This window comes from Schistocerca americana, chromosome 2 (assembly GCF_021461395.2).
Source record: "Schistocerca americana isolate TAMUIC-IGC-003095 chromosome 2, iqSchAmer2.1, whole genome shotgun sequence".
NCBI lineage: Eukaryota > Metazoa > Arthropoda > Insecta > Orthoptera > Acrididae > Schistocerca > Schistocerca americana.
Genome location: NC_060120.1, coordinates 852,556,340 through 853,133,055, shown reverse-complemented (window position 1 = coordinate 853,133,055; position 576,716 = coordinate 852,556,340). Strand labels below are relative to the sequence as shown.

The window sequence follows — 576,716 nt, the reverse complement described above, 5'->3', positions numbered from 1 at the left end:
CTTACACTTTTTAAATGGAACAATGCCTGTTGACACTAACAAACTAAAATTAGGGTAAATTGTAATGTCAGTGGTGTTGTTGCAGGACTGTGTGCGTGTCATTTCCGAGGTATCGTATTTTGAAAAGTTTCCACACCCACACTTGTTTGTGATATTCAACCTGAGCAGTTGCTAGGTACGATGTTGTTATATTTGCTTATTGTGTGATTGTGTGTTCCTTGAGTGAACTCCGACTTGCTGGTCAGTTGGTGTGCGACAGTCCAAGCAGTAGGTCGTGAGTGGATGATGGGACTTATTAACAATGCACAGAAAGATGAGATGCCCATGGTGCATGGAGACTTTAGCAACAATGCAGTTCGTTCTTGTTCTTATACAGTGTATGGTACAAGATATCCCAAAAGGCGTCGACCACCTCGGCAATTATTTATAAACCTCTTCAACAAGTTACGTGAAAGTGGCAGAGTAACACCTACACAGTGTAATAGAAGGAATCAAGTGACGACAAAAGAGAGGAATACCGCGCAGCTGCACAAGGAAATGGCATGACTCAGGTAAGAGTATTGCACATTCTCCATGGACATAGGTTCCATCTCTACCACATCTCTCTCCATCAAGAGCTGTAGGGAAGCGATTATGAGAACCGTGTTAACTTCTGTACATGGGCATTGAGACAAGATACTCCAGATGTATCATGTATATTGTTTAGTCATGAAGCCGCATTTACCAATGGTGGCAAAGTAAACCGCCGAAACATGCACTATTGTTTTGTTGACAATTCCCGTTGGCTTCACGAGGTAGAACCTCAGCGTCCATGGAACACTGAACACGCACAGGTATCGCAGCCGCCGAACAGACCATCTTCCACGGTTCCTTGAAGACGTTCCATTGCAGACTATGAGGTACCTATGGCCCGAACGTTATGACTGTCCAGCCCATACTGCACGAATACAGCATGCCTTCACGATTTTTTTTTCCGAATCGTTGAGCTGGACGTAGAGGACGGCCCATTCTCCGAATTTGACGCCTGTAGACTTTTTTCTGTGAAAAAAGGTGAAAGACGCTGTCTACAAGAACATACCAACTACACTCAATGATATACAACGACGTATCACTGCAGCCTGCACCGACATCTCCACTGAAATGCTAGCACATGTGCAGCATTACTTCCATACTGCACTGGAAGAGTGAATCGCCACTTCCGACGGTCGTTTTGAGCACGACCTATGATGGTCAATTGTCTCGTTACTGGTCAGAATTAACACGACTTGTGTATGAACTTCTGTTGCTCTTTAGTGTATGCTACCACAGCTATTGACAACTTTTCAAAATATGATATATCCTAAACGACTCACACCACATTTCTGCAACAAACATCTCTGACATTCTAATTTACGATATTTTTTTAGTTTGTTAATGTCACTAGACAATGTTCTATCTAAACCAGTTTATGTTCCCACAAAAAATATAAAATTGTTTACCTTTATCATCATTCATGGTGCATAGAAAATGTTTTTTACTAATTATTCATAGTAATTTGTTGTCCAGCAATGTACTGAGAAACAAGTGTCATACATTGGAATTGTTTTTTTCCTCTACAATGTTGAATTGTTCTACATATCGTATAATTTTGTTCATGAAATACACTTGGAGAGGAATTAGTTATCTATTTAGTCTGACACTGCATCAACCAAATTCAGATGTCCCTTTATTGCAGCAAGATTGCAGCAACATTGGTTGTTGGGTATTGGCATTTGACCGACGGTGCCCAAAACCAAATTAGAATATTATTAGGCCAAACATATTTCTTTTACATAATTCATCTAAACCTTTAAAAGGCTTCATTTTTTAATACATTATGTCGCCATAGTGGGGCACGATTTTGCTTATTTTGGATAACTGGATGCCTTGTGCTTTATCTGCTTAGTACACTAAAGTGCCAAAGGAACTGGTATAGTCATGCGTATTCAAATACAGAGATATCTAAAGATTCAGAATACGGCGCTGCTGTCGGCAACGCCTATATAAGACAACAAGTGTCTGGTGCAGTTGTTAGATCGGTTACTGCTGCTACAGTCGCAGGTTATCAAGATTTAAGTGAGTTTGAACGTGGTGTTATAGTCGGTGGTCGGGCGACGGGACACAGCATCTCCGAGGTAGCGATGAAGTGGGGTTTTCCCGTACGACCATTTCACATCTGTACCGTGAATATCGGGAATCCGGTAAAACATCAAATCCCCGACATCGCTACGTCCAGAAAAAGATCCGTGACGGAAGTGCTACCCTTCCGCAAATTGCTGCAGATTTCAATCTGGGCCATCAATAAGTGTGAGCATGCGAACCATTCAATGAAACATTATCGATATGGGCTTTCGGAGCCGAAGACCCACTCGTGTACCCTTAGTGTCTGCACGACACAAAGTTTTACACCTCGCTAGGGCCCGTCAGCACCGACACTGGACTGTTGACAACTGGTCTCGTTTCAGATTGTATCGAGCGGATGGATGTGTACGGGTATGGTGACACCTTCATGAATCCATGGACCCTGCATGTCAGCAGGAAACAGTTCAAGCTGGTGGAGGCTCTGTAATGGTATGGGGCTTGTGCAGTTGGAGTGATATGGAACCCCTGATACGTCTAGATACGACTCTGAAAGGTGACACGTATAAAAGCATCCTGTCTGAGCACCTGCATCCATTCAGGTCCGTAGTGCATTTCAACGGACTTGGGAAATTCCAGCAGAACAATGAGACACCCCAGACGTCCAGAATTGCTACGGAGTGGCTCCAGGAACACTCTTCTGAGTTAAAACATTTCCGCTGGCCAACAGACTCCCCAGATATGAACATTATTGAGCATGTTTGGGATGCCTTGCAAGGTGCTGCTCAGAAGAGATCTGCACCCCTCGCACTCTTACGGATTTATGGACAGCAGTGCAGGATTCATGGTGCCAATTCCCTCCAGCACTACCTCCGACATTAGTCGAGACCATGCCACGTCGTGTTGCGGCATTTCTGATTGCTCGCGGAGGCTCTTCACGATATTAGGCTGGCGTACCAGTTTCTTTGGCTCTTCAGTGTATATTTTGCCACGTATATTTTCATATGTTGTTATATTAAATTCTGCTTTGTGTTAGAGAAGTCTCCGTGAGCGTCTAGCAAATATGATAGCCTATACGGTGGATTCCACGCAGATGGCAACATCTCAGAACGAATTTAGGATAACTGCAAAACATGGGCATCTTTTAATCAAATACGCCCTGAACTTTAATTTTGAATTCCAATAGCCCAGGAAATTGTAGAAAGCACTGCGTATCGTTCACCCCTTTCATGTCTAATGCTGTATCACATAATTTATTTTATTTCATGGCGTAACGATTTGGTTGTTCAGCGGTTTAAACGATAAATAAGTCACCAGCCGGATCTGGCACTGGTTTCTGACCTACTGATGTGTTTGGCCGTCGCTGACCTTTATTTTATTTCAAGTCACTTCTGTATAATCGCCGTATAACGAAGAACAATATTCAGAAAAGTGACGCAAAATTAAATAGTAGTTACGTTATATGTAGAACATGAGCACACAGTAATTTTTAGAATTAACATACGTATACCTTGTTATCACGAAAATAAAGACACTGCACATTGTACCATTTGAAGTCATAGACATCTAATGCCACATACAGTAATGGAAATAAGTATTCATACACTAGAGCGTGGAAAAGTAAACTGCCTTTATTGACAATACGAAACCAAAAACACTAATTGGATATGCACTATATACATTGGCCAGTCGCCAGTGCAGCTATGCTGGTATATAGAACGAGAATGAACAAGGCTATACAAAAACAAAATACGAAAACGTCTGCCAAGTTCTCTAGTGCGCTGGGAATTAAGTATTCATACACCAACAGATAATGACACTTCAAACAAAGCCAGAACATGTTCAATACTTCGTATGCATACCCTTCCCATGTATTACTTCTCGCAACATCCGTGGCATGGAATGGACCAATTTTCTTGTAGTTTCCGAAGTGATACCTTCCCATTCTCTGTTCCGAAGGGGCCTTACTACGGATGTCGTGTTTTCTCACTCGTGTTTCCAGCGCACTACACAAGTGTTCGATGGGATTCAGGTCCGGACACTGAGCTGGTGTTTTAAGAGTATGTGGAGTGTTGTAGAGCAACCACAGCCGGACCATTTGCGCCGTTTGTTTGGGATCATTGTCCTGTTGGAAGCAATAACTTCTAGGAAGACCCAAGGCGTCAATACTCTATTGTAAGTTCTGTTTGAGAATGTTCATATACACAAATCTGTCCATGGTACCTTCCACAAACAGTAATTTTCCGACACCGGAGGCTGACATACAGCCCCATACCATCACTCCACCACTTCCGTGCTTCACCGTGGTTTGAATGTTGTTTCGGTCGAGGGCTGTATTCGGTCTCCTCCAGACCAAAATCCTACCATCATAGTGCACGATATTAAATTTGCTTTCATCACTAAACAATACAGTATCCCAGAAGTCTGCTGTCTTGGATACATGCTGTTTCGCGAAACCCATCCGCCAATTCCTGTTCTTTTTGAGAATGGTAAGAACTGCCCTTGGAGTGATGTCCTTTTGGAAGTGGTCATGTACATATGCGGATAGTGCTGACGCTGTCGTTTCCGGGTTTTTCTTGATGATTGTTAGTAGCATTCTGGTCTCTCGTGTTGTAAGCTTCTGTAGATAGAGTGTCTTTCACTGTTTACTACTACACGTCCGTCCTTATATCGCTTAATGATAGATGCACAGTCGCTCGGCTTCGTTCTATGATATTCGCAATTTCGGCATACGACTTGTGTTGAAGATATTGGGCGACAACGATGTTTCATTCCTTAATGGTCGTTTCCTTCCCCTTGCGGACCATTCTGCTGTTCCACGATACCCACGTCCGACGTGCTGTTGCTTCACGGCCACATGACTACACAAGTGTGGCACGCACTCCGGGGCTGCGTCAGCCGTTTGTTTGGTTGAAAGTAGTCCGCTATTTGAACAAAATGTCTCTGAGCACTATGGGACTCAACTGCTGAGGTCATTAGTCCCCTAGAACTTAGAACTAGTTAAACCTAACTAACCTAAGGACATCACACACATCCATGCCCGAGGCAGGATTCGAACCTGCGACCGTAGCGGTCTCGCGGTTCCAGACTGCTATGAACAAATTTTGCGCTGTCGTAGACCGTGCGGAGAGTAACATATTTTATTTTCCCATAATAGATTCACGGTTTACGGGAAGCCTCATTACCAATAACATGGTTCTCTGACGCTACATCACCGTACTTATTCGTATTGGCGCTGTGGGTGAGTTACTACACCAACACACCATCGTAGTTTGTCACCACCTACTGTATGAATACTTATTTCCATGACTGTATCTCTACACACCTAACAACTAACTGTCAGATCCCTGACACGCAGATTCAGTGATGTATTTCGTTCCAAAGACAGACAAAAAAGCTATTAATCAGATGGTCATAATATTTTGGCTCATCAATGCAATGTCACATGTGATAGACCAAACAAGACTGAAAGTGTGTTGGTCCCTTTAAACGTCAGATATCAGCTAATTTAAATATGAGGCAGGGCTGGGACTCTTACGTCACTCGCTTCCGAGCGCCGGTGGGCGCGTGCAGGTGGTGAATCCGCACGAGCTGCGAGGCCGCTGTGTGCCACAGGGACACCTGTTAGCCCTAATTAACTGCCCCCGGGCAGCGAGAGTGCGCGGCCTGCCTTGCGCCTGGACAGCGCAGTCACAAAGGCGATACCCGCCCACACAAAGCGCCGCTCTGTTTATGGGTGCCGCGCTCGGCGGGTAAAGCGTTTGCTGCTCAGCTGAGCTCGCGGGACGTCGTCCTAATGAACCACACTCTGGGGAGTGGATGGGGATGAAGAGCAGGCCGCTCGCACGCTAGTAGTCACGGTACAGCCAGATAGTCATCTACATCTACTTCTGCACCTACATCTCTGCAAATTATCACACCTAACAAGGGAAACTCCCCAACGCATCCCCTTCAGGTTTAGTGGTGAGATGGCCCAATGGATATCCCGTGAAAAACTGAATACAGATCAAGCATGAAAACAGGAAGAACATGTACTGAACTTTGAAAAAAGCGAAATATAAATAGTGAACGGTCCAAGAACAAGAACTGCAACAAATAGCAACCTGAAACAGTACAGGCGTCGTGAGTAAATGGTCATGATGTTGGACTGCCAAGGCGACATGCCGTGTTCAGAATTCTCTCGTGTCATTTATTTATTTATTTATTTTCACAACATTATCAACTGTCTTTTCCTGTAATCTTGGCGATTGTCATACTACACATTAGTTATAGAATATGCGTCACGTGGTAGAACACGTTACCGTCGCAAGTAAATGTGATGAACAGTGGGAGCAGACGAGATACCACACAGACGTCTCACAGAAATGAAAACAACAGATAAACTGGCGTGAACTATATTACAACAGGGGAATTCAAGAGTCAAGATTTCCAAAACGGAACACAATTTCAAAAACGTTAAAAACACAAGTTTCGACAGAGCACAGAGAAACTGTGTGATTCATTTGTTGTAGCTTATGTGACAAACTATTATGTTTTCATCATTTCCTTGGGAGTGATCACATTCATATGAATACCTATATCGGGAAAGGAGGCATACCTCACTCACTTACCAATCGTACAAACTAGGTGCGTCGATAGATGATTCCTATCACAAACTGTCACTAATACCGTGTACGACACACCAGACGTGTTTTCCGGTGGAGGATTCAGTTGACTTGTCACCTTCTCGACTTAAAAGTTTGCGTTCCCATTCGAAAGCTACTTCGTTTCGGCTGCTACTAGAGTTGTTGTGCAGAATCAACTGTTATTATAGGTCCCTACTTTACTCCTCGTTATTGCTAACGGACGTTACAACACGACACAAACACAAATTTGGACAAAGGGAACAAGGAAAAAAAAAAAAATAGTTTGACGCGAGGGAAGTTTGAACACGGCTCCTTCGCTTGGTAGTTCAACATCGTAACCCCTTACCCACGTCGCTATTACCCTGCCTGCTCACTCTACATGGCATTTCTTGTTCTTGGACCGTTCACTGTTTCTATTTAGCTTCTTTTTTTCACAGTTCAGAACATCTTATTTCTGTTCCCATGCTTGATCTGTGTTCAATTTTTGACGTGCTGTCCAATGGGCTCTCTTACCAATAAATCTGAGGGGCGGAGGGTGCGATATGGAGTTTTGGGGAGTTTCCTTTGTGAGTAAGTGGCAGAGGGTTCATCGAACCACCTTCACAATAATTCTCTGTTGTTCTGTTCTGGAATAGTGGGAGGAAAACATGAACACCTATGTATTTCCGTGCGAGCTCTGATTTCCCTTGTTGTACACTCCTGGAAATGGAAAAAAGAACACATTGACACCGGTGTGTCAGACCCACCATACTTGCTCCGGACACTGCGAGAGGGCTGTACAAGCAATGATCACACGCACGGCACAGCGGACACACCAGGAACCGCGGTGTTGGCCGTCGAATGGCGCTAGCTGCGCAGCATTTGTGCACCGCCGCCGTCAGTGTCAGCCAGTTTGCCGTGGCATACGGAGCTCCATCGCAGTCTTTAACACTGGTAGCACGTCGCGACAGCGTGGACGTGAACCGTATGTGCAGTTGACGGACTTTGAGCGAGGGCGTATAGTGGGCATGCGGGAGGCCGGGTGGACGTACCGCCGAATTGCTCAACATGTGGGGCGTGAGGTCTCCACAGTACATCGATGTTGTCGCCAGTGGTCGGCGGAAGGTGCACGTGCCCGTCGACCTGGGACCGGACCGCAGCGACGCACGGATGCACGCCAAGACCGTAGGATCCTACGCAGTGCCGTAGGGGACCGCACCGCCACTTCCCAGCAAATTAGGGACACTGTTGCTCCAGGGGTATCGGCGAGGACCATTCGCAAACGTCTCCATGAAGCTGGGCTACGGTCCCGCACACCGTTAGGCCGTCTCCCGCTCACGCCCCAGCATCGTGCAGCCCGCCTCCAGTGGTGTCGCGACAGGCGTGAATGGAGGGACGAATGGAGACGTGTCGTCTTCAGCGATGAGAGTCGCTTCTGCCTTGGTGCCAATGATGGTCGTATGCGTGTTTGGCGCCGTGCAGGTGAGCGCCACAATCAGGACTGCATACGACCGAGGCACACAGGGCCAACACCCGGCATCATGGTGTGGGGAGCGATCTCCTACACTGGCCGTACACCACTGGTGATCGTCGAGGGGACACTGAATAGTGCACGGTACATCCAAACCGTCATCGAACCCATCGTTCTACCATTCCTAGACCGGCAAGGGAACTTGCTGTTCCAACAGGACAATGCACGTCCGCATGTATCCCGTGCCACCCAACATGCTCTAGAAGGTGTAAGTCAACTACCCTGGCCAGCAAGATCTCCGGATCTGTCCCCCATTGAGCATGTTTGGGACTGGATGAAGCGTCGTCTCACGCGGTCTGCACGTCCAGTACGAACGCTGGTCCAACTGAGGCGCCAGGTGGAAATGGCATGGCAAGCCGTTCCACAGGACTACATCGAGCATCTCTACGATCGTCTCCATGGGAGAATAGCAGCCTGCATTGCTGCGAAAGGTGGATATACACTGTACTAGTGCCGACATTGTGCATGCTCTGTTGCCTGTGTCTATGTGCCTGTGGTTCTGTCAGTGTGATCATGTGATGTATCTGACCCCAGGAATGTGTCAATAAAGTTTCCCCTTCCTGCGACAATGAATTCACGGTGTTCTTATTTCAATTTCCAGGAGTGTATTATGATGCTCGTTTTCGGCGGGCAAAATTGCTAATTGAAATTTCGTGAGAAAATCCCACCGCAACGAGAAACACCTTTGTTTTAAACGTATCCACCCCAAATCCTATTCCGGCTGCGGTGGTCTAGCGGTTCTAGGCGCGCAGTCCGGAACCGCGCGACTGCTGCGGTCCCAGGTTCGAATCCTGCCTCGGGCATGGATGTATGTGATGTCCTTAGGTTAGTTAGGTTTAAGTAGTTCTAAGTTCTAGGGGACTGATGACCACAGATGTTAAGTCCCATAGCGCTCAGAGCCATTTGAACCATTTGAACCAAATCCTGTGTCATGCCCGTGTCTCGATGGAACAAAACTTGCTGCCCTTCTTTGACCTTTCTCGGCGTGCTCCATTAATCGTCTCTGGTAAGGATCCCACACCGCACAGCACAACTCCAAAAGAGGACGGACCAACGTACTTGAGGCAGTGTCTTTAGTAGATCTGTTGCATCTTCTAAGTAGTTGGTTCGCCTTCCCCACAATATTTTCTGTGTCTTCTGTCAAATTAATTTGTTCACAATTGTAATTTCTGGGTTTTTAGTCGAATTTACGGAATTGATTGATTTATCGTTAACCGAAGTTTAAAAGATTCCTTTTGCACTCATGTGGATGACCTCACACTTTTTGTTATTTAGGATCAATTGTCAATTTTCGCAACATACATACATCTTTTCTAAACCGTTTTTCAGTTTGTTTTGATCTTCTGATGAGTTTCCTAGCTGGTAAACGAAAGCGTCATCTGCAAAAAAAGCTTAAGACGGCTGCTGGGATTGTCTCCTAAATCGTTTATATGGGTAAGGAGCAGCAGAGGGCCTATAACACTACCTTAAGGAACGCCAGAAATCACTTACGTTTTACTTTATGACTTTCCGTCAGTTACTACGAACTGTTACCTCTCTGACAATAAATCACGAATCCAGTCGCATAACTTGGACGTTATTCTGTAGTACTTGAATAAATTGTTTGGGTGGTAGTTCTGAACTCAAGACTTCTTCGTAATCCTAGTTGTATTGTGTCACGTAAATTGACAGGTAGCAGTTGGGTGGTCTGTATGTTATGTGATAGTGTTTGAATGGTTTCAGAGATCTCAAGGTTGAGTGTAAGGTTGATTATCTCGACTTGTACAGTCGCGAAGTCCCGTTGCATGTTCTCAAAAGCTTCATATTGGTGGAGTATCATAGATGCAATGCTGTGTATTTGCCTAGTGGATGATAACAGGTTGTCCTCAATATGCGTTAATCGCACTTGTTGGCGTATTAACATCTCGTGATTTCGATGAGTAAACGTGGACTGATGGGGATGTAGACAATGACAGAGAGAGGCTGGAGGAGGAGCTGGACAGAGACAGAGGAAGGAGGATGACAGAGAGCAGGTAGGAGGAGATGAAAAAATGAGATGGTGGAGATAAATCGAGGGAGGGAGAAGGGGTAAATGGACAGAGAGATGGGGGAAGAATATATGCACCAAGAGATGGATTAGGAGGACAACGATATAGACAAGGGATGAGGAGAAGGACATAAAGGCTGGCAAAAGACGACAGACACAGAAAGGGAGAGGATGAGAGAGGTTGGAGATAGACATGGAAATGGACAGGGCGAGCTGGAGGCGGGTGGACAGAGAGATGGGAGAGAAGGAATTTCACAGCGAGAGAAGGAGGAGGAGGAGTAGAAGGAGGAGGTGATGGACGGAGGATGAGATAGACAAAGACATGGGCAAGAAGATGGTCAGAGATGGGAGGAGGAGATGAACTGAGAGAGGGGGGATTGAGACAGAGAGAGGGTGAGGATGAGATGGACAGAGAGAGGTGGGTGGAGACTAGACAGATAGGAGGAGGAAATGGAAAGAAATGGGGGAGAAGGAGATAAACAGAAATAGGGGGAAAGATGAGATGGACAGAGGGGTGAAATAGAAGACAGAGAGAGGAGGAGGACGAGATGGTCAGAGAGAGGGGGGTGGAGGTGATGAAGAAAGTGAGAAGAAGTTGCAAAGAAATAGGGGTAAAAGGATATGACCAGAGGTAAAGTAGGGAGGAGATGGACAGAGATGGAGTAGAAGGTGGACAGAGAGAGGTGTACTTAAGTAAACAGAGAAGAGGCAGGAGGAGATCACCAGGGAGAGGGGAGACGAGTAGGTGACCAAAGACAGAACGAGGAGGTTTTCTAAAGAGAAAGGGCGACAGAAATGTGTAGAGAGAATGTGGACAAGATGGAGAGAGGAGTGAGGAGAAGATGGACTAAGAGAGGTAGGAGGAAGTGTTGGATAGAGACAGGGGTCGGGGCAGCTGGAGACAGCTGAAATTTTTTCAAAAGATCTAACAGTGTTCGGAAAGGATAGATTAAATACAGTTGGTGGTGGAGTATTTATTGCTGTCAGAGGTAGTTTGCCTTGTAGCGAAACTGAAGTAGATAGTTCGTGTTAAATAGTATGTCTAGGGATTATACCTGACAATCGGACTAAACTATTAATTGAGTCGTTTTACTGACCCCCGACTCAGAAGATACAGTTGCTGAACAGTTCAAAGAAAACTTGAGTCTCATTTCAAATACGTACCCCGCTCACACAACTATAGTCGGTGGTGACTTAAATCTACCCTCGATATGCTGGAAAAATTATACGTTTAAAGCCGGCGGCAGGCATAAAACGTCATCCGAAATTGTATTGAATGCTTTCTAAGACAATTATTTTGAACAATTAGTTCATGAGCCCACTCGAAGCGTAAATGGTTGTGAAAGCATACTTGGCCTTTTAGCAACAAATAATCCTGGACAAATAGTGAGTATTGTGACGAATACAAGCATTAACGACCAAAAGGCAGTTCTGCTAGGCTGAATACCGTAACACCTATAACCATCAAAAAGAAACGCAAAGTATATCTATTTAAAAAAGGTGATAAAAGTGGTCTTAACGCCTTTTTAAAAGACAGTCTTCACTCCTTTAGATCTTATCATGTAAGTGTAGAAAAGTTGTGGAATGTTTTCAAAGAGATAGTATCGACAGCAATTGAGAGGTATATACCACATAAATTAATAAGTGATGGTACTGATCCCTCATGGTACACAAAACGGGTGAGATCGTTGTTGCAGAAGCAACGAAAAAAGCATGCCAAATTTAGAAGAACGCTAAATCCCCAAGATTGGCAAAGTTTTACAGAAGTTCGAAATATGGTGCGTACTTCAATGCAAAATGCTTTTAATAATTTCCACAACGAAATTCTGTCTCGAAATCTGGCAGAAAACCCAAAGAGATTCTGGTCATACACAAAGCACGCCAGTGGCAAGACGCAATCAATACCTTCACTGCGCGATAACAACGGTGAAGTCACTGATGACAGTGCAACTAAAGCAGAGTTATTAAACACGGTTTTCCGAAACTACCTCACCAAAGAAGACGAAGTAAATATTCCTGAATTCCAATCAAGAACAACTTCCAAGATAATAAATATAGAAGTAGATATCCTCGGTGTAACGAAGCAGCTCAAATCACTTAGTAAAGGCAAGGTCTCCGGTCCAGATTGTATACCAGTCAGGTTCCTCTCAAAGTATGCTGATAAAATAGCTCCATATTTAGCAATTATATACAACCATTCGTTCACAGAAAGATCAGTACCTAAAGACTGGAAAAATGCTCAAGTCACACCAATACCCAAAAGGGGAAGTAGGAGTAATCCGATGAATTACGGGCCTATATCACTAACGTCGATTTGCAGTGGCGTTTTGGAACATTTACTGTATTCGAACATTATGAAGTACCTCGAAGAAAACGATTTATTGACACATAGTCAGCATGGTTTCAGAAAATATCGTACTTGTGAAACACAACTATCTCTTTATACTCACAAAGTAAGAAGTGCTATCGACAGGAGATGTCAAATTGATTCCATATTTTTTAGATTTGCAGAAGGCTTTCGACACTGTTCCTCACCAGCGTCTTTTAACCAAACTGCGTGCCTACGGAGTATCGGCGCGTTGTGTGACTGGATTCGTGATTTCCTGTCAGAAAGGTCACAGATGGAAAGTCATCGAGTAAAACAGAAGTAATATCCGGCGTCCCACAAGAAAGTGCTATAGACCCTCTATTGTTCCTGATCTATATTAACGACATAGGAGACAATCTTAGTAGTCGTCTTCGTTGTTTGCAGATGATGCTGTCATTTACCACCTTGTAAAGTCATCAGATGATCAAAACGACTTCCAAAATGATTTAGATAAGATATCTCTATGGTGCGAAAAGTGGCAATTGACCCTGAATAAGGAAAAGTGTGAAGTTATTCACATGAGTACTAAAAGAAATCAGCTAAATTTCGATTAAGTCACACAAATCTGAAGGCTGTAAATTCAACTAAATACTTTGGGATTACAATTACAAATCACCTAAATTGGAATGATCACATAGATAATATTGTGGGTAGAGCAAACCAAAGACTGCGATTCATTGGCAGAACAATTAGAAGGTGCTACAGGTCTAGTAAAGAGACCACTTACACCACCATTTTCCGCCCTATTCTGGAGTATTGCCGTGCGGTGTGGGATCCGCATCAGGTTGGACTGACGGATGACATTGAAACAGTACAAAAAAGGGCAGCTCGTTTTGTATTATCGCGAAATACGGGAGATAGTGTCACAGACATGATACGTGAATTGGAGTGGCAATCATTAAAACAAAGGCATTTTTCGTTGCGACGGGATCTTCTCATGAAATTTCAATCACCAGTTTTCGCCTCCGATTGCGAAAGCGTTCTGTTGGCACCCACCTACATAGGGAGAAATGATCATCACGATAAAAAATAAGAGAAACCAGGACTCGCACAGAAAAATTTAAGTGCTCGTTTTTCCCGCGTGTAGTTCGAGAGTGGAACGGTAGAGAGGCAGCATGAAGGTGGTTCATTGAACCCTTTGCCAGGCACTTTATTGTAAATAGCAGAGTAAACACGTAGATGTAGAACAGAGACTTGGGTGAAGAGAATGGCAAAGAGTGGGGAGGAGGAGGTGAACAGGAAGGGGGAGGAGAAGATAAGCAGCAAAAGGGGGAGATGGATAGTTAGAGGGCAGATGAGGAGATGGACCAGGTGAGGGAAGGGAGTGACGTATATGCAACCAATATATGTGTAACGTAGCTACAGCCAGTATTGCCTATGTTCGTCTGTCAAAATGGACTCGATAAGCAAGCTGAGCTATCAGTGAACGGAATCAAACCTTCATAACACTGTGTGCATGTTATATGAGTGTCAGTTTCACTGTCATTTCAGCCCTCAACAGATCGTTACATGGAAAACTTAAAACCAACATTTTGATAAGCTATCTCACTGCGTCTTTGAACAAAAATTTGCAAGTGATACAGAATCTGACTTGTGCAATGGAATATACTTAACTAGAGTACACGACATGTTGTGTTGTGTCAGTGTCCGTTTTGGCACAAGTTTTGTACTCACCTCTTTAGATGACCGCCTTTTTATACGGCTCAAAGTGGTTGAAATGGCTCTAAGCACTATGGGGCTTAACATCTGAGCTCATCAGACCGCTAGACTTAGAACTACTTAAACCTAGCTAACCTAAGGACATCACACACACCCATGACCGAGGCAGGATTCGAAACTGCGACCGCAGCAGCAGCCTTTTTTACATGTGGATTACAGCAATTCGCAGCAGCATGCAGCAGCGGCGGCTAAAGCTTATTGTTACTAAGAATGAATTTGATAAAAAGGAGTTTGATTGGGTCCTGTTAACTACTAAACAACGTTTGAGAAGGGATTTCATTAATTAATTCTATTTAAGACTTCATAATCATCATGAACAAGTAATAATAACGACTATGACAAATGACATAGTGTCAACAGTGGCTGAGTGCCAGTTTAACAAATTAATTCAATTTCAAAATTGCATAAACATTTAATAACCACAGCATATTATTTAGATGTGGAGAATAATTATTATTATTTGGAGGATAAGGAGGCTTCTTTCACTGACAAGCAAAACATGGGATTATTGCAAACTCGGACTAACGATCACGATCCTAACCCTGCAATTGCTTTTGCGGTATGCTTGCAAATTTTACCTTTAATTCCTTCTTCAAGCGTAGTTGAGCCATCTAGATCTCTCCTAGCCATATAAATGAAATCAGGCCTTGAGTGTGGTAAGATCTGCCATCATCGACGTGAGGGCAGCGTGACACGTCTTCTGTCTCCGAGCTCTCGACAGCCACTACTCTTCCATTTTCGCAGACAGACCTCGTCTCACAACAAAACTCCCATGTTTCGCCCTCAGATTGTTACTATCGATATCTGAGTGCTTACACAATGCAAAGAATAGGTTAAGTTGGATATATTGTTTTGGGTAATGGAGAGTTTTGACACGCTCCTTACAATGGACAGAGAGAGGGGGATGTGGGTAGAGTGCCTGGGAGGACACTGACAGAGAGGCAAGGAGGAGGAGATGGACGGAGAGAGGTTGGAGATTGAGATGGTCAGTTATGAGAGTGTGGAGGAGTTGGGCAGAGAGAGGGGGTAGAAGAATTCGCGTGGAGAGAGAGCAGAGGAGGAGATGAATAGAAAAGTACTGAGTATCACTGTGAGGATCACTTGACCTCTTAGCAACAAACAATCCAGAGCTAATAGAGAGCATCATGACTGATACAGGGATTAGTGATCACAAGGTCGTTGTAGCTAGGCTCAATACCGTTTCTTCCAAGTCCACCAGAAACAAACGCAAAATAATTTTATTTAAAAAAGCGGATAAAGTGTCACTAGAAGCCTTCCTAAGAGACAATCTCCATTCCTTACGAACTGACTATGCAAATGTAGACGAGATGTGGCTCAAATTCAAAGATATAGTAGCAACAGCAATTGAGAGATTCATACCTCATAAATTGGTGAGAGATGGAACTGATCCCCCATGGTACACAAAACAGGTCCGAACGCTGTTGCAGAGGCAACGGAAAAAGCATGCGAAGTTCAGAAGAACGCGAAATCCCGAAGATTAGCTAAAATTTACAGACGCGCGAAATTTGGAACGGACATCAATGCGAGATGCCTTTAATAGGTTCCACAACGAAACATTGTCTCGAAATTTGGTAGAAAATCCGAAGAAATTCTGGTCGTATGTAAAGTACACAAGCGGCAAGACAAAGTCAATACCTTCGCTGAGCAGTGCCGATGGCACTGTTACCGACGACTGTGCCGCTAAAGCGGAGTTATTGAACGCAGTTTTCCGAAATTCCTTCACCAGAGAAGACGAATGGAATATTCCAGAATTTGAAACACGAACAGCTGCTAGCATGAGTTTCTTAAAAGTAGATACCTTAGGGGTTGCGAAGCAACTCAAATTGGTTGATACGGGCAAGTCTTCAGGTCCAGATTGTATACCGATTAGGTTCCTGTAAGATTACGCTGATACAAAAGCTCCCTACTTAGCAATCATATACAAACGCTCGCTCACCGATACATCTGTACCTGCAGATTGGAAAATTGCAAAGGTCGCACCAGTGTTTAAGAAGGGTAGTAGGAGTAATCCATCGAACTACAGACCTATATCATTGACGTCGGTTTGCAGTAGGGTTTTGGAGCATATACTGTATTCAAACATTATGAATCACCTCGAAGGGAACGATCTATTGATACGTAATCAGCATGATTTCAGAAAACATCGTTCTTGTGCAACGCAGCTAGCTCTTTATTCGCACTAAGTAATGGCCGCTATCGACAGGGGATCTCAAGTTGATTCCGTATTTCTAGATTTCCGGAAAGCTTTTGACACCGTTCCTCACAAGCGACTTCTAATCAAGCTGCGGGCCTATGGGGTAGCGTCTCAGTTGTGCGACTGGATTCGCGATTTCCTGTCGGGAAGGTCGCTGTTCGTAGTAATACACGGCAAATCATCGAGTAAAACTGAAGTGGTATCAGGTGTTCCCCAGGGAAGCGTCCTGGGACCTCCGCTGTTCCTGATCTATATAAATGACCTGGGTGACAATCTGAGCAGTTCTCTTAGGTTGTTCGCAGATGATGCCGTAATTTACCGTCTAGTAAGGTCATCCGAAGACCAGTATCAGTTGCAAAGCGATTTAGAAAAGATTGCTGTATGGTGTGGCAGGTGGCAGTTGGCGCTTAATATCGAAAAGTGTGAGGTGATCCACATGAGCTCTAAAAGAAATCCGCTGGAATTCGATTAATCGATAAATAGTACAATTCTCAAGGCTGTCAATTCAACTAAGTACCTGGGTGTAAAAATTACGAACAACTTCAGTTGGAAAGACCACATAGATAATATTGTGGGGAAAGCGAGCCAGAGGTTGCGTTTCATTGGCAGGACACTTAGAAGATGCAACAAGTCCACTAAAGAGACAGCTTACACTACACTCGTTCGTCCTCTGTTAGAGTATTGCTGCGCGGTGTGGGATCCTTACCAGGTGGGATTGACGGAGGACATCGAAATGGTGCAAAAAAGGGCAGCTCGTTTTGTATTATCACGTAATAGGGGAGAGATTGTGTCAGGTATGATACGCGAGTTGGGATGGAAGTCATTAAAGCAAAGACGTTTTTTATCGCGGCGAGATCTATTTACGAAATTTCAGTCACCAACATTCTCTTCCGAATGCGAAAATATTTTGTTGAGCCCAACCTACATAGGTAGGAATGATCATCAAAATAAAATAAGAGAAATCAGAGCTCGAACAGAAAGGTTTAGGTGTTCGTTTTTCCCGCGCGCTGTTCGGGAGTGGAATGGTGGGGAGATAGTATGATTGTGGTTCGATGAACCCTCTGCCAAGCACTTAAATGTGAATTGCAGAGTAATCATGTAGATGTTGATGTAGAGTATGAACCCCTACTTACCAAAGGGGTGGGATGACGGTAAATACTGATAGACATTTAAACTTAACTTAGGAATGTCCAGAGTAATTTCACCCTAATTGTATACATCCATTTGTCTTTACTTGTATAAAAATAAAATGAGTTTAACAATGTTTACTTACCATAACTAGGGAGAAGGAAATGTACAGGGAGAGGAGGGAGCAAGAGTTTGACAGAGAGGGGATTGAGAAGATGGACTGAGATAGGGTAAGGAGGAGGCGGAGAGAAAGATGAGAAGCCATAACACGTAAATGTATTCGATAATGACCCATTTAGAATCGAATCCGTAGTTTTTGTGGTCGTTAGGCTCATTGGTGACGAACTGTTTGATAAGGTGACCGACCAAGCAGTCAGGAATTTAAAGGTTGTTCATTTTTGTCATCATCCGTGCAGTTTATTCTTTATTTTCTACCGATTTCAGTCATAGTTGCTATTCTCACAGAAATAACGAAAGCTATACATTAGATGGATACGTAATTCAGATTCAATACGGTCAATTGGAAACCATTTTATGAAGTTGAACTGCTTATTCATCTAATATACAGCTTCTGTTCTGTGTGAAGATCGTCGCTACTATTGAAACCAGTAGAACATAAGCAATAAATTGTTCAATAAATTGTTCACCTGATGACAAACATGCAGTTCTTCTCACTGGTGACAGTCCGGTGACACTTCGTCCTTAGGTGTGTGTGTGTGTGTGTGTGTGTGTGTGTGTGTGTGTTCGGTTTCTAGAGACATAATATAAAGACAGTAACGTATCAGCTCATCTCTGTAACTGCTGAAAATTTATGCCAGACTGACCAGACGTAACACATTTAATCTGCATAAAAATAAGACTGCCAGAGCCCCTACAGCTGAAGGTAGGGCTATGGTGGTGCACGCACGCCTGGGGCAGTTTCAACCAAATTTGGTGTATATATGACTCATTTTTGTTCAAAAATACTGTGAGATTAATATATTTCTATCACCCTACAGATGGATATTGGAGTGTCAAAATAATGATAAGTAAAAATTTAATAAAACGAGCTGTTCGTAATTCTTTCCTGAATTTTGTTGACTTGAAATACCTTGAAGTATGAAGCGCAATTTGTCTATTGTTTGTGCTGTTCAGTGTTTCAACCAAGTCGCGATAATGTGTAAAGCAGTGAAATAATACGTTTGTCAACGTGTCTAGGGACCAAATATCATTCCACACGGTTGAATTAAACCAAGTCGCGATAATGTGCAAAGCAGTGAACTAATACGTTTGTCAACGTGTCTAGGGACCAAATATCATTCCACACGGTTGAATAACACAGATCAATTTGACATCCGCTCTAACAGTCATATGGTCTAAAACAGCAATCAGATACGTGTGTTTGCAATATATCTGACAAACGCGTACGCGGGTGAAGCCGCTGGTAAAAAGTTAGTTTCCAACCAAACTTATTTTCCACTAACGTACATCAGTTGTTGAAAGACTATATTAACTAGAAGAAAATTGTCTGCAGCATCGTAAAAAAACGAGTTGGTCTACCTTTGGAAAAATGGAAGGCTACATGCTACCAGGTGCAGATGTCTCATTCAGTTGCCCATGGCTGTAAATAGGCCACTGTTCTTACAAAACGTAGAAAACTCGTGCTATCTGCTAAATACAAGTCAAGCAAATACCATATTAATCAAACAGCAGCCATATGTAACTACACTATCGGCCATTAAAATTGATACACCACGAAGACGACGTGCTACAGACGCGAAACTTACCCGACAGGAAGAAGATGCTGTGATATGCAAATGATTAGCTTTTCAGAGCATTTACACAAGGTTGGCGTTGGTGGCGACACCTACAACGTGCTGACGTGAGGAAAGTTTCCAACCGATTTCTCATACACAAATAGCAGTTGACCGGCGTTAACTGATGAAACGTTGTTGTGATGCCTCCTGTAAGGAGGAGAAATGCATACCATCACGTTTTCGACTTTGATAGAGGTCAGATTGTAGCCTATCGCGATTGCGGTTTATCGTATCGCGACATTGCTGCTCGCGTTGGTCGAGATCCAATGCCTGTTAGCAGAATATGGAATCTGTGGGTTCAGGAGGGTAATACGGAACGCCGTGCTGGATCCCAACGGCCTCGTATCACTAGCAATCGAGATGACAGGCATCTTATTCACATGGCTGTAACGGATCGTGCAGCCACGTCTCGATCCCTGAGTCAACAAATGGGAACGTTTGCAAGACAACAACCATCTGCGCGAACAGTTCGACGACGTTTGCAGCAGGATGGACTATTAGCTCGGAGACCATGGCTGTGGTTACCCTTGACACTGCATCACAGACAGGAGCGCCTGCGATGGTGCACTCAACGACGAACCTAGGTGCACGAATCGTAATTTTTTCGGATGAATCCAGGTTCTGTTTACAGCATAATTATGGTCGCATCCGTGTTTGGCGACATTGCGCTGAACGCACTTTGTAAGCGTGCACTCGTCATCGCCATACTGGCGTATCACACGGCGTGATGGTATGGGGTGCCATTGGTTACACGTCTCGGTCACTTCTTGCTCGCATTGACGGCACTTAAAACAGTGGACGTTACATTACAGATGTCTTACGACCCGTGGCTCTAACCTTCAGTCCATCCCTGCGAAACCCTACATTTCAGCAGGATAATGCACGACCGCATGTTGCAGGTCCTGTACGGGCCTTCTCGTCACAATACGCCAGTCACTACTCTTGTTCAACTGTGGTATCGTGTTAAAGCTGCATGGGCAGCTGTACCTGTACACGCCATCCAAGCTCTGTTTGACTCAATGCCCAGGCGTATCAAGGCCTTTATTACGGCCAGAGATGGTTGTTCTGGGTACTGATTCCTCAGGATCTATGCAGCCAAATTACGTGAAATTGTAATCACATGTCAGTTCCAGTATAACATATTTGTCCAATGAATACCCTTTGATCATCCGCATATCTTCTTGGTGTAGCAGTTTTAATGGCCAGTAGTGTACATACATACACACACGCACACATACATACATACATTTTTATAATAAGTATGGATTTCGTCTTATGAAGGATCGCCTTCTCTTTAGGACCGCCACTGCCTAGCACATTTTTCTGGAAAACGTTGAATGTTTGGTAATTTTTGTGTGTGTTCGATAGTGACATGTTCATGCCACCCTCTGTATCTCTTCAAGACACAACTCACTATCAGACATTCCTGTTCACAGCAGCTACCACCGTTTGATACAGTCAATAGATTTGTTAACACGACAATTCATTTTCTTTAAGCGCATTTACTCTGACGGCGCTCCGCATATTCGAGGAATAACCTGAGATACTCGAAAGGCGATCTGAAATCCAGTGGAGAGCAGTCATACGTAAGAAACAACATGAGCAGTTTTTTTAACGAGAACCCAAAAACACAGCTGACATTTTGCGCAAATACAAGCGCTCCTACACAATAAAAATATATCACATGAAATATACTTTCGTCTGTTTTTTACAAAATTGCTAATGTAACAGAAACAACCTACAAATAAAAGGTCGTTGCTGCTAAGAACACGTAAACGAATTCGTATTTACGCTATAAGTGAACTGTACAAGAGGAATCAGTTGGCGTTGCTAAAAGAAGTTACTGGTAGGGCTACATCCACAAGTTCCAAGTTACACCGCGCTCAACGCAAATGAATGAAATAAACGCAAATAGTTTCTATTTAAATGTTCCACGAGAAAGTACTCCAAACGTATTCTTCATTTAGAGCTCTTTGCCATTCGCTGTTTAATAAACGCAGTTACAGTGATGACGATTCACGTGAAACGTCATCCGCCTTTGAGTGCTGACTGCCGCCGACCGATTTAGTACGCACGGCACGCTATCGTGTTAATTATGAGGCGCGAACACGAAGCGCGGCATAATGGAGTTGAGCCATTAAGCCGGCGTTTGTTGAATATTTCATAACCTCGGATCATTTACTTGGCGCGAGCGCATGGAACGCGCGGCGATTCGCAACTGTCACCGAGCGACTCGTCTTCTGCTGCCGTTATCGTGCTCAACGGAAACCGAAGTTGTGCATAGCTCGTGTTTGACCGAGAGGACTTAACGCGCTGACAATGATCACATTATTCAACCTCAACTCCAAAGATTTTGTGTGCAGGCTATCTCTTCAAGACACAACTCACCATCAGACATTCCTCTTCACAGCAGCTACCACCGTTCGATACACGGCGATTCGCAACTGTCGGACCATTTACTAGGCGCGAGCGCATGTGGCGCGCGGAGATTCGCAACTGTCACCGAGTGACTCGTCTTCTGCTGCCGTTATCGTGCTTAACGGAAACCGAAGTTGTGCATAGCTCGTGTTTGACCGAAATGACTCACCGCTCAGACAATGATTGCATTATTCAACCTCAGCTCAAAAGATGGAAGTGTTGTACTCTTTTATTTTTAATAACCACCACCTTGCGCGTGCAAATGTAAACCATAAATTGTGTGAATCGGTATGATTAACCCGAGTAAAATGGTTTAGCCCGACTGCAACGTTAAGGCCCATTCACATTAGCCATCATGTCACGTCATGTCCTGTCAAAACATTCTGCAGTTCATTTAAAATGGTTGCATCCACATTGGTCATCATTTCCCGTCATGTCACGACACAGCACCATCCTGGTATCTTGGAAAAAAGTTTTGAGGGTTTACTTTAACTGTCTGTTGTAGATCACGTAACCCCGCAAGCTCATTTCCTCCCGATGCATGGCCGTGTGCAGATCTCTGTATTTCGTTTCATCGTGGTTTTAGCGGTTGATATTAGTTGTCTGTTGTTCGTAATTTGTTATAAACTGTTTCGTTTCGTTATTCCTTTTATTAAAATTTATAATAAATCACGAAAGAGTAATTGAAGCAGTGATGTAGCAGACAGAATTGTATGACAAGAGTGTACAAAATCACTTACCCTTCTATACATACCAGGACCGTATTTAATATTTTTCAATGAAATGGATTGCAATATGGATGCAACCTGTAGTGAAAAAAGTACTGTGGGTATAATCACATTTATTAGTAAGTGGAATTTATTTAATGTTGTCAGCCATTTGTTGTGTTTCATAATGAAATGGACCGAAACCTTCAGACACTGCAAGTTGTCTGTTTCAGAATATTTTTGTGGCAGGCTTATTTATTGTTAAGTATCTCTCTGGATTGTGTGTGAAACAGTATACAAGCATCAGTGGTAAATATTTACTAGGTTTCACTAGCTAACCCCAGTACCTGTAAGGTACTTGAACTATTGAAAGCCAAATACAGGATGTAAAGAAAACTCATGAATCTTGAAGGGAAACATATGATGGAGATATGACTGTTGCACAAAAATATGCACTGAACTAACAACTAAACTTAATCCCAATTTTTCACAAGATATGATGGCAGTAAGTAACACTGTGTTCCTTTCAGTTACTCTGGGTGCAATTTCACCCAAGAAATGAAAAAAAGAAAAACCGATATTTCAACTTCCTAAAATATGAAAAGCAGATTCCTCTTCCTTGAGCTCCTTGTGTGTGTCTAATTTCCCTTTTGTACCAGGTAATGACATTTTTATGTCCCACATTCTCTTTCTGTGTCGTTCTGCGCTTCTGTCTTCCTTCTCTAATACCTAAGCTACACCTGCCAGTTGCAAACCATTTGAGTCCAATAAATGTCATTTTTGTACAAATGCACACTCCAGTATCCACATATATAAGCTGCTGGATTATGAATGTGCGTTTTGCACATAAAAACAGTTGAAAATCATGCTGATAACATAGCAATTCCCTTGAAAAACAATATGAGCTGAGGACAGTCACGCAAGTTGAAAACATGTAGCTTGAATTGACCTGAAGTGCCGTGACGAGATGGATGGTGTCAATACCCCTTGACTTGAAGGTGCTGTGATGTAATGGTGCCATAATGACCGTGTGAAATGGCCTTCATATTACCATGTAAGAAGAAGTAGATTAATAACTTTATAACATTAAGATAAAGTGCCTGAGATCTGTTTGTTGTCATAACTGGGTCCCCCATTTTAATTTTAATTGACAGTGCTCCGATGCTGCAAGTGGCGTAGGAATCTCATCACAGCCCCTCAGTTCACCGTTGGCAGCAACGCAGCTGCTTTGTTCTGTTCATTTATGCTTTAACATTTTACATATAGGCTTTGTGATAGCTTCATACAGTGTGTAATCAACATTATCATTTACAGTGGAATTTACATTAGTACATGAGAACAGTGACGAAATAATGCATATTATAATCTGATGCTGTTTATATTATGCCACCTAGTACAATGTTTTATGAATCTGATGATGGGATCTTCTGTAGAAAAATTTCAACAGAAGCTCATGGCAGTATATCATGACCTTCTTCAAATACCAATATTTACTAGAAGTAGTATATTTATGACAGTTCTGGAAAAAAGAACATTTCAATAAACAGTTGCAGGTTATAAACCAAGTTACTGATTTCGAAATATTCCCCAACCAAAATTTTGTCTATAGGCCCTACCCACAAAACGAAGGTTTCATTTCAAAATGAAGAACAAATTTGACTTATTTAAAAAACTCAGAACATTACTGTAAATGAAAGGTTTAATTCAATTACAAAACAAAACAAATTTATAAAATTATTCAAACCCAATGACATGAATTGGATGATCCTTATTTTGTCTTTTACCTTGATAAATAAAATACAATCTAACAATTTTATGTAATTTATCACCATCATTTGTGAAGATTTTATTACAACATTCCGGAAGACTAATTTTATATTTATCATCTAAAATTAATAACACTCTATTACCAATTTAGTTGATAAAATTTCAGCTTTGGAAATTTATGTTTTTTATGTTCTGATAATTTAGTGAACACATCTGTACAACCATTACTATAATTGTTAAGTTAAAAGTTTTTCATTGGTACCCTTCATGTCATCTCATAGAATCAGGTATACTGCCAGTGGTCTGCATGTTTCCAATACAATATTTCGACGTGGTAGAGAGATAAACAGCTCCCATTTCTCAATGTCCTGGTAAATAGGAAGGCAGGCAGCACCTTAGGCCACAGTGTGTACAGGAAAGCAACACACACTGACTTATATCTACAGGCTGACATCTGCCATTACCCAGCAGAGAAGCATGGAGTGCTGAGAACACTCATACACTGAGCCAAGACACTCTCTGACCCACACAGCCTGACAGCGGAATTAGAACATCTACAAAGACTGTTCACAGATAACAGATACTCCACTGGGGACATCCGCAAAGTGCTCCATACCTCCAGAAGACCTGAGGCTACAGGAGAGGAGTAGGAAGAAGAGGCCAGGAAAGTATCTTTTCTACCCTATGCTGGACCTATATCTGCCAATATCAGCAGAATCTTGAAGAAACACAATATCAAGAGTGTGTTCTGCCCACCTAACAAGATAAGGACACTCCTTGGAAATGTCAAGGATGAGCACCACACACCACCCTGGCATAAATATGGGACGAGGTCAGCTTGTAAATCAGTCTCAGGTAACACCTGATGAAGGCACCGAGTTACGATGTCAAAATATCATGTTGGGAAGATGCAGACCACCGGCAGTACACCCAATTCTACGAGATGACAACAAATCGCTGGGAAAGTCTTAGAAACTAAGGTACCATTCATGTTCATTTTGTTTTATTTATATAGAAAAAAATGTTTTAAGTTTTAAAAATCTAAAGCTTTCATTTTTATCTTCTCTGGTCTTACGCAAATTCAAAAGATATGAAAACAAGAAGTTAAAACTTCTTAATTTTTTGTAATGTTTTATTCATTTATGATTAAAAATTTTCAGAAAGCATTCGATATTTTGAATCATAAGTTAAATTCCTTTTACCACACATAATAACATATACAATTGTATCATTTGGGATATCTTCATTGAAGACTGCACGTCATTTCAATGTCGTTTTTTGAGTAGTTACAGCATTATTTCTTCTAGATATATAAATTACGTAGATAAGATGATTTTGAATAAAATTGAATGAACTCACATTTATATTCTTATTTAATTTGGTTATTCCTTTAAAATCTCTAAATGAACGGTATGAGTTTAAAAAGTTATTTTTTAGATCAAGATTCCATAATTCTCGAGGAAAAAAAAACACCATTTCTTCCATTTTAAACCTAGATATTTTGTAATTTTACATGATTAAATAAAGAAGAATCATTCAACTGACTATTTTTTCGATTAGTTTGGATAGCAACGAAAATAAAGTAAGGAATACGAAATTCGGAATAATTAAAGTAATTAGTAATATCTAGTTCAAAATTTCTTTGTCTCTGTAATCCAACAAATTCAGTTGTTGGAGTTCAAAGAAAGAAACAAGAATTTTGCGATTTTAAAGTCTTTCTTGTTCTAGTTCAAGTGAATATTCTGTTTCATATTTAAGAAAGGGAACTCAAGTCTCCTTTCTTTTAACAACAATTTTATCTTCTTTTGGAAGTGCAGAAAAATCATTTACAGTAATCCAATGAAGAATGGAATCTTCTTAACCTTTTCCAGAACTGCCAGTGAAAATAACAGTAAAATCACCATCCCACATAACTTCTTTATAATCTTTAAAAAATTCCTTCAAACCCTGATGGATAAAGAACTTCATTATGTTTGGATTTAATTTTACCATTGTTAAGAAAATGTCCTTCCATATGTCACTGGATAGGGATCAAGTTAATCAAATAAGAGTTACACAAGTTATAAAAAGATGTTCGATTCTATATAAAATATTGTTTCCTTTTTTAATTGTAATAATAATTTCAATAAATTTTTAAACATAATCATCAATTATTTTAATATTCGATTTCCCATCCTATGCAGAACACTCCATCTCATCTGTGTGAATATGAGAAGGGTTATAAAGTTATGAGCAATTGAGATGAATCCAACCATCACCAAGATCAATATTAATGTCTGGTTCCTTGTTGGGAATATATAGATTATTTTGTGTTTCTCATTGACTTGAATACAGTGACATTGGTTCAGGTTTATTAAGGGAAACATTTATTTATTCGTTTCTAAAGCAACTGTTACATCGGCATGATTAAAGTCTATTAAATTATTATTTTCATCAGTTTAAGTTATTACTAAATTCTGAATAGTATCAAAAATTGGATACTTTAGGATGGTTTGTTTCATAAATTATTGGAGCACCAAATTCAGAATTACGTTTAAATGAAGCAATAATATTAGTTTCCCAATAAAAATGATCATTATCTTCAACAAACATTCCACCAGCCAAATTAAAATGTACATTAATTAATTGAAATGGAATTCTTTTAGGGAACATCTTAACAACAGTTTTTAGTACCTGACGTAATTTTATTATTAAATCCTAAAACTAGACCAACACGGTATTCTTTATCCATAAACAATTTAACGTCACTTTCCGTAACAATTCTATTGAAAATTTTATCGGCTCCAATGTGTGTATTAGGTTATTTGGATACTTTTAAATTTTTCAGACTATATTGTACAACAGTAATTTCTGCTGTCTGTCCATCACAGTGAAGTTTATATTTTTCAGTGCAATATTTAGAGTTAAAAAAGCTGAATGAAATCCAACTAGTAATACATTTTTATACATTTCTCATATTGCAATAGCTAATCTTTCTTTACAACAGATAAATTATCAATCAACTGAAATAAGGTACTCATTTATATTAGTAAAACTTATCTAACTAAATAGAAACCAAAAATAAGAATTCAGGAGAACAAATTAAAAAATAAACATAATAATCGTTTAGCACAATATATTCAATTTGTATTAATAGGACTCTGTGGTTTTGGAAAAACGACATTTATGATTGATAATTATGTTCTAGCACCAGGGTGGTTACATTGGAAAAATTAATCACTTGTATGTTCATTCAATATCATGATTTTATAAACTGATGTGGAAAATTAAGAAAAAAGTTAGTGAAAAATAGTTTGTTTAATTGAAAATAATGGTAAAATTAATCTATTAGACAAATGTGAAGATAATTCAGTTCTAGTTTTTGATGGCTTTATTCTTAAAAATCAAGATATAGATAGAGAGCATTTTACTAGACAAGGACCCAAAGAAATAGATTGTTATTTAAGTCAAAAAATTCAAAAATTCAAAAAAAGTTATTTAGGGAATTTTAATTTTTAAATATACTTAGAGAAGATGATACAAATTTAAATCATATTTATAATGAATGTGTTGGTGCTGAATTACCATTTGCTGAACTATAGAACTATGCAGTAAATGTTAGAATAAAAATGAATTTCGTTTTAGAACAATAGATATGACAAGAAACATTAATAATGGTAAATACAAAGAAAAGCATAAGAATTTTAATCATTGAAAAAAAACTATTGAATAAAAATATTGGACATAAATCTAAAAGAAAAACGTTGAATGTAAACATTAAACATACAATGTTGAACATCAAGATAAACATAAACATTGAATGTAAAATAAAAAAACGGTTATCGTATTTTTTATCCTCAATAAATGTTTGCAAAACATGATCCAGAAATTGTTAGAAAAGGCAAACGAAGTAGAAAAGTAGAGTTCAAAAAATTGAAAAAACAACCAAAAACAGAGTATGAAAATTTTCAAAAACATCAGTCAGTGATATAATTGAAAAGGTAACCAAGGAATTGAAGGTTTAGGAGTAAAAGTTTTAAAAGCAAATGATGAAAATAGAGAAGTTGAAAAACAAATGGCTCATTATAATCAACATTATTTAGCAGGATTTAACTGATATTCCATCAGTTAAACACTATGACAGATTATACATTGAATCAGTGAATCAGAAATAAAAAAAATGGTTTAAGAATTATGACAAATAACTAAAGATCTTAAAAAATAAATATAAGTGAAAGAAAGTTAGAATTTCTCAACCATGGTGAAGAAAATGTTTTTGGATTAAGATATCTGTTGGTACTTTTAATTATATATAGGTATATTACCAGTAGAATTCAATTGTGATGAATTAATAATTGGTGAAAAAGAATAATAAGGAACAAATAGATTAATGAAACATTTAACTAGAAAACAAATAACTATGAGTGATTTCGGTGCAGAGATTGATTTAGTTGATTTACAAAATCATGCTAGAATTTTATTCAACACAAATGCCGTACATCATAAAAGCAATCCAAATAAAATAAAATCATTAAAGGTAATGAATGTAATAATTTGATTAAAGCAAATGTTGAAGAATATTGTCCTTGATTTTCCGAAAGAAATATTAGTGATTCATTCGGTGAAGGTTTAGTAAAATATTCAGGAACACCAATAGAATATATTGGGCTGGATGATATTCATCAGTTAATTGGTAGGTTAACAGTAATTCATGGAGAAGAATTAGATGGAAATAAAAATCATCTTTGTGAGAAAATATGAGTAACTCAAATGTTCACTAACAAATTTACTGATTACATTATTAACAATCCAAGAGGAATACTTCATTTCATTATCTTTTTGAATAATTTACCACACACATTTTGGAAAAATCAAAATTATGGAAAAGATTTAATGAATACATTAATTAACAAATTTAATATGGAATGCTTGTACCTGGTTATAATTGTCGTAGCCCAGGAGCCAAATTAGAAGAATGATTAGCCAAAGTGATAAAAGATTTAATCCACTAATAACTTTTTTCATTCTATATAAATAAAGAATGACAGTCACATTTACTCTCTGATGTGCAAAAAGCTTACAGAAACATGTACTCTTCATAGATTAACAACAAAAAATGGAAGACAAAGAATCGAAATGGTTTGTTCAATTTTTAAAAGTAAAAGGAATAACTTCGTTAAAAAAATTATATGTGAAGTTCTAAATATTCGTGAACTAATTGGTAATGAATTACATAAACCGATGGGAGACATATACCACCAGAAACAGATTATAATGATTATAAAAGAAAGAAACTAAAAGTATCACTTCATAACTGGTGTATAAAAATTGTTTAATGTGAAAACTGTGGAAGGAAATAAAAATTCCTATTAATATGTTCACAACTGTGATAATTCAAAAGATGAGAAAACGGCTTTTATTTATCAAAAAAATAAAGAAGGAGATTATAAAAATATTGACTGTTTTTGTGGAAAATTTGATTGTTAATAATATTTGCTAATATTTGAAACAATACCATTTAGTGAACTACAATTAAATACTCACTAATTTTTAATTTTATTTAATCTTCTGTGAACTGTTTCATTCTCATACAAAATCCTTCTCATCATCTTTTAATTTCACATAACCATATCATAATGTATTAATTCCATCTTGTAACAGAACACTTTTATCATCATCAGAACATGAAACTATTTTATTACATTCGTGTTTGAATTATATAATGAATACCACTTTTCTACATTGTTTTATTTTTTCAATTAAATATACCTTACAATCATTGAAAGTAACTTCATTTTTTGTGAAAGGTTTCTTAACTCTTTCACATTTCTTCTCTTCTTTATCACCAAATTTTAAAGTATATTTTTTCGATCTTCAGCTAATGTGTTCTAACAATATTTTTCCACAATTTTCAGTCTTCATTTTTCTTAAAACATTCATATTTATTTGTGGAAGTCTTTAGATACTATCTGTTTTTATTTTTTGTTTGTCTATTTGTAATATTTTCTGTTGTTTTCCAAAGACTTGTAGAAATCTTTATCAAAATTGTTACCTGCCTTTTCCTTATTTCTGCTTTACAGTTAATGTATCTAATTGTTCAAATGATAGGATTCCAAGAATTTTCTTTAACTTTAATCAAAGGTGGTTTAACATATCTAAAATCTAAAACATATTTTTCTTTATTATTTAAAGTTGTTATTAATTTATTTCCTTCTCCTTGTGCTCATTGTAAATATTAATAAATCATGTAATTTCTTTGGATATTCTAAATCAACTTTCAAAATATAACCATTTTTATAATCAACTACCCAACTAAAATTTTCAAAACGTAAGAGCTGAGAGGTTGCCCAATCATTGCAGCTAAACAGGCAAAATAATTTGATTGTTCTTTTGACTCAAAATTTTTCAAATATTTATTATTTAATTTACACTATTCTTTTAATACTTGAGAAACTTCCACCTCCAATTCCTTTCTCAAGAAATAAAATCATATCATAATCACATAGTAAATCTAATCCAACTTTTGCCATTCTGAATATTGAATCCCAAGACAATCCTGGTGCAGGAAAATACCAAGATTGGTCAAATTTATAAGATTTAAGACACATATCTGCTAAAATTAAAACATCAGATTTATGACATAATGTTGTACATCGATCTAAATTTTTAATATTGATTTTTTTCCAAATTGTTTCTGCACTATTATAAGCTTCATCAGATATGTTACCTCGATTAAATCTTGATTAAAAACAAGCCTTTTTAGATAATTTTAATTTCTCCTAATTTTTCACTAGAATCCATACATTCATAAGGATAAACTCCTTTTTAATTATAGAATATAATTTATCACCTTCAAAATATTTTCCTGTTTCTCTAAATTGTTCTTTTGTAAGATCAGAGGATAATTTGTCGATACTTGAAGCCATAAATTTAGATGTATTTAAAAATCTTAATTTTTCCCTCTTCAATTTATTTACTAAAAAAATATTTTTGGTCATTATTTAGAATAGCATCACTATCTTTGTGTTCTATTGCTAATTCCCTGAAAAAACAAATGAACATTGTAGTTTTTAAATTATGGATATAAACTTGAATAAAAAGGGAGTTTGGATATTAAGATTACAATCTTCATGTGCAGCTCCTCAATATTTCCGTGTTATATTAGAATGTTCTCTTATTTTTCACCAAAAATAAATTCTTTTTCACAAATAAATTGGTTCTGAATTTTTAAAATTGATTATACAGTCATTATCATTGGATTATTTCGTCCATATATTTAGCTATTACTCTAGATTCTTCTTTTAACATTTCAACGAGTTTTTGCTGTTTCTGTACTAGTATATGTAACTGAATTTTTAAAAACTGTATTAGAATATTTAACAGAGTAACTGAATGAAATTTTTTAATGTTTTTAAATTTGTTAATTTAAGATTTTTCAGGATTTGGCTGACAAGTGTTAATATCTTTTAATAAACATTCGAAATCTGTATAAATTACAAAAGGTACCTTTAATGAATTATTATAATTTTTGAATTCAATTTTTTTTCTTTTTACAGGCACATCTATTATTTACTCCTTTATGTTGTCTACAATCGTTTTCATGAATGTCTGATTTTTCTTGTGAAAAAAATACGTTTAACTTTGATCTCAAAGTTAATTTTGATGACCATTTTTAATTGCTTGGAAGTAATTAATATAGATAGATATTTTATCAAACAATAATGTGGAGAACTTTCTTTTCAAAACAAAAGAAGAATTAGATGTTTTTCTTCTTCATTTTGTGTATGGTAATGTTTATATATATAATATTTCTTCTTTATTGTTTTCATATGCATAAACATTAATTGTCATAATTGATCTCTTTCTAATTTGGAATATCTGTTAACTGAACTGGGAAATGAATTTTCGGTTTTTCAAAACTTTCATCTAATAATAATCTAATATTTTTATGATAACTAACTCTTTCTGTTTTTTTATCTACAGTAAATAATGCATATTTTGTAGCCCACAGAAAACATTTTATTCTTTGTTTTTATATTCTCTACAGCTTTTTTATCTTTAATTACTTTTTACAAATCGATATAAGAACAACAAAAAACTGGATTATGTTTATTATCATTTAATTCTAATCTAGTTGTATACATTAAAAGACCAACCAGATTTTTTTCCACTAGCACCTGCCTCCTTACAACCTCTTCCTCTTACACTCCTACCCTCTCTCTATCTCCTTCCATATGCCATATGCATGTCGACTTTTTCTGCATTGGTAAATCCCACCGTCCACTCACGAACTACTGCTTGGACTGTCCACACTGTCTGGCTACCAAGATGCACTAAAGGAACACACAAGCACACTGTAATCAACTACAACGACATCACACCTAGCAGCTACTCAGGTTGGCTGCCACAAACAAGTATCGGTGTGGAACCTTTTCAAAATACGATGTCTCGTAAACGACTCGCAGTTAGTCACGGATAAAACAGCATTACATTCTTATTTACGCAACTTCCAGTTTGTTAATGTCAATTGATGATGGACACATGGTTTCAGGTTAGCGTTTTGGAGTACTAATCAAAACATCTTCGGTCCCAGGTTCGAACCCCACTACCTCTTACATTTTGAATAAAAGTCATCAGCAATGGCGACCGAAGACTTCCGTTGTAAGATAGATTATAGGAATTCGCAGTTGTAAATTTGAACAACCATCAGCTGTAGAATATAGATTATAAGAATTCGCAGTAGTAAATTTGAACAACCATCAGCTGTAGAATGGAGTGACGACATGAAAATTTGTGGCGGACCAGGACACGAATCTAGAATTCCTGCTTATGAAGAGCGGTCACCGTACCATTTTACTGTCTGTGCTCGACTCACGGCCAGACCCACACTTCCATATGTCATCAACCATGCACGTGTAATTCAGAATAAGACAGGTGCTGCAATATGGTATCTGTTATAAGAAATCAAGGAGGGTGGAGGAGTGAACAGAGGTTCAGGATACTTTCTTACCCTCGGGGTGGGAAACTGTAGAAGAAGCCGCAACAATCAGCAATGATCAACAACATGAGGATACTGAAGGCAGTGGAAACCACTGCATTAAAGACATATACCCGGTACTGTGTGTCCACAGAACATGCGACCTATAATTGAAAAAAGTGACATGATGGTCTCTCCATAGGCAAAAGATTGCGGGCTAGTCCCCCATTCAGATCTCCGAGAGGGGACTGCCAAGAGGGATGTGGCCATGGGAAAAAAATTGAATAACCAACGAGTCGGGGCATGGACTTCAGAAGGTTGAATGTGGTAGGGAAACTTTAAACACTGAAAAGCAAAACGCTAACGCTCAGTCTAGGAATAGTGGGTGGTCAGTGAAATGAAATGGAAAGAAGACAAGGATTTATAAACGAGTACAGGGCTATAACAACAGCAGCAGAAAAGGGTATAATGAGAATAGGATTCGTTACGAACAGGAAGGTACAGCAGAGAGTGAGTTACTGTAAACAGTTCAGTGATAGGGTTTTTCTCAACAGAATCGACAACAAACCAACACTAGAAAAAGTATAAGAGTGTACTGAATGGGTAATTCAGTACATAAAGGGAGATAAAAATCTAATTGTAATCGAAATTGGGATGCGGCTTCAGGAGAAGGAACAGAAGACAAGTTATGTGATAATATGGGATTGGTACTAAAAATGCGAGAAGAGAAAGACTAATTGATCCCTGCAGTAAATTTCAGTTAGTAATACTGAATACTCTATTCAAGTATAAGAGGAGGAGGTATACTTTGAAAAGGCCAGGAGATACAGGAAGATTTCTGTTAGACCACATTACTGTCAGGAAGAGATGCTGGATTGTATGGCGTACCCAGGTGGAAATATAGACTCAGATCACAATTTAGTAGTGATGAAGAGCAGTCTGAAGCTTAAGAGATTATTCAGGAAAATCAATGTGCAAGGAACTGGAATACGGAAGTACTAAGAAATCATGAGATACATTTGAAGTTCTCTGAGACTGTAGATACTACGATAAGGAATACCTCAGTAGGCAGTTCATTTGAAGAAGGAATGGACCTCGCTAAAAAGGGCAATCACGTCAGTTGGAAAAAAACATAGATTAAAAAAAAGTAATTGCGAAGAAACTATAGGTAACAAAAGAAATACTTCAGTTTATCAATGAAAAAATGTTCAGCGAGATTCAGGAATATGGAAATAAAAGACAATTAGGAATGAAATAAATAATAAGTGCAGGGAAGCTAAGTCGAAATAGCTGCAGGAAAAATGTGAAGAAATCGTAAAAGAAATTATTGTAGGAAGAACTGACTCAGCATACAGAAAAATCAAAACAACCTTCGCTGAAATAAATAGGAAGGGTGGTAACATTAAGAGAGTAATGGTAATTCCACTGTTAGACGCAGATGAGAGATCAGATAGGTGGAAGCAGTACACTGAATGCCTCTGTGAGGGGGAAGACTTGTCTGATGACTTGATAGGAGAAGAAACAGGAGTCGATATGGAAGAGATGGGGAGTCCAGTATAAGTATTAGAATCTGGAAGAGCTTTGGAAAACTTACAGTCGAATTAGGCATTAGGAATAGACAACTTTCTTTCAGAATTTCTAAAATTATTGGAGGAAGTGGCAACAAAACGACTATTCGCAATGGTGTGTGAATGTATGAGTCTGGTGATACAGCATCTGCCTTTCAGAAGACCATCATCCACACAATTCTGAAGACTACAAGAGCTGACAAGTGATACAATTATCATACAATTAGCTTAATAGCTCATGCATCCAAATTGCTGACCAGAATAATACAGAGAAAAATGGAAAAGGTAACTGAATATGTGTTAAATGACTATCAGTTTGGTTTTAGGAAAGGTAAAGGCACTAGAGAGGCAAGTCTGAGGTTGCTGTTGATAATGGAAACAACACTGAAGAAACATCAAGACACGTTCATAGGGTTTGTCGACCTGGAAAAGCGTACGACAACGCAACATGGCGCAAGATTTTCAAAATTCTGAAAAATAGGGATAAGCTATAGGGAAAGGTGGGTAATATACAATATGTACAAGAACCAAGAGTGGACAACCAAGAACGAATGTAGTCTTTCGCCCTGACTGTTCAATCTAAACATAGGAGAAAGAATGACGGAAAAAAGAAAGGTTCAAGAGTGGAATTAAAATTCAAGGTGAAAGGATATCAGTGATCAGATGCGCTGATGACATTGCAGTCCTCTGTGGAAGTGGGGAAGGATTACAGGATGTGCTGAATGGAACGAACAGTCTAATGAGTACAGGATATAGATTGAGAATAAATCGAGGAAAGACGAAAGTAATGAAAAGTAATAGAAAAGAGAACAACGTGAAACTTAACATCAGGATTGGGGATCTCGAAGTAAATGAAGTTAATTAATTCTGCTACATAGTCAGCAAAATAAACCATGACAGTTGGAGAAAGAAGGACATCAAAAGCAGACTGTCACTAGCAGAAAGAGCATTCCTGGCCAAGAGAAGCCTACTCGTATCAAACACTGGCCTTAGTTTAACGAAGAAATTTCTGAGAATGTACAGTCTTAGACATAAAAACTGACCGCCAGCCGGTGGCCACAGAAACTAATGGTCGAGTGCACCAACCTCGATTAACAGTTAACCGCGGTTAAGTCGATATACAATCCTGTTCAACGCAAAATTCTGGTGCACCAACATCGATCTAAGTTAAACGAGGGAATCGACTGCAGTTATATTTAACCGCAGCTCTTTTCCAGTTTTCTCGGTATAACCACGGTTTTGGAAGCATACGCTATTATGAAGGCAGCACGTTTTGGTGTTATGGATGGCACTGAGGAAGAATTGTTATACCTTGACCATTTAAATCGTAGTCGAAACCGTGTTGGAGTGATTGTGGAAACGGGAAACCCTTTTGAAGATTATGGTGACAGGAAGTCTGAAGAGAGATTTCGGCTGTCAAAAGAAACAGTGTGGTGGTTATTAAACCAAATTGATGATAGGTTAGAATCTCCTACTGATCGGAATAACCCTGTTTCGGCGATGAACAGACTTTTGATTACCTTAAGGGCATATGCAACAGGTGCACTCAACATTCTTATTGGGGACAACAGTAATTTACATCGTACAACAGCACAACGAAGCATCAGTGATGTATCAGACATCATAGCATCAATGTCTCTTCGCATTATAAAATTTCCTACAAGAGAAGAAGTGCCCTCTGTGGTGTATGGTTTTAGTCAATTGGACCGATTTCCTGGCGTTCTTGGTACCTTGGATTGTACCCATATAAGAATTCAGTCTCCTGGAGGACATAATGCGGAACTTTTCCGCACTAGGAGATCATATTTTTCCTTTAACTGTCAAACCATTAGTGATCACAATTTGTTAATAAGAGATATTGTCGCTCGATGGCCGGGCTCTGTGGGCGACAGTAGCATATTTCTCAACTGCGCTTGCAGAGCTCAATTCGGAAACAGAGAAATACCACAAGGTCATTTATTGGGAGATAGTGGTTGAGCATGTAGATCTTACTAGTTAACTCCACTTTTAGATCCGCAAAATGAAGCAGAGCATCGATATAACAGGTCTCATATTAAAACTAGAAACACTGTTGAGAGAAAATATGGCTTGTGGAAGAGAAGATTTCGCATATTATCTGTAGGAATAAGATGTAATCCACAGAAATCAATGTCAATAGTTGTGGGTACGGCTGTCTTGCATAATATTGCGAGGAGTACAAGCAGTGAAGAACCACCAGAAGATCCAAAAATTTCTCGAGTTTGAAATCAGTTACATGACAAGAGAGGCCCCGACATTGAAGAAAACGAACCTGTGCTACCTGGACAGCAGATGTATCGTGATGACATGTTACCAGGAATAGCAGTTCACCATGCTACAATGAACGTTTCCTATAAGGTAACATAAATTCAGACATTGTTCAGAATGAAAAATTACGATTATAGTTAAGGGATTTCGCCGAATTTTTAATTTTTCTGATTATTGCAGCATGTAATCTGTTTTTTTTTCTGTTGTCTAGGGAACGTAAAAGTACTCACTGAACCGGGTGTTTGATGAGAAATTTGAGGTTGTGGCATGCCAGAGACAGGATGTGCTGCCTAGAGACAATTACCCAGCTGCTGCTTTTCTGAGAGATTTTTTTAGTGTGGAACTGTTGATAATTAATTATTAAAGATATATTTCTCATATCACATTGGTTGTGAAAGCAATGCAATACTCTGTTATTTATACACATGTTTAGTTTCTGTGTATGTACTTAAATTTTAGAGCAAATGACTCCATTACATTAAGAGAGTGTGAGAGTAAAAGCGAGTGCGATAAAATATAATGGGATAGTCCTGTAGTATGTTCACTATAGATCCTAAACATCTCTTAAATTTCGTACTGTAACAACAAATATGTGACTGTCCAACAGTTTTGCAATATTAAAAGAACACATTGTTTATTATGAGAACCTTTCAGATTAGAGATTAGTTTACTGCACTTCTGCTCACTATTAATGCAGTCTTAACACCTAGATTAGCTTAAACTTGTGAATATGCAGTAAACACATAGGCACAAAATAAATTATCATTTGTGTAATAACATAAAATGTCAGTTTGGGATGGTTTATTTGTTAAATTGTTTCCATATTAATCACTACTCCTTGTTAACAATATGATTTGATTCAAACATAAGTGTTTGCGGCTATGAGGTTGTAGCCCATATTACTTATGTGACCCAGGGTTGTCGATTTCTAGAAAAATATTGATGTAATGACAAACTATGCAAAGAATTGAATTGTATTGTTAATTCAATCCAGTCATGCCTGTAGCAGCACATTACACAATATTATTTACAACTGTATTGTATCAAAAAAATAGACGAAATTGAAGACAAATTCGTGTTTAGAAATTGCCACCAAAAACAAGTTCTCATTGCTACAAAAGGCAATGGAATTTTGTCAGCAATGTCTAATATTTTGGGGATCAGCGCAAGAGCAATAATTAGTTAAGGAGTGTGCTACTTCAGAAGATATGAAAGTGGAACCGTAATGATGTGGGTTGTCTGTAAGAAGGGTCATACTTTAAGTTATTTCTGAGAAAAAATCCCTCGCTCACTCTGCCACTGATATTGATGGAGTTTTTTCACGTATTTAATGTTCGCCTTTGCAGAAGGGAATTCCTTGTCATAGCACAGTTATGGGTTGTCATCATAAAAAATTAGCAGGTGCAGAGTACTGCTAAGAAAGCCACACATGCTATGCTTACTATAGCAGATAACAGTGCCCCATCATAGGAATGCTTTACTGAAAATATCTTGCTACAAATTCTGTTGTGATAAAAGCTATGGGCTGACGTTACAAACATTAACAGGTGCAGTGTATTGCTAGAAAAGCCACACAATGCTATTCTCACTATTGCAGAAAACAGTGCCCCATCATGACAAGGTGTTACTGAAAAATACCAAACTACAAATTCTGTTGTGATAAAAGTTATGGGCAGACACTATAAACATAAATAGGTGCAGAGTATTGCTAGAAAAGCCACACAATGCTATTCTCACTATTGCAAAAAACAGTGCCCCATCATGACAAGGTGTTACTGAAAAATACGAAACTACAAATTCTGTTGTGATAAAAGTTATGGGCAGACACTATAAACATTAATATGTGCAGAGTATTGCTAGAAAAGCCACATAATGCTATTCTCACTATTGCAAAAAACAGTGGCCCATCATGACAAGGTGTTACTGAAAAATACCAGAGTACAAATTCTGTTGTGATAAAAGTTATGGTCAGACGTTATAAACATTAACTGGTGCAGAGTATTGCTAGAAAAGACACACAATGCTATTCTCAAAATTGCAGAAAAGAGTGCCCCATCATAGGAACACATTACTGAAAATATCTTGCTACAAAATCTGTTGTGATAAAAGCTGTAAGTTGCCATTGTAAACATTAACAGGTGCATTTCATTGCTAGAGAAGCCACTCAATGCTAAACTCACTACTGCAGGAAAAAGTGCCCATATTAGTAATAATGCCTCTCTACAAATATTGTTGTGATAAACGTTATGGGTTTCCACCATACACATTACCAAGTGCAGAGTATTGCTAGGAAAGCCACATATGCTATGCTTACTTTTGCAGAAAAGAGTGCCCATCACAGCAATGTATTTCTCAAAATGCCTCACTGCAAATGGTATTGTCATAAAAGTTATAGGTTTCCATTTGCAAATTGTATTGTCATAAAAGTTATAGGTTTCCATTATACACATTACCAGGTGAAGAGTATTGCTAGGAAAATGGCACACACAAAGTTATGGTTTGGAGCACTTTCCCTCATAACTTAATATGCGAGGATATTTCTAGTATAAATAATGCAAAACATGAATACATTGGGCCTCATGTATATAACTGTTACAGCACATATGTTCATTTCAAAGTTAGAGTAACAAGGATGCTTTATTACTATTATTTTGTTTCATTAACAGTCTATCTCATTGTTAAGTCATTTAAGTAGAAATTGGCACCCAACATTATGGCTACAAGCCTGGAACTGACATGTAAACAGCAGTATTGCTAACCTGTTTTTATTTATGAGTTAATTCTAATTTTAAGTGATTTGTTGAAACTTAGTCCAGACCAAATAAGATACAAGCAGATATTAGACAGAAACAATTAAAATAGTAGCAGCCATCACTAATGGTACAAACACAGAGAAACAGTTTGAACTATGAGACAACTTTAATACATTAGATAGAATACAACACAGCAGAAAAAAATTTAAAAAATTCACTGTCACAGGAAAAAGTATTACATATTACTGGCATTTTTCTTCTTCCAGTATTTTGGTTTTTCTTTTAGGGCCAGAATCTTTAAATCTTTAATCCTCAGCTCATTCTTATGTTCTGCATTCATCATGTGTAATCGGGCCTCCAGTACGTCCACTCTCTTCTTGCACACATTTTCAATTACTGTTCCCGAATCTGATGGCCATGGTTTTGCAGGCATCCTGCGACGATGCCATGCATTTTTCAGTGTGCAAATGTTTTCTCTGGGTGGATCAGGAGACTGCGAAACAGACTGCAGCTGGGTGACATACACCAAAACATTCTTTGATCTCTCTTTACTTTGTATTACCCCCGTGAACCATGGACCTTGCCGTTGGTGGGGAGGCTTGCGTGCCTCAGCGATACAGATAGCCATATCGTAGGCGCAACCACAACAGAGGGGTATCTGTTGAGAGGCCAGACAAACGTGTGGTTCCTGAAGAGGGGCAGCAGCCTTTTCAGTAGTTGCAGGGGCAACAGTCTGGATGATTGACTGATCTGGCCTTGTAACACTAACCAAAACGGCCTTGCTGTGCTGGTACTGTGAATGGCTGAAAGCAAGGGGAAACTACAGCCGTAATTTTTCCCGAGGACCTGCAGCTTTACTGTATGGTTAAATGATGATGGCGTTCTATTGGGTAAAATATTCCGGAGGTAAAATAGTCCCCCATTCAGATCTCCAGGCGAGGACTATTCAAGAGGACGTCGTTATCAGGAGAAAGAAAACTGGCATTCTGCAGATCGGAGTGTGGTATGTCAGATCCCTTAATCGTGCAGGTAGGTTAGAAAATTTAAAAAGGGAAATGGATAGGTTAAAGTTAGATATAGTGGGATTTAGTGAAGTTCAGTGGCAGGAGAAACAAGATTTTTGCTCACGTGAATACAGGGTTATAAATACAAAATCAAATAGGGGTAATGCAGGAGTAGGTTTAATAAGGAATAAAAAAATACACTCCTGGAAATTGAAATAAGAACACCGTGAATTCATTGTCCCAGGAAGGGGAAACTTTATTGACACATTCCTGGGGTCAGATACATCACATGATCACACTGACAGAACCACAGGCACATAGACACAGGCAACAGAGCATGCACAATGTCGGCACTAGTACGGTGTATATCCACCTTTCGCAGCAATGCAGGCTGCTATTCTCCCATGGAGACGATCGTAGAGATGCTGGATGTAGTCCTGTGGAACGGCTTGCCATGCCATTTCCACCTGGCGCCTCAGTTGGACCAGCGTTCGTGCTGGACGTGCAGACCGCGTGAGACGCCGCTTCATCCAGTCCCAAACATGCTCAATGGGGGACAGATCCGGAGATCTTGCTGGCCAGGGTAGTTGACTTACACCTTCTAGAGCACGTTGGGTGGCACGGGATACATGCGGACGTGCATTGTCCTGTTGGAACAGCAAGTTCCCTTGCCGGTCTAGGAATGGTAGAACGATGGGTTCGATGACGGTTTGGATATACCGTGCACTATTCAGTGTCCCCTCGACGATCACCAGTGGTGTACGGCCAGTGTAGGAGATCGCTCCCCACACCATGATGCCGGGTGTTGGCCCTGTGTGCCTCGGTCGTATGCAGTCCTGATTGTGGCGCTCACCTGCACGGCGCCAAACACGCATACGACCATCATTGGCACCAAGGCAGAAGCGACTCTCATCGCTGAAGACGACACGTCTCCATTCGTCCCTCCATTCACGCCTGTCGCGACACCACTGGTGGCGGGCTGCACGATGTTGGGGCGTGAGCGGAAGACGGCCAACGGTGTGCGGGACCGTAGCCCAGCTTCATGGAGACGGTTGCGAATGGTCCTCGCCGATACCCCAGGAGCAACAGTGTCCCTAATTTGCTGGGAAGTGGCGGTGCGGTCCCCTACGGCACTGCGTAGGATCCTACGGTCTTGGCGTGCATCCGTGCGTCGCTGCGGTCCGGTCCCAGGTCGACGGGCACGTGCACCTTCCGCTGACCACTGGCGACAACATCGATGTACTGTGGAGACCTCACGCCCCACATGTTGAGCAATTCGGCGGTACGTCCACCCGGCCTCCCGCATGCCCACTATACGCCCTCGCTCAAAGTCCGTCAACTGCACATATGGTTCACGTCCACGCTGTCGCGGCATGCTACCAGTGTTAAAGACTGTGATGGAGCTCCGTATGCCACGGCAAACTGGCTGACACTGACGGCGGCGGTGCACAAATGCTGCGCAGCTAGCGCCATTCGACGGCCAACACCGAGGTTCCTGGTGTGTCCGCTGTGCCGTGCGTGTGATCATTGCTTGTACAGCCCTCTCGCAGTGTCCGGAGCAAGTATGGTGGGTCTGACACACCGGTGTCAATGTGTTCTTTTTTCCATTTCCAGGAGTGTAGGAGTGTGGGAAAGCTACTACAAACAGCATAGTGAACACATTATTGTGGCCAAGTTAGACACGAAGCCCACACCTTTTACAATAGTACAAGTTTATATGCCAACTATCTCTGCAGATAACGAAGAAATTGATGAAATGTATGATGAGATAAAAGAAATTATTCAGGTAGTGAAGGGAGACGAAAATTTAATAGTCATGGGTGACTGGAATTCGAGAGTAGGAAAAGGGAGAGAAGGAAACATTGTGGGTGAATATGGATTGGGGGAGAGAAATGAAAGAGGAAGCCACCTGCTAGAATTTTGCACAGAGCATAACTTAATCATAGCTAACACTTGGTTCAAGAATCATAAAAGAAGGTTGTATACATGGAAGAATCCTGCAGATGATAGAAGGTATCAGATAGAGTATATAATGGTAAGACAGAGATTTAGGAACCAGGTTTTAAATTGTAAGACATTTCCAGGGGCAGATGTGGACTCTGACCACAATCTATTGGTTATGAACTGTAGATTAAAACTGAAGAAACTGCTAAAAGAAGGGAATTTAAGGAGATGGGACCTGGATAAACTGAAAGAACCAGAGGTTGTATAGAGTTTCAGGGAGAGCATAAGGGAACAATTGATAGGAATGGGGGAAAGAAATACAGTAGAAGAAGAATGGGTAGCTCTGAGGGATGAAGTAGTGAAGGCAGCAGAGGATCAAGTAGGTACAAAGACGAGGGCCAGTAGAAATCCTTGGGTAACAGAAGAACTATAGAATTTAATTGATGAAAGGAGAAAATATAAAAACGCAGTAAATGAAGCAGGCAAAAAGGAATACAAACGTCTCAAAAATGAGATCGACAGGAAGTGCAAAATGGCTAAGCAGGTATGGCTAGAGGACAAATGTAAGGATGTAGAGGCTTATCTCACTAGGACTAAGATAGATACTGCCCACACGAAAACTAAAGAGACCTTTGGAGAAAAGAGAGCCACTTGCACGAATATCAAGAGCTCAGATGGAAACCCAGTTCTAAGCAAAGAAGGGAAAGCAGAAAGGTGGAAGGAGTATATAGAGGGTCTATACAAGGGCTATGTAATTGAGGACAATATTATGGAAATGGAAGAGGATGTAGATGAACATGAAATGGGAGATACGATACTGCGTGAAGATTTTGACAGAGCACTGAAAGACCTGAGTCGAAACAAGGCCCCTGGAGTAGACAACATTCCATTGGAACTACTGACGGCCTTGGGAGAGCCAGTCCTGACAAAACTCTACCATCTGGTGAGCAAGATGTATGAGACAGGCGAAATACCCTTAGCCTTCAAGAAGAATACAATAATTCCAATCCCAAAGAAAGCAGGTGTTGACAGATGTGAAAATCACCGAACTATCAGTTTAATAAGTCACAGCTGCAAAATACTATTGCGAATTCTTTACAGGCGAATGGAAAAACTGGTAGAAGCCAACCTCGGCGAAGATCAGTTTGGATTCCGCAGAAATGTTGGAACACGTGAGGCAATACTGACATTACGACTTATCTTAGAAGCTAGATTAAGGAAAGACAAACCTACATTTCTAGCATTTGTAGACTTAGAGAAAGCTTTTGACAATGTTGACTGGAATACTCTCTTTCGAATTCTGAAGGTGGCAGGGGTAAAATACAGGGAGCGAAAGGCTATTTATAACTTGTACATAAAGCAGATGGCAGTTATAAGAGTCGAGGGGCATGAAAAAGAAGCCGCGGTTGGGAAGGGAGTGAGACAGGGTTGTAGCCTGTCCCTGATGTTATTCAATCTGTATATTGAGCAAGCAGTAAAGGAAACAAAAGAAAGATTCGGAGTAGGTATTAAAGTCCATAGAGAAGAAATAAAAACGTTGAGGTTCGTCGATGACATTGTAATTCTGTCAGAGACAGCAAAGGATTTGTAAGAGCAGTTGAACGGAATGGACAGTGTCTTGAAAGGAGGATATAAGATGAACATCTACAAAAGCAAAACGAGGATAATGGAATGTAGTCGAATTAAGTCTGGTGATCCTGAGGGAATTAGATTGGGAAATGAGACACTTATATTAGTAAAGGAGTTTTGCTATTTGGGGAGCAAAATAACTGATAATGGTCGAAGTATAGGGGATATAAAAGGTAGACTGGCAATGGCAAGGAAAGCGTTTCTGAAGAAGAGAAATTTGTTAACATCGAGTATAGATTTAAGTGTCAGGAAGTCGTTTCTGAAAGTATTTGTATGTAGTGTAGTCATGTATGGAAGTGAAACATGGACGATAAATAGTTTGGACAAGAAGAGAATGGAAGATTTCAAAATGTGGTGCCACAGAAGAATGCTGACGATTAGATGGGTAGATCACATAACTAATGAGGAGGTATTGAATAGAATTGGGGAGAAGAAGAGTTTGTGGCACAACTTGACAAGAAGAAGGGACCGGTTGGTAGGACATGTTCTGAGGCATCAAGGGATCACAAATTTAGCATTGGAGGGCAGCGTGGAGGGTAAAAATCGTAGAGGGAAACCAAGAGATGAATACACTAGGCAGATTCAGGAGGATGTAGGTTGCAGTAAGTACTGGGAGATGAAGAAGCTTGCACAGTATAGAGTAGTATGGAGAGCTGCATCAAACCAGTCTCAGGACTGAAGACAAGAACAACAACAACAACGTCAGGTGTGTGGGAAGTGCTAAGTTGTGTGCACTCTGCTAACTCGACATCTGAAGCAGGTGGCGTGTCCTCATTGCACTGCACTGCACTCCATGTTAACAACATCCACAACCATACTAAACTGTGCATCGGAATCGTACGCATTTGTTAACGGTTTCATTGAGGAACCAACAATTTCTAACAGTTTTGCCCGATCATGTATCTTGGTTTTTTGGATAGGTGTCCCCCCACCTATTGTATACACTTCTACCTTTTCTTCTGCATGATCTTTTCGAAGTCTTCTTTTTATGTTTTCATAACAGGTGATAGATTACCGTTTAACCATCATGCGACATTTACAATCAATAGACAAGGTCCAGAAGTCTGGTGTAGGTGTACTGCATGCACTAATTCGAAACAACAATAATCAACACAGTGACTATTATTGCAGTTTTGCTTGAACGTCATCAGGTCGTTCATTGAGCATTACTACGCAATACTGTTACTGGTGACGAGTTATGATGCCTTCTTCGTTAACCTCCTAAGAAGAAATGGTTGTCTGAACCCTACCAAAAGACGTAAACTCGAGCAGAGTAGTGTGAACACAATATTTTCCATCTGATAGCTACGAATGTGTGTTTTGCACTACAAATTCTTCCCGATGTGTTTGTCCATCACAGCTGGAATTTGTTGCCAACAACTGAGACACATTTCGGTCGCAGTGTAAGAAAATTGACCGACAAAACTACATCACGTGTGCTACTGCACGATAACGCACTCTGTTGATTCGGGAAACAAAACAGTCCAGGAGCTTGATAGGGAGGTCATCTTTTAGGTATTTGTATTCATAGGAAAGTCGTCTATCAGGCACTTGTCCCTCTGATCATTACTCGTAACCTTTTACCTTTCCCGCTCTTGATCGATCAACCGTCAAGGCAGTTCATTTCTAGACGAAAATGCTCTTCAAACTACCCTGGTTTAATGACATCGTTAGATCCAGTAGGTTTCTACAGGCATAGAATTGGTAAACTACTTTAGCATTGTCAGATTGTTTTAAATACTGTGGAAGAATATACTGTTGCTGATTAATTTCTCTTTGATGGTTACTGTTGTGTTCAATAAACTAATGGAAAACGCAATTACAATATTCACTATACTAGTAGAAATTAAATTCAACTTACTACAGAAACATCAGGACGCATTAGGTTCCTGTAACACGATTGTGCCCATTTTAACACGAATTGGTAGGATATTACCAACTTTTGACTTCGAAAAGGTGTGTATTTACTTCTTGTCCTGTATCATACTCAAGTATTACGAAAATGTGGCACTTCACAGTTAAAATTACGTATGCACAACAACAAAAAATATGTCACCCGAAAACAAAAGTGGCATTATGAATATTTGCAGTACCATAAGGATTTTGCTGTGACACTAAGGGGTACTGAAAATAGGTAGACGACTTTTGCTCGAGCGTTGTATTGCCATTGCCTTATTGAGTTTCTACCTGCCTCCTTGTAGCTCTGCTACAAAACGAATTAAAAACCTAGCTTTCAGCGAAAGGCGAACGAAAGCAGCTTGCAATTGGTAGGCAACAAGCACGGTACTTTTTTTTTCATTTTGTTCGTTGTTGATCGTTGTGTTTGGTCGTTGCGGACGTCACATGACATCCATTCAATTTCGTAGTTGATCCTTTCACTTAGTTTTTTTTTTTATTACAGAGGCCAATCACCTCTGACCGAACACGCTTTTTTTATCTAATTTTGATCGCTTTAGTTGGATGCATCTGCTCGGGGCGGACGTCGCAAGAAACCCGTTTCAGTTCGTCGTTGATCCGTTAACTCAGATTTTTTTATTACAGAGGGCAGCTAACCCTCTGACCGAACACGTAGAGCTACCATGCCGGCAATTACCTCGGAGCTAGAGGAGAGATGTGGCACAGGTGCCTAACTTATTGGTCCACTAGCCTCTATGACAGATTAATCGCAACTCAAGAGACGAGAGTAGTTGTATTTCCCGTGTGGAACGACGTTCGTGGACTCAAAAGTATTAACTTATGTCCTTTTATCACGTCTTAATAGAAAATCACTGACATATTCAATTAAATGACACAATAATATCAAGTGAATTTAGCAGGATAGTTCTGTACCATCAAGGAAGTAACTCGTCGGTCACATAGTTGCCATACATATTCTGTGTAGTTGCAGTGTTTCCATTATACTACCAGGAAGGATACCAGCTGATGTGTTCTGTGAGTGACCTCAGAAGTGACTATAGCTTCGTCTCAAAGCTGTGTGTGGCAAGGGCCGGAATATCCTCATTATATGTCAATGAGTCTTATTCGCATTTCTCTAACTAGGTTTAGGGTCTAGAGTGTAATTACTTGTAACACAAGGATGCACTAAGTGGAAACGAAATTAATATTAATAGCTACGAAATTATTTGTGTTTTACTGTCTTAATCTGACTGAAACCTTGAAAGTGTGTTCATCAGACGCGATTCACAATTTTGGAGCTTCTCCAGTGATTGAGTTGGCAAAGTATCTTTCATATACAATACTATCATTGAGATCACTGTCATTGGCACACCCGCCAAAAGATAGGCTTGACCTAGCTTCTTGTTGTCAGCTTTTCTGACGGATATTCTGTCTTTGCTCGAAACTTGAAGACTTAAGTTGAATTCGAATATTCCATATGGCGAAAATCTGATGTTTCTATTCTACAGCTCTAACGTTCAAAAGATAGTTACAATAAGCGGCCGGAAAGCGCTTGTGAACCAACAATTAATAAAGCAGTCATAATTAGTGGAATCTGACAAACTCCATCTGTCATCTGATAATTGTGAAAAACTACTTTTTTCATCTGCACAACACCGCAGTTTGAACTTAAGGGTTTCGTACGATTCCTATACTTAATTTCGTTGTGATCGTTTTCAATGACAGTGGAGGAGGAGCAAAACCATCTGAATTGAAATATACTTTTCCAGTGGGATTTCAATCTTTGGCTACAGTCGCAGTAGTACATTCAGTGAGGTATCAACAATGTGAGCATTCACACATTGCTGTAGTATAGGCTGAGGCAGAAAGAAGCAGGTTTCCCACAAAGTAAACAATGAGAGACATCCTAACTATCGCATAAAGTAACCAACTTGCAAACGTAAGTTTTCCAAATCACTGTCACGTTCACGTACTAAACATGAATTGTTCGGAAAATTACAACTATATCTACTGAAATGAGTAGGGCAGATGTCAAACACTTTCCGACTGTGTGTGTGTGTGTGTGTGTGTGTGTGTGTGTATGTGTGTGGGGGGGGGCATCTGTTGTTTCAGACCCTACAATTCAGGAAGAAGAGCAGAAATTTTAGCAGGTGGTAGTTTAGACGAATTGCATAAAAAGTTCCATATAAATGTGTCCACTTGTTATTAAGTACAGAGATGCAGCTGTTGGGCTTTACATCAGAAAAGCACCAGTCATAGGGCATGCTCAGTGGAATTAAGAGAGAGGAGTTCGTGTTATTGCAGTGATACAGTGTGACCACAGAAATCATCGTGCGGATATTACATTAATTCTGCAGTGAATTGCTTGACAAGTATTACCGTCGGCTATGCAGCTGAAATAACTGGCTACATAGGTACTCCACGTTGTACTTGGTAAAGCGATTAGCTCGCTGCAATCCTGCCTCTACTGTTCGTAAATACTTGTATACTGACCATTCGTTACTCGACTAAATGTGTGCTAGAATCTGACTCGCATGCATATAACATGGGTTAGCGCCATGGGCTAGAGCTATCACAAAGCAATGACTAAGGAATGGATGCCATTGCAGTCCCGTTACATTGATGGCAAGATAAATCTTCGCAAATCACCCGTATTGCCACAGAAAACAATTGCATCTTAAATATTCAAAGACAGACGTCCACACTGTCAAAGGGCGTTGAAATACAGTAACGCCGGCAGAAGAAAATTTGTGCCCTACCGGGGTTCAAACTTGGACATCCTGCTTACTAGGGGACGCGTTGACCATTGCACTATCGGAACACACCGGGCAACCTGCCTGCAGGACCTGTCTACACACGCTGCTAGTCAAACACAAATTCCCATCTTTACCGCATACCACATATGCTGTACCCCGCCGTCCATTATTCCACTCGCTCGCAGCCACACTGTATTCCCGCGAGGGTTAGGACAATGACGTGCGTCTAGCACTAAAAACCTTCTGTGGTCCACCGAGACCTGAATAATTATACAAGATGTTTCAGGAGGAATACTAAGTACTGTAGGAGGTGGTAGTATAGACAAATCGCAGAAAAAGTGATATATAACATGTGTCCAATGATTTTTTTTTTTTTTTTTTTTTTTGAGTACATACAGCTGGGTTCAATGCATTTTCGTTTCGTTTTCTGGTCATTACAGGACTCTATTGTCTACACTTCCTTGAAAATGAGCTTCCAGCATTATTGGAAGAGGTTTCTTTGGCTACAAGAAAGCGTATGTTCCTCTAGCCTGACGGGGCTGCTGCACATTCTAGTCGTCAGGTGACACATCATCCAAACCTAACATTTCCCGGAAGATGGCTCAGTACATATGGGTACTTTTTTTGGCCACCAAGGCCTCCGGACCTCATCCCTTTGCATTTTTGCTAGTGTAGATGATGAAAGGCGAAGTCTACAAAGAAAAAGTAAACCCAAGAGTCGATTTGATCGTTCGGGTTATGAATTGTGCAGCCCTCATGAAATAACGCAAAGACGACCTGAGAAGAGCTACACATGGTGTTATCAAGGGAAGTCAAAAGTGCATTGCAATTGGTGGGGGAATTTTTGAAAACAAACTTTGAACGTCCTCATTTACCTTTGTTTTGAGTTTTTTACGGTTGCATACTAACAGCAGTATCTCTGTACTCAATACAAAAAATGGTTCAAATAGCTCTATGCACTATGGGACTTAACACCTGAGGTCATCAGTCACCTAGACTTTGAACTACTAAAACCTAACTAACCTAAGGACATCACACACATCCATGCCCGAGGCATGATTCGAACCTGCAACCGTAGTAGCAGCGCGGTTCCGGACTGAAGCGCCTAGAACCGCTCGGCCACAGCTGCCGGCTGTACCCAATAAAAAGTGGACTCATTTACATGGAATGTTTTATGCAATTCGTCTATACCACCACCTGCTACAATATCTACTATTCTTCCTGAAACACCCTGTATATGGATATATGTGTGGTGTCTGTTCTTTCAGACTTGTTGGAAAGAAAAGACACCACGAATCCGGGTTCGAACCTGGTCAGGCATAAATTTTCATCTGCCGCCGTAGCTGTCATTTTAACGCCCTGTGGCAGCCTGTACATCCTTCCTTGGACATTTAATTGATTAACAAGGCAATCTGTTTCGAATCGTAGGGTCTGAAAGAACAGACGCCACACATACACATACATGTAAATATACTTCTACTGCAACTGTAGCCAAAGATTGAAATCCCGCTGGAAAAGTATATTTCAAGTCAGATGGTTTTGCTCCTCCTCCACTGTCATTGAAAACGATCACAACGAAATTAAGTATAGGAATCGTACGAAACCCTTACGTTCAAACTGCGGTGTTGTGCAGATGAAAAAAGTAGTTTTTCACAATTTTCAGATGACAGATGGAGTTTGTCAGATTCCACTAATTATGACTGCTTTATTAATTGTTGCTTCACAAGCGCTTTCCGGCCGCTTATTGTAACTATCTTTTGAATGTTAGAGCTGGAAGAATAGAAACATCAGATTTTCGCCATATGGAATATTCGAATTTAACTTAAGTTTTCAAGTTTCGAGCAAAGACAGAATATCCGTCAGAAAAGCTGACAACAAGAAGCCAGGTCAAGCCTGTCTTTTGGCGGGTGTGCCAATGACAGTGATCTCAATGATAATATTGTATAGGAAAGATACTTTGCCAACTCAATCACTGGAGAAGCTCCAGAATTGTGAATCGCGTCTGATGAATACACTTTCAAGGTTTCAGTCCGATTAAGACAGTAAAACACAAATAATTTCGTAGTTACTAATATTAATTTCGTTTCCACTTAGTGCATACTTGTGTTACAAGTAATTACACTCTAGACCCTAAACCTAGTTAGAGAAATGCGAATAAGACTCATTGACATATAATGAGGATATTCCGGCCCTTGCCACCCACAGCTTTGAAAGAAAGCTATAGTCACTTCCGAGGTCACTCACAGAACACATCAGCTGGTATCATTCCTGGTAGTATAACTGAAACATTGCATCAACAGTGATTTAGGATGTGGAACATACATGCATACATAAACACACACATACACCCATTTTTATATATACCAGACTTTTACACACACCTTCGCCCACCTCCACATGTATCACATACATTGGACAAATCAACACCTCCCTCCCCTCTCGATCCATCTCCTCGTACCCCTCTCTCTGTACATCATCTTCCCCCTTTCTCTGACTGTCTCCTTCTCCCTCTATATCTCTCCATCTCCTTCTCCCCATCTCTCTCTCCTTCTTCTTTTCCTCCCTCTCTCTGACTGTCTCCTCCTGCCCTCTCCCTATGTCTATGTCCACCTCCTCCTTCTCTGTCCCTGCTCCTTCTCCATTTCCCAATCCTCTTCTGTCTGTCCATCTCCTCCCCCCTCCCAATGTCCATCTACTCCTCTTCATCTCTCCTTCCATCTTCTTCTTCCCCTCTCTTTGTCTGTCTGTTCCTCTCCCTCCCTCTGTACATCACCTCCTCCTCTCTCTAACCACCCCTCCTTCTCACTCTGATCATCTCCAGCTGCCCCAATCTCTTCTTATTTCCTCCTCCACCCTCTTTTGGCCTGTCTCCTCCTCCCCACTCCTTCTGTTCATCTCTTCCTTCTCCTCTCTTTCTGTCCATCTCCTCCTCCTCTTCTTCATCCTCGTCCTCCTCCACCTCCTCTCATTTTATCCACCTCATGCTCCATCCTCTATCTGCCTGTCTCTTTCTCCCTCTTTGTCTCTACATCTCATCCTTCTCCCTGTGACTGTCCATATCCTCCTCTCACCTTAATCTGCTCAGCAACCCAGGAGCTCTTGGTGGAACTAGTGGCCAGACTTGAAGAAAGCAAGATCAATGGACTATAAAAACAACAACCTTGGCAATTACAGATGCCGCAACCACTCTTTCCGGCATTTAATCAACAATTTCAGTCCTAAAACAACTGCATTCAGTGCAACAGTGCTACATCATGCATCAGATACCGAGTGATATGGAACGAAAACAATTTTTATTAGCATATGGAAGCCCCATTGTATTTCAACTTCTTCAGAAATTGTCACCTACGGGTGAATTTATTACTCTATCTTATTCTGACATTAAGGAAATGCTTGCGAAATATTTTCGTTTGCAAGTTAATGTTGCTGATGCCAGGTATAGATTTTTTCAACGTTTGGAGGGGTCAAATAAAAACAATAAAGAGTTGGTTACTCAATTACGGGGCCTCACGTGGGAATGTAGATTTCATTGTGAAAGTTACCAATGCAAAGAATCTTATGCAGACTAAATAATTCGTAACACGCTTACCATATACTCCCCTTACAATAAATGAAAGAGGATCTCTTTTCCTAACAAAGACTCCTAGCCATGGGCATACATGCAAACGCATCTATCTGAGGAAGCAATACAGCGCAAAGACACTGACATCTTCATTACATGACGACAACCAGTAAGGCCAAGCAAACAGCTAGGCCAGATGACCAAGTCAAAGGCTGCTCACACTACTAGACTGAAGTATTCAGAAAATAAGTCTAGAAATTCTAAACAGCAGTCTTGCTCACGCTGTGTAACAAAACTTGAAGGAGACTATCGTTTCTATGGCGACACACGTTGTAATTACTATAGAAAGACAGAACACAGGGCCGATGTGTGTTAAACGAAGCAATATCGTCAAAAATTGCAGACACTCAACCGTATGGCATTGGTTAACAGTGAAAAGTCAAGTAATGTTCATAACGAACATGTGCAGATTAAAAAATTTTCACAGTTCTCTGTTTAGTTACGACAATCATGAGACTGCTGTGAAGGGCAATTTTCTACACATTTATCTTTTAAGCAATTCACAAAACTGGCTACATTTGTAGTTGTAAATTCAAATAAGGCAACGAATTTACTGGGACCGGATGTCCTAGCCGCTTTCGACTTCACCATTCGTGAGACACTGAATCAAATTCAAACTGACAATCTCAATAGAAAGCTAAATCTGCTGTCGCACAAAAATGATGATAGTGGTACGGAGCTGGGGGACGATATGCAAATTAATGAAATTGATCAATTATTTACCCCCAACCACACACACACCCACTCCCAGACGACGCCATGTGTTTCCCTCAGCCTGCACGTTGGCACCATTCGCCCACCACACCCATCCCCCTATCTCCCCCCCCCCCCCTTTCACCTACCCTATTGGCGGGAATTTCGAGTTTTTGGGGGAATTACGAAATTTGGCGGGAATTTCATTGTTCCAGGCCTGGGATGAAGTCTTACCTCCCCTCCCCTACCCCCCCCCCCTCGGGAATTGGCGGAAAATTAAAAATGGCAGTGCCCTTTCTGGGAGTTCAACACCGGTGCTGCTACAAAGAAAGCCCAAGGGCACCCCCCCCTAACACAATTATACCACCAGAGGTGCTTGAAATTGGCAGTAGCCAATAGGAACGGAGCATCTGCTGAAATCGGGGATATAAGGTCGGCCCAGCAGTCCCGCAGCTTCAGTTGCAGTCAGTCAATCAGCATGAAGCACCAACCGAGATCATCCAGCGCCGCACAGCCACAGCAGAAACAGAATAGGAAGAAGGTGCGGAAGAGTAAGTACCCTCTGATGTCTGAGTACTGTCATGTGAGGAATATCAGTCTGTGCTACTATCATCGCTTGTAACGGTTTTTCTTCTCTGTTCGTTAGTGGATGCGACGTCCTGTAGCCTGTCAGGGTCTGCAACGCCGATGTGCCCCAGCCCGTCGGGACCTGGAGCAGCGGCAACATCCTGGGATCCTGTTGCAAACCTGGTTAGCTTGATGGAGTAAGACAATCAGCTGTTATGGTCTGTTGAAGACACCCAGCCAGCCCCTGACTCGCTGAAGTGCACCGGGGGTCCTAACCAGCATGACGCAGGTCGGTTACTGGGCTCTACGATGGTACTAAGCACTACACACTTAAAATTTCGCTAAAAATTATGAAAATATTTGTATAACTGGTGTTGGTGCTGTTCGCCGATTTCTAATAAAAAAATTTAGTTTAGATTGAATAGTTAGCTCGAGCCCCACGTGCTATGGCACGTAAATATATATGTTTGTTACCCTCAACACTCAGCTTAGTTGAGCGACTCCAGAGATGTGGCTGGCCTCAATGTTTGGCTACGTTTTTCGACAGAGGGTGCGAGCTCACAGGTGCCGTAAACTTAATTTTTAAGATGAAATAAAATATTAAAAAAAACAGTGCAGGCAGTTGCAGTAAATTTAAAATATTGAGTCACTCAAGTTGATTTGTAATTTGAAAAAGTAGTTTATTTCTAATTTTCCGCGAATCATCTTCAATGTATTGACTAAATACTTAAAATGTAGTCTGAGGGGCTTTTACCTAAGCACAGCCATTAATAACTGATTCTACAACACTTCACTGTAAAATTCATTTGTGGCGGTCACTGCACACGACTGTATGTACACAGTTCACAAAATACGCTGTTGTCTGCTGTCCTAAACCACTATATTGCGCTCAACTTGATCGTTTTCGAACATCGCTACATACATACTTATCTCCGATCGTGGCTACCAACCCCATACTACCCCAAGATGGGCGGCACGTCCAGTTATTAGCGTCGCTCATACTCAACTCCCCTAAGATGGCCACCCTATACACCCTCGAAACGACTGCCTAACTCGGAACAATGTTTGACAAAATTACGAAAATTCTAAAACTAAACACAAAAACACATATGATACATTGGAAAATATGGAAATTTTCTGGGCAATAATTTAAGGTCCAATTTTTGTATCTGCCACAGTTTTTTCACAAATAATGTTCTTGTGGCGTGATTTTGCTTATCAAAGATTTTTGATACTAAAAATAAATAAACAAATAAAAATACATGCTTAATTACTCACCTACCTCTTTAAAATTTAGAATGCTGCCACTAGTTTCGTCTCTTTAAATTTATTTGATACCAAAAACACAGATTCACTCAATACAATCCCATATTCTGACCTCTCATCCAAAAATGATACATATTCTGGTAAATCGGCTACGATTGCTCGATGCAGCTCTACCAGCCGCATCCACAACACTTTGTTCATATTAATCGGCCAAAGCATTGCCACGATGTTAACTTTTGAACTTTCATAAATTTTCAATTTTTATGACAACAATAACTTTTAAAGTATTTCATATTTTGTGGTGCGTCTAGATAATTTAGCTTTACATATTTTTCTGTCCATGAATGCCAACTCGCTCCTCCACGTCACTCTTAGTTCTGTTTTTATCAGTATTTCTCTGGCATATAAATTCCTCCAATCGCGCAAACACAGCCACGCGCTCCCCTGCCAAGCTCCCGCTCGGGTTTATCCAAGGCCCCGTAATAGGCCCGTAGCAACCGCCAGCCAGTTGCTCTGTGGCGGAAAACTGCCGCTCTAATGCCCCCCCCCCCCCCCCCCGCCCCGCACAACGTGTGCACTCACATATCCATCATACGTGCCATCGCGGAATATTCCAGTGATACTGCCATGGACGAAGCGAGGATGTACTGTATGAGGAGATACCAGTTAAGCCCTGTGCACCACTACTCTTCTCTTCAGTGTATAATTTAACCGCTAGTGGTTCAAAAGGTTTACATTTTGCTATAAAAAGAACCACTGGCACAGAGTGGGGTATTGTCATAGAGATCGAGAATGCAGCTAAAAGTATTCAAGTGCGGTGTACGGAGGTGGAATGAGATGAACTGTGTTGTGCAAAATCCTACATCGAGCAGCATTTGACCATCGAGTATCATCCGAGCCGTCCTGCTCCAGGTATTTACTGTGCTGCTCTAACTCTATCCATTACACTCTGTGTGAAATCGGGTGACACGTCCATTTATCTACAGTGCTCCACCATTAAAAACTTGAGCGATCTACAAATGGTGCTATCCAATGTGTTGGAAAGATTGAACAGATGTTGCCTTGTGTTAAAGCTGTGCAGAGAGACATTGCAGAGTATCTTAACTATTAACAGTGTGCATGTAGAGAACTTCGAACACTGGCACAATCTGTTGCTAGCGAAAACTAATGCACTGTCAGTAAGTTTGAAAGAAATACATGCTTAATTCTGTGCTTAGAATAAGACTTTACTTTCTAGATACTGTATAGGTGTTACGATAAAGAAAGAGCCCATTGATGTAGCGCATCCTGTGTATATAAACATGTATGTGCTTCTTATTTCTTACCTCTCATTATACTGCAAGTACTAAAGCTATTGTCACCAGTATCTTCACAGCAAACATGCAACAGCAGAGAATTATGTCATTTAACTAAATTCTTTGTAAAATCCCATTTCATGACAGTAGCTGAGATAGTAGGTATCATGGCAGGCTGGTGAAGCATCAAGGCTTTGTTGTAAGCGACTGGAGCTGTGACAGAGTGCAATAAGACTGGAAGAAGAAGAATGGCGTACTCATTACCGATAACATACCCGCAATAATTGCAGGTCCATCCAACTGCGGCAAGACAAATGTTCTCATGTCACTGCTAACACATGCGGATGGGGGTGCTGCGTTCATTGCCAAGACAGTCAAGAATGCACAAAACTCTCAGGAGAAACCGCAGGAGACACGAAGACATAACCGCATGATGGAGGCAGCAGCCATCGGAAAAGGGCTATGCTTGAAACCGTACAAGAAAGGACTAGGTCTCTTCATCAATTAAAAATAGCCGCCTAGCAGTCCTACCAAACTGGGAGGTTACAAATACAGATCTGAAGAAATTCAACATTCCGAGGTGTATTAACAAGGAATACATTACCGAAGACATTGTGGAAATCAGGAGAAAACGGAATTGAGAATGTGGATGTAGCAGGAGGACCTGGACTCATTGGGTAGCATATGTTAAAAAAAAAAAAAGAAATACAAATAACGTCTACTATTTCGACTCATTCGGTGACCTGCTTAACAGACAGAAGACATGTTTCCTACAATTTTCGACGCTAACAAGACTTTAATACATTCCTGTGTAGTCATCTATGCATCATGTTCCTCCTGACGTTTACGAATGATATATAAGAACGGGTATTAAGTATCCATTCACCGGCTGATGTTTAGATGCAATGTCGTACATTCTGACTCTGAAAGAACGATGGTCTGTATTACGTGCAAATTATTTCCCATCAACTTATGTAAGCATTAGAGATTGGAGTATCGCGCTAATTGGGCTGGAGACATACAACATCGTCACAAACGCTAACAATAAACCGCATTTGGAAATTAATGGTGAAAACGAAGTTGTGAAAATTGAACATGGTGCATACGATACTGACGATTTAAACGAAGTTTTAAAACGGTCAGGGAAAGGCATTGAGCTCCGTGCAAACATCAGTACACTTAAATCTGAAATAAGGACGGTGAATGCATCCATTGACTTTAAGCAGAAAGGTTTAATAGGCCCACTACTGGATTTCACAAAGGGGCAGGTTTAGAAGAGGATCTAAAAAATTTTTCAAATCTGATCAGACAGTGGGTATTCTTACTGTCAGTACAATCCGTAATGAGTGTAACACTGCAACGAACTCATACCTCAACGATAGATTGGTTCGTTCAATTTACGGATTCTTCCCTTCAGTTGGAATAGGATATAAGATTGTTGAGACTCCTACCAACGCTTTATACCTTCCAGTGACAGTTCAGACACTGGACTATCTGGAGCTGCGTATTGTGGATCAGAATAACTAACTTGTTGAATTTCGTAGTGAGGAAATCATTGTACGACTACATCTAAGACAAGATGGGGCTAAGGTATAAAACCAACGTATACTTCGCATTAGAACCGCAAGGTGATAACAAGTGAGAACTACGAGTTTGTTAAATCAGTAGGCTTGAAACCTCGCAATGACGTCGTCGCTCAATATATCTCACCCAGTGGACTATTACGAGCGAATCATATCCCAAGAATACTTCTCGCATAAACTTTATGTTTCAAAGACATTTAACAAGAACGATGAAATTAGAATTGTCATACAACACCAAGACGATTTAACTCTTCCATTCAAGTGTTTCACAAATTTGCATGGATAATTAAAAAAAAAAAAGGGTGGTAGTCATACAATAGGATCAAAACTTATTACATAATACTTCGGAATTCCTGTTGCAGGAAGTACGATATGAACTTAATGGGATATTAATCGTACACGTAATGATGGCATAGCATCAATACTTAAATCATATGTCTCATCATCACCCTCGGATCTGAATGGTATAGAAAATGCAGGATGATTCATAGACGAGCCTGTGGGCAGAACAGCAGAAGAGTACCGCCCATTTACTGCATGCATACCTTTAAAAGTGTTATATGGTACTTTGAGGACATTCAGGGAACTATTATGAACGCTAAACAAGAATTTATTCTGGTATGGAGTACAACGGATAGCAACTCAGACACTGAAGGAGCTCAAGAGGACAATCAGGTCACCATCAATAAAATTATATGAAAAATGCCACACATCACTGTGGCAGACGAGAGCACTTGAAGCTTTTAAAAATTCTGAATACCGGTACATATCTGCGATTAACTCTCCTCTCATGGAAGGTCTTTGGGAATCCAGTGTAACTGACATCGATCAGACAAACACAAGCTGTTAAAACCTCTGTGCAGCTGGAAACACCGAGATTCATCATACTTGCATTTCAGACCAATAGAAGGGGGAATTTAGCAAATTATTCCGTCTTATTTGACAGCTCTATTTCAGAATTATATCCATATGACAATTTACTGTTACAGTGGATCAGTATGTATACAATCTAGCATTTGACACGTACGCAAGGTTCCGTGCTTCTTACTACGAAGGTGCTGAAGTGGAAGGATGCCTACTCAGTCCTCGCAAATTCAAGGAGCTGCCACCAATCATCGTCATAGACTGTTCTAATCAGAAAAAGATAATTAAATCAGGACCAATGAATGCACGAATCGAATTTGAATCCTCATCAAATTTCCCAGAACACACTGCAACGTATGCTCATGTTCTATATGCTCGCGTGATTAACTATAGCTCACTTCATAGTGTTGTGCAGCGTGCTGTGTAAATGACCAAGTGCTGTGTCATACCCAGAGCATTTCACAATGACAACTTGCAGTGTGAACGTCGTTACCGACATTCAATCTTTCTATGATGATGAGTGTAGACAACTCATATTTAAAGATGTTGCACTCATCGTATACACAGAAGATGCTGGTGTAATAGAGACATTCTCGGCAAAAATTGCATCACCATGGCCGTTTTAGGATGTGAATTGTGCTAAAGCATGGAGGAATGCAAAGTGGCTAACATGTTTCTTTAATGGACTGGCTGGGACAATTCTGGTATACCTTATAAAGAAATGATGACGTCGTTTCGAATATTTGATCGTCATGAGACCACATCTACGTCAAAGGCGAGAAGAAGATCACAGGGATGCAGCGGATCTTCAAGGTTGCATCTATTCATGACATGGAATTCTACAGGTGCCCTGCTATCCACCAGCTCAAGAAGAAGGAGATGTGTGAAAGTAGTGTTGTGTCTGCTTACGAAAATGTAAAATTACTTTTAAGTTGGAGTAATGAAAATAAATGAATTTTTTACCTCACATTCTGTGTTTTTCTTTCTTTCTACGTAGCTCCTACTTAGATAGTATGTAGCTTTGCCCTGATCCTATACCTGTGGCTTTGTTCAAGCACATGGGATATAATTTCAGCCATGTTTGCTATGTGTCTTTGGAAGTGGACACGATCGCGCGCCACCTGTTCCCAAAAACGTATAAGCGCCGCACGATAGGCGAAATCCCACGCAATCATTACATATACGAGGTATGGCCTCAGAATAAGTTCCGTTTCGTCATATAAAACAAGCGTGTACAGATACAGAAAAAATATTTATTGTACAAAAATGTACAACTGTTAAACTACTTTTCTACATAGCTTGCGAAATTTTGCAGGCACTTGTCATAGCGTGGCACAAGTTTTTGTATGCCTTCTTCACAGAAGATTGCCATCAGTGTATTCAACCATGTGGTAACATGTTCATCATCGTTGAAGTGTTGACCACCAAGGACAGATTTTAGACGTAAGAAGAGATGAAAGTCGCTAGGAGCGAGGTCCGAGCTGCACGGAGGATGATCAATGGCGTCCCAGTGAAACTCCCATAAGAGTTGTTTGGTTACATTTGCCGTGTGAAGTCGGGCATTATCATGGAAAAAAACAACACTTTTGACACTAATCCTCGGCGCTTGTTCTGTATTGGGCGGTGCAATTTCTTAACGGTCTCGTAGCAACCATGTACATTGATTGTTTGGCCTCATGGTAAGAAATCAATCAGCAAAATGCTTTTTCTGTCCCAGGAAACGCTGCACATGATTTTTCGAGGTGTCAAGATTTGCTTAGGCATCCCCCGTGGCTATCCGAGAAAGAAAACCATCGCCTTCTTCTTTGTAGCGTGTCAAGAACTGCGGTGCACTGCCCATCTGTTGTTTTTTGTGTTGTTCAGTAAGAATTTTGGGTACCCAACGTGAGAAAAGTTTTCGAAATTTCAGTTTTTCAGTAACAATTTCATGTGTCGAATTCTTTACCATGACATCTAATTATTCATATGGGTTGCAATTCTTCACCCAATAGATGAAACTATCTGTATGCATATAAAGTAACTTCAGTTCCATGAAATGAGTTTTAGCAAACTCATAGTGGAAGTGATAGATATGGAATTTGGAGATGTCCAGTATATACATACCCGTATAAATTGGTTTTGTAAGCTCTACTGAAACCTTTGACATCTCCACAGCAACAAAGTTCTCATTGAAAATAGTGATCCACTTAAAATTTGGTCTGACGATGTACTTTCTTACGACCCACGGCCCATCCCATGGGGCCTAATCAATATATCACTTTCATTTCTTACATTCTGCACGGCTTTACCGAAAATAGAATTATTCGTCAATTTATAAAAATCTTTTTCGAAATCACTAATCATATCCCGCCCTCTTTCCGGTATTTAAGTCAATATACTCCTTCAACCAGGGGGACTGATTGAAGGAGAGAGCCTGGGTGATTCTGCCTAGCTCCATCCCTAAGCTGAGGCACTGCTGGAGGTTATGATAATTAATTACATACCTCTGCTTGTGTCTAACAGTGGTCATCAGATTAGAGATAGTGCTTCCTTATGGAACTTGTTGCTCTGGATGGCAAGTCATTTGTCATTTCATGCGTACTAACAGGTTATATGAGGTCTACCTCCATCACATATACTGCATCGGAATCATCCGCCAGACCCCATATTTTTTCACCTAATCCCTCTGATTCGTTTTTGGGCATGCACTGAGACCTACCAAACGGCAGTGGCAGCATTATGGCGTGCCTGTATAAGTTATACACATCCAAATATAGAATATAACTTGAATCGAGAGATGTGTTGAACCTCGCTCCCATATTTGGATTAATTGCTTTGGTGTGGCTATGGACACACTAGCAAAGTCTCACAAGGATCCTGCACTCAAGAAAAGAAGCATGGCAGCATATGTCAAAAGTTTGATACTACACTTCGTTTGTTTGAGTATTGCATCCCAGGACAACCCAGGTGCCGAGTAATAAAAGGTGGAGTCTGGAGAGTATGTGGCCATGCATACTCAGCAGTACTTTTCAAAAACATTCGCAAGCGAGTGCACGTTGGTGTCCATGTACAGTCTTGCATATTTACCCAAATTTGGAATGTTGAATTCCCTACAGACATTCACGGCATGCTCATAATCTGCAATAGTTATGGCATCACCTGTGAGAGTACTTGGTAAATGCAGATATGAGGAGCAGCCTGGTTTCGTCGAGTTTCGCCTTACTATTCAGATACTCATAAGGGAAAACTCCTTTTGTAGTCACAAGCTATAACTTTACCTCATTGGGGATTGCAGATTGGGTGATATGCATATCCTCCAGAGGTACAGTTTCAACAAGTTTTCTGGAGTAGAGCCTGTATAAAACGTAGCATGTCAAAGAAGTGGAGCGCAATTTTTGGCGTCATTCGCTTGGAGAGTGAAATATACTTCTCAATACTCTCAGCCTCCTGTGCAAGGGGTGGCGGGCAGTGCCTGCGTACGTTGTTTGTGCGCAGTTACATTATTTTGCGCTCATGTCTGAAGGCTGTGCTATGCTTTATTTGGACAGTTTACGAGTACTGAGCGTGTCTACACATTAGTGTGCTGCATTATTTAGGAGCAGTTTGCAGGTCTGTGTACTGAGTACTGAAATTATTTCGGTGTAGTAGTTTGCATGTGTGTAGGCCGTGGAATGCAATATTTCAACAGCTTACAATTAGCAAGCGTGTCTGTTGCATTATTTAGGAGTAGTTTACAGATCTGTGGGCCATGTCGCATGACCCCTAGCATGTCAGAGCGTGTATTTTGTAGCAGGTTGATAAATGTACTCCTTCCCTAAATAAATTGTTCCAAAGTAAATAAAGTACACTCCTTCCTTACTCTCTCCAGCAGCCCAACATAGGCTGAGACATTTTCATGCCATTGTCCCCCTCCATACCAACATCTTGGACTACACCACAGGAGGGATGATAGCACTCTCTGGTGGCAGTACTGTGTACTAGGTCAGCAGGACTCTAGATCTCGTGGTGGAGACATTGTCTGTAAAATAAAGACTTATGTCCATCACAGGCAGAATCCTTTCCCCACCATTTCCCCCATCCCAGGACCATCATCTTGGATTACATCACAGAATGGACGAAAATGCTCTCTGATGGCGATACTGTGTACTAGACCCTGACCTCATAGCGAACACACTGTTTCCTGCCATCTTGGATAACGGTACTCATGCCATGGCGGCCATCTTGGATTACGTCACGGATGAGAGCGCCCTCTCGCTGTGGTACTGTGGTCAGTTGGAGTCCAGACCCCATGGCGACCACACTGTTTCCCACCATTTCCCCCCACCATCTTGGATTATGTCACAGGAGAGATGAGAGTGCCCTCTGGCAGTGGTACTGTGTACTAGGTCAGTTGGAGTCTGGACCCCCTGGTGACCACACTGGATGGTGGTAGTGCCTCTAATTTTTGAAATAAAATAGTACTTGCAAAATAATAGACTTATTTCCCGCACTGGTCGAGTCCTTTTCCGTCAAATCCCTAGGAGGAGGTGGCAGTCAGGTGAGTTAGGTTAGTGGAGTTGGGCTTTCTTTCCAGCCATTTTCTTAGGTTGGTAGAGATACCCCAATTGACCTATTTCACAGTCAAAATTCAAACTTGGTGCCAGTTCCTAGGAAGAGGTGGTGTCAGATGACTTAGGTTATTGGAGGTAGCCAAAGTGATGTATCTTCCTGTGATATTCTTAGGTTAGTAGAGATAACTGTGGTGTGATGCATTATCCTGTTGGAATTTGAACATCCCATCATTTTTCTGGTGGAGGGGAGGGGAGAGGGGTTAGGTTAGTGGAGGTAGTCCAATTGACCTTCTTCCCACCAAAATTCAAACTTCCCACCAAAATCCGCCATCTTGGATGACGTCACAGCCACCATCTTGGATACATCTGCCAACAATGGCGAGTGGGGTGACACCCTTCTTGCTCCAAACTCATGGAGATTATATAACTGGACCCTCCATTTAATAGATCATAGACATGAATATGGATGTCAAGCTGCAGTATTTGGATGAGTGCTTTAGCTGGCCATCTTACTTTCATCTCTGAAAATTGGGTCAGTATAACACCCAAAGTCGATTCACGATACCACTTGGCGATTAATGTATTCTGAGACATGACGCTATTATCACCCCAGATGTAGTGCAGGCTTTTCTCCTCAGCAGCACCCTGCTGTTTGGGAGGGTGAGTAACTAGCTGCAGTGTACTACATTACATTTAATGGTGTTGTATATCAGATCATCTAGGACTTTGATGAGCTCTGCCTTCAGCACCAGGAGGCAGGCTTCTTGAAACCTTGCTGCGTCGCAATACCACCTAAGAGGTCTAGTAAAAGAGATACACCCCTCAAAGGCCCTAGGAACCACCGAGTATTCTAGAGGGGTCATGACAATGCTGATCTGATGTCCTTCACTATCAGAATGGGATAGAGCATTACCACTAGCCACAGATTCATTATCATTAATACTACAAATAGGAGATGACTGTGGCCATTTGGTGGATAAGGGCATAAGGGCGCTGGGAAGGAGCCACCTTCAGGGGGGACCTTTCGTTGCTGGCGAGGGCAAATAGCCGGAGCCAGAATAGGAGGATGTGGCTGCAGTGAGCTCCAGTGGGACCACCCACGCTGTGGAGAAGGCATTTGTTGATGTTGAGGCATACTGGAGCCTTCACTATCGCCAACCTTTTGGGAGGACGGGGTGGGGAGAGATCGTTGCTCTGACTAAATCACCCACGAACGCCAGAGGGTATGTGGTAGTGTGGAGGCCAGCACTGTCGCAACTGTGGCCACCTGTAACAAGACAACAAGTGGTGCTTTGTATGGTGGTGCACGTCGCTTGGATGAGTATTTGATACCTGCCCGCACAACCACTGCCCTGGGTGCACAAGCCACAGCAAGTTGTTATACAGTGTTGGTGACACCTCTGTAACGTACGAATAATGGAAAAAAATTAAGTGCAGTGCTCAACTTTTTTTTAATATATGCTGTAAACAAGCAATGACAATTAAGTGCATCAGCATTCCTGAATAATAATTATATGCTGTAACAATGATGGTCACATTATAATCAACTTTTTCACTCTGGGCCTAGAATTGAGCAGTTCAGTCGATCTTTCTGGTAGCTCTCCCGCCCAGTCAAATATCTCCATCTCCTGTCCCAGAAGGGAGAGATCAGACTTCCGTTCAGCAACCACCATCTCACGCTGCCACTCTGGTATTTCACCCTCGCCAGCATTGTTGTTGTTGTGGAGCCAATGATCCATCTCACAGAAGTCGTCTACAACAGGATATTGATTATAAGAAACAACAGCAACAACAATAAATTTGTACTGAATTTGCCTACAGCGAGATATTGATTATAATAACTACGAATAAATAAATAAATAAATAAAAAGTTCATACCAAATGGAAATGATGAATCCTGGTCATCATTTCCAATCCATACCCCTACTAGAATCCCATCCTTCTCTTGATCTATAGCAACATGTATAACAATGGATAATATATGCCTCACAAAAGAAAAACACATACGTCAATATATTACAACTGTACTTTTTGCTGCATTTCGGCCTCAAGCAGCAGCAGCTCAATGACCATCAGCTGCTGCTCTAATGCTGCAACAGCGAGATAAAAAATTTTATAAACATTTGTTACGATCTGAATACATCAAGAGCTGTTCTCTGAACAAGTAGCCTATCAAACAGAATTTGGAAATTTACTTACATGATGGTAGCACAACCTCTTGAGCTTGCTGGCGACTTTCCGCTTCCAGCTGGCGTTCTAGTTCTGCCAACATTTCGGGAATGAATGCTGCGATAGGAAGAAAAAAACTTTTATAACCACTTGTTACGAAAAGGTATCACAATCTCGAAAAATTTGAATACTTCCGCTACTGCATTTTATAGCTGTCGCAACTTGAACTCATAATTTTTTTTTGTAAACACTTACATTGCAGTTGACCTAAGTTTGGCTGCTTCCACCACTACTGCTGACATCACTGCTTGCTGACCATTTCATATGGCAGATATTACTCGGACACAACTAGACACTGTCAAAGACTGATGACGGTTGTGGAGGGGGTCGGACTTTATATACCTTCAGACTCGACCCTCTATTCTTTGGAGGTTTTATCCCTCCCTTGGGCATGGGTGTGTGTGTTATCCTTAGTTTAAGGTACATTAAGAAGTGTGTAAGCTTAGGGACCAATGACCTCAGCAGTGTGGTCCCATAAGACCTTACCCTAAATTTCCAATTTCGAGCCTCTATTTTGCAGACGACCAATAGGAACTCAGAATGTCTTATCAGCAAGTTATAACTTCCCTTCTTCTTTATCTCCAAGAAGGGTTGGTGCAGGTGTTTGAGGAACAGATCATGGCTGTAAACGAGAAAAAAATCTGAGACAAACATCCTCTGTTTTCTGACAAGTGACTGGAAAACTGGACGCAGCCACTGGCTTTAGAAAAACACTTTTTGTTCATTCTGAGACAAACCAATAGCTTGATACTTCCGATGTCAGCTGTATCCTTCGAAATACATATTGTTGTTAGTCAGATTATAGCTGCGTGGTGAGGACGCTAACCTCACCTCCTTTTTCTTCTTCAAGCAGGCTTGGTTCAGTTGGCTGCCGTGGTGGACAGAAAAATTCTGTGAAACAGATAGAGGCCCCATCTGAAAATATCCTTTGTTCACTGGCAAGCGCATGGACAACTGCTCACATCTGCTATCTTTATAAAACACCCTTAGTTCACTCTGAAACAGATTGATAGTCTGGCATGCCCAATGCCAGCTTCATCCCTCGAAATATATGTTGCTGTTTTAGTTAGGACAGAGTCGTGGGGGGAGACGCTAACCTTGGAAAACAACTCTATTGTTCATGGTAGGTGCCCAACGGAGCACGCCTTGAGAAAGGCATTGTACATTACAATACAATCATCTTCCGATTTCCAAATGTGCTGGTTCCTGCCCCCCCCCCCCCCCCCCCCCCGCCTGTAACGTGGAAGTCGAGGGCTGGGGGACTGTTAGGGAGGCAGGAGGTAAGTGGTCACCGGCAGACTGCTGGACACTGAGGCAAGTGGCACATGTGGCATGGGTTGTGTCATCGAAGGCCTCCTGAGAGTTACAAACGCACTTGGTGAGGCGCCCGCCCTAAGCAGAGCAGGAGCGGGGGGGGGGGGGGGAGGCGGTGAGAGGTAGGGCCTGTAGTATCCCGCAGGGTGAGGCTACAATCATGAAATGTGGACCGAGGCTCGCCCCTCTCCAAGGTCACACGAGGCGGCAGGAAGGGAATGAATCCTGGCCCACCAATACTGCACTCACACCCAGCATCGCACCTCAGAGGGTCTTAATGACTTTGTGACCACAGTACATGAAGTGATCGGAATTTGAACAAGAGTATCGCTGTCCCTTGAAAGTACATGAAGTGATCGGAATTTGAACAAGAGTATCGCTGTCCTATGAAATGCATATTATGTCCTAAGAGCATGACTCACCTATTTTTTCGATTTCTACCACCTATTGCCATTTTATAAACAATTCTCGTTAATATTACGTTCTCTGAATTGACAATTGAATTCACAGAGAAAATTCGGAATTCTCGCCAGAATTCGAAATTCCTGCCAATAGAGTAGGTGGGGGAGGGGGAGGGGCAGGGGGAGGGTTGGGGAGGGAGAAGGATGTGGTGACCCACATGGGGGCTGAGGAAAATACATGACATCATGGAGGTATATAAAACCCAACCCCCACCACAATCATCATCAGTCTTTGACAGTGCTAGTTGAGTTCGTGTGATATCTGCCATATGGGAATTAATTTGCGTATCAATTTGATATGAAAATTGCGCTCGAGCCACCATCTCTTTACTACTGTAGATATTATTTCTAAAGCAAGAATCAGTGTTAGAGGTTAGATGTCGCACCTTACACTGATGCTGAATGTGATCCCGCAATATATCAACGCACACTACATTCTTTCTGTATCACGAGATAAAATAAAGCAGGAACTTAATCATCTAGAACAGAATAAGGTTATGTAAGTCATAACCAGTAGCCAATTGGTAATGCCGATTGTAGTTGTACAGAAACTGAGCAGCTCACTGCACTGCTGCAGAGGTTTCAAAGTAACGGTTAATTTTTGCGAGGTGCCGAGGCTAAGAAATGTTTTGCGGACACTTTAATTCCAAAGAGTCTGTTTGTGGTTCGATCACACACTCAATCCCTACCTTTCTAACTATCACGATAATTAAAGTGCAAGGATAAATTAGTGAAGTGATCCTGTAAATGATAGTTACAAAGAGTTTCACACACCAGATAATTTAAATAAATTATCAAGTAATTAGATTCCTTAGTAGTCATTAATCATTATTGGAAGGAATGACAACTGTTAATTGACTATTGAATGACGAACAGTATAAGTATAATATTGTGGTTTGTTGATCTAAAGTCATGAAAAAATATACTATACATTACAATAAACCCTCACAGTAAGAGTAAAAGATTGGAATATTGAATAAGAAGTTGGCCACGTACTTGAAGGGGCTCCTAATCTCAAATAATGAAAAGATGGATCTCATCAACCACTTGAGTCTGTACATTAAATGCTACACCCTGACTATCTAACAGTATGGTGATCGGTAGTGAGAACTCTGATTAGAAAGAAAAGAAAAAAGAAATTTGGGTGATATTGGTGACATTGAGAACATGCGCTGCTGAGAGCTTCAGTGCAAAAACTTTTAAAAAGTCCCTACAATGCTGGAGCAGCCAAGATACTTTACCACAAAAGTGTTCAGCAGTACGAAGTCAGCAAACAGCAAACAGGTGGTGCAGCCGATGAAATCTGCGCCACCGACTCTTCTAACATGCTTTATCTGTGAAGAATAACTTGTCATTAATTACTTCTGTCTGGGTGATTGAGACAGTGCACTTCCCAGCTCGCAATAAAGTGTCTATAGGAAGAGATGCAGAGAAGAATGCCAAATACGAAATCTTGTACTCTGACGGTACCAGGGCTAGATGCAGAGTGACCTACCCATTGTGCACCACACTCACTCTTTCCAAATTGAGCCACCCGCGATCCCCACCACTGTCGAAAGTTCCCAGTCGACAGCGGCCGTGGGAACATCCACCAATCGCATGATTCAAGGTGTAGTGGAAAATTCCACATATACCCATCCAATGTGGTCTTGTCCTGACAGTTTCAGGACAAGGCTCACTGCCATCACAGAGCTTCATCATGAGCTGCTCAATCGATTTCCTATGTCTACACTGGTGCGGGAAAAGTCCTCTCCACGGCTACACATATAAGATGAAAAGTCCATCGAACTGCCAGCACCAGAGAGTGGTATCCAGCAGGTTGCTTAGCGTCCTCTTCTGGAAAAATAGGAATACCCAACACGTTGGGTCACCAGACCACCACCTCTTCCTAGGGGTTGGTGGGAAAAGGACTCAGCCCACACTAGGCAGATGGAGGGAGGAAGGAATGTACTTCATTTATTTTGGAGCAGTTTTTTTAGGCATGGAGTATATTTATCACAGAACACACGCTCTGACATGTCCCACAGCATACAGAACTGCAAACTACTCCTACATAAGTTGTATATAAGACTCTACACACACATGCTTGCTAATTGTAAACAGTAAAAAATAACCCATTGCACAGCCTACAGACATGCGAACCACTCGTAAATAATGCAATACATTTTCGACCATAGAGCCAAACAAATCTTAAATAATAATAATAATCCATCTAAAAGATTCTGCTAGCTAATCGTCAACTGACGAAATCATACAACAGTATTATTTAAAGAATTAGAGGCAGTACCACCATCCAGTGTTTTCAGCACTGAGTCCAGAGCCCAACTGACTTCATATCTATGCCACTAGAGGACGCTGTAGTGGCGTCAGGTGATGATGCAAGTACAGTTATCCCTGATGGCGGCAAACAGTGTGCTCTCCACGAGGTCTAGTACTCAGTACCACCAGCAGAGGACGCTGCCCTCCTTTTCGTGACGTAAACCAAGACGGTGAGGGAAAATGGTGGGAAAAAGACTCAGCCTGCTCTGGACTGCTGGGGAGAGTAAGGAGGGAGTGCACTCTATTTATTTTCAAACAACTTATTTAATGATACAGTATATCTATCACACTGATACCAAACATCCAACCTGATGTGCCTGGGGTCATGTTGCACAGCCCACAGACACACAACCAACCCGTAATTTCAGTACACGATAGCAAACTGCTCCTACATAATTCTTCACACTGATGTGTAGACACACTCAGTACTCGTAAACTGTCCAAATAGCGCATAGTAGGGCCTACAGAGTCCCTCAAGAACTAATGCAATCACAGTACGATTTAATGGTTGACGGATTCATTCTAAAGAATGATAAGTTGATCGACGTCATTTTTTTTTTCAAGTGTTCTTTCTGGATGCATCAGTCACCTAACATAGCCCGGATTCTACATGTATACAGCTACGTGTTTTAAAGCACTGTCTACTTGAGATCATTGAAGGTAAACCTGTCTGTCATCAGAGGACTTCCACCTCATGTGTGAAAAACTTAACGCACTCCACTAAACGAGCTTTGATTCATGCGATCGCCCCTGTCGCATCTTGTGTGTGTAAAATCGAGTCTTCAGCGTCATAACTAAGTTGTCGGTATGAGCTTATGACGCGCTACAATCCCGCTGTACACATTTGCCTTACATACGTTGTGTCTACAGAGTTAATGGCCGAATGACTTGTAATTTTCACATGTCGGACGCTGCTGCTGTGCTTTTGATGCAGGCATGGTATAATTCCTGAACTGTGATCGGATGTGAAGAGCGGACACTACACGTCTTCGCAAAGCTATATTGTGCTCGTATGATGCAAAGTAAATGTTTTACGGAAGTAGTTTTTTCATTTTACGATTCGATAAGATAGTTCAGTGTAGAGAAACTGTGAAGAAGGATGTCTGTCTGATAGGCGGGAAAGGTAATAGATCTAACATTATTGCGCGTTTTTAAGTGCAGAACGTTGTAGTCTTAGGAGTGCATGTGTTTATGTTCTCTCTCTCTCTTACCAATACCTTCCAGGTACATATACTAGACTCTAGAACAATAATTTAGAATTGAAAATCCTCTGTCACTCCCATACGCAGAGAGAGGGGTCGTAAATTAAGTGCTCGAGGTCTTAGAAATATGTAGAGCGCTGTCTTGTATACTTTGATGATTTAAGTGTTCGAGAATTAACTGTGATTGGGCGTGCTGAGTAGTCATCTATCCATGTTCACAATGATACTCGCCAAGTAGAGAATGGATGGTTTAGCTATGATACTGAAATTGAGGAAATATGCTGTCACATGATTGTGTAAAATTGTTCACACTATCAGGTTTCATCTTTATTATTAGAGTACACGGATGGTGCCTTTTCCACCTCATCCCTGCATTGGTTAGCAGATAGTGATTGACTGATATGGCATGTTTGAGTTGGGGAAAAAGTTTTCGTAGATAGACGACAATTTCCGGGGGTTGCTAGCAGCGAAACACGGATTGTGTACATGAATGCAATATGAGGAATGAGTGGAAATGGAACGCAGAGCCAACATCTGTTCTGTCACTGTGACATGAGTTTATATGTCGAGGTCGTCAATCACTTTCGGACGGTAGTTTGGAAACTCCCCACAACGCTGCCAAACTCTTCTAATTTCCTTATGTTGTAAGTGTGTTTTATTTAAAAATGATCCATTGTTATGCTATCTGCCGTAAGAATATTGTTTACACCCTGTGATGTCTAGTTTTCTGTGAGAGGTCGAGAATCGGAGCGTCTTAATGTCAGTTTAGAATCTGACACACACCTCTAAGTCATGGTAGAAAACGAAATGTTTGGCAGTGTACAACAGCGTGTTAGAAAACAAGTGTTTGAATCAGGACAGAAGAAGCGTCTCATGCGATAATTCGCTTAGAGTATAGGTGACGAAACTTTAAAGAGGTCTCTGCGGTGTCTGTATATTTAATAGAATCGTGTTATAGACACAGCAGGTGTAACAGTAGCAGTTTGAGGTGAGAGACCGAGAGGAAGGGGCTATACCGCTAGGAATGCTTCGATGGCAGCACGCTACGCTATTCTGGGGAAGTATTGTGAAATCTCTTTCTTCGCACTGGAGGCCGACCGCAGCTATGCGTCATTGCGCCCACATCAGTGCCTTGGTGACTTCTAATGCGTGTGAGCTTTTATAGTTCGTAATTCTTCCATTTTGGGATGATTGATTTGAATGGACGTGGATGTGCAGTACTTGTATCTAGTTTGGGGACGTACCACATTGCTCGCATTTCCACCAAATGGTCAAAACACGGTCCTGTTGCAGTAACTCAGCTCGAACTGTTTCTATACGGGTTGCAGAAGGTGTTGGATATGTCTTTCTCCGACTTCTGCTCAGTTCGGACTTAAATTGGAACGAGCACTTGTGGAAAGCTGTAGAAATGGGTGCGACTGCAAGATGTGTAGGGTGTGATTAAAACGAGGTTGTAATTTTACTAAGCAGACGCGTTCGAGGAAGGTGAATCGTTTAGAGATATGAGAGTGCGTGAAATATGATTGACTTGTGGGTGTGAGCGTATGCAAGTATGTGTTTGAATGGACGTAATTGCTAATAAGTAGCGTAAGGCTCGACATCTTAGAAGTTAGCGTACATATTTCTTCTTACGACCTCAGTCAGCACATCATCTATTACTACTGTCTGTCACCGCCTATAAACCCGTGAATATCGCGGACAGAATGCGTTAAAAATACTGAAGAATTATCTAGCTGGGTGCCGTGTGATGGAGTCGCAAATACCACGTGCATACCGCGTTGCTTAGCGGAATCACATTCAAAGTTCAGTGATTTTATCGCTAGGCTGCATGGTTGGCTGTTAATAGACACATTTCTAAGATCACCGTCACGGTATTCGTCCGGAAAACACCACCTCATTCAGGGGTAATGTCGTACCTCGATTCTTAATGTGTGTGCACGTATAGAACCATGACTGATTGTTAGAGTAACGTGGAGTAGTTGCTGGGATCGGAATTTTCTCTTTAACATCTGCTCGAATACGTCTACGACACAGTGGTAGGACTCGAAAGAAGAACTTAAGAGACATGCACACCCATCGTTGATTTTCGATCAGTATTATTTGGTATCGTATGCATACAGTTATTGAGAAGGTAATATTATACTTAGTATTAGTGCTGGGTGTGTGATATGTTTGCATTTGAGCAGCAGTTTTATAAAGTATATGTGTCTGTGGAAAGGAAATGTCTATGTGCTGTTGTAGGGAGGGTATGGATTTTACTTGGAGTACTGTAATAGCAAAGGGAAGAGTGTGTCTAGTTGTATGGAAAGTACAGCTATTTCCAGAGCCACTGCCGACAAGAGGGTGTATTTCCGATACTTCGCTCATTCTGGAATGCTGTTAAATTGAGAGCGCGATCGTAACATTTAATTATAAGTATAATGATAAACATATATGGAACCGTTTCCCCAGAATGAATCTGGGTATGAAAAGTCCGTGGTGGTAATGATTCACGTCTCCTGTTAATAGCAGCATCCGTGTAAATGCTGAGGTCTGTTGGAATGTAGGAATGTATATGAGTTAAGTTTGCCGTGTCTAGACGGCCAGATAGTGAACTAATACTTAGTATGTGTTGGACAGCTTTCGTGATTAAGTGGAACTTTGAGAAGATGGTATGCTTGCGGTGGAGTGTTATTCCCGCCTATGTAAATTGTTCGGTTGACTGATTATGCACATTTAGTGCCTTTATTTAGTTGAGGGAGGATCGATTGTGGTGTGCTGGACTCACGTTTGCCTGTTCTCTAGACCTGGGAAAGATCTTAGTTGGCTTATAAATTATAGCGATGATTTGGGATATGTTACATCACCGACAATGGTATTCGAGAGTGCAAATATCATTTTTCGTCTGTTTGTTTCTAGTTATTGAGTTGTCTAGAGCAGGCTCCACCTAGCTAAAGTTTCTGGTTTGTAGAGAAATACTTCCCAGTCTATGTTGCTTGAGTGATCGGTAGCATGTTTCCTGGTGCTTGATTTCGAGGGGTACAGCTAAAATGGTCTAATATTATAGTGAAAATATGGGTGTTCTTGTAATCGACGAGTCTGGAGGTGTCTGTAGAAATGCGAGCAAGAAATCGGAAACAATAACGCGTTTGTGCCGAGGGGAGGCGAGCCTCTCCTTGCACAAAAGTTCTGAGAATGACTTCAGTTCACTGATGTAAAGGGTATGATTTGGTATGCTGGGGGATACGAATTGCATGTTTACTAGATCGAGACGGTACTCGGTGACATATTCCCTGGCTGGAGATCGGTTTGACGCCCCAATATTCCTGTGAGTCTAGTATGTATTTGATGACCAGTGCCGGCCGGGGTGGCCGAGCGGTTAAAGGCGCTACAGTCTGGAACCGTGCGACGCTACGGTCGCAGGTTCGAATCCTGCCTTGGGCATGGATGTGTGTGATGTCCTTAGGTTAGTTAGGTTTAAGTAGTTCTAAGTTCTAGGGGACTGATGACCTTAGAAGTTAAGTCCCATAGTGCTCAGAGCTCAGAGCTTGATGACCTGTAGACAACATTGCGATGTTTAGTTGTCGGTGCAAAATGGTGTACACTGTAAAATAGTTTATTACCGTTGATTGTAGAGTCTGTAGAAAGAAAGAACAGGATGACAGTGCTTCGCTAGGACTGGGGGAGTATCGTGACATATAGGCAGTGTGTGTGTGGGCATACCATAATTTTTTCGGGTGCTGAAGAAATATAAAAGATAACAGCGCTGTTTGTGTAAAATGTGCATATATTGTATTTTAAAGTTAGTGTGGCTAACACTTTGTAAACTGTGCATTGTAAAATTACTATTGTTTATGTTATGGGATGACTAGAGAGGATGACTGCGTGTCCTATCGTGAGGGACATATAGATTGAGTACATGGATAATGGTGAGCAATTTTTTACATGGAAAATTATATGCGCTTTAGATACTGAGGCACAGTATTCAAGAGGAGACATTAACTGTACATTGTCCAGTGTCAGAATGTAGCAGCAATGGTAATATTTAATTTTAGTTACACTGGTAAATATCTTCCTCACTTCAAACATTCTTGTGAATGTCGTATGTATTTGATAATGTGTAGGCAACTTGGCGTATTTAACTGTCAGTGCAATTTAGCGATCTGCGCAAAATAACCACAGAAAGCCTCGAAAAGAAAAAATGGATTGTGCTTCGATCCGGCTGCATCACTAATTTGGCAGGTAAATTCGATAAGCGCCAATGAGAATGCTCCATTGATTGTGGTGGGATATAGGAGCGGTGAGAACATTTGTGTATGTTGAGAGCAGGAAAGCTATCACGTTATGCCTGGGAGGTAGATTGGATTGGGAGATATTTGGGTAAACAGGTTCTGTTAGGGTAGGAATTTTGGCGCAAACGAGCTGAGACAACAAGAAAGCAAGTGTTAACTATTTCTGGTGCATTATAAAATTACGGAGAGCTGGACTTGGCTGATGTTTCTTTTTTTCACAAGGCCATGTGATGTAAGAATAACACTGAGAATGCTTTAGATGGCGATGTGTCAGTCACGCCGGGGCAGGTTCCTGAGGTTGAACGCATGTGCCAACATGCTCTGTACTTTTCTGCCCTCAGTGGTATAGACATTTGGCGCCTGGAGACGCCTCGAATGACGCGAATGTGCTTTGGAATGCTATGACAGTATAATGGTGACTGTATAGAGGCATGCAACTTTCACCGGTATTCGACGACGCCGGTTCGGGGATTGTGACGGAGAGCGCAGGACCCAAGTTGCGGCTGCCTCACTTCGAGGTGGTATGTAGCTGCGCACGGTGAAGCGTCAGCCAAACGTCACTTATGGTCCATTAGAATCGCTAAGGGGAAAGCAAGTTCTGCTATTGTGGAATGGAATTCTGCAGCGTCTTCACCGGACTGCAGTTAGAGTGAGGGTAGCGAGGAACCCCCCCACACACGCGGCTCTGCTTGGAGTACACGCTATGTAAATAAGCCCCCGGTCATAATGGCACCTACATACAACTTTTGCCTGCATTCGGCTGCAGCTCGCGGTTGCGCTCCCGCCCGATCCCGTCAGCACATGTGTGTAGGTGAACACGTATTTCGATAGGAAATTCTCAGGTATTACATATGAATGGGGTTGCTGCCGCTTGCGGGATGCGGGCAAGGGGCCTGCACATGGTAGACAGTTGACGACCGTGTCCAACATACATGCGATCGCGTCATCATCAGTGTCTAGCGGATAGGAATTTCTCATGTGTTACATATGAATGGGGGTGCCACCACCTCATGTTTGCGGAAGCTGAGCAGGGGCTGTGCGCGGTTTGACCTCTGATGGATGCGTCACTTATCACTACCTCCTGTGTACTTTACTGGACAGGAGGCGGTGGACTGTGCTTGCGCATGTTGATTGCATTAGTTCACGAGTGGCTTTGTAGGCCCTGCTATGCGCTATTTGGACAGTTTGCGAGTACTGAGTGTGTATACACATCAGTCTGAAGAATTATTTAGGAGCAGTTTGCTATTGTGTACAGAAATAACGGGTTGGTTGCGTGTCTGTGGGCTGTGCAATATGACCCCAGGCACATCAGCGTGGATGTTTTGTATCAGTGTGATAGATATACTCTATCATTAAATAAGTTGTTTGAAAATAGAATGCACTCCATCCTTACTCTCCCCAGCAGCCCAGAGCAGGCTGAATCTTTTTCCCACCATTTTTCCTCACCGTCTTGATTTACATCACGAGAAGGAGGCCAGTGTCCTTCGCTGGTGGTACTGGGTACTAGACCTCGTGGAGAGCACACTGTTTGCCGCCATCAGGGATAACTGTACTTGCATCATCACCTGACGCCACTACAGCGTCCTCTAGTGGCATAGATATGAAGTCAGTTGGGCTCTGGACTCAGTGGTGATACAATGGGTGGTGGTGCTGCCTCTAATTCTGTAAATAAAACTGTTGTATTATTTCGTCAGTTGACGGTTAGCTAACAGAGTCTTTTAGATGGATCATTATTATTATTTAAGAGTTGTTTGGCTCTATGGTCATAAATGTATTGCATTATATACGAGTGGTTTGCATGTCTGTAGGCTGTGCAATGGGTTATTTTTTACTGTTTACAATTACCAAGCATATGCGTGTAGAGTCTTATACACAGGTTGTGTAGGAGTAGTTTGCAGGTCTGTATGCTGTGGGACATGTCAGAGCGTGTGCTGTATGATAAATATACTCCATGCCTAAATAAACTGCTCCAAAATAAATAAAGTACATTCCTTCCTCTCTCGATCAGCCTAGTGTGGTCTGAGTCCTTTTCCCACCAACCCCTAGGAAGAGGTAGTAGCGGTCTGGCGAATTAGGTTATTGGAGGTGAGCTTCGTTTGCAACAATTTTCTTAGGTTGGTAGCGAAAACCCAAGTGAGCTTTGTTTACTGCCTAAATTCAAACTTGGCGCCAGTTCGTAGGAGGAAGTGGCGGTCGGCTGACTTAGGTTAGTGGAGGTAGCCCAATTGACCTCCTTGCCATGATTTTCTTAGATTATCAGCGAAACCTCAAGTGACTTATCTTCCAGCGATTTTCTTAGGAGTGACGCATTATCCTATTGGAATTGGAACTTCCCACCATTTTTTTTGGAGGGTTAGGTTAGTGGAGATAGCCCAATTGACCTATTTTCCCGCCAAAATCCGCCACCTTGAATGACATCATGTACTGTTACCAAGTCTACATGCTGCCATCTTGGATGACGTCATCGCCGCCACGTTGGATACACCTGGCAACAATGTAGTATGGGGCGGTGTCCTCCTTGTCCCCCTACTGTAACCCCTATTGTTTGCAGACCCTAAAGAATTTGCCGGAAGGCTGCCTGAGAGTCAGCCCGCCTCTACCTTCACTGGCCCCCACAGGTATTCTGGCTCTGCTAGGACCACCCAAATGAAGACTAACAGTACTGCAAAATACAACATGCAAGTCCCTCACCAAGGATGACTAGAGTTCTGGATACTCATTGCATTATCCAGAATGAACTTACTTGGCCTTCTCCCATAGTGACATGATAAAAAAGATGATAAAGATGGCAAAAATGAGTGTGGAAGGGGAAAAAACAGAAAAGGCACACAAAAAACATGTCAAATCCACAAGCCCCCTCCTCCCCCCCCCCCCCCCGCCCTCCCCCCCGTCTGTCATTTTAGATCGTTTCTGGTCACTGGCTGGCTCACTTAGTAGGAGTAGTGTATCAGTCTCTAAAGTGTGATCTGATAAATTGTCACCAGCAAGTCACTACAAATGGTAATACAGCAGAACTGTAGAGTGATTACGATGCTGGCAACTTCTCGCTCCATAAACCCCACTCATCACAGATACACACACAGGGAGTCCCCTCACAAACAGTTATGCACTCATACAACCACATATGCCAGAAGGACAGGCTACAAGCTGTGGTAACAAATTTTGGCCAGTAATCACAGGAAGCTTCACATTTAGTTATTTTATACGTATAAAATCGAGACTAATGCCCAACTCATACACATTCATGTTTTCACGATAGGTGTCGGAAACTTGACAACATTACCGCACTCTGAATTTAAATAGCTACAGGGATTCATACTGACTCCCCAAAGAAGATGTATAACTTTTTACAGGGTAGTATGTGGACTGATTGTGCATTCACTGTAATGTCGGCCATTAGGTACAATTTTTTTTTCAGATGGATCACTGATTCATACACATAGTTAAACTCAGTGTAACTGTAACGTAAGATTTCATGCAACAATAGATCAATTATACGAAAGAAAGAAAAACATTGTGACGTATCGGACATAGCTTCATGGACAAACAATGAGCAATGCAGAAAAGTACACGTAAAGACCAGTAGTGCTGCTATGTCATAAAAAATTGCGTAACAAAGTGTTCATATCGAAAAACTATCTAGTCACATAATGGAATTAGTTATGCACAATATTTTACGTGAAAAAAACGATGTGACATATACACTGATCAACCAGAACGTTATGACCAGCAAGCAATATGAGCATCACCTGGCGAGGAATGACTGCTAGTCAGACGCACACACGATGCAGGTAGTATCAGTGAGCTTGCTGTCCATGAGTAGAATGGGGAAGGTACGCGACCTACCTGAGTTTGACCGAGGACAGATTGTGATGGTCCAGAGACTCGCCACGAGCATTTCGGAAGCTACAAGACCTGTCGGGACATTCGCTATAGATTTCAACTTGTAGCAGAGCGTGGTTACGTTTGTGCCACTCCCATTTCAGTTACTGTTATTTCGAATTTTATTTCTGTTAGTGTTGCATCATATTGCTTTGGTTGTTAATTGTTTCAGGTGAAGTATTAAATGGCGGTCAGGCAGTGTCTGGGGGTCGGCCTGTTGAGCAAGGAGCACCTTGTTTATGAGTTGGCCATAATGCTCCACCTGATTGTGGGCAGTGTTTCAGACTTAGTGGTGCGCTTGCGTACTACCGTTCTCCACCGGGTTGGCGTTACGCCAGCGGTGGTGGGTGAGATTGAAGCAGCCTTGGAATATTTGTTTAAGGCAGTTAGGAGCCTTGAGCATACCACTGGTGTTTTGGAAGGTACTCAATCGAGTGACAGTCAGTTGGTTAGGGTGGGGCATAGTTAATGCGTTAGTTCTAGTAGCTCCTTTCGTTATCAACTGCAAGTAGTTCTTGTAGTTCGTCATCTTATGAAACTTAGCTCGGTACCTTCTTCAGTGCAGGGATGTCGGGTTGCCTATCGGCATTGTTTCCTCTGCCTGGTTGGTTTCGAGCGGGTGTCTCGCTTGCTTTCGCTGTTGAGCTAGCAATGGTACTTGAGTTGCTCATCTTGTGGGACTTAGGTTGGTGCAGGGATGTCGGTTAGCCAGTGGACGTGTTCCCTCTGCGTGGATGGGTCCAGGCGAGTTTCTCGCTTGCGGCTTTCTCATGGCCATTGTCTTTTGCTTTCGTTTAGAAGCTGCCGGTCACTTTCATTTTGGTATTCCACCCCCGGGTTGGTGTTTGAGGAGGGGTGGGGGGAGGTTGGGTCGTGCGCGGCTCGTGTTCATTTCGTATTGTTTGCTATCTACTGCCGCCTCGTTTTCTTATTCCATTTACTGGCGTCACTAACTTCCTGCCTTACCTGCCCGTGAGTGGCAGCAGCAGCGCTTATCGATAAGTGCTCTGTAGTACTATCAATGGAGCGACCGAGAGTATTTTGCAGGTCGTCGTGTGCCTGGAAGTTAGCCAGGCAAGGAGCAAAAATTGGGCACGGAGCTGCAGTCGGGGACGAAGGAACGTCGGGCACGGAGCCCCAGTGAGAGGCGGACAGCCAGTACTTGCTGACCGCTGGTGACACCCGTGGACCGTCGGATTGAAGAAAACTGGAGCAGGAATGACCGTTGGTTGGTCGTTCGTTTGCTCGTCTCATCGGCGGACGTGTATTTGATCTTTTGACCGTTTCCAGGTGTGGGGGAGTTGGCCGGTTGCGGCAGAGTAGCGAGGAACTTTCTGAAGCATGTGGTCAGGTCTGGGCCGCTGGCGGCATGCACGCACGGTCGGAATTGTGTGGCACTAGCTGCGAGAACTGGTAAGTTCGTCGCCCACCGCACCTGCGTACTGGAGTTGAGTATCAGTGAACCTGTGATGAAAGCCCAGTCGTTGTGACATCTCTTCACTGATTGCTGGTTGTTGCATCCTGGGCTTTACCCGCAAGCAGCAACGTGATGGTGTGCTGGAGTCAGCAAAATTTTGTAGCCGTCTCCCTGTATAGTGTTTAACTTTTGAAATGATTATAATTTATTAGTGAAGTGCACCAGCGGTATCTTCTGCCGTGTGGCCTTAACGTTCCGGTTACCTGACCTGGTCGTTAGAGTAGTTTTGTGGCAGTGTGTTTTCCTCGCTGTGTTGATGCTGTCCGGCACGGCGTATAGTTCGACAGCTTGGTGTTGTTCTCCTTTTCTCTTTGAGTGTTTGTTGTGCCTTGACTGTGTTTATACGCCAATTATTAAGACATAATCCTGCTGCGATCCTCGCCTTCGCTGGTACTTTTGGTTGTCATGCTGTTGGTCGGGTGGAACGGAATTGGTTAGGCGGTTGGTTGGTTCGTCAGCCGTCCATAGATCGTGCTGCAACCCGATTGTTAAGTGTTACACTTGGATGGCTGTCTCACCTAAACTGCGGTTAGAGTTTCCTCCCCAGGCCGACCCTTGGAACACTTCTGAGGATCACCGTTTGTTGTTTGTGATTGTCGATTTATTTGGTCGCCAGTACCGTGCTAGGCCTTCAACTGTGTATTAATATTGTCTGTTTTATGTTTAGTATATGGCCTTCAGCCGAACTGCATAACAACTTTAAGATTAGGCCTTCAGACGTGTTTCAATTACAATGCTTGTTGCTCTGTATTTAGCCCTTCAGCCGAGTTTGTTTCAGAATCTGTGGCTTTAATATGTAAATTATTGTCTGTAAGCTCTTTAACTATTTTAATTCTTGAAACAGCCTTCAGCCGTGTTCTGTAAATCTTTATCTTAATGTTGTCTTTAATTATTCTTGAGTAATTGTTTGGGCCTTTAGCCGACAAGATACTTCAAGTTTTCTTAAGATGTTTTTCTTTTGTACTGTGTAAAGGCTTATTCTTAATGTCTCTTTTTTTTATTATGGAAAGAAACTTTTTAATGGGCTTTCAACCGAAGAATTAACTTGAATTTTGCTTAATATGGCCTTTATCCGGAAGATATTGTAATTTCACTCAAGTAATGCCTTCAACCGTTACTCTAAATTCTGGTGTTTTAAAAGCAGTCATTTTAAACTTATTCTAGAGAAGTTACTTGGGCCCTCGGCTGTGAACTCATCTTTGTTGTTTTAAAGAGAAAACTGTGCATTGGTTCGAGCAAATAAGTTGTGTGTTCTTCTATAACTAACAGTAATCGACCTTGGCCCCTTTCCACAACCTGGTCCGCTCTGTCCTGCGAAATGTCTTCAACACATGGCGAAACCAAGGTGAAACCACATCCAGACGTTGTGGGTTTGGGCGGCCACCCTTCATTACAGCATAGGCTGGGCAGCCTGGTAAGGCAGCATAGGCGGCGAACTGTGACTGAATAATACGCTACTGGGCATTAAAATTACTACACCAAGAAGAAATGCAGACGCTAAACTGGTATTCATTGGACAAATATATTATACTAGAACTGACATGTGATTACGTTTTCACGCAATTTGGGTGCATAGATCCTGAGAAATCAGTACCGAGAACAACCACCTCTGGCCGTAATAACGGCCTTGACACGCCTAGGCATTGAGTCAAACAGAGCTTGCATGGCGTGTACAGGTACAGCTTGTCCATGCAGCTTCAACACGATACCACAGTTCATCAAGAGTAGTGACTGGCGTATTGCGACGAGCCAGTTGCTCGGCCACCATTGACCAGACGTTTTCAATTGGTGAGAGATCTGGAGAACGTGCTGGCCAGGGCAGCAGTCGAACATTTTCTGTATCCAGAAAGGCCCGTACAGGACCTGCAACTTGCGGTCGTGCATTATCACGCTGAAATGTAGGGTTTTGCAGGGATGGAATGAAGAGTAGAGCCACGGGTCGTAACACATCTGAAATGTAACGTACACTGTTCAAAGTGCCGTCAATGCGAACAAGAGGTGACCGTGACGTGTAACCTATGGCACCCCATACCATCACGCCGGGTGATACGCCAGTACGGCGATGACGAATACACGCTTCCAATGTGCGTTCACCACGATGTCGCCAAACACGGATGCGACCATCATGATGCTGTAAACAGAACCTGGATTCATCCGAAAAAATGACGTTTTGCCATTCATGCATCCAGGTTCGTTGTTGAGTACACCATCGCAGGCGCTCCTCTCTGTGATGCAGCATCAAGGGTAACCGCAGCCATAGTCTCCGAGCTGGTAGTCCAATCTGCTGCAAACGTCGTCGAACTGTTCGTGCAGATGGTTGTTGTCTTGCAAACGTCCCCATCTGTCGACTCAAGGATCGAGACGTGACTCCACGTTCCGTTACAGCCATGCCGATAAGATGCCTGTCTTCTGGACTGCTAGTGATACGAGGTCGTTGGGATGCAGCACGGCGTTCCGTATTACCCTCCTGAACCCACCGATTCCATATTCTGCTAACAGTCATTGGATCTCGACCAACATGAGCAGCAGCGTCGCGATACGATAAACCGCAATCGCGATAGGCTACAATCCTACCTTTATCAGAGTCGGAAACGTGATGGCACGCATTTCTCCTCCTTACACGAGGCATCACAACTACTTTTCATCAGGCAACGTCGGTCAACTGCTGTTTGTGTATGAGAAATCGGTTGGAAACTTTCCTCATGTCAACACGTTGTAGGTGTCGCCACCGGCGCCAACCTAGTGTGAATGCTCTGAAAAGCTAATCATTTGCATATCACAGCATCTTCTTCCTGGCGGTTAAGTTTCGCGTCTGTAGCATGTCATCTTCGTGGTGCAGCAATTTTAATGGCTAGTAGTGTATTAGACTTCAGTGCTGTCAGAGCAACAAGTGCGTCTGAAGACACAGATGACCGAACACTCCTAACGATGGGCCTCTGGAGCCGACGACCCGTGCATGTGCCAATGTTAACACCACGACATCGGCAAACACGACAGCAGTGAGCTCGTGATCATCGACACAGGGCGTTGGCGTAGTGGCAGAACGTTGCTTGGTCTGATGAATCCCGGTACCTTCTTCATCATGCCAATGGAAGCGTACGAATCCGTCGTCTTCCATGGGACAGCTCCTTGATGCCTGTACTGCTGGACGGAGACAAGCTGCCGGCGGCTCCATTATGCTCCGTGGAACATTCACATGGGCATATATAGATCCAGTGAAGCATGTACAAGGCACCACGATGGCCAAGGAGTATCGTACACTGGTTGCAGACGTACACAAGGTCTGTTGAGAAAATATCGATATATTCGCAAAAAGATATGGACGTATATATGCGATATTTCTTCTCCCGATATATCGATGTATCGACACTGAATTGGCAACATCCAATACCGATATTTTTATTTTACATTATATTTTTTCGCAATTTTTGGCAAATATTTGAAAGTGGTTTTTTTTAAATTATAGTAAAACATAATTTTACTTTCGCTGTGTGAAAGAGTCTTACCATTTTTTGAAGTTTCATCGCAGCCAATCTTTCTCTATGACTGTATGAGGCAAGTAAAGGCGGCACACGGAAGAAGTGCGGTGTCATTGGGGCGGTGTGAATGAAAGAACAGGATTTCCGATGTGGAGAAGTAGTCCACCAATTGCGTTAAAATTTGTTTTAACGCAACTAGTGTGCTATGTCTTCAGATCGGCATTCTTCAAAAACAGTTGCTGAAAAGGATGAACAAAAATCTAAATGACAATATTGGTCTTTGCGGTGGACAGAGAAGTGTAAGGGGAAATGTTGATGCAATCGGCGGTCCGTGCTACTAACAGAAACAGCAACATTTAATCAAAATATTCACGGGTGTACTGCCGGTCTACAGTGTCCAACAGGCACAATATTTCGGCGATCATACATGTCGCCATCATCAGGTGAACTGACGGACTGAGCTCCTGTGAACGTGCCGGCACGGAGATCCGTACGCTATGGCTGCTCAGGGGGAACTGGGTTCGGTCCCAGCGCGGGCCGATTTAAATACCCTCCGCCCGTGGCGCGCTCACTCCGCCGTCCGCACCCCGCGCCACGGTCGCGCGGTGGAACAGATTGCGACGGCGTCTGAGATGACGTCGGTGTGATGGCTCTGTCCGCCGCGGTCGTCACAACTATACGTTTGCTCGGTTTACTCTTGATTAACCCAATCGCTGGTTCCCAAGCCTTGCTAAGATTATAGCCACAGTCACGGTTTATGAGGTCGTCATTGGTGCGAATTTCGATGGCCTCTCTAACAACGCTGTCCCAGTATCTCAACGTCTGTACCAGAATCCTCGTGCGTTCATGTTCCATAGCGTGATTTTCCGACAAACAACGTTCAGCGACCGCCGACTTGCTCGAATACATCAGTCGAGTGTGCCTCTGGTGTTCACGGCATCGATCTTCGACGGTACGCATCGTCTGATAAATATACGACTTGCCACACTGACACGGAATCTTATACACGCCGGTCTTCCTCAAACCGAGGTCATCTTTGGCGCTCCCCACCAGTGCACGAGTTTTATTCGGAGGACAAAACGTAGTTCCGACCCGGTGTTTCTTCAAAATGCGGGCGATTTTCCCCGAGAGTGCCCCTGTATATGGAATAAACACAGTGCCTACCTCCTCCCTCGTGATTTCATCCATCTCCACAGGTTGTGCTGTAGTGGTTGGTCGGAGATCACGTTGAATCTGCCACGCTGACTACCCATTTTTTCGAAATACAGTTCTCAGATGTTCCTGGGGTAGACACTCTGCGTCAGAGATAGTGCGCGTCCTATGTACTAGAGTTTTAAGTACCCCATTCCTCTGTGAAGGGTGGTGGCTGCTGTCTGCGTGCAAATACAGATCAGTGTGCGTTGTCTTCCGATACACCCCATCACCTAGGGTGCCGTCAGCCCTTCTCTTGACCAAGACGTCAAGGAAAGGTAATTTACCCTCCGTTTCAGTCTCCATAGTGAATTTGATGTTGGGGTTTAGATGTGTAAGGAAGTCAAGGAGTTTATCCATACCATGTGGCCAGATGACGAACGTGTCGTCCACGTAACGGAAAAAGCAAGTAGGTTTCCATTCGGATGACGACAGGGCTTCCTCCTCGAAGTTCTCCACGTACAAATTCGCTACCACCGGTGAGAGTGGGCTACCCATGGCGATTCCCTCCGTTTGTTTGTAGTATTCTCCATTAAAAATACGTGGAAGTCAAGACATGCCTAAAAAGTTCAGTGGTCTTCTCGTCAAACTTCTGACTAATCAATTCTAGAGACTCTCGCAGGGGTACCCTCGTGAACAAGGAAACGACATCAAAACTCACCATGATATCTGACTCATCCAACCTGAAGCTATCAAGGCGTTTAACAAAATCCACGGAATTACGGATGTGATGAGGGCATTTACCCACATAAGGACTTAATATTCCCGTGAGGTATTTGGCCAACAAATATGTAGGTGCCCTGATGTTCCTGACAATGTGGCGTAATGGTACCCCCTCTTTGTGAACCTTCCGGAGTCCATATAGTCTAGGCGGTACCGGACCATCTGCAGCTCCATAATCAGTCCATAATCAGATAAATATTTAGCTACCTTGCTCATTTCTCTTGCTACTACTATTTTAACAAAACATAATAGCAGAAATATCTTCATTTATGTACAATTAAAATATAATAAAATTTTAAAATGGGAGGTGTCTCTGTCTGTCCCTTCCACAAAAATTCAACTTGCTAGTCAGTCCATTCAGTGTGCTCACAGAGATTACAGGAATTCAACTTTGATGATTCAATTTACTTTCAATATTTAATTTATGAAATCTTCTACATATTGGATATTTTCCTTCAACCAATCATCAATACATTCTTTATGAAAAATATGATTACACTCTGTTTTTATAAAGTGATGATTTTCATTACTTAAGTATATAGGACATTCATTACCTTCAGAGTGTTTAATTAGTTCAAAAGGTTTAAATGTGTTTTGTATGAATGAATCAGATATTTCTTGCCTTTTTAAAATTTATTTCCAATTAATATTATCTTTAAATTTCATTATAAAATCTTCTGACACTTTTTGGCAACTTGGTATCCTTCCCCAATCTAATTTATCCTGAAATTCTCTCATAAAATTTCTGACATTTGTTGTGTGTATGATATAGCTTCCCAATCTAATTTATCTTGAAATTCTCTCATGAAATTTTCAGACAGCTTTTGGTAATTTGATATGCCTTTCCAATCAAATTCATCCTGAAATTCTCTCACGAAATCTTCTGACAGTGTCTGTTGATATCATATTTCTTCCCAGTTTAATTTGACTCGAAATTATCTCATACAATCTTCAGATAATTTTTGATTTAATGATACACAATTCCATTTTACTTTATCTTGAAGTTCTCTTATAAAATCTGCAGACAATTTTTGGGATGCTAATATATGAATCCAAATCAATTTATCTTGAAATTTTCTCTTAAAATTTTTAGATAATTTTTGCTCAATTGATAAATTTTTCCAATCTGATTGATCTTGAAATTCTCTTATAAAATCTTCAGATATCTTATGGCTTCATAGTATATCATCCAAGACCAATTTATCATGTAAATATATCATAAATTTTTCGGGTTATTTATGTAACCTGGAATTATGTATTTCCAGAAATGTGCACTAAATGGATTTTCCTTTTTAATATATTCAACATCTTTATTTCCACACATTCCATTTCTTAAATACAAGGCATACAATTGTCCACAATTAAAATTTTTACATGTGAGATAAATCATCTCAATTAGTTGTTGTTTTTCATTCAGCTCATTGTCAATGAGCTCAATAAGTTGTTTTGTCAGGTTATTTTTAGTTTTTTAAATTAGTGAAAAACTGATCTTTTATGTGGGATTCCGTGAGAGTCATCAGTTGAATAAATCGATCACTGTTTACACCAAATTTTAATTTTATTTAACTTATTAATGAAAGTTAGCATGGCAACATTTGCCACTCTGAAATAAGGGATTAAAAAAAGGTCAGTGGTCGGAAAATTCGGAATTTCTAAGGACATTCTAACTTTTTTGTATGGAATTACTGGATCCAAAAATTTGGACACTGCAATTTTAAAAAGAAATAAGGATCATTTCACTCAGTTTCTCAAAGATAATGACATTATATACGTATCAATATAGCACAATTATCATGTTTCAATGACATTTCGATTCCTTGTGTCAGCAAATGCTGGCTTCCAAGCCTGTGACTTTGGCCAATCGAAAAGATGTTTTGAAAGCAAAAGACACTTTATGCTTTATTTATTATGGAATTTCAGTTCTCTGCTTCCCAGAGACTGGAAAATTAAACAGAGAAAATAAATTTACTTATTCTTTATGAAACTGATGACATTAGTTCTCTCAAATGAAGTCGATTATAGATCTACTTAACAAAAAGCTTACATATAACATTAAGAAGTTTTGTTATAATTGATAATGAGAGTAAGGCATGGTTTCAAGGAATAGATGTAGCTAGAATTTTAGAATATAAAAGACCCAGAGATGCAATACATGAAAATATAGAGAAGAAAGATACAAAAACATATACTGAATTAACAGTTGGTCAATCAAAGATGCTTTATAATACGAAACCAAAAACTACTCATATTAACAAATCAACTCTGTACGAAGTTATATTGAGATTTAAAATGCCTGCAGGTGAAAAATTTACAGACTATTTAACTAAAGAATTTTTACCTTCAATCAGAAAACATGGTTAATATAAACTACAATCAACAACTCAAAAATTACAAGCATTAATTGAAGATTTACAGACTGATACGGAAATGGCTATGTGTGTTCTGAGGAAAAGAAGAGAAGACATTCGAAACTTAAGACAACAAATTAATCAGAAAGACAAAATAATTTACAAAATACAACCACATGTAGCTACACCAAATGAAGATATTAATTTAAGACCTACATCTGTAATTTTAATTATTCGATGATGAATAAGAATATGACTATTATGTCATTAGAATACAAAGAAGAAATTTACAAAGACAGTTATATGGAATTGTAGACAAACATTCAAATAAAGAAGAAATGTTGGGACTTGAATATGACCCTAACTCAATAAATTTACATCAAAGAGTGAAAGAAACTTGAGGATTGTCTGTAGGCATGGCTATTTCTATATTTTGAATAACTTTACTCAAGAACAATTGATTAATGATATGAATATGCTGCATCAGCGACTGCTAAGGTAGTCTTTGATTGCATCAGACTGAAATAATACAATATTTTAGACCTGAATGGGTCATAATATTTTTCTTCATTATGGAATTTCAGGTCCTACATTCAGCTGGAATGAAATAAATAGTAAAATTAAATAGACTTTCAAAAGCTATAAGTGTACTGTCTGAAAATGTTTATAATAATAAAAGGAATTTAGTAAAAATGCTTAAAACATTATAATCTTGAATACACTGAAAAACTCAGACAAAATAAATTTATTTATTTTTTAAAAACTAATAAAAATTATTACTCTTAAATGGAGTCGATTATAGATCTACACAACAACAAGCTTGCATACAACAATAAAGAACTTTTTATTGGGACTGACCAAGAAAATTGTCCATGCTTCATGGCAATAGACATTGCTGAAATTCTTGAGTATACAAATACTGATCAAACTATCATAGTAAATATAAAATTGGACAGTAAAGCAAAATATGAAAATATTTCTAATCCCCTATCCGACAGGGTCTAACTTATATTGAAAAACGAACAATTTTCATCAGTGAATGCAGTCTTTATTCTCTCATTTTACCTACTAAGAAAGAAGAAGCGAAAAGGTTTAAAAAATGGGTTACTCATGAAGCTTTAACATCAATTAGAAAGTATAGTGAATACAAATTACAAAATAAAATTAATTACATAGAAAATAAAGTTGAAAGTATGAAAAATAGTAATAGAATTCTATTTGACATAGCTAGAGGTATAATTCAAGAGAGAAATGAAATTATTGATTATCATATCTCCACTCAAATCATTAATCAAGATAAATATAGCGAATTTACTTTAATCAAGAAAAACATATGTGGAATTTTCTATATTACATTACAAAAACTCAAAATATTTCTGCAAATTTTAGATTAAATGAATCACAAGCAGATTATCCAGAAATGGAAATAATTTTGAAAATCATAAATCCAAACTCTATAAATCTATATAACAAAACAAAAGAAATATCATAAATAATTTCTCAAGGAAATCATTTTGACACATATTAAAGTGAAGATGTGCTTATAAGAGAAATAATGGATTTTAAAATTGAGCATTAAATAATTGCATTGTCATTATTTACCCAATCACTTCACACAAAATTTACCTCCTTTCTTTCTCAAGACTTTTTCAACAATATTTATGTTGAGTTTTCTATAATTCAAACTCATAACAATTTCCTTTTATTTCTTCACCTTCCTAAAGTTTTAATTTATATGTGATTGGATTAGAATGAATAACATCTTGAATTTCAAAAATGTTTATTGACCAATTGGCTGCAAATCAGTTTTCGAATTTTCCTTTTAATTTACTAATTGTAACTTAACTGCCTTTTTTTAATTTAGTGTCGGCTAAGGCAGACTTAAGTCTGCAACTTTTTCTATCATTTGTTACAATGGTGACAATCTTAAAATTAGTTTCATTTACTTCTATTGGTTTCATTTTTTTTAGATGAATGTCTTTCATTGTTATATTCATCAACTAATTTTGATACCAATTCAGTCCATTCATAATTTACCTGTAAGTCAAGTTTTTTCCACATTTTTTCTTTTAATGTTCTGTTAAATCTCGCGACAACAGATGCTTTTAATTCTGTAAAAGTTGAATAATGATTACTGTGTATTTTTCATTAATTCTTGAAAAACCGTATTATAAAATTCTTTACAATTATTAGATTGCAAAATTTTTGGACTTCTCAACTGAAATACTTTTTCAAAAGCAACTATATTCTTGCCTGGCTTATCTTTAACTGGAATAGCCTAAGCTAATTTTGAAAAACATCAATAACAGTTAATAGATATTTATATTCTTTATTTACTTTTGAATTTCATTTCAGATTACCCAAATCCATTCCAACTAAGTCAGCTTGCCATAAATCGTCCATAGCAAAGGAAACAACATTTCTTCTTTCAAAATTTTTTCTCATTGGTTTATGTACTTCATTAATAATTTACTCACGAATAGGATGCAGTCTGAATGCTTTAGCTGTCACTCGTCCAGATGGACATAGTTCATTTTCGATGTGCGTATTTAGAGTATCGCCTACAAATTTTTTTAAAAGAATTTACTCTTTTTACTTTTACTAATCGAACAAAGAACTTGGATTCTTTGTCTGCTAATTTTCGTTGTTACTCTGTGAGGATTATTTGTTTCAGTAAGTGTTTTACACTTTAAACAATACATGTGATTGTGATTGTCCATTTATATAGATTAAAAATTTAATAATGTAACTTCTTATGTTTCCATTCTTTCATCATCATTATATTCACCTGAAACAGGTACAATTTTAACAAATTGATTTAGAGATATTAAAATTTTATCTTTCCATTTCATTTCAATTGATTGATTATTGAATTGTGTTGGATATAAAATTTGCAGTTCCTCACCACTGAATCTTTTTATCTCTATTTTAAAATCATAGGTGACAGGTCACAGTTTACATTGGCTCCAAATAAAATAATTCTCTTGATTTTTCCATTATACCTAACTTTGTATTTCAATATATCTGTACCAGCATTAACATCAAGTGTGAGTTTATATTTGTCACACATTCTTTTCTGGAGATCACTTATTTGACTTACGTATGATGTTAAATCTACCTTTGACAATAATCTGTATAACTTTTTTCTACTTCCTTATTTGTAAAGAAATTTGTTGTAGTGTTATATTTGTGTGGATGAATCCATTTAATTTATCATTGAGCTGTGCAGTAGTGACATAGTTACAGGAATGTATTAAAATACTTGTGTATTCAGGTTTTGTAATGTATTCTTTTCTATGTGTTGTTTAGTAACCATTTACCAGAGCTTTTATATCTACAACTGTTCTACCTTAAAAACCAACATAAGTTTCAGTTGCTTTAAAAATGGTGCAAAGTTCTTTATGAAACAGCTTGATTGAGCTTTCTAGTTTTGGATCAGTTTCACTTCCAAGTTTTTTCTAGATCTCCATTCTTTAAGTTCCCATAATTTAATCCACCTTTAGGCAGTAGTTTATTTCAAATATCTCCATTTATTAGATTCGAAATGCAATTACAATTATAATTATCACCCAATAGATTTAAAACAGACACAAATGACCACATATTACTTCATCAAAATTTAGACTTTGTTGCCCTTTGTAATATGGCTCATTTGAACCCATGATATTTAACCAATTCTTCAGAAATATATCCCCCAGATGAATAAAAAACAAATTTTTATTGTGATTCTTATAATAACAAATCTAGTGAGTACCAATATAATCAGATGCATCTAAATTACCTATTCCACATTCATTACTGTTTGGTTCATTAGGTAATTCATCAATCATAAAAACACCATGAAGGTGACTGATTTGTAACTGTTTAGCTAAATTTTCTATGTCAAAATTAGATAAAGGGTTATTATACTTTCTGATTATTTTTCGAATTTATTTATTTCTTTTTTTATTATTTTTTGAGTCCAGCACCAGCTTCCTTTTCCATTTCCAACTGTTTCTTTTTATTTATAACTCCATTTGCAATTGTTGCAGATCTGCCAGCAAGTGATCCAATTGTTCCAAGACAAAGTAAAGCTGCTAAAATTAAAGGACGAAAACCAGTTTTGTGTTGTGTTAGTCCTTTTCCTTCTTTCTTTTTTTGTTAGATATTCAGTAATCTTTTTCACAACAGGAATACCTAACATAATAAGTAAATTTCCACCATTTTTTTTTTGAACATCAGCTTAAAATGGTGCAATACTATTTAATTGATCGTTTTTCAGTTTAAGTCTAACTGATTTTGGTTTAGTTTTGCCACTTGGTAGCCACGTACAATTAATGCTAAAGTTATTCATTTATATAGATTAAAAATGTATTAATAGTTTTTACAATCCCCACCCATTTTCATCAAGCCTGTGGCTTAAGCCTTCAGCTGACGCAACATCCAAACCTATTCCCAATTTTCTCTTTTCATACATTGTGACCTGTAACAGCAGTAGTTGCATTTTCGCTTTCAAAGTACCATCTGATATGTACATTCTTTTACCTGCTAATTGAAGTTCTTTACCAGCTTGATGTCTAGATTCTAAATCTTTATGTTCATGATAGGCAATATCATGTTTCTTTACAAGAGTCATCTAATTTATTTATTCCTGGATCACCACTTGCTAATCTTTCTTCTAGTTTAGTAAAAGGTCCCTACTATCAATATCTTGCTAAATGCATTTCTAACATTGGGAAATTATTATAAACCCAATTGACTAATCCTTTTCCATATTTTTAACTTTTCCAAAATGTATGTGGTAAATTAATAAAAAATCTAATCAAATATAGAATATCTTTCAGATTTTTTATAATAAAATCACTAAACTTTTTTGTCAACATCTGTATTATTCCAACTTTTTCATTGTGATAATTTTTATTTCCTGCTAATTCTTCATAAATTACTGCTAATCTAGCGATTAAATCTTTAACATCATTCATTCAAACTGGTTTTTCTGCATATTTTTTAATCAACTCTTTACCCATTTTCTCAGGTGAACTTATTTCTGAAGAATTTGAATCTGGTGGTACTTGACATACTTTTGGGACATTAACAATTTCTTTTGTCAGTTTATTTTATTTTTTGCCTCTACTTGATTTGATATTATTTACACTATTTTCAGAATAAAGTGCTCCTAAATGGAACAATATATCTGCATAATTTCATAAATCACAGATCAAATTTTTCTTTCAAATCATCAACAGAAATTTGTTTTTTTAGTTAAAAGACATTAATCCATCTGTTCCTTCATATTATTTTCCACCTATTTTTAATTTGTCTCAATCGAATTCAACTACAAAAGGCCAACAAATTTAAATCTATCAACAGGTCTTAATCGAAAAGATGGATCTTCACTATGATTAAGATACTTTAACATTTTTTCACATACATTTGTTTTTTAACAATTTCATCACTTCTTTTTTTACTAGTCCAAATCTATTTCAATTTTTCAACATATTCAGGCTTTTTTCTCTTCTTCATGTTTATTCAATGCATCTTGAATTTCTGATCCACTTAATGTAAAGTCATATTTACCAATATCATCTTCAGACCACTCATGTAGTTGTGTAATTGGTGATAAATCTCCAAAATCTTCATGGTGACATTATGGATTCATTTTTTTCTTAACATCTCTATTTTCTTCAATAGCTTTCAAAACATTGTCACCTAATCCTTCAATTCCTTGTTTAACTTGTCCAATAGCATCGCTAACTGGTTGATCTTGATTTGACAGGCAACCAATCACCATCAACCACATGCTGCTGAAAAACGAAGTTTCGAAACCAACATGTAACCTGCCTGAGGGTGCTCTGTGGTTCGCTAAGGGGAAAACCTCAAGTTCTATACTCAGGCCCTGCAACCTCACACCAGGTGTTCGATACTGTGATCGACTGTTGGCCAGTACACAACAGACCCTAGTACAATGCAGGCAGCAACTGGAGTATCTGACGATACAACACTGGAGGGGGTAGGGGTGGTGAACACTAGACAGTATAGAGCCTCTTGGTAAGTATTAGGCCTCCTGCACAACGTTCATTTGATCATGTAAAAAAGACATGTACGCTATGCCAGTCTGTACCTGAGAAAACACACTGGCCAACCCACATGGACAGCTAAGACGATTTTCCAGAAAAGCAGTTTGGCGGCCATGGTAGTCGCGACTTCTCACAGTGTCAATAAAAAATCCGATAAAGTTTGCTGCTAGGTGTTACCCAAGAAGAACACAGAACCTCCTGCCACTCGAACTCAGGATCGGGTCCTGCTGGCAGCTACAATAGCACATCAGTATTTGCATCATGGGCACTGCAGCAGTAATGAATTTCACAACATTAATTACTGATAAAGGGGTCCTACTTCTGCAGTCTGGGAGCTTTGAATGAGGGTCAAATAAGGAAACCAGCAGCCTGTGATCGGTAATGAGGAGGAACCTTGCCCTATAAAAGAAAATACATAACTTCTTAATACCAAAAACAACAGCCAATGCCTCCTGCCCCACCTATGAATACCTACGCTGTGCTTGGAAAGCATCTTTAACGCTTAAGCAGTGCCATCCTGGTTCCGATGGGAAAGAACTGCACCAGTGCCGTATTGAGATACCAGGGCTAAAGATTTACCTGGCATAAAGTAAGCCAAACAGGGAGCAGAGCGCAAACTCTTCTTGAAGGAATGAAAAACGCTTTGGCAATCTGCATATCAGACCGCATTAACACCCTTCTGACAAAGTCAGTTAAGAGAATGGCAGATGCACACATTCTGGAAATGAACTTAACATAATACGAAATATTGCTCAAAAAAGGCTGTAGCTCCTTCAGGTTCCTGGACACCAGCAGGTTGACGATGGTGGTGATGTGTTTGTCCACAGGGACACACTATCTCTTCTAAGCACTTTTCCCAAAACATGCTCCTTTAAGGAGCAAAAATTGCGCTTTTCCAACTTGCAACGAAGACCTTTCTCTAGACGACATTTTGAAACTCTCTGCAGGTTTCATAAATGTTCCTCTCCTGAGCAGCCCACAACTCAGATATCATCAAGACAGTTAATGCAACAGGGAATGTCCTGAATGACCTGCGCCAAATATTGTTGATAAATTCCCAATGCAGATGAGTTTCCAAAAGACAGGCAATTAAATTGGTAAATCTGAAAGGCAGTGTTGAGTACCAAGTCCAAGAAGTTCCATCCACTGGCAACTGCATTGCTCAAGTCAACACATGAAAAATACTGGTCCTCCAACAACTTCATCAAACTCAGCTCCGCCGCGCGGGGTAGCCGGGCTGTCTAAGGGCGCCTTGTCACGATCCGTGCGGCCCCCCGTCGGAAGTTCAAGTCCTCTCTCGGGCATGGGTGTGTGTGTTGTCCATAGCGTAAGTTAGTTTAAGCTAGATTAAGTAGAGTGTAGGCTTAGGGACCGATGACCTTAGCAGTTTGGCCCCATAAGACTCTACCACAAATTTCGAATTTACAAAACTCAGCTCCAGCTGTGGAAGTGGATAAAAATCAGTGACACATTGCATGTTGAACGTCTGTTTAAAATCACCACAAAGGTACACAGCGACATCAGGTTTCTGAATCACCTCTAATTGGGTTGTCCATTGACTCGACGAAATAGGAAAACCGAGGCATTGATCTTGCCACACGTGGTGAAATAAAGGGGGCTGCAGCGAGAATATGTATGCACAACTAACAGCTTAAACGTGTGACTCGAAATATCTTCCTTGGCCCACAATATTCTCAAACACCTGGTGGTATGACCTAAGGAAGAAGTTCAAATCGAGAGAAGGTACCGACTGAGACACTAGATTAACTTTGTCAGCTGGAAGAGACAAACAGAAAAAAGTCTAGTCCAAGAATATTTTGCGCCAGTAGGGAATTGACCACCTACAATGTAAGCTGCCGTTCAACAGACTTTTAGTGTGCAGAGACGACGAATTGTCCCTCAAAGGAATATACTGTCTACTGTAAGACAGAACTTGATGGAGCGCCAGTTGCAACTCTGGGCAGCCCAAGAACCTGTATGTATCTAACTTAATGAGGCAGACCAGCGCTGCCGATTCTACTTGAATTTAAGCTGGTCGCCCATCCACTACCAACGCCAGCAGAATACGTGACTGGGGAGACACGTTCAGAGTGTTGGAGATAGTCCCAGAGGCCAGTGAAAAGCATAGTGGTCCAATCAGTGACCCATGGCTCGTTGAGTGTCACAAACACTTGCTAAATAGACCACCCGATGGCATACTCCACACATGGCCTCCATGTGCAGGCAGTTTCGTCGAAGATAATCAGGCCAGGATCTGGCTCCCTCATTAGCGGAAGAACAGCAATGCCGAGGACCCAAAAATCGCCACAGGCGACAATTACGATGCTGTGCGAACCCGACGAGCTCGATCAGAGCGATGCATCGAAATTGTCAACGGGTCAACGCTCGGCGACCCGGTTAGTGGTATGGTCGTTTATGGAACCCCGTGACGCACCGAGAGCTGTTTACTATGCACGCTTAATTGCATCACCTGCCAGTTGTCGGTAAAGACGTCGCTTGCTGCCACTGTAACCTCGTGCGATGCCGCAGTCTAGGTAACGTCAGCTAAAGAAGGATTGTGCAAGGTCAATACTACAGTTCGGATCTGAGGATCAGGCGCCAACCGGACGATCACATCCAGAAATAGCACGTCTGCATATTAGGTAGTATATTTGGGACACTCAAAACATTTGCGCGAGACACACTACAAATCGGCGATCCAAGTCGCATATAACTGCGTGAGGCGCGTCTGGTGCGGGTAAACTGAAATCATGCCCTGCACCACATTCGGTTGTTGCACACGTGGTCTAGAGGTAGCTTTGATTAGTAATTAGGGGTTCGAAACCGACACCGCTTAAATTCTGATTAGTAATCAGCATTGGAGGCCAAAGTCTTCCGCCATAAGACGTCACCCTCATTCTGCCAACGCCCTTGTCAAACAGGGCGGAGGAATGGATAGGGGTTGAGGGCACCCTCTTGTCCTTGGGGTGGGAAACAGCACCTAAAAACGGAGTAATCAGAAATGATCAACGTTAGGAGGATGCAGAAGCAATGGAAACCACTGCATTAAAGACACATAAAGTGTGTCCGCAGGACATGTGGCCTGTAATTGAAAAATTGTTATGATGATCTCTCCTTCGGCAGAAGACTCAGGAATAGTCCCCCATTCGGATCTCCAGAAGGCGCTGCCAGAGGGGAGGTGACCATGAGAAGTAGATCGAATAACCAACAAAAGTATAAGCTTCTACGAGTCGGGGTGTGGAATGTCAGAAGCTTGAACATGGTAGGAAAGCTAGAAAATCTGAAAAAGGAAATACAAAGGCTCAATCAATCTAGATATAGTAGGGGTCAGTGAGGTGAAGTGGAAAGAAGACAAGGATTTCTGGTCAGATGAGTATCGAGTAATATCAACAGCAGCAGAAAATCGTATAACAGGAGTAGGATTCATTATGAATAGGAAGGTAAAGCAGAGTGTGCTACTGTGGACAGTTCAGTGATAGGGTTATTCTTATCAGAATCGACAGTAAACCAACACCGACAGCGACAGATCAGTTATAGATGCTGACGTCGCAAGCTGAAGATGAAGAGATACAGAAAGTATATGAGGATGTTGAAAGGGTAATACAGTATGTAAAGGGGGAAGAAAATGTAATACTCATGGGAGACTGGAATGCAGTAGTTGGGGAAGGAGTAGAAGGAAAGGTTATAGGAGAATATGGGTATGGGACAAGGAATGAGAGAAGAGGAAGAGTTCTGTAATAAATATCAGCAAGTAATATCGAATACTCTGTTCAAGAATCACAAGTGGAGGAGGTATACTTGGAAAAGACCGGGTAATACAGGAAGATTTCACTTAGATTACATTATGGTGAGACAGAGATTCCGAAAGCAGATACTGGATTGTAAGGAGTATCCAGGAGCAGTTACAGATTCAGATCACAAGTGGTGAAGAGTAGGCCGAAGTTTAAGAGATTAGTCAGGAGGACCCAATACGCAAAGAAGTGGGATATGGAAGTATTAAGAAATGACAAGATATGGTTGGAGTTCTCTAAGGCTATGGATACAGCAATAAGGAATAGCTCAGCAGGAAGTACAGTTGAAGAGGAATCTCTAAAAAGTACAGTCACAGAAGAGGAAAGAAATAAATAGGTACAAAGAAGGTAACTGCGAAGAAACCATGGGTAACAGAAGAAATACTTCAGTTGGTAGATGAAAGAAGGAAGTACAACAGCGTCCAGGGGAATTCAGAAATACAGAAATACCAGTCGCTGAGGAATGAAATAAACAGGAAGTGCAGGGAAGCAAAGACGCAGTGGCTGCATGAAAAATGTGAAGAAATCGAAACAGAAATGATGATTGGAAGGACTGACTCAGCATATAGGGAAGTCAAAAGAACCTTCGGTGAAATTAAAAGGAAAGGTGGTACATTAAGAGTGCAACGGGAATTCCACTGTTAAATGCAGAGGAGAGAGTGGACAAGTGGAAAGAGTACATTGTGGGCCTCTATGAGGGGGAAGATTTGATGTGATAGAAGGAGAAACAGAAGTCGATTTAGAAGCAATAGGGGGTCCAGTATTAGAATCAGAATTTAAGAAAGCTTAAGATGAAATAAGGCAAAGGAATACATAACATTGCATCAGAATTTCTAAAATAATTGGGGGAAGTGGCAGCAAAACGACTATTCACGTTGGTGCGTAGAATGTATGAGTCTGGGGACATGCCATCTGATGCAAGGTGTTCGAAATTGTTAGAAAAATAGGGGTAAGCTATAGGGAGTGACGGGTAATACACAATATGTAAGAAGAGGGAATAACAAGAGTGGACGACCATGAACAATGTGTTCCGATTAAAAAGGGTCTAAGACAGGGATGTAGTCTTTCACCCTTGCTGTTCAATCTGCACATCGAGGAAGCTATGATGGAAATAAAAGAAAGGTTAAGGAGTGGAATTAAAATTCAAGGTGAAAGGATATCAATGATATGATGCGCTGATGACATTGCTACCTTGAGTAAAAGTGAAGAAGCATTACATCATCTTCTGAATGGACTGAACAGTATAATGAATACAGAATATGGATTGTAAGTAAATCGACGAAAGACGAAAGTAACAGAAATGAGAACAGCGAGAAACTTAACATCAGGACTGATGGTCACGAATGGAATTCTGCTACCTAGGCAGCAAAATAACCAATGACGGACGGAGCGAGGAGAAAATCAAAAGCAGATTAGCACTAGTAAAAAAGGGATTCATGGCCAAGAGAAGTCTACTAGTATCAAACATAGGCCTTAATCCGAGGAAGAAATTTCTGAGAATGTACTTTTCGAGCACAGCGTTTTATGATGGTGAAACATGGACTTTGGGAAAACCAGAACAGTAGAGAATCGGAGCATTTTAGATGTGGTGCTACAAAAGAATGTTGAAACTTAGGTGGACTGATAAGGTAAGGAATGAGGAGGTTCTGTGCAGACTCGGAGATGATAGATATGTGTGGAAAACACTGACAAGAAGAAGGGACAGGATGGTAGGACATCGTTAAGACATCAGGGAATGACTTCCTTGGTACCAGCGGGAGCGTGGGAGGCAAAAACTGTGGAGGAAAACAGAGATTGGAATATGTCTAACATAACTGAAGAGGTAGGTTGCAAGTGCTACACTGAAATGAAGAGGTTGGCACAGGAGAAGAATTCGTCGTGGGCAGCATCAAAACAGTCAGAAAAATGATAACTCAAAAAGAATCGCCAAAGAGGACTTTCTTGGGCTCAGTGGGGGCCTCAGATTTTGCATAACTTCGTGCAGCCCTGTACTGCTCGAAAATAACAAGACGGCTTTGTTTACTATGTCGAGGATACACCTTACGTGTCAGTGCAGCAAGAACTGGCACAGGTAATATTCCACCTTACCATACAATCGTTGAAACCAGCAAACGGCCTCCAAGGTGCTGGGGATAGGGGAGAAAACTGCGCAGCAGGCGCCTTCGTCGCCACTTTACTATCTGCACAGACGTGATAACGCCACTAAACAGTTCTGTTGGCACAGCATGCAGTTTGGGCTGACAGAAACTAGACAACAGTAGAAAATGAAAACTCAGCATGTGAGTGAATCTAAGGGGAAGTAGAAAGTCCGAAGCCACGTGGAGATGTGCATGAGGATGAACACGACATACGGCAAGCACAGACGGCTCATGACTGAGCACACGGAAACGGCACATGGCACAAAGCGAGATCTGCAGTGGTTGAACTCAGTGTTACAACTGCCTGGCCTGGCTTGTATGTATGTATGTATTGAACTGGGCACCTAGAAACGACAGAGAGGCTTGGTCCCCACTGTAGCCCTCAGTGGTACACAACCCCACAACAGGCGACAGCAATCCACTCACCCCACTGCCACCCCAAACCAAACCTATGGTGGTTGCGTGGTTTGGCCGTCAGTGGACCCTGCCGGGAACATCTCGTTCCAGACCCCAATGTTTGCATGGTAGAGTAATTACGGTGTACGGGTTCGTGGAGACAGTGTTTGAGCAGCAATCGCCGACATATTGTAAATGAGGCAGAATAATGGGAACCCGCCTGCATTCGCCGAGGCAGATGGAAAAGCTCCTTAAAAACCGTATACAGGCTGTCCACCACATCGGACCTTGACATTAATCCGCCAGGCGGATTCGTGCCAGGGACCAGCACGCCTTCCCACTTGGGAAGCAGTGTGTTAGACCGCATGGCTAGCTGGGCGGGCTTGGCCTGGCTTACTGTCACCCGCAGGTATTCACATCTATCAAGGGGTCTAACCACTCTATGCATTGCACGTGTCCCTTATAGCAGTTCAGTGCGCTATTCCACCCTCATAACCACGTTAGCTTATCCATCCCCATCGTGATGTCCATTGGTGGGCAGGCTAAAGGCTCCTGTATACCTATCCCCACTACTGAAAAATTATGATCAAAACTGTAAAAATCATATTGGAACACCCTGTATACCCACCCCCGTCAAAAAGCAAGTTACTCACTATTACAGAAGGCCAAGTAACGTTTATTGACTGGTTACGCTACACAGATACAAGACACTACAGTTTTCAACACAGTCACCACCACCCGGTAAACAATGGTCAGGACATTCTGCCAATGTTCAATTCCTCAACGTTAGAAATCCACTCCTTGGCCACAGAGCCATTTGAGAAGTGCCTTGTGGGCATATTCAGAAAATCTTTGGTTGCTTCAAATCAGTTCCCCAATTGCTTGACATTGTCATTTGTGATCAAAGTCCACTGTATTGCTTCCCACTCATCATCACCCACGTCAAAATTGATGTCATTTCACCACAGCTGGACGCGACATTGCATTTGGTTCATACATCGTCAGTATTTCAGGGCGAATCTGTGTGCAATTTAGACGTTTTTCCCACAAGAATGTTTTGTCAAACATGCTTCAGCTTTGGAGTGTGTTTCCAGTTGCTATGCCATTTTACGCCCACACTGTGATGCGCCTGTTATCCGAAACACTGCAGAACGGTGTTTGCAGGAAACCCTGGGCAGTATTGTCTTCTGACAATGCATGTCAGTTGAGTTTGTTTCATGATCAGAATTAGATTACTTGGACATCATCTATTTAGCTGCCATTGTGGATATCTGATTGCAATAACTACTAACTGTAGTGATTATGTATAACCTGCTTGTTTTACACTCCTGGAAATGGAAAAAAGAACACATTGACACCGGTGTGTCAGACCCACCATACTTGCTCCGGACACTGCGAGAGGGCTGTACAAGCAATGATCACACGCACGGCACAGCGGACACACCAGGAACCGCGGAGTTGGCCGTCGAATGGCGCTAGCTGCGCAGCATTTGTGCACCGCCGCCGTCAGTGTCAGCCAGTTTGCCGTGGCATACGGAGCTCCATCGCAGTCTTTAACACTGGTAGCATGCCGCAACAGCGTGGACGTGAACCGTATGTGCAGTTGACGGACTTTGAGCGAGGGCGTATAGTGGGCATGCGGGAGGCCGGGTGGACGTACCGCCGAATTGCTCAACACGTGGGGCGTGAGGTCTCCACAGTACATCGATGTTGTCGCCAGTGGTCGGCGGAAGGTGCACGTGCCCGTCGACCTGGGACTGGACCGCAGCGACGCACGGATGCACGCCAAGACCGTAGGATCCTACGCAGTGCCGTAGGGGACCGCACCGCCACTTCCCAGCAAATTAGGGACACTGTTGCTCCTGGGGTATCGGCGAGGACCATTCGCAACCGTCTCCATGAAGCTGGGCTACGGTCCCGCACACCGTTAGGCCGTCTTCCGCTCACGCCCCAACATCGTGCAGCCCGCCTCTAGTGTGTCGCGACAGGCGTGAATGGAAGGACGAATGGAGACGTGTCGTCTTCAGCGATGAGAGTCGCTTCTGCCTTGGTGCCAATGATGGTCGTATGCGTGTTTGGCGCCGTGCAGGTGAGCGCCACAATCAGGACTGCATACGACCGAGGCACACAGGGCCAACACCCGGCATCATGGTGTGGGGAGCGATCTCCTACACTGGCCGTACACCACTGGTGATCGTCGAGGGGACACTGAATAGTGCACGGTACATCCAAACCGTCATCGAACCCATCGTTCTACCATTCCTAGACCGGCAAGGGAACTTGCTGTTCCAACAGGACAATGCACGTCCGCATGTATCCCGTGCCACCCAACGTGCTCTAGAAGGTGTAAGTCAACTACCCTGGCCAGCAAGATCTCCGGATCTGTCCCCCATTGAGCGTGTTTGGGACTGGATGAAGCGTCGTCTCACGCGGTCTGCACGTCCAGCACGAACGCTGGTCCAGCTGAGGCGCCAGGTGGAAATGGCATGGCAAGCCGTTCCACAGGACTACATCCAGCATCTCTACGATCGTCTCCATGGGAGAATAGCAGCCTGCATTGCTGCGAAAGGTGGATATACACTGTACTAGTGCCGACATTGTGCATGCTCTGTTGCCTGTGTCTGTGTGACTGTGGTTCTGTCAGTGTGATCATGTGATGTATCTGACCCCAGGAATGTGTCAATAAAATTTCCCCTTCCTGGGACAATGAATTCACGGTGTTCTTATTTCAATTTCCAGGAGTGTATATTTATGAAGTTCGATTTGCCAGTGCAACCAAGATTGGCACACTTGAGATATTTAAAATTCATGGCCCCAGAATTATTAAACAAGCCATCTACTTCTAAAGCACAATACAGTATTTTGAGATTTCCTTTTAACACTTGATCTAGTCCATCAATTTAACATTTTGTTACACTACCAACCGAAGCAGGACTATAAATATAAAATGTTTTGTATACAGCAAATATTATTCAAGACTATATATATTTCATGACTTCATTTTTGTCATGTATTCATTCAACTTGCATGAGAATTGAACACAAAAAGAAAGAAATCTTACGGTAACAGTCAAGAAAGAACTGAACAATGCAATAAAATACAATAGAAGGACTAAAATAGGAAAAATACATAAGAAAAGAAATTGTTGAAAATATTGTATTATCATCTACGACAAAACAGGATAATGCATTCTTTCACTTCATGCCATAATACTTGGTAGTGTCGCCTTCATACTGGTAAAAATCCATTTATATGTGTTGTTTTTAGTAGAGCATTTGTTATTTACGAATTGTAATTATTATATAGTTATTATATACTTCCCAAGATATTCATGAGTAAGCAAGCGCAGTTTTCAGTAGTAATTTGCAATTGTTTTCAAAGAAATGTTTTTCGTCAATAACATGGTGCTGCACGTAAATACTATCTGTGACTTGTTTACATGGTCACTGAAGTACGATCAGGGATAGCTAACATGATTAGGATCAGGCGTCAGCTTACTACAATGCGTTCGTTAAATGCAGAAATATATCAGTTTAAGTACCCAAGAGCGAACTCGAAGGTGAAAATGTACATGGCCTTTCCACTTCAGCATGTGAGATGAATATCACCTATTGTGAAAGGAACTACTGCTGAATCTGTTATTGTAACACCCGGTCCTGTTATGGATATGTTACAGAGATTAGGAACTGCAGTAGGGACTACGTAACAATATCAGTAAGTTGACTAACGAGGTGTCTCCTATGAATCAAAGACAAGTGTATATGGGCAACTATTTTATTACTTAGAAGCGACAACAAAACCATTTGACTACTCAGGTCACACAGATTAGTGATAAGATCGAAAATAAAACTGAGCAGTTGAAACCAGAATTTCCCAGTCACATAACCTAAGTGTTATGAAACATCCTAGAGAGCATAACAAACGAAATTTCAGGATTACAAAAGACAGTTAAAGTTATTCTGAATCGGTAAAACGATTGACTGGGAACGTTAATACTCCGCAATTAGAACAAAACAGTTTAAAATCAACACTTCAGCTCATAGTAAGACAAGTAGAGAGGTTCTTTCTACCAAACACGAAAAGAGGTAGATGAATTTCTAAGAAGATGGTCAGACCACAGAAGGGTTAGAGTCAGAGCTAAAAGTGGCGAGACAGCAAACTAGTACTGAGATACATACAGAACAAAGTACTTCAGTATAGGCAACAAAGAGTGATTTAGGACAAATACAAAGGACTCTGACAGAAGAGTTGCCTCTGTGGAAGGACAGTTTAATACTCTCAGTTTATTACTCAAACGGATAATGCAGAAAAAGAATTGAATGTTGTTAAGGAGCAAGTAAGAAATGGTACAGCCCATGTAGTTGGGACTAGTAATGTCTGTCACAGTTTCATATCTCTTGAATACACGTATACTGACGTATTCGTGACCCCAGGCTAATTAATCAAGCCAGCTACTTCCAAAGCAAAACATTTCGTATTTTTCTTTTAACAATTGATGTGGACCATCAGTGTAACATTTCGTTCCAATGAGTGGATTCCCCAATTTAATACTAATAAATAAATAATACAGTCATACCACTGGCTTACATTATAAATAGGATATTTATAAATAAAATGTTTACAGAAGGGACTTTTTAAAAACTGGAAGAAACTGACAATAGTATTGCCCACAAATAAAAATGGAAAAATGACAGAAATTCATTCCATAATTACATACCTGTAGCAATAGTACCAACAATACTGAAACTTTACTGAATTAAGTGTTTTGTGACTGTAACAACCTACTTAACAAGGCCCTATATAGGTTCTAAAGTGAGCTATTAACAACCATGGCAGCTCAAGAAGTTCTATTGTCAGTACAACAAAGTTTTAAAAATCAGCAGTAAGCTTCTGCCACTGTAGTAGATCTGACCAGGCCCTTTGACACTATCTCACATACCTTTTAAACCAAAAAGCTTGAAAAAGATGGAATACCTAAAATTGAACTAGCAGAACTGAAACTGTATTTGACAAACAGAAACCAAATGTTTGTTGTTAATTCAGATAAAAAAAATTGACCTTCTCACAGTAAATCACAGAGCCCCACAAGGACCTGTCTTGGCACCTTTCTTTTCATTGTCTGTGTGAATGACCTGTCCAGCCTATTATGACAAAAATTTATGACATATGATGATGACATATAACTTTCATCATATCACATAATGATGTGTATATTGACAACAAATGAAAAGTACCATGATGGCAAAGGCAGCTCACTGGTTCCAGGAAAATCGGTTGACACTGGGTGATAGAAAACTGAACGTGCCTGCTTTTCCATTAGAAATATTAATAATGGACAAAATAAACTCAAGTACTCTGCAAAATTGTTAGGCATTTACCTCAATAGTAAATTGTGCTGGAATACCCATAAAAAAGGTTATGCAATAAGTTGGTAAGGGATTATGTCTGATAAGATAACTGAAGGATTGTGTGAGTAAAGTGCTCATACTTATGGTTGGAACACCACATTGCTTTACTACTCAGGATCCTATTACAGGTGCTTTGCCTTTGCCATTCTCCAACTTTCAAGATGATATATCCAGCCACTTCATAGTAAGACCCACTGTTAAACATGGATTCCAAGCCACGGTGCAACTCGACATCTTTTCATGTTTTCAATCATTGCCTCAGCTGGAGGAAGTGAAAAGCACCAGATGAAAATCCTAGGATTGACCTGGGATCGGACACAAGACTTTGGATCAGTAGGCTGGCACTTTATCATTGAGCCACCGAGCCATACTGGCAGGGAGCACACAGAATAGCATGGTAGGGTTGTGAACAATGGTAGTGGTGGAGGTTCCAATGTGAGTAGCCACCGCATGTTGGAGAGGTGCAGTTCAACAGCTGAAAGTTACTCTCACACGCAGAACTTGTAAGCTACAGCTAGCAAGTTTGGAGACGATCATATTAACAGATAATGCCAGTACAACCAATAATTCTGCAGATCACCCAATTATTATTAAAAATGCAGTGAGTTACAGGATTACACCAAAATCGCTACAGAAGGAACGGTTTATTTCTGCCTGAATTGTAAACCTTTCTCTTTTTTGCTGTAGTTGCCATATTAAAATTAACTACTTGTGCAAAGCACAGTGGAGATTACGCAGTTTCAAATCTTTAAAATGCTGAAGCAGCTTTAATTGGACAGAATCCTGAAACAGTTTATTCTTGAACAAATAACTGACAACAAGTCAGGTCACTAGCTTATCAAAAGCTCATGTTTCGTGTAAAAATAAGCATGTAGTCTCTTCTCTTAAGTTGTTGCAAACTCATACCAACTCTCATTTCTCCAGCTTTTGATGGTCTGTAAAACAATTAAATTATTTCTTTGTGGTTACTCATTACAGTAGATAAGAAAGTTTCACATGTTCAGTATATGGCAGAATACTCTCAGCATTCTGTGGTACCATTTGCCAGTAACTCGTTATGATATCTCAACCATATTTCATTTGTACTCTGTTGTTGTCAAACATGAGCAGAAGTGAGAGCATCAATGCAATTCCATTTTTTCAACAGTAGAGACAATAGTTACAAACCTGATATCAAGTGAAAGAAAAATTCAATATGGTAACCCTCAAGGAAGCACGACTATGTATAAAGCACGCCAGACTTTTGTTTTGTACCATTCCATTTGTAACGCCTCTTAGCAAAAGACATATTATACGGGGTAAAAAAGAAAAGGAGAAAAGAATAATTGAACTGGATAATTGTAATTGCGTGGACAACGATTGTGTGAACATTATGCAATAAAGAGAAAGCGTTATGTGTCATGTTTTGTTCTTGTATAGAATTATGTACTGATTTTTTAAAGATAATATCTGTGTCGGCGAGTACTGAAACCGCCACAGACGATACTTACTAAATATCAAACAAAGATGAGAATATGTGACTAGTATAAATAGTAATGACCGAACATTAATTTCTCTGTCGTCTTCTTGGAGTTACGTGAGTAGGAAGAGCCTGTGACGTTATATTGTATGCTTGCGTAACATTCTTTTGTCAAGATTGAGAGATGTACGCCATTACGTACTCATTGTAAAGAGCTGCGCTACGAACGAACGAGCTGCTGCCACGGCGCATTCAAACTGCATTAAATGAAACCAATTATACCGCAAAGAAGCGGACAGGTTGATGCGGGCTGCTGATGATATATTAATAACAGGACAAAAAGATAATTTACCTTCACAGCATAAAAGAAATCTTGCTGTGCGTAGTTCTGGTCTGGCAAACCTTATAGTAAAAACATCTTTTTCTATGATAGCAGTGTCATATTCTCGTGTTAGTCGTGGTACTTGGTGTTTTACTGTTAACAAAAATCCACTGCAAAATTTTAATGTTGAACAATCATTGCATACTGTAACATCAGTATTGATAACGAAATAATTTTCATTAACCTTTTCAATAACTGTAAAGTAAGGAAGATATGTTGAACTTTATGACGAGTTACAGTAACGAAAAAATGTTCCTTTAATAGAAAGCCAGATCCAGAATAATAAGAACATAATATATTTTGTTTTGTTGAAAATTAATGATCCAAAGAAAGTCACAGCACAGCATCACTAAAAGGTAATTCGGGGCTCTTTTCGTAGCAACATATATTATCTCATATATTAGTTTTTACGCGAGTAATAATAAAACAAAGCAGAGCCGGCGAAACTGTCGCCCAAAAGCGTGGGGCAGAATTTGCAGTGGCCACGAAAATAATAACTGTTTTATGTGTTTTCTTTCATTGTCTATTGTTGTACACATATATGTATTTAGTGATAAATGTCTGTATGTGTCTCATGATTAATGCCATGTATTAACGAATGTACAAAAATTCTTTCATGAAAAAACGCACCAATGCAATCGAGTCAGGGGAAAAGATCCTGATAGTACTGAGAAACTGTAACAGCTACATAATCCAGGGGCAGCCGAACCCCGAAATCAGATAAACTAAAGGTAAGACTACAGTGTAGTTGTTCTGTTCGTAGAAGCTTAACTCCAGTGAAGTGATCTCATATCGCTAGTGGTGTGCGTAGTTTGGCGTTATTATTTATGACAGGGCAAAGTTGAGTGTAGATAGTAATGTTTAGTGTGCAGTGTATTGTAGATAAATTACCATATTTTCTGTGCAAGTGGCAAAACTGTTAGATCCTGTGTTCGAGCAGATAATTTATGAATATGGTTAAATTGCGTAGTCAACGTCCGAGCAATATGGATACTGAGGGACAACCATTAGTTAGTGCAGGAACTGTAGAAACGGGTGCATTAAGCAATACAAGTACTCTCTTTGAGGATATACCATGTGAAAATGTGGGGGCAGGGGCACAGGAAGCGGTGCCACCGTCCACCAGTGCTCAAGGAGATGTAGATAAAGAAATTGTACCGCCCCCAGAAAAGCAGGAACCAGAGAGTGGTAATATGCCTGGTGGGTATTCACTTCAGGCAATATTAGAGCGCGTGCTGGATTACCTGTCAAAATTTGCGCAACAACAAGCTGAAAAGGACTAAAAAATTGAGAGCTTTCTCGCACAGCAAGCTGAGCGAGATCGCCAGCTAGAGGAAAAGTTTCTTGCCCAGCAGGCCGAGCGGGATCGCCAGCAAACTGAGCGGGATCGCCAGCTTGCTGAGCGTGACCAGCAACTTGTGCAATCGTTAGAAATTATGAAAAGAGAGATTGCCTGTATGAAACAGAATTATGAGTCGATACCTAAGGCCGTGCAGGAGTTGACTGTACAGGTCAACAACCTGCAAGTGGCAAACATTAACATTATAGACGAGATGCGTGTCTTGGTCAACCGATTAGAAAAGCTAGAAATAGACTCCACACAGCTTGTAGAGCAGAAGTGGAACGAACAAGCAACTAAAATTGAAACCGAATTCAACTCATGGTTAGAAGCGAAGGAGAGCGAGATCGACAAAAATATTGATTCTAAGGTACAAGCAGCCATGGCAGATAGAGAATAGAGATTCCGAATCGTTCAGTGCCGCAGTAAACAGTCAAGTACAGAACGACGTACAAACCATCAAACAAATACTCAATGAGGATATTCCACAGTGGCAAGTGAATATTACCAAACGGATATCCGACTTGGAAAAGGGTTTAGAACAGAGCAGCAAACATCTTGAACATGAAACTATGTCCCCAACAACAAACTTACGCGCGACGCAACAATGGTGAATCTTTAGGCGATAATACGAAGAGCTGTAGTTTCGGTTTGGAGCACACAGCCTATGTCCCAGGAGCAAACCAGTATAGTCCAAAAATATTGGTTGAAGAAAGTTTGATCAAAAAAAGGCAGTTTCAAACGTTTACTACTGAACGGAAGTCAGTACACCCAGTAGTATTCATAAAAAGCTTTAAAAATATCTTGCCTAGTGTGTGGAACGAAGCACAGAAAATTCAATACTTAATGTCATACATTCAGGGTAGAGATGGGCAAACTGAAACACGTAACTGTTTCGAAACAAATGAAACAGTACAGTGTAATGTTTCGATACACTGCTCCGAAACAGTGAAACAGTTTGTGTTTTGTAATCGAATAGACCTACACATTTTATCATCTTGAATGTCTACTGTATAAGTATGTCCATATAAACACAAATGAGGTGCGAGAGCGCTAATCATATCGCAGAAAGTATGAAACTTTCACTTAGGTGTCTTGCCAGTTTCGTATTTCCTGCAGCAAATGCACTGCTTTCGTGTCGTGTGACTTCCATACTTTTCAATGGCCTGAGGACAGAGTTTGTATATTTGACATAGTAGATTTTGCCAAACTCGTTTCCCTGTATTCTAGCTGTTAATGTTGATAGGTTTCATGAGTGAAAATCCGTGTGTGCTCTTGAAAAGGCATATCATGAGATGTAATTTATTGAGATAGCATTCTGGGAAGCGAGGCACTGAACTAACATTCATGAGTGTGCCACCCACACTTTTCTTAGTCAAATTTTCCGTTTTTTGTCACACAGAGCAGGTCTGCAAAGTGACTGATGCACGTAGATAAAAAAATTATCATAACAGACTAGAGCATATAACGCAATGGTCAAGTATGGCAGTTTTTCATCAAACATTCACAAGTCAGCTGAATACAGCTCTTAATATGTACACTTGATAGAACCAGAAAACATGTTAAAATATTTCAACGTAACTGAAATGCAGAGATCGGTATGTTTCCTTGAAGCATAAAAGCCAGACTAACATTTAAAACAATTCATACAGTGCGATGCCCTTGTGATACTTACATCATGGCAAATCTGGCTCTACACCGCTTACAATTCTTGCTAAAGAAGTTTGTCTGATGTACAGTCATATGGGGATCACTCAAATACTCACAGCAAGCAGATATATTTTCATTTTATTGTAAACTTCACCAGGAAATCAGAGATGAAGTTAAATTGCTGTTGGAATGCAATTTTTATCACAGTATCCGAAAGACAAAAACAAAAGTATCAAAGTACCATTGTTGAACTGCCTGAGAATTATTTATGATACACAAGTATTAAGACGCCTATATTGTGTACTAACCAAACATAATACATTTACAAAAATAAACACACAAACATATACAGACATAAATCAGATGATTATTCTCAAACACACAAGAAACGTACTGGTGAACAAAAACGTGTCTCCTGTGTGCAACAAATTTGAGAAATATGTTCTTGTAAGGTAGCTACATGTAGGATTTAGTGGACTAGACAAAATATAGTCGGATACAAAGTCAGTGCACACTGTCAAGAGAAGAACAAAATCAATTGAAATTTTACTTTTTTATTTTTGAGTAGATCTATTGTACCTATTCCAAGTTCTAGTTTAGAAATATCATTTTTGATACTTTTCCGGTTGAAGGACGGGATCGTCTGCCTCTTATTGTTTGCTCTTGCTTTGAAAATATGTGCTCACATAGAACATATGTAGCCATAATACAAAGACGTCGTTTCATTATTTCGAACAGTGGAGGAAACAACACATGGTTTTCTTTCCACCACAGCAATGGATACTGTGATCTGGCATCTTCATATATTTATCAAGCTCTACTATACTTGTAGCACGAGGATTGTCTACGCTTTGGATCAACTCTCCTACAGCTTGGTCAAAATCTTGCCAAATGTTGCCAGTACTAGAGTTGAATGTCCTCACCTCAAATGGTTTTGCTGGTGGTGGATTGTCTGTAGAACACCATGTGGGTTTCTGTTGTATTAAACAGCAATTGTTAATTATGGCATCTTTTGTTACTTTTAATTGATGCCAAGTTTTTATAAACCCATGCTCCGTGAAGCGAGGATCCAATTGCTTTATCTGCAAACTTTTGAACGGGGCAGGTACAGATTCCATCTTCAAGTTTAACAGTTATTGTATCAATGGCTTCATTGCTGTAATCTGAGTTTTTCAGTCTCAGACATTGACTTTGTAAATCTATGCTTAATAAGATTTCTTTTGACAAGGTCGCATTTATTTTGCTGCTAATTTCTGTTGTGACTTGCTCAAAGGGAGACCGTATTTCACAAGATTTTTCAATAACTGATCAGTCTTCATTGGACAGTTTTGTCTGTGATCCAAACAGAGGATGGCGAGGGTGCAAAGGCTACATGATTTTCAAAAGATTGTCAACCATTTCATACATGGAATTCCATCTCGTAGGGCAATCTTGTTTCGCCGTTAAAATACGGGAGCCCATTTGTTTCTGAATATTGTGTAATTTCTCAAATACTTGAGGACTTCTTTTGAAAAATTCCACTATTGACTTCACTTTTGTCCTTGTCTGTGTAATTGCTTCAAGGCTTACTCTTTCACAATGTAATTCAGTACATGTGCAAAACGAGGTATATGCCACCATTTGCATCATCACTGCCTTCACCATACTAGGTGTATTATCTGTAGTGCAAGCTATAATTTTGTTGGTAATACCCCAAGCAGAAGTCACATTTTGTAATTCAATGGAAATGTTTTCAACTGTAAGCTTGTTATGGAATTTAAAACTAGATAACAGATTGCAGTTTTCATCAATGAAGTGAGCAGCCACTGCAATATAATTGTCATTTTTCACAGATGTCTATCAAGCAGTCGTAATGCAGATGGAGGATGCAGCTTGCACTGCAGATCTTTCTCATATTAGTGTGTTGTCGAACACTTGAGAGATTAAGCTTTTGGAGACGGTTTTTCTACAGGGATGTACACAGTTTTCATTTAATAAATAAGTCGTTTTTCTAAACTCTACACTCTCAGTTACACGAAACGGAAGATATTCTTTAACAACAAGTCTTAAAATCTGTTCGTGTATGATGGCTCACTTGGATGAAGGCGCTGATCTTGGTGCAAATCCAGTAATCTTTGTTTGTCTACCACACCCACCCAGAACTGAACCGGAAGATTCCTGAACAGTTGCTGTGAAAGTTGAATTGACTTTTTCACTGCCCAGATTCATAGAAACTGGTTTCGAACGAGTTTCACTTAAATTAACTGTTGGATGCTTATGTCGCAAAGATCTGTTTAAGCAAGACGTTGAACTACTTTTAAACGACAACACTGCCGAGCACAAGTTACACTTAATTTCCTCAGGATTCATCTTCATAAAATAATCCCACACCGTGCTTCGTAACGCCATAGCTGAAGACAGAAGAACCACGACGAATGGAGGTGGGAGCAAACTGCAGAAACAACGGATACGCCACTGGGATTCCCACATTCCATTAGTATGGGTAAGATAACCATCCTGCTAATTTCCATACACACAAAAGGAATCACTGTGGATAACAGGCACAGTGACTATAGACTCACAAAGAACGCCGAGTAACTCGAATTAATAACAAAATATAACAGAAAAAATTTTGTCTCACAACGTGTTTCGAACCATTACTAGAAGTTCACCATGCTTCCCTGACCTTCCCGTTCACCATTACACTTTCAGTGATGCGTCAAACAGATTGCTTGCAATCATACCTACATCAAATTTATGTATATGTCTAATAACTGTCACTCTACGCCTTTTTTTGTTCAAAATGAGGTAGGCTTACTTGCGTTTCTTAATATGATTACTGTATATGAACAGAGAAGCGTATGTTATAAAAAATTGTAATTTAACTGAATGATTTTCACACATTTATTATTTTGAATGCGAATAGTGTGCGTTATTTTATTGTTTGGTTAATGTTTATAAAGCAGATGTTACGCCATTTCGGAATAGGACAGTCAGCTAGAAACGAAACTGTATTTTCGAAAATCTTAAGCTTCATGCTATTGCTTGTCAAAAAGATTTCGACAGTCTTGAAAGTGTTTCATGAAGTGGTATGTTAAATATGTTTCAGTACCTGTGCCGAGCCCGAATCTCCTCCGACACAGAGCGGAATGAAACATCACTGTTTCGATACAGTTAGCCCGTTCCAAGCACAGGTGGACTGAAACAGTCTTATTTTGAAACAACGATACAGTTTCTGTGTCTGGCTCGAGATTGAATCTGGTTCGGTTATCCGAGACAGGGGCGGAATGAAACACCGCTTTTTCGAAACAGTGAACCATAGCCGTTCCGAAACACTGAAACAGTTCCTCGTATCTATACACCGTATCGAAACATAGAAACAGTGGCCAAGTCTATTTCAGGGTGATGTAGCGTTGTGGGCTACGGAAGTAGCAGACAGCTGCATGACGTATAAACATTTCGAAAGGGCGTTTTTGTCGAAATACTGGTCGCCTTGTATACAAGAGCGGCTAAGAAAAGAAGTATACAATCCCGAACCGTACTCACCCCGTCTTGGGAATCTGAGACGGTATTTCGCGAAGTATATAAACAAGACGCGCTACTGGGATGAGCCTATCTCACCAAGACATAATAAGACTCCTAAAATCACATTTACCCATTCATATGAAAGAGAAACTAATACAAGTACCAGAGAACGACATGGAACATTTCCTGTCTGTTCTAGATTCAATAGACTTAATCCAGGAAGACGCAAAAGCAGCGTGTCATCACTCATGGAACAATGGATCAGGGTGCAAACATGACAGAAATAATAGTGCACAAAACCACAACCATGGAAATGGTGGGGGCGGTAACAAGCGGCAAGAGCATTCGCAAAATGGTAATAATGGTAGAAGTCAGAACGGCTATGGGCAGCCGTCCCATAATAAAAAGCGTCGATTTGACGACCGCTACGATTCCGGACCGCCCTGGACCAACCGCTGGAAAAATGCGCGAGGTCAGTGGTATAGCAATTGCAGCGACGGTAATCGCAATTGGAATCAGAATCAGCGACCAAGCCGAGAACGGCAAGGTAATGACCGGTACGATAACAACAGACCACCACTGCAAAACGCACCTATTGCGCAGTCGTGGCGGCCTACAAATCAAAACGTACACATAGTAGAGGTCACGGACAATAGCCGTCCAAGTACCTCGCAAGCAAGCCATCCAACAAACTAGAGTCGGCCACGATATGCTCTCCGTCGCTGGCCGAGGGGTAGAGTGAGAGCAACACGAATGATAACAATATGCCTGGAATACATATGCTGCGATACAACGACGGTATCAGTATGGATAAAGATCTACTGACCGAACCCCATGAATGTAATAAAGATAGCAACGAAAATGTGCAAGCCATAATAGAAGCGAAAATCAGTGATGTTGCAGTGAATATAATCATCGACACAGGTGCCTCAGTGAGTGTAATGAATATAGAATTGTTTAATGCGCTGGGGAATGGACGTAGCATACCGACTTTCCCGGTTAATAATTGCAAGGTGTGTGGAGCTATAAGTGAACAGAGCCAATTAGTTAGGCACCAAGTGCAGTAGAGATTTGTAAGGAGGGCGAAGCCATAGTGAGCTCGTTCCTCATTGTTAAAGGGTTAACGGTGTCCTGCATTCTGGGAGTAGATTTTCTCCGTGAGAGGGACGCAGTGATCGACCTCTCCTCGGGAAAACTAAGCATAGTTAATAAAGGTAGGAGGATTGAGTTGTCTATGATGAAATCGAAGGAGGTACTTGTGCCATGTTGCAACCGAATTAATATCAAATGTAGGAACCCCTGGGTACTACACCTAGATGATTGTTCACATGTGACAGATCTTTATTATCCTAGTATGGAAGATAGAAATTTTGAAACAAATGTTGATGCATTTCAAACCAAAGTACAGGAATCTGAAAGTTTAAGCAACAGTTAACGCAGCTGCTATCGGAATATACCATGGTATTTACCGACCGACCAGGAATAATCAAGGGGTACCACTATCACATAGAGGTGATGTCCCACAAAACGTACTGTCGCGCATCTTACTCCCATCAGTTGGTCGAGGAGGGAAGTAGTGGCTAAAGAGATTTGGAAGATGTTAGAGTGGAATAGTAAAATTATTTATTCAATGACCTGTCAGATGTAAATAGTAGCAGTAAATAGTAGCAGTAAGAAGATTTCAGTTGTGTTTTAGAGTATAAGTATGTTAGCTTTAAGAAATAATTTGTGTGTATTTAAAATTTTGAGAAAGCAATACATAAATAAGTAAGCATTGCATGAAAGTAGAATCAATAAACTGAGCAATGGCATGCAAATTGAAGATTTTGTTTACAGACAATTAGTGTCATTAAATACTATATGCTCATCAAGCAATGAACAATCTTTTTGTTGACAAAGTAATGAATAATTTCGTGAATCATTTTTCATTTGCAGTAAAAATGGAAATGTCGTGTGACGAGGGCCTCCCGTCGGGTAGACCGTACGCCTGGTGCAAGTCTTTCGATTTGACGCCACTTCGGCGACTTGCGTGTCGATGGGGATGAAATGATGATGATTGGGACAACACAACACCCAGTCCCTGAGCGGAGAAAATCTCCGACCCAGCCGGGAATCGAACCTGGGCCCTTTGGATTAGCATTCCGTCACGCTGACCACTCAGCTACCGGGGGCGGAGTCATTTGTAGTAAGTAAGTAAGTACAATTAATGATGAGATATCATATAGTAATGTAACAGGTGTAATTGTGTTAGAATTAAGGAACCCTGAGAGAGAGTCTCTACTGGACAAAAAATGACTTTGTAGTATGAACAATTATGTGATGTAGTGTTACTGCCAATAGTGATCTGAGAACGACACTGGAGCAGAATTCAAAGACAAACCCGTTCCGTGTAACCTACACTTTGAATGTATCGATGCTTCAATTGAAGCCCGTGTACTTGGTACACGTCCTTGAATATTAATTACGCGGTACACGAATCAAGTCAATCTACGCGGAAACTACACTGTATTCCTGTACGACAGATCATTTAAAAAAAATACTAATACTATATGAAGTATTTATTGAGCAATATGCCCAAGCCAGCTGTCATGCGCATGGTAAAATCTTTTTGCTAGATGGGTGATAACCTGGCAAGCTACACCGAAAAAGGAAAAGAAAACTATGTACCTAAAATCACACACCTTTAAATAATTACAAAAAAAAGCCAAATATGCCTAGTAACAATACTAAAAGTGTGTAATGACATGGTAAACACAATGGACTCAATATAGATGAGAGTGATTATGCATTAAAAATAAACTGTGTGCATGAACAATCTAGGACAGGACGGAATATTGTGTGTAGGAGGGACAGAAAATGACTGTTGTATCTGCACCAATATATACGTCGGAATAAGTCAAGTGTTGAGTGACCAACTGTCATAGTGCAGTGTTCAACGAACAATAAATTTACTCTGTATAAAAACGGTAGTTAGTGATGCGTTCGGAGTCGATTCAAACAAACATCGCTCAACGGAAACATTTAATTTGTGTGAACCGAAACATTTTCGAGTGCTGAGAGACGCTCTGGCAGCGTATCGACCGTGAGAACAAGTGAAAGTGTGTAGTACAACGTGCGTGTGACGAACCCTAAATAGCAGTGTCACAATGCGATTCAGTTGTGAAGCCACAAGAAACCCGTTAACACGCCAAAACATCCTGTGCAGACCAGCGAAACGACGGCTTACTGAACAATAAACGGTTTTAACCAAGTTGCATTTTCTTCCACAGCTAATAATCTGTATCTTTAAAGACAGTACACCGTTGTGGAATATTTCTTTCATGCGTTGTGACGGGGAGTCATGCGGAGAAGCAGAGACGGGTGCCGTGCCGCCCGCCAGCCGGTCGCGGGAAACACCTGAACACGCCGACATTGGTGAATGGTTCGGCGCAGTTCGCGACTGAGCGGGCGCCACCCTAACACGCCGTCGGTGTTACGGCGAGCAGGACGTCGACCCCAGCGGTCGTTGACACGCCGCGTTCCAGACGACGCTACGCAAAATTGCTTCGCGCCGCCCGCTCCGTACGACATCGTCGACATTCAACCGAACATTACCAACAACGCTGTTAAAGTACTAACATGAAAATGATTTATTGGACACGAAATTACGTGACAAACATTTTTTTCTTTAGTTTACTGTGTATAAACTCAAAATATTATTTTGTTAGACGTTATATGTTTTCGTCATATTAGTGAAGCAAACTGACACGAATGCCATACCATGGTAGAACATTAGTCGTGACTAATTGTAGAGACAACCCATTACACTACTGTAAAACTATTTAATGATTGACTTTCAGTGTGACACGGAACACAAACATTACCACGGATGTGAAAGAGTTTAGAAGGTACATTTTCAACAAGGGGACTAAAAGTTTAACATTTTGTCATAAATAACCTTTGTTATCTGCGAACATTTGATAAATACCAACGTGTTTTGATGAACAATCAGACTGCGTTTTACGACAAACCAGGCGAGATGACCATGGCTGCGGCGCAGTTTTCCCAGGTTTTCTGACCGCACATAGCCCGAATGGGGGAACCAGAAAACTGTAATGACCCTGGGACTAGGTTTACGGTCACCTCGAAAAGTGTGAGAAAACTATAAAGAGTGTACATAAAATTATAGTGTAAAAGAGCAAACGAGTGAATAGCGAATATTCCAAATAAGGTGAGAAACAATGACGAAACGGACGTTAGTGGCAGCATATTGCCGAACATTCTTAAAATTAGTCAATTGCTGCCAGGGGACATTTAACGTCTCTTAGCAAAAGACATTTTATATGGGGTACGATTGTGTGAATTTTATGTAATAAAGAGAAAGGATTATGTGTCATGTTTTGCTCTTGTATAGAATTATGAACTGATTTTTTTAAAGATAATATCTGTGTCGGCGAGTACTGAAACCGCCACAGACGATACTAAATATCAAACGAAGATGAGAATATGTGATTAGTATAAATAGTAATGACCGAACATTAATTTCTCTGTCGTCTTCTTGGAGTTACGTGAGTAGGAAGAGCCTGTGACGTTATATTGTACGCTTGCGTAGCATTCTTTTATCAAGATTGAGAGATGTACGTCATTACGTACTCACTGTAAAGAGCTGCGCTACGAACGAACGAGCCGCTGCCGCGGCGCATTCAAACTGCATTAAATGAAACCAATCATACCGCAAAGAAACGGACAGGTTGACGTGTGCTGCTAATGCTATATTAATAACAGTGTAAAAAGATAATTTACCTTCAGAACATAAAAGAAATCTTGCTGTGCGTAGTTCTGGTCTGGCAAACCTTATAGTAAAAACATCTTTTTCTATGATAATAGTCTCAAGTTCTCGTGTTAGTCGTGGTACTTATTGGTGTTTTACTGTTAACAAAAATCCACTGCAAAATTTTGATGTTGAACAATCATTCCGTACTGTAACATCAGTATTGATAACGAAATAATTTTCTTTAACCTTTTCAATAACCGTAAAGTACGGAAGATATGGTGAACTTTATGGCGAGTTACAGTGACCAAAAAATGTTCCTTTAATAGAAAGCCAGATCCAGAATAATAAGAACATAATATATTTTGTTTTGTTGAAAATTAATGATCCAAAGAAAGTCACAGCACAGCATCACTAAAAGGTATTTCGGGGCTCTTTTCGTAGCAACATATTTTATCTCGTATATTAGTAGGTACGCGAGTAATAATAAAACAAAGCAAAGAGAGCCGGCGAAACATTGTTGCTTTACAATTGCAAGCCTGTACCTATCCCTTCATTATTGCTTCAGCTAACACAGTGCTCAGTTGTCCTGTCGTAGGTCCAAGAGAACAGCAGTAATATAAAATAAACAGCGAGCTAGGCGAGAAAATATTTTACGATCCATGCAAGAAAATTACCCAAATTCCGAACTAGTGGCACAATCCTACAATGAGGCAGCTGTCTACGATATAATCAGCAATGAAATAAGTGGTTGGCTGTGATCTGATACAACTGCGCTGTCTGATGCTTCGAGTGCGTCGTTACTTTGGGGTAACGCTAGTACACGGCATCAGAGTGATATATTGAAATTTTTCTTCATTATCGTTTAATTAAACAGTGATATAGTTCATATTGTGTCACTTTATTTTATAGTTGTATAATTAAACTAAGATTAAACTGTGATTTTGCTCAAACATGTTTACCTTTGTAACATAAGGACTCCTATTCGTTACATGTGTACGAAGTACGCCGCATGCCTGCTTGTCTTATAAAACAGCGCACTCGCTCGAAGCTTAACTACATTTTGTACACAGCAATATATGATCTAACATGCATCAAACACAACCTCATAGCTACTATTATTTTATTCGAGTTTCCTTCAATTGCTTACATAATGTCAAAAATAGCAAATTACATGGAAGAGAATCAATATCTTTTACTGAATAGCTTCTTTAAAATCGCTTGTGAAAGATTGTAGAGCAGTGGGTGTGTGCACACCTCGATTCCCACTATACTGAGTCGGCCGCCGCCCACACTGATGTGGCCAGAGAATGTTTTGTTCGTAATAGACGAAGCACACAACTCAGTAAGGAAGAGTAAACCGAGACGGCTGCCCATGGGGAAAAGGGTGGTAGACTCACTGAGAATGAGAATGTGATTTTCCACAGGAGTTATATTATGTGAGCTCTAAACACAGAAGTGTTTAGGCAGCAAAATTTTCAATAACAACACAACACTCCGTCCAATTCATCATCTTGGCAGACAGTGTCATTGATAGTTCAGGCAGAATTGCAGGAAATTAGTTTCTTGGAAAAATAAATTGTACTTCCACTGATAATTTATGAGCTGTCGATCACGAATGTCATACAAAAAAATAGGTATTGTTCATAAATACTTTTGCTCACAAGTGAGGTCCGAAACATACTACGCATTTTTCCATACACATTTACGCAAAGGGAAACTTCTTTGTGGCAACTGTTGAGCCGAGAGGTCTTGCTTTCGAAAAAGAAAACCATTAGACATACATTTGGTTTAAATAATTTAACTTGGAAACAATACCTCATTGTGGTGTACAAAATACTTACAGAGCCCAGTGAATACATGTAAAGAGTACTTATGTATGTCAAACAGAGTCCACATGTGTAAATTAGACCAGATGTGCACTCATGTGCAGACAGAAACAGGTACTTACTGGACATTCGATGGACTCAGTTAAGTAAAACCAAAACTAATTTTTTACTTGTTGGTGAAATTACTCTCAACAGTGTACCACATGACACAAAGGATCTGCATAAAAATAAATTTTAAGGAAGGGGTATAGCCATGGTAGAAAGAAAGTGAGTTCTGTGATGCAGATGACTTAATAGATAACGAAAACTGGTTAATCTTTTATTATAAATATGAAGGTGAACAAACCAAGAGTGTCTTATAGCGAACAACTAATTTCTGTTATATGTAACTCGTGTAACAAAATTATGTGATGAGTACAAGATAACTAATATCTGTATAATAACATTTGTATATTCCATCTCATAGTTGTTTTCAGTCCAAGGAATCTATTTGAATTTTAAAGCATGATCTACGTATCAACACAGTGTAGCAATGCAAGGGGTACCAAATTTGACGTCAAAGTCAGTAAATCATTCAACGGACAGTATTTTTCAGCACAGGTATTTCGTACATTCCAAGCAAGTGTCTTTTCGTGACTTCATCGTCCAGACATGAGTTGACTGCATTCTGAATCCGTTTTAGCAAACTAATAGTTCCTCTCAGGCGATAAATTTTATTGATTACGAAATACAAGTTCTTGAAGTTTATTCACAGTCGGTAATGTTTAATTAACAATTGCATGCCATAATTTATCTGTTTAACATAAAGGTGTTTTGATTTTTGCGTGCATAAAAAAGTGTGAATTTATGTGCAGCTTTTACTCTGAGACGAGTTTTCACTGAGAGTGCGAAAGTGCGCGTGTACAGTTCGTTGACCTGTGCAGTGAATCAGGTTTTTTTTAAATTTTGACTCGGATGGACACAAATCCAGTTCCAGTTACACTTTCCATGAGATCACATTATTACAAAACAGTTGTTTAGCCCATTAGAGAAAACTGAAACTTGTGCACTCGATTTAAAATATGTTACACGCCAGTGCGTAATCGAGCTGTCCTGTAATCGTATACAATATTTGCCAATGCGCTTGGACTTAATGCACTAAGTTGGAAGTAAATTTTGAGACAAGTACTGATTTTAACAAAAAAGAACCGAAAGTTTATTTAAAATATCGAGGTTCAGTTCTAATTGAGACACATATCACCCTGATGGTAACATTGCCTAGCAACACTTTAATGCAGCTTAATTAATTGATCAGAACTATTTGAGACGCAGTAAGTCCCATTACACATACAAAATGTTACATGTGACTGCATGAGAGTATGAGAGTGCTTCTCTTTCCATAAATGCCAATAAACTGGCAGTTTCAAAAGTTAAATCACCAACTGTTGAGTAACTTCATTGTATCACTATGAAACTTATTATATCTTATCTCTTCATCAAGACATCTCAAGAAGCTGGGAGACACAAGAAGATGACTAAAAGAAGAGGCATCGGTAAAACAGTAGGCACAAACTTTGTAAAGTAGGCGTCTATCATACCAGTACTGAAATTAGATCTGAATGTAGACTCACCTATTAACTGTCTCCTGTTGAAAGTCCCAGAAGAACATGCCTGCTCTCCATCTCTCTTTCTTCAGTCTTCCATATCACTCAATACGTACATTTAGTAAGCAGTAACGGAAACTGTGGAGTAACTTGCAAAAGGAACTCAAGTCCAGGAGAATAAATAAAAAACATTAGGTTTCTTAAAGACATTGTAATTCAGTCAAAGGAGGCAAAGGACTTAGATCAGTTCAATGGAATAGGTAGTGTCTAGAAAACAGATTATAACATGAACATCAGATAAAATCTGTAACTGTGAAAGTAGTTACTTGAAGACCAATGTGCAAACTGAGGATCTGTCTAAAAATATGTCAGAATTCGAAATAAACACTTGCAAGGGCATAGATAAATATTTAAAGGACCCAACTAAAAAATAAGATAATGGTCTTTCTGAGTGGATAGAAGTTAAAAATAAGGAAATCGGAGAGAAAGTTAATACCACTCTCTAGTTGAAAAAAGCTGAGGTAGTTAAGAAAAAACAAATTGAAAATGAGGAACATTTACTAGTGAGTTTCAGGCTATTAAAGATTAAGTAACTGAGGAATTACCTAAGTGGCATAGTGAAACAAATTGTAAATTGTCAGAATTAGAACAAAAATCTTCATGAAATGTATTAACTAAAGGCAACTATTCCAAAGACATGTTTAGGAATAATAAATCCTGTAGTGAAGTAAAATGACACTTTTGTCCAAAGAGGGTACTTGTCGTCTTTAAAGGTTGAGACAAGCATACTCAAAAGCAGACTGGTTCCTAGCTTTTCGACTGAAAAAGATGACATCCATCCAAAAGTTTACATCAACAACTTTAAGCGTATTTTTCCTTGCAGTTGGTCTGAACATGATAGACTTCAATTTATTCTGTCCAAGATCACAGGTGAAGTAGCACTGTGGGCTGCAGAAGCGAGTGAGAGTTGTAATACATACGCGGAGTTTGAACAACTTTTCCTAGCAAAATACTGGCCGAGTATCAAACAAGAGAGGCTGTGAAAGGAGGTGTATAACCGGAATTTTATAATAGTAAACGAGGTTCATTAAGACAGTATTTCGAAAATTACATTAATAAAACGAGGTACTGGAATGATCCTATTTCCCATAGGGAAGTGATACATATTTTGAAAGAAAGATGACCTAGTCATATACATGAGAAACTTTTAAATGTCCCTGACTATGATGTGGAACAGTTTCTGTCTGTAGTCGATTTGATCGATACGATACCCGAAGGTGCCCGAGTATGGAATAATAATCAAATTTCTACCTCGCAACTTAATAATAATAATAACATTAACAATAATGACAACTGAGATGGAAATCCTAAACCCATACTACAGGAAGGACAAGCGACATCGTACAGCTATAGTAAAGCCAATAATAATAATCAGTATAAATGTAACACCTATTATACTAAAGAAACCTATGGAAATAATAATCATCAGGTGAAACAGATTAGTACAGGAAAACCAAATCGTAAGAGCAAACAGAATGATTTGAATAATCAGTATGATAATTCATGCAGACGCGATATATACTCTGAAGAAAATCCTGATAGTATACAACCTTGTACAGACCCTTTGACACCTGTTCGATGGGTAGATACAAATGTAACTCAACAAGCACATCAACTGCAAGGACTGATACCACTTGGTAATGGAGCAATAAAGTCGCTAAGGGAACAACCACCAAATTCCAACCATACTGTATGTATTGCTGAAGTACATGAACCACCGAATATGACATCAACTAAAAAATTAAACTAGAACTGGTCACCTAAAGCCTTCCTAGGATGACTGGAGAGGATGAGGAGGGCAGGCATCATTTTAAAGTGAATGTACTGAGGTATAATGACGATTTGGACCTAAGGGAGGAACTGATTGAAGAAACACCTTACATTTTGAATAAGTGTGGACCAGTTTTGCAGGCAGTAGTTCAAGCAGTAATTGATGTTGAAATTTTAATTGATACTGGAGCAACCATTAGCGCAATGATGCATGGTTGTTCCTAATACATTAGTTGAGGAGCAAAACTGCTTAATTTCCTGTTACTGGATGCACTGTATCTGGAGTATTTAGTGCGAAAGTGCAGAAAGTCTCAAAGCAGGTATGAGTCAACATTATGATGCAGGGGGCTTCAGTGGAAAATACCTTCTTAATTATTTCAAGAATGACCGTACCATGTGTTTGGGGGTCTAAATTTTTTGTGTGATGCTGGAGCAGTCATCAGTTTAAAAGAAGGAACATATAGCTTGGACTTTGATGGCGACATTTTGGCAGTCTCTGTGATAAAGGGCAAAGTAGTCCCAGATCACTATTGCATGAAGTTAATGGTTAACTAGATTGATATTGACTGTAATTTAGTTGATGATATTTTCTGTACTGCATATACCGGAAAAGAAATAAGTCAAGTTACACTTCAGGAGAAGATCTCCGAAGCCAAATACCTATCTGCAAGTCAACGAGAAGATTTCTGTTGCTTGTTAAGTAATTATCTGCCAATACTTACCAAACATCCCAGAATACTCAAAGGTTTTGAATACAACATTAAGACGTATCCACATTAACGTTTTTGTTGCACTTCCTATTCTGTTCCTTGGTCAAAGAGAGAGGCAGTCAAGAAAGAAATTAAGAAAATGGTAGAGTGCTGAATTATACAGCCCTCTCATTCCGAATATCATAGCCCTCTTTTAGCAGTCCTCAAAACAGATGGTGACATCAGATTAGTTCACAATGCCAGAGAGATAACAAGATAATCATACCGGTACAGGCAAGACCTGAGAATTTGGATGAGTTAATTCGGAAATTCTGTGGTGCCTGCTTCCTGACATCCCTTGATATCAGAAGTTTGTACTGGCCACAACTTGAAGGAGACAATCTCACTAAGGCGGACATCTGAAGGAAAGTTTACTGAAATCTACAACATCAAGCTCAACTATGAAAAGCCAAATTCGATAAAATGTAAAGATTTAATAACCTATGATCTTGAAGAAATATTGTTGAAAAACCATCCAAAGCCTCAACAAAGAAAAAGTTAAATAAGAAATGGCAGTATTTATATACTGGACTATGAAGAATCATACAAATTCCCCATGAAGGAAGTTATATACTTGCTGACTGATTCTGATGTGATCAAAGGTTTATTCCATCACACAGAGATAAAGCAATATTATCAATGAGAAAATATGGACCATTTATGAAGAGAAAATGAAGGAAAAGAGAATGAGAAGAGTATTTACTAACAGGACACCAATATTAGACTTGAGCCACAGAATGAGCTACAAAATGTGTTATTTTGTTCATTATATTATATATGGTTAAGATAATTATTTTATTCAGTTATTATTAAATATAATGTATGTGTTATGACAAACACACCACAATAACATAATTTAAGAAGATTAAAATGAGAAACTTCACAGAAAAGATAATTTCTGGAAAGAAAAAAAGCAGTTAATAGATTGAAGAACAAGATAAAGCAAGATTAACTGACTTCATGATGATTAGTTAAGTTTAAAAGAATGCTTCTCTAGAGGCATAAATATTTTGTATTCAAGAATTATTGAAGGAAATTTTTGTGTATTAACAGTAGAAAGTATATTTAATGTGTGTGTAATGGGCATAATCAAAACTAGAGGAAATATGAGAAAGGAATGAAAAAGTAGCTGATGTAACTGTCTAATCGACGATATAAGCGGGGAAACACAATTAAAAAAATGTATTGAAGACAATGAAACTATGATACAAAACATATGGAAATAATTATTTGAATTTAATGATCAACTGATAACCATTACAGTAAGGAAAATCAATATAAATCTCATGAAGGTAAGGTGGTAGGAAGGTGGCAGGACTATTGTCTAATATAAACTGAGGACAGTTATGTCACAGAACAAATTTCAATATTACATGACAATGTATACGACAAAAAATGCATTAAACAAATACTGGTGAACAATACTCACAGTATTTATGATGCAGACGCAGATCTGCACAATAAGGGAAATGTGCACAACCAAATCTGTAGCACACTTTTTATGACAATAAACCAGCACTTGACAGTTGATGAGTAAAACCTTTTAAACACAGCAGTACATCACAAGGCAAACATCGATGAGAATATTGCCAACCTGCAGTGAGCAGCTTCAAGCCTCTGAACAGACAACAAATGCTGTAATCCAAATTCAAGAGAACTAATCTTTATTAAACAAATTATGAAACACATTCGCCAAAGAACTGGAAGAATTGTGCATTCAATTTGTTTTTCTGTTGACAAAACAATATTAGGCACAGACATATGAATCCTGGAATGCCTGAACTAAGGTATAACAGCACAGTACACCACCCTAGCACGCTTCAGTGAATCCTGTAACGACTTCGATCTTATCGCGACACTAAAGTGTAGCAATGCAATGCGGTACCAAATTTGTCGTAAAAGTCAGTAAATCACTCAACGAACAGTATTTTTCAGTACAGGTATTTCGTACATTCCAAGCAAGTGTCAATTTGTGACTTCATCGTCCAGACACAAGTTGACTGTAATCTGAATCCGTTTTAGCAAACTAATAGTTTCTTTCAGGCGGTAAATTTTATTGATTATGAAATACAAGGTCTTGAAGTTAATTCAGAGTCGGATATGTTTAACTAGTAATACATGCCGTAATTTATCTGTTTAATTAAAGGTGTTTTGATTTTTGTATGCATAAAAAAGTGTGCATTTATGTGCGGCTTTTACTCTGAGACGTGTTATCACTTAGAGTGCGAAAGTGCGTATGTACAGTTTGTCGGGTTCAGCTAAACTGGTGGCTGTCCGACCTTTGCTTAACGTGATTCAGAAGAATAAGGACCTTCAGTTCAGCAACAATAACTTTATTGCGAGTGCGTATCTGACGACGCCCGGACTGCATGGACTGGTCAGAGCTACAAAATTTGCTTCCGGCCTCTACAGAAGGATCCTTAATCCTGGGAAAACTTCCGTAGTTATTGGAGAGAAAACAGTACTCGTCCACGCAAGCCAGGAGGCATGGAACTACCAATTAACTCAAAAAACAAGGAATAATAATAATAAACAGAACGTATATAAAAGCTAGAAAACACAGCGCCTCTAGAGGTTGGGCGCGTAACTACACAGATGTCGTGTACAGCAATTACGACCACACAGCACTGCACTGACACATGCGCACACACCACAGCCACACACACACACCGGCGAGCTTGAATTAGCGGGCGGTAGCGCCGCTACAAGTTCGTTGACCTGTGTAGTGAATTTTATTTTTTATGATTTTGACCTGGATGGACACAAATCCAGTTCCAGTTACACTTTACGTGAGATCATGTTATTACAAAAGAGTCGTTTAGCCCATTAGGGAAAACTGAAACTTAAGCATTCGATTTAAAATATGTTTCACACCAGTGCGTAATCGAGCTGTCCTGTAATCGTATACAATATTTGCCAATGCGCTTGGACTTAATGCACTAAGTTGGAAGTAAATTTTGAGACAAGTACTGATTTTGACAAAAATGAACCGAAAGTTTATTTAAAATATCGAGGTTCAGTTCTAATTAAGACACATATCACCCTGATGGTAACATTGCCTAGCAACACTTTAATGCAGCTTAATTAATTGATCAGAACTATTTGAGATGCAGTAAGTCCCATTACACATACAAAATGTTACGTGTGACTGCATGAGAGTATGAGAGTGCTTTTCTTTCTATAAATGCCAATAAACTGGCAGTTTCAAAAATTAAATCACCAACTGTTGAGTAACTTCATTGTATCACTACGAAACTTATTATATCTTATCTCTTCATCGAGAGATCTCAAGAAGCTGGGAGACACAAGAAGACGACTAAAAGAAGAGGCATCGGTAAAACAGTAGGCACAAACTTTGTAAAGTAGGCGTGTATCATACCAGTACTGAAATTAGATCTGAATGTAGGCTCACCTATTAACTATCTCCTGTTGGAAGTCCCTGAAGAACAAGCCTGCTCTCCATCTCTCTTTCTTCAATCTTCCATATCACTCAATATGTACATTGAGTAAGCAGTAAGGGGAACTGTGGAGTAACTAGCAAAAGGAACTCAAGTCCAGGATAATAAATAAAAAACATTAGGTTTCTCAAAGACATTGTAATTCAGTCAAAGGAAGCAAAGGACTTAGATCAGTTCAATGGAATAGGTAGTGTCTAGAAAACAGATTATAACATGAACATCAACCAAAGTGCAAAAAATGGTTCAAATGGCTCTGAGCACTATGGCACTCAACATCTGAGGTCATCAGTCCCCTAGAACTTAGAACTACTTAAACCTAACTAACTTAAGGACATCACACACATCCATACCCGAGGCAGGATTCGAACCTGCGACCGGAGCAGTCACGCGGTTCCAGACTGAAGCGCCTACAACCGCTCGGTAACAGCGGACGGTCAACAAAAGTGCAACAACAGTAATGGAGCGTATTCGAACAAAATCTGGATAAGCTGTGGGAATTGTATTACCAAATGAGACACAAAGAGTAATAGGTGATTTCGTTGTCTGAATCGCAAAATAGATGCTGATAGAAGAAGTAAAAAGGACATATAGAAAATGCAGACAAGCGATAGCAGTATATATATATATATATATATATATATATATATATATATATATATATATATATATATATATATATATATTAGATGTCAAAATAGTCCTCTTCTTCTCATAAAAGCTTTTCTTGCTATTGCTCGTCAGCATTTTACATATATTTTATTTATATTTGGGGTAAATGTACAGTCTTGGTTGTGGAGTTTTTATTTTCAAATTTCAATGACACGTTTTGCTTGTGGTATGCATCTTTAGATTATGTACAGTGCAGAAATTACAAAAATAGATGTAAGGAAACGTGCCGATCCCAATAACATACTCTACGCGAAAAGTTTTTATACAAACTTATTTAAATTAGTCACGGAGCACGCGGTCCACAAAAATAACTACATGATGCGAATACATCAGCAAAATGCGATTAGACTATCAAAAATTGAGAATCCGCAGTGCCTGTTAAGGGATTCCTGAAAAGAACCAGAACAGTGAAAGTTAGCAGGGAAGAACTTTTAAGGTTTGATAAACTGGAATTAATTACATTTGAAAAGGGCGGCTAAGCAGACCATGCAAATAAATACCGAAAAATCCTTAGCACCCCTTACTCTTTGCTGTAGGTAAAGGAAGCTACACAAGGTAGGAACAGATGCACAGCAGAGCTTCGTGGAGCAGGAGCAAACATATATGAGCAGCCCCACCAACAAATGTCCGACCCTGGCAGCTGAGTGGTCAGTGCGACAGAATGTCAATCCTAAGGGTCAGGGGTCGATTCCCGGCTGGGTCGGAGATTTTCTTCGCTCAGGGACTGGGTGTTGTATTGACCTATTCATCATCATTTCATCCCCATCGACACGCAAGTAGTGACAAATAGAAATATTTGCACCCAGCGAACGGTCTACCAGACGGGAAGCCCTAGTCACACGACTTTTTTATTTACTGACAAATGTAGAATGCAGAAAAATCTGATAATTGGCCCTTGAGGACAAGTAGTGTAGTAGAATCATACAGACAGGCATACTTCATAGCAATGAGGCTAAACGTATTTAAAAAGGGACATCATGACATCGAAAAACGATTGATTTTTTGCTGATCATCTGATCACTGAGGAGGCCATCAACACAAAAAAAAAAAAAAACATTCGTTTAGCGATCTCAAATTCTTCAAGTAAACTGAGTTCCCATCCATTATGAGCAAAATGCAAAATTTGCGTATTATTGTTAGTAGGTACACAATGGTCAGATGCCTTTTGATGTTCTGCAAATGGTGAGTGAAATTCTATCTGCTCATTTTTTGTGAGCTTGCGTTTCTGAAACCTGTTTTAAATATTCTTCCCGTTTGTCCAATATATTCAGAGCCATATGGGCACATTCTAGTCTGTAAACCACTTACTTGTCATAGAGCTGTGCCTTTTCATTATGAAGAAACTTATGTCATATATTGGTACCACCAGCGAAAGCTATACTTTCATTTGTACACCGAAAAAGGTTGTCTATTCCATAAGATGTAAATGTCGTGTGACTAGGGCCTCCCATCAGGTAGACCATTCGTTGGGTGCAAGTCTTTCGATTTGACGCCACTTCGACGACTTTCGCGTCGATGGTGATAAAATGATGATGATTAGGACAACACAACATCCAGTCCCTGAGCGGAGAAAATCTCCGACCATTTGTCCTATATATTCAGAGCCATATGGGCACATTCTAATCTGTAAACCACTTACTTGTCATAAAACTGGGCCCTTTCATTATGAAGAAATTGATGTCATATGCTAGTACCACCAGTGAAACCTATATTTTCATTTGTACATCGAAAAAGGTTGTCTATTCCATAAGATTTAAATGTAAATGTCGTATGACTAGGGTTTCCCATCGAGTAGACCGTTCGCTGGGTGCAAGTCTTTCGATTTGACGCCACTTCGGTGACTTGCGCGTCGATGGGGATGAAATGATGATGATTAGGACAACACAACACCCAGTCCCTGAGCAGAGAAAATCTCCGACCCAGTCGGAAATCGAACCCAGGCCCTTAGGACCGACATTCTGTCACACTGACCACTCAGCTACCAGGGGCGGACATTCCATAAGATATATTGCTCAGGAAATGGGGTGGGGCTATATGTTACCTGTTTTATCGTGTTCAGTTGTAGACGAAGCATACAATTTATTTCAGTTTCTTTTCTTTATACAGCTTCTGAACTAAAGAAATAATGTAGACGTTTCTATTTGCTATAAATTTTAAATTAATCAGTTCTTTACTAATGTCATCTTCACCGAGAGGTAGATCAAGGATACAATCAATCACGGAGCAGAAAAAACTCAGTTTATAACTCCATGGATGGTAAGATGAGGTGTGCATGACTGAATCGCTAGTGGTTGGCTTTCTGTAAACAAAAAAAAATCATGTGATTACTAACCAGCTGTAAACGGAGAACTAAGAAATTTACTTCATCCAGGGCATCCATGACTTCACACGTAAAGGACATTTTTGGCTGCAATTCAGTAAATTTATTGGCAAGTTGTTGTATTTCAGAAAAGTGGCCATTGGAAAGAATGAATATGTCATCCATATAACGTTTGTAAACAAACATTTTCTTGCACAGTGTTTAACTACTCCTGAAATAATTTTGTTGAATGTAACTGACAAAAGCAGAAGCCAAATGACCCATGAGGCAACAGCCCATTGATGATCTATCACCTTGTTTATAAAGAGGATTATTAAATGAGAAATAATTATGAGAACTGAGAACTCTAAGTAATGTAATAATTTCAATGATTTCATTTATATCAATTCAGCCATGCTTTAAAAAGTTGAATTGTATAATTGAAATAGTTTCCGCTAAAGGCACATTTGGGTATACATTCTGTATGTCCAGAGACAATAGAGAGGGACCTTCCAGAAAAGAACGTCTATCTAATAGGTCCACCAGTTGCTTTCTATTACGAATAGAGTAATTATGTTCGAAAAAAAATTCTTTTTGCAAAATACATAAAACAAATTTTGATGTAGGATCCCTTGGGTTATTACTGCTATCCATTACTAGTCGAATAGAGCAATTTTTATGGGTCTTTACTTGGCCTTTTAGATATGGGGCCCTATGAGTCATTACTTTCAGTTTAGGCAACTCTTCAGGTGCACTGATGTATGTGAAAGCACCTTGGCAGTTTCTGAGATCCTTCAGGGTAAGAAGTGGTAGTGCCTACATCTATTTGTTTATGTTATTTTTCTTAAAAAAGTTACTATCTTTTCTACGCAATCAACTTTGTAGATCATGACTGCAGTATTCCCTTTATCAAAATGCTTAAAACTGGGTTTTTACTCATGCCGTTTTTTGTAAATCGATTTAAAAACGCTATATTCAGCGGAAGAAGAGTTTTTAGTGATTGTCTTAGCGATAATTCTTTCAGTTTTACAAGCAGTTTTAACATTTTCCTCTTTTGGGCAATCAGTGCAGTCATTTGCTATTTTGAGATCTGCTAATAGAGCTGTGGTCATTCTGTCATTAAGTTGAGGCAAGATGTTATATTTAAGACCTTTCTCTAACAGAGTGGTTTGCAGAACATTTAACTGAAATCAGTTAAACTTACTATATGTTTGGCAAATGGGAAGATGGAAAAACGTTTTGACTGAGGATATACATTCCCAACATTTTATATATTATGGTTGAATTATCAGCTGACTGCATTTCCAAACTGTAAAATTTAAAATCCTCATTATACTGTCAAAACTGGAAGTGCTAAACAGATAGTGGCATCAAAATAAGCGTTAAAAGCCAAAATATTATTTTTCTTATGCCAATGCCTAACTTCATCAGCCATAATTCTTTTTGCACATTGATACTTGTGAACATAAATGGGAATAAGCTTCTTGGAAATACATCTCTTATTGAATGAAATGTTCATAGATCTTTCATGATGCCCTTTTGTCAACCCGACAAGACAGATTCTTATAAAATTTCTTCCATTCCACTGTTGTGGTTGATACAGCAACCAGTGTAAGATTTGAGATAAAAATACAGTCTTGGTTTCAGAACTATTCAATTTCAAAATTCAGTGACGTATTTCGCCTGTGGTAGGCATCTCCATATTATCTACAATGCAGAAAAATATAAAAACAGAATATAAGGAAAGGTCTTGACCCCATCTTCTGCAAGAATATATTCTATGGAAAACGTTTTTATGCGAACTTCCATACAGCACAATGCTATCCATAAAAATGATTACACGATGTGAATACTTAGGTAAAATGAGATTAGGACATCAAAACGCTGAAAATTCCCAATGCTTGTCAAGTGGGTTCCTGGAAAGGACCAGTACAATAAGAGATTGCAACGAAAATTTTAATGCTCGATAACATGTAATTAATTATGTTTTAAAAAGAGCAGCTAAGCATACCATGAAAATAAAAACGAAAGATCCTTTAATTGTCTTTCTCATTGCCAAGCATAAAGTACGCAACACAAGTTAGCAGCAGATGCACAGTAGAGCTTCATGGAGCTGTATCAGTGGCGCCACTGAAGAACACAGTATTCAAAAAAGTATGGTATTCAGGCCTCAGGTGTAAGTAGTGCAGTAGAATCATACACATGGCGTTGGCTAGTCGATACATTATCCATTGCACAGTACCATATGCATACACACAACATGAAGAAGCCTTATAGATCAAAATGTACATAATTTCTAAAATTTCATACCTAAAGATAAGGGTAAAGTTAACTCACATCTATCCCATGTGAAAAGGTCATCAGAAATTTAAAACTAGCAAAAATTAAATTATGCATCAAAAACAAGGGAGTCAAACAAATAACAAAAGAGATACCAAAGAATTTTAAATTCTAAAATTTGACAATGTAGTCAGCCGATCAATCAATCACATGATCATAATCTTAGATGTGTATGTACTTCCTCCATTTGTTCATCCACAAAATCCTTTGATAATGTCTTCCTATTTGCCAAACATATAGTAAATTTAACTGATGTACAGTTTAATGCTTAGTAAATCACTTTCTTAGAGAAAGTCCTTAAATATAACATCCAACTCCAGCTTAATGATTGAATGAACTGGCTCTATTAGCAGAGCTCAAAATAGCTACTGATTGCATTGATTGCACAAAAGCGGAAAATGTTAAAACTGCTTGTAAAGCTAATAGCATTACTGTTAAGGCATCTAGTAAAAATTATTCTCTATCTGAATACAGGATTTTAAAACTGATTAATAAAAAAACTGCATGATGAAAATCTCATTATCATGTGTACTGTAAAGGGAGTACTGCAGTCATGATCTATAAAGATAATTACACAGAAAAGACCTTAAATTGTTGAAGAACCCTCCTCTTCTTACTCAAAGGAGCTCAGAAACTGCCTAGATGCTTGCTCCTACGTCATTCCACCTTAGAGTTGCTTAGATTGAAAGTAATGAATCCTAGGACCCGATATCTAGCAGCATAAGTAAATACCATTTAAGAAAATTTCTCTATTCGTCCAGTAAATAATGGCAGTGATAACCCAGGAGAAACTGCATCACGATTTGTTTTATGTATTTTGAAAAGAGAATTTGCTTTCATAATTTCTCTATTCATAATAGGAAGCAGCTGGTGGACCTATTACATGAACATTCTGTTCTGGATGATTCTTCTCTGTTGTCTCTAGACATGAAGAATCTCTACACAAGTGTGCACTTAAACAAATCTGTTTCAACTATCCAAAAAATTTTTTCAAGCAGGGTCACCTTGATATGAACGAAATTATTACATTATGTAGAATTTCCACTTCTCATAATTATTTCTCTTTAATAATTCTCTTTGCTAACAAGATGATGGATTAGCAATGGGTACTTGCCTCGTGGGTCTTTTGGCCGATGTTTTCGTCAAGTACCATCAACAAAATTATTTACGGAGAAATTCAACACTGTGCAAGAAGATTTTGGTTCACAAACATTATGTGGACGAAATATTCATTCTTTTAAGTGACCACTCTTCTGAAATACAGCAACTTACCATTGAATTAAATGAACTGCATCCAAAAACGTCATTTGCATGTAAAGTCCTGGATGACTCGGGTGAACTGAACTGCTTAGAACTCCAGTTACAGTTGATTAGTAATGATATTTTTTTCGTCTACACATAAGATTGAATCAAACAAGCTTCATCTTTTCATCCAAGGTGTTATAAATTGAGTTTTTTCTGCTCCATGACTGATTTGCACCTTGGTCTACCTCTTGGTCAAGATGCCATCAGTAAAGAGCTGATTCAATCACACATGCTTCATCTTGCCATGCACGAAATTGCAAACTGAGTTTTTACTGCTTTATGATTGATTGCAACCTTGGTCTATCTCTTAGTCAAGAAGTTATCAGTAAACAAATGAATAATATAGAATTTATAGCAAGTAGAAATGGCTACAAGATTTCAGCCCAGAAGCTGTATAAAGAAAAGAAATCGAATGCTTCGTCTACCAAGGAATATCCTAAAACAGAGCTAAAGTGGATCACTCTCCGTTTCCTAGGCAACAAGTCTTATGAGACAGACAAGCTGTTACGCCGTACAAATGCACGTATAGCTTTCACTAGGGGTATCTACATGATATCATCTTATTTACAACGAACAAGCACAGAAAATTATGTATTATAAGGTTTATAGCTTAGAACGTATCCAGTGCAGCTCTTAATATATTGGACAAATGGAAAGTATGTTTAAAACCAGATTTCAGGAACACCTGCTCACAAAAAGGTGGCAGATAGAACAACACGTGCTATTAGCAGAACATCTAATGGCACCTGGCATTTGCCCACCAACTAACAACACGCAAATTTTGCATTTTGCCCATAAGGGATGGAAACGCAGTTTACATGAGGAGTTTGAGATCTCTAAACGCACTTTTTTGTTGATGGCCACCTCAATGTTCAGATTATCAGCAAAAATCGTTTTTCGAATTAATGATGTCCCTTTTTAAATAAGTTTAGCCTTGTTGCTGTGAAGTATACTGGCATCTCTTTTGTTATTTCTTTGACTCCCTTATCTTCACGGCATAATTTAATTATTGTTCGTTTACATTTATGGCCCTTTCATACAATATAATTATTGTATCAGATACGTGCCAGTTAACTTTACTCTTAATTTTAGGGCTCTCATTTTAGTAATTATGTACATTTTGATTTATAGGCCTACCTTACATTCTGTATTGAATTCAGTCCTGCACAACAGATATCGTATAGACTGGTCAATGCTATCTACATGACACTACTGCACAACTTGCATTTCATTACCATACTTTTCTGCATTCTGTTTGTCAGTGAGGCTGCTCATACATGTCTGATCACACTCCATGAAGCTCTGCTTTGCATCTGTTCCAACTTGTGTGGTGTCACAACGAGTAAGGTCATCAAAGGATTTTTCGGTATTTATTTTCATGGTCTGCTTAGCCACCCTTTTCAAATTTTATTAACTATAATTTTTCCAACTTTAAAATTGTTTCGCTGTAATCTTTCTTCATTCTTTTCTTTTCAGGAATACTCTTGACAAACATTTGGAATTTTCAACTTTTTGATGTCTTAATCGCATTTTGCCTATGTATTCGGATCGTGTGATCGTTTTTGTGGACGTCTTGCACCGTGAGCAGCTTCTATAAAAACTTTTCCCACAGAGTATGTTCTTGCGCTAGTTGGGATCGGAACATTTCCTTGCATCTATCATTGTATTTTTTTACATTTTAAATAATCTGTGGATGCCTACCATAGGCGAAATGTGCCATTGAAATTTGCAAATGAAAACCTCTGCAGCCAATACTGTATTTATCTCAAATCTTACACTGATTGGTGCATCAGCTGCAATGATGGAATGGAAGAACTTTTATAAATTTAAATGTTAGAAAGTCTATTGTAAAGAATTTCTTTGGAAAGGAGCATTGAATGCAAGTGAAATGTGTTGTAGATGATAAACAGTAGTGTAGCGGTAAAGAGAACTGGAGAATAGTGTTGTAGTTTATGCAGGTTAACGCAGATCAATGACAGGTAACACGATTTAAGGGACAAAATAAACTAACGCTTTATTCGCACAACACATATTAATACATTTGACTACCAAATTACATTGCATTGCCCCATTAACAAACACAGAACATATATATATTAGAGTCTAATGCACTCTGCACATCATATATTGTGCACCACTATGCATTCTGGAAAATGTTTGTTCACATATCCCCAACACTCCCCCTTGAGCAAATATTTTTCAGCTACTCAATACTATACGTCCCAGGTTAAACCATAATGTTTCACAAGCTTCTGAAATTTGTGCTTACTGAGAGGCTTGGTTAGGAGATCAGATAACATTTCTTCCATGCATAGATAACTGAGGATTATATTCCCCTGTTCCACATGATGTCTTTTAAAGTGATGCCTTATGTCAATATGTTTGGATCTTACACTGGTGACATTATTTTTTGCAAGTTTAATAGCTCCCATATTGTCACAAAATATCACAGTTGGCTTTAATGTCAGAGGAGATTCTATTTCAGTCATCAGTGTACAGATCCAAAGAGCTTCTTGGATAGTTGAGGACAAGGTCATATATTCAGCTTCTGCAGTACTCAGAGCAACAGTTCTTTGTATCTTACAAGACCATGATATCAATCCTCCCATTAGTCTAAAACAACTTCCAGTGATGGAGTGTCTGCTTTCCAACTCATTTCCCCAGTCTGCATCACTGTATCCTTCTAAATTTACATTTCCAGTTTTAGAATATTTTAACTTATAATTAGCAGTTCCATTTAAATATCTGAATATTCTCTTGACTGCCATCCAGTGCTTTTCTCTTGGATCACTGCAAAACTTGCTTACTGATTTGTGGCAAATGCAATGTCTGGTCTGGAAGACTGTGCTAAGTGCAGTAGACTTCCTATAGCTTCCAAATAGGGTACACATTCCTTACATTTCTTGTCATCATCAGTTATTAGCAGTTTTGCATTGTTTTCCATAGGAGTAGAAAAAGGTTTACAATTTTCCATTTTGAACTTTTCTAAGATGTTTCTTGTGTACAGAGATTGATCAATCCATAATTCTTCTCTGTTGACACTTCTTAGAATCTTCATGCCTAAGCAGTGATTAATTTCCCTAAATCATGCATATTAAATTCTGAACGTAACTGTTCTTTCAAAAAGTCCATTTGGCTTTCGCTATTGGTTAAAATTCAAAAACCACCTACCCATATGGCCATGATTGCAATTTCTTCATAGCTCCTTTTATGATATATACTTGGATCTGCCTTTGACTGTAACATGGCTAGTTTTATCAAACTTTTATGCAAACATTTATTCCAGCAATGGCCACTTTGCTTTAATCCATATATGCCTTTCTTCAAACGCCAAATTCTCATTTTCCCCTTATAAGGTCGCTTAACTTCATCAGGTGGAATCACATATATTTCCTCTTCCAGTCTTCCATTCAGGTAGGCTGTTTTCACATCCATTTGATGAATTAATAAGTCTTCCTTTACTGCCAGAACTAAAAGGTATCTTAATGTTGAATACTTCACCACTGGTGAGAAAGTTTCATTGAAATCTATTCCTTCTTTCTGGGAATATCCTTTAACTACCAATCTGGCTTTGAATTTTGGTATTGCACTCTCAGGATTTTTAATACTAAGCACCCATCTTGTTCTTAGTGGATTTTTCTTCAGGCATGTCAACCCATTCATATGTATCATTATCCACAAAAGATTGCAGCTCCTTTTCAATGACCTTTTTTCCAATCTTGAGCATTTGAACTTGCTAAAGCTTCATCAACTGTGATTGGTTCATTGTTGATTGTTTGGGCAGCATGCATTTCATAATCTGGATATTCTTTTGGTTTTGCTATACGTGAAGACCGCCTGAAACTGACTTCCTCTGTTGAATCTTCTTCCTCAATTTGATTCTTGGGTAGCACATCAGTTTCCTTTTTATTCTCGTCTTCCTCTGTTTCAGTTTCCATCTCTGTTTCACCACTATCGCACATTATGCTTGGTTGCATTACTGTGTCATTTCGACTACTTTCCTTTACTTTAGGTCTATAATCCTCCAAAAATACTACATCTCTACTACTTGTTATATTCTTATTCACAGGATTATAAAATCTGTAGCCTTTTGAATCCTCACAGAAGCCAACAAAAATATATTTTTGAGATTTTGCATTTTGGAACCTGAACCATGGCTTCACATCCAAAGACCATTAAGTGCTTTAGAGATGGTTTCTTCCCAGTCCATACTTCATAAGGTGTCTTGTGTCTCATAGGTTTGGTAGGTGAACTGTTAATTAACTACACTGCTGTTGACACAACCTCTACCCAAGAACACTTAGGTAGTTCAACATCGCTTAACATACTTCTTGCCTTTTCTACAATGGTTCTGTTGGCTTGTTCTGCAACTCCATTCTGAGAAGGATTGTAGCGAATGGTAGTCTGTTGCCTAATACCCATTCCATTCAACTGTTCCTGTCTGTTTACATATTCTGATCGATTGTCTGATCTAATGATTTTAATATTCTTCCCAGTCTGTCTCTCGACCATTTTGCAATAAACATCAAATACATCATTCACTTGATCCTTGCTACTTATAAAATAAACATGCATGTATCTAGAAAAATCATCTATTAATGTCAGGAAATAGCAGCTACCTCCTAAGGATTCATTCTCCATAGGTCCACAGAGATCTGAGTGTATGAGTTGCAAGACTTCAGTAGATCTGCTCTGACTCGATTTAAATGGCAATCTAGCCTGCTTCCCTTGCAAACACACCTCACATTGAACATTATTCATTCCATAATTTTCCATCCCAGTTGCCATATTCTTCAGTAAAGTCATACTTTTCCTATTCAGATGTCCAAGTCTCCTACAGCACAAGAAACCTTTTGCAGCATAAACAGAGTGATCTACTGTTTCATCAGTATTTTGAACTGTATTCACTTTGTAAATACCTCTTACATTACTTACAGTACGGGCCCAGGTACTTGATTAAAGCGAAATAATAAGTTATAAGGTGACATGTATTTGCACAAAATGTGTGTGGAAGTTCCTATAAACTTACAGTAGCTACAAAATTACCACAAGAGTCTATCACTTTGGCTCCCTCTATATCGAAGATAACTTTATTACCCTTCTTTACTATTTCGCTTACTGACAACAAATTAGTTGCAATATTCTTTACATAATGTACATCATGAGCAGTAACGTTTTCCTTTTCCCCATTCACAAGCAAATTAAGATGCACTTTTCCTATGAGTTCACACCTTAACTTAGATCCGTCAGCTGTAGAAATTCCAATGTCAGTCCATGACTGAACATCATACAAACCAGACGGAGCTTTGGTAATGTGCACAGATGCTCCTGAATCTAGGAACCATTCTGCATGATCGTCACTCCCTTCATTAAAAGAGTAAAAAACAAAGAAAATGCCTTTACTTTATCGGTAGTCTTTCTCCCAGGACTACCAGCATTAACATGCTTCTTTTCTTTTATACTTAACTTTTCGTTACACTTTGAAGCAATATGTCCAATTTTCTGGCATCTGAAGCATCTTATTGGCTTCTTCTTCTTGTACTTAGAGTATAAAGTCGACGATGTTTCATATTTTGAAGCATTAGAATCTGGTTCATTCTTCATGTCCTGTAGAATCTTTACCTTAACACTATCCGCTGTAATGGATATTCCCGAACTTTCCAAACCCATAATCATTGGCGAATATTTCTCAGATAGTCCAGCTAACAATAAAGTTCCAATCAATTCATCCGCAATTTCAAAATCAATATTTCTCAGACGATTGGAGATTGAAATTATTTTATTCACGTATTCATCGACGCTTTTACACTTATTCAATCTTGTGGTTATCATCTCACGAAGTAATCCTACTTTTCTGTTAAAACCACCATCTTCAAATGCGTTTTACAGTTCGTCCCATGTACCTCCTTTGCTGACGTATCTGTTTCTATGTGAACATAATTCACTGGATCAATCAAAAGGATTAGTTTTGATTTCGCCTTCCGATCCTTAGTAGCAAAACTTGATTCCGTAGGTGCCAATTTACCATTTACGACGTCCCATAAGTCATCCAAGTTTAAATACGCCTCAACGGCAAATTTCCAGATCGCGTAATTTTCGCGCCTTACAAGCCGCTCCATTTGCAGTATCTGTGTTGTACTCATTTTACAGTTATTTTCTTCTTCGAATAGCGTACACAATCCAAGTTTATAGGAACTTCCACACACATTTTGTGCAAATACATGTCACCTTATAACTTATTATTTCGCTTTAATCAAGTACCTGGGCCCGTAACCTGTTGTAGTTTATGCAGGTTAACGCAGCTAAATGACAGGTAACACGATTTAAGGGACAAAATAAACTTATGCTTTATTCGCACAAGACATATTAATACATTTGACTACCAAATTATATTACGTTGCCCCATCAACAAACACGGAACATATATATTCCATAGAGTCTAATACACTCTGCACATCATATTTTGTGTGCCACTATGCACACTGGAAAATGTTTGTTCACATATCCCCAACAAATAGAAGCTTTAGAATTGTGATGTTACATAAAAAAGCTGAAGATTAAATGACTTTTTTGGATACCCATTGAAGATGTAGTGAATAGAATTGGAACAAAATATACTGTTTTCCCCAACTTAACTAAAAGCAGGTACTGGTATCAGTTGATAGAAAATACCTTGAGGCATCTAGGACTAGTAATTTTGTAATGGAGAGAAGCTTTCAGTGTGTATCTTAACACTGTCTCAACTAAAATAAAACATGTATTGAAGCTGTCTTAGTTTTTCGAATAATTTCTCAAGATGCATTAGAGAGGTCAAAACTCAAATGGCATCATAGTGTGGCAGATATCCCAAGTAATTAATACAGATTAACTAATTTAGTACCTGAAAATTGGTGGTTGTTTCCCTAGTTTTCATTTTTTGTTTATTTTATAGTGTGGTCAAATGCTCAGTTATTACTGCCAATGTGCGAATTCGTTTTATGTTTCTGGTACAAAGTCAAATTACATGTGCATCTATTAAAAATTTCCAATTTATAGTCCCTTTTATCTTGAACTGTTCTCAAAACTGGCGATTTACACTAGAGATGTTTACAAAAACATTTCTTCTATACAATTAGTTCTCTTTTGGTTAACTGAAGATAAAGTTGCTGTAGGATCAATGTTGCCCAGTGACCTTTCTTTGAGTTCCCTCTCACTTCTTTTCAATATCACTCAGCAGACAAATGAATAATCCACCTGGAGTATGGCTTTTTTAACAATCATTTGGCTTCTTTACAGTTCTTCTCATGACAATAGGAAAGCATTAAAATCAATGTTGATTAAAGGAAAATTATTTACACTCATCTAGGATTTCAAAACGTGCTTCAATATTCAATGAAAATATATTATTAGACTGAATTAAAAATCAAAACAAAGCAAACTAAAGCTGTGTTGATGTATGTTATGGGCTTGTCATCATTCACATACATAAGACCAAAAACATAACCACGAAAAATAAACATGGAACTATCTTTTCCTCAACTTTATCTTCATTAAGATGCTGAAGTAATGAATTAAAATTTGTGAAACAGTCGTGAATATTTAGTGATTTTCTGTTACATACCTGTAAAATGATAGAAGTCAGGTCTGCAGCTTCCTAGGCAGATGTGCTAACCACTACAGCACCATAACAGTGTAGCTACCACAGCTGCACCGACTAACCTAATACAATGCATTGGATGAGGTAGTCCATGTAGCTCTCCTAGCACCAGTGCTATGGTCGTGTGGTGGTTAGTAGATCTACTTAACAAGCAGGAGATCTGAGTTCAAGCCCCAGCTGTGGTACAAATTTTAATTCATTGCTTCGACTTCTATCGTTATCGAATAAAGTTGAGCACTTGAGAGCCTTATGGGAAACACTGTTGCAGCACAGGTGACATCAGCAAGTATCGCAACTTTACAATCATAAAGAAAGCTGTTCTATGCAAAGCAGACATTGATTTACGTGGGATGAATCAAGAGTCATACACTTCACAGTTGTAATAAACAAAGTACCAACAACTGAACTGAGGAGAGGAACAGCGAACATGTGTTCAGTGCAGCAGTTTGCTAAATGTACAAAGTAATGTATGAGAAAAAGGAAGTTATACAGAAGAAACTAAGATGAAGATGTTTATTTAAATTCATTTTTGCGACAAGATATCGGAGTTTTAAAGAAAGGCTCATATTTTATGTGTGTATCACAGAAATAAAATCTTAAATTGTTGTATCTGCATTATGCATCCAGAAATCGTTTCTCTAAATAAGTGCACGAGGCACACCTCTAAATTTTTATTCTTTAGCGCTTTTCTCTCTGGCTATTAAAGCTATTAAAATGAAACGTCGTACACACATTTGAGATATGATGCAAAATCCGGTGGAACAGTTATTTCCTGAAGTTATTGTTAATTAATACCTCATGTGAGTAAATCTAAGTAAATTAGTTTTCAAGATCTTTAATATGAAGTGGAAAAAAATCCATGAAAATATCAGTAATATCAACGTTGACTACATTCTGGCTTGTCTGTGTACAAGATTTGATCAAATTGTTCTTCATACACTTGGAGCTATCCAACTATATCTACTTTACTGAATTTTCGTATACGTCCCTCCCTCACTTAAATTCTTTACACTATAACAGTACAATTATTACAAAAATAAAATGTAGTATCGCAGCCTATTGATACTACCAGAGCCGACGCCTGGAACTTTCCTGCTGGCGCCGCGAGCGGCACTTGCACATCGCCACCAACGAAGAACCGCCAGGTTGCCTGCTAATGAAGACAGGCAGGATGGTGTTATAAGCGACTGACATCTGTGCACCGGTCTTCTAATTCAAGATTACTTCTAGTCACTAGTTCGTACCGAACTTTAGACCAAGTTGTTAATATCTCTACGCCTCTACGTTCAGTGTATGTACTTTGACACACGCCTGTGTCGGGCCTTAGCTCGCATCGTAACATAAAATTGAACAACAATTCACTTTTTTTGTTTCAGCTATTTTCTGGCAGTTTTTGTAGACACTTTTTGCTGATTTCGTTTTTGAAGAGTTAGTGACACTGTTTAGGATAGTATAATAATCTGTGGAGGAAAAATATATTTTCATTGTACTCTGAATAAGTCACTTTTTTCGAAGAATCGCGATTGCTAACTATTTTTCTTCATCGGAAGCATTCTGGAAGGAATTAGTACTTTCAGAGCACTAACAAAGATTTAAGAACATAAGTATCTACCCCTGATCGGTGGTAGGGGAATCCCAGTCCATTGTACAAGTAATGTAAATGAAGTATTCTTGTTTCACGAAGGACCTTTTGTGAGTTGTAGTGCTGAATTTGTGGAAACGGATGCCAGGAAAGGGGAAATGAGGCAATGAAAATACTTAGCATTCACATAAGATTTTGGTTTTCTGTGTCCGATGTGTAAAGCATCAGTAGGCCACTAAAAAGAGTGAGTACCATGAAAATCAAGTTTGTTTTTCGTAAATGAACCCAGAATGTCGTTACCGGTGCGATATATTGTCTTCCATGTGTAAAAAAATTCCGTTCGTGTTAATGGTACATACAGTTTACTCGACACTGCTGTGTAGCGTTTATATTTTTCGTAGATAATATTAAAAGGCGGGCAGCTTTCTGACATCGCTGCTGCGCTTGTCAGGCTTCCCTATAGTGGCCCTAAAATTATTTAATGCTCTACCGAAGGGTATACAGCCATTAGCCATCGAAATATTTAGGTCCAACATTTTGTGTATACTAAAAAAGTACAACTTCTCTACAGTATATAAAAATGCTTCTCTGGTGATGGAACGGCGTCTACCTGAGCTGCAACTCCGTGCCAATGAAAATAGCAGCAACTGTGATACTTTATAATTGTCATACTGTTGTAATCTAGTTCTTAAGTTCACCCACTTTAGTATCATAGTTTAAATTGCGATATTTTATTAATTTTAAAGTGGTAATATTATTGTAAACGTGACGCTGTCTGCCCCAGGCCAAGGCTGGTTGGCTGGCTGAATGACAAAGAATTAATTAACAAACGATATGATTCACGATCTCGAAGAAGTAACATCAACGACGGATGTTATGTTTTATATAATTTCCGGATGGACTGGAATGTAGTAATGGAATGATTATCCTTAGCTATTTGTTAATAAACATGTGCGAATTGTTAGTTTCTTGCATTTTAACTAATTATGGCGTCAGTATCGTGCGATTGTATTACTTATAATACATCGTATTTTCAGGTACTAAGTCAGGAGACGTTTTTATTTTTGTGCACGTTATTTCAGTTATCTGTCGAGTATTCCCCATATGAACCATAATAGAATATGTCATCACACATGGAGCAAGTCTACAAAGTTTAATCTGGGATAGATTTAAGATGCTTTTTGAACTTCTTCTTTTCTTACAATAGTAACGTTGCCTTCAAAATTCCCATTGTCTTAAAATGAAGCAAAAGAACTCACCCATCACTAATTGAATTATGATGGTGCCTTAAAGGTTTTGTGTTAGTGCACTAGATGACAGATTTAGTAGTAGATTCACTGTAGTAGCCCTGCCTACCATACTGTGTGTTAAGTGCCTGACTAGTTATGATTCGGAGAGATCTTATGATCCATGGAAAACATTGTGATATAACTATCTTACAGGTATCAGTACTGATAAGCCTTTGCAGCAGTAATAGTAATAACACAGTATATTAATATTAAAACAATGTATAGTCATGCCAACAGCTTCAGAAGGGAAAAAAGATACTTAATCTCACATTCTGTTACTCTTCTATAAAGATGAATGCCTACAAATCAAAGTTACGGATACACTTGCAAAGCTCAAGAGGATCGATATTTTAAAAAAAGAAAAAAAGTAGTATTCAGCATTTGATCACTGATGCTTAGATTATAGTTTCATCCTCTAATGAACTGGCGTGTTCTGTCAGCGTGTTCTGTCAGCTTGCAGCTAGACATAGGTTTAACAAAATGCTGCATCTTTTATTTCTTATAGTGGCTTAAATATTGTGACTCCTCTATTTCTCTTGTAACTTCCCGTGACTGCTGTATTTTATTCATGCTATACTAATGTGAGGTTCCCATGTGTCTGGAAACATTGGAATACTGATTTGACAGTTCACATTTCTTCCGTATTTTGCAGAATTGTGCTCCATATTTGCCAATGAACTGCTAGTGTCTGTTGCCCCTGATAGGCTTCAACCACTGTTAACAGCTGACTTTCCTTACATACAGTGGTATACGTAGTAGATGATACATGTTAGCTCATTGGAAGTGTCAACCGGGTTCGGCTGAGTGCAAGATTGAAAGATGATTACCAAAGAGGCTGCTTGAAATGCTGCTTGTACAAGTGTAAGACTCTGTTTACAATACTTTCGTATTTTGTTCAGTTTTACTGAGATACTTATGAAAACTTGTCAGCTTAGCATCAACTGCCCAGTGATAGGCTTTGACCGTTTTGTTATTGAAGATATGCATTACTTGATTGTATCAATATCTGTTTAGAGTATGCTAGCCAGAGTACATAATTAATGGAAGTTTGAAGTAGGTAGGGTAGCTATATCCAACTTTAAAATACTGAAACTCTCATTTCTGTTAAGCTTATATCTGTATAATCATTTTAATCTGCCTACCTTTGATACTACTTTACAGGTGGAAGTAGCAAGCTTTCAGTCAGAAGCATTACTGTAGTCTATTTAAATACACAACTCTTTCAGCAACCTAGAAAACTTTTGCGTGTCTACACAGACAAATGAATGTAAAAGAAATTGATGTATTCTTTGAAGTGTTATGCCATTTGATGTTTTCAGGAATGATTTTGCTTATATGTTTGAATTATGGATGTTGGTCATGTTTTGTTCATGATAGGCCTATGTCATTTATTTATTTTCAAATGAAATGAGATCCATCCTTCATGAAATCCTCCCCACTCCGCCAAGAGTGTCTTTCCGCCGTCCACCTAACCTTCGTAACCTGTTAGTTCATCCCTATGAAATCCCCAAACCACCTTCCCTACCCTCTGGCTCCTATCCTTGTAACCGCCCCCGATGCAAAACCTGTCCCATGCACCCTCCCACCACCACCTACTCCAGTCCTGTAACCCGGAAGGTGTACACGATCAGAGGCAGAGCCACGTGTGAAAGCACCCACGTGATTTACCAACTGACCTGCCTACACTGTGATGCATTCTATGTGGGAATGACCAGCAACAAACTGTCCATTCGCATGAATGGACACAGGCAGACAGTGTTTGTTGGTAATGAGGATCACCCTGTGGCTAAACATGCCTTGGTGCACAGCCAGCACATCTTGGCACAGTGTTACACCGTCCGGGTTATCTGGATACTTCCCACCAACACCAACCTATCCGAACTCCGGAGATGGGAACTTGCCCTTCAGTATATCCTCTCTTCTCGTCATCCGCCAGGCCTCAATCTCCGCTAATTTCAAGTTGCCGCCACTCATACCTCACCTGTCTTTCAACAACTTCTTTGCCTCTACACTTCTGCCTCGACTGACATCTCTGCCCAAACTCTTTGTCTTTAAATATGTCTGCTTGTGTCTGTATGTGTGGATGGATATGTGCGTGTGTGCGAGTGTATACCTGTCCTTTTTTCCCCCTAAGGTAAGTCTTTCCGCTCCCGGGATTGGAATGACTCCTTACCCTCTCCCTTAAAACCCACTTCCTTTCGTCTTCCCCTCTCCTTCCCTCTTTCCTGATGAGGCAACAGTTTGTTGCGAAAGCTTGAATTTTGTGTGTGTGTTTGTGTTTGTTTGTGTGTCTATCGACCTGCCAGCGCTTTTGTTCAGTAAGTCACCTCATCTTTGTTTTATATATATATATATATATATATATATATATATATATATATATATATATATATATGGTTATAATAGAGGGAAACATTCCACGTAGGAAAAATATATCTAAAAACAAAGATGTAGTGACTTACCAAATGAAAGTGCTGGCAGGTCGAGAGACACACAAACAAACACAAACATACACACGAAATTCAAGCTTTCGCAACAAACTGTTGCCTCATCAGGAAAGAGGGAAGGAGAGGGAAAGACGAAAGGATGTGGGTTTTAAGGGAGAGGGTAAGGAGTCATTCCAATCCCGGGAGCGGAAAGACTTACCTTCGGGGGAAAAAAGGACAGGTATACACTCGCACACACACACATATCCATCCACACATACACAGACACAAGCAGACATTTTCTGTATGTGCGGATGGATATGTGTGTGTGTGTGTGTGAGTGTATACCTGTCCTTTTTTCCCCCTAAGGTAAGTCTTTCCGCTCCCGGAATTGGAATGACTCCTTACCCTGTCCCTTAAAACCCACATCCTTTCGTCTTTCCCTCTCCTTCCCTCTTTCCTGATGAGGCAACAGTTTGTTGCGAAAGCCTGAATTTCATGTGTATGTTTGTGTTTGTTTGTGTGTCTATCGACTTGCCAGCACTTTCGTTCGGTAACTCACATCATCTGTGTCTGTATATGGGCATAAACTGTACGTATCTCCATAATCGTGTATGTGCTTAATCTATATGTACATCTGAAATTGGTGTAAGTAAATAGTAATTTATAATTTTTTGCAATGTCCAGAAGACATGCAGATTGATGAAACTTCCTGGCAGATTAAAACTGTGTGCCGGACCGAGACTCGAACTCGGGACCTTTGCCTTTTGCGGGCAAGTGCTCTGCCAACTAAGCTACCCAAGCATGGCTGACGCCCCGTCCCCACAGCTTCACCTCTGCCCGTACCTCATCTCCTAGCTTCCAAACTTTACAGAAGCTCTCCTGCAAACCATTCTGGAAACATCCCCCAGGCTGTGGTTAAGCCATGTCTCCACAATATCCTTCCTTTCAGGAGTGCTAGATCTGCAGGTTTGCAGGAGAGCTTCTGTAAAGTTTGGAAGGTAGGAGACGAGGTACTGGCAGAGGTGAAGCTGTGGGGACGGGGCGTGAGTCGTGCTTGGGTAGTTCAGTTGGTAGAACACTTGCCCGCGAAAGGCAAAGGTCCCGAGTTCGAGTCTCGCTCCGGCACACAGTTTTAATCTGCCAGGAAGTTTCATATCAGCGCACACTCTGCTGCAGAGTGAAAATCTCAGTATACAGATTCATGTTCACGGCGGACTGAGTTATTGAGGTTTCCGGTCCAGAATGGGTGGTGTAGGGGTGTGAGGTTCTTAGGGCGAGCAGGTGATCAACATTCGAACACAGTTTAGTTGCTTTATCTAATATTATTCATACAACAGTACATACATACGTACACTGTAGCGGTAACGCTCCTGCAATTAGCCAGCTGTAATATGACATGGAAGCCCATGATTGATGACAGCCACCTGGCAGCCAGAAAGGGTTCCACATTTGTTCCAAGTGGCCAGCTGTACTCAGGGCCAATGACCTGCCCATGCGAATGCAGCGGAGAAAGGGTTGTGTGATGTAATAAGTAAATTGAAAACGAAGAATACCATTTTCAAATGTATCAAGTCGTCTTGTGGCCAAACATTGTGTCGTACTAATTCTCTTTTACCCTAAATCTTGTTGTGTATTATAACAAAATTTTTGTAATTCATTCACACTTTTCGTGTGTCTATAGTGTTAAAGAGGTCACTATAGGCCTACTTCAATTTCTTTGAAAAATCACAATGGCCGAAGTGACAAAATGCGTTTTGTCCAAGTTTTAAAAATTTGTGGTCCAAACTTTTTTGTGAATACGTTATGCGATAACCAACAACTCCATGTATGGGTTCGAAAATGTAGTGATTTTTTCAACAATCTAAAATTCAAAAGTGATGAAAAAATTTTTTTTTAGAAAAGCATGCATGTATGCATTCAGCATGTCAAGAGATTTTCAGTCCCCTGCAATTTTTTTTTATTTAAAATTTCATCAGTACACCCCCCCCCTCCCCTTAAATAAGTACCTTAAAAAACTGTTGAAATGGATATGATTCATAACAGAAGTAAGTAATCTGATGAAGGATCCAAATTCCCTCGTCACAGCCATATGTGTGTCTAATTAAGCAGGTGAAAGTGTGTCAGCAACTGAAAATTTCAAAATTTACATCTCATGTATTTTAAGAAGGTTGACGTAAAAGCCTGTCATTGGTCAGCATTGCATCAGAACACTGATAAATCATCTTTGACAAAGACACAGCAAGGTGTTAAGAAGGGCAATATGTTGAGCGTGAGGTGCGGGAATTCTGCACTACTTTATTTATAATGTTCTGGTGGAGGTTCTTTACTTGTTCCATCTCCAGACCTTTATTGAATTTTCAGGTATTTACTGTATCTCTGTCATTTAGGTGACTGATTAATGCAGAAATATTTCATTTTTGTTGTTATAGATAACATGATATAACAGGAATGGTGATTGCAAAACCTGGCCTATTCATGTGAAATAGCAACAAAGAAGCTGCCAAACAACATGTCTGCATTTAATGGGTTGCTCAATCATCATAAAGCATTGCATGCCTTCACACCATGAGGTGCTGTGATGTGGTTTGGTGTTTAGCATGGAGTTTGACAAATAGTCTCATCATGTGTAATACTGTTGAATAATTTTCCAAATTAGACAATTTTCTAGATTACACAAAACATACTAGGGTACATAAAATATGTCAAGTAGCATTCACAAAAGTATTAATTTGTAATTATGTACTTATTTACACACATCCACCTCCCCTTTGTAGCTGGGCCGGTAATGCCCGCTAGTACGCTGGCTCTCAACTCTGAGATAGCCAGTGTGAATCCTGATGTGGATGAAATTTGGTCAGCAATTTGTTAAGGAGGAACTTGAAGAGGCTCATGTTTTTCATTTATTCTGAAAATATATTTATTCCTTTTTTTAATTTTATGTGCATAATTTCTTTTGGGAGGCTTTCATACAAATAATACTTGGTCTATTATATTAGAAAAAAATAGAATATACAAATACCATAACCTACAGTTTGAGGATCTTAGGGGAAAAAACTTGTTTTAAGTATAGTTGCATGAGTAGGAATAAAATAATGATGTGTTCATCATATACATAATGTGTAAACTGACTCGTTTTACATCATTTCAGTAAAAGAATCATTCAAATGATCCATGGAACATGTAACTAACAATTAACTACACTGTACAACATGTGTTGCCTTTCGTTTGATGTTAATTTATAAATCGTTAGTGTTGTGATGGTTGGAGTCACTGTTCCAAGGATATTAGAAATAAGACATTTCACAGTAGAACAATGTTCTTGTCATAAAACTTGAAGACATGATGCATCAGTATGTCTGTGGAAGATACGTTTGGCTTGCCTTCGATGCAGCTCTTTTCATTGAAGTATTTTTGAGGGATTGGAATCTTTCAGGAAAGAAAGGAACTCAGAAGGAATTGGCTATGAGCTGTAGTATAGGACCAACCCCAGCATTTACTTAAACTGAAAATGGGAAACCACACAAAAAACATTTTCAAGATTGCTGGCAGATGATTTTAAACCACCAAATCCAGGGATTTGGAAAAAACGGATTGTTGTATATTGTTTTGAAATAAAATACATTGCATCACAACAAAAGATGGAATTCTGAGGTTGCACATTTTTCCTTTAATTGTGCGTGTTTGGTCATCTTATAGTCCATGAATGCATGCGTATTATAAGATGTAATTGTGCATGGAATTTGTGGCTTCAATTAGTATGGGGTTACAAGAGCCTAAGTAGATTTTGGCTGAAAAAGAGGGTGGGGATGCAGGGTGCAGACAGCTCAGACGAATTCAAGCAACCAATTAAAAATATCTTTTAGAAATTAACAAACTTTAGAATGTGCTGTCATCACATACCCATTCCGCTCTCCACAGATCTCTCCCTAATGTTCCATATCTTTAATGGTTTTCATAATTGAATACTGCATGGGATTCCCAGTTGGATGGTATTTTGCCATTTGGGTTATTAATGATGTAATTTTGAGCAATATTTTTTTGTTTATCAGCACAATTTTTGGGCAACAGAGACAAGTAATGATGTTTGGCAGTATACTACCTTATGACGTACTGAAATATTGCACCCCGAAAGTTCTACCAGTCTCCAAATAATGACTCCTGTGCTAATATTAAACTGCCATAGATAGGTAATTAGCATGTACATATTTTTAACTTACCACAACACTTCATTTACAAATCAAAATCGGTTCTCCTCTCTTTTGTTGTTGCAAACCTACACTCCTGGAAATGGAAATAAGAACACCGTGAATTCATTGTCCCAGGAAGGGGAAACTTTATTGACACATTCCTGGGGTCAGATACATCACATGATCACACTGACAGAACCACAGGCACATAGACACAGGCAACAGAGCATGCACAATGTCGGCACTAGTACAGTGTATATCCACCTTTCGCAGCAATGCAGGCTGCTATTCTCCCATGGAGACAATCGTAGAGATGCTGGATGTAGTCCTGTGGAACGGCTTGCCATGCCATTTCCACCTGGCGCCTCTGTTGGACCAGCGTTCGTGCTGGACGTGCAGACCGCGTGAGACGACGCTTCATCCAGTCCCAAACATGCTCAATGGGGGACAGATCCGGAGATCTTGCTGGCCAGGGTAGTTGACTTACACCTTCTAGAGCACGTTGGGTGGCACGGGATACATGCGGACGTGCATTGTCCTGTTGGAACAGCAAGTTCCCTTGCCGGTCTAGGAATGGTAGAACGATGGGTTCGATGACGGTTTGGATGTACCGTGCACTATTCAGTGTCCCCTCGACGATCACCAGTGGTGTACGGCCAGTGTAGGAGATCGCTCCTCACACCATGATGCCGGGTGTTGGCCCTGTGTGCCTTGGTCGTATGCAGTCCTGATTGTGTTGCTCACCTGCACGACGCCAAACACGCATACGACCATCATTGGCACCAAGGCAGAAGCGACTCTCATCGCTGAAGACGACACGTCTCCATTCGTCCCTCCATTCACGCCTGTCGCGACACCACTGGAGGCGGGCTGCACGATGTTGGGGCGTGAGCGGAAGACAGCCTAACGGTGTGCGGGACCGTAGCCCAGCTTCATGGAGACGGTTGCGAATGGTCCTCGCCGATACCCCAGGAGCAACAGTGTCCCTAATTTGCTGGGAAGTGGCGGTGCGGTCCCCTACGGCACTGCGTAGGATCCTACGGTCTTGGCGTGCATCCGTGCGTCGCTGCGGTCTGGTCCCAGGTCGACGGGCACGTGCACCTTCCGCCGACCACTGGCGACAACATCGATGTACTGTGGAGACCTCACGCCCCACGTGTTGAGCAATTCGGCGGTACGTCCACCCGGCCTCCCGCATGCCCACTATACGCCCTCGCTCAAAGTCCGTCAACTGCACGTACGGTTCACGTCCACGCTGTCGCGGCATGCTACCAGTGTTAAAGACTGCGATGGAGTTCCGTATGCCACGGCAAACTGGCTGACACTGACGGCGGCGGGGCACAAATGCTGCGCAGCTAGCGCCATTCGACGGCCAACACCGCGGTTCCTGGTGTGTCCGCTGTGCCGTGCGTGTGATCATTGCTTGTACAGCCCTCTCGCAGTGTCCGGAGCAAGTATGGTGGGTCTGACACACCGGTGTCAATGTGTTCTTTTTTCCATTTCCAGGAGTGTATAAAGAGTTAGAAACTAACACAACAGTACACAGTACAATAAACAGCAGCACTGACTTTAAATTCAACTGAAGCAGGAACTCAAGTGCTTAACAAAACATCAACTGAGCTCAATGGAAGCCAACAATGCACAATAGTTGGTCTTGGCTAAAGTAGGAATGGACAGTACCAGATAGTGCTATTGTGATAGTTTAAACCTATTGGCGGTGATGTTTAGTATTGGTAGTGTGCATCCCTTTTTTGTCATGGTTGAAAATCAAAATGTTTTTCAGTTTCACTGCATGGCATGTAAGTCATGTGTAATTTTATTTAGGTAATTGGGGGGGGGGGGGGGGGTGTTGGAGGCCCCCCTCTCCTTTGCCTGGTCTTTGCAGGGTTCCTGAATCTGTTCCCCTATGCTCATAGCATGAGTGTGGGACTTTGCATTGCACATACCTTTACTCCTGCTCAGTGGATGTTCACTTTCTGTACATTGTACAACAGAACACCAGGCTGTTACACTAATTCATACATAATACGACATGTGTGCATTTTTACTGTGACTTTAAATTTGTGTATTGTTCTACAAACGTATTAATCCTGTGTTTATTTGCTTTACATTTCACTTTTTCACCACATATCAACGAGGGAGACCTGTTTCAATTTCCTGGTCAAATCTGTTTTTTTCTGTGCAATTTTTTGCACTGTACAGTAGTATGCTGCAAATTACATAACATCATTTATGCATGCTATAGCTTCTTCAGGCTACATAATTGTGCTCCTGTTCTTCTTCCTTTGTTTCTTCCTTATCATCTTCTGTGTTGTAGATTTGAATTAGATCTGTTGCCAAAGTAAAAGTGGAGAGAGCTGACAGAAAGTCATCACTTTGAATATAGTCGTGTGGACTGTGTGAAATGTTTTGCATTTGAGTTAATTCAGCAGTTACTGCAACATTTTCTTGAGTTTGGATAAGTGCAGGAGCATCTTGGTCATCACCTTCAGACCCTGCTTTGTTGAAGCACTTGATGACAGTTTCAGGCTTTATTTCCCTTACTTCCAAGCCAAACAAATTAACTGGTTCCAGGACAGAAACTGACGATGCAAGAGCAAATGATCATTTGGCTTCTTCAGTACTAAGAGTAAGGCTATAATGGAACTTGAATGTGTAAATAGCCCCCTGGTCCATAGATGGTGTGAGGCTGGTTGAACCTGGTGGGAAACAAGCCAGTTTTGTGTGTGATAACTTGACTTGCAGGTGGCAGGTTGCATTGTCTAGGAAAAGGTGGTTTTTTTTTTTTTTAGGCGGGGGGGGGGGGGGGTATTGGAAGAGCCCAGCAATTCTTCCTTAAGACCACTCACCATACAAGAATTTTTATTGCTTCACCGTGTGATTGTAAGTTTAATGACATCTTTATTTTTGAAACAAAGGGCTTTACCGCCTTTCTAAGCACTAAAGACAGATTGTTGTCACATTCTAGTAGAGAAGCAGTGTTTCATTTGTTCTATGACAGATTGAGTAATTGTATTCATAGCCTCATTGGGATCCCTCTACCCCAGTACCAGCTTTTGCAAGGGTCAAAAGAATAAAGTTCCACACATGCCAATGAAAAGTGCGATAAAAAAATCTTTTGTTTCTGTGGTTAGAATGTTGTCACACTTTCGTGAATCCTGTTTTAAAGATTGTCGCATTCTCCGCCTCTAGCAGCAAAAAGCAGTTGTGACTTAAACCGTGGCTAAAAGTAGTGCCTTCTATAGACGTGAATACAGTAGTACTGTATAAGCTTCTCTTTTGTGTCATACAATGAATTATTAATTATGTCTTAAAATTTTCATTCCATGTTCACGTTAGGCACATTCCACTTTATACATAAAATCAGCATATAAAATTGTATTGGGACTGAAATATTTTTACAGTTTGGCCACATCTCCAAACTATACACATTCTGCTCTGACCAAGTATTACTGTAGTATGCCTTCACCTCTCCTCCCATGCCACCTAGACATATTACAAGGATCTGCATTTTTGGTTGTGCTTTTTTGCTGATACTACTGGAAATTAGTTATTATACAGTGGGCGTAAACCAAATGAGGTAGTGCATTTGTTAAGACACTGGTCTCAGTATTTGGAAAGATTGATTGTTGTCCTCTAACAGGCCACCCTGATTTAGGTGTTCTGTGGGGGTTCCTAAATTATTTCAGACAAATGCTGAGATTATTTCTTCAACAAGGCCACGTCTGACCACCTTTCCAAAACTTTTTAAACATGTTTTTATATTTTTATTTGCCTGTAACTATGGCTTGATTGTGTTTTCCCCTTTTTATTAAGCTGGCAAATCTTTATCATTGTAAAAATGACACCTGGAAAAAAATAAATTACTTTGCTGTACTACCTTTTCAGCAGTCAGTATTCAGATGTGTAGGTACAACCAAATCCAGTTGAGATGGAAGGATCTTTACTTCTCATGGAGAGGTCAGTGCTATACTGCCAGAATACATGAGTATTGTTTCCATCAAAGTAAACTTGTTTTTGAAATCATTTTTCCAAATGGCTGTCACTTTATTCAATATGTATTGCTGCTGGCCATTTTGGCATGGACGTCTTTGTAAAACAGGAATTCTCTTAGTATTTTTACATCATTTATCAAGGTTGTGGGTCCGCGATGCAAGAATATTAATTCCATTTTTCAATCTGATGATGCATACGTGCCATTACTGTTAGCAAGCTTTGTTGCTCAGGAGGAAGGCACCTGAAGTAGAGCAGTCAAGAATAATATTGAGAATGGTGTTTATGAAGTTTGATGAAAAAATCCTTACTTTTGTCCAAGTGTAAGTAATAAATTTACTGGCAGTATCCATTACAACTGCATGAGTACAAATTAGACATGATTCTGAAACCTGGATTCTCCAAAGCTTGTCAAGGGAAATCCTTTTTTTTACATCACATATTAATATTTGCAAGGACTAGTCAGCTTTAGGTTGGCCACATCTTAAAAATATATAATATCCTGTACATTTTAAAAATATACATTGTACTGATAAATCTATAAAGCTTGATTGCTGTAGTTGTAAGAAGCTTGATTGCTGTAGTTGTAAGACCGTAAGACAACTACTCTAACTACTCTAAACTATGTATGTATGTATGTTTGTAAATCTCTGGAGAGGCTGCCATTTTCCTGAATTTGAGACGTAATATTACTATTCTTGCATGTCCATGGCTGTTTTTCCATGCCTTTGTAGATCATATTATATGTTGGTAAAGATTCTGAATTGTTTTACACTGCAGTTGCACTCCAGAGTGACAACTATTGTATATTTTCACTGCATAGCTTATTGCCGCATATTTTCTGTTAAGTGTGTGATATACATTTCTACAAATGGGATGAATCTTAATTTTAGCAGCTAACTGGAGTACTGGTAATGTGGCTGACCTTCAAGGAGCTATTTAAAACAATTAAATATTGCTCATAAAAGCAGCAGGTAGAGCAGAAACAAGTCTTTCTTATTGAAGCACAGCCACCTGACCACCTGTTTTTTTTGTACAAAGTGGAAATAAATATGTTCTGGTGCATTGAATGATATTCCAAGAGTAGCGTATTTTTTAAATAAGAAGAGAGAGAGTGAAAATTTCCCCTTCCTAGCAGTGAAATCTTCGAAGAAGCGTCCGGTGCTAGCAGAAGACATCGGCGCTGCAAGAAAGCAGAACCAGCATTCTTCAACAAGTAAATCCACGAAAACGCTTAAGCTGTATAGAGGCAGCTTAACATTACACCGGGCCACCACAGTGCTCTCTAAACAGTCCTCAGTGCTGCAATTTACATACCAGTGTGTAAGAGCCCACCTAATGCCTCCCACTGCTGACGCCAAATGGCTAGTTTCAGTGGTAACACCCAAAAACGAGGAGTGGCATTACAGCAGGAATGCTCTTGATACTGTTCCTTATAAGCAGCTTCCAATCAAATTGTTTACCTATGGAGTATCAGTGCATTTGTAAGTCTTAATTTATTATTTCCTGTCAGAAAGGTCATACTTAGTTGTAACTGACAGAGAAAGCCATTGAGTAAAACAGTTGGCCAGTTTGCAGACTTTTCCAGACTGTGGAACCACTACTACTTGCTCAAGTAGCTCCTCAATTGGCATCACATGGCTGAGTGCACCCCTTACCAGCCCTACCACCAAGGAAAAATCCTTGTCAGTACCAGGAATCGAACCCAGGTCCTCCACATGGCAGTCAGCTACACTGACCACATTTTTAAAAATCTCATTTTGTTATTGTTCGTTGCATTTGTTTGGGGTGGATGTCTGATTACACCTTTTCAGGTTCATTGTTGATTCCTTCACTCAGTTTTTTGTTACAGAGGGCAGCCAACCCTCTGACCAAACATACTAAGCTACCGTGCCAGCTTACTAACTTCGCTAAGGACAACATGCACACCCATGCCCGAGGGATGACTTGGACCTCCGACGAGGGAACCGCCGCGAACCATGGCAAGGCGCCTTAGACTGCGTGGCTACCCCGCGTGGCATGACAAGGCTACAGAGGTGGACTTGTAGACCATCTGCTGTTTTGTAATCTATTTAAACAATTTAGGAGACAGTCTGAGCAACCCTCTTAGCTCGTTTGCAGATGACGGTGTCATTTCCCATCTAGTTAAGTCGTCAGAAAGTCAAAACCAATTGCAAATTGTAGAAACATACATGAGTCGTGCAAAAAGTGGCAATTAATTTGAAATAATAAAAAAGGTAAATTCATCCACAGTACTAAAAGAAATCTGTTAAGTTTTGGGTTTACCAAATGCAACGCATCTACTAAGAATACTGCCTGCACTACACTTGCGTGTCGTCTTCTGGATTACTGCTGCATGATATGTGTCCTTACAAGGTAGTACTGTCAGGGGACATTGAAAAGTTCAAAGAAGGGCAACTGGTTCTGTATTATCGTGTGATAGGGGTAAAGTGTCATGGATATGATTAACAGATTGGGACGGCAATCTTTAGAACAAAGGCATTTTTCATTGCAGTGACATCTCTTCACAAAATTTCAATCACCAGATTTCTCCAATGAATGCAGAAATATTTTGTTGATGCCCACCTACATGGATAGAAGTGATCATCATAACTAAACAAGAGGAGCAACAGCTTGCACAGAAAGATGTAAGTGTTTGTTTTTTCCACACTCAGTCTGAGAGTGGAAAGGTAGAAAAATAGTCGGATAGTGGTTCAACAAACCCTGAGCCAATTCCCCTGCGGGTTCGGGGGTTAGAATAGGCCCGCGGTATTGCTGCCTGTTGTAAGAGGCGACTAAAAGGAGTCTCAACTGTTTCGGCCTTTAATGTGATGGTCCCCATTGGGGTTTGACCTCCATTTTTCCAAATTCAACGGAAGTACAAGCCTTTTGGGGAAGGACACCTTAACGAGGTGCACCACCAGTCCTCTGTGCCGTAAGACCTTGGCACTCTTTATCGTCTTGGCGTTGTAACTGCACCCTCCATCCCTCATTTTGGGCATACACACCTGATGGTTTGTGTAAGTTACGCCCTTAGTGCGTCACCATCTGCACCCACGATCACTATGGACTACCCATGGCACCCAAAATCCAGCACAGTAGCCCGCCCTTTGTGGTGGGGTTGTCATGTACCCTCTAGGTTGTAGCCCCCTGACAACACAGGGATCGTACTGCCAATGCCTGAGCAGACACCTCCCCACGTAAGCCAAGGAGTAGATGCTCGTCTCTGTGGCGTCTCTTTCCAAAATGAGGAGCGGGGTCATTCTGATACAAGCAGCTTCATCTGCACAGTCACAAGCATTACTCGCATGTGAGAAGCTCGGTGACATCCTCGTTACCGTCACTCCCCATAAGTCCTTAAATTTGGTCCAGGGGATTATCTTTCATAAAGATCTTCTGCTACAGTCTGATGACGAGCTACGGGAGAACCTGGCACAATGAGGTGTACAATTTGTCCGTCTTGTCTTTAGGGGGCCCAAGGATAATAAGGTCGCTACCGGTGCCTTCATCCTGGCCTTTGAGGGCGACTGCTTGCCTGAGAAAGTCAAGGTCATGATCTACCGGTGTGATGTCAAGCCCTATGTCCTGCCCCCTATGCGATGCTTCCAGTGCTGGAAATTCAGACACATGTCCTCCAGGTGCACTGCCAGCCCCACGTGTCGTGATTGTGGACAACCTTCGCATCCTAATGTTCCATGTGCTCTGCCTCCCACCTGCGTTAACTGTGGGGAGCATCATTCTCCCTGCTTACCAGACTGTGCAGTCTACCAACGAGAGCGGAAGATACAAGAAATTAAGACCTTGGACCGTTTAACTTACCAAGAGTCAAAGAAGAAGCTAGAACGACTCATCCCCACACCTATGTTGAGGAGTTATGCTACTATCACACTGCCACCGCCAGTTCCTGCAAAGACTCCCTTCTCCGTTGGCCCACAGAGCAATCACATTACGCCTGCCCCACCGCTGGTATGGGCCACTCTGTCTTCCACTACTCCTGAAACACCCAGTTTGGGAGCAGTGCGGCCCGAACAACTGGGGACGTCAGTCCCCACCTCTCAGCTGGAGAAGCGACAGCCTTCTCCAGCTACTCAGCCAGAGAAGCGACAGCCCTCTCCGGCTACTCATCCGGAGATGCAACAGCCCTCTCCGGCTACTCATCCGGAGATGCAACAGCCCTCTCCGGCTACTCAGCCGGAGATGCAACAGCCTCCTCCGGCCTCATTAGTTCTGAAGGGGTCCCTTGGGGGAGTCCCTTCCAAGGACTCTACCAATGTCTCACAAGACACCAGCCAGTGGCTGAAGAAGCCACCAGCTGCTGGTCGAAGGGCTTCATGCTCTTCCTCTGTTCCTGACAATACGTCAGGAAAGCCCTCCCAGCATGTGCACCCTCCTCCCGAGAAAGAGAGAGAAGAGGAAGCTCTCTAAAAGAATAAGGACCCTGTGGTTCCCGTACCACCACTTGCTGTCAGTTCAGCCTCTGAGGATGAGGTTGAGCTCTTTGCGTCCCCTGATGACTTGGATCTCGCAGTCTCCTTAGAAATGATGGAAGTTGCGACGTCAGTCACTCAGTCGGTGGCAGCATGTGACTCTGTGAAGTAATTTGCTTTTTCAGTGTCTTCATGCCCCTACAGGACATGCTTTGTACAATCCTCCAGTGGAATTGTGGCAGTTATTTTAGCCATCTCTGTGAGCTACGACAGCTTCTAAGCATGACACCTGCTTTCTGCATTGCCCTCCAGGAAACCTGGTTCCCGGCAATGCGGATCCCTATCCTTCGTGGTTACGGGGGCTATTACTGTAACCGTAGCGTTTACAATAGTGTGTCAGGTGGAGCCTACGTGTATGTCCTTACCTCTGTACATAGTGCTCCCGTGCCCCTTCACACATCATTGGAAGCTGTGTCTGTCCAAGTAAGGACTACCCAGGACATAACCGTCTGCAGTGTCTATCTCCCTCCAGGTGGTACAGTCCCCCTGGCCGAATTGGCTGCACTTGTCGCTCAACTCCCCACACCTTTACTTCTCCTGGGGGATTTTAACGCCCACAATCCCCTGTGGGGTGGAACAAAGATTACTGGCCGAGGCAGAGCTGTCGAGAATCTCATCTCCCAACTCGACCTCTGCCTCTTAAACACTGGCGCTGCCACACATTTCAGTGTGGCGTATGGCACATTCTCGGCCATAGATCTGTCGGTGTGCAGCCCAGGGCTTGTACCATCAGTCCACTGGAGAGTCCATGACGACTTGTGTGGTAGTGACCATTTTCCCATCTTCCTTTCACTACCCCAGCGTCGCTCCTATGAACGCTTGCCCGGATGGGCATTTAGCAAGGCAAACTGGGAAGTGTTCTCCTCTGCAACCACTGTTGAATCTCTCCCCCACGGTACCATCGATGTGGCGGTTGAGACACTGGCTGCAGCGATTGTTTCCGCTGCGGAACGTACCATTCCACGTTCATTAGGGTGCCCCCGGCGAAAGTCAGTGCCTTGGTGGTCTCCGGTGGTTGCTGAAGCCATTAAAGAGCGTCGGCGGGCTCTTCAGCGACATAAGCGGCACCCGTCTTTGGAGAACCTCATTTTATTCAAACGTCTAAGCACCGATGCCGATGCAATCGCCGAGCATTTCGCTCAGCACTGTGTTCGGGCCACTGTGTCAGGGAATTGCCCACCTGCGTTTCGTGCGCTAAAATGCCGGGAGGAAGGCAAACAACTTTCGTGCGCTAAAATGCCGGGAGGAAGGCAAACAAGTTTCGTGCGCTAAAATGCCGGGAGGAAGGCAAACAACTTTCTTTTGCTTCTCGCCACCCTGAGATGTATAACGCCCCGTTTAGTTTGTGGGAACTCCAAAGCGCCCTGGCACAGTGCCCCGATACAGCCTCTGGGCCAGATGGCGTCCACAATCAGATGCTCAAACACCTGTCCCCAGGCTGTCAGCGATGTGTTCTTGCCATCTTCAACCGCATATGAGGCGATGGTGTCTTTCCGTTGCAGTGGCGAGAGAGTACCATCATTCCGGTGCTGAAGCCTGGTAAGAACCCGCTTAATGTGGATAGCTATTGGCCCATCAGCTTGACAAACACTCTGTGCAAGCTACTGGTACGTATGGTGAGTCGACGGCTGTGTTGGCTGCTCGAGTCTTGGGGTCTTCTGGCTCCGTGCCAGAGTGGCTTCCGTCAGGGCCGTTCCGCTGCCGATACTTTGGTCTTCCTTGAGTATGCAATTCACACTGCTTTTTCCAGGCGCCAACACCTCGTCTCCGTCTTTTTCGACCTCTCCAGAGCATATGACACGACGTGGCGGCACCATATTCTCGCCACGTTGCATGGGTGGGGTCTCCAGGGCTCTCTCCCCATTTTTATTCAGAATTTTTTATCCGTTCGGACATTCCGTGTTTTACGTGGCACATCCCATAGTTCACTTCATGTCCAGGAGAACGGCGTTCCACAGGGCTCTTTATTGAGTGTGCCACTTTTCCTTGTGGCCATTAATGGCCTTGCAGCAGCAGTGGGGTCGTCTGTCTCACCCACGTTATATGCTGACGATTTCTGCATCTTTTTCAGCTCCTCCACCATTAGTGTTGCAGAACATAGGTTGCAGGGAGCAATACGCAAGGCGCAGGCATGGGCCCTCGCCCATGGGTTTCACTTTTCTCCTGCAAAGACTTGTGTTATGCACTTTTGTCGGCGTCGAACTGTCCATCCCCACCCTGAGCTCTATCTTCAGGATGCCATGCTCAGGGTTGTTGACACTTATCATTTTCTGGGATTGATGTTCGATGCCCGGCTTACTTGGCTTCCACATATTCGTCAGCTCAAGCGTCAGTGCTGCCTCAGCAACACAGCTTGGGGTGCAAATCGTAATACGCTGCTGCAGCTCTACAAAGCCTTCGTGCTGTCCCGACTGGATTGTGGGAGTGTGGTTTATGGCTCAGCGTCGCCCTCAGTGTTGCAACTGCTGGACCCCATTCACCACTGTGGGGTTCGACAGGCGACAGGAGCATTCCGCACCAGCCCTGTTAACAGCCTACTTGCTGAGATTGGGGTTCCTCCACTTCGCGTTCGGTGTCAACAACTCTTAGCCAACTATGCGGCCCACGTTCGTTGTTCGCCCCATCACCCTAACTACCATCTCCTTTTCGCTAATGCGGCAGTCCATATCCCACACCGGCGGCCGTGATCAGGCCATACAATTGGGATCTGTGTTTGGTCACTCCTTAATGAACTCGGGTCTTTACCTCTTCCATCTGCTTTTCAGGTCCGCCCACATACACCACCTTGGTGTATTCATCGGCCGCAGCTTCGGCTGGACCTCTCACGATGGCAAAAAGATTCGGTTCCTCCTGCAGTCTTGCGCCGCCAATTTCTTGTTCTCCTCGACGCATCCCATGACTTGGAGGTTGTCTATACAGATGGCTCGGTGGTTGATGGCCGTGTGGGGTACGCTTATGCTCATGCGGATTATGTAGACCAGCGCTCCTTGCCAGAAGGCTGCAGTGTTTACACCGCAGAGCTAACAGCCATTTTTCGTGCCCAATTCGTACCAGCACTGGAGAGCCCTTTGTCATTTGCAGTGACCCTCTCAGTAGTCTGCAGGTTCTTGACCAGTGCTACCCACGCCATCCCATTGTTGTTGCCATCCAGAAGTCCGTTCATGCTCTTGAACAGCGTGGACGTTCAGTGGTGTCCATATGGACCCCAGGACACGTTGGAATAGTGGGAAACGAACTCGCCGACAAGTTAGCCAAAGAAGCTACCTGCAAACTGACGTTGGAGACGGCCTCCCGGCAACTGATCTCCGATCGGTGTTGCGCCGTTGGGTCTTTAGGATGTGGGGAGACGAATGGCGCACTCTGTCTGCATCCAACAAGCTGCGGCGAGTAAAGGAGACCACGACTGTGTGGGGTTCCGCCATGTGGGCCTCTCGCAGGGATTCTGTTGTTCTGTGTAGGCTCCGCATTGGTCATTCTTGGCTGACGCACGGTCATCTGCTGCGTCGAGAGGACCCCCCTCATTGTCACTGTGGTGCAAACATGACGGTGGCCCATATGTTGTTGGAATGTCCTCTTTTAACCGCTCTCAGGCGAACTTTTAATCTCCAGGGTGATTTATCATCTCTTTTAGGTGACAATGTCTCTATGGCAGATCGGGTTTTACGTTTTATTCGCGCAAGCGGCTTTTATAGGTCCATTTAATTTTATTACATCACCCTCTTTTGAGCTGTATCTTTTAATTAGTTTTGTGTTGTAATTCGACTCCACCCTAATCTTTTAGGCTGGAGGTTTTAACGTGTTGCAGAGTGGCTGGCTCATCCTTTTATTTTCGTGATCAGCCAGCCAAGATCCTCTGCTGTACACTTTCAGTTCATTCTGCCTTTCTTCTCTAATTAGTTTTTGTTGCTGTGCTCCGTTTTCCATGTTGCTTTATTATTGACCTTGGGGCTATTCTTCCCCTGGAGTTTTTCTTTTAGTGCTTAGAATCATTAATGGATGGTTTCACTGTGCTCGGTGTGTTTCTGAAACAAGGGACCGATGACCATTGCAGTTCGGTCCCTTTAATCTTTAAACCAACCAACCCTGAGCCAAGCACCCAAGTGTGAATTGCAGAGAAGGCTAGTAGATGAAGATGTAGGAAAATGCTTAAAATTATCTGATGCCTTTCTGTTAACGTCAACAGAAAAGAAGAAAAGGTGAGCTAAGAGGGGAGGCTGCTGATGGAGGAGTAACGATCTTTTTTAGTTGGTTTGTACCAGTCCTCTCCCTGACTAGCCTGCAAGCAGTTGCTGTTACAGTGTATGTGAGGTGAAAGGGCTCTGTATATTCCCTAGCGTTGTGTTCAAATATGGCTGAAATAAATACCTATAACATCATCAGCTATAATTTTTGCACTTGAAGTTATTTACAGAGCTCACAACAAACACAGCTGCATGCTTATGGTGCCCAAGAAACTATGTAACAAGCAACAGTGAAATTACCAAAGCCAAGGTTAGAATGACCCTGAAGCATCCAATGGCAGCTCAAACTTCAGGAGGGTAACATAGTTCACTACTTGAAACTTGAAGCAAGTTGATGTCTTCAGAGTGAGCAGCAGAATAAGCAGCAGTGCTGCAGTTTACATACATGTGTGAAATGTACCAGGATTGTTTTGTCATTGCTAGGCACTACCAATGATGTATGAGCAGCAACATAAGTGTACCCTTAGAATCTAGACAGCTCCGAAGTCACTTATAGTGTGGGTTCAGGAGTTACGGAGTTGGTATAAAAAAGTTCTTGAAATTTAAATTGTGTGCTTCTTCAATCTTTGTGGCAAGTAGCTGTGAACTGAGGGATCTGACTCGATGCTGGTGAGCATATTTCAGTTATTATGTTTTCATTAATTTGCAGTGGCTGACCTGAAAGAGCAGCATATTTGTACAAAGTTTTGCTTCAAACTTGGGGAAACCACTACAGAAAGGCTTCAAATTTTGGAGACAGCACTTTACGTCTGACAAAAACTTTTGACTGAAGGAACAAGCATTTCAAAAATAGGTGAACATCAATTGGGGAAACCACTACAGAAAAGCTTCAAATATTGGAGACAGCCCTTCACGTCTGACAAAAACTTTTGAGTGAAGGAACAACCATTTAAAAAATAGTTGAATGACTATCGCAACAATTCCGATTGGCTGTAAAATAGTATTACACCAGAAAATAATCATTAAGTGAGGGATCTGATTCTGGAACATCAAAGGCAGATCATCAGAGATGCCTGCAACACATTGGGAATTCTTTACGGTACATGTGAACATATCCTGTAATAAGGATTAAACACGAGAAGGACTGTGGTGAAGTTAGTGCCATAACTGTTTCAAGATTATCAGAACCATCATTGTATGGAAATCTACAGGGAATGATAAATACTTCAGGAAGATCCAAATTTGTTTCAAAGGTTATTGTTCTTGATGAAAGTTGGGTTTATGGCTGTGACGCTGAAACTAAAAGCAATTATTGCAATGGAAAAGACCTTCTCCATCTTAGTCACATTAAGCTTGACAAGAATAACATAAGTCCAAGTAGACCACTTTTTTATAGTGGCAGGTTTATTCATAAAAGAGTTTGTTCCTTCTGGTCAGACAGTCAATAAAGAGTTCTACTGCAATTTCTAAGAAGTTTGAGGAAAGACACCAGGAGACAACATCAACAGATTTGGCATATAAATGACCGTATATGGCACCATGACAGTACACTACTACATATCATCTACATTTTCCGGGAAACTTTGGCGATGAACTCGATGAGAGTTATTCCCCACCTGTCATATTAGCTCTGTGTAACTTCTTATTTTCCAAGATGAAAGTCGAAGAGGTGTGGACTTCATACAGTGGAGGAATTTCAATTAGAATCATGGAGGGTATTGAACGTCCTGACAAAGAAAGACATACAGGATGCATTTCAGAAGTGACAAAAAACGTTAGAATTGGTGTATTCACAGCTCCCAAGAGGCTATTTTGGAGGTGATGGTGCAGTTTTTAATTTTTTGAATTTAATGTTTTAGGCCTCCTATCAACTTCCAGCATAATAAGTCACCCCATCCTGCCAACGGCCTTGTCAAAGAGGGCCGGGGAGCGGGTAGAAATTCAGAGCACTCTCGTCTTTGGGCTGGGAAACTGCCTCTAAAATGTGGAAGAATCAGCAATGGCATTAGGAAGCAGAAGACAGTGGAAATAATTGCATTAAAGACACGTAATGCATATCCACAGGACATGTGACCTGTAATACTTGAAAAGTGTCATGATGATCTCTCCGTTAGCAAAAGATTTTGAACTAGTCCCGATACAGATTTTCTGGAGGGGACTGCCAAGGGGGAGCTGCCCATTAAAACAAGATTGAATAACCAGCAAAAGGATATCATCGTATGAGTTGAGATGTGGAATATCAGAAGTTTGAACGTGGTAGGGAAACTAGAATATCTGAGAAGGGAACTGCTAAGACTTAGTTTAGATATAATGGTGGTCAGTGAAGTGAAATGGAAAGACAAGAATTTCTGGTCTGATAAGTACAAGCTATCAAGTTTAGCTTGAACAACCATAATGAACACGCTGCTGCTGTTGCATGTTCAGTTAGTTGGGTTGGCAGAGGTCTGACAAGGCTTGCCTCTGCTGTTGTGCACGCGAGGAGTAAACTTTCGTGTGCTGTTTTAACAGTCGTGTCTCTTGTGCCACAGTATCAGTAAGAGCAGTTGCTCAGCACATGTGAAAACCGATGCTGCCAAGGATGGATCGGTGATTCGGCTTGCCAAATGCACTGATATGGAGTAGCAAAAGAGGAGAGAAGAAGAAGAAGAAGAAGAAGAAGAAGAAGAAGAAGAAGATGATGATGATGATGACTAAGCCTGCACCGCCTCTGTACATTCATTGCAGACACAGCATGAACAGCACTATGTGACATCATCACTGGCTGCTGCAAGCAATAAGTGGGTGTTAAATCCATGGATGTAAGGATATAGAGGCTTATCTCACTAGGGGTAAGATAGATACTGCCTACAGGAAAATTAAAGAGACCTTTGGAGAAAAGAGAACCACTTGTATGAATATCAAGAGCTCAGATGGAAACCCAGTTCTAAGGAAGGAAGGGAAAACAGAAAGGTGGAAGGAGTATATAGAGGGTCTATACAAGGGCGATGTACTTGAGGACAATATTATGGAAATGGAAGAGGATGTAGATGAAGATGAAATGGGAGATACAATACTGCGTGAAGAGTTTCGCAGAGCACTGAAAGACCTGAGTCGAAACAAGGCCCCGGGAGTAGACAACAATGCAGTAGAACTACTGATGGCCTTGGAAGAGCCAGTCCTGACATAACTCTACCATCTGGTGAGCAAGATGTACGAGACAGGTGAAATTCCCTCAGACTTCAAGAAGAATATAATACTTCCAATCCCAAAGAAAGCAGGTGTTGACAGGTGTGAAAATTACCGAACTATCAGTTTAATAAGTCACAGCTGCAAAATACTAACGCGAATTCTTTACAGACAAATGGAAAAACTGGTAGAAGCCGACCTCGAGGAAGATCAGTTTGGATTCCATAGAAATGTTGGAACACGTGAGGCAATACTGACCTTACGATTTATCTTAGAAGAAAGATTAAGGAAAGGCAAACCTATGTTTCTAGCATTTGTAGACTTAGAGGAAGCTTTTGACATTGTTGACTGGAATACTCTCTTTCAAATTCTAAATGTGGCAGGGGTAAAATACAGGGAGCGAAAGGCTATTTACAATTTGTACAGAAACCAGATGGCAGTTATAAGAGTCGAGGGACATGAAAGGGAAGCAGTGGTTGGGAAGGGAGTGAAACAGGGTTGTAGCCTCTCCCCAGTGTTATTCAATCTGTATATTGAGCAAGCAGTAAAGGACAGAAAAGAAAATTTGGGGGTAGGTATTAAAATCCAGGGAGAAGAAATAAAAACTTTGAGGTTCGCCGATGACATTGTAATTCTGTCAGAGACAGCAAAGGACTTGGAAGAGCAGTTGAACGGAATGGACAGTGTCTTGAAATGGGGATATAAGATGAACATCAACAAAAGCAAAACGAGGATAATGGAATGTAGTCGAATTAAGTCGGGTGATGATGAGGGAATTCGATTAGAAAACCAGACACTTAAAGTAGTGAAGGAATTTTGTTATTTAGTGAGCAAAATAACTGATGATGGTTGAAGTAGAGAGGATATAAAATGTAGACTGGCAATGGCAAGGAAAGCGTTTCTGAAGAAGAGAAATTTGTTAACATCGAGTGTGGAGTGTAGCCATGTATGGAAATGGAACATGGACGATAAATAGTTTGGACAAGAAGAGAATAGAAGCTTTCGAAATGTGGTGCTACAGAAGAATGTTGAAGATTAGGTGGGTAGATCATGTAACTAATGAGGAGGTATTGAATAGGATTGGGGAGAAGAGAAGTTTGTGGCACAACTTGACTAGAAGAAGGGATCGGTTGGTAGGACATGTTCTGAGGCATCAAGGGATCACAAATTTAGCATTGGAGGGCAGCGTGGAGGGTAAAAATCGCAGAGGGAGACCAAGAGATGAATACACTAAGCAGATTCAGAAGGATGTAGGTTGCAGTAGGTACTGGGAGATGAAGGAGCTTGCGCAGGATAGAGTAGCATGGAGAGCTGCATCAAACCAGTCTCAGGACTGAAGACCACAACAACAACAAGTCCATGGACGACAATACCAGTATAGAGCTGTAGGCGGTGAACGTGGCCAACCGCAGTGTACTCAAGAGCTCTGTGGCCACCCCCATTGTCGAGGAAACACCTCCAGTGAAGAAGACAAGCCATGTGAGAAGCAGACCAGAGCGCTCTTCAGGGGACTACTGCGGGTTCTAGATGAGGCCACAGTTAGAGGAGGATTGTTCACTGTCGCTATCCACGCAGCCGACAGTGCAGATAGCATTTTCCACCTGCAGAAGCTACTAAGCTTCCCTGTCTAGTCTGAAGTCCTCCTGCCTGACCTGAACATGAAGGCACAGTGCTTCAGGTGGCAGAAAGTTGGGCATGTCGCCAAGTACTGCCACAACTGCGCCAAGTGTGTCAAGTGCTCCAGAGAGCACGGCAGTCGTACTTGTGGTAGGAGCAAGCAAGATACTCTGATGTGTGCTTAATGTGGTGGACTCTTACGTCACCAAGTGGCAAAGCTACCTGGCTTTCTGAAGCAGCAGCCAGACCAATGGCGGAATGTTGGCCCTAACTACAAGGCCAAGCAAGAAAAGAAGAAGAAGGTGTCGATGCCAGGTAACAAAGAATCCGTAGAAGCAGCAAGGTGAACTGCCCACCGATGGTGGGGAGGACTGGCCGTAAACAGAAGGAAGGGGTCAAGAAACCAGACCAGAAAGATGATGCAGCAACAGATGACCAAAGACGTGCGTGTAGCTGTGCACAGTGTCTTCGGCAAAGTAGTCATGGCCCATAAAACTGCCATGGTGGCAGATAGGATCAAATGCATGGCAACTCTGGCTGTTGAGAAGAAGGAAGCCCTGCAGTAGCTTTGGGTAGAGCATCACAGTATCCAAGTAGCCCCTACGACAGCATCAGCAGCAGTGTAGGACATGGGTGCCGCCAAAAAGGCGGCCATCATCCGAGTGCCGAGTGCTGCCCTCGCAGCTGCACCAACAGCACTGCATCAGACAGGCACCAGCAAGGTGATGCCCTTCACCCTTCTGGTTATGGCGACAGCACCTGACACCGCGAGGGTGACCACTGACAAGGAGAGGACAGCAGCAGCCATTGCCAAAGCACAAGAAGCTGACTGTCTTCTTACAGAAGAATCTTCTGAAATCTACATGAGGAGGCAGAACTGCTCAAAAAGACCACATGCAGAAGAACTGTGCCAAGACACGGTATTGATGCATGATCCCCACTACTAAAATAACCGGCCCTTGCTTGATATTTTGCAGACAGCTAGAAATCCGCTACTGCTCTTACTGCCCATCCAGCCTATCACAGAGGTTTTTTTTCCCTTGTCACTTTCCTTGATTTTTTTATTTCTGCCACTGTTTGACATGACGTATGTACAGATAACATCATGGCCCCACATCCCATGAAGTCCTCGATTAGTAACTAACGAACATGGAGGTGACAGTAGGTCTTTTGAGATGGTCACCACCACGTTAGTATGGGCAAGGAGGAGCTTCATCCTGTAAGGAAAAAAAAGTATAGTGATTTTCTGTTAACAGTTCTGTGATAGGGTTGTTCTCATCAGAATCAACAGAAAACCAACAGGAACAACAAACCAACACTGACAACAGTAGTTCATGTATACATCCCGATGCTGCAAGCAGATAAAAAGGTAGAAAAAGTATATGAGGATGAGGATGTTGAACAGGTAATGTAGTACATAAAGGGAGATGAAAATTTGAGTCTTGGGGATTAGAATGTGGTTGTAGGGGAAGGAGTAGAAGAAGGGGTTACAGAAGAGTATGTGCTTCATAGTAGGAATGAGAGAGGAGAAAAGCTAATTGAGTTCTGATATAAATGTCAGCTAGTAATGGTGAATACACTCATCAAGAATTGCAAAAGGAGAAGGTATACTTGAAAATGTTTGGGACATATGGGAAGGTTTCAGTTTGGTCACACCATGGTCAGGCAGAGACCCCGAGATAAAATATTGGATTGTAAGGCATACCCAGGAACAAACATAGACTCAAATCACCATTTAGGAATGATGAAGAGTAGGCTGAAGTTTAAGAGACTAGTCCGTAAAAATAAGTGCACAAAGATGTGTGATACAGAAATGCTAAGCAGTGTCGAGATTATGCTTCAGATTCTCTGAGGCCATAGATATTGTGATAACGAATAGCCCATTAGGCAGTTCAGTGTAAGATGAGTGGACATCTCTAAAAAGAGTGATCACAGAACTTGGAAAGAAAAACATAGGTACAACAAAGATAACTACGAGGAAACCATGGGTAGTGGAAGAAATACATCAGTTAATCGATGAAAGGATGAAGCAAAAATATGTTCAAGGGAATTCAGGAATGCAGAAATACAAGTAACTAAGGAATGAAATAAATAGGAAATGCAGGAAAGCTAAGGCAAAAAGGCTGCATGAAAATTGTGAAGAAATCAAAAAAGGAATGATTGTTGATAGGACTGACTCAGCATGTAGAAATGTCAAACTGAACTTACATGAAATTAAAAGCATGGGGTAGTACTTTTAAGAGTGCAAGGGAATCCCACTGTTAAGTGCAAAGGAGAGGGGGGGAGTAGGCACAAAGGGTACATTGAAGGCCTCTGTGATGGGAAGGACTTGTCTGATGATGTGACAGTGGAAGAAGCAGGAGTCGAGGGAAGAGATTTGGGATCCAGTATTAGAATCAGAATTTAAAAGAGCCCTGGAAGACTTGAGATCAAATAAGCCTGAAGGGATAGACAACATTCAACCAGAATTTCTAAAGTCATTGGAGGAAGTGACAAGAAAATGACAATTCACATTGGTGTGTAGCATGTATGTGACTGGCGATGTACCATCAGAGATTTGGAGAAACACCAGTTCCAAAGATTACTGAGTATTATCACACCATCAGCTTCACATCTCTTGAATCCAAGTTGCTGACAAGAATTGACAAGAATAATATACAAAAGAATGGAAAAGAAAATTGAGGGTCTGTTAGATGATTATCAGTTTGGCTTTAGGAAATGTAAAGACATGAGAGAAGCAGTTCTGACATTGCAGTTGATAGTGGAAGCAAGACTGAAGAAAAATCAAGACAGCTCAATAGGACTTGTTGAAATGGAAGAAGCATTCAGCAGTGTAAAATGGAGCAAGATGTTCAAAATTCTCAGAAAAATATGGTTAAGCTATAGAATGAAGTACTCAGATTAAAAAGGCTGAAGTCAGGGATGTAGTCTTTTGCTCCTACTGTTAAAACTTCACATCATAGAAGATGGAAATGAAAGAAAAGGATTAAAATATGAGGTGAAAGAATATCAGTGATAAGATTTGCTGACGACATTGCTATCAGTGAAAGTGAAGAAGAATTACAGGATCTGTTGAATGGGATGAACAGTCTAATGAGTGCAGAGTATGGACTGAGAGTAAATCAAAGAAAGACGAATGTAATACAAAGTAGCAGAAATGAGAATACCAAGAAACTTAACATTGTAATTGACAGTCACAAAGTAGAAGGTGTTAAGGAATTCTGCTACTTAAGCAGCAAAATAACGCATGATGGATACAGCAAGGAGGACATAAAAAGCAGACTAGCACAGGCGAAAAGAGCATTCTTAACCACTTGGGAAGTCTACTAGGCATTAATTTGAGGAAGAAATTTCGGATAATGTATTTTTGGAGCACAGCATTGTGGTAGTGAAACAAGGGCAATGGGAAACTGGGAACAGAAGAGAATTGAAGCTTTTGAGATGTGGTGCTACAGAAGAATGTTGAAAATTAGGTGGACTGATTTTTTTTTGGCTGACATGTTCCAGAATTCTCTTGCATGTACTGTTTTCATTCATCCAAACCAGATGGCTATGAAACATCAGTCTGTGTTTTCTCATTTTACATTTAGTTGTTCAGTTTTCTTATACAAATCTTCATTACTACGGTTCCTGTTTTCACAGATGTGTTTTATTAGTCCCTATATTTTTCTTGTGATTTCCCTCTTTCTTTTTCATGTTTTCCTTTTCACCTGTCTTAGTCAGGTCCAGGCATTCAGCTGTGTATAAAGATTCTTGTTTTATTACTGTAACATAGATCTGTAACTTTTCTTGAAAGTAGACACATCTGTTATTGTACTCACTCTCTACTCAACTGAAAGGCCATTTCCATCTTCATTAAATGTAAACGTTGTGTGACTAGGGCCTCCTGTCAGGTAGACTGTTTGGTGGGTGCAAGTCTTTCGATTTGATGCCACTTCAGCGACTTGCGTGTCGATGGGGATGAAATGATCATGATGACAACACAACATCAAGTTCCTGAGCGGAGAAAATCTTCAACCCAGCCGGGAATCGAACCGGGCCCTTGCAATTGACATTCTGTCATGCTGACCACTCAGCTACTGGGGGCAGACATCCATCTTCCTTGCCTTGAGTTTATTACCTCATCACATTACTTAAATGTACAGACATTTAATTTTTCCTCAGTTTATGTTCATGAAATTTGAAGTATCATTTATATTTGCCATACATTCTGTTTTTTGTAAGATACTTAAAAACTAAACAATGGAAAGTCCAGGCAGGAATATCAACAATATTATGAAAAGTATGGATTGCTACTCACCATAAAGATGACACATTGATTTGCAGACATGAACAATGAAAAAACTGTTGCACACTTTGCTGTCAGCCAGAGCCTTCTTCAAAAAAGAAAAAAAAACACATTCACACAAGCAAGCACACCTCACACACATATGACCACTATCTCTGGCATTCTGGCCAGAGTGGCCAGAGATAGCTGAAGAATGCTAAATGTGTAACACTCTACTCATTGTGCATGTCTGCAACTTTGTCATATTTAAAGACCAATGTCTTCTGCAATTATTTTCCAAAGATTGATTTTTCTTGTTCATTACTCTTTGTGAGGGCAATATTGCAAGATCATCAGCGAAGGCTAAACCCTGAATTCTAAGATTCTTGTTTTTATTGCCCAATTGCACTTGCTTATTTACTCCACATTTTTCAAGTCCTACTCATTTCCTGGTGGTCTTTGAAAGGACACAGTTGAACGGATTTCAGAATAGACAATCTCCTTGTCCGTTCACATCTGAAACTTTGAAATTTTTTGTCTATTAGTGCTTGCTAAATTGTTTTTCTTGTTTCATCATGTTCACCACGTGTTCCATCACTAGAGACATATGCTTTTATGCAGCAACATAGGGCATGGATCCTGCTACTCTCTCTTGGATTATGAGCGTAAGACTCAGAATTGCTCCTCATACGGCCTTCCACTCCAAAAGTACCCAGTCTTGTTGCGTATCTGTTTCTCTAGCCTACTATTCATAAGTAGCACTTCGGAAAGGATCTTGTATGTAACAGGTTACACTCATCCCCCTCTAGTTGTTGGCATCAATTTTATCTCCTTTTTTATGTAAAGGAAAATTAATGTGCACTCCTTGAATGTTTTCTCTTAGCCATACATTCTGCATTATGTGTTTTAATATCTGCAACATATTTCCATCAGCCAGTTTCCACAATTCTGTGGCAATTCCATCTTCACCTTCTTCTTTGTGGTTTATCATGACTTGAATGATTTCTCTCAATTTACTTCTTGTGTGGTGGAATATAAAGGAATCATTCAATATATGCATTTTAAAAGTATATTTGTACACTATGTGATCAAAAGTATCCGGACACCCCCAGAAACATACATTTTTCATATTAGATGCATTGCACTGACACCTACTGCCAGGTATTCCATATCAGCGACCTCAGTAGTCATTAGACATCGAGAGAGAGCAGAATGAGACACTCCGCGGAACTCACGGACTTCAACTTGCTCAAGTGATTGGGTGTCGCTTGTGTCATACATCTGTATGCAAGATTTCCACACTCCTAAACATCCCTAGGTCCACTGTTTCCAATGTGATAATGAAGTGGAAACATGAAGGGGCACGTACAGTGCAAAAGCATATAGGGCGACCTCATTTGTTGACTGACAGAGACCGCTGACAGTTGAAGAGGGTTGTAATGTGTAATAGGTAGACATCTATCCAGACCATCACACCGGAATTCCAAACTGCATCAGGATCCACTGCAAGCACTATGACAGTTAGGCAGGAGGTAAGAAACTTGGATTTCATGTTTGAGCGGCTGCTCATAAATCACACATCATGCCAGTAAATGCCAGACGACACCTCGCTTGGTGTAAGGAGCGTAAACATTGGACATTAAAGAGTGGTCAAATGTTGCTTGCAGTAACAAATCACGGTACACAATGTGGCGATCCGATGGCAGGGTGGGGGTATGGCGAATGCCTGGTGAACGTCATCTGCCATCGTATGTCGTGCCAACAGTAAAATTTGGAGGTGGTGATGCTATGGTGTGGTTGTGTTTTTTGTGGAGGGGGTTTGCACCCCTTGTTGTTTTGCATGGGACTATCACAGCACAGACCTACATTGAAGTTTTAAGGACTTCCTTGTCCACCTGTGGTAGCTGAGTGGTCAGCGCGACAGAATGTCAATTCTAAGGTCCCAGGTTTGATTCCTGGCTGGATCGGAGATTTTCTCCACTCAGGGACTGAATGTCGTGCTGCGCAAGTCGCCGAAGTGGCGTCCAATTGAAAGACTTGCACGTGGTGAACAGTCTACCCAATGGGAGGCACTAGTGACACAACATTTACAAGGACTTTCTTGCTTCCCACTGTTGAACAGCATTTCGGGCATGGTGATTGCGATTGCATCTTTCAACACGATCGAGCATCTGTTCATAATGCATAGCCTGTAGCGTAGTGGTTACATGACAATAACATCCTTGTAATGGACTAGCCTGCACAGAGTTCTGACCTGAATCCTGTAGAACACCTTTGTGATGTTTTGGAATGCCGACTTCATGCCAGGCCACACTGACCGACATTGATACTTCTCCTCAGTGCAGCACTCCTTGAAGAATGGGCTGCCATTCCCCAAGAAACCTTCCCTGATTGAACATATGCCTGTGGGAGTGGAAGCTGTCATCAAGGCTAAGGGTGGGCCAACAACATATTGAATTCCAGCATTACCAATGGAGAGCGCCACAAACCTGTAAGTCATTTTCAGCCATGTGTCCGGATACTTTTGATCACATATCAACTGTCAGACTATGTCTGCCGTGATTTTCCACTATGGATGTGATGTTGGAAAATGTATTACATGATTCCGTTATTGTGCTTTGCGTCTGCTCCATTGTTGGAGTTCGCTAAGCACATTGCAGAACCTAGTAGGGAGATCTGACGACTCAAAGCTATTGCCTTCAACATTTATAGTACGATAATAGCTGGTATACGATAATGGCTGGTAGACAACATGTAAGTGATGACGATATTGCCAAGTGGCTTCTCGAAGACATTGAGGACAAAGAAGAATTTAGTGATGAAAGTGATTGGGAAGAAACTTCAGCCATGTGCAGTGATAAGTTCTAGTGAATCAGAATGAACTGATAGAATGGCCAGTGATGAAGAGACACAACCTGTAGTGAATACATGGAAAGCTTATTGTGATGGTGATGTGAACTCATGAAGCTTTCTTTCTCTGTCGCACAACAAGGTTTCACCATTCCTCTTGTTGTTCGGCCAAAATTCAAGCTTGAATATTTTCAACTCTTCTTCACTGAAAATTTTATTGGTGAAATTGTGAATGCTACAAATATGTATGCTAAGGAAAAGATGCAGAAAGTCACTCCACTTACAGAACACTTATGTGGCACTCACAGAGGGATGTGTTACTAGAAGAATTGAAGGCTTTTCATGGTGTCATATGGAACATGACCTTGATTTTGAAGGCAGAATTAGATGACTATTTTACAGAAGACTTGCTAGAATGACCCCTGATTTTCAAGGATGTTTTTTCTCGTCTCCACTTTTTTTTCCCACCTGTCACAGCTCAAGGGTGTCAGTAAATGAGAGGGATCAAAGTGAAGAATGTTAGGAGTATATTGACAGTAAATGTGAAGAACTTCATGTACTTAAAATAAATGCAACTATAGATGGGAGCACATTAGGATTCAAACGAAGAATTCAATTGAAGTGCTACAATCCAAAGAAGCCTACAAACTGGGGTTTACAAGTTTTCTGTCTGTGTGATTCTTTTTGATTCCATATTTTGGAAAGGCAACTACAGTAAGTCTAATTCGTCCCCATTTCCCTACTGCAACCTGAATAATGGTTCATTTGGCACAGCAATTGCTAACTTCAGCAGGTGGTTCAGGCTACTTCATTTTTACTGAGAGGCTGCACAAAAGCCCTCAACTTTCTTGGGAATTGCACGAAATGAAATTTCATCCAAGAGGTACAGTTATGGCCTCTGGGAAGTAATTTCCCTGTGATTTGAATAAGATAAAACATGCTGAATATGGGTTATGTGCCTATGAAAGTGAGATGAAAATTATGTCTGTTTCATTCCATGAAAAGAGGTTAGTGACTTCATTGAGTACAGCGTAGTCCATATCAATTCAGGCAGGCTAGGAAAAAAATCTTCCCCTCATAGTCTTGTATGTTATTGAATTTAGCATATTTTTCAATTAAGGAATAAGTAAGGAGCACTTTTTTATGCCAATCCATAAAATTTTGATTTTTTTCTATTGATTAGTACTATATAGTTCTACATTCCCTGAAAAGGAGAGCTTCCACTTTCAGGTTGAACAGGTTTTATAAACAGTTGAAATGTTTGCCACACCTAAAACTTGTTTTATTACCACATTATTACATAACAGGCCCATAAAAATCAAAACCTACCCTTATTTAACGTAATTTTAGTTTTGAAAGATGAGTAAGAGACTCATTTTTCAAGCATTTTAAATGGTTCCAAAATGTATGTGAAAGGTCCAAAGACTTACAGGTTCAATTTTGGTTCCAAAATGTATGTGAAAGGTCCAAAGACTTACAGGTTCAATTTATACAACTCCTGTGTACTGTGTTTTGTACTGAAATTAGTCAGTCAATGAACTAAAAATATGTTCCACTGCTTCAGTATCTTCCTTTGATGTAGAGTGATGCCTTCCTGTTGAACCAATAAGAATTGGAGCACTTGCAGTTTTCAAAACATTGTGAACAGGAAGTGAGCACTGATGGCATTGTTGCTGTCCTTTAGCTGGAAACCTATATCCAGCAACTGGTCCATGTGGTAGCATAAAGGTCACTACAATTTCGTTTAACTCATAACTGGTGTCTTACAATCTGTGCAATCCACCAGTTACAGTCATACACACACGCTACAAACATCTCCCTTCTCAGGTTCTGAATCTGAATATTACCCTGATGTTTCTGAGGCGTTGGCCAAACTAACAAAATTTCTTCTTCTTTCTGCTCACAGAATTCTTCGATTTCCTCTTTGGACAAAAGAATGAGGGAAAGAAGTGAATGTGTAAGATTTGACGACTCTCGTAAAATCCTCAACATTCTGAATTGCAGCTGTATTTGGTCTGGAAAAATTATGTTTTGTAGCATGGTGCTTCAGCAGGCCTCCTACACCATCACAAGTCGCTTTTGCCAACTGACTGGGTATACAGTGCTACTGGACACGGGAGTCCAGTAGCACTGTATACCCAGTCAGTTGGCAAAAGCGACACTCAATTCAAACAGCTGGTAACAATTTTTAAAATGAGTAGGAGCACCATCAGAAATGATGATGATCTCCTCTACCCCTATTTGAATTTGAAGAATTTTGCGCTTTGCTAGCAAAGCATGTGCTGAGTCATGTCCTGTGTCATCATTTATAACTGCAACACTTGTGGTCCTTTTTTTTTTTGTGTCACTCCTGTAAAAATTGAAACCTGGTCATTAGTCCAATGATACCGTTGTACTTCTTGTGGGATAATTACAGCTTTCACTGACCATTTACCAAGTTAATCAATGAAACTATTAAGGGCAACACTTTTCTTAATTGGCGTATTTTCCTCCCATGTCACATACACAATTTCTGCAGAGTTATCTGCTGTGTCTTCCAGGCTAAGTGTCTGTAAAGAAAGTCCTCCCTTTCCAGGGCAGTCACCACATTCTTGAAACAAACAAATCTCTCGCTTTATGTCACAGACTACTAATGACTTCACATGCCCAACCAAGGTGTCTTCAATGTTATCACAGAAGTTCAAAATTCGCACAGTACACACACAAACAGACATCTCTAGGTGGGTGTGGAATTACCCACTTAGGTTGTAGTGCATAAAATTTTTACCTTCCAATATGTGAAGTTATATAGTTGCTCTTATAAATTGCAAAAGTTTCTTTAATACTGCGAGTCATGTACCTCTTCACTTTCACAAGTTTTGACCTTCAACTGTTACAGTTATAGCGTCTTTTCTGTTGGCACACTGGCGAAAACCAAGTTTTATCTTCCAGATAAAATGACTGCACTATTTGAACTTGAGCTGCTTCTACAGGATGACCATAATAGGGATCTGGTCTTCCAAAGACTGTTTTTACAGACCTCACATTTCTTGATTTGTCCACCATGTACTATGATACTGATGGGACATGGTTCAAAATTGTTTTCTTTGAAAAATTCACTGGAATGATAATTACAACTTGCACATTTTCACTGTAGGATGCACAGTATTGAACAACTGAATTGATATTTGTGAAAAATTCCTGGCAAGAGTGCTTTAGTTCATTTTGTCTGAAGATGGAATTTCTACTTTGAAGAGTGTGGTCAGTTTTGCTGTAGTGTATTCATCCATAGCTTTAGTAATTTCTCTGCACTTTCATGATGCATAGAGCTTATGACTCGACTTCACTGACCACGACTTCTTAACAGGACTAACACCTACCTCTGCAGTTGACTTGCTGATTCAGGTTATTTAATTCTTCCTATATTGATTCAAAATCTGCATCATCTGCACCATGGGAGGCTTCACCTCGTTCAGATACTATCATTGTAGTTATTCTGTCAAAACATTTAGAACACAAAAAGTCGTCACTGGAAACATCTTCAGTTTGAAACAGTCTTCAAATGCGAACACTTATTCCAAACCTGAGCAAAGTCTGTTTTTTTGTTAGTGTTGTATATCATTCTTTTATGGATATGCAAACAGTCAGCACACTTCACTCTCCCTCTTGCCCAGTCAGAAGACATTTCAAACAGTCCTTTTCACAAAACACACTGCAACTGTGTCAACTGGCAAATTCCTCATGAAAACACAGAACTCACTGGATGGTCTCAGATTTCTTAGAAGACTGAACAACTACAATACAGGAACCTGCAATGAACAGCCACGACAAAAAGAAACTGACAAAAAACTACAACAAAGTGTAAGAAATATCTGCAACAAAGAAAGTGATAAGAAATAACTGCAACAATGACAATAGAAGTAAACATTGTAACAAAGAAATTAGTAAGAAACGACGTCAGTGAAGACATACATTACCCTTAGAAGATAATTATTTTTTTTTTTAAAATAAAACCTGTCCATCTTAAAAGTGGAAGATCTGCTTTACAGATAAAATAGTACTACATGGTACTAATCAACAGAGAAAAATCTTCACTTTATTGGATTGGCATTTTTTGAAAAAAAAAATTTTTCAGTAAATTACAAAAAAATTCAAAGGGTGACAGTAAAAGAACTTTCACAGATATGTCTGAAGTGGATGTTCGGGTTAGTTACACTAAACAACATCAATTTAACAGTAGTTCGTTTATTCACCTAAACAAATTGAAGGCTCACAAAGAACTGACATGGCGGAACAGCTCAAAGACAATGCTCAGTATCCAAAGACGATGCTCGGAGTCTAGAGACAAACGTATATCGATGCTGGTGTCAACCTCATCGGCGCCACATAGCCGCCCCCCCCCCCCCCCCAGCAGTACAGAGTACTCTTGATAGGCGGGGGGGGGGGGGGGGGGGAGGCAGTGACTAAGGCTTCAGCAGGGTTGGTGGTCCACGGGAGCCGGACCACGGTCAGCTCGACAGCATCATCGGGGAGCTGCGTGGGTAGATGTCGTGAAGGAAGGTTCGGCCACCGAACCTGGAAGTCGTTGAAGCGTGCCGGGTGTCATATTGGGCGTGTTGGTCGTGCGGCAACAGTTAGGCCGACAGTTTGCTGGTGGAACGCAGCGATGACGATGATGTCTCCGGTGGGCGAGGTGAACACACGAAGCGTGTCCAGGTCGACGCCGGGCGAGAGGGGAACACATTTCACCAGGTGGCAGGGAATGGCGGAGGTTGTGTCATGATCACTGGATGAAGGGAAACACATGACGAACAGTGTATAATCGCATAGTATTATTGAGATATTGTGGATTATGTCCAGGGGTACAGGCACAAACACCTCAAGGGGGGGCACATTCAAGATGGGGGGAGGGGGGGGGTGAGAAATCTCAACAGGGCGAGGCAGGCGACGGTGGAGAGGTCGAAGGGACCGGCGAAGGACCTGGCGGCGAGGACGTGATTGTAGGTAAGCTCGACATGGGGAGCATGTGCTCACTCAACGGAGTGTGTGAGACCGGAGTAGGGGGCGAGGTCGGAGGAGAGCTTGACGGTTAGAACTGGAAGCCACTCGATCGAGTGTGTAAGTCCGACGTGGAGGGAGTGGTTGAAGCGTCATGAGCCACGACAGTGAGTGGTGTGGTCGTGGCCTGAAGGGGGGTGGAAGAAGGCTCAACATGAGCAGGCTTAAGTCTATTGAGAGAGACTGTAACAGCTGAATCTTTCACGTGGATGTCATAGGTGATGGCTGACCGCCGGATAACTCGGTTGGAGTGGAACACAGACAGTGTCATCTCAGAGCATGACATACTCGCAGTTGTCCAGAGATTTTGGGACATGAACCTTAGGGTGGGAGTGGCTGACAGGCGGAGGGATATGGAGGTTGATGAAGTGGCGTCTGATGTGGTCCACGAAGGAAGGTAAGTCAGACTGAGGGAGAACAATGTTCTGCCCATATACAAACTCGGCTTATAGATCGCACGAATGCCGAGTAGCACAAGGGGAAGGGTCTGCGTCCGTAGAGAGTCGTGGCATCGAAGAGCTGCCTTGAAAGTGCGGTGCCAGCACTCAATTAGCCCATTACTTTGCGGGTAATATGCTGTGGTATGGATACGCCGGATGCCCCAAATGTTACATATCTCGTTGAACAGGACCGACTCAAATTTTCTGCCCTGGTCAGTCATGATGATCGCTGGACATCCAAAACGCGATACCCATGACTCGATGAAAGCTCGAGCAACATTTTCTGCTGTAAGATTGGGGAGAGGGACAGCCTCGACCCAGCGAGTTGTTCGGTCGATAAACGAGAGAACATAACGAAAGCCGTTAGAGGGAGGGAGAGGGCTGACAATGTCAATATGAATATGCTGGAAACACCCAGGAGGGATCGAAAAGGCGCCAAGGGGGGGGGGGGGGGGGGTGAATTGTGCTTGTGTACTTTGCAGCATTGGCACGCGACGCAGGAGCGTGCCCATTGCTGGCAGTCCTTGTTGACATTTCTCCACACAAAGCACTACGAGGCGGGCGGCCGCATGAACACCAGGGTGGGCTAAATTATGCAATGCGTTGAAGCCATTGGTTGGGATGAGGGGGCGTAACGTGCCCATACTGTCGTCGCACCAGATCCCACTAGAGATGCCAGGGAAGGTGGTGCGTACAAAGTGTAGTGTAAAGTAGAGTTTGAAATCAGGTTTTGTGTTTCCTCGTCAGCGGGGTGGAGGTTAGGCAGTTCAGAGAGGTCTAACAGCAAATGGACGGCGTTGACTCGTGAAAGGAAATCAGCAACTACACTCCTGGAAATTGAAATAAGAACACCGTGAATTCATTGTCCGAGGAAGGGGAAACTTTATTGACACATTCCTGGGGTCAGATACATCACATGATCACACTGACAGAACCACAGGCACATAGACACAGGCAACAGAGCATGCACAATGTCGGCACTAGTACAGTGTATATCCACCTTCCGCAGCAATGCAGGCTGCTGTTCTCCCGTGGAGACGATCGTAGAGATGCTGGATGTAGTCCTTTGGAACGGCTTGCCATGCCATTTCCACCTGGCGCCTCAGTTGGACCAGCGTTCGTGCTGGACGTGTAGACCGCGTGAGACGACGCTTCATCCAGTCCCAAACATGCTCAATGGGGGACAGATCCGGAGATCTTGCTGGCCAGGGTAGTTGACTTACACCTTCTAGAGCACGTTGGGTGGCACGGGATACATGCGGACGTGCATTTTCCTGTTGGAACAGCAAGTTCCCTTGCCGGTCTAGGAATGGTAGAACGATGGGTTCGATGACGGTTTGGATGTACCGAGCACTATTCAGTGTCCCCTCGACGATCACCAGTGGTGTACGGCCAGTGTAGGAGATCGCTCCCCACACCATGATGCCGGGTGTTGGCCCTGTGTGCCTTGGTCGTATGCAGTCCTGATTGTGGCGCTCACCTGCACGGCGCCAAACACGCATACGACCATCATTGGCACCAAGGCAGAAGCGACTCTCATCGCTGAAGACGACACGTCTCCATTCGTCCCTCCATTCACGCCTGTCGCGACACCACTGGAGGCGGGCTGCACGATGTTGGGGCGTGAGCGGAAGACGGCCTAACGGTGTGCGGGACCGTAGCCCAGCTTCATGGAGACAGTTGCGAATGGTCCTCGCCGATACCCCAGGAGCAACAGTGTCCCTAATATGCTGGGAAGTGGCGGTGCGGTCCCCTACGGCACTGCGTAGGATCCTACGGTCTTGGCGTGCATCCGTGCGTCGCTGCGGTCCGGTCCCAGGTCGACGGGCACGTGCACCTTCTGCCGACCACTGGCGACAACATCGATGTACTGTGGAGACCTCACGCCCCACGTGTTGAGCAATTCGGCGGTACGTCCACCCGGCCTCCCGCATGCCCACTATACGCCCTCGCTCAAAGTCCGTCAACTGCGCATACGGTTCACGTCCACGCTGTCGCGGCATGCTACCAGTGTTAAAGACTGCGATGGAGCTCCGTATGCCACGGCAAACTGGCTGACACTGACGGCGGCGGTGCACAAATGCTGCGCAGCTAGCGCCATTCGACGGCCAACACCGCGTTTCCTGGTGTGTCCGCTGTGCCGTGCGTGTGATCATTGCTTGTACAGCCCTCTCGCAGTGTCCGGAGCAAGTATGGTGGGTCTGACACACCGGTGTCAATGTGTTCTTTTTTCCATTTCCAGGAGTGTATATTGGTTCAAATGGCTCTGAGCACTATGGGACTTAACATCTCAGGTCATCAGTCCCCTAGAACTTAGAACTAGTTTAACCTAACTAACCTAAGAACATCACACACATCCATGCCCGAAGCAGGATTCGAACCTGCGACCGTAGCGGTCGCGCGGTCCCAGACTGAAGCGCCTAGAACCTCTCGGCCAGCAACTATATTGTCAGCACCCTTTATGTGTCTGACATCGGTGGTGATCTGAGATATGAAGTCCATGTATCTGAAGCAGCGAGGGGTCGGGTCAGCTGGCGGGTTTGTAATGGCCGCCGCCAGGGGTTTGTGGTCCGTTAAAACATAGAAAGGGTGTCCCTCAATATCTGTCTAAAAATGCTTAATCACTTCGTAGACCGCAAGCAACTCCCTGTCAAACGCGGAATATTTCCGTTGTGCTTGCGCGAGAAGAACTGCAGAGGCGAAGTTTGGCTGTCAATTGTCTGGCTAAGGACCGCGCCAATGGCAGTATCGTTCGCGTCTGTGGTGATGAAAAGCTGCGCATTGGGATGAGGATGCGCGATGGTGCATCCCTCGGCAAGAAGTTCAAAGTTTGAGAACGCGTGTTAGTCTGTGGGAAGCTTCATGTATGATCAGAGCCGGGGACACCTGTGTTGCTGAGAGGCTGCGGAGGTGCGGGCTGTCCAGAAGCACAGTGTGGGAAATGATGTCGAACGTGGGACGGAATGTGTGAATGTTCACTGTTCATAGTCACTCCACCCAAAACGGTGTGTGGATAAGGTGAATGTCGTGGCACAAAACACTGAGGCGTAACAGTGGGACGGAGATGGAGGGTCAGGCACAGAAATCAAGTTATTGTTCCTGTTGCAGGCCAAGGTATTGAAGCCGGAAGGCACGTGCTGATGCTGATCCAAGGCAGACGCGTGCGTGGTCGGATGCTGAGGAGGTTGACCTTTGAACGAAGCAGTTCCGGCCACGTGGCAGGTATCCATGTGGTACTGCATGGATTGTGGCGTGGCAAATCATTGTCCTGGCGGTGGTAGGTTGTCCAACGAAGCATTTGCAGAAATCGGCATTGGTCCCGCACTGCACGGAGATCTGTAAGAGGTAACTGCACTGTCAATGAGGGAGGGCACATGCACAGTCCTAACCTCACCTATTGTTGCAGGCTCGAAAATATCCGGCGAAATCAGCATAATCATCGAGTGAGAGGCATCATGTTGCAGTCCTGGCGGGTGTACATCGCCCGCAACATGATGCATGTCGATCACAAAATTCGGCATTAGGCGCTGGGCTGAAGTCATTGTTCGAATGCTGTGTCGATGTAATACACGCGAAAATAACCGACGCGGAGGTCACGGACACAGTAAAATGACGAAAACGGAAAACATTACAACTCGGGGTCACCAGTGAAGTGGATGTTCGGGTTGGTTACACCAAACAACACCAATTTAACAGTAGTTCCCTTATTCACCTAAGCACATCAAAGGCTCACAATGAACTGACATGGCGGATCAGCTCAATGACAATGCTCAGCATCCAAAGACGATGCTCGGAGTCTAGAGACAAACGTATATCGATGCTGGTGTCGACCTCATCGGCACCACATGTCCAAACAGAGGATACCATTGTAATCATAAAGCAATTATCAATCAAATAAAAAATCTAACAAGCTATCTAGAAGTGTTACAGAGATACAGCATTTTAAAAATTTGCCCGAAATTTGCATCTTCAGAATGGTGTTCACAGTGTTAATTTTGGAGGCCTGTATCCCAGGGCAGGATTTTTTTTTTGGAGAAAACAAAAATACATGTTTCTTACTTACTCCTGAATTTTAACATATGCTAAATTCAATAGCATCAGAGACTGTGAAGGTAACCCCCTGCCTGAAGTGATATGGATTATGCTGTACATTCTTTGGTTCTCCAGCCCAATTGATCACTGGTCATAGGAAGAAAGAGCCTGTGAAGTTCCTGAAAACCATTGTCATTTTGGAATACACGGTGTTTATGGGAGAGTGGAAATGGCTGATCAGTACTTTGGTCACTGTGGTTTTACGAGGTGGTCATACAAGGGGTGAAAAAATTATTCTTCTGGTTAATTGAAGTTGCTGTTATATTCTTTACTCAGTAGACACAAACAAACATGGAGAACAACTGCAGACTCACCTTTCTAACAGAAGAAATGTAATGAGACAGCCAGTTGGCCAGGTGACTATCATCATCTGTCACAGTGGAGAGGCTAAATGGAAAGATGCATTTTATAATGCAGAATGAAATCTACAAAGGATTCGCATGGTGTTCAGCAAATGCAAGGAGAAAGATGGAAAAAGAAAAACTGTTTTCTACAGTGAAACATTCAAGGGCCTCTTTCAATATTTTTAAAAATGCCTCACAGAACAACCATAAACAGACACCTATGCAATTCCAAAAACTAGTGCAAAAGATAGCAAACTTGTCAAGTGACTTCATATTGTACTTTATTTTTTTAAAACAGTAGCATAATAACCTGTAACGCCTTACAATCTTACACGCATAAAATAAATAAGAGTTGGGGAGGATGCAGTGAGAAGAAAAATTCAATTTTTATGGGTTAATATTTTTTGGGGGACTTCTGGATACCACTTCGTATCACTCAATCACTTGTAACGTAGTCCTGCTGGAGGCAGCTATACTACAGGTTTTCTTGAGCAAACTTCAGTTTTTTTTCTTTCGAGCGGGCACCACCTAACACGTATCTTTTTTTTTTTTTTTTTTGAGCAGGCACTAACTAGCAGGTATCTTCTTCGATCTTGAGAAGACCTACAATATTTTTTCATATGGTGATGCAGGTGGTAACATGCCACAAGAAGGGAGGTGCACCCAGAAGACGAAGGACAATAGAACTGTTATTGTGACAGAGAATACACCCAAACATTAGGTTCTGAAGAGCGACTGAACAGCTTCTGAATGAATAAAACTGAGAGTTCTTCCTAATGTGATGTGAAACTGGACTACTCAATGGCAGTTCTTGAAGGTATAGTCGAATACACAGTCAGTTACAGTAAGGAAGCCCTGCCATAGAAGTCCATATCTGCTACACTATCAAGGTCTTGGTTCTGACTGCCTGTGCTGTGCTCTGATGAATGACACTTGGTGAGCATCACTGCCAAACTCTTGAACTGGAACTGGAGCTCACAGACTGAGTGGCCATGCAGTGGGCGACGCCTTGGTTGCCCAGCAGAGGAATAATGGGAAGTTGTGCTTATATAATGTGGCCTGCAGAGATGAGCAATAGGTAGGAGCAGTGCTGTGGCTAATACTGCACTGGCAGGTGAGTTGTGGGCATATTGAGAAAGCTGCAACCTGCGGCTGTCTGCTGTGTGATTGGTGGCTGTATGGCAAAGATACTACAAATACTACCTGAAGGCAAAATAATCCAAATCATTTTTCTGGTATAACTTCCAGCTTTGCTACATGGTATCTTTTTTTACAGCAGTTAATGGCAATGCATCCATGTTAACAGAGTGATCATTTGTGGGCAACTTTTTAACTTTCTACAAGGTCAATTAATATTGGCTTTACATTTTCCAACGAAAAATCTTTATGTGCTATTTTTAAGTCCCATTCATGGTGTGTTTTCAATCACTCAGATGGCTAACCAAAGACTAAGTTTTATTGGCAGGACACTTAGAAAATGTAACAGATCTACTAAGGAGACGACCTACACTGTGCTTGTCAGTCCTCTTTTAGAATACTGCTGTGCCGTGTGGGATCCTTACCAGATAGGACCGACGGAGTACATCGAAGAAGTTCAAAGAAGGGCAGCATGTTTTGTATTATGGCGAAATATGGGAGAAAGTGTCACAGAAATGGTACAGAATTTGGGCTGGACATCATTAGAAGAATAGAAGAAAGGCGTTTTTCGTTGCAACGGAATCTTCTCACGAAATTCCAATCACCAACTTTCTCCTCCGAATGCGAAAATATTTTGTTGACACTCACCTACATAGGGAGAAATGATCACCATGATAAAATAAGGGAAAGCGGAGCTTGTACGGAAAGCTGCCACGCACTTAAAAGTGATTTGCAGAGTATCCATGTAGATGTAAAATGATGGACAGAATTTTAAATTTTAAAGATTCGGTGAGGTTCCTGGGTTTCATTTTGGGCAGACTGGTTTGATGCAGCTTTCCATAGTAGCGTATACTCCTTAATGCCTCAGGAAGTGTCCTGTCAACTTGACCCGTCTTTTAGTCAAGTTTTGCTGTAAAGTTCTTCATTCACTTATTTGATTCAGCACCTCTTCATGAGTTCTCTTTCACCATTCTTCTGTAGTATCATATTTCAGAAGGGCCTATTCCCTTATTATCTTCACTGTTTATTGCACATGTTTTGGTTACACTTGTAGTGATCCATATTAGAATTTCTGCTACTGTTAATTGAAATAAGGACAAAGCTTAAAGTTCGTTCATGATCTTTGCTAATGGGTAAGGGTGATCAGCTTGGAAAGGTAGACTTTACAGAGCTAGTGCTGAGCTGCATGTGAATGTAGGGTAATTCTGAGTCACTGTCTAGTGTTAATATGTTAAAACATAGACAAACGTATTCTTGTTAAACACAAATATGAGACAATCGACACGTCATCTCACAAATCTAATCACACTTAATTTTATCACAGTACACTAGCATTGCTGCCTCTAGATCACGGGGTCCCGGGTTCGATGCCCAGCTGAGTTGGTGATTTTTCTCTGCCCAGGGACTGGCTGCTGTGTTATCCTCATCATTTCATCATCATCATCATTCCTGACAGTGGCTACATTGGACTGTGTACAAAAAAATTGGGACTCCGTATGGGCACTGATGACCACGCAGTTGAGTTTTCCCACAAATCAAACATTATCATCATCATCATCATTCTGGCCGAATAAGTGTTCCTCTTGTTTGCTAAAAATAACAGTGCATAAGATAGTTATGTCACATACTGCACTGAGAGATTTTGATTAAACATGAATGTAACACCAAACCACACACACAAATAATAACACAATTGTCAAAACTGTATAAGCTTCCATACTATATGAAAACATGACATATATTCTCAGCAAATTGAGTGGTCATTGTGTACTGTTTCTAACATTGAGGGAAATCACGCTTGAGAAATTTAATAGAAACATATTCATCTACATTTCTACTAGAACATAGTATGTAAAAATGTGTTTTGAGAATAGATTATTTTAATTGTATTTTATTTTATATATTCCAGGACAGTTTCATTGGTGCAGATATGGCAGAAGGTTTCTCAGACAAACTGTTTTCTGTGTGTGATATTGCCAGTAAAGAAATCAGAAGAAAAATAAGAGATCACAAATGTCCTCACTCTGCCCCGCGAAAGACATTTGAACCCAAAGACAGGAGGCAAGAAGAAGAAGATACACACAGTTTTTTTTTGGGCAGTCTTTCTTCTACTGCTGCAACTGAAAAGCGAGAAAATAATAAGAAAACATGCAGTAATGTTGACAAAAGTGGTCGTGGCAGGTTGCCTTCAAAATATAAGAACTTAGGTGTTACTCAGTGGTTTGGTACCAGTGTAAAACAGTCGGGAAGTAATAGTCATTTATTATCACATGACAGCAAAAAAAAGAAAAATACTGTTCAGTGGAGTTCCCGTGATCAGCTCAATAGTTCAACAAAAGCTAGTTTTGAAACCGGTGCCCAACATTCCGATGAGAAATCTGTCACTGCAGGAGGCGTATACAAAACGGGCATTCACAGACATTGTATTGATGAAACTAGTTCTAGATTTGTTAGGAACAGATCATGGTTTGAAGACAAGCAGAAATCTTTTACCTCAATTAAAGGGACTGGATATAAGTTTCTGGAAAATCTTATTGATAAAGATCCAATAGATGTTGTTGTAAAATTAGCAAGCTCTAAAACTGGGTTTGATGAAATGTTAAAAAAGAAAATGAGCCCTGATTTAATACACCTTACGATAAGAATCCTCGCAGAAAAAGTCTGTGCAGCTGGGTTTCAACACAACAAAACAACTGTTTTGATTATAGCATGCCAGCCATATTTTTTAAACCAGCTCGAAGGACAAATCAACAAAATTCCAACTGAACAGCAGTCGAGGAAATCGAAAATATTGCCTTTCTTAGAAAATCTTCTAATATTTTATGAAACAGTTCTTAATGTACTCCCACAAACTGCATGTGAAAAATTTAATAATCTGTTTATTATGACAGAACTGTCCATAGAAGGAGCTAAGAGATACCAAAACATAAACTGTGATGACATTAAGAAGAAGCTTGAAGATGTTATTGCCCAGCTAAAAAGCAAGAGAGAAGAATATGAACACAGTCCAATAAAAACAAGTAGCAAAATGGAGCAGCTCCAATATTTGCAGCCCCCTGATAATTTTAGACACTACAGTATATTCCCAACTGTTGAAGATTTTGCCAACAAACCATTTTTGCGACCTAGCATCGTCAAAGGGGCATATATTGATGTTGAACATTACCTAGACGTCCAGTTCCGCTTGTTGAGAGAAGACTTTGTGGGTCCTTTACGTGAGGGTATAGCACAATATATGGAACATTGTCTTCAAGGCCAGAAAAGATTTAAGAGGATTGACAATGTGCGAATATATCGTGATGCTCAGTTTGTAAACACTGTAACTGTTAAAGAAAAAGTAGGTGTGTTATTAAATTTTGATACCAAAAGGAAGCTGAAAAATATTCATTGGGAACATTCCAAACGTTTTATGTTTGGTTCTTTGTTGTGTTTTACACGAGATAATTTTGGTACCTTCTTTTTTGGTACAGTACTGGACAGGGATAAGAAACAGCTAGAGAAGGGTTGCGTTATGGTTGAACTTTGTGCCGAAATAGACTCAAACATGTTCTATGAATTTTTTACGGTAGCAGAAAGCGAAGTTTACTTTGAACCATACAGGCAGGTATTAAATGCATTGCAGAATATGCCATTTACAGAATTTCCAATGAAGCCTTATATTGTTGATGGGATTACAGAAGTGAGTCTACCCCAGTATATATATGCAAATCCAGATTCAGTAGTGTACAACATTGATGACTTCAGAGTGCCTGTTACTGAATTGGATGCTTGGCCTACAGAAGATGAACTGAATTTGGATGTTTCACAGTATAAGTCATTCAAATCTGCTTTGACAAAGGAGTTTGTTATAATACAGGGACCACCAGGAACAGGCAAAACTTTCCTGGGATTGAAGATAATACATACTTTTCTCAACAACCAAAACATATGGAACATTAACCATAGACCTATTCTTGTAGTTTGCTACACTAACCATGCTCTGGATCAAGTCCTGGAAGGCACTTTACAACATACAACAAGAATAATTCGAATTGGTGGTCAATCACAGTCGAAAGCTCTAGAGCCATATAATCTGAAAGAAATTAGACGAACTCGTGCACTGAAACTATCTACATCACATACCAGGGAGATATTCAGACAAATGCAAGATGTCATCAGTCACATTCATTCTCTGCAACGAGATATAGAGAAAATGGCTAACAACTGGGGGGTAGTCAGTGTTTCTTCATTGAAGGAAATGGGACTTACTGATAAACAACTTGTATCATTTATAGATAAACAGTCAGTCAGTGATGAACTTTTCATAGAATGGTTGAAGGGAGATGGAAATGACAATCCAGATAATGAATTTCAGCAGGGTCAGGCAAATTCCTGTAATAGTACAAGTCTTGATGATTTATGTAGTGAAGCTGGTGATAACATGGGTGCTGAAGATGATGATGATGATAACAACATTAATGTATTCCATGATGAATACGATCTGGTTATACAAATTGTAAGCACAATACAGTTAAAATATGCCCTTCAGCTATCACATCTTCGTGCACACAGTCAATATTGTCAAGAGCAGATGGAGCGTTCACAAGATAACCAGGAGGATTTCCTGAAGTATCAGCAGCTGTGGCTGTATAACACAGGCCTCTACAGGTAACATCTTGAAGTTCATGTGTGTCCTATTTTTCAACAAAATATGTTACTACTAAGTATTTTTTGCTCCACATATATTTGTCAAAAGATAATTTGGCTAGTTGTTTCATTGCACTGTACTACAGGCTTCACAGGCTTCCTCAAAAATAATATCCTGTATGTAAAACTGCTATCATACACACTATTATAAAACCAATAATCAAATGTTGTAAGTGAATTTGTAAGCTAATGTCAGCCATTCATTCTCATTGCAAATATTTGCTTACAATATTATGAAAAGGATAGTTGCTACTCACCATATAGCGAAGATGTTGAGTCGCAGACAGGCACAACAAAAAGACTGTCACAAAGTAGGCTTTTGGCCAACAAGGCCCTTGTCAAAAATAGATGACACACACACACACACACACACACACACACACACACACACACACACACACACAAAAGGTAAGGGTAAGGAGGAGGCTGGGGCAGGGAGGAGAGGGATAGTAGGCTAGGGGTGGGGGATGGTGAAGTGCTACTGGGGAGTGTGCAGAGACGAGATGGAGAGAGGGTAGGGTAGTTAGATGCAGTCGGGAAGTTAGGTGGAGGATGGGGGTTGTGAAAAAGGAGCGATGTAAAAAGGGAGACTGGCGGTGTTGGTGGAATAGAGGGCTGTGTAGTGCTGGAATGGGAACAGGGAAGGAGTTAAATGGGAGGGTAAGGAGGAGGCTGGGGCAGGGAGGAGAGGGATAGTAGGCTAGGGGTGGGGGATGGTGAAGTGCTACTGGGGAGTGTGCAGAGACGAGATGGAGAGAGGGTAGGGTAGTTAGATGCAGTCGGGAAGTTAGGTGGAGGATGGGGGTTGTGAAAAAGGAGCGATGTAAAAAGGGAGACTGGCGGTGTTGGTGGAATAGAGGGCTCTGTAGTGCTGGAATGGGAACAGGGAAGGAGTTAAATGGGCGAGGACAATGACTAACAAAGGTTGAGGCAAGGAGGGTTATGGGAACGTAGCATATATGGCAAAGAGAGTTCCCGTCTGCGCAATTCAGAAAAGCTGGCGTTGGTGGGAAGGATCTATATGGCACGGGCTGTGAAGCAGTCATTGAAATGAAAAATGTCATGTTGGGCAGCTTGCTCAGCAACAGGGTAGACCAGTTGTTTGTTGGTCACGGTTTGTCAGTGGCCATTCATGCAGAAAGACAGCTTTTTGGTTGTCATGTCCTCATGGAATTCAGACAGTGGTTGCAACTTAACTTGTAGATCACATGACGTTTCAAGGTAGCCCTGCCTTTGTTGGGATAGGTGATGTTTGTGACTGGACTGGAGTACGTGGTGATGGGAGGATGTGTGGGACAGGTCTTGCATCTCTGTATATTAAAGGGATATGAGCGATGAGATAAGGGGTTGGGAGCAGGGGTTGCGTAGGACTGGACAAGTATATTGTGTAGAATGTAATTCAGTTGCTCCAGTCCCAGATTGGTACTGAGTTAAAAGGGGAAGGCTCCTCTGTGGCTGGACGCTGAGACTTTGGGAAGTGGTGGGTGACTCGAAAGATAAGGCATAAGAGGTTTGTTTTTGTGCAAGGTTGGGAAGATAATTACGGTCTGTAAAGGCCCCAGTGAGACCCTCGGTATATTTCAAGAGGGACTGCTCATCACTGCAGATGCAGTGGCCATATGTGGCTAGGCTGTACGAAAGGGGCTTCTTGGTATGAAATGAATGGCATCTGCCGAAGTGGAGGTATTGCTGTTGGTTAGTAGGTTTGATATGGACAGAGGTACTGATGTAGCCATCTTTGAGGTGAAGGTCAACATCCAGGAAGGTGGCTTGTTGGGTGAAGTAGGACCAGGTGAAGCAAATGGAGGAGAAGGTGTTGAGACTCTGGAAGAATGTGGATTGAGTGTCCTCACCCTTCATCCAGATTGCGAAGATATCATCAGTGAATCTGTGGGGTTTAGGATTCTGGGTGTGTAGGAAGGATTCCCTCTAGATGGCCCATGAATAGGTTGGCGTAGGACTGTGTCATGTGGGTTCCCTGCATCAAACCGTGATCCACCCCCACTGCCCCCAAATCATCCCCTGTTAACTTTCCAGAATTTATTAAACTCAAACCTTGCCTCACCATCATTGCCCAAATCCCTCTGTGGACATAGTTCCACCATTGTTGTTTTGAAATGCAAGGATTACCTGGCAGAAGGACTCCATCCACCTACAAACCTTGCCACAGTGACCTCATTCCAGCAATCCAGCAGGATCTCCAGCCTCTCCTCAAATCCTTAGGCCCATCCCAGAACCACTCATCAGAGTCCATCTCTCTCCTCACCCCTACCACTTCCCACACTCTTACCTTCTACGTGTTTCGTGAGGTCCACAAACCCAATCACCCAGGATGCCCCATTGTGCCTGGTTACTGTGCCACCACTGAGAGGATCTCTGCTCCCATAGACCAACAACTTCAGCCTGCTATCAGGAACCTACCCTCCTATATAAAAGATACCAACTATTTCCTCCAACAACTCTCCACAGTTCCTGTTCCTTTACCACATGGTGCCCTGCTCATCACTATTGATGCCACCTCCCTTTACACTAACATCCAACAACTTCCCTCCGAGTTGCCATGACCAACTATATCCTCACCCACAATTAATTCTCCTTTGAATGCATTATCTACAAACAAATCCGGAGTACAGCTATAGGCACCCGCATGGCACCATCCTATGAAGTCTCCCCCAGCCACAGAGGAGCATTTGCATCGTAACTCAGTACCTCCTGGGACTGGATCAACTGAATTACATACTCTGCCAGGGTTTTGACTACCTATCATCATGCCCTGAAATGAGATGTCCTGCCCACTAGCCTTCACACCCCTCCCAATGTGTATTCTACACTATATACTCGTCCATCCCTACATAACCCCTACTCCCAACCGCTTACCTCATGGGCCATATCCATGTAATAGACTGAGATTCTAGATCTGTCCCGTAAATCCTTCCACCACAGTGTACTCCAGTCTGCTCACAAACATCACCTATCCCATCAAAGGCAGATGTGAAATCAGTCATGTGATCTACAAGCTAAGCTACAATCATTGTGCTGCATTCTATATGGGCATGACAACCAACATGCAGTCTGTCTGCATAAATGGCCACCAGCAAACTGTGGCCAAGAAGCAACTGGACCACTCTGTTTCTGAGCATCCCGACCAACATGACATCCTTCATTTCAATGACTGCTTCACTGCTGCCATATGAATCCTTCCCACCAACACCAGCTTTCCTGAACTGCGCAGGTAGGAACTCTCCCTGGAGTACCTGGCCTTAACCTTTGTTAGTCATTGTCTTCACCCACCTAGCCTCTTCCCTATTCCCATTCCAGCACTACACAGCTCCCTATTCCACCAACATACCCTGTCATTTTACTTCTCTGCTTTTTGGCTACTCCGCCGTCCATCTAACCTCTGGACTACACCTAGCTGCCATGCTCTCTCTCCACCTTGTCCTTGCACGCTCCCCAGCAGCACTTCTCCATCCCCCACCCCTACCTCGCCCTCCCCGCCCCAGCCTCCTTCTTACCCCTATCCAGTTGCCTCGCCTCTCATGCTCTGCTGCTGCTGCTACCCATAGTCTGGATTCAGCTGCCAGAGGCTGTGGTGTGTGTGTGTGTGTGTGTGTGTGTGTGTGTGTTTGTGTTTGTGTGCGTGGTCTATTTTTGACAAAAGCCTTGTTGGCCGAAAGCTTAATTTGTGACAGTCTTTTTGATGTGCCTATCTGCAACTCGGCATTTCTGCTATATGGTGAGTAGCGACTATCCTTTTCATAATATTGTTACATTCCATTCTGGGCTTTACATTGTTTCGCAGTTTTAGAGAGTGAGGCAGGCAGCCTGAAGGTTGATTTGAACACTAGCGCTGTGTTCTGTGTGGTTTCACAAACAAATTAACACCTAGCGCTGAGTGTTAACTGCGGTGCAGATTTGCATGCTTCGCACACACAAAGTACTCCCAGAGTGAAACTCAAAAGGCGCCCGAAATAATCATCAGACAAAATATGAATTTAATTTTGAATTCCAGGATGAGATTATCACTCTGCAGCAGAGTGTGCACTGAGATAAAACTTCCTGGCAAATTAAAACTGTTTTAATTTTGAATTGCCGGATATATTTTCTGGCTCTCGCCCATTAATCAACCACACCATATGGCACTTCTGTATTGCGCAGTAACCTAGACACTTCAAATATTATGAGCCCTGTTGTAAGTCTCATGTTGTATCCCACATACAGTGAGAGTAGATGAGATAACAGTCCTGTTTTTTCCAGATGACTCACTGCTGCCTGTTTCATTGCCTGCCTGTTTGTCAAATCGAATACTGCAATTACTTGAAAACTGGAGTGTATTATTTACTTACATTGTGATCATATGGTCATATTCTGACTTTCTGAAGCTGAGAAATGAAATACTATTAATATCAACCTACATATTGTCAGTAAAATTAAATTATATGATAATGGTGAACATTTTGTAAGAAAAGTTTTAAATTAAGGATTTGTAGTGCTATAGCAGATCATGTATGCTTTTAATATACTGTACTTATGGTCTAAAACTGTTGGTGGGTGTGACAAGTTAAATATTGTACTCAAAAAGTAAGTTTATACATGTTGTTGTTGTTGTTGTGGTCTTCAGTCCTGAGACTGGTTTGATGCAGCTCTCCATGCTACTCTATCCTGTGCAAGCTTCTTCATCTCCCAGTACCTACTGCAACCTACATCCTTCTGAATCTGCTTAGTGTATTCATCTCTTGGTCTCCCCCTATGATTTTTACCCTCCACGCTGCCCTCCAATACTAAATTGATGATCCCTTGATGCCTCAGAACATGTCCTATCAACCGATCCCTTCTTCCGGTCAAGTTGTGCCACAAACTTCTCTTCTCCCCAATCCTATTTAATACTTCCTCATTAGTTATGTGATCTACCCATCTAATCTTCAGCATTCTTCTGTAGCACCACATTTCAAAAGCTTCTATTCTCTTCTTGTCCAAACTATTTACCGTCCATGTTTCACTTCCATACATGGCTACACTCCATACAAATACTTTCAGAAATAACTTCCTAACACTTAAATCTATACTCGATGTTAACAAATTTCTCTTCTTCAGAAACGCTTTCCTTGCCATTGCCAGTCTACATTTTATATCCTCTCTACTTCGTCCATCGTCAGTTATTTTGCTCCCCAAATAGCAAAACTCCTTTACTACTTTAAGTGTCTCATTTCCTAATCTAATACCCTCAGCATCACCCGACTTAACTCGACTACATTCCATTATCCTCTTTTTGCTTTTGTTGATGTTCATCTTATATCCTCCCTTCAAGACACCATCCATTCCATTCAACTGCTCTTCCAAGTCCTTTGCTGTCTCTGACAGAATTACAATGTCATCGGCGAACCTCAAAGTTTTTATTTCTTCTCCATGGATTTTAATACCTACTCCAAATTTTTCTTTTGTTTCCTTTACTGCTTGCTCAATATAGAGATTGAATAACATCGGGGAGAGGCTACAACCCTGTCTTACTCCCTTCCCAACCACTGCTTCCCTTTCATGTCCCTCAACTCTTATAACCGCCATCTGGTTTCTGTACAAGTTGTAAATAGCCTTTCGCTCCCTGTATTTTACCCCAGCCACCTTTAAAATTTGAAAGAGAGTATTCCAGTCAACATTGTCAAAAGCTTTCTCTAAGTCTACAAATGCTAGAAACGTAGGTTTGCCTTTCCTTAATCTTTCTTCTAAGATAAGTCGTAAGGTCAGTATTGCCTCACGTGTTCCAGTATTTCTACGGAATCCAAACTGATCTTCCCCGAGGTCGGCTTCTACTAGTTTTTCCATTCGTCTGTAAAGAATTCGTGTTAGTACTTTGCAGCTGTGTCTTATTAAACTGATTGTTCGGTAATTTTCACATCTGTCAACACCTGCTTTCTTTGGGATTGGAATTATTATATTCTTCTTGAAGTCTGAGGGTATTTCGCCTGTTTCATACATCTTGCTCACCAGATGGTAGAGTTTTGTCAGGACTGGCTCTCCCAAGGCCGTCAGTAGTTCCAATGGAATGTTGTCTACTCCGGGGGCTTTGTTTCGACACAGGTCCTTCAGTGCTCTGTCAAACTCTTCACGCAGTATCGTATCTCCCATTTCATCTTCATCTACATCCTCTTCCATTTCCATAATATTGTCCTCAAGTGCATCGCCCTTGTATAGACCCTCTATATACTCCTTCCACCTTTCTGCTTTCCCTTTTTTGCTTAGAACTGGGTTTCCATCTGAGCTCTTGATGTTCATGCAAGTGGTTCTGTTATCTCCAAAGGTCTCTTTAATTTTCCTGTAGGCGGTATCTATCTTACCCCTAGTGAGATAAGCCTCTACATCGTTACATTTGTCATCTAGCCATCCCTGCTTAGCCATTTTGCACTTCCTGTCGATCTCATTTTTGAGACGTTTGTATTCCTTTTTGCCTGCTTCATTTACTGCATTTTTATATTTTCTCCTTTCATCAATTAAATTCAATATTTCCTCTGTTACCCAAGGATTTCTACTAACCCTCTTCTTTTTACCTACTTGATCGTCTGCTGCCTTCACTACTTCATCCCTCAGAGCTACCCATTCTTCTTCTGTTGTATTTCTTTCTCCCATTCCTTTCAATTGTTCCCTTATGCTCTCCCTGAAACTCTGTACAACCTCTGGTTCTTTCAGTTTATCCAGGTCCCATCTCCTTAAATTCCCACCTTTTTGCAGTTTCTTCAGTTTTAATCTACAGGTCATAACCAATAGATTGTGGTCAGAGTCCACATCTGCCCCTGGAAATGTCTTACAATTTAAAACCTGGTTCCTAAATCTCTGTGTTACCATTATATAATCTATCTGATACCTTTTAGTATCTCCAGGGTTCTTCCATGTATACAACCTTCTATCATGATTCTTAAACCAAGTGTTAGCTATGATTAAGTTGTGCTCTGTGCAAAATTCTATCAGGCAGCTTCCTCTTTCATTTCTTAGCCCCAATCCATATTCACCTACTACGTTTCCTTCTCTCCCTTTTCCTACACTCGAATTCCAGTCACCCATGACTATTAAATTTTCGTCTCCCTTCACTATCTGAATAATTTCTTTTATTTTATCATACATTTCTTCAATTTCTTCGTCATCTGCAGAGCTAGTTGGCATATAAACTTGTACTACTGTAGTAGGTGTGGGCTTTGTTTCTATCTTGGCCACAATAATGCGTTCACTATGCTGTTTGTAGTAGCTTACCCGCATTCCTATTTTCCTATTCATTATTAAACCTACTCCTGCATTACCCCTATTTGACTTTGTGTTTATAACCCTGTAGTCACCTGACCAGAAGTCTTGTTCCTCCTGCCACCGAACTTCACTAATTCCCACTATATCTAACTTTAACCTATCCATTTCCCTTTTTAAATTTTCTAACCTACCTGCCCGATTAAGGGATCTGACATTCCACGCTCCGATCCGTAGAACGCCAGTTTTCTTTCTCCTGATAACGACATCCTCTTGAGTAGTCCCTGCCCGGAGATCCGAATGGGGGACTATTTTACCTCCAGAATATTTTACCCAAGAGGACGCCATCATCATTTAATCATACAGTAAAGCTGCATGCCCTCGGGAAAAATTACGGCCGTAGTTTCCCCTTGCTTTCAGCCGTTCGCAGTACCAGCACAGCAAGGCCGTTTTGGTTATTGTTACAAGGCCAGATCAGTCAATCATCCAGACTGTTGCCCTTGCAACTACTGAAAAGGCTGCTGCCCCTCTTCAGGAACCACACGTTTGTCTGGCCTCTCAACAGATACCCCTCCGTTGTGGTTGTACCTATGGTACGGCTATCTGTATCGCTGAGGCACGCAAGCCTCCCCACCAACGGCAAGGTCCATGGTTCAGTTTATACATATGGCATGGATAACAGAAACACTTCCTTAGAGGACGCACTCATACAGCGTCATATGTTTGCCTTTTTTCTCTCTTTGTCCATATTCAAAACACTTGAGAATTAAGAGAGGATGTTGGTGGAGGACATTTTTGTCATATAACTTATACTATTTGTCCTCATTTAGTGACTGAAAACACCAGCTCGAAAAAATTGTGCAATGTTGCTTATACTAATATAAGTGAGGGACACAAAACCAGTGCATGTTTATGTTTACATCATTGAACCAGGGATAAATTTTTTGTTTTATACTATTAAAGCAGTAAAAAGGAAACAAAAGAAAAATTTGAAGTGGGAATTAAGGTCCAGGGAGAAGAAATAAAAACAGCGAGATTTGCCAGTGACTTTATATTTCTGTCAGAGACGGCAAAGCACTTGGAAGAGCAGTTGGACAGAATGGACAGTGTCTTGAAAGGAGGACAAGATGAACATCTACAAAAGCAAAATGGGGATAACAGAATGTAGTCCAACTAAATCAGGTGTTGCTGAGGGAATTAGATTAGGAAATGTGACACTTAAAGCAATAACTGAGTTTTGCTATTTGGGAAGCAAAACAACAGATGATGGTTGAAGTACGGAGGATATAAAGTGTAGACTGGTAATGGCAAGAACTGTGTTTCTGAAGAAGAGAAATTTGTAAAATTGAGTATAGATTTAAGTGTCTGGGAGTCCTTTCTGAAAAGTATTTGAATGGAGTGTAGCCATGTATGGAAGTGAAACATGGGTGATAAACTGTTTAGACAAGAAGATAATGGAAGCTTTTCAAATGTGGTGCTACAGAAAAATGCCGAAGATTAAATGGGTCAATCATGTAACTAATGTGGAGGTACTGAATAGAATTGGGAAGAAGAAAAATTTGTGGTACAACCTGACTAAAAGATGGGCTCGGTTGGTAGAACACATTCTGAGGCATCAAGGGATCACCAATTCAGTACTGGAGGGAAGCATGGTGGTGGGGGTAAAAATCATAGAGAGAGGGAGAGAGAGAGAGAGAGACCAAGGAATGAATACAGTAAGCAGGTTCAGTGGTATGTAGGTTGCAGATGTAGGCTCAAGGATGAAGAGACATGCACAGGATAGAGTAGCATGGAGAGCTGCATCAAACTAGTCTTTGGACTGAAGACCACAACAACAATAACAACTGTTGTTATTGTTCACATTTCTGTATCTGTAAAACTTTTAATCATGAAGGGGGTTGGTGTCTGAAGTTTATAGCTCTAGGAAGCCTGATTCATGATATATATCTTGCTTTATAGATAGAAAAACATTGAAAAATTAATGTTTGCTGAAACTTATTCCCCTGCTTTCTGATTTTTCCAGTACTTCTTGTGCTTAACTCCATGGGCAATGATTATAATTACTGTATGGAAAGTAAGATTTCAGTAGTCACAGTCATTCTACACTTATCATGCCTTTTACTATGCTACATGTGCACAGAAAATTGGAAAGAAAAGGTTGTTCATGATGAAACATAGTTCACTGTGAGCTAGCCAGAACTAATAAAATTGATATTATCAACCAAAAGCCACCCTTCTGATGAATTATGTCTATCAAAAAATATGTAATGGACTTCCGTATTGTTCATTTAACTTCACACAAAATGAAAATTAATTCATTTTTCCTGTCAGATTTGTAAATTTTAAAGAATGAAGATGCAACCATAAATATCCATAAAAACCAATGATGACATTGCTCATTACACTAAGCAGTTTTAAAGCCTAAAGGGGCAGTACTGTAAACAAAATTTTGAGTTATCTGTAGGAGCCTCCAGAGTGCGTATACTAAGTTCAAGCATCGAAAATTTCAGAGTTTGTAACTGTGGTCATAAATGTACATCCCAGTAACTTTGGAATGTGTAAAATCAACTAAGTTTTGCAAATGATGTGAACAGAGGAAGAGAGAGCCAGATGGTTGGGTCCAGAAGTTTGTATGAACACCCTTTTTGAGTTCAGGTCAGGACTACACACTCAGCCAATTGACTTATTTGACAGCAACATCGTATTGTGTTCATGCACTGTGATGAATGTGAATGTCCCCTGAAGTGACACATTTCTCCTCCACTCTCTGAGTAACACATTCAGATACTAGAAACAATAACACATTCAGATACAAGAAACAAAGGAAACACCTTCGGTGAATATACAGGTCATCTTAAATCACTTTGCATATTGAGTTGAAATGACAGAAGAAAAGAATTATTCTTTCATATGAAATTCATGCTGAACTATCACTAAATGTTACAGAGGACATATGTTACTGGGAGACACATGAGAATGTGTCGGTGTTGAAAAAGTTTTCTCCCTTGCACCATTTCCCACATTCTTTCTCAAATATTCTCCCTCTGTTTCTGAAACTCAACTACTTGAAATGTACTATTCATTCATATTAACTTGTTTATTTATATTTGTTCATTGGTACCTCAGAACACAAAAGTTTCTGCCCTCCAGTAAGAGAAAAAATGACAATCTTTAATATAAATCAAAAATCTTAGGACCATTATCCATTCTGTCATCACACACCTAAGTATGCATAAGATGTTGACAGGTAGTTGAATGTGAATCTCAGTTTCTTGAATTATGTAACCGTGAACTAGCAATGCATTGAATTTGCACTAGGCATGATTCAAATCACATTATCTTTTATAGGTTCTTCAAGAACCGCCTTACACAGGATGTCAGTATGGATGGACATCTTACTGAGAGATTGACACGTGTTCACAACCTCTGGGATCTTAACATAGAAGAACGTTGGTATTTGTACAAATATTGGTGTCAATGTTTACACTCAACTCTCATGAAGAGGGTGTGGCAGTTACAAGCACAATACAAACAGTTGTGTATGCGATATGATGAAATACGTGATATTGCGGATCTCTGTATAATGCAAGATGCCCTTGTTGTTGGCCTGACAACATCTGGTGCTGCAAGGAAGCAGTCTTTGTTGCAGGAACTGAAACCACGAATAGGTAAGTAAAAACTCAGATTTAATCCCTCTTCAGTGTAATAGTTTTGTAGCTGTTTCCTGGGTTTATCTTTATTCATCGTTAGTTGCTTGTAGTTGAGAAATAAGTTAAGAAAAATTGGCTGTCTCTAGCTTTCAGAATCACTAATTTTTTCTCAAGAGATCAAACATTGAATTTATGGCATTATGAATATAACAGTACCAAACGGGAGAGATGTGATTATTTTTCGCAAAATGAAAATTTGAAGAGGACCAGTAACCATTACAAAAGTGGCCACTTTATAGGTAGAATTTTATGAACAAAGTGGGGGAAAAAGCAGGTGGAAATCCATAAGTTAATAAGGTTTGAGAAAGGAGAAGGCAGTTTAACATTAGCAAGTGAATGGAATGCAATAGGGAGGCACGGAAAGCAGGTGAATGTGTTGACAAGTCCTAGGTTTTACACGGGAAATAAAACTACAGGAAAACCATTTGGAATTTGATAAATGTTAAAGTAGTAAGCATTCAGTTTAGAAGTCGGAGATCTGAGGCTACACTCTCACTTGTTGAATTCTGTCCTAATCTCTGGCACTTGCACACAAATACCATCCTGAAGTGGAAGTTAACTGTTTTGGGAGCACGTACAATTGTTCATTCATTCATTATTTATGTTACTAGGATTCCATCATGAAATATGCATTCAGAGATGTGAGATGAGTTAAATAATAGAGCAACGAAGTGAAACAGATTTTACAGACTCCATTGATAATTATACTTACATTTCCATAGACCACTTGTTTTTCAGCATGCTAAGTTTAACATAGCGAAACTAACAAGAAAACTGTTATTTGATGTGTAGCAAAAAGTAAATTTCAATCTTTGGTTCTATGTAATTTGAAATTATGAGAACTGCTCCCTCCTCCATTTTCATCTTCCTCTCCTTGCATATTCACAACAGGTGTGCTCCATCTCATCCTTGGGACTGAGTGACATGCACTTCCTTTCTAAACTTTCCCAACCCACCCCTTTTTCCTCTCCAGGAAGGAACTAATAGTTGCAAGAACTAGGGTAATTCCATGTACTGTTATATGTGAGTAAAGCCAAACTTTCGCCTCCTGAGAATAAGTACTGGCTAGCAAATCTGTCACAGAATTTTATAGTTTTCTCAAGTGAATTTACCGTTCATCATCATTAAATTATTTTGTAACATTTGCTAATAAGTAGGGATAGGGAAAATGTTGTATTTTATGCTTGATTAGGGTGTTTCTGTGGTATTTTTTCCTCCCCTCTTCCTCCTTCTCTTCCTCTCCCTCCTCCTTTTCCTTCAAAATTACCCTTTATCTTGTATCACTTGCTTTCAGTTCACTTTCATGAAATAATTGCCCATTTTTCCTCGTACTGTTTGTCATTCACTTTCTACTTACGACATTTGTCATATTCTGGAGAGTCAAAATATTGACATAATCAAACAAATTTTATACTCCATATTCTAATAGTTGGTGTTTCGGATCAATATGCACTTAAAACCCACGAAATATGTGCCAAAACTCCTCGAAATATGCAGTTAAAATATGCTCTTACCTGCAAGTATATGCCTTTAAATATGCAGCTAAAATTCTGTAATTATATATTTCTCTTAAATTCTTTAAAATATGCATCTTACTTGGGAAAATTAATGAATAAGCATCAAATATTTTCAATAATGGCTACAATTCAATGAATAAAATGAAGTATAACATAGGTACTTATACGATAAGTTTGGTAAATTCTGAAAATTAGAGTTTGTTTGAACTTCCAACATTTTTTCCATATTGTCTACATAAAAATTTTTCCTGTGGTCAGATAATAAAATTTTCAATTTTGAAAATGATCGTTCAACGTCACATGACACTACAGGAAAAAAATTTAAGAGTGGTGACATCAGACGACATGAAATCATCGAGATTCTCAGAGCGTTTCTATGAAGAACTGCAACCATTTTTCTCCTAAGTCTCTCACTGATCGGACCTGGCCATCTCTTGCTCTGTGTCTTGAGTCCTTCTCTGATTGCCACTGTCTTCATAACTTCGATGTTACGAGGCTCAAGTTTCTCAGTTAGGTCTGAAAGGCCACCCAAGTGCGCTTGAATGAGTGTAACACACTGGAATTCTTCAGGACATCCTTGGCTTTTGGTATAGCAAAATTTTCGCTATCTTCAAAGCCCTTTAGGACCTGGAACTAGAAAGTAGTAATCTAGTGAATGTCGGTTTCAAGCTGAAAACTGCTGTGCAGATAAATAAGCTTAATACTGGAATTTTATGTTGTATTCGTTTTCTTAGCTTATTCAGTTTATCCAGAACTACATACGCATCCATACCTCTTCAACGTTTCTGTGGTTGTCTGCATAATAGCAGCTGAAATCCACGTTCCCCACCTTGTCAAGACGGGTTCAGGTGGCAGGAGGACAGTCAGGGTAAGCAGTCTTGAAAGCTCTCACTTGACCTGGTTCCTTGATGAAAACCTTCTTTGCCGAAAATATAAGGCTGTTGACCTCTAGCAGTCTGGCTCTGGCCTCTTCAGTGACTCGATGGATGCAATGAGCCAGACATGTGAGGTGAATAATTTTAGGGTAAAACAACCAGAAACACTCTGCGCCCCGCCCCCACCTCCCCCCTGGGGTCCCACAGTCCTTTTGTGGGTATGTGTGTGGCGCGCACGGGCCCCGAGCTATTGCAGTCTCCTTTCCTTTCCTTTCCAGGCTACATTACCATCCCTGTACCACTCCCTCCCTATCCTTGCTCCTTTGTCCCTGCCCCCTCTTTTCCCTCTTAGTGGACTTCTTTATGTCAACCTGGCTTTGTTTTGGTCTGGGCTATTGTTTAGTTTGCTGTTTCCATCTCCTTTTCAGCATTTTTGGTCCCCTTGGGGTTTGATCTCCATTTCCAAAATTTTCCGTTCAGTGTGAGCCATTTGGAGATGAACTCCCTACCTAGCTTCCATGGTGCAGATTTCTCTCCACCTCCCCTCCCCTTTCCTTTTGCACCCTGGCCCCCCTCTTGCTAGGTCACCAGCACGGTAGCCAGTCTGTGTGGTTGGGCTGTCAAGTACCCACTTAGCCGAGCCCCCTGAAACCACAGGGATCACACTACTAGTACCTGAGCTGTTAACACCTCGTGTATGCCCAGGAGTCAATGCTCATCGTTTTGGGGCGCCAGAACTCCCAGCAATGGGCGCTGTGCCAGACGGCTTTTGCTGTGGCTGGGTGGTGCCCACGGGGCGAGCCCCTGATCGGAGTGGGTGGTACTAGGGCGGACGTCTTGCGCATGAAGCGACAAAAGCTTCACCATCCTGGCCATTCTATGGCCATCTCTAAGAGTGGTAGCAGACATGACACTCCTCCTTCTGATCCTTCGGCCTTCCCCTCCCTGGCCACCCCCTGGGAGGAGGGTCAAGCTCACCGGCTTGGACTGAAACCTTTCCCTTGGTACCTGGTTTGTACCAGGGCAGATGGCAGTAGTTTTGCCACGACCAAGCTTTTGTTTTTCGTGGAGATTATTGAAGATAAGTATGACGAAGTTGAATTGATAGGGTATTATTTTCCACTGAGATTTCCTTCTGCAAACTGATGAGGAGCTCCGTACGAGGAGTTCGTTTTATCTGCCATGTGCAGCGAGGCCCTCCAAACAATCTCATCGCTATGGGCACCTTTATCCAGGCCTTTGAGGGGGATGTCCTCCCAGAGAAGGTCAAGGTAATGGTGTATCGGTGTGATGTAAAACCTTATATTCGGCTTCCGATGAGGTGCTTTAAATGCTTACGGTTTGGGCACACGTCTTCCTGCTGCACCACTGATCCCCTCTGTGGTGACTCCATGCTCCCCCGCCAATGTGTGTAAATTGTAATGGACAGCATTCTCCACGCTCGCCTACATGCCCAGTTTTTGTGAAAGAAAGAAGGATTCAAGAGTACACCTACACTGAGGCTCATCAGAAATATGACCAGCTCCATCCCGTGTCTATGACTTCTACTTTTGCTTCAATTACGCCCATTCCCCCTCCTACCCCCTCCTCTTCACAGCCCACCCCCTTTGCCCCATGCCTTCAGCCTCCTCCTCCTCCCCCCTTTCCCACTTCCCCTCCCCCTCAGTACCCACACCCACCCCTTTGGGTGCTGCTCCACCTCCCCCACTGGAGAAGTGCTCCCCTCCTTCGGCAGCCGCTGGTAGTGGAGCTCCCTCCCGGAACTCCTCTTCCTGCCACCCCCCTGAAAGGCAGTCTACTGCTCCACATCAGCAGCGTGATCCGCAGCCAGTGGGCGCCGAGATTGCCCAGTGTAATTCCATGTGTGCCCTTGCTGAAGTCTGCCCTTCTCGTCCTTCCCAAGAGAATAAGCAGGAACAAGGGCAAGGCCCCTCTGGTACCCCCCTGAGGTGCAGCCTTCCCCTCCTACAGTCAGTGAACCAACAGAGTCTGACCCCATCTACGTGTATATTACCCCATCCTTATCGGTGACGGATAGCGACTCGGTGGCGTGACCGACTCCGGACCATTCACTTCCACTTTGGACTCCGGATTGAGAATCCTCCAGTGGAATTGTAGTGGATATTTGCTTCCCCTTCTTTCCTTCTACTCTGCTGCTTGTATTGCACTCCAGGAGACCCATTTTGTCAGTTCTTACTCACCCGCCCTTCGTGGGTTCCACACTTTCTGTCGGAACCAAATTGGCCCCTTGCGGGCTTCTGGTGGTGTTTGCGCCTTAGTCCGCAAGGACATTTCAGGTGGGTTCCCCTCCATACCACTCTGGAAGCCATTGCTCTCAGGGTCCATCTGGCCACTCCAATCACAATCTGTAAAACCCACATCCCATGCCCTCACCACCCTTCCTCAACAACTCCCTTCTCCCTTCCTGTTATTAGGGGACTTAAATGCCCACAACCCTCTTTGGGGTAGTCATACGACTACTGCCCTGGGCAGGACAGTTGAAGCTGTTCTGGCAGGGCTTGACCTCTGTTTACTAAACACAGGCACTCCCACACACTTTAGTGTGGCACATGGCACTTTCTCAACCATTGACCTCTCCATCTGCAATCCCGGCCTTCTTCCCTCCATTCAATGGGGCGTCCACATTGACTTATGTGACAGCGACCATTTACCCGATTGTTTTGACCTACCTTCAGTGTCTCTCACTCCGTCACTCTCCCAGGTGGGCCATATGTAAGGCTGATTGGGGTGCCTTCTCCTCTGCTCCCGCCCCCCTTGTAATGCCACATGCCAGCGTTGATGAGTGTACTCAGACTTGGACTGCCGCCAACCTTTCAGCAGCTGTTTTCAGGAATCACTTCTTCCTCAGGTTCCCCCCTGCCCCCGCCAGAAGACAGTCCCTTGGTGGACTCCGGAAATTGCTGCAGCCATAAAAGACTGCCGCTGTGCTCTTCAACACTTCAAGCGGCACCATTCTACTGCTCTTCTGGTCTTTAAATGACTCCACACTCGGGCCCGCCACCTAATAAAATTTCAGAAACAGATTTGCTGGGAATGATATGTAGCTGCCGTTGGACCACACACCCCCTCTTCACAAGTCTGGGCAAAACTCAGGCGTATTTTTGGCCACCGTCCTCCCACTGGGATTGCAGGAATTTTCTGTGCATGGTGTTGTCCTTACCAATCCGGACTTTGTAGCAGAAAATTTCGCACAACACTTTGCTCAAGCTTCAGCATCGGCTCAGTATCCAGTTCCTTCTCCTGAAAGAGCGTTCAGAACGACTGCCTTTGTTTTTTGTTTCTCACTGCTCGGAGCCATATAATGCCCCATTCAGCGAGTGGGAATTTGCCAGCGCCCTCGCCCTTTGTCCTGACACAGCTTCTGGACCAGAGCGGATACATAACCAAATGCTCCAACACATATCGGTGGTTGGCCACCATCATATACTGACTCTCTTCAACCGTCTGTGGAGTGAGGGAGTCTTTCCTACCCAGTGGCAGGAAAGCATTGTTGTCCCGGTGTTGAAGCCAGGGAAGCTGCCTCTTCAGTTGGATAGCTACCATCCAATTAGCCTTACTAACACCTTCTGCAAGCTCCTAGAATGCATGGTGAGTCGGTGGCCGTTTCGGATCCTTGAATCCCGCAACCTTTTGTCATTGACTCAAAGTGGTTTTCGCTGTGGCCACTCTACGGTGGATAACTTGGTCCACCTGGAGTCTGCTATCCGATCGGCTTTTGCCCATCCGTGGCGCTTTGCCCGGTTTTATCCGTAACTTCCTTTCTTGTCGCTCTTTTCGGGTCCAAGTTGGCTCCTCCTACAGCTCTCCCCACCGGCAAGAAAATGGGGTTCCACAGGGTTCCGTGCCGAGCATCCCTCTCTTTCTCATAGCCATTAATGGTCTGGTGACAGCTGTTGGGCCGACAATGTTCTCCTCTTTGTATGCTGATGATTTTTGTATCTACCTTGCCTCCCCTGTAACGGGTACTGAGAACGCCGTCTACAGGGGGCAATCTGTCGGGCACACTCATGGGTTCTCTCCCATGGCTTTCAGTTTTCGGTGGCCAAGACTTGTGTCATGCATTTCTGCCGTCGCTGTACAGTCCGTCCCCGTCCGGAACTTTTGCTTGATGGCTAGCCCCTCGAGCTGGTGGACGCCCATCACTTCTTGGGTCTGGTCTTCGATGCCCGATTGACATGGCTCCCTCATCTTCGCCAGCTGCAGAGGACATGCTGGTCCGATCTCAGTGTTCTTAGGTGTCTGTGCAGTACCTCCTGGGGTGCAGATTGCTGTGTTCTCCTGCGATTGTGTCAAGTGTTGATACAATCTCATTTCGATTATGGAAGTCCTGTGTCTATGGTTCTGGGTCACCTTCGACACTGCAGATACTAGACCCCATCCACTACTGTGGGTTCCAACTTGCGACTGGTGCCTTCCGGACTAGCCCCGTACTTAGCCTTCTCGCAGAGGCGGGGATCCAACACTGTGAGTTTTATGCCAGCAGCAGCTGATATCTTATGTGATCCGCATTCGCTGTACCCCAAAGCACCCTAATTATGGTCTCCTTTATTCAGACATGGAGTTCACCCTGCTGCAGCGGCGGCCAGGATGTGGGCCTACCATGGCTGTCCGCATTCAGTAGCTCTTTTCTGAGCTCCAGCAATTGCCTTTACTGCCTTTCTTCTCCGCTCACCCACTTACCCTTTGTGGTGTGTCTCTCGGCCGCAGCTCGTCTTGATCTCTCATTTGATTCAAAGGATTCTGTCCCTCCTATGGCTCTTCACCACCAGTTTTCCTGTCTCCTCAGTTCTTTTCAGGGTTCAGAAGTGATCTATACTGATGAATCCATGGTTGCTGGCTGCACTGGTTTTGCTTACGCTTATGCGCAACGCACAGAACTTCGTTCCTTGCCAGATGGCTGTAGTGTTTTTACTACAGAATTGGTAGCCATCTTGTGTGCACTGGACCATATCCGCCCCTGCTCGGGGCTATCCTGCAGTGACTCATTGAGCGGTCTGTGCGCTATCGGCCAGTGCTTCCGTTGCCACCCATTGGTCATTGCTATCCAGGACTCCCTTTCTCTCCTTGCTCAAGGTGGATGCTCAGTGGTTTTCATTTGGACCCCAGGCCATGTTGGGATTCCTGGCAATGAATTTGCCGATCAACTGGCTAAATTAGCTACTACCAGGCCATCTCTTGCTGTTGGCATTCCAGAAATAGACCTTTGCTTGGCATTAGGTTTTGGGCCTTTGGGATGCAAAATGGATCAATCTTTCTTCGCCGAACAAGCTCAGGGCAATTAAGGATTCTACAACTCCATGGCGGTCCTCCTTATGGGCTTCTCGTAAGGCCTCTGTCGTCCTATGACGGTCCACATTGGCCAGACTTTTTTGACTCACAGTTATCTCCTCCGTCATGAGGACCCTCCTCTCTGTCGTGGATCGATATTGACTGTGGCTCACATCTTATTGGACTGCCCCAACTTAGCCACCCTACGACGGACTTTTAGCTTTCCAGACTCGCTACCCCTGGTGTTGGCTGACAATGCCTCACCGGAGGATCTCGTTTTAAGTTTTATTCGTGATGGGGGGTTTTTATTGCTTTATTTAAGGGAGGGACCTTCCACCTTATTGGTGAGTGGAGGGGTGGCAGGCCCTCTTCCTCCCCCCTTCGCCCTGACTGGATTGGCTTCAACTGAGCTTGGTGGTTCTCCCCGGCCCTCTGCCTTCCCACTCCTTTCTTTACGAGGTCTGTTATGCCTTGAGCATCTCTCTTGTCTCCTGTGCTTTTTCCTTCCCACCCCTGTGATTAGTCACTTTCTTTCCCTCACCTCTTCTTCCACCCTTTTCCTTCCTTCCATGTCGTTGGTTTATCATTTTATGGACATTGTAGTTCCCTCTCCTAATGTAGGATTTTATCGGTTTTAGTTAATCTAAGGTCAGAGGGACTGACGACCGCATAGTTTGGTCCCTTCTCCACCCAACCAACCAACCAACCACTCTGTGCCCTTCAGCATGTATGCGGCACTATCCATCACAATGGGCAAAACCTTGTTCTCCTCACATTTCTGATCTTCACTTCTCCATAGCACGCCTAAAGAAAATCAAAGGATTTTACAAATTCTTTTATTATTGGCTTGGGGCATGATGTGAAAAACTAATTATTGGCTCAGGATATGATATGAAAAACTGCACTCTTATATTACCTATAATTTATTGTAAACTATTCAGTGTTGCCAAAACTTAAACAATGCTTCGTGCACTGTGCATGCAGTCGTGGTGTGTGGCGTTCGTTCCACTTCCTTGCACAGTATGAGGTGTCCTCGCCCAGCCTTATCAGCAGAGAGTTTTCCTACTATGACGTGCACCATATACCAGCCGCAAGAATCAGTGGTCTCGTCAGCAGATAGCCAGACTGTCTTCCAGGTGGTGTATTCGAATAAATTCACTGAAGTGCACTTTAACAATTATGGATTTGTCCTAGCAAAACTCCAGTCACACTTCCTCTTTCTGAATTATTGTTTGGCACATGCTATCCCACCTAATCAGATTACCATTATAACTGGCATCTGCAAGAATGTACATTCTACAATTCCATCAGTTCCTCACTCTCACCAGTCTGGTCCTTCATAATCATAGAACGCAAACTCAAACTATACTTGATGGCCTTTACTCTTTTGCAAAATCTTTTTACTCTGTGACCACAATTTTCTGAATGCCATCATTGCAATAGGAACTCTTGCCCTTTGAAAACTGGAACAGCATTCCCATTATCATCTGAGGAAGCTGTTCTGCTACTCTTGTCTTTAGCCCTCTTAGAATTACCTATATTCAAGTAAGAGCCTACCTTTTTTGATCCCAGCCCCCCCCCCCCCCCCCCCTCCTTTACTGTCAACCCTTCACAGCTCCTGGATCATGTGTTTCTGACTTACTGTCCTCCACATAACCAAAAAATTCCTCCACCCTCCATGAAAAACACTGCTCCTGAGTACCAGTCCCAAAATACTGTTTCCAATCTTTCTGCCAAAACTGTGACCCTGGCAGAAGTCTCAGTACTTGCTAAAATCCTCACCTTAGCTCAAAACCTAAGTTCAGCCATTTTGGACTTGTAAAGAATCTTTACATGTTTTCTGCAGTGAAAGCATTTCTTTGCCATGCACCCCATTGACAACAGCCAACTGCCTCCAAGAGAGATCTGCGTCCTCTTCCACACAGTCATCCCTTGGTACAACCTTTCAGAAATTCTTCATTTCCGACCTGGCCTCGCTTTCGTTTCCTAAATGCCTCCCCATTGAGTTTATCATTACTCCTACAAAACGCACAGCTATCCGTAACCTGAAAACCAATCCAGACCTATCAGCCTTCCCACAGACAATGGCTTCACCCAGTGATCATGAATCATAGAGAATAAATGGCTGAAGATCTCCACCACCTTTTCGACATCTTATGATCCCTTCCCATAAGTCTAACAGGACCCTGGCAGCTCCTCAATCCTGTAAGTCCACCACAAATCCTGACACTTGACTGCATCTCCTTCCTCACACCAGCAATGCTCCACATTCCTATCTTTTACCCAGGCCCAGTAAACCTAGTCATACAGGTCTGATCATCCTGTTGTAACTGGATACAATGCTCACACAGAACAAACTACTGTCTTTGGAATACTACCCTTCCCAACATCCTGATGCCGAACCCAGTACCTCCTTCCTAATCCTCTTAGTCTACCACACCCTGACACAAAATTTTTCACCTTTGAAGGCCAAATCTATAAATAAACCTGTGCATGGCACCAACCAGTGCCAACTTATTTATGGGCCATTTGGAAGAATCCTTCCTATCCAGTCAGAACTAAAACCCCTTGTCTGATTCAGTTCCTGGGTTACATTTTCTTGATACTGACTCATGACAAGAACAACCTTTGCTTTTTCCACAATAACCTCAACACTGACTACCAAATCCACTTCACCTGGTTCTTCTTAACTCCATGAGCCATCTCCTTAGAGGGCATCTCCACTTCTCAGATGGCTCTATAATTATATCTGTTCATATGAAGTGCACCAACCACCTATACAGAACCTCCACTTTGACAACTGGTAAGCAAAGTCTCTACCATACAGTGTCATCACCTGTGGGTGCTGCATCTGCAGTGGAAAGCAGAAGCTTTCGAAATATACAGATCCTTTATTGACAGACAATATCCTACCCACCTGTGCCACCAGCCGGCCATTATGGCCGAGCAGTTCTAGGCACTTCAGTCTGGAACCACGTGACCGCTACAATCGCAGTTTCAAATCCTGCCTTGGTTATGAATGTGTGTGATGTCCTTGGGTTAGTTAGGTCTAAGTAGTTCTAAGTTCTAGGGGACTGATGACCTTAGATGTTAAGTCCCATAGTGCTCAGAGCCATTTGAACCTGTGCCACCTCTTCCTCTGACAATAATACACCTGATAACCAGCCAACAACCAAGACTTCTCTGATCACCCAGTATCACCCTGGCCTTAAAAAGCTCAGCCATATCTTTCACCAGAGCTTCGTCTACCTCTCCTCATGCCCTGAGATGAGGGAAACCCAAAATCCTAGCCACATCACCCAAAGTAGTCTCCTGTCCCCCACCCAATTTACAGAATATCCTTTTCCATTGCTATTCCAGTGCTGCTCCCAATCCTGCACCCCACAGATCATTCACTTGTAATCAGTTGAGATGCAAGTTCTCTCCCATACACCCACTCACCACGTCCTGCCGTAGTCCAGTCACAGGCATTTCCTACCCAATAAAAGGAAGGGCCATGTGTGAAAGCAGCCCCGTAATATATCAGTTCTGTTGCAACTGGTGTAGAACAATCTTTGTGGGCATGACAAGTAACCAACGGACTACTCAGATGAATGGCCATTCCCAAACTGTGTGCCCCCCCCCCCTCCTGTGGGGTCCAGGGGTTAGAATAAGCCCAAGGTATTCCTGCCTGTCGTAAGAGGTGACTAAAAAGAGTTTCACATGTTTCGGCCTTTATGTCATGGTCCCCTGTAGGGTTTGGCCTCCATTCTTCAAAATTTTGCCAAAGAGTGAGCCAATTGGGGAAGGGCGCCTTACAAGGTGCATCGTGTCCATCGTGCACTGAGATCTTTAGCCCACTTTCTCATTGTCACATTGCAGTCCTGCCCATTCTCCATCTCTTGGCCAAGGATAGCATCCTGGGCACATTTTCCACCATGCACTATGCAGTGTCGATTTCTGCGTCGACAGTGACTATGGACTTCTTTGCACCAGATATCCAGCACGGTAGCCAGTCCGTTGTGATGGGGCCGCCATATACCCTGTTGGTTGTAGTCCCCTGATCACACAGGGATCGCTCTGCTGATGTCTGCGCCATTGGCTCCCCATGTATGCCAAGGGGTAGATGCCCATCCAGCTGGGGCATCAGGACTCCTGGCAATGGCCATCCTGCCAGGTGGCTTTTGCTGCGGCTGGGTGGCGCCCATGGGGAGGGCCCCTGGTTGGAGTGGGTGGAATCAGGACGGATGACACGTGATGAAGCATAGTCTATCATCTCTTGCTGGTGGTGAAACACCAGTAGTCTCTAAAGTGATCATGAGCTCAATTCAATGCACAGAAGTACGGCCCCAAATCATTACCCTCCCTGGCCACACCATGGGAGGAATGTCAGGCTAAGGATGGCAGTGTATCTTATTTGCCCCAGTACCTTGTATGTTCGAGAGCTGATGGGGAATCTTTCATGACAATGAAGCCTCAGTTTTTTGTTGAGCATTTAGAGGACAAGTTCGGGGAGGTGGAGGGCTTGTCCAGAATGAGATCTGGGTCAGTCTTGATCAAAACAGCATTCTCCGCCCAGTCACGGGAGTTACTCGCTTGTGACAAGCTGAGGGATGTTTCTGTAACCATCATGCCCCATAAGAGCTTAAATATGGTCCAGGGCATCATATTTCACAGAGACCTTCTTCTGCAGTCCGACGATGAGCTGCATGCCAATTTTGAGTGGCAAGGTGTACATTTCATCCAGCGTGTCCACCAGGGGCCGAAGGATAATCAGGTTGCCACCGGTGCCTTCACCTTGGACTTTGAGGGTGATACATTGCCCGAGATGGTCAAGGTGATGGTCTACCTGATGTGTTGGCAAATGTGCCAACACCTGGTAGATAGAGGAGGCCGAAATCTAACGCAGACGGGCGTGAATTCTGGAACAGGATAAGTAGTTAATTCTAATAAGAAAAGTATGCAGCTCCTCAAATACTTAACTTTATTCCATGTTGTGGTACATCGCTCTTGATAATACAAATAAGACTATCTTCAGATACGGTTAATGGCGCCTTGCTAGGTCGTAGCCATGGACTTAGCTGAAGGCTATTCTAACTGTCTCTCGGCAAATGAGAGAAAGGCTTCGTCAGTGTAGTCGCTAGCAAAGTCGTCGTACAACTGGGGCGAGTGCTCGTCCGTATCTTGAGACCTGCCTTGTGGTGGCGCTCGGTCTGCGATCACACAGTGGCGACATGCGGGTCCGACATGTACTAAATGGACCGCGGCCGATTTAAGCTACCACCTAGCAAGTGTGGTGTCTGGCGGTGACACCACACTACCAGTGTGATGTAAAGCCCTATATCCCTCCCTCAATGTGGTGCTTAAGTGCTGGAAGTTTGGCCATATGTCTTCCCACTGTACTTATAGTGCCACATGCCAAGATTGCGGACGCCCATCACATCCCAATACTCCATGTGCCCCCCTCCCATCTGTGTCAACTGCCTTGCTCACCTGATTGCAGGATTCTCCAGAAAGAAAGGAAAATCATGGAGTACAAGACCCTAGACCTACTGACCTACACTGAGGCTAAGAGAAAATTTAGCCTGCATCCTGTGCATATGACATTGTCTTACGCTGCCGCTACAACAGTTCTGGCACAATCATCTCCACCAACCCAAGTCACCTCTTAGATCCGGAAGACTGCACCTGCCACCTTGATGGTGGTTGGGCATTTCCCTCCCTGTTGCTCCTGCACCACCTACTTTGGGAGCAACACCCCCCCAACCATCGGAGATGTCCATCCCCACATCTAAGCGTAATTCATCTTCAGCTTCTCTCACTAGGAAGGGGTCCCTTGATTCACTCCCTTCCCAGGTTTCTTCTAGTGGGAAAGAAGACACCCGCCAGTGGCTGAAGAACCCAAAAGCAGCTGGTCGTAGGGCTTAACGCTCATCCTCAGTCCCGGAGACAGAGCCAGTGAAGTCCTCCTAGCGAGGGAAACCCAAGGAGCAGCGAGGGAAATCCAAAAAGAAAACCCCTAAGACCAAGGAAATTGCGGTAGCATCCACACCACCGCTACCTACAAGGTCTGTGGCTGAGGATAGGGTGGAGATTTTGGCGTCTGCTGAGGACCTAGATCTCACCAGACCCTCAGACACAATGGACAGAGACTGCTCAGGCAATAAATCGGTGGCAGCAGGTGACTCTGAGGCGTAAACTGCCTCATTGACTGTTCTGTGCCTTCCCAGTCTCACGATGTCATCCTCCAGTGGAATTGCAGCTGTTTTTTTCACCACCTGGCTGAGCTACAGCAACTGTTAAGCTTTACACCTGCTATCTGCATTGCCCTCCAGGAAACCTGGTTCCCAGCAATGCGGACCCCTGCCCTCTGTGGCTATAAGGGATGTTACAGGAACCATAGCGACTATAATCGAGTGTCAGGTGGAGTTTGCGTTTATGTCCTAAACTCGATCTGTAGTGAACATGTGCCTCTTCAAACCCCTCTTGAAGCTGAGGCTGTCAGAAATAGGATGATGCAGGAAATAACTGTCTGCAATGTATATCTTCCTCCAGATGGTGCACTACCCCTGAATGTATTAGCTGCACTGATTGATCAACTCCCTAAACCTTTCCTACTCCTGGGAGATTTTAAAGCCCATAACCCGTTGTGGGGTGGTACCATGCTTACTGGCCAAGGCAGAGATGTTGAAACTTTACTGTCGCAATTTGACCTCTGCCTCTTAAATACTGGGGCTGCCACACATTTCAGTGGGGCTCATGGTAGATACTTGGCCATTGATTTATCAATTTGCAGCCCAGGACTTAACAAGGCGGACTGGGGAACTTTCACCTCTGCTGTCACCTCTGAATCTTCCCCACACGGTGAATCTTCCCCACACGGTAACGTCGATGTGATGGTTGAGCAGATGACTAGCAAAATTGTTTCTGCGGCAAAAAATGTGATCCCTCACTCTTTAGGGTGCCTGAGGTGTAAGGCAGTCCCTTGGTGGTCGCCGGAAGTCGCTGAAGCAATTCAAGAGCGTCGGTGAGCCCTACAAGTGGCATAAGCAGCACCCTTCCGTGGAGCACCTCATAGCCTTTAAACGGTTCTGTGCCTGTGTTTGCTACCTTGTCAAACAATGGAAGGAGGAGTGTTTGGAGACATACGTCTCCACCATTGGGTGCCACGCGTCACCTTTCCAAGTCTGGGTAAAGATCAAACATCTTCTCGGGTACCAGGCCTCAACAGCAGTCCCTGGTGTTACCATAAATGGCGAGTTATGTACTAACACAAATTCGATTAACAAGCACTTTGCTCGAGCCTCTACATCAGAGAATTACCCCCCAGCCTTCGCACACTCAAACAGTGGCTGGAAGAGAAAGTCCTCTCGTTCACTACACGCTGCAGTGAATCCTATAACGCCCCATTTACAGAGTGGGAGCTCCTCAGTGCCCTTGCACATTGCCCCGACACAGCTTCTGGGCCTGATCGCATCCACAGCCTCTCTCATCTGACTACAAGCGACACCTTCTCATCGTCTTCAACCAGATCTGGTGCGATGGCGTCTTTCCATCGCAATGGCGGGAGAGCACCACCATTCAGGTGCTCAAACCTGGTAAAAACCCACTTGATGTGGATAGCTATTGCCCCATCATCCTCATCAACGTTCTTTGTAAGCTGCTGGAACGTATGGTATGTTGGCAGTTGGGTTGGGTCCTGGAGCCACGGGGCTTGATGGCCCCATGTCAGTGCGGCTTCCACCAGGGTCGCTCTACCACTGACGATCTGGTGTCCATCAAGTCTGCCATCCAAACAGCCTTTTCCAGGCGGCAACACCTGATTACCGTCTTTTTTTGCTTACGTAAAGCATGCGACTCTACATGGCAACATCATATCCTTGCATCATTGTACGAATGGGGTCTCTGGGGACCACTCCCGATTTTTATCCAAAACTTCCTGTCGCTCTGTACTTTCCATATCCAAGTTGGTGACTCCCATAGTTCCATCCATATCCAGGAGAATGGAGTCCTGCAGGGCTCTGTATTGAGTGTCTCTCTATTTTTAGTGGCCATTAACGGTCAAGCAGCAGCTGTCAGGCCCTCCGTCTCACCCTCTTTGTATGCAGACGTCTTCTGCATTTCGTACTGCTGCTCCAGTACTGTTGTTGCTGAGCGGCGCCTCCAGGGAGCCATCCACAAAGCGCAGTCATGGGCTCTAGCCCACGGCTTCCAGGTTTCAGTCGCAAAGTCATGTGTCATGCACTTCTGTCGGCGTTGTACCGTTCATCCAGAACCCGCACTTTACCTTAATGACAATCCAGTGATTGTAGTGGAGACATATCAATTCCTAGGACTGGTTTTCGACGCTTGATTCACTTGGCTCCCACATCTTCGTCAGCTTAAGCAAAAGTGCTGGAAGAACGGAAGAACCTCAATGCCCTCCATTGCCTGAGCAACACCAATTGGGGTGCAGATCACTGTATGCTGCTGCAGCTCTACAGAGCCCTTGTCCACTCCCGAATTGACTATGGGAGTGTGGTTTATGGTTTGGCAACGCCTTCAGCATTGTATTTACTCGACCCTGTGCAGCACTTTGGGGTTCGATTAGTGACAGGAGCTTTTAGGACAAGTCCGGTGACCAATGTACTGGTGGAGGCTGGTGTCCCTCCACTGCAGATCAGACGTGCAAAACTGCTCGCCAGTTATGCAGCACGAATTCATAGTTCCTCTGACCATCCGAATTACCGTCTCCTTTTCCCGTCCACGGCAGTCCATCTCCCACATCGGCGGCCCAGATCGGGGCTAACGATTACGGTTCGCATGCAGTCCCTTCTCTCTGAACTGGATTCCTTCCCTTTACCACCTCTACTTGTGGTCTGTTCACGTATGCCTCCATGGTGTACGCCTTGGCTGCAGCTTTGTCTGGAACTTTTACATGGCCCTAAAGACCCCGTTAACCCTGCCACTCTCTGCTGTCACTTCCTCTCGATTCTTGATGTGTTCCGGGGCTCGGAAGTGGTTTACACCGACGGCTCAATGGCTGATGGTCACGTAGGCTTCGCATTTGTTCATGGAGGACATATTGAGCAGCACTCCTTGCCACTTGGCTGCAGTGTTTTCACTGCAGAGCTGGCGGCCATATCTCGTGTTCTTGAGTACATCCGCTCATGCCCCGGTGAGTCATTTCTCCTGTGTACTGACTCATTGAGCATCCTACAAGCTATCAGCCAATGCTACCCTCACCACCATCTGGTAGCGTCCATTCAGGAGTCCATCTACACCCTGGAACAGTCCCGCCATTCAGAGGTGTTTGTGTGGACCCCAGGATATGTCGGAATCACCAGCAACGAAATTGCCGACAGGCTGGCCAAACAGGTGACGCAGAACCGCTTCTGGAGATAGGCATCTCCGAAGCTGGCTTGCATTCTGTCTTACACCGCAGGGTTTGCCGGCTTTGGGAGATGGAATGGCATAACAGCACGCACAACAAACTGTGTGTCATTAAGGAGACTATGAATGTGTGGAAGTCTTCCATGCAGGCCTCTCACAGGGAATCAGTTGTCCTCTGCTGGCTCCGTATTGGCCAAACGTCGCTAATGCAGGGTTACCTACTCGGACTCACCTCAGTGTCGTGGCTCCCAAATGACTGTCATCCACCTCTTGCTGGACTGCCCACTTTTAGCCGCTCTGCGGCAGACTTTTAACTTTCCCAGCATCCTGCCTTTGGTGTTGGGCGACAATGCCTCCACAGCAGCTTTAGTTTTATGTTTTATCCATGTATGTAGTTTTTAGTGCATGTCCTTTGTCCCTCTGTGTCCTCCACCCTAGTGCTTTTAGACTCTTTGTATTTAGTGTTATTTGTTTTGTCCATTTTATTCTCACACTTGTGGCATTGTTTTATTAGGAACAAGGTACCAATGACCTCGTAGTTTGGTCCCTTCTCCCACCTTTAAACCAACCAACCAACCAACCAAACTGTGGCCAACTGCAAACTTGATCATCCATTTGCTGAACATGCTGTATATCACAACACAAATGACTTCAGCAGCTGTTTCACTGAATGAGCCATTTGGTTACTCCCATTCAGCACTAGTTTCTCTGAACCATACAGTGGAAATCGTCTCTGTAGTATATCCTGCACCTTCTCAATCCCCCTGGCCTAAACCTCTGCTAATCTGTTTCCTACTGCATCACCTTACATTTTCTAGGCTGGACTGCATACAGCAAACAAACCTGATGGGAGAAGCTATATGTGGGTGGTGGGGGTAAGGAGGAGACTGGGGCAGGGAAGGGAAGGGATAGCAGGATAGAGTTGGGGAAGGTGTAATGATGCTTGTGGGATTGTCCAGGGATGTGGTGAGTACAGGATAGGGTTGTTAGTTGCAGTAGTGCAATAGGGAGGTTTGTCGGTGAGCGGAAGTGGGTAGGGACAGATCGGAAAAGGACAGAAGTAGAGGAGGGAAGACAAGTATGTACATTGATCAAATAGAAGGCTGTTTAGTGCTGGAGTGGGAGGAGAGAAGGGACTAGTGAGGTGAAGGTCAGGGGATAGTGAAGGTTGAGGCCAGGAGGTTACGGGAATGTATAATATATTGCAGGGAGATTTCCCACCTGTGTAATACAGTAAAGCTGTTGTTAGTAGGAAGGTTCCAGATGGTGTAGACTGTGAAACAGTCATTTAAGTGACATACATTGTGTTGGGCAACATGTTCAGCAATTGGGTGGTCCAGTTGTCAGTGGCCATTCGTGCTTGTTGATTTTTATGTCCATGTAGAGAACATCACAGTGGTTGCAGCTTAGCAGGTACATCACATGACTGCTTTCACAGGTAGCCCTGCTTTTGATGGGATAGGTGTTGTCTGTGACCAGAGTGGAGCAGGTGGTGGTGGGAGGATGTATGGGACAGGTATTTCACTTAGATCTATTGCAGGGACATGAGTAATCAGGCATCGGGTTGGAAGGAGGGGCGGACAAAAATATTGCATAGGTTCGATGGGTGGCGGAATACTGCTGGTGGTGATGGTGGGGGATAGTGGGTAGATATTCCTCATTTCAGGGCAGAGCAAGAGTAGTCGAAACCCTGGCTTAAAGTGTGTCATCTCCTCCAGTTCTGGCTGGTACTTAGTCAGAAGGAAAGTGGTCCTTTGGTCCTTCTTGGCTTGACGGTGGATATGGTGACAGGTGGTAGGTGATTGAAGGGTGAAGGGACAAGGCATGGGAGATCTATCGCTGTACAAGGTTGGAAAGGTAACTGCAGTCTGTGAAGGCCTCAGTGAGAACCTTGGTATGTTAGGAGAGGGACTGCTCGTCACTACAAATGCTACAGCCATGGATGGTGGCTAGGCTGTATGTGTATCACTTCTTGGTGTAGAAGGGGTAGCAGCTATCAAATCAGAAGTATTGCTGGTGGTTGGGAGGTTTGATACAGATGGAGGTACTGATATGATGATCCTTGAGATGCGGGTCAATATCGAGGAAGGTGGCTTGTTGGGTTGAGGAGGATCTGGTGAAGCGAATGGGGGATAAGGTGGTGAGGTTCTGGAGGAATGTGGATAGGGTGTCCTTACCGTCGGTCCACATCATGAAGATGTTATTAGTGAACCTGAACCAGTTAAAGGGTTTGGAATTCTAGGTGGTTAGGAAGGATTCCTTTAAATGGCCCATGATTAGTTTGGCATAGCATGGTGCCAAGTGGGTGCCTATTGCAGTACCAAGGATTTGTTTATAGGTGATGCCTTCAAAGGAGAAGTAATTGTGGATAAGGACCAGGAAGAAGGTTGTAGGTTTGGAGTGTTGGGCATTTGTAAAGGTAGTGTTCCTTAGTGACAAGGCCGTGGGCATTAGGGATGTTAGTGTAGAGAAAGGTGGCTTCAACAGTGACGAGCAGGGTGCCATGTCATAAAGGAACAGAAACTGTGCCAAGTCAGTGGAGGATATGGTGGTTTCTTTTATATAAGATGGTAGGTTGTGGGTGTTGCTCAAAGTGGACTGAGATCCTGTCATTAGGACCACAGTAACTGGCCACAGTGTTTGAGTTTATGGACTTCAGGAAGCATGTACAAGGTAAGAGTGAAAGGAGAGGTAAGGGTGAGGAGAGAGGTAGATTCAAGGGAGTGGTTCTGGGATGGGCCTAAGGATAAACAATATCAGTTTGGCTGCAGGCACGGGAGTGTGTGTTTGGGTGTCTATGTGGTTGTGTGTGTGGGCATATGTACTTTACTGCAAAAACAGCAAGAGCTGAAAAGCTAGTGTGAATATAACATCCTCTTATGTGTTTCTATGCCCCACACGTCAGTCACTTACTTTACATAGTGTTGCATCCAGGAAGTTCCGTTATTGCTATAATTTAGAAACCCTTTGTTGTTATATTTTATTCAACAAATAACTTCAATAGGCAACAGGCGAAAGACGTGCTTTGTATGTACTGCACATTTTAGTGAATTTAACTGAGATAAACTAAAGCTGCAGTGTTCTTCTTTGGGATACTAGTGTAGAAGTGTGCACAGAATCGGCTAAGCAAAAAATTCATGCAATATGCACGTTTATTTATATACATTGATTGAATCAATACCCATTTGTATTGTGATATGTTGTGAAATTTTGAACATTTATGATTGCTGCGATAAACTCTTACTATTATTGTTAATTACAGGCTTAAACTTAATTGTACTCTTTTAAACTTTTTGAAAACAGTAAGCCTATCCTTGTTCAAAACAGTCATTCTCTGATTTCGTTGTACAGTTACGTGAGAGATGGATTATTTTTGAGAATTTCTGGATGCTTCTTATAATTTTTTTTTTTTTTTTTTGTAAGTTACCAGTAGGAGTGTTTTGGATACATAATTTATTTCATAGCAAATCAGTGTTTGTGGTTCCACAAAAGAATATGTCACCCTGAATTTCATTGTATATCAACACAATGAAATGTGTGTTTTTGAGAATTTGTAGAAGCTACCATTTTCCTTTGCATAATCTACAACCAGGCTGTGGGGTCTCACTGCAACCAGTTGGAGTTTTCTGCCGGTGCAGGAGCATTGACCTTGGTGACTGAAGTAACTTCAGCGAGCTGTTGAGTGTGTGTTGTTTTACACCAATTTGTGTCATTGGCTGCGCGTGACCCACCTTCGTGTGAAACTATAGTTTGCTCTGTTATATTGTCCAAAGGTTGGCTGTGGCACAGCACATGACATTTGATTTTTGCTGATCGCTTGCCACTGCATAAGCTGGCTGGTATCACATATAGGCGGCGGCTAGCCTTGATGTTGGCAGACTGTAGTTTGCTTGTCCGTTGTAATTGTTCATGTCGTTCTGATAACCTCGCTTAAATCTTTTGTTTATCCCATTTCCATTACCTTTTTGTACGTACTGCGTCATATATGGTTGCCATGCTTGTTGTGTAGTAACATTATTATTTACAGTTTGCTTTCTAAAGACAGGTTGAGGTGTTTATCTGCTGCTTTATGTTGCCATGGTGCCTCTTCATAAAACAGGTTAGTGGAATCCAAAAATGACAAAAAGTACTAGGAGTTGTGGTTACTAATTTTTCCCTTATGTGTAGCAGAAGTCGGCTCTTTAATACATCCACCTGTGATATCTGATTGGTCCAATATCTGGTCTTATTTAAATACTTTTCCAAATAACCCCACAAGCTTCCATGCTTGCTGTTAAATGGAGACAGGTTAAAGGCTTCACATCTTAATCTTTCTTAAATTGCTGCCTACCAGTACTTGTCTAAGAAAGCATGTTCAAATTGCTCTCAGCCGCGACAACATTCTGCCATTTCAGTGGCCCACAAAAGAATGTCACCTTGGCTATTGCCAACAACAAATCTTTTTGAGCTTCTGTCCAGTTAACACAGAAATACATTGTGGTACGCACTGATAAAAACTACTTGATTTATCCGCTTTCTATCTGTCGAATACATGGAAACCTGCCTATGTCTAAGCAACCCTTCACCACCGAAGATAAATGTTGAACATGCAGCATTATCTGACAATGGTGTGTTGTTACAAGTGTGCAAAGCACTGTGTAGCAATTGTGCATATGTTGCAGGGACTGCTGCAGGTAAATTACAAAATTTTACAGTCTTTACTTATGCTCGCTATTGGGCTTGTAACAAGATGTGGAGAACTATTACATGCATCAATCTTTGGCACAGGTAGTTGAATATTAGCAACCTGACCTACTTCATTTGATGATTCGGTTTCCCTTTTCTTCATGGCCTCTTCTACCATGTCTATATACTTTACATTCCGATACTACCTTCTGCGCTAATGTACTACTTTGATCTAAGGTACCTGCTTCTGCTGTTTTCGTTATATTGTCTAAATTTTTCCTTATCTGAGTTCTTTCTCTTTTGGCACATTCAGACTCTAATTCCAAGCTTTCTGCTCTTAATGTTAACTCCTCTACTGCCAGTGGTAAACCTTCATAGTCCTTGTGTAGCTTGTTGACAGTGGTCACTTCATTATAGTATTACACATTTGGTTTTGATTTGCTCTTATACTATTATTTATGTCCGTTATTTTCTTTAATTCACTTTCTGTGTGTTTTGCTTGTCACTAATTGAACTTACCTTTTTGTTCAAAATCTCAGTACTTTCCTTAACATCAGAAATTAACTCCTGTTTTAATTGTTTCTTCATTTCCTTTAAATTTTCAGATGTCTCTGTGTGCAGACTTTCTGTCAGATCATTGAGTTTTTGTGTGACACTGTTTTGGATATCTTCCAACACCTGTTTTTGTTCTGTTTTGGAATCTGAAAACCCTTGTGACAATTCGCAACATTTTATGTTCAAGTTACTAAGCTGTTGTGTAACTGTATTGAATTTTGTAATCATAGTTGTCAGTAATTGCTGTAACTGCAAACGGGGATACTATTATCGTTGCTGTCTGCTGTACTTTGCATGGTAATATTCGGATTACCAATAATCGGTGTCCGTCCTATGTTGTCAAAATACATTGCTGTTTGAAGTTCCTCTGTTTTGTTCACAATCATCATGGTGTTGTCATAGTTTGTCCGTGTATCTGTCGTGTCATTTGTTACATATGTGATATCTATATCTGGTTTATGTCAGCTTCATGCAAATCACCACCATTTTGGCCGATTGCACATTCTGAATTACAATCAACAATGGGTAATTTTTGGTCAGCCATTTTGATTACCAAAAAATTTAATAAAAATCAGCAGAAAAATTTTTATGCAAATAAATCTTGCTCTTGAAACCTGCAAGTTGCTGTGAAATCGCTTTTCGATAAATTCCTGTCAATTTGTTGAAAAGTATTACAACACAAATGATTGGAATTTTCATAACGTTGGTATGATTTTTGAATCCTTTTGATCAATAAGTTTTCTACTAGGGAAATGGCGAAGGGAAAAGGAAAGAAAGCTAAATATGACAAGAGAGACGCTACTAAGTGTAAGCATGTAAGCTATTGCACAAATTTTGTAGCTTCTCTGCATAGTCAACCAGCTCACTTACGTCTCCCATTGGTGGATAAATTGGTCTTTTTAATTGTCTGCTCCTCGTTTTCATATAATAATAGCTTTTGATGCACTCATACTAATGCTATATGAAAATAGACAAAAATTAGTTTTTCTTTTACACAGTAATGACAAAATTTTTGTGTATGTGCATTTAACATACACTAGAAAAAGTCTATTCATGTTTAGCTATGACTTTGTGCTGGAAAATCAGTCACCAACCATGTTAGGTCTGTTGGTTGATTTTGTAATAACCATACAGGGAGACACCCCAACAGCTAACATAAAAGAGTGTGAACTGGCATGAAATTTACACAATGAGAGATACATAAGTTTGTGGCGCCCTCCATCGGTAATGCCAGAATTCAGTATGGTTTTGGACCACCCTTAGCCTTGATGGCAGCTTCCACTCTCACAGGCATACTTTCAGTCATGTGCAGGAAAGTTTCTAGAGGAATGGCAGTCCATTCTTCACAGAGTGCTGCACTGAGGAGAGGTATTCACGTCGGTCGGTGAGGCCTGGCACGAAGTTGGCATTCTAAAACATCCCAGCGGTTTTCTATAGGATTCAGGTCAGGACTCTGTGCAGGCCAGACTATTACAGGGATGTTATTGTCATGTAACCACTCTGCCACAGGCCATGCATTTTGAACAGGTGCTCGATCATGTTGAAAGATTCAATCGCCATCCCCAAATTGCTCTTCAACAGTGGGAAGCAAGAAGGTGCTTAAAACATCAATGTAAGCCTGTGCTGTTATAGTACCATGCAAAACCTCAAGGGGTGCAAGTTTCCTCCATGAAAAACACGACCACGTCAGAACACTACCACCTTCGAATTTTACTGTTAGCACTACACACGGTGGCAGATGACGTTCACCGGGCATTCGCCATACCCACACCCTGCCATTGGATCCCCACATTGTGTACTGTGATTCGTCACTCCACACAATGTTTTTTGACTGTTCAATTGTCCAGTGTTTACGCTCCTTACACCAAGCGAGGCATTGTGATGGGTGGCTTATGAGCAACTGCTCGACCATGAAAACCAAGCCTAACTGTCATAGAATTTGCACTGGAACCTGATGCAGTTTGGAATTCCTGTGTGATGGTCTGGTTAGCTGTCTGCCTATTACACATTATGACCCACTTCAATTGTCAGCGGTCTCTGTCAGTCAACAGATGAGGTCGGCCTGTATGCTTTTGTGCTGTATGTGTCTCTTCATGTTTCCATTTCACTAGCAGATTGGAAATGTGGACCTAGGTATGTTTAGGAGTGTGGAAATCTCGCATACAGACATCATCTGACCATGTTTGAAGTCCATGAGTTCTACAGAGTGCCCCATCCTGCTCTCTCACGGTGTCTAATGACTACTGAGGTTGCTGGTATGGAGCACCTGACAGTAGGTGGCAGCACAATGCACCTAATATGAAAAACAGATGTTTTTGGGGGTGTTGGTTGGTTGGTTGGTTGGTTGGGGAAGGAGACCAGACAGCGAGGTCATCGGTCTATTCGAATTAGGGAAGGACGAGGAAGGAAGTCGGCCGTGCCCTTTGAAAGGAACCATCCCGACATTTGCCTGGAGCAATTTAGGGAAATCACGGAAAACCTAAATCAGGATGGCTGGACGCGGGATTGAACCGTCGTCCTCCCGAATGCGAGTCCAGTGTCTTACCACTGCGCCACCTCGCTCGGTGTTTTTGGGGGAGTCCAGTTACTTTTGATCATAGTGTATATTTAATAAAAGTCTCTATTAAGTTATGCTGACATCATTAATTTATTTCTAATTTTCTGTGGTTGCTGATCATACAGTCCATCCACTAAATCTTGATCATCAGCACATATATATATTTTAGATGTCTTGCAGAGTGGAAAAAATTACTCCCTCTTCTTATGATTGCAAGCAAAAGTAGTGCTTGTAAACAAATATTGGCGTAACAAATAAAAACATTCTTGCGGCTACGATAACTCTTAATATATATATTTTCTTGCATTTTTTTATCACACATAGCACTTACTACACACATTGTTGATGCACGAGTAAAAATTACATGTCCTTTTTGTGTGAGATCTAAAATTATAAGTCCTCTAAAGCGAGATTGAAACAAAAGTTGTTAAACAATTGAATATTCTTCTGACATTGCTCTTTTGTGACAAAGATGGTTTTAAAAGCCTATCTTTGCTGTCATCTGTGGCAATGTGCACATTTCTTATTACTAATGAAGAAAAGAAAACATTCACATAAATAAATATTGGGAGCTAGTTGTTGAGGTACACAATTGCACCTGAAGGTGGTTTGCAGTGTATAGATGTAGAACCAGATCCCAATAGCAAATTTTTGCTGTCAGAATGTGCAAGTCTGCAAAATGCCACCAAATTGTCAGCAATTGAAATAAGTGTAATGAAAGTCAGCATTATTCTCATTCGGGATGTTGTGAACTGATGTTTGTGAGGCATGATATTGGTTATTTCTAGAGATGGCAGTGACTGTCACTATTTCCATACAGTACACTCTAGTCAGTGAAGGAAAATGAGAAGGAAAAATTTGTGTAGTCACAATGTTTTCACAGTGGAAGGGGGTGGGGAGTGTAATGAGTAACATATTAAAAATCCCGACTGATGTGGTGTGAGCATGGGAGTGGGAGGAATAAACACTCCCAGGCATGTCGCATACAGTGTCACCAGTGAGCTGTAGAAGGGTCATTATAACTTTGTGAACACCTTGCAGTTGGTTTTTGTGGCATAGTGCAGCAGAGAGGATGAGGAAGTGCCTGCTCGCTCGTTTTTTTTGCTGAACTTTGAAGGAGGAAAGTACGTGACCAGAGTCCAGCAAACTAACTTCCCTCACACTTCTGAACTCCACACATGTCTATACACACTGTTACACCCACATGACACAATTTATCTCTGAATACGATTCTACTGCACTGACATGAGGTACATTCATTTAATATTTGTTCTTAACTCATGTTATTTAACTATATATATTAATTTTATAGTGTTGAAACATTATTTTTAATAATCGGTGATGTTTCCACCCCCTTTGTTTGGGCACTGTCAGTCCTAGAGAAATTGTAGGAAATTTAATTTATTTTAATTTTGTGCTGGGAAACAATTTTGATAGATGCTGCAGTTTTTGAGATATTCAAGAAAAACTTAAAAAGTGACCTTTACCCATTACCCTCCACCCCCATCCTCACATCCCACCAGTCAGCATTTTTAGCATGTTTTTCATGATGCTCACCCCTACCACTGCACAAAACTCCTTTACTGCACAATTTTTTCCTCCAGTCTACCTTTTTTTTACTAGACTAATACTAGCAGAGATAATCTTGAAACTTATAGCTGATTGGGTATGGCTCACAGCGAATCCCAGAACTTAAAGCTGATTGGGTAGTGATACAAGAGGAGTTAGCTCTATTGTAAGTTGAAGGCAGCAATAGTAATGTTAGGGCCAGATCCAAAAACTAGATTGGAGACAAGGCTTCCAAATCTGTGAGTGATGTTTCAAGTCTGATAACATCAGTTTAACCATCTGAAATAGCTTCAATGCTGTGGAGACTGTGAACAAAATAATGAAGACTGACAAACACACTAAAAAACAGTGTGACAGTGTAGAGAATAAGGTGTAACCTAAGGCCAGAAAGGATGATGTAACAAAGATCAAGAATCCCGTATTACTGATCAGGAGGGGCACCATTGTTGTGTGTGTGTGTGTGTGTGTGTGTGTGTGTGTGTGTGTGTCTATATATATATAAACAAAGATGATGAGACTTACCAAACAAAAGCGCTGGCAGGTCGATAGACACACAAACAAACACAAACATACACACAAAATTCAAGCTATCGCACCAAACGGTTGCCTCATCAGGAAAGAGGGAAGGAGAGGGAAAGACGAAAGGATGTGGGTTTTAAGGGAGAGGGTAAGGAGTCATTCCAATCCCGGGAGTGGAAAGACTTACCTTAGGGGGAAAAAAGGACAGGTACACACACACACACACACACACACACACACACATATCCATCTGCACATACACAGACACAAGCAGACATTTGAGAAATGTCTGCTTGTGTCTGTGTATGAATAGATAAATGTGTTATTAGGCAGCAGTTTTGTGATATTATAAACAGTGCGAAGAAATGCTAACTTTGGAAAACTTTCCAGCTTTTTTTCCACAGAACTGGACTGCAAGGCTAGTAACTAAATACAGAGAAAAACTGTTCTATCTATAGGAAATGGCTTTAAAAGGTGCCAGGTAAACCAATCATGATGCACAAATCAGAAGGCATAGTTTCAAAAAAGGCATACTAAATCAGATTTTCATTAGAAAAATGAAGCACCAGAATTAAAGTCACCATTAGTTTATTCGGAAACTTTACTCTGTGAATAAATTTATGAAGTGATAGTGTGTTTGGAATGAGAGAGTTAACATCTATCTGAGAGCCTATGAAACATCAGACATGAAGTGATGCTCAAGGACTATTTAACTCTTGGAAAATATTACAATATTGATAACAAAACAAAGGTTCCTCACATACAGAGTTTACTTCTGTTAAAACTCCCTCTCTGAGTGGCTATGCTTGATGCACAAATCTATTCACTAGTGTTTTGTCCTTGTCTGTGGGAAACATCTTTAGAAATAAATAATATACTGTATCAAAAGCAGTTTGAGGGCCCTTCAGCTTTGATGCAATTGCCAGTGTTTTATATCTGAAGATACCTCCCGCATACCGGGACAAAATTTTAATGAATAGTTTTATGCAACAACCATGATCTACTACTCCAGAAATTCTAACAAAATTACAGAGTTGAATTACAAAACTTCATTGACTGATATGTTTGTTATATTATGTGGGAATTTATATCTGGAAACGCACTCACTGTGTAGATAAAACTGTCACTGGTCACATATTGTGTGATTTATTAACTGTTTTTGCTCATCAGAATGTGAGCATTCTCCAATCTTTGAAAATTACATTATGTAATAACAGCATCAGATAAAGTTAGTCATTAAAACTTGACTTAGTATAGAGTAACTGAAATGAATTGTTACTGGTGGAAACAGGTTAGTTAGGGGTTTAATGGTCCACATGGTCAGCATCAATTTTGTGCTCCTTCAAACCATCTTATATTTAATTTTAGTATTATAGATCCTCTTCTTGTACACAATAGCAGGTATTAATTTTTTGAACAGATCAAATAAATATCCAGTTTATTTTACATAATAAAACTCAGAATTCATCATCAGGAGCTGACGATGGAATGAAGCCTCCTAAACACATTGTAAATACATACTTAAAGTTTTGTGACTGGTTACATTGTGTTTTTTATTTATATTTTATAATACAGTTTGTTGGCATTTTCTGGACTTCCAGCCAGATTGAGCGCCCTCCAAATTTGCCCCCCCCCCTCCGTCCCTCCCCCTCCCCCCATGTATGGTCCGACTTGTCCTGTTTCTGTGTGACATCAGCTTTGCACTAATTAGTTTCCCATTTTTTGACTTGATTGCAGTATACAGTACATAGTTAAGTGCCTGTAAACGTAGTTGTTAAACAATATAGTAATGTAAATAATTTTCTCATGGTATAATATTTTAAGAAATTTTTGATAAAGAGTAACTTAATAAACTGGTAATTGAAATTTTCTTTTCCTTTCAGTAATAGTTGAAGAAGCAGCAGAAGTGCTAGAGTCACATGTTGTCATTTCTTTAACAAAGGCCTGTGAACATCTCATTCTCATAGGTAAGTATGATAACCAAAAGATAACTAACTGCTCAATATTACAACTACTTCTAATGGTTCAGAGAGAGATGACTTTTTAACAGAATGTCTTTTCGTTTTATGTAACATAGTGTATGATTATTCAGTGTTTATTTTATTGAATTGTATCACGAACAAGAGTTTGTAGTCTATTTTGTTACTGAATTCCTTGCATTTGAAGCACAGCTTGTGAAAAATTACAGATGTGTAAAATTGCCTGCATATATTAGGAAATTTTGATGCCAATAAAAAAACTTATTAATTTTCAGGTGATCACAAACAGCTGCGACCTTCAACTGCAGTCTTTGAGTTAGCAAAAAATTTTAATTTTGACATTTCGTTGTTTGAACGGATGCTTCAGAATGGAATGCAATATGACTGTTTGGAAGTTCAGCACAGGATGAGGCCGGAAATAGCAAATCTTATCACTCCAATGATTTATCCAACATTAAAGAGTGCACCATCTGTTTACCAATATGAGAAGGTGAAAGGGGTCACAAAAAACCTGTTTTTCATCAACCACAGATTTCATGAAGAAGAGGTATGTGATAAACTTTCAATGTAATACACAAACTCTGTTGTGACATAAAATCTCATGATTAAATGTCCGCCTGCTTAGCTGGGTGGTAATTTGCTCACCTCCCATGCAAGCAGGCCCGGGTTCGATTCCCAGCTGGGTTGGAGATTTTCTCCGCTCCGGGACTGGGTGTTGTGTTGTCCTCATCATCATTTCATTCTCATCACCGGTGCGCAAGTCGCACAATGTGGCATCGGATGAAATAAGACTTGCACTTGACGACCAAACTTCCCCGAATAAGGGCCTCCCAGCCAACTATGCCATACGCTCATTTCCATTTCATGATTAAATTAGAAAATGGAAACTGAAACATGCACATGAAATATTATTTGAAAGAAGTCTGAAGTTTTCCTGTGTTGTTTCAATGAAATGTATGTCTACATCTATAGCAAGCCACAGGGGAGGGCATGGCAGAAAGTATTTCCCATTGTACCACAAATTAGGATTTTTTCTCATAACATTTTAATACAAGGTGTGGGATTAATGAATGCTGTAATTAATCTAATGTCTTCACAGTGGCTGTGGGAGTAGTGTGTAGAGGACTGTAGTATATTCCTAGTTTCTACAGATAATACTGGTTCTGGAAACTTCATAAGTAACTTTCTTGGGGTGCTATTAAACAACATCAATGTTACAGCTCCAATGGAGTTGCAATATAGACATTGTTAAAAGCAGTGTCGGATGAAATAGTTATATCGAGTGGCAAAAGAACAATAGTACACCACAAAAAAGAAGGAGCAACATGGTGGACAATGTGAAGAAGGTCAGAACACAAAGTTGTGCTTATAAGTCAGTAATAAAGTGGTAGTGTGACCTCCAGACCAGATGAGAGGAAACGCAGACCAGATGAGAGGAAATGCAGATCAGCAAATCATCCCACTGATGATGCCTCTGAATGAGAAAAAGGCGAAACGCATCTGGGATAAGTAAATTAAGGGGCAGCAGGAAAAGGAGGTTTTATTTACAAAACAAGTAACGCTTGGTATCATTTGTACAGCACATATTTATTATCTGCTGTATGTACACTTTGGTAAGGATCCTAATCACTTGAGCAATATTCTAGAATGGGTTTCATTAGTATTTTCTAAGCAATCACTTCTGTAGGTTCACTTAATTTTTCCATTATCTTACCAATGAACTGAGGTATCTTGCCTGCTTTATCTATAACTGAGACTGTAAACATTCCATTTCTTATCCTCACAAATTGTTAACACCGTGGTATATGCTTGAGTTGACTGATTCCAGTTGTCATTCATTGATATTTTAGTTAAAAGATATTAATTTTTCACATTTTTTGAAATGCACAATTTTCACTTTTCTGAATATTTACAGCAAGTTGTCAATTTTGATTTTGAAATCAGATCAAGATTTTACTGGATGTATGATCAGCTCTCAGATAGTTACACAGATGTAACTGGTGAATCATTGTGGAGATTTTAATGTTGATTTTCTAAGGTAATACTAACCGAGGTCACCTAAGGTTGTTTATGTTCAGCTTAGGATTATTTTCCACAGTAAATTCTCCTAAGTGTATTGAAGGACATAGTGCAACAGTCATTGATAGTTTGTTTTTAGACCTAGCAGCCTGCAGTGATTTAGCTACAAAACCAATTTTCAGTGGCTTATCTGACAATGATGGTCAAATATTAACAGTAAAGTTTACTTACTAATTAATGTAAATGGATAGATAAAAAAAAATCTACTCACCAAGCAGTGGCGGGGGAACAAGCACACAAAAGGGTTTAACTTTTACAAGCTTTCAGAGCCAATGCCTTCACCTTATGGCAAAAGAGTTGAAGGGGAAGGAAGAGGGGTAAGCAGCAGTCAAGATTTGCTACTCCCCTACCACTGGTGTTGTAAAATCATTCAATGTGTCATTAAAAAAACAAAACTCATATACTTTGTTAAAAAAATGTAACACTCCAATAATAAAGTAAAAAATATTTGCAATATGTAACAAGAAGCAAACAAACCTAGACACTGAAATGGAACTGAGTTCCCAGAAAATAGCTGCGGCAGACTTTACTTATGTAGACACTGCGTACACCACCAACAAACATTAGTTTTGCACAACAGTCCCTAAAGAGATTACAACATTCATCAGGTCACTAAAAGCAGTAATTCTGTTGGCCATGATAGTCTTTCTATAAGAGTATTAAAATATTATGCCAACTTCATAGGATTACCAAGAAACTATCTTTGTAATCAATGACTTGGGGCATATTACCTGCCAGACTTACATATGCTATAGTAACAACCATTTCAAAACTGGAGATACGCAAACCAACTAATTTCTGACCTATGTCATTCTTTAGTGTCTGCTACTTGGTTGCGTGTCACTGCCACAGTCAACTGTCAAGTTTGCATCAACCTTTGGTGCTCATGTGTTTAGTGGTGTAGTATCACATGTGCATGATAACAGATGAATCGCACCTGTCAAGCAGCTTCCATGCCAGCCGCGAGGTGTAGGTTTTCCAATAAATTTTGATGTCTCTGTGTATAGTTTATCCCTTGCTGCAAATTTTTATATGTTTTGTGTGTTCTGTGGTTTATGTTCAGTTCTTGATTCTATCACTTCGGGTTACAATAGTAATTGCTTGCTGACTTCTCTCGAGTATTCATACATTCAAGAATGATTTACTTCAGAGTTTACTATCTGATCAAAACTCATGGCCAGTTACTCAGTAAAGTATGTTGCTCCGGTAAACTTCCTGTCTCATTGTGTTCATGTTTTGCATCTGTCGGACAGCTTAAATTGAGATCTACTTGATAGTTTGTGACCCCAATGTAATCTGAGCTGAAGAAAGTTGAACAACCACCATTGGCTTTAATTATTACACAAGATGACCAGTGTGCCAACAGTTTGTAGATTAGCAGACTGTTTGCATCCGTTCTGGCTGAACAACTCAATCCTTTGGTTCACCCAAGTAGAAACCAGTTTTAGTTGTGCTGGACTTACGACTCGAAAAAATTTGCCCTCTTCGTGAGTCAGCTTGACCATTGCTATGCCACAGAAGTACAAGATGTGATTTCTGCACAACCTCAAGCGAATACATATGAAAGGTCAAAACCAGAATTAATCCGGAGGTCCCAAAGCTGATCGTTGACTAGTGCTGCATCATTGAGCACGGAACAACCCATGTACTTGGTCCCACCGTAGGTTCGGTGAACAAACGCAAAAATGTATTGCACCATGTTCACACTCAAATGCCAGCAGCACTCAGTATTGGGCAAAACTGAATGTCCTGAAAGTCATGGTACCTGTTCATTAATGATAGAAGGTCCAGCCAGAAGAATTTTATAGAGAATGTCTCGGATTTAAGCATACTACTGAGAACTTCAGTGCACAGCTGTAGACCATCAATAGCATTCCATTTATCAGCAGCTAATAACCCACTAATCTAAGTGTATGCATTGCAGCAGATCAAGTTGACTTTTGGACTGCGCCACCCATTCGCTTGGGACTTCACCATTTCCAACTATATGGAGCTGGTTACAGGACCTGACCTCTTGGCACATTAGCAACTCTTTGCAGATGTAGTCAACAATCAGCTGGTTTACAGTGTTAATGGATTGGGTTACAAAATGCTACCCAAAACTGGCAAAGATTTATCGCTTCCGTTCTGCAAGGACTGCCATTTTGCTTTGCTCCTTTAGGTGATAAACTCGTGTGTTCTACCACCAGGGAGCAACATCACCAACATCGTCAAGAGGTATTTAAACATCTGGAGCAGTTTGGTGTGGTGTTAAACAAGGCCAAGTGTGTGTTTGGGTAACATGAGGCATTTTTAGTATATTGCAGCCCCGTCAGCAACTGTGATACACTAATATATTGAAATATCTGCCTCAGTTGCGAGAATGTTCTGGTCTTCACCCAGGTTTCGCCTAGAATAATCTAGCCTTCTTCAGAAACATAAAATTACTGTAACATGCCAGAGTAAGGCACAGTCAACATTAAAAATTAAAACCTATAGTACTGTGGTACCATGTAAAAATAAAACTACTTAACTGAAGTCCAGCCCCGGCATCACTTCACCACGCGGTCGGTTGGCAGCAGCAACTACGTTGACACTAATAGTTGCTGCTGCCAACTGACCACGCAGTGAAGTGATGACAGGGCTGGACTTCAGTTAAGTAGTTTTTATTCAGTGTGGTACCACGGAACTATAGGCTTTAATTTTTAATGTTGACTGTGCCTTACTCTGGCATGTTATAGTAATTTTATGCTTCTGAAGAAGGCTAGGTTATTTTAGCCAAAACCTGGGTAAAGACCAGAAAATTTTCGCAACTGAGGCAGATCTTTCAATGTATTAACACGAGACAACTTTCCTACACCATCTAATGTCATCTGCAGGCTCCCTACCACTAACAGAGAAGATCAAAGTAATTCTACAGATACTGTGACTGACAATGACCTAGTAGTTACACGACTCCTAAGAATGCTAAACTTTTTATCACCGTCATTTACTGTGTGCAGCAGAACTGCAAGAACTACACAGTGTGGCATTCACCGGTCCAAAGTTCAGAAACAGTACCCCAATGCAGTGGTCGGAAGCAATGTGCTCCACCTTCAAGGCTGCAGAGCAAGGAATGGTGGTCACACACACACCTGGTGCATCCCAAGCTTTACATGCCTTTGGCGTTGGTAGCAGATGCAAGTCAAACAGTTATTGGCATGGCACTGCAAAAATTGTTGGATGACTTGTGAGAACCGCTTGCGTATTTCTCACACAAATTGTCACCATTGCAACAGAAGAGTAGTGTGTGCTTTCACGACCTCCTGGCTGTTAAATACTTCCAGCAACAAATAGAAGCAAGGATGTGTACAATCTTCATGGATCATTAGCCGCTGATCTATGCTTTCAAACAGAATAGCATCGTCTGCTGTCCCCATCAGTTCAATCATCCTTTATAAGCCTATTTAGCATGGACATAAAGCACATTTACAGCATTGAGAATGTGGCGACCAATGGTTTTTTATGCGACAATAGTGCGTTCTGACCGATGGACTTTTCGGAAATGGCCAAGACACAGCAGAGCGACCGAGAGCTCCAGATTTTCATCAACAGTACCACTTTGGTGTTAAAGTTGCAGCTGGTCAGTGTTGTTGGCAAAGAGTCTCAGTTGTATTGTGACTTTTCAGAGAGAAGACCACAACCATTCATACTGACTGCATTTCAGCAGCAAGTCTTCGACAGTTTGCACAGTCTGTGCCAGCCCGGAGCCCACTTAATATTTCCCCTTGTGTCACAAAATTTTGTGAGGGCAGGGATGGAGAGAGATTCTGAAAGTTGACATAGACATGCCTCCAATGTCAATGCTGTAACTTGTCCTGCCCCTCAGAGATTTTCCAGATGCAACCTCTCTTTTTTGTACCTGTGCAAACTTGTGGACAATGTCACAGCGTAAACCTTAGCGTCTGCGTTCGGATCAATTTGGCTAACTAGGTTTGGCTGTCCACTATACATAACCACTGACTGTCCACTATGCATAACGACTGATCGTGGCAGCCAGTTTGCATTGGATTTATTCATCCAGCTGGCAGAGTTCTGTGGGGATGTTCATCAAAAGACTACCAGCCATGACTGCACCAGTAATGGAATGATTGAAAGATGGTAGCATTCACTGAATGTGGGTCTAATGTGCCATGGAACACCATGGACTTCTGCCCTCCCTATAGTTGTCCTGATACTATAAATAACATACAAGCAGGACTTGGACTCCTCGGCTGCAAAACTGGTCTATGGTGAACCATTGCGTCTTCCCAGAGAATTTGTTATGACCAGTTCACTCCAGTCAGCACTGCAAGATCAACTGGAATTTCTTCAGCAGTTAAGGGACCACATCACTTTAATATGACCTTCCACAGCCTCCAGATATGGTATGCTGACCACTTATGTGCCCCGCAACTTAGAAAGGTCCTCGCACATGATGCTCTGAACAGGCGGTCCATGGCACATACCATGTTCTGTGGAGAAGCACACAGATGCTGGACATCATGGTAAGCAGAAAGCCAATAACCATTGCCATCAACTCTCTCAAGCCCGTGTACATTTCCAGGGATTAGTCACCATCCACATTTTCCACTGCCATGTCACAATCTCCAGTACAGGGGCAACAAACAGCCGATACAGACCAATGACAAGCACGCAAAACCAGTTCCAGCTGTGAAGGGTGTTTATGTGCCCCATTCCGAGATGACTTTCTGCTCCTATCACAGGGGCTGATGTAGTGTCTGCTATGTTGTTGTATATCATCGCCACAGTCAAAAATCAAGTTCGTGCCAAGTGAGGCCCCTATGTTTAGTGGTGTAGTGTCACATATGCATGGTAACAAGAGAATCACAGCTGCTAAGCAGCTTCTGCGCTAGCCAGCAGGAGTGTTGTGTTTCCTATGAACTTTTTATGTCCCTGCGTAATATTTTTTTTTCCTTGCTGTGAATTTTTATGTGTTTCCTATGTGCTGTGTGTTATGTTTGTTCTTGCTGCCTTCTTCTTGAGTATTCGTACATTCAAGAATGATTTACTTCAGAGTTTAGATTCTGATGAATACTCGAAGGACAGTAATAATTGCTGCACTACCTGTTCACATTGTTTGCTAAATATAGTGACTGCAATAAAGTATTTTGCTCCAGTAAACCTCTGATGTCTGTGTGCTCACATTTTGCACAGGTCTGACAGCACAAATTAAGTTGTAGCTGATAACTCATTCCATTCATTTCAGAAGTGTTCCAGAAAGTGGCCCATGATAGAATACCACACTGACTCATTTACGAAGCGAAGTTTGTTACGTGTCTCTCACTTTCACTTTTGTAAAGGATTCTCCACAGTGGTTTACTTTGTTCGTGTGATCGTTCTAACTTAAGTATTACGTAATTGTAATCCCTTAGTATTTAGCTGAGTTTACAGCTTTTAGATGAAATTTAGTGGATTCTTTTTAGTAGTCATGTGGATGGCTTCACACTTTTAATGATTTAGACTCAATTGCCACCTTTTGCACCATACAGATATCTTGTCTAAATAAAGATACCTTGTCTAAATAATTTTACAATTTATCTTGATCATCTGATGACTTCATATGATTTTAAATGACAGCATCATCTGTAAGCAATCTAAGAGGGCTGCTCAGATTGTCTTTTAAATCATTTATGTATCAAGAACAACACAGGGCATATATCACTTTGTTTGGGAATGCCACAGATTACTTCTGCTCTACTCAATGACTTTCCTTCAGTTATTAGGAACTGTAACCTTTCTGACAGGAAACCATGGATCCAGTCACACAACTGACGCCGCCTGTCAACAACACTCATTACTTTGTGAGAATAGAGAGCTAGTTGTGCTTCACAAGAACATTTTCTGAATGCATGTTGCCTGTTTGTCAATAAATAATTTTTTGCAAGGTGATACATAATGTTTGAGCACAGTGTATGTTCCAAAATCTTACTGCAAATCTGTTAGTGATATGGGTCTGTAATTCAATGTGGGTTACTCCTATTTCCTTTCTTGCATATTTGTGTGACTTGTGCAACTTTGCAGTCTTAGTGTATGGCTCTTTCTACAAGCAAGTGGCGGTATATGATTGCTAAATATGGAGCTGTTGTATCTGCATACTCTGAAAGGAACCCGACTGGTATACAATCTGGACCAGACACCTTGTTTTTCTTTAAGTGTTTTAAGCTGCTTTGCTACACCAAGGATATCTACTTGTGAGTTACTCATGTTGGCAGTTGTTCTTGATGTGAATTGTGGAATATTTACTTCATCTTCTTTTGTGAAAGAATTTTAGAAAACCATGTTTAGTGACTGCTTTAATGGCACTGTCATTAATAACATCACCATTGTTATCATGCAGTGAAGGTCTTGCCACTGGTGTAATTTACATTCGACCAGAATCTATTTTTTTGTTTTCTGTCAGATTTCAAGACAGAGTTTTGTTGTGGAAACTATTAAAAGCAACTCACATTGATGTTTTTGCAAAATTTCGAGCTTCTGGAGAACTTCACTAATCGTGGGGATTTTATATTCTTTTAAATTTGGCATGGTTCTTTTACTCCTTCTGCAATAGTTTCCTGACTTGTTTTGGTACCATGGGGGATAAATACAATGTCATATCAATTTATTTTATGTGTATTGCTCAATTGCCATCAATACTATTTCTTTGAATCTAAACCACATATGTTCTGCGCTTACATAGTCAGAATGGAAGGAGTGGAGACTGTGTCATAGGAAGGTGCCAAGCGAGTTTTTATCTGCTTTTACAAATAGATGTATTTTGCGTTTGATTTTGGTGAGTTTGGATTTTACGGTATTCAATCTAACTACAACCACCGTGTGGTCACTAATCCCTGTATACATCACGATGCTTCCTAGTTGGTCAGTGTTATTTGTTGCTAAGAGGTCAAGCATTTTTTTGCGATCATGTACACTTCAGTTGGGCTCCTGAACTAGATGTTCAAATTAATTTCCTTAGAAAGCATTCAGTGCAATTTCAGATGATGTTTTATACCGACCACTGACATGAAACATGTATTTTCGCCATCATATTGAGAGTAGATTGAAGTCAGCACCAACTACAAGGTATGTCCACAAAGTAAGTTCCATTTGGTTATATAAGACAAATTAGTACAGATACAGAAAAAATGTTTATTGTAAAAAAATCTACAACTGTTAAACTACTTTTCTACACAGCTTCCAAAATTTTGTAGGCACTTATCATAGCGTGGCACAAGTTTCTTGTATGCGTTCTTCATAGAAGGTTGCTGCCTGTGTATTCCACCATGTGGTAACAAGTTCTTTCAGTTCATCATCATTGTTGAAGTGTTGACCACCAAGGACAGATTTTAGATGTAAGAAGAGATGAAAGTCGCTAGGAGCAAGATCCAGGCTGTATGGAGGATGAACAAACACGTCCCAGTGAAATTCCCATAAGAGTTGTTTGGTCACATTCGCCGTGTGAGGTCGGGCATTATCATGGAAAAAAAAACAACACCTTTTGACAGTAATCCTCGGCGCTTGCTCTGTATTGCGCGGTGCAATTTCTTAATGTTTTTGCAGTAACCATGTGCACTGATTGTTTGGCCTCATGGTAAGAAATCAATCAGAAAAATGCCTTTTCTATCCCAAGGTGTCAAGATTTGCTTAGGCTTAAACTTCGTTGGGGTTGAAGTTTGCCTCCATTCCACTGATTGCCATTTTGTTTCGTGGGTGTTGTAAATACCCAAGTTTCATCCTCCGTGACTATCTGAGAAAGATAACCATCTCCTTCTTCATTCTAGCGTGTCAAAAACTGAAGTGCACTGCCCATCCATTGTCTTTTGTGTTGTTCAGTAAGATTTTTGGGTCCCAACGTGAGCAAAGTTTTCAAGTTTCAGTTTTTCACTAGCAATTTCGTGAATTAGTGATTGTGAGATTTGTGGAACTTCCATAGCAAGGACACTAAGTGTAAACTTAGTTTTGCTTCATCTTCTCTTCAGTTGTGTGAACCAGTTCTAGTGATTCGAGAATTTCTGTGTAAATTCTAGAACCACTCAGCCTTCTACCGTCTCGAACACACAATATTCTAAATATGAGTGTGGGATGATAAAATCCTACCTACTGCACGTCACTTGTTTATGTATCCATATTTAAAATCAGTCAAGGGAAGAAAGTAAATGTGGAGGTCGAATGGCACCGACATGTAGATGTCGGGCAATCCATGGACGTTTCAGAGGAAGAACTATGGAGTTTTTATGCCGCTATGTGCTTATTGTGTCATTGATTATTGTTAGTTACATCAAGAACAGTTGAAATAAAGTAGTATTGTGGACTCTTGACTCAGCCTTGTCAGAGGCAAGACATATTTCCAGACTCTTTTTCTGAAAGTCATGGTGTCTAAACTGACTTCCTTTTGAAAGTAAAATAATTTGTTTCTAACATACAACTGTACGAGAGACTTGCTGGAGGTTGCATATTTTGTGGAAAGTGAGAATTTTGTAATGTGCACGAAAGTTAAATACATGAACGGAGTTGCCGAAAGAGCAAAGTTTTAGAAGAGAAGGTCTATTAAGAAAGTCATCACAACACATTAGAACGTGGCGACCTGTGTGTGTGGGCGGGGGAGACAGCAATTTTCAGTCAAATATGAGAAAAGAAGCTGTGTGTGTTGCCATAGCAACCAAACATAATAACACAAGGGACTTTCTCTGATACATTGAAATACGTTCAAGTATCCTATGGAGCAAAATTTGAATGAAAAGTGGTGAAGACGTGAAAAATTCACAACGATAAAACAGCAGAGATGATTTCGATATATTTGTCTAAGAAGAAGTATGCCTAGAACACTTCAATCAAGATGATGTCTGCTTCTGGTAGCTGAGTGGTCAGCACAACGGAATGTCATGCCTAATGGCCCGGGTTCGATTCCCGGCTGGGTAAGAGATTTTCTCTGCTCAGGGGGACTGGGTGTTGTGTTGTACTTATCATCATCATTTCATCCCCATTGACTCACAAGTCGCTGAAGTGGCGTCCACTCGAAAGACGTGCATGGCATTTACATCAAGAAGATCCAGTGCTGGGAGTATACAGCTCTCACACACATTGTGGGGACGCAGATGTGGAAACCAACCTACATATGACGCCACCAGCACCAGCTGCCGATCACCAGTGCTGACCTGCCTCCACATCCGCTCACATACGCTATGAGAATTCTACGCCAGGTGAGCGTGAAACGAAACTTCATTACTTTAGTATGAAGTGGTACAAAATACTGTTGAGTGAACTTTTATTTGTGTAATTACCATATTTGAAGTTAGTTTTAAATGATTAAGAGAGCTAAAGCATATAAAAGTATGGAAAATCTACAACAGGTTGAGGAAACTCAAGACCCAGCAATGGCCATGAAAGTCCGGGCTGAGTTGATAAATTTAATCAAAGCTCAGAGTGAAACTTTAAATGCTCAGAATCCTATATTAGACTCATTGAGTTTTCAATTAAATGCTCAGAGTGTGACTCTAATAAAAAACCTAGACTTAATAAATTCTTAATTAAAGGGTCAGAATGAAACTGAAAATTCAAATGACAAATCTATGTTTGTTAAACATCAAAGTAGATCCTCACAGCAAAGAATCTGGTAATCTATGCGAAGGCATGGGTGCTTTGAAGACTGAATGCAGTGCCTTAAGTAATAAAGTAGACAATTTAACAGTAGATTTAAAGATAGAGTTCACAAATTCTTTGACCACTAATATAAATCATATGTTTACTGACCTTAGTCAGAAACAGAATGACACTTTTCACAGTTTATCAAAAAGGTTAGAACTTGACATTGAGAACAAATGTAATAATGTAGAATCAGAACTTATTGAAAAGATAGGATCTTTTGAAAACACGTACAATATTAAATACAATGATGTAAGACAGTGAATGAATACTTTGGAAGAGAGTGTAGATAAGAATAATGAATTAATACCAATCATTCATTCGCAAATTACAGGTGTCAGTATACGAGTAGATAATGTAGAACAGAATTTCAAAGAGGAAATAACTAACTCTGATATTATAAATGTAATTAGTTTGGAGGAACAATTTGGAGAAATTATAGATCAAAAGGTTACCGAGAGAATAACATCTGGGAACGTATCACTTATTCCTTCGTCTGAAGGACCGTCTATACCAGAAAGGGTATAGACGACCTGTGGAGAGAATTTAAGTTTATCCAAGACAAAGTAGAAAAAAGGGTATCTTCACCTAAGGTGGTGTTAACTAGTGAAGTGTTGACTGGTTTGCAGTGGGGAGACTTTCAAGAGAAATTTAAAGAGAGGTACTGGTCTGCAAGTGCTCAAAAAAGGTTCATATCAGATCCAAGGGACTCGGGCAGAGTCATCTATCCCCCAGGGACATTAACATTCTGAGTTAATGGGTGGAGTGACGTCCATCAGATCCCGAGTTGTTTTCGGTGTTTCTTCCAAAATAGTTTTCTGCACCGAATTCCTTTAATATCTTAAACTATTCTGTCATCTATCCCCCAGGGACATTAACATTCTGAGTTAATGGGTGGAGTGATGACCGTTGGACCCCGAGTTGTTTTCAGTGTTTCTCCCAAAATAGTTTTCCTGTACTAAATTCTTTTAAAATCTATGACTATCCTATAATCTTATTGCTTAAAAAACCGGATATGACCATAAAATAGAGAACAACTTAAGAGAATCACAGAAAATGGGTGATATCTAGATGAAATAAACTAAATAGAGTACTATATTTGTGGAAAATATAATAAGATGTGACTAACTGAACAGTTGTTATATCGTAGTGTATAGATGTTCTATTTTGTATAGAGTATTTTATACCTTTTACGAGATGTGATATAGATGGGAGGGTTTGCATAAATTATGAAAGGGGTGGGTATTGTAGCTAAAAGCTTGATTTACAAGAACAGATAAATCATGACTAACACAAAACACACATCACGCCTTTCAAACAACCCTCACAAACAAGTGTGCCTGATTCTTCTTCATTTGCCGTTTCCATAGAGTTGCTAGGATTTCCTTCAGGGACCTCAAGATGGTGAAGGTGGGTCAAGTCCGTTCTGTAGGAGACAATTTAACACCAAACCTCCTTCAGCATTTCACTCAAGTACCTGAGATGTAGGGATCCTGGTGAAGGGGGGTGGGAAGGGTTTCCTCTCGTTTTCGATCCTAGCAACCACATCTATTTTTTTCCTTTCGTACTTCGTGTCTTGAGGACCTGTCTATCTTTTCCCTCTTTTCATATTCATAAACTTCTATTTCTGAAGTCTTTCCTTATTTCCGTGGTTACTAATAACCTACATCTTTTCTTTAGATAAGAAGGCCGAAGAATCAGACTACACGAACACACATCCACATATACAGAAATATACACTACTACGCAAACATTAAATTATATAACACAAATTCTGTCACAATGTGTGAACCGCCAGGTGTTGTAGGGGAAAAAGTGTGTACATAGGGAATTCTGCACACATATATGGGGAGTTATGATGGTTCTACATCGAATATACATAAGGGGAGGTGCCCATACATAACGAACAACTATAAAATAGTAATGAGTAATACACTCCTGGAAATTGAAATAAGAACACCGTGAATTCATTGTCCCAGGAAGGGGAAACTTAATTGACACATTCCTGGGGTCAGATACATCACATGATCACACTGACAGAACCACAGGCACATAGACACAGGCAACAGAGCATGCACAATGTCGGCACTAGTACAGTGTATATCCACCTTTTGCAGCAATGCAGGCTGCTATTCTCCCATGGAGACGATCTTAGAGATGCTGGATGTAGTCCTGTGGAACGGCTTGCCATGCCATTTCCACCTGGCGCCTCAGTTGGACCAGCGTTCGTGCTGGACGTGCAGACCGCGTGAGACGACGCTTCATCCAGTCCCAAATATGCTCAATGGGGGACAGATCTGGAGATCTTGCTGGCCAGGGTAGTTGACGTACACCTTCTAGAGCACGTTCGGTGGCACGGGATACATGCGGACGTGCATTGTCCTGTTGGAACAGCAAGTTCCCTTGCCGGTCTAGGAATGGTAGAACGATGGGTTCGATGACGGTTTGGATGTACCGTGCACTATTCAGTGTCCCCTCGACGATCACCAGTGGTGTACGGCCAGTGTAGGAGATCGCTCCCCACACCATGATGCCGGGTGTTGGCCCTGTGTGCCTCGGTCGTATGCAGTCCTGATTGTGGCGCTCACCTGCACGGCGCCAAACACGCATACGACCATCATTGGCACCAAGGCAGAAGCGACTCTCATCGCTGAAGACGACACGTCTCCATTCATCCCTCCATTCACGCCTGTCGCGACACCACTGGAGGCGGGCTGCACGATGTTGGGGCGTGAGCGGAAGACGGCCTAACGGTGTGCGGGACCGTAGCCCAGCTTCATGGAGACGGTTGCGAATGGTCCTCGCCAATACCCCAGGAGCAACAGAGTCCCTAATTTGCTGGGAAGTGGCGGTGCGGTCCCCTACGGCACTGCGTAGGATCCTACGGTCTTGGCGTGCATCCGTGCGTTGCTGCGGTCCGGTCCCAGGTCGACGGGCACGTGCACCTTCCGCCGACCACTGGCGACAACATCGATGTACTGTGGAGACCTCACGCCCCACGTGTTGAGCAATTCGGCGGTACGTCCACTCGGCCTCCCGCATGCCCACTATACGCCCTCGCTCAAAGTCCGTCAACTGCACATACGGTTCACGTCCACGCTGTCGCGGCATGCTACCAGTGTTAAAGACTGCGATGGAGCTCCGTATGCCACGGCAAACTGGCTGACACTGACGGCGGCGGTGCACAAATGCTGCGCAGCTAGCGCCATTCGACGGCCAACACCGCGGTTCCTGGTGTGTCCGCCGTGCCGTGCGTGTGATCATTGCTTGTACAGCCCTCTCACAGTGTCCGGAGCAAGTATGGTGGGTCTGACACACCGGTGTCAATGTGTTCTTTTTTCCATTTCCAGGAGTGTAGATAAATAAGAAATAAGGCGTCACCAATGTCAGTGCCCTAAAAACTCTGATGAATTGAAGGATAGTGGGACATTAGTTGTAAAAAATAAACATAATATCTATTGAAAGTATAAAAGTTGATAAGTAGAGGAGGACTCTAGTGAGTGAATGATATATTAAAGAATTAATGTAATGTTTAAGTTAAATTTATATCTGTACCAGAAGATACTTAATTACGGTATACATAGAAATGTACACTAGAGTAATGGGACCATTAGGTTTACTCAGAAAAGATAAAGGGGCATACACGGCATTCACTAAATATAAAGGGCAAATGTACCTATGAGGAGATAGGATGATCTGTGGCCTAAAAAGTAGAGATGTTTTGTAAGGGGTATACCTATCAGATTGCAAAGAGGAAGTGCTCTCATAAGGTCAACCCACAAGCAAAGAATAGGTGCTGATCCTAGGAGAAGGGGACAGTATTGTTACAAAAGTTACAAATTTTATAGGAATTATTCTGGAAAGTATAAATTCTATGAATGACTAGCATTATTGTGTTTTGTAGAAATAAATGAGTGTCAAAAGAACACTTTTATTTCACCCAGAGTTCCTCCAAGCTACAACTAATGAAAATAGTACCTACTAGGAAAAAGGTAGTACAAAAACATAAGAATAGAAAATAGATTATTCATGTGTCATATACACCTGACGGTTCCGCAATCTACTGTGCACATTTTGTTGTGAGATACAAATGCCTGTTGCACGCAAGGACTCATTTCAGTTATTTCTGGTAGTTGATGTTGGGTGCCTGTGAGCTGGCAGTTGGAGGAAACAATCTTGCATTAGTGTTATCATATGAGGATGACCAGTTGGAGGTCTGTTCACATTTCCCATCTTTCTGTACTTTCTCCACACCTTAGAGACATCACTGTGAGTGACTTCTAACCATTCAGCAACATCTTGCTATGTATGACATGCTGAAAGTAAAGCCACTATCTGACCCTATCAAAGTGTTGTATGCATATATATGACATGATTCTGCAATGCTGAACACGAACTGGTGTTGATACTGGACTGCTCGCAGTGTGGCGCTGCGGCAGCAGCATGTTTTTCATGACTGGGAAATGGTCACAAATCATGCCAGTAGTAAACTGTGTCCAGAATACGGTCTCTAACTGGCTAATGCAGAAGTGCCTTGGTTAATGAGACCTCACTATCACAGACTACATTTTACAGTAGTATTCCAAACTTTTGTTGAGCAGTGTATTTTCTGTTACTTGTGTCTACCTTATTTACCCAAATCTAAGCCGCACTTTTTTTCTGGTTTTTGTAATCCAAAAAACCGCCTGCGGCTTAGAATCGAGCGCAAAGTAATCGGAAGTTCCGAAAAATGTTGGTAGGTGCCGCCACAACTAAATTCTGTTGTCGAATATATGTAGCGCTACGCAGGCATGCTTTGCGGGCACAAAGATAAATACTGGCACCAAAACCTCTGCGTCAGTAAATAAATTTTTTAAAAAAGCGGAAGACGAGCTTTTCTTCTCCGCCCCGAGTTTCGACCACTGCATTTTCATACATTATCCAACGAAGTAAATACAAATTCTGTATTGTTCATCTTCGAATGTAACAGCATTTCAATGCACTACGAAAATCCGACTGGCAAGACTGTTTGGGATGTTTGTCAATATGGCCAACTCTGCGTTCTGAATTTTTTCCTACCTGTGAGAAAAGATGGTTGCTAATAGGAACTTTTATGAATTGTGATTCACATGCAGTATTCTCTTCACTATAAGAATGATACGAATATAAACATTTTGCCATGTATTCTTTCGTGTTTGCTGCTATCTCATTTAAATCCTGTCCGCCTAATAAACTACGAAACTAGTGAGACAACAGCAAACGTGGAAGAATATACATATCATGTCATGTTTATATTCGTATTATTCTTGTGCCTAATAGTGATACAGTCAGAAATGAAGCACGGCAATTCGCTAGATTTTAAAATCTAAGATGACTAATTTCTGTGCAGAGTGTAATGTACTAAAGAGGCGTCTGCAAAGATTTTCCAATGGAGAAAATTTTTCGCTAAACTCTCGTTCAGAACATCTTCTATCATACGCAGTCTATTATTTGGTTGTTGTTGATCATTATGAAAGAAAGCAGTGTAAGTAACAACAAATTGCAGTCTCTTGCCATTGTTTCGCTAATGAGACAATTCCTCTCTCTCTCTCTCTCTCTCTCTCTCTCTCTCTCTCCTTTTTTTTTTAAACGGCGGTAGCTTGCACAAACGCAAGCCATGCCGTGAGTGGCGACGGGTCATAAACACTTATTACCAGACTGCGACAAACAATGCATGACACAGTACAGTAATGCATTTTCACCGAGTGACGTAAACACCTATAACAAAGAGAACGGCACTTATCAAATCAAAGAAAAATAAGCAATCAATTCAAACCAGACGAAGTACGTGAAAAAGGAATGGTACCCGTATAAATACGGACGGCGTGCCTGACGCATAGCAATGGCTACTTGGTAAAGCTTAACTGCTAAGCTTACGACTCGAACCAAACTACCGTAGCTGTATCGTCATTCATTCGACCTAAATCATGTCTCATATTAGAATGGACCAACTTTGTTTCGATTTGGAGGTGCGGCCTAAAACTTTTCTCTCCCCTTGAATTTCTAGTCTCAAATTTCAGGTGCGGCTTAGATTCGGGATAATTTTTTTCCTCAATTTCGAGTCTCATTTTTCAGGTGCAGCTTGGATTCGAGTGCGGCTTAGATTCGAGTAAATACGGTATTCACCACACATTAGCCTGCTATAGGTGAGTGGTTGCCATTCCCCTATTTTATGTCATACCACCCAGGAAATTCCATTAGTATTAAAACTTTAAATAGGTATTGCAACTAAATGAAATTGTACAGTAGAAATTTTAGCAAAGGTAGCTAATGTGCAAGAACCATAAGAAGCTAAGTTGTGTTTTTATCCAGTCTGGTGCAAAATATATCATGAGAAGAATGACAGCTAGTACTAGAAATCATCAAAGTTCTCAAATTATTTAAAAAACTGCGCTCTTACAACAAAGTGACTATTGAAACTTTTAGGTGTCACAAGCAGTTTATAGTGAATTCAAATAAATATATGAAGCTTATTGAGCACCAGTTTATCAAAAAGCTGTTTGATAAATTAATTGTTGAAATTGGTTACAGATCCACAAATAACTCTCCACATCCAGGTTGTCAAAAGCGACTCATTTGGACCTGAGGTTCATTTAATAATTCCTCCAATGAATGTGTCAGAAGGTATTCAGAGTTTGAGTTTGATCTAATTGTAATGGCATGCATGCCTGAACCCCAAACAGAACAACAAATTATTGCAACATTTGATGAAGATTCAATTCAGGACTCTTTTTTACAAAATAACTGTTTGATTTTTATCCATCTGCAATTCCCCATCGAATACATATGGTAGAAAATTTAGTCCGTACTTTTACAGCCGTAGTATCAAATCTTTCATGATGATAATAAATAACACTGTGTAGAGTTTTATGTGTTCATTCTGACTATGAAGTGCCCAAAGTTGTAGGTATATGCTTTTAAAAGATAGACCCATGTAAAATCACGGGTTCTATTGAAAATAAAAAAACTTTATTACATGTGGAAGTTAAAATGTATCCTACATTTCTGCCTCCAGTTAGTTATGCATTCCATAGATCATATTCACAATAAATGTGATATGGAACATATCATCTGAGCAAATGTAGGTTGTTCTACCTCCAGTTATTTATGTGTTCCATAGATCATTTTCCCTCCCACCATGGACCTTGCCATTGGTGGGGAGGCTTGTGTGCCTCAGCGATACAGATAGCCGTACCATAGGTGCAACTATAACGGAGGGGTATCTGTTGAGAGGCCAGATAAACGTTTGGTTCCTGAAGAGGGGCAGCAGCCTTTTCAGTAGTTTCAGGGGCAACAGTCTGGATGATTGACTGATCTGGCCTTGTAACACTCCAAAATGGCCTTGCTGTGCTGGTACTGCGAACGGATAAAAGCGAGGGGAAACTATGGCTGTAATTTCTTCCCGAGGGCATGCAGCTTTATTGTATGGTTAAATGATGATGGCGTCCTCTCGGGTAAAATATTCCAGACGTAAAATAGTCCCCCATTCGGATCTCCAGGTCGGGATTACTCAGGAGGACGTTGTTATCAGGAGAAAGAAAACTGGCATTCTACGGATCGGAGCATGGAATGTCAGATCCCTTAATCAGGCAGGTAGGTTAGAAAATTTAAAAAGGGAAGTGGATAGCTTAAAGTTAGATATAGTGGGAACTAGTGAAGTTCAGTGGCGGGAGGAACAAGACTTCTGGTCAGGTGAATAAAGGGTTATAAATACAAAATCAAATAGGGGTAATGGAGGAGTAGGTTTAATAATGAATAGGAAAATAGGAATGCGGGTAAGATACTACAAACAGAACAGTCAACGCATTATTCTGGACTAGATAGATACGAAGCCCACGCCTACCACAATAGTACAAGTTTATATGCTAACTAACTCCGCAGATGACAAAGAGATTGATGAAATGTATAATGAGATAAAAGATTGATGAAATCTTTGGTTCAAGAACCATAAAAGAAGGTTGTATACATGGAGATACTGGAAGGTATCAGATAGATTATATAATGGTAAGGCAGAGATTCAGGAACCAGGTTTTAAATTGTAAGACATTTCCAGGGCAGATGTGGACTCTGACCACAATCTATTGGTTATGAACTGTAGATTAAAATGGAAGAAATTGCAAAAAGGTGGGAAATTGAGGAATTGGGACCTGGATAAACTGAAAGAACCAGAGGTTGTAGAGAGCTTCAGGGAGAGCATTAGGGAACGATTGACAAGATGGGGGAAAGAAATACAGTAGAAGAAGAATGGGTAGCTTTGAGAGATGAAAAAGTGAAGGTAGCAGAGGATCAAGTAGGTAAAAAGACGAGGGCTAATAGAAATCCTTGGGTAACAGAAGAGATATTGAATTTAATTGATGAAAGGAGAAAATGTAGTAAATGAAGCAGGCAAAAAGGAATACAAACATCTCAAAAATGAGATCGACAGGAAGTGCAAAATAGCTAAGCAGGGATGGCTAGAGGACAAATGTAAGGAGGCACATATCACTAAGGCTAAGATAGATACTGCCTACAGGAAAATTAAAGAGACCTTTGGAGAAAAGAGGATGACTTTGCATATCAAGAGCACAGATGGAAACCCAGTACCAAGCAAAGAAGGGAAAGCAGAAAGGTGGAAGAAGTATATAGAGGGTCTATACAAGGGCGATATTCTTGAGGACAATATTATAGAAATGGAAGAGAATGTAGATGAAGATGAAATCGAAGATATGATACCGCGTGGAGAGTTTGACTGAGCACTGAAAGATCTAAGTCAAAACAAGGCCCCAGGAGTAGACAACATCCTGTTAGAACTAATGACAGCCTTGGGAGACCCGGGCCTAACAAAACTCTACCATTCAGTGAGCAAGATGTATGAGACAGGCGAAATACCCTCAGACTTCAAGAAGAATATAATAATTCCAATCCCAAAGAAAGCAGGTGTTGACAGATGTGAAAATTACCGAACTATCAGCTTAATAAGTCACAGCTGCAAAATACTAACACGAATTCTTTACAGACGAATGGAAAAACTAGTAGAAGCTGACCTCGGGGATGATCAGTTTGGATTCCGTAGAAATGTTGGAACACGTGAGGCAATACTGACCCTACGATTTATCTTAGAAAATAGATTAAGAAAAGGCAAACCTACGTTTCTAGCATTTGTAGACTTAGAGAAAGCTTTTGACAATGTTGACTGGAATACTCTCTTTCAAATTCTAAAGGTGACAGGGGTAAAATACAGGGAGCGAAAGGCTATTTACAATTTGTACAGAAAGCAGATGGCAGTTATAAGAGTGGAGGGCATGAAAGGGAAGCAGTGGTTGGGAAGGGAGTGAGACAGGATTGTAGCCTATCCCCGATGTTATTCAATCTGTATATTGAGCAAGCAGTAAAGAAAACAAAAGAAAAATTCGGAGTAGGTATTAAAATTCATGGAGAAGAAATAAAAACTTTGAGGTTCGCCGATGACATTGTAATTCTGTCAGAGACAGCAAAGGACTTGGAAGAGCAGTTGAATGGAATGGACAGTGTCTTGAAAGGGGGATATAAGATGAACATCAACAAAAGCAAAACAAGGATAATGGAATGTAGTCTAATTAAGTCGGGTGATGCTGAGGGAATTAGATTAGGAAATGAGGCACTTAAAGTAGTAAAGGAGTTTTGCTATTTGGGGAGCAAAATAACTGACAATGGTCGAAGTAGAGAGGATATAAAATGTAGGCTGGCAATGGCAAGGAAAGGGTTTCTGAAGAAGAGAAATTTGTTAACACCAAGTTTAGATTTAAATGTCTTAAAGTCGTTTCTGAAAGTATTTGTATGGAGCGTAGCCTTGTATGGAAGTGAAACGTGGACGATAAATAGTTTAGACAAGAAGAGAATAGAAGCTTTCGAAATGTGGTGCTACAGAAAAATGCTGAAGATTAGATAGGTAGATCACATAACTAATGAGGAGGTATTGAATAGAATTGGAGAGAAGAGAAATTTGTGGCACAACTTGACTAGAAGAAGGGATTGGTTGGTAGGACATGTTCTGAGGCATCAAGGGATCACCAATTTAGCTTTGGAGGGCAGCGCGGAGGGTAAAAATCGTAGAGGGAGACCAAGAGATGAATACACTAAACAGATTCAGAAGGATGTAAGTTGCAGTAGATACTGGGAGATGAAGAAGCTTGCACAGGATAGAGTAGCATGGAGAGCTGCATCAAACCAGTCTCTGGACTGAAGACCACAACAACAACAACAACAACAGATCATTTTCACAGTAAATGTGATATGGAACATGTCATCTGATCAAATATTTCTCGACGTTATAGAAAGATTTGTTAAAGAGAAACATCTTTAATCTACATCCGATAACAGTGTAGCTGACTCAGATATTTTGTTTCCATGGGTAGATTGTCAAAGAATTGCCTATTTCACTCATTTCTGTACTAAAATTAGATTAGGTAAGGGTAATGCAAGTCATTGTCCCTACTAGTTCTGTACTTGTGAATGTCTCTTGTCACTCTCAGGCTCAACTGGATTGTTAAAATAGATTTCAAAAGTGAATATGTGCACTGAGTGGCTTTGGTTATTGTTTCCAGTTGCTTAAATAGATGCCTGCAAGATGTATGTGTGTAAATCCCACACGTAATTTTAATTACTTTCTTTTGTGTAATGAATACTTTTTGCCGCAATAAGGAATTTCATCCCCATGACCCCAAATGTTATTCAGTAAGACAAAAGTGAAGCAGACTATGCAAAATATGTTTACTTACTGACTTCTGCACCCCAAAAATTGACAGTTACTCTTATGGCTAACTGAAGCTACATACTGTGTGGTTTTCACAGTTCATCAAGAACTTGGAATTTTCTACCTTCTTTATTATTAAGGTTAATAAGGGGTGAGGTGGTTTTGTCAGTACAAAACTGGATGATCAGTGTTTTTTAAAGGTTCTACTTACATGAAACCATTCAGTAACTTTCATGAAAACATCATTTACTATTTTCTCTGCTGATATTTCATTGCTTGGTGTAACTTTCGGCATTCCAAAATAAATAAGAAGTATTCCAGGCATGTGCAGAATCATATATTCATAAATAGTTAATTTTTCTAATGCAATATTATCATTGATACGGTCAAATGCCTTTGATAAGTCACAGAAGATCGTAACATGATATTTTATCACTTAAAGTTTTTATTATGTGTTTAGTGGGCTAAATATCTCATTAGAGTGGCCCTTTTGAAATTCACTATACTGTTGGGTGACAACCCTGGAGTACATTATCTTCTCAAAAATTGTAGATAAATATGTAATTATTGGCACTGTATGATTGTTATTGATATCTGTAGAGTCACCCCTCTTAACAATGGCCTAAGGAAAAATATCCTGAATTAATGACGCACTGCATAAGTGACCAAGAACATTACATATTATAAGGCCTCAACTTTTTGGTAGCTCATTGAAGACATTACCCACCCATAAGAACTTTTATTTTTTAGAGTCGTGATCTTCCTCATTTCAGATGTGAATGTGAGATTAATTTTTATTTTACAGAATGTCCTATATGTTGATTCTTTCGCATAAAATTTCATTTTTCTTCTGAACTATTTGCAATTTTTATTTTACAGTATGTCCTATATGGTGATTCTTTGGCATAAAGTTTTGCTTTTTCTTCTGAACTATTTGCACAAATATCCTCACTTATTTTCAAAAAGTAATTGTTAAAAACTTCTGCTACACATGAACTGTCTTTTGCAATGCTCCCTTTCTCCTAAACAGAAACGATCTCATCTTCTGTGGCTTCTTTCCCTGTCTGTGTTTTAATGGTATCCCATACAGACTTGATTTCATGTAACGAATCGTACAGCCATGTCTTGATCCTTGAGTCAACAGATGGGGACATTTGCAAGACAACAACCATCTGCAGGAACAGTTCGACGACATTTGCAGCAGCATGGACTGTCAGCTCGGAGACCATGGCTGCGGTTACCCTTGACACTGCATCACAGACAGGAGCGCCTGCGATGGTGTACCCAACAACGAACCTTGGTGCATGAATGCCAAACCTCATTTTTTTGGGTGAATCCAGGTTCTGTTTACAGCATCATGATGGTCGCATCCGTGTTTGGCGACATCGCGGTGAACGCACATTGGAAGCGTGTAGTTGTCATCGCCATACTGGCATATCACCTGGTGTGATGGTATGGGGTGCTATTGGTTACACGTCTTGGTCACCTCTTGTTCGCATTGATGGCACTTTGAACAGTGGATGTTACGTTTCAGATGTGTTACGACCCATGGCTCTACCCTTCATTTGATCCCCACGAAACCCTACATTTCAGCAGGATAATGCACGACCGCATGTTGAAGGTACTGTACGGGCCTTTCTGGATACAGAAAATGTTCAACTTCTACCCTGGCCAGCACATTCTCCACATCTCTCACCAATTGAAAACGTCTGGTCAGTGGTGGCTGAGCAACTGGCTCGTCACAATACACCAGTCACTATTCTTGATGAACTGTGGTATCGTGTTGAAGCTGCATGTGGAGCTGTACCTGTACACACCATCCAAGCTCTGTTTGACTCAATGCCCAGGCGTATCAAGGCCGTTATTACGGCCAGAGGTGGTTGTTCTGGGTACTGATTTCTCGGGATCTATGCACCCAAATTGCGTGAAAATGTAATCACATGTCAGTTTTAGTATAATATATTTGTCCAATGAATACCCGTTTATCATCTGCATTTCTTCTTGGTTTAGCAATTTTAATGGCCAGTAGTGTAGAAGGTTCTACTTACTACACCACTAAGGGACTATATATCATAGTATGTGACATAAATTTCACCTTGATATATCTGCCCATTGCTGAGAAAAAGAGATTTTCACCATTGAACAGGTAGACAGATCGACAACAAAGTGATCTTGTAAGGTTTCCTTTTTTTCCGATTGAGGTATGAAACCCTAAAATGGATACAGTGTCATAAGAAATATGTAGAATTTAGAGCATACATTGAGTTCATTGTAAACTTCAGCCTGGTCATACATTTTTAAGCTTTCTTGAAAATTTTCAGTTGTTTTGTCAATAATCAGCCTCACTTTTTCTTTGAGTGTGTATTGAATGTACATGGATCTGAGTTATGTAATTTTGGCAGCTGTACATCATGATCTGACAATCTGTTTATCACATGATAGACAAGTATTTCTTTGACATCCTCTTCTTATGTGAATGCATTGTCTATAAGAGCACTGCTGTCTTGAGCAACTTGGGGAGAGAAATTTTTGACTGAATAGTGATCTACCATGGCTTTTAAATTATATACACAAACCTCCCTCTGAATCAGTCTGTCTATTACTGAAAACTGTATCAAAATACGTAGAATATTATATAATTTTTTATATGTAGGGATAGTAAATTATAAGTGGTCAGTCACTTTACCCTTTAGATCTCTTCAAGAATTTTTCCATCAAAATCACTATAAGTTAACAATACCATCTTACTGTCATCCTGTAAACTATCCTGTATATTCTAACAAGCAATATTAGCTCACAAGCACATGTTTCTGTGTCCTGATCTGCACAGAATTTATTTATCTATATTCATTTCTTACTTTTTGATACTTTGTATCCAGCCAGTACCGAGCTGGGACTGCTATGGGATTTCTCCAGTTCCATGTAGAACCAACCATACCTATAAAGAGGCTCTTATTAAGATGAGGTTGTCACTCCTAATGGCACTTTAAAGCTACTGTTAAATGCCACACCCCACCTCCCTCCCATATGAGAGGAATCTGTATACTCCCTTCTGTCTGCGTCTAAGGTACTTTGAAAGCATTTGCTCATCATTTAAGTGAAGTGGGATATGGGAACCAATGTGGTATTTACCTAGACAGATGTAGAAAACTTCCTAAAAAAACTCAGCTAAACTGGCTGTCGCACCAACCCCTATCATTTATTCAATTTATGGCCAGAGTGCCACCTCTTTTATCATAAATGGGCACTTTAATGTGGTAGGCTAACTGGGTGTGTATTGGATCTACATCAATATGTAGCTAATTTATAATCACTTACCTACATTAAGATTTTCTTTCTCTCTGGTCTGTGATTATATGGTAGTTAGCCAGGCAAATAATTTCTTTGCAAATACCTTGATCTTCCAACCAAATTAACATTGTAGAAAACATAATTCTGTAAAATCGAATAAATCTTTTTGAAACACCGCCTACACTCCTGGAAATGGAAAAAAGAACACATTGACACCGGTGTGTCAGACCCACCATACTTGCCCGGACACTGCGAGAGGGCTGTACAAGCAATGATCACACGCACGGCACAGCGGACACACCAGGAACCGCAGTGTTGGCCGTCGAATGGCGCTAGCTGCGCAGCATTTGTGCACCGCCGCCGTCAGTGTCAGCCAGTTTGCCGTGGCATACGGAGCTCCATCGCAGTCTTTAACACTGGTAGCATGCCGCGACAGCGTGGACGTGAACCGTATGTGCAGTTGACGGACATTGAGCGAGGGCGTATAGTGGGCATCCGGGTGGACGTACCGCCGAATTGCTCAACACGTGGGGCGTGAGGTCTCCACAGTACATCGATGTTGTCGCCAGTGGTCGGCGGAAGGTGCACGTGCCCGTCGACCTGGGACCGGACCGCAGCGACGCACGGATGCACGCCAAGACCGTAGGATCCTACGCAGTGCCGTAGGGGACCGCACCGCCACTTCCCAGCAAATTAGGGACACTGTTGCTCCTGGGGTATCGGCGAGGACCATTCGCAACCGTCTCCATGAAGCTGGGCTACGGTCCCGCACACCGTTAGGCCGTCTTCCGCTCACGCCCCAACATCGTGCAGCCCGCCTCCAGTGGTGTCGCGACAGGCGTGAATGGAGGGACGAATGGAGACGTGTCGTCTTCAGCGATGAGAGTCGCTTCTGCCTTGGTGCCAATGATGGTCGTATGCGTGTTTGGCGCCGTGCAGGTGAGCGCCACAATCAGGACTGCATACGACCGAGGCACACAGGGCCAACACCCGGCATCATGGTGTGGGGAGCGATCTCCTACACTGGCCGTACACCACTGGTGATCGTCGAGGGGACACTGAATAGTGCACGGTACATCCAAACCATCATCGAACCCATCGTTCTACCATTCCTAGACCGGCAAGGGAACTTGCTGTTCCAACAGGACAATGCACGTCCGCATGTATCCCGTGCCACCCAACGTGCTCTAGAAGGTGTAAGTCAACTACCCTGGCCAGCAAGATCTCCGGATCTGTCCCCCATTGAGCATGTTTGGGACTGGATGAAGCGTCGTCTCACGCGGTCTGCACGTCCAGCACGAACGCTGGTCCAACTGAGGCGCCAGGTGGAAATGGCATGGCAAGCCGTTCCACAGGACTACATCCAGCATCTCTACGATCGTCTCCATGGGAGAATAGCAGCCTGCATTGCTGCAAAAGGTGGATATACACTGTACTAGTGCTGACATTGTGCATACTCTGTTGCCTGTGTCTATGTGCCTGTGGTTCTGTCAGTGTGATCATGTGATGTATCTGACCCCAGGAATGTGTCAATAAAGTTTCCCCTTCCTGGGACAATGAATTCACGGTGTTCTTATTTCAATTTCCAGGAGTGTATAATGCCAACTACTTTGTTTGCCAAAGTTTTTTTTTTTTCATTACTTTATCGAAATCAACATACTGTATTTACCCAATTATAAGATAACCTCTTTTTTTCCAGGAAGTTTCTTGAGAAAAATTTAATTTTAACATATTCTGACTAATGATAATTACAGATTGTTTTACTGACATAAAGTATCTGCCTAAAAAGTTAACATTATACCAATTCTAAATGTATGCCATTTATTGATTGTCTGCATTTTGATAATATGAGCAGAAATAAACAAAAATAAATGATTTACATTAATTTGTGGACCATTTCTTTTGCACATTTTTCACTTGTTAGCACTGTCATCTGTGGTGTCACTATTTTTAATCATCATCCTAATAGCACAGCTGTGAAATTTGTATCTTCACTATCACAAATATTTGGCTTTTTCTTCCAAATATGTTGCCATTTATGAGGTGGTTGTTACTGTGGGACCTGAGAAAACAGCTGTTTTTATCCAAATAAATATTGGATTTTGCTTCCATAATGATGTGAGAATGTTACAATGTATCTCGCTTCTAAACATATTGTCTGCCCACCTCTCTCTCATTGGCTGCAGCTGACACACCCCTTTATTCCCATCATACGTCATGGTGCGTGTTGACTACATGGCAGCATAAATACACCACTGGTGCGTATGTAGACTTTTACTGTCTCCTACAGAAATGAATACTGTTGTTGAGTATTTGTCCAATTTTAAAGTCAGTTAATTCAGACTACAAATGGATTCAGGCAAGCTGTAGTTTAAATGTAGTAGAAATTCATAAAACCAAAGTACATCTTACAGATTCCCATGGTTGTCAACATGAAATAATTTGCTGCCTGCTCATTATTTCTCTCCCCACTCTCATTTAGTTCTCAGCCAAGCTTGTATCACTGTTAACCCCTCCAACCCTTCTACAGTGCTGCTGTGCTTGAAGAACTGTGAAACACATGGCAATACCTTCTCCAGTGCAAGTCATATTTAACAACAGCAATTAATGCACATATAAAAGAACACAATCACGATTTAGTCCACTTCTCAATCTTGCGATCTACTAACATTTGTTGTTACTATCTCCATGATGGGTCTTGCTGCTGTAATGTATTCTTTCAACAACAGTTAGCTAGTTGAAATTGATTTATTTCATTTGTTAGGTGTTTCATTCAGGATTAATTTTCCTTCTTGTCTGAAGGTCACCATCTTGCTCTAAATCTGATTAAAAGTTGGTAACATTTGTACTTGGATTTCTAATATGTGAACAGCAACCAAATTCTCATTTGGAACCCACTTGGTAAATAATTACAGTCTCTCATGATCAAATAAAATATTAAGCTCTGTTGTGAATCAGGTAATGTTTCTTGGAGGACAATATTTCTGTTTTTGACTGTTACCTTTACTTAAAAAGCAACAGTAATGTCTGTTTCATACATGTATCAGTGATTTCATTGTAAACCTGTTGAAATACAACAAGAGTTTGTAAGATTACAGAATTTAGTGCTATTTCCTTCTGTGTTTCCCGAAGTCATCAAATTTTAAGCAGAGTGGTAGTTTGTTATATTGGCTACTTCATAGTTTCTTGCATATCCCTTGCACCAGTGTCGCACGAGTCAAATGTTGTGATTGTTCGAGCAAAGTCGATACTGTATCAAGTGTTTCGACGTATCAGGAAATCTTGAGCGTGTTAATACGCGAGTATCATTAGCCCATCCCTGCCCTTCTGAAATCTTCAAAATAAATGAGCATGTGACCTCAATAGCCAAAGCTTCATCTGTAAATATGACTCCTATATACTCTATTAAGCAATGTTAAAATATTAACCTCAGCAATAATAGTGTAATCTGTGTTTGTATTTTTTGAAAGATGAATGTGGGAAAAAAATCTCACCTTATAATAGGGTAAATATGGTATTTAATAGGTATCAATAATCATAACTTCATATGTAATATTGCTACCAGCTCAATATAATCTTTGTTGTGACATCGTGAACATCACCTATCTTTCCATCTGTCAGCAGTGGGTTTGCACTGCTACATGACTTTGTCTTTCACACATATCCTGTACAGACATTGATTGTATTTTACATTCAGTGGAAATAATCAGTCATTATTATACTTTCTCTTTTTGTGTATGGTTCATTTTTGGTGTATCCATACTAATTTCATTATTGCTTCTACCATATCCTTATGTTTATTGGCCACATAAGGACATGTACTGCTATAAGGGAACACTGACCTATTATGTGTGTGTGTGTGTGTGTGTGTGTGTGTGTGTGAGTGAGAGGGGGGGGGGGGGGAGATAGTTTTACAATTTTAGCTGCTGGTGAACCTTCCCGGTTTTATGGTCATGGTCCTTGAACACATGAACCTTTTTGATTTATGGCTTTTTGTCCAGAGCTGCATTGGGTACCTAAAGAGGTGCTTTTGGTTCTGCTGAATCAGTAAGACTCATTGGAACCAAGTGCACCTTTGTCTTTACAGATATCAAACACATTTCTGGACAAAATGTCAAGAACAAAAATGTTTCATGAACCACAGTCATACAACCTGGAAGATTCATCAGCAGTTAAGACAACTGATTGTGAAAGCCTTCATTGCATGTTACAAATATTTCCCATAGGTACTTTGAGAAAGTATTGGAGAAAATTACAAGTATTTAATGTAGTAGACTTATGTGGAGCTGCTATACTGAAAGCATTTATGTATCACCTTTCACTGAAAACTGATTTTAAATGTCATAGAATGACTTGCCAGTGCATCATCATTTTTATCATAATTTGTTTTGTTATTTCAGGTGTCTGAAATAGTCAGCTGCCGAAATTTGTTTGAAGCTGAATTCCTAATCGCTCTTTGCAGATACCTTTTACTTCAAGGATATGAAGAAACTGAAATTACCATATTGACAACTTACTCTGGGCAAATGTTCTACTTGAGGAAAGTAAGTGATTATGCTTGGTTTTATTCTGATATTTTGAGGAAGATATTTTGTTTAGCTTTTCCATGAAATGCACATGGTTGAAATAAAAAAAAAAGAAATAAAAAAAACCAAAAGAACACTAGACTATTTAAAGTAAATAAAATTTCTGGTCTGGTTAGTAATCTTGCAATGGAGATGAGTGCACACGGTATAATAGCTTCAGTCACTAACTTATTATGGTGAGAACATTTTAACCAGCAACAGAAAGAATAGTCACAATAAGAACATACAAGTCAGCATTATAAAATAATGAGACAGGAGAGACATAAAAAATTATGGTGCGTTGTAGATCATGAGAGAGTGTTTTTAGTGTGTTATTTTGGTATTTTCAGAATCTTTTTTCACCTTCTGATATCTCGATTTCTGCGAAGAAACATTTTGTTATCACTAGCTTCTTTAGATGATGAATTCAGTCAATCGGCGACCCTTCAGGTAGAATATTTATAAATACTGACTGCAATACAAGTTTAAATAATATTCACCCATTCTAAGCAAATATTTCTCATGTTACAAGGAAACAAAATGACTGACTTGCCTTGCCTTTGGAACACGAAATTCCTGTAAAAATAAATAAATAAAAAATAAATTTAAAAAATAAAAAACATGTGTTCTTGTCATTTGGATCTGAATGTGCCTTCTTCAGGGAGTAAAGAGGATTAGGCTGTAGGAGAGGGACGGTTCACTCAAAATCCAGGTTCTGAGGGACCTGCCTATTGTGGTGACAAATGGAGACAAAGATGAAATGATAGTATGATATCAAAGATGATTACTTGTAAATTTTTTGTATTTGTATGTTAGGGGAAAAACAATTACATTGATAAAAGTCACTGTCCCTCCTTCTATACTACTAAGCTGCTGTTATTACATAATACTTCAAATAACATGTTTTGACCACAGACCAATATTAGTTGTGTATATACTGACAAAATCATTATCTGTACAAACATTAGATTTTATCAGAATTTACATTCCTGGGTTCAGATATCCAGATAAATTGTAGAAGCAGTGGCTAATGAGGGATTCTTTCAATTTGCATTTAAATACTTTGAGATTTTCAGTTTCCTGCCTGATACCCGCTGCCAACCTGTTATTGATTTCTTTTACACCACAATACATAACTCTACTCTGAATCCCAGAGAGGGATGAATAGTCAGAATGGAAATTATTTCCACTTCTAACATTGACATTGTGAATTACTGAGCTCATCCTAAATTCATTCTTGTTGTTGACCATATATATCATCACGTAGTACATGTATTGACATTTAAGTGTAAAAATTCCTAGGTCCCTGAAAAGGCAAAAGGCTTCCTCAGGATGTTTGGTTGCCAACTTTGTACAGTATCCTAATTCGGCTCTTCAGTAGAATAAATGCTTTCTTCATATTAGTTGCAATGTCCCAGAAGATCTTTCCATAGGACAGAATTGAGTGAAAGTATGCTGGCAGTCCTCTGTGCTGGTCAACACGAGAGAGATTTCTGAGAGCAGAGCACGCAGAACTGAATGTATTGGTCAACTTGTCCACTAGCTGATCCCACCACAGCTTATTACATAGAAACTTCATACATGGTGTCATATTGAGTGTATGCCCATTGATCTCTACTTTAGAATTTCAAAATATAAGATTTTTGAAGATTAAAGTTTCTGACTATTCATCCCTCTCTGGGATTCAGAATAGAGTTATGTATTGGCTGTGAACCAATTGTTAGCCTGTTCCATTATTCATCTAACTCTGTGTGGTATGAATGTGTTGGTACTTTTCATCAATATTCTTGTGTCCTCAGCAAACATTACAAGTTTTGAAGAGTTCTTCAGTGTCCCATTTAAATCATTTATGTAGACCAAGAGCAGGAGTAAGCCAAGCACTGAACCTTATGGCATATCGTATTTAATGTTTCCGCACTCTAATGCCATACTATTTTAGTTTCCCAATCAGAAATCAGTATTTAATGATCCACACAGTCAAAAGCCTTAGCAAAGCTCCAGAAATGCCAACAGGGTAATTTTTGTTGTTTAGTTCTACTAGAATTTTTTACAGTATCGCATTCTCAATAGAGAAGCCTTTACAGAAACCAAACTGAGCATAGTTAGAGGTCAGTTACTTATGCCCCTTTTGTGTATTGGTGTTAATTATGATGCACGGGCACCCACAGGAGGGGGACGGGGAGGGAGAGGCAGAAAGACTGGAGAATTACCAGTTTTTATGTAAATGAGTTTCTCAGTTTTGAGGCGGGTCAAGCCACAAGAACTCAGTTTCATAGGTGACAAAAAACTTATACTCTTCAGAATTTGGAAGGGCACCTACCTACAGAGTCCATATTGCAAATTGGTCTAATAATGTACATTACATTATTTTTAGTTAACTTTGACTGTTTCCACATTTATTGTCTCTTATCAGCTTTACAATGACCAGTTCCATTTCTCACAAAGAATATTCTTTACAGGTAGGTTCTTCCATCATCCCCTTCACTAGGATGACATACACTACTGAACTGTGTTCTTATAATTTCACAGCACTGACATTATTTTATGAAAAAAGTTCACACACAGTGGTCCTTGATAAACAACACATATACTAAATATCCATTGAGTAGACACAGTGCATGCCTAAAGTGTCAGTAATTCATAAATTGACTCAAATGAGAAGTGCATGAAAGGTAACACAAATCATTGGTTGAAACTCGAAAGTTAATTGAGTTATACTGGGAGTACGAATGATGGTCTCTATATGGTATTACATGTATATCAAATGGGAACAGACTTGGAACCAATTCTGATATAATGTAAACGGGTCACAGCCTTCCAGCATTTCACGTCGATGTAACTTGTAGACTGACTTTTGTGGAGATGTGGGGATACTGATATTCAGCCACAGACACTCTTCACATAGATGTTGTTCATTTAGCTACTGGTTGTAAACTTTACTACTATGTGAATCAAGCGATTGCCGGAAAAGTACTGAAAATTTTGATGTGGGGTTGGCCTTGTAAAGACTGGTGTATGAACATTTTAGTTTTTCACAAACCACATAATGGTTTAAAAATCTGCTAAGTCAAATTTAGCTAACTGGACTGAGTTATGTGTTATATCAGTAATTTGCTTTACAAAATATGTAGTGAGCTAATAAAATGTAAAGGTTCATGAAATCATACTGTATTCCTGAGTGAGGAATAACCCATTTATCGGTATGGGTGCCATGTTAAAAATTATGATGAATTATGCAATTTCTTATTTAACTCTTTCATTATTTAGTGAATTGTTTCATTCAACTCATAAAAATTAGGGCAACAAAAGTGTAATGGTACAAGCTGGAATCTAAAAAGTACAATGGCTAAACCTGCAATGGAAAATCTCAGTGCTTTTGAACTTAAACATTAATATTACCTGCTTCAGTCCAGATATCTCTCCAGACAGTTCAATATTAGAGTGTACAAAACCCTGATCCAGCCTGTTGTTCTATATGGCTGTGAGACATGGAGTATCCGGAAACAGGACTCCCATAAGCTCCTTGTTTTTGAGAGAAAAGTGCTTTGGAAGATCTTCGGTCTGGTTCTGGATGCAGATACAGGGGAATGGAGGATCAGATACAACCAAGAGCTTGAAGAACTATACCAGCAGCCCAGTATAGCACGAACTGTCAAAGCCAAACAAATGCAGTGCCATGTGGCCCGGATGGAGGATCACAGATGACCTCAGAAGCTCCCTGATTTCACACCTACAGGAAAGAGACCACCAGGGAGACCCAAGAATCATTGGAGGGATGGACCCCATGAAGATTTAAACCAAGTGTCAGTAGATGTGAACTGGTGGCGGATAGCAGCAATTGACAGAATACAGTGGAGGAGAAAACTTGTAGATGCTTGCAGTCCACTGGACCCAATCACATAGTAGTAGTAATAGTAGTAGTAGTAGTATTATTAGTACTATCTGGTAAGTTTATTAGTTTGAGGAAAATTAAAATATGTTACCATAATGTCTACATACCAGTGTTTCTATGAGAGGTGTCAATCTATCCAAAGTGACATATAAGCTCACTTGAAACCTGCAATAGCATACTGTAGTAATAAGTTCACAGTTCTTAAAAGGTTTTAATAAATTTGGTTTCCAGTGGACCTGTATACACTAATGAAGTCAGCACATTGAAAATAACGGTTCAAGTAATAAAGGTATGTGAGGCTAAGTGTAATTAATGTCTTGATAGATTCAGATACATACTATGTATGCACCACGTAGATACTAGGATGAGAAGTGAATAAAGAGAAAATATTAATTATTAGCTAGAGTGGAAATATAGCAGGTGGAGTGGCTCCAGCTTGTTATGATATAAATTGATGCTTTTTCATGATATATGAGAATTCTGCAGTGAATAAAAACTCTATACTCCAGATGCTACTTGACTCATTGACTGATTACAGAGGTAACTCCAGGGTAATACTACCGAGTAAGTACAAGATTTTGTTACCTTGGCTGAGATAACATCATAGCCAGAAGAGGTGCTACTTTTTAGTTATTTCTCTAACAGATGAGTTGCTAAAACTTATGTCTGGTGGTGACATATGCTTTGCCGATCTAATTAAGTTTATTTTGCTGTGCTTTTGATGAACAATTTTTTGTCATTGTGATTTTAGATACTGTTGAGTAGCCTCTGATTTTAATTTTGTATCACCTGTCTTTCTGCTACTGCTATCTGGGTCTTAAGTATCATTTGCCTTGCCAAGTTTATATGTTTCATACCTAATAATTCTTCAATTTTTTTTATTTTTTTTTTTTTGCCTGGTTCTTGGAATTTTGAAGTTTTTGTGCATCGTTTTGGCTTCTTTTATAGCACACTGAAGAATTTGCAGTACTGCTTGTAAGGCATTTTTAAATCTCTTCCTCTGGATTAGATAATCATCTCTCTTTTCAGCACAAGATTTTTTTGATCCTAGATGTCAGCCACTCTTTTTTTGGTTTCCATTGCAAATGTTCTTAGCCCATTGTAAAGGAAGATTGGATTCAAGATGATGTAAGAATTTGTTTGCATTACTCATCCTGTAAATTGTCTCTTAATAGTGTAACTCAGTCAGCATTTACAGTTCTGTGCAGATACAGAACTGTAACAGGTGCTTTACTTTGTTGACGTGTATCTTGGCTCATTCCACACCTGTAATTTTCCTCTTCCATTATAAGATCTTTGTAACTTGAAGTAATGAATATCTGAATGATTGTTTCATTAAGTTAGTTTTTAAATTCATATTTTAAACCAAGAGGCAGAATAAAAGAAGAAGAATCAAAAATTAACATCAGAAAATTGATTCTTTTTTTTTATATTATTGCCTTGGTCTGTCAAATGCTGATGGGGAATTAGGTTTATGTGGTTTGGAACATGTGACATAAGTTGAATTGTTTACAAGTCATTTAAGTGAAGCAAGTGCACATCGAAGGTGTAAGAACTGCAGGAACAAGCCTCAGCATTGGGGGCCTAAAGTAGAAGTTAAAATTACAGGAACGATCTAAGAAGTTTGAAGGTACAGTGAAAAATTGGGCAGAAAAAATTACAGAAAAGCAACGTAATGGTTAATTGAGCTATTGTTTGTTGAGTAGCCATTGACTCCTTTGAATCACATCATGAGAAAAAAAATGCAGTGAGCTGGAATTCAAAAAAGAAATCCTGTACATTCAGTGGATATGATTCTGATTACCACAGAGAGATACCTACCAGCCCGAGTGAAGAAAGAATTGAAATTGTATGCAGTCTCTTCAAAGAAGACAGCAAGTCATGGGCTTACAAAATCAACTTGTATCAAAACATGTAAGAATACTTGCAAAGTGTCATGAAAAAGTACTGGTCAGAAATACATAATATTTAATTAGAGAATTTACGAGAGTCCGTACTATCGCAACAATGCACCTGGTGTCAAAGTATATTGTGATTGAATATTGCATTAACTGCTGTACACTGCATGTCTGACTAAACGATGATTTATAATGTAGCAAACTTTTAAGGATACGCAATACATACAGGGTGTGACTGGAGGTGGTCTTTTAAATGATGTAAAATAGTGATGGAACAAGAGAAAAAGTAATAGTAGCTAATGGAATCTGAGCCAATTTACAAGATAAGAGTGAGAGAGCCAGTCTTTCTTACTTACTTTTAGAAAATAACATTGTTTATGTCCTCTTTTGGGAATGCTTACAAAATGTGGAAAATTTTTACACATTTGTAACTCTTATTGAACACCTTACAAAAGTTCACAGTTCTTAAAAGGTTTTAATAAATTTGGTTTCCAGTGGACCTGTATACACTAATGAAGTCAGCACATTGAAAATAACGGTTCAAGTAATAAAGGTATGTGAGGCTAAGTGTAATTAATGTCTTGATAGATTCAGATACATACTATGTATGCACCACGTAGATACTAGGATGAGAAGTGAATAAAGAGAAAATATTAATTATTAGCTAGAGTGGAAATATAGCAGGTGGAGTGGCTCCAGCTTGTTATGATATAAATTGATGCTTTTTCATGATATATGAGAATTCTGCAGTGAATAAAAACTCTATACTCCAGATGCTACTTGACTCATTGACTGATTACAGAGGTAACTCCAGGGTAATACTACCGAGTAAGTACAAGATTTTGTTACCTTGGCTGAGATAACATCATAGCCAGAAGAGGTGCTACTTTTTAGTTATTTCTCTAACAGATGAGTTGCTAAAACTTATGTCTGTCCATCTCCTCGGCTCTCTCATTACCCATCTACCCCTTCATCTTCTCTCTGTCCATCTCCTCGGCTCTCTCATTACCCATCTACCCCTTCATCTTCTCTCTGTCTACCTCCTCCACCCTCCACTCTCTGTCCATCTCCTCCTGCCCCTGTCCATCTGCTCCTTGCCACTCTGCCCATCTTCTCCTCCTCCCCCCCCCCCCCCCCTCTCTATCTGTTACTCACCCCCTCTAAGTCTATTTCTTCATCCCCCCCTTTTGTTCATCATCTCCTCCCCCCTCTCCCTCTCTCCGTCTCCTGCTCTGTTCTATCTCTGTCTATTCCCCCCTCTCTGACCACATAATGCTCCCCACTACTTGCGACCACCTCCTCCTTCCCCCTCTTTGTCCATCTCCTCCTGACCCCTTCTGTATGCACATTATCACTCCCACACCAATAGGAAGTTGCTGATTGTTACTGTCAAGTTATGTCTTTCCAGCTAGTAAGTAATGTTTGTGCCAAGTTTGGTTGAAATCGATCCAGGGGTTTAGGAAGAGGTTTTTACCCATGGCCTTGCTCACATAAGTACATATCACAAATATTATTTCACATATTTCAGCTGTATCTCTGGTGAATTTTGCCCTGCAGTTTCATTTTCATGCAACTCAATGTTTATGGCATCGTATATCTTGAAGTATGTGTCATACAGTGATAAAATTTTGCGATAGACACAATGGTATATGTGGACACCACCTGCAAAATGTGTTGCGACTAGAGTTAGTAGTAAAGAAGCAATAAATTAAAATGTCATGCATGACATGGCAGCTTTTCACACATCTCAGTGTTTTTGACATAATATATTCTGAACTCTGTTTCATACAATGATATATTTTTGCAAGTACCTTCAGTGCTATATCTGAATAGTGTCTACAAAATGTGCTCCAAATAGAGGTATTAGTAAAAAATTAATAAATTAAAGGTCATACTTGATGCAGTAGTTGTACTACTGAACAGCAAAAATGTAGTAAGCGATAATTTTTTCTCCTTTCATCATTTTTTGGGGGGGGGTGTCATCAAGAAAAAGTCGCATAAAGGTTTGAAAGTATGTGTAAAGTTGGTTGCAAGTCACTTAGGTGCTCTCATTCCCAAATACTGAATGAATATAAAATGGCTATTTGCACACAGTGAGCTATACTTAATTTTTCACACCCACCCCACCAATTTGATAGGTAGGTGGTTCTTGAGAATGAGAGCACTTTGTGACTTGCAACCAACTTTATACGTAATTTCAAACCTTTATTTTTCCAGACGGTAAGTGATTTGTGTACCAAGTTTGGTTGAAGTCATCCAGTGGATTAGGAGGATATGTGGAACACACATACTTACAAATATACACTTTTATAATATGAGGTCTGTTCAAAAAATTCCAGAAGTTTGTCCACAAACTTTTTTCTTTGCTTGTCTCCTCTATTGTTGCAAAACTTTGTCATTTCAACGGAGTTTTCGACTTTGGGTGATGCAAGAGCCACAAATTGTCTTGCCACATTTCATGGTGTTTCCTTCTGACATTTTCTTGCAGGCATCACAACACATCCTAATAGTACCATTGATTAACAGTTTGTCTCTGTGGCATGAATTCATCATGAACTAATCCTTCAAAGTCAAAGAAAACTATCAGCATAGCTTTGACATTTGACATGGCTTGATGAGCTTTTCTTGGTCTTGAGCCTTTCCCAATCCATTGTGAAGATTGAACCTTAATCTCAAAATCATAATCATAGACCACCCTCTCATCAGCAGTTCTGATTCTCTTAAGGAATAACTTGTTCATGCAATCCAAAAGCTCTTTGCAGGTTGCAAGGCGAAGGTTTTTCTGATACTGAGTCATGAGCTGCGGGACAAACTTAGCAGCAGCACGATGCTTTCCAAGATGCGGTGTCAGGATTCGCGGGTAGACGTCAAAGGGCATCCTGAATGGGGTCACCTTGAACTTGCGTCTGGCCATTTTTAAACTGTGTGAACTATTTGTAACACTGAGTGTAGCTTAAGCACTCATCACCATTGACTTCCTGCATCATTTCTTGTGTCTCTGTATAGGCTTTCTTGAGTTTCTTGCAGAATTTAATGCAAACGGGTTGCTCCTTTAACTCTGACATCTCGATTATCACAAACTGTGTGACACAATGTTCTACTCAATACAACACTAAACAAGAACTAACAGGCTTACAACAATGAAACTTCCGGCAGCTACACATTAAACACAGGCGTGTGCAGGAATGCCAACCGCATTTCACTCCAACACACCATCAGTGCGACGTTATGAATTTTCCGGAATTTTTTGAACAGACCTCATATGTGTCGATAAAGAAGTATGAAGTGAAGTAGACAGGCACAACACAAGAATTAGACAACATACACACACTCACACAAACGTAACTCACGCCCACATGATCACCGTCTCTGGCTGCTGGGGCCAGACTCTGACCGACAGTGCATGATAGGAACCAGGGGTGGGATAGCAAGGTAGGGGTGGGGGACGGTAGAGTACTGCTTCTGAGAGCACACAGGGACGAGGTGGGGAGAGAGTGGGGCAGCTAGAGCCACTCGGGTGATTGGGGGGAGGGGGGGGGGGGGGGGTAAAGGAGAGGAGTAAAAAGACTGGGTGCGTTGGTGTAATAGAAGGCCATTTAATGCTGGTATGGGAACAGGGAAGGGTATCACCTACGTATAGGTAGGCGAAGGACAGTGACTAACAAAGGTTCAAGTAGGGAGGGGTACAGGAATGTAGGATGTATTAAAAAAAAGCTGGTGTTTGTAGGAAGGATCCAGATGGCACAGCTAGAAGTGGATGTGGAAAACTGCATAGAAACCACATTCATTCCAGCCAGCACACTGGTTGCCATTGCCTGTCCTTGAGATGGATTAAATATCTGGCAGGTGTGTCTCCCCACATTATGGAAACAGGCACTAATGTGGTTGGCTAGCTAGATGGGTCCCTGAAAGAAGTATGTGCTATGAAATGTAATTTAAGTTGAGTCATACAAGGATATTATCAGTGCAAAATAATTTTAATAAGACTACAAATCACACAGTTGAAGTCTTAAGTCTTTTAGCTGGATATTGAGACAAGAATACTCTAAATAATAGACTTAATGTTTTTCATTCCTTTTTAACTTTTTTCTTATTTTGGGGGGTGGGGGGGGGGGGTCATGTGCACATTAAGATCTATTAATATGTGAAGTTGCATTAGTAGGAAGTGCGAATGTGTGACATATGAGACCGGGATATGCCAGATATCAGTGCAAGCTACTGCAATTCTACATACAGTAAGCGAAAAAACTTGCTCCTATTTTAGCAGAATTTTACTGTAAATTGCTGTAAGCATGAAGTGATTTGAGTGATTGGAAAAAAGTGCAGGTCATTTGAATTTCCAAGATGATTTGTGGAAGAGATGTGCACAACTATGGGCCTATATCCCTAAATTCAATCTGTTTTCAATTTTTGGAGCATGTTTTATACTAATGTAGTATGATCTTTCTGGAGAGAAACAGTCTCCTGTATAGGAATCAAACTATGATCGTGTGACACCCAGCTCACTCTATTCATCAACAAAACTCAGAAGGCTGTACCTATTTGTGTCCAAGTCAGTGTTGTGTTCGTTTACTACTGGAAGGTGTTTCAGACAGTTTGCCATACTTGCTTATTCAACAGAATACAAACCTGCAGAATATCGGACTAGCTGTGTGACTGGATTGGAGAATTCCTTGTGAATAGAACAAAGCATGTCATTTTCAATGGAGAAAAAATGAAACATATATACATGATGTACGGAAGTGAAATGTGGACTATGAGCAGTTCAGACTAGAAGAGAATTGGAGCTTTTGGAATGTGGTGCTACAAAAGAATGCCAAATAATACATGGATAGATCAAGTAGTTAATGAAGAGTTATTGAATCAAATTCAGGGAAAAGAGAAATTTTTGGCACAACCTGACTAAAATAAGGGATTAATTGATAGGATGCAACTTGGGGCATCAAAGGATAGTCAATTTGGAAAGTGTGAAAGGTTAAAATTGTAGAGGGAGGCCAAGGCTTGGATTCAGTAAGCAGATTCACGTGGAAGTAGGTTGCAGTAGTTATTTGAAGATGAAGATGCTTGTGCAAGGCAAGAGTAACCTGTATTCAGACTGAAGACCATAACAACAACAACAACAAACCTAACATACAATAACACAAAGAAAAGTGATTAAATGACATTACTTGTGTTCAGTTAAACTTAAATAGATAGGTTTACTTACTGAACAAGAAAGATGGTAATTTGGAACAATTTGATTATATAAGACACTACTTTTATGTTACCAGTGTTCAGTTATTGATGTGCAGTATGTTCCAATTGAAAGTTTTTGTCTTGTTGATTTAAACATTTGAATAAGTTCTATTTTTCTTTCTTCAGATCAAAAATGTTGAATTTTGTTAATTCATGCAAACCTTAGGTTATGTATATTGTGTACCATCAGGTTGAAAGAAATGCAAATTATTTTTTGTAAAGCTTCAATAATAATACTGTAAAATAGTATTTTCTACTGATTTAAAATATTCAAGTAAATTGTCATTTAGATTTGTATTCCAGAGGAAAATGTTTATATATGAAATGTAAATTCCAGCCACATGCCCTGGCAGGTCCATCAGTGCCCACTGAGCACTGTGTCATTCCCTGCCAATGGCTTCATTGGATGTATTAGGAATGTGGAGGCTTTGTACTTCTCTTTCAGCTGTTGTCAGTTTTTATAACTTGGAGCTGCTACTACCTAGTCATGTAGTTTCTCAATTGGATTGATGCTGAGTGTGCCCCATTCTCGTCCTCCAACCAAAGAAAAATGTCTGGCAGTACAGGGAATCAAATCCAGGCTCTCCGCATAACAGTTATCCACAGTGACCCCTCAGTTATGGAGTATACATGTGTCTATACTAACAACAAATTGCGACTTGTGCTACTCTGTTCACACTAATAATTGTGGAAATTACTTCTGTCATCATCGTCATTCCCTGAGTAGTGCCTAATCACAAATTCATAGCAGTTATTAAAAATGCTGAGGAAAACTAGCTTCAGTTTTTGCACTTATTTGTAAAGTATTGGGAGAGTACTATTAGTGTGCAGTAGTTTTCAAGGTAATCGTCTTTGTAGCATTACCAATCCAAGTGATCTTTCGCTAACAGCTATCATCATTTAAGGCTCTCCTTACATTCAGGGTTATGTTAATGCACACTGAAAATTTGTAGATGTTCATTAATTGTTTCATTTGCTTTTTATGTTAGGAGTTTTACTCTTTTGCGATGAGAGTGTTGTTGTCACTGAAAAATGAAATTTTGTGTATCTGTCTAACACTTGTGTTATGTATCATTCCAGAGGAGCTATGTGTATCCCTAAATATCCTTACCACAGAATGACATTCACAAATTAAAAACCATAAAATGAGTTATTGTACAGTAAAGCTCATATATCTTGCAGATGTGTTATTTTATTTGTATATTGAGAATTATGCCATAAGACAACACTTGTCTCCAAGATGGGACCTTGATTGAGTAACTCAATGAGAGGAAGTACCTGCATGAGTGGGAATATGGAAGTTCCAATTACCAACAACCTAAGTTGAAGAACTGCCAATAATTTAGAAAAAAGTTGTCATGATTCAGACCAAGAAAGTGTTGCTGCTTCATTTGTTCTATGTACAAACTTCACACTGGTATTGATGTTGATACAAGTGTAATGTCATCCAGTTAGTGATGTGTAGTTATATTTATGGACAATACAAAGTGCTACCCAAAATATCTGAGAATTTCATTGTAAAAGTCAGAAAACTATACAATGCATCTTAATGTCCTCCATCACCTTCAAAGTAGACACCTCGTGCACATATGCAACAATTCCAGCATTATTCCCATTTTTGGAAGGACTCCTGGAAGTCCATGGAGTGAAGGGTCCATTGTGATTCCACTTGGATGTCTTCAGTCGAGTCAAAGCATCGCCCTTTCAGTGGGGTTCTCAGGGAACAGGTAGAAGTCACATGGATTTGGCCCGGCAAGTAGGGAGGATGGGAAGCCATTTCAGTGTTGCCTTTGCCCAAGAATTCCTTCACAACCAGTGAGGAGTGTGCAAGTGTGTTGTCATGATGCACCAACCAGTCTTTCTTTTTCCATAACTCTGGCAGTTGGTACCAACCATTTTTGATCACTGCCTGTTGAGAGTCTGACCAAGTGAAACAAACTCCTAATGCACCATTCCCTGAATGTTGAAAAAAAAAAAATGATCAGCATTGACTTCATGTTGCTATGAACTTTATGAGCTTTTTATCACCTTGGAGAAGATGGTCTTTACTATTGTGATGATTGCTGCTTTGTTTTAGTGTCATAACTGTAGGTCCAAGATTCACCATCTGTTATGAAACTGGATAAGAATTTTAGACACTCTCGAATTCTCCGTTGCAGCTCAGTGCATGTCTGAATCCTGAGGTTTCATTGGTCGATGCTGAGAAGGTGAGGGATGAACTTCGCTGCAATTTCCTCTTGTGTTTAGTTTGTTGGCTATAATATGTTGATATGTGCCATAACACAGCCTGAGTCTGTTACAAACATCGTGATTTATCAGCCTTTGGTCTTTGTGAATCACATCACCTACTTTCATGTTCATTTCTGGTGTTGTGTATGTTGAAGTCAATCAGAATGTTTTGCCATCTTCCACAAATTCTTGCCCTTCCTCGATGTTCTTGAACCACTTAAATGTTCTTGCTTGACTCAGTGCACTCTCACCAAATGCCTCTGTCAGCATGTGGCAGGTTTCGGCTGCAGTTTTCTTTAGCTTGAAACAGAATTTGATGCAAATCTGTAGCTCCTTCACTTTATCCATTTCACAATTTGCAGAAGCACTGAAACACATCCCGACATGCACCACTGCAATTCACAACTGTGTGTACCAAAGACAACGCAACTTTGTGTCTCAGTAGTTATGATGTGCACCTCGATACATCTAGCGGCAGAATCTTATTCTGCTTCTGGGTTGACTGATACAATGAAATTCTCAGATATTTTGGGTAGCACCTCGTATGCGGGTTATGAATATCAGTGGTCTTCATATACTACTCAAGAACAATTAGGGAAGTAGTATTGCATTACATTACAGCAATTACAAAACGATCAGGGAAGAGGTCTGTCATAGCCTTTCGAAGGCATGACCTAAAAATATCAAGAGGTAATGAAGAATCTCCCTAGAATAACACAAGCAGTGAAGTAAAACACTACACACGATGTGGGAAATCAGTTAGGGCTATCGAGTAATGGTACTAATACGCAGTCCTGAGATTAATTTGTATTCAATGTTATGTATTTATTAATGTAGAGTTTTATTTTATGTTTGTGGCCTTTCTATCCTGTTAATCATGCTGATGTGATAGAAAAATTCCTGGTTGAAATACAAATCATGGAAAGAGTAAAGACAACTGCTGATTACATAACTGAGGCATTGAGTGATAGACAAGCACATACATGAGATTGAGCGTGTGGTTATGCTTTCAGACAATGTCCTTCCTCAGAGATAACAAACATAAAAACAGAAATGAACATTCACATGCAACTATATTGTCCTGGCCCAGTGACCCAAGAGGATATATTGATATACGACAGTACTTACAGATACTTACCAGGGTTGTCAAACATAACATAAATTATTGATTTTATGATTGTGAACAGAAAACAATAAACATTTTCCTATATAAACGTAAGCTTCCCTGTAAACTAAAAATAATTTTTAAAGGTACTGTACAAAATAGTGATGCTGTAAAATGAGTTTTCATTGTAGTGTAGACTGGTATAATGTACATGGAAAATGGTGTCTCACTGCCACTGCATTAAATTTTACAGCTGAGAAGGGAATCTGGTGCACTACAAAACATTCGAATAACTGTTGTAGATAACTTCCAAGGAGAAGAAAACAAAATAATTTTACTGTCATTGGTACGGAGCAATGAGGATGGCAAGATTGGTTTCCTTAAAGTTGAAAACAGAGTATGTGTAGCCCTCTCAAGAGCTAAAGAAGGCTTTTACATAATTGGTAAGTCTTGTTTTGTATAAAAAATGTAGTCATTACAATGTGATATGAAGAATAGTTTGTATTCAGCTTTTAAATGCTTATTGTGGTAACTTTCATAAGGCTGCCATATAATATCTTAAATGAAATTTAGATACAATTTTGGTAGGTAATAACATAATCCTACTATACTGTTATTCAAAAAATGTGGTAATTTAACAATCACAAATGGAAATATACTTCCAGTAGAAATAAATATGAAATTAGAATGAGCAAGGCAGCAGAATGACCAAAAATTGAGAGAAAAAATTATTTAAAAATTGAAAAACCATCATCATGACCATATAAACATGAAGTGAAAAAAAGAAAAGGAAGAAGACTAGACAAACATGTGTGTGGGGTATCTCATAAATGTATTTAAATAAGGGAAAATCCAGGATGGCATAAGAACAATACGAAAAGGATAGATTGCTACTCACCACATACAAGAGGCATTAAGTGGCAGACAGGCACAATGAAAAACCCTGCTAGATATTATTCAGATATGGAAATAAGTTTATCAGCAGATGTAGCCAACTCCAATACATTCACACAATCACAATTCGTACACGTGACCAGTATCATCTCTGGGCACTAAATCCTGACTACGACAATGTCTGAAGTGAGCAGCAATCTTTGCTAGGATGGGAGTGGGGCGAGGGAGGTTTGCCAGACTAGTGGTAGGGGATGCCAGTGCAGAACTTGGGGACAGGATAGTGGACTGCTAGGTGTAGTATCGGTGGGTTGTTCTAGGGGCATATGGGAGGGGGGTAAAGCGAGAGAACTATACAGCAGATGTTCTGGTAAGATAGAAGTTGTCTGAAAGACTGGAGCAAGAGAAGGGAAGTGGATGTGAGGGTGGAGGAAACAGACTAACAGGGAGATCTCTTGGCTGCGCAGTTTGGAAAAGGTTGTGCTGGTGTATAGAATCCAGGTGGCATAGGCTGTGAAGCAGTTGTTTCCATCAAGAACATCATGTGCGCCTGCCCACGTGCTGTCAGGGTTGTTTGGGTTATGCTGCTGAAGCTTTGCTGGGAAGCCCTTACACATCTTCCATACAGTCCCAATCTGTCCCCACACAGTTTCCACACTTTTGGAGTCCTGAAGAAAGATATTGCCGACCGTAGATTTGCGTCAGACAAAGATGTGCACATCAAGGTTCAATCAGGCTTCTGCAGGTGGTCACAAACATTTTTCCATGAAGGCATCGATCATCTTGTCTCGCAGTGGGGTGAATGTATTAACAGTTCTGGCAGTTATTTTTGAAATAAAGAACTGTTTACATTTTTCCATCTGTCTCGTTTTCAGTTGACTGCCCCTTATACATAATGAAATAGCATATCATTGTAGAGCAGTAACAACACATAATTCCACCCCATAAGTTTCACATCCAGAAAATCAGAATAGGTAAAAACAGAACAAGACATTTTCCGGGACTTTACGTATACCTCACTATTTCTTTTCGTATTTATCTCAACAAAATACACTCATGAGCAGTTCAAAATTAGATATGTGTTGTATTGAAGAGGAAGTTCCTGTCACCAAAGTGAATTGATTAGTTTGGTATTTCACTTGATTAAGAGGTTGTCATACTGTGTCTTCCAGGTAACAGTCAAGTACATCCAGGCAAGACATGTAATATCACCACAGTTGATAACAGCCAGTTGTGAGTGGATACTACATCTTGAAGGCGGTGTAAGCACTGGGCTCTTCTCATGAAACTGTTTCATGAACATATTTTGAGAATCAGATCTGAAGGATTGTGGTTAATGTAGGTTTCCGTTAACTGTTTCAGATTAAAACAGTGACTAGATTGGACCATAGTGCAGCAAATCACCAGTTAAGTGGTGGATAACAATTCACTAGGAGACATACTATCCATAACCACCCTCCTGCTCTGACATGTAGAAGACACTGTCTCACATACGCTCCTCTGCTCAACACATATCCAAGGGTACAAATATTAGTATGGATGCAGGTATACTGCCAATGGATGCGTGCAACTTGTATTATGATTACCTGGACTGTGATCCGTGATACACACTGGTACAGTGGGTATAAGTAACTCGGTGACCATACAGAACTATGCACCTGGCTGCCCAATAGAACACCTATCAAGCAGATTGCAAAGGCATTCTTGTCTGGGGGCAGGTTTATACATAGTGAAGTGAGGTCCTTGATGTGTCCTTTTCATTTTTTGTTGGCAATAAGTATAGGAACCTATTATACAGTTTTCCTCGTCTTATACCATTCAGCTGTTAGGCTTATCTAATATTTCAAACAGAGACTTTATGTAATGTCACTGTCAAGAGTTAATACGTGTTTAAGTGTTTAAAAAGACATTAGAGTTCTGCAGAATATGAGAAAATCACACTGTTCTTAATATACCATGTATTGGTATGTAAGTGTTAGAATTCTAGGTCCCTGGAAGAGGCTTCTGCAAAATTTCCGGTTACCAACTTTACACTATGTTCTTACTGTTTGCTTCTGTAGAATAAATAATTTTTTCACCCCAGTTGCATTACCACAGATGATAATGTCAAAGGGGAGTATTGAATAAAATATCCACCAAGTTTGCTGTCTGTCATATCTGGAGACAAAAACAAAGAGAAATCACAACTGAGCTTGTTGTTTAGTGTACAATTTACTGGTGCCATCTCTATTTATTATCCATATAGATGCATAAGAATTTCACACAGAGCTTCATTTCAATTCAATTCAATTTATTGCTCATAACACATAATTTTACATACATGTGCGTTTTCAGCTAAGTATAAAGTTTTTACAATTACATTGTTTTAGTTTTATGTTATTTCTTGTTACATTATAATTCACAATAAATTCAAGTTATAATGGCATTTTTGGATAAGCCACTGTGTGACTTGCTTTTTAAAAGTATCCCACATCTATATCTTAACATCATTTAGTAACAAGTTATTAAAAACAGCTCCTTTAGCATAGGGGCTTTTAGCTGTTAAAGTTAATGTTGTGGTAACCATATGAAAGTATTTTCTATGCCTTGTTTTATTGTTGTGAATATCCATGTTTCTTTTTGTGATCTTAGTGTTTACTTTCACTAACATTATAGTTTCTAGTATATACATGGCATAAACTGTGAGAATATTGTGTCTAATGAATAGGGGCTTGTAAGAAGTTTCTGGTTTTACTTCTGCTATGATCCTGAAGGCTTGCTTCTGCAGTATGAAAACCCTTTTCATATTAGTTTGGCATGTTCCATGCCACAGTACTATTCCATAAGACAAGAAAGGGCACACTAATCCATAATATACAGTCCTTAGGGTTTCAGAATTAAGATGTGGTAATTTTTAATACATTAAGACTGGGTGCTATTTTTTTACAGACATAATCAGCTTGATGCTTCCATGGAAGCCAATCATCTATGCATAAACCCAAGAAGTTACAATCTGTACAGGGTTTTGGTAGAATTTCATCAATCACAGCATTTTCTCTGTTTGGACCACTTGGTTTAAAATGAACAATATTAGTTTTTTCTATGTTCACTTTTAAGTTGTCTCTTTCCTTTGTTTCTTTCCTTTTCAATAAAGTTATGTCTCTCTTCCAATAGGCTGAGCTCACTGTTTGGATAACAGACACCAGCTGTATTGCCCACAAGTTCCCGTTCAACATTGATATCAAAGCACTTTGAACTGAGGGTGCAACAATCTCAGCTTCCTTAGCAGTGTCCAAATTCTGTTACTAAACCATGCCCATAATTCATCTGTGTTCATTACAGTGGAACCAAATGATGTCCATTCATTGCCTAAGTAGGAGGCCAACAGTTGCTTATCTGCCCTTCCTAACATAAAACCTCTCCTAGTCTTTTTGATGGATTTATAAATTTAGTAACCATTATTATTATGATAACATAATGATCATTTATCCCTGTCTCTGTACTGACACTGTCGACAAAGTGGGACCTGTTTGTTGCTACAAGATCTGAAATATTTCTGTTGTGCGTGGATTGTTGAAATAGCTGTTCCAGGCAGTTTTCAGAAAATGCATTCATAACTACTTCACAAGACTTTCGCACCACTTGCGATGTCCTAGTCTATACCCGGTAGGTTAAAGTCACCTCCAACTAATATCGCATGATGGGGGTATTTCCGTGCTCCTGTGTGTAGACTTTCTGCAGTGATTCTGCAACTGTTAAGGTGGAACCAGATGGCAGGTAAAAGCATTTAAGAATAGTTTACAAAAAATGACTTGGGATAACATTTATAATGAACCAACTACTGACATAAATTTGTAAATAGCGTTCCTCATAAACTAATCAGAAAGGAAATTAAACAGCCATGTAAAAAATGATGTGTCATGAGGGGGATTAAAATATCTTGTGAAAGGAAAAGAGAAATGTGTGTGTTGGCAAGAGCATTATCAACCTTTCAACATTACTGGATCACACAATTGCATCGAAATTATCGTACATTTTGTTAAGGGATCATGCTTATTTACAACCTACAATATAAAGTCTATTTTTGGGTGTCTGTCCTAGGTTTTTTGTTGCAAGTGGCCTATCTAGTGGCTTCCAGGGGCTGGTGGCTTCCAGGGGCAACAAAAAGTTCATTTTCAATATTTCACATAATTATTGACTGAATTTGAAACTTTAACATGCTGTTATAATCTACTCAGTAAGATTAAGCTAAGTTTAACTCTATAATAAGTATTACAATTAGAAACTAAGTATTTGTTTTGAATCTGATGGCAGTCAAATATTCCAACTTCGTTTATCCATTACTCAAAAATAATAACACTTAGCAACTTCCAACAAACTTCACACATAACTTCAAACGTATAAGAAACTTTTTCTCATTGACAGCCCCCACAAAATGATGGAAGGAAAAAAGGTTTATTGCTTGCTACACTTTCGCTGTTGATGTGGTCTAGCATCTGCATCTGCCGTGACATTTTAGTTTTTTACTTTTTACTACTAATGTTATTTGCAACATACTTTGCAGACAGTATCTACATACACCACTGAATGCACCTGCAAAATTACACTCATGCTCAGAAAAAAAGCAGAACACTTTGAACAAATTAGAGATAGGATATTCATATTCACAGGACATGTTCATTAGTATGTTCTATATAAATGATAGCATTTCAGTCACCTCATTTCAGCATGTGTCTGGTTACCTAGTGGACACAGGGTCTGCCATGGGCCCTGATAACTTGTTCCATGCGTGACTGCATAGATGTATATAAGGCGCAGTTCCATGCGTGATGGCATAGATGTATATGAGGCATGAATGTCCTCCTGTGGTATAGCCAAATATGTCACACTAGTCACAGTGCCCTGGACATGCAGAATGCGGCCATAATTTTCAAACAAACAGAACCTGGATTCAATATAATGGAAGGAAACATTCCACGTGGGAAAAATTATATATAAAAAACAAGGATGAGGTGACTTACCGAACAAAAGCGCTGGCAGGTCGATAGACACACAAACAAACACAAACATACACACAAAATTCAAGCTTTCGCAACAGACTGTTGCCTCATCAGGAAAGAGGGAAGGAGAGGGGAAGACGAAAGGAAGTGGGTTTTAAGGGAGAGGGTAAGGAGTCATTCCAATCCCGGGAGCGGAAAGACTTACCTTAGGGGGAAAAAAGGACAGGTATACACTCGCACACACGCACATATCCATCCACACATACAGACACAAGCAGACATACAGACACAAGCAGACATATGTCTGCTTGTGTCTGTATGTGTGGATGGATATGTGCGTGTGTGCGAGTGTATACCTGTCCTTTTTTCCCCCTAAGGTAAGTCTTTCCGCTCCCGGGATTGGAATGACTCCTTACCCTCTCCCTTAAAACCCACTTCCTTTCATCTTCCTCCCTCCTTCCCTCTTTCCTGATGAGGCAACAGTCTGTTGCGAAAGCTTGAATTTTGTGTGTATGTTTGTGTTTGTTTGTGTGTCTATCGACCTGCCAGCGCTTTTGTTCGGTAAGTCACCTCATCTTTGTTTTTTATATAGAACCTGGATTCATCTGAACACACTATCTGATGCCATTCCTGACCCCAGTTGTGTCACCCCGTACACCTTAGCCCCGTGTACCATGCTTCTGCATATTCATCAAAGGTATGTGGAGAAGTGGAGGATGCACATGTATCCCATGCTGTGATAAACAGCTGTGGACTCTGTCACCCCTGATAATGTATATGTGTCACATTGTCATGCCAGAGCCGAGGAGGAGGCAGATCTGACTGGCAGTGGCATTCGGATGAGGTGTCGATCTTCTTGGGGGGTGTTCTGATTCATATGACCTGACCCATCACCTTATGTTCTACATCCTTCCGTGAAACATTCTGCATGTACCTGTTGCACTGCTGAAACACTTCATCCCACATGAACAGCAATTTGTTGGATAGATGGATCACATTCACTCATACCAATAATGCACAGTCTTTCAAACTCACTGGTTTGACGGTAATATTTGTGCAGACACCTGCGAAGCATCCTGCATGTCTGCTTAAGTCACAATCATCCATTACCTTCGGTTTATAGCGACAATGGAAACTGTAGGCACATTTTTACAGTAGATGGTGTTGCGCCTCAATATTGATGTTGAACATAAACCTGAGGGCCGACATGGTTCAAATACTAATCATTTCTGCAACATACTAATGTACATGTCCTGTGATTAGAAACATCCTATCTCTGGTCATTCAAGTTGTTCTTTTTTTCTGAACATGAGAGTATATCACTGTATGGTGCATAGTTCTCGGGGGTATGACGTGATAGACACTTAGATGTGTGAAAAACAAGCTCTGTTTGCATTGGTATGCAATAACACTTCAACATCAGGTGTGCCATTTTAATTTATCACTTCTTTACTAGTAATGCCATTCACAACCCATTTTGAATGCAGTATCTGCATTGACCTCAGAAATAATGAGATTTGTGAAAAATGCACTTTGCTTAAAATTGAGTGCAAATTACCCACCCTGTAATCATCGTCCAGTATTTCATAATGAATGCACTTAGCAACTACCAACAAACTTGAAGAATAATTTCAATATGATAATGAAATTAGAGTGCTGTTATGATTCTTGCAGTGCATTGGATAGAACTCCTGGCTAGCCTCAGCCTGTGCTTTATACTGGTACCACATAAAAATAAGTGTCATTATTTCATGCAAACTGCTCCACATTTTAATGCTACTGATCCTTAATTTTTTTATTAGGAAACAATTTATAAAAATTAAATGGGGATCATAAAACTATATGAAAAAATTGCTTCGTTATTTGCTTACCATGGAAGAAGACTTGAAAGTAGAATGTATCATCACCATCATCTTCCTCCTTTGGGGGGTCATGAACATAAGAACTGGAAGTAGATGGTACGAATGTAACTGTATTTTCTTCATACTACTGAGCATTTTCCATAGGAACAAAATTTTTGCATGAACTGGTACTCCTCACTCACTTGCCGCAAGCAAACATCCATTCACTGTGGAGGTGATGAGCCTATTCCTATTTTTCTTTTTTGTATAAATGGATCTTACTGAAAATTCTTTTGCGGTCAGCATTTGAATGTATAAGGGATACACATGAGAGCACAAACTCTGGCAGAGCTGGGAATTCTCTCTCATCTAATAATTATTTCATATTGAGTACATTCCGCCAAAATATGTCCATTTCGGAGTAGTTCTTAATATTTTCATTTATTTTAGCTGTAGGAAGTTTCCTCCAGTTGTCATAAATTTGTTGTAGATGGTCATCATCATATAGAGGGACTATTCTTGGCAATTTTGGCATAAGACTTGTAAGAGAGGGAGTTTTTTCTCTTCCTTTGTTTAAAAGAGCGGGCTGCAAGCAGTGGTAACAAATCATCGTATATTTTGGGTTTCTGAATTGTCTTCGGAACTTCAACTCCCAAATACATTTGGCTGTCAGGAAGAAACTTTGACCTGTTGTTGATGGTCAGTGTCAATCAATTTAATAGTTACGACATGCTGGCCCATGTAACAAAGCAACATACCCTTGTACTCTTCTACAATCTTTTCATGTAAGTCAGTGTTAACAACTTTACCACTCTGGAAATACTAATCTGTGACTTTCTGTAAAATAAAATAATTTCAAAAAATTGTCATTGAATGACTGGTGAACTTATTCTGCTGTAACCAGCTCATCCTCTAGGTATTTAGAATCAAAATAGATATGCAAAACATTCCACTGTTCTAAAATTCTCACTACAGTGGTCCACAAAGGCAGCTATGTTGACTGTGATGGATGTTCCAATTTATGAACTTTGATATCTAAAAACTTTTGAAATTCAAGCAGTTGTGCCTGTGTCTTAACACTAGCTTTAAAATGGTTATGAAAGTTTCTAGCCAGGTTTTCACAATGTCTTGGATGACATTTACAGTCTTCACTGACTGGCACATATGTGAAGCAAGTACTATACATTTGAGAATAATTATACATTTGCATTTGAGAACAATTGAGGAGGTTGGTGCAACAGTGGTCTAACCCTCTCCAATACGGAAAATGAGGTATTGGTGCCATCTGTTGTCTAGTGAGGTGAACTACCTTTCTATCATGCGGCATAGACCAATATCACCTCGTACATATTATTTAGAAGCCACTAATTTCTTCCCTCAAACAAACTTCGTTTTGTTTGAGTGCAACATTGGTCCAACCTCAAACAGCCAATGACAGGTCAGTATCTGGATCACGTGTAATAACATCAAGTATGGCTGACATTCAGGGCGAGAGTGATGTCTCAAGCAATGAAAATAATGAAGAAACAGTGGAAAACTGTGGAAGGAAAAGGGCAAGGGGTATACATTCCTGGGATAGGAACCTAAAGAAGAGGAAAAGAAATGCAGGAGAAGAATATGTAGGGAGAACAGGCAAGAAAGTCCACAAATGAAAACAAGGCCCACCATGTTTCTGTCAACATAAGTGTTATGCATGTTTCAGTGAAGAACAACGCGAAACAGTGTTCAAAGGTTTTGGAATATGTGTGACTTTAGTTTATAAAATGCATATATTAGTGGGTGTGTGAAAGTAAACCTGTTGTTGTGGTTGTGGTCTTCAGTCCTGAGACTGGTTTGATGCAGCTCTCCATGCTACTCTATCCTGTGCAAGCTTTTTCATCTCCCAGTACCTACTGCAACCTACATCCTTCTGAATCTGCTTAGTGTATTCATCTCTTGGTCTCCCTCTACGATTTTTACCCTCCACGCTGCCCTCCAATGCTAAACTGGTGATCCCTTGATGCCTCAGAACATGTCCTACCAACCGATCCCTTCTTCTGGTCAAGTTGTGCCACAAACTTCTCTTCTCCCCAATCCTATTCAATACTTCCTCATTAGTTATGTGATCTACCCATCTAATCTTCAGCATTCTTCTGTAGCACCACATTTCGAAAGCTTCTATTCTCTTCTTGTCCAAACTATTTATCGTCCATGTATCACTTCCATACATGGCTACACTCCATACGAATACTTTCAGAAATGACTTCCTGACACTTAAATCAATACTGGATGTTAACAAATTTCTCTTCTTCAGAAACGCTTTCCTTGCCATTGCCAGCCTACATTTTATATCCTCTCTACTTCGACCATCATCAGTTATTTTGCTCCCCAAATAGCAAAACTCCTTTACTACTTTAAGTGCCTCATTTCCTAATCTAATTCCCTCAGCATCACCCGACTTAATTAGACTACATTCCATTATCCTTGTTTTGCTTTTGTTGATGTTCATCTTATATCCTCCTTTCAAGACACTGTCCATTCCATTCAACTGCTCTTCCAAGTCCTTTGCTGTCTCTGACAGAATTACAATGTCATCGGCGAACATCAAAGTTTTTATTTCTTCTCCATGAATTTTAATACCTACTCCGAATTTTTCTTTTGTTTCCTTTACTGCTTGCTCAATATACAGATTGAACAACATCGGGGAGAGGCTACAACCCTGTCTTACTCCCTTCCCAACCACTGCTTCCCTTTCATGTCCCTCGACTCTTATAACTGCCATCTGGTTTCTGTACAAATTGTAAATAGCCTTTCGCTCCCTGTAATTTACCCCTGCCACCTTTAGAATTTGAAAGAGAGTATTCCAGTCAACATTGTCAAAAGCTTTCTCTAAGTCTACAAATGCTAGAAACGTAGGTTTGCCTTTCCTTAATCTTTCTTCTAAGATAAGTCGTAAGGTCAGTATTGCCTCACGTGTTCCACTGTTTCTATGGAATCCAAACTGATCTTCCCCGAGGTTGGCTTCTACTAGTTTTTCCATTCGTCTGTAAAGAATTCGTGTTAGTATTTTGCAGCTGTGACTTATTAAGCTGATAGTTCGGTAATTTTCACATCTGTCAACACCTGCTTTCTTTGGGATTGGAATTATTATATTCTTCTTGAAGTCTGAGGGTATTTCGCCTGTTTCATACATCTTGCTCACCAGATGGTAGAGTTTTGTCAGGACTGGCTCTCCCACGGCCGTCAGTAGTTCCAATGGAATATTGTCTACTCTGGGGGCCTTCTTTCGACTCAGGTCTTTCAGTGCTCTGTCAAACTCTTCGCGCAATATCATATCTCCCATTTCATCTTCATCTACATCCTCTTCCATTTCCATAATATTGTCCTCAAGTACATCGCCCTTGTATAGACCCTCTATATACTCCTTCCACCTTTCTGCTTTCCCTTCTTTGCTTAGAACTGGGTTTCCATCTGAGCTCTTGATATTCATACAAGTCGTTCTCTTATCTCCAAAGGTCTCTCTAATTTTCCTGTAGGCGGTATCTATCTTACCCCTAGTGAGATAGGCCTCTACATCCTTACATTTGTCCTCTAGCCATCCCTGCTTAGCCATTTTGCACTTCCTGTCGATCTCATTTTTGAGACGTTTGTATTCCTTTTTGCCTGTTTCACTTACTGCATTTTTATATTTTCTCCTTTCATCAATTAAATTCAATATTTCTTCTGTTACCCAAGGATTTCTACTAGCCCTCGTCTTTTTACCTACTTGATCCTCTGCTGCCTTCACTACTTCATCCCTCAAAGCTACCCATTCTTCTTCTACTGTATTTATTTCCCCCATTCCTGTCAATTGCTCCCTTATGCTCTCCCTGAATCTCTGTACAACCTCTGGTTCTTTTAGTTTATCCAGGTCCCATCTCCTTAAATTCCCACATTTTTGCAGTTTCTTCAGTTTTAATCTACAGGTCATAACCAATAGATTGTGGTCAGAGTCCACATCTGCCCCTGGAAATGTCTTACAATTTAAAACCTGGTTCCTAAATCTCTGTCTTACCATTATATAATCTATCTGATACCTTTTAGTATCTCCAGGGTTCTTCCATGTATACAACCTTCTTTCATGATTCTTAAACCAAGTGTTAGTTATGATTATGTTGTGCTCTGTGCAAAATTCGACCAGGCGGCTTCCTCTTTCATTTCTGTCCCCCAATCCATATTCACCTACTATGTTTCCTTCTCTCCCTTTTCCTACACTCGAATTCCAGTCACCCATGACTATTAAATTTTCGTCTCCCTTCACAATCTGAATAATCTCTTTTATTTCATCATACATTTCTTCAATTTCTTCGTCATCTGCAGAGCTAGTTGGCATATAAACTTGTACTACTGTAGTAGGCGTGGGCTTCGTATCTATCTTGGCCACAATAATGCGTTCACTATGCTGTTTGTAGTAGCTTACCCGCATTCCTATTTTCCTATTCATTATTAAACCTACTCCTGCATTACCCCTATTTGATTTTGTGTTTATAACCCTGTAGTCACCTGACCAGAAGTCTTGTTCCTCCTGCCACCGAACTTCACTAATTCCCACTATATCTAACTTTAACCTATCCATTTCCCTTTTTAAATTTTCTAACCTACCTGCCCGATTAAGGGATCTGACATTCCACGCTCCGATCCGTAGAACGCCAGTTTTCTTTCTCCTGACAACGACATCCTCTTGAGTAGTCCCCGCCCGGAGATCCGAATGGGGGACTATTTTACCTCCGGAATATTTTACCCAAGAGGACGCCATCATCATGTAATCATACAGTAAAGCTGCATGCCCTCGGGAAAAATTACGGCTGTAGTTTCCCCTTGCTTTCAGCCGTTCGCAGTACCAGCACAGCAAGGCCGTTTTGGTTATTGTTACAAGGCCAGATCAGTCAATCATCCAGACTGTTGCCCTTGCAACTACTGAAAAGGCTGCTGCCCCTCTTCAGGAACCACACGTTTGTCTGGCCTCTCAACAGATACCCCTCCGTTGTGGTTGCACCTACGGTACGGCTATCTGTATCGCTGAGGCACGCAAGCCTCCCCACCAACGGCAAGGTCCATGGTTCATGGGGGGGAAAAAGTAAACCTAGTGAAGAAAATATATGGCGCAAGTGGAAATGAGAGCAGGAGACAACACACCCGTGAGTATTATATTTCGTTAGATGGTTGTGATGAAAGAGTTTGCAAACAGGCTTTCATATCTTTGATTTCTTATCTTGGAATCAGTAATGGTAGACTTTCGAGGGCAGTTTCATGGAAACAGACACCAAAACAAGATGGTCATGGAAGACATGGAAATAGACCCAATAAAGGTAGTGATCATCAGTCCAATTTAGTTGTAAATCCTATTAATAGTTTTCCATTGCATGAGATCTTAATGCAGCTATGATGTATTAACTTTATGTTACTTGGATGCAACAGGAACATAATCCTGAAGATATTGTTAGTGAGTATATTTACAGGGATATTTTAAATACAAAATTCAACCTGTCTTTTTCCTCACCATCTACTGACACATGGAAGGTGTGTGATTCATTGCGCATAAAACTTTCACATGCGGAGGAAGATGTTGAAAAAGCTAATGTCCAAAAAGAGTTAGATTTGCATCAATTAAAAGCACAACAGGCATATAATAATATAAAGAATGATACAGCTTATTCTAAAGACCACAGTTCTGTGAAAGTGACAGCATTTGATTCACAACAAGCTCTGCCTACTCCCCATCTACACACTAGTGAAGTTTTCTACAAGAGACAGTTGTGGACTTACAACTGTTGTGTGCATGATTGTACTTCAGATGATGTGCACATTTATGTATGGCCGGAACATATTGCAGGACGGGGTGCTGATGAAATAATATCATGTTTAATTAAATATACTTCCAACAATCTTCAAAATATTGATAAATTAATCATGTATTCTGATAACTGTTTTGCTCAAAATAAGAATACATCCTTAGTATGTTTTTGGTTGCAACTTATTCACAAACAATATGTTAAGGAAATAGTTCACAAGTATCTAATATCAGGTCATAGCTACCTACCCTGTGATAGGGACTTTGGACTCAAAGAAGAAATACTAGGACAGGTAAAAGAAAATTTAATGTAACTGAAATGCAACAGGTTGATTTCGTAAGTTCAAAGCCTTTAACTGATAAAATAACTAATTGTAAATTTACTGGGGATGAAGAACCTGTTGCTTTCAGTCGCATTTCAATGCTGAAAGTCTCTGTTGAACAACCATGGAAATATTGTGTCAGGTATTGTTATTCAGATGGTATAGAGCAAGGTGCATATGTGATTATCATTAAAGGACAAAAGAGAAAAAATAAACACACCCTTGAACTACAACACGTTCAGCTAGTACCAAAATATTCCAACCCAAGGCCAGTAAACCCAAAGAAACTTACAAGATATTAATGACCTTTTGAAATATGTTCTACCCATTCACCATTCATTTTACAATAGTCTGGTATCTCAAAATAGAACTGAGGAAGATGAAAATATACAACATATTGTGGAGGATGACACTGAAGACATTTTTGATATTCCTGATTATGTATAGTAGGCCTACTGTGTAATCTTGCAAAACACATACTGAAAAAGTATACTGATAAAGAAAGCTCTTGCTTGTAATAAGTTTATAATCTTAATATTTTACTGACAGAACTACTTTGTGTAATGTGTTTTAAATTCATATTAAAACTTGTAAAAGAACTATTAGGATGAACATACGATTAATTACATTACATTTATTCAAATAATATGTTTTCTTCTTCCTCATGTACACAAAAATGTCAATGCAACAGTGGTCCAACCAAGAAAACAAATTGCAGGTGCCTCATAAAAACTGCACTATTTCTAAAACTAATTCACAAAAGACTTTATAACATTGTGCTTAAGTTAACCAATCGTCATTGAATACATCACTACCAAAAAAAGTGGGATTTCCAAATTCCAAGATAAACCACAATTGTATAACTTTGACCTTCTGTTTCTCTATTTCTTAAAAAAGTGGCTTAGACCACTGTTGTGCTGACCCCCTCAATTAGTCTAAGGACATTTTTCAGGTAACCAAATAGCAACAGAGTCTCTTGATCCCATCATAGAATTACAACCATTAGAAGCAAATCCTATAATATTGTTTTCATAAATGTTGTACTCAGAAAAAGAAAGCATTACTTGAGAATAAAGGCTTTTACTTGTTGCTTCCTCATCTACCTTATCGTATTCACCCTGCTTAAAATTTTCACAAGTATTCCAAAATTTACTTTCAATTTTATTTGTGTCTTTATCAAAATATGTAACCATGCCACACAATGTTTTAACAGATCCTATGTCTCTTGACCCAACAGTAAGAGCACTGAATTTTGTATGTCTCAGTTTTTCTGCAAGTTGGCTCTTATGACTCTCTCCTATAATGTTCTATATGATCTGGGAACATTTAGTGTGATGCAAATGTGTAGAGCCAGTGATTTTAGAATCAGAAAAGCGACTCTTAACTACACCCTATAGGTGATTACAATGTTGAAAGGATGATTGTGTTCTGCCATGAAGCCTGCCAATTTAATTGCAGCACTGTGAACCTGATTATTTAAAGATCAGTTGCAGCTGACTTCACAAATGACAGCAAAGTTGTCTGTCTTTTAGACAGCACCACCTTTGCTTTTTTGACAATTTTTTACTTTTAAAATGCAATTCAGATACAAAAGTAAATGTTACAGATTCTACAGCTATAACAATGAAAATAATCAATTATTGACAATATAATATAAATGGATGGATAAAAATGTCTACTCACCAAGTAGCAGAGGAGAACACACATACAGAAAAAGGTTTAACTTTTACAAACTTTCGGAGCCAGTGGCTCATTCTTTCTGGCAGAAGAGTTGAAGAGGAAGGAAGGGGGATGATGGAAAATGACTGGAGAGGTTTAGGAAAAGGGGTACAGTTCAGAAAAGCCTCCCAGAACCCTGGGTCAGGGGAGACTTACTGGACAGGATGAGAAGGAATTTTGATATCTAACAACTGGACAATCAGTCTTTCCTTCTCATCTGTCCAATAAGTCTCCCCCGACCCAGGGTTGTGGGTGACTTTTCTGAACTGTACCAATTTTCCTAAACCTCTCCAGTCCTTTTCCTTCACCCCTGCTCCTTCCCCTCTAGCTCTTTTGCCAGAAAAAGGAGCCACTGACTCTGAAAGCTTGTAAAAGTTAAACCCTTTTATGTGCGTGTGCTCCTGCCAGCACTTGGTGAGTAGATTTTTTTAATTATCCATTTAGGTTCTACATGTTTCCTTTTCAGAGTTTGATTCAACAGTGCACAACCAACTTTTCAATTCAGGATTAGTTTCCCAGACGCTTCTCTATTTTTGTTTTCACCTCTTACATTTAAATACAACTGCTGTAGATCTCTTGTTCACCTCTTACATTTAAACACATCTGCTGTAGATTTCTTAGTTGTATGGGATCGTTATCACTATTTCTTGTTTCCATTGACACAATTTTGCAATACTTAACACCTTATGAATTGCTCACTGTCCTTACCTGAGCCAACAAGGTAACTGTAATCATTTTCACTATGTATGAGCACCATGCAGGGTGCAAAGCAGTCAGTATGGTGAATTCCCCAGGGGATTCTTCTCAGGGAATAACCTAACATGACTTATACAGCTGAAGCATAATGAAATTGGGGAATTCCACGGCTGGACAAACTGGCAAGTAAGCTGCTCAAAATTGTATTGCTGAAATAAATTGTCAAAAATTAAACAAAGCATAAAAATTAATACAATAAAAAAGATAAATCGTAACAAAAGTAAAGCGTTTCTAAAGATTGTACAATATATGTGTGATCTGAAGGGTGGATCGTATTACTTTGAACAATTAGTTCATGAGCCCACATGAATTGTAAATGGTTGCAAAAACACACTTGATCTCTTAGCCAAAAATAATCCTTATCTAATAGAGAGCATCATGATGGCTACAGGGATTAGTGAACACAAGGTCAGTGTAGCGAGGCTCGAAACCATATCAACCAAAACCACTAAAATTAAATGCAAAGTATATCTATTTAGAACAGCAGATAAAAATTTGCTTGATGCCTTCCTAAGAGAGAGTCTCCATTCCTCCCAAGCTAATTATGTAAGGGTAGACCAGATATGGCTCAAATTCAAAGATACAGTATCGACAGCAATAGATAGATTCATACCACATAAATTAATAAGAGACATGACTGATCCACTATGGTACACAAAACACGTCAGAACACTGTTTCAGAAGCAACGAAAAAAGCATGCCAAATTCAAAAGAACGCAAAATCCCCAAGACTGGCTAAGTTTCACGGAAGCTCGAAATTTAGTGCAGACGTCAATGCAAGATGCTTTTAATAGTTTCCACAATGAAACATCGTCTCAAAATATGGTAGAAAATCCAAAGAGATTCTGGTTGTACACCTGTGGCAAAAAACAGTCTATACCGTCACTGCGCGATGGCGATAGAAATGTTACCGATGATGTTGCCAATAAAGCGGAATTGCTAAATACAGTTTTCTGTAATTCCTTCACGAAAGAAGACGAAGTAAATAATCCAGAATTCGAAACCAGAACAGCTGTTAGCATGAGTGACATAAAAGTAAATATCTTAGGTGTTGTGAAACAACTCAAATCACTTAAGAAAGGCAAGTCTTCTGGTCCAGATCGTTTACCAATCAGGTTCCTCTCAGAGTATGCAGACACAATAGCGCCCTTCTTAGCAATCTCATACAACCCCTCACTTGTCGAAAGGTCTGTTCCTGAAGACTGGAAAGTAGCACAGGTCACATCAGTATTCAAGAAGGGAAATAGGAGTAACCCATTGAATTACAGACCCATATCACTGACCTCAATTTGCAATAGGATTTTGGAGCATATACTGTACTCGAACATTATGAATCACTTTGAAGAAAATTACTTATTGATACATAACCAACATGGATTCAGAATATATTGTTCCTGTGCAACACAGCTCTTTATTCCCATGAAGTAATGAGAGCTGTCGGCAAGGGATCTCAGATCGATTCCATATTCCTAGATTTCCAGAATGCTTTTGATACCGTTCCTCACAAGCGACTATTAATCAAATTGCTTACATATGGAGTGTCGTCTCAGTTGTGTGACTGGATTCGTGATTTCCTCTCAGAGAGATCACAGTTCATAGTGATAGATGGAAATCATCGAGTAGAACAGAAGTGATATCTGGCGTTTCGCAAGATAGTGTCATAGACACTCTGCTGTTCCTGATTTATGTAAATGATCTAGGGGATAATCTGAGAAGCCCCCTTCGATTGTTTGCTGTCTAGTAAAATCATCTGACAATCAATTCCAATTACAAAATGATCTAGAGAGAATTTCTGTATGGTGCAAAAAGTGGCAATTAGCACTAAACAAAGAAAAACATGAGGTCACCCACATGGGTACTAAAAGAAATATGATAAATTTTGGGTATACGATAAATTGCACAAATCTAAGGGCTGTCAATTCGACTAAATACCTTGGAATTACAATTACGAGCAACTAAAATTGGTTAGACCACATGTATAATATCGTGGGGAAGACGAAACAAAGACTGTGATTTGTTGGCAGAATACTTAGAAGATCCGTCAAACCCACTAAAAAAACAGCCTACATTACACTTGTCCGTCCTCTGCTGGAATATTACTGCACGGTATGGGATCCTTACCAGGTAGGATTGATGGAGGACATTGAAAAAGTGCAAAGAAGGGTATAGAAGTAGTATGAAAATGGTTCGATGAACCCTCTGCCAGGCACTGAAGTGTGAATTGCAGAGTAACCATGTAGATGTAGATGTTCATGCACCGTATTAAATTATACGCATGTATGATCCATATCATATTTTTGGCAACAATCAAAAACAAGTGGAGGTCATGGAGCAATTGCATGTTACTAAAGCCAATGAAAATTACTGAGAAAAGTTATTAAAAAAACCGAGGAACATGCACAGTATGTCGAACTCAGTAATTCTGACAACAAACTCGAGTCTGTATGAAATGTAGTGAAATTAGAGACAGGACAATGGGCTGCATAACAGGATAACATCACCATTGACTTGAATGGTAGGGCTATAAATGATCACAGATAGTAGGTATGCTTAATAATCATTTCATAAATGTAGCAGAAAAAATTAAAGACAAGCAGTTCAAGAGAACTATCAGAGTGGTATGTTGGACAGACAACTTACATAAAATCATGTATGTCTCACATACTTCTCCTTCTGAAATCAAGAAAATTATAAATTTTCCCAAAAATAAATGCTCATCTGGATTTGATGGTCTTTCCAACAGAGTACTAGAGATTTGTTCCTATATAATAACTGATGTCTTTTCTGAAATAAGTCACACATCACTGACTTTAGGTACACTACCGCTCATTAATTTCAATACACCCACTAAATGACATTTAGCTCTCTGTAGTTTAGGTCTAATACTTTGGGTACAGTTGAGGAAGCAAAGGAATAGTACAAAAGTTGTACACATCATGATTTTTGTTTGTAGTCATCGAGATACAACAGTATCCAACAAACAATTTTGTGTACGTTAACATTATGTACCTATCTGATATTTTTGTTTACCTATTTGCCAACGGATACCACATTTGGTGCGCCTCTGTTGTTCCCTGCAGTGATGTGATGTCTGCAGCAAATGGCAGGCATTGCTACAATACATAACATGTGGTTCCTGCACGTCAGTTCCTTTGTGACACTGAAGTGTGCACATTGTTAGTATGGCTCCACGAGTGGAGATAGCCATAGAAAAACGTGCTGCAATTGTAGCACTTAGCCAAGCGGGTTTATCTATTCGCCAAATTGCTAAACAGTGTAGAGTGTCTACAGGGGGAGCGCAATACAGCCTTCACCACCAGAAGATAACAGGTAACAATAAGGACATACCATGACCAGGACGACCTCATAAAACAACTAAAAGTGTTCATAAATATATCAGAATTACCAGTAAGAGAAACAGATTCGAAACAGCGCCACAAATTCGTGCAGAATTGGTAGAAATGAACACGGCAACAATATTTGTTGCAGCAGTAAAGAGAAGACTGACTGAAGCTGTCTTGAAAGGATGTGAAACGGCAACAAAACCCCCTTTAAGGTCCATAAATAAACAGAAGAGACTTGAACGGGCTAGAATACATTGTAATTGGACATAGGAAGAGTGGAAAAAGGTGTTATTCACCAATGAATCGAAGTTTGAGATTTTAGGAACCAGAAGGGTAATGTTCCTCGGTTTTTTTAATAACTTTTCTCAGTAATTTTCATTGGCTTTAGTAACATGCAATTGCTGCATGACCTCCACTTGTTTTTGATATCCAGAGTTGCCAAACATATGATATGGATCATACATGCGTATAATTTAATACGGTGCATGAACATCTACATCTACATGGTTACTCTGCAATTCACACTTAAGTGCCTGGCAGAGGGTTCATCGAACCATTTTCATACTACTTCTATACCCTTCTTTGCACTTTTTCAATGTCCTCCATCAATCCTACCTGGTAAGGATCCCATACCGTGCAGTAATATTCCAGCAGAGGACGGACAAGTGTAATGTAGGCTGTTTTTTTAGTGGGTTTGGCGGATCTTCTAAGTATTCTGCCAACAAATCACAGTCTTTGTTTCGTCTTCCCCATGATATTATACATGTGGTCTAACCAATTTTAGTTGCTCGTAATTGTAATTCCAAGGTATTTAGTCGAATTGACAGCCCTTAGATTTGTGCAATTTATCGTATACCCAAAATTTATCATATTTCTTTTAGTACCCATGTGGGTGACCTCATGTTTTTCTTTGTTTAGTGCTAATTGCCACTTTTTGCACCATACAGAAATTCTCTCTAGATCATTTTGTAATTGGAATTGATTGTCAGATGATTTTACTAGACAGCAAACAATCGAAGGGGGCTTCTCAGATTATCCCCTAGATCATTTACATAAATCAGGAACAGCAGAGTGTCTATGACACTATCTTGCGAAACGCCAGATATCACTTCTGTTCTACTCGATGATTTCCATCTATCACTATGAACTGTGATCTCTCTGAGAGGAAATCACGAATCCAGTCACACAACTGAGACGACACTCCATATGTAAGCAATTTGATTAATAGTCGCTTGTGAGGAACGGTATCAAAAGCATTCTGGAAATCTAGGAATATGGAATCGATCTGAGATCCCTTGCCGACAGCACTCGTTACTTCATGGGAATAAAGAGCTGTGTTGCACAGGAACAATATATTCTGAATCCATGTTGGTTATGTATCAATAAGTAATTTTCTTCAAGGTGATTCATAATGTTCGAGTACAGTATATGCTCCAAAATCCTATTGCAAATTGAGGTCAGTGATATGGGTCTGTAATTTAATGGGTTACTCCTATTTCCCTTCTTGAATACTGATGTGACCTGTGCTACTTTCCAGTCTTTAGGAACAGACCTTTCGACAAGTGAGGGGTTGTATGAGATTGCTAAGAAAGGCGCTATTGTGTCTGCATACTCTGAGAGGAACCTGATTGGTAAACGATCTGGACCAGAAGACTTGCCTTTCTTAAGTGATTTGAGTTGTTTCACAACACCTAAGATATTTACTTTTATGTCACTCATGCTAACAGCTGTTCTGGTTTCGAATTCTGGATTATTTACTTCGTCTTCTTTCGTGAAGGAATTACAGAAAACTGTATTTAGCAATTCCGCTTTATTGGCAACATCATCGGTAACATTTCTATCGCCATCGTGCAGTGACGGTATAGACTGTTTTTGCCACAGGTGTACAACCAGAATCTCTTTGGGTTTTCTACCATATTTTGAGACGATGTTTCATTGTGGAAACTATTAAAAGCATCTTGCATTGACGTCTGCACTAAATTTCGAGCTTTTTGATCACTGTTCCAAAAATGTTTATTAAAATTGATACTAATGTGTCTACCTTCGCTTTGAAGTTCCTAAACCAGCCATAATGCTGCTTTTTATCCATTTTAAAGGAGCTACTCTCCATTTTAAGCACTGTGCCATTATGTGCACTGTGCCATTATGTGTATAAACTTGCATTCAAAACTATGGCAAACTTAATGTATTGTCATTCATTTGAAGAGAGCACACAGTTTCCACTTCCTCTGCACTACATAATGACCGAGTGCACCATTTACCACGAGCCTTCACTGCCCAGGCAGCAAGCGAGCATGAGTGCTCATGCTCTCTGAGCCACCTCCTGAATAGACCTGCTGTAGAGTAAATTTGCATGTGTGTTTATTCTGTAGTGTATAAATAGGTTTAAAAACTAGCAAGTGACTCATCTTGAGAATGGCTGAAAGGTTGTTAGCTGAAATATTGTATAATTAATTTAAAATATCCCGGGCCAAAAAATGATGGAATACACTGTGACTTCTTTATTGGTTAGGGAGGAAGCTCAGTGAGGCCCAATCAAGTCAGCACAGTGTTTTAGTACGATAGTTGAAATGCCACCATAACCAGAAGAGTAATTGCTTACAATTCTTGAGTCTAAGGCAGTGGTTGCCTACCAGGGGGTAACTGCCTCTTTCAGAGGGGTTACTATTACCACTATTTATTAAGACTATAGTACTCATAGTATAAGTTACCAATAATTATATTATTATTATTATTGTTTTTTTCTTTTCTCAGACGTTATGTCTGGTCAAAAATGGAAAGTGACGCGGACCTTGATCAAGCGTGACTTCCTTTTAACTGTACGGTATATGTTATATTGCATTTAGGAACTTTCGGGTAATTGAACATGTATCAATAATTACGGATTTCTGTAGTTGTATATATAAGTTTGGATGTAGCTGTATTGCATTGATGTACTGGTGGATATTGTGTGGTATGACTCCTGTAGTTGATAGTATAATTGGTATAATGTCAACTTTATCCTCATGCCACATTCCTTGACTTCCTCAGCCAGCTGGATGTATTTTTCAATTTTTTCTCCTGTTTTCTTTTGTATATTTGTTGTATTGGGTATGGATATTTCGATTAGTTGTGTTAATTTCTTCTTTTTATTGGTGAGTATGATGTCAGGTTTGTTATGTGGTGTTGTTTTATCTGTTATAACGGTTCTGTTCCAGTATAATTTGTATTCATCATTCTCCAGTACATTTTGTGATGCATACTTGTATGTGGGAACGTGTTGTTTTATAAGTTTATCTTGTAAGGCAAGCTGTTGATGTATTATTTTTGCTACATTGCCATGTTTTCAGGGGTATTCTGTATTTGCTAGTATTGTACATCCGCTTGTGATGTGATCTACTGTTTCTATTTGTTGTTTGCAAAGTCTGCATTTATCTGTTGTGGTATTGGGATCTTTAATAATTTGCTTGCTGTAATATCTGGTGTTTATTTTTTGATCCTGTATTGCAATCATGAATCCTTCCGTCTCACTGTATATATTGCCTTTTCTTAGCCATGTGTTGGATGCATCTTGATCGATGTGTGGCTGTGTTAGATGATACTGGTGCTTGCCACGTAGTGTTTTCTTTTTCCAATTACTTTCTTCGTATCTGTTGATGTTATGTGATCTAAAGGGTTGTAGAAGTGGTTACGAAATTGCAGTGGTGTAGCCGATGTATTTATATGAGTGATTGCTTTGTTTATTTTGCTAGTTTCTGCTCGTTCTATAAAGATTTTCTTAAATTGTCTACCTGTCCATAATGTAGGTTTTTTATGTCGATAAATCCCCTTCCTTCTTCCTTTCTGCTTAATGTGAATCTTTCTGTTGCTGAATGTATGTGATGTATTCTATATTTGTGGCATTGTGATCGTGTAAGTGTATTGAGTGCTTCTAGGTCTGTGTTACTCCATTTCACTACTCCAAATGAGTAGGTCAGTATTGGTATAGCATAAGTATTTATAGCTTTTGTCTTGTTTCTTGCTGTCAATTCTGTTTTCAGTATTTTTGTTAGTTTTTTTCTATATTTTTCATTTAGTTCTTCTTTAATATTTGTATTATCTATTCCTATTTTTTGTCTGTACATATTTATAGGCATCTGTTTTTTCCATCACTTCTATGCAGTCGCTGTGGTTATCCAATATGTAATCTTCTTGTTTAGTGTGTTTTCCCTTGACTATGCTATTTTTCCTACATTTGTCTGTTCCAAAAGCCATATTTATACTTCTGTTACCTTTAGTAATTGGTTGAGTTGTTGATTTGTTGCTGCCAGTAGTTTTAGATCATCTATGTATAGCAAATGTGTGATTTTGTGTGGATATGTTCCAGTAATATTGTATCCATAATTTGTATTGTTTAGCATGTTGGATAGTGGGTTCAGAGCAAGGCAGAACCAGAAAGGACTTAATGAGTCTCCTTGGTATATTCCACGCTTAATCTGTATTGGCTGTGATGTGATATTATTTGAATTTGTTTGGATATTAAGTGTGGTTTTCCAATTTTTCATTACTATGTTCAGGAACTATATCAATTTAGGATCTACTTTGTATATTTCCAATATTTGTAGTAACCATGAGTGGAGTACACTATCAAAAGCTTTTTGGTAATCAATGTATGCGTAGTGTAGTGACCTTTGTTTAGTTTTAGCTTGATATGTCACCTCTGCATCTATTATCAGTTGCTCTTTACATCCTCGTGCTCCTTTGCAACAGCCTTTTTGTTCTTCATTTATAATTTTGTTCTGTGTTGTATGTGTCATTAATTTCTGTGTAATGACTGAAGTTAATATTTTGTGTATTGTTGGTAGGCATGTTATGGGGCGATATTTAGCTGGGTTTGCTGTGTGTGCCTGATCTTTAGGTTTCAGATAAGTTATTCCATGTGTAAGTTTATCAGGGAATGTGTATGGGTCTGCAATGTAACTGTTAAATAATTTAGTTAGATGTGAATGTGTTGAGGTGAACTTCTTTAGCCAGAAATTTGCTATTTTATCTTTTCCAGGGGCTTTGCAATTGTGAGTAGAATTGATTGCTTGGGTGACTTCATGTTGCAAAATTATCACTTCAGGCATTTGTGGTATCATCTTGTATGTGTCTGTTTCTGCTTGTATCCACTGTGCATGCCTGTTATGTTGTACCGGGTTTGATCATATGTTGCTCCAGAAGTGTTCCATGTCTGTTATGTTTGGTGGATTGTCTACTTTAATGTGTGTGTTATCTATTGTCTGGTAAAATTTCTTTTGGTTTGTGTTGAATGTTTGGTTTTGTTTCCTTCTATTTTCACTTTTTTTGTATCTTCTAAGTCGTTTGGCCAATGCTTGTAATTTCTGCTTCTTTTCATCTAATTGCTCTATCGCTTCTTGTTGTGAGATTTTACCTAACCTTTTTCATTTCTTGTCCGATATTTCATTTCTTATAAATTGTGTTAGTTGTCCAATGTCTTTTCTCAGTTTTTCTATTCTGATCTGTAGCCTGTGTTGCCATGCTGGTTTTGTGGGTTTCTTCTGTGTGTTGGTTGGTTCTGATCTCTGCCTAGTGTGTATATTTAGTGTAGCGAGTGCTCCTATATAAACCAGTAGTTGTAACTCTTCCATAGTTGTGTTGTCATTTATTTTGTTGTGTATGATTGTGTTGATAGTTTGTATTGTTGTTTTGTGGGTTATTTGGCAGTCTATTCAAGAATGGTCTAATGTCTGTATTTGTGTCTTTGTATTCTATATATGTCAGCTGAAATTTTTCTTCTATATCTAACATGTGTGTCACTCCGTGTTCTATTTGTGCTTGTTCTGGTGGCCGTCTTAAGATTTCGTTTTCCTCTGATTGTTTAATTGATGCGTGTTGTTCTTTGTTTGTTTGCTCTGGGATGTTTGAGTCCATTACTGTATTTTCTTCTTCTTCTGATTGCACATTATTTCGTTCTAGTATTTGTTGTTTGATGTTTTCTAATTTTGACTGGGGTATCCTGTTATTTTTTATTATTACACGGATCTGATCAGCTAATCGTTGTTCTGTTGAAAATTTTAATTCTGAGTATCTGGTAATAAATGTTGTGTATACTTGTGATCTGTATTCCTAGGTTTGTTGCTTGGTAACAACAGAACATGAGGTGTTGATTAACTTCATCTGACCATCTCATCCTCTGTCTTTGTTTTCCTTCTAGGGTTGTTGCAGGAAGCATATCCTACAAAACACCTCTATTTGGATTTAAATCATTTTCCAGTTGGCTAGCAGTGTCGTTACCATTGTGGGCGGGCATTGTTATTATTATTATTATTATTATTATTAGTGCCAGTGGCCATACGCAAAGCATTTGCAGCCTAAAGTCTTTCAGTTTCTGCTGGTCCAGAATGAAGGGATCCAACAACAAATGATTTACAAACAGCGAGTGTAATGTAACCATTTTAACTTGACTGATTTTAAATGTGGGTGCTGGACATGAATGAAGTGGGTGTCCCTAGAGAAAGGAGTGGTGTGTAGGAAGCTGTTTTGCAATAGGTGTCTACCCTTAATGTGGATAGTTGGTTTTCTTTTCCTAGAAGGAACTGCAGGTTACACTCATGATGCAGTAAGAATTACTTCCATCATTCTATAAAAAAGATTTTGGAAATAAGCAGTACTATTTGACTCATTAGTTCATGATTTATGAAGAGTAAATAACATTTATCTTCTGTAATTTTAAAAATAAATGTGTTCAAACAAAATTCTATGTCATTATAAAATTTTGTTAGGCAAAAATATCAATTATGGTGGGTGAGGGGGTACTAACTAATATCTGACTACATGCAGAGGTGATGGTCTTAGAAAGGTTGGGAATCATTGGTCTAAGTAAATCTAATGGATCTTCTTTCAGTAATCCTTTTGTTATCGCTCTATTTTTAACTACCTTTAAGAAAAATTCACTGAGTAGTGGGTAATGATTTCAATTTAGCATCACCTCTCACTACTGCTGCCATCTAGGACTTTCAGTGCAGTTTTCCTTACTTACCGTATTTACTCGAATCTAAGCCGCACTTTTTTTCCTGTTTTTGTAATCCAAAAACTGCCTGCGGCTTAGAATTGAGTGCAAAGCAAGCGGAAGTTCTGAAAAATGTTAGTAGGTGCCGCCACAACTAACTTCTGCCGTCGAATATATATGTAGCGTTACACAGGCATGCTTTGTAGATGCAAAGATAAATACTGGCGCCAAAACCTCTGCGTCAATAAATAAATTTTAAAAAAAGGTGGAAGACGAGCTTTTTTTCTCCGTCCCGAGTTTCGACCATTTTCATACATTATCCAACGAAGTAAATACAAATTCCGTATTGTTCATCTTCGAATGTAGCAGAACTTCAATGTACTACGAAAATATGACTGGCAAGACTGTTTGGGATGTTTGTCAATATGGCCAACTCTACGTTCTGAATTTTTTCCTGCCTGTGAGAAGAGATGGTTGCTAATAGGAACCTGATGAAATGTGAATCACATGCACTATTCTCTTCACCATAAGAATAATACGAATATAAACATTTTGCCATGTATTCTTTCGTGTTTGCTGCTATCTCATTTAAATCCTGTCTTCCTAATAAACTACGAAACTAGAGCAAGACAACAGCAAACGCGGAAGAATATACGTATCGTGTCATGTTTATATTCGTATTATTTTTATGCCTAATAGTGGCAGTCAGAAATGAAGCACGGCAACTGACTAGATTTTTAAATCTAAGATGACTAATTTATGTGCAGAATTTGATGTACTAAAGAAGCGGCCACAAAGATTTTCAAACGGAGAAAAAATTTCGCCTAACTCTCGTTCAGAACATGTTCTATCATACGCAGTCTATTATTTGGTTCTTGTTGATCATTATCAAAGAAAGCAGCAGTGTAAGTAACAACAAATAGCAGTCTCTTGCCATTGTTTCGCTAATGAGACAATTCCTCTCTCTTTTTTTTTAATTGTAAGCAGCGGTAGCGCGCACAAAAGCAAGCCATGCCGCGAGCGGCAACAGGCCGTAAACACGCACTATCAGAATGCTACAAACAGTGCATGACACAGTACAGTAATGCATTTTCAGCTTAGAGTGGCCTAAACACCTATAACAAAGAAAACAGCACTTATCAGATCAAAGCAAAATAAGCAATCAATTCAAACCAGACGAAGCGTGTGAAAAAGGAAGGGTACCCGTATAAATACTGACGGAGCACCTGACGCATAGCAATGGCTACCTGGTAAAGCTTAACTGCTAAGCTTACAACTCAAACCAAACTACTGTAGCTGTATCGTCATTCATTCGACCTAAATTGTGTCTCATATTACAATGGACCAACTTTGTTTCGATTTGTAGGTGCGGCCTAAAACTTTTCTCTCCCCTTGAATTTTGAGTCTCAAATTTCAGGTGCGGCTTAGATTCAGGAAATTTTTTTTTCCTTTATTTCGAGTCTCATTTTTCAGGTGCGGCTTAGATTCGAGTAAATACAGTAGTTTATTTGTTTCACGCTTCATTGTTTTGCTCTGTTCTTGAAATTTTGAATTTTTTGTGTATGTTGTATGGTCTCTGCCTCCCCCCCCCCCCCCCCCCTCTTTTGTACATGGTGAAGATTCATGAAATACTGCTTGCGGTGCACCTTCAAATCTTGACTAGAACTAGTACTTTTTGTTAAATAAAGCTGCCTTTTCCTGCTGGCACATGAGACTTTGATCCTGAATCTTATCCACATATTTTTTCACATCCTTTGCAAATCTAGATTTGTAGTGCTATAAAAATATCTTTTAAGGAAAAAATTAAATTTATCATCTGACATATGTCTATGGTAAACATCTTACCTTTGCTCATCCTGTAAATTCTCCCTGAATAATGTTACTGTATCAGCATCTGTGATTGTGTGAAATCGTACTTTTCCCCTTTTTAAAAAAATCCAATTTTTGGGGATACTTAATTGCTACTATTTGACTGCCAGGATTAGATAAAGTGTTTCACAACGATATGAAATTGAGGAATAAATTCAGAGTTCCTTTTGCAGTATGTTCTTTCATTCTTATTGGGAATGTTACTGTGTGAAACAAACAATAGCTAGACACCAGTAACTTTATTAGTGCTGTTAACAGTACTGTCCGAGATGAGAACAGTAGTGAAATCTCCATGTAGATATTTGTTTATGTGCATGTTGTAGCTATCAGCTAACATACGTTCCACTTCAGTAAGCGCCCCATTCACTTTTGGCAGCTAGTATTGTGTAATCAACAAGCTGTAATGTGCAAATTTTCTGTCCTTGACAAACGCCTCCTCGTTGCTTCTTCAATATACGAGTATGAAAATGAGCAATGCTGCCATACATCTTTCCTGATTTTGGCATTGTATATGATTCCACCAATGTTAACTTCTCATGTGTACTGTGTAAAGAGAGTGAATTAGTCAATACCACAATGCCTAAGAATAAAAACACTTTTTGTGTCATTAAATGTTATCTCGAAATCTGCCCAGACTGTGAGCTAGTGCACAACCCTCTAATAAGGCAGTTGCCTACACAATAATTAGTAATGAAATAAGTGTTCGGTAGTGATCTGATGCAAATGTGCTGTTTAATGCTCTGAGTGGGTCATTACTGTGCCGTAACACTTGTATGATGGACCAGAGTGATATAATGAAAATTTATTTTATTATTGTTTAATTAAACAGTGGTTTAGCTCATATAATGTACAGTGATCAGCTAGAACATTATGACCACTTTCCAAACAGCCTGTATGTCCACTTGTGGCACTGATAACAGCAGCAAAAAGTTGTGGCGTTAAAGCAATGAGGCCTTGTGAGGTAGCTGGAGGGCGTTGGCACTACGTCTGCACACACAAGTCAATAAGTCACCTAATGGCTGCAAATTCCAGGTGGGGGAGGGGGTATGAGCTCTGATACCAGTTTCAATCACATCTCGGGTGCTTTGGTTCGAGTTCACATCTGCCAAGTTGGGGGGCCAGCATATTGGTCGGAACTCGCCACTGTGTTCCTTGAACCATTTTGTCACTCTCCTGGCCTTGAGGTACGGTGCATTGTCTTTTTGAAAAGTGCTACTGCCATTGGGAAATATGATCATCATGAAGGGGTTTACGTGGTCAGCAACCAGTGTACAATATTACTTGACCATCATGGTGCTTTGCATGAGCTCCACTGGACCCATGGATGCCCATGTGAATGTTACCCAGAGCATAATGGAGCCACCGCCAACTTGTCTCCGGCCACTGTACAGGGTCAAGAAGCTGGAAGATGACAGATTCATACTCTCCAATCAGCATGATGAAGAAGGTATCAGCAGACCATGCAACTCTCTGTCATTGCACCAGGGTCCAGTGCCAGTGGTCACATGCCTATTTCAATCGTAGTTGCCGATGTCATGGTGTTAACATTGGCACTTGCATGGGTCACTAGCTGTGGAGGCTCATCGGTGGGAATGTTTGATGCACTGTGTGTTCAGACACACTTCTACACTGCCTAGCATTAAAGTCTGATGTTAGTTCCTCCACGTTTGCTGCCTGTCCTGTTTTACCAGTCTACCCAGCCTACAACATCTGGCATTTGTAATGAGTTATGGCCATCCAACCACATGATGTCTGGACATGGATTCGCTTTGGTTTCCCCATATGTTGAAGACACTCACCACAGCATTACTCAAACACCTGACAAGTTGTGCAGTTTTCGAAATGCTCGTGCCAAGCCTCTGGCCCATCACCACCAGCCCACGGATAGATCACGTGGCTTTCCCATTCTCTACACATACATCACTCTCATTGATACTACATGCACCCACCGTGCATGTGTCTGACGAGTAGTGATTCATCACCAGGTGATGCTGCTATCATCTGAGCAGGTTTATACCAACAGTTTGTCGGTGGTCATAATGTTCGGGCTGATCAGTGTAAGTTTGTGTTATCATTGTTTAATCAAATTAAGATCAAACTGTGATTTTCCTCATACATGTTTACATTGGTAATGTAAAGACAGCTATCCTTTAAATGTGTATAAAGTATGCCTGCATGCCCACTCATGGTATAAAAATCTGCATGCTCTCTCAAGGATTAAATTCAGTCTTGGGTTCTACCGGACTGACCCTCTCCTATAAATATTTCCATAAGAGGACCTTTACACAAAGCAGTAATAATAATGCAAACAAGAAGAATGAGAAAGCTCCTTCTTATTCTGTAAGGTTGTCATTACTAAAGTACCTAGACTATACCGGCGAATTTCTTAGTTGGCAACATATAAGGACTAAATTTTTCAGCTAATACAAAATAAACAACTTTTCCCAATCTACAACAGATGTGATTGATCACATATACGCAGTGGGAGTCTGTAAAGTGATGATTGATTGTGACAAAGGAAATTGCAGGAGAAACAATGAGGACAATAACAGAATACTTTAAAGTGCGTGAATGCCACACATGTAAAATCTGTAGTAGCAGAGCATTAAGAATGTGGCCAGGTTTTAGATGTTAATTACATAAGATTGCTAGCAAGTACCGTTTGTTAAAGGACAGTTTGACAATCTGTTTAAGTCTTGAGTAATGAATGCAGTTTCAGATGATGGCTACAGGCTGCTGGTTTTATGGCTACCTGCCATCATGGGATCACCAGCCAATGTGTGCTAGAAATATTAAAAAAGTCAGCAAGCCACAGCACTGGTACAACAGCAAGTATATGAGGTGCTACCCAAATGTTCCTGGAATGTATATTTAGCTCGTGAAGTCTAGTTACTTAGACAGAACACCACCAGGTGGTAGCTTGTATATCCTTTGTCAGTCAGTGCCTCAAGCACCTTTGTGTCATTTTGTTATCTTTAGTTCCCCATTGTTGTGTATTGCATGTCATGTGAAATTGACAATGACAGGTATCTGGGAGCAAAGTGTGTGCAGAAACATGTAACATGTTGAAGCAAGCGTTTGAAGAAGATACCTTAGGTCACAATCAATTATAGGACTTGTTCAAACATTTTGAAGATGGCAGAACACTGTTTGATGATGATTGCCATTCAGGATGGCCATCAGCTCACATTACTCCTGAAAACTGAGTGAGGTGGGGCAGTGGTTAGCACACTGGACTTGCATTTGGGAGGATGACAGTTCAAACCCGCATCCGATCATCCTGATTTATGTTTTCTGTGATTTCCCTAAATCACATCAGGAAAATATTGTGATGGTTCCTTTAAAAGGGCACAGCCAACTTTCTTCCCCATTCTTCCTTAACCGATCTGACTGCTGAACTCGCTATTTCATCCCATCCCCCGAAATTAATCAACTAACCAGCTTTTGAAAATATTACTGCTAGTCAGAATCTAGGGAAAGCAGAAAGGTGGAGGGAGTATATAGAGGGTCTATACAAGGGCGATGTTCTTGAGGACAATATTATGGAAATGGAAGAGGATGTAGATGAAGAGGAAATGGGATATATGATACTGTGTGAAGATTTTGACAGAGCACTGAAAGTCCTAAGTCGAAACAAGGCCCCGGGAATAGCCAACATTCCATTAGAACTACTGATACCCTTGGGAGAGCCAGCTCCCTTGGGAGAGCCAGCTCTGACAAAACTCTACCATCTAGTGAGCAAGATTTATACGAAAGGCAAAATACCCTCAGACTTCAAGAAGAATATAATTATTCCAATCCCAACGAAAGCAGGTGTTGACAGATATGAAAATTACCGAACTATCAGTTTAATAAGGCGCAGCTGCAAAATACTAACACGAATTCCTTACAGACAAATGGAAAAACTGGTAGAAGCCCACCTCGGGGAAGATCAGTTTGGATTCCATAGAAATGGTGGAACACGTGAAGCAATACTGACCCTACAACTTATCTTAGAAAATAGATTAAGGAAAGGCAAACCTACATTTCTAGCATTTGTAGACTTAGAGAAAGATGTGGGGCATTACTTATTGAACCACCCTCGTACAATTACAAATCATAACTACAAAAATGAACATCTTTCTTAAATCTCCAAAGAGTTCTGTTTTCCTCCAAAGAATTGAGACCTAAATTGATCAGGATGAAAGTGAAAAGATGAACAACAATTGGTATTAAGGTCTCTTGCACCAAGAACAGTATGTTCCATTTCATTCAGAATACAAGCTGGTATAAACAACTGGAATCTACATTACCTCCCATATTGCAAAATCCTCCTGTCCATCATCATAACATGTAAACACTTGCATTGAGCATAAAACAAAAGTAAAGTAGTGCATATCTAGAGCATTATACAAAAAATTTGTTTAAGAAAAATTATGAATTGAAATCACCAGCCTTCAAATTTAGCAAAAACTACTTAAAGTGGTGTGTGTGTGTGTGTGTGTGTGTGTGTTGACTATTTCTAGTAGAGTATTAAAATCCTGCGTTGAATTTATTGGACAGCTACATCCAAACCCAGTTAAAATCAAAATATTTTTTTCCTGTCTTAAAAAAAAAAAACAGACACACTGTGAACTCAGTGCCTGCTAAACTTACCCAAAATATTAAGTGTTACACTTGATGATTCCTTGACATCCAAGAAGCACTCTAATAAGACATGGCTGATCATGGGCACTGGTTATAACATCATAAGGAAGATAATGGTGCTATTACCCTATTACTCCATGAAAAAATTCACATGCAATTTCTGGCACAGGTCGTGACCAAGTGGTTGACATGGCACTAAATGAGGTGTGCAGGCTTATTACTGGGCTGATGGTCTTCTGAGTTTTCAGGTCGCATCATACCCTCTTCAAACTACTAGAATGCTCGACTTTTGACTACTCCGATGGGCTCTTTTTCAGGATTCTATTTGTCTCCCAGGTGGCTGAACATTATAGAAAAACACTTGCCACCTCTCTCATAAAAAGCTGTTTTCCTATGCTTTTTAGGAGAAGTGGAGGTACTGGGTAAAATCCAAATACACTTTACTTGGATCTTTTCACACCACCTTCAAAGCAGCCCCTTGGGAATGTATAAATCACTCCCAGCAGTTTTTCATGAATTGAAAGCTCCCTATAATGAATGTTTCCTGGGAACTGGGTAAAATCTTTGGCCTTTTATCTTGACTGTCACTCTGGTGAATAAGAGAAAGCCACTCAATGCCTTGTGAGGCGAACAGCAGATGAGGAACCTTTTTTTTCCAGAAACTCCTGGATATCAAGAAAGTGTGTAACCCAACATTGTCATGATGGAGGAGCTGATCGTCTGGGCACCACTTTTCCAGATGTTTTCTTCTTCTGCTCTTCTTCACTTACCTCAGGACATCACAGTAGAACACTGCACTGATGGACTGATGAGGAGTGACAAGCTCCTTATGGACAACTTTTTCCATGTTGAATAAACAGTTTACTAGTCACTTGCCAGGCTTTACTGGGACAGTGTGACAATGAAATCTTTTGTTTCTGATTGGTTTTGGGCTCATACCTATAAACCCAGCTATCAACACCAGTAATAACCTTCGAAAGAAAGTCTGTTTCACTTTCAAGTCTTGAAGTTCTCTACAGACTTGCACACGATGCTGTTTCTGTTCATTGCCGAGAATCTTCAGCATGTACTTTGCGGCAAACTATTGCTTGTGCAGTTCATTGGACAAAATCCTCTGACACATCCTGTAAGACAGCCCCATGATATTTGATATGTCCAGCATCAGATTCTGATTGTTGTGGTTGTGGTCTTCAGTCCGAAGACTGGTTTGATGCAGCTCTCCATCCTACTCTATCCTGTGCAAGCTTCTTCATCTCGCAGTACTTACTGCAACCTACATCCTTCTGAATTTGTTTAGTGTATTCATCTCTCTGTCTCCCTCTACGATTTTTGCCCTCCACACTGCCCTCCAATACTAAATTGGTGATCCCTTGATGCCTCAGAATATGTCCTACCAAGCGATCCCTTCTAATAGTCAAGTTGTGCCACAAATTTCTCTTCTCCCCAATTCTATGCAATACCTCCTCATTAGTTATGTGATCTACCCATCTAATCTCCATCATTCTTCTGTAGCACCACATTTCGAAAGCTTCTATTCTCTTCTTGTCTAAACTATTTATTGTCCACGTTTCATTTCCATACATGGCTACGCTCCATACAAATACTTCCAGAAATGACTTCCTGACACTTAAATCTATACTCAATGTAAACAAATTTCTCTTCTTCAGAAATGCTTTCCTTGCCATTGCCAGTCTACATTTTATATCCTCTCTACTTCAACCATCATCAGTTACTTTGCTCCCCAAATAGCAAAACTCCTTTACTACTTTAAGTGTCTCATTTCCTAATCTAATTCCCGTACCATCACCCGATTTAATTCGACTACATTCCATTATCCTTGTTTTGCTTTTGTTGATGTTCATCTTACATCCTCCTTTCAAGACACTGTCCATTCCGTTCAGCTGCTCTTCCAGGTCCTTTGCTGTCTCTGACAGAATTACAATGTCATTGGTGAACCTCAAAGTTTTTATTTCTTCTCCATGGATTTTAATTCCTACTCTGAATAGCGAAAGGCTATTTACAACATTTGGTGGTTGTTCTGTGTGCCAGTGAAGTTTCGAACTATTCTGGCAGATGGCAGGGCCATACTATTGTGGCAAAATGGCATCTACATATGATCACGTTACAAGCAGCGTGCTGTTATTGAATTCTTGTATGCAGAAAAAGAAACCATGGTGAGCATCCATAAATGTTTGTGTGCGTTGTATGTTGATGCTGCAGTTGATAGGAGTACAGTGGGGCAATGGGTAAAGAAAGTTACAGCCTCAGAAAATGTAGAAACAGTCCTCCATGATCGGCCATGCTCGGGATGTCCAGTCACAGCCACTGTCCCAGACATGCTGAATGATGCGGATGCCATTATTTGTGCTGACTGGTGCATCACCACTCTACAGGAGTGAAGATGAAGATGACGAATGTGTTAGGCATGCAGCGAAAACATAGCTATGCCTACAGGACAAGAGCTTTTACTGGCAGGGAATACATGCTCTTCCACAACGTTGGCGTATGGCCATAGAATGTGATGGAGACTACGTAGGAAAATAGGACATGGACAAGACATGTTGATGTATATTTTCACCAAATTATGACTCTTAACAATAAATATGTACAGAAAAAAAATGTGGCCCATTACTTATTGAACACCCCTTGTAGAAACCTTCCTCATGTTATATATGAATAACTGTTATCATTCGGTGCACAACTGTTCACAGTACCAATATGTTCCAAAAAGCCACAGATGAACATGCGATTTACATGGATTCATATCTCAAGTTCTGTTGTTCACGAAGACAAGGGGCCAAGGATTTTGGATAGCCCTTGGCCTAGCAACCATTTGTACACCTATCAGAAGAATGGATGTACTGTACCTATTCTACAATACAGGGTCAAAATTTAAATACAACACTCATTCTCCAGTCCAGGCAAAATAGCAAATCGGTTGGTCCTTTTGTGTTAGGTGTGGTGTAGGGTGGATCTTATGTGGCTTATAAAAGCACCATTTGTTCACAGGCAGTTTCTGAAACCCCTTACCCCCCCCCCCTCTCCCGCCACGCCCAAAAATAAATAAATAAATGAAAATAAAAAATTAGGAACTGATACCACCAATTATGGGGATGCCCACTTGTATCATTTCTATTCATGGCAGATCATCAAAATTTTTACCATATGTTCTTAAGATGTTATTCTTGTGAACCTTTGAAACTTTTTTCAGTGTTATTATCAGTTGCTAAGATCCAGAGATTCAAAGTGCAGAAAATTGCAAAAAAAAAAAAAAGTTTTTAACTGGGGATTTTTTGGTAACAAAAGTACAAATTATGGAGATGGCCACTTCTATAAGTTCCATTAGTGGCATATGTTTTAAGATGATGATCTCGGAGAACCTTGAAACTTTTTTTCAATATTATTATCCGTTACTGACACTCAAAGGCTCAAAGTATCCATTGTTTTGCACATAAATATCCATATAATGTCTAGTCTGAGGTGTAAATGTAGTTTTAACTGAATTAGTGAACACATGGCAAGAGTGCTTGGGTCATCTCAAGGGCTCTGAGGTTACCAAACTATGTTTTTAGTCAGCATTTTTTCACCAATAGAACTTTATGACACTGTCTCTGTACATTGGACAATTCACACCTCTACAAATGTGCCCAACTGTCCCCATTGATGTATATCCATGCCTGTTGACAGCGTATGGTCTTGATTTACTTATCATTTCAAAAAGACAAATATTTTCCCCTGTGAAAGACTCTGACAGAAAAATGGGAAACCAGTTGTCTCAATCCTCATTCCACCTTCCTCACAAAAAATTTTGGCATGTGAACATATTTGAATGTTCACATGCCAAAATTTTTGGTGGGTAAGGAAGAATGAGGATTAAAATTGCTTTTTTAAAATAACAGTATGTTTATTTCAATGAAACTTTAAATGACAATTGATTATTTGGTAATATAGAGATGTGGACTGAACCAGTGGAAAAAACTCCTGTCAGAGCTCTAAAAAAGGGGAATATGTTCCCCTTTAAAAGACTTTGACAGAAAAGTGAGGAACCAGCTGCCCCAATCCTCATTCTGCTTTACTCACCAAAAATTTTGGCACGTGAACATGAGAATATGTTCACAAGCCAAAATTGTTTGTGAGGAAGGTGGAATGAGGCTTGAGGCAATTGGTTCCCCACTTTTCTGTCAGAGTCTTTTTTGAGTAACGTATTCCCCCTTTTTAGTGCTCTGACAGGAGCATTTTTCCACTGGCTCATTGCATCTCTACGTCAACAGATCATAATTTGTTATTTAAAATTTTATTGAAATAAAACAGTATTGATATTTTGAAAAACACGGTTAATATATTCAGTCATCAGTGGCGCATACAATCCTCTTATTATAAACAGCTGGATCCAAAACTAGATAGTAGCAGTAAATGTTAATGTCCACCAAACGGAAAACATGAGGGGGTAATATAAATGAACTAAAACTTATGTGAAGTAAATAAAAAAAACTCATACTGTAAAAAGTTTCCAGTACCTTTTGTTTGGTATCCCAATGAGTATTTCACTATGCATTGATGTACAAATTACAGTTAGTGAATAAAAGGCTTCATTGTTTGGTGATTTTAGCAGTTTGAGTTGTGTTATTTTTACTGCGTAGGTAACATGGACACACTGACTAAGAGCAGCCAAATATGGCCAAAAATAAACGAAACGCTCATGAAACAAGATGCATTTGGCTCTCATCTGACATTAAAATGTCAGATACATCCAACTGAGGAAACAAAGGTGGCCTCAGCAGCTGACTTTAAGGCTGTTCCTGAAGGAGGTTGCAGCCTTCCTTGCGAGGCAGATCTTCAGTGTGGCCACAAATGTCAGAGTGTGTGTCATGTAAGGAACAGATTCCATGAAAATTATAAGTGCTACTTTCCTTGTGAAAGGTAAGACTTTCAATCACAGTCATTTACAAGTTGTTGAGTACATGCATAGTTGTTTTGTTTTATTTATATATGTACTCCATAGGTGCTTTTATGTGATAAGATGCTACAATGTTGAACTAGATAAGGAATATATAAGTGTAGATCATAAAGAACATTGTACAGTTATTTTACAAAAACAGTTATAGGGAAAATACAAAATATAAAACTAGAACAAAATAGAAGCAAAGTGATACGACATCATGCAAGAATTAACACATGGTGTACAAAACCTAACAAACACACAGTAAATGTATATGCATTCAGAGACTATACTTCTCTGTTGAAAAATCTAATGAATAAAAAGTTTCTTCTAGAAAATACATCTTTATGAATAATCAACTGTTACTATGTAGGTCTTTGATGTAGGTTGGTAGTGATTTTAACACTGGACTACTGTGCATCTTTCTGTAACAGCTAGATTTTTCAGATCAGAATGGAGGTGAGCCTTCTTCCTTGTATGGTGATTATCGTACATTTCACTGGTTTCATAATGCACAGGATTGTAGCCACGAAACTCGTAATGAAATAAATATATTTAGAAGTTTTAGAAAGTATTGAAAGTTTTGTGAACATATTATGGCTATAGGCTCTTGGGGGCACTCCACATCAGCCTCTAGATCAGTGGTACCCAATGTGGTGGTAATTACCCCCTGAGGGGTAAAATGGAAATTTTCAGAGGGATAAAAGAAAAGGGTTCATCTGTGATTCTATGTTGAAGCTAAATTATTTTTAAAAGATATTTGCCATCACTATTTAATAAGACTATAATAATGATTGCATTAGTCACCAAGAATTAGATTCTTTTACAGGGGCTATGTAGTGCCTCAAGAATTTCAGTGTAAATTGTAGAAACACTCGGCCTTCCACCACCATGAACACCCAATATTTTAGGTACGAGTGCGGGAGAGTGAGAACATTTCTACCAATCCACCTGTTCCTGTGTGCAGGTCAGAGGTTTGTTATTAGAAGACTGTAAGAGGGGCGAGTCACTGACGACAACAACAAGTGTTTTCCATCAGTGCCACAGAAGACGAGGACACATCTGGACTGATCCACAATTTCTACCATCATAAGACTCCGCTTCAATCATGCCTCTTTCCCACAACGTCTACATCGGATCAACGTTTACAGTTCACCAGCATGTGAGTGTGATCCTGAGTCGGAAGCTGATGTCAACCTCATCTTATTTATGTGCCCCAAATTTGACCATGAACGGTTGGTCTTTCTGAAGACATTGCTGAGTATGGGCTACCATCTTCCTCAATCAGCTTCTTCTCTTTTGTGTACTAAAGACGTTCGTCTATATAAAGTGATAGTTAACTTCATTAAGAGTACTGGTCACAATCTGTAGGTTTTAATGGTGTACATAAATTATAAATATGTCTTGCTGATGAAGATATTTCAGAATTGGTGTGAATTGTAAGCCAAGGCACTTTTAATTATTTTCCAATTCAATTCAATTCAATTTTTAAAGCATTATGTACAAACATGTAACAGTTAAGCTTTTTATTCTTGTAAATATGCATTTCTGTATTTATTTATTCAATTATGTGTACATTGTCACTATGGGTTGCCGATGGCTAAATTGAGTACACACTCAAAGGCCAAATAAAAAAATTAATAAATAAAAAAGACATGATGAAAATCCAAGGAATAATTATGTAGCATTCTTTGGTGTGTTAGTGTCTGTGTTAATTGTAAAAAAGACTTATGAGCAATTGAAAATAGATTTCTATGCTCATTCATGTCTTGGACTTGGAGAAGTCAAGGCGCATGTTCATATTTTCATATGGTTTTGAAACCAACTCTTATGTCTCAATATACTTAATTATTTCTAAAGCTTGAGATACGAGTGAGACGATGAGGATATTTATATGTCTAAGAAGAGAATTTTGTTCTGCATAGCAGTTCTAGTACATCGTCAATCAACGAGTACGTTGACACTAAAGTTCATGTATGTGATCAATAGATTACAGAAATAAAAAGATATTATTTTCTGTTGTCCAAAAAACATTAGAACGTGGCGACCTAGGTGACAAGACCCGAAGAAAATGGGAATTTAAAGACAGAAATGGAAAGAAGATATTAGGCGTTACCATAGCAACTATGCATAACAAGATACGATAACTGTTTCCAGTAATCGTTTTGAGTCCAACAAACCAATAGAAGAGAGTTGCGAGTGCAGTGCAGTAAAAGACATGAGACAGTAATAGTGGAGAAAACTGGAGAGAAGACCTCAACTTTTTGACTAAGAAGATTGGGTGTGGAGAGTAAGCAGTCTTCACACACGTACATCGTGCTGATGCCGACGCAGTAATTGGCTACCGACGCCGACTGCATCAGCTGCTGCTCACCGGTGCTGACTCCGTGTCTGCTCGCCGACGACAACGCTGAAACCAACATTCGATGCCACCGGCACCAGTACTGTCCACCGGCACTGATTACACATTCGCTCACTAACGCAGCTAGAACTGTATGCCGGGTGAGCAAAAACCAATAATTATTTGGTAAAAGTGGAGGGGACAGTTGAATTATAAACTGTTATTATAGTTATTGTACTCAGTGGTGAATTTTCTTTTAGATGATTACTAGGTCTAAGATAAATAAAATTGTGGATCAAGAAAAGCAACAAACTTCAGGACCAGCCATGGCCATGACAGTGAATAGGGACATGCCAGACTGGACTGAAGTTTCAAATTTAATCAAAGGACAAAGTCTAAAGTTAGACTCAGTAAGTACTCAGTTAAATGCTAGGTTAGATGACCAAAGTGCTAAGTTGGATGACCAGAAGGCTGATTCAGCCACTCTTAGTGAAAAATTAGATGCTCAAAGTGAAACCTTGAACAGTCAAGCAACAAATATAGTTTTGTTAAAGATTAAATTCGACTCTTTAAATAATAAGGTAGAAAATTTGAAGTTAGATTTAAAGAGTGAACTCACTAGTTCTTTGAATACTCATGTTAATCAACTATTTACTGAATTTAACCAGAGACAGGATGAGCAAGTTAAAGATTTTACTAAAACATTAGAATTTGACATTGAAGATAAGTGTAATAATATAGAATCTGAGTTTAATGAAAAATTAAAATTTTGTAAAAATACATGTGATGTTAAATTTAATTCTGTAAGACTAGAAATGAATACTTCGAAGGAGAGCACAGATCGACCTAAGGAAGTAATGTCAATTATTCAATCGAAAATCCCAGGTGTTACTACACATGTTGTTAGTTCGCAAATAGATAAAATAGGATGAAGTTTTAATGGAAAATTAGCCAACTTGGACATTATAAGTGTAAGTAGTTTGGCGGAACCATTTGAACTAATTAAAGATCGAGAAGTTACCGAGAGTAAAATCTCCAGAAACATTTCAATGGTTGCTTTGTCTGAACTTCATGATGCTTGCAAGGTTATGGATGACTTGTGCAAAGAATTAAAACTTGTCCATGACAAAGTAGAAAGTAGAATAACTTGTGTTTCCTAGCAAAGTGGTAATTGTTTTGTTGTGGGGAGGCTTTCATACAAAATTTAAGGAGAAGTATTGGTCCGTAAGTAATTGAGTGAGGTTAATGTCAGATCCATGGTATCCAGGCAGAGTCACATCTGTCTCCCAGGGATGTTAACATTCTGTGTTTACGGGCGGAGTGATGACCATCAGATCCCAAGTTATTTTCAGTGTTTCTTCTGTACTATTTTTCCTGCACCGAATTCCCTTCAAATCTTAAACTATTCTGTAATCTATTCTTGAATTCTTAAACTATCCTATAAGTTTAGTGTATATGAAACCGGATATGACTACAAGATTGAGACCAATTTAAGGGAATCACAGATAAACAGTAATCTCTAAACATGGAATGAAATAAATAGAATATAGTACTATTATGAAGATAATATCATGGTACTATTCAAGCAGAGTGATATCTAGATGACATAAACTAAACAAAATATTTTTTGTGTGTATAAAATATAGTGTAAAGTGATTAACTAAACAACTATTTGATTGTATTGTCTAATTTTCTATTTTTATAGAATATTTTATAACTTTTGTGAGATGTAACGTAAATAGGAGGGTTTGTATCACTTTTGGAAGGGGTGGGTAAAGTAAGTACAAGCAAGACTAGCACTAGTCACACATCTCACCTTTCAGACAACCCTCACAGACAAGCGTAACTGATTCTTCACCATTTGCTGTTCCATAGGTGTTGCTAAAATTTTTCTTCTAGGGCTTGAAAGGTGAAGGTGAGAACACAAACAGGAGAATTGCGAATTAGATACCTGAAGTGATGTCAGAACTGCCAGGGATGTAGGGGAATAAAGATATATGTACATCTGAGTAGAAGCACATATTACATTGTTGATATGTGACGGTTCTACATCGTTATTTTTTTGTCACTCTCAAATGTATATTTATATAATAGAGGGAAACATTCCACATGGGAAAAATATATCTAAAAACAAAGAAGCTGTAACTTACCAAGCGAAAGCATTGGTATATTGATAGAGACAATAAAAACAATAAAAAACACACACACAAATTTCAAGCTTTCGCAACCCAAGGTTGCTTTGTCAGGAAAGAGGGAAAGACGAAAGGATGTGGGTTTTAAGGGAGAGGGTAAGGAGTCATTCAAATCCTGGCAGTGGAAAGACTTACCTTAGGGGGAAAAAAGGACAGGTATACACTCGCGCACACACACACATATCCATCCGCACATATACACACACAGGCAGACATGTAAATGCAAACAGGTTGGGCAGAGATGTCAGTCAAGGCGGAAGTACAGAGGCAAAGATGTTGAATGGTAGGTGAGGTATGAGCGGCGGCAACTTGAAATTAGCAGAGGTTGAGGCCTGGTGGGTAACAGGAAGAGAGAATATATTGAAGGGCAAGTTCCCATCTCCGGAGTTCTGATAGGTTGGTGTTGGTGGGAAGTATCCAGATAACCCGGACGGTGTAACACTGTGCCAAGATGTGCTGGCCGCGCACCAAGGCATGTTTAGCCACAGGGTGATCCTCATTACCAACAAACAGTGTCTGCCTGTGTCCGTTCATGCGAATGGACTGTTTGTTGCTGGTCATTCCCACATAGAAAGCTTCACAGTGTAGACATGTCAGTTGGTAAATCACATGGGTGCTTTCTCACGTGGCTCTGCCTTTGATCGTGTACACCTTCCGGGTTACAGGACTGGAGTAGGTGGTGGTGGGAGGGTGCATGGGACAGGTCTTACACCGGGGGCGGTTACAGGGGTAGGAGCCAGAGGGTAGGAGAGGTGGTTTGGGGATTTCATAGGGATGAACCAAGAGGTTACGAAGGTTAGGTGGACAGTGGAAAGACAGTCTTGGTGGGGTGGGGAGGATTTCATGAAGGGTGGATCTCATTTCAGGGCAGGATTTGAGGAAGTCGTATCCCTGCTGGAGAGCCACATTCAGAGTCTGATCCAGTCCCGGAAAGTATCCTGTCACAAGTGGGGCACTTTTGGGGTTTTTCTGTGGGAGGTTCTGGGTTTGAGGGAATGAGGAAGTGGCTCTAGCTATTTGCTTCTGTACCAGGTCGGGAGGGTAGTTGCGGTGTTTTCAGGTTATTGGTGTAAGGTTCAGGGATTCAGGACTGGAGCATGTGAGAACGTTTCTACCGATCCACCTGTTTTTATGTACAGGTCGGAAGTTTGTCATTAGAAGACTGTAAGAGGGGCAAGTCACTGACGATGACAAGTGTTTGCCGCCAGCACCACAGAAGACGTGATGAAAACCCAAGGAATAATTATGTAGTATTCTTTGGTGTGTTAGTTGTAAAAAACACTAATGAACAATTGAATATAGATTTCTATGCACATTCATGTATTGGACTCGCTTGAGATTAAAGACTTTTATTTTGCTTCACGTCTTAGCTCTGCATGAGGCAGGAAACATGTGATGTCCATAAATAATTCGATTGTTACTATGATATTGAACTTATGTTTTATCAAGTCTGTTGCTTAAAGACACCAGTTGGCTTGCCAGAGTTTAATTACTTATGTGAAAAAGAGTAAATGTTGCTTTGTGTTGAGAGATGAAAATATACCAAGAATGAACTGTAAGTTTTCCACAAGTACACAGATTATTTTAAGAATAGAGAAGTAGCTTAATAAATTCCTGTAATCCTCTATAGACTTTGGAAAAGAACCTTTTGGGAGCTCGACATAGTTGACTACCCAGAGAAGAGAATTGGCTGCACACAATACATAAGTCAACTGAGAGACGTGAGAGTCTGCACCCCAGTACCACACTGTCTCATGTTCTCCGAAAAACATTAGCACTAGCATTAACTTGTGACGCAATATGGTGGAGATTACAGCTTGTGAAATGAATGTGTGAACATCATCTTCCTCATACAGTAAACCCATTACACACTTACTTTGTACTGTGCATCTTTGACAGTGAAATTGAGACATATACCTCATGTATGCTTGAATATCTTATGAAAATGTCTTTTCTGTGTTGTAGATAGTGTAGTGATTCGAGAATTTCTGTGTAAATTGTAGAACCACTCAGCCTTCTACTGTCTCGAACACACGATATTCTAGATTTGAGTGTGGGATGGTAGAATCCTACCTACTGCGCATCACATATTTGTGTGTGCAGGTTTAAAATCAGTCGTGGAAAGGAAGTAGACGTGGCAGTTGAACGGCACCGACAAGTACCTGTTGTGCAATCTATAGAGGTTTTAGTGCATGTGTAAGGAAGAACCATGGAGTTTATAAGCAGCTCTGTGCTTTTTGTGTCATTGACTATTGTTATTAAAACAAGAACAGGTGAAAAAGTACTCTTGTAGACTCTTGACTCAGCCTTGTTATAGGCAAGACTCATTTTATGATTCACGTTAAGAAAAGTCACGGTATATAAGTCGACTTTCTTTTAAATGTAAATTAATTTGTTTCTGATGTTCGACTGTACGAGAGACTTACTGGAAGTTACATATTTATGTTAAAAGTGGGAATTTTGTTGTGCTTGAAAGTCAAATACATCGTTGATTGACGAAAAGCAAAGTTTGTATGTCTACTTATTTCATAAGTAGAAAGAGGCTTAAAAGTTCCTGTACCTAGCGTTATTCAATGGAAAAGAAGTCAAGAGAGTTTCCAGCAGCTGGCTATCCAGTAAAGTAGAGAGGCTGAAAATCCCAAGTAAGTCATCTCATAAAGAAATGGAAGGTGGTTTGGAGGAATAAACCGAAACAACCCAGATTCACACTCACACTGTACGTTGTTAGAACGTTGTAATATTTACTATCATTACTTTTATTATTATTATTATTATTATTAGTGATGGTGGTCAGACACAAAGCACTGGCAGCCTGGAGTCTTCCAGTTTCTTTCTGTTCAGCAGTAACAAGTGGAGCAATCAAGTGCTTTATAAATGGAGTAGGGTGTAGAATTTAAACTTGGTTGATTTTAAGTGGTAGTGCAGGATCTAGGTGAAGGAAGTGTTGCTACTGAGAGGAGTGGTGCAAAGGGAGCATTTTTTCTAACAATTTTCTACCCTCAATGCAGCTATTTCCTTCTCTGAGATGGACATGTAGGTAGCACTCACATTGTGCTGAGAATTACTTCGTAGTTAGAAATAAGCAGTTCCAGTTGTCTCATTGACTCATTAGTTCGTGGTTTAATAGAACACCTACATTTTGAAAGTAAGTGTTCAATGAAAATTCTGTTTTATTCTGAAGTTTAGAGGGGTGAGGTACTAGCTAATATCTGATTGTGTTCAGGGGTAATGGTCTGAGAAAGGTTGTGAAGCACTGATCCAGATTGATGGATTACTTGTTGTTTATCACAGTGACAGTACCATCAGCAAACACGCTGAACTTGCATGTTTCATGTGACTAACACAGGTCATTTATGTATGTGAGAAACAAGTGGGCCAAGAACAGCTCACTGGGAATTCTATAGAGTATAGTGCCCCAGTCAGACTTTATCTCCTCACCTGATTTGCTCCCCTCTTTGAGAACTATTTTCTATTTCCTGTCTTCGAGAGATGGGATGATAGTTTGTGACGTGTGTTGTGTCTGCCGTTTTGTGGAGTGGCTTCACTATAGCAAGCTTCATTCCATCTGGGAGACACTCTTATAAATGTATGTGGGCAAAAACTTTGGATAATTAATCAGAGCAGACTTATAGCAGTTTACTGGAAATGTTATCTACACCTGATGGTCCTTTACTTTTTAAGAGAGGGAGTGGTTTTCTTTAACTCATTTCTGATTGTGGAGCGTACACTAAACTCACAGGATTCAGAAAACTGTGTTTCTGTATTTCCATGGCACTTTCTAGAGAGCCATTGCACATTATTTGCTCAAGAGCACTTATGGAAGGGTAATAGAAGGTTTTGCAATTACCTTTTGTTTGATTATGTTTATCAACAACATTTAAAACAAAATCTTTGGGTTTACTGGCACAGTTGATACCTGTCTCACTCCCTATTATGTCCCAGATGGTTTGAATTTTATTACAGAAGTGGTTGATAGTGCAGCTAAAATATAAATTTTTTGACAATTTGAATACTTTACTTAATATTTTACAGTACTTTAGGATCCATGCCTTTTTGTGGTTCTTTTAGGCCAATTCTTGTAAACTTCTTTTTTTCATGACACTTTGGATATTGATGTGATTTCAAATAAACATTACATTTCGAATTTACATCTGTTTCAGAACAGATGTGACTTCCAGTACATATTTTGGAGGCGTGAGTAAAAGGCCTTAATCATTTTATCATTATAGGTCTGGCTATCTTCTATTGGACTCAGTTTTATTCTCACAAATATTCATTTTATTAATAGTACATTTCTCACCATCATGACCAAAGAGTCCATTCAGTATTTTACTAATGATGATGCTGCCCAATTTCTCTTGATTTATAAAAATGTTGTCAATTAGAGTGCTTCAATTTGAAGTTACACTGCAGGGAAAATTGACCACTGGGATGATGTAGGTGTATGTCAAATTTTCCATGTCTGTCTTCCCACTAATTGGAAATTGATATTGAAATGTCTGAGTACTGTCACATCTCTTTTTCAGTTAAATACATGCAGTAAAAGTGAGTTGAGCTGCCGCCAATTTTTGTAGATAATAGTTTTTTAACATAGTCTTTATATAAACTGCCAGAAAAAAATAGTACACCTTTTAGAGGTTTCCAATTAACTCAAGATTTATTGTTGCAACAGTGCATGAGGAATACATGAAATAATTACATTTACAGATATCACAAGCGGTTCTGAGATACCAGCTATCAACCCATGCTGAATCACCTGTATTAGTACATGGTGTATCCTCCAAGGGCAGCAATGCAGGCACTGACACTTGCATCCAGTTGATCATACAAACGGCAAATACTACGTTGAGATATGCTACACCACACTTGCTCACCTTGTTCACTTACTTCTGTAAAGTTGTTGGGTGATGAGTCTCATGAGTCACTTGTCATCCCATGATATCCCATACATCCTCGACTGGAGACAAGTCTGGAGATTGTGTTGGCCAGGGAAGTTGCCGCACATCTTGCAGAGCATGTAGAGTTTCACAGACAGTGTGTGGGTGAGCATTATCCTGTCAGAAAAACACATCGCATTACCTTTGCAAGAATGGATCTAACAATGTTCTGCATGTAATGACTGCTGGTTTGTGTCCTCTCAAGAAATGAAAGTTATAGCTTATTGCACCCCAGACCATAAGCCCTGAGGTGGGGCCAGCGTGTCTTGGACGAATGCACTCTGAGGCAGTGCTCAACAGGTCTGCACCGTACATGCAAGTGACAATCTCTTGTGTGCAGACAGAATCTTCTTTCATTGCTGAAGACCACGATGTGCCATTCCATGTTCCAAATGATACTCTGATGGCACCAGTCGAGCCATGCATGTCAATGCTGCGGCATTACCAAAAGACAGGGCTACAGGCGTGCATGTCCATTGTCCCAGTAATAAAGATACATCTGGGTTCACAAGCCCTATTATCTGTGCTGTGGTAGCTGTATGATCAGCCATTGCTGCCCTTAAGCATGAGTGCAGTGCCAACTACCTAGAATTAAGTGCCCAAGTTACTCGCATTTCGAGTAATCACAGGGGTCAGCTTCACCTAAGTGCAGTGGAAGAGCCTCACAAGGGGGACTGTGTTTGCACACGTTAAGCCAAACTGTTTGTAGTACCAACAAACTTTTGAGGCTGAAGGCAATCAATCGCATTCCCTCAGCGAGTGGTGGCACTGTGACTGGCGATGAACACTGTTTTTGCACAGCAGTGACTTGCACAGTACATTCAGCAATTTGCACTTGCGATAGTGTGAGATTATTGTCTGACTGTGGCCAAATGGCTGCTTTATATGTGGACTGATACATCTCTGCGAAACGGTGTACAGTTTGTATAAGTGCTTCAAGCTCACCGGCAAATAGTATAAGTATCTTCTGCACTGCTGGCATTGGGCGCAAAAGCCAGATGTACTGTAGAATGTCCCCATTAAGGGTGTTACTTGATAGAGTCTGCAGGCAGAATAGCAGCTGTGAAGGAGAGCCGTTGCATTGCAGTAAAGTCTAAATGTCCTATACTTCCGTAGCCATATCATCACTCAATGAAGCAGCAACGTAACTGTACTTAGTTTCATCAGCAGCTCTGTTAGGTGTCACAAACTGGCTGTCAAGTTGTGCAAACCACAGTACTGGGTTTTTCTGCCAGAATGGTGGTGGTTTTTACCATGGTATAGTTAATAATGCACTTGTAGACAGATCAACAGTTTGTGGCATTGCAAAATTACAGTCTGTATGCGGAAGGTGCACAGCACAGTTGTTTCATGTTTGACATTCAAAGTGTGACTGTACAAAGTGGCACTTAATGTCAGAGGTTATGTCAGGGCACCAACATGTCGCAATTTAAGTATGTTCACTTTAGTGGCACCATTTAATAATAAAGCGTACAAGTATACACACAGCTCAATAAAAGATCGAAAGACAAAGCCAAGGAATAATTACAGAAAACATAGAATGAACAGCGATCATGTTGTGGAGAATAAACACTTTTTGTCTTGATAGTCACATGGGGTCTCCAGCCAGAACATAATGTGATCTGGACACAATAATTTGGCAGTACACCTGGCTGCCATCTACAGGATAGTAAGCCATCGCACTAACTCGGCAGAACTGAAATTGGACCGCAGCATTGGCTCCTTTAGACACTATCTGTAGGTCCACTCCACATGTGCAAATGTAACTGCCCTCTTGCACGACCACAACAGCACACCAGTAGTGAAAACTCACAGAAACGATAAATCAATATTAAACACTGTTGACACCTTTTGATGACTGTATCTAATACCGTTGTTTTTTAATGCCAAACAGAACAGGGCTCTAACACTTACTACTTAAAGGATACCACTTGTTTCTGTTTATAATATTGTCAGACAGCTGGATTTCAATAGTTTTCTTCACTAGACAATACCAATAATGCAATGCAGGGGCAACCACTTGTGTCTCATCATACAAAATTTTATGTCCTTTGGTAAGACAACGTTCTGCAACAGCAGATTTTTCTGGCTGAAATAAATGTGTGTAGTGGTGGTGCTCCACACATCGATCCTGGACCATACAAATTGTTTGTCCAATATAGGCTTTCCAACAGTGGCAGGGAATTTTGTAGACACTGGGCTTCCTCAAACCCAAATCATCACTGAGCCAAGCAGCACTCTAGTCTATAGCTGGCGGACAGAATATACTTTTAATATCAAATCTCTTCGAAAATTTTCTAATTTTTGAATTTATGCTTCCTGCGAAAGGTAGGAATGTCACCGATTTGCTTGTATCTTTTGTTAGTTCCTGAGAAGGTCCAATCTGTGGAGAATGATGGATCTTGATTGTCAATATAACCATTCTGCTTGAACACTGCTTTTAGATTATCCAGCTCTTGTGTCAAACTGTCTGCATCTGAGATAGCTTAAGCTCTTTTACCAATGTTAGATGCATGAAGATATTGGTCTGTATGTGTGGGCTAATGATAAACACTATATCCTAATGTCCCATCATCCCTCCTGTAGACCAAGATATCCAAAAATGGAAGTTTTCCCTTCTTTTCAACTTCCATCGTGAACTTAATATTGGGATGCAGACAGTTAAAAATATCTAGGAAACGATCCAGAGCATACCTTCCATGTGGCTATACCGTAAGTGTATCATCAACATATCTCCAAAAGCAAATTGGTTTTAAAAACACCATCTTCAGTGACATGTCCTCAAAATCTTCCATAAACAAACTGGTGACTATGAGGATGATGCACTCCCCATAGCCACTCCATCCATTTGTTAAAAATATTTGCCATTAAATAAAAAGTATGTTGATGTCAACACATGGCGACGAAGCTTAGTTGTTTCTTTGTCCAATTTTTCACCAAAAACTGCAAAGAATATTGAAGAGGAACTCTGGTTAAAGTGACATAACATCAGAAGTAACTAGAAAATCTGTGGGATTGGGACTCAAAGACTTCAAATGTTAAATAAAAACCAGAGAATTGGAAACAAGATGTTCACATTTTCCAACATAGGGACTGAGAATGGATGCTAAATACACTGATGTCCGAAATGAAAGCAAAAAACCAGTTTCCTCATACTGTGTCTAATTCACAATATAATCATGCAGACTATCAACAGGTGTCAGCACGATCGTGTTCTGCATCGAAGATGACATTCCGGTCAGTGGACAACCATGCCAATGACGATGTCAGGGAACCTATCAAACAGGGTAGTGTTTGTCAGGTAGTCCTGCATTCACAATTGCTGTGTATACAGTCACAGACAGTGCAGTATGGCACAGAGAAGATGCCTACCAGCCTCTCTATGGTGGAGGGCCATAGGAAGAATGGGAACAAAATAGTCGCAAAATGATGTGAGAGACCAAAACTCTATCCTGAAGACCAGGGCATGGCCAACAGACATGGCATCAGAAAGGGAGGACCGTTCTTTGGCTGCAAGGGCACGACAGTACCGCCTTAGTACTGCATGGCTACTGGCCCTGACCTTGCAGCATCCACTGAATGTGTTGTATCAAGGCAATTGTGTATAGAAGGCTTTGGCAGATGGCCTTTATTGTTGGGGACTTGCTGTATTTGTACACTGATGTGTCTTCACAGAAGGGAACATCTAGAGTGGAGTCATCAAAATGCTACCTGTACGGTCAAACAGTGGACCAATGTTCTTTTCACAAATGAGTCCCAATTTCATCTAGAGAGTGATTCTCGATGGAGTCACATCTGAAGAGAATGTGGAACATGATTTCGAGACCCAGACATTGCAGAAAGAGACTGATATTGAGGAGGATCCTTAGAGGTGTGGTCAGGGATTATGATGACCACTCAAACACCTCTTCATCAACTTGTATGGGTGAATCGGGTAGCTTTAACTGCTGCAAGGTATTGTGATGAGATCATGGAAGCTCATGTGCAGTGTTGCGACATGCTGTGGTCAGAGATTTCATATTGATGGACAATAATGCACAACCTCATAGAGCACGGGTCGCTGATGTTTTCTTGAAGATGGAAGATGTTGCATGCATGGCGTGGCCTGCTCGCTCTTCTGATTTGAACACCATAGAGGATGTCTGGGATGCACTGGGAAGATGGAATGCATCACATCAGCTTCCACTAACCATTCTCTGAGACTTGCGTGCAGTCCTGCAGGAAGAATGGGCATTATTGCTTCAACATGAGATTGATGACAGCATTCACAGGATGCCCAATTGTTGTCAAGCCGATATTGCTTTTAGAGATGGTTAAACCCCATACTGACCACATTAGCTTGTCAGAATGTGCAGTTGTTTACACTCTGTATTCTTTACAATGTTTCTACTTTACCTGTTGATACTGTTTTGTGGCAAAATAAATGCAGCCTTGCAAAATTTCTATTTGTTACTATAATTTTGGACACAAGTGTACTTGGCCAAGTTGTAAGGAGGAGCCCCAAATTGCAACGATGGGCACAGAGAAACCCCTTGCTTCTGTGACTTAGGCAAACTGTATAATCTTGGTGGGACTCAGCACCAGGTCAAAGTTTTTAAGAGCATCATCAGATAATGAACTCTTCTTCAAAAGTGAAAGCGTCTTGCATGTTATACATTCAGTTGGATTGTTCTGTAATCTTAGGTACGCTGAGTCTTTTAGTAAAAGATCCATTTTCCCCAAGTAACCACAGAATTATTATTTGGGAAAAATGGATCTTTTACTTGCAGACTTGACATACTGAAGATAACAGAACAATCCAGCTTAATGTATAAAATGCAAGATGCTTTCACTTTTGAAGAAGAATTCATTATCTGACTATGTTCTTAAAAAACTTCAACCTGGTGCTGCAATCCTGCTGAGATTATATGGTTTGCCTACGTTACACAGGCAAGGGTTTCCTCTTTGGCCTAATGTCAGCAATTTGGGTGCTCCTACTAACAACTTAGCCAAGTATTTAGCATCCATTCTCATTCCCAGTATCGGAAAATGCAAACATTATAATTTCAATTCTGTAGTTTTTATTCAGTGTTTGAAGTTTTTGTGTCACAGTCCCATGGACTTGCTCATTAGTTTTCATGTTGTGTCACTTTTTACCAGAGTTTCTCTTGAAGATTCTTTGCAGCTAATTGGTGAAATATTTGACGAAGAAGCAACAAAGCTTTGTGTGTATGTGTTGACATCAACATACTTTTTATCTAATGACAAATATTTTTAACAAGCAGATGGAGTGGCTATGCGGAGTCCATTATCCCCCATAGCCATCAGTTTGTTATTGGAGATTTTGAGGACACATCACTGAAGACAGTGTTGTTAAAACCAACTTGTGTTTGGAGATATGTCGACAATACGTTTATTGTGTAGCCACATGGGAGGCATGCTCTTTATCGTTCCCAGATCATTTTAATATCTGCAACCCAATATTAAATTCATGGTAGAAGTTGAAAAGGATGGAAAACTTCCATTTTTATATATCTTGGTCTACAGGAGGGATGATGGGACATTAGGACACAGTGTTTATCGTATGCCCACACATATGGACTGATATCTTTATGCATCAAGTTGTGATCTGCTGTACCAATGCAAAGGGGTCCTATACATTGGTAAAAAGAGCTTATGCCATTTCAGATGCGGATAGTTTGACACAACATCTGGATCATCTAAAGCAGTGTCCAAGCAGAATAGTTATACTGAATCAGATCCATCATGCTCTACAGACTGGACCTTTATGGCAACTTTCAAAAGATACAAGTAAATCAGTGGCATTCCTATCTTTCGCAGGAAGCATACCCTCAAAAAAAGAAGAATTTCAAAGAGATTTGATATTAAAAGTGTATTTCATCCGCCAGCTAAGACTAGAGTGCTGCTTGGCTCAGTGAAGAATGATTGGCTTTGAGGAAGTGTGTTGTCTACATAATTCCCTGCAATTGCAAGAAAGTCTATGTTGGACAAATGATTCATACGGTCCAGGATCGATACGTGGAGCACCTTCATCACACACATTTGTTTCTCCCAGAAAAATCTGCTGTTGGGGAACATTGTCTTACCAAAGGATATAGAATGTTGTATGATGAGACATAAGAGGTTGCCCCTGTGTTGTGTTATTGGGACTGTGTAGTGCAAGAAGCTTTTGGAATCCTGCTATCTGACAATATTATAAGGAGAGATAAGGGGTATCATTTAAGTAACAGATGGAACACTGTTTTGTTTGACTTTAGAAATAACTATCTTTGATTCAGTCATCAAAAGGTGTTAACAGTGTTTGATATTGATTTACTGTTTCAGTGAGTCTTCACTACTGGTACGCTCTCGTGCATTGTACTAGAGGACAGTTACATTCGTGCATGCATGGTGGACCTACTGGAGGTATCCAAAATAGCTACTGATGCAGTTTGAGTTCCGGAAAGTTAGTGTGATGGCTTACTCACCTGAAGATGGTGACTAGGTGGACTGCCGAAATATTGTGTCAAGATGATGTTATATTCTGGCTGTAGATCCGATATAAATATCATCGAGTACTCACTGTGAAAGTTTATTGAGCCACTCTTTGCGTCTTAATCTCATTTGACATTGTGGGTGCCAATCACTTCACCCTGTATACAGTGGTGTAGGTTAGTGTCCCATATATAACATCTTGCAGCTATTCACCAAAGTGTATCCTTGTATGTGAGTAATGGACTTAAAATAATTTCACTGATATCTTAAATGTAATAGTTTTATCCAGAGTAGCATAGGGATTCCTGGCGTGCTGAAGGTTGTGAGTTTGAATCCCGTCAGGTGCTTCAGTTGTTAAATCTTTATCAAAATGGTTTTCATCATTGTTTTTATTCAGTTAATTGGTTTAAATGTAGTTTTTTTAATTTTTAATCCTGTACTGATTTCTGCTAATAAAGAAATGCACTTACTTCATTGCGTGCTCTCAGTTTTTCTTCCTATCATTCTTTTCTCTTAGAATCTTGGTGCATGTGATATTAATTATTATTAAGCATTTCCTTGTAGTTGCAAAGCACCTTTCGATATTGTAATAAAGCAACTATGGGTAATAATGGTCACACGGATGAAGAATTTAGTTATTTTTAGTTATGCATCACAATATTTAAATAAACATAAATTCTAGTTGCACTATGGACCAAAAAATGTAGATAACTATTAAACAAAAGAAAGGATTATAAATATAATGAAATTCAAGGAAAATTAATAATAGGAATAATGAATCCTGTAACCTGGACAAAAATATAATACAAAATGGAAAAAATTAAATTTAAGTTAATACATAAAAATAATTAAAAGAGCACACACAAAGATTCCAAATTTAAAAAAAAGTGATACGCAGAAAAAATAGAAGCGAATAAAAAAGGTAATACAATGAGTAAAATGACATAGCAGAGGATTAGTATTAAGTAAATTATATTAAAACCAGTTACCTAAATATAAATAATGATCAAAGTCGTTTTGACAAAGATAGAAAAATAAAAATTTTGAGGCACCTGTTGGGGTTTCAAACCCACAACTATCAACATGTCTGGAATGCAGCTTATTCACTACTCTACCCTACCACTCTGGACAGCACTACTCAATTTAAGGCTCTAAAGGATCACAAAAAATCCATTTTCATCTATTGCTCGCAAACAGTGGTCCACTTTGGTAAATGGCTGTAGGATGTGATACCTGGGACACTAACCTTCATCATCATATAAATGGTTTCAAAAAGTCAATCCCACCCTTCAGGACCTCACCTTGTTAGTGTATATATTTATCAAAGGAAATCAGGCATCAGAATAATACAAAAATTTTATTTACACATTTTGGGTCATGAAGTAAGAACAGCAAGTAGAATGTGATGGAAACAGTATAGGTATAATCATCTGGGAAATATTATAGCCCTTTTGACTTCCATTTTGGAAGAAAAATTGTCTTTCGAATCATGCCTTATTTTACAGCCTGAAACTTTTATCCAGGGACAACCATTCTTGAGAATCCACCTCTATATTTTTGAAACTAATGTGAGGTGCATGACGAAGGGTACTGCTCATTGTGTCATTTATTAAGGTATCTTCTGTTCTATTCACACAGGCAGTATGAGAAGAATGATTGCTTAAATGCCTCTGTGGATACTGTCATGAGTCTAATTTTCTCTTTGCGGTCCCTAGCCCTTTAACTGCTCTGGACGTGTTAATGCATGCGCCTTTGTACCTGTCTCTGTGTGCTCTGAACGTGTTTACGCCCACCACCAGTCCTTCTATCTGGTACTCTGAGTATGTCTACCCGTAGACACGTCCAGAGTACCAGGTAGAAGGACTGGTGGCGCGCGTAAACACATTTAGAGCACACAGGGACAGGTGCAAAGGCATGTGCGTTAACACGTCCAGAGCAGTTAAAGGGCTAGAGGTGCCATGCATGGCTGGAACATTGGTGTTCCCGGATTCCTTATGTAATATAGCATCTTGAATATTTGTATGTACGCTTTTGCAGGATACTTTGTGTATACAGGGGGTAGTCAACATTTTGTACCTACCGCCCACTTTTGTATCTCTGTTAGTAATAAAATTTTTAAACCACCCACTATTTCTACAGTAATGGCCGTTTATAAACTAAGAAAGTAACTTCATGTCATAAAATTTATAAAGTAGAGTTGCCACAAGTGAAAGCATATAATAATATTTACTTATGAAATACATTGTGTCAGAATTTTATGAAAACCTAATGAAGATATCTTTAACCTCCTACCACCCACCATGAAAGCTGGAACACCCGCTAATGGGCAGTAGGGACCAGTTTGACTGCTATTGGTGTAGATCTTCAAGTCTCATGGTTTTCAGTATCTTAGTGTGGGTCAAATAAACACATGATTTTCTGTGCTGCCCTTCTTTGAAATTGTTCAATATTATCTGTTAGTCTTATTTGGTATGAGTCCCATACACTTCAGCAATATTGTAGGATAGCAGATGTTTTATATGCACTCTGCTTTGTAGACCAGGTATTTGTATGAGTTGACTCATTCTATTTGTGACTCATTGGTACTGTAATCATTGGATAGTATATTTTTGTGTATAGTGAAGTGCAAAATTTGCTTTTCTGAACATTTAACCCTTTCACTGCTGTACTCTTATATAAATGGATGGCAGCTGCTACACATCAGGTGCTATGCCTGTATATATACGGGTTCACTTTTCAATTTAAAATTATCTGTTAAGGCACCACACACAGGTTTTTCATCTGCTTTCATGACGCTGTGGGGAAAGGGTTAAAACAACTTTCTATTCTTTGCACCATGCTATCTTATCGGACAGTACTATATTATAGGTAAGTGCAACATCTGAAAAAGCCTGATGTCACTCTTAATGTTATTTGCCATATAACATAAGCAACAAGGGTTCCAACACACTTTTCTGGGGCACTCCTGAAATTACTTCTACATCTGAGATAACATGGTATTTCCTCCCTACCAAGAAATCATCAGTCCTCAATACAGTCACAAAGAGCTGATAAAAAAACAGCAGTAAGTATAATATTTATCCAAGGTTTCCATTACCACCTTCTTGTAGCTGGAGGTAAGATTGTGTTAACATTGCAAGGTATTTACAGTCATATGTCAATGTGTGAAGTATTAGATTAGATTTACTTTCATTCCAATTGATCCATAGTGAGGAGGTCCTCCAGGATGTAGAACATGTCAGAAAAACAACAATACATGACAAATATTTACAACTAAAACAAATAAGCTAATGTGCCATTCCACAGGTTCCAAGTGGAATGATAGCCATTTTTAATTAACACTTTATGAAAGAGTCATTTTACAAATACTAATGCACTGAATTTAAAATAAAAAAGTTTTTTATTTATTTATAAGGTAATAAACGTGTAATACAACTACTATAATACTTATTTACAATGAACATATTACTGCACTGAAATGGTGCAGAAGTTAGATTGTACTTACACACACACACACACATTTACAATGAACACATTACTGCACTGAAATGGTGCAGAAGTTAGATTGTACTTACACACACACACACACACACATTTACAATGAACACATTACTGCACTGAAATTGTGCAGAAGATATACACACAAACAGTTGGATTTACTGAGAAATTCATCAATGGAGTAGAAGGAGTTGTCCACCAATAAATCTTTTAGGCTTCTCTTAAACTGAATTTCATTGGTTGTTAAGCTTTTTATGGCTGTTGGAAAGTTATTGAAAATGTGTGTTCCTGGGTAATGCACACCTTTTTGTACAAGACTAAGTGACTTTAAATCCTTGTGAAGATTATTCTTATTTCTATTATTGATTGCATGAATTGGGCTGTTGGTTTGAAAAAGTGGTATATTTTTAATGACAAATTTCATTAAGGAATAAATATATTGGGAAGCAGTGGTTAGTATCCCTAGTTCCCTAAACAGGCTTCTGCAGGATGTTCTTGAGTTCACACCACATATAACTCTTACTGCACGTTTTTGTGCCTGGAACTCTTTAGCTTGGCCTGATGAATTACCCCAAAAAATAATCCCATATGACATTGTGGAATGGAAGTAAGCATAGTATGCCAGCTTTTTCATTTTTATATCCCCTATGTTTGATAATTCGCATTGCAAATAGAGATTTGTTAAGACGCTTCAGCAGTTCTGTAGTGTGTTCCTCCCAGTTGAAATTATTATCAAGCTGTTATCCCAAGAATTTAACACTGTCCACTTCTTCTATCTTCTTGTCATCGTATGTTAGGCATATACTCATGGGACACCCCTTACAAGTTCAGAACTGCATATAGTGTTTTTTTCAAAGTTTAGTAACAAAGAATTGGCTAGGAACCAGTGATTAATGTCCACAAATATTTTATTAGCTGATCTTGCTAAGACTACACTTGATTTGCTATTTATTGTAATGTTTGTATCATCGGCAAACAAAGCGAACTTGGCATCTGGTAATGTTATTGATGAAAGGTCATTAATATACACAAGAAAAAGTAAGGGCCTCAAAATGGAACCTTGTGGGACCCCACATGTAATTAGATCCCAGTTGGATGATGCCTGATAGCTTGATACATGTCTCTTTCCTAATAACACCCTTTGTTTCCTGCCAGAGATATAAGATTTGAACCTTTTTGCAGCATTTCTTGTTACACTACAATATTATAATTTATGTAAATGATATTGTGATGTACACAGTCAAATGCCTTTGACAGGTCACAAAATATACCAGTTGCCTGCAATTTTTTGTCTGATGAATTAAGCACATTTTCATTGTAAGTGTAGATAGCCTTCTCAATATTAGAACCCTTTATAAATCCAAACTGTGACTTTGACAATATGTTATTTGAGATAAGATGGTTATAAAGCCTATTGTACATTACTTTTTCTAAAATTTTTGAGAATGCTTTCAACAGTGAAATTGGACAGAAATTTGATGCTATTTCTTTATCTCCCTTCTTAAACAGTGGCTTAACTTCAGCATATTTCAACTATTCAGGAAATATTCCACTGATAAACGACTCATTACACAGATAGCTTAATATGTTACTTAGCTCAGAATCAAATCTTTAATTAACTTTTGTTGATATTTCATCATACCCACTAGATGTTTATGATTTTAAAGATTTTATGATGGACATTATTTCTGCTGGGGTAGTGAGGATCAAATTCATATTATGGAAGTTACTTCAAATGTCTGGTCTGAGGTATTCCATAGCAGCATCTACCGAACCTGACAACCCCATCTTTTCAGTAACAGTTATAGGTGATGGAGTGAATTTTTCCTTGCCTGTAATAATAGTGAGAGATTGTATTCCGATCAATGCCAGCCACAGCATTTACTCAATAATGTATCAAAATATCATGATAGAGTTAAATTGTCAGATCTCTTTGTGTTCTGAATATTTTTGTGAGCTTCCTAGAGGGTGTCAAAGTGTCCCCCCCCCCTCTCTCTCTCTCTCTCTCTCTCTCTCTCTCTCTCTCTGTGTGTGTGTGTGTGTGTGTGTGTGTGTGTGTGTGTCTCCATTTATGTTTGTGTACATTCATGTGTCTCAAAGACAAACCAAAAATTTAAGATGTCATACAGACAAATGTAAGGAAGAAACTAAATGATGTACAGTCTGTTGCCTTTTGATGGTAAAGATATATTCATTCTGTTCTTCGCAAAATTGCACTGCAATATTTTAAATAGCTCATTCATTGTATTTCTGGGATGTATTTTTATTGCTCACAGAGACAGATTAGCTGTGTTTTTCCGAAAAAGTATTGAAATTACTCTATGTCAAATACATTGATGTTGGCACCTATTTATAAGGGGAATCATGGCAAGTACTCATTATGATTATGATTTTCAGTTATTCCAGTTTTATTTGTTATTCAGGATTCCGCAGCAATGTCCATTGGGCCACAAGTGTCTTAAGAAATGTTTCCAAGATTGTGGAGATTGTAAGATGCCTATGGAGAATGTGCTTCCTTGTACACATGTAAAGACCTTAGCTTGTCATGTCAATGCTAGTGAGTACCAGTGTCAGGAAGTAGTGGAAGCTGTACTGGAACCATGTAGTCACAAAACTAAAAAACTTTGTTTTCAAGATATTCAAAAATTGCATTGTCCATTTCCATGTGAAGACAGGCTTGTTTGTGGACATAGCTGTGTGAGAAATTGCCATGCAGGAGATGATCCAGACCATCTTGAGGTTTGTAGCAATTAGTAATTTTATATATATATCACCATGATTGACCATGAAATGTAAGCATACACATTGCTGAAATACTGTATATTCTATAGTATCTTCTCAGTATGTAGTGTGATAATCTTATCATTATGTTGGAATGTGGACAAACAATGGTTCTGTAATCATCAGGCGAGGATAGTAGTTCTTCCTTTTTTTTTTAGTAACAATGACATAAGTTTGGGAAATGTTTTAAAGTTTTTCTGTGTTGTTCACACACCTGCCCAAATTACTGGGTAAGTTATTTTAATGTGCTTCAGAGTGATTCTTTCATCCTTTAATCAGTGATCAAACTAACCGTGATCATCTGAGTTGTATATTTAAGCTGAATGTGTGGCCATTTCTCTTTTAAGATATATTTTTAATGTATTTGTACATTACTGTTAACCAACTTTTACTTGTTATCAGACCATTTGAGGCTTACTCCATTTATTATTAGTGGACAATCAGTAAGATGTACCTGGGAAAATGCTTTGCAAACGATCAAGTTTTCCGTTGTTTTTGACTGGTAGGACAGCCACCCAAGTGCATTAGTGTTGTTCATGTTTAGTGATATTACGAGGTCTGGAAAGCTGTGTATAAGGGACATGAACAGCATCAGATGTAGAGCAGTCTCCATCAGGGACACACAAATGATTTGAACTCATGTGGAACAACATTATCAGCACCTGACATTTTGAAAGAGGCCTCATTGTGGGTGCTCATTTTGCCACCTGGGTGGTCGTGCAATATCCAGATTTGTGGGGCAAGTGGATGTGACATTGGCCCGATGATGGGCTGCATAGGAACGTGAGGGCAGGCAAACTCATCATCGAGGTTCACGTCTTTGCCTGCCATCCGATAACAAGTGATGGATTCCTTCATCACCCTGTTTCATGCTGCACCATTGATTGGAGACTGGCAGCAGCCAGACTAGGGAATTACCACCCAATGCATTGACTGATGTTAACACCCCAATACAAACAGCTGTGTTTTGGAGTGGTGCCATGATCAGGGAGCATGGACTGCTGATGAGAGCTATTTCATTGCATTCAGTAATGAAGCATGGTTCTGCACTAACTTGGATGACCCGTCATCAGCGAGTATGGCTGTGAATTGGGAGAGGCCCCATTCTTCCAATAATATGGAGAGACACAGTGATGTTGCTCCTGGTGTCATGGTGTAGAGAGCCACTGGGTATGACTTCAGGTCTTCGCTGGTGGTGACAGAGAGAACTCTTGACAGCTCAGCCATATGGCGCCTTATGTGTTATCTCTCACGACAGTATTGTGCTCTCATTTTTCGACAAGAAAATGCTTATCCACAAATTACACATCTCTGTGAACTGTCTGTGTGATGCTGAGGAACTCCTGTGGACAGCAAGATCCATAATACTGTTCCCGACTGAACCTGTGTGGGACCAGCTTGGATGTTTAACTCTGTCCCAGTAGCAGCATCCAGAATGTAAAGGACCAGGCACAACAGTTGTAGGCCAGCTTCCCTCAGGAGAGGATGCAATGGCTTCATGACACCCTTCCAATCCAAGTCATTGTATGCATCCAGGTCAGAGGGGGTCAACATCATACTGATAAGTGGGCTCATACCGCCAACTTCTTTGTAAATTTGACTTGATTTTGTGACCACTGAAATAATGTCACACACCCTCTCAATTCATGAAATTCACTTCATTTCCTCCTCTCTTCCTCAGTACTTCACTTTTTTTGAGCAGGCAGTGTATATTATAGTTTTATTACATTATGAGGAAAGATCATGAATATTTGTGGAAACATGCTGCAGCCATATTTGATTTTTATTACACATTTTAAATATACTGATAAGTGGCTGTCATTTGTGTTGTAATGCCAGACAGACATTGAAGTCACTAATACATAAAACTTCCTGGCAGATTAAAACTGTGTGCTGGACCGAGACTCGAACTCGGACCTTTCGCGGGCAAGTGCTCTACCAACTGAGCTACCCAAGCATGACTCACGTCCTGTCCTCACAGCTTTACTTCTATCTGTACCTTGTCTCCTACCTTCCAAACTTTACAGAAGCTCTCCTGCGAACCTTGCAGAACTAGCACTCCTGAAAGAAAGGATATAGCGGAGACATGGCTTAGCCACAGCCTGAGGGATGTTTCCAGACATAGGTCCCGAGTTCGAGTCTCGGTCCGGCACACAGTTTTAATCTGCCAGGAAGTTTCATATCAGCGCACACTCCGCTGCAGAGTGAAAATCCCATTCTGGATTTTGTCCGTGGGCCATTGACCAAAACGATTCCATAGGAGTGAAGACTTCAGTCGCCTCATTAAGTGCATACTGTCATACTTGGCAAGGGCACTGATAACTATAGCTGTTGAGCACCCTGAAACATAGTTGAATCCCAGGCATGGGCATTGCAAGGGATTTGGTGACTGAGGAACATCAGCCAAAGGCCATACAAGCAGTATTTGAATAGCTGTCTTAAATACTGTTGAGAAATAACCTAATGAGGTAAACTCAAGATCAAATATTATTCATTAACGTGGCCTAAATTCCCATAATATCACACAAGCAAAGAATTTGTGACCTCTGCTGAAATTGACTTTTCTTATCTAGTGCAGTCTGTGCTCTTAACTGTTCTCTGAGTGACTTGAGATTAGCCATCTAAACAAACACCCGAGACTTGAGAACTGACTGTGTCACTAAGTGAACTATTGACTGACTGACTATGAAGACCTTGTGTTCTCATGTTCCATTAACTTTCTCTTCCTACCCCACCTGTCTTCAACATGTCAAGTGTTCCTCACTTTTCATGGAGTGCAACTTAACACTTTTTCTGTTGTGTGCTTCAAAGGTTGATTTCAGGTAGAGAGATGCCCTGTCCTTTATGATATTGTGTAATTCTAGGCTTCTCATTGGTTTCCAGTGATGTAGTGTAGCCCTCTCTCTTTTTCTCTCACAGTGCACAATATCTGTCATGCACTGAGTACTTTGGTATTATTCTTTTGCTCGCTTTACTCAGTTCAGTCTTGTGAACATTAGACCATTCTGTCTGATGCCAGTGAATGTTTCCCACTGTGGTATCATTTCTTCATTGATTATGTATTATTACTCATCCTTTTATTATTTCAGAGCTTGGCTTGTGCTCTTACATATACAATAATCACCACCTCCATCATACACAACTGAAGGCCGTACATAGTGCCTACAAAGTACCAGACGACTCAATGTGACGACAGCACGAGATGACCGCCATCCTGTCCATGTGGCTGTTACAGACATAACAGCTTCATCCACAGTGTTGCAGCACTGTAACGGGTGTGGGCATGTCTGCATCGACAATTTGATGCCATCTTCTGCATGATGGACTTGTGGCATGCAAGCTATTGCATCGACTTACATTGACCAGAATCCACCAACACCACAGACTGCAATGGGTACATGAAAGCTGACACTGTCATGCTAAGTGGTAAAATGTAGTGATTTCGGATGAGTCCCACTTGAACTTGTCCTAGAGTGATGGCCCCATATGCATTTGATGCTGCCGTGGTGAATACAATCAGACAAACTGTATTGTTGGAGATCATAAAGGACAAATACCAAGTTGGATAACTGGAGCACCAGCGACGATAACAAGCGATCTCAACTCTTGCATCCTGAGGACAATGTGAATAGCTACTTCTACACCAGGGAAGTTTAACAACCCAGTGCACTGCCTCTGCTGCAGGCCATCCCACGTGCCATGTTTCGGCAGGATGATGACTGGCCACATGTGGTGAAGAATAAGCAAACCGTCCTCGAAGAAGGAGAGGTACGACTGCTTCCCTAGCCTGCCGTTTGCCTGTTATGTCGTCCATCGAACATGTTTGGGATATGGTTGGTCAGCAATACGTTAGTTTAGGCCCTCCTGCAGCCATAGTCAGTACTTCATGTATGCGCCTACAAACTGTGTGGCAGAGTTTTACCCAGCAACATGTTCAGGCATTCTTTTATTCCACACTATGACATCTAGCGGCTCTGACTGCACTACACAGTGGCTCTACTCTGTACTGTATTTTCACAGTCACAGTGCATGTACAGGTCTCTAAGCCTAATCATTCGTGTAGTGTCATGTCCCTAATCAGTGGAATAAATTACATTTTGATCACATCTCTTTGTCTTGGTGTTTCACTTTTCTTGAAACTAGATTGTTCTTGAGCAGTCACGTTCTTGTTAACTAATCTTAATGAAGAATACGTCAGTAGGCTATTGCGCTGTGCAAGTTAGGTTGCAATAATTACTCTTAAACATAGAACAAAACACTGTTCTAAAGATATTTTTTAAACCTGTTTCAAAAATTATTTTGGTTTGATTTCTTTAATGTTCTTCAACAGATTTCTTTTACAGTACAAATGTAATAAACCTTGTGAAAAAAACAATGCTGGTTGCAAAAAAAATCACAAGTGCTACAAGAAGTGTTATGAGGAATGTGGAGAATGTGTTGTCGAAGTCAAAGTGCAACTAAGTTGTGGACATACGCATCAGATACATTGCAGTTCTGATCCATCAGAAGTGAAATGTCGTAGGAACTGCAAGCGTACAATGGAATGTGGGCACAAATGTCATCTTCTCTGTTTTGAGCAGTGTGGAAATTGTGCAGTTAAGGTAAGTAGAGTAGTTGCTTCAGAATTTATACAATTTGTGAATAACTTATATTTGGTGAAGGAAGAATATTTTTATTTCTGTTAGGAATATTGTTGTTTGTACTATCAATGGTGCTATTGTGACTCACTCTTCTATGGCAGCAATTGTGTGTTACACCCTCAAAACTACACAACAACATGAGACAAAAGTCAATAAATTTACAATAAAGTAAGTTGATTGTCCTGAGCCAGTAGAAAATTAAAGAATTTCCACAACTACTTCACTTTGCATGCAGGTTAATTGAGTAAAAACCAGTTTGTCATATATTAACCAAGATGTGGCGATACTGCTGCAGGAATAGTGGTTAGTTGTGCTGGCTGGCTTGCTACAGGTCACCAATTCAAACCTAACAATCAGGAATTATTTGTTACTTAGTATTCATTATTACTTGAACGTTTTTCAAATGTATTATGTTTTGTTGTATTCAGTGTTTGTATGAATACCAGAATTCTGGAATATTCTTTGTTTGTGTAAATAGCTACACAATCCATCAAGGAGTTCTGTTCTGTTCTGCTTGTAGATTGCTGTGAGTAGTAAACATGGTTTCAGTTTTAAGTGTTGTACTTCATTGATGATCCTGCCTTCAGATTTGGACTTGATTGTACTTTTAAAGACGTGACATTATTTGATTGGGACGCCAGGTACTTTGAAACATATACATACCTAAGGCTCCAGTTAGGCTATGTAAAAGCCATTTCCTACGTGGACAGTAACCAGAATACAAGCACGAGATTGTTGCTAAACTCTATATTATTTAGGAGAGAGATGGATTCAAAAACAACAGTAAGTGAGCTGCACTCAGGCATCCAGTGTTTTCCAGAGACATTGGTCAGAACCCTATAGAATGGCTGAAAGGATTCAATTGAGTCACCAAATACAACAGGTGGGATGTCATTATGTGTATGGGGAAGAAGTACTTTTACTTGAATAGCACAGCTCAGTAGTAGTTTGAGAACAACAAAGAGAAACTCACTAGCTGGCACAAATTCCAGGCCAAACAGAAGCCAGCAGGAAGTCTGCTTAGCAAAAGACCAATTGAAGAATAGGGTCCAACATCATGGAGAAATGACACATTTGTACATACCAAATGTTTTGGCCCCATGGCGCATCATTGATCATAAGACAGAAGCTAACAAAATCCCACACTTGATGGATGAAATTATAGAAGACGTGTACCAGGCTCTTCTGGTAGAGGATGTCACAGTGACAGAGTAATTCATCAAGTGGTGGCAGCAAATTGAGGAAATGCAACGTAAATAAAAAGAGAGAGACAGAGACCATGCAAGTACACATTTGTGATGAAAGAGATGGCTGACTGCTGAATGTGATCCCTATGGCAGGTGTGGAGTACCACCATGAACTCATATGCAAGATAGTAAGAAAAGAGATACAACCAAGCATGGCAGCCAGAAATGTTAGACTGAGGATGCAAGACATGGCTGCATTGGACATTGACCTGATATATCAGGGGGTAGTAGAGAATTTTCAAGAAGTGCTTTAGTCTTGAGCACTCCGTCACCAGCTGAACACACTAGGAAGAATGGACTCTACCAACTCAAGCTTAGGCCACAGCCATCAAATGACAACCCAGTGAACCACCCAACGCAGGTACAACCAACTACTATGCCAATAGAATGCTGCCTAGCAGAACAGCCATTTGGAGGGCAGAGGACAATAAAGTGGGGTGTTTACTCTGTGGACTCCCTGCACAGATTCTACACTGTTACAGAGAAAGAAGGCAAGTTTTCAATTACTACTATGCCACCAGATGTCAAACATCACAACAGTTCTATTCACACCAGCCAGCGGCAGATGATTATAGTTGACTTGTGGGACAAAGCCTGTTGCCATACCCTGAACAAGGTAGTGTGGTGTGAACCATTCCCCATCGCCCTTCATAGGTACAGGATGCTCGCTTTGTTGCATACTTCAGAAAAACTGTGTGAGGGAACCATCTGTGGAAGGGAGGCCACTGCAGACCATAATCCTTCATTGATGACAATCGCCAAGATGCCAGGAAATATCAGTGACATCATCATTGATTGGCAACCTGTCCAGGCACTAGTCGACTCAGTGCTTCCTTTTCTGTGATGTTGGATGCTTGTCATTATCAGCTAAAGAAGACTCTGCTCCATGAAAAAAAAAAAGATTGTGCCAAAAGTTACAAAAGGGAAATATGTTAGCCAACTGGAATATGTATTGCAAGGATAATTAGAATGCAGGCCTTGGAATTTCTCAATACAGCAACATGTAGTCATAATGCTGTTATTTGTTGGGAGTTCTTGCAAGCATCACAAGCTGTGGAAGATCATAGCTCCACACAGGTGAAACTATTCCAGTAAGAACATACAACAAAGATTGCTCTGTGCAGTTGTTTGCTGTTGAAGATATTATTATCCTGCTGATATCAGTGAGATGAGCTCCATTCATCATTTGAGATGCTTAGTTAAACTGTGAAGCTTTTGTCAATTGTGAAAAGCTACTGAGGCTCACAAAAGAATTCTAGAAGCCAGCAATGATCACAAGTGTTGCGGATGGCCAAGGAGAACTTTGGGTCACTAATTGTCGTGAGCAGCAATAGCTCATCACTAAAGTTATTTTTGTCAGACAGGTGAACCAGCCCAGGCAGGGCAACTTAGTGTCTTCAATGAAGAACTTGCTCTGCTGTCACTAAAGGCAATGCAGAGGAGGAAGTTACTGTTGAATTGCCAGTAGTATCTGGCCTGATTGAGGAACAACAGCAATGAGTGATAGCCATCCTGCATCAGTTTTCAGAGGGTCTCAAATCCATAGTGGAGACAAGATAGACCAAGCAGCCCAGTGCAAAAACCTGTATTAACACAGTGCTCATATAGAGTGTTGCTGGTTGAATGACAGATGAGCCAGGAGCAAGTGGATAAGATGATGCAAGATGATGTCATTGAATCTGCGGGGAGCTCCTGGTCCTCTAGTGTGTCCTTGTGAAGGAGAAGGATGGGACATGGCATTCCTGTGTTGAGTAATGGGGACTTGAACAAAATCATGAAGCAGGATACCTGCCCATTGTCAGGCCTTGTGACATCCTAGAGTGCTTGAAAGGAGCAAAGTATTTCTCAGCTGTGAATATGCTGACAGGCTCCTGGCAAATCGAGGTTAATGAGACTGGCCATGAAAAGTATTACTTTATAACTCCTGATGCCATCTATCAGTTTAAAGTTATGCCTTTTGGACAATGTATTGCTTTAGGGTCATTCCATGTCAAATCACCTAATTTTGGAACATTTTCCTGGTTGACCATCACAGATTTTGATGAAATAGTATGTGAACATTTGCATGTGTCCCAAGTGAACATGGGTAAAGTTTAACGTTTGTCAAATCAATACTGGCCAAGATATAGTCAACTGTTTTATTCTGTGCGTGACTGTGCAAAGAGCAAGTGTGAATTTCAGGCTACTTTGATCTGTTATATCTCAGGCAATATTGTATGAATGAAATGAAATTTGACCATCTTGTACAACATTATGCATTCTCTTAACAGTAATAATGAACAGAATGTTACAACCCATAATCAGCTAGAACATTTTAGGCAAAATCGCCTGAAAAAATTTGAGTGTTTGGCTTCTTTTATCTCTGGTACTAAAGGTATGACAAATGTACAGCTTGGCATGTAATAACCAACAATGCAAGATTCTCAAATACAAAGTTTAACTTTTCTACCATTTGAGCTAAAAGTTGCAGATTTTGTAAAAAGGTCAAAAATGCACTATGTTTGACCTGATTTTGCAAAAAGGTGTGCTCTATAAAACTTTCAAATTGGGCTCATTAGAAAGACAATGGTTTTAATAGCAAAAAAATTCTATTTAATTATCTATACTGGCGAAGAATGCTAGAAAATTTTAACCAAAGCTGCCCACAAAAATTGGGGCTTGAAAAAATGTAAATGTTGGAATCTTAAATCTCATAGAGCAATGAGACCTAATATGCAGTAGGTCAGTATCACAAGGTTATGGAATAAAAATTTCATTCGCCAAATATTTTACAATAATCTACAGATTCATTGAAAACAGGGCATATTTGACACTTCTTTTACAAATACCATTTTCAGAGCTTCAAAATCACTTTGATTTGAAATAATGTGTTTTAAGCCCCCCACCTCCTTCCCTGGAACCCTGGGGTTTAATTTACAACATGGGCTAAGAGTGCTACATAAACAGAAGCAAAATAGCCTGGATAATTGCACTGCTGCTAAAGTTTTGTCTGTGGCTTTTTATATGTTGTTTATTAAAAGCATAATAAACATGAAAATTTGGACACAAGACCTTAGCAACATAAGGTTTTCCAATAAAAAAATACCATCCACATACTGCCTTCTAAATTTCTACAAAATCACTTCAAACTTGATATTAATAAAAATTACAAAAATAGATCACATTTTATTCACTTTTTTCTATCTATTTCCCATAACTGACTTCAAATGAATGACAGTTGGAAAGAGCATGTTTCCAAGTGTTCAGAAAATCATGTTTGATTTTCCATTATGCACTAACAATAACTGAAAATGATGGACAGATTTGAGGAAATGTACCATGGCAAAAGGCTACACAGGAGGAAACTTGTATGTGTTTTGTCACATGTATTTTTTAATTTGTATATTGGCAAGTAGTATATGCTATATTATGCTGGTCCACGGTGACATTGTTCACAGTTTCTGCCATGATCCTATCTCGCATGCCACCTATCACTGAAATGGCTGAAGTAAATAATCAGTGGACTTCCAGCAGTGAACATGGACTCAGCTGCAAAACTGAGATCCAGCAGACACCTTCACCTGACGCCTTATGCTGACTCTTCCTTTATCCAGGCCTCCACCAGCTGAACTGACCGGTTTTCTGGTGTGCGCCCCCATCCCCTAAGATGAGACTGCCTGCTGGTCCACAAAAACAATTCCTGCTCACTGTGAAAATTTTGACTGTTTACTTGTGTGCCACTGTGTACTCACAAGATACAGTGTACAGTGTACTGTGTTTCATTGTTTGTTTAACCCAGAGAATAGTTAATGCAGTGTCTTTGTTCAATTTGAGCCCACAGCACTGCCTCTTTTGGCATGCTGCTTACTTATTGTTAGAGGCTGTGTTTGTTAATTATACACTGTGAGGACAAAAGTGATGATATACTTCCTAATATTGTGTTGGACCTCCTTTTGCCTGTCGTAGTGCAACAACTTGATGTGGCATGGACTCAGCAAGTCGTTGGAAGTCCGCTGCAAAAATATTGAGCCATGCTGCCTCTATAGCCATCCATAATTCCAAAAGTGTTGCCAGTACAAGATTTTGTGCGCAAACTGACCTCTTCATTGTGTCCCATAACTGTTCAATGAGAATGTCGAGTGATCTGGGTGGCCAAATCATTAACTCAAATTGTTCAGAAAGTTCGTCAGACTAACCACAAGCTGTTGTGGCCTGGTCATGTGCTGCATTCACATCCATAAAAATTCCATCATCGTTTGGGGATGTGAAGTCCATGAATGAAGGGCTGCAAATGATCTCCAAGTAAAACGTAACCATTTCCTGTCAGTGATCAGTTTAGTTGGAACTGAGGACTCAGTCCATTCCATGTAAATACTGCCCATGCCATTATGAAGTCACCACAAGTTTGCATTATTCCTTATTGACAAATTGAGTCCATGGCTTTGTGGAGTCTGTGCCATGCTTGGAACCCTACCATCATCTCTTACCATCTGAAGTTGGGATTCATCTGACCAAGCCATGGTTTTCCAATCATCTAGGGTCCAACCGATGTGATCACAAGCCAGGGAGAAGCGCTACACGTGATGTCATGCTGTTAGTTGCGTCAGTCGTCTCCTGCTGCCATTAGTCTATTAACACTAAATTTCAGTACACTGCCCTAACAGATACATTTGCCATACGTCCCACATTGATTTCTGCAGCTATTTCACACAATGCTGCTTGTCTGTCAGCACTGACAACTCTACGCAAACACTGCTGCTCTTGGTAATTAAGTGAAGGATATCGGCCAGTGCATTGTTCGTGGTAAGAGTTAAGGCCTGAAATTTGGTATTCTTGGCACACTTTTTAATTCCCTAATGATTTCTGAGATGCAATTTCCCATGCATCTAGTTCCAACAGTCAATCCACATTCAAAGTTTGCTAATTCCCATTGTGCGGCAATAATCACATGGGAAACCTTTTCACTTGAATCATCTGAGTACAGTTCATTGCCCTTTGGTACCTTAATTATGTGGAATCACCATCTGTATATGGGCATATTGCTATTGCATGACACTCTTCACCTCACTATAATGCTCCTTACAAAGTGCTGTAAAACTTAGTGGAATTGCTTACCAGTAACGTAAATTCTGTTTGGAGTGGATTCCAGTGTGTTGATAAATGATGGTCCAATGCCTGAATATGTGACTGGAAAAAATTATCATCAAAATGCCACAATGCCAAATTTTATTTGAAAAAAATTGGGCTTGAGTCTCTGGACAGTTGGTCAGCAGAGCAAAAATTACTTGTTGTTCTGCAATGAGAGGTCCAAAATGTGGATAATGACCAAGTCTGCTTGCACCACAAAGTAAAATACCTCGACAAGCATGAAATAGCACAGAAATTCGGTTGCAATCCATTTGGAAAGAAAAATTGCATTGTAATGTCCAGTGCTTTCAAAAAAGCGGCAAAAAAAGAATGTAATACCTGGCCATAAAATTTGCACTAGATGCAAAGAGCAATACATCGAACTATAGTTTATCATTAAGATTCTCCGTCTTCAGATGAATTAAATTGGATGCCTCTGAAACATTAAATCAAGGTTTGACTTCTCTAGGCACTTCTCTATTGCAAATTCTGAGGTTAACTGCTAGAGGTGAACCTAGCTACATAAAAAGGAAAACTGAATGTGTGAAAAGTCTGATTGCAGACAAGATCACATCTACTGCTGGATTTTCTGCAGAAGAAAAAAATAAGTTGCAACTTTCTTAAAGAGTATGTTGATCTCTTTGATGGACGAAGAAAGGCAGTTGATATATTCAACAGGCCAAGAAAACTACAGCTGCTGACTATGGCCCCAGAAAGTAAGTCAGCAAAGAAAATAGTACCAAAGTTTGGTGCTTCAGAACACACTGTCAAGCCAGCCCAAAAATTAAAGAAGGGTAAAGGCATTTGTGCTATACCAGATGTTAAAGTTGTCAAAACCTTGGCTAATTAATTTATGGATGGAGTTGAAAATTCTGTGGAGATGGTGAATTTAGTTGGATGTGTTCAATTAAAGAAGGGTGATTTCACCTCAAATGATACAGGTCATGTCAACTCGTGGTCATGAATTTCTCTTGAAAAAATATATATTAGACCTCTGGAACATCCAGGATGGAACATAACAATACCAGAGAAGGAAAGTTGCTACTCACCATATAGCGGAGATGCTTATGTGTTATAAAGATGCCAAAATTGTCCTGGAGAAGAAGCATTGTCCACACACTAGGAAAAATTGTTTACTGACTACAGTCCAGAAGAATCAGTAGAATTCAAACAGTGGGTCCACACTGACCATGAGATGTTGGAAACAAGTTTATTAACAGTTGACTTGTAACCTTACCACCAAAATTGGAGGTTGACTAGCCATCATTATAGAATGGCACTTCAAGAGTCAGATTACAAAGCATTGTAGAAAGGGCATCCTCTTGTTTGACTCCTTTATTAAAGCTGAACCATTTACTGAGTTCTCCATCTACTCGCACTGCAGCTGTGGAACCAGCCATGTTTCCTGGATATGTGAAATATACTTAGAAGCATGGGCACTGACTTTATTCAAGATTTCTGTGGGTGCATATTGATGGCAGAATGTGATATATATTTTCAGGGGAGCCTCGATATTTTTCAAAATGATTACTTTTATTTGTTTTTTGCTGTTGTAGTACAGGAACTGGCAGAATATATGTTCTTGGATCCCTTATTTTCTCGACTGAACATGCTTTTCAATATGTTCACTCTCAGTAATATTCACTTGTGATAACTGATGAAAAATGTATGACAAATTTATCCATTGCTGCTAGCAAACATACTGTTCAAATTTGAAGATATGTAAAAAAACAGTACTCAGTACCTCCATTAGTCATTGTCCTGTCCCATCCAGCCCCTTCTTTGTTCCCATTCCACCACTATGCAGCCCTCATTCCTCCATCACACCCAGTCTTTATACTTCTCTCCTTTTCTGCTATCCCCCCCCCCTCCCCCTACCTCTCTGCTGTCCTCTGTTAACCTCCCGACTGCACATAGCTGCCCTACCATCTCTCCACCTCATCCCTGCATGCTCCCCAACAGCATGTCACTCTCTGCCACCTCTACCCTGCTGTCCCTCCCCCTTCCCGACCCAGCCTCCTCCTTATGCCCACCCAGTCACTACTCCCATCATGCACTGGTGCTGCTGCTCGTAGTGTGGCGTCATTTGCGTGAGACTGCAGTCATATGTGTGTGAGTTGTGTGTGTGTGTGTGTGTGTGTGTGTGTGTGTGTGTGTGTGTGTCTGTGTGTGTTTGTGTTTGTCATTTAATTTTGACGAAGGCCTTACTGGCCGAAAGCTATATCTGTGACAGGCTTTTTGTTGTGCCTATCTGTGACTAAGCATCTCTGCTATATGGTGAGTAGCAACTTTCCTTTTCACAATATTAATACTCAGTGTATTTCAGTTTTTCACACGCTTCCAGTTATCATGCAATGGTTGAAAATTCTGATAATTTTTGCCTCCAGAAGAGAAATTGCTCCATGCATCTGGCCAGTAGACCCTATTCACACTTAGGGCTGTCACATCTAGCTGCGGCCTTCTCTAGACACACTGAGGTGGGGGTGTGAAAGTGAAGTAAAAAATTTATTTAATATAATTACTTTTTATTTTGAACACAGTTACATGGAACTTGTTGCAGCAGATGTAGTTGGTATGCCATATTTATCAGGAGACTTCATGTTTGTCAGCAAGTTTTTTTCCCCTTTCACTTATTTATAAAACTCCATGCAAGTCAGATTGTAGTTAAACTGGCACTGTAAGATGGATTCCACAGTCTCTGGGAGCAGTCAATTTCTTTCATCAGTCCACTGGGCCAACATCAGCAAAAATACTCTTTCCACTGTGGTATTGTGTGCGGGAATAGAAAACAAATACTTGCATAATTTTAATGGAATTTGCATTCAGGCTTTCGGTTTCATTAAGAAAGTAAATCCATCTGTCTTCCATGGAATATTTAGACTTTCTTTCTTCCGAGTCATGCTTAGTTTCTAAAAGTCAAACAATCGAAAATCCAGGATGGAATGTAACAATATTATTAGGAAAGTTGCTACTCACCATATTGTGGAGGTGCTGAGTCACAGACAGGCCTTTGTCAACAATAGACACACATACGTGCGCACGCGCAAACGCACACACACACACACACACACACACACACGCACACGCACCCACACGCAACTCACACACAGGACTGCAGTCTCAGGCAACTGAAACCACACTACAAGCAGCAGCACCAGTGCATGATGGGAGTGGCGACTGGGTGGGGGAAAGGAGGAGGCTGGGGCAGGGATGGAGAGGCATAGTATGGCGGGGATGGCGGACAGTGAAGTGCTGCCTAGGTATCATATAGTGCCATCCATCAAATACTTGATATTTATTAAAAGAAATAGCCCATTTCTCTAAGTAATCAAATGCTATGGTATAGAAATCCATTGTCTCTTCCTCAAATTTCTAAATAAAATTAATTATTTCTTGGTTAGCATTCTCATTCTTTCATTTGCTCAAATTCATCTTGGTTTGCACGATAATAAAATTGGCAGTCGTCATTTCATTCAGACATCTTTGAGTGTCAATTAATATATTTCATTTTTCAATTATCAACACTGCTTTCTTTTCACGCTTTTTCTATTTATTTCAAATAGAGCCAAGTTTGACTGCAAAAACATGAAGTAGATTTCACTGACTGGACTATTGAAAAAATCTGAAACTACTTTAGTTTCCCTGTCTTTGTTGTCAAAAAATTGTTTTAATGGAATCTAAAGCTTAAGAAGTGTCTCAACTGTGGGCTTTAATGATAGCTATTTTGTTTTTGAGTGAGATAGAAGAGTCTGATGATTGACATCTATGTATAACGAGAACTCTTTCAGCTTCTCTGTCCTTACTGTGTATATTGAAAAATAATTAAGTATTTTCATGACAATTATTCCGATGTTGACAGTTGACTTCAGCAGTGTTGGTGTAGTATTACGGCATCCGATTCTTTCTACATTTTTTCCTAGTTCTTTTTTAATTCGGTGAAACACATTCCACTGGCCGTATCCATGAAGCCCTCTGAAGTTGGAATTGGTATTGTCTCCAAAGAAAGTGATTGGTTTATGTAGCGGAATTTGCAGTTGGCTTAAAGTGTCTAGACAAAACTTAGCCATTGTCTCCGATGCTTTGTTATTCAGCAAATTAAACTTCAACTGCTTCTGTTGGATTCTGTAAGTTTCAGTAAAGTATTGAATAACTAAAGGAAACATCTATGGAGCATTGTGGTTTTATACTTCAGTGCCTGTGCCAAAAACAAAACTTCATGCAATTGTTTTATGCATTCAAACAAGGAGTAAGATCTGAGAATATTTTAACAATCGCCGCAGCTTTGGTCCTCGATGTAGACTGTTTTGCGGCGACTTTGGAGTCAGGATACATTGCAGCATTTAGTTTTACGGTACGGTCAAGAGATTTGAGGGTTTGATTATGCTTGACAACTTTATAAGCTGTTGTTAGTTCTTGGCAGCAATGAGCAATTCTTCCTGGGTATCTTCTTTAATTATAAATGTAGAAATAGGCTTTGATGTCTATGCTACCACAAATCTATTTGTATGATTCTTCATAGAAATGTGACGCCTTCTAATGATGTGTGACAATAAGAAGCGGTGTCACGTTGGATTGCAAGCAAAACCCACACCTCTCTCACATCGGTTGACTTACATGGTCTGCCCAGCCAATCATCTTCTCTGGATTGCCAGCTCCATTGATCTCCAAAACCTTCTTCTCCAAAGAATAATGCTGGTTACGGGAATTTATAAGACTCTCTCTTTATTTTTGAAGTAACTTAGTACTAAAAGAATACATTTAGTTCAGTCTTGGTATATTTCAACTTTCATAAATAACATATTCACCATTTCTCACATCAATATTTGAATGTTTACAGGTCAACCGATTCATCTTGCTTTAGACTCAAAATTCATCTGCAATATAGTTGGTTTAACAACCACATAATTTCTGAACCCGTCTTGCCTCTAGCGGGTCCAATACGTGAAGTACTTAAAAGTCTATAATCAATTGTTCATTTTTCTTTAACAATAATCACAGTCACTAAAACAGCAAAGAATAATACATAATTACTTCTTGTTTTTCGAATACAGCTTCCGTGGCGCAAGCGGCAAACACTTGTTGATGCCGTTCGGTCGTCACGTTTACCTTGTGTTCGTGACTCCTTCCCAGCCTGCACACACAAACTTGTGTCGCACAGTACGTATGTTCTCGCATGTGTATTTTTAAAATATCATGTGTTCGAGACATTAGATGAGCAAGTGGTTCTAGAATTTACTTGGAAATTCTCGAATCATTACAGCCTCACATCTGCCTTACCTTTGTGAGTTACTCGGATGAAACAGCTACAGATTTCACACAATGTTTCCTGATCCGTATGTTCTTTCTTGACAAAAGACCACTCTTACGTAATCACCCGAAAAGTGACAATGTTCTTTCCATCCTTGGGCATTTTCATAAGCTATGATGAGATAAGCTTATTAGATGCTAAAAGTTGACAATAACACTTCATTCATCGAAGTACGCGTCACTATACATTTCACGCCATATATACCCACAGTAAACACTTTAAATATTACTAAACTTGCACTTGTTTGTATCACGTTTAGAAAGAATCGTATCATCAGGTTGCTATTCAAATGGGAACTGCCCAATTCTTCCACATGTTGCTGCTTAAATTGTTCCAGCCCCATTCTGCTGGAGAAGTTAGGTATTTTCTCAAATGATGGCTCTAGATCTGCATCGCCAATATAGGAAATGCAGCATTCAATGCCATCAGTGAAACGGCCTTGCAGCATAAACTTTTGATATAAATAAAACCAACTGAGGTTGTATTTACATGTCGTGCTAACAGATAGCGTTGCGTCAATGATTGAGCCAAGCTTGTAACAGTATTTTGCCGAATTGAGATAAAAATGTGTCCTGTCAGAATGTCAGGACAAGAAGATTCATAATTATAACTATCCCAATATATCGGGATGGATGGCAACCATAGTAACAAGGTAACACCCTGTTTTTCTGAAATGGAGAACATCCTGGTCTACCATCAAAGCTCCCACATTCCTTCCAAGCCATTGTGGCTCGGAGAACAAACAAACAATAACAATACAGATTACATGAAAATAACTTCACTGAATCCTGAATCTCTTATCTGACCAAAACAAAAGAGGTAGAAAATTGATTACAGTACTGACTAAGTTGGTCACAATCGACATCCTTGTGTTTCAGTTTATTCTTTCTTAGTGCAGATAGTTATTTTAAAATAATTGTTAGTTAATGGACTGAGGGCATTATAGTGTGTCATTTTTAAAAAAAATATCAAAGCAAGCTGAAAAGGTGGGACTCTGTTCACAATATACTATCATTGTTATTGTAGGGACTGCCTTTCACTTGGCTAGAAACAGGCAAAGAAATGGGTAGTGTGTTGCTTGGTTACCTTCACACACTTTTGAAACAAGCAATTACATTTTAGAGGTTAGAAATTTCAACTTCCATCTCAAACTTTAAACTGCTTATATTTTTTGATACTGGCAAGTGAGAAATGTTTATTTCATTTTGTTTTTATCAAAGTAAAATTATCGTGGGTATACTGCGTCTACATGATTATTTATGTGGGTGCTAGAGCCCCAGAGCACTCACATAGTCAGCGCTCATGCTTAGATAGTATACCAAACAGTAGCAAATCATTTAGCATTTCTGCCCTGTCAAGACTATCAAAGGCCTGTTCGAAGTCTACATGGAGGTTAGGACGCTCAATATCATACGCCTTTCCATGTATTTGCTCAACACAAATATCTGATCTGTTGTTGACCTGTTAGGCCAAAATCCACACTGATTTTCTGCAAGAATCTTTTCTGCATATGGAACTAGCTTGTTGTAAATAACACTGGGGATAATCTTATAAGTTACATTGAGCATGGTAATTCCTTGGTAATTCAAACAACAAGTCTTGTCTCTTTTCTTGTGGATTAGTAGGATTACCGCTAAGGTCCACTCTTCTGGGATTCTTTCCCAATTCCATATCAACTTCATAAGCTTGTGGATTCACTTATGGAGACCAGTTCTCCCATTTTTTCAACATTTCTGCTGTTATTGCATCCGTTTCTTGTGCTTTTATGTTTCTTAGACAGTGGACTATTTTCTGTACCTCCTCAGATGTGGGATCTGCAGTGTAATAGAGTGGCTGCACACTCCTTGAGGGATTGCCCTCCAGGTTTACCTTGAAGTATTCTCTCCATCTATCCAGAACACCTTCTTTATCAGCCAGCAAATTTCCCTCTTTGTCTTTACATGCTGTTATTTTTGGTGTATGTTCTTGAGTTCCTTCATTAATTTTCTTGTAAAACTTTCTGCTCTCATTTCTTTGATAGTGCTCTTCCATCTCCTCTTTATCTTTCTCCTTGTGGCTTTCCCTTTTTTCTCCTACAGACCCATGCTGCCTCTATTCTCTTTTCATTGTATAATGCCTGATATGATCTTGTATTTCACTGTGAGCACTTCAGTCTTGCTTCCTATTCCACTGCTGTGCGTGTTCATCAGCATACTAGTCTTCAGTTCTAAGTCTCCTTTTTTCCTCTAGCAATTTTTAGTAGAGTGCCTTTCTTAGCCTATATGCTCTTCACATCTTTTGTTTGTAAATGCTTTCTCAATCTGTTGTGATATTCTTGAACAGTAGGCCTCAGTAAACTTATATTTCAGTTGTTCTATATTCTATTCCTTTACTCTGGTAATATTTTCTTTGGCAGCCATAGTAAGTTTCTGCCTCATTTTGGCTCCTACTAGATAATGGTCAGAATCTGATATAGGTTCTCAGACAGTGGGGAAATTATCCATATCAGATTCACACCACTTTGATACCACTACATGATCTGTGGTTTTCTTCAGTTTTTCCTGGTATTTTCCAGGTCCCTTGGTAGATATTTTTCCCTGGGAAACTTGTACTTATTGCCTTTAATTGGCTCTCAGAAGCAAACTGAGTCAGAACACTGTTGCAGAAACAACAAAACAAACATGTCAAATTTAAAAAGATACAAAATCCCCAAGATCGGCAATCTTTTACAGAAGCTCAAAATTTAGCACGGACTTCAATGCGAGATGCTTATAACAGTTTCCACAACTAAACTTTGTCTCAAAACCTGGCAGAAAATCCAAAGAGATTCTGGTCGTATGTAAAGTATGTTAGTGGCAAGAAACAATCAATGCCTTCTCTGCATGATAGCAATGGAGGTACTATTGAAGATAGTGCTGCCAAAGCAAAGTTACTAAACGCAGTCCTCCGAAATTCCTTCACAAAAGAAGACATAGTAAATATTCCAGAACTCGAATCAAGAACAGCTGCCAACATGAGTAACATAGAACTAAATATCCTCAGAGTAGTGAAGCAACTTAAATCACTCAATAAAAACAAGTCCTCTGGTCCAGACTGTATACCAGTTAGGTTCCTTTCGGAGTATGCTTATGTGTTAGCTCCTTACATAACAATCATATACAACCGTTCACTCGCCAAAAGATCCGTACCGAAAGACTAGAAAGTTGCACAGGTCACACCAGTTTTCAAGAAAGGTAGTAGGAGTAATCCACTAAATTACAGGCCCATATCATGAACGTCAATTGCAGCTGGATTTTGGAACATATATTGTGTTCGAACATTATGAATTACCTCGAAGAAAATTGTCTATTGACACACAGTCAGTGTGAGTTTAGAAAACGTCGTTCTTCTGAAACACAACTATCACTTTATTCGCATGAAGTATTGAGTGCTATTGATAAGGGATTTCAGATCAATACTGTATTTCTGGAAGACTTTTGACGCTGTACCAACCAAGCAGCTTGTAGTGAAATAGCGTGCTTATGGAATATCATCTTAGTTATGTGACTAGATTTGTGACTTCCTGTCAGAGAGGTCACAGTTAATAGTAATTGACGGAAAGTCATTGGGTAAATCAGAAGTGATTTCTGACGTTCCCTAAGGTAGTGTTATAGGCCCTCTGCTGGTCCTTACCTATATAAACGATTTGGGAGACAATCTGAGCAGCCGTCTTATGTTGTTTGCTAATGACGCTGTCATTTATCGAGTAAAAAGTCATCAGAAGATCAAAACAAATTTCAAAACGATTTAGAAAAAATATCTGAATGGTGCGAAAATTGGCAGTTGACCCTAAATTATGAAAAGTGTGAGGTCATCCACATGAGTGCTAAAAGGAATTCATTAAACTTTGGTTACACGATAAATCAGTCTAATCTAAAAGCTGTAAATTCAACTAAATACCTAGGAATTACAATTACAAACAACTTAAATGGGAAGGAACATATGGGAAATTTTGTGGGGAAGGCTAACCAAAGACTGCATTTTATTGGCAGGACACTTAGGAAATGTAACAGATGTGCTAAGGAGACTGCCTACACTACTCTTGTCCGTCCTCTTTCAGAATACTGCTGCGTGGTGTGGGATCCGTACCAGATAGGACTGACAGAGTACATCGAAAGGGCAACATGTTTTGTATTATCGCGAAATATGGAGAGAGTGTCACTGAAATGATACAGGATTTGGGCTGGACGTCATTAAAAGAAAGGTGTTTTTCATTGCGATTGAATCTTCTCATGAAATTCCAATCATGAACGTTCTCCTCTGAATGTGAAAATATTTTGTTGACGCCAACCTACATAGGGAGAAACGACACCACAGTAAAATAAGGGAAATAAGAGCTTGTACGGAAAGATATAGGTGTTCATTCTTTCCGCATGCTATATGAGATTGGAATAATTGAGAATTGTGAATGTGGTTTGATGAACCCTCTGTGAGGCACTTAAATGTGATTTGCAGAGTATCCATATAGATGTAGATGTAGATGTAGAACCCTCATACCAATCTTACAGTTTATTAGTTTCATCGTGCAGACTTTCCTTACTAAACAAGCTTCTGAAAGCCTCTTCTTTGCAAAGTTTGGCATTATAGTCACCAAGGACTATTCTGTAGGCGTATTACAACCCTCCTGTAGCTGTTCGTAGAAACTGTTAAATGTCACATTATTTCTGATCACTTTTAACATGATACGGTATCTGTTACATTTGTTTATTTGAAAATTTTTTGCCTTTTCGTCAATTCAAACAAAGGTTACCAGAATACATTATTTCAGTGGTGGCTCAGCTGTACAATATAAAAATTATGAGAGTTTTGTCAATCTGTGTAACCACAAAAACAATTTTATCTTTGATGCAGAATAGACCTTTATAGGCACCATCTATGGAAAATCTCCATGTAGGGGGATTGGTGACACAACCAAGCAATTGGCTACTCGTGCAGGCCCATAAAGGACATTGAAAAAATCAACTATTGATGCCTACAGATCTGTTCAACTTTTTTGGCCAAACTATACATGGTCTCAAATACATGTATGTTCCAAATCAATAAATTGGAGAAACTAAAATGTTTCAAGATGAAATATGACGAGACAGCAGCACAGAGACCACCATCAGTTTATGCCACTTGGCTCCAGCTCAGTTCATAACAGTAAATTTTGCAGCCAAGGTATCTAGCACAGCCATTCTAAATCTAAATTTGACGGAAATGTTTCCTGGTCATTACGTTGTCTGTATGTATGATTAATGAATGGTGGATAGGCAACATTATTGACATATCAACAAACCAGAATGAGCCCCTGATAAAATTTATGCATCTTCAAGGCCTGGCTTGTTCATTTTGCCATCTCAAGGTTTTAGATCCTAAATTGAGAAAGAAAATTACAGGCTTGGTAACCCGAGTGAAGAAACCTACTCATGGCTGATGCTGCACAGCTACCTTGTGTGACTCCTGTGGCAACGGGGTTGCTGGTTCATCTTGTGGAAACAGTAGTGACAATGGCACTGTGCAATATTGTGAGATATTATGTTTCAATTTAAAAATAAAAACCACATGCAATGAAACACAGAAAACCAGTCACTATAATTTAGCATGTCGCCATGGTATAGTTCCTCAAATTTGCCCACCGTTTTCAGTTGTTATTAACATACATTGGAAAATCGAACTTGATTTTCTGAATGCTTGAGAACATGCACTTTCCAGCTGTGATTAGTTTGAAATCAATTATGGAAAACAGATTTTCTAAAAACAAATTGAATGTGATCTATTTTTGTAATCTTTGCAAAAATCAAGTTTGAACTGATATTGTAGAAATTTAGAAAGCACTTTGTGAATAATATTTTATGTTGGAATATCTTAAGTTGCTAAGTTATCTTGTCCAAAGTTAATGAACAAGATACAATAAGCTAAAGTTTTGCAACACAATTTTTCTGGCTATTTTGCCTCAATGTATGTAGCATCATTAGCCAATGTTGTATATTAAACCCACTGTTCTGGTAGGGACTTAAAACACATTGTTCTGAATGAGACTGGTGTTTTGCATAGCAGGTTCCACGTTCAGCATTCATTTGCTCTGCAAGACATAAGAATGCAAAGTTTGCATTTATTTCAAACTGCAATCTTTGCCCCCAACTCTTCTTCTTCTTCTTCTCTCTCTCTCTCTCTCTCTCTCTCTCTCTCTCTCTCTCTCTCTCTCTCTCTCTCTTTTTTTTTTTTTTTTTTTTTTTTTTTTTTTTTTTTTTTTTTTTTTTTTGCAAAATTGGGTCAAAAATACCGCATTTTTTTACCCTTTCACAAAATCTTTAACTTTGTACTTAATTTATTCAGTACTGAAAAATGGTATATAAATGAAACCTTATAACTGAGAACGATGTGTTATTAGGTTACTACATGCCAAGTTTCACTTTCATCGCACCTTCAGTGCCTGATTTATAAGAACCCAAACTTTGAAATTTTTTCAGGCGAATTTTCCTAAAGTTTTCTATATGAACATGGCTCATAATTCTTTGAATAATTATTGTTAAGAGAATGCATAATTTTGTACAAGATGGCCAAATTTCATTTCTTTCAGCGCAATATTGCCCAAGATACAGCAGCTCAGAATAAATTGATACTCACTCTATGCAGTCATACGTGGAATAAAACAAGTGACTATATCTTATCCAGTATTCATTTGATGACTATCAAACTTTTACAGTGACCATCGTCGAGTTCTGGCTGTATTTGTTTGGCAAACAATTCACCATTGTGATGGACCATCATTCTCTATGCTGGCTGACTCACTTAAGGGTCATTCCATGTCAATTCAACCCATTTGAGAAAATGTTCCAGCTGATAGTCTCAGATTTGGCTGAAATTTAGCACGCCAATGCTACCAAGTGTGGAACACTCATGTAGAAAATTTCAAGTTCCCCTGCCAGTTAGTTTCAGAATTAGGGCTTGTGAAAGAGGGTGGCATCACCCAGAAATTACAACCCGCATATGGCAATCTATCTTCAGACCCAACTTCAGGTCTTAATAACTTTGGAACTATTCCGCACAGCCCAGTGAAATTTTTACAATCCAGTAACATCCACTTAGAGAACACACACTATGCATCAAAACACTAACAACATATTTTTGAGGGAAAATAAAAAATTCCAAAATGTGATAAAAAAAATTTAGTACATTAAAAGGTGCCCTCTATGCCAAATATAATTCACTCAAAAAGGGTATAATTTTTTTGTGGTGAACTTAATGTAGGAAGGGAGTGAGACAGGGTTGTAGCCTCTCCCGGATGTTATTCAACCTGTATATTGAGCAAGCAGTAAAGGAAACAAAAGAAAAATTCGGAGTTGGTATTAAAATCCATGGAGAAGAAATAAAAACTTTGAGGTTCGCCGATGACATTGTAATTCTGTCAGAGACAGCAAAGGACTTGGAAGAGCAGTTGAATGGAATGGACAGTGTCTTGAAAGGAGGATATAAGATGAACATCAACAAAAGCAAAACGAGGATCATGGAATGTAGTCGAATTAAGTCGGGTGATGCTGAGGGAATTAGATTAGGAAATGAGACACTTAGTAAATGAGTTTTGCTACTTGGGGAGCAAAATAACTGATGATGATCGAAGTAGAGAGGATATAAAATGTAGACTGGCAATGGCAAGGAAAGCGTTTCTGAAGAAGAGGAATTTGTTAACATCAAGTATAGATTTAAGTGTCAGGAAGTCATTTCTGAAAGTATTTGTATGGAGTGTAGCCATGTATGGAAGTGAAACATGGACGATAAATAGTTTGGACAAGAAGAGAATAGAAGCTTTCAAATTGTGGTGCTACAGAAGAATGCTGAAGATTAGATGGGTAGATCATATAACTAATGAGGAGGTATTGAATAGAATAGGGGAGAAGAGGAGCTTGTGGCGCAACTTGACAAGAAGAAGGGACCGGTTGGTAGGGCATGTTCTGAGGCATCAAGGGATCACAAATTTAGCATTGGAGGGCAGCGTGGAGGCTAAAAATTGTATAGGGAGACCAAGAGATGAATACATTAAGCAGATTCAGAAGGATGTAGGTTGCAGTAGGTACTGGGAGATGAAGAAGCTTGCACAGGATAGAGTAGCATGGAGAGCTGCATCAAACCAGTCTCAGGACTGAAGACCACAACAACAACATAATGTGGCCTAAACACACACAGAACTCATCTTGCCCATATCAGTCACGCAAACAGAGTTACATGCGCACGAAAATACAAAAATTTGAAAAATTACCTGAAAAACATGGATTTTCTAAGTGCGGCAGCACAAAAGGGACAAGTGATATCCAAGCCAAATTTCAAACACTGCAAAAGTGGACCATAATATAATATGTGGCAAAATTTCAACCTGTTATTGCAAGGCATTTGTGTACAATAAAAATTGACAGAGATGCATTTGGTTATGTATCTTTCAACATGATTTAGCAAGTAATAGTGATGATGCAGACAGCTTGTTTCAGATAAAGCTGCAGCAATTGTTGGGAACCATTAGGCAACAGAAAGTTAAACAATGGTAGTTTTCAGGGACAGAATGAGTCATTGTTAGGCAGGAACAACAAAGGAAACAAGCAACAAGTACAGGTTACTCATGTTTTTAAGATTCTAGTTCAAACTGGTCAGTACTGTCGTGGAAAGTCAGTATGTAGGTAGAAGAGTGTACTAGTGGTGCATTTGTTCAAACAAGTTGCAGTATTGGTAGAGCATAAGCATCTGAATGTCATAAAACAACATATGGAACAAAATGTGGGATTTGCTTTGTACTGGATGAATCGGACCAATATTTGTTGCTATGGAGATCCGGGATACACCCTGTGGGCACAAGAAGTACAGTTCCTGGAAACTTTACTGTTTGTTATCATCATATGAAAGTGTTTCTGGATAAGAATTCTTTCCTACAAAGAAGTTGTTGTGATCCATTTCGGTTTCATAAGAAGACAGTGAAGTGTAGCCTCAGAGAAATTGATATAAAATCAATATTGAAAGTGAATCAGTGCATGGGACTTAACATGAAACCAGGGCAAAAGTTATGTTCTAGGTGTGTTACACTGCTAAAAAGTGAAGAATATTCTGATAATTTACATGACAGTGACGAAGAGTATCAGCCACCTACAACCACAGCGAATGAGCAATTAAATACTTCAGTGACTGCTCTTGGTTTGTCTCCCATAAAGACACACAAAGTTGGGAAAGGAGACAGGCCCAGCTATGGTAGAAGAAAACTACAAGAAGCTCTAATGGAATTAAAACACAAAATAGCTGACACACTAATGGTGAAAGAGGAAGAACTATGTGCTCCAAAGGAACAGAAATCATGCCAGAAATGCTCTGATTTGGACAAATTGTGCATGATTTGAAAGAAAAATGTGCCGTATCCACATGCCAGAAAAAAGTAGCTATTCTTACCCTTGCACCTTCCAGCTGGTCTATGGTAAAGCAAGCTAGGAAAATAAAAGCAACCCAAGGAGTGCTTCCACAACTTCAGCAACCCTTGCACCTTCCAGCTGGTCTATGGTAAAGCAAGCTAGGAAAATAAAAGCAACCCAAGGAGTGCTTCCACAACTTCAGCAGGCTCAGGGTAAGCAATTGAGTCCCAAAATAAAGGTGCTAGTGTCGGAGTTTTATGAAAATAATTACTACAGCCGAATAATGCCTGGAAAAAAGACTGTGTAATGGTGAAAATGGGAAATGTATGTGTACAGATGCAAAAAAGACTGTTGCTATGCAACATATCAGAACTATGTGTAGAATTCAAGGAAAAGTACCCCAATACCAAAGTAGGTTTACCATCTTTTTTCAATCTTCGGCCAAAATGGGTTGTGCCTGTAAGTGCAAGGGGCACACACAATGTTTGTGTATGTGAGACCCATCAAAATGCTAAGCTGATGTTTGCTGCTATAAAGGATTCTGGTCTGGATTACAAAGGTGCAATGAAGCTGCTAGTGTCTACAGGTGTGAAATGTGTCCTGGTAAGGCAAATCTTGCAGAACACATGAATAACAAACTGTATGGTGAACTCCTTATGGATGACGATGAACTTGTTTCTTATAAACAGTGGACACACATGGATTGCACAAGTCTTGAAACAAAGCAAAGTACAGTGGAAGATTTTGTTGAAATGTGTTGTCAAAAAACAGACAAACTGACCATACACAGCTTCACAGCAACAGTGCAATCAGCTTATCTCCAGTTTTGTAAGGATAATTTGAAACAAGATGAAATTATAGTAATACTAGACTTTTCTGAAAATATGCATTTATAGTTCAAGATGCCATCCAAGGATATCATTGGGACAACAGTCAAACAACTCTACAGTCATTTGCGATTTACTATAGAGGTGAATCAGGTGATGTGTCTGTCATGAACCAGTGCATTTTTAGTGACTGTTTAATCCATGATGACATTGCAGTTCATGCCCACATTTGCACTGTCATGGCATATGTGAAAAACAAGCTGCCTCACATACATTTTTCGAAATACTTCAGTGATGAGGCAGGTAGTCAGTACAAAAACTGTAAAAATCTCTAAAATTTATGCACGCATTACCATGATTTTCAGATTCACGCAGAATGGAATTTTTTCCCAACAAGTCATGGTATAAATGTACGTGATGGTATTGGTGCTACCATTAAGCGCATGGCATCACGTGCTAGTCTGCAGCACCCTACACAAGGTCACATTCTAACACCTCTTCAATTATTTACCTGTGTACAGAAAAATATCTCTGGCATACAATCATTCTATGTTTCGAAATATGAGTTGAAATCAGTCGAAGAGTTGCTAAAAAGCAGACTAGAACATGTTAAAACTGTTGCAGGCACAAGGAGCCATCATCACTTCTCTCCAGCGGAGTCACAGCATGTGTCTTCACAGTGTATCTGACTCAGGATTTAGAAGCAAAAGCAGCAACATACAACCAGGTTGCTATCTTATTGCTGTTTATGATGACAAATGGTACTTAGGATGTGTTGCAGAGTGCAGTCAAGCAGAAGGTGATGTGTTTGTGAACTTCATGGCACCAGTAGGACCAGCAAGATCATTTCATTGGCCACATTTGGCAGACAGGTGTTGGATTCCTTTTGAACATATTCTTATGACAGTTCCAGTTCCTACCACAGGGTCAGGAAGACAGTACAATTTGCCATTCAATGTACAGATACAGTAGCTAAAATGTGGGAGAACTGTTTGAAGCACAATCGACTGGTTTTTAGCAGTTAAGGTGAAGTGAACATTAATGATAGGTTGTGTTAATCTGTCTATATGTTGATGCTTAGTGATTAAATAGTTGTGGGAGAGCATAAGAAGAGGCAGAACAGTTTATGATATGTTTTTACAAAACTGTGTTGTGGAACAATGGCCACATCACCACATACATCTGTCAACTTCCGTTGGACACAAATGTCCTGCAATAACATGCTGAAACTTTGATATATATATCACTATGGTCTACTTATGCAGTGTGTGAAATTTGGCTAGGATACCACTTATCCCTTTTGTGCTACCACACTTCGAAAACCCATGTTTTTCAGGTTATTTTTTAAATTTTGGTATTTTCGTGTGCATGTAACTCAGTATTTGTGACTGATATGGGCACGATGAGTTCTATGTGTGTTTAGGCCACATTAAGCTTACCACAAAAAAATTTATACCCTTTTTGAGTGAATTATATTTGGCATAGAGAGCACCTACAATATATACCTTTTAACGTAATTCATTTTTTTAATCACATTTTGGAATTTTTTATTTTCCCTCAGAAATATGGTGTTGGTGTTTTGATTCATAGAGTGTGTTCTCTAAATTGATGTTACTGGGTTGTAAAAATTTCACTGGACTGTGTGGAATAGTTCCAAAGTTATTAAGACCTGAAGTTGGGTCTGAAGACAGATTGCCAGATGCGGGTTGGAATTTCTGGGTCACGCCACCTTCTTTCTCGAGTCATAATTCTGGAACTAATTGGCAGGGGAAACTAATACTTTGTACATGAGTGTTCCACACATGGTAGAATTAGTGTACTGAATTTCAGTCAAATCTAAGACTATGAGCTGGAGCCCCTGGTTGAACTGACATAGAATGACCCTTAAAGGATCTGTCAGGTCGACTGGCAAGATGGGCGCTAAGGCTTTAGTGGTATTACGCCACAGTGGTATACAAAAGCAGACGCAAGCACAAAAAATGCAGGCTGCCCTTCAAGAAATCCTCTGGTGGAACACAGAAGCTTGGATTAAATCTCAGTCATCACTGCTTTAAATGACATTGCTGCTGAACAGAGGGAAGATCTAGCACAGCTGAAAACTGTAGATGCCTTGAAGGAGGAGGAATTCACCAAAGGAGAATTCCAGTTAATAAATGGAATGCTGCATAAAAACAACTATTATCCAGGGGACAGAAATTATTTCTGTCAATTCAAGTCATCTGTGATCAGCAACCCTGAAACGCCAAAATTTATCAACTGGGATTAGTGAAGAATCAGATGCAGGTAAAGTTTGTCTTAAGAGTTCACCTGGACCAGTTAAAATATTTCTGTTATAGGTGCAAGTTATCTACCTTCTTTCTCTCTTGCCTGCTTGGAGTATCTTTGGACAGAATTGTTCAAAATTCTTCCTACGTACACATTAGTATATCCACAAAATTTTTTTGAACATACCTTCATCAAAAAACAAAAGGAAGCACTCATAGATCAATTTTGCAATTCTTGCTGAATCTCTCCCACCTTATAGCTGAATAATAATATTTTAAGATTATGTACTTAAATTTCTTGGTTGAGGGTTCTTTATCCATTTTGTTGATTTGTCTTTTCCCAAGTAGAAATTGCTATTTTTGAAACTTAATTTCATTATCATTACCATCCATCTCTGTATCAGTTTCATGTTCCAGTTCTTTGCAGTTTTCAGATGATTGTGCATTTAATTTATGTTTCTTTTGCTCAAACTTATTCAAATAATCTCTGTATTCATCTTTTATTTTATTCATACATATGTGTACTGTAGATTGAGCTGTTCGTACACAAACAGAAGGCAAACTGCCTCAAGAGTTTTATTTCACTTGGAAAGCATCTAGAATAACAGTATTAGACAAAAATGGAATCACGTAATATAGCTTGAAATGCGACAAAAATTAAATGGCTATAAAATTTAAGAAACTGACACTTGGTATTACTGTTGTTGTTACGTTGGGATTGGCTTGTGGTGTCCTTAGCACCTCAGTGTGTGTTTTTGACAGCCAAGCAGCAACAATAGTTGAAATCACACTATTTGCTGAATGACAGCGGTCAAGTTTAGGCTTGTTCTGTGCACCTACATCATGCATTATCCAACAGCCAATAAGTGTTCAACACTGTGCTGAGCACTCTGTTGTGACCGTTTAACATGATTGTTGCCATTTACTTAGTGAATTTTTATTCCATTTGTTCTGAGTTGTCATGGCTGATGGTGGCGTTAAGTGACAAAGACTACACAAGCAACAGAGATACATAATTTGTGGGATACGCACTTTCATAAAGTACAAAGCAAATGTATGCATGTACCACAACTGTCTCTTGGAACCAGCAACAATGCAGTCCTCGAACACACACACACACACACACACACACACACACACACACACACACTCAAGCACACTTAACGCACACATGACCGCAAACTCCAGCATCTCGGGTCAAAATGCCGCATTCCGGCCCGAGATGCTGGAGTTGGCAGTTGTGTGTGCGTTGCTTTGTATGTACGTGAATGGTGTGTGTCTCTTAATAACGAAGGCTGTGGCTGAAACCTTAATGTGAGTGTCTTTTTAATTGTGCCTGTCTGCAACTTGACATGTCTTTTTTATTGTAAGTAGCAATCTGTTTTTCAATTTTTAATTACATTTCAGTGAGCTAAATGAATCTGACACGCCTTAGCTCCTTAACCCCAGGTATCGCTAATTCGCATCAAATCAGTTCAACTCTTAATAAGTGTAAGATTAACTGTTTTCGAGTACCAGTGCTGGTAGGTGCAGATTCCATATGAAGCAACCAGCACTTCTGACAAGTGCAGTCGTGCCCTGAGTGTTTTGGGTGCTTTTAGAGGGTCATAACTTTTTATTTTTTTCTTGCTGAAGAAATTTATTCAGGCATTAAGGAGTTAAAGAACTATGGCCCCACTGATAGTTTCAAGACTCTGTGGGCATGAAAATTCAGTCTTCTCCTACCGTGTCTCAAACAACCATGCAAACTGAGAGTAGATAGGGACTGTTGTTTCACATCCTGCTTACTCTTTCGGATCCACTGTTGGACTGTGTCTGACATTACAGTTTTTCTCTACAACTCTAACATTTCCATTAGAGTAAAGTAAATAAGAGTTGGGTTACTGCATCGAATAGAAAAATTGGACTGGAAATGGTTAAAGCTAAACAGAAAGCACAGAATGCTAAACAAAAAGCCCAGATATGGAGCATGCTTCCAGTCCAAAATGTTTTCCATACATGTGTTGGCGACCACCAGGAAAGGCACTGTCCTAGCAGTTTTGTTACATTGACTGAAAGTTGCATGTGACCTGACAATCTACTTTCATGACATCCATTTTGACTGCATATTGTCTGTTGGTGGAGCACCAATGCCGAAATATCTGGATTGATTGGTCATCAAGACTGATGCAACAGTATCAAAGAGAAATGGCACTAGCTCTTCCTGTAGCTCTGCATGTTATATCTTCCTAGGCACTACTACAAAAACACTGTAATATTATTAATCTGAGTTAGTGAGGGACTTGGCCTCATACTGGCAGCAATTTGACACATCTCTGCAATGTGCCCTTCTCGAAAAATTGGCGGCATTCTGCTTCATAATGAGGACACTCCCAGTGTGCATCTAATGTAAAACAGTTTGGATAAAGTGATATTTTGCTTGTTATGTGATATAATTGATTCAAAATTTAAAATTCGTGACTCATGTGAAAAGCCTACAAGCTTTATGTGTATATATGTTTGCATCACGTACTAGTTAATTTTAACAAAGCAGAATATTGTAAATACTCATCTGATTTTTAGTGTTGTTCTCCATGAAGATAAGGGTCGTTTACTGCAGAAAACTGCTGGTCTGGATAATCAGTAGTGTGAATAGGTTCTGTAAATAATGTAGATGACATCAGGGTTGCGTTTAATATTTTCTGTTATATATTAGAATCACTTCTTTGCACAGAATAAAGTTTAGATTCGTATAATTTGAAAAGACATGTTAGAAATATGAGTATTAGTGCATCTCATGTACATCATCTAGTCAAACATATCTTCAGTGTTAGGTGTAGGTTTTGTTTCTTTCTCATTTAAACTTTTATTATCGAAGATTTCCTTTTACATCATGCTGAACAATGAGTGTTACAAAAGTTATATCCCCAGCAATGACATGACTTCCTGTTATAAGGTATACCCAAAATGTGTGTTTGGTTCTTATCAAAGAAATTTATAAGGAATGTAAAAACCAGTGTTTACACTTAGTTTGTAAAGCATCTTTTAAGCTTTTGATTGCAAATTCAATCTGTTGTTGTTGTTGTGGTCTTCAGTCCTGAGACTGGTTTGATGCAGCTCTCCATGCTACTCTATCCTGTGCAAGCTTCTTCATCCCCAGTACCTACTGCAACCTACATCCTTCTGAATCTGCTTAGTGTATTCATCTCTTGGTCTCCCCCTACGATTTTTACCCTCCACGCTGACCTCCAATACTAAATTGGTGATCCCTTGATGCCTCAGAACATGTCCTACCAACCGATCCCTTCTTCTGTCAAGTTGTGCCACAAACTTCTCTTCTCCCCAATCCTATTCAATACTTCCTCATTAGTTACGTGATCTACCCATCTAATCTTCAGCATTCTTCTGTAGCACCACATTTCGAAAGCATCTATTCCTTTCTTGTCCAAACTATTTACCGTCCATGTTTCACATCCATACATGGCTACACTCCATACAGATACTTTCAGAAATGACTTCCTGACACTTAAATCTATACTCGATGTTAACAAATTTCTCTTCTTCAGAAACGCTTTCCTTGCCATTGCCAGTCTACATTTTATATCCTCTCTACTTCGACCATCATCAGTTATTTTGCTCCCCAAATAGCAAAACTCCTTTACTACTTTAAGTGTCTCATTTCCTAATCTAATACCCTCAATATCACCCGACTTAATTCGACTACATTCCATTATCCTCGTTTTGCTTTTGTTGATGTTCATCTTATATCCTCCCTTCAAGACACCATCCATTCCGTTCATCTGCTCTTCCAAGTCCTTTGCTGTCTCTGACAGAATTACAATGTCATCAGCGAACCTCAAAGTTTTTATTTCTTCTCCATGGATTTTAATACCTACTCCGAACTTTTCTTTTGTTTCCTTTACTGCTTGCTCAATATACAGATTGAATAACATCGGGAAGAGGCTACAACCCTGTCTCACTCCCTTCCCAACCACTGCTTCCCTTTCATGTCCCTCGACTCTTATAACTGCCATCTGCTTTCTGTACAAATTGTAAATAGCCTTTCGCTCCCTGTATTTTACCCCTGTCATCTTTAGAATTTGAAAGAGAGTATTCCAGTCAACATTGTCAAAAGCTTTCTCTAAGTCTACAAATGCTAGAAACGTAGGTTTGCCTTTTCTTAATCTTTCTTCTAAGGTAAGTCATAAGGTCAGTATTGCCTCACGTGTTCCAGTATTTCTACGGAATCCAAACTGATCTTCCCCGAGGTCGGCTTCTACTAGTTTTTCCATTCGTCTGTAAAGAATTCGTGTTAGTATTTTGCAGCTGTGGCTTATTAAACTGATTGTTTGGTAATTTTCACATCTGTCAACACCTGCTTTTTTTGGGATTGGAATTATTATATTCTTCTTGAAGTCTGAGGGTATTTCACCTGTTTCATACATCTTGCTCACCAGATGGTAGAGTTTTGTCAGGACTGGCTCTCCTAAGGCCGTGAGTAGTTTCAGTGGAATGTTGTCTACTCCGGGGGCCTTGTTTTGACTCAGGTCTTTCAGTGCTCTGTCAAACTCTTCACGCAGTATCGTATCTCCCATTTCATCTTCATCCTCTTCCATTTCCATAATATTGTCCTCAAGTACATCGCCCTTGTATAGACCCTTTATATACTCCTTCCACCTTTCTGCTTTCCCTTCTTTGCTTAGAACTGGGTTTCCATCTGAGCTCTTGATGTTCATACAAGTGGTTCTCTTACCTCCAAAGGTCTCTTTATTTTTCCTGTAGGCAGTATCTATCCTACCCCTAGTGAGATAAGCCTCTACATCCTTACATTTGTCCTCTAGCCATCCCTGCTTAGCCATTTTGCACTTCCTGTCGATCTCATTTTTGAGATGTTTGTATTCCTTTTTGCCTGCTTCATTTACTGCATTTTTATATTTTCTCCTTTCATCAATTAAATTCAATATTTCTTCTGTTACCCAAGGATTTCTACTAGCCCTCGTCTTTTTACCTACTTGATCCTCTGCTGCCTTCACTACTTCATCCCTCAAAGCTACCCATTCTTCTTCTACTGTATTTATTCGTCTCCCTTCACTATCTGAATAATTTCTTTTATTTCATCATACATTTCTTCAATTTCTTCGTCATCTGCAGAGCTAGTTGGCATATAAACTTATACTACTGTAGTAGGTGTTGGCTTTGTATCTATCTTGGCCGCAATAATGCGTTCACTATGCTGTTTGTAGTAGCTTACCCACATTCCTATTTTCCTATTCATTATTAAACCTACTCCTGCATTACCCCTATTTGACTTTGTGTTTATAACCCTGTAGTCACCTGATCAGAAGTCTTGTTCCTCCTGCCACCGAACTTCACTAATTCCCACTATATCTAACTTTAACCTATCCATTTCCCTTTTTAAATTTTCTAACCTACCTGCCCGATTAAGGGATATGACATTCCACGCTCCGATCCGTAGAACGCCAGTTTTCTTTCTCCTGATAACGATGTCCTCTTGAGTAGTCCCCGCCCGGAGATCCGAATGGGGGACTATTTTACCTCCGGAATATTTTACCCAAGAGGACGCCATCATCATTTAATCATACAGTAAAGCTGCATGCTCTCGGGAAAAATTACGGCTATAGTTTCCCCTTGCTTTCAGCCGTTCGCAGTACCAGCACAGCAAAGCCGTTTTGGTTATTGTTACAAGGCCAGATCAGTCAATCATCCAGACTGTTGCCCTTGCATCTACTGAAAAGGCTGCTGCCCCTCTTCAGGAACCACACGTTTGTCTGGCCTCTCAACAGATACCCCTCCGTTGTGATTGTACCTACGGTACAGCTATCTGTATCGCTGAGGCACGCAATTCAATCTACTGAAATTTAGTATTGATGTCATATTGAATTAAAAAAAGTCAGCAAAAGGTAATCATGTGATCGATGTTTCAAAACTGTACAAAATCAGATATTAAGTCAGCTGCTAGAAAGTGGTAGCACACTATTCGTTATATACAACCTGGTCCACCATATTACAGTTGGTAGTGAACGACTGAAACTATCATTAGCTGCACCCCAGAACAACACTTTTACTAGGCACCAGAAGGATTATCACAGTTCAGATTAAACATTCAGAGTAGTATTTTCTACATTTACATGTAAATTTGCACTTTCTATTTAAAACTTTGAACCAGTCTACAAAGCATAACTTTTAGAATCAGATCTGCTACAATGTGCATTTCGGTGCACAGATTTTCCAAAAGTAATGCAGAAATACCTGATAGAGGCAGCACTGAAAAATCTGACAATGGATCCAATTTTTGTAATAAGTAATACAACCAGCACTTGGCTGACAACCAAAATCTCTACTGGCCATTTGGGCAGTTAATAGCAGTTGCCTGAAAATGCAGTACTAGCCATTTCTCATACACTACCCAATTTTCCCATGCATCATTTGAATGGTGGAAAAGCTGGCATAGCTGACAACACTTGTGACTGTTGCAGCATTGAACTCATCAAAAGCTTTACCAGTTCCTGATGTTGATCAAGTTGTTGCTGCCACAGTTCAAAAAATGTTGTATCCCTGGTAGTTACACCTTGATATGAAGGTAACCTCGTTACCAATTTTGTGACTCCCTCGTCTGTCATAGCAATTGTATATTACACTTGCAAAAGGATGATGCTACATGAAACAAAAGTTCACTGTAAAAATAATTGTCGCGAGCCACAAGAAAATTAAAGAATTTGCACAACTAATTAACTGTGCACGCAGTTTAACTGAATACAGACCAGTTTGCTGTGTATTAACACTGTTGTAGTGATTCTAATACAGCAGTGGAAAACACTATAATAGTTAGTTTACTTGCTTCAATAAGTATACTAATCCATAAGCTTCACAGCTTAACTTCAGTGGAGCAATCTTGCACACAGTGGAATTGGCTTGTACAACAACAAGAGCCTTCCATTTCATTATCCAGCAGAATTTGTAAGTATAGTTGTATAATCTAGGGAGGTGTTGATTAGATCAGAATGTGGCATTGAATGGCTTGAAGAGAATGAGAGAAAGCTCGTGGCCACCTGGGCTTAAATTGACTGGCACCTAATCTCACGGAATTGGTTGGCTGGAGATGCTGTGTATTCCTTGCCGGCAGTTCCCTTGCCAGATGCAGATGGAATGACACTCATTGATAGTTCCGTAGTCACCCTTCAACACATCTAGAGGGGATAAAAGAGGTACTGTATTTCATAATTTCAGTGAAAATGAACACTCTTTGTACACTGTGATCACAGTGTAGACACTTTTATTTTTCTAAGATGACTGGTTTTAACAGCCTTACGTTGCCATCATCTGATCTAAGGGGAAACGTAAAGATAATGAGGTGGAGTGAAGGGAGGCTACAATTTGTACAAGGGTAATCCCAAAAGTAAGGTCTCCTATTTTTTTTATAAGTATATAGACCTGCTTATTTCTACAGTGGTTTATAATAGTTTACAGCTTGAACATTTAGCTATTTTTTGACATAACCACCATTTCTATTGATGATGCATTTTTGTAGATGCTATGGCAGTTTTTGTATGCCCATGTTATACCAGCTCGCCGCCATGCTGTTCAGAAAGTTATGAACCTCTTCTTCACCTCTTCTTCCACATATCTTATGGAACTTGTTATAAAATTTCCATGTCACATTACATGAAGTCAAAGCATAAAAGTCACTCCCCATGTATACATGTCGTGATAAAAATCCAGTTGTTTAAATCTACACAGCTGAAAAAATACCCACAAATGATAAAAAGCACACAGTTGATAAAATCCTTGTATCGTCCATGCAAGTTTGTGGCAAACTTGTTCTCACATGCCTACACAGCCAGGGAAATGTTAAATAGAGGTGGCAGACTTCCTACAAAGTTACCTATCTCACCACTGGATGGCGAGTGTAGTAAATGCTATATGATCGCATGCTTTGCTTACAAGCAGTACACCAGAAAGAAAGGTGGATTTTTGAAAGTGCCTGATATAATAATTAGGTACGCCATCTGGTTATACATATAAAATTACCGTGGGCTTATGCTCCATATAAAATCTGTTGTAATTACATACTGTTTGCTTATTGACATTTAGAAATAAACTGAAATAATCCTTTAATTTTTAAAAAACCTATGTTTTTTATTAACAAAGCAATGTGATGTAAAGAGAGAACCACATTGGTGCAAGCATGAATGCTAAACCTGGAGGGGTTCTGCGAAGTATCACCCATGCGAAAGGCAAGGGGGGGGGGGGGGGGGGCAAAAGCCATACATCACTGGACTTGTTTCAGAAGTCATCTGATCCAGATGCTGATGCTAGCCTTGTTGGGTGCAAGTTGTCTACTATAGAAACAATGAAAATGATGTGTACCATAAAAAATAATGTAGATGATTACAAAAAATTACAGTAATTCTTGATGCACAGCATGGATTATAGACATCATCTACATGCTGTATGACAGACAAATAGGAAGACTGCCCAGTACTTAACCTTCAGGAGTGAAATTAATAGTGCTGCCAGTGGAAACTGTAATAATAATAATACAGTTCCTGAAGCAGTTAGCATTAATTTCTGACTGAAGTATTTCTGTTCACATTACTGGGACTTATGCCTCTTGATGTTAGGCATGGGCAACCATTTGCTCTGTGTAATTTTCGTGGAACTATTTCTATGATTCACCCAACATCGCACCATGTCCTCGGATACACTTCTTATTAGCTGCTCTGAATATTCGTTCTGCCTTTTCGTTTATGTTCTGAACACATACTTCCACACTTCTTGGTAGGATGTACAAAGAGTACTTGACAACTTTTGTAATCCAGCTACATATAGCCTATTTTAGGTATTGGACGAATGTCCCCTTTATTGAATGCATTTTGTCCTGTCTGATAACTGCTTAGCATATTATTTTGCTTGTTTATGTTTTGGCAACTTTGGCAAATTTTTCTCTTTTGTGCTGAAGTATTTTATCACAACAAAATTTAATCTTTTATGCTGAATCTCTATTTGAAGTAAAAAGACAATCTCATGAGAAATTATCATATCTCAGAAAGAATTTATGTGTCATTGATAGAATTGTTTGCTTGGCTAATCTTCCCAACTTTTTTGCTGATGTGTCAACAATCTATCTTTACTATAAGTAATGTTTACCTTACCTCCACAGTGCTCTAATATTTTTGTGGATTTTACATACATTACAGATGAACAGTATTCAGCTGAAAATAGTTACTGAAATGTATTCAAATGGCTCTGAGCACTATGCGACTTAACTTCTGAGGTCAGCAGTCGCCTAGAACTTAGAACTAATTAAACCTAACTAACCTAAGGACATCACACACATCCATGCCCAAGGCAGGATTCGAACCTGCGACTGTAGCGGTCTCTCGGTTCCAGACTGTAGCGCCTAGAACCGCACGGCCATTATGGCCGGCTGTTGAAATGTATTAGTCCTCTAGACAGCATATATGTTAAAGCTTCAAGACAACACTGCTACTAGGCAGTAAACTGATAACAAGATAAAATTTCATCAGGGAAAATTACCAAAACTGTTTGCATTCTCTTGTAGTGCAGAAATAAAATTTAAGTGGCCTCACACCTTTTTATAGATGGGGAAGAAAAAGGATAAATGACTTCCAGAAAAGTTTGCTAACTGTGTAGGGTTCAGTTTTCACTGAATATATTAGTGGACATGTGAAATTTTTATTTTAAACTCATAATTGTGTGGACATATTAGCGGTGGCAATAGTAGTAGTAGTAGTAGTGGAGTATCAATAATAGGTGTTATATTCTTTCTAGAGAGTAAAATATGGAATTACTGTAATTAGTTCATAAAATCATTTTACTGTAGTGGCATAACTTAGGTTACATAAACATATACCTTTTTCTGACAATTGCAAAGGTTTTACCATTCATAAGAAGTGTGGGCTTTGTTGTTTTGGGTTACATTGATGAGATCTGGGAAAAGCATTTTCTTTGGGACGAATGCTGTGGGGAAGTTATTGGACATTCAGTGAAATCCTCTCCTAGAATTGTAAGATACATACACACTCCTCTCAAATACAGTCGGTAAATGGAAGGGAGGAGCTAGATAGGATGAATAGGGAGAAGGGGGGCAGGGTAGTGGGACCTGGCAGCTGGTCAGAAGGGTGCTAGGAGAAGAATCGCGAAATTTAACCGACAGGAAGAAGATGCTGTTGTTGTTGTTGTTGTGGTCTTCAGTCCTGAGACTGGTTTGATGCAGCTCGCCATGCTACTCTATCCTGTGCAAGCTTTTTCATCTCCCAGTACCTACTGCAACCTACATCCTTCTGAATCTGCTTAGTGTATTCATCTCTTGGTCTCCCTCTACGATTTTTACCCTCCACGCTGCCCTCCAATACTAAATTGGTGATCCCTTGATGCCTCAGAACATGTCCTACCAACCGATCCCTTCTTCTGGTCAAGTTGTGCCACAAACTTCTCTTCTCCCCAATCCTATTCAATACTTCCTCATTAGTTATGTGATCTACCCATCTAATCTTCAGTATTCTTCTGTAGCACCACATTTCGAAAGCTTCTATTCTCTTCTTGTCCAAACTATTTATCGTCCATGTTTCACTTCCATACATGGCTACACTCCATACGAATACTTTCAGAAATGACTTCCTGACACTTAAATCAATACTGGATGTTAACAAATTTCTCTTCTTCAGAAACGCTTTCCTTGCCATTGCCAGCCTACATTTTATATCCTCTCTACTTCGACCATCATCAGTTATTTTGCTCCCCAAATAGCAAAACTCCTTTACTACTTTAAGTGCCTCATTTCCTAATCTAATTCCCTCAGCATCACCCGACTTCATTAGACTACATTCCATTATCCTTGTTTTGCTTTTGTTGATGTTCATCTTATATCCTCCTTTCAAGACACTGTCCATTCCATTCAACTGCTCTTCCAAGTCCTTTGCTGTCTCTGACAGAATTACAATGTCATCGGCGAACCTCAAATTTTTTATTTCTTCTCCATGAATTTTAATACCTACTCCGAATTTTTCTTTTGTTTCATTTACTGCTTGCTCAATATACAGATTGAATAACATCGGGGAGAGGCTACAACCCTGTCTCACTCCCTTCCCAACCACTGCTTCCCTTTCATGTCCCTCGACTCTTATAACTGCCATCTGCTTTCTGTACAAATTGTAAATAGCCTTTCGCTCCCTGTATTTTACCCCTGCCACCTTTAGAATTTGAAAGAGAGTATTCCAATCAACATTGTCAAAAGCTTTCTCTAAGTCTACGAATGCTAGAAACGTAGGTTTGCCTTTCCTTAATCTTACTTCTAAGATAAGTCGTAAGGTCAGTATTGCCTCACGTGTTCCAGTGTTTCTACGGAATCCAAACTGATCTTCCCCGAGGTTGGCTTCTACTAGTTTTTCCATTCGTCTGTAAAGAATTCGTGTTAGTATTTTGCAGCTGTGACTTATTAAGCTGATAGTTCGGTAATTTTCACATCTGTCAACACCTGCTTTCTTTGGGATTGGAATTATTATATTCTTCTTGAAGTCTGAGAGTATTTCGCCTGTCTCATACATCTTGCTTACCAGATGGTAGAGTTTTGTCAGGACTGGCTCTCCCAAGGCTATCAGTAGTTCTAATGGAATGTTGTCTACTCCTGGGGCCTTGTTTTGACTCAGGTCTTTCAGTGCTCTGTCAAACTCTTTACGCAGTATCATATCTCCCATTTCATCTTCATCTACATCCTCTTCCATTTCCATAATATTGTCCTCAAGTACATCGCCCTTGTATAGACCCTCTATATACTCCTTCCACCTTTCTGCTTTCCCTTCTTTGCTTAGAACTGGGTTTCCATCTGAGCTCTTGATATTCATACAAGTCGTTCTCTTATCTCCAAAGGTCTCTTTAATTTTCCTGTAGGCGGTATCTATCTTACCCCTAGTGAGATAGGCCTCTACATCCTTACATTTGTCCTCTAGCCATCCCTGCTTAGCCATTTTGCACTTCCTGTCGATCTCATTTTTGAGACGTTTGTATTCCTTTTTGCCTGTTTCACTTACTGCATTTTTATATTTTCTCCTTTCATCAATTAAATTCAATATTTCTTCTGTTACCCAAGGATTTCTACTAGCCCTCGTCTTTTTTACCTACTTGATCCTCTGCTGCCTTCACTACTTCATCCCTCAAAGCTACCCATTCTTCTTCTACTGTATTTATTTCCCCCATTCCTGTCAATTGCTCCCTTATGCTCTCCCTGAATCTCTGTACAACCTCTGGTTCTTTTAGTTTATCCAGGTCCCATCTCCTTAAATTCCCGCCTTTTTGCAGTTTCTTCAGTTTTAATCTACAGGTCATAACCAATAGATTGTGGTCAGAGTCCACATCTGCCCCTGGAAATGTCTTACAATTTAAAACCTGGTTCCTAAATCTCTGTCTTACCATTATATAATCTATCTGATACCTTTTAGTATCTCCAGGGTTCTTCCAGGTATACAACCTTCTTTCATGATTCTTAAACCAAGTGTTAGTTATGATTATGTTGTGCTCTGTGCAAAATTCGACCAGGCGGCTTCCTCTTTCATTTCTGTCCCCCAATCCATATTCACCTACTACGTTTCCTTCTCTCCCTTTTCCTACACTCGAATTCCAGTCACCCATGACTATTAAATTTTCGTCTCCCTTCACAATCTGAATAATTTCTTTTATTTCATCATACATTTCTTCAATTTCTTCGTCATCTGCAGAGCTAGTTGGCATATAAACTTGTACTACTGTAGTAGGTGTGGGCTTCGTATCTATCTTGGCCACAATAATGCGTTCACTATGCTGTTTGTAGTAGCTTACCCGCATTCCTATTTTCCTATTCATTATTAAACCTACTCCTGCATTACCCCTATTTGATTTTGTGTTTATAACCCTGTAGTCACCTGACCAGAAGTCTTGTTCCTCCTGCCACCGAACTTCACTAATTCCCACTATATCTAACTTCAACCTATCCATTTCCCTTTTTAAATTTTCTAACCTACCTGCCCGATTAAGGGATCTGACATTCCACGCTCCGATCCGTAGAACGCCAGTTTTCTTTCTCCTGATAACGACATTCTCTTGAGTAGTCCCCGCCCGGAGATCCGAATGGGGGACTATTTTACCTCCGGAATATTTTACCCAACAGGACGCCATCATCATGTAATCATACAGTAAAGCTGCATGCCCTCGGGAAAAATTACGGCTGTAGTTTCCCCTTGCCTTCAGCCGTTCACAGTACCAGCCAGCAAGGCCGTTTTGGTTATTGTTACAAGGCCAGATCAGTCAATCATCCAGACTGTTGCCCTTGCAACTACTGAAAAGGCTGCTGCCCCTCTTCAGGAACCACACGTTTGTCTGGCCTCTCAACAGATACCCCTCCGTTGTGGTTGCACCTACGGTACGGCTATCTGTATCGCTGAGGCACGCAAGCCTCCCCACCAACGGCAAGGTCCATGGTTCATGGGGGGAAGAAGATGCTATGATATGCAAATGATTAGCTTTACAGAGCATTCACACAAGGTTGGCACCAGTGGCAACACCTACAACGTGCTGACATGAGGAAAGTTTCCAACCGATTTCTCATAAACAAACAGCAGTTGACAGGCATTGCTTGGTGAAACATTGTTGTGATGCCTCATGTAAGGAGGAGAAATGCGTACCATCATATTTCCAACTTTGATAAAGGTCGGATTGTACCCATCGCAATTGTGGTTTATCGTATCGCGACATTGCTGCTCCCGTTGGTTGAGATCCAGTGGCTGTTAGCAGAATATGGAATCTGTGGGTTCAGGAGGGTAATACGGAACGCCGTGCTGGATCCCAACGGCCTCGTATCACTAGCAGTCGAGATGACAGGCACCTAATCCGCATGATTGTAATGGATCGTGCAGCCATGTCTCGATCCCTGAGTCAACAGATGGGGATGTTTGCAAGACAACAACCATCTGCACGAACAGTTGGACGATGTTTGAAGCAGCATGGACTATCAGCTCGGTGACCAGGGCTGCGGTTACCCTTGACACTGCATCACAGACATAAGTGCCTGCGATGGTGTACTCAATGAAATCACCTGGGTGCACGAATGGCAAAACATCATTTTTTCGGATGAACCCAGGTGCTGTTTACAGCATCATGATGGTCGCATCAGTGTTTCGCGACATCATGGTGAACGCACATTGGAAGCGCGTATTTGTCATCGCCATACTGGCATATCACCTGGCGTGATGGTATGGGGTGCCATTGGTTACACGTCTGTCACCTCTTGTTTGCATTGATGGCACTTTGAACAGTGGACGTTACATTTCAGGTGTGTTACCACCCGTGGCTCTAACTTTCATCCGATCCCTGCAAAACCCTAATTTCAGCAGGATAATGCACGACCACTTGTTTCAGGTCCTGTACGGGCCTTTCTGGATACAGAAAATGTTCGACTGCTGCCTTGGCCAGCACATTCTCCAGATCTCTCACTCGTCACAATACGCCAGTCAATACTTTTGATGAACTGTGGTATCGTGTTGAAGCTGCATGGGCAGCTGTACCTGAATACGCCATCCAAGCTCTGTTTGACTCAATGCCCAGGTGTGTCAAGGGCGTTATTAAGGCCAGAGGTGGTTGTTCTGAGTACTGATTTCTCAGGATCTATGCACCCAAATAGCGTGGAAATGTAATCTCACGTCAGTTCTAGTATAATATATTTGTCCAATGAATACCCGTTTATCATCTGCATTTCTTCTTGGTGTAGCAATTTTAATGGCCAGTAGTGTAGATTGTTGGAGTTGAGAGGAGTCTCTTGTAGCTGCAGGTGTAGGAAACATGCAGTAAACTACAATAGTTATGAAGCCTACATTACTTCTAAATTCATGCAAAAAAGAAGAAGATCCCCTAGGATGTAGTTTTAATGGCAGAGGTACAGGCAGACAGCAGCAGAAAGTGGGGAGTGAGTTCCAAGTCACCACCATCATTAGTGAACTCATTATAGATGTAGTTTGACATTTTGACATTGGCCTTTCAGTATTTATTTTTCTTTAACGTATTTTGTTGTTAGCAATGTGAGCTAATTGGCAAGAATTAGCAGCTTTCATTCAGTTAATATGAGGCAGAAATCCAATCCGCATTTGGATCACACCTGCGTGATTCTTGCGCAGAAAGGTGTGTAGCATTCTGCTGCATTCATTCTTGGTAATCAATCACAAAAATTAAAAAATCGTAGCACTAATCCTGACCCTTTCAAGAACTGAAGAATTTCCTCATGGCTCACTTCTATTTTGTTTGGGAGTTAATGGAAAAATATAAGCTAATTCCTGTATTAGATTGTTGATTATGCTAATATATACTCCTAGCTTGTTGTTGACATAGGATTCATGTACATTTTAATTGATCTATTATCACTTTTCTGGTGTTAATTTCGTTTACTGACTCATTCCATTATGATGGAGATTTGATCCTTTGGGACTAGGCATGTGTCAAAAGGTTTCTTAAGCAAATCACACTTTTCTTGGGACACCATCTACCTGTAGCTAGCTGCATCATCTGGAAAGGAAGTGGAGTGTTGGTGATAGCATGTACCATGTCTTTTGTAAGGACCAGGTAGTTTCCAGGGACTGGAAAATTCACATTTTATGACATAAGCAAAATAGATGTGAATTCAGCCTCAAAATGCTAAATTACTTAATCGATGCTGTTTTGTAGTGAACTGTATCTAGATGAACTATTTTATCAGAGATAATTTGAAATAACTTCATTTTCTGCATATAAATATCAAAAATGTAACGAATTTCCAGTTACTTGTATTCTCCATCATCTAGTGAAGCCCAATTTGAAAAAATAAAGTGCGTAAGAGACTGTTAGCAAAATAAAAAGTGTATGAACACGATGACATATCAGTGTTCTCAGTGAACTGGTGCCGTACCAATTGCAGGCTGTTGAATGATCTATTTAAGAGACATGCTGCTTAATGCCGTTGGACCTAGCATTTTATAACATAGAAACACATATGTTAAAGCTCACAAGGTGGTATAATGCAGACACTTGTGGCAAATTACATGGCGGGTGTTTTGAACTGTCATTCCATTGAACACTGCTATGTTGCAAACAGTACTCTGCTAACCTCAACAAGGACTTGCGCGAAAGTGTTCCCAAATGCTTTGTGTTATGCAAAAAAAATCTTTTATTTATTTATTTATTTATTCATCCTATAATATATTCAGCAGATACATGAATTTTAGCTTTATCCACAAAGGTTCTTGCAGTAGCTGCACTGTCTTTTTTCAAGTCTATTGTATCTTAAATGATCTAGAAATTCTGATACTGAATAGAAGCAATGATCCAATAAGAATGCCCTTAGGGTTTTACAAAAGAGTAAGAATGATGAAATGTCTTTTACTTTATACAGAAGACTATTGTAAATTGTACAGCACCTTTTACTGTGGAGGTTTTATAGGCCGATGTCCTTATTGACTATACACAGAACTTTTTCTTTTGTCTTGTATCGTGTACATGGTTATTAAAATTTACACGTACATCTTTTAAATTCTTTCTAATACATTTACAGATTTCTAGTATATACATACAGGGAAGAGGGAGAATTGATGACTTTTAAAGAGAAGTTTGCAAGAATCGGTTTGTTGAGCATGTTGCATTGCTCTTACTGTTCTTTTTTTAGTTAAGAAGACGACTGAATTAGGTGGTATATAATTCCATACAAGAGGATGCTGTGGAATTGGGCCTAGTAGGCAATTCGGACCGTGCTATAACTTGCTTTGACAGAGAGTAAAGCAGACTTCACATATTTTATTAAATATTCCATTAATTATGTTTGTGTGAGTGTGCCATTTGAAGTTATTCTGAAGCCATAAACCTGAAAACTTTGTTTCCAGAGAAGATGAAATTTTGTTGGAGTTTATTGTCACACTGGTGCAGCTTGCATCACCTTTTAAACAGAAATTTAGGAATGTTGGTTTTTGGTCTTTATCATAAGTTTATTCCCCTCAGACCATCTATTTAGCTGTTCTGTAGTCTTCTTAACAGTTGTTTGAAGCTGACTTGGGGTATTTCCTGTAATTAGGATGCTTGTGTCATCTGCAAAAAAAGTGTTTGTTTGTGACTCAGTGTTCCGGTCTAGATCATTTATATACAGGAGAAAGAGGATTTGCCCAAGAATCGATCCCTGCAGGATTCCTTTCTTTAGAACTTATGCATCTGAGAAGCAGGTCCTCCTGTTTTCCTGTAGTTCATGTTTTATTTGTATTTTTTGTTTCCTGTTCGTCAAGTACGAAGTGAACCATTTTAGTTCAGTGCCTCTAATGCCATATACTTGGAGCGTCTCCAACAGTATGTTGTGCTTCAGTATGTCAAAGGCTTTACTTACATCTAAAAAAATGCCAGTGGCTCCTTTTTTTTTTTTTTTTTTTTTTTTTTTTTTTTTCTCCTATTGCTTGGAGGACATTTTCTATAAAATCGTAGATTGCACTGGTTGTTTATTTATTTTCTCGAATCCATGCTGAGAATTAGTGAGAATTTTGTTTTTCTCTAAGAATTTTATTAACCTATTATACATTACTTTTTTTGTGATATGACTAAAGCCTGATAATAATGAAACTGGTCTATAGTTTTCTATATTTGTTTTGTCTCCTTTCTTATCGATAGGAATCACTTTAGAAATTTTTAAACTGTCTGGAAATGACTCTGTCACAAAAGATGAATTTACTGTATCTGCGAGAGGAAGTGAAATGTTTTTAATACATTGCTTTATGTTGTAATCAGGAATACCATCAATTCCTGATGACTTTTTCCTATGAGCTGATGCAACACTTATGATTTCATCTGGCGTTGTTCCCTCAATGTAGATTGAAGATGAACATGAGTGCACTTTTTTTTCTGTTTCTTTCTAGTATCTGTTTTGTCACTGACTATTAAATTATTTGTGAGAACTACAGAGCAACATTTAGAAAGATTTGTGATGTGTTGGGCATCAGTTATACTCTTGTCCTCATTGTTAAGAGATTTTATGGGACACTTTATTTGCTTCCTTCTTTATGACTTTCCATACTGCTTGACTCTTTTTTTTTTTTTTTTTGCATCACTCTTCTGTAGATTTGAATGTATTCCTGTTTGTAATTGTTTAGAACAGGGGGTACATTATTGTTTTTCCTGTATTTGAGTAATTCTCTTTTCCTCGCACTTAATATTTTGATCGCTGTTATTATCCATAGCTTTGCTTTTTTCGTTGTGCCTCCTATTTCTTGTGTTTTGAGAGGGAATACAATTTCAAAGTAATCAATGAAGATGCTAGAGATTTTCTCAAACTTTTTGTTGGTGTCATCTATTTGCACGACTTCTTCCCACCTTTCTCCAGATAACAGAGAGTTGAATGTACCTATGTTTTGCGTATTAAACTGTCTTGCTGTTATATTTCTTTTATAGTTCTGGGTGGGCAGTAAGTGGCTTTGGATCGTGACAACTTGAGCTTCGTGGTCACTAAGGCTTATACTTATACAATTTTCAGTAAAATTTATATTCACAAATATCTTATCCAAGGCAGTAGCAGTAGTTTTTGCAATTCTTGTTGGGATTGTTATAGTCTGTTTTAATTTGAAAGTATCTGTGAGGTTGAGCAATAGTTCTTTTCTTTTGCTACTTCCAAGAAAATCAATGTTGTAGTCCCCACAAAGCACTTTTGATTTTTTGTACTAGATGAAGACTGTGTAGTACATATTCAAGCTTATTTAGAAATGAATCAAAATTTCCATTTGGGGAGCGATAAATACATGCTACAACTGTATTTGCCTCACTGACTTCAATAAGTGTCAGCTCAAAGTCTCTTTCTGCACTGAGATGTTGAAACTTATTGATTGATTTATATTTTAAACCATGCTTGATGAAAATTGCGGTACCTCCATTTTTATAGCTGTTTCTACATAAATAATTTGCTAGTGTGTATGCTGGTATAGAAAAAGAGTCAATTTAGTTATTATTTAGCCAGTTTTCTGTAATGCGCCGAACATTAATAAAGTTAAGTTCTGTATTTAGTAAGATCTCTACATATAAAAATTTGTTATTGACTGAATATTTTGATGGTAAACAGAAAGATTTTTGTTGCTGTAATTTATGTGATTACAAGTACCCGAATTTACATTAACATTTGAGATTCCTAAGAGCATTTTATTATGTCACTGACCTCATTCTTGCTTGGTAAGGATCTTTCCATAAAAAACCATCTGTGTGGGAGCCTGGAGTCTTCTTCTCCATTGATGGAATCTGCTTCATTTCCTCCAGTGTGCTGTGTACCACTTCTGCATAATAGGGAGATGATTGCTGTTTTGGCGAACAGAGATGATGTGATGATGTATCTGTTTTCTTTGATGTTGCATGTCTCATCTCCAATTTCTTGACAACATGTATGTTTATTTTTTCCACAACAAGCTGCTTCCCTAGCCCATCTAGGTGTAGTCCATATTTAGTGTGGAATTTACATCCTACACCACTTAGGTCAATAGCTTCTATGTTTTCGTATTGTGTACATATTTTGAAGAGTAACACGTTTGCAGAACTTATCTCTCGGCTTACACACGACCGTGGAGGTGGGTCATATTGGTATGGAATAGTCATTAACAGAACATTTGTATGAGTCAAGTGTCCTAAACACTTCTTTAATTCATCAGTAGCTTTTGTAGTTTCATTTTTAAATACGTCACTTGCTCCTCCAAACAACACAATAAAATCATTATGGGTTAATTTGCCTACTTCAGACAGGTGGACGAGATTTCCTATTTCAGATGTGGGAGCACCAGACTTAATAAATGCTATTGCTTTTTCAGATATTCTGTAACTGATCCATGTAGCAATCCCACAACCATGATTGTCACCAAGGACAATAAACCTTATGTTACGCATTTCCGTGAGTCCTTTTTTTGTCTACACTTTGAAGCTCAATATGATTCGTAGTATCAATTACACCATCCTGATTTCTGTTTCCTGATCGCTGAATGCCCGAATTGTTTATATTATCGGAGTTATTTTCGAGATTAGTAACGGTATAGTTCATCTTGTCTTGTGTAATTACACTACAAACTGTTGGGCTTACCTGGTGAATAGTGTACACTTTAATCATCTTATCTAATTCTATCTCATATTTTTCAGGCTCTTTATTATTGGTATAACACAAAACGCATTCTTGATTGACATACACAATCCTAGTTTTACAAGTTTGGCTCATTTCAATACTGTTATTAGCAACACTTCTAGAATTAAAAAAAAACTCTCTTCACATTTGACATAGAGCACATGGTTATTGTATTGGGTAAATTAGCCACATCCTTCTGAAGTCAGTCAATTTCTTTACTGAGATGGCGAAATTCATCAAATAACTTCTCGCACATTAGCGATAGTTCACAATTTAAGTCACTGTCCTTTACTTTCACTGTTTTCATCGTAGCATGTGATGCAGTTCCAGAGTGCTAGCAGTTATGGATTTTCTTTCACTGAAGGATCAATTTTTCTGCAACAGAAATGGAAGACACTTTTACACAGCGCACAGATAGTAGCATTCTTTGCTGTTTTGTTGCATTTTCGACACATTTTGCCAGTTAGATACAATTTTTGACGGGAGCCTACATGACTTTTACTTGTGGTGTTCACTTATTATTTTGAAGTAAGTGAAGCAATTAGTCCTGATCCATCACAGGTTTCAGTTATGACTCTTACATCACCAGAAGAGATTAGCGATCCCTGTGAGAATGTGCCAGTTCTGTAACAGACTGCGACCGTGTGAGAGGGAAGCAGGGCTTGTTTCTCTGCACCACTCCTTGCCCCTCTGCTGGTCAAAATTCTAGTTTGTTTATCCTTGCAGCCATCTGGCACTACAGCCTGCTCTCTGCACTATAGCAATGGGAAAACAAAATCTCTAACATTTTTTCAACTGTGCTGAAATTCTTCCCCTAACATTAAAATAATGTTACTGTACATTCAGTTCTACTTCTGTGCTGAATGTCTTGTCAATTCTATTTTAGCATTGTGAGGCATGTGTTGCATGGCTGTGAATGCACACGAAAGGTCAAAATTAATAGTCCGCAGATTTTGCAGTCATTTAATTTCACAGGAAAAGGCAAATAATGTCCAGAAGCACTTTAAATCGGAGACGCATTAAGTTCACCGGTGGAAAAATGCCACTGCTTTTCAACAGAACAATCATTTCTGAAAGCTTAACTACAGCCAAATGACAAAAATAAAGGCTGTTTCATAAGAAAAGGTGACGAAGTTTTTGCAAAAGCAAACATTCCAGTCAAAAAGTTCCCAATTAACATTTTTTTTATCAGTCAACTTCAAAGAACAAAGGATTGTTTGTCTTCACTCCACTAGCATGACAACCATTTAAATTCGTGTGTGAATTTCAGAAAAATATATGCAAATTTTGCAGAAAATATATGCAAATTTTGCAGAAAATAATTACTATGTTTTCCAGTCCCTAGATCATTTGTATATACTATGACCAATAATGGTTCTGTATCATATATGACAAGGGTGCCTTACAAATAGCTCAGGTGTCTTCAATTTTATTTATAGTCATAGGATTTGAAATTCAATACCCAGACACCAATTTCCCTAATCAGTATGGCATAATTCTCAAAAACACATTTGGAGATTAGAAAATTTGCAATGTTGTTAAGTATCATTTATTGTTTATTAACAAATTCATTGTTAGCTCAGTACATAGCATAATCAACTTATCGAATCTCACTACTAGCTTTTTTTAATTTTTTTTTTTTTTTTGCATAGTTATTAATGAATGCAAATGTTAATTAACAAATATTGAAGCCTAATTTTTTTTGTAAAAAAATGTTTTTATTTTGTCCTTTTTAAAATGAAAAAAATTGTAAGCATCAAATAATATTATTCAATCTTTAGTTATCAAAAATTATTTGCTTTTCATTTGATGTTCTGCATTTTTGTTCCAAATTTTAATTTATTGTGAACGCTCGCACTTTCATACAACTGGTATTTAAAAATAGAAGTATGTTATTTTTATGAAGAAATTATTATTCCTTATTTATTAATCATCATTTACACTTGTTAATAAATATGGAATTTAAAAAAAAGTAAGCTACTAATGAGATTTGAGCCAGCAACTTTTTGGTTACACCCTGACTACACCGAACATTGAACTACCAACAAATTTGTTAATAAACAAATAATGTTTTGTGGGTAACAATGCTCATGACTCTTCTAATCTTCGAATTTTAGTGTGTGTGTGGAGAGCCCTATCATTTCATTTACACCATATGAGTGTTAACATTGTGATTAGTTTTTAACTTACTTTTAAGAGTTTGTTATTTGTTGAACTGTTTGTTAGAAGCCAATAAGAAATCGGCCTGCTATTGATTAAATGCCATAAATTATGCATTTGTCAACCATTGTAGTAATTAATTGTATATGAATTCTCTGACATATTTCAGATGGAAAGGGGGGGGGGTGACCTTAGTGAATCATATTATCTGAGGGGAAAACTCTCCAAACATATCTCATCAAAAGAGATCACCTAATTAATAGTTGCTGCAGAGAGTTTCTTATGCAATTAACCACATGCTTTAATTTTCACACTGTTTATTTTTACTCTTTTGATTCCTAGTGAGTGTTAATTGCTTCCTAATTTTGAAAGCTGTAAGTCAGATCTAGGCTATGTTGACAAACAAATGTTCAAATGAAACTGTATTAGAATTGTGATTTCTAGAAGGAAACATAAAATAATTTACATTTTTAAGATAACTGTGAGACTGAATTTGTATTGATCCAGGAAGCAAAATGATATGATGTCGTTCATTTTTACTAAATAGAAATTTTAATTAATGGTCGAATCTTACTGTATGTAAAAAATGAATATCAGTTATGTTTGTGGCTGAAAAACTCTGACTTGTTCCTTAAGAGTCTTTTTTTTATCAACACATGTTGTGTGAAAGCCTTGGAAATTAGGTCCCTTATTTTGAGAATTTTTTGAGTTCAGAGTTGCTAGAGTTATGCCATTCTACCTATCTGTTTACTCCACTGCAAAGCTGTTAAAATATTATGTGCTCATCCCCTATTTGTAAAACTGTTATTGTTGAAAAAGAAGTAACACATATGTCCTTCATCTCTTACAGACTCAATGGGACAATTCATGTTTCTTGTTTGGTGTCTTATAAACTGTATTCTACTGAAAATTACTAATTATCATCTGATGTAGTGAATAAGAAGGATTGATTTCTTCTTACAGGTACAAAAAGTTATTCCAGACTGTGGACATGAAGTTCTTGCAGAATGTTCTAAAGAACCCACACGTAATATGTGTAGAAAGACTTGCAAAAGACTTCTCCCATGTGGACATCATTGTAAGAGCATGTGCCGCAATCCATGCACTTCACAGTGTGAGGAACTTGTACACAGTCATATTAGACCAGTATGTGGTCATGCTGTTGAAATTCCATGTTATCTGAGAAGCAAAGGTATGATAAATATTTCAATAGTGTATAAATTTGGCTGCACAGTTATTTACAACAGCTTTACACATAGTTGTAAAAGTTTTACATAGTGATCTATGGAAAATTGTAAAAAGTATCTTATAAATACTTCACAAGTCTACTAAATATTTATTTAATGCTATTGGAAAGGCAGTCAGCACTTATTCAGTCAGCAGCAGTCCTATAAATGAAGTGGAGTTATTGTCTTTTTAACCTTTCCATTATTGCTGTGACTCACTATTTACCGATCTGACCCAGTTCTTTCCATTAAGATCAGAAGGGACTCTCCATCAATACCTACACTCTACAAACCTGTGTGGAGCACATGGCCGAAGATACGTTCTGTGGCACAATGAATTAACACTTTGGAGATCAAGCACAGCTCAGGCCCCAACTTTATGTTAAAAAGATGGCACCAGGCCACTATTTTCTCAATGCGCAAGTCACCTCATTTGAAAACTGGACTCATTTCATATGAGGAAAATGTGCAGACGTACTGTGACCTGCCCCTTGACTGGTTCTCCCTTCTGTTTTCAATTTCTAGAATTATTTTGGAGGAATAAATCTTTAAACTCGGCCCTTCTTTTAGAGTGTGTTGTTCTTGAGGATACATCAAGTAATGCTTTAAATAAAAGCACTAATGGCCAGTTTCCTAGTTCCAATATTCTTCTAAGTTGCCAGTCTCCAACGTTTCTTAAGGTTTCTTCCTATCCATTCATATAAAGGGACTTTGAGAGAATGACTGCTTAAGCAGTACCTGTGGGCACACTGTAATTAGGGTAATTTTATCTTTTCAGTCCCTACGGGAATGGTGATACTAGATTTTTTACTTAATACTGTTCCTTTAATATTTTTACACTTTTAAAATTTTCTGTTCATGGTTAAGTCAGTAAATGGATCAAAGTCATTTATACACTCTCTCATTGCCCATATTAAATTGAGTTTTCCAAAATTTCTTCACTGAGAAGGATAATGCTGTGATCTCTCCTTCCAGTTATTGCATGATCACAACATTGTCAGATATGAAGGTAAGTGGTAGTGGTATAACAGGAAGAAGCAACTGTACCTGATGGGTATGAAGAAGATTCTACATAGAGTACACGAAAGAACTTGCTCTTCTTCTTGCAGCATTCTTATTTTATGTTGCTAGAGGAACAAAGCATATCAAGTAAATGGAAAAATTCACATGTCATTACTATTTTCAGGAAAGGTCTTCAGACTGAGATGTAAGCAACTGTAGTCTTATACCACTGATTTAAGTCTGTTGTAGTATTTTGGAACACACTTCATGCTCACATATTATGAGATTTCTTCTGCATGAATCAGCATGGATTCCACAAACAACAATTGTGAGAAACCTAATTTGCTCTGTTCATCAACAAAATACAGCATGCTATAGGCACTGATGCCCAGGTTGATGCCGTGTTCTGGGGCTTGAGGAAGGTGTTCAACGCAGTTCCGTACTACAACCTAATGAACAAAAAAACAAGCATACACAATATCAAACCAGCCTTTTGACTGGATCAAAGAGTTTCTTGCAAATAGAACAGAACATTTCATTCTTAACTGAGACAAACCTTAAGTAGCTTAAGTAACTTTGAGCATGTCCCAGAGTGTATTACAGGACCAACCTCCATGGTACTGTTTATAGATAATGCTTTTATGTATGGAGCAGTCACAATACTAGAAAATAGTAATGAAGTGTAGAAAGACTGGCAGACAGTCAGTGCTTCCAGTACAGACTGGCAGTTGACTTTCACTATAGACAAATATTAATGTTTTGCATATAAACGAATGGACAGATCCATTGTTTGATTACACAGTTGTTCAATAATCCCTATAAATAGTAATCTCCATTAAATAACTGAGAGTATATGTTTAGAGTGATTTAAGGCAGGTGCCACACAGATTAATTGCAACAAATCTCAGGAAATGTGGACCATCTCTGTCATTCCATGTGATCTAACGTGCATATACACATAACAGTTTAACATGTTTCACATTTCAAGATCGAATTGCTATTGAAACAGGGACTCTCTTTCTGTGGCCATAAAATGAGATAGTCATAAATATAATTTTAGTAACATAAAATTATAGAAATGTTGTATAGTAGTTCATAAATAAGTAAAAATAGGCAGATGGCAGATGGGATGCACACAGGACATAAAATGCATATGCAGTAACATAGTAAAAAAATTATGTGACATTACATCCATTGTAAAAAAAAATCATGTGACATTACATCCAACTGGACTCTGAAATCTTGTGTGCTTGATAAGTAAGAGTCAGTATTCAAATCAGTATTAACAGTTTTATATAATCTTACGTGTTTTATTCACATAATTTCTTCAGGTGTTGAAATGGGACATTCATGTTGATGGAATGGGACTATGACAAAAAAATTTCATTTTAACCTGTTTTATTTGGAAGATATTGGTTTCCAACTGGTTTTTACATTTTAACAAATCTACACCAACTTATGAAATATCTACGTCTACATCTACATAAGTGATCTACTAGGTGATAATCTGAGCAGTGCCCTTAGATTGTTTGCAGGTGATGCTGTAATTTACCATCTAGTAAAATCATCAAACGATCAATTCCAATTAAAAATAATCTAGAGAGAATTTCTGTATAGTGCGAAAAGTGGCAGTTGGCACTAAACAAAGAATACTGTGGGATCCTAACCAGGTAGGATTGACAGAGGACATCGAAAAAGTGCAAAGAAGAGCAGCTCGTTTCATGTTATCACGCAATAGGGGGGTGAGTGTCAGTGATATGATATGCGAGTTGGGGTGGCAGTCACTGAAACAAAGGTGATCTTCTTTGCAGCGAGATCTATTTACGAAATTTCAATCACCAACTTTCTCTTCCAAATGTGAAAATATTTTGTTGACACCCACCTACGTAGGGAGAAATGATCATCATAATAAAATAAGAGAAATCAGCGCTCACACGGAAAGATTTAGGTGTTCCTTTTTCCCACATGCCATTTGAAAGTGAAATGGTATAGAAGTAGTATGAAAATGGTTAAATGAACCCTCTGCCAGGCACTTCAGTGTGAATTGCAGAGTAACCATGTAGATGTAGATGTAGATTGATGTCCAAGCCAGGGAATGAAAACCTTTGTTGATGTTCAATGTTGGACTTCAAGCCATCGAAGAATATCAGACCTTGGTATCCATGCATTATAATCAGCTTTAAATGCAACGTCAGCCGCTGTGGCCAAGCAGTTCTAGGCGCTTCAGTCCGGAACCGCACTGCTGCTATGGTCGCAGGTTCGAATCCTGCCTTGGGCATAGATGTGTGTGATGTCCTTAGGTTAGTTAGGTTTAAGTAGTTCTAAGTCTAGGGGACTGATGACCTCTGATGTTAAGTCCCATAGTGCTTAGAGACATTTGAATTTTAAATGCAAATTTGTTGAATTAACTGAAGTGTTTGATGTACTCTGCAGCTCCCAGCCAGCCACCTTTCAAAAAAAGCTATATATCAGGCTACACCACCAATCAACATCACAGTCTATCAACCCAACCTGCATTCGAAAACCTAATGTTGGGCCAGACCAAATATTGTAAATGGTCTGCACTCTTCTTATTTGTGCATGTATGACACTCCATGCCACATCATCATCATGTCTGTCATAGAGTGCAGTCAGCCACACCTAGTACTAAGACATAAAAGGTAGTTGAAATCCTAATAGATAGTGGTGAATATCTTAAAATTTTTAGTGCAAGAGGCTGTGGTCAGTACACAAAACTCTTCACTGATGTTTCATCCTCCATCTGTGGGTGACATCACTAGAGCTGAAACCCTGATCACTGCTTAGAAGGCTTGAGGTGCCCACAATGTAGATTTGTCCAGGGCTGTGTACAATTCATTCTGTGGTGCCAAATGCATATGATTGTCTCTGGCAGCTGTCATCATTCACAACTACAAGTAATCAATGATTAAAATCCCTCTTTCCATAGAAAAATTATTGGAAACATATGAAATATATGTCAGAAAGTTAATTGGTATATCCCAGGAGAAGAAAGATAGGGTAGACTCCCATTGAGGAGGAGTGCATCACGTCTCGTTGAGTGGTAAATGAGACACAGTCATAAGAAATATGTCAGTTGATATTTGACTGCCTGGAACATTTCTTACTGATGGAAACCACTTCATTACAATGGATAGCAAATGTACAAAAGTAATATCACATGATCCCCAAGGAAAATAACACTAGTCAACAACCATTTTGCATCTGGGATGTGATACATCAATTACTATGTATTTTCGTGTTTAGTCCGAATATACCTTTCAAAGTGTTCTACCACACACCATTTTTGAGTTTTTATTGGGTTTTTGTTTTTTGTATTCAGTATTTCACTTTTTACTGTTCTTCTGCTTTGATGTTGAATTGTTTGTTTTTGATTTGCAGAGGAGTGCTAGAAGATGCACAAATTGTCAGTAAGTGGTTGATGTGGTAATCCAGTGGTGTGAAAAACATCCTCAGTGAGTGTTTCCTGCGAAAGACAGTGCAAACTTATTGTGTTTAAAACTTGCACTAAGAAAAATGGCAACTAGTAAATCTCGTTGCTGTCTAAACACCCCGACAGCTTTTGTTATGAGTGTGGGAAATTCAATGTCAAGTGAATCAGAAAGTAGTGAACATATAGAAGAGTACTGCCCTCAATATCATAACAGTTTGCCTCAGCTCTTTAATCAAAAGGAATTGAACAATTTGGTTCACGATCTAAAACTTTCAAAACAGCAAGCTGAGCTCTTTGAGTCGAGACTGCAACAATGGAACCTTCTACCTCCAGAGACAAAAATTTCCTGTTTCAGACCAAGAGGTGCATCCTCCACTCAATATTTTGATATGCAGAATTCAATGTGTGTATGTAGAGATGTCAGTGGTCTGATGATGCAGCTAGGTGTACAGCATAATTCACAGGTGTGGCGACTATTTATTGACTCCAGTAAAACCAGGTTGAAAGTGGTACTACTGCATAATGGCAATGCATTTCCATCGGTACCTTTGGCTTACGCAGTAGCAATGATAGAAACTTACGAAACCATGCCTTTGCTGCTAGAGAATCAAATATAAGTTTTGCTGTGATTAAAAGTTGTTGCGCTTCTTACAGGTTTACTGGCTGGATTCGTGAATACTGCTGCTTTTTGTGTCTTTGGGACAGCTGTGACACCAAGAACCACTATACAGTCAAGGAATGGCCTATAAGGAAGTCATATGTTCCTGGAAACATAAATGTGAACAATACCCCATTGGTTGAGCTCGATAAAATCATTTTCCTCCCCTTCATACCAAGTTGGGCCTTATCAAGAACTTTGTAAAAGCTTTGGATAATGAAGATGAGTCCTTCAATCTCTTATAAGAAAAGTTTCCCAAATTGAGGCAAAGCTGAAAGAGGGAATATTTGTTGGACCACAAATAAGAAAATTGCTGAAAGATCCAACCTTTGATACCAAACTCATAGATCCAGTTAGCTGCTTGATCTTCTTTTAAAGCAATTTTGAAGGGCTTTTTGAGTAACAGAAAAGACAAAAACTATGTTACCATTGTGAATGATTTGTTGGACAACTATAAGAACATGGGGTGTAGAATGTCTGTTAAAATTCACTTTTTTCATTCTTACCTTCATTTCTTCCCAGAAAATTTGGGAGCCATAAGCAATGAGCATGGTGAATACTTTCACAAACACATTCTTACCATGGAACACTGTTACTAAGGCCATTGGAACCCTTTGACGTTGGGTGACTACTGCTGGGGAGAGTGATGAAACAGCAAACAAAACAAGAGCTCTGTCATCGCATTTTTAAAAAACCAAAGACGATTAAAAGTGAAAATATCTTCAGAACTAATTTGAACCTTTTATTGGCACCATGTCCATATATACATACAAAATAGTATTGATTTCAAACATTCTGAATGTGTATTTTTGTTTGACTTAATGGTGTCCATTGTCGCTATTACCTTTTTTTTTTTTTTTTTTTTTTTTTTTTTTTTTTTTTTTTTTTTTTTTTTTTTTTTTTTAATTCTGCTGTGTATCTAGGAAATGTGGTGTCACAGAGAAAAACTGGTTTTACCAGTATATTCAGCACCCCAAAATTAGGTAAATCCACCCATTTACAAACCAGATGCAGGAAAAAAGTTTAAATTTATCAACTAGTGTAATAGGACAATTAAAATTCTCAGTACACAAAAATAATCTTGAATGAAACAACAAGTTTACTCGTACCTTTTTGCATGCCAAATAGCAAACCTTCTCTACTACTATTAGTGCTGTCTTTCTCAAACAAATTCCTATTACATCATGTGAATTAATTTTACTACACTCCATTACCCTTGTCTTACTTATGTTGACAATGTTCATTATAACATCTTTCGAATACGCTATCCATTCTGTTCAACCAACCTTATTTATATAGTTGCTGGAACTGCACTTGGAAATATTATTGTGTTTGTTGTTGCAAGAAAATAAGTAGAGATTTATTTTGTGTGGAGTAAAGGTTAACAACTCACCAATTTGTGAAGGTGCTGTGTCATCAATAGGCATGTAAACAAGACTGAAAACTTTGCTAGCTTTTGGAAAAATCTTTTTCTACACTAGAGTGCACACATACATGCACACACCTGTAATGCTACATTGTGATGGCTGAATACATTGTGCTGGGACTGCAGTTCTGCAGTTACTGCAGTGAAGGGCTGTTTCAGACGGAATGGGTGACAAAAGAAAGGTGGCTGGGTGTGGGAGGGTAGGTTGGGAAAGGGTCACTGATATCTGAGAGGGAGGCTTGAGGTTGTGAGAGTTTGGTGTATAATATATATGTTAATAATAAACTACATATCTGAGTTGTATTAATTGTCGAACTCCATGCTAGATGAAATCTTCTGAAAACTTGATTCGGCACCAATGTCTTCAAAATCAGTATTCCAACAACTTGGAACTACAGTTGGACTTTATTACATGTTCACCATACATCTGGAAGAGATTGATGTGTGTCTTTATTTAGAAATTGAAATATTGAAATTAATGTCACATTCTAAGATCTGTGGTACCTTGGCAGTGTAATAAATGTAAGGTTCTAAGTCAGTGCAACCAAAAGATATGGCCATTTATGTCACATATTTTGATCCTTGCAAAGTCACTCATTAAAACCTATTGGGTACTTTCCATTATCTAGAATCTTTAAATTTGGCAAGAAGTAAGATTTCACTGCTCAAGTAAAGTAAAAAATCCAAACCTTGTGAATCTGTAATTAAAAATGTTTTCTGTCATTTGTTATCAGTCTGTTAAGCCATAACCCTCCCCCCCCCCTTTTTCCAGGAACAGATAGACATATCAAGTTGAACTGAATGTCACATACTAAAGTATATAGTCCCTTGGCAATGTATTAAATGTAAGCTTCTAAGATGAAGTTGAAATTTATGTCACCTACTGAGGTCTATGGTTCTTTGGTGTGTAAAAAAGTTAAGCATGTAAATCAGTGCTATTGTGCATTTATGTCATGTAGTTTGATACTCGCAAACTCACTCATTAAAGCATATAGGGCACTTACTGTTGGCCTAGAAACTTGAAATTTGGCAGTAAACCAGGTTTCAAATCACAAGAAAAGGGAAAAAATGTTAATTTGTAATTCTGTCAATGTCATTTGTTATCTGACTTCAAACTTGAAGTTAAAACATTCTCAAAAGCCTTGAAATCCGTGGGGGATGAATATCTTGTGAGCACCAGTGCTTATAACAGGCAAAACTCGATAGGATTCTCAATTCACAGAATGGATGAACTGTTTGTATAAATAATTAAGTTTGTGGGGAACCCTCAGGGTGTGAGTCCTGCTCACACCTGGCCTTTATCTTTTCAGCATTTTCCAAATTTTCTTATTAAACTACTGTGGTTTTGTTCTTCATCCACTTACTCATAACATACATGTCCAGAGAGTGATTTACAGTCAGTTTAAACTCCTATACAGGCATCATATTGGAACTAAATGATGTCCCTTCAGTGTCTAAGTAAATGCTAACACTTGGAGAAGTGCAGGGCACACACTGTGCTGTCTTACAATATGTTTATTCACAACCAGTTTCAAGCATTGATCATCTTCACAGCAGAGAAATATTGTGACAACTTCACATGTCATATGTGCTATTTAACTAGAAAAGGTGCTGTAGCTGACATGCAAACATCAGAAAAAGATACTCTAGGCCATAATAACAGCTTAAGCCAGCAGAAAACACTGAAAAATGAAACGATCTAACAGCAGCAAGTGCACAGCACATTGCTCTGGCACAACCTGAACAAGTCAGTCAGCTTTAAATGCTGGCTCTCTAAATTGTCTCAGTACTGCTCCTCGAATACAAGATTGCCTACCCTCAAGAGATTCCCATTTCAGTTCCTGAAGCATCTCTGTAACACTCATGTACAAATCTAGCAGCCCACCTCTAAATTGTTTCAATGTTTTCCTATAATCTGATTTGGTATGGATCCTGTCCTATATGCAAGCTCCTTTACAGATGAACCACACTTTCCTAAACTTTTCCCAAAAAAACAAAGTTTTCACCTTCCCTACCACAGTCATGAAATGCTTCTTTCATTTCATATTGCTTTGCATACAGATATTTAAACAATGTGACTGTGTCATGCAGGACACTACTAATGCTGTATCCAAACATTATGGCTTTGTTTTTCCCATTCATCTGCATTAACTTACATTTTTCTACATTTAGAGCTAGCTGCCATACATCACACCTACTAGAAATTTTGTGTTAGTCATCTTGTATCCTTCTATAGTCACACAACTTCAACACCTTAGAGTACACCACAGCATTATCAGCAGACAACTGCAAATTGCTGCCCACCCCATCTGCCAAATCATTTGTGTATAAAGAGAACAACATTGGTCCTATCACACTTCCCTGGGGCACTCCTGATGACACCCTTGTCTCTGGTGAACTCTCGCCGTCAAGGACAACGTACTCCTTAAAAAGTCTTTGAGCCACTCACATATCTGTGAACCTATTCCGTATGCTTGTACCTTCAGAAGAGACAGTAGAGGAGTTCTGTTTTAATAGCTGTGTATTTATTGGTCAAGGGTGGTGCAAGGCTGATATCGCTGATTGCATCCATGTACTCAACCAAGTGAGTAACCTGTGTCATGAACTTTGTGCTGTCACAGATGACATTCGAAATAAAAATGCTTTCCACAGTGGTGAACCACATGCTTTGGTTGATCTAAATGATGAGATGAGCCCCCAGTCCAGTAGGTTGCTATGGTGACATCCATAGAGGAAGAACAGCAGTGCAGTTTGGCTCCACACATGGCACAACTTGATGCGCAGTAGGTGAGTTGTAAGGCAATGCAGCTGGCTGCATGAGGCCTGGAGTGAATGAATTCGTGCATATCACAGATGACATCTTGGCCAAAGAGAGGGTACATGAATCGAACTGGTTGGATTAGTGTGGCTTGAAAGTAGCCCAGTTTGCGATTGGAGCTGAGTCCATTGCAAAATCACAGAGTAGGTTGTTCGACACGCTGCATGACAGCAGCATTGTAGCTGTGCAGTAACCATAGATGTTAAAGATCGTGACATTCTTACACTCATATCCTGATATGCACAACTGAAAGAAATTAGTACACCCTCTTAGAGGTTTTCAGTTATCTCAAGATTTATTGTTGCAACAGTGCACGTGGAGAACATGAAATAATTACATTTAAAGATGAATTCATTATTATGTGAATTTGACCCCAACATCATTGATAAAATTTTGGGTAAGAAGAAGCAAGCCAGGTCCCTACTGTACACAATGAGAAACACAAGACATATGGGAAAAGAAATGGTGCAAATTACATTTTATAGGGAAAACATCAAATAGCATAAGTAACATCTTGAAGGCAAAGGCTTTCTCTGAGGTTTTCTATGTCCATCAGACAATACGTAGTTTCTTGTTCAATGCAAAAGACGACCAACCAGCTATCACAAAAAGTGGGGTTTATAAAATCACATGCCGATAGTGTTAGTCTTGCTACGTTGGACAGACGGGGAGGGTAATCTGCACCAAGCTTAAAGAACACCACAAAAGCTTGGAGATTGAAGAAGCCTGATTCAGCCTTTGCAGAACGTTCCCTGAACAATAACCACAGATACACAATAGATGAACAAGTCCTACGCACAGAGGAAAAGAGGGCCAAACTCAACCAATTAGAAATTTTAGAAATTAAAAAACAGATGTGTATATCCCACACCTATTATTAAACGAGCAAACCCAATTCAATTATTCACCTCTTTTAGATGAGATCACAGCCCCAGGATAGAAGCAAAACTTTGGGCGCCAGTCCATCATGTTTAAAAAGCTCTTGTCTGATGCACAATAACTTTAGCCCGATCATTGTAGTGTAATTGGTAAGTGTGCACTAATGTTTGTAATTTGTTAAAAATGGTCATGGATGTAATTGTACATTAAGCAATGGATTGATAACCTTAAGGAGTTGAGATGATTATCTTTGCTTTGTCATCATGTTTAATTGTGCGTTATCATCTTTGGGAATCAGGAATCAGTAATGTATTTGAAAATGGGCTTATAAACCGAAACCTAGCTTGTGCAATAACATTAATAATGAATTGTGAAACAAGGCTAAAAAACAGTGTTTGTTTAATTAATGTAATTTCTTCACTTACGTTGTTCCCAAACCCTTAGCATTTCTCATTTCACCAGCTATTGATGGCCCTTTAAAATTACATTCTTTCATTGAAAAAGTCTATAGTTAGTGGAATAACACGTTAGATAGTGAAGTTTTGCGTAATAAACATATGGCATAATGCTTTCCTCTTTGTGTGCTATCATTTTCCAAAATCTCTTTTTGATATCTCAAATCATTTATGAAATGTGAGAAATGTTGTGGATATTTCAATTTGGCTGATTCATGAGCCCACATGATCGCAAATGAGTGTACACCAGCAGATCAGTTTTCTTGAGCTTGGTGACAGATGGAGAGCTCCACCCAAGTGTAAAGAAAAATTTGATGTATTAGCTAAATTTCATACACAGTAACATATTATGTAATATGCACTAACTGCAAAATTTTTCAAATTTCTCTCAGTGTCTTACTCACATGTAAATATCACAGTAACTATGACAGTTAACAAAGTGATGGTCACATCATCAAGAACCTGATATCTGAAACTATAAGTAATGCAAAAATAATTTTTTTAGCTAATAATATCTGTAAAATCATTTGAGAAAGATTGCAGGGCTTGCTCTTCAATTCTGTCGTCGCTGATTGGCCAAAATGTTGCAAACATTGTTGATCTCCCCTCCTGAACAAATGATGAACTCGCCAAGTGCTTTGGATGAAAATTGGTCACTGTGCATCGGCAACCTTATCCTGCATGGACTCTGCATCTGTTATCCTCCAAGTGGCATGTGCCTTCATCAGATCAAAATCAATGTCATCTTTCAGGTGCACTAGTTTTTTTTTTTTTTTTTTTTTCTGGCACTGGTTTTTCTCCTTAATGGTATGAGTTACTGATTACAGAAGTCAATTTCAGCTATAATGATAATAATTCCGTGTGGCTCAATGGCCTAGTGCAAATCTTTTATTGGACTCCACTTTGGCAATTTGCATGTCCCTAAGCTACCCCACTTATCCAACTGGAGATTCCAAAACATATGTTGTTTCTGGTAACCCCTCACTTTGTTGAAAGGCGAAGACTAGGTTAAAATGCGGACTGAAAAATCTTTGATCCATCATGGATTAGATCCTATGCCTCTCAGCTTTCAGGCATGCACTTTACCACTAAACTACCAGGCCCGAACGGTGATATATACAGTCACAATACAAGATACAAAAATAATTTTCATGTATATTTTGTATCCTTGTCCAAGGTTGAGAATGGAGTGGTAAGATGTTCCACAGACTCATGTCTAACATAAAGCAAGAAATTGGGAAAATCTACCCGTTAAAAATAATAAAAATAAAAATGGACTTCATTAGGCACTTTTTTTTTACACATTATCTAAATATCTAGATTCAGGGATGGAGAAGTTCTTCTAGCTGCACCCCAAGTAGCAGAGGTTGTTATATTACTTAGGATAAAACTGATGCAACATTAGGTTTTTTCACAGTAGCAGCTTTCTTACTGATTTATTCAATTAGCATAAGTGTGAATAGCACTAAGTATAGTGACAGTTTTTTTATTAGTTCTTTGACTCATTCCACATCCCTGAAGCTTCCCCTTCTTGATGGGATGTACTGTACATGGTAAATGAATGAATTAGTCTGAAAAGGAGAGTTTATAATTAGTACATATTAGCAGTGTTTGCTCATTGTAAGGAGACATTGGCTTTATGTGTGAAAACTTCCAAAATTGAGTGTTGCTTAATGAGCAGTGGAGAGTTTTATTATACAAAGTTCTATGAGATACTGAAAACAAAGCACTATTATCAGAAAGCAAATTGTACTGTTACATTTAATTGTGACTGTAATGAAACTTAAATGGTGGATGGTGAGACATGTAACCAGGCAAATGGCTGGCAGATAGATATGGAACTTCTTTGCAGGGTTTCAAAAAATAGGGAAAGAATGAGACAAAAACGTAACAGATGATGGATGGTCAGATGAAATTACAAAATGTACTTTTGAATAGTGTGATGGATTGTAGATAAAGACAGTAATGCATCAGAATGCCTAGGGGTTTCTTTGATCTGCTTCCAGAAGTGAACTGATTATCATTATCGTGAGGATGGCACAAACATTACAAGATCCCACTCATATAATAAGAACTCTGCTACCAATGTGAACCGTGCAACTCCCAAAACTAGGTTCATAAGTTGTAAATTTCAGTACTAGGCACTGTAGCAGACAGTGGACAGCAAGGCATTAATGGTGCAAACTTTCAACCACAAACTGGAACATTCACGGTTTTAACATTCCCTTCCCATTTCAATCGTCAGAAAATTCATTGTAGTCTCACGTCAGATCAAACTGCAGGTGCATAAATTCAGATAACAACCAACATCAGAGCACCATTTGTAATAACTGGTGAAAGGAAGTTAAACATTCATAGGACTTAAGTCATAACACATATCTTTCTCACATAATTTAAAGATCCTGAGTTTTACAGCTGATTAACAAGACATTAGTTGGGTCTACCTCAGTTTATTTTGTATGAGCAGGAGACTCTTAAGACAGCCATCACTATAACATATTGACCTAACTTGACAAAATTAAATAAATAACCATGAAATACTTCAAAAGCTCTATAAAAACGAAAGTTCCACCTTGGAATGAGTTGCACACTCAGTGGATGGCTGTTGATGTTTAAAAATCATTTATCAGACTACCACTGTTGTGTCATACTTCAGTTGTATTTGGTGGACTCAGGCATGTAAGGCTCTGCTATGGTCATCAGTATTTATTTCTACTCTACTGTGTGACCAAAATTAAATTCGGGATTTCTCTGAAAAGTGTTTGTGGAGGATCTGGTACCACACAGGTAGTCATACAAATCCAACCTATAAAAAAAGTCTCTGTTGCTTAAATCTCAACAAATTTGCAAAAGGAAATTAGTAATGGATCATGTGTGAAAATATTTTCCTTGTAAAACCAGAGAATGTTCAAAGAATATGTTATCTTGTGCTGTATATAGAAAACAATTTAACAAACTACTGTTTGTGTCTGACAAGAGTGCTTTGGGGGCTATTTGTAATTAGTAGCTACTACATAAGCTTTGTCAGTGTCCTGTATACGAAATATTTCAGTGGTTGAAATGAACATGAGACACTTTTATGAATAACTCGCATCATCATGTAGTCACAAAGCCATTACACACACAAAGAACCAGTTAGCAACAACAGTATTCCTGTTGTTCTTGTTATTATTGTAAGAAATGAACTTATGTTTTCAGTATTACTACAAGCATTTTCATTAGAATCTTGATTAATATGTATAACAAATATGTGTTAGGAAACAGTTTGGACATTATTATAAATGCCAAAAAGTATTTTTTGGGGAGCTTTTCATGATTTCAGCTTCCTGAATTTTTTGGGCTATGCTTTGTTTTTACAGTTGGAATGATTCATTAATAGGATCCATAGAACAAAAGATGCAACCCTTTGTTAAGATTTGTAAGTGTGCAGTATTTTAGTGTAAAAACTGGGAAAAGTTCATTGGCCACTTACGAGGAAATTGCAGATGAAGGCTGGTGTTACAAATTTGTTACTGTATGGTTGCCCCTGTTGGTTTGTAGAACCACATGCTGTCCTTATGACACATACTTCCTGTATGACAGCATTACTATTTTTTTCTTCCTGCTGAATTTTGATACTTTAATTGGCTTGTTTGGTATGCAGTTAAGTAGAACAATCAGAAGCCAAAGAGTGTCACATACTCATGGATTAAGCATTGGGCACCAGATGCTGGAATCCTGCATCATGGATTCACATAAGGTCCTTGCGGAGGTGGTTTGCTGTTGCCTTCCTCAAACTTATTACAAAGTGTCAAGTGTGTACCTGTAACATATGGATGACTGTGATTAATGCTTGTACAGGGCACCGTTGTTATGGAAGAAACGAAGGGAGAGAGTGAAATTCAGTACCAGCACATAACCTACTTCTCTCAAACAGCACCAAGGGGCCACTGAGCTTAATGTCTCCATCTGACAGATGGATCACAATCAACAATATCACATGCCTCACTTCATGAGATAATGTGGAAAGATTTGGAATTTAAATCCAAACCATTGATGCAAAGACTTGCGATCAGGAACTTTATGCCAATACTGCTCCTCCACTTGCCAACAAAATACTGCCAATGAAAATTTTCGATGAGCAGAATTCAAACCAGCTTATCACAGAGCCAAGTGCCATCACACAGGCATGCATTAGCAACCTCAGCGCAGAATCGGATTAACAAGGAAAATCATTGTGGATATTTTAAATCATTACTCAATGGCTTTCATGTAGCCACAACGCAAAATTTCAGTTCTTAGTGTTTCGTGAATGTCCTATGAATTCATTTGCACAACCTTGTCATCCAAGTCTTGTTGTTTCTTTGTTCTTTTGATTCATTTTCTCAGATATTATCATTACTTTAATTTCAGGATTATCACCATACAGTGCCAAGTTGTTATCGAGGTGTGAAATGCCTTGTGGGGAAGTCCTGGAATGTGAACACATGTGTGCTGGGACTTGTGGTAAATGCCATCAAGGTCGTTTACATTTGCCATGCCAGGAAAAGTGTGGTCGTCTGCAAATATGTGGACACGGGTATGTTTATTATGTGGCCCATATTTTTTACTGTTTGATGATAAATATAGAAAACCAAGAACTATGATATTTAATAAAATGTGGAATTGAACCTCAGTTTCTGGAAGGAATTAGTATTAAATTTAGCAGACTTTGCTGTTGAATATTGTGTAGGCCCATTAAAGTAATTTTCATGGAGTGTGTCACTCTTACGATCGAGCGAGGTGGTGCAGTGGCTAGCACACAGGATTCGCATTCGGGAGGACGACAGTTCAATCCTGTGTCCGGCCATCCTGATTTAGGTTTTCCGTGATTTCCCTAAATCACTCTAGGCAAATGCCGAGATGGTTCCTTTGAAAGGGCACGGCCGACTTCCTTCACAGTCCTTCCCTAATCCGATAAGACCGATGACCTCACTGACTGGTCTTCTCCCCGAAACAACCCAACCCAACCCAACTCACACCTACAATAAACGATTCCGATTCCTAAAATTGTAGTCTTTTAATCAAATAACAGGATAAAGAAAACAAAATCAAAGCTAGTTTTGTCTTTTAACGAGAGGGAACTATTCTTGGCATATGGCAGTGAAGAAAAAGATTGTATTGATGGATCAGTGCAATAACTCAATCTGTGAATATTTCTTTTCATCAAACTGTATTTTTGTACCTCAGAGCAGAAAAAATGTATGACTGAGCAAAGGTAATAGAACAGCTTAGAGGAATCTGTTAAAACCTGGTTCATGCACGCTCTCTCACAGCAAGGAGATTATATATATATATATAAAATCATGAAGCTACATATGTTACCATGAGTGTTGCTAAATGGTGAACAACTTATGGGGCTAATAATTGTTTCTGGGTCTGGGTTTGGTAAGTATGAACTTGTAGCTGATTATTGCCACCAGCTCTTTTAAAATTAACTTTGTGTATGGTCCACTTATCACTATTGGCAGTAGCAATGTTTTTGTATATTTCGAAGATCTTGGATCACAACAGTACCAAAAAAAGTTACTTCAGGGCGATCTATGTGCCGACCAAGTGAAATAATGTTGAAAAGCAAGGCACTTTCTGCACAATTGCTTAAACCTTGCCAATGCAAGAAATAAGAGACCTACTGACTTGTAAAATTACAGTAGAGATACACTACATTAGTTCAAATAGAACATGTCAAAATACTTTTGATATAATGTTAGAGAACTCTTAAATCTGAATTGCAGACAGAATGCATCACTGTTCTAAAGTATTCCGTCAAGAGGAACAATGATATGCTTGCTTACAACAAATTCACTCTGCCAGAGCCCGTTAAGGCTGTCAGTGGCTTAAAAGTGACACCTCATATACCCACAGTACAGTGAGTTGCTACAGCCAGTATCTTCAAGGATTTAATATTTATTATCTCTTTTGCATATTTAATATATTGATAAGCTACAGAGTTTGTAACTTATCATATCAAGTGTTTTACATCTTGCAACCTAAAAAAGGTAATAAATATCACATTCTTACAACTGTTGGTTGTAACAACTTACTGAATTGTGGGTACATGAGGCGATTCTTTGAAGCCATTAAAACTGACTTTATTAGACTTTGACAGAGTAGATTTGTTGTATGTGAGCATAGATTTGTTCCATTAAGCTGATAGCTTCCCAGCAGTACTCCCTTTCCCACAAAACAGAGTTGATAATTGGTTATATGAAGAATCAGTCAGCTCAGTGTCAATAACTAACAGTTGTTTTGTAATACACAGATTTTCATGTGGTAAGATTTGATATATAACTGATGACCATTAATAATGCAGTTTATTTAAGAATAAATTTTCCAAATTGTGAAAAAAGTTATCCTACCAGTCGACAGAAGTTGAGGACAGTTACTGTTTTTGCCATTTAAAAATAAATCTGACAGGAGATACAGAACACATACATCATTATGAACATTGTGTGCCATAATCCTGTTTGTGGCCAGTTGATGTTGTTGTTTTGGTGGTGGTGTTCAGACTTTAGACTGGTTTGAAGCAGTTATCCACACTTGTATGAGGCACTTCTCTCCTCTGTAAATACTGCATTCCACATCTATTTGAACCTGTGTCCTGGATTCCAGCATTGGTGTCCCTCTACAATTTTTACTCGCCACACTTCCATCCATTACAATATTTATGACCCCTTGATGCCTCTGGATGAGTTCTAAACCGATCCCTTCTTTTAGTCATGCTGTAACAATTATTATTATTATTTCTTTCCTTTCTCAGACGTTACATCTGGCTAAAAATGGAAAGTGACGCGGACCTTGATCATGTGTGACTTCCTTTTTAACTGTACGGTATATGTTACATTGCATTTAGGAACTTTCGGGTAATTGAACATGTATCAATGATTACAGATTTCTGTAGTTGTATATATACGTTTAGATGTAGCTGTATTGCGTTGATCTACTGGTGGATATTGTGTGGTATGACTCCTGTAGTTGATAGTATAATTGGTATGATGTCAACTTTATCCTGGTGCCACATGTGTTTGACTTCCTCACCCAGTTGGATGTATTTTTCAATTTTTTCTCCCGTTTTCTTCTGTATATTTGTTGTATTGGGTATGGATATTTCGATTAGTTGTGTAATTTCTTCTTTTTATTGGTTAGTATGATGTCAGGTTTGTTATGTGGTGTTGTTTTATCTGTTATAATGGTTCTGTTCCAGTATAATTTGTATTCATTATTTTCCAGTACATTTTGTAGTGCATACTTGTATGTGGGAACCTGTTGTTTTATTAGTTTATGTTGTATGGCAAGTTGTTGATGTATTATTTTTGCTACATTGTCATGTCTTCTGGGGTATTCTGTATTTGCTAGTATTGTGCATCCACTTGTGACGTGATCTACTGTTTCTATTTGTTGTTTGCAAAGTCTGCATTTATCTGTTGTGGTATTGGGATCTTTAATAATATGCTTGCTGTAATATCTGGTGTTTATTGTTTGATCCTGCATTGCAATCATGAATCCTTCTGTCTCACTGTATATATTGCCTTTTCTTAGCCATGTGTTGGATGCGTCTTGATCAATGTGTGGCTGTGTTAGATGATACGGGTGCTTGCCATGTAGTGTTTCCTTTTTCCTATTTACTTTCTTCGTATCTGTTGATGTTAAGTGATCTAAAGGGTTGTAGAAGTGGTTATGAAATTGCAATGGTGTAGCCGATGCATTTATATGAGTGATTGCTCTGTGTATTTTGGTAGTTTCTGCTCGTTCTATAAAGATTTCCTTAAATTGTCTGCCTATCCATAATGTAGGTCGATAGACACACAAACAAACACAAACATACACACAAAATTCAAGCTTTCGCAACAACCTGTTGCCTCATCAGGAAAGAGAGAAGGAGAGGGAAAGACGAAAGGATGTGGGTTTTAAAATGTTTTAAAACCCACATCCTTTCGTCTTTCTCTCTCCTTCTCTCTTTCCTGATGAGGCAACAGTTTGTTGCGAAAGCTTGAATTTTGTGTGTATGTTTGTGTTTGTTTGTGTGTCTATCGACCTGCCAGCGCTTTCGTTCGGTAAGTCACCTCATCTTTGTTTTTATATATAATTTTTCCCACGTGGAATGTTTCCCTCTATTATATTGATATCCATAATGTAGGTTTTTTATGTCGATAAATCCCCTTCCTCCTTCCTTTCTGCTTAATGTAAATCTTTCTGTTGCTGAATGTATGTGATGTATTCTATATTTGTGGCATTGTGATCGTGTAAGTGTATTAAGTGCTTCTAGGTCTGTGTTACTCCATTTCACTACTCCAAATGAGTAGGTCAATATTGGTATAGCATAGGTATTTATAGCTTTTGTCTTGTTTCTTGTTGTCAATTCTGTTTTCAGTATTTTTGTTAGTCTTTGTCTATATTTTTCCTTTAGTTCTTCTTTAATATTTGTATTATCTATTCCTATTTTTTGTCTGTATCCTAGATATTTATAGGCATCTGTTTTTTCCATCGCTTCTATGCAGTCGTGGTTATCCAATATGTAATCTTCTTGTTTAGTGTGTTTTCCCTTGACTATGCTATTTTTCTTACATTTGTCTGTTCCAAAAGCCATATTTATATCATTGCTGAATACTTCTGTTATCTCTAGTAATTGGTTGAGTTGTTGATTTGTTGCTGCCAGTAGTTTTAGATCATCCATGTATAGCAAATGTGTAATTTTGTGTTGGTATGTTCCAGTAATATTGTATCCATAATTTGTAGTATTTAGCATGTTGGATAGTGGCTTCAGAGCAAGGCAGAACCAGAAAGGACTTAATGAGTCTCCTTGGTATATTCCATGCTTAATCTGTATTGGCTGTGATGTTATATTATTTGAAATTGTTTGGATATTAATTGTGGTTTTCCAATTTTTCATTACTATGTTTAGGAACTGTATTAATTTAGGATCTACTTTGTATATTTCCAATATTTGTAGTAACCATGAGTGGGGTAGCTATCAAAAGCTTTTTGGTAATCAATGTATGCGTAGTGTAGCGACCTTTGTTTAGTTTTAGCTTGATATGTCACCTCTGCATCTATTATCAGTTGCTCTTTACATCCTCGTGCTCCTTTGCAACAGCCTTTTTGTTCTTCATTTATAATTTTGTTCTGTGTTGTATGTGTCATTAATTTTTGTGTAATGACTGAAGTTAATATTTTATATATTGTTGGTAGGCATGTTATGGGGTGATATTTAGCTAGGTTTGCTGTGTCTGCTTGATCTTTAGGTTTCAGATAAGTTATTCCATGTGTAAGTGTATCAGGGAATGTGTATGGGTCTGCAATGTAACTGTTAAATGTCTGAAATGTCTGCTTGTGTCTGTGTATGTGCGGATGGATGTGTGTGTGTGTGTGTGTGTGTGTGCGCGCGAGTGTATACCTGTCCTTTTTTTCCCCCTAAGGTAAGTCTTTCCGCTCCCGGGATTGGAATGACTCCTTACCCTCTACCTTAAAACCCACATCCTTTCGTCTTTCCCTCTCCTTCCGTCTTTCCTGATGAAGCAACCGTTGGTTGTGAAAGCTTGAATTTTGTGTGTATGTTTGTGTGTCTATCAACCGTGCTTTCGTTTGGTAAGTCACATCATCTTTGTTTTTAGATATGTTAAATAATTTAGTTAGATGTGAATGTGTTGAGGTGAACTTCTTTAGCCATAAATTTGCTATTTTATATTTTCCAAGGGCTTTCCAATTATGCGTAGAATTAATTGCTCGGGTGACTTCATCTTGCAAAATTATCACTTCAGGCATCTTGTATGTGTCTGTTTCTGCTTGTACCCACCGTGCACGTCTGTTATGTTGTACTGGGTTTCACCATATGTTGCTCCAGAAGTGTTCCATGTCTGCTATGTTTGGTGGGTTGTCTATATTAATGTGTGTGTTATTTATTGTCTGATAAAATTTCTTTTGGTTTGTGTTGAATGTTTGGTTTTGATTCCTTCTATTTTCACATTTTTTGTATCTTCTAAGTCGTTTGGCCAATGCCTGTAATTTCTGCTTCTTTTCATCTAATTGCTCTATCGCTTCTTGTTGTGAGATTTTACCTAACCTTTTTCATTTCTTGTCCGATATTTCATTTCTTATAAATTGTGTTAGTTGTCCATGTCTTTTCTCAGTTTTTCTATTCTGATCTGTAGCCTGTGTTGCCATGCTGGTTTTGTGGGTTTTTTCTGTGTGTTGGTTTGTTCTGAACTCTGCCTAGTGTGTATAATTAGTGTAGTGAGTGCTCCTATATAAACCAGTAGTTGTAACTCTTTCATAGTTGTATTTTCATTTATTTTACTGTGTATGATTGTGTTGATAGTTGTTATTATTGTTTCGACTTGTGGGTTATTTGGTGGTCTATGCAAGAATGGCCTAATGTCTGTATTTGTGTCTTTGTTTTCTATATATGTTGGCTAAAATTTTTCTTCTATATCTAACATGTGTGTCACTTCGTGTTCTATTTGTGCTTGTTCTGGTGGCCGTCTTAAGATTTCGTTTTCGTCTGATTATTTAATTGATGCGTATTGTTCTTTGTTTGTTTGCTCTGGGATGTTTGAGTCCATTACTGTATTTTCTTCTTCTTCTGATTGCACATTATTTTGTTCCAGTATTTGTTTTACTTGTTTGATGTTTTCTAATTCTGACTGGGGTATCCTGTTATTTTTTATTATTACACGGATCTGATCAGCTAGTCATTGTTCTGTTAAAAATTTTAATTCTGGGTATCTGGTAATAAATGTTGTGTATACTTGTGATCTGTATCCAGTTGTGTTGGTTCCTAAGTTTGTTGCTTGGTAATAACAGAACATGAGGTGTCGGTTAACTTCATCTAACCATCTCATCCTCTGTCTTTGTTTTCCTACTAGAGTGGTTGCAGGGAGCATATCCTTCAAAACACCTCTATTTGGATTTAAGTCATTTTCCGTGTGGCTAGCAGTGTCGTTACCATTGTTGACGGGCATAGGGTTCAAGCATCGTCCCCGACCACGACAGCGCTTGTCCGAGGCTTCATTAGTTCTGTCCTGAACCAACTAATCACACTAAAATGGGGGTTAGCCCTATTAGTGGTTTGTTCTTTTCAGCCTTTTACGACTGGCAGAACATACCGGAGGCCTATTTTTTCTTTTATTCTTTTACTATTATTATTATTATGTTTCCTTTCTCAGACCTTAGGTCTGGTTCGGAATGAAAGTGACGCGGACCTTGATCAAGCGTCACTTCGTTTTAACTGTACGGTATATGCTACATTGCGTTTAGGAACTTTCGGGTAATTGAACATGTATCAATAATTACGGATTTCTGAAGTTGTATATATAAGTTTGGATGTAGCTGTATTGCATTGATGTACTGGTGGATATTGCGTGGTATGACTCCTGTAGTTGAAAGTATAATTGGTATAATGTCAACTTTATCCTGATGCCACATGTCCTTGACTTCCTCAGCCAGTTGGATGTATTTTTCAATTTTTTCTCCTGTTTTCTTCTGTATATTTGCTGTATTGGGTATGGATATTTCAATTAGTTGTGTTAATTTCTTCTTTTTATTGGTGAGTATGATGTCAGGTTTGTTATGTGGCGTTGTTTTATCTGTTATAATGGTTCTGTTCCAGTATAATTTGTATTCATCATTCTCCAGTACATTTTGTGGTGTATACTTGTATGTAGGAACGTGTTGTTTTAAAAGTTTATGTTGTTAGGCAAGCTGTTGATGTATTATTTTTGCGACGTTGTCATGTCTTCTGGGGTATTCTGTATTTGCTAGTATTGTACATCTGCTTGTGATGTGATCTACTGTTTCTATTTGTTGTTTGCAAAGTCTGCATTTATCTGTTGTGGTATTGGGATCTTTAATAATATGCTTGCTGTAATATCTGGTGTTTATTGTTTGATCCTGTATTGCAATCATGAATCCTTCTGTCTCACTGTATATATTGCCTCTTTTTAGCCATGTGTTGGATGCGTCTTGATCGATGTGTGGCTGTGTTAGATGATACGGGTGCTTGCCATGTAGTGTTTTCTTTTTCCAATTTACTTTCTTTGTATCTGTTGATGTTATGTGATCTAAAGGGTTGTAGAGGTGGTTATGAAATTGTAGTGGTGTAGCCGATGTATTTATGTGGGTGATTGCTTTGTGTATTTTGCTAGTTTCTGCTCGTTCTAGAAAGAATTTTCTTAAATTGTCTACCTGTCCATAATGTAGGTTTTTTATGTCGATAAATCCCCTTCCTCCTTCCTTTCTGCTTAATGTGAATCTTTCTGTTGCTGAATGTATGTGATGTATTCTATATTTGTGGCATTGTGATCGTGTAAGTGTATTGAGTGCTTCTAGGTCTGTGTTACTCCATTTCACTACTCCAAATGAGTAGGTCAATATTGGTATAGCATAGGTATTTATAGCTTTTGTCTTGTTTCTTGCTGTCAATTCTGTTTTCAGTATTTTTGTTAGTCTTTGTCTATATTTTTCTTTTAGCTCTTCCTTAATATTTCTATCATCTATTCCTATTTTTTGTCTGTATCCTAGATATTTATAGGCATCTGTTTTTTCCATCGCTTCTATGCAGTCGCTGTGGTTATCCAATATGTAATCTTCTTGTTTAGTGTGTTTTCCCTTGACTATGCTATTTTTCTTACATTTGTCTGTTCCAAAAGCCATATTTATATCATTGCTAAATACTTCTGTTATCTTTAGTAATTGGTTGAGTTGTTGATTTGTTGCTGCCAGTAGTTTTAGATCATCCATGTATAGCAAATGTGTGATTTTGTGTGGGTATGTTCCAGTAATATTGTAACCATAATTTGTATTATTTAGCATGTTGGATAGTGGGTTCAGAGCAAGGCAGAACCAGAAAGGACTTAATGAATCTCCTTGGTATATTCCACGCTTAATCTGTATTGGCTGTGATGTGATATTATTTGAATTTGTTTGGATATTAAGTGTAGTTTTCCAGTTTTTCATTACTATGTTTAGGAACTGTATCAATTTAAGATCTACTTTATATATTTCCAATATTTGTAGTAACCATGAGTGGGGTACACTATCAAAAGCTTTTTGGTAATCGATGTATGCGTAGTGTAGCGACCTTTGTTTAGTTTTAGCTTGATATGTCACCTCTGCATCTATTATCAGTTGCTCTTTACATCCTCGTGCTCCTTTGCAACAGCCTTTTTGTTCTTCATTTATAATTTTGTTCTGTGTTGTATGTGTCACTAGTTTCTGTTTAATGACTGAAGTTAATATTTTGTATATTGTTGGTAGGCATGTTATGGGGCGATATTTAGCTGGGTTCGCTGTGTCTGCTTGATCTTTAGGTTTCAGATAAGTTATTCCATGTGTAAGTGTATCAGGGAATGTGTATGGGTCTGCAATGTAACTGTTAAATAATTTAGTTAGATGTGAATGTGTTGCGGTGAACTTCTTTAACCAGAAATTTGCTATTTTATCATTTCCAGGGGCTTTCCAATTGTGAGTAGAATTAATTGCTTGGGTGACTTCATGTTGCAAAATTGTCACTTCAGGCATTTGTTGTATCATCTTGTATGTGTCTGTTTCTGCTTGTATCCACCGTGCATGCCTGTTATGTTGTACCGGGTTTGACCATATGTTGCTCCAGAAGTGTTCCATGTCTGTTATGTTTGGTGGATTGTTTATTTCAATGTGTGTGTTATCTATTGTCTGGTAAAATTTCTTTTGGTTTGTGTTGAATGTTTGGTTTTGTTTCCTTCTATTTTCACTTTTTTTGTATCTTCTGAGTCGTTTGGCGAATGCTTGTAATTTCTGCTTCTTTTCGTCTAATTGCTCTGTCGCTTCTTGTTGTGAGATTTTACCTAACCTTTTTCGTTTTTTTTCCGAGATTTCATTTCTTATAAATTGTGTTAGTTGTCCGATGTCTTTTCTCAGTTTTTCTATTTTGATCTGTAGCCTGTGTTGCCATGCTGGTTTTGTGGGTTTCTTCTGTGTGTTGGTTGGTTCTGATCTCTGCCTAGTGTGTATATTTAGTGTAGTGAGTGCTCCTATATATACCAGTAGTTGTAACTCTTCCATAGTTGTGTTTTCATTTATTTTGTTGTGTATGATTGTGTTGATAGTTTTTATTGTTGTTTCGACTTGTGGGTTATTTGATGGTCTATGCAAGAATGGTCTAATGTCTGTATTTGTGTCTTTCTATTCTATATATGTTAGCTGAAATTTTTCTTCTATATCTAATATCTGTGTCACTTTGTGTTCTATTTGTGCTTGTTCTGGTGGCTGCCTTAAGATTTCGTTTTCCTCTGATTGTTTAATTGGTGCGTGTTGTTCTTTGTTTGTTTGCTCTGGGATGTTTGAGTCCATTACTGTATTTTCTTCTTCTTCTGATTGCACATTATTTTGTTCCAGTATTTGTTGTACTTGTTGTTTGATGTTATCTAATTCTGACTGGGGTATCCTGTTATTTTTTATTATTACACGGATCTGATCAGCTAGTCGTTGTTCTGTTAAAAATTTTAATTCTGGGTATCTGGTAATAAATGTTGTGTATACTTGCGATCTGTATCCAGTTGTGTTGGTTCCTAGGTTTGTTGCTTGGTAATAACAGAACATGAGGTGTCGATTAACTTCATCTGACCATCTCATCCTCTGTCTTTGTTTTCCTTCTAGGGTGGTTGCAGGAAGCATATCCTGCAAAACACCTCTATTCGGATTTAAATCATTTTCCAGTTGGCTAGCAGTGTCGTTACCATTGTGGGCGGGCATAGGATTCAAGCGTCGTCCCCGACCATGACGGCGCTTCTCCGAGGCTTCTTTAGTTCTGTCCTGAACCAAGTAATCACACTAAAAGGGGGGTTAGCCCTATTAGTGGTTTGTTCTTTTTGTCGCCTTTTACGACTGGCAGAACATACCGGAGGCCTATTCTTTTCCCGGGCCTCCACGGGGTTTATTATTATTATTATTATTATTATTATTATTATTATTATTATTAACCCCTACCCCAATCAGTACCTCCTAATTAGTTATTTGATCTGCCCATGTAATCTTTGACATTCTTCTGTAGGACCACTTTTCAGAAGCTTCAGTTCTCTTCTTGTCTGAGGTGTTTAACATACACATTTCTCTTCTGTCCAAGGCTATACTCCAAATGCATAAAGAAAATACTTCGTAACATTATGAGAGTTTATATTCCGTGTTAACAAGTCTTCTCTTTTTCACGCATTTTATATTGTCTCTAGTTTCGGTGTCATCTGTTATTTTACAGACCAAGTAGCAAAACACATCTACTACTTTTAGTGTATCATTTCCTAATTTAAATTGTATGCTTAATTCAACTACATTCCCTTACTCTCATTTTACTTTTGTAGATTTTCACCTTATACCCTTTGCCAAGTCACTGTCCATCCTGTTCGCTATTCTTTAAAGTCTTTTGCCATCTCTGAGATTTGCTGATGACACTATAATCCCGTCAAAGTTTTTATATCCCTTTCCATTATTTTCCTTGACTTAATTTACAGTTTTCTCAGTGTATAGATTGAATAACATCAAGAAACCGCCACAACCTGTCTCATTCCCTTCTTAATTACTGTTTCTTTTTAATGAGCTTCAACTATTATAACTGCCATCTGGTTTCTGTAAAATCTGTACACAACTTTTTGCTCCCTGTACTTTTATCCCAGGTGCTTTAAGAATTTCAAAGTGTGTATTTCACACAACATGCTCAAAAACTTTCTCTAAATTTATAAGCTAAAACATAGATTTTTCCTTTATTTAACCTATCTTCCAAGAAAAGTTCCAGAGTCATTATTATAACAATGTAAATAATAATTTTTTGTCAGTATAATATAATGTAATTGGATAGTTAAAAAAATCTACTCACCAAGTGGCAGCAGGAGAACACATATCACCTCAGCCTTCACTGGACATAATTATACCACCAGCCTATCTCAAAAGCAGATTTCCCAGGCCATCACATCCAATCCTGGTACTGCTGATCCCTCCAAAAAAACAACTTAGGAGTACACTGCTTGTCACTCAGTATTATCATGGTCTCGAATGTGTTAATCAGCTACATTGACAAGGCCATGACTTCCTAAAAATCAAGTCCTGAAATTAGGTTCATTCTGTCTTGAGTTTTTGCCAGCACACCTAGAATAGCTTTATGTCGTCCTCCCAATCTCTGCAGTATCCTTGTCAGGCCCTAAGCTACTTCTGCACTCATGTCCCTACCCTAAGGCTCCTACCCCTGTGGCCATCCCCACTGCAAGATTTGCCCTATGTGCACTCTTACCACCACCTATACCAGCCCTGTTACTGGCAAAACATATACCATCAAAGGGAGAGCCACCTGTGAAATGAAAATGATATGTTGTGTGGCGAGGGCCTCCAAGTGGGTAGACCCGAGTGCCTGGTGCAAGTCTTTTGAGTTGATGCCACTTTGGCTACTTGCACATCGATGAGGATGAAATGATGATGATAAAGATGGCACAGCCACCCAGTCCCTGAGCGGAGAAAATCTCAAACCCAGCCGGGAATCGAACCCAGGCCCCCGGCATGACAAGCCGGCATGCTGTCCACTCAGCTACAGTGGTGAACACCTGGGAAATGACACATGTCATATACCAGCCATTCTTAAACTGTTCAGTGGTGGACACCTGGGAAATGACACATGTCATATACTAACCATTCTTAAACTGTTCAGCCTTTTACATCAGTGTAAGCACCACCAAGTTGTCGGTTAGGGTGGATGGCCATTGGCAGATGGTGTGTACTGGTGGTACACAATATCCTGTTACAAAGCATGCTCTACAACATGACAATTGTGATCTCGGGGCCTGTGGCATCTGGATTCTTCCTCCAGACACCAGTTTCTCATAACTCCACAAGTGGGAACTGCGTGTCCTTGGTTCTTGCCACCCACCTGGCCTCCATTTACATTAATTTCTTCCGTCTTGGCATTTCTTCACAGTAACTACACCATTCTTCACTCCATTTTAGTTTTCTATGTCTTTCATTTTCTGACCTGCCTATTTTTTGCTGTCCCCCTCCCACCTCTATCACGTACAATGCACTTAGCTTGTGTATTACCCTTTCGTCCACTTTAAGCTTTCAGGTTTTCAAATCTCATCCATTGCAGTCCCCAGAAATCAGTTTTTCCTTCTCATCCTATCTGGTAAGTCTCCCCTGCCCCAGCATTTGGGGACTTTTCCAAACTGTAAACCCTTTTCCTAAACCTCTCCAGTCCTTTTCCTACACCCATCTTCCTCCTCCTTCAACCCTTCTGCCAGAAGAAGGAGCCAGTGGCTCTGAAAGGTTGCATACATAATTCCTTTTTTTGAATGTGTATTCTCCTGCCACTGCTTTGAGAGTCATTTTTATCTTGTTTGTTCCAACATTTCACTGGAACCCAAACAGATCTTCCCTGAGGTCGGCCTCTACTATTTTCCCACTATTTTCTTTAAATAATTTATGTTGGTAGTTTGTGACATTCAGTAATATTCACTACTGTCAGCACCTGCCTTTTGCGGAATTTGAATTATTACATTCTTCTTTATATCTGAGAGTATTTTGCCTTTCTTGTATATCTTGCATACCTGGTGGAGTATGTGTTCATGACTTGCTCTCCCAGAATTCTCGGTACCTCTGAGGGAATACCATTTACTTCATGTGTGCGTTTTTGCTTAGGTCTTCAAGTGCTCTGACATATGCTTCTCATACCTTCACCTATTTCCTCTTCCGTAATACTGCCTTCAAGTTCATATCCCTTTTATAGCTCTTGTATATTGCTTCCACCTTCCAGCTTTCCCTTATTTGCTTAAATACTACTTTGCCATCTGAGCTCTAGATACTCATATAAGTTTATAAGTGCTTTCCATATCTCCAAAGGTCCCTTTAATTTTCCTATACAGTAAAAACCTATTTTTTAATTACATCATTTTATGTTTTCCCGTTTTTTAAGTTTATTTTGGTCAGTCCCAACAGAATTCATGTTCTCTCAATACAATGCTTTCCCATCATTAACAGTTCCATGTTACAACGTTCCTCACACTTTAAGTTTTCTTTGATGTTATCATGACCTTTAACATCGATCTTCATACAGATTTCTGCAAAAAGTGAATCATATATTCCTGCTCAAAGTCATTCCTTGGATCAAAGCAGAAAACACGTGTTGGTGTGTTGAGTCACAGCCACCTGTATTACAGGTTCACATTGTTTGGAATGGTGGAAAAGTATGCTGAGTCACTGCATTCATGATAATAACGATCTGATGGTAGTGGCCCAAGTAGCAACCTTCCTTCTGCTCACTGTGATGTATTATGTCGGCTTTAATTTAATTTCACAGTCATTTATACAAATAAACACATCTTTTGGAGATGGCTGTCCATATAATGTGCTTTCAGGAATTGTTGTTACCTCCTTGTGAAGTACCCTAACCAATACTAGGTGCACAGCCTTAGGTTCATACGACCTGATGTCAGACATAAACATTCTTCGTCAAGAGGCCACGTAACATGATGAAAATTTCTGCCTTCTTTCTTGCCTAGGATATCCCTGAACTGAGTGACCTCCTTGTGAGCAACAAACTGTAGATTTTGTGTCTATTCTTCTCTGTTTGCAAAGACTACCATCTTCAGTGTTTTAACCAATATTGTGTTACAGGTTTTATTTACCATAATTTTATAATGATTATCAATAATAAGTCTGACATTGGAACACAAATATCTTTTTAATGTGGTTTCACAAAAGACTTTTTCTTCAGTGTTTGTACACCATTGGACATGACCCAAATGAAGAGGCAAACCTGCACTCGCATTTGCGTGTGTCAGCATTCAGCCACTGCCTTCTGATTATCACAATGGCTGTGGCTGAGTGCTGTGTTAGCACTCAGCCACCACCTTCACGGTAATCATGGGTGTTTCCTTCTTTGTTCTGATCATGTCCAATAGTGTAAATAAGCAAAAGTCTTCTGTGAAACCACATTAAAAAGATATTCACGTCCTAATGTGAGATTCATTATTGATAATCATTAAAAAAATGGCAGTAAATAAAATTTGTAACACATTACTGGTTAAAATAGTAGCAGAGAATAATTGGTACAAAATCTACAGCTTGTTGTGTTTCCTGTGCTTTCCTGTATTTTACACTTTTTGGGTCAGACTGCTGAAAAGTGAAGGGGGGGGGGGGGGGGGGGGGTTACTGTAGGTGGTATCTAACATTCCGATAACTTGTAAGCTGCGACCTTATGTTTGTCCTCTAACCATTCCTACTTATGCACTTTCTGTCAATTTCATTTTTTAGAAGCCTGTATTCCTCTTCACCTGCTCAGTTAATTGCATTTTTACATTTACTGCTTTCATAAGTTAAATTCAATATCGTCTCTGTGATCCAAATATTTCTACTAGGCCCTGTCTTTTTCCTATTTGATCCTCTACTGTCTTTCCCATTTCATCTTTGAACGCTACCCATTTGTCTTCTATTGTATTCCTTTCCCATTTCAGTTGAGCATTGCCTAATGCTCCCTCTGAAACTCACAACAACCTGTGGCTCCTTCAATTTATTCAGGTTCTATCATTATTAATGTCCTGTCTTTTTGCAGTTTCTCCAGTTTTAATCTGCAGTTCGTAACTAATAAATTATGTTTAGTGCCCACATCTGCTCCTGCAAATGTCTTTTAGTTTAGAATTTGGTTTCAGAATCTTTGTCTTACCATTATACAGGGTGCACATAAAGGCCGGGAACACTTTCAATTATTTATTGCACAAGAATTAAACATTGTACAGATGTCATACATATTGCATTTTGAAGAGAAACTCTGAAAGTTTTTTTTTTTTATTTTTTTTTTATTTTTTTTTTTTTTTTTTATTTTTTTTTTTTTTTTTTTTTTACAAAAAATTTGATATGCGAACCATGAGTGACCCAGCAGACGTCAATACAGTAATCGAATTCTTGCCATACCCGTCCTAGGAGGACACCATCGACTGTGGCAGTCGCTTCCCGTGTTCTCTCCCGGAGCTCTGCTACATCTCTTGGTAGAGGCGGTACATATAACAGATCTTTAATGTGTCTACACAGAAAAAAGTGAGATCTGGTGATGGGGGAGGCCATTTCATGAAACAGCCGTCCCCTTCTGTAGCATTTGGCAGCTCCGTGTTCAGGCATCCACGAACTTCACGATGAAAATGGGGTGGAGACCCATCCTGCTGAAAGACGAATGGAGAGTCTGATTGCAATTTGAGGCATCAGCCACTGTCCAAGTAGGAATATCCAGTTACAGTGCTCTCGTTCGCATTCCACATGCACTTCAATCACATTGGGACGTCCGCTTGTCTTTGCCGGGCACAAGCAACCCATTGTAATGAATCTGTTGTGCCAGTAGTAAATGGCCTTCCTTGTTGATGGCTTCTTACCATACTTCGTTCTAAACATCCATTGCACAGTTGTATCACACTTGTTGTTGTCGAACTCCAACACACAGAAAGCTCACTCCGCACCTGAACTCGCCTTGCGACTAGTGCTGACTAGCGACAAATTACCAAACTATGCTGTGGCGGTATACATGAAAAATAACTTTCGGGGTTTCTCTTCAACATGGCATATGTGTGATTGCTGTTTAATGTTTGTTTCTTGTGCAATAAACAATTGAAAGTGTTCCCAGACTTCATGTACACCCTGTATAATTCACATGATACCTTCCAGTGTCTAAAGGTCTTTTCCACATATACATCCTTGTTACATGATTCTTAAACCAAATATTAGCTATGATTAAATTAAGCTCTGTGGGAAATTCTATGATTCCTTTCCCATCAGTACATGTTATTTTTCTTTCTTGTCTCTTATGTACTATCAAATTCTGATCTCCCATTATAATTAAAGTTTCATCTCCCTAGTTGTTGTTGTTGTTGTTGTTGTTGTTGTGATCTTCATTCCTGAGACTGGTTTGATGCAGCTCTCCATGGTACTCTATCCTGTGCAAGCTTCTTCATCTCCCAGTACCTACTGCAGCCTACATCCTTCTGAATCTGCTTAGTGTATTCATCTCTTGGTCTCCCTCTACGATTTTTACCCTCCACGCTGCGCTCCAGTATTAAATTGCTGATCCCTTGATGCCTCAGAACATGTCCTACCAACCGATCCCTTCTTCTAGTCAAGTTGTGCCACAAACTCATCTTCTCCCCAATTCTATTCAATACCTCATCATTAGTTATGTGATCTACTCATCTAATCTTCAGCATTCTTCTGTAGCACCACATCTTGAAAGCTTCTATTCTCTTCTTGTCTAAACTATTTATCGACCATGTTTCACTTCCATACATGGCTACACTCCATACAAATACTTTCAGAAACAACTTCCTGACACTTAAATCAATACTCAATGTTAACAAATTTCTCTTCTTCAGAAACGATTTCCTTTCCATTGCCAATCTACATTTTATATCCTCTTTACTTCGACCATCATCAGTTATTTTGCTGCTCAAATAGCAAAACTCCTTTACTACTTTAAGTGTCTCATTTCCTAATCTAATTCCCTCAGCATCACCCGATCTAATTCGACTACATTCCATTATCCTCGTTTTGCCTTTGTTGATGTTCATCTTATACCCTCCTTTCAAGACACTGTCCATTCCGTTCAACTGCTCTTCCAAGTCCTTTGCTGTCTCTGACAGAATTACAATGTCATCGGCAAACCTCAAAGTTTTTTCTTCTCCATGGATTTTAATACCTACTCCGAACTTTTCTTTAGTTTCCTCTACTGCTTGCTCAATATACAGATTGAATAGCATCGGGGAGAGGCTACAACCCTGTCTCACTCCCTTCCCAACCACTGCTTCCCTTTCATGCCACTCGACTCTTGTAACTGCCATCTGATTTCTGTACAAATTGTAAATAGCCTTTTGCTCCCTGTATTTTACCCCTGCCACCTTCAGTATTTGAAAGAGAGTATTCCAGTCAACATTGTCAAAAGCTTTCTCTTAAGTCTGCAAATGCTAGAAACGTAGGTTTGCCTTTCCTTAATCTTTCTTCCAAGATAAGTCGTAGAGTCAGTATTGCCTCGAGTGTTCCAACATTTCTATGGAATCCAAACTGATCTTCCCCGAGGTCGGCTTCTACTAGTTTTTCCATTCGTCTGTAAAGAATTTGTGTTAGTATTTTGCAGCTGTGATTTATTAAACTGATAGTTCGGTCTCCCTTAACCATCTGAATAACTTATTTTACCTCATTCAACCTCTTAATCATCTTTGGAGCTATTATGCATACAAACGTGTAATAATTTGGTGGGTGTTGGTTTTGTGTGTATGTTAAATTGGTTACAGTAATGCATTCACTATTAGTCTGGTCTCCATAGGTACCTCTCTGTGATGGCTGCACCTATGTTACAGCTATCTGTACCATTGAGGCACACAGGCCACCACACATTGGCAAGATCCATGGTTAATGGTGGTGGGGGGGGGGGGGGGGGGGGGGAATATTCCTTTGAAGCTATCAGCGTAAGGAAAGATGGGGCTCGTCTTAAAGAATACCCAACAGTGAATGTTCCTTTGAAGCTATCAGCGTAAGGAAAGATGGGGTGTGTCTTAAAGAATACCCAACAGTGAACTGGTTGTACCAAGCAAACCATTTATCAAGGAAATTACACAGACTAGAGTGACAGTGGTAGTGCTGCGTCTGGAATGGAGATCATTCTATCAGGTGAGAATCTTCAGAGATAGAAACAAGAGAAAATATTTGTTCTCACAGTATGCTGCTGTGATGAAATGGTCCTATTGTTTACATCAGAAACTGATACTGAAGATAGGCAGTGTTGTTACTTATAGAGGCATTTATTATACTCTGTTTACACTTCAAAAACCAGCAAATTTGATAAGTATTGAAGAATATAATATAACTGTCACCTTTTACCAGGGATACTGGTGGCCAGTAGGGGGGACATGACGTCATACAACTCTAAAACAGTTCACAACTTACAAGGTGTACAACTATGCTTCTGCCATTTTTCCCCAACATTTGAGGCTTTAATGAAACAAATTGGTTACACATGTATCATTCAAAGTATTTTCCATCGCTGGCCACTACTTTCTCCCATCTTTGGGGCAGTGTACGAGTCCTGCATCGAAAAAAATGGTCATCTTTTGAAGCTATCCATGAATCGATCCAATTCGTGACTTCTTCATGAGATTGGAAGTGTTGATCAGCTAGGCCATGTGCCATTGACCTAAACAGGTGATAGTCAGAGGGAGCAATGTCTGTAGAATACAGCAGTTGGGGTAGGACTTCATATTTTAATATTTCCAAGTACGTTTTGACCCCTTTTGCAATGTGGGATCGAGCGTTGTGCTGCAAAATCACTTTATCGTGCCTCTCACTGTATTGCGGCCATTTGTCTTTTAATGCTCTGCTCAAACGCATTAATTTCATTCAATAACGAGCACCTGTGATTGTTTCATTTGGTTTTAACACCTCATAGTACACAACGCCAAGTTGGTCCCACCAGATGCAGAGCATGATCTTGGATTCGTGAATATTCGGTGTGCCCGTTGACATGGAAGCATGGCCAGGATATCTCCATGATTTTTTGTATTTAGGGGTATCGTAATGAACCCATTTTTCATCCCCGATCACAATGTGATACAGAAATCCCTTCCGGTTTTGCCTCTGAAACATCTGTTCACAAACACACAAATGCCCTTCAACGTCTCTTGGTTTCAGCTTACACGGGACCCAAGTTCCTTATTTCTGAATCGTTCCAATAGCCTTGAGACATTTTGAAATGGCTTGCTGTGTCACTCCCACAAATTGCGCCAACTCTTCTTGAGTTTGATGCAAGTCTTCACCCAGCAAAGTCTCTAATTCTTCATCTTCGAAAACATTCTCTCTTCCACCACTATGCTGGTCTACGATGTTAAAATCACCATTCTTGAAGCGTTGAAGCCACTCACTACATGTTCTTTCACTAATAGCGTCCTTACCATATGTACTTCAGAGCATTCAATGAGACTCAGCCGCTGTTTTCTTCATATTGAAATAAAACATTAACACCTCCTGCAAATGATGAGAATTAGGCCCATAAACTGACATTTTCGACCAAGAACATCTTTATGATGCATACACAAATGTTTGAATGAGGTTATGTTAACCGAGGTCCAAACTAACTGCCTGACATCTGTTTCTTTCAACCACTACTTACCGGACCTAACTATTTCATCTACGATTGTGAATAGTGAGTTGTTTGTCAAGTAAAGGTGGTCCAAAAAATATATATCATATTAAAAAAAAAAAAAGCTGAAGAGAAACCCTTTTGAATGACAAGGTGTACACAACAAACAACTCAATATTTGTCTTAATAGATAAAATGTAGATTAACACTCCATCAGACAATCGTCAGAATAATGCCTTTCCTCTTGCTCATACCTGATCCTCCCCATATAACCTCTAAACCAAATGTCCAATCATCCAAACCCCTAAAACTCTTTACCCACTTTCTGACCCCTATTAAATCTGCATTCCACCAGTAGTAATGTTCCACAGCAGTTAGCTTAGGAAATATGAAAGCTACAAGATAAGAATATCATTGGGACATGAAAATGTGTCAGTGTTTTAAGGACAAAAAAAAGAATAAGTGTAAGTAATAATTTATTAATGTAACAATTATGGTGTGAATTGTTTTTTGACCTGTAAGTATTGCATGTACAAAAACTGTATTATTCCATATTAAATCTCCTGAAGATGGTTTAAAGTAAAAGGTGAAAGGTGTCCCACATGTATATAAATATAGGTTGCAGATAGAAGAAGGCATATTCTTGCTGGAGATTGTGGCCACACCCACACAAACTTCCTATATTTATTACATTTCTAGATTTAGAGAAAGATTTTGGTGATTAAAATATTACTGTGTAGTGCCATGATAGTTAAACTTTGTGCAGAATAATAATTTGATTGCTTTAGGAGTGAATGTAAGATTCTCTGTGTTGGAAATGTTTCAGTTAATAGTAGTAACTTGATTATGTCGAAAGATAATTTTTTTCCATATCCTTTTGTAAGTCTCCTGAAACTGTTCAAACTCAAATCTGTATGTATATTCATCTTACAATCTCAATGCACAGAGTTTACACAATATGGCTGGAAGAGTGTTATACATAGTGAAATGCATGATAAAACTGATGGCTAATAGTTAACAATGGTGGTATTGTATCTGTAATCTAATGAAATTTACTCCAATTAGGGCTTTAAAGTGAAGGTCGTGTGTTGCCTCACCATTAATCAAATCTTCCAAACCTTAAGGTAATAATTTAATTGGATAAATAAAAAATCTACTCACCAAGCGGTGGCAGAACACACACCTAAAAGAGAGTTGTAAGTAGGCAAGCATTTGGAGCCGGTGGCTCATTCTTCAGGCAGAAGGGCTGATGGGGAAGGAAGAGGGGTGAAGGAAAAGGCTGGAGAGGTCTAGGAAAAAGAGGTAGACTTTAGGAAAGTCACCCAAAACTGTGAGTCAAGGGAGACATCACACGAGATGAGAAGGAAAGACCGATTGTTGGGGACCGCATCATATGAGGTTTGAAAACCTGAGAGCTTAAAGCTGAAAGACAGGATAATATGCAAGACAGGGATTACTGCCTAAACGTCATGTATGACGTAATAAGAGTGAAAAACTAAGTAACAGAGGTGGGGCGGGGCAGTGAAAAATTGACAGGTAAGACAATGAAAGATGTAGAAAAATAAAAAAGACTGAAGAAAAGTAATTACTGTGAAGAAATGCTGAGACAAAAAAAATTAAGATAAATGAAGGCCAGTTGGGTGTCATGAACCAAGGACATGTTGTAGTGCTACTTCCCACCTGCGAAGTTCTGAGAAACTGATGTACGGAGGAAGAATTCATATGATGCATGTGGTGAAAACAGGCACCAAGGTCATATTTTTCATGCTGTAGAGCATGCGCTGCAACAGGATATTGCATTTTGCCATTACACATCCTGGCGAGTCATGCAGTGGGGATGGTCACAGTGGTAGGAGCCGGAGGGTAAGGAGATGGGTGCAGAAGAAGCATAAGGTCGGACAAGTAGGGAGATGGGTGCAGAAGGAGCATAGTGTCTAACAAGAATATTGTGGAGTTTGAGAGGGCAACAAAAAGCTATTCTAAGTGTTGTGTGAAAGTTCCTTTTCCAGTAACCTCTTACCTGATCCTTTATTGTCAAATAAAAACAACTGTCAGTTATCTTGCATTTAATGTCTCAATGCAGATTTGTGCAAAGACCGTTTCACAATTATATTGATAATTCAGTCATGTACAACAATTTTCCATCAAATCTTGCAAGAGATTTTTTTAAAAACAACCAGTTCAACTGTAGAAGCCCATTCCTTTCTCTTTTTTCAAAAGTAACTGAATAAAGATTCAACGGATGTCACAGGAGCACAATGCACTATTAATCCTTAAACAGAAACATAGTTCTATAGTACACAATTAGAAACATCGGGTCTGAGAGACTTGATTTTTCCTTCCCCATATTTTTTACAGATTTATCATTTTTAATAATTTAATTGTGTGTTTAGGATAATACTTTTGTTTTTTTCACATGAAACATCAATTTGAGTATTATTAAAGTGTTATTTATTCAAAATTAACTGCGGTTATTACACAAATATTATTTATTCAGTATTAACTGAGGTTATTACACAAATATCATGCTTCATTGTTACTGAAGTCTAATATTGTAACTGTTTATGAAAGCCAGTGTTTATTCATTTGTGATCGCACATGTGTAGCACACTTCCCTGTTACACTCCAGACATATTGGGTTGTTGCATTGTATACACTAATAGGAAGTCTTCCAGTCTTTGGAAGATGGACACTTAGAGCAGGTCTTCCTCATATCATGTTAACTGCTTGGAACTTGACCATCTCCCTCAGCAACAGGTTCCTCTTCATGGATTTTTTTCCATTTGAGGTGGTTGGTATCACATAGCAGAGTGGGAATGGTGAGCCATCATCTGGTGTGTGTTTCTGTCAGAGAGGGCCAATTTTTTGATGAGCCTCATCCTTTTGACAATAAAGTTTTGTCGACAGCACAATTAGTTTAGAAACTGTTTTCAAAACATATGCTCATAAGAGTGTAAAAATAGAGCTGGTGGTCATCTCTTACATCTCCTATTGGAAGAGTACAGGGCACACTTTAGGTCCAGAATGTCTACCCCACCTTTTGTCTTGTTATAATAGCAAATAATTTCTGAGTTCCGCTTGTCAGGATCCATTGTGGTGCATAGAAGATATCAGAACAACTGCTTTGTTCTTCTTGGGAACAACAGACAACAAAGTAACAAGTAAATCACTTGCAAGACCATAAAGAAATGATCCAACTTGTCGAGATTTATCAGGCTTGGATTCTGGTGGAATAACAGTTATATATTTTTTTTCATTGTTCCAACAAATGTTAGAGCTCTTTTTCTCAGTTCTTGTAGCAGCTCCAGCAATGAAAACCAGTTATCTGCCGTGACATTTCTGTTTGAACCTTCAATAGGTTGGCATAAGCACTCTTTTGCTTGAGAAGATTTTGAAAGATTCTTTTCATCTTTATTTAGCCCAATGCCATCACTGTTCTTTTCAGTAAAAATCTGAGCACTGAAAAGGTTTGAACTAAATGAGTCAGCTATGCATTGTACCAGATGCCATACTTAGCAGGTTTATTTGGCATATACATGCGAAATCTCATCTCCATCTGAAAGGAACAAGCATTTTATCAGCTGTCGCATTCTCACTAAGGCAATACGTCTGTTCAGAAAAAAATATATATATTAAAAAAAGAAAGATGCTGTGACTTACCAAATGAGAAAGCGCTGGTAGATATACACAATAAAACACACACACACACAGATTTCAAGCTTTCGCAACCCACGGTTGCTTCATCAGGAAAGAGGGAAGGAGAGGGAAAGACGAAAGGCTTGAATTCTGGTGGAATAACAGTTATATTTTTTTTTTCATCCCACATCCTTTCTCCCCCACATCCTTTCGTCTTTCCCTCTCCTTCCCTTTGGATGGATATATGTGTGTGTGCGAGTGTATACCTGTCCCTTTTTCCCCCCAAGCTAAGTCTTTCCGCTCCCGGGATTGGAATGACTCCTTATCCTCTCCCTTAAAACCCACATCCTTTCGTCTTCCGCTCTCCTTCCCTCTTTCCTGATGAAGCAACCATGGGTTGCGAAAGCTTGTAATTTGTATGTGTGTTTGTGTTTGTTATTGTTTCTATCAATGTACCAACACTTTCGTTTGGTAAGTTACAGAATCTTTGTTTTTAGATATATTTTTCCCACGTGGAATGTTTCCATATATATGTATATATATATATATATATATATATATATATATATATATATATATATATATATGATATCAATATAATGGAAGGAAACATTCCACGTGGGAAAAATTATATATAAAAACAAAGATGAGGTGACTTACCGAACAAAAGCGCTGGCAGGTCGATAGACACACAAACAAACACAAACACACACACAAAATTCAAGCTTTCGCAACAAACTGTTGCCTCATCAGGAAAGAGGGAAGGAGAGGGGAAGACGAAAGGAAGTGGGTTTTAAGGGAGAGGGTAAGGAGTCATTCCAATCCCGGGAGCGGAAAGACTTACCTTAGGGGGAAAAAAGGACAGGTATACACTCGCACACACGCACATATCCATCCACACGTACAGACACAAGCAGACATATTTTTGAAAATATGTCTGCTTGTGTCTGTATGTGTGGATGGATATGTGCGTGTGTGCGAGTGTATACCTGTCCTTTTTTCCCCCTAAGGTAAGTCTTTCCGCTCGCGGGATTGGAATGACTCCTTACCCTCTCCCTTAAAACCCACTTCCTTTCGTCTTCCCCTCTCCTTCCCTCTTTCCTGATGAGGCAACAGTTTGTTGCGAAAGCTTGAATTTTGTGTGTGTGTTTGTGTTTGTTTGTGTGTCTATCGACCTGCCAGCGCTTTTGTTCGGTAAGTCACCTCATCTTTGTTTTTTATATATATATAACAATCCATTGCCCTCACCCACCTAATCCTTCACCTACACATCAACTCAGCCAATGAACACACCCGTCAACTCCTGTCCTTAATAAAAGTCCTTAATCTTTCCTCTCCCACATCCACACCGGCTGTCCAGAGCATCCTCCTACAGGCCAACCGTAAATTAGAACAGCATGCCACCCTCCACCTCAAAAAACTATCAAATCTCCTGGTTTCCCACCTCCGGAAAGGCAACTCACTCACCCTTCACAACCTTTCCAGCAAACCTCAACCTCCTCTCATTGCACACAAACCCAGTCTCTCCCATCTACTCAATCTCCCACTTCCAGCTCCACTCCCTCCAAAACCTCAAAATTCCGATCAACACAATCTGGAACCACAACACCCTAATTCAGTAGTTAACCTTTCCTCCAAACCTCTCTCCCAATCCGAAACCTCTGTCCTATCCAAAGGCCTCACCTTCAGCCCCACTCCCAGATTCAACCAAACAGCCCTCGTCAAAGATTTACTGTCCTACACTCGTACTCTCTGCTGGAAGTATCACTTTGCCACGAAAAAAAATGATCCTAATCCTACTCCTAATGATCCGACTCCTCAAGACACCATCCAAATTGAACCCTGCCTGGAACAGTTCCGTCCTCCGTCACAGCGGGACCCACCTCCTCTTCCTCAAAATCACCCTCTCCAAACCTTCCAGGAATTTCTGACTTCCAGCCTTGCATCTCAATCCTTCTTAAAAAACCTTAATCCTACACCCAACATCACCACTGCTGAAGCCCAGGCTATCCGTGATCTGAAGGCTGACCGATCCATCGTCATTCTTCCGGCGGACAAGGGTTCCACGACCGTGGTACTTGATCGTCGGGAGTATGTGGCTGAGGGACTGCGTCAGCTTTCAGACAACACCACATACAAAGTTTGCCAAGGTAACCCCATTCCCGATGTCCAGGCGGAGCTTCAAGGAATCCTCAGAACCTTAGGCCCCCTGCAAAACCTTTCACCTGACTCCATCAACCTCCTGACCCCACCGACACCCCGCACCCCTACCTTCTACCTTCTTCCTAAAATCCACAAACCCAATCATCCCGGCCGCCCCATTGTAGCTGGTTACCAAGCCCCCACAGAACGTATCTCTGCCTACGTAGATCAACACCTTCAACCCATTACATGCAGTCTCCCATCCTTCATCAAGGACACCAACCACTTCCTTGAACGCCTGGAATCCTTACCCAATCTGTTACCCCCGGAAACCATCCTTGTAACCATTGATGCCACGTCCTTATACACAAATATTCCGCACGTCCAGGGCCTCGCTGCGATGGAGCATTTCCTTTCACGCCGATCACCTGCCACCCTACCTAAAACCTCTTTCCTCATCACCTTAGCCAGCTTCATCCTGACCCACAACTTCTTCACTTTTGAAGGCCAGACATACCAACAATTAAAGGGAACAGCCATGGGTACCAGGATGGCCCCCTCGTACGCCAACCTATTCATGGGTCGCTTAGAGGAAGCCTTCTTGGTTACCCAAGTCTGCCAACCCAAAGTTTGGTACAGATTTATTGATGACATCTTCATGATCTGGACTCACAGTGAAGAAGAACTCCAGAATTTCCTCTCCAACCTCAACTCCTTTGGTTCCATCAGTTTCACCTGGTCCTACTCCAAATCCCATGCCACTTTCCTTGACGTTGACCTCCACCTGTCCAATGGCCAACTTCACACGTCCGTCCACATCAAACCCACCAACAAGCAACAGTACCTCCATTATGACAGCTGCCACCCATTCCACATCAAACGGTCCCTTCCCTACAGCCTAGGTCTTCGTGGCAAACGAATCTGCTCCAGTCTGGAATCCCTGAATCATTACACCAACAACCTGAAAACAGCTTTCGCATCCCGCAACTACCCTCCCGACCTGGTACAGAAGCAAATAACCAGAGCCACTTCCTCGTCCCCTCAAACCCAGAATCCCCCACAGAAGAACCACAAAAGTGCCCCACTTGTGACAGGATACTTTCCGGGACTGGACCAGACTCTGAATGTGGCTCTCCAGCAGGGATACGACTTCCTCAAATCCTGCCCTGAAATGAGATCCATCCTTCATGAAATCCTCCCCACTCCGCCAAGAGTGTCTTTCCGCCGTCCACCTAACCTTCGTAACCTGTTAGTTCATCCCTATGAAATCCCCAAACCACCTTCCCTACCCTCTGGCTCCTATCCTTGTAACCGCCCCCGATGCAAAACCTGTCCCATGCACCCTCCCACCACCACCTACTCCAGTCCTGTAACCCGGAAGGTGTACACGATCAAAGGCAGAGCCACGTGTGAAAGCACCCACGTGATTTACCAACTGACCTGCCTACACTGTGACGCATTCTATGTGGGAATGACCAGCAACAAACTGTCCATTCGCATGAATGGACACAGGCTGACAGTGTTTGTTGGTAATGAGGATCACCCTGTGGCTAAACATGCCTTGGTGCACGGCCAGCACATCTTGGCACAGTGTTACACCGTCCGGGTTATCTGGATACTTCCCACCAACACCAACCTATCCGAACTCCGGAGATGGGAACTTGCCCTTCAGTATATCCTCTCTTCTCGTCATCCGCCAGGCCTCAATCTCCGCTAATTTCAAGTTGCCGCCACTCATACTTCACCTGTCTTTCAACAACTTCTTTGCCTCTACACTTCTGCCTCTACTGACATCTCTGCCCAAACTCTTTGTCTTTAAATATGTCTGCTTGTGTCTGTATGTGTGGATGGATATGTGCGTGTGTGCGAGTGTATACCCGTCCTTTTTTCCCCCTAAGGTAAGTCTTTCCGCTCCCGGGATTGGAATGACTCCTTACCCTCTCCCTTAAAACCCACATCCTTTCGTCTTTCCCTCTCCTTCCCTCTTTCCTGATGAGGCAACAGTTTGTTGCGAAAGCTTGAATTTTGTGTGTATGTTTGTGTTTGTTTGTGTGTCTGTCGACCTGCCAGCACTTTCATTTGGTAAGTCACATCATCTTTGTTTTTAGATATATTTTTCCTATGTGGAATGTTTCCCTCTATTATATATATATATATATATATATATATATATATATATATATATATATAGAGAGAGAGAGAGAGAGAGAGAGAGAGAGAGAGAGAGAGGGAGAGGGAAACATTCCACGTGGGAAAAATATATCTAAAAACAGAGATGATGTGACATACCAAACGAAAGTGCTGGCAGGTCGATAGACACACAAACAAACACAAACATACACACAAAATTCAAGCTCTCGCAACGAACGGTTGCTTCATCAGGAAAGAGGGAAAGACGAAAGGATGAGGGTCTTAAGGGAGAGGGTAAGGAGTCATTCCAATCCCGGGAGTGGAAAGACTTACCTTAGGGAGAAAAAAGGACAGGTGTACACTCGCACACACACATAGCCATCCGCACATAGACAGACACAAGCAGACATTTGTAAAGGCAAAGAGTTTGGGTGAATACAAAGTGAAACTACTTGCAAAAACAGAAAGAGAAAATAAGATGACAGGAAAGATTTCAAAATGCAACAGTGACAATAACAAACGTAATTGTTGGGTTCAAATTAATGATATGAATATAATAGAGGGAAACATTCCACGTGGGAAAAATATATCTAAAAACAGAGATGATGTGACTTACCAAATGAAAGTGCTGGCAGGTCGATAGACACCCAAACAAACACAAACATACACACAAAATTCAAGCTTTCGCAACAAACGGTTGCCTCATCAGGAAAGAGGGAAGGAGAGGCAAAGACGAAAGAATGTGGGTTTTAAGGGAGAGGGTAAGGAGTCATTCCAATCCCGGGAGCGGAAAGACTTACCTTCGGGGGAAAAAAGGACAGGTATACACTCGCACACACACACATATCCATCCGCACATACACAGACACAAGCAGACAATTGTAAAGGCAAAGAGTTTGGATGTTTGTGTGCCTATCGACCTGCCAGCACTTTCGTTTGGTAAGTCACATCATCTCTGTTTTTAGATATATTTTTCCCACGTGGAATGTTTCCCTCTATTATATTCATATCATTAATTTGAACCCAACAATTACGTTTGTTATTGTCACTGTTGCATTTCGAAATCTTTCCTGTCATCTTATTTTCTCTTTCTGTTTTTGCAAGTAGTTTCACTTTGTATTCACCCAAACTCTTTGCCTTTACAAATGTCTGCTTGTGTCTGTGTATGTGCGGATGGATATGTGTGTGTGTGTGTGTGTGTGTGTGTGTGTGTGTGTGTGTGCGAGTGTACACCTGTCCTTTTTTCCCCCTAAGGTAAGTCTTTCCGCTCCCGGGATTGGAATGACTCCTTATCCTGTCCCTTAAAACCCACATCCTTTCGTCTTTCCCTCTCCTTCCCTCTTTCCTGATGAAGCAACCGTTTGTTGGGAAAGCTTGAATTTTGTGTATATGTTTGTGTTTGTTTGTGTGTCTATCGACCTGCCAGCACTTTTGTTTCGTAAGTCACATCATCTTTGTTTTCACAGTCACTTGGTTGCCTCACCTTACTTTTGGTATAACCATCAAACCGTAGGCAGTTGATCAATATATCAAACTGTTTGACAGATGTCGTTCTAAATATTGGGCTTTCAGTCAGTCCTTGGCAAGTGGAGAGATCACATTTCATATTCAGATTTCAAGATGGATGCAAACATTACCACACCAAAAAAGGGCATGAGTTTCTACAGAAATGGTGTTACAATAGTTAGTTCATTGTGTCATTCAGATTGGTTCTCACTGACAAAAGTTTATTATTTGTATGCCAAACAACACTGTCAATCATAGCTTGTTTAAACAAACACTCAAGATTGCAGGAATGTTGAGATTACCTAAGTTAGTAGCTTCACTCGTCAGTCCAGCTAATTGTCTCACTATGTTACGGCTTGGTGTTTTTGTTGGTTCTAGTGTTTTCCACACAAAATCATTATTTCTTTTATCTGGCATGCCACCTGTTTTCCATGTGTGTTCTCAACAATTATTTCTTGTTCATCTTCCAGTATTGTCACAGTTATCATCAACATCATCATCATCATCACTACTACTCTCACTTATTATGAGCCAGTTGTTATTGTTTTTTCTTCTCTAATAATCTTCTCTTGCTTAGGTAATTATAACGTCAGAATCAGCATCTGGGTAATCATTTTCCACCTCAGATTCATTACTGCTCTCTGGCAACCACTCTGAAAGTTTCATCTCTAAAATGCTTCTGTTGTGTACATAATTTGACAGTGAGAAGGTACTGTGGAAGAGATAGTGACAATTAATATCATCTCTGCCTCATAGCAGATACGAAAAATACCTACTGATATGCTACATATTACTGTGTCAATTACACACCATTAAATACTGAGATTAGCGTGGATAAAATATAGAGAGTGAAAGCTTATCTACAACCAGAATGCAGTTATAAGAGTTGAACAGGTGAAAATGAGGCAGTAATGAGTAAAGCAGAGTTGTAGCCTATCCCCAATGTTATTCAGTCTGTACCTTGGGCAAATAATAATTGGAAACAAAGATAAATTTAGAAAAGAAATTAAAGTTCACAGAGAAAAAATAAAAGCATTGATATTTCATGATGAGTGTGTATTTGTATCAGGCATGGCAAAGGAGTTGGAAGCTAAGTTTAACTGTGTGGTTAATGTGTTTAGAAGAGAATATTGTATGAACCTCAGCAAAAGTAAAACACGAATAATGGAATGTAGTCAAATTAAGTCAGGCAGTGCTGAGGGAATTAGGTTAAAAAATGAGATGCTGAACAACAGTTGAAGATGTGTTTTGCTGTTTGTGGACCAAGATAACTTACGATGGTTAAAGTAAGGAAGAAATAAAATTCAGGCTTGTAATAGCAAGAAACACTTTCCTGGAAAAGGGAAATAATTACCATCTGATACTAATTTGAGTGTTACATCGTCAGGCATGTAGCTATTTCATGAATTTAATGGTAAGTGTATTTGCATCTCATTCTGTTGTGCTTCATAGTTATTTTCTGTTGTTGAATACTTCACTGTTATCTTTTTATACAAATTATGAATGATTATTCCACCACCTATTACTTGCAGCAGCCTTATAGCTACTTGCTTTATTTCATGAGTTAGCACTATCAGTATTCCGCAATCTACACTGAAATTTGGATTTTCGTTTTTTTTTACTCTACATTAATGAGTTAAATATCTTTTTAAATATGGTACGGAAAATTCTGGCTGAGTGGAGATAATTTAGAAGTGAAGCTAACAACTCACCACCTAGTGAAAGTAGGCACACCATAAAGAATGATAACTTCGCTAGCTTTCAGATGAATCATTTTCTGACCTAAAGTATACATACAGATACGCACACATACATGCATGTGTCCACACACACACGCACACACACACATCTACATTGTGCCATCTAAATTCGGAATGTGAGGACTGCAGTTCACCAGTGTGTGTGTGTGTGTGTGTGTGGGGGGAGGGGGGGGGGAGGGGGGGGGGGGAGGTGGGTGGGTGGGTGGATGGGTGCGCGCGCACACACACTCTAACTCAAAAAAGGATTCACAAGGTGCAACATGGTCACAAATAGAGCTGTGGTCCAGAAAGTGTAGAATAAATTTGTTTTATTTCTGTCTTATAACCACAAAATTGTTAGCTCCTTAGACTACCAGTTTTGGTCAGTGATGAGCATCTTCTGATGTTTTAAAGCATTTCTATTACATTAGGGCTTGTTTTAAAACAGATCTGAAGATGGTAATTGCTGATTGAAACTGGTGGTCTAAGGACCTAATGATTTTGTAATCATATACAGAAATAAAACAAATTCATTCTACAAAAAGTGATTCATCTGAGAGCTAGCGAAGTTTTCATTCATTTTTGTTTGACTTTTGACAATATCTTTCTCATGGTTGTTCAATCATTATTTGTATATAAATAAAACTTTGTTGGTATTTATGGCTGTAATATTACAGTTTGTCATAATATGTCCATTGAATGAGTTGTCTTTTTACTTACAGCTGCAATGTTGATTGTGCAAAAAGTTGCCCGCCTTGTAAGCAGAAGTGCGAATATCGATGCAAGCATTCACGTTGCAGTTTGAAATGCGGTGTTCCTTGTACACCCTGCAGGGTAAGTATTGTCAGAAGCAGTGCTAACAGTTAGTTACTAAAGTGTGTACCATTCTTGACAATTGCAATTTTTAAAATCCGAATGACTTTTATAGCTAACTATGTCCAATGTCTCTTCCTCTCTTAGAAACGTGCATGTGGACGGACACACACACACACACACACACACACACACACATACACTCTCTCTCTCTCTCTCTCTCTCTCTCTGTCAGAAACAGTCGTAACAGTTAGTATCCAAAGTTTGTACCATTTTTCAGGGTGTACACGTGGACGAAGAAAAAAAATTCCCGGATTTCCCGGTTAAAAATACACTTTCTCCTGGATGAAAATACACTCTTTGTGTGTTAAGTAACACTATACTCTTTCATAGAACTGTAAAACTTATCAATCCTTTCAATGGTTGTGGTTTTATACACTGGCATAGAATTTCCCGGCACTTTAGAAAATGAAACTTGGGGAAAAACCCATTTTGGAAAGTTGTCTGATGTGCAGCAACATGTACACTGCATATTTTCGTATTACAAAAGTATAAATTCGAATTCAAAATCGAGATTGCAATGCACTTTTGTAAGCCAGTTGCAGCTCATGTCAAGCGATCTTGCCAGTCAATGACAGCGGATATTCAGAGCATAGGACACTTGATGTAGTCAACCAATAGCAACATCACTCGTTAAGTATCACATACACACAAATAGGAAAAGGTAATGGTTTAAATTAATATACATAGTTTTGCCTCTGCCTGGCAGTTAAGTATGAATTGCAGAGTAACCATGTAGATGTATAAATGTGGTCACTAACATTAATAAGCTGCAAGAGTAGCTAAGCTTTCACACATAATGTTGATATCTTTTTCACGTGTTATGCTTTAAGATACATCACACAAATGTGACAGTAAAATTTATAACAACAATACAAATGTCTGATCTTCTGGGCTCTAAAATATTCTAAATGGTCATCCTCGAATATTTGACTTTTGAATGAGAGTCAAACGCTCTGTGATTTAAGTTTTTCATCGGACATTCATGCACAGAGTTCATCTTGCGTAAAAGGAAATTTACTTTGAAAGTAATGCTTTTCAAACAACCATTCAGAATATTTTCCAGCAACCTGTTAGGAATAGATTCGCATCAGCAGTTGCCAGAGTGCGCCAGGTAACAGGTGTCGCTGTGCTTGCGCAGCTACGATGGCACAGGAAGCCCGTATGTTTGTACGTCTAAAACATTAAAACATCTTACATTGTGGTACAAAAGAAACAAGACATTAGAGGATACTCCAAGAGCATGGGAATTTTGTGGACCATACTAAAATGCATAATTAGGCTTAAAGTGCACATTCGTATGTCCAGATTCTGATTTAAATTTTCTTGGAGTATCAGTACTGTATTATCTCATGTTTGGTTCTTTATTATGGCACAATGCCATACGTTCTAGAAGATGAAAACGTGAACTTGAAATATAGCGAACAGTTGAAATGACTGCCTCAGCGGAAAAGATTAACAAAAGTCAAATTTCTTTAAAAACCGACAAAAATAACTTCTTTGCTCTGCAAGGCGATTAACGCTTGACTGTCAGAACGGTGGAAACAAAATAAAATCGGAAACTAAAATCTGAAACTAATAACATATTTTGATGAATGTACTAGTGGATAGGCAGATGATGAGCAGCCTCACAGATGTTAAGGTCATTCCATCTGAGGCCTTAGACAGTGACCATCGGCTGTTGGTAGCCACCCTGAGAGAGAAAAAAGATAGGAGGGCAACAGATATACGGGAGAAAAGGTTGAAGACATGGATGCTGAAAGAGGATGAACGGAGGACCCAGTACCAGACACTGATCAGGAAAAAGCTGCCAAAGGAAGATCAGAGAACAGTGGAAGAAGAATGGGGAGATTTTAAGAGGGCCCTAGTTGAGGCAGCTGAGACTGTGTGCGGAAGAACTAGCACAAAGAGGAGAAGTAAGGAAACCCCATGGTGGAACAACACATGTAAAGAGGCAGTACTTCGAAAGAACAAAGCCTTCAGAGAATGGTTCCAGACCCGAACAGAGGAAGCTAGGGTAAAATATAAGGAAAGCAAGAAAGCGGCACAGTCCATAGTAAGGGCGGAGAAGAAGAAGTGGATGGAAAAATGGACAAGAATGTTAGAAGAGGACAGTGAAGGGAACAAAAAAGTACTTTACACCATGGTAAGAAATAAGAGGAACGACAGAAGCGAGTGCCTGAGGATCATGGATAATAATGGAAGAGTTGTGGAGGAAAGGCATGAGCTCAAAAATATTTGGAAGGAGTACTTTGAAGATCTGTTGAATGCCGCCAAGCGGGTAACTAACAGCGTTGGAGAGCCTAAGGCAGCAGACGATTATAATAGTGGGGAAATTGATGATCTAACTTGGAATGAAGTGGAAGAAGCCATAAAGAGGATGAAAAGGGGCAAGGCACCAGGTTGGGATGAAATAACAGTGGATATGATACGAGCAGCAGGAGAAGTAGGAACCCAGTGGCTATACAGAGTGCTGAGGGTGGTGTGGAAGGAGAACAGAATTCCTGAGGATTGGAAGAAGGAATTATAGTCCCGATCTTCAAGAAAGGGGATAAAAGGAGATGTGAGAACTACAGAGGAATCACCCTGCTATGCCACTGTGGAAAAATCTATGAGAAGACCCTGGAGAAGAGAATAAGAAGCAGTATTGAAAGTAGACTGCAAGAGGAGCAGTACGGTTGCAGACCAGGAAGATCAACAACAGACCTCATATTTGCGGTAAGGCAACTGCAGGAAAGGCACTACGAGTACGGGAAGGACTTAATCATGGCCTTTTTAGATATTGAGAAGGCGTATGACAGTATCTGTAGGGACAAGCTCTGGGATGTGCTGAACGCAAAAGGGATAGATGAAGAGATAACACAAAAAGTCAGAAAAATGTATGAGGGAAGTGAGAGTTGTGTGAAAGTGGGGAGGGAACGTACTGCATGGTTCAAGCTGGAAAATGGGCTGCGACGGGGAAGTGCACTTTCGCCTTTATTGTTTATTATTGTTATGGATGAAATCCTACAGCAAGTATCAGATGCAATTGGAGATCATAAAATGAAAGCAGTGCTTTTTGCCGATGACCTGATGTTATGGGGAAATTGCGAGAAGGAGGTGCAAGAGCAGTTAGATGCATGGGAGGCAACGGCAGCTCAATATGGAATGCATTTCTCTGCAAAGAAAAGTGAAATAATTGTCACAACAAGGAAGAAGAATAGGCCAAATGTGGATATAACTTGTGGAGGGGAAAAACTACAAGTGGTAGAGAACTTCAAGTACCTGAGAAGCATGATTGAAAGTAAGGGGGGAAACGCAATGGAAATAAATGAAAGGTGCAGAAAAGCAGGGCAGTTCTACAAATGCATTAGGGGGCTTATTTGGAGCAAGGAGGTGCCACAGAAATCCAAGGGAATTATATACCGAACCTACTTTGTCCCCATATTGGCATACGGAAGTGAGACATGGGTAATGCACAAAAGCGACAAAAGTAGAATACAGGCTAGTGAAATGAAGTTCCAGAGGAGCAGGTTGAGTGTAACAAGACGAGACAGATTGCGAAATGTGTATGTGAGGGAAAGACTAAAGGAGGAACCAGTACAGGACAGGATAGAAAAATCAAGACTGCAGTGGTATGGACACATGAAGAGAATGGATGAGGGAAGAATTCCAAAGAGGATGTTTGATCTGCAACTGGAGGGGAAGAGGCCCAGAGGAAGACCAAGAGATAGATGGGTGAAGGGAGTGAAGGAATGTGTGACGAGAAGAGGAGAGAACTGGACGAAGGTGGAAGAGGGGGAATGGTGGAAAGACAGAACACGATGGAGAGGCTTGTGTTCCCGACAGACCCAGCCAGTGGCTGGAAACTGTCCAAGATGATGATGATGATGATGATGATGAGGTCCCATACACCGAGAAGACTCTTCCATAATTATGTGAATGTATTTTAATTCACTTGATAGCTCCCAGCCACAGAAATCCGTTTTCTTTTCATTTGACCTGAGAGCAACAAATGAAGAGGAAACAGCAAAACCACTTAACGTAAACACGGGCCTTGTGGGGACTACCACTTCCCCACTACAACTCAGAATGCTCTGTGCATCAGCTCTGGATCTATGTTATTTCTGAACCATGGTGATGTTAGATAGTGGCGCTGCTCCTCCCTCGAGCGTTTTAGGTAGGATGCCAAAAATTTTCAAAATCGACTTTTCAAAAATATCTTAATTTTGTAGCGCACATCTTTCTGAAGAGTCTGATACATAAAACATTCGTGTTCGAGGGAACGTAAGACATGTTATTTGGTCGTAAGTGTGCCGAAGTGCAGTGCCATGCCTCTTCACACAGCATTCTTCCATCGCACGCCTCTGTATTTCACTCTGTGGAATTCAAACATGAAATTGTAATGGATGCCATCAAACTATATTCAGGCCAGTGGAAATTAAAATCTCCTGGTGCCTCTCCTGTTCCCAGTCGGCCTGTTTGACATCCTGCTCCTCTTTAAAAAAAATCTCGCAATTAATACTGGATGGGATTATTTGTAACCGGCGGAACAAGAACCCTTCATAAAATTTGCAGTCTTTACTGCCTATTAGCTAATAACTTGCTGTTTTTTGTGACATAAAATTAAATATAGGATACATAAAACAAGTAAAGACAAGAGACAAGCAGGACAGCATACATTTCTTCAATCTTTAAGTCCTAGCTTTTTTTCCTCTCTAATCTTGCAACAGCTTTATGTGGCATACTTTTCTCTCTGCGAAAGAATCTATTACCTCATCAAAGTTCGTCACGTTTTGTTACATGAAAAAACAAAATGTCGTTGTCTGATACTAGAGACCCCCCCCCCCCCCCCCCCCCCCCATGAACCTTGGACCTTGCCGTTGGTGGGGAGGCTTGCGTGCCTCAATGATACAGATAGCCGTACCGTAGGTGCAACCACAACGGAGGGGTATCTGTTGAGAGGCCAGGCAAACGTGTGGTTCCTGGAGAGGGGCAGCAGCCTTTTCAGTAGTTGCAGGGGCAACAGTCTGGATGATTGACTGATCTGGCCTTGTAACAATAACCAAAATGGCCTTGCTGTGCTGGTTCTGCGAACGGTTGAAAGCAAGGGGAGACTACAGCCATAATTTTTCCTGAGGGCATGCAGCTTTACTGTATGGTTAAATGATGATGGCGTCCTCTTGGGTAAAATATTCTGGAGGTAAAATAGTCCCCCATTCGGATCTCCGGGCGGGGACTGCTCAAGAGGACATTGTTATCAGGAGAAAGAAAACTGGCATTCTACGGATCAGAGCACGGAATGTCAGATCCCTTAATCGGGCAGGTAGGTTAGAAAATTTAAAAACGGAAATGGGTAGGTTAAAGTTAGATATAGTGGGAATTAGTGAAGCTCGGTGGCAGGAGGAACAAGAATTTTGGTCAGGTGAATACAGGGTTATAAATACAAAGTCAAATAGGGGTAATGCAGGAGTAGTTTTAATAATGAATAAAAAAATAGGAGTTCAGGTAAGCTTCTACAAACAGCATAGTGAACGCATTATTGTAGCCAAGATAGACACAAAGCCCATGGCTACTACAGTAGTACAAGTTTATATGCCAACTAGCTCTGCAGATGATGAAGAAATTGATGAAATGTATGATGAAATAAAAGAAATTATCCAGGTAGTGAAGGGAGATGAAAATTTAGTAGTCATGAGTGACTGGAATTCGACAGTAGGAAAAGGAAGAGAAGGAAACGTAGTAGGTGAATATGGATTGGGGCTAAGAAATGAAAGAGGAAGCCGCCTGGTAGAATTTTGCACAGAGCATAACTTAATCATAGCTAACACTTGGTTCAAGAATCATGATAGAAGATTGTATACATGGAAGAACCCTGGAGATACTAAAAGGATTCAGATAGATTATATAATGGTAAGACAGAGATTTAGGAACCAGATTTTAAATTGTAAGACATTTCCAGGGGCAGATGTGGACTCTGACCACACTCTATTGGTTATGAACTGTAGATTAAAACTAAAGAAACTGCAAAAAGGTGGGAATTTAAGAAGATGGGACCTGGATAAACTGAAAGAACCAGAGGTTGTACAGAGTTTCAGGGAGAGCATAAGGGAACAATTGACAGGAATGGGGGAAAGAAATACAGTAGAAGAAGAATGGGTAGCTTTGAGGAATGAAATAGTGAAGGCAGCAGAGGATCAAGTAGGTAAAAAGACGAGGGCTAGTAGAAATCCTTGGGTAACAGAAGAGATACTGAATGTAATTGATGAAAGGAGAAAATACAAAAATGTAGAAAGTGAAGCAGGCAAAAAATAATACAAATGTCCCAAAAATGAGATCGGCAGGAAGTGCAAAATGGCTAAGCAGGGATGGCTACAGGAGAAATGTAAGGATGTAGAGGCTTATCTCACTAGGGGTAAGATAGATACTGCCTACAGGAAAATTAAAGAGACCTTTGGAGAAAAGAGAACCACTTACATGAATATCAAGAGCTCAGATGGAAACCCAGTTCTAAGCAAAGAAGGGAAAGCAGAAAGGTGGAAGGAGTATGTAGAGGGTCTATACAGGGGCGATGTTCTTGAGGACAATATTATGGAAATGGAAGGGGAGGTAGATGAAGATGAAATGGGCGAGTTTGACAGAGCACTGAAAGACCTAAGTCGAAACAAGGCCCCGGGAGTAGACAACATTCCATTAGAACTACTGATGGCCTTGGGAGAGCCAGTCATGACAAAACTCTACCATCTGGTGAGCAAGATCTATGAGACAGGCGAAATTCCCTCAGACTTCAGGAAGAATATAATAATTCCAATCCCAAAGAAAGCAGGTGTTGACAGATATGAAAATTACCAAACAATCAGTTTAATAAGCCACAGCTGCAAAATACTAACGCGAATTCTTTACAGACGAATGGAAAAACTGGTAGAAGCCGACCTCGGGGAAGTTCAGTTTGGATTCCATATAAATGTTGGAACACTCGAGGCAATACTGACTCTACGACTTATCTTAGAAGCTAGATTAAGGAAAGGTAAACCTACATTTCTAGCATTTGTAGATTTAGAGAAAGCTTTTGACAATGTTGACTGCAATACTCTCTTTCAAATTCTAAAGGTGGCAGGGGTAAAATACAGGGAGCGGAAGGCTATTTACAATTTGTACAGAAACCAGATGGCAGTTGTAAGAGTCGAGGGGCATGAAAGGGAAGCAGTGGTTGAGAAAGGAGTGAGACAGGGTTGTAGCCTCTCCCCGATGCTATTCAATCTGTATATTGAGCAAGCAGTGAAGGAAACAAAAGAAAAGTTCGTAGTAGGTATTAAAATCCATGGAGAAGAAATAAAAACTTTGAGGTCCACCGATGACATTGTAATTCTGTCAGGGACAGCAAAGGGCTTGGAAGAGCAGTTGAACAGAATGGACAGTGTCTTGAAGGGAGGGTATAAGATGAACATCAACAAAAGCAAAACGAGCATAATGGAATGAAGTCGAATTAAGTCGGGTGATGCTGCAGTAATTAGATTAGGAAATGGAGACACTTAAAGTAGTAAAGGAGTTTTGCTATTTGAGCAGCAAAATACCCGATGATGGTCGAAGTAGAGAGGATATAAAATGTAGATTGGCAATGGCAAGGAAAGCATTTCTGAAGAAGAGAAATTTGTTAACTTCGAGTATTGATTTAAGTGTCAGGAAGTTGTTTCTGAAAGTATTTGTATGGAGTGTGGCCATGTATGGATGTGAAACATGGACGATAAATAGTTTAGACAAGAAGAGAACAGAAGCTTTCAAAATGTGGTGCTACAGTAGAATGCTGAAGAGTAGATGGGTAGATCACATAACTAATGAGGAGTTATTGAATCTAATTGGGGAGAAGGTGAGTTTGTGGCACAACTTGACTAGAAGAAGGGATCGGTTGGTAGGACATGTTCTGAGGCATCAAGGGATCGCCAATTTAGCACTGGAGGGCAGCATGGAGGGTAAAAATCGTAGAGGGAGACCAAGAGATGAATACACTAAGCAGATTCAGAAGGATGTAGGTTGCAGTAGGTACTGGGAGATGAAGAGGCTTGCACAGGATAGAGTACCATGGAGAAATGCATGAAACCAGTCTCAGGACTGAAGACCACAACAACAACAACAATACTAGAGAAGCTGTTAATACAAATGGTGCCCAAGACTAGTGTTGTTTTTTGATCTGATTACATGTATTTTGTCACTTTCTGCTAGATAAAACGAAATAAACCCACCTAATATTGCAACAATTGTTACACACACCAAATAAACGAGACTGTTTTGGCACAAATTGTCATTTTTATAACACAACAGATTATAATTCACGAAGTACCAATATCAAATGCCTATTAGGCCTACTACAAGCAAAAAGTTTTATGTTAGGAAATAGTTTCACGTTTCATTCATACTCTCTAGCTTCTGAAGCATGAGGTCGAAATTAGTGGTACGAAATTTTTATATAAATTTGGAATTATCATATTCTTCCGTAATTTGTTTGTGTCCCCGTTTCTTCTCCTTCCTCTTTCTAACAATCTTGTCATCACAAATTCTGTAACTATTCCTGCCAGTGTCAAAACTTATTCTCTGGTTAACTTCAGTAACCCTGCCACAATCACCAGATTAGTTATCCTGCATTTATTCTCCAGTTAGGTGTTATTATCTGTTCGTGCAACACATTTTCCACACTACTTCTAGAATAGAACTTTTGCAGCTGCCAGCCAGGGACTGTGTAACTAGGCCTTAATAGTGTAGCGGTCTGGCCAAACTTTTCTGTCAACATTTCATTTGCTCTGTGCGCTGCAATAAAAAATCCTGCCAGTTGTGAGGTGTGGTCTGTGATACGGTTGTTGTTGGCAAAAAGCCTAAAACCTATAGAAATTTATCGTGAAGTGTTCGAAGTGTACGGAAACAATGTAGTGAGTGAATGTTCCGTCCGGAAATGATGCATTCGGGTGCCCACACTGCTCTTCATCATGAACGTTGGTTCGGCCATTTTGCTGAATAGCAGTACATTCACTCTTCATTGGAGTAATTGTTGAACATTCCAGAAAAATGAAATTCAGTAATGGCATCACATATTTTAAATGTTATTTATACGGCAAGAAAGACTGACACTATAAACGGTAACCTTTTAATGAAATTCAGTTAAATCGGTGATTGAAATTTTATGATTGTTGTGTAAACTTAGTTCTTATGAATTCAACTGCTGCATTGTATTATTGTATTTTGCACATACTATTACTGACACATAATGTTTAATTTAGTTGCTTGCTTAAACAGTAATGTATGTTGTGGACATTTTTCATACATTAGCACTGTTCTGGACACTGTTACATGAGTCGCTTAGTGAGCATAACCTCAACAAATGTTCAAGACCCATTGTCTCCTTAAAAAATATCTGCAATTTTTTGAGTTTTTTCAATTCTTGTTTATACAAACAACTTACTTGAGTGTTATTAGCTTTAGATACTTTAGGGAACCTGCAATTGCTCAAGTGGAACAGATTTTGCAATTAAAATAATATGAGTGAGGCTAATTTAAAGTTAATTTTTTGGTGTTCAGATAAATATTGAGCCAGTAATAATGCAGCCCCATTTAGAATACTGGTTTAGAACATGGAATGATTTGATTGCTGTTTGTAAGTTGCTGGAAATCATACTGACTGATGTCAAGGGGTTGGAGGCTGCTTCAAACTGGTATGTTGGGTGAAATGCTGAGTCATGTCCCAGAGAAGTCAAAGATGCCTCAAGTATATTCCCTCCAATGGATAGTGACTCCTCTGCAAGAAATGTATCTTTGCTTGTCCATTTGATGAATGTGGCACCTCAGGAGTAAGTAGGGGCTCTGTATAGGGGAGGTAGGGACCAGCGAGCACTCGGTATTGATAAAAATTGATGGACATGCTACCTCCATTAAGATATTCATGTTGCGCCATATTTATTTTGAAGCATGTCACTGAATATTTGAATTGATAATACAGTACAGAGAAGAAAGTAAATTGTTCTACAGTATGTCAGTAATCATTTTAAAACCATGTGTATTAAATTTCAGGAACCGTGTGAATGGCGCTGTAAACATATCCGATGCACAAAGCTTTGCTATGAGCTTTGTAATCGTTCTCCATGTTATGAACCATGCGAGAAAAAGCTTAAATGTGGCCATGATTGTGTTGGCTTCTGTGGTGAACCATGCCCTCCTTTATGTAGAATTTGTAATGAAGAAGAATTAACAACAATTTTCTTTGGCTCAGAAGATGAAGAGGATGCCAGGTATATTTTTCGATATGGAATTTCATATTTTGTATTCTGTGAAAAGAATGAAGTATTTTTTACTTCTTTGTTTTATTATTAATTTTTTTAATAATTTTTGTAATGATAAATGAGGAAGTATTGAATAGAATTGGGGAAAAGAGGATTTTGTGGCACCACTTGACAAGAAGAAGGGACCTGTTGGTAGGACATGTTCTGAGGCATGAGGGGATCACAAATTTAGCATTGGAGGGTAAAAATCGTAGAGGGAGACCAAGAGATGAATAAACTAAGCAGATTCAGAAGGATGTAGGTTGCAGTAAGTACTGGGAGATGAAGAAGCTTGCACAGGATAGAGTAACATGGAGAGCTGCATCAAACCAGTCTCAGGACCGAAGACAACAACAACAATGATAAATTTTACTACCATTGTATATAGACTTCATTTTGAAAATGAATCAGCCTTTTGGAATTAATTTTGGAACTGTGAAGTCTGGTAATTTAATATTCACTGTTATGTTGTGCATCTTTAATACTTTGATGAAAGAGCTGAAAACAAACTCTGGGTGTTTCTTTTGTCAAAAAACATAGCTTCTGAGAGAAAGATCCTACCTCAATGTGATGAAAGAGCTGAAAACTAACTGGGCTTATCTTTTGTCAAAACACATTGCATCTGAGAGAGAGAGAGAGAGAGAGAGAGAGAGAGAGAGAGATCCTACCACCCAGTAAAATTGTTCAGGAAAGCGGCTTCACGTATTATAGAGGTTGTAAGCTGAAAGATGGAAACAGGCATTTCCTAAGTGCTCGTGACCTCTTCTGTCTTGTCTGTCAACTCTTTGGTGGTAAAACTGAAGGAAAAGTGTTAATATTAACTATCCGGAAATGCTTTAATCACAGTTGGGACCAGTTAATATATGATTTGGGTGAAACTGAAACTTAGAGAACTTCACCGAGTAGTTTGGTGACTCTGCAGTGAAAGTAGCCTTATATGATTAAAATTTTATTGATGTATTGAAGATTGCAAAGCTAAATGTTGTAATACCCTATTACCTTCTTGCTGTTGAAATTTACTATATTTTATGTCATCATTTCCATGCAACTGAAGATATTGTTGGCTCAAAATCATCTCTCTCAGTAGTTTCAGAGCCTTTTACCACAGAGAATATCTCAAACTTTGGACAAGAATCCATCACATGTGGAGCTTGGTGAGTGTGTAATGGTTTCAGTGCCACAATTGTCCAACCCTGGTAGCTGAGTGGTCAGCGCGACAGAATGTCATACCTAATGGTGCGGTTCGATTACCGGCTGGGTCAGAGATTTTCTCCGCTCGGGGACTGGGTGTTGTGTTGTCCTTATCATCATCATTTCATCCCCATCGACACGCAAGTCGCTGAAGTGGCGTCAACTCGAAAGACTTACACCAGGCGAACAGTCTACCCGACAGGAGGCCCTAGCCACACGGCATTTCCATTTTCAGTGCCACAATTTCCTATGTTTTCAATTAGTTATTGGTGTTACCATGCCTGTTGTCAGCACATCAGCAACTTTAAGTTGTTTCTCTGTTTTTATGCTAGATGAACTGAAATAAAACAGATAAAAAATACAATTGTTTTATTGTTGTAAAAATGCTAAGAAAAAATTCACTGGTTCTGATTAGTGCCAATGGTGAGTGCTAGATGACAAATGTGAAATGCGACCATCTGCATTTCTTTGTCTCTCTTCAAGTGTTTATCGTTAATAAGTGCATATAATTAATAATATGCAACTAGGTAACTACTAAATTTAAAAAAAAAAATGTTCTCTAGAATCACATTATTGCATCTATTATGGGTCAGGAAGCAGTCACTACTCTACTCAGGAGATTTATGGGGAACAAAACTGATAGTGATTAATGGTTTACATGAACTCTAGTCACAGCTCACCAGCATGCACTGATAATTTACGGGATCACAAGACAAAAATTAGTCACTTGAAACATGAAAAGGAATGAAATTGCTCAAAATATTATCATAAAGCTGACATGAAATGCAGTAAGAAATAGTTTTGCACAAAAAAGCACAGTGCATGTGAAATAGATTCAAGAAATCTACTGACACTTTCCACACGTGACACAGGGTTCATGATTGATGTGTGACTGGAGGTGGGGTCCATCCTAAGACTAGGTCTGGTATGTTGTCCTTATGATCTTCAGTCTAAAGACTAGTTTTACGCAGTTCCATTAAGTTTCGGGTGTGCAGCCGCAAGAAATCTCCTTCTTCTTCTAATATTTCGGCCGTATAACGTTCAGCCATCTTCAGAGTTCTCTTTGCTAGTCAACTCTGTTGAAGTCTGCTCATCTGTGCATAACTACTGTGACCTACATTCATCATGACCTGCTTACTGTACTCAACTTTTGTCTTTCTTTTTAAATTTTTGCAACCCCCCCCCCCCCCCCCCCAAGTTTGTCCTCCATTACCAAATTAATGATTCTTAATGCCCCAGATGTGTCCTTTCACACTAACCGTTCTTTTATTCAAGTTGTGCCATAAATCTATTTTTTCTCCAATTTGATTCTATATCTTTTCATTAGTTACTTAATTTATCCATTTAATCTTCAGAATTTTTCTGTTACACCATATTGCTGAAGCTTCTATTATACTCTTGTCAGTAGTGCTTATTCTCCTCATTGCACTTCCATACAATGCTGCATTCCAGACAGACACTTCCAGGAGAAACTTTCCAAAGTTTAATTTATATTTGATGTCAGCAAATTTTTCATTTTAAAAAATACTTCACTTGCTATTGCCATACTGCATCTAATATCCTCTCTACTTCGACCATCATCAGTTATTTTGGTGCTCGAATAGCAGAACTCATCTACTACTGATACTGTCTCATTTCCTAGTTTAATTCTCTCATCATCCCCCTATTTAATTCAGTTACACTGATTTGTGTTCAAAACTTTACCTATTCTATTCAACTAAACAAGTCGTTTGCCATTTCTGATAGAGTGACAGTGTCATCAGCAAATCGCAAAGTTTTTATTCCTTCTCCCTGAATCTTATTTCTCTTTCCAAAATTGCCCTTGGTTTTTTTTACTACTTGTCCAAGGTAAAGATGGAATAACATTGGTGGTTAGGCTGCAACCATGTCTGATTCCCCTGTTTCAACACAGATGCTACAATTACTGTCAAATTGTCCTCACAGAATCACCTCTCCCGTTTCCTTCTCCATTTCCATAAAATTGTCTTAAAATTTGTTTCATTTATATACTGTGTTACACTACAGTATTTATGCTGATATAAATAAATCCAAGGGTAAAAGTGAGTACTAGGGAGAGAGATGCCAAGATATCAACCTAGAAGCAGGAAACACAAAAGTTGATAAAGCATCAAAGTTAATCAGAGGAATGTGAACACGACATAAAGACATTGGAGGAATGAGTCGTATCTCTACTGAGGAGTGGACAACCTATTACAAAATCTTCTAATCAAAAGTAGGGCAGAATTCACAGCCGGTTATGAAAACCATCATGTTAACTCATCATAAAACGGAGCAAACACACTTGTAGACTCAGCAGATGTAAGTAAAGCTCTCTCAACAAATGAAAGGTAGGAAAGCTACAATCTTGGAAATGAACCTGTGGTAGACCTTAAAGGTAGTCTCCTCAGCAGTTTCAGTAATATTTAGTAGATGTTTAAAAGTTGAGAAACTGCCAAATGAATGGAAAAAGGCGATTGCTTCATCCATATTTAAAAAAGAAAACCAATGTGATTTTGCAAATTATAGAGGAATTAGCATTATTAATAGAAGCACAAATAACAGAATTGCAGAAGCAAAATGGGTTTAGAGTGGGACACTGATGTACAGATGGCATATTCACTCATTAAACACCCCATCAAAATGAGGCTAGAAAGGGTAATGATGGTTCACTTAAAATTTATCGATCAGCAGAAGGCATATGATACAGGGGCACTAAGTGAATTTTGGGTAGCAATGCAGAATTTTGGTGTCGGTAGTATATTCAGTCAATAAGAGCTTGTGTGAGAGTTGCAACTGTATGGTTAAGGTAGGTAACAAAATATCCCTAGAATTCTCCATAAATGTGGGTCTAAGGCAAGGGTGGTCATTAGTATTGACTTCAAGAAGTTTTACAAAATTGGAAGAAGAAATGTGGTGGAATGGAAATCTGTGTAGGACAAGAAATATTGCATACTCGCCTCTTCAGCGAAGACCAGGTTGTGATGGCAGGAGACAAAGACAACTCCATTTACATGTTCAGGAAACGACATGAATAACACTCAAAAAAGATGACAAACATGGTAGTGGGTAAAGGTGCATCAGAAGACTTTCAAAGAAGTTGTTGCATTTCCATAGTGCAAAATGTCAGAAGTGAGTGATGGGTGAAGTGAGGAGTGGGTGATAACCGATGGCCAAAAATTATCTATGAATGTGTGGTATCTGCAGTTCTTATTACAACAGCCAAGTGCACAGGGTAATACAATCACAGTGACTTAACAGGACATTAAACAGAGGAAGAACAATCCGTGCCCAATTGGGTAACCAGTAAAATTCATTGTAGTAAAATCATGCAGTAGTCCTAATCGGCAAGTTGAACCTTTATGGAACATGAACAACATGAGAGAGCAGGGCCACACTGCTGGTGTGCAGCTGCATCTACTCAACATGCAGCGGTGCTGGCAGCAATTGAAGAAGGCACTCCCATTTTCATCTCTTGCCAGCAGTGCCAAATACAAACTCTGCAGCTGTGGTGGCGATATAAGTGGATGTACCACCATCTCTCTCCTCCCCTTCTGTGATCTGTGCTGCAGGTGTCAGTGGGAAAAGACAGGAGACCAAACAGGCAGGACTAATGCTGCATACAGACTGGCACAGCTGAAGAGACCACTAGGTCCACACAGGAGACATTGGGACAGCAGCAGCAGCTGCATATTGACAATGTTCACCTCCATTGGACATTGGATTGTAAGCATCCAAAGAGGCATAGCCACTGTGGGGACTCACATCAACTTTCTCCAGCCTGGCACAGCATATGGCCAGAAGTGGCCTGCAGTATATAGGGAACCAGGCGTATAAAAGACCCCACACATGTTGTTGGCCTAGAACTGTACTGTCAGTGGCGAGGGCGGGACGGCGGTAATTGGGGAAGGGCCACAGCGTGATCCTGTGGGATGATGACATCCAGACAATTGCTGTCAGACATCAACTGAGGGCTTGACGTGACTGGCAGGCACATGTCAATTTTGCCAGTGCCCAACAGCACATGTATTGGATGTGCCCCTGTGGTATCTGGCCCTGGGTGTGGGGTGACACTAGCATACAAACTCCTCCTCACCAGCACCTGCTGTGGTACCAGTCGCAACTGGTTGATAACTCATCAAGGATGCAGCTGGTCCTGATGGGTCTGGTCTGTGGTGTTTACAGTAAACATTCGAAAGTTGTAAATCATTCAAACGATCGCTGGTGCCCATCCAGACTGCCAACTGAAAGTATGCACTCAGACAGTGTTGACTGGGGCATATCACAAAGTTGCAAGCTTATTTCGGGCTGTGGTGTAGGGCTAGATAGGTGCAACAGAATCTGGGGCTGTCAGCCATGGGGGGACTCTGCCAGGCTTCAGCCGTGCAATGGTGTGTTCCTGCAGGTGTTAAAAAACAAAAGCAATGCATAGTCTGACAAGCACATTTGTAACTGTGTCTTAGAAATGTACACCGTATACACTACCTTGCCACTCAACCATGGGTGATACAGCGCAGATGTGAGGTGGGCAATACATTTTGAGGCTGGAAGTCTCAGAACACTGGGGATGTGAACTGCAGGCCACTACAGGGGATGATCGTCCAGGCATTACCAGATGCCAAGTTTGTTTTGTTTGCCGATGATACAAACATTGCAATAAATAGCAAATCAAGTGTAGTCTTAGAAAGATCAGCCAATAAAATATTTGTGGACATTAATCACTGGTTCCTAGCCAATTCTTTGTTGCTAAACTTTGAAAAAACACACTACATGCAGTTCAGAACTTGTAAGGGGTGTCCCAAGAGTATATGTCTAACATATGATGACAAGAAGATAGAAGAAGTGGACAGTGTTAAATTCTTGAGATTACAGCTTGATAATAAATTCAACTGGGAGGAGCACACCACAGAACTGCTGAAGCGTCTTAACAAATCTCTGTTTGCAATGCGAATTTTGTCAGACATAGGCGATATAAAAATGAAAAAGCTGGCATACTATGCTTACTTTCATTCCATAATGTCATATGGGATTATTTTTTGGGGTAATTCATCAAGCCAAGCTAAAGTTTTCCGGGCACAAAAACGTGCAGTAAGAGTTATATGTGGTGTGAACTCAAGAACATCCTGCAGAAGCCTGTTTAGGGAACTAGGGATACTAACTACTGCTTCCCAATATATTTATTCCTTAATGAAATTTGTCATTAAAAATATATCACTTTTTCAAACCAACAGCTCAATTCATGGAATCAATACTAGAAATAAGAATAATCTTCACAAGGATTTAAAGTCACTTAGTCTTGTACAAAAAGGTGTGCATTATTCAGGAACACATATTTTCAATAACTTGCCAGCAGCCATAAAAAGCTTAACAACCAGTGAAATTCAGTTTAAGAGAAGCCTAAAGGATTTATTGGTGGCCAACTCCTTCTACTCCATTGATGAGTTTCTTAGTAAAACCAACTGATTTGTATATAAGTACAACATAACTTCTGCACAATTTCAGTGCAGTAATGTGTTCATTCAAAATTTGTGTGTGTGTGTAAGTATAATCTAACTTCTGCACCATTTCAGTGCAGTAATGTGTTCATTGTAAATAAGTATCACAGTAGTTGTATTACATGTTTATTACCTTATAAATAAATAAAAAACTTTTTTATTTTAAATTCAGTGCATTAGTATTTGTAAAATGACTCTTAGTGTTCATTAAAAATGACGATCATTCCACTTGGGACCTGTGGAATGGTACATTAGCTTACTTGTTTTAGTTGTAAATATTTGTCGTGTATTGTTGTTTTTCTGACATGGTCCACATCCTGGAGGACCTCCTCACTACGGATCAATTGGAATGAAAGTAAATCAAATCTAATCTAATCTAAAAGACAACTCTCAATCACAAAGACCTGAGACTCCATACGGTATCTTCTGTGTTGGTAGAGGGTATGCACAGCACATATGGGTATTGTAGTATGTGTCAACCACCACCAACTTTATAGAATGATGCAAGGGGCTCACAATATCATTGTGAACATGGTTCCAAGGCTGACTCAGTATGGACTGTGGAGTGGAAGTTCATGGTGGTGGCACTTACTGTTCTGTGCACTGTTTTCATTCACAGATGATCGTCTTAATGGATGCTAGATCAGTAAACAAAATGCCGTGTGATGGCAGGTCATCCCCTAATGGCCTTGGTGTAAAAGAGTAAAGATACAAGCCCACAGGACTGGATGATAATCTGGGGGACACCTGTGTTGGTGATAAGGAGGAGAGTGCCAACAACTACTGACAGCCAATGGCAGAGGAGAAATACATGGAGAATGGAACAGGCTCCTTGGTGTTCAAGCACTTTGGTCAACCATTGCACTCAAAATCAACCACCTGTCAGGCCATAGAGTCTTGCCAGGTGTCTTGTGCTACACAATAGGCCATCACTGGAAGTCTGTCCACCACATGCTGCAATTGAGCCTCAATCTGAAAATGGACAACTTCAGATATCTCAAAGGCAGGATGGGATCTCATAGGCTGGTGCAACAATGCATCCACACTAACATGCTGTGTTGTGGATCTGTGAGGAATTTCATAGTGATACGTACTCAAAAACAAAGCCAAACATTGCAGTCATTGCATGGTCCTGTCAGGTAGCCACAAACAGTGGACAAAATAGTGCCACATGTGCCAAATATGAAACACTGGCCCCCGTCATATCACTAAAATTAAGCATTGTCGAGCATGGCTAGTACTTGGATGGGTGACTGTCCAGGTTAGCCATGTGCTGTTGACAATTTTCCTTTTGCCTTTAAGGCAGAGGAGACAGGAGGGTTGGTGGCTTAAAGTCCCCCATCACTTGTCTTTGCACCAATGTCTTTGATTAAATTCCAAACCTCTCACTGTGTGTCACGAGGGCATGTGACACTGTTGATGGTGATCCATCCATCAGAGGGGAACATTAAGCTCAGTGGCCCCTTGGTGCTGTTCAGCACGGGCAGGCTAACTGTCATCATTGAGTTTCACCCTCTCCCTTCTATCATCATCTCCAAAGAGAACATGACACTCCACTCCACGCGCACACACACACACACACACACACACACACACACACACTACAGTCACCTGCACAGATATGCTTCCCATACATCATGATGGAAAGGTGTCTGCTGGCATGAAGGATAGGAATAAGTTTTCCAATTAGAAAGCTGAACTTGCCCTTCGGGGCCTCCTAGCCACTCATGCTGTACGATTTTACTTTTTATGTAGTGCCACAAGTAGCATATTGTCAGTGATGAGATGGAATATGTTGCCACACAGGAAAACATTGAACTGACAGACTGCATACATGATGGCTAAAGTTTCCTTTTATATCAGAGTATGATTGCGTTGAGTGGCTGTCAGCAATTTGGAAGCATATGCGATAGGCTGTTCTGAGCTGTCAGTGCTTCTGTGAGCCAAAACCACCACAGCTCCATATTGGGGAGTATCTGTGGTAAGGACAAGTGGTTTACCCAGTGTAAAGGTGCCGAGGCATGGCAATGTCTTTAGTAATACTCTCTCACAATCGCTGACTGAACAAAAAGAACACCTTTTTTATGCAACTTGTTCAATGAATGACTGATATCTGCTGTATTAGGGAGAAATTATGAATAATAACTGACTTCGCACAAAAACAATTGGATAATGTCATCAAGATAGTTTGCACAAAGTGGAACGTCTTGTGTAAACTTTTCTAAAAAGTCTCTGGAAAACAGTGGGAGCACTCGCAATGATGAATGGTGGGCTTATATAATGATACAAACTGAAGGGAGTGTTAACCATAATATGCGAAGAGGTGGAATCCAGCTGAATCTACAGGTATGCCTCCGCCAATTCAATTGTACAAAAAAACTGCGTATCCACCAGTTTAGCGAGTATTTCTTCAGGGTGGGAAATAGGATAGCAATCTACTACTGATTGGTTATTAATGGTGGACTTAAAATTCCTGCACAAAGGCCCCCTTGAGGCTTTTGAATAACAACCGGCAGCATAGCCCGCTGGCTAGGAGTAATGGATTCAGTGAGGCCCAGGTCTTGTAGTCTGTTCCGTATTTCCTTGACAGCTGCAGAGCAAATGGAATAGGCATATCACAACTAAATTTGGGACTGACATTTGGTGTAAGGGTGGTATGGGCCCCATAGTTTTATTGCAGCACCCAATCCCAGCAAAAACAGAGAGCCAGACTTGTGACATAGGTTGTCCAACCCTTGTAACAGTATGAAGTTGGAAACGAGATGCACAACATCCTCAATTGAAAACCCAGAAACTGACCAAACAGTTTTCAGACATCTCCCTGTTGACAGCCAAAAACATGACCACCCATGTAATATGCTGACACTCATTATCAATCAGGAACTGGCTTTGAGCAGGAATTCGCTAATCACAACAACCAAACACCAGAGGCCGTGGTATTGACCTGGAAATGGAATGGCTGTTGCTGAATGAGCAAAGTAGGATTAATCTTACTGGGAACACTGAACTCTTGGCTATGCACGGGTGTGACACTGTGAACTTCCAGGAACTACACATCTGAAAACTGTTCAAGCGAGCAGCCATGACAGATGGCTGCCAAATATGCATGTTTATGGCAGGCCTCACACTGGGAAGACTTTGACTATGGGCATGTGTTCAGAAATGATACTGGGAAGAGCCATAGTCAGGCCAATTGCGAATGGTGTGGATCTGAAGAAAATGACGTGGTAGTCTGTGAACTACACCATTGTTGTGGTACTGAACACAATTCCACTACATCCAGTATGTCTTCAAGCTGTTCAGTCATAGCCTGTGACACTTCAAATGCCTAAGCAATAGCCAGGACCTCCTCAACTAAGATAACCTGCAATCTCATAACCAACTTGTGAAGCAACCCTAAACTGCTCTCGTTGCTGTTCAATCTGCTGCTGTTGTAACAAATGAACCAACATTGCATTCATTGTACTTGCAGATATGAAGAAAAACTCCATGGCCAAAAACTATAGTATGTACAGTTTCTATTACAACAAATAAGTACACTGGAAAATACAGCTACTGTTACTTAGTATCAGAGTTACACATGCATGTGGACGTTAAACACAGAAATAACAGTCCAGCCCAAGTCCAGTAAGTGGCCAGTTCATTACAGCAAAATTACAGAACAGCCGTAATCACCAAGTTGAACCTTCAAAGCACGCGGATGATGCAAGAGAGAGTTGGACCACACTGGCAGCAGGCTGCTGGGTCCACCCAGCTGTTGCCACTGCTGGCACCAAGCAAAACAGGCACACACATTGTGGTCTCTCACTGGAGGTGCAAAATATGAACTCTGCAGCTATGGTGGTGGCATAAGCGGATGCACCACGACAGAATGGACATGAGCTGAGTGAAGGAAACATGGAAGACCACCTAGGAGACGGGTGTGAGAAGTTTGCGATTAAATTAATGCAAAGGGCTGTTAAGGTGATGATTGGACAGATAGATTATATGATAGCGGAACAAACACTGGTAGCAGTTACTTCTGTAAAATATCTGGGACTATGTGTGTGGAACGATTTGAAGTGGAATGATCATATAAAATTAATTGTTGGTAAGGCGGTTACCAGGTTGAGATTCATTGGGAGAGTTTAGAAAATGTAGTCCATCAACAAAGGAGGTGGCTTACAAAACACTCATTCGACCTGTACTTGAGTATTGCTCATCAGTGTGGGATCCGTACCAGATCGGGTTGACGGAGGAGATAGAGAAGATCCAAAGAAGAGCGGCACGTTTCTTCACAGGGTTATTTGGTAACCGTGATAGCGTTACAGAGATGCTTAGCAAACTCAAGTGGCAGACTCTGCAAGAGAGGCGCTCTGCGTCGCGGTGTAGCTTGCTCGCCAGTTTCGAGAGGGTGCGTTTCTGGATGAGGTATCGAATATATTGCTTCCCCCTACTTATACCTCCTGAGGTGATCACGAATGTAAAATTAGAGAGATTCGAGCGCGCACGGAGGCTTTCAGACAGTTGTTCTTCCCCGCGAACCATACGCAACTGGAACCGAAAAGGGAGGTAATGACAGTGGCACGTAAAGTGCCCTCCGCCACACACTGTTGGGTGGCTTGCGGAGTATAAATGTAGATGTAGATGTAGGAAACTGTGGAAATGAAGATGATTGATGACCATTGAAAAACAGCCTCCCCCCCCCCCCCCCCCCCCCATACACACACACACACACACACACACACACACACATACACACACACTCACACTACCAAATGAATGCAGTGAAAGTGGTGGACAAAATATATCAGGTGCCATCTCAGTGCATTTATTCATTTTTAGGAAACCAGGAACCAAACTGAATGAAAAAATGCAAATTAGCACTGTTTGTTGTACATGGCATTTTGTTTTTGGAAACCACCATAAGGAAGCACTAGTCACAACTGTGGGAAATATTTTTCTAACTGTAATGAGGTGAAGGGACATGTGCCTAGAAAGTTCACTCAGTTGGTGGCACAGACAATAATCCTTGGGGGAAAATGACTTGATGCACATGTCAGAGCCACGGGCTAGCACTCTGTTGTATTCCTTTGTTTTATGACACACAGGCAGCCTATTGTGTACATGAGAATCTATTTCCCTATCAAAAACATTCTTTTTACTTGACTAACTAAACAGTAGAAAATGTTACAGTAAATTTGCAGCTGAAGATTCATTTTATATGTAGTTTACAACCATGTTGGAGCACTTGAATAAGTCCATATACACTTAAATATTAATATTAGAGATTTGGCTTTTCTGCTTCATCTCTGCTCCCTAAACCTCATCATTCTCTGTCCTTACTTTATAATCATCTTGCCTTCCCAGTTTACAGTTGGTTGCATTGTTATATTCAACTCTTCTAAACCATCTTTTTTCCTCTTTGAACCAATTATTTGTAATTTCATTTTTTCACAAGAAGTTGAATAGTTGTTTTGCTAGCCTGGTTTCTGGTAATCTTTATGTATGGAAGAAAGTGGTATCCTTTCCTTTTTGCATGGTATCTGTTACTGTCTCACTTTCCCGATACATCACTTTGTTATGTAGCAATCTTCATCGCCCATCTATTTGGTGTTTTTTTGTGGATGGCATTTCTGATGATTCTTGTCTCCCATCTGTAGTTTATTTGCTGTTGATTTAGTGTTTAACTTGAATAGTGTTTCGCTTGCATACATTGCTTCAGGCTTTATAATGGAGTAGTCATTTTTGAATATGGTGTTCAGTGACAGAGATTTTTTCTTGTAGGTTGGCCAGATGCTTTTTTGTGCTTTTACAATTTAGTTGTTCAACTCTCTGTTGAGCCCCTCTTGTTCAAGCTCCAGGTTTTGATTTCACCAAAGTATTTCAACGTGTTAAGAGTCTTAATTTCTTTGTTAATGTTCAGTTGAGCAGATGATGTTTCAACTTTGAAGGCTGGCATCATTTATGTGTTATTGTTTCAAGTATTACAATGTGAAGTTTAGCCTCCTCCACATTATTTGTCAGTAGTGCAGGGTTATCTCCAAATCCTATACAATTAAGTTTGGTATTTCTTCCAATCTTGGTATTTGGTTGGCATTTCTTACTACTCAAGTTTCACATTACTTTCTCCAAAGTGCAGCTACGGCCTGTCCATCTCCTGTCAGAGGCTGGTTCAGATTTTGAATTGTTCAGACATATCACCTCAAAATCTAACTTTTGATCTGGTATTCTTAATGATCATTCCAATGACATTTACAAGTTTTATGTCTAGACCAAATCCCTAAAAGATTTGCAGTGATGACTGATGTGGGTACTGCCATGTAAATTTTAATACCTCTGTGTTTCCCATCCCAAAGAAATAGTTTCTGATAATTAGAAAAGTGCCATTGTAGTTATCCCAAGTTGGCCGTGAATGACAAATATCCATAGTATTAAAACATAATAGAATTTTTGCAAGAGTGCTTTAACACTAGTTTAACATTGTAGATTAGATACAGGCTACATTGTTAGAAGCTATCATTCATGTCACTATATTAGTTGAGATTTTTTTTACTAAATTCTTTTTGAAAATCTTTTTTAAAAAGCACCAGTAATATTTTGTGATTTCAGATTTGTGTATCTGGAGGATTGCAAACATACTATCGAGTCTAAGGCATTGGATGAGTGGTTGAAACAGCAAAACGTTGAAATAGGTCTCAAAAGCTGCCCGCTTTGTAAAACATCAATAAAGAGAACCTTGCGATTCTTAAATTATTTGAAAATTTCATATATTGACATCCAAAATATAAAGAAAAAAGTCTTTGGTAATCTGAAAGATAATGATGCAAAGAGGGAACAACTGAATACTACATTGAAAGGAATAGTTGTTCCACACATAGTAAGACGTAAGTACTGAAATATTGATTGCAGTGGTTTATTTTTATGTGTATTGAGCTTCTTATATACACTTCCCAATTTTTTTAAGTAACTTTTTTACCATTTTTATTTTTAGATTGCAAAGCCAGACTAAAAAAATTCTTAGCTTATAAAACTGAACTGATCTTTAAAATCCCTGAAAATCATCATCTGAATTTTCTTCTTGTTCCTCTTTGTTGTCCTCTTCATATGTAAGACGGTCTTCACTGCCATCGAGGGCATTACTTATGTTGCACTTCTTGAAAGATTTAACAGTAATGTCTTCTCTCACTCTAGACCATGGCCGTTTTATCCACTGACATATTTGTTTGATTGCAGGGGAGCTCCATTCATGTTTGGTTTCATTCATCATCCAGCTGTTCCATTCCTCTCTCATATTCACTTTAAATGGTTTATTTATCGAGACTCCAAGAGGTTGCAATTGTGAAGTAAGTCCCCCCCCCAGAATAACGGTAAGCTCTGTATTTCCCTGGCCCAGTTCTTCTTTCACAGGATTTTTTGAATGACTACTAAGCTGATCTACCACAAGAAGAGAACTCTTCTTCAGTAAAGTACCTTTCCTTCTCTCCCAACCTCCTTAATCCATAATTTCATACCAGCCTCACACATCCAACCCATGTCGTGTATGTGAACAACAACATCTGGCGGTATTTCAGAAGGGTTTGGCATTGTTTTGCACTTGTAAATGATCAATCCAATAAGTTTAGTATGCTTGGCACAACATGAAAGGACAAAAGTGTAGTGCATTTTTTCATGTTCACCATTTTTCTAGTTACAGTTTTAGCAGGTTTCATGACAACAGTTTTGTTAATCGTCACATCAAATGTCAGGGCTTCCCTTCACATTTGCTATTTGGCTTAGCTCCATACTGGTTTTCTTTCAGTGTTGAATAATAAAGCAATGGAAAGATAATATTTTCTCGTCATACCCTTGTGGCACTTTCTGAGATATTTGGGTTTTGGTTCATATGCTAAGTCATGGCACTTCATAAACCTTGTGTACCAACCAACTCCATCCTTAAAAGTCTGTCAAGTTACACTGTAGTGTAGCTTATGAGTGTGTGTTTGAATCTTTTTGTATTAATTGCAGTGCAATTTTGATGGTGTCCTTGAATCCATTTCAATACATCATCTTCTGTTTTGGGCATTTTGTATTCAATCTTCTATTTGCTCAATTATTCTTCCTCATTTTTTTCCAAGGGGCCGAAATGCTGCTCTGTGCTCTGTTCTCTGTTTCCATGTTCTTCTGTATATGCTATTAGTTTCAATTTATAGCCCGCATCATATGAACACCTTTTATTTTTTTCTGTTAGGAAGCTAGCTACTAACAGAAATATTGCACTGTTACAAATAACATAGCTAACTTTCAATTCAAGTTCACTGGCACTGTCGAATGCAATGATGCATCATAGGCTTGTGACAGTTGGGCAGAAGGGAGACATCATCAGCAAGCTTGTGAATCCTCGCAACTCATTTTCGTTGCATCGGTGCACTGCTGCTCCAGTTGAACCAGTGTTGCCAGATAGAGATAGGTTTCCGCAGCATTGAATATATGGCCATTTTTAAAACTGGTGGGAATTTTAAATCAAACACTGTACATTCTTATATTAATTTCAAGCATGAGATGAATCTGGATTTTGGAGGCAATTTTTCAAAGAAAAAAGGGCATCTTATAGTGTATTAAATATGGTACTATGAATTTCATATTCTTTTTTTCTACTTTGCGTTTATAAGTCTTGAGTGAACATTAATACTGTTAAAAAGACAATATAGTCAAAGTGGCTTGTATGTTTTTTAAATACACTCTGAGACATATGGGTCTACCAGTAGAAATTCAAGAAGGGCAACAGTCCCTGTCTTCTTCTAGGGACGAGGTGGGCAGGTGCCGGGGAGGGAGGGAGGGGGGGGGGGGGCAAATCACCAAGTATCCAGCTTATTATGGATATCCCTTGTATGATTGTCATTGTAGGTAATATGATATACATGACATTATAGTGCATATTCAGTCCCCTCCAAGAGACCAGTAAGTTTAATTCCTGATATAGCAAATAATAACCATTGAAAAGTGCCTTACATCTTTGTTAATAGGGATAGAAAAGAAAAGATTTTGTCTATAACACAAAATGGGCTCAAATTAAGATTAGCTCAAAATAAAGGACGTAAAATGAAAACCAGAAACTAGCATGTTGTAGGATTTGTGTGTTTGCTTAAAAGTTAGCGCATTTGGCTGGAATATAGGTACTGCAATCATAACCCATTAAAGTCTCATGAAACTGATTACTATGTTGAGTAAAAATAGACACAAAGTAAATGTTGACTTTCTACAGCTTTGAGGAGAATTTTATGACTGTATGTTTGAAATCAGGTGGCCTCTAATGCTTGATTCCTTAATAGTAGCCTGTACTGTTATCAGGATTGTCCAGTAAGTAAAATTACTGTCTTACTAACACACTGGGTTTCCCTATAACTTTATTCTGATTGTATTACAAGAACTACCAAAGTTGTATTATGTACTAAATTTGATGCTTTTAAATATTTTGTATTACTTTAAGTGATTTATAATGCTTTACAAATTTATTTCATCCAATATAACAGTACAATTTAGTCCAAGGGTAGGTAGCCACAAAGGCATTGCAATCTACTATTCCATATCAATGTATCAAAGTGCTCAATTTCTTATAAAAGTACAATAATTGCTACATTTGTAATTTTATGATACTGTTAAACAACCATTTAACCATAAACGTTTCATATCTTCACTATTTGTATTAAACATGAGAATTTTATTTCACAATATTTTACAAATATATTCTTATGTTCGTAGCATAAGAACTATCTTACATCATTTAAGGCAGCGCTAATGTGAAACCTCATAGATGTTCTGTTAACATTGTCCTTGGTATTTGGTATATAACTTGTTACACAGTCAATTACAGGAATTCAGGCATTCACCTGTCAGCTTTGTTCTGCACTTATTTTTAATAAATTCATCTATGAAACTAATGATTCACAAAGGTAACTAGAAGTAAAGAAAGCCTTTATTGTAAGTGCAACATTAACTAATATAGGGTATTTCTCAAAGAATTTGCTTCAAATATCATATCAGCAATACATTTGCATTAGCTTGAAATTTCAAATTTAACCATTAAGGTTTTCAGATAAGACGCAAAATTTATAAGCTGGAAAGGATCTGCAGTATAAGCTAACAGACTATTCTCTTCTAGTCCTTGCAAAAACAGTTTGATAGCCAGTAAAAGATTGTGGAGAAGAAACTTTACCCACAGAGACTGTTGGTGTAAAATATAGTGGTATGTTATAAACTGCTGAAACTTTCATCTCTTTGGCAAACAAACTTGTAGATAGTTATTTTCTCAGATAAGATGAGCTGCTTCACAGTAAAAAAAAGTATCTTCTCCTCTTGTATGGCTTTCCAAAGAATTTACTTTCAAAGGTTCTTCCTTGACAATAAAATTATAAAAAATCATCCTTACAAAAGCTGGCAACTGAGCAGTGCCTGTTGCATCATAGGACTTATCTAATTACATTGCAAAATAACAACACTCATCCAAGTAAATTTTCAATAAAGAAAAAACATCATTGGACATTGTTTTCAACTCTTCTTGTGATTGTCCTTGATGAAAGTTGAAGGGATTCATTGGCATCCATGATTTCAGACTTGTTTTTGACATTCTGAAACAACTCTTCAGCAGCACCTTGAAATTTTTATCTCCGAATTCACCCTCATTAAAGTATTTCCTCCTTTTGGCAATACATTCAAGACACAGTAAGAAGCAAGAGTGGCAACAACACATTTGTCAGCTGGTTTTGTGAACAGATTTTGCTGAAAACTTAACGGATACTAAGTTCCTTAATTTTTTTTCTTTTCTCAGTTCATTGTATGATTGAAACTCGGTTTGACACTTGGGTGCACAGATATTTCACAAATGCAATAGTAGCTTGATGCAATAAACAAATGCATGTGCCACTTTTTCTGTTACAAAAAATTCCCATTTGGCATGAAAGTAATATCCTTTTTTCCCCACATATACAACTCATTAGGCATAAAGTCATTGCACTATGTATTATTTTCTTGATATAATATCATGTTGGAAGATATTCGTGGCAAAATCTCCATGATGATGAAACACAGATTTTGATATAACATTCACTTTCTCATTGCAAATTGTGATGAAGTTCTCCTAAAATGTGTCAGCATTTATGCATGCCCAGTGCTGACAGCAAACAAAACAATTTACAGTTTTCTTACAATGTTCGTTCCACAGCAGTTGGTAGTGCACCATATCAGCATGAAACTTGCTGACTTCTCCCAACTCATAATGATGAAACAAATTAGACTAAACAAATTAAACTTGGAACACTGAGTTGGAACTCGCAATCACAGGTTTACCTATGCAGTAATTTTGGTCATTATAACATATTCATTTGGGGTTTTTGAAACATACCGAAAAGTGAAACAATAAAATGTATCTGCAGATGGAAGTATCAGAGGAAATTGAAAAGTTAATAGAAATATAGCCTCTGTACTACTAAAAGCCCTTAAATCTTTAGATAATTTAATTTTCAAAACATTTACAGATGACAGAATGCTAAAGAGAATATTCTGGTTTTAGTTGTAATTAAAAGCTGGGGAACTTTAAGCTAAGAAATCATTCATTGAAGAGTCATTTACAGAAATTAAGTTCACAGAAATTTGCAATGTATTTTGTATTGTAAAGGTAGTAGGACGAAAAATGAAATGGCATCTGAATTTTGTTATTAATTGTAGAACACAGAAAAACTTATTGAGAACTAAAGACACCGTAGAATGTAAAGAGAGTGATCATGTTCATGATGAAGATGATGATCCAGTCCAAATGAGTACTGATAAAGATTGAGTTTGTTGGAAAAGACAAAAAAATCCAATTCCGGAACAATGGAAAATCCAGGATGGAATGTAACAATATTATCTGAGGACAGTTGCTATTCACCATATAGCGGAGATGCTGAGTTGTAGATGGGCACAACAAAAAGACTTTCACACTTAAATCTTTCAGCCAATGCCTTTGTCAACAATAAACACACACACACCAGCACATGCACCTCACACACGCGACTGCAGTCTCAGGCAACTGAAACCTCACTGGGAGCAGCAGCACCAGTGCTTGATGGGAGTGGCATCTGGAAGGGAGTAAGGTGGAGGCTGGGGTGGGGATGGAGAGGGATAGTGTGGTGGGGATGGCAGTGAATTGCTGCAGGTTAGGCAGAGGGCAGGGGAGTGGTGGGGAGGGGGGGGGGGGGCGGAGGGAAATAGCAGAAAAGGAGAGAAATAAATTAAAAAATAAAAAGACTGTGTTTGGTGGTGGAATGACAGCTGTATAGTGCTGGAATGGGAGCAGGGAAGGGGCTGGATGGGTGAGGACAACGACTAACGAAGGTTAAGGCCAGGAGGGTTATGGGATTGTAGGATTTATTGCAGGGAAAGTTCCCACCTGTGCAATTCAGAAAAGCACGTGTTGGTGGGAAGGATCCATACGGCACAAGCTGTGAAGCAGCCCTTGAAATCAAGGATATCATGTTTGGCAGCATGTTCATCCCAAATTCCTCAAACCCATAACACAAATTGAAACTCTTGCCCTGCAGGATCTTGAGCAACATGAATTCCACCACTTCAAAAAGCTTTCCATCCTGCTCACTTCCTTCTCCCGCCTTGGAGTACCATTGGTCGCCACCTCTACAACAACCTCCAATCCTCCCCAGCACCCCCTCATAGCTGACAAACCCTGTTTCACAGACCTACTACACTTACCCCACCCTCCAAAACTCACTCCCACCACCACATAGAATCCAGAACGTAAACAGACCTGCAACACAGTCATGAACCTTTCCTCCAGAAGCCTTGCCTCACAGAAATGTCAGCCCTTTCCAAAGGCCTCGCCTTTTGCCCACTCCCAAATTCAATCATACAGGACTTGTTAAAAGACCTTCTCTCCTTCTCCTAGTTGCTACAGTGGAAACACTTTTTCGCTACCAACCCTATCAATCAGACTCAACCTAAGACCAAGACAAGACCAAGCTTAACTCAGTTCACTCCTCCATCCAATCTTGATCCACCCCCACTGCCCCCAAGCCACCCCTCATTAACTACCACACCCAGTCCTTTTCTTTTTATTTTTTAATTTATTTCTCTCCTTTTCCGCTCCTTCCCCCACCTCTCCTCCCCTTCCTCTCCCCTGTCCCCTGCCTAATCTGCAGCACTTCACTGTGCGCCATCCCCACCGTACTATCCCTCCCCCTCCCTGCCGCAGCCTCCTCCTTATCCCCACCCAGTCACCACTCCCATCATGCACTGGTGCTGCTGCTTGCAGTGTGGTTTCAGTTGCCTGAGGTTGCAGTCGTGTGTGAGTTGTATTTACATGAATGTGTGTGTGTGTGTGTGTGTGTGTGTGTGTGTGTGTGTGTGTGTGTGTGTGTGTGTGTGTATTATTGATGAAGGCCATTGGCCGGAAGTTTTAAGTGTGAAAGTCTTTTTGTTGTACCTATCTGCGACTCAGCATCTCCGCTATATGGTGAGTAGTAACTTTCCTTCTCATAATATTGCTACAATGCAGGAACAAGTTATTTAAAGGGAAGCACAGTTCTCATCACATTCGCAGAATCAATGTAGTTTTCCTCTCTGGTTTCATGACGTTAGGGTTCTCTTCAGTCACTTAGTGGCAGTGAAGGATGTCCACATAAATACTGGAGCTTGTGATGAAAGAAAATCGAATTTTTAAAATAAAAATTAATTAATGTAGAAAGGTTTTGCTAAGCTTTTTATTCAGTGCATGAAAGGTCTTATATTAGGGCTGCACAGAAGAAAGCTTTGCAAGAAGAATTCAGCATAAACACAAGTGCAGCAGAGGTCCACAAACTGCTGTCTAGACAAAAGAAGAAGTAAGAAGTCTCTCTTTAAGAATATTTTCTCTTATTGATGTTACCAGCTGTGCTGTTGTTGGTATTCACCCTTTATTTCAGTACTTGAGAGACAGGATAAAAAGTAACAGGCCCAAAACTTCTGCTTTATAGTGCTGGGAATGTGAAAGACTTGAAGGAAAACATGAGGCATTACGAAGGAGATGCCAAAAAGAAATAGTTAAAATTACAGGATTTAAAATTTCAGAAACTCCAATGACAAAGGTACTAAAGACTCATGTAACAGAAGCACTAAAACCACACATATTGATCCAAACAGAAAGTGTTTCAACTATGGTGCCTATGGCCACAAGTCAAGTAATTGCAGCCACAAGAGCACAGAAAAGCCACTTGAATTGCAACAAGTTTGGCCTTATCTCGTCTCAGTGCATGAAGGAGAATAATAATCAAAAGTTGACAATAAATTGATAATCTGGTAAGAGTACTATTAACAATTGTAAAACTGCTGAAAGCAAGGGGAAACTACAGCCGTAATTTTTCCCAAGGGCATGCAGCTTTACTGTATGGTTAAATGATGATGGTGTCCTCTTGGGTAAAATATTCCGGAGGTAAAATAGTCCCCCATTCGGATCTCCGGGCAGGGACTACTCAAGAGGACATCGTTATCAGGAGAAATAAAACTGGCGTTCTACGGAGAAATAAAACTGGCGTTCTACGGATCGGAGTGTGGGATGTCAGATCTCTTAATCAGGCAGGTAGGTTAGAAAATTTAAAAACGGAAATGGATAGATATAGTGGGAATTAGTGAAGTTCGGTGGAAGGAGGAACAAGACTTTCGGTCAGGCAAATACAGGGATATAGATACATAATCAAATAGGTGTAATGCAGGAGTAGGTTTAATAATGAATAAAAAAAATAGGAGTTCGGGTAAGCTACTACAAACAGTGTAGTGAACGCATTATTGTGGCGAAGATAGACATGAAGCCCACACATACTACAGTAGTACAAGTTTATATGCCAACTAGCTCTTCAGATGATGAAGAAATTGAAGAAATGTATTATGAAATAAAAGAAATTATTCAGATAGTGAAGGGAGACGAAAATTTAATAGTCATGAGTGATTGGAATTCGGTAGTGGGAAAAGGGAGAGAAGGAAATGTAGTAGGTGATTATGGATTGGGGTTAAGAAATGAAAGAGGAAGCCGTCCGGTAGAATTTTGCACAGAGCGCAAGTTAATCATAGTGAACACTTGGTTCAAGAATCATAAAAGGAGATTGTATACATGGAAGAAGCCTAGAGATACTGACAGGTTTCAGATAGATTATATAATAGTAAGACAGAGATTTAGGAACCAGGTTTTAAATTGTAAAACATTTCCAGGGGCAGATGTGGACTCTGACCACAATCTATTCGTTTGAATTGTAGATTAAAACTGAAGAAACTGCAAAAAGATGGGAATTTAAGGAGATGGGACGTGGATAAACTGACTAAACCAGAGGTTGTACAGAGTTTCAGGGAGAGCATAAGGCAACAACTTACAGGAATGGGGGAAAGAAATACAGTAGAAGAAGAATGGGTAGCTTTGAGGGATGAAGTAGTGAAGGCTGCAGAGGATCAAGTAGGTAAAAAGATGAGGGCTAATAGAAATCCTTGGGTAACAGAAGAAATATTGAATTTAATTGATGAAAGGAGAAAATATAAAAATGCAGTAAATGAAGCAGGCAAAAAGGTATACAAACGTCTCAAAAATGAGATCGACAAGAAGTGCAAAATGGCTAAGTAGGGATGGCTAGAGGACAAATGTAAGGATGTGGAGGCTTATCTCACTAGGGGTAAGATAGATACTGCCTACAGGAAAATTAAAAAGACCTTTGGAGAAAAGAAAACCACTTGTATGGATATCAAGAGCTCAGATGGAAACCCAGTTCTAAGGAAAGAAGGGAAAGCAGAAAGGTGGAAGGAGTATATAGAGAGTCTATACAAGGGCGATGTACTTGAGGACAATATTATGGAAATGGAAGAGGATGTAGATGAAGATGAAATGGGAGATATGATACTGCGTGAAGAGTTTGACAGAGCACTGACAGACCTGAGTTGAAACAAGGCCCAGGAGTAGACAACATTCCATTAGAACTACTGACAGCCTTGGGAGAGCCTGTCCTGACAAAACTCTACCATCTGGTGAGCAAGATATATGAGACAGGCAAAATACCCTCAGACTTCAAGAAGAATGTAATAATTCCAATCCCAAAGAAAGCAGGTGTTGACAGATATGAAAATTACCGAACTATCAGTTTAATAAGTTACGGCTGCAAAATACTAATGCGAATTCTTTACAGACGAATGGAAAAACTTGTAGAAGCCGACCTTGGAGAAGGTCAGTTTGGATTCCGTAGAAATATTGGAACACGTGAGGCAATGCTGACCCTACGACTTATCTTAGAAGCTAGATTCAGAAAAGGCAAACCTACGTTTCTATCATTTGTAGACTTAGAGAAAGCTTATGACAATTTGACTGGAATACTCTCTTTCAAATTCTGAAGGTGGCAGGGGTAAAATACAGGGAGCGAAAGGCTATTTACAATTTGTACAGAAACCAGATGGCAGTTATAAAGAGTCGAGGGGCACAAAAGGGAAGCAGTGGTTGAGAAGGGGGTGAGACATGGTTGTAGCCTCTCCCCGATGTTATTCAATCTGTATATTGAGCAAGCAGCGAAGGAAACAAAACAAATTAAAATCCATGGAAAAGAAATAAAAACTTTGAGGTTCGCCAATGACATTGTAATTACGTCAGAGACAGCAAAGGACTTGGAAGAGCAGTTGAATGGAATGGACAGCATCTTGAAAGGAGGATATAAGATGAACATCAACAAAAGCAAAACGAGGATAATGGAATGTAGTCGAATTAAGTTGGGTGATGCTGAGGGAATTAGATTAGGAAATGAGACACTTAAAGTAGTAAAGGAATTTTGCTATTTGGGGAGCAAAATAACTGATGATGGTCGAAATAGAGAGGATATAAAATGTAGACTGGCAATGGCAAGGAAAGCGTTCCTGAAGAAGAGAAATTTGTTAACATTGAGTATAGATTTAAACGTCAGGAACTCGTTTCTAAAAGTATTTGTATGGAGTGTAGCCGTGTATGGAAGTGAAACATGGACGATAAATAGTTTGGACAAAAAGAGAATAGAAGCTTTCAAAATGTGGTGCTACAGAAGAATGCTGAAGATTAGATGGGTAGATCACATAACTAATGGGGAGGTATTGAATAGGATTGGGGAGAAGAGGTGTTTGTGGCACAACTTGACTAGAAGGAGGGATCAGTTGGTAGGACGTGTTCTGAGGCATCAAGGGATCACCAGTTTAGCTTTGGAGGGCAGCATGGAGGGTAAAAATCGTAGAGGGAGACCAAGAGATGAATACACTAAGCGGATTCAGAAGGATGTAGGTTGCAGTAGGTACTGGGAGATGAAGAAGCTTGCACAGGACAGAGTAACATGGAGAGCTGCATCAAACCAGTCTCAGGACTGAAGACCACAACAACAACAACAAATCTAAAGGTGTCCAAATATGTAAATGACAGGTAAAGGTCCTAACTGACTGTGACAGTGAACTTAATTTACTCTGACAAGACCTTTATTAAGTTACCTTATGTTCTTGGGATTTATTCAGTACTATTATGAAATGGCCTGGTGAATGCATAATACTTTTCTTATTGCAGTATAGTGCCACTTTGAAGGAACATCATAAAAATGAAGGGCACCTACATTTATTTGTCCTTCTTGTTAACTTATTACTTGCTTTCTTGTGAAAGGTCCCCAGTATTTAGTTATCACTGACCCACAGCTAAAATTAAAAAATAACATTTAAATCTATCATGAGCCAGATCAAGGAACATGCATGTTCTTGTTGCCATGGGTATGAGAATAGAAGTCTCTAATCAAATATTATTACATTAACTACTTTTTCTTGCACTTTAGTGAAAGAACTCCCACACTATCTTGATTATTTAGGGTTTAAAATTCTACCAATTTTTACTACATGAAAAGATTAGTTAATTTTCTCACTTAAAGATGTAATAATAATTTCAGTCTTCTTTTTAATATGCCATGGTAAAGCTAGTCAGCGTTAAGTGCATGAAAAAGTGAGCATCTCATGGTCATTCGTAGATGATTAATTCTTGTAAAAGAATAATACGAAGTCCCTTTTTATACATATATTTTTCCACTTTAAGAGACTCCACACTTACACAAGTCATCTAGAGAAGACATAAAAACACGAATAAAAACAATACTTTTCTAAGTTATAGCTTATGTACAACTAGTACAGAGCTTACATAAAATTACACAGTATTCTTTGTTTTTAAATAACATTATTCTTATTACTCGTAATGTTACTTTTGTATCTTTTTTCATGCAAACTCAAGTATTAGGTTTCCTGGTTGCAATAATTTATAAAAAAATTTCTTACATTATTTTACTTGTTGCATTAGAGAGGTATATAATATAGGTATATAATATCAGTTACGCTATGGATGCTCCAAGACTGAAGGATATAGATGTAATCTTTACAAAATTTGGGACAAGCTTCCTCTCTCCACAAGGGTATTTTATAGGTGCTTTTGAGACTGATTGTGAAAATTGATATATATGAATTTAGAGCTAAATGAAGTTTTAATGAACAAGTACAGAATTACAATTAGGAAGCCAGAAAGGGAAGTACAGCCCATGCATACCTGTATGGCAGACAAACCAGAAATACCAATGAAATAAAGGAACATATTGAAGACTTAGTGATTAATTACACACCATTATATTCAGAAAACCTCCAGTGTCAGAATAAAGAGTGTTGGGAAAGAACAACTACCAGTATACAACAGACACAGAAGATCATCAGTTGATAACCAAGTCCAGGTATGGCATGGTTGAGGAACAATTGATTCAAGTTCATCTGAATGTGCTAGACATGTTGGTTGAAAAAAATGAAAACTGGGGAGCGTCATATCTGTATAAACTACAGAGAACTAAACAAAATTAAAGTAAAACATTGCTACCCATTGTCCCTTATAGAAGATCTTATAGATAAACCATAGGATTTCTGTGTGTTTTGTACAAATTGATTTTTTCACATTGATGTTGAAGAGGAAAGTTGAAAGTTTAATTTGTTTGTAACACATCAGGGCAGGTCTAGTTCAAGAAAGTTCCATTTGTATTATCAAATTTTCCTGCAATTTTCCAGTGCTTTATAACACTGTTTCTTGGCAACATCAACCTTGTGGAATGGCATAATGCTATTAAATGAACGAAAAAGGAAATGAAACAAGATTTTTTATGCGCCCGATTTGACAAAGTTACAATATCTATAACAATATATGCTGAGTTTATAGAATCCTGGCCAAGTGACTACACATCAGTCAATTTGTATGACTTTCAGGATAGCTGAATGTGAGATTCAGATGGGGAGATTTAAAGCTTGTTGTACCAAGAGATTAGTGCCGAACCAGAAAAGTTCAGTTTTCCAGAGAAGTTTTTGTGTGTTTCTGGAGACTTATGTTCATGATGAAAAACCGGATTACATTCTACTGGTCTTGTTTTGCTCATCATTAGAGTTTGTAACTGTAGTGATGATAAATAATTTATGTGAGAATCAAAACTGTTTTTTCTGCACTAAAATTTTTCTTGCTTCATAATCTCAAATAGAATGTTTTATGTTACTACTGTGATACAAATCCTGGTTATCTCTGTGCCCACACAGGGAAATAATGTGACAGTGGCAGAAGAGTATGCTGCTGATAATTGGCTACACCCTTCTTGATTTGTCTTTTAATTAGGGAGTCTTCGTTTGATATCAGATCCACGTTAACAGTAACTAAGGAGCTAGTTCTTCCCTACATCACCAGTCTATTGATTTTTTCTTTTGCTGAGTCAAAAGGGCTTCTCTTTCTCCAGATAAATCATAGGAAGTTACAACAGATTATTTGACTAGTTGTTTGTAAAGATTACACAAATTTGCAAAAAAAGTTTTTGTTTTGATAAATGATTTTTCTGTAGATTTTGATTTCAGAAATGATATTGTGATTTTTTTTTAAATTTAAGGTTTGTCTACAAAAAGAGGTAAGACTTCTAGGAAAAATCCTAAAAGGCCATTTTTATATAAGTATTATTTGTGTACAGTGTAATTAAACTGCATTAAACATAGGTTAATCTTAAACATAGATTAAGAAAAGTTAATAAAGCTTTATTACAACACTATTACAAATCTTTGTAGTAACATTTCCTTTTTCCTTCCAAACTGTTTTTTGTACTTTTCCTGCCGTGGAGTTGAGAATTTTCTCTTTTTAATACCCAACAGTAATCAGCCATCATGTAGTGACATTTCCTTTTTCCTCCCAAACCGTTCTTTTTTTTTTTTTTTTTTTTTTTTTTTTTTTTTTTTTTTTTTTTTTTTTTTTTTTTTTTTCCCCCCTCCTGCTGTGGAGTTGAGAATTTTCTCTTTTTAACACCCAACAGTAATCAGTCACCATGTTCACATCTCAGTGCCCGTGACATCTTTGTTCCATTTCTTTTCTGCCTTGATGGAATCGTGTCCTTGTTCTTCACTGACAGCTCCAAGGTTTTCCGAAAAATAGTCCAGATGAGAATGCAGGAAATGATCTTTAATACTCATGTTGCAGTCCAGCAGTTTGTAGTTAGTTAACAGATCGACAGCAGTATTCTTGTAGATCGGGTCTTTTTTACTTCCAACAAAGCTGGTTACCACTTCTTTAAAAGATTTCCTTGCTTTCCTTCCCTGGTTTTCCATTTCCAACTTGAAGTTTTCATCCTTCAGAAGTTTTCTTATATCAGGTCCAACAAATACTCCTCCTTTAAGTTTTGCCTCAGAGAAGCCAGGAAATTACTCACAAAGGTAGCTAAAACACTCTCCTTCTTTAGACAATGCTTCAGCGAATTGTTTCATCAGTCCCAACTTGATATGAAGTGGTGGAAGTAAAATCTTATTAGGATCCTCTAAACTCACTTCTCAACATTCTAAACTCCAGGAACCAAAATTTTTGTTACTGGCCATTCTGTTTTATGTTTACTATCACAGCTGTCCCGTTCAAAGAGGAAGCAGGGGAACTTTGCGTAGCCACTCTGTTGGTCAAGTAGCATAGAGGTCACTTTCAGGTCCCCACAAGTGGTCCACTTATGATCAGTGTACTTAAGCTTGTTAAGGACCAATTCAAGGTTCTCATAACATTCTTTCAAATGAACTGAATGTCCTACTGGTATGCTGCCATTGTGCAGAAGAAAAACTTTCAGGCTTCGTTTGAAAGAATCAATGAAAAGTCTCCATTCATTGGGTTTGTATTTGATATTTAATGCCTCCATCGACCCAGCAACATTAGTACAAGAGAAGAGGTCACCCACTTGAGAGAAAAAAGGCACAAACTCTTTTTCTCTACTCCTGTACCAAGGAAAGGATGCTCCAGCAGGCAAAACCCTTTTTCTATCAACCTCGGCTGAATCCTCTGGAAGACCTAAGTGTCTAACCAAATAATTTACTTCTAACTTTTGAAGAGTTTTGCCTCTTTGTTGGTGGAGGGGGGGGGGGGGGGGGGGGGTCACTCATAGCCGCCACCATTGTCATCATCATCACTGCCTTGAGACAACTGATCAACATCAGTTTCTGTTTTCAAGTATATCTGGAGGACAAGGTATGGGAAAATGAAGCCTATGAGGAATAGGGCACATAGAGAATGTTTGGATGCCAAATCTCCATTTTATTTTTCAAATTAAAACCTTGCACACAGCAAGAGCAAAGATAAAAGTCTTTGTTGTGATTTTTTGGGTTATCTCCAAATCATAGGTATTGCAAAACTAAATGATTTCTTCTTACCGTGAAACCATTGTCTCAGTTGTTCTACACACACACACACACAGAACACACTTTGTGAGGAGTCCATGATTTGCCTTGACCACCCAGTTTCATACCAAAGTAGGCAGAGTATATCTTTTTAACAAAATCACAGATGTTTCCCTGTTGCATTTTAACAGTATAAGTCCCAAAAATATACCCGAAACAATCAGGAGAGTTCACACAACCTCTGGAAGCCATTATAAACACACAACTAAATTTTCTTCAATGAAGAAACAATGGAAATATGCTCAGCAGAGAGGTTACATCCACACTGACAGTAGCTTGACCTTGAAGTAGAGAGTAGATAGTGGGTGGATGGGGAAGGAGGAAGCCTGGAAGGGGTACTGACACAGACAGCATACTGGCAAAAATCTAGTATGAACTGGATTCTACCAGTTTTATTGTACACTTTTTTTAACAAAAGAAGGGCTGTCTCATGATGGCAGCCTAAATTTAGACTAATTACATTTGCAAATTAATTTATTAGGCTAAAAATGTTATATTTTAAATTTTTTATTTAGGTGTGACTGGGAGGTTACAGTTTGTATGTTTGTTAAAAACACCTTAAAAGTAAAAATCCTCTTGTGTGATTTGTGGGTAAACAAAGGTTGATGGAATTTTTTCACAATTTTTTTGTATGCAGCATAACTAATACTATAAGAATTACTATAAAAATTTGAAACAATTTTTTCAACGCAGACCTGTGTCATCGGCATTGGCGACTGCTATGAAAGAATCCATGTGAATGCACTAACTTTCGACACTTTGAGGATTTATTGGTTATTTTTCTTTGAATACTGTAAAACGTAATATAGATGCAGTAAACTGAAATACATGGCACTAAATCTACTTCGCTCTGCTACTTATTGCGCCTCTAGATTTGGTGAAACTTGGTATCACGGTCATGAGCACACGTTCACTTGTGCACGTTTTACAAAGCATCTGCGCATGTGCAACTGACATGACATAATTGCCTTTCAGGCCAAATACATACGGATTTGATAAACAATGCGCATGGTTTACTGCAAGCACTGCTAGCCCTTACCACTCAACTACAAGTTTATGTCAATGCCACGAGGTGGTAGCACACTGCAGCAGACTTTTATGTACGTTCGCCTGGCATAAATCACGCTAGGCAGTAGCACACTCCACAGATGAATTCACTCACTGTATAGTAAAATTAGATCAGACTTCAGTATATGTTGTAATTATACTGATATAAAAATGTATTTTGTGGGATTCATATTAAGATATATTGTACATTAAGTTTTGGATTTTATCCTAGAGTAATTCATCTGAGGCACTGAGAACCAAAAAGCTCATCATCGTCATTTGTGAGAGTAGCATTTGTTCATGCTTCTGACATCTCTTGATCTTATGGTGGGTCGGATTTATCTGTACTGTAAGCCCACATTGTACGAATATCTGAAAATTCATGAAAAGGTGTCTCACTGGCTGCTCTGATATTCTTTTAAATGTTGGGGGTCGAAGATGGTGTCCTTTTCAGCCTAATGGCTCTCACAAGGAAAACTCCCCATCACAGCACTTTCAGACCACAGTGGTAAGATGGCCCAGTGGACAACCCATCAAAATCTGAACACAGATCAAGCATGAAAAGAGGAAGAAAGTGTACTGGGCTGTGAAAAAAAGCAAAATAGAAACAGTGAACGTTCCAAAAATAAGAAGTGCAATATAGAGAAACCATGTAGACAAGAGGTGTCGTGGTTGCAATGTTCAGACCTGCCTCATGCAAATATCTTTCTTCTCTTTTTTTTCTGCTGTTCGCTTTATTCAAATTTGTGTCTGTGTCATGGTGTAACATCCATTTGCAACAGCAAGGTGTAAGGTAAAGACCTATAATGACAGTTGAGTCTGCACAACTACTCTGTTAGCAGCCTAAAGGAAGTGGCTTTCGAATGGGGACTGCAAACGGTTGATGACAAGGTGACAAGTGGAACGAGCCCTCCACCAGAAAACACACCTGGAGTGTCATACACGACATTAGTGACAGTACATGTTTCATATGATAGGAATGTCTTATCGACACATCTAATTTGTACAACCGGTAAGTGAGTGAGATATGCTCGGTGTGGGTGTTTGTATGGATGTAACCAATGTATAGTATGACAACTGCCAAGACTACAGAAAGTGAAAGAGCATTTCAGTGACCAGATGGACAGTTCATCATGTTGTATAAAAATAAGAAAATGCACAAGGAGGGTTTGAGCACAGCTCGGCCACATGGTAGTCATATACCGTAATAACTTAAACCAGGACGCTACATTTCTTCACAGCTGCTCTTTATTGTACTTCTTGAACTGTTGCAATTGGGAGTTTCCCTTGTCAGCGCCTTATTTGTATTCTACTCAATGGACCTTGTTGGTAGACAGTACTACTAAAATTTAGTCATTTCTGCAAACAGCAGGTTGTGTTTGGGATTGGTTTTCTACTATGCACAAATCAGATTTCCTGTGGAGTGTCAACATGAACTGTGTAGAACCTGTATTAAGCACTAACAGAAAAGAAAATTACCAGGAAAAATTAGCCACAAAGAAAACAGGGCATTTGAGATCAGATCTGTTGTCTGAGGTATTGACATAATCAAATAAGCGTGGCTACAAGCAAACTTTTAACAGGGAAGTGTATAATAAGTGTAAGTTGTTATGTTGATGCAACATAAGAATGTGCGATTTTCAGACTGGAAGTTAATTCATTAGCTAATACATGGCTTAGGGATCTTGTATATTTGTCCGAAAAAATAAAAAAGCAATAAAACTCCCACTTATACAAAAATGTGAAACAGAGAGTAGTGAAAGCTTAAACATTGTTTCATTCTTGCCATAAACTGTACTTAATTATGTACAAAACCACAAAATTCCACAAAAAAAATTCTTCCTTTTTTTCAGACAAGTTATGCATATTAATATTATTTGTACTATTGAAAGTGGCTCAAGTTGTATAAATGTGTTGATAAGCATAACTGTTATACAGCAGATTCTATTAATTTTGGACTCTTATATTTATCTGAATTTTAAAATTTGTTGACAGTCAGCTTGTGTACCTATGAGCTGTCACTGGTTATTGGCCTGACAGCTCACCAGTGCCTTAGTTCAAAAGGGTGCAAAGTTTACAGTAAATCACTTGATGACAAACGCCCTTTTGGCTTCTGTCTCAGGTTCTTCAGCTGATATTTGTTTGATGATTTTTCTGACGTTTCACCAGCACATGTGGCTGGCGTTGTTACGCTGTGGTGAAAAACTTAAACATTGAAGTATACTTCACCACAATCCTGTCACTGATTGAATATATATCAAGGAAAGAAAAACAAGAATGATACTCATGTATACTTTGCTTGCTGAAGCAAAGAAAGAAAGAAGAAATTGTTTCTTTCTGTAACAGCGCGAAGTACAGAGTTAATGTTACTAACCAAACGACCCATAAAAATACTACAAAGATTGTATGGAAGAGATAGCCAGTACATGTCTTTTTCAATATTTTTGCTATGTTGGCAATAAATATGAAGATTATCTGCAGCATAATAACAAATAAACTCACGAAAAGAATGAAATTGGTGCTACTGCTTGCAGATGAACTGAAGAGAAGAAAAACTGAAGATTGAAAGTGAGACGGAACACAGTAAGTAGAAGAGGAAGTTGGAACACAAAGGCTAATGAACAAAATTAAGGAATGCAAATCACATGTGCAAAAAAGTGGCCTTAATTAACGGTTTTGTAAAGGCAAATACTTAAATATGGCACAAAAAGAAATAATCTCTTCAAAATATGTCTATTTGTGCTAATACCAATAACCTCTAAACTATAGCAGTGCTTCATATGGAGAACATGAATGACATCTCCACACTTTTGTCTTCTTGATGAAGAGTCATAATTCCCGATTTCTTATGTGAGTTTCGACAAGTGACAAAGGATACAGTATGGCCCAAAGTAGCACTTTAGTAGCTTTTCTGATAGTACCAGTTCTCCACGGGCATAACAATCCATATTGTCTCCCAAGGTGTGTCTCACTCAGCGGATTTTAGCGTTATAGCTCTCTCGGCCTTTCTTCAGGGCAGCCAAGGTCCATTTCCTTGCTTCTTCAGTCCTGGCAATCAGGTGTTCCATGTATTCATCCTGAGTATCACCTGGTTGAAATGAGAACAGTGTATCCATTGTCATTTCAGCCTCACAAACATGGAGCAGAAAGAATGGTGTGAAACCTGTATTGTCTTGCTACACTGTGTTGTATGCGGATGTCTTGACGGAAAGTATTGCATCCCAATCTCTCTGTTTGACATCAGCATACATTGAGAGCATATCTGCCAAAGTCTCAATAAATCATTCTGTAAGGCCATTCATTTGTGCTGTGTGGTAGGCAGTTTTCATCCTGTGAATTATGTTGCAACTTGAAATTATTTGTCATGCAAATCTTGGCTGGTAAACTTTTCCATGAACAGAGATCATCACATGAAATGCTCTGTGGTTCAAAATGATGTCTTCTACGAGGAACTTCACAATTTCCAGTGCTTCCTCATCCGGCACAGCTTTGTTGACGGCATAGCGGGTGAAGTAATCAGTGCAGGTAGCTATCCGTCAGTTTCAACTCGTTGTTCTGCCTTGTTCCAGGAAAATTTTGCATCTCCTTGCAGTAGGACTCCATCACCATTCACTAGGTGTCCCAAAATTTTATTTCTTGTGTGATGAAGAAGCACTTTCTCAGATTCGGGTGGAGACGTAAAATCTGAGCACACTTTAGCATGGTTTTAAAGTTGGCTTGGATGTTCTTCAAATGTCTTCAAAAAATGACAAACTCATCCAGATAGTAAAGGCACATTTACATTTAAGGTGTCAAGGCAGATTGTCCATCATACATTCAAAGGGGGCTGGAGCGTTGCACAGCCAAATTGGCATAATTGTAACTCATAGAGGCCATCAGGAATTATGAAGCAGTTTTTTCTCAGTTGCCTTTCTCAGCCTCAATTTGTCAGTAACTTGACTGCATGTCCACAATAGTTAAAAACTTTGATTCTTTCAAGCAGTCCAGGCTGTCATAAATGCATGGCAATGGATATACATCTTTCTTCGTGATTGTTTTCATCTGTCAATAGCCAATGCAGAAACACCATGTACCATCATTCTTCTTCAGAAGGACCGTCGGAGAGGACCAAGGATTCTCTGAAGGGTCAACGACATCATCTTGCAACATATTCTCTACATCCTCCTGGATTATCAGTCGCTTAGATAGCTATACTGTATTAGTGCTGACTAATTGGTGGATGATCCTCAGTATTCATACAATGTTTTATTGTGGGCCACTTGTTTGTTCCTTCACCACTATAGATTTAAGAACATCCAAAAACTGACACAAAATGACTATTACTTGCTGACATTGTTCCTTAGTGAGCCCAGATCCTGTTGGCATTTCAGTGGTAGCGTCCTGGTAATGGAGAACAATTCTTTGTCGATGACATTAAAGACAGACGTAGGGCAAAATGCATTTGTGTACTTGAACATCTATATCTCCAAAAATATTACAGTGAAACTACTAAGACTTGAGATTATTATGTACAGCATAATGCTTGATATCCTGTGTCATTTTTGTTGGAAAATACGCTTCGACATACATTTTATAAGAATTTGAATTTTTAATTACCATTGTACCTTTTCTTGTAAGCTAATCCAGCAATAAACTGGAATTTCACACTTTACATCTGCATAAGAGGCTAATAAATCACGTGGAACAAATTTTTGTTTGCGGTCATAGTTGCTTTGATATTAATTTTTCAGTTCTGTGTTATTCCAATTTTTGACAATATTGCTATATGTCTAGTGACTAATGCTGATATCAATAATCTTTATTCTCTTCCTCATCTTCCTGGAGTAATCTCTTCTTCTGCGTCCTTTGCCTAGCCAACTTTTGCATTTTTTCTTCCGCTGGCTGAGGTTTGTCCTTTCACACTTCATCAATCTTTTTGAGTATTTTCAGTGAGAATGCACCTGGATGGAAGCTTAGGCTCTTCAAGTACTTCCACTATTGAACACTAGACAGGCATCAAATGCAGATATCTTCACAACAATTGAGGAAACGAATATTGCTTTTTGGACAACACATACATATAAGGTGATTTTAGCTCTCATTTGTATTCTGTGTTTTCCCAGGTACGCATTTTTTCAGCAGTACAGGGTTGACTAGGTACCTGAAAATTGGTTTTGTAACATCTAAAACAGCAAGTGGCAAACCATGTTTGTGGGTGTACGGCTTTCCACTGGCTTCTGCCTGAAGATGGTTGCACCATGATTTGTCACAAAGGGAATGTTGGGGATTATCATCTGTGGAAAGTTTGTGAAAGAATATTGTTCACACAATATGGCTTGTTGCATTGTTTTCACACTATTTAAGTTATCCCTGATACATTTTCCATAATATATTTGTAAAGTGTGAATTTCCGTGTCTGTCTGTTTAACACCTCCCAGTGGCTTTCTATCTTCTAGTTTCTTACCTTTCATTGCTTTCTTCAGTCTGAGAAGTCTACCTCTCATTCATTTTTGAACATGCCCTTACACATTCTAGTTTTTCAATTATAGTTTTTGAGCCATAAGGATTGCTCTCCAAGGCAGTCTTGAAAGCACTGGAATCTCCATCACGTAGACACTTCACATCCTAACACCAAATTGTTCAGATGAATTTTGGAATATTAGTTTCATCCCAGCTTTTTCCATCCCACAACTTGACACCTGGTTATTCTTGCTAGACATTTTCTGGTGTTCCTGCAGCCACCTTTATTTTTCACTGTCATCATTGTTTTTTCTTGTGTCACACTGAGAGTAATATTTACTCATTACTTGGAAGTCTAAGATTTTCCCTGTATCCACTCTAATGACATATGATATGCCGTGAAGTGATGTATGGCCCCTCTTCATCCAGGTCCCATCACAATAGATGCACAGACTGGTCTTTACTACACAGTGTCCTTCTTCCCCTTCGTTGTTAATATCTACAGCTTCCTCATTAGCTGCTTTTATGTCCTCCTTGCACTCAACTTCAAGAGCGCTGAGGAGTGTTTTGTTGTAATCACTGAGTCTAGTCACTGTTCATCAAACCACAAAGCAAATTTGTGCCTTCTCTGCCTACACTTAAGCATCTCGTGGCATAAGAAAATCTTGTAGTCGCTCGTACATCTTCCTGTGGAGAGCAGAAGCCTTGAACTGAACATCATATTCACAAAATTTACGCAAAATATTTATATTACTTACAATGCCAGTTCTGTCACTGTCATCATACAGTCTAAGGCCCTTTTACCCACAATTACCACATGCATGTGAAACGTTAATCATAAGGACAAGTATTCCTAAGTCAGTTACCCTAAATCTACTGGAAAAATCATCTTTGGCACCGTACACAGCATCATCAATTCCTTTACTAATTTTCTTCTTCAATGAACTCAGTGACTTTGTCGAAAATTGTTCTTCACACTTAGGAGCAGCATTTGTAACACTGGTATTTAAATTTCCTGTACCTGTTACACGCAATATTCACTGTTTCCTCATTTTTTTTGAATATGCATCTACTGTTATGACCCGTTTCGAGCAAAATAGGTTGATATATACAAAACTAAAAACTGAAATAAGTTTGTATAGAACTAAAAACTGAAATAAGTTTGTAGCATATGCTATTAAAAAAACACATTATAAACAAAGGAACAAGCAAAGATAATCTTTCTCACAGCCTTATAGATTCATCTGCAGTTACTTTGTTTAGATTGTGTGAACGAAAAATTAACTCACAAAAAATTTCAAATGTAGAGAAGGTGTGTATCACAGCCTAGAAAGAAGGGGCATGGAAGGTGCAAATGCCCAAGAAAACTTTTTTAAAACATATTTCTAAACAGAATTTGATTATGAAACTTTGTATTGTTATTCTTAAAGAATCAATCTAATAAATTAGAGAATAAAAGAAATTTTAATTTCTTTGCAATTTTTCCCTACATCTGCCTTTCCTAGAATGGTTTGACTGTCCCTAAGCACAAACCTTTAGGGATGAGCTGTGGCAACTCATGACAGTGATCCAAAGTTTTCCTTGACTATATGTAGTGCTTATGACCTGCGATGGCATGTAGAATCCTTTAGTGAGTCTGAGTAACTTTTTGCAGTTGACAGAAGCTTCACAGTTTAACTGTTCATCTCAATTGGTGACTGGACTGAAATGCTTCTTATTGATGGTGGCAGGACAATGTCTTCAAAGTCAAACAACTGCCCTTAGCAATCTTATTTATATGTGATTGTTGGAATAGCTTTACCAATCTGAAGTACTGATGTTGCACAATGTGTGAACACTTTGACACTTGAAAAGAAGTCACACCCAAGAATAACACGACTGCATTCTGTTAAAGTGACAGATTCAAAAGGCCGTGTTCTGTCATTGATAGTTATTCTTGCAATACATGTTCCTATTGCCTGGATGTATTTACCATTCACAACCGTCAGCACAATTGCTTTTGTATCACGGAACATCATTAGCTGGTGAGGATAAGCATTCAACATTACAGAGAAGTAGGAAGCTGAGTCAGCTATTGCCCTGACTGATTGACTGTCGATGTGTCGGTAAGCATTCAGTGTTGCAGAAAAGGAAGCTCACTAGCACCTGGACTGGTTGGCGATTGATAAAGATACTGGTGAGATTTCGTGTCACCTTATTAACTGTCATCTATTGAGGATTTCCGTCTGTGGCGGCCTCACCTTCATAGATGGTTGCCTCACTTAGTTTTCCTGATTTTGATGCCTAGGCAAGCAGCTGGTATATCTGTACGGCAATGGGGAATGGCTATGGCATGTTGGGGAGCGACCTCGTCCAATAAGACACCAATGAGTTTTGGCTTATATGTCGACTATAATCATTTGCAGGTGACTGGCATCTATAAGGCTATTGTGATGGTTAACATCTGGCAGCATAATAGTCACTGAACACCTGTTTTCTTTCTCTGCGGTAGTGTATAATGTGTCTACAGTGAAAACAGAGCAGTGGTTTTTCTTCTGTTGGGGCATCCTAGTTCGTGTGCGACTTGCATCTACCTGCGTTGGTTAGATGCTGGGATGTCATTTAATAGTGGCACAATAAGACTGACTTGCCCTAGTCCATTCTTCAAGGTGTGTTCAGATAGTGATGCAGATGGATGCCAAAGATCAATACACCTCTTCTTCATTATTCTCTTTCACCTCCTGACATATGGGTTCGACATTCTTGCCTGCTGTCTCTTGTATACTTGGTCTTACATTTCTGGCTGCCATACGCTACTGTATGTCTTCTCTTACTACCTGGTATATGGGAGAAGTAAGGTTATGGTGGTCTTCCGTGACAACCATAGAGACCACGTTTGGGAGCTGACCATTTCATCTGCCTTTTTGTTGCATTTCCTCAATGCTCTGGCACCACATGATGACTTATTATTTTGTGACATCCTTTACCAGAAGATTGTGGTACATTTCTGCTAAGTGGGTTTACTGTTGATTGTCACCAAATCTTTTCTTCAAATCGTTGTGGAATTTGTCCCAACTATTGAGCTTTTCTTCATTGTTTTCAAACCACTGATGACATACTGTCCAAATAAAAGTACTTGTTTATCAAACTCAACATGTAATCCCAGCTATTGCATTTTGCAGTTTTATTGGATCCTGACCAACATCTCCGATAACACCAATGAATGCCTTATGAGTAGATGACTTACTGCTGTTTTGCTGAACATAGAGATCTTAGGAAAGATGTACCGCTTGTATTCCAGTTCCTGTCGATATAGGCAATGGCCTTCATGTTGCCAATTGAAGCCATTGTGATGTACAGATTGTGAAATAACTGGGATCTCCTCCAAACACTGTCACATTGAAACCACAATTGAGTCCTAATCCAAAGTCATCAATGAAGCACACCACACAGAGGTGAAAGAACATTTCTTATTGACAGCTATGTACAGCCAGAACAGTCATTCTTCCATCTTCCGTTCTAGTTTCATTGTACTCTTGAGTTTGGCATCTTTAACAGGATGCCTACTGTTATACACAGGCTTTGCAGTGAGTGTTATTTGTGGTGCAGACTTCATCAAATAAAACTCTTCATAGTGCAGTCCACTCCGGTGGTCACAACATAGCAAGGCATCTGATGCACTTGAATTGCAGAACACATGATATCTAGATACATTGAATTTTTTATTCATCCTTCTCTTCATACTTTTAAGGAATTTTAGCTTTAGCTAACTGACATAGTTTTGAAAATGACCCTGTTCAACATCAGTGACCCTGAACTTCATTAACAACATTTTCTTAACCAGTTTTTTTTATATGCTTCAGGTATATAAATTCATTCCTTTTTCCCTAAGTTTGTTCAGTGTAATTCAAAACATCCATTGCAAGGCAGGAAGCTATGGCCTAGTTCTGGAAATCAGTGTACATTTTCAAATCTCCCCATGCTTCTTGTTGTGGTCTTCAATCCGAAGACTGGTTTGATGCAGCTCGCCGCGCTACTCTAACCTGTGCAAGCCTCTTCATCTCTGAATAACTACTGCAAATTACACCCTCTGAATATGCTTACTGTATTCATCTCTCAATCTTCCTTTACCAATTTAACACCCCCCCCCCCCCCACACACACACACACACACACACACACAACACACACACGCACACACACACACTTCCCTCCAGTTCTAAATGAGTGATCCCTTGATGTATCAGAATGTGTTGTATCAACAGATTCATTCTTCTAGTCAGGTTGTGCCACAAATTTCTTTTCTTCCCAATTCTATTCAGTACCTCCTCATTACCTAACATTTAAGTCTATATTCAATGTTAACAAATTTCTCTTCTTCAGATATGCTTTTTTGGCCATTGTCAACCTACATTTTATATCCTTCGGCCATCATAGGTCATTTTACTCCCCAAGTAGTAAAACACTTCTACCACTGTATGTGTCTCATTTCCTAATCTAATTTCTTCAACGTCACCTGATTTAATTCGACTGCATTCCATTATCTTTGTCTTGCATTTGTTGGTGTTCGTCTTATATCCACCTTTCAAGACATTGTCCATTCCATTCTGCTGCTCTTCCAAGTCCTTTATTGTCTCCGACAGAATTACAATGTCATCGGCAAACCTAAAAGTTTTTATTTCGTCTCCTTGAGCTCTATTTCCTTCTCCAAATTTTTCTTTGGTTTCCTTGATTCATTGCTCGATATACAGATTGAATAATTTTGGGGATAAGCTGCAACCCTGTCTCACTCCCTTCTCAATCACTACTTCACTTTCATATCCCTCGACTCTTCTGACTGCCGCCTGGTTTCTGTACAAGTTATAAACAACCTTTCGTTCCCTGATTTTACCCCTGTTACCTGTAGAATTTCAAAAAGAGTATTCCAGTCAACATTGTCTAAAGTATTCTCTAAGTCTAAAAATGCCATAAACATAGGTTTGGCATTTCTAATCTATCATCTAAGATAAGTCGTAGGGTCAGTATTGCCTTGCATGTGCCCACATTTCTCCAGAATCCAAACAGATCTTCTCAAAATCTTGTGGCGTAGAGCACCATAAATATCGATATTTGTTCAGTGTATAAGTGTGCTATCTTTGAGGAGAGGGCTTTGGGTAGGATGTTGGCCACTAATGGCAGCTGGCCTCCGGACTTTTATCTGTGTAGAAGCGAAGTGCTAATAAATCTGTATCTGAGAGAATTCTAGTTGTTTACCTACAACTATATCCTATCCCCTCACTGGTGACCCTATTTTTTGTGTAATACACGTCCGAGTTACCGCCCGAAGGTTATTTACGCGCCTTCTGCCTTGATTTTCTTCACGATCGCGAGGGCCGTTGTTCAGCTTCAGACAATGGCCTTTCAGCACACACCGCCGCCCGGATTTCAGCAACATCTCTCCAGCACTCCTGCCGTCGTAGTGGACATGCCACAAGACTCTTCAGAATCCTTCAGCTTGAACCTGCAGTGGAATTCATCGAGTGCCGCCATTTTCTGCCAACCGCCAATGGTCGCGGACTCTGGCTTTGTTAGCCTAGACCTTTCCACGTGTTCTCCACAGAGTGTTGTTCGGAACATTTCTACTCCTGTGTCAAACGCACAATTCAATACAGTTCATGGCGTCGAGCGAAGTTTTGCTACTTTGCAAAATCCAGTAGTAAATTCAAACTCGAATCAGTTCCTGCCACATGTGTATCCTTCCGTGCCGGCTAGTCAACAGGTGCTCAATGCTCGCCAAACAGCAAATATCACACTGAATGTGCATCCTAGTGGACATGTGTGGGATCCTTGTGTTGCTTCTAATCAAATCAACAATTCTGTGCTGGACAGTAATTACTCGGACATCTACAACCAGCCCCACCACTCACGGTCAAGTGAATACAGTGTTCATAATGGACATTCACCGGCCTACTTAAGTACTTGTGGCTTCTCTCCGAGCTACCACGTCAATGAGAATGCACATTTTGACCACAATTCTCACACTGTTCGAGCGTCCGTTGCTTCTCAGCTGCCCCCCGGCGTCAAATGAATTTCGCGATACCCGCATTACGGGACGCCAATAATTCGGACTCGCTATCTTCTGCATGCTCTACTTCCGTCCGAAGAAATAGGCGCACCTCCGCAGTGACTGCAGCACCGAATCTGCCGAAACTACCAGACTTCAAACCCGCTCACCTGGAGTTCTGGTTTAACCTGGTTGAGCAAACATTCAATGTCTGTGCTTTGGACGACGACGCACGCTTCGCCTGCCTCATGAACCATCTTCATGACTGCATCAATTTAATTTACAATCTGGTCAAAGCACCCCCACCCCCCTAGCAGGAAAGTATGCTGTGGCGAAAAAGACAATACTGGAGCACATCTCAAAAACCAAGAGAGAAAACATCCGACAGCTTATCTACGAAGAGCATCTTGGCAACAGGTCTCCGTCCCAGCTGTAGCGGTGCATTCGTCTTCTCGTCGATGAGCAAGCTACGTCTGATGACACGCTCGCAGAAATCGGGACAGAAAAGCTGCCTTTGCCTGTCTAGACTGCAATCTCTGCGTATGAAGATAGGGCAGTAAATGAACGTTTACGCACCGCCGACAGAGCATACTCTGCCAGGCAACGTGAGCTCCGTGCACTGCATTCTGGATGTGACTGCACTAAGAAGCTTTCTGACACCACGCCCTTCTCTGGTGCTGCTAATAACAAGTTTGTTAAACTAGCCGCCCTGCCTGCACCTTCAACTCCCCGCAACGACAGTGCATCGGCCTCTGTGGGAGACTCTGGGTCACATACTCCGTCACCTAGCAACTACTCACAGGAGCACAGGCCCGCCCAACCTTACTGTTTCTTCCACGCTAGATTCGGGGAGCAAGCTCACAGATGCCAGTCACCTTGTTCTTACCCAAACTCCAACCGCAGGTAGGCTACAGTGCCACCTCCTGTGATGTAAACAACGGGCACCATCCAACGTTGCATTCCGTTTCGGACAACAACAGTAGTGTGGTTGAGTCTATGTTCACGATTTACAATCAGGTGTATGTTTTCTAGTAGACACTGGCGCAGACGCCTCTTTGCTGCCAGTTCGCCTAGCAACCAATAAAGTGCAACCACACAAAACAGTACTTCGTGCAGTGAACTTGTCTACCCTACAGTGTTCGGGTTCTACTCTGTATACAGTGAAACCTTCCCCCCTAGTGCAGCCTGGAGTGGACATTTTTAGTATCAACAATTGAAGAACCTATTCTCTGAATTGATTTCCTCAAGCACTATCAGTTGTCACTAGATTTTGTGCAAAATACTGTGTTTTACCCCCCACTAAACAAATACATTCCTTTCGCTCTGCTGAGTGACAGTTCGGCTAACACCAAACATGTGTGCTGTGCTAAGAAGTGTTTAAACCTATCCTCGGAGCTGCAATCTTGGACAAACAAGTGGCTAGTGGAGTGCGCCAAGTCTTCGAAGTTGCAGATGGAACGTATGGAAATGCTGCTGCATCTCCGCAACATACACCACGAGTTGGCCTCCACACAACGCCTCGCGACACTACAAGCAGACGATTCGTCGGATACAGACAAGGTCAGTCTGTGCCAATCTGGTGTTCCTGTGCCCGCGCACGTTAATGACAATGTTGTGAACTCTGTAAACTGTGTCAGCACCCCCTCTTGTAATGACAGTGTATGCCCGAGTGCTCATGCTCCTTGCGTTCCGAATGGACAATTAACTTCCCAAGCTCGTGGCAATGAACTACGGCCATCTGCTGTTCGGCCACGCCCACTCGTGCCTACAGCGCTCGTAGCGGCATGGCCCGCTACCAAGAACCAGTGTACCAACCTCACCCATGTTAACACGCATGCGGCCTTTACGCAGCCTGCGAGCGGTTGGCACACCTGTACTTCCGTGCCCCCAGCACCACCGCTTTGCCCGTCCGCCACTGCCTGCTCCGCTTCACGGACATCTGACTGTCGTGCCGCATCACGTATTGCAGTAATCACTAATGGCACAGTTCATCAGTTACGTCTAACCGATGGGCCGCCCATATCGCAACACCCATGCCGCCTCAAGCCGGAATTTATGAAAATTGCAAAAGAACAATTAGATGATCTGTTACAAAAGGGAATGATTAAACCTTCTTCCGGTTGCTTGGTTAATCCTATCCTGTTTGACCATCATTGATAAATACCCGGTCCCACATATTGCGGACTTCAATCATGCGCTCGCAGGTGCAAAGTACTTCTCTGTTTTGGACTGTAAGCACGCATTTCATCAGATTCCTATGGCTCCGGAGGATATTGAAAAGACTGCCATAACCACTCCCTTCGGGCTGTTTCAATACAAATTTATGCCTTTTGGGTTGAAAAACGCCTGCTAAACGTGGCAGCGTTTCATCAATCAAACCTTATCCCCTCTTAGACTTTTCTTTTGTATACATGGACGACATATTGGTTTTTGCTTCTACTTTGGAACAGAGTGAGGAGCGTGTTCAAGTCATGACAGATATTTTAGCAGCCGCTGGTATTGAACTGAACAATAAAAAGACTCAATTGCACCAGTCATCCGTCACATTCTTAAGTTATGTTGTGTTGTCGGACGGTCTGACACCACCGCAGGACAAGATCAAGCCTGTCCTTGAGATGCCACACCCCCAGACCTATAGGGAATTATGCAGGTTCATCGGAACAGTTAATTATTACCGTAAAAATTTGCCAGCCACTTCTGCGGTGCAGGCTCCTCTCACAGATACTCTCGCTGGCCCACAAACTTCTGGCACCCGCCAGGTCCCATGGACATCAGACATTGATAAAGCATTTAACGAACTCAAACAGCTGTTGGGCTCCGCTGCCACTATTGCTCACCCATGTGCGGACGCCACAATGTTTATCACTACTGACGCTAGTGACAATGCTGTCGGCGCAGTACTGAGTCACATATACGATGATTTTACGACCCCCCCTGCAATTTTTCTCAAAAAAGCTAAACAACGCGCAGAAGAAATACTCAGCATTCAACAGAGAGTTACTTGCAGTTTACGAGGCCATAAGACACTTCAGAACTGATGTTGAGGGACGAGATTTCTTTGTGCTCACTGATCACAAGCCGTTGGTTCCTGCCATAAAAAATCCTGCAGCTGATCCGCCCCCACGACGCTTTCGTCACATCGATTACATCTTGCAATTTACAAATGACATTCGCTACATCTGAAGAGCAGACAATTTGTTTGCTGATTTTCTCTCGCGCATTAGTGCTGTCACAACCTTAATTGACTTAACGGACTTACCTCGGTTGCAATCGGCAGACCCCGATACCATGCAGTTAATTTCAGACCACAGCTCCTCTCTCCAACCGGTACGCTTTACTTTCCCTGGCATATCTGACATAGTGTGGTGTGATGAATCGACTGGTACATTGTGGCCATTCATTCCTAAGCCCCTTCAACGCCAGGTCTTTGACAAATTACACACATTAGCACACCCCGGTGTCAAAGCTTCCACCCATCTGGTAGCTGAACGGTTTGTCTGGAGAGACATGCGCCACGACTGTCAGTCTTGGGCCAGGGCACGAGTGTTGTGTCAACAGAAAAAAGTTTCCAGGCACACTTTCCCACCCCTTGGCTGTTTTGCCCAACCGCCAGGCCAGTTTCACAATGTTCATGTGGACCTCGTAGGCTCTTTGGCCCCCTCCGAGGGTTTCTGTTACTTGTTTACAGCTATTGCCAGGATGACTCGGTGGGCTGAGGCTGTGCCTATTCCGAACATTACCTCTGAGACAGTAAGTCGAGCATTCTTAGATTCGTGGATATCTAGATTTGGCTCACCTGTTTACCTCACCACTGACCAGGGACGACAATTCGAGTCTTCAGTTTTCTCTGGCTTATGCAAAATGTGTGGTATTGTCAAAATTCATACTTCTGCATACCACCCCCAAAGCAGTGGGCTTGTCAAGCGATGGCATCGCACCTTAAAGTCTGCCTTGCATTGCCGTGACTCACTATGGACAGAAGCACTGCCCTTCGTGCTTCTTGGCCTTCATGCGACTTTCAAGGAAGACCTGAAGGGTTCCGTAGCCGAGTTTGTGTATGGCCAACCTCTGGTTTTGCCTGGAGAATTAGTCACTCCCACCCCGCTACCACGGCCCTCTGAACTCCCTTCACTTCTCGAGCGAGTGCGCTTGCACTGCAGCAAAATTCAGCCGCCACCTCCAGCTACTCATACACCTCCGCGCTTGTACGTTCCGCGCATGCTAGACTCTTGTGAGTACGTGTTTCTCAGAGATGACTCAATCAAAGCCCCACTTCAGTCGCCCTACACAGGTCCTTACAAGGTCGTCAAACGCTCCGAGAATAACATGGATCTCCTCATAAAAGACTCTGTAACCACGGTCTCACTCAACCGAGTGGAACCAGCTTTCATTGAGCCTCAGGTGAACCTCGCTGAGTCTGCCCCCATTTCTCCCAATCCTGCTTCGAGCGGCCATCCATCTTCTCATACCATACATTCGGGTATTGATTCTCCACAGCGTGCTTCTCTGACGAGCACTGCTTCTTCTCCGTGTTCATCTAATTCGAGTGGCCAATCTTTTCAGAGTTTCACTCCTCACAGCCCTCGCAGTCGAACTGCCAACCACTCGTATTCTACTGTTGTGTTACCATCTTCGTGTGACAGCTCTTTGTCACGCCATTCAATCCACGCTACGCTCCCTCGTCCGTCAGCTGATTGCCCGAGGTTGTCGCTGCACAGTCCACCCCCCCCTCTTAGCAGATGCTTCCCGCTGCCATGGCTTTTCCACACCTCCCTGCCTCCCTGCCATTGCTCGTACAGATGCCACCCAAGAATTCACAACACGTGTACACCCTGATGACATACATAAATTATCTGTTGTCGTAGGTGGCGATACCATGTGTGTGGTACTCGCGTGTGACAATGTTGAGGGAGGAAGTGCAGAAACTCGTGTGGTGCGCCACTTTAAAATTGAGCAGAAGTGCTGCGTGTTGCAATTTACGTGCCTTTGTTAGGACTTCTGGCAAGGTGATTCTCCGCCTGCCTGCTGACAAAGTGCTACACCTCCACTCCAGGATGGGACGTCGTCTTCAGCTGCCGGCATCGCTTGCTGACTTCGCCATCGACGTACCGGGTTTCACCCTCCGGTCTCCTACCAGTCGGCCGCTTCCACCTGATGCGGAAGAACTATACGTTACCTTCCTAACTTCTCATCCCCCCCATTCACAGGGACGTACTCCATACTGTGCAGGGGGAGAAGGGGGCTATGTGGTGTAGAGCGCCATAAATATCGGTATTTGTTCAGTGTATAAGTGTGCTATCTTTGAGGAGAGGGCTTTGGGCAGGATGTTGGCCGCTAACGGCAGTTAGCCTCCGGACTTGTATCTGTGTAGAAGCAAAGTGCTAATAAATCTGTATCTGAGAGAATTCTAGTTGTTTACCTACAACTATATCCTATTCCCTCAAGCTGGTTTCTACCAGTTTTTCCATTCTTCTGTAAAGAATTCATTGGTAGTCTGGTAATATTCATATGTGTCAGCACCTGCATTCCTTAGAATTGGAATTACTACATTCTTCTTGAAGTCTGAGGGTATTTTACCTGTCTCAGGTACCTTGCACAGCAGATGGAAGAGTTTTGTCATGGCTGGCCCTTCCAAGGTTATCATTATGTCTGACAGAGTGTCGTCTACTCCTGTGGCTTTGTCTCAACTGCTCTGTCAAATTCTTCTTGTAGTATCATATTCCCCATCCTATCTTCATGTACATCCCTTTCCCATTTCTGTAATATTGGCTGCAAGTTTATCTTCCTTGTATAGACACTCCATATACTCCTTCCACCTTTCAGCTTTCCCTTCTGTGCTTAGGACTGGTTTTCCATCTGAGCTCTTGGTGTTCATACAGCTGCTTTTCATTTCTCCAAAGACCTCTTTAATTTTCCAGTAGGCAGTACCTATCTGTACCCTAGTGAAATGTGATGCTAAATTCTTACATTTTTTGTCCGGCCATTCATACTTAGCTATTTTGCACTTCCTGTCAATCTCAATTTTTAGATGTTTGTATTTTCCCTCGCCTGTTTCATTTGCTGCATGTTTATATTTTCTCCTCAAATCAATTAAATTCAGTATCTCCTGTGTCATCCAAGGATTTCTACTACGTCTTGTCTTTTTACCTATTTGACTATCAGCTGCCTTCTTATTTCATCTCTCAAAGCTACCCATTTGTCTTCTACCGTAATCTTTACCCCTCTTCTGGTCAATCATTGTCCAATGCTCCCTCAGAAACTCACAACCATCTCTGGTTCTTTCAACTTATCCAGGTCCCATAGCCTTAATTTCCCACCGTTTTACAATTTTTCAGTTGTAATCTGCAGTTCATAATCAATAAATTCTGGTCAGTGCCCACATGTGTCCCTGGAAATGTCTTACAATTTAAAATCTGCTTCTGAAATCTCTGTCTTATTGTTATATACTCAACTGGAACTTTCTGGTGTCCCAGGTCAGTTCCACATATACCACCTTCTTTCATGATTCTTAAACAAAGTGTTAGCAATGATCAAATTATGCACTGTGCAGAATTCTACCAGGCAGTTTCCTCTCATTCCTTTCCCACAGTCCATTTTCACCTACAATTTTTCCTATACTATTGAATTCCATTCCCCAAACACAATCTCCCTCAACTATCTGAATAATTTCTTTTATCTCGTCATGTTTCTTCAACTTCTTCATTATCTGCAGAGCTAGTTGGCATATAAACTTGTACTGCTGTGGTGGTTGTGGAATTCTTGTATATCTTGGCTATGATACTGCATTCAGTACGATGTTCATTTTAACTTACCTGCATTCATATTTTCTTATTCATTATTAAAACAACTCCTGAATTACCCCTGTTTAATTTGGTATTTATAACCCTGTATTCACGTGACCAGAAGTCCTGTTTCTGCTGCCACTGAGTTTTAATTCTCATTATATCTAACTTCAACCAATCAAACAATGGGAACTCCAGGCAGGAACATCAACAATGTAGGAAAAGACAAACTGCTACTTACAGTAAAAAAGACATGTCAGGCTGCAGACAAGCACAGTGAAAAGACACTCACATGTAGCTTTTGACCACAGCCTACGTCAGGAAAACACACACACAAACACACAACTGCCAACTCCAGCATCTGGGGCTGGAGTGCAACATCATGTGGGCTGCAAGCAGCAATCTGTAGGGGGTGGGTAAAGGGAAGGGATAGTAGTGTACAGGCAGGGAAAGAGACGAACACTGTCTGGTGGACCGTACAGGGACTAGACTGCCATCAGGCACAGTGTCAGGAGGTTATGGGGGAGGGAGGTGGAGGAAAAAAGGACCAAGAAAGGAGGCAAGAGGGGAAAGACAGACGAACACATTGTCAGAGGGTTGCAAATAAGCAAGGTGGGAGATGAGAATGGGGAGGAGATGGTAGGACAGAGGGGGTGGAAACTGTTGGGTGGAGGGTGTGGGGAAAGTATGTTGCCACAGGTTGAGGCCGGGATAATTACGGGAGTGGAGACTGTGTTGTAAGGATAACTCCCATCTGTGCAGTTCAGAAAAACTGGTGAGGGAGGGGGGTGGGGGGGGGGGGGGGGGGGGAGGCTCCAGATGGCTGTGGTAGTGAAGCACTCAATTAAATGTTCAGCGGCATGCTGCGCCACCTACAGGGTAGTCTACTTTGCTCTAGGCCACAGTTTGGTGGTGGCCTTTCATCCTGGTGGACAGCTGATTGGTAGTCATGTCAATATAAAACACTGCACAATAATTGCAGCAGAACAGTTAAAGGACTTGGCTGCCTTCACATGTGGCGTAGCCCCTGGTGGGGCATAATATACCTGTTACAGGACTTGAATAGGAAGTGCTGGGTGGGTGGATTGGGCAGGTTTTGCACCTGTGTCTTCCACAGGGATATGATCCTTGGGGCAAGGGGGTGGGTTTGGGAGTGGCATAGGGATGGTCTAGGATCTTGTGGTGGTTGAGTGGGCGATGGAACACCACTCTCAGCTAGGATGTCCCTCATTTCAGGGCACGGTGATAGGTAATCATGAGGGCAAAACCTGTCCAATCCAACCACCCAGTACTTCCTATTCCAGTCATGTCACAGGTTTACTCTACCCTATCAGGGGTTGGGCCATCTTTGAAACCAGCCACATCATTTACCAGCTCTGCTGCAATCATTGCACAGCGTTTTACACTGGTATGACTACCAACCAGTTGTCCACCGGGATGAAAGGCCATCGCCAAACAGGGGGCAAGAGCAAAGTAGACTACACTGTGGCACAGCATGCAGATGAACATAACACACTTGATTCCAATGGCTGCTTCACTATCCAAGCCATCTGGATCCTCCCCTCCACACCAGCTTTTCCAAAATGCGCAGATGGGTGTTGTCCTTATGACACATTCTCCACTCCCATAATGATCCTGACCTAACCTACAGTAACATACTGTCCCCACACCCTCCATCCAACAGTTTCAACCTCCTCAGTCCTATCATCTCCTCTCCATTGTCATTTCTCATGCGGTTCATTTGCAGCCCTCTGCCAACACATCCGCTCATCTTTCCCCGCTCCTCTCCTTTTTTGCTTCTTTTTCCCCCACCTCCCTGCCCCACAACCTCCTGATGCTGTGGCTGTTGGCAGTCTAGTCCATACACACTCCACCAGACAGCTATTGTCTTTCTCTTCCCACATGTACACTATTATCCTATCCCCTCCCTCTTCCCCACTCCCTCTAGATTGCTGCTTGCATCCCATGTGATGTTGCATTCTGGCCTGAGATGCTGGAGTTGGCAGTTGTGTGTGCACAAGGCATCTTGTTTGTTGTGTGTATGTGTGTGTGTGTGTGTGTGTGTGTGTGTGTGTGTGTGTGTGTGTGTCTTTGCCTTTGTCTTTCAGTGATGAAGGCTGCGGCTGAAAGCTATATGTGAGTGTCTTTTAATTGCGCCTGTCTGCAACCTGGCATGTTTGCCTTTCGGCAAATGGGAATCTGTATTTTCGTTCGTTGTTAACTTCAACCTATCAATTTCCCTTTTTAAATTTTCCAACCTAGCTGCCTTATGCAGGCAGAAATATACTTTACCACAGCCTAATTTTTATTTTGTGCACGGCAACTATCTGTAAAAGTGTTGGGAGTCTTAATAGATGGTTCCAGCACATTAACAAATTAGTATTTTTAAAAAGAAATCACTTCATTTGATCCTTTCTTTTCCATGCACACTGTTCAAGATGGCACTGATAGGAAAGTGTAGTGACGCTTCTCTCTTGGTAAAAAGGCAAAAAACGAACAGTTCTTCGTGTAGAGAATGTGAAAAGCGTGTGATGAAGGGTATTCTTTGTATCAACTGCAACTACTGGTTACACGAAAAGTGCACGAAAGTAAACCTAAAGTTCATCAGCGATGATTTTCCGTGGACATGTCACAGTTGTTTACGTGACGAAACGACCGATCTTGTAAGTGCAGTTCATACAAAAAACGAAATTATAAAGTCACTACAAAGTGACATTGAGGCACTAAAAACCAAACTTTCGACCATCAAGAAAGATAACAATACATTAATACAAGAAAAGAAGTCGGTTGTGTGTAAAAGCTATCAAACGGAAAAGCAAGAAGATCGCGAAAATACGAGTGACTGATCAGACTTTAAAAACCAACAACATTTCAAGTGTTCCCTTTGATGTCTCAGTAAACTCAGTAAGCCAAAAACCAGAAGATAAATATAAATGGAAGGTGGTGACATACAGCGAAAGCAAAAACAAGGCGACAGATACGCAACAAAAGGAAAATGACTTTTTAGTAATTGGCGATTCACTGCTGAAGAATATCGCTGTCCCCAATTGCAAGATCCACGTACGACCTGGAATTAGAACGCAACAACTCGGTAAACATTTTAAAAATATGGTAAATGCAAGACATACTACAGAACCAGATTCTGAAACCAGACATAACTATAAAGGGGTGTTTATACATGTTGGAACGAATTTGTTAAGGAGCAGCAGTGAGGAAGAAATGGCAAACGAAACAAGAAACATGATTCGTTCTGCAAGAAATATGTATGCAGGATCTTGGCTGATACTTAGTGGAATCATAAACAGAATCGGTGAGTGAAAAATATATAGCCAAAATAAACTGTGCTCTTAAAGAACAATGTGATCATCTTGGGGCAATTTTTATAGACCCAAACAAATTCCTATGTGAAAACTCACTAGCAAAGAATGACTTGCATTTAAATAGACTGGGGTCTGTAACGTTCAGCAGAATGTTTGCAGATGTCTGCAAAATCATTAGAAGCAAGGGAAACTAATATGGCCTGAAGGGGGTGAAAAATCATACACTCTAACTGGAAAAGAAAAATATAAACACTATACAAAAAAAAAAGACGATACTAAAGAATTTGCCCCAGAATACAGCTCACAACATGTAAACCAACGAAAGAAAAATTACATAAAAGTACTTCATCAAAATATTCAATACTTTGGTAACAAAAAATTAGAAGCAGAAGTACTCCTGAGTGAAGTAAGACCAGACATATTATGCATAAGTGAACATGGACTAACTGAAAGTAAAATACATAATGTTTCAATAAAGGTCTCCAATCTAGCTAGTTACTTCTGCAGATCTAAATATAAGGGAGGTGGCGTTTGTATATATATTAAAATAGGAACTCTATCAAAGAATGTAAACAGTGAAGCTGCTACATTGCCCATAGCTAGAGAAAAAGGCTTTGAAGTTACTGGTATAGTGGCAGAGGATTTTATAGTGTTTTGTGTGTACAGGTCACCATGTGGCAATATTAGCAACTTTCTGAAAAAAATTGCTAGTTTATTGAGAATGAATATGAAGAAAAATCTTATTATATGTGGAGACTTCAACATTGAAATGGGAAAAGGCACAAAATAAGACAGGATTTTGAAGAATTGTTAATACAGCATAACATGAAAGTAACAATAACTGCACCAACAAGAGTGACTTCACAAAGTGAGACAGTTATTGACAACATAATTACTAATATGTGTAACTATGAGTCACATGTAGTTCATACAGAAATATCTGATCATCATGGACAACTAATCAGCTTTTGCAGAAGTAATGACACAGTATCAGAACCAAAACAAACAACCAAAGAAATTAGGATCATCAGTGAACAAAATATCAACATCTTTAGAACAATGTTAAGTAAGGAAACCTGGAATGAAACCCTACAGGCCCAGAGTGTAAACGAAAAATATGATGCATCTATTTCAACAATGAAGTACCATTTTAACATAGCATTTCCCAAAGTAAAGAGACAAGAAAGGCAGCAAGATCAAACACACTGGATTACCAGTGAAATACTAGAACAGCAAAGGAAGCTTCAGGATGTGAGACAGATGGGCGAAGCTGAAAACTATAAAATGTTAAAAAAGAAGTATAGAAAAACAATAAGAGAAGCCAAAGCAAGAGCAATTGACACCACCATAGCGAACTCAAAAAACAAGGCAAAGGCAGCTTGGAATGCAATCAATGCTGAAAGAAAGAAAAAAGATGGGTCAAACAAAGAAGAAGGTACTAGATCAATTAAAATAGACAACACAGTGGTCACAGATGGTATGGAAATAGCAAACGTACTGAATAATAACTATATCAGTGTAGTAGAAAACTTAAAATTGGAAAGAAATAGTAAAAAACAGAAGGGTATTAAGGTACCAAAAAGATCATGCAGTACTATGTTCTTAAGACCAGTCACGGAAGACGAATTGCGGAAAACTATACAGAAACTGAAGTCCAAGAAATCAGCTGGTGATGATGAAATATCAAATCATGTAATAAAGCTGGTATGTGAGGAGATAATAACACCACTGCTGATCATAGCAAACTGTTCTTTCAGAGATGCAATTTTTCCAGAAAAACTGAAGTTAATGAAGGTAGTGCCAGTGTACAAGAAAGGGTATAAGAATGATCCCAACAACTATAGACCAGTTTCACTGATATCAGGTTTCTCAAAAATCCTAGAAATGCTTATGTATACCAGATTAGTTAACTATTTGGACAAACATAACATTCTCATACCCTCACAACATGGTTTCAGAAAGGGTAAATCTACATAATCAGCAATTGCCAGTCTAACAGAATACATTTTACAGTCCTTAGATGAGAAAAAGGTTGTCTCTGCAATGTTTCTGGATCTTTCAAAGGCATTTGACACCATTGACCATGAAATGCTGATACAAAAATTAAGCAACTATGGCATTCGGGGGCAACCAGGTGAATGGATAAAATCATACTTGTGCAACCGCAAGCAGTATGTATCATTAGGGAACTCGTACCAATCAGAAACCAAACCCATCAAATATAGTGCCGCAGGGTTCGGTAATGGAGCCATTGTTATTTAATGTGTTTTTTAATGATATAGGTGTTGAGGAGGAAGAAAAGAAAATATTGTATGCTGATGACATGACAATACTAAATAGTGACCAAAATATGGAACAGCTTGAAAGAAGAGCATACATATCTGCAAATGTCACAGCTCAATGGCTGTTGGAAAATGAATTGGTTGTTGTTGTTGTTGTTGTTGTGGTCTTCAGTCCTGAGACTGGTTTGATGCAGCTCTCCATGCTACTCTATCCTGTGCAAGCTTTTTCATCTCCCGGTACCTACTGCAACCTACATCCTTCTGAATCTGCTTAGTGTATTCATCTCTTAGTCTCCCTCTACGATTTTTACCCTCCACGCTGCCCTCCAATACTAAATTGGTGATCCCTTGATGCCTCAGAACATGTCCTACCAACCGATCCCTTCTTCTGGTCAAGTTGTGCCACAAACTTCTCTTCTCCCCAATCCTATGCAATACTTCCTCATTAGTTATGTGATCTACCCATCTAATCTTCAGCATTCTTCTGTAGCACCACATTTCGAAAGGTTCTATTCTCTTCTTGTCCAAACTATTTATCGTCCATGTTTCACTTCCATACATGGCTACACTCCATACGAATACTTTCAGAAATGACTTCCTGACACTTAAATCAATACTGGATGTTAACAAATTTCTCTTCTTCAGAAACGCTTTCCTTGCCATTGCCAGCCTACATTTTATATCCTCTCTACTTCGACCATCATCAGTTATTTTGCTCCCCAAATAGCAAAACTCCTTTACTACTTTAAGTGTCTCATTTCCTAATCTAATACCCTCAACATCGCCCGACTTAATTCGACTACATTCCATTATCCTCGTTTTGCTTTTGTTGATGTTCATCTTATATCCTCCCTTCAAGACACCATCCATTCCGTTCATCTGCTCTTCCAAGTCCTTTGCTGTCTCTGACGTAATTACAATGTCATCGGCGAACCTCAAAGTTTTTATTTCTTCTCCATGAATTTTAATACCTACTCCTAATTTTTCTTTTGTTTCCTTTACTGCTTGCTCAATATACAGATTGAACAACATCGGGGAGAGGCTACAACCCTGTCTTACTCCCTTCCCAACCACTGCTTCCCTTTCATGTCCCTCGACTCTTATAACTGCCATCTGGTTTCTGTACAAATTGTAAATAGCCTTTCGCTCCCTGTATTTTACCCCTGCCACCTTTAGAATTTGAAAGAGAGTATTCCAGTCAACATTGTCAAAAGCTTTCTCTAAGTCTACAAATGCTAGAAACGTAGATTTGCCTTTCCTTAATCTTTCTTCTAAGATAAGTCGTAAGGTCAGTATTGCCTCACATGTTCCAGTGTTTCTACGGAATCCAAACTGACCTCCCCCGAGGTTGGCTTCTACTAGTTTTTCCATTCGTCTGTAAAGAATTCGTGTTAGTATTTTGCAGCTGTGACTTATTAAGCTGATAGTTCGGTAATTTTCACATCTGTCAACACCTGCTTTCTTTGGGATTGGGATTATTATATTCTTCTTGAAGTCTGAGGGTATTTCGCCTGTTTCATACATCTTGCTCACCAGATGGTAGAGTTTTGTCAGGACTGGCTCTCCCACGGCCGTCAGTAGTTCCAATGGAATATTGTCTACTCCTGGGGCCTTGTTTCGACTCAGGTCTTTCAGTGCTCTGTCAAACTCTTCACGCAGTATCATATCTCCCATTTCATCTTCATCTACATCCTCTTCCATTTCCATAATATTGTCCTCAAGTACATCGCCCTTGTATAGACCCTCTATATACTCCTTCCACCTTTCTGCTTTCCCTTCTTTGCTTAGAACTGGGTTTCCATCTGAGCTCTTGATATTCATACAAGTCATTCTCTTATCTCCAAAGGTCTCTTTAATTTTCCTGTAGGCGGTATCTATCTTACCCCTAGTGAGATAGGCCTCTACATCCTTACATTTGTCCTCTAGCCATCCCTCCTTAGCCATTTTGCACTTCCTGTCGATCTCATTTTTGAGACGTTTGTATTCCTTTTTGCCTGTTTCACTTACTGCATTTTTATATTTTCTCCTTTCATCAATTAAATTCAGTATTTCTTCTGTTACCCAAGGATTTCTACTAACCCTCTTCTTTTTACCTACTTGATCGTCTGCTGCCTTCACTACTTCATCCCTCAGAGCTACCCATTCTTCTTCTACTTTATTTCTTTCCCCTATTCCTTTCAGTTGTTCCCTTATGCTCTCCCTGAAACTCTGTACAACCTCTGGTTCTTTCAGTTTATCCAGGTCCCATCTCCTTAAATTCCCACCTTTTTGCAGTTTCTTCAGTTTTAATCTACAGGTCATAACCAATAGATTGTGGTCAGAGTCCACATCTGCCCCTGGAAATGTTTTACAATTTAAAACCTGGTTCCTAAATCTCAGTCTTACCATTATATAATCTATCTGATACCCTTTAGTATCTCCAGGGTTCTTCCATGTATACAACCTTCTTTCATGATTCTTAAACCAAGTGTTAGTTATGATTATGTTGTGCTCTGTGCAAAATTCTACAAGGCGGCTTCCTCTTTCATTTCTGTCCCCCAATCCATATTCACCTACTATGTTTCCTTCTCTCCCTTTTCCTACACTCGAATTCCAGTCACCCATGACTATTAAATTTTCGTCTCCCTTCACAATCTGAATAACTTCTTTTATTTCATCATACATTTCTTCAATTTCTTCGTCATCTGCAGAGCTAGTTGGCATATAAACTTGTACTACTGTAGTAGGTGTGGGCTTCGTATCTATCTTGGCCACAATAATGCGTTCACTATGCTGTTTGTAGTAGCTTACCCACATTCCTATTTTCCTATTCATTATTAAACCTACTCCTGCATTACCCCTATTTGATTTTGTGTTTATAACCCTGTAGTCACCTGACCAGAAGTCTTGTTCCTCCTGCCACCGAACTTCACTAATTCCCACTATATCTAACTTCAACCTATCCATTTCCCTTTTTAAATTTTCTAACCTACCTGCCCGATTAAGGGATCTGACATTCCATGTTCCGATCCGTAGAACGCCAGTTTTCTTTCTCCTGATAACGACATCCTCTTGAGTAGTCCCCGCCCAGAGATCCGAATGGGGGACTATTTTACCTCCGGAATATTTTACCCAAGAGGACGCCATCATCATGTAATCATACAGTAAAGCTGCATGCCCTCGGGAAAAATTACGGCTGTAGTTTCCCCTTGCTTTCAGCCGTTCGCAGTACCAGCACAGCAAGGCCGTTTTGGTTATTGTTACAAGGCCAGATCAGTCAATCATCCAGACTGTTGCCCTTGCAACTACTGAAAAGGCTGCTGCCCCTCTTCAGGAACCACACGTTTGTCTGGCCTCTCAACAGATACCCCTCCGTTGTGGTTGCACCTACGGTACGGCTATCTGTATCGCTGAGGCACACAAGCCTCCCCACCAACGGCAAAGTCCATGGTTCATGGGGGGGCATGAACTGGTTATAAATCTAAAAAAGACTATGTACGCAGTTTTTAAAAACGAGGAAAAGGCTGTAGACATGGATTTAGAGGTTGATGGAACAAGGCTGGAAGAAGTAGAATCTGCTAGATTCTTAGATATTCTTGTGGATAATGAACTGAAATGGAAAAAACATACTGTGTACAGTGTATCATGGACTTTTCGAACCATACTTACAGTATGGAATGACTGTGTGGGGAAACTCAAACAAACAAGAGACAAAACGAGTGTTCAAATTACAAAAAAAAAAAAGCAATTAGGACCATTTTAAGAAGAAAGACCTCTGAAACGTGCAGAAACTGTTTCAAGAATTTAGGTATCTTAACTTTTTCATCATTGTATATATACAAAACAATAATGTACATCACAAAAGGTAGTGAGGACTGGATTACAAATGCTAGTGTACACACCCACAATACAAGAAGGAAGAATGAAGTATGGAGCATACCCCACCGACTGGCAATGCTAGAAAAAGAATCCCAGTACTCTGGTATCAGACTACTAAGAAGTCTGCCCAAAAACCTGCAGGATAGTGTACTTCACAATGACTTTCCAAAGAAACTTAAAGACTATCTCATTGAAAAAGAGTTTTACAGTGTTGCAGAATACTTATGCCATTAAATTTGTACATATTGTTATTCATTATCAGTGATGTAAAAATGTAAGCTAAAGGTGTAGAAAAATAAGTGATAATGAATGTTAATACTTTGACATGTCCTATATTACATGTACATTTACTGTACACAATGTAATCTTACAGGATCAAATAAAATTCAATTCAATCATACAGATAAAGCTGAATAGTTTATGTCTTGCTGAAGAAACACAAGGATTAAAAATTCAGGTCTGATGAGAAGAAAAGGCATCAGAGGATGGCAATTTAGGCAGTGTCATAGTTTGCTTAGGCAATGGCATATTTTGCTGATAGTCAAATAAGAGTGTGTCTATATATTTATTTGTTTCAGCTTCATTTGTTTTTTCACACTTCTGCTTTAGTTAAATGTCCCAGATTTTCAGCTTTTAATTTCTACTTTTCATCTTCCATTGTTGTCCCAATAATCTGATTTGTAGTGTATCACCTATCTTGCATGTGTCTGTTTGGGGACATCCAAATGTATAATTAAAGTTGTTTTGGAAATGTCTGTGATAAAAATTGTAACCCATGATGGGCTGAGTTTCCTGTCGCTTTTCCTGTATTTGGTACACTTCAGATTTGTACGTTTTCAGGTACATCATGTACTTCAGTAATATATTTAATAATGGAGAGAGAGAATACTTGGTGCTCTTATTCCTGCTATAATGTGAAGACTGCCTTGGAAAGCTCCTGATATGGCTGTCAATCTGCTGTTCTATATTTTCTGGAGTACCATTTGCTCTGTTATGTTTTCTCCTGCCGCCACTTGTAGAGGTTAAATTGGTAGCAATATGGCTTGCAATCCTTTTGACTCTCTTCTAGCCAACAGCAAACAAAACCCCATCTTGCCAAGCTCATTTTCACTTGAACCATCTCTAACATAAAAAAGAAACTATATATACTACCTCCATGTTATCTAGTTGAGTAAAGAGCACATCTGTTATGGAATACTATTTAATTACGCTAAAAATTTGAACGCATACCTCATGGAATCTTTCACCGCATTTAACTCTTCCTCTTGCTACAAGTATCACTAACTAAGGCTACTCAGAGATTTCTCATTATATTTACAGTTGTTAGCTGGTGTTGGTCCTGGCATTATCTTTCATTTGTATCTAATATAGGCTTTTGCATGATCACCGCAAATTTAGCAATATTTTTCTTCCAAGCACTTGGATTTCTCATCCTTTCTTACCATTCTGTTTGCACACTTTCCTGGGTCAGTCACTGTCCATTTCTTCCAGAATTCGTAAAATCAGTAAATTCATCACTATTTGTCCCCATCTTTCTATTAACTGATCTGGAAATGTGCTTTCATCACATCAACAGTTACTTGATGCCTGACTGTGAAAGTTCATAAAACTATGTTGGAGCAAAACAGGGATATCTCCAGTATTTAACCCTTTCTTCCACCAAAGTAATACAATGAATAATATTCTAAAGCTTATAGAGACTGGTATACGTGCATGGGATTTCTCTGTCTACCAGAAGAGGCGGAATTTTTTTCCCCCTTACACAGCATTACAAATGTGGTTTATACCCCTTCCTGCACAAAGATCTTCAATTATGCAAAATATTGAAAATTGAATTTTTGTTGCTGCTTTGATACAACTGGTACTAGGTTCTGCGATTGCATTTTAGTAATGTGGAAGTGGGATGGTTGTCCATGATGCTAATCGCAAAACCACGAGCTGCCAACTGTTTCTGTGAGAATAATAAATAGTTCTACTTGCAAGTTGGAACCATCTTTCCTACAGTTTTTGGTTGCTCATGTGGGTTTCACTTGAACCAGTGATGACACCTAATTTGTGACATTTATGAAAAACTTTTCTGAGCAACGTTTTGCCTACAATGACATTGTGATTTGTAGTTGTGTTGATTTTGGATGCATGATGGGAGTTCACAATTTAATGACGACTACCAGCAACAGAGAAAAGCAAGGAAAAATTTTAAATCTTGAGACAAAATGAGAAATATCCGACATCAGAAAAGTAAATAAAATGTAACCCTTGTGTCAAATAAAACCATTAGATCTCTACAAGAGTGTATTTTTGGAACATTTTCAGAAGAAATTGGAAATGCTTGAGAGAATCAGGTAATTACATTTTACCTGGAGAAACTTGGGAAGTCTCAGGGAACTGCAGTAATTTCATAAAATCTCAAGGATTTGTTCATTTTTAACCATGTATTGAAGTTTAATGCTATTGAGTTTTATAAATCGCAAATTTTAAAATACTTGATGCACTGACAGAAAAAAATTACAACACCAAGAAGAAGTAGTGTGACATAAACGAAAGTTGGTAGGCATGTTTCTACATCTAAAAGATGTGCCACTATGAGGATGCCAATCAGGTATGCTTTAAATACATGCTGTAACAGTCATGAGCATTAGTTGCCTTTGAGATTGGACTTGGTGAGTCTATGTTAGTAAAGGATGCCTTTAAGGTGACAAAGGCACCATTATCAACACGTCACTGAGTTTGAATAAGGTCGTGTAATAGGGTTACAAGAAGCTGGATGTTCCTTCTGCAATATTGCTGAAAGACTTGTCAGGAATGTAATCACTGTACACGATTGCTGGCAGTGGTGGCCATGAGAATGTGTGGTTGCAGAAAGACCACGGTCCATATTGCCACATAGCACTACGCAGAGGGAAGACCATTGTGCTTGGTGTGGGGTTCTGATGTTTCATACGGCATCTGCAGCAGCAATTTCAGCAGTCAGCTCCACATTGACACAATGAACTGTCATAAATCAGTTACTTCAAGGACAGACACCCTGTAACATGCATTCCACTGGCTCCAAACCACTGCCATTTGTGGCTTCAGTGATGCCAGGCAAGAGATCATTGGAGGACACGATGGAGATCTATTGTGTTTTTTGATGAAATCTGGATTACCTTGTGTTGGATAGGAGGAGGCTAGTTGAGGACCTGCAAACAATCTGTCTGCATGCTAGACATATTGGACGTACTCCTGGAGTCTGGTGTGCGATTTCATATGACAGCTGGAACACTGCCCTGATCCCACATGCCCTGACTGCAAATTTGTATGTTGGTCTGGTGAATCGATGTGTTGTGCTGCCATTCATGAACAGTAATCAAAGGGGGTGTTTTCCAACAGAATAATACTCACCCACATACTGCTGTTGTAAACCACAATGCTCTACAGAGTGTCAACATGTTGCCTAGGCCTGCTCGATTGCCAAATCTGTCTCCAATCAAGCACATATGGGATATCATTGGATGACAACTCTGGCATCATACACAATCAGTGCTAACCATCTCTGTATGTACTGACCAAGTACAACAGGCGTGGAACTCCATCCCACAAACTGACATTTGGTACCTGTGCAACACAATGCAAGCATATTTGCATGCTTGCGTTCAACATTCTTAATGTATCATAATTTCACAACTGCAAAGGCTTGATATCACACTTACATTAACCTGCGATGTTGATCACTTAAATATATTGCCTAGCAAATGTATTTCTGAAATGTCATTACTATACATTAATTATTTTCTGGTTTTAAAACTTTTTTCCTTCAGTGTATTTCAGAGTGTTCTAATTACACTGAAGTGCCAAAGAAACTAGTATAGGCATGCGTATTCAAATACAGAGATATGTAAACAAGCGGAATATGGCACTGCAGTTGGCAATGTTACATCGGTTACTGCTGCTACAATGGCAGGTTATCAAGATTTAAGTGATTTTGAACATGGTTTTATAGTCGGTGCTCAAGCAATGGGGCACAGTATCTCCAAGGTAGCGATGAAGTGGGGATTTTCTCCTATGGCCGTTTCACGAGTGTACCGTGACTATCAGGAATCTGGTAAAACATCAAATCTTTGACATCGCCGCGGCTGGAAACAGATCCAGCAAGAACAGGACCAGAAAAGACTGAAGAGAATCGTTGAATGTGACAAAAGTGCAACCCTTCCGAAAATTGCTGCAGATTTCAGTGCTGGGCCATGAACAAGTGTCATTGTGCATTCAATGAAACATTATCTATATGGGCTTTCGGAGCCGAAGGCCCACTCATGTACCTGTGATCTCTGCACGATGCAAAGCTTTAGGCCTCACCTGGACCCATCAACACTAACATTGGATTGTTGATGACTGAAAACATGTTACCTGGTCGGAAGAGTGTCTTTCAAATTGTATTGAGCAGACAGACATGTACCGGTGTGGAGGCAACCTCATGAATCCATGGACTCTGCATGTCAGCAGGGCATTGTTAAAGTTGGTGGAGGCTCTGTAATGGTGTGGGTTGGAGTGATATGGGACCCTGATACGTCTAGATAAGACTCTTGACAGCTGACAGGTATGTAAGCATCCTGTCAGATCACCTGCATCCACTCATGTCCAATGTGCATTCCGACAGCCTTGGGCAATTCCAGCAGGACAGTGTGACACCCCACATGTCAAGAATTGCTACACAGTGGCTCCAGGAACACTCTTCTTGAGTTTAAATGCTTCCACTAGCCACCAAACTCTCCAGCCGTGAACATTATTGAGCATATCCAGGATGCCTTGCAACATACGGTTCAGTAGAGATCTCCACCCCTTTGTACTCTTATGGATTTATGGACAGCGCTGCAGGATTCGTGGTGTCAGTTCCCTCCAGCACTACTTCAAACAGTAGTCGAGTTCCTATCATGTCACATTGCGGCACTTCCCTGTGCTTCCGGGGGGCCCTACACGATATTAGGCAGGTATACCAGTTTTTTGGCGTATATGAATATTATTCCATATAAATTATCAATGTGTAAAACTGAGGCTAAACTACTGCTTATGGCTGGTATATAGCTCTATAGCTCAGGTGAGAGGGAAGAAAGTCATTATTGGGGTATGCTGTTGCTCTGCCCCCTACGGTGTGGTCACCATTAGTTCATCAGGAGCTTATTGGCACCATCTTGCTCCCCATACCTGGAATTTTTTTTTAAAGCCACAAGAGCAAGGGAAAGAGATGCTTCAATTTCAGTGAGTTTGGCCATATCTCATCTGAATGTATGAAGAAGAAGAAGAACAATCAAATGAATACAATGAATGCAAACACTGTTAAAAAGCTTATTAACAGCTGTAAATTTAAAAATATACAAATAAGTGGGTATGCTTCTGTGTGGGCCCTAATCTCTCTGATTTTATCCTCATGGTCTCTTCGCGAGATATACGTAGGTGGGAGCAATATACTGCTTGGCTCTTCGGTGAAGGTATGTTCTCGAAACTTTTAACAAAAGCCCGTACCGAGCTACTGAGTGTCTCTCCTGCAGAGTCTTCCACTGGAGTTTATCTATCATCTCCATAACGCTTTCGCGATTACTAAATGATCCTGTAACAAAGCGTGCTGCTCTCCGTTGGATCTTCTCTATCTCTTCTATCAACCCTATCTGGTACGGATCCCACACTGTTGAGTGGTATTCAAGCAGTGGGTGAACAAGTGTACTGTAACCTACTTCCTTTGTTTTCAGATTGTATTTCCTTAGGATTCTTCCAATGAATCTCAGTCTGGCATCTGCTTTACCGACGATCAACTTTATATGATCATTCCATTTTAAATCACTCCTAATGCCTACTCCCAGATAATTTATGGAATTAACTGCTTCCAGTTGTTGACATGCTATATTGTAGATAAATGATAAAGGATCTTTCTTTCTATGTATCCGCAGCACATTACACTTGTCTACAATGAGATTCAATTGCCATTCCCTGCACCATGCGTCAATTCGTTGCAGATCCTCCTGCATTTCAGTACAATTTTCCATTGTTACAACCTCTCGATATACCACAGCATCATCCGCAAAAAGCCTCAGTGAAATTCCGATGTCATCCACAAGGTCATTTATGTATATTGTGAATAGCAACGGTCCTATGACACTCCCCTGCGGCACACCTGAAATCACTCTCACTTCGGAAGACTTCTCTCCATTGAGAATGACATGCTGCGTTCTGTTATCTAGGAACTCTTCAATCCAATGACGCAATTGGTCTGATAGTCCATATGCTCTTACTTTGTTCATTAAACGACTGTGGGGAACTGTATCGAACACCTTGTGGGAGTCAAGAAACACGGCATCTACCTGTGAACCCGTGTCTATGGCTCTCTGAGTCTCGTGCATGAATAGCGCGAGCTGGGTTTCACACGACCGTCTTTTTCGAAACCCGTGCTGATTCCTATAGAGTAGATTTCTAGTCTCCAGAAAAGTCATTATACTTGAACATAATACGTGTTCCAAAATTCTACAACTGATCAACGTTAGAGATATAGGTCTATAGTTCTGCACATCTGTTCGACATCCCTTCTTGAAAACAGGGATGACCTGTGCCCTTTTCCAATCCTTTGGAACGCTACGCTCTTTTAGAGACCTACGGTACACAGCTGCAAGAAGTGGGACAAGTTCCTTCGCGTACTCTGTGTACAATCGAACTGGTATCCCATCAGGTCCAGCAGTCTTTCCTCTTTTGAGCGATTTTAATTGTTTCTCTGTCCCTCTGTCGTCTATTTCGATATCTACCATTTTGTCATCTGTGCGACAATCTAGAGAAGGAACTACAGTGCAGTCTTCCTCTATGAAACAGCTTTGGAAAAAGACATTTAGTGTTTCGGCCTTTAGTCTGTCATCCTCTGTTTCAGTACCATTTTGGTCACAGAGTGTCTGGACATTTTGTTTTGAGCCACCTATCGTTTTGACATTAGACCAAAATTTCTTAGGATTTTCTGCCCAGTCAGTACATAGAACTTTACTTTCAAATTCATTGAACGCCTCTCGCATAGCCCTCCTCACACTACATTTTGCTTCGCGTAATTTTTGTTTGTCTGCAAGGCTTTGGCTATGTTTATGTTTGCTGTGAAGTTCCCTTTGCTTCCGCACCAGTTTCCTAATTCGGTTGTTGTACCACAGTGGCTCTTTTCCATCTCTTACGATCTTGCTTGGCACATACTCATCTAACGCATATTGTACGATGGTTTTGAACTTTGTCCACTGATCCTCAACACTATCTGTACTTGAGACGAAACTTTTGTGTTGAGCCGTCAGGTACTCTGTAATCTGCTTTTTGTCACTTTTGCTAAACAGAAAAATCTTCCTACCTTTTTTTAATATTTCTATTTACGGCTGAAATCATCAATGCAGTAACCGCTTTATGATCGCTGATTCCCTGTTCTGCGTTAACTGTTTCAAATAGTTCGGGTCTGTTTGTCACCAGAAGGTCTAATATGTTATCGCCACGAGTCGGTTCTCTGTTTAACTGCTCAAGGTAGTTTTCAGATAAAGCACTTAAAAAAATTTCACTGGATTCTTTGTCCCTGCCACCCGTTATGAACGTTTGAATCTCCCAGTCTAAATCCGGCAAATTAAAATCTCCACCCAGAACTATAACATGGTGGGGAAATCTACTCGAAATATTATCCAAATTATCCTTGAGGTGCTCAGCCACAACAGCTGCTGAGCCAGGGGGCCTATAGAGACATCCAATTACCATGTCTGAGCCTGCTTTAACCATGACCTTCACCCAAATTATTTCACATTTCGGATCTCCGTCAATTTCCTTCGATACTATTACACCTCTTATCGCTATAAACACGCCTCCCCCTTCACTGTCCAGCCTGTCTCTGCGGTATACATTCCAATCTGAGTTTAGGATTTCATTACATGGTCATGGCAAAGCTGTTTGTGCAGTAATTACCAATGTTATTTTTGATGTATACAACTGACAAGTAAATGTGTTGATATGGAGCTGTTAAAATCCATAGTGTTTTGAACAGATCTTTACAATGAGCTCAACTAGTATTTTCGGTTATAATTCTTATGGCTCTTTTCTGGAGTTTGAAAATTGTGTTCATATTTTTGCATTTGTTCCCCAAAAAAGAATGCCATAGCTAAGAACTGAGTGTACATTCTGTTTGCAAGTACCTTTGTGTGTTTGCACCACTTCAACTGAGAATCAATATTCATTCCTAGAAATTTTGCATTTGTTACACAGTCTATACAGGTGCCATCTACATTTAATTTAACATGGTCATTTTTCCTCTTCAAACTGAAATTAATGGCATTAGTTTTCTTTATGTTCAATGTCACTTTATTGCTTATTGACCAATCATAAACTTCCTTGAGAGTTTCATTTGCTTTTTCGACAAGGAGTGCTCTCGTTTTCTCAGTGACTATAATATTGCTGCCATCAGCGAATAGGATTCTTCCTCCATGAGTAACACTACTGGGAAAGTCATTGATGTATATCAGGAACAGTATTGGTCCTAATATGCTACCTTGTGGAACCCCTATATTAATGTATTTTGATTCTGATAAGTGTTTTACTAAATGTTTAGATCTATTTGAAGTGTGTGTTATCTCTAATCTTTGTACCCTATCTGTTAAGGTGTGATCGAAACCAGTCATTAGCTACCCCTCTTATTCATAATGCGTCTAATTTAATAGAATCTTGTGGTCGACTGTATCAGACGCCTTAGAAAGATCCAAATATATGTCTGTGACACGCTCATCTTTATCAGGAGCATCAAGTACAACTTTTGTGAATTCTACTATGGCTGACTCTGTATTTATGCCACTTCGGAAACATAACTGTGCTTCGTTTAAAAGATTTTATTTGTTCGGGTAATTCATTAATCTGACTTTCATAATTGCTTCTATTATTTTTGAGGATGCTGACAGCAGGGAAATGGTTCGGTAATTTTCTATGTCTTTTGCATTACCTTTCTTAAGCAAAGTTAGAACTCTTGCCTGTTTTAACTGCTCTGGAAATGTCCCTGATGTGAAGGATTCATTTACTATATTTGTTGAGGGTCCCTGTATAATCCCTATGCCTATGCCAAACCAGGCCAAACAACAAATCTGCTGTGTATAAATAATTATGAATTTTTGGCAATGACAAAAATGCATATCTCTAATGGTTTGCCATGCTTGGTTTAAAACTGGACACTTTTCACAAGCATAATAAATGTAATGTTTTAGTTTTGACATTTGAAGTAGATTTGAAGATTAAGTTTTAAGTCACACAAAAACGTGAATGATTTGGATATTTAATCAATTATTTATATTACCTTCCTTTCATGCCAAACTTGTGAAATGAATTAATAAAATATGGTATATGAAAGTATATCCATTACTTATCTAAATACTAAAAGGAAACTGTTTTTAATCAGCATTATCTGCGTAAGTGCTTATTACATCTCTTTAGCATAACTACCATGAACTTCATTTTAACAGTGTTCTTCCAAAAATGTAACATATATTTGTCATGCATCTGATTTAAAAGCTACACTTGGAAAAATTCACAACTTTGTCAGCCTCATAATTTACATGATGCAAAACTGGAATGTGCACTTATCTTTGCAATTATTTTATTTTACACTGTGCTTGTGATCAACAAACTGTGGCTGTGCCAGCATGTAAATGAGGAGACTGCCATTACTTTGGTAATTTCTGCCTATATTTGGAAATGGTCATTCTCTGTTAGTGTTTTCCCTTTCTTCTTTGTGCAGGGTCTTTCTTTTGTGTCTTGTATTAAACTCGGCACACCCCAGCTGCATTCTGGAGCAGTTCTTCACTCACTACTCCCTGTGACATTTCCTGTTACTGAACTAGAATCTTTTCTGCAACTCATCAAGCCAGAAGCGCATTATTGTTGCCTAGCCCACAGACAAACAGCCAAAAAATATTTTGCATTAAACATAGACTTATCTCTTTGGAGGGGGGGGGGGGGGGGCACCCCGTGATAAATCTGATGTTGACAGAAGTTTTTAAAGAGCCATTGGAATGTTGTTTATTTTATGAATAACTGATCACTGGGCAGCATAAAGTAAAACAGTGAAATGGAATGTCAGTCCTCTAAAGGAATGATGATGGTACTATTTCCCTGTTCATCAAATCAGAAAGTTATTGTTAATGACTCTTAAACTTATGATCCTAGGATTTCACAATAACCCATAAGAGTTTGGTAGATGCAGGTGCCTATAGCCATTCCATGACTTTGTTTATAAGTACACCATTCAGAAGTGAGATTAAAAGTGTTGGTGATACTAATAAGGATGATAATGGATTTCCAGACACAAGTGCTATGGTAGTAAACCGAAGGTGATACAGAAACATGAGCGGTCCAATGCTAGTTGAAAATGGTGGTGCTAACGGTATGAAACAGAGTGTCCAATGCTAATGTTACATAGCATTGCACTAGAAACATGAGGAGAGACTAGGAATATGTTTTCGTGTAATATTTACTGCCCTGTCTTATGAATACTGTTAGAGCATGGATTTTTATGTAATGCCAACACAAAAAATATGTACATATTTATGTAATGAAATTTGGTGCAATATGTAAGAAAATATTTTATTAAGCATTCAACATAAGACAATAATTTTAACAGAAATCAAATTCTGAATTACACCATAGCCTACTATATTATCTTAATGTGCTTAAACATACCAGAAACATTAAAAGTGTATTAAGAAGCTACATTTTACTTTACTTAATTTTTTATTTTGAAAATCTAAACTGTGGTATTAAAAGAAAATTATTTTACATGTCATTTATTGTCTAAAACGTCCATTGTCACTGAAATTACGAACAAGGGAATGGTCCAGTAAGACATGTCAAAACCTATCGTGAAATTTTTTGTACAGGAAGAAGACAATAAAAGAAATGCACTGGCAAAATTTTAGCTGCTGAGAGATACTGCAAGTAAGAACACCACCTTCCAAGCCTTAAAAAAAAAAAAAACACTTACTGCAACAGCTTTCAACGGCAAAGAAAAGGCAGTGAAATATTGGTTAAATGAAGGAGGGAAAAAAACACTTGAAGTTAAGCAGTGTGCAGAGGTGTTTTCGTTTCATACAATTGGAGCGTGGACTGTGTAAATGGAAGAATGAATTACATGAAGTAAGAAATATGCGCCAAACGGAAACTCAAAACTATCTGAATGAAAAACTGTTCGAAAAATTTAGAACAGCTCGTGAGAGGCTATGCACCATTACCGGTGGAGATCTATGGGACTGGGCCCTCTGAATTGCATCTGACATGAACATTGCTAATTTCCAAGCTTCGTTGACCTGGCTACACAGGGTCAAGAAATCATACAGACTAGGAAGTCGCAAAATTTCCAAGTTTACGTCACGTAATTGTGTAAAGCAGCTGCCAGTGATAGACATTGCTGTAGAGAAATTCATAGCTGAGATAAAGACAAAACTTGGTGTTATCCCCGCAACTGCTGTTGATAAAGCTGGTCAGTCAGGTTTCGTGAAAATGCACACTGCACTTTATCATTTCGGGGTGAACAAAAAGACAGAGTTGGTTGCCCAATCAAGGAATGCGACACATTCATATACAATAATGCCAGTGATAAGTATGAATGGTTTACTGTGTCTGCCGCTCCTTATGTGTCTTCAAGAACTGCAAGGCAAATTGGGACCAAAAATAAAAAAATAGACTGTTTAGTTGCAAAAATCTTGTAATCGACATATCAAAATCTGTAAAAATTGGAAAGATTGGATTCATGGTCTGGACATAGCAACACCTCTGTTTTTCTGGAGGACAGCGAAGAATCTGTAGATGTAATGTGGATTCCGCCTGGAACAACTAGTGTGATTCAACCTATCGATAAAGAATTTTTCTCGCTCAACAGTGGAAAGTATTTTTCAGGAAATTATCAGACAACATAATTTCCATACCTCTCTCTCATTTCAGGATTATCAGTGGAACATTATTCTTAAGCTCCAGTCATTTTCACATTACCAGTTTTCATTGCCATGTTTCATGAATTTGATCAAGTACACGTGGTATGGAGCACAGTATGCAGAACAACGGCTGGGACCGTTTCTGATTCCATCCCAGTTCTGTCTAAATAAAACTATTGGTTACTGCAAAGTGCCTAACTGCATTACTTTTTCTTTTGTCCGGTGTGCCTGGTGCAAGAAAAATGTCTGTTTTTGTCATTCAATAGACACTTCGCATTTTTGTGATGACTATAGGGAATAATCAAATGTACAACATTCGCACATTATTATATGGAATGGCCTACAAGAATTGTTATAAAATGTGGTACTGCAGGACACATTTCATTTCAACAAATTACAAGTCCTCGTTGAAGCAAGCCATCTGTGACATAAAACACTGCCATGATTTTATTTTCTCTGCCAGCCACTGTTATTAGAGTTACGTGTGCAAGAATTGAATTGTTGATATGAAGTTATTCAAAAAAAATGCTTGTATAGTTTAAGCCAAATTTTCACCAGAGCACACAAGGTAACAAGCACAAGCAAAAGAAAATTCTGTCTGGTGTACCCGATAGACCTCTTGCAGGTCTTTAAACTGCACGTCACTGCAGCTACTTATATGTCGCTAACCTTCCCCAGTCACCTAATCGGAAAATAGAGACCTGAAGGTTAACATGGAATCTGAAGCACACGTCTTTCGTGGCCACTCCACCATCTATGAGAATCAATGCTTGGCTAAAAATCATAGTGAAAAAGTTGTGGTCTGAGGAGGAGGAGGAGGAGGGGGGGGGGGGGGGGGGATATGACCATTAGACCTTTCATGCATAGTAGAAATGCTAGCTGCGTCAGGTCTTGAAATGTTGCTCAACGTCACTAATTAGTGTTCTGTTAGTAAATTTCCCCTCAGTGGTAATGAGAAGCCAGGGAAAAATGGCAGCCGACATATAAGCAAATTTTGAACCAGTGCTAAGGAGAGATGGAGATGCATTTCTGGTAACGTGCATGATTCCATTCACATAAGGCTTCCGTACAAATTGAGACACTTAAATTCTTCCTTCCCTGTTCCATTTTCCATACTCCGTCAAGGGCAGTGTGCTCGCCATGCAAAATCCTCACTGAATAGCAACATTTCACGTTGTGGCTCTAACAAGATGGGGTTGTATCATGTATGCCAAATATTAGCTCCAAAAACTAATAACACAGCATTCATAAGCAATGTTGGCTGTCTTGTGTTCTATTCCATTCCCTCCAGTATAAACGTTTCTACCCATATACAACCGAATGGTAGTGAATTTTCTGCATTTGCTCATTTGCACGTATTCACTTCCATTTGCTCCATTGTAAACCAAACTTTAGATGCTTAAAATTGGTGTCAGTGAACTACGGATAATTCCGCTACACGGTGCAGTATGAGTGATTCATCGAGTTGTACACTAGGTGGGCATGGTGTACAAACTCCTGTTATAAGCTGTTCTTCACATGGCAATAATGTGTAACCCTAACTTTTTTTTACGAAAGCCAAGTACACCTCCAAATTCTCCACAATCATGGAATGTCACCGATCAGAAGGAATGTTTCTGTTGGAGGGAAATGATCACTCCACATCACAAGACAGTCATGGTACAAGTTTTAGGATATGAAATATTTCTGGAAAGATCTCCATTGGAGCATCTTCTTCTCCCCCACGTGGCAGATAGTAGCAAAAGTGAGTAGCCTGGACTTCTTGTCAGAACAGCATCAATGTTATTCACAATCCTTTGTTCATTACCTATTATAATGTCAGTCAACTTGCATTTGTCAATCTTAGCAATTTCGAACAACTTCTTCAAAAGGAACCTTATATATACTAGTTCTTTATTGAAGCTGGCAAAGAAGTCAAAGTTGCTTTGGATGTATGCAGAACATTTTTGATCATAGGTTCAGTGAAAGCATTTTGAGCCTCTTGTTTGAAACTGAAGACTGTTGTAAATGAGTCAGTCACAGATTTCATAGCTTCAAAAATTCATTATAAAACTAACAGCTTCAATCCGTACACCTCACTTCATTAGGGTAAACACAGGTGGCAATTCTTAATTCGGAACAGTTATCTATTGAGCAACACATGATGTGGGTGTTTGAGAAACACTTTCTTGATAGGTGACATTATTTTTATTTTCTCCTGGATACCTCTTTGGTGATATGTTACAGTGTGTGGGGCAAACAGATGAAACGGATTAAGAGCAGATAGAATACGGGTGGGGCAGATGCTGCCTTCAGGTTCTAGGCCGCAGTATCTGAGTGCATGACTAGAACTTTTTCTTACTGAATTCCCTCAGTCCTCTACACTTTAAGACTGTCATTCATAAAACTAGCTGCTGTTGAATAATTTGTGTGTTTTAACATTCTGCAGGAAATCAGTAATCTTCACTTTTGAGTTTGCCAACAATGCAATTGTCAGTGAAATGTCCACACACATCCATTGTTTCTTCAATGGATGTCTTGCTAAAGTAGGAACTTCATAGAACACCCAGTCTACGTATTGCACACTTGACATAGAACAACTTCTCCATCAATGGCAAAAGTGTTGTCCATCAAGATTGCAATTTATATAATAATTCGTTGCAGCAGGAGGCATCAAGAACACAAATAGTCATGAACTCTTAAGAAGTACTATTTAGCAAACTTTTCTTAGTGTACATACTTATGATTTTGAATCAGTGGAAGCTATATTAGTTGGAAAACTTCAGACTGCCAGTCTTTCATTTGTCGCACTGCCAATCTTGGCAGCATAAAAAGCCCTTTACTAGAAATAATGGCTGCTACAATGCTACACACAGTAATGTTATTGTATCTACATTTCTTTTAAGAACTGAAATTCTGAATCTTAGAAAGTTAAGCAGAAGTACATGCCTCATAATCCAAGTCAAGGTCCAATTAACCATGTTTTATTGCACTAGAACATGATTTTGAGCGATAATTTATCCCTTATCTTCAACTTTTATGGTAGATTGGATTTGGTTATTTTTCCAAGGGAGCAGCCTACTGAGTGGATGGAAAATATGAAGAAGGGTAAAAAAGCAATTAGATATAACTTCATGTAGCATAAGTTAAAATTTGTAAAAACATGGAATTGTAGCAAAATATGAAAAAATTATCACTGCGGGCAACATTATTTGTGAACATTTACTGTTCTTATTTACACGTTTCGCATACATGGAAGAAAAAGCACAAGTCATTACATAAAAATCCAGGCTCTATCTACAACATAAGCCAACTATTGTTGGCAACAAATACAGTTTTAAGCGTTATGACTAGAAGGTAAGGGTTGTAATGGAGTCAATAACTTCACTAATAATCTGTCACGGTGGTGCTCTTCATGGTAACTTTTACCTTAGTTATTTTCTTATGGTTGCCATCTCGTAGCTTCTTAAAGCTGTGGAACTGCTATGCATTGCCACTCCTTGTACTGTGTGACTTCTCCAGCTGCAGAGGTTGAGGGCTGTAAGAGACCTCACATCTACACCCACTCACTAAAAAATGATGTAACTGCATTTTAAAAAATGCTTCTGTATTTTGTTGCTCTTATGTAAGAAATACAACACTTTTTGGTGAACAGTTCTGCTATTAATCAGAACCTCCCTGATCTGGATCTCAGAACATAAGAGAATGACATTTCGCTTCAGCTTCTTTCAACTGTTTCTGGGCATTGTCATTGTAAGCTGTGCCTCTTATTCTCTGCCTTCCACAACACCACCAAGCCTTGATACCAAGGCATAAACAGTCCCTTCATAGCAGGTGGAGACACCCAATTGCCGTTTCGCCTTGGTGATGTTCTGTGCTTGTGCATCTGATGCCAACACTGTACATTTATCAAACCATCACATGCACAGTGGAAAGTTTCCTAAATGCTAATTTCCTAAGCAATGTTTCTACATGAACATCTTGTGTCTGATTGCGAGGAAGAAGTGGACCTTAATGTATCACATGATTAAGCTTTATTAAAATCATACTTAATTTTATAGTTTCATATTACAATGCTTGTGCATGTATATTTCTTACTTCAGGCTTTTCAGTTTATGATTACAAGGTTCTTCAACGATTGCATCTCCATTTTGGTTATGTCTTTAGCATGCTTCTATGCTTCTTGGTAGCCAAAATGAAGTGTTGAATGACCCAAGCTATGTGTTGTAATTGAGCCTTACATTCATTAGTGCTTCTTTAATATCCATAAAAACTTCGTCTGCTCCCTCATCCCACGTCGATTTAGATCGTAGTGTTAATACTGATAACAGTCATGGATTGTTCATTACCAGCACACATCGATTTAGATCTTAGTGTTAATACTGATAACAGTCATGGATTGTTCATTACCAGACCCTGCACATGTCAATGATCAAATCCAGCTAATCTGAGAAACGACCATAATTGTTTTACGTTTTGAGGTTCAGGACACTCTTTTTATGGTTCCTATCCTGTCTGGATCCAGTTTAATGCCATGTATTGCTACTATATGTCCTAATAACAACAGTTTCTCCCTGCCAGAATGAGACTTGACTAACTTAATAGTAATACCTTTCTCATAGAACTTCTGTAGAGTTTTTGTTAGTAAGATACAATGCTCAACACAAGTTTTGGATACTAATAAGATGTCATATACATAGACAAGTAGTTCCTGCAATAACTCTTTCTCCAGAGCTTCACACGAGGTTTGGATAAATACTGTAGCTGAAATATTTAGGCCAAAAGGTGGCACTTTTAATTGATATGACTTTACAGCAAACAAGAAAGCTGTATAACATTATGAATTTTCACGTAGTTTTACTTCCCAGTATCTGGGTGTTAGTATCAGGGAAGACCGGTGTATACATTTTCATAGAATATTGTATTATTCTGTTTTTTACTTCTCCCCTAAGAGGATAGATTCATAAGCTGTACTATACATTTGGCTGTTATTAATCTGCATACTAGATGCAGGTTCTTCCTGGCTCATCAATGTCTCATTTGCAATTAAACATATATTGTATACCAAAGTGTCTTTTTTACCCATTGCTGGATTCGCCTTGAAAGGTAGTATTGTCTGACAATCTGCTGCATCAAAGTCTAAAGTCACTTTATACTTCATTAACCAATGCACACCAAATAATATTTGTGAATTAGCATTTTGTACCATCAGTAAAGTTTGTGTAAATTAACAATTTCGTATACTTATAGGTATGTATGTTTCTTGTATAATTAACTTAACTTTACTTCCAGAAATGCCTGTGGTGTATGCACCTGGAATAGCCAGTATAGGCCACAGGTCTTTATTTCTCATTGTTTGTAAAAACTCCTGTGAGATCAGAAAAATCTCAGTGCCTTAATCTATAAAAAGTACCTGCTTTCTTTCCATATATTTCACCAACTATTATGGGTTTTGGTTGGTCTTCCTCAGTTTACTGATTTTCTTCTAGTAACCATTCTTACATAGGTATTGTTGGGGAAACAGCTATAGACTTTTCGATTTATGTGCCTGTGATTGTATAGTCATGTTCTGAATCATATCCCCTGTCCCAGGACATTCAGTGTTTTCCATTATAATAATGGGATAATTCCCTTTTAGTACCCCATTATTGGCGATAGATGTGTTCATAGGTATTGTATTACCCCTATCATTGTTGGCTGCATTTTGTATAAATGCTCACAACTGTGTGTTGTTCCTTCCATCCTCTTGTGAGTGAATTAGCTTCCACCTTTCTTGCAAGATAGTTGGGAAAACGTTTACCTTCTGTATCAGTATTGCCCCAGTTCTCTCCCTGGACATCTTTTTTACATTCTTTATTCAATGTGTCTTACCCTTAACACCCAGGTCAACAAATCACTAACAGTTGTACATCCACTACACCAAATTTCGTTCCATGCATAATGTGGTCAGCAGTATACTGATGTCTTCACAAGGCATGCTTCTTCTATTGTGTTATCTACCAGTAAATATTTAGAACTAGTTAAATGCCAATTAGTGTAATCCTTATAATTAGCCCAAAAACTATTATGGTATTTCAGGCCTAACGATTCTGAACTAGAGGACCAATATTTATTCTTAAATTCCCCTTGAAAATCATACCAGTATTTAAAATCCTCTGTATGAGCTGTCCCCCATTCAGCTGTGTCCCCCACCAAATAACTAAGTGCAAAGTCTGTTGTCTTCTGATCTTCCCACTTAGGTAATGATCTAGAATATACTCACTGAAAGTAAGTAATATGTTCTTCATGATCAGGTTTAAACTTCAGATAATGTTTACATGAACCTAAACTACTTCTAAATTGAAGTTCCTGTACTACATCATTTGGTAACCAGATGTTACTTACAGCCACCCTTTCACTTAATTCTTGTTGTGTCTTTTGTAAGGCTTGCCACAGCTTTTGAATTTCATTCTGATGTTTCACAGTATTGCCCAAAGAATTTGTCTTCTTTCTCTTATACCTTTTTTCAGCCAACTCTCACAAACTAGTCAAAATGTTTGGGATACCTATTACTTTGCCAAAACCTATAATGTGTTGTAATGATCCCACTCAGCTTTGTGTTTCTGAGACGTAAGTGTATAGTTTTGAATTCTCGGGCGAACAGTTCCGCTCTATGTTTCATCTTGTCGTCTCCCTCTTAAAACTGTTTTCAAACCTCCTTACTAACTAAGTTTCATTGTTTTTCTATTTCAGTCAGCAACTCCTTAGGTTTCTTTTAATTTAGAAATTTTATCTATTTTTGTAGATACCTCATCTAATGCCTGGCTGTGGGTAGTAATTTTACTAGACATTTTGTCTAACTTATCTAATTTTTCTGCTTGTGTTCTAATGTTGTTGGACAGTTCAACTAGTTTTTTGTTTTTCAAACCTTTCTGCTAAACTGCTTTCCATGCTGTTGGCAGCAGGTGGCATACAATAATGACATCTACACACACACAAAGAACACTGGAATCCTGTGATTCTGTTTTGATACCAACTCGAAGAATCAGTAGAATGTATATCAACAACACTTCAAAAGCAGATCACTACAAAAAAAATTTTGCTTGGTGTTGTTTACAGCTTACCTAACTGAACACAACACATCCTGCCACCGTGTTGTGCATGGGTGAAGCGATGTCGCAACCAGCAGCTGTGCAGTTATCCCATAGTTAGCTAACTGGTTGCTGCCCTGCGAAGCAAAGCCGCCGCATTGCTGTTGCATTGGTCAGCTGCTGCATAGTTGCTTTCAGAGAATCAGCATACTGAAATCTTCCGTTTCATCAATGTAATACTTCTTGACTAATTTTTTGAATGTTATTTTGACATGTAAATATTTCTTCTTGCAGACCTGGTTGCTGTGGTCATCTTATTTCATTTATCCCTTCTGTTGTGATAATTCACGTGTATTTGTTGTTTAACAAATCATGGAATTACTCCTACTTAAATATTGTAATTACATTAGATAACACTGTGTACATGCCTCTTCTTCACTGTTTACTTGTGTTGCTCTAGGCAATGTCATATGTTCTTCTATTATTTATTGAAAGTTCTTTTTACTGTCACAAAAGCTCTCTTATTTCAGGATCTCTTATATCCTGTCACAGTTGCCAAAATAAAGTGTACGACTCGACTTACAGGTTATAAATGAGTCAACTACTTCACTAATGATGTCATCCTGATGCTCTTCATGATAAGTGTGTGACTTCTTCTCCAGCTGCAGAGGGTCGATGGCTGTAAGAGATCTCACATCTACATCAACTAACTATCTTATGTAACAAATACGACGTTTGGCAGACAGGTATCTTATTAACCAGAACACATCACTGAACTGAATCTCAAAGCAGAACAGAATAGAATGACATTTCTCTTGCTTATTTAAATTGTTTCTGGTCATTGTCATTGTACACAGTGCCTCTTGTTCTCTGCCCTCCAAAATGCTGCCAAGCTAAGACACCAAATCATAAATGACCCCTTCGCATCAGGTGGAGATGCCCAATCACATCTATATCTACATCTACATGATTACTCTGCAATTCACATTTAAGTGCTTGGCAGAGGGTTCATCGAACCACAATCATACTATCTCTCTACCATTCCACTCCCGAACAGCACGCAGGAAAAACGAACATCTAAACCTTGCTGTTCGAGCTCTTATTTCTCTTATTTTATTTTGACGATCATTCCTACCTATGTAGGTTGGGCTCAACAAAATATTTTCGCATTCGGAAGAGAAAGCTGGTGACTGAAATTTTGTAAATAGATCTCGCCGTGACGAAAAACGTCTTTGCTTTAATGACTTCCTACCAACTCGCGTATCATATCTGCTACACTCTCTCCCCTACTACGTGATAATACAAAATGAGCTGCCCGTTTTTGCACCCTTTCGATGTCCTCCATCAATCCCACCTGGTAAGGATCCCACACCGCGCAGCAATATTCTAACAGAGGACGTACAAGTGTAGTGTAAGCATGATGATGTCCTGTGCTCGTGCATCTCGCTACATCCCTGTACATTTATAAAATAAGTGCGCACACAGTGGAAAGCTCTTGACATGCTAACTATCTAAACAACATTTTTACACAAACATCTTTCATCTGATTGTAAGAAAGAGGTGGAACAACATATTACACCATAATTTATATCCATCATCATAATTCATGTTCCATTTACCTAAACCAATTCTCTTGATGTTAAATGACTGTGTGTGTTCTTCACAAGCCTTCTACCATTAAAAAAAAAGAGACATGAAAAACTGGTGAATCGCAAGCTATTGTGAGGGGTAGGACACTGATAGCTTTGTTGTAAAATAATAATCATGTTATTGGGTTGCAGTGTGCTTTTACTGTGTTCATTCTGAGTAATTACAAAAACTAATATCCATTAAAATGCCTCCACAGATAAGCCCAAAAACTACTAGTTGTGAAATACAGTAAGTGATCTACAGGCTGCATGAGCATCAAAGCAAGTTTACTGACCTGTGTCAAAGTCACATTTTACTGTAAGAAACAGCCTACATCATTTTTATTCAACAATGTCTTTTGAAAACTTCACCGATGCTCAATCACTTGTACAATTTGAGTTAGAGCTTAGAATGTTTGAGTAGCCCAGATGCAAAAGACGCTAATTGCATGATAAGTGAAACTGAGATAATCGCAAAAAAACTATCAAAGTTAAAGACTTCATTTCTTTTCCAAAAAAAAGGTAAAAAATAATTAATTGGATGGTATTGATGACTGAAATCTGCGATTATGTTTTATATGTTAAAATCTTAAGTGAAATATTGACTTAGTGGTTTTTGCCCTTGATTTATGCAGTTAGCGGGTTTTGCAAGTGTATGGATCTAATTACAAATCAAACATTTGGTTGCAAAACCCACTATCTGGTGATATGTTAGGAATGACAGAAAGGTGGAATTTTATTTAAAGAGAAGTCTGAACAGTCTCCAAAATCGGCATATAAAAATACGAAGGTGACATTATTTTACCAGGGAAAACTGACTTACTTAACATCAGAAAGAGAACAGATATGAATGTTCGACATTAAGTTTAAAAAAAAAAAAAATACACCATTGTGTTTTTGACATCACAAGGTATTACAGAAAATAAAATAAGCTCCAAATTGCGTCTTAGTAAAACATCACCAAAATTTTAGAAAATAATAAAATAGGTGAAAAGTTGCATCTTTGTTAAACCAGTGACAAAAAATTCTATAAAATTAAATTAGCTGAAAATAGCTTTCAAGTGACATCGACCTCAACCCTGCTCATCAACTCAAAATCATCTCTGGCAGCGGCAGGAGCGACTCAAGGAGTGCCTTCCTGCTCATATAACACCTCGGTGTAGGATCTGAGTTTGTTGTTGGTCACCCAGTCTTCACCAAAATGGAGCTCCAAAACCTTTTTTGACATCTTCAAGTTTTACACCAGCTGTGATTGGTGTTTGGTCGTTTCCTTTGTGGAAATTTTTTCTCGTCTTCAGGATGCTAATCCCATCTCCAGCTTCAGAGTTGTAGAAGAGCCCTCCATGAACTAGACAAATCTTCTTGTTTTTTCCTTTTTGTGAACACAATTTTTTGGCTTTTTGAATCTCGAAAAGCTAGTTACCAATAACTTTCACCAATCCTTCCATGTTCAGCATAATAGTTAGTGTCGAAACAGTATTCATGGCATAACATTGCCTTAATAATACTTTTCATGTTCTTACATTTTTGGTTTGGAATGATTTCTTTTCCACTGATCAGGACACCTCTTCCTTTTCCAGGAGGGACTGTCACCCTAAGTCTCATTCTGGTCACTTGCAACTACAGTGATGGATTTGATTCTTGCAGGATACCTATTGTTTCAATTGCTCCAACTTTATTTGCACCATCTTCTGCATTTAACTGTCCACAAAATCAGTTATTTTCTTCAAAACACTCACGCAAATACATCAACAAACATCCTACTCATCAGCTGAACTGTGCTTGACAGGCGTGTACTTCAAAAATGCGTGAGCAGTGAGAGCTTCATTGTTGCATACGCATACGCATTCGCTGCAGCGCATTCAACCTAACTCTGAATCCCTTGTATTGTAACAAAGTGAAAGGTAGCTTTGAATGTAAGTCTTATGTTAGGTGGTATTCCTTGCATCTAGACATCACACAGCATTGCAAATGCTGGCCATTTAGCGGCCTTTGCAACCAAACATAATTTTCTACAGCCAATTTCAGTGGTTTATAGCAGGTTTTGCACCCTGAAACCTATTTCATAGTATAGACGCTGAAGAAATCTGTACAGTCGTGTTCTCAACGCAAAATCAATTAAAAAGGCATTTAGCAGCTTTAGCATCTGGGCTACTCGTTTGCATAAACATTGTTGTTATTCTCTTTTATGAAATATACTCTAATAAAACACACGGAATGATTATTTAGCCTCATATTAGCTCTGCTGTCAATGATGGACCACTTCAGATAATTCTTGTTATTAGTATCAAGTTCATATCCCATAGAAAATTATGCTTCTTCTCATATAGTCTTTTCCACACTGGGATAATACCTATACTTTACACATGCCATCAAGTGCATTACTTATCCCTCACTACCTCTAAAGTTACTGGAACCGTGCATTTTAATTCTACTTGAAGGACAGCTGGATAAATAGTCATGTTAGAATATGATTCAAAACATAGTTATTACTTTTACATCCCTAGTCTTCACTTCCATTCCACATAGTTTTGGGCACATTACCAGTGCCAAATTCATTGCTAATTTTGTAACAAGATTAACCTTTGTTTGTTTGTGTAAGAACTTTCCTTGACTTTTTAGTTACCCATGCTAATTTTTAGTAAATAGAAGAAAGTAATATGGCATTGTTGACTGGGAGACACTGAGGGGTAGGTTCCAGCCACCTGATCACAAAGGATTTTCTTCTTCCACACACAGTGAGGCCTTTCCTCGTGTGTGTGTGTGTGTGTGTGTGTGTGTGTGTGTGTGTGTGTGTGTGTGTGTAGTGTGATGTAATGCAGTATGATAGTGAGAGAAAGGAGAGGGTGAAACCTGGGGCAGGCATATAGCCTACTCGTATCAAATAACAGCTAGAGGTCCATTTAGCTTAACATCCCATCCAAAGAGTGGATCACTATCAACAGTGCAACATGTGCTCACTCCATCTGATACTGCATGGAGGTTTTGAATTTTGTCCCAGACAGTGATACAAAACCTGGTGTTCAGTGACTCTTCTGCCGTTCCTTGTCAAAATACTAGTGGTAGGAATTCCTTTCACCATCAGGATTCAGGCCAGCCACATATGACAAGGGGACCATCAGAAATATAAATAATGGATTTTGAAGGGCCTCGGATATGTTATTGAGGGACATGTCCTGAGTATGAGGCTATCTGCTCTTTTATCAACAGGCCTTGGTTTTTGAGAAAATTGAATTCGAAGATCACTGTGCACTTTAATACATGTAACATTAGCCATAATACAACCAAGTGAGTGTGGTGCAGCAGTTAAGGTCTACAGTTACCATGCTGAAGGTACTGTGTTTGGGTCCATTACGTGTTTCTGCTTTTTTGTAAATCAGAATAGTCGAACGTTTTTCCATTTTATTTTACAGAATATCAACAGACAGTATACATTGTGTGAACTTATTAAGAAGTTTAAATTGTGTAGGCTTGGTCAAACAGAAAGTGGACTGTCTGTGCGAACATCCCATGTGAACTCTGTGTCTTGTGACAGTGTATCACCATGGTGAGCTCCTTTTATTTGGCTACGGCAATATAATTTGATGATCACAGAGTTCGCATGGACAGTCCACTGTGTATTATGAACATGTATCGCCATGGTCAAACAAACAGCAGCGACCTAGCTCCTGAACTGCCAGTTTGCATTTGTCTTCAACGTCCATTGCTCGCAATGTGCTGTTAGTGCTGTGCATGTTCAAAGAATACAGTGAAATGGACGACCCAAGTGTGAGTACAGGAGTGCAGCCAGAAGAAGATACATCAGAGGTAGAGAATTTGAATGAACAATCAAGGGACGAAATCACTAACGTCATCAAATACGCCAAAAAGTTCCTTCGTGATTTAAATCTTCTAACAAATACACCGTCGAGCACGATTTCTGCAAATTCAGTTGCAATTGGCAATGAGATATGTATCGCAATACAAGACCTGTTGGCCGAGAGATGGATCGTTGAATATGAAGTGCTAAGTTTCACTTTCGTGTGGGTGTTCCCTTTCTTGCAAACAAAGTGACATAATATAAAACTACCTACTTTGTCGTATACAGGACTAGAGGGAGGTGGCGATTTCATCGCCAATGAATTTGCACGTGAACCAGATGATTACGTACCTCTGTCCTATAAAGAATGAGCAGTTGCTCTTGCAGTAGCTCATCTGAAATGGAGCCTAAAGAGTTTGCATTCCCACTGCGTCTCTCAGTTAAAACATAAATCAATGCTATATCAAAGGAAAGAGGATGTGACACGAGGTGTAACTCACCACGATAAGTGGAACACAATCAATCGTGAGCCATATGAACAGTTCGTCGAAGTGAGACAGAATTTGGAACTGATAAATCGTATCAAAATATATGGCAAATACATTGTAAGAAAGAGACTGGCTTGTGAAAATAATATAATTTCTTCCGTGAGCAGGTGACAACCAGAACTTTACAGCAGTGGGCGATGAATGCTGCTGTTCCACTTTTATCAGACACCTTTAATTTCGAGGCCAGCTCAGATTGGGTCGAACGATTGAAACGAAAGCATAAAATCAGGCAAAGGAAGATTATGAAGTTCATCAGTTCCAAAGAATGTGCAATGATGGATGAAGTATTAGTAGCTGTGGAAGAATTCTGCACACAAAGGAAAATAATTATCGGTAATTTTAACCTCGACTACATAATCAACACGATCAAACGGGCTGTCAATATCAATCAACATACAATACATCCTTCTTAGAGAAAGGGGTGAGAACTGTTCTCATGCAGAGAAAAGATTTAAACAGGATAAGCCATATGTACAGAGGATAGTACATTCTTAACTGTAACAGGAAAGGTGATCCCATACTTTGTTTATGTATGCAGAAACCATTGGGACAATTTGGCCCTAATATTCGGAAAAGAGTGGATGTATTAATGCTCAAATTTAAAAATGTAATTGTGTCCTGCATGAAAGTTCACAAAACTGGTGTATGAAAACTTTTTAAAATCTGTGATTCTTCCGTATGTGGAACAGGAAAAATTTCTGTATATCATTGTATGTGAGGAGGACAGACTGATCTGACTGTATACAATCACATCTTCATGGATGAGAGGAAAGTGTACACCTACACTGTAAAGTTATCTGACCAAAGTTACTCCACTTGTGACATATATTTTTACTGAAAGGTTAAAATTTTCACGAAGAAAATTCAGAATGCTCCCGATTTGTTGAAGACCATCAGAGCGATCACGTCTAGGGACAATTCCATAAAACTACACTCATTAATTTTGCATCAGTTCAGGACACCTGCTGTTTCGAATACGATCAAATATGCAGGGTCCGCACCAAAGTTAACGGATAAAAGAGAAACCTTTTTGAATGTAAATGAACAACGTTTTTCAGTATTGTTCTTAAAAACTCTGTGCCTGCAAGACAGTAGCTTCTATGAAATGTGATTGGTGCTGTAAAACATTGTCTTTCGGTTGCTTTTATGACAAATATCATACGGATTTCTGTTGTGGCATAGCAAGTGATGCAGGCGATAGCGAGTAACATTTTGTAATAATGATGTGAAAATTTAACTACTATGGCAAAACTGAATATTTCTTAGTAATGTCACACAATGCACATACACTGTTTGTTGATATTCTGTAAAATAAAATGGAAAAATGTGAGACTATTCTAATTAAAAGATGCAAAAACACGGAAAGGACCCGAACACAGTACCTCTAGTGTGGTAGCTGTAGGCCTTAACCGCTGCTCCACGCTCACTTGGTTGGAACGTGGCTAACATTGCGTGTATTATGGCACGCAGTGAGCTTCAAAATCAATTTTCTCAAAAACCAAAGCCCGTTGTTACAAAAGCGGATAGCGTCATACTCATCGAATGTCCCTCTGCAACATATCCGAGACCTATCAAAAACCATTATTTACACTTCTGATGGTCCCCTCATGAGTTGAGCAGCTCTGTATAGGTGTAACATAGTGATCATCACTACTGAGATGGATATTGCTGTAGTAAACGTGCAATGACTCTTTACCATCTGGGTGTGGCAGTGGTCATTATGGAGGATTGGAAGAGCCCTGTTTTGGGTTAATCAGTAGGCATTCAGCTCTCCCACCTTAGGATACCAGGTGAGGGAGACAGTAGTCCATTTTGCATGGCAGCAGCAAACAGTCTGTGAACATGTGAATTCTTTATTATTACATTAAGCTTTAACAGATGTGCACCCTCCTCCTGGGCACAGCCTGACATCGACCCATGGTTTCACTGGATTTGTGGAGTGGGTGCAGAGGATGTCCTTGGAGTTTGCACACACTTCTGGGAAGCAGTACTCTTACTCAGCAATGCTGAGATGATGGTGGCAGTCATAGCCCCACAGCTCGGTTGGCTCATGGCAGCAGCCAGATGAAGGCTTCCAGTGTGGCAGCCTGGTCACCTGGCGACACGACAGTTGGGTGTGTTGCACTGGGTGATGAAAACCGAGACTGATGGCTGGAGCAGTCCCAGTGACCTACTTGGCCGACCCAGGGTACATCTGTGACCAGAGGGGCATCTTAATGCAGAAGATGTGTGTGCTACCACATACTTCAGTGTCATGACAATTTTGTAAAGGCTGGTTATTGCCCAGAAAACTTGGTTGTTATTCAAGAACCTGACAGTGTGGAGAAATGGTGCAGTGGCTGGTTGTAGCTCGTGGCCTGAAGATACCAACAGGTTCCCTTCTAGGCTTGTACTGTTACATTTCCTCCCTTCTAGAAATAATGTGGCCCACTAGATTCCTGCTTGAGCAACTGGCTATAACAAAAGCACTAATATATTTACAATTCTTTTACACTTTACATTCACCTATTCTAGTCTGGAGAAAATATTATCAAGTAACCTATATGTTTAGGTGTTTTCTTTTTTCCCTTTCTATACTTACACTGTGTTCACTGGCTCAGTGCTATGAGGCACAGGAACAGTCTTTAAACCTCGTTTCGCACTGCCTTATGTCAGTTATCTCTTTCTAGTCCAGTAAGTACCTAATGTGATTTTGCCCATAGGAAGAAGGATGGGGATCAGGGAGTCATCTTATTACCGTAACGTAGCTAATCTTACCCATTTCTTCCCCGTGCGGTGTCAGAGCTATAATAGACTTACAGTTATACCTTCTGTCATAAGAGGCAACTAAGAGGAGACTTTTTTATGGTGATTACTCATCCAATTTTTTGCTCATTTCACCTTTCCTTCAAACTCTTTGGTATAACATTTTAGGGTTTGCATAAACTTTTCGAAATTTTGTAGAAGAGTGGGCCATTTGAGGAAGAGCACCTTATGTGGTGCATAATCTGTCTGTGGTGCATAATCTGTCTGTCATGCACCGTGATCTTCTGCACCTACTATTTCAATGGATTTAGGTTCACACACAAAATCCATAGAGGTAGCCAATCTGTCATGAAGTGGGGAAACGGGTGTCTTCACGTATCATCACCAGTGTTGCCCCCTATCAATGCAGAGGGATCGCACTACTAATTCATTAGTTGTAACATCCCAACGTATGCCGAGGAGCAGGTGCATGTTCAATCTGAGGCACAGGGATTGCAGGCAATAGCTAGTATGCTAGGTAGCCTTTGTTGTGGTGGACTGGTGCCAATGGGAAGAACCTCCATTCAGAGTGAGAAGCAACAGAGCAGATGATCCGCAATGAAACTGAACAAATTCACACATATTGGTGGCTGTACAAGCATGGCTGTCTCAGTGCATATAACACAAGTTTTTAATGGAGAGGCTTACTACATGGTGGTATGTTCTTCTTTGGTCATGGCATGGGATGAGAGTCAAGCAAGGAGAAATGGAGGTGGACAGTTTGAGCAGTTTTTGGCATCCTTCAGAACTGTCAGAGGACCTTTTGCAACAATGAAGCCACTTTTTTTCATTGGAAATATTAAAGATCAGTTTGGAAAAGTTGCTGCAGTAGAGAAGATGAGAAATGGACCTTTGTTGATTGAAATATTGAATGCTAATGCTAACTACTTCAGGCATGTGACAAGCTTGGGGATATAACAGTTCCAGTGTCACTTCATAACAAACTCAACAGGATTCAAGGTGCCATCTCGCATTGGGACCTGATGCTACGAACAGATGCAGAACTCTGTGCTAACCTAGAGTGGCATAGAGTCCATATTGTTTGCTGTGTTCCAGAGAGCACCTAAGAATAACAGGGTGGGCACTGGACCTTCCATCCTAGTCTTAATGTTTTACCTCAGAAAGTGAAGATCATGGTTTCCAGGTATGATATCAGACTATATTTTCTGCCTCTTATGAGATGTTGTAGGTACAGGGGTTTGGACACATGTTCTCTTGTTGCATTAATGAGGCTACTTGTTGAGTGTGTGGAAGGACAACACATGAGGCCAACCCTTGTGAACAGCCCCCTGCGTGTGTAAACTTCCCAGATTTCCAATCCATCGTGCACCAACATGAGGAAAACAAAATCGAGGAATATAAAACACTTGATTGCTTGTCTGAACAAGATAAGAAAAAGTTGGAGCAACTACACCTGCTTGATACGATGCCTAAATTTGCAAGCACTGTGTCAGAATCCATACCTAGTGTGATGATGAGGTCTCAAACAGCAGCTCCTGGCCCCAGCCAACTCCGTCAAGCCCTAAACCCACAACACTGGTGGTATCCACGCCATTGGTGCAGCCGGGTATGCCTTATTCTCTTCTGCCATCATTAGGGAAGAAGACACCTGCCAAGTGCCCCCTTCCCCCCCCCCTCCCCTCCCCAGGATGAAACAGACCAGCAATCTACCACCAACTAGTGACATGGTACAGGTCATAGGAAAGAGTGGTCCTCTTTTGTCCCAGAAGACAAGGCAGGGAAATTCTCACAGAAGTCAAAACCTTACAGGAACAAGAAGGATAAATCGAAGGTTAAATCTAATTCTGGTGTTCTGGGGGGCCCCCATTCCATCACACCCACCCACCTACCCACCCACCTCTCCTGTGCCCCCAGCAATCAAGCTCACGAACAGCGATGAAGACTCACATTCAGGTGGAACATGACTCAACAGCAAACTAATTAATACTCCCGTTTCCCATTCACTTCTCTCTCAGATCCCAGTCTGATGTTCCTTCAGTAGAACTGTAATGGCTATGATTGCCACCTGGACGAACTCCATCGATTAATAGCTTCTTACTCTGCAGTTGGCTGGCACTTCTGATGACATAGTTCTCAGAATCCAACACTCAACTGTTAAAAACTACATACCTTACTGATAACAGCACAACACAAAGGGCTGCATTTGGAGCGATGTTGTGACTACGAGGCATGGACTGCTGATGAACGACATCACATAGTGTTCAGCATACTCGTAAGTCGTGGTTTCAAAATACTAGCATGAATTCTTTATAGGAGAATGGAAAAATTGATAGAAGCTGACCTTGTGGAAGATCAATTTGGAATGTAGGAACATGTGAGGCGATACTGACCTTACGACTTATATTAGGAGATAGGTTAAGGAAAGGCAAACCTACATTTGTAGACTTAGGGAAAGCTTTTGACAATGTTGACTGGAATATTCTCTTTGAAATTCTGAAGATAGCAGGGGTATAATACAGGGAGCGAAAGGCTACATACAACATTTACAGTAACCAGATGGCAGTTATAAATGAAATGGGTTGTCATGTGGCAAGGGCCTCCCAGTGGGTAGACCTGAGTGCCTGGTGCAAGTCTTTTGAGGTGACACCACTTCAGCGACTTGCGTGTTGGTGAGGATGATGAAGATGACAGAAACACCCAGTCCCTGAGCAGAGAAAACCTCCAACCCAGCCAGGAATTGAACCCAGGCCCTCCGGCATGTCAAGCCGGTGCGCTGTCCACTCAGCTATGGTGGCGGACCGGCAGTTATAAGAAGCGAGGGACACAAAAGGGAAACAGTTGTTGAGTAGGGAGTGAGCTATGGTTGTAGCCTGCCCGCAGTGTTATTCAGGGTGTACACTGAGCAAGCAGTAAAGGAAACAAAATAAAAATTTGCAGTAGGAATTAAAGTTCAGTCAGAAGAAATAAAAACTTAAAGGTGTGCCAGTGACATTTTAATTCTTTCAGAGACTGTGAAGGACTTGGAAAAGTAGTTGAACACAATGGACAGTGTCTTTAAAGCAGGATATAATATGAACATCAACAAAAGTGAAACAAGGATAACAGAATGTTGTTGTATTAAATCAGGTGATGCTGAGGGAATTAAATTAGGAAATATGACACTTAAATTAGTAGGCAAGTTTTGCTATTTGGGCAGCAAAATAACTGATGAAAGCTGAAGTAGAAGCAATATAAAATATAGACTGCCAATGGCAAGGAAAGTGTTTCTGAAGAAGAGAAATATGGTAACGTCAAATATAGATTTAAATCAGGAAGTCATTTCTGCAAGTATTTGATGGAGTTTAGCCATTTATGGAAGTGAAACATGCACATCAAACAGTTTAGACAAAAAGAGAATAGAAGCTTTTGAATTGTGGTGCTACAGAAGAATGCTGAACATTAGGTGGGTTGATTGTGTTACTAATGAGGAGGTATGGAATAGAATTGGGGAGAAAAGAAATTTGTGGCACAACCTGACTACAAGAATGGATTAGTTGATAGGACACATTCTGAGACATCAAGGGATTACCAGTTTAGTACTGGAAGGAAATCGTGGAGGGTAAAAATTGTAGAGGAAGACCAAGAGATTAATACAGCAAGCAAATTCAGAAGGATGTAAGTTGCAGTAGTTATTCAGAGTTGTTAAGGCTTGTGCAGGATAGAGTAGCTTGAAGAGCTGCATCAAACCAGTCTTCAGATTGAAGATCACAATAGCAACAAAAAGAACAGTGTTCAGGGATGCAATGTGGTACTCGTCATTGACGAGTATGGCAGTGACCTGCAGAGATGTCCCATTGTTGCTATGTTTTGGAATGGTGTCACTCCTGGAGTTGTGGTGTGAGGAGCCATCAGACGTGGTTTCAGGTCATGGCTGGTGATGACTGAGGGGACTGATAACACAGTGGTGCATCACAGACATCCTGCGTCCTCATACACTACGTGATCAAAAGTATCCAGACACGTGGCTGGAAATGACTTACAAGTTCGTGGTACCCTCCATCGGTAATGCTGGAATTCAATGTGGTGTTGGCCCACCCTTAGCCTTGATGATAGCTTCCACTCTCACTGGTATACATTTAGTCAGGTTCTCGCTGGTATATGTTCAGTCAGGTTCTGGAAGGTTTCTTGGGGAATGGCAGTCGATTCTTGATGGAGTGCTACACTGAGGAGAGGTATTGATGTTGCTTAGTAAGGCCTGGCACGAAGTCAGGGTTCCAAAACATCCCAAAGGTGTTCTATAGGATTCAGGTCAGGACTCTGTGCAGGCCAGTCCATTACAGGGATGTTATTGTCATGTAACCACCCCTCCACAGGCTGTGGTCAAACGTGTTTAAGATGCAGTCACCACTCCTGAATTGCTCTTCAACAGTGGAAGCAAGAAGGTGCTTCAAACATCAGTTTAGAGCCCTGTGCTGTGATAGTGCCTTGAAAAACAACAAGGTGTGCAAGGCCCCTCCTTGAAAAACATGACTACACTATAACACCACCATGTTTGTCCCACAATAATGATGCTGTGTTTCAAGATGACAGAACCCATGTTCACATGCTTCACATTGGCCAGGACTGGCTTTATATGCATGAGGATGAATTGTCTTATCTCCCGTCACTGCAGTCACAGATCTAAATGTTACTGAGCCTTTGTGGTCTACATTGGAGAGAAGGGCATGCGATCACGATCCACCTCCATTATTGTTACCTCAGCTTGTCACTAATGTGCAGGAGGAATGGTATACAGTTCCCTCGAAAACCATGTAGGTCCTGTATTTATCCATTCAGAGATGACTAGAAGCTGTTTAGGATGACAACAGATTTTGTACATGGTATTAGGCAAGATATGTGTTATATGTGTGGTGTTTACATATTTTTGTCCACACACTGTATATGGGAAAGCAGTAGTTAGTATTGCTATTTCCCTAAACAGGCCTCAGCAGCATATTCTTGAGTTCAGACCATAGCTAACTCTTATTACAAATATTTTGGATGTGGAAAACTGTAGCTTGGCTTGTTGAGTCACCCCAAATAATCATCGCATACAACATTATGGAATGAAAGTAAGCATAGTATGCTGGCTTTTTTATTTTTGTATCACCTATGTCTGACAACATTCACATTGCAAATAGAGATTTGTTTAGGTGCTTCAGCAGCTCTGTGGTATACTCGTCACATTGAATTTATTATGAAGTTCTAAATCCAAGAATCAATACTATCAACATCTTCTGTCTGTTTCTTGTCATTTTTTGGGTATGTACTGTCAGGAAACCTCTTACGAGTTGTAAACTTTATGTAATGTGTTCGTTCAATGTTTAGTGACAAAAAATTGGCTAGGACCCAATTATTAATGTCCATGAAAATTTCATTAGTCAATCTTTTTAAGATTATACTTGACTTTGTATTTATTGCATTTTTTGTGTCATCCAAGAAAACAGAAATATTACTGTTGAAAGATCATTGGTACACACAAGAAAAAATAAGGGCCCTAAGATAGAACATTGTGTGTTCCAATAATTTTTGTTTCCTGTTACACCATATCATTCTAATTTACATAATAGGATATTGTAATTTACAAAGTCTACTGCCTTTGACAGATCAGTAGCCAGCAATTTTTCCCGTGCAAAGAAATTTATAACCTCAGTATGCAGTTCATGACTGAGCACTTGGTAACAACATTTGGCACGAAGTGAAAAGTGAGGTCCGTGGTGGTTGAACTCAGCACCAGCACTGCCCCAGTCAGCTTACTGCCATCTGCTGGTAAAAACTCCTGTCAGTGGGGTCTGCCCCTATTATGTGCAGGTTTCCACACTACATACACCACTGTGCTACCCACACCAGTTCATCTGCCTCCATCGTGATGATCTCTGGTGGGGCACTAAAGTTATTTTATCTGGGGCAAGGGCAGTGTACAGTTGTGTTGGACAAGTGGTGTTACATTAAAAAGGTAGAGTGCTCATGATCTGATCCAGGGCATTACACACAAAGCACTGAGCCAACAAAAAGTGTTGAGAGGAAGACTAACATACTCTGGAGAAAAGGTTTCTTGTCACAAGGGACAATCAAGGTCCTTAAATCTTATTGTGCTGCCTCCTCTAGATTATATGGCCTTACAAAGATCCACAAGGAATGGATACCTCTTAGCCCTAATGTCGTTAACAATGGTTCTCCCACATACTGTGTAGCAAAACACCTTACTACTATGTTGAGCACATTAATAGGATAGTGCGTGCAGAACATGAAGATCTCAGAAGATTTCTTATGTCGATTAGAAGGATTGCATTTGAATGACTGATATTTTAGTATGTTTAGATTTGGTCTCTGTCTTCGCTTGCATTCATCTGTCTTACAGTTTATTGAGTGTAGGTTTAGTGTTGTATTGATGAACCTGTTTTGGCATGTGTTGACTTCCATTTACTTTTGATTAAATGACCGGTTTTGTGAACAGACGTATGTAGTTAATGACAGGCAGCACTTTCTCAACTGTTATTGCCAATCTGTGTATAGAAGATTTCAAGGAATAAGCCGTAGAATGGCAGGATTGAAACCTGTGCACATTTTCAGGTATGTAGATGATACTTTTGTTTGGCTTCATGGAATTGGAACTAAACAACCTTTTAGAACATCATGATGCAGTCCACCCATAGATTCACTTCAGGATGGAGGTGGAAAAAGATGACTGCCTTCTATTCATTGATTTGTTGATCAGGAGGAAGGTTGATTGTACCTTGGTACATACCATTTATAGTAAGCCAATTCTAACTAATTTGTATTTTTACGAATATAATAGAGGGAAACATTCCACATGGGAAAAATATATCTAAAAATAAAGATGCTGTTACTTACCAAATGAAAGCGTTAGTATGTTGACAGGAGACAATAAAAAACACACAAACACACACACAAATTTCAAGCTTTCGCAACCCAAGGTTGCTTCGTCAGGAAAGAGGGAAGGAGAGGGAAAGACGAAAGGATGTGGGTTTTAAGGGAGAGGGTAAGGAGTCATTCCAATCCCGGGAGCGGAAAGACTTACCTTAGGGGGAAAATGGGACAGGTATACACTTGCACACACACACACACACACACACACACACACACACACACACACACACACACACACACACACATCCATCCATCCGCACATATGCAAACACAAGCAGACATTGTAAAGGCAAAGAGTTTAGGCAGAGATGTCAGTTGAGGTGGACGTACAGAGGCAAAGATGTTGTTGAGTGACAAGTGATGTACGAGGGGCGGCAACTTGAAATTAGCGGAGGTTTAGGCCAGGTGGGTAATGGGAAGAGAGGACCATTACACCAACAACCTGAAAACAGCTTTCGCATCCCCCAACTACCCTCCCGACCTAGTACAGAAGCAAATAGCTAGAGCCACTTCCTCATCCCCTCAAACCCAGAACCTCCCAAAGAAGAACCCCAAAAGTGCCCCACTTGTGACAGGATACTTTCCGCGACTGGATCAGACTCTGAATGTGGCTCTCCAGCAGGGATACGACTCCCTTAAATCCTGCCCTGAAATGAGATCCATCCTTCATGAAATCCTCCCCACTCCACCAAGAGTGTCTTTCTGCCGTCCACCTAACCTTCGTAACCTCTTGGTACATCCCTATGAAATCCCCAAAACACCTTCCCTACCCTCTGGCTCCTACCCTTGTAAGTGCCCCCGGTGTAAGACCTGTTCCATGCACCCTCCCACCACCACCTACTCCAGTCCTGTAACCCGGAAGGTGTACATGTGAAAGCACTCACGTGATTTACCAACTGACATGCCTACACTTTGAAGCTTTTTATGTGTTAATGACCAGCAACAAACTGTCCATTCGCATGAACGGATGCAGGCAGACAGTGTTTGTTGGTAATGAGGATCACCCTGTGGCTAAACATGCCTTGGTGCGCGGCCAGCACATCTTGATACAGTGTTACACCATCCGGGTTATCTGGATACTTCCCTCTGACACCAACCTATGAGAACTCAGGAGATGGGAACTTGCCCTTCAATATATCCTCTCTTCCCGTTACCCACCTGGCCTAAACCTCCGCTAATTTCAAGTTGCCGCCCCTCGTACATCACTTGTCACTCAACATCATCTTTGCCTCTGTACTTCCGCCTTGACTGACATCTCTGCCTAAATTCTTTGCCTTTACAATGTTTGCTTGTCTCTGTATATGTGCGGATGGATGTGTGTGTGTGTGTGTGTGTGTGTGTGTGTGTGTGTGTGTGTGTCTGCGCGCGCTCGCAAGTGTATACCTATCCCTTTTTCCCCCTAAGGTAAGTCTTTCCACTCCCGGGATTGGAATGACTCCTTACCCTCTCCCTTAAAACCCACATCCTTTCGTCTTTCCCTCTCCTTCCCTCTTTCCTGACGAAGCAACCTTGGGTTGCGAAAGCTTGAAATTTGTGTGTGTGTTTGTGTGTTTTTTATTGTCTCCTGTCAACATACCAACGCTTTTGTTTGGTAAGTAACAGCATCTTTATTTTTACATATAATTTGAATTTTTAAGTTGATTGTCACCATCAGACTTTGAACCATGGTTCATAGGGCCCACATCATCTCAGATCCTGAAAGTTTGTCAGCTGAGTTAGCCCACCTTGAAGTCATATTACACCAGAATGGTTGCAGTGAAAGACAGATCGGACCCACATTGTGCTACTGACCAACCGTGAATCAGGTGAGTATGAAAATAACAACATGGCGCATAAGTCTAAGGCATTTATGCCTTACACAGGTGCCATTTCCAACAGGTTTGGACTGGGCCCTTTAAGGGACTGTAAAAGATGATCTGTTTGCATAAGGCATATGTCTGCCATATCTGTTATTTTCCTGTCACTTGCAAGACAACATTCCTCCACATATCATGCTTAACCAACAGCCTACCTCAAAGGTGTGGCCACTCAGCAAGACAGACATTGGATGGTCTCCTCCAGATGGGGCAACTACATTGCCAATGAAATTGTGGCAAATCATTAATTGGTCAGACCATCAGGTCCACTGGAGACCATTGTACTGGCATAAGCATTACACATGCTTACAACAGCCGAGCAAATCTGCTGTTGGAGAGCACTCCCTTGGCACTGGTCATCCTGTGGTATATAACAACACATAAATTCTGACATTTACTTCTTATTGTGATAGCATTATTAAAAAAGCATTTGAAATTAAACCACCAAGTGACTTTATAAATAGAGATGTTATGGCGTAAATTATACATGGAATCTTGCTGTCTCCCAGGTCAATGGTTGATGCCACTTACTCACTTGTTGGTGATTAATATTCTGTATTAATAACTTATGACATTCGTAATCTTTGGTAGCGTGGTGGCAGTAGTGCTTATGGTGTGTGTGTGTGTGTGTGTGTGTGTGTGTGTGTGTTGTGTTTGAGCATGTGCACCATATACTGAGGTTATAATTTTTTTTGTACAACACTATCTTGTTCTGTTTGTTCCTTGAAAGTGACGGGGTGTGCACCTGTCAAAATATCGGTGGTTTTCAAAGATATCACTCGGCTGCACTCAAATCATTTATTTGAACGTTTTATATGTTGGGAGAAACTCTAGTTTCATAATAATACCAAAGTTAAACAAAACTATCAAATGCCACTGACACTGCACATGGTATATATGCAAGTAAGTTCAGTTTGCATTTGCTGGGCACACAGTGTGTACCAAACATGAAAACTATTTTATCGAAACATCCGTTTGTTTCATCAAGTCCTGCATTGCAATGACTTTTAATTTTATATTCTCGCAACAAAACAAACTGAATTTTAAGATATTTCTTGGCTTCAAGCACATCTCTTGCATTATTCAATGGCTGTAATATGGCACGAGTTTTCTTACAATGTTGATGTAATAATTACTGTGGCTTTTTAAAGATGCCCTTGTCTTCAAGTATTTCTACATCTACATCTACATAGATACTCCACAAGCCACTGTATGGTGTGTGGTGGAGGGTACCCTGTACCACTACTAGTCATTTCCTTTCCTGTTCCACTTGCAAATAGAGTGAGGGGAAAATGACTGTCTATATCCCTCCATATGAGCTCCAGTTCCTTGTATCTTATCTTTGTGGTCCTTATGTACAGTGTATGTTGGTGACAGGAAAAGAACATTGCCTTCCCTCCAGGGATTTCCATTTAAGTTCCCAAAGCATCTCCATAACACATGTTGTTCAAACCTACCGGTAACAAATCTAGCAGCCAGCCTTTGTATTGCTTCAGTGTCTTCCTTTAATCTGAGCAGTATAGGTCCCAAACACTTGAGCAGTTCTCAAGAATAGATCACACTAGCATCATATATATACAGTCTCCTTTAAAGGTGAACCACTCTTTCCTAAAATTTTCCCAATAACCCAAAGTCGATCATTGGCCTTCCCTACCACAGTTCTCACATGCTTGTTAAATCTTGTATCGCTTTGCAACGTTGCACCCATGCATTTAAATACTTGACTCTGTCAAGCAGGACACTTGTAATACTGTATCCAAGCACAACATGTTTGATCTGCCTGCTCATTGGCATTAACATACTTTTTTCCACATTTAGGGCTAGCTGCCACTCATTACACTAACTGGAAATTTTGTCTAAGTCACCTTGTATCTTCCTACAGTCTCTCAACTTTGACACCTTACTGTACACAACAGCAGCATCAGCAGTAAATGGGTGTTTCATCTAATCTGCATTTCTTACATCAAGCTTGGTGGTAGCAAATTCCCATCACCATTTCAAAATTTCTGTTTGAGCACTATGTTTGAAGTATGTATAATGCATGTGTAATTCTGTAATGATTGAAATGCCTTGTACATATTAGCACCTCAATCAGAGACATTAAATCTTATTAATATGTTGAGGTTAATTAACAGTGTTTCTGCAATATGATTATTAATAAATTATCAAATTATCCTGATTTCTTTGCCATCATGGTATGAGCATGAACCAGCTGATGAGATAGGAACTTTGATGAAATGGCTATTGTACTCATACAATACCCCCTCCCCTCTCCCTGAAACTAACTACATCTTTGGACTGCTATATACCTCAAGACTTTCCTTTTTATGTGACTTTTAATTGTGGTATTGGAATTATTCTGACGTAACCAGAGAGAAACATGTTCAAATAATTGTGATAATGGCTTACTGTTTGACACTGTTAGCTTGTGTACACAGTTACCTGGGGATAAAGTTGTACCAAGAAAATACACGGATTGTTTTATTAAACTACCACCTTTTTAGATTAATCTCTATGGTTGCCAGATGTGCACTGGGTACTTGCATCTGATAGCTACCCTAAGATGCCATAATGGAAGCATTCATTTTTGTTTTTGTTTATGCTTCTTTAAAATGCCTTAGGTAAGGCGAAAATCCTGCAGAGTGTGAAATACATACAGTGATTTGTCTTATATGTGCAAAAGAAATAAAATCAGCCAAGATGTATTGACAATACAGTTCATGAGTGCTGGAATGGTAAAAGAAATGAGTTGCAGCAGTGGTCACTGAACTGCGACCTATGGGCTGCATGTGGCTCCGAATCGCAGTATTCAGGTGGTCTGCGATTGTGTGCTGTATTTTATAATTATATGCATCCAACAGCTAACAACTTAATCTAGTAACATCAACAAACATTAAGAGCTTCTTAATAGTATAGTTTTCCTGCTCATTAACAAACAAAAATACTTACAAGGACAGTATTGTTTTTAGATGCACTTAACTTTAATTCCTGTTCCTGAAGTCAGCTGAGTAATGTTGGCCACTTACTTCAGATCAATGAGGTAAGTAGTGTGGCCACTGCAGGCTTAGAGGATGTGGGAGGGGGAAGTTTTACAGTTTGTATTCCAGTACTGACAACTCACAGACCTGTGTGCCTCTCAAAATCTTGTAAACATTTGTGATTGTGTCTCATATTGCGTAATGCATTTAAATGTAAGTACTATTACAGTTATTAATCAGTTAAATCATCCAGTCATAGAGACAGGACAACACCACACTGTCAGGCAATCAAAGTGCCTCAGCTTTGGATCACTGAGGGTGGGAGCAATCTGAAACAGAGAACAGTCAGTATGAAGTGTTCAGAATGATGTCATCTTTTAATGATCAGTACTTGGAGCCAGGGGACAACTTATTGTGCCCTTGCTATAGCTAGTCAATTGGGAGCTCATAACATGCTAATTTATGTAGGTTACCCATTCATGATAAGGTTAATACAGTATGAGACCCGAGATGCCATCCCACAATGTCAGTATTGGCTCTTGAGCAAAGAAGTGTGGTGACCACTGATTTAGAGCATTTAAAGATATCCAAACAAATGTTAATGGTAAACTGCAACTGTCATCATTTAAGACTTGCTGCAGAAAGTCGATGAATAAGTTCAAGAATATAGAAACTTGGTGATTTCATCATTCTCTAATGAGTTTCCTCTGGATGCTGTAACATACAGATGTTTTGTATAGAATTCTCACAGAGTAATTAAACTAACAGATGTTGTACTCATGCTGATAATGCTGACTGAGCTGAACAAAATGAGTTGAATAACTGATGCACAGAATTTCTGTGAGTGCTACAGTAATGAAGGTAATGAATTTTCAATCCACACAGTCACTGAAGACTAAATGTGTGGCTCATGTTACTCTATCATCTAGGCCCACAAAATGGTCACATCCAACATCACAAAAAATGTGAAGTTAGAGCACATCATTTCAGCTTGCACACCATGTTTTGGGATAGGCAGGGCATTGCTTGTTAATTTTTGCCCCACTGTAACACAATCATTTATGAGATATGTTATGAGACCTTAACTAAAGGACATAAAGCAATCAAAAACATAAGCTGTGGCAAGCTCAGTAAAGGATTTTTTTGTTTGTTTCAGTGTGCATTCACGTATGGCAAAACAAACAAAAGATCTCACCACATAAAATGGCTGCAAATGCTTCAAATGTCCAACAGTTTTTACTTCTGTTTTATCAGCCATTTCCAATGTAACAACAGATGCCAAAAAGATCATTCTGCAGTAGTTTGCAAATTTAGGTGACAGATTTTTTATGTGAATGGAATGAAGAAGTTGGTTGCTAGTTATAAATGCCTTAGTGCTGGTGGAGGCTATAGTAGATAAACTCCTTCCTTCCCCCCATCCCCTCCCTCCCACAAGCGCGCGCACACACACACACACACACACACACACACACACAGCTTTTGCCAAAAGTTTGTGTTTTTAATTGCCAAAGCTGCATATAGCTTTATGTAAACAATGCCATCAAAGAGTGCTCCAGAAATTCCTTCGCATTCAGAGTATTTTTTCAACACTGCTGATAAAGCCTTTTGACCTGGGTGAGTACTGTTTCAAGTGCACAATGTCTACCATTGATTTAATGTAGCCTGTTTGAATTGTGTTCTCAAAATTTACTATTTTATTGTGCAAGAGTTTTCTATATGATATATATATTTAATTCTGTTTCTCTATTTTGTGTAATGACTTGTATTGATTTTACAGGAGAAAGTACTGAAATACAGGAGATGCTAACATTACTGCATTCTAACCTACAAAATGTACGGAGGAAAAGACAAATCTTCCTTTCAAAAACGGACCTTGACTCATTATCCATTAAAGTAGAGTTTGTCTCAAAACTTCTCGAAACCATGAACATCTTTCATAAAGCTTTGAATGGAGAACCATGTAAAAAACTTATGAAGCAATTTGACAGGCTGATTTATTTGATGAGAACAAGGAATACAAACATGAGCCAACAGGAGGTAAATGATTTTAATTTAGAAATAAACAGATTTATGAGAGTAGCTCAGTTCCGTAGTATTGAGAGCAGCGACAGTTTCAAAACATCCCAATCTGATGGTGTTGTTATGGATTTACACAAGAAAGCTGTGCAAGAAGTAAAATCTATTGAAAGATATACACCTATACAGGACCAGAAACTGAAAGAAGTTTTGGAAAAACTGAACAAACAGTTGAAGGTCATCACTGGAGATATTGAAAGAATAAGGAGAGAAGTTGTGAAAGCAGTAGGTGAACGATCTGGTCACTGGTTCAAATGCCAAAATGGACATTACTATGTTATTGGAAACTGTGGAGGAGCAGTACATGAAGGAAGATGTCCAGATTGCAAAGCTACAATTGGTGGTGTAGGCTATCGGCTACATACGGGCAATCGTCATGCTGGGGAACTTGATGGGTCAGCACGTCCAGCTTATCCTAATATGTGAACACTTTTTTAGGAGTGTGTATATGTGTGTGCATAAACTTTATTTATGTATGGTTAATGCAGATTATGTTGTTAGAAGCCTATGCACAGATTCAATCATTACAGAAAACTGTGTCAGTGTGAATGTTCATGTTACAAGTGTTCCCTTTTTTTATACTGTGTAAACTGCAGTTTGTTCCAGGATTAAATAAAGCCACTTGCTCAATACTTCATTTATTTTGATCATTGTACAGTGAATGTAAATAGTTTATTAGATTCCAACTAATGTCTTTACCTTCACTGTATGTGATGCACACTGTGCCACTGTTTACACAATGTTTACTACCAAGTGAAAATCAAACACTTGTACTAATCTTAAAAAAACTAAAAGATATACTATTTTGTGTACTCCATAATCCATTCGGGAAACATCAGCATGAGCCACCAGCCCACTGCTGTTAATGGTTATAAGCATTTCTGCAGAGGTTGCTTGTAAGTATGCAAATCCAGAGGCAAATTGTTCAGTCTAGCTTCAACAGATGTTTTTACTAGCAAGAAAGTCTCCAGGAACAGTGGTGAACTAGTGCCAGGGCCTATAATGCTAAAAAGAGTAGGAAGAATAAAAAAAATTGTTGGTGATCAGTTACTTAGTGATTTTGAGATCAAAGATAAAGGGTGTTTAGAATCTTGAAAATGCAGAAGCTTACCTTGGTGATGATAGTATGGTACCAGTTCTTTCAGATATATTTTGCAATTATCCAGAATCAGAAGGTAAGGGTGAAAATGATGATGAATTTGTTGATTATGAAGAACCAATGCTTGCAGAAGCTAGTGAAACAGATGAGACTTGGCATGATGATGCACCACATGACATGTGTTATCACCTGTTTAAGAAAATCAGAATTTTTACTTATTCATCCTACTAGCAGTATACCAATGGATTTCCTTAAGCTACTGTTTACAAAACACATACTGTAATGTATAGTTGATGAAATGTATGACAACAATGTCAATATATTTCTGAGCAATATTATGGGGGCTGGGTCTAAGATTTGTAGCTGAAAACCTGTTAGTATAGAATAAATGCTTGTCGTCTTGGGTATTTCATTACCTGTGTATAATGTGAAATCCATCTGATCACAGGACAGTTGGAAGATACATCCACTGTTTCAAAGTAGAAGAATAACGATGAGCATGAAAAGATGGATATAAATGATCATCTTATGCTCTTTACATTTTGCAAAAAATATGCTGCCAAGACATCCAAAACTAGATGATCGATTATACAAAATATAGCTTATTCTAAATTATTTTAACAACAGAATGTTTCAAGTGTATACTCAGGAAGATACCTATCTTTAGATGAATCATTGATTGATTCTTTGGAAGGGGAGATTGTCCTTTAGACAACGTATACAAAACAAAAGGCATAAATATAGCATCAGAATGCACATGCTGAACAATATGGATAGTTTTATGAATTAGTTCGTTATGTACACAGGGATGCTTGACAATATGGCGTGAAAATCTGATATTGACTAGGTTGTTTTACATTTGTTTGAGGACAAAGTGTTTGCTGGCTTTCATATTTATGTGAACAATTATTACAATAGCTTTGCCTTAGCTAAAACCTTATTGAGTCAGAAAATGCATTCCACTAGCACACTAAGGTTTTAGTAGGAACATTCCTAAATAAGTTGTACCTACAAAACTGAGTAAAGGAAACACAATTTCTTGCTATTCACAAGGTGTGATGATCAGAAAATGGAAGGCTGGATGATAGTTTAGTTACACATCCACACTATTTCATAATATAATAGTACAAGCATCAAATCCAAGCCAGCAAGCAATCTCACAACCGCTGCCAATTCTCAAATACAACATGAGTATCTCTAGGATTGATAGGCATTAACAGATGCTGTCATGTTCTTTATGTGAACAAAAGACTGTCCGCTGGCCTAAAAACACTGTTCTCCCACTTAACTGACATGCTACCTCTTTAATTCTCAGCTATACAACAAATACTCGGGGAATTAAATGATGCTGTATTGTGATTATACAGGGTGTTTGAAAAAGGACTTCACAACTTTGAAAATTCATGTAAATTATTTCATAGTACTTACAGAGGTGATTGTAGTGTCAATTTGTAGGGAAATTAATCAAGTTTTGTCTCGCATAGTTCACTAGTGTCGATTTGCACCGTAAGGAGCGCTAGTGTTAAAGATGGCTGCCTTCACAGGACCTGAGCGTGCTAGCTGTTTGTTTAGATTTGTCGAAGTTGGCAACAACAGTTCAGCATAATTTCCATACATCCACATCAACTATTGCAACGTTTTTGTGATAGCCCAAAACTGAATGTTTGTTGGGCATTGAGGAAAAACAAAGTTCATGGCACACACACACCCCCCCTTTTCCCCCCCCCACCCCCCCACCCCCCACCCCCCATGAGAGAACCATCAACGGGGTAGTGTACATGGATATGTTACAACAATTTTTAATAACACAGACCAGTGAGGATGACCAAAAACGAAATGTTTACTTCATGCAAGATGGTGCACCACCCCACTATCTGGAAGACATCTGGGATTTTCTCAGTGACCTGTTTCCAAGTCAGTGGATTGGCCAGATTGGCCATGATGCACCAGTTGCATGGCCCCCACATTCCCCAGACCTGACACAACTCGATTTTTATATCGTGTTTGTACACTGCCACTGAGCAAGTTACATCTGCAATGCTACAGTGAGTTTTGGAAGAAATTCACTTTCGATGGGATGTGTGCACGACAACCAATGGAAACCAAATACAATATCTTTAGTTTAAGGTAAAAAAACTTCATGTGTTTCCCTACAAAATAACACTAAAACCAGCTCTATTTCTTCTTTCAATAAATTTATATGAGTTTTTAAAGTTGCAAAGTTCTTTTTGAAACACCCTGTAGAATAAAAATAATAAAGGGACTATTTGTTCCATTGCAAATTCCAAGAGATGTGGAAGAGAGATCTCATAATAAAACACACTTTGTGCAAAAGTGGGGGACTAATTGCAGGGAAAAAACATGTCGTGAGGAACAGATGTAAAACATGCTCCAAACAGGTTAAGTATACTGACACATTGTATGATTGTAGACACAGTCCGAACAATCCTGAAGTCCCTTACTGCAGTTCTCTCTGAATGTACAGGCTAATATCAGGAATTGGTTTTGATACAATTCTCACTAATAGATGGACTGATTTACAAGGAAGGTTTGTGTCTAATGTGTATAAATATTTTATACAAATTGACTAACTGTGATGAACTGAAGTTCCCTGCTGCTTTGAAAACAGTGCCATTGCCATCTAGGAATGAATTTCAGAATTTGAAATCACCCATTCAGATTATAAATTAAAGTACCCCAGAACGTTTTTTCAGTCTTTAGGGGAAGGCTAATCTCAGGAATTATGGTAGGGCTTTGGACGCGGCTTTCACTAGTAAAGTGGTTCAGTTATTGTCACTCCTGGTTCACAGTTCAACATCCATTGCTCACATCAGTGTTCATTTTTTGATAGCCTGGCTCATATTTGTTTTCATGCCACAACTGTAATCGTCTTGTTTGCAGAACAATATGAGTGGTTTCCATCACATTGTTTATCTTTCTGTGATTATTACGATGATGTGAGTGAATACTTGATCTTTGCTGCTCCACATGGCAGTGGTGGTTGTCCTCTCATCCTGAGACTCCATTTACTCCATTGTGTGGCTTATTGTCATTTACTGTTCTGAGGTTCACAAATTTTGTGCTGCCCATGCAATTTGATGGATGAAGTCAGTGTTCTCCAGTATGTACATGAAGTGGTGAAAGACTTGCACTAGGCCATTGAGCCATTCAAAATAATTATTACCAGACTCTATACTTCTGTACATATCTTCTTCTTCAATGCAGATTATAAATTAAGTCTCCTGCTGTGGTTTCTGTCTGTGTATTCAAGCTAATCTCAGGAGGTGCTGTAAGGATTTTGATGTGGTTTTCATTAATACACTCATGCTCATAAATTAAGGATAATGCTGATACATGGTGAAACAATGCTCTGGTGGATGGTTTGCGGGTTTAAATCACCTCAGAGTATGACCATGTGGGGCATTTGACCTGCAGTGGTCGCACAGTGGCACTGGCAGCAGTCCACATACACAGAGGTGTGTTGGTGCATGTCAAGAGTATGGTGCAGAGAGTAAGTGTGCAGACATTTTCAAATGTGCTAATAATGACTAAGTGTTGAAAATGGGTCAAAGAACACATATTGATGACGTTATGGGGGGTAGAATACTAGTGCGACTGGACGCTGGTCAAACACAGCATGTCATAGCGTGGGCCCTCCCTGTGCCACAAAGGGTGATCTCAAGATTATGCCAACGATTCCAGCAGACAGGAAACGTGTCCAGGCACTACAGTACGGGACATCCACAGTGTACAATGCCACAAGAAGACCTGTGTGGACGTCATGGTTTGATGGTGTGGGCTGGGATTATGATTGGTGCACATACACCCCTGCATGGTTTTGACAGAGGAACTGTAACAGGCCAGGTATATTGGGACGTCATTTTGCACCAGTATGTCCACCTTTTCATGATGCAGTGGGTCCCACCTTCCTCCTGATGGATGATAACGCACAGTCCCACCGAGCTGCCATCATGGAGGAGTACTTAGAAGACATCAGGTGAATGGAGTGGCCTGCCTGTTGTTGTTGTTGTTGTGGTCTTCAGTCCTGAGACTGGTTTGATGCAGCTCTCCATGCTACTCTATCCTGTGCAAGGTTCTTCATCTCCCAGTACCTACTGCAACCTACATCCTTCTGAATCTGCTTAGTGTATTCATCTCTTGGCCTCCCTCTACGATTTTTACCCTCCACGCTGCACTCCAATACTAAATTGGCGATCCCTTGATGCCTCAGAACATGTCCTACCAACCGATCCCTTCTTCTGGTCAAGTTGTGCCACAAACTTCTCTTCTCCCCAATCCTATTCAATACTTCCTCATTAGTTATGTGATCTACCCATCTAATCTTCAGCATTCTTCTGTAGCACCACATTTCGAAAGCTTCTATTCTCTTCTTGTCCAAACTATTTATCGTCCATGTTTCACTTCCATATATGGCTACACTCCATACAAATACTTTCAGAAAAGACTTCCTGACACTTAAATCTATACTCGATGTTAACAAATTTCTCTTCTTCAGAAACGCTTTCCTTGCCATTGCCAATCTACATTTTATATCCTCTCTACTTCGACCACCATCAGCTATTTTACTCCCCAAATAGCTAAACTCCTTTACTACTTTAAGTGTCTCATTTCCTAATCTAATTCCCTCAGCATCACCCGACTTAATTCTACCACATTCCATTATCCTCGTTTTGCTTTTGTTGATGTTCATCTTATATACTCCTCTCAAGACACTGTCCATTCCATTCAACTGCTCTTCCAAGTCCTTTGCTGTCTCTGACAGAATTACAATGTTCTCCAGACCTAAACCCCTCGAGCACATCTGGGATGCTCTCTGTCAACGTATCGCTGCACGTCTTCAAAACCCCTAGGACACTTCAGGAGCTCTGACAGGCACTGGTGCAAGTATGGGAGGCTATACTCCAGCTGCTGCTCGACCACCTGATCCAGAGTATGCAAACCCGTTGTGCGGCCTGTGTACATGTGCATGGTGGTCATATCCCATATTGATGTTGGGGTACATGCATTTTGTACCACATGTGTTTCAGGGCGGTTTTCTGAACTTATCTCCAATACTGTGGACTTGCAGATCTGTGCCGTGTGTGTTCCCTATGTGCCTATGCTATTAGTGCCAGTTTTGTATAATGCCACATTGTGTGGCACCACATTCTGCAATTATCCTTAATTTATGAGCATGAGTGTAGATAGACTAATTCAGGGCAAAAAGGGCAGACAGTAGCACACAGCTCCCATCATTGCCATGAGATGCCAGTCCAAACGTTAATTAAATATGGAAAAAAATAATATTTTTGTGCCTCTTTAGAACTTTCCTGGCTTGCACTGCTTAAACTGTTTAATTTATGTGAAAGTGATGATATTCACTTAATGTTCTCTACAGGTTGGTCTGTACAATAAATAAAATTACCACTGCACTAGACAAGTTGTCTTTTGTCCGGCCGTGCCAGTGTGGCCTCAGCTGCCAGAGACTGTGGTCTCGTGTGTGTGTGTGTGTGTGTGTGTGTGTGTGTGTGTGTGTGTGTTTGTTTGTGTGTGTGTTTGTTTTGTCTGATTCCTTTGAAGGCCAAAAGCTTGTCTGACAGTCTTTGACTATTCCATCCTGGATTTTCCAATGTTTGATTTAAACTTTCTAATATTTAAGTGAAATGTAGCTGCATTATTGACCTACCTGTCAGACAAGGAGAAACACTTAATACAAGGTGTTCAACTTTGCTTCCGCCATTTTTTCCCCAACATTTGAGGCTTTAATGAAACAAATTGGTTACATGTGTATCATTCAAAGTATTTTCCATTGCTGGCCAATACTTTCACCCATCTTTTGGGCAGTGTATGAATCCCGCATCGAAAAAATTGTTCATCTTTTCAAACGATCCAAGAATCAATCCAATTTGTGACTTCTTCATTAGATCGGAACTATTGGTCTGTCAGCCCATGTGCCATTGATCTAAACAGGTGATAGTCAGAGGGAGCAATGTCTTGAGAATACGGCGGGTGGGATAGGACTTCCCATTTTAATGTTTCCAAGTATGTTTTGACCTCTTTTGCAACGTGGGGCGAAGCGTTGTCATGCTGCAATATCACTTTGTCGTGCCTCTCGCTGTATTGCGGCCATTTGTCTTTTCATGCTCTGCTCAAATGCATTAATTGTGTTCGATAACAAGCACCCGTGATTGTTTCACTTGGTTGTAACACCTCATAGTACATGACACCAAGCTGGTCCCCCCAAATGCAGAACGAGATCTTGGAGCTGTGAATATTCGGTTTGGCCGTCGGCGTGGAAGCATGGCTGGGCTATCTCCATGATTTTCTGCGTTTAGGGTTATCATAATGAACCCATTTTTGGTCCTAAGTCACAATGCGATGCAGAAATCCCTTCCATTTTTGCCTCTGAAGCAAATGTTCACAAACACACAAACGCCGTTCAACGTTTCTTGGTTTCAGCTCACACGGGTCCCAAGTTCCTTCTTTCTGAATCATGCCCATAGCCTTGAGACGTTTTGAAGTGGCGTGCTATATCACTCCCACTAATCGTGCCAATTCTTCTTGAGTTTGACGCAAGTCTTCACTCAGCAATGTCTCCAATTCGACATCTTCGAAAATATTCTCTCTTCCACCACTATGCCAGTCTACGACATTAAAGTCACCGTCCTTGAAGCGTTGAAACCACTCACAACACGTTCTTTCACTAATAGTCCTTACCATACATACTTGAGAGCATTCGATGAGACTCAGCCGCTGTTTTCTTCATATTAAAACAAAACAGTAACATATCCCGCAAATGACAAGAATTAGGCTCGTAAACTGACATTTTCAATCAAGAACAACTTCATGATGCAGACACAAATCAACTAATGTTTGAATGAGGTTATGTTGACCAAGGTCCTAGCCAACTGCCTGATGTCTGTGATCTGTTTCTTTCGACCGCTACTTACCATTGTCGCCACCTGTCGGCAAACTTTGGAAGCAAAGTTGTACACCTTGTAATTTGTGTAGATTTCAATGTAAGTCCTTTTAAATATTCTGACAGGAAATATGAATTAGAGTCATTATTTGGCTGTTTTGATCTGATTTCAGTAGTGAATTTTTCCAGTTCATGCACAGCAAAATCTTGAGGACATTCTTGAAACAATTTATGTGTAGCAATTATTCACTATTTGATTATGATACATAGTTCATGGCAATAAAAACTGTAGCACCTTACAGCTGTTTGAGACATGTTCACACAAGGCAGTGAGAATATGGTTCAATGTTTTAAGAATAAGGTAAGGATGGTGGTATGGGATATGGTACATTTAGAAATAGCTGCTAATGTGAAATTCAGCATAATCCTTAGCAAACTTTATGTCAATATTTGAAATTAGCTTTTCTAAAAAGTTATCCAGAAAGCCCACTTAAAACAAAATAAGTAAGCCATGGATAACTAAAGGGATTAAAATCTCATGTACGAAGGATAAAAAGTAACCAGCTTTTAGTGGCTATATTTCTATTATTTAACTTGCTGATTGTCGAAGAGCAGATGACATCACAGTTACAGGCACTGGTCCTTTTATAAGACAGCAATTAAGTGAGCACTTAACATATTGTTTAAATTGAACTTACACTTGAAATTTATATGCCTTCATAAAATTGGTTATAGATTTTAGCTTTACAAATCATGACTACATTTTTCAAATAATTAAAATGTTAATATATTTCAGTTTTAATCATGAAATTTCATGAAGTATACATCATTAATAACACTTTAATTATTTCTGTTGGTTACTATACAATTAAAATATAGCTTTTGGTTCTAACACGAATCCAGTGTCCTTATAATGGACTCTCATTTTACTGCTTTTCTATGTTAATTCTCCAAAGGATGATTTCAGCCTGTGTGATTTAACACATTTTTGGGTTTGTGGTACACTCTTTCTATAAATTGATCACAATTGAATACTACTGGTTTATTTCATCTAAAATGGTGTCTTCTGTGATTTGTCTAAAGCATTTGATGGTGTTGATCACCACATTCTCTTGCAAAAAGCAGAATTAGTAGGAATAAGTGATGTTTCAGGTGATTGGCTACAGTTGTATCTACAAGACAGAAAACAAAAAGCTGTTTTGAAAAGCTCAGGTGGAGTATGTGGTGTTTCTGCACATTCTGAATGGAATTCCATTGTGTGTGGAGTGCCTCAGGGCTCAATTCTGGGGCTACTATTATTTATTATTATAAAAGATCTATCATCATGTACAAGCCTGCCTTGTAAATTTGCTTTATTTTGCTGATGACACCACAATTTTTATGAGCAGTAGAACAGATAGTAATCTTGAGGAACCCATTAATCACATACTCTCAGATGTGCTTAATTGTCTCAAGGATAATGGTCTCTCATTGAGTTCCAGTAATACCAGCTTTATTCAGTTCTTTCTAAAAACAGAAAAAGAGAGAGAAACAAATGTCTGTATATGCTATAAGATTATCATATTGTATTTGTAAAAAAACTGACTTGTTTCACATACTTGTGAACGCAACACAGTTGGACCTATGGAACATGAAATAGAATCAATCAACAACTTATGCTTCTTATACACTTCTTTGTTAAATGTTCCAGGGTTGCCACAAGTTCTGGAAATCAGGGAATTTCAAATGTGTCAGAGAAATCAGGGAAATATGGAAAAGAAAAAAAAAACACTGAAAAAAAATTTCATTTTTGTCTCAGTAGATGAAATCGTTTATTTACTGAGATGAGATGCCTGCATCGTTTCTGGCTGGATGCAGCTGAGTACATGTGCCACTTCCCTACTTGCTCATTCTTACTGTTTCTTCATTTTCTGCCACTCCCCACAGCCTGCAATCAGTGTTGCCACCACTTTGTGCCACTAGCCTAGCAGCTGCCAACGAGAGGCAGGGAGATGTGAGGAGTCGTTCATTTGGATCTGATTCTCAGAGACAGTTGACGCAGCAGTTGGAGGTTGTAATAGAACATATTAAAGGCTTTACTTTACCGAAGTATGTGATACCCTCCAAATTCAACCAGTTTAACGAGTATTTATGATTATAGAAAAGTTATTGTGTATGTTAACAATGATTGCACAACATGTCTCCATAAACAGTCAACCCATTAAATCATACTGAATAACTGACCCACACAAAAGTTAATATCACTTGATCACTGATACAGCAAATGTCATCATGTAAAAACACTAAGTTTATCTTAAATAATTAATATGAAGTACGAAAAATAGTAGCCAACTTAGGTATTTTGGATCTCCTTAAATAAAAATCACCCAGTGAAACCTATTTGTTCACTAGGAGTGTTTTCACTCAGTATTCACGTAATCAATCCTATTTTAGACGAAAACCAATGTAATTCTTAATAATTCATGTTACTTACTTATTTATGCAAATTAGAGAAGTCAATTGACAAACTTCTAAAAAATGGCCTTTTTGTAACAGAGAATTATTCTGTCAAGTCAACAAATCTGTCTGTCATTTTCATAACATGTTAAATTATGTCACTCGATGCAAATTAATAACTTATCTGCACAAATTATGATAACAGATGTACATGTGACTTATAAACTATATCTCTTTTTAGTAGTTCTTTGACAATGTTATAAATACAAGCAGCAAGAAGGGTCGAGGAGGCAGTCGGAATGTCACTCCGGTAAAGTGTGTTACTGTGTTTGTGTGTTATTGTTTGAGGTGGATAAACAATGCAAAGATCATGTAATGGAAGTACTACTTTGTGTTGTGTCATGGTCTTTGGTAGACAGTGGAATTAAGATGGCCACCATAATAAATATTTGAAGGTTACATATTTGTTGGTTTCGCTCGTTCTTTATCATCAAAAGCACATAAAAAACACGGGGCCTCATGTTTTTAACCCTAGACAACCAGATTTAGAGCCAGCATCAGCATCATGACACAGCAGCGATCCAGCAAGCAGCAGCGATTACTACAACGCATTTTAATGGTGCCAACCTAACATCAAGTGCTAACAAGCTCCGTAAATGGGAGTGAAATAGTGCGATTACAGCAATTAGCTATATCAACGACTAGGCGACCATTACAAAAGTGGGGGCTCGTCCGGGATCTTTAAGTGCATCGATGATAATAGTGCAGCGATAAATTTCGTAAGTGCTTAGCACTTCAAAAAAAAAAAAAAAGTTTATTTGTGCAGTGTGGCAACAGTGAAGATATGTCAAAGTGAAAAACAAAAAAACGTGTGTATGTGAGATTACGAAAAACTATCATCACACCGCTCGGAAGATTAACGTCTGGATTGTCAGTGGAATTCATCAATCAAGATAAAACCGAATAGATGTGAAAAAAGCCAACAAGAACACCGATCACATCAGAGTATAGCTACATAAAGCAAGGTATTTTGTTGTTGTCAAAAAAAAAAAAAAAAAAAAATTATAGTTAACATGTCTCTACCTGAGACCGTAGGAAATGTAAAAATTGAACCAGGGGATGGTGAACAATTAAACTTAACAGAGTGGCTAGCAGAGTTTGCAACTCAAATAAGCTCGCAACTTAAACAATCGAGTGAACAAGTAAGTTTGAAACTTAAAGAAAACACAGATAGACTGGGTAAGTTAAGTTTGAATTTTGATCTATTAACTACTCATCTCAATGAGAAGTGTGAGGAAATTAAAACTACCCTCAGTAAGGACACTAGCGAACAGCTGATACACTTCAGAAAAGAATTTCAAATTAAAGTTGAAAGTTTAAATGAAAATATACAAGCTAACACAGACAGTATTGCTGTCATCTACAACAGAGTAGATACTGAAGTTGAAAGATTAGATCAGAGAATAGACAAAACATCAGAAAACCTTAAACAAGAGTACAACCTGTATACCACTAATGTAGATACAAAAGTAGAAAAGATACACACTAAATATACACAATTGGAAGATGCATTGATGTCAAAACAAATGTTTTACAATCAAAATACAATGTATGGGCACATCCAAGTGAAATGCTTTCCTGGTGAAAATCTGCACCCTATTGACTTTATTCATCAATGTAAGGATATGTTTGTTGTAGGAATGACAGATAACATAAAAATTAAGTTAGTAAAACGGTTTCTAGAAGGGGAGGCCCTATCCTGGGCAAATGAGAATAATGATTCTTGGAATACTTTTGAAGAGTTTGAAGCTAAATTTATTTGCAAATTTTGGTCACAATCCATACAAGCCAGATTAAAGTCAGAATTTCTAAATGGACCAGTGTATAGAGGGAAAGTAGGGGGAATGCAAAAATTTTGCAGAGATCAATTGAAAAAACTTGCTCACTTGAATAACTCTTTTGATATTATGACACAAATTGATGTTTTAAAAAGAAGGTTACCAGAGAGACTGCAGTGGGAATTGGTCCATGGACCAGACGATTCAATGGAAGAGTTCCTGAAATTTGTAGATAGATTAGATAGGGCCTTGGAAAGAGAGAATAACCAAAGTTTTGGCTCTGGCAACAATCAGTATGGGGGGTGGAACAGGAATGTAAATAGAGATTATTATGGGAGGAGAGACTTTGAAAATTCTGGAAATAATGCTCCAAATAGGGGAGATAGGAGATATGAAAATGATTTCAGAAACAATACACAGGAGGGAGGATGGAGGAGAGATAACAGGAATGATAGAAATAGGTATTGGGGAAGAGAACAAGATAGAAGGGGGTTTGTTGAAACTAGTGAACAAAACGACAACTACAAACGGACAGACCGAGGGAACCAGCCGGGAAACGGTGGACAGTCCCACTAGATGTCCGTAGTTTTGGGGCTAGACAATATTATGATAGGACAACACATAACCGAAACTGGAAAAGGAGAGGATACAATGTAAAGAGTAAATACCATGAAAATACTGATGTTGTTAGAATGAATAAATTAGAATTTAATAAAAGGTTTTGGGATACTATGAGTAAAAGTGATACAGTTAATAAAAACAGTGTTCAAGCACAGGTAGTTAGTGAAAGTGCAGAAGTTGAAGGTATTGCAGAGTTCCTTAGTTGGGCTGAAAAAGATACTGGTGTTAATAACAAGTCAGACACACCACAAATAGAATCTATTTTGGGGGGTTTATTTGATAAGAAGGGGGATGCCGAAGTGTTTAATGGAGCCAAAGGCCCAATTGCTGAGATTCAGATACATAGGGGGGAAACTGAAGATGGGGTTGTTGTGGAGGAGGAGGAAGAAGTAATAGAGGGACATTTAAATAATGATCCTAAATCAAGTGATGTTATTGATGAGAGTGTGGAGGAAGAAATAAAAGTATTTGTAGAATTGAAAAGTGATTATGTAGTAAAGGTAAGTGATGTGACAAACATGGGTAATAATGAGGTTAATTTAAGTGAAATGCAGACTAGGGAATGTGTATCTGAGGACAAGCTATTGCCTATTGGGAACTATGAAACACTAATCTATGAGAATGGTAATAATAATAAAGAAAATATAAAGGGATGGAATGTAAATGTGTGTTTTCAAGAAAAAGGGGAAAAGTTTTTGGAAGTTTTGTGGAACAACTATGGAAACTGTATAAACAAAGATGCCTTTTGGAAAGAATTAGCAAAGGTAAGTGCAACCTTGTATCCTACATGGTGGACAAGAATCCGTAGTGGACTTTATAGAAAATGGGGTGAAAACAGTAGTTTGTTAAGTGACAACACAGTGTTAAGAGGAACAGATGAAAACAAAGGTTTATGTTTAAATGTCAATGCTTTGCAAACAGAGAGGGATGTGTCTAAGTGTAGGAAAGAGACATTAGACTTAGGAACTAAAGAAATTGAAAATGATCTATTGTTTGAAAATACTGAAATAGACAAAGATGTTGAGCTAGGTTGTCCATATGTTAAAGTAAACATTGACAAGTGGGAAGGAAGAGTGTTAGTAGACACAGGAAGTCCTGTTTCTGCCATCACTTCTAGACTTAGAGATAAGCTCAGAAATTCTCAACATTTTCCTGAGATGCCAGTTGTTGGATTAAAAGTGAAAGGAGCTACAGGCAGAGCCAGTAAGGTAGTTAAGAAACAATTATTGTCACTATTGAATATTAAATTTGGAAACATCTTCTTTACTTGCAAGGGGCAAGTTTAAACATGCACCCAAAGAGGTGACAAACATTTATTACTTTCTGTTTGTATTGTTGAATATGGGACATACTTGCACCAAATATAAAAGACAATGTAAAAATTGTTGTGCAAGACCCATCATTTTGTTACTATTTTCTTAAGCATAAGATTTGTGTACAATTTTCTACAGCTAATCAGATGTTCACCAAGTTTGATGTTTGTGTTATGTTGTGACCAATTTAAGTGTCCAATTTTAGTATTAATATGTTCTTGTACTATCTTGACTGTCTCAATGGGAGACAAGTTTTTTAAATATTTTCCTTTTTTTAAAATGCATATTATATTCATACATGTGACTTCTCTAGTGTTTGTGTTTATATATCATGTCCATACTTCTAATTATGTTTTTTGTTTTCATTTCCTTTATGTGGCTCAAAAAGAGCAGACAGTTGCAATATTTTCCTATGGACATCTGACCTGTCCATCTATGTAATATATTTATGTTCCTTCTATTATCTTGATTATTCTGTGACTCAATGAGAGTTGGCTTTGAAATAATTTACATATATTTTTTTATATATCTTAAGATCGCATGTGATATATTTGTGTCTGTTTTTGATCATTTTCCATGTGGCTCACTGGGAGCAAAGATTAAGTTTTTTTTTACTTTCATATATTACTAAATATTTTTATTATGCTGTCGTACTGAGAGCCATAACACAAAGTGCATTTGAAAGAACATAACTAAAATATTTGCAGGAAAAAGTCATTTTGAAACGGTGTAACGGTCATGGTATACATACACATTATGCATAGTAAAACAAAAAAAAAATTATTAAAGTAGTACTTTTCCAAATTTTAAGCATTTGACACATTTGTCCTAGTCGGCTAATATCATTAACATTCTGTAAATGATATTACCCGAGGGGGGTATTGTAATAGAACATATTAAAGGCTTTACTTTACCGAAGTATGTGATACCCTCCAAATTCAACCAGTTTAACGAGTATTTATGATTATAGAAAAGTTATTGTGTATGTTAACAATGATTGCACAACATGTCTCCATAAACAGTCAACCCATTAAATCATACTGAATAACTGACCCACACAAAAGTTAATATCACTTGATCACTGATACAGCAAATGTCATCATGTAAAAACACTAAGTTTATCTTAAATAATTAATATGAAGTACGAAAAATAGTAGCCAACTTAGGTATTTTGGATCTCCTTAAATAAAAATCACCCAGTGAAACCTATTTGTTCACTAGGAGTGTTTTCACTCAGTATTCACGTAATCAATCCTATTTTAGACGAAAACCAATGTAATTCTTAATAATTCATGTTACTTACTTATTTATGCAATTTAGAGAAGTCAATTGACAAACTTCTAAAAAATGGCCTTTTTGTAACAGAGAATTATTCTGTCAAGTCAACAAATCTGTCTGTCATTTTCATAACATGTTAAATTATGTCACTCGATGCAAATTAATAACTTATCTGCACAAATTATGATAACAGATGTACATGTGACTTATAAACTATATCTCTTTTTAGTAGTTCTTTGACAATGTTATAAATACAAGCAGCAAGAAGGGTCGAGGAGGCAGTCGGAATGTCACTCTGGTAAAGTGTGTTTGTGTGTTATTGTTTGAGGTGGATAAACAATGCAAAGATCATGTAATGGAAGTACTACTTTGTGTTGTGTCATGGTCTTTGGTAGACAGTGGAATTAAGATGGCCACCATAATAAATATTTGAAGGTTACATATTTGTTGGTTTCGCTCGTTCTTTATCATCAAAAGCACATAAAAAACACGGGACCTCATGTTTTTAACCCTAGACAACCAGATTTAGAGCCAGCATCAGCATCATGACACAGCAGCGATCCAGCAAGCAGCAGCGATCACTACAACGCATTTTAATGGTGCCAACCTAACATCAAGTGCTAACAAGCTCCGTAAATGGGAGTGAAATAGTGCGATTACAGCAATTAGCTATATCAACGACTAGGCGACCATTACAAGGTGGAGGTGATGTGTGCATGACCTGTGTCTGAGTGATTGTGTGAAAGTTCTATAGACCCAAAAAATGAGATGATTCTGGTGCGTGTGGAACATTTCAGAAAGTTTAACATAAAACATTTGAATACAATACTTAATACCCTGGTCATTTGTCAGGAGATTGTCAAAATACACTCCTGGAAATTGAAATAAGAACACCGTGAATTCATTGTCCCAGGAAGGGGAAACTTTATTGACACATTCCTGGGGTCAGATACATCACACTGACAGAACCACAGGCACATAGACACAGGCAACAGAGCATGCACAATGTCGGCACTAGTACTGTGTATATCCACCTTTCGCAGCAATGCAGGCTGCTATTCTCCCATGGAGACGATCGTAGAGATGCTGGATGTAGTCCTGTGGAACGGCTTGCCATGCCATTTCCACCTGGAGCCTCAGTTGGACCAGCGTTCGTGCTGGACGTGCAGACTGCGTGAGACGTCGCTTCATCCAGTCCCAAACATGCTCAATGGGGGACAGATCCGGAGATCTTGCTGGCCAGGGTAGTTGACTTACACCTTCTAGAGCTCGTTGGGTGGCATGGGATACATGCGGACGTGCATTGTCCTGTTGGAACAGCAAGTTCCCTTGCCGGTCTAGGAATGGTAGAACGATGGGTTCGATGACGGTTTGGATGTACCGTGCACTATTCAGTGTCCCCTCGACGATCACCAGTGGTGTACGGCCAGTGTAGGAGATCGCTCCCCACACCATGATGCCGGGTGTTGGCCCTGTGTGCCTTGGTCGTATGCAGTCCTGATTGTGGCACTCACCTGCACGGCGCCAAACACGCATATGACCATCATTGGCACCAAGGCAGAAGCGACTCTCATCGCTGAAGACGACACGTCTCCATTCGTCCCTCCATTCACGCCTGTCGCGACACCACTGGAGGCGGGCTGCACGATATTGGGGCGTGAGCGGAAGACGGCCTAACGGTGTGCGGGACCGTAGCCCAGCTTCATGGAGACGGTTGCGAATGGTCCTCGCCGATACCCCAGGAGCAACAGTGTCCCTAATTTGCTGGGAAGTGGCGGTGTGGTCCCCTACGGCACTGCGTAGGATCCTACGGTCTTGGCGTGCATCCGTGTGTCGCTGCGGTCCGGTCCCAGGTCGACGGGCACGTGCACCTTCCGCCGACCACTGGCGACAACATCGATGTACTGTGGAGACCTCACGCCCCACGTGTTGAGCAATTCGGCGGTACGTCCACCCGGCCTCCCGCATGCCCACTATACGCCCTCGCTCAAAGTCCGTCAACTGCACATACGGTTCGCGTCCACGCTGTCGCGGCATGCTACCAGTGTTAAAGACTGCGATGGAGCTCCGTATGCCACGGCAAACTGGCTGACACTGATGGCGGCAGTGCACAAATGCTGCGCAGCTAGCGCCATTCGACGGCCAACACCGCGGTTCCTGGTGTGTCCGCTGTGCCGTGCGTGTGATCATTGCTTGTACAGCCCTCTCGCAGTGTCCGGAGCAAGTATGGTGGGTCTGACACACCGCTGTCAATGTGTTCTTTTTTCCATTTCCAGGAGTGTAGTTGAATACATCACAGTAAACTGGAACTGCTAATATTTACAGAATTAATACAATTAATGAAACATTTTATGCACTTTTGATAAATTTATCATGCACAAAATATCTCATCTTGATTGCTGTGACCAAGTCCTGTCAAAACTGAAATTTAACACACATTTTTATTTAATATGGTCTAACAGTCCCTGTTAAGATATTCATGTATAGAGTAGAAGGAGTTGCTTATCAAAAAATCTTTCTAACTCTGTTTAAACTGTGCTTTATCTCAAACCAAGTTTTTAATGGTTGCTGGCAATTTATTGAATATGTGTGTTCCTGAATATTGGACAGCTTTTTGGACCAAGGCAAGTGATATTAGGTCTTTATGTAGATTGTTCTTATTCCTAGTATTGATACTATGTATTGAGCTACTGGTTGGAAATCGAGATATATTACTTGCAACAAATTTTATTAAGGAATAAATAAGTATACTGAGAAGCAATGGTTAGAATACATAGTTCCTTGAACACATTTCTACATGATATTCTTGAATTTACACCACAAATGATTCTTATTACACACTTTTGCATGCTAAAAAGTTTTGCTTGGTTTGATTATTTACCTCTGAATATGATCCTGTATGAGATAATGGAATGAAAGCAACCAAAGTATGCAAGTTTTTTTTTATATTTATATCTCCTACATATGACTTCATTCTCATTGCAAATACAGTTTTGTTTAGGCATTTCAGCAATTCTGTGATGTGCCCTTCCCAAATGAATTTATGATTGAGTTGCAAACCCAGAAATTTAACACTGTCAGCCTCTTCGATCTGCATTCTTCCTATGTTATGCACATGCTGGAAGGATATCTTTTATTGGTTCTGAACTGGATATAGTGGGTCTTCTCAAAGTTTAATGACAAAGAATTAGCTTTAAACCACTTATTAACGTCAGTGAAAATTTGATTAGCAGATATTTCTAAATCTGTACTTGACTTGCTACTTATTTCAGTATTTGTATCTTCTGCAAACAAAACAAACTTAGAATGATATTTTCACTCCGCAGTGGAGTGTGCACTGATATGAAACCTCCTAGCAGATTAAAACTGTCCCGAGTTCGAGGCTCGGTCCGGCACACATTTTTAATCTGCCAGGAAGTTTCAGACTGGCCATGTATTCACCACCACCACCACCACCCTGCAGCCTAAAACCTGGAAAATCTAACTAATATTTCTTCTATGGAGGAGCAGTTCAACGGAATGGGCAGTGTCTTGAAAGGAGGATATAAGATGAAACATCAACAAAAGCAAAACGAGGATAATGGAATGTAGTCGAGTTAAGTCGGGTGATGATGAGGGAATTAGATTAGGAAATGAGACACTTAAAGTAGTAAAGGAGTTTTGCTATTTGGGGAGCAAAATAACTGATGATGGTCGAAGTAGAGAGGATATAAAATGTAGACTGGCAATGGCAAGGAAAGCGATGTTAACAAATTTCTCTTCTTCAGAAACACTTTCAGAAGTATTGTAAACATCTTTGCAGTTAATGTCTCTGAGCAATTTCTTGAATTTCTCAATTTTTGACTGTTTATAACGTTCCTGTACTCAGATTTAATAGATTTTTTTTATCCTGACAAATTTCAACATTTAACACAAGATGCTGCATGTCATGATCAGGTAGCCTATTTACTATTGGTTTTGTGATATGACTTTTTTTCCCTAGATTTGTCTACAAAGATATTATCAGTAGCAGTCTCAGAGCATTCACACATCCTGGTTGCAAAGTTCACAGTAGGAACTAAATTGAATGACTGTGTTACTGATTGCAATAATTTTTCATTGACAGAGCTTTTCAATAAATCCACTTTAAAATCACCATCAACCATTATTTCCTTGTGGTTTGACTGTGAGGTGGGGCAACAGAGCTTCCAGGTTTTTTATGAAGAGGTTAAAATTTCATGAAGGTGATCTGTATATACTTACTATTATAAAGGAGTTATTGTGAAATACTACTATTGTTGTGCAAGCTGCTAAGAGCTGCTGTGATCAAAATTTATTAATATCAGTGTTCTTGAAATCAAAACAGTTTCTGACAAATGTGATAACTCCTTTCTCCATATTTTCTCTACAGAAGTAAGAATCTAACTTGAATCCTGTAACATTTAACATACCTATACCAGTGGTCACATGATGTTCAGCGAGGCAGATTATATCAGCCGGTTTGCTCAACTCTAATTCTTCACCACAAATAAGCAACTCATTAAGCTTACCGCATAGTCCTCAGATATTTTGATGCAACAAGTGTTGGATCTTGCCCACTCATCACTTATAGGGTGCCTATAGGATGCTGTGTTCTCGAATGCTATACAACAATTCAAACAAATAACATTAGTAGTTTTATTTCTATAAAGCAGAATGACAGTACTTAACTTGTATTTACAGAATGGCAAATGATGGGCAACATGCAATATAATTCAGTGTCCTGTGTTATATGAAATGTTCAGGCAAGTTGACTCACGTCATTTTAATGTACACAATTCATGCAGACAGCTTCTGATTGAAACTAAAGATACTCAAAAAATGACAGGACAGTTACGTTCATCCAGTTGTAACTCAGCCAGTGTACAAAATCAGTTATGTTTATTGTTCTGGCATAACCACAAGTGCCAGAACGAAGACTGCGCTACTGAGTCCGATCTGAGTGGACAAGGCTGGCAGGAGCAGCGTTTATATTCACTTTTCGCAGGGGGTGTTCCTGGTGTGGCTCAGTCCTTGTCAGCAGGCTATTGGCAGATGTTTCCTAAGCGCCTTCTCTGGTTTTCTGTTCTTCGTCTTCGTTCTGGCACTTGTGGTTATGCCAGAACAATAAACATAACTGATTTTGTACGCTGGCTGTATTACAACTGGATGAACGTAACTGTCCTGTCATTTTTTGAGTATCTTTAGTTTCAATCAGAAACTGTCTGCATGAATTGTGTACATTAAAATTTGCTTTCAGCCTGTCTCTGAACATCTTTTTTTTTCCCCCACACTATTCCAAAAAAACTGCTGTTCTGTCACTTGTAACAACTGGTACTTTACCACTTGTGCTAGTGCTCCCCTTACGTTGTTATTAGTCCAGACAATTTTCCCTTCCCTTTCCTGCTGAGGTGAGGCTATGCCTAGCATAGTCCCACCTACTGATAGTCAACAGCAACCACACTGATATGAGACCCAATACCTGATCCAAGCATCCTTTCCACCTCTAAATTAACTCCCCTAACAGAAGAGTTTAAATGAGGCTGATCATGGCACCTCATGACAAACACAAGCCCAACACCAGTATGTCTTGTTGCTGAAGCTATCTTTCCTAGGTAACTCTCAGTTGAATAATTAGGGTTCCTATCTGTACTGTTTCCCACCCCACCCACTATTATCATGGTGTCTTCCTTTGTGAAGTCTTTGCAAAGTGAACCTACATCCTCTTATCACCCGACCCAGACTTGCACTAGGCTTAAAAAATCTTGTGACGTGGTAACCTGACCCTAGTTCGTGCTGCAATATTTGGTCAACACCTCTACCATGTGAACTACCTAACAACAAAAATTTCTTCTTTTTCACAATTTTTTGTGACTTCTTACTTTTATAAACACTTTTTGAAAGTTTTTTGTTGTGTCCTTGTCTATTCCTACATCTGCTTGTGGCTCATCAGTTTCCAACTGTGATTCAAATTCAAATGGCTCTGAGCACTATGGGACTTAACATCTGAGATCATCAGTCCCCTAGAACTTAGAATTACTTAAACCTAACTAACCCAAGGACATCACACACATCCATGACCGAGGCAGGATTCCAACCTGTGACCGTAGCAGTTGCGCGGTTCCGGACTGAAGCACCTAGAACTGCTTCGGCCACTGCGGTCGGCTCCAACTGTGACAACAGATCAAATCTGTTTTCCACATTCACAACAACACTCTCTGAGAAAGTCCTATTCCTACTTCTTCTATAACCTATTGTCACTTCCTACCTCTCTTTTCCCTTCTCCTCCCTTAACCAGTCTCATTTCACCAGCATGATGTCTGTGACATGTGACTATGTGGCAACACAAGTGTACACTCCCTGCTCGTCAGATCTAGTCTCACAGATCTGCCAGCAGGCCGGGTCTGTTTGTTTGTGGTGTAATGTGGTGGATTTTTATGGTTTGACGATGGACTCAGAACTCTGGTGCTTCTTGGCAGGCCAGAGGCCATAGGCAATGGATTTCAGGAATTGGGACTGTCTCACTGCAAGTACATTATACAGTGTGGTGTTTTATAGATGCTTTATTTATTCTAGTAAATTTTGTAACTTTGAAAGTAGTTTATATAGTAGAAAGTATGGATGATAAGAAGAAGAAAATTGTGGCAGTCACAGGCAGTTTGTACGCTATGTACTCACATATTTCTTGAAAGAAAAACCATACAATACCTGTAGAATAAGACATAACACAGTGGGTAATAGCCAACAATAACAAACATAATAGAACCAACATTTTATTGGCGGTCACCTATGGTGTTGGTTGACACAAAACTTCCCTGCCTTATACACTTCTATCAAGAGGCCTACTTTTTCTTTGAGGTTGTTTCTGAAACCAGTAAGGTATTTTAAATCTGTCTTGCATCTCCAATGAAATGTGTATTTTTGTCACCAAATGTGTTTTGTTTTATTGAAACAAAGTAATATCAGTGATCTTAATGAAACATGTATACCATCTGGTTTGCTTTATCCATTTAAAAATAGTTCATTACAAAAGAAGTGTATTTTAGTGTTTAAGATTTTGGTCACACGTTTAGAAATACGGAAGTCCTTACTTTTTTTTTCCAACTTATGTACTTACTTACCTTGAGATCTCAAAATTTGTTGGGGAAACGTATGGAAATATATATGGCAAACAACTTGTAGTCACACTTATTTGATTTCGTCACTTTCTCAGACAACATATCTGATCGGGGAGACCCTAGTTCCTTTGTAGCTAATTTTTCCTGCTAATTTTCTTTTCTGTTAGCAGTTAAAAACAGATTCAATAGAGTTCATGTTTTAAAAACAGACTCAACAGTTCATGTTGAGACTGCACAAGAAAGAAAGCCGATTCCTGCACAGTAGACAACTCCAAAGACAAATTACCATTTGCGGAAATTACGAAATTCAAGTAGCACTATCTATCAACAAGATCACTTGACTAGAATACAGATGAGGTGCTAAAAACCATAAGGGCTAAAAGCACACCGTCTTCAAATCTACATTTAAGTGACTATCAGAGAAACCAGTGAAACAGCTTTTCACAATGTGGGTCTACAGAATAGATAAACCAGACCCACCATTAGGTCATCAGATCTCAGAAGCATGAATAAATGCTGCAGTATCACAATTGAGAATGATATGCTTTAATAGTTTTCAGCACCTCAAAAGGATTACCGTATGATAAAATCCGTAACTTAATATTAAATATCTCATTCAGTGTAACTACAAGGTATACTGATTTCTGGTCTAATTTTACTAAACAGTGATTGAATTGACATACCTGAGGAATGTGCTACCACGAAACGGAATTATTCCAGACAAATGGGAATGAAAGGCTGCTGCAGTGTGGTGCTACCTGGTGGCACTGACGTAAACTTCAAGTTGAGTAGTAAGGGCTAGCTGAGGCTGTGAACTGTGCATGTTGTTTATCAAATCTGTATGTATTTGGCCATCAAGGCAATTATGTCATGCCAGTTGCGCTTGTGCAAAAGCTCCTCAAAACATGCACAACTTAAAATGTGCCTGTGGCCCTGATGTCAGGTTTCACTAAGTGTGAAGTTGCAATGTAGCGTAGCACGATAGATTTAGTGCCATGTATTACAGATTACCTCATCTACTTTATGTTTAACAGCATTCAAAGAAAAATAACCAATAAATCTGCGCAAGGTGTCAAAAGTTGGGGAGTTCATGTGCTCTTGTACAACATCCATCACTGATCATAATCCCCTATATGTGTGGAATCTTACTCTATTATTCATACTATTGGGGAAACTCCTTGAAACGTCCATAAATGTGTGCACCCTGATGGATGTTAATAATACAAATAACAAGATTAAAACTAAATAGCATATTGTGAAACAGGAGACAGGACAACCAGTTCATGTAAAAGATACTGCAACAATTAAACTAAATGATAATAATGTACCTGATAATCTGCAGGTTACAAGTATTTTAACCAATCATTTTCTAAATGTAGCAGCAAAAATAGGGTTTCTGTATTTACCTGACTATAAGACAACCCTGAGTATAAGATGACCCCCTGTTTTTGAAGATGTGCCATGAGAAATTTTTATTTTTAACATATTGTGACTAATCAAATTCACGAACTATTTTATTGATAATTGCTTTTGGGATGCTGATGCACTTCTTTCATTCTGTGCTGGCTGAGAAAAATTGGAGAGAGAGTCCACCATATGCAAGACAATGTTTGTTTAGTTTTTCTTTACCCAAACATATTTCAGCACTTTTTTTCTATTTTCAGTGGTATTGTTTTCTTGTCCAGCCTGAAAATTATGAAGAGATGACAACATTGGAATTTCAGCTTAAAGTTGTACATATAAAGGAATGATAATTAAGGTTCAACTTTTTTGTGTTGGTTTGCATATATAGCTAATGACATATTGTTACGTAACTGAGACATATTTATGCTATGGCAACAGACACAGTACACTACACAACAAATCAGCAGAAAATAAGCAACAGATAACACATACAACAACAAAATACACAGGGTAGCAAAACATACTAAAAGGATGGTTCTCAACATAGCATACAGAATCAATAGCAAAATACAGAACTTGAAAGACAAAACACTAACACTGGTAAACACACATATCCAGATGGCGACAGTATCGCGTACACAGAGTATAAAAGGACAGTGCATTGGCAGAGGTGTCGTTTGTATCCGGGTGATTCATGTGAAAAGGTTTCCAATGTGATTATAGTCACATGATGGGAAATAATAGAATTTTGATGCGGAATGGTAGTTGGAGTTAAGACGCATAGGACTTCCATTTTGGAAGTCATTAGGGAATTCAATATTCTGAGTTCCGCAGTGTCAAGAGTGTGCCGAGAATACCAAATTTCAGGCATCACCTTTCCCCATGAACAATGCAGTGGCCAACGGTATTCAAGTAATGACCGAGAGTAGCGGCGTTTGTGTAGAGTTGTCAGTGGTAATGAACAACCAACGCTGTGTGAAATAACCACTGAAATTATTGTGGGATGTGCGATGAACGAATTCGTTACAACAGTGTGGTGAAATTTGGCATTAATGGGCTATGTCAGCAGATGACTGACACAGTTACCTTTTAATAGCTCAACATCGCCTGCACTACCTCTCCTGTGCTTGTAACCCTATTGGTTCAACCCTAGACAGCTGCCCTCAGTGTGTGTGTGGGGGGGAGCACTGGCTTTCATTGAAATATATGTATTTCATATTATGTAAGAAAAAGATTTCCGGTGAACAAATCATGCTAGTGTCAGATTCTCATTTCTATGAACCAAGTTAGCTAGCTGACCCATTGTTAATTTGCTGTTGTATTTCACAAGATCTGAGCAGTAGATCCTGTAAGCGGGAAAGGGATGAATCAAATCTCATCACATATCCCCAGGGTTAGCCACTTCCCAAACATTTAATAGTCACTAATGACAATAAGCTGCTTGACAACATGACTGCCACTTCCTTGCAGCACTGACTACAAGAATAGATGGTTATTTACAGCCATTTTGACTTTCCTCGCGATTTCAGCTAGGCTTCCAGTCAGCTCAAAGGCAGTGAGATAGCTAGAAGTTCAGTACTAGCATGTGTTCAGTTGGTTTAACAATTCAAAAGAAAGTGATACAAGTTCTGCCTTTCCCATTCATGAGTGGCTGATTCTCAGTGGCAACGAGAGATCCCAGGGAAGTGTTTCATTGAGTTGATCATCTCCTTTGAAAGTATATAGTTCTAATAAGGAAAAAGATTCAAATTTAATTGAAGTACACTCTTCTTTCATGTTTTTCCCAATCCTACCAGAAACATTAGTTCTAAATGCAGAGCCCAAGTGCGTAAATATCAAGTCGATTATCTGACAGTAGGCTTTACCAGCATTCTTTTGAGCAATGAGAATGGACCACAATGTGTTGTTTGTTTGGGAATTTGAACTAATGATAGCTTGAGGTCTGTAAAACTAAAGAGATACCTGCAGACAAAACGTGCAGGCCATGTTAGTACAACTTTGTAAACTTTTAAGTGTCGTGAGCAACAACAAAAAGATAATGTCAGATCGCTAAAAACAAAAAACAAAAAAACAAAAAGTATCAGTTGCTAAGGAAGGTGTAGGAACATCCCTAGAGGTATCCTTCAAATCAGCATGTATTATTGTCAAGAAATTACATCCTCCCACAGCTGTTAAAATCATGCAAGGAGAAAAGTTTGGCATGAGTCTGAAGCCAATACCACTCTCACATGATACTATGGCCGGTTGTATTGATGCAATAGTGACTGACATGAAAAATAAATTGCTTCCACGTTTTCATCAGCCCAAAATTCACACCACAACTTGATGACAGCGTTGATATCAAAAATCTTTCCCAGTGCCTTGTGTTTGTACGCTACTGCTATAAAAAGTAAATGCGTGAAGACTTCTGTTTTGTAAAGCTCTAGAAGGTAGGACTAAGTGTGAAGATATTGTCTTTCATGTGAATTCCTGTTTTGTTGACAATAATCTGACATAGACAAATTGTGTTGGGGTATATACTGATTGAGTAGCAGCACTAAATGCAACTAAAAATAATTCATAACAAGAGTGTGTGCTGTTTCTCCTTCTGTAAAATTCACACATTGTGTGATACACAGGGAGCCAATGGCTTCTAAAGTAGTACAACAGAAAGTCAGTGATGTAGTCACTGTTGTAAATTTGGTGAAATCACTCACTTTAGACAGCAGGCTATTTTCCATTCTTTGCGAGGAAATGGGTTCTACTCATGGTTAATTTCTATAGCACTTTCGGAGGTATACTGGTTGCCTCATGGTAAAGTTCTTTGTCGCATTGTGGAGCTGCAGTATGAACTTCGCCTTTCCCAATTGAACAGCAGTCCCACACTTGTGGCTCAGTTTCTGCATGAAAAAGGCCTCTAATGTTTTGTCACTTGGGTGACGTTTTTGAGAAACTGAATGATCTTAACATGTCACTTCATAACCAAAGTAGCGTTATCATCTTTCTAAACAAGAGAGTGCTTGCGTTTAATAGAAAACTTGGGCAGATGGAGCAGAACTACTAGGAGATGTTTTTCTGTCTGTATGATTTTGTGGAGGAAAATGAGTTGAATTTAAGTAAAAGTAATAGAATTGGTGTAGTACATCTCATAAACTTTCAGGATAAATTTCCAGAACCTACATCAGTTTTGAAAATTTGCATGCATGTTGTGACAGTGCCATGACATTTAACAGTGCCACCATGACAGTACGCGCAAACGGCGATAGAGGCACTCCGCAACTCGACTGAGCGCGGGAGCGCCACCTAGCTACAAACGGCACCAGCCGCGTGTCACGGCATGGCAGTCGAACAAGAGATACTGAGTTGTTATCATGTAATGAGCTATTGTTTCTAAGTGAGTGTGTTTGAATATCCACGCAATTATTGGTGATTAAAGGTTATAGCACTTTTTGGCGACGAGGTTGTATATTTTCACTGCGTTGCGGATTTGTGTGTTCATGATGGGGCAGAAATGGAACAGCTTATGCAAGCGCTCATTGAACAACAAACACAGCTGACGGCTGCTATTCAGGCATTGTCGATGTCGCTTACTCATCGTCTGTCTTCCCCTTCTCCACCTCCATTCCCTCCTTACGACGAGACCTCTGAAGATAGGGAGGATTATGAGAAGCGTTTGTGGCAACACTTCTTGGCTTTCGGCGTTATCGACGCTCCTATGTGTAAGTCGTTATTTCTATCTTGGATTTCCCCACGGATCTATCAGCTGCTATCTCAGTTAGCGCCTCTGCGGGAACCTGCCTCTCTGTCCTTCCAAGAAATGTGTGACTTATTGTCTAACTATTACCGAAAAAACACCCATGTCGTTGCCGCCCGCGTGGCATTCTACCGGTGTCGTAAACAGCCCCATCAATCGTACCGGGCTTGGGCGGCGGAACTACACGGTCTGAGTAGGAAATGTCAGTTTGTCACGGACACTCATCATGAGTCTTATGCTGATTCAATGGTTAGGGATGCTGTTCTACGGCTTGCTCCTGATAAAGAAGTTCGGCAATGTGCCCTACAACTGCCAAACCCATCGTTGTCGGAAGTTCTAAGCATTGCTCAATCCTTTGAAGAGTCTCACGCTGCTGGCGCGCAAATAGACGCATGGTGTGATGTAGGCACTGTACAGTCAACTTTCAACACGGACAATTTGCCTGTTTCACAGGAGAACGAAGATGTGGCGGCGGTTCACTCACATAAACAACATCACGTTGGGCCGCAACGATCGCAGCGAAAACAGCAACCACAGAAGCCGGTTCGTTCCGCACTTCCTTCTTGTCCACATTGTTTTGTACAGCATGACAGGGCCGCATGTCCAAAACGTTGGGCCACGTGTACTTCATGTAGGAAAAAAGGCCACAGTGGTTCTGTGTGTCAGTCCCCTAATGTTCCTGAGGACGAGGTATCGGACATGGATGTTAACTGTGTGCTTTCTCAAATAAATAAGTTGTTTGTTACTGTTTGTGTTCTGGATAAAGACATTCGCATGCAAGTGGACGCTGGTTCTGCAGTAACTCTCATTAATTCTCGCACATATTTGGAGTTAGGATCCCCTCCCTTGTCTCCAGTTACGCGAAATCTGAGACCTTATAATAAACAGAAAATTCCTATCATTGGCCAGTTTGATGCTTCCACTGCCTACAAGTCTGTTGTGAGGCCCCTCACGTTTTATGTGGTGGATCATGCGGGCACTGAAAACCTGTTCGGTTATGATGCTTTCCAGTTGTTCGGGTTCTCCATTAATGATGATGTGCACCTCATATCTGAGGATATTCCGCATCAACAGCTGGAGGGATTGTGTTCTGAATTTTCGTCCGTGTTCTCTGCTGGTCTGGGTCATGCCAAGGATTTTGAAGCCCACATTACTCTTAAACCTACAGCTCGCCCTAAGTTTTTCCGGGCACGCTCTATTCCGGTGGCATTGCGTGCACCTGTCAAGGCTGAGATAGACAGGTTAACAGCTTCAGGGATTCTCCTTCCTGTTACCTCCAGCGAATGGGCATCGCCAATTGTGGTGGTTTCTAAACCAAACGGGAGTCTGCGATTGTGTGGTGATTTTAAAGCCACTGTCAACGCTCAGAGCCTCATTGACACTTATCCTCTTCCCCGCCCTGAGGAGTTATTTACCAAGCTCGCTGGGGGTCAGTTCTTTTCCAAACTTGACTTATCGGAGGCGTACCATCAGTTGCCGTTGGATGCTTCTTCCAAGGAATTTCTCATCATCAACACTCCTTGTGGGTTGTATCAGTACCAGCGGTTACCATTTGGCGTCGCCAGCGTGCCGGCCATTTTTCAGCGGTTTTTGGAACAGCTCACGGCTTCCGTTCCCGGCTGCATAAACTATCTGGATGACATTGTTGTCACGGCCCCCCCCCCCCCCCTCCCCCCCGAGGAGCACCTTCACAATTTGCGTTCACTGTTTCGGGTTTTGCATTCGGCTGGGTTGAGGTGCAATCTGGACAAGTCACAGTTCTTCCAACCCTCCATTGTGTATCTTGGTTTCCACTTGTCCCGTGAGGGTATACGTCCTCTACGTCAGCACGTTGCGGCCATTAACGCTCTACCCCGGCCATCTACGGTCAAAGACCTTCAGGCATTTCTAGGCAAGATTGCTTATTATCACAAATTCATTCCATCTGCGGCGGCGGTAGCTCATCCTCTGCATTAGCTGTTACGCAAAAACGTCCCTTTCTGTTGGTCCGACGAGTGTGAGCAGGCTTTTGTCCACCTGAAGGCTCATTTGCAGTCGGCGCCTTGTCTTGTCACATTCCGTTCGGGTCAGCACTTGATTCTGGCGACTGACGCATCACAGTATGGCCTAGGGGCTGTTCTCGCCCATCAGTATGAGGATGGGTCGGAACGACCCATCGCCTATGCTTCCAAGACCCTCAACGATGCGCAACGGCATTACTCTCAAATCGAAAAGGAGGCGCTCGCTATCATTTATGCTCTAAAAAAGTTCAGCGTTTTTTTGTATGGTTCTAAGTTTCACCTCATCACTGACCACAAGCCGCTGGTCTCTCTGTTCAGCCCATCGGCGTCGCTTCCGGATAAGGTAGCTCACCGCCTGCAACGTTGGGCCTTATACTTGTCTCGTTTTCGGTATGAGATTCACTATCGCCCCACAGCTCAGCACGCCAACGCTGACACATTGTCGCGATTGCCGATGGGCCCCGACCTGGTTTTCGATTGTGATGAACTACTCTGTTTCCACATTGACGAGGAAGAACGTCGTGCGGTCAAGGGTTTTCCACTTACAGGTCCGCAGGTTACGTCGGCTACTGCGCGGGACCCAGTCCTGCGTCAGGTGATCGGTTTTGTTCAACGGGGTTGGCCAGACAGGACCAAGGGCCGGGCATCGGATCCCCTTCGCAACTACCATGCCTTGCGCCTTCGTCTGTCTGTTCGTGATGGTGTTGTTCTTCTGGCCACGGATGGCGCATCTCAACGGGTCGTGGTGCCAGCCCCTCTTCGCAATGATGTTCTCAAACTGTTGCATGAAGGCCATTGGGGTATTTCTCGGACTAAGTCCCTGGCCCGCAGGCACGTTTATTGGCCCAGTATTGATTCGGTGGGCACTGACGTGTGGGCACAGGGGTATGGATCTCGCCCTAAATGGATTCCAGGGGTGGTCCAGGCTCTTCGCGGCCGCCGGCTTTGTGAAATACGTACGGACGACGCCATGGTTGTTCACCATTACGACCAGATGCGCCCACGAGTGGTGGCCATGCCGGTGCCACCACCCCTTCCTTCGCCTCCACCAGCCCGAGAAGCCAGTCCTGTCGCTGCTGCTGATCTACCGTACGTGTTGATGCAGCCGACGTCGCTACTGCTTCCGAGTACGCCGGAACCGGCCCCAGTCGCGACGCCGCCTTCTCTGGGACCCATCTCGCTGGAGCACACCCCCAGGTTCACGACACCTATGGAAGCTGCTCCGGAGTTTTCACCCATCATCTCGTCCAGGAG

At 40.0% G+C, this 576,716-nt stretch overlaps 1 protein-coding gene across 1 annotated transcript; it reads left to right on the top strand.

Annotated features, from left to right (window-relative positions):
• The first annotated feature begins 189,882 nt into the window (after positions 1-189,882).
• Positions 189,883-546,132, top strand: LOC124594486 (NFX1-type zinc finger-containing protein 1-like). The gene is made up of 32 exons (XM_047132862.1): positions 189,883-189,918; positions 190,061-192,524; positions 192,585-192,798; positions 202,529-202,575; positions 202,659-202,792; positions 202,953-203,059; positions 203,413-203,732; positions 232,555-232,638; positions 232,926-233,197; positions 262,792-262,935; positions 277,569-277,758; positions 315,083-315,362; positions 337,247-337,562; positions 341,948-342,205; positions 389,643-389,871; positions 389,927-389,980; positions 390,431-390,585; positions 393,738-393,822; positions 394,248-394,335; positions 394,438-394,956; positions 395,013-395,154; positions 396,769-396,886; positions 398,980-399,147; positions 402,730-402,876; positions 403,382-403,454; positions 403,793-403,885; positions 404,033-404,229; positions 404,987-405,152; positions 436,603-436,714; positions 446,789-447,006; positions 460,311-460,585; positions 545,408-546,132. Exons 1-32 carry the CDS (start codon positions 189,883-189,885, stop codon positions 546,130-546,132), a joined length of 8,430 nt encoding a protein of 2,809 aa, XP_046988818.1.
• Positions 546,133-576,716: the final 30,584 nt, after the last annotated feature.

Coding starts and splice junctions, on each gene's coding strand:
- LOC124594486 (XM_047132862.1), top strand. CDS start 189,883: ATGACATATATTCTCAGCAAATTGAGTGGTCATTGT. Junction 394,957..395,012: donor TACGAAACCATGCCTTTGCT/GCTAGAGAATCA, acceptor CGCTTCTTACAG/GTTTACTGGCTGGATTCGTG. Junction 399,148..402,729: donor TGAGATGAGCCCCCAGTCCA/GTAGGTTGCTAT, acceptor TGTAAATTTCAG/TACTAGGCACTGTAGCAGAC.